The sequence below is a fragment of the Schistocerca gregaria genome, chromosome X (genome assembly GCF_023897955.1).
Source record: "Schistocerca gregaria isolate iqSchGreg1 chromosome X, iqSchGreg1.2, whole genome shotgun sequence".
Taxonomy (NCBI): domain Eukaryota; kingdom Metazoa; phylum Arthropoda; class Insecta; order Orthoptera; family Acrididae; genus Schistocerca; species Schistocerca gregaria.
Genome location: NC_064931.1, coordinates 701755089 through 702331804, shown reverse-complemented (window position 1 = coordinate 702331804; position 576716 = coordinate 701755089). Strand labels below are relative to the sequence as shown.

The window sequence follows — 576716 nt, the reverse complement described above, 5'->3', positions numbered from 1 at the left end:
AGTTGATGTACTACTGGTTTCGGATGAATGAGATAGTAACAACTAGTTTAATATTGCATCATCATAAGTCTTACTATGACTAGTCGAAATCGGTAATATGATGATTGACACTAAATCAGTGTGTACTAAATTTATGTTTACTGATTGCGATGGTTTTATCGTCCGGAAACATCATTTACAGTAGAAATATATAGTATCAACGCAAATGTTTGGAACAATAGAGGAAGTACAAGAAATAAAGCAGTCAGTGGTTAAAATATACAAACAAATATCGTGGTAAGTGCTGTGTAATCCGGCTGCGGACCCAGCAAGTATCTAATCAGTTGGAAAATAATCTCGATGAAGTATGAGAATGCAGGTGATTTTCCCCGTTCGTTTGGATGCACGCGGAAATTTACCTGTACACACGAATTTAATGCTCTTATAGTTATTGTAGCCGTATGATGATTAATTACGAATTTTATCTGAGCATCCCACAACTGCGTTCGGGTTTTCATTATGGGTACACAAATTTCATCACCACGCTCGTAATGTAAGCGTTAAGTGTTCTTTTGGTAAATTTTTTGTTGAAGCCACGGCAATTACTGATGTTTTTTTCACTTGACAATAGTCCTCTCACAAAATGATAGCGCCAGTCTTCACTGAGGAATACGAGAAGAGAAGCAGAAACACAGAAATGTAGGAAAGGAAATGACGATTCACATAAAGCTCGAAAAACTAAAGACCAAAATTTAATTATAAACGTTTTCAATATCTTCCTGCGACGAAAACTATGATTTGAGCGTTTCAGAGAAGTGAAGTTTAAAATGAAATATTTCATATCTTATAAAGCTGATTCACCGTAAAGATATCCTCTGATTCTGTTCATCTTTTAGGAAAGATTTCTCTCGGTTGAGAGACACTAATTCACACGGTGACATATTGTGCACTCTCTTTGTGGCAATGACTGAGCTGTGTGGACAAGCGACTATCAGAAGAAAAGTGCAGGAGGACTGTGTGGCTAGAAAGGGAAGGGGCGTAATGTTTTACGCATTAGGTAGCGGAAGAAAGTAGTGCGTGCTGGAGCTGAGTTGGGCCGCGGGCAGACTTTGGCAAATCGTCCCGAATTTCCGTCTCCCCTCTTGTCCTGCCTTCCTCCTGCTCGGCTGTGAAATTAACATGGCGCCGGAGAGTCCAAATGACTTGTGACAGGATGGGGGCCGGCCGGAGGAAAAAACTTTTCGCTGAGCCGGCAGGCGGCTGCACATTTGTCCCGTGTCACTTTTGGGGCAGAAAATCGGAAGAGAGGAGGACGATAATGATTAACGAGTGCCTGGGGAGCTCGTCTTCAATCATCGCGGTCATTATCATTATCGCCGCACGATTAATGTGGTTTCGTGGAAAACGGGCAAGTAGGTCCGTGGTGTGGTGACACTACACTAATTGTGATCTGCCCCAGTTGTCTCGGCATCCGTACCTGGGTACCCAGAACGAAATGAGAAAAGAGATTTCGGAAACGTGGAAAATCTCACCTCTGGTCCCCAGCGTTCATCCCGTATTGTGCCTTCTACTGTCTTTCGTAATTTGGAAACTTTGTTTTTGTTTAACTTTGTGGTAAAAAGTCTTTCTCTTCTCCAACGGAAACGAGGAGAATGTCATACTTCATTCGTTCGCCTACGAGTGCTCCGGCGTGACATTGACCGAATTATAAAATTGTTGTGAATGAATTATCGATGTTACGACATATTCAGTGTTAACACACTTTCAGTCGCATAGTTCCAGAAGAAACTAAGGCAACCAGCGACTGAAAAGCACTTACAAAATGGTGCCGTGAACAGGTGACTGTTCTCCTCGACAGAGATAAACGACTGGTTACCAATAGTGTATACAGTAACTACCAGAGACAAGAACAACACATGGTAATAAATTATCCACGAATTTCAATACGTATTCGTCTATTACCCGTATCCTGCACTCTCCTTTAATTTCCGAATGACTTAATCTAACTTTATCTAACTTTAAGATTCTTAAATATTTCTGTAGATCAACTGAAGTTGCTGTTTATAAGTATTTGAAAAGTTATATATAAGTTTTTATTTAATATAGACTATATTTATGTGATTTTCTCGAAGGTTTCTCATTAATAAACGTATATCATGATATTGTTCTTATGAATTCATCAGTTTCTGCATTCAAAGACTGCTCGATAACAAAGGACACAATCGATAATTGATCAATTGCTTCAGATGAAAAGCTCTTTTGTTTTTTAAATTAAGTTTACTCGTATTAAAAGTTGGTTCCGATATAGTATAACGTGTAATTCTGACTATAACGTATGACTGCTTTCGTGACATGCTAAGTATTTAATATACATTTACTCTCTCGGGAAAGTGCAGAAAGGGCTTCAGTTTCAAAGAGTGCAGAAATAACACAGAAGGGGGTAGACATAGGAACAGCCCATACTGTAGTTATCGTAGCAGTGTTGGAGAAGAATCAGAGCTCTAAGCGCTAAGCGAAAGCACTGAATTTCCAATCGTTATAGGTACGGAAAGCTGGCTAACGCCAGAAATAAATTCAGCAGAAATTTTTGCAAAGCACTTCATGTCGGAACAACATGACAGAAACACACGTTCCCATTATAATAAAATCCTCTCCGTTCCACTGCATCGCTCAGTCACCTTCTCCAAGTCCTTTACAGTAGCGGGAACCCGACTCTGGAATAACCTCCCTCGTTATGTTAGAGAACTTAAAAGCATGTCCAGCTTCAAAAAACAGTTAATGACGTATCTACTTAAGCAACATGAATGCACTTCACCTCATTACTTCCCTCTTTCCCCCTCCTTAAATCTCCATTCCCCAAAACACGCTAAACTAGTAAACATCTACTTTACACACATCTGCACAAACCTTCATTACTATTGCCAATCCTTCTCATGTTTGTCATTATTATTTGATTTTTTTACTGTTATTATTATTGCTTATTATTGCTTTTATCATAATCTGTATGTATAGCTCCTGCTGTAAAAATACTGCCAGCATTTAATTTATTAGGTCTTAGTCATGTTTATCATTACATTTTTTTACTGTTATTATTATTGCTTTTATCATAATCTGTATGTATAGCACCAGTTGTAAAAATACTGCCGCATTTACTTTATTAGGTCTTAGTCACTACTCTTTATTCATATTGTCACTAGAGTAAGCTAATATTCTCATTTAAACTATGGTCATGATGTAACTCTGATGTGTGAAATGCTGCATGTGTGGAACACTGGTCCGATGTAAGAGAGGGCCTGATGGCCCTAATCTGATCAGGTTAAATAAATAAATAAAAATAAATAAACGTGTTCAGAAAGGATAGACTGAACACAGTTGGTGGTGGAGTGTTAATTACTGTCAGAAGTAGTTTACCTTGCAGTGAAGTTGAAGTAGATGGTTCCTGTGAGTTAGTATGGGTAGAGGTTATACTTTACTACCGGAATAAATTAATAATTGGTTCCAATTACCGACCCACCTGCGAACAGATGATATAGTTGCTGAACAGTTCGAACAAAACTTTAGTGTCATTTCAAATAGATACTCCATTCATACAATTCTAGTTGGTGGTGACTTCAATGTACCCTCGATATATTCGCGAAAATACCTGTTTAAAGTCGGTGGTAGGCATAAAACATCGTTCGTAATCGTGCTGAATGTCTTCTCAGAAAATTATTTTGAACTAGTACCTCAGAAGCCCACTCGAAGCATAAATGGTTGCGAAAATATACTTGATATCTTAGCAAAAAATAATCCTAACCAAATAAAGGGCATCATGGCAGATACAGGGATTAGTGACCACAAGGTTGTTGTAGCTAGAAATAATACTGTAACATCCAAACTCATCTAAAATGAGTGCAAAATACATCTATTTAAAAAAGCAGATAAAAATTCGCTTGAAATCTTCCTAAGAGACAGCTTTCACTCATTCCAATCTGACTGCGTAAATTTAGACCGGATGTGATTTAAATTCGAAGATATAGTATCAACGGCAGTTGAGAGATATAAGTACCAAATACATTAATCAGAGATGGTATTGAATACCCCACGATACACAAAACAGGAAAGAAAACTGATGCAGAAGCAACGAAAAAAGCACGCCAAATTTAAAAGAACACAAAATCTCAAGATTGGCGAAGTTTTACAGCGGCTCGAAATTTAGCGCGCACTTCAGTGTGCTTTTAATAGTTTCACAACGAAATTCTGTCTCGAAATCTAGCATAAAATCCAAAAAGATTATGATCGTATGTAAAGTACACTAGTGGCAAGACGGAGTGAATACTTTCACTGCCGACCGGAGTGGCCGAGCGGTTCTAGGAGCTACAGTCTGGAACCGCGTGACCACTACGGTCGCATGCTCGAATCCTGCCTCGGGCATGGGTGTGTGTGATGTCCTTAGGTTAGTTAGGTTTAAGTAGTTCTAAGTTCTAGGGGACTGATGACCTCAGAAGTTAAGTCCCATAGTGCTCAGAGCCATTTGAACCAATACTTTCAGTGCGCGATAACATTGGTGATGTTATTGACGAAAGTGCCAGTAAAGCAGAGCTACTAAACACGGTTTTCCGGAATTCCTCCACAAAAGAAGACGAATTAAATACTCCAGAATTCGAATCAAGAATAACTGTCAATATGAGTAACTTAGAAGTAGATTGCATACCAGTCAGGTTCCTTTCAGAGTTGTTGATACAGTAGTTCTGTACTTGCAGATGAGCTGGAGGCCATATGCAGACATGGGCTTGCACCAGCAAGTTATCCGCTAGCTGACGCAACAATGATGCTTTTGTTGCTCGAGCCTGGTTTGTCAAAGACGTACTCGCCGTGCTCACAAAAACTATCGCAGCCGGGTCTTCCACGATCAAATTCGAGAGGCAGAACCCTGATTATTCTGTCCACGTATACAGCCTGGATGTTGTGACAGTTGGCCAGAAGAAGAGGAAGAAGAGAAAAGTAAAGCATAAAGTAGAAGGCCCTTGCTACTATTTAAAAATTAGTCAGTGGCATAACACGTAGATTAGTTGCTGTTCTCCAGGGGCAAGCATGGATCAAAAACATGCCCCGTCAAATTGTCAGAAATTTGTGATAAGTCTTTTTGGCATAGATGAGTCAACTCGTATCTTGAAAGACACGTCATTGACTGCTCGAGCACAGGAACCGATAGCCGTGGGAATCCCTACCACGGAGAAAAAGTTCTTAGGGCTTAAGAACACCAACAATCAGGAGCGCATTTCCTTTGACGTATATGCAGACTTCGAGTGCCTCCTAGCTCCTGTGGCACACTGCCTCCCATACTGCCTTCACAGAACGGCATGTGCTCTACGTGGCAGCGTATAAAGTTGTATGCTGGTATGACTCCAATCGCAACAAGTTCGAACAATACTTTGGAAATAGGCCTGTGGGATGACTATTCTCTAAGTTCGATAAATTTAGAAAGTTAATGGGATTTCTTGCAAGAATATTCTCATGACTGACTCGCAGGACAATGATGCCTTGTATGAGAGGCAGTTGATTGTCATATTGTGGGCTGCTGTTGGATAGAAAAGAGGAAACTCTACATAGAGATCACTGTCATCTAATGTGGAAGTTCAGCGGTGCAGCTCACAATGCATGCAACACGAAGGACAACTGTCAAGACAAATACCAGTCTACTTTTACAGGTTGAGGGGGTATGATGTTCACTTACTTGTTGAGCACTTGGGTGACTTCGGCTTGCAAGATGACAAGGTCAGAGTCATTTTTGGCACCACTGAAAAGTGTATTTCATTTTCGAAGCAAATCATGCCAAAAATGTTACTCCACTTACTCGATTCGCGACGCTTGATGCATTTGCCTCTTCAGAAACTTGCTGAGATAATGTTTCAGTTGGATATGCATATGATCAGAGCAGAGCCACATATCCCGATGAAGCAAAGTTTCAGCATGTGAATACCTGGATCTGGTGGAGAGACTCAACAAAACCATGTTGCCCTATGTAACCTCATTCTCCAGTAAACTAACAGGCACTACCATAGTGGATGTGATGTATGACCATCTCTGATTTAGGGGAATATGCTTGATTACACATGAACACCGATGTACACTTGCTCGCATACATCTCCGAGAAACTCCGGAGTTTAAGCCTAGACGCATTTTCGGGATCCTGGCTTCCATTACAACATGCCAGGGCTTTCGTGGGATGCAATGTTAAGAAGAACACGTGTCTGCATCGAAATGTTTCCCGCTGTTGACAAGCTGCTCTTCTTTGAACACGGGATTTGTAGGTGACATTACCACTGCATGCACAGGTACGCCAACGCAAATAACATCCATATGAGCGAGGTGAAGTACAAGCCATCAGATGATTTAAGTTAAATCATTTACTTCGAAGTAAGCAACCTCTACGGGTAAACTATTCATTGAGTGATTGAATGTTAGGCTGTGTATTTATTTATTTGTAAATTGTGGATGTGTGTGTGTGTGTGTGTGTGTGTGTGTGTGTGTGTGTGTGTGTGTGGATTAGTTGGATGAACTGCTTTCCACTGTTGTATGTGTGTGTCCAGTGATTGCCCGCCAGTTTTATATCACGTGACGGTATCGAGTTATGGCATGATCTGGTCCACTGGCATAAGGCATGTGGATAGGACAGAGGTTCCCCTGGCTGACCTTGATCAACTATCAGTGGTTGCCCTGTTAGGAGGTGAGTGGGGGGTGAACTTGTTTATAACTATCCAAAGTGTGGAACCATATACGAAGTCCTTATTAGTGACCTCGAGATAAGATCATTATCTGAGCCATAATCAGTACTGATGACCCACTAATTATCAGTTGCACCGTTATCTAATCACCGGAACTGTGGGTTGCCCATCCCCTTGCTCTGGGCTTTCACATACACTGTGTAGCGTATCGACCATATTTGGTCAAAAATATGCCAGAGCGGAAGTTAGCTGCAACAGGCAAGAGTGTTACGTATTGCTAAGCAAAACACGGCCGACAGGTATTGCGAAGCAGAGCCATCTGGGTGCGGTATAGCAACAGATGTTGTTGAAATACACTAGCGGAAGGCAGGAACCATTCTTGACTTACCACCACGGAAGTATTTAGAGTACGTGCCGTAAGCTCTAGCCTGTCTTGAGCGTGTAAGTTCTCAGCCATTCGTGTACTAAAATATACTTGTCTCAGTATCACAGCCTATACAGAAGCCTGTGACACATGTAATGACATCCTGGAACGCAGTACGTGGCCCGCTGTTCGACCATGTTGACAGGACAGCCTGCCTGAGTTACAAGCGAGCCGCCCCCTGAGCAGAAAGCTTCCTGGAGGGAGGTCACTGCCATCTCCGCGGTATTGTCAGTTGTGTTGCCGCGCTGCCACCGCGGTCGCTGCCAGAGACGTCGCTGACAGCGGCATTCGAGTGGCGCCACGCTTGGCCCCGCTCTTTGCCTGACAGCAATGCCAGGCATCCATCGTTTCGCATGAGAGGCAACTGGGCGCCTCCACCAACGTATTCCTGACGTACTCTGGCTGAAGGCCGGAATAAAGAAGTTAATAAAACTAATCTACTGTCATCCTGATGTCTTATTTCACTCTCCATGGAGGACAATCCACGGGTCATCTAACACTGGTGTCATCAGGGCCGCTCAGCACCATGAACAGAATAAGTTCCAGTAAAACGTTATACATGTAATCATTGGGGGCATATAGCTGGGAAATGCCGGGTGCCAGGGGTCGAGATGGCTCATGATTAGGCATAAGAATTAAGTAAATATACGAGGGTTGGCCAGAAAGTAATGCACCGTATTTTTTTCCTTCAAAAATTCCTTATTGAACATAATGAGATTTACACACGCGAAAGAATGGTATTTGATCACACACTCAATTTTTCCACGTAATCTCCATCCCGTTCTATGGCCTTCCTCCAGCGCAAAAGACCGCTACGGGCGCAGGTTCGAATCCTGCCTCGGGTATGGATGTGTGTGATGTCCTTAGGTTTAAGTAGTTCTAACTTCTAGGGTGCTGATGACCTCAGAAGTTACATCCCATAGTGCTCAGAGCCATTTGAACCAGCGCAAAACAAAGGCATGTGGGCCCTGTCGGTACCAATCCGTGTCCTGGTGGCGGAGCCAGTTCTTCATTGTGTGAGCTTCCTTTGCTGATTGACAGATGCAACGCCAACTGCCGAGTTGTAATGCGTCTGTCCTCGTGAATGACAACATCAGCTCGCTGCTACATGTCAGGTGTGACAGCCATGGATTTTCTCCCCGACTGCTGCAAATCGTGAAGCTCCGTTGAACCGCCTTTTGATGACCTCACCCTCCGTGCCCAGTGACTAAGTGTACTTCTGTCGTCAGCAGATGCTCCATATATTTTGCGCAAGCGTTTCACATGAGAGGCAACTGGACGCCTCCACGTCTGCACTGAGAAATTCAATGACGGAGCGTTGCTTGTAACGCATATCACCTACAGACGCCATTTTGAAGCTGTCCTGCAGCTACACTACCTGTCGGAAGTGACGGAAACTTGGTGCGCTCACTCAGGAGACTTCAAGTAACACATGCTTAATGTTTCGCATTCGTAGCATTGTTTTCGACTGAGAAAAAAAAATGAGTTCGTTACTTTCTGGGCAACCCTCGTATTTCGTTTTCTTGTCTTGTGAGTGTTAGTTCTCAAAATGAGTGTCGTCATGGACAAAGCTTCGGCAGATCCAGAAATGCAATGTGTGTCAGAGATGGAAGAAGCACGCATGTTGTTAGAAAAGGTAGCACAATTTACTGAGGATAATACACAAATGTGTGGGTTGGTAGAACTGCGATCGTCATAGTGGGGTGAAGATTTGTCAGTCCCAACTTTAATTTCTCCTGTTTCTGGTAAGGTAGCGGAGGTTGTGCAGGCTTTTAGGGGAGTCCAAATGTGGCTGACATGGAAGGTTGGTCTGACAAGGAATTATTGAGTGCTGCAAAACTGAGTCTAACAGGGGAAGCTAAAACTTCTGAAGCGTGTACAAAAGCCCTTAAGGGAGCCGCAACATTCGAAGAATTTAAAAAAGGGTTAATTCAGAGATATGCGAAACGAAATAGTGCCGGACACTATGTTGAACAATTGGGGGTAATAACTAAGAGAAATACTGTACCTATGAATTAGGGCAGGATTCTGCAATCAATGAAATTATTTTGCAAGAAGCTGAGCAGATGGCGCCTGATGATTTTTAGAAGGGTTTCATGTGAAAATGCCAAGACACGTACGGACAGGGGTCCGACGGATTTGCTCAGTGCAGTGCGGTTAGCTGTAGAGTGTGAGGAGATAGATTTGTCGACTAGAATGCAGCGTAACGGACAAGGTTTGCAGCCAGTATAAAATATTTCAGGTGTGGACGAAGGGGGCATGTGAAGAGGCAGTGTCGACAGTCTCAGAGTGATGTGAGTAAAGTAAGAAGAAGTGATAGTTTTAGAAGCAGAGGACCGGAGAAGAATAAGGTGTTAAATGCCAACTGGAACCCAGGTCCAGGTCCATTTCCAGTAACATTAGATGCTACGAAATCGTATGCAGAGGTGGATTGTGAGGTAAGAATAGCAGGAAAAAAGCGTTACAGAATATTGCTGGACACAGTCGCCAGTGTCCGCTCCGATAGCTGAGTGGTCAGTCGTCGTACGGGCCCGGGTTCGATTCCCGGCTGGGTCGAGGATTTTCTCCGCTCAGGGACTGGGTGTTGTGTTGTCTTCATCATCATTTCATCCCCATCCGGCACGCAGGTCGTCGAATGTGGCGTCGAATGTGTAATTAGACTTGCACCAAGGCGGCCGGACCCGCCCCGCAAGGGACCTCCCGGCCAATGACGCCAAACGCTCATTTCCACAGTCGTCAGTAGTGATCTGGTGAAGCGCAAGCAATGGCACTCACCATAGTACAGACTGCATGGAGTGGGGGATAAAGATGTCACACCAACAGGATCGGTGGACATGGACTTTTGCCTGGATGTGGTTCAATTTTAAACAATGTGTAGAGAGGGCTACAACGTGATTCTAGGATCACATTTCTTATATCAGCAGTGTGCCATAATCAGTCTTCGGCAACATGGGGTGGAACACGATGGGAAAATGTTTCAGTAAGGTGAAGCCATTGGCTGTGTAGCGATGTCGCGAGGGAAGTCTGTCGCGAAAGACGAACAGATTAAACCGCGAACGATCACATTAAGACTTGATTCACACGAGTGTATGCCTAAGGGTGCTGGGAAATCACTTTGGGTCAGTGTTGAGTCTAGCTTGCCAGCAGGAATTTTGTGTGTGGTGAAACTGTTAGAAGATAATGACGTATTAGATCAGGCGGGTTGCTTAGTACCCACGCAAGAAATAAAGGGTAAAAAGAAGGTACGTGTTGCTAGAGATAATTTAGGAGCAGAGGACACAGGATTAACAAAGAAGTTATTATTCGGTAATATGAATATTCTCCAGGAAGAAGAATGGGACACGAGGTGTGTTAGCCACTGACAGTCGTCTGACGCAATTGAAACTACAGTACGAGGAAAAGTGAGGCACCTCGATGGAAGCAATAGGAAACGGATGGAAAAATTAGTTTTGAAATTTAAGGATTTATTTTTTCCAAAAGGGCCATTACCATCTACGCTTATTATACAGCGCTGTATACCGACGAGAAATGAATCACTAGTCTACCCAAAACCGTACAGAATAGCTAGGTACTTCCACACAATTCCTGAGGAATTTAGCGATCAACAGCTAAAAGATGGAATAATTGAAGAAAGTAATATTGCAAAATATTCGTGGTGCCAAAAGTCAACGGATGGAGCACGAAAATATAGCTTTTTTTGTGATTACAGACATCTAAATGTGATAACCATAACGGACTCGTATCGTTTGCCAAAAGTCACAGAAACCATGAATCACTTACGGCAACGCAAATATTTTTCAATAATGGATTTCAAGAGTTGGATGTTGCACCGCAGGATGGACATGGAAGAGCGTTTTCGGCACCATGGGGACACTACCAGCTCACAAGCTGGTCATTCGGATTAAAAAATGCGCCTCCAACGTTTTAGAGATCGTTTGACGGAGTACTCGTAGACTTAAAACAACGGCAATGCTTAGCGTGTCTCGATAGGAGTGATATGGAACAGCAATAACGAGAAGCATTCCTCAAGTTAAAAAGCAGCGAAGTTAACACTGAGAACAGAAATGTCTAATTTTATGATGGAAGAGATAGCACGCCTAAGTCATACCGTAATTATAGAGGGAGTTAAGACAGAATTTGTGAAGGAGTTGCAATCATTCTTAGGAGTCACGAACTGTTACCGCTAGTTCATAAAAGGATTTGTAATATTGATAGACCGTCGACACAGTTGTTAAAAAAGGGTACTAAATTTGTGTGGCCAGAAGAATGCCAAGTCCGATATTGGTATTTACGAATTTTAACAGAGAATTTGTTTTATCATGTGATGCATCAAACCACCCCTATGGCTGTGTGTTGTAAGAGGTAGAAGGTGTAAAACATCCTGTAGCTTACGTATCAAGAACACTAAATTCTGCTAAAAGAAATTATTCCAAAACGGAGAAAGAGATTTTAAGCCTTATTTATGGAATCACATATTTAAAATATTTTATACGTGGTAAAGGTGGTGGTGGTGGTGGTTAGTGTTTAACGTCCCGTCGACAACGAGGTCATTAGAGACGGAGCGCAAGCTCGGGTTAGGGCAGGATTGGAAAGGAAATCGGCCGTGCCCTTTCAAAGGAACCATCCCAGCATTTGCCTGAAACGATTTAGGGAAATCACGGAAAACCTAAATCAGGAGGGCCGGAGACGGGATTGAACCGTCGTCCTCCCGAATGCGAGTCCAGTGTGCTAACCACTGCGCCACCTCGATCGGTATACGTGGTAAAAAGTGTAGAATAATAACAGATCATGCGCCATTAAAATGGTTGTTGGGGGTTAAAGGATCCTTGTAGTAGGTTGACGCGATGGGTATTGAGACTAAGTGAATTTGATTTCGAAGTCACGCATAAACGTGGGGAGAAGTACGGAAATGCTGATGGCTTAAACAGAAAAGTAGGAGTCGGGGGTAATGAATATAAGGAATGGAAAACTGCACAGAGAGCGGATGACGAATGTAAGCAGTATTTTAAGCAGTCACAGTTTTGTATGCGGGAAGGGTTGCTATGTAGAGAAACCAAGTTGAGACCGCGGGTAGTGGTCCAGCGAAGGTAAGGAAGTGAGTATTACAGGAAGCTCATGTTCACAAATTAGCAGGTCATGGAGGTAGCAGATCTACCAACAGAAGAGTAGCAGAAAGGTATTAGTGGAGGAATAGATATACGGACGTAAACAAATACTTGCGGAACTGCATATAGTTTGCACAGAGAGGGGATTTGTGTTGAATAAGAGTACCATCGCTCATGTTACCTGAGGTATCAGCTCCATCCGAATTTCTGGGTACTGATGTTTCAGGTCCGTTCAGTAAAACATCTGTAGCGAGTAAGTACATAATCACAATCGTAGATCATTTTCGAGGTACATAGAAATGGTCGCAGTGTCAAAACCAGCAGACAGCAACAGTGGCACAAGCACTTGTGAATAATTGGATATTGAAACAAAAGTAACAGACCAGAGAACGAACTTCATATTAGATCTATTCAAGGACTTGTGTAAATTACTGAATGTGAAGAAGTTAATGACGAGTCCTCTCCATCCACAAGCTAATGGAAGAACTGAAAAAGAGTGCATAGGACAATCGGGAAGTTGCTTGAATACTACGATGACTCACTTCACGCCGACTGGGCTGTCTATTTGAAGTACTTCATCTTCTTCTACAACTCAGAACAGCATACGAATATAGGATTATTGCAATATGAAGTAGTATTTGGTCGTAAAACCCTTCGACATATTAAAAGCGAAGAAAGGGGAGATTGTTGAGTCTGAAAGGAATTTGCCAGAGTGATTGGTAAATTTGGAATAGAGTACGGGGGTAAATACGCGAGCACTGGAGAAATAGGAAGAAGCAGTGGACCGTATGACAAGCATGCCCCAGTATAAGGTTGGTCAGTGGATGATGCTATCAATTTTATGTGCGCCGAATGGAAAGAAAGAGAAGTTTCTTGTGAAGTATGAGGAACCATACCACGTGGTAGAGACTCCGTCGCCAGTAAATGACAAGATTCAGTTGCCGACGTGAATGGCAATTGTGCATGTAGACGGTTGAAACCTTTTCAAAGGGTTCCAGAAGTTATTCCAGGGATAGGAGATGCGGACCGGAAAGGGAGAGAGACGAGGAAGGTATCTAAAGATAAATAAGAGGAGGTGAATGAAACGGTAATGAGGAACCCGTACGGATTAAGGCCTAGGATATAGTCATTTGATATTCTTTTTAGGTTAGGTATAGATTTAGGGTGATTAGTTTAAGCAGCTGCGGAGCAGCAATGAATTTAAGGGGGAGGAAAGTAATAGGTATTCTTGCCCCGTAGGTGAGGTGAAGAGAAGGCGAAACGATGCGGTTCATATCGGCACTACTGATCTTCGTCGGTGTGGAAAGCGTTACGGAACGAGCACCTGGAAGGGGGAGAGCTGTTCTTCAAGCAGGAAGTAGTAGTGATCACCACTCATCTCTTGGTGATACACGTGGTACTCAACGCATGGGGGATGTGTAACGAAGTGAGATGATTGGAAGAAGCGTTCGACAAATTCCGTCAGGGAACAGAAAGGCACAGGATACCCAAAGGAAGTGCCGGGATATGTGAGAGAGTTCAAGGAGCGTACGGGAAATTAAGGCGTAAGATGACCCAGGTACTGGGGGTTATTCCACACCCGAGAAGAAAAAGGGCTTGGATCGATGCTGGAGGTCGGCTTATGAAAACAATATATGGCACAACTATGAGGAAGACATTCGAATGGTAAACGACACCTCAGAAGAGTTGAGCGCTGGGAAAAAGGGAACAAAGCTGTGAGTGACTGGCACACAACATAGATTGCAAGCTTAGAGAAGGACGTAGTGAATAACGCACGGCTACTACGACAACTGACTGCAGAAGAATCAGTTATTCTCATCTCTGTTGCAGCCTATGGAATCTACAGTTTGTATTAGGTTCTGCTGCAGTAAATATGCAACAAAAAAGTGTTTTCTGATTGCTGTGAATAGGGTTATGCCACTCAGCAAAGTTCACGAATCCAAAACTTGAAAAATCTCATCGAGCTCACATACAACGTCTCTTACGATTTTCTAGTCAAGCCTGCGAACTAATAGTGCTCCTAGAGTTAACAAGGAAGTTTCCGTTCTATATGGTGTTAATGCAGTATTGACAAATTTCTGATATGACCCAGTGGCCATTACACAAAGTTGAGACGGCATATGTTTGCAAACTGGCAGTACGGGATTATTGTTGTAGTTACAAGAGTCTATGTAATTTGTAATACAATTAATGAAATATGGGAGTAACAATGCGACGAGATGTGAAGTGCAACAATCGCTCAGAATCACCTGTACGAAGGAAATGGTGGCTTCATTTACGGATAGGACACTGCAGTTTTCTACAAAACAGAGTGCTGGCTCAAGTGGCTCTGAACACTATGGGACTCAAGTGCTGTGGTCATTAGTCCCCTAGAACTTAGAACTACTTAAACCTAACTAACCTAAGGACATCAAACACATCCATGCCCGAGGCAGGATTCGAACCTGCAACCGTAGCAGTCGCACGGTTCCGGACTGCGCGCCTAGAACCGCGAGACCACCGCGGCCGGCAAACAGAGTGCATACCAATTATTTGAATGGTGGTCAAGTGAACGGTTTCCATTTCAGGGTATACAAAGAAGATCGGGAAGAACCATTCACACTTATGGGGCTTGACTGTAGATCCAGATATGATCGGGTAGTAATGTAATGGTCTCGAGAAGAAATCATCCTTTATTTCTGAAAGGAATCACATTTCAAAATGACCCTCTGTAATCCTTTGTGGAGTAGCTAGCGTAGAGAAAGAGGAAAGTAACGGAGTTTATCTGCGCGACACAAAGGAAAGAGCAGGGGCTGGGACTGGTGGTGGCGGGATGGCGGCCTTCCGGTATGCGTGCCTTCCATCCGCTCAATTAGCGCGCACTTGGCTGCGTGGCGGCACCCCGCCGCTACACTGCACATATTGTCAGGCTACGGCTCTAGTTGCGTCGAGCTTATTCCTTGCGCCATGAAATTGAAACAATTTACATTACAACTGCGACTCGTAGGGAATAAAGTCATATTAAACACGCACAGCGTAGACGACTTATTCGTAGTCAGGTGACACTACAAAGCTAAATACTCTAATGATCAAATAAAAAAAAACTATTAGACGCATTCTTTTGGTCGTTCTTATCGTGTCACAGATTGACACTGTGTTGTTATTCCCTTTATAGCGTGGTTCCGTGGACAACTCGTATGGGAACTGAGAAGCCTCTTTTCGGTTAGGAAACTAATCGGTTTCGCAGATGTGTCCATCGTGAGGTTATGTGAGAAAATTCGATTTAAGTATCATTTGCCAAATTGGATCTTCTCTGATAGATTAATTGGGTTTCAACGAGGTGACATGTCTCCTTAAAAAATATCGATTTCGTGCGTCACAGGTTCCTTCATTTTTACGCTTCAGAAAGAGCGCGCCATTACCTGTTCTACTGATTACATTTCCCTGGGGTCAATTCCATACACTACACAGCCGCTCCCGTTCTGTACCACACGTTTCTCACATGTTGTCAGGCGACGCCCCTTAAACCAACAATTTATCGTCGAGGTTTACCGAAGCGCTTATTCCTTGCACGATGATGGTTTGTCATAAAGGCCATACGGTGATCGGGGGATTACCGAGAACGAGGAGCCTATTATAGCTCCTGATGTGGGAACTGATATTTGATCATGTTGACGCATAAGAGGAATTGAAAGTCGGCATGGTCGAAATGTACAAACATACAAAGTTGTGAGCTTTCAGACGATGTACATTGTTCTTGACGAACAGATAATAAACGAGAACAACACAAGAACGGAGCGGCAACGCATACTTGAAAAACAGGTAACTGGAGTAGCTACTGATACAGGTAAACAAGAAGCTATACTCAGGCAAATTATAGTCTGTAGAGATTAAACATGAAAGAAGAACAGTAAAAGAAAATGACTGAGAATACTTGCCATGTTCGTAGGGAGAAGAGTGGAAACACGTTCTTCCTAAGAAAAATGCACGGAAGATAGAGGGAAATGTTATCAAATATGCACTGCCGTATACGATAGCTGATAAAAAAACTGGAAAGACATATATCGAATGATCACTGAATTATTACTATCTGACCGAATCTGTAAGCCCTGCTTTGTCATCAAGTGACGATCGCATTGTGTCATCGCACAGCTACAAAACCTGCAGTGACGGTGGAACTCAGGTTGTCACTAGTGTGTATTGAAAACCTTTGGCGAAAGAATGTCGTTTCTATTGTTATTACAAGATACATAATGAAATGCTGTCCCATAGCCGAGTGGTAAGCGTGTCTAAATGCTTTGCGGAGGTCACGGATTCGACTCGTGAAACAGCTATGGATTTGTCTTGGTAGAGGAAAGGAAAGTGGTGCGCTTAGCCTCGTACAGCCAAATGAGGGGCTACTTGAGCGCTGGGACGCAAGTGTAAGCCACTGGACTAGTAATCTGGATGGCGGCGGTTCAAATCCCCACCTGGCCATCTAGAGCTAGTTTTTTTTGTATTTTCCTAAATGGCTAAAGGGGAATGCACGACTGATTTCCTTCATCGTCCTACCCAACACGAACTTATATTCCGTGCCTAATGACCTCGTCATGGACGGGACGGCATGGCGTCCGGTCAGTGTCGTACGATTCTCTTGCTCCTGGTCCGGGAGCCTTCTTTATACACTACAATCCTGTAGGGCTGAGTGGAGTTCCTATAATGAATCGAAAGTATTGCCAATAAAGGGAACAATCTAGCCTTTGGACACCTGTTACGAAGGAACAGTTCTAGGGGAAAGTACGTATTTAAAGTTTCTACATACATTAGAGTGAAAATTGCAGCACCATAAAGAAATCATTAGACAACAAGTAAATTTAATTCATATGTTATCCAAAGTTATGCGAAATACAAAATTTTTATTTAGTGAAACTACGATCCGGCGCATTTACAGTGCGACCGACCCAGCCAGCGTTCGAATATGTCACTAAGGAGTGACATTCCAGATAAATTCTTTGGAATCTGTATTGGATACCAGTTGAGGATCTTGAGCAAGTCGGCCATCGGCGAAACTGCGGAATGGGCAAACACCCTTTGTAAAGAATACTCACATCAAATGCATACTGTCCAACGACAGTAGGTAAAATGATAGACGGAAGCTTGCTGATCGTTGGCAGCTGCTCAGATGATGGGCAGGAATTCGCTTAAAACAAAACGATAATTGTTAAAAATATTTAATACATAAACCGAAAATAGAAAAATGGCCTCTTGTGAAATAATTTGTAAACAAGGATTTTCCCGTGACTACAACACTATAGTGCATAATGTATGAAGGTACGACTTCAAGATCTGATGCTGAAGCACTTAGTATTTCCACATTTTTAAACAAACTTGCCCGAACACAAACTTGATGCATTGCAGCATACCAATACACATGTGCAGTTTTCGTATTTTTTACATTACCCACGTTTCCCACTATTCGTGTAATTACTTTCATTTTGTCACACTGCTTCGTTATTGCGCGGTATACAGAATGAAATAATTACCACGTTATAGCTGCTGTTTGACAAAGGAAATTGTCTGTTAAGGAATTACATCTTCACTGAGTATGTGATCGTAAGATATAAAAGAAATTCACTTGTACCTATCGGATACAACAAGAAAAAGTAAATTATGAAAATGTGAGCAATTAAGTGCCGCTTGATGCCTGTACGAATTGACAAGCATGCTACTACGTACATGTTTTGCATTTCATATCATATTCAAATGCTTCAGGTTAGGCTACCGAAGGCAGCGGCAGCTAACGAGTTATATGTCCGGTGGATTGGCATGTGTGTTGCTTTAATCGTATCCTGCAGCGACTGCTGAACATTGGGGATACCACGATTATAGTTCCAGCGTTGTGGCCCTATATCAGATCGATTTTTTTGAGTGACATGGCAGTGTTTCCGTATTTGTCGTTTAGAGATAGTTTAAGGTCTTCTTAGCGTCGTTACGTTGCAGCTTTTATTTTAATAAACCTAAAATTCCTTTCTGTTTCTCCTGAGGTGCATTACGGCATTTCATTGGTGTACCTTTGCACTTCAGACCTTAATCATGAATTTGCATCACCTTCCGATCGGCAGCTGCGACAAGAAACATCTTAGCGCTTAAATAAATAGTTGGTATGTTCTTGTGTAGTGCAGCGAGCAGCTGCACTGTTTGCCCGAACTGACTTCCACTTAGCGCTCACTTACGTCTTACTTGTCTTAATTAATTAATTATTTAATTGGTGTTTCTTTTTAGTTCTCCCCTCTCCACGACGACGTGCTAGAGTAAAAAAGGCGGTGATTAACGACATTGTGGGTCATACAAGGAGGTGTAGCAAAGAGGAGGACGAAAACAGCGACAACTGTTCAGTCACCAAGAGTTGTAGAGGCAAGAGGAAAATTCACACACTCTTAATTCACAGCAGGGTTATTTCCATATTAGCAAAACGAAAATATTAGCAACAACATTTCTTCGCGTGCTTTTTTCGGTAGAAAGTCGACGTCTAACGGTAGCAATGTGGTAAGACTGTAATTACGTGTACGACTCACTTTTTGATTCAAGACAGTGTGTTCTGGATTCAAATGTAGTACGAACATGAAGTTGTGCCAAACCCTTAAATCAAGCAGCTATGTAATGTTTATGGTTGAAGGGAATCTACAGAAACGTATGAATTCAGTAGTTGAGAAGCATATGTTCGACCAAAAACGAGACGGGTTAGTTTCTTTGTCCTTTAGAGAAAAGGATTTAACTGAAGAAAAGGGAGGCAATAACGACAAGGCCGAAACCATTGATAGATATAGGTAATAGAACATAATAAAGTTTCAAAGCCAAAACGCTCCTTCAAAAGTGTAATAATAATAATAAAAACTACAGTATACTCATTACTGTGTCAGTGTTACTTAATGGCATGTTTTAGTACAGTACTTTTTATAATTGCTGTACAACGATTAAGAAATCAGATGCTATAACACGCAGAATAAAATTAGCAAATAATAAAAAAATAACCTACTTCCGGAATCTAAGCATTCATGTCGGATTTTCTAACCCAACACTCTACTATCTGCAGTAACTGGTCTTAGCTGCTATTCCGTTTTCAGTAAAGATACTTGTTATTACAGCGTTGCCCAGTTGTCATTTGTCATGTCTATTTCTTATCGAAAATACGACGAAATCTGTTGCTGAAAGCAAAGAATCACAGTGTGAAGTGAGAGCGCGCGAATATTTTTTCACTCGTTGGGTCCAACTGACCCTAATGACAAAGTAGTTTCATATTACTGATCGCTAGAGTGCTCTGCACATAGGCTCTGCAGCGATAGTTAATTTTAATGCTGTCTGCTGTGTGTCATCTGAAATAGTAACTGAAAACTAAAGCGATGGTGGTGCCTAGCGATCTTGCTTGCCAGCAAACAACGAATGAAAACTAAATGAGTGTAATAACGTAATGAAATTTGATTGATGCAGATGGTCACAGTCTTTTTAGAATGAATTGGAAACACAGAATAAGCTGAAAGAAAGCAGTTCATTTCCCTCCAATTCGGACTCCGTCCGTATTTCCATTTCTCCCTAATTTTCTTTCCCCTTTCGGCTGACATTATAGTACTGTCTGAGAAAGAGAGGAACAGAAGTGGATTCCCGAATTTTCGTTTCTGTCCTCATTGCAGGAACTAGTACTACTAGATTAGTACAGAGACTGACATCTTTACGGTTATCGAGTTACTATCTTATTTTGTATCATTCAAAGTCAACTGTATTTATAACACAGCTCGGGAAACTGCAAAAACAGATCACTGGCGTATCGATGTAGTACGAAAGTGGAATAGCAGTAATGAGTATTTGCATTTATTTTCTTTCTAGCGAGGTGTAATCAGTTCCGCAGCAGGGCAACAGTGTGCGAAAAACACGTATAAATTTGCCGTGTTGAAACAGTAACATGTTTTGTCTGAAATTCTCATTGTGTTATGTCAAACCTAACAACTAGATGAAGATACGGTCACTAATAACATGTGGTCATTGTCTCAGGTTTCCTTCTGCTGATGAAACAGCAAACCGTAAATTGCCGCCCCATACGCTATTAGGTGCCGTGTATATAACCAGGCGAATGGATAGTAGAGGGAAAAAGAAAGATACCTGCCGGATTCTAACAAATAAGGGAAGACGGAGACCGCTACTTAACTGAAGGTGTATGAAAGAAATTAGCAAACATGCAAGAGCACCATGAGTGGTCACAGCTCAAGATCGTAATGTTGCTGCTGCTGATGAAGATGATGCCTTTTCAACTATAAGGATTAATGGCTGACTGTTGATTAATACTGTAACTTTACACATTCGTAGCATGCCACACGGATTGTATCCCCATCTCTGTTTGTGTATGTGCCCTATGTTTTAGTGTTTATAATCGTGACACAGATGAGTGACTATTGTGATGTGGTGAAACCGTTCGTGTTGGATGTTCGGTGCTACTCAACTCCTTTAACATGTTATGTTAAGACAAAAACTAGATCTACGGTTTGCCAATATGTCGATGAAAAATTGAAATTTTTTGCTCAGTATTTGCCGATCAGATTGAACAAAAAAATGTTGTATAAACGGACACTACTTACCATCTGCCTTCATTTGCATATAGTCATAGATATTGCAACTCTAACCGTTGTAATGGAGCTGAGAGTAACGTGAAAAATGAAATTCATTCGGTCATTGGCCAACAAATTAGACTCTAGTAATTAGTAGGTTTCACACAGTGGAGAGAGCATTTCATCGATGATTTCACCGTCTTCGTTGTACCATATAATGCCAGTGATACGCTGTTTTAGTAAAACATTCCGTTGTATGGGTCGCCAATATATACAGCATGTCACAAGTTCCTTGTCCGCCCCCGGTAGATGGTCGTCCTGCTCCTGCAGCGGTTCCTTAATAAAGTGGTCCGCACGACAGAATGTCAATCCTAAGGGCCCGGGTTCGATTCCCGGATGGGTCGGAGATTTTCTCCGCTCTGGGACTGGGTGTTGTGTTGTCCTAATCATCATCATTTCATCTCCATCGACACGCAAGTCGCCGAAGTGGCGTCAAATCGACAGACTGCACGCGGCGAACGGTCTACCCGACGGGAGCACTAGTCACACGACATTTACACTTTTTTACAAGTCCCTGTGGTCAAAATTGTACAGATACTAGGGCCCTCAGAACGAGTACTTTGATATAAGTAAGAAATGGCCAGAAATGAATATCTGGTTCCTTACTGACATGAACAACTTATCCCTTACAGCAGCAACTTAAGCTCATAGCAACTGTGCAGAATGACGACTGTTAGGTCGCAATGCACGATTTCATCCACCGACGACTTCCAGCAAGCCGATAGAACGATAAACTATCTTCTGCTCGACCGAAGAAGGGATCTGTTGTTCAGGTGCTCGTGGACATTAATATGGATGTGGCGCGGTGAACAATCCTGTAAGAGGTATTGTCGCAAACAACTGTGGTACAATATTTGGAATGAACACAGGTGACCTACCCCTTCAGAAAATGCAGCAGAAAATAAGAACCTACTAGTTGATCTTGAAAAATTGTAACACAGGAGTTCTAAAGATTTGTTACTCATGATACAGGCCAGCGACGTTCACAGATTTTCATTACTCCAGTCATTGCTGTTCTAGCAGTCGTTAGCACTAGTACGAATTAAAGGTGATTCACATGTGGGCAATACACACTGTGGGAAGATCGGCATTAAAGTACAGTGCTGGGTAATTCATTTGCAGAACTGAGCACTAAGTTCAAAACCGTTTGGCTCCACTGCTTGCTGACCGTGTTTATATGATAGGGGAGTAACTTCTCCCAGATCACTGCTCTCTACTTTGTATTCTTCACAATGAACGTTTCGCGAGCAAGTTGGCGAGTGTTTATTAATGAATACACTTGCACATGATCAGCACAATCTCTTCAAATTCTACTTTGGGTGCATCTTTTTGTGGATAACGTAGACCAACTCTCAATGGCTTGAACGATCCAGTTTCTCTAAGTTTCTTTACACGGTGATTAATTTCTTCCAGTAAGGCTGATGACTCTCGGGGAATTTTTCTTTGTACATTCGTCTAGTTTCCAGACCACTACATCCCACTGTACCACACAGTAAATGCACGTCTGCTATTTCCTGCAATGAGTAAGTCTTCATCTTTGACAACCCCTCATGGTCTGTTAACACCGGTGGACCCCACCTGTGATACATTACAGACGGTTATGTGTTGTTTTTAAGGTGACATCAAAAACATGATTCGGCACAGAGCAGAATGTTATGAAACATGCATTCACAAATACGTGGTTCACGCGCACGGATAGCCGAAAACCTCCTTTGTCAACGGTCGTGCTGCGGTGGATACAGTGGTTTCTGTCAACCCAACCAAGTTAAGCCTATTGGGCGTGACAAGTACTTGCACGGGTGATCGCCCGGGTACGACGCCCGCTGTTGACAATTTTCCCTTTGCTTTTTCAGCAGAGGAGGAAGAGGGCTGGTGGAGTAAAATCCCTGATTGCCAGTCTTTTTGCCAGTATCCCAGATTAAATTGCAAACCTCTCTGCAGTGTCTCTTGATGTAAGGACATGCCACACTGTTGATGGTGGTCCATCCGTCGGACGGGGACGTTAAGCTCGGCAATCCCCTTGGTGCTATTCGAGAGGAGTAGACTGTGTGCCATCACTGATTTTCACCGTATCCCTTCTCTCATCATCATCCTACACTTACAGAAGTTGGATAAAAACATGCAAACACCGCGAGAAATGCATGCTTCAACATGAATGCAGAAGCTAACTGAGCCTACAGGTTGCGCTGTCCTGTTTGACCACGTTGCAAGTGTTGTGGTCAGAACAGTGTTCTGTGTAGTTGTGAGTGAATTATGTCGGAGGTGAGTGAAGTCAACGTGGGCAAGTTGCAGGCGCTCTTATGGTGGGTGCCTCTGTAACCGAGATGAACTGTGCCGAAACTTTAAACCGCGTACAGGGAAAGCGGAAAAGACATCCGCTAAGTCACAACGCAGACGATAGTGGGTGCTGAGTGACAGCGATGGACGGTCATTGAAGAGAATTGTGACGAAAAATAAGAGGACGGCCGCTGCAAAGTCACTGTAGAACTCAGTACCACAAACGTAAATCCTGTCAGCACCAAACAACTCGAAGGAATTTCATAAGCTGGAAATTGCAGAGCGAGCCGAAATTCTAACACCACTCGTCTGTGGTGCAAATGAAGGGATTGTTTCAATAATGGTTCAAGTCCTTTTTTATTAATTCTGAGATACAGAGTCCTAACATTAAATGAGCGCTGAAAAATCTGCTGTTGAGATACCAGAAATATTCAAGTATATACTTGAACAAAAATGGACTTGTACCACTATTGAAATAAGCCCTTCAAATGTTCTTAACAGGAAAGAATGGTACCGAATCCGTAAACTCTGCGCTATGGAGCAGTGGAAGAAAGTCCTTTGATCGGATGAGTGTTGTTTCATATTGTTTCGCTCCCAAGAGTCAAACGTGACGATGGTTCGGCGGTGATTTGTGCAGTCGTGTTGTGATATTCCATGGGCCCCGTGATTGTTCTTCAAGGTGGTATTACTGTCAAACATTATGTGACCATTTTGGCTGATTAGGTCCATCCCATCGTACAATGTTTGTTCCTCAGTGGTGATGCTATCTTCCAAGATGACAGGGGCTTTGTTCACATACCTCGCATTATTCAGGACTAGTTTTGTGAGCACGAGGATGAACTGACGCAGTATGCCTGGCCACGAAAGTCACCAGATCTCAGTATTATTGAGCCTTTGTAGTCAGCTTTGGAGAGAAGGTAACATAATGGCTTTCCACCGCCATCATCGTTGCCTGAAATTACCACTACCTTGTGGGACGAGTAATATACAATTCCCATGAAAGCCATGAAGTACCTGTATTTATATGTTTTGAGACGCATGGAATCTGTTTTCAATCCAACGGTTTTCCTACACCGTATGTGTTGCGTTTTTGATACAGTACTTCTATATTTTTTTCACGCTCTGTACATGACATCATACTACAGAAACACATTACAGTCACCTACTCTACGTATGAGCGTTTTGTATTGTTTGAGTTACACTCAAACAATACAAAACGCTCATACGTCGTGTTGGAAAGAGGCAGGTGGGTGCGCAGGATATAAAACATCTTTCCAATTCAGGCGATTAAATGTGCGCTAGGGGTATCTCAGCAAATGATGCCATAAGACTTTACCTCTTATCGCCTGGAATATTCATTTCCGATCTTTGTTTCTCTGTCTCAAAATACTCACTTTAGGTTGGTCTACCGTGTGATTTATTTCGATCCTAATGATTTAGGTATCCCTGCATATTTAGGTTCAAAATGGTTCAAATGGCTCTGAGCACTATGGGACTCAACATCTGAGGTAATCAGTCCCCTATAACTTAGAACAACTTAAACCTACCTAACCTAAGGCCATCACACAAATCCATGCCCGAGGCAGGATGCGAACCTGCGACCGTAGCGGTCACGCAGTTTCAGACTGTAGCGCCTAGAACCGCACGGCCACACCGGCCGGCTGCATATTTAGGAATATAGGAAGTTAGTACTGTTTACCGACAGGAGAAATCCCGGTACGCCTTTTCAGCATTATCGTCACGGACAGAGCAATAAGTACACCGGAATGGTGTCATGTGTGAGACGACATGTGGAAGTAGTGGTGTGAAGCTAAGACGGGCACCAGAACAGAAGGCATCTATAAAAGCTACAGATGCTACGCTGCTAGTACCGTGGCAATAAAGCCTGTCGGTAAGATGTTTCGCTTACGTAGTTTGTACGCAAAATCTAATCCTTTTACTTTAGCCGTTATTAACATTTCTTCACGTCTGAAAAGTCGCGGCAAACGATAACTTACTAATTCTCTGGAAGGGGAAAAAGAGTGGCATCGTGAATATCGGGTTTTCACGGGCGTTGTGCTTCAGCGGCTGGTAATTTGCGTGTTTCGAATGACATTTGTCATAGATTGAGGGCCCCCGTTGGTCGTTACATGGGCAGAGCTCGCGTGAAATGCGACCGCCTCGTCCAGGATGTCATTATACCAGCGCGCCACTTCCCTTTTATTTCAAAAAGCTCGTATGAACGTCCCTTTTTCTAGACGCCCAGTCACGCCAGCTTCACCACATACCTGCACACGACAGTTACGCCGTCTTCCGTATATTCTACTCTAGTGTTTGGCGACATCATATGTCCGTATGAATTTGCAACACGGAAGACGACATAACGGTTAGTTCCCTAGGTAACCTATCTACCGGAAGTATCCCTATAATCCATGTAACATCCTCCTTACTTGTGCTACACGAATTCTGAATTTCCTGAACAATTCCACAACTTTGTTATAAATATTCACAAATTAGGATATGCTCAGATATTTTGAATAGTGTTACTGTTCTTATTGTTTCGCGCAGGCCGAGATGATTCCTTCAACGATGTCATTGACGAATTCTTCCAGGTATTAGCTCGATCGAACGATTGCTTGGTTTTTAATTAGTTAGTTAGATACGTTTTCCACAGAACATTTGCACGATTAGTCGTAATGACGCGGAACGAGTCATTTTACATTCACATCGCAAGTAAAATTTTAAAAATGGCTACATGCTGGAAATTTATAACTTGAATGTTTTTTGTTGCTGTTGTTAATGCCAATATTAGTTAATAATTCCTACCTACCGCCTTTTAGATATTACTATAATAGAAATTATTCTACGGAATAGAAGGATTTGTAAAGGAGAAACTTATTCAGTTTGTTTTCAAATTTTACTCTGTGCGTCAGACATTTTATATCACTTGCTAAGTTATAAAAATTTTAGTGCAGCATTGTGCACGAATCCGTGTGCTAAAGACGACCTTAATGTGGAGTAATAAATGTCATTTTTCTTTCTGGCATTGTAATGATGTACATCACTGTTCCTTTTGAATTCGTGTGGACTGTTTAAAATAACTTCTTAAGGACATAAATATACTATGAAGCCGTAGTCAGAATGCCCAACTTCTTAAACAGACAATGAGACGTTCAATCCTAAGAGCAAGGATACTGTTTGCATTGTGGATTCTGTCGGGTTATACTAACAAAGACTAATCAGTTACGTCATACAAATAAATGTGTACATAAATTCCGCCGTCAGTATCAAAACCACTTTATTCTATTGTTTTATGCATTTTGGTCAAACAACACCGCAATTGTTTTCATAAATTATACTATAGGAAATACTGCAACCAGCCACAAGTTTTTGTTGTGATTTCATTGTACCATTACTATTTCGGGCCCAGCCTATCTTCAGATGATAACCTGACGTCTTTGCAGGTTTTACATTTATGTCCTAAAATACAGCAACGTTTTTGTGACGCAAAGTTTACAAAAGGTTTTATATTTGCATCCTAAAATGTAACAAAGTTTTTGTGATTACTTAGTTTTACACTCATATACGCTCTATACATTGTACCTGATTCTTGAAAAGCCCTCCTCTGCAGTTTATAAGACAAAAATTTGATTCTTTTCTATAATTCATATTGATCAGTGAACTCAACTAAATGCAAGATGACGGATACATTTGTTTACATTGGGTGCTGATTTGCTGTGCCAAAGAGCGCGATATTTGTAAAGATATGGCGCACATCTGGAAGTACTTCAAAGATATTTCTTCATAATTTTATACAGTTAGACATTTTAGTATTTGGGTTTTAAAGATGCTGGTAGTGGCCACTGAATAATTGACTCTCTGTCAATTAATTATTATTTCTATCATTTCAGGTTGTAGGAATTCCGGAGGCACATTGGATTTTGGTTGTAGTTTATCATGCAGTATGCAGTCAGGTTTATTGTGAATGTGGTTGTATGTTTTAATTCCTCTAACAAATTTATCTTTACTCCTTTTAAATACCTAAATTATTAAATTTCTGACTATACAAAATAATATATACTATGCAGAAGTATCCCTGAAGTAATCCCAGAAGTTTGCCATATCTATATACATATCACGTTCTTTGGCACATCAAGTCAGTAGCCTGTGTCAACAAATGTATGCACCATCTTGTATTTAGTGCAGTTCGTTGATCAGTTTGAATTATAAAAGACGATCAATCTTGTGTCTTATAATATATACAGGCGGACTTTTTAACAAGTAAGTTCAATGTATAGAGCGTATATAAGTGTAAAACTACGTAATCACAAAAACTTTGTTACATTTTAGGATGCAAATATAAAACATTTTTGTAAACTATGCATCGCAGAAACTTCGGTATGTGGCTTGTTGCAGTATTTCCTTACAGTGTAGCTTTATTTTAAATTACACACGACAACATTTCTGACACCTCAAATCAACCTTTAGGTTATTTGGCTTGCACAGCTTCTGCGTGAGTCGTCCTCTGTAATTAGACGTGTCTGTTGTTAACAAAAACGATACTACAAAGAAAAAAATATAAAAATATTACGATACAAATCGAATTTTAATTATTTTACACAAATTACTTTGCCTTCTATGGTAACCTGAAATAACTCCAAGACAGATTACTTATTGACATTGTTCTAAATCAAAACTAACTTAGAAAAATTACAGTGTCAACAAAGCAAAGGCCGGCAGGTGTGGCCGAGCGGTTATAGGCGCTCCAGTCTGGAACCGCGGGACCGCTACGGTCGCAGGTTCAAATCCTGCCTCGGGCATGGATGTGTGTATTGTCCTTAGGTTAGTTAGGTTTAATTAGTGCTAAGTTCTAGGGGACTGATGACCCACTCTGCTCTTTGACGATGTCTAATGACTACTGAGGTCGTTGATATGGAGTACCTGGCAGTAGGTGGCAGCACAGTGCACCTAATATGAAAAATGTTTTTCGGGGTGTCCGGATACTTTTGATCATATAGTGTTTATCATTCCACCACACACAGTTCAGGAAATCTGACGTTATAAACACTGAGTTGCGTGAGAAACTGCAGAGATGCATGACGTGTTATTTCTTTACTGCTAAATCTATTCGCAGCACATTTCGCAGACAACACCCACATATACAACTGGATATACATGCAAAATTGTATCATTGTACAGCACATAGGTCAGGATATACGACGTCATAAACATTGAGTTGTATGAAAATGAAAAAAAGGCGAAATTCGTTAGAGATACAGGTGAAATACGTGTACAAATATTTGTGAAATACGTGAAATATATGTGAAATACATTTGACATGTGCGTGCGTGGGAAAAGCCTCAAGGAAAATGCTCGTCCTGTCATCCTGAACCCCTGGAATGATTTCAACCAAATTTGGTACACATATTATTTACAATGTGGAAATAAATACTGACTGAGTGAGAACCACCAACCTATTTTGGGGAAGCGTGATAACGTGAAAAGGAAGGGGCAGGAGGAGGAGATTGGCACAGACAGGGGAGAGGAGGAGATGGACAGAGAGGGGGGGGGGGGAGGAAGTTGACACAGAAGGGGAAGAGGAGGAGCTCGACAGATAAAGGAAATAGGAGGAGTTGGGAGGAAATTGAGACAGAAAGGGAAGAGAAGGAAATGAACAGAGAGAAGGTTGAGGGGAATTAGAGGGGGAGGAGGAAATAGAGGAGGAAGGAGCACATGGGCAGAGGGGGACGCACGGGTTGACACACACAGGGAAGAAGACGAGACTGGCAGAGAGTGTGGCAGGGGAAGATGGAAGGTGTACAAAGAAAGAGGATGTGGAAAATGGATATAGAGGGGGTGAAGGAGGAGATGGACAGAGAGATGGGGAGGAAGAGATACACTAATAGAAGATAGGAATAGATACACACCTGGACAAAGCGGAGTACTCATCTAGATACAGCCTTCCATCCGAGCTGCTCTGCTTTACAATCTGTTGGTCGCACAGCGCAAAGGAAAAGGTGAGTTATTGAACCCACTCTCTCTGTAAGTTTTTAAGCCACGGAGCTCAGAAATAATTTACTTCTTATTCTAACCCGTGAATAGTAGCAAAGGCCTGGAACAACATTTCCTTGAAAGAGCTCGTGACTTCTTTTCCTAATCAGAACAATTTCTGCACGACCTATGATCACCTATGATCTACAGCGGACGTTCCTGTACTCACGTTGGCTAGCGTAAAATTATTTCATATTGTAGTTTGGTTTTCAGCGTGAAACCGAGTGTACGCCATGCAGTAAAAACAACGTTGTAACCAGTGTTCACACAGCACACGACGTGAGATATATTAAGCACGCAATCTGCCACTGCGGGCAAAAATCATCCGAAAAGGAGTAGGTTGGCCTAGAAGTTCGGGGCGACGATGTTTCGTATGTTAGTATACGGGTTGCTGTAAATGTATATATCAATCGACATTTTTTATTTTTGGTAGTGATCCTGAGTTGACATCTTGAACGTTGCATATTTTAAGGTTTTGATTAGCATTGTTTATGGGTTAGAAACCGGAGAGTTAAACGGAAAAAAGGATAAAATTTGTAACTTTTTTCTCTTTGGATTTAATAGAGGGGTAAAGGGAGTTGAGGTAGCTGGAACATTTGTGCCGAACACGAGATGAGTGCTATCACGTCAGCAAATAGTTTTCTCACCTCCAATAGGATCGTTTTGACATGAATTATTCGCCGCATTCAGGAATTCTAACGGCTGTAGTTCTGTCACGTAAGTGGTCAAACGCTGGTATCTCACAACATTGGAGCCTAGAACCAACACAGCGTTGGCTTGGAGTAAGACGACGTTTGCAGCAGGACAACAAACCACAAACCTAGCAATCGGCTGCAACAATTACTGCTCCCTCATTGTCATAGTGATAGCTAAGACAGATAATTCGTAATGAGAAAAAGGGAAATTAATTGTATTTTGTACGTATAATGAACTTCCTGGACTGATAACATAAATTTGATTGTAAAATGACACACCATAATTGAAAATCATTCAGAATATTTAATCGAAATGCCAATAAATTTCAAGTGAATGTAGCAGTATAATTCTGTATCATTCCAGGAAGTTACTCGAAAATTATAAGGTGGCCAGTCCTATTCTACGGTGTTGTCAAGTCCCAGTGATCCTTGCCGCAGGAAGGAATACGTTTCCACAACTGATGTGTTTCTTGAGCGGGCTAGCATTCCAGGAGAAAAGCTTTCGCATCGAAGACGAAATGGAAACTGCCGCCAAACTGACATAAGTTTGAAATACGACAGGTGTAGGGCAACGTGTGTAAGCCGCCCGTGACACCATAAACAAGGAGGAGGGGAAGTTAACTGGACGGCCCTCCTTGTCATAGCTGTCGTTAATTTAATTTTGTTAAACTTCACGTTTTTAGTATATTCGTATGACAATTATCGAGGAGTAATTGTTAGAATAGACTGCTACATTAAGTGTAAATAAGAAAATAACTTAGTGTTCATTCTGATGAATGGCTCAATGACAGTAAATCCTTAAATAGAAGGAAATTTTAAAAAGCAGACTGGAGTGTCGTTTACACGCATTGACCCACAACAACGTCTGGGGAAACGAATACGTCGGTGCAGATGGACAGACGGTACTGGAGTGTGTGTAGACAATCCAGATGCTGCTGATTCATTAAGCCAAATTACGAAGTCTTTTTAATAGCGATCATTGTCAGCTAAGTTATAATTCAAACATATTTTCTACGATTGGAAGAATTAGTCGACGATGTGTGGACAGCATCAACACCTTTGTATCCCACACACAACACAGCCTCATCACATTCTAGTTAATCACAGCAATACGCTCTTTACTTGTACCTTTCTGTAGACGATTTTCTTCGTAACAGGGAGACACCCCTCATTTTAGGGGCGTATCTCACCGCTGTCCGGGGCATCTCCAGACAACTCTTCTGTTGGAATCTCATTTACTGGAATATAAATGAATTTCGTGATGAGTTCCGCTTCGAATAGACGCTGACCAGCGGACACGTGTCTGGAGACGCCCCTGTCAGCGGTGGGATACCAACCTGAGTATCGCCCGCTACACAGCCCGACAACCAGTGGTGATGGGCTGTGGTGTCATTTCTTTTCGTAGCAGGATCCCTTCGGTTGTCATCCGCTGCAACCTTGCGGCACAGCGGTACGTCGACGATAGTCTACGTCCCGTTTGGTTGCCCTCCAAGGCAAGCCATCCTGAGCTTGTATTTCAGCAAGAAAATACCCGCACGCACTCGGCAAGAGTTTCTACTTGTTATCTTCGTGCTTGCCAAACCCTGTCTTGACCAACAGCGTCCCCGGATTTCTCCCCAATTGAAAACATTTCGAACATTATGGGCAGGGCCCTCAAACCAGCTCGGAATTTTGACGATCTAACTCACCAGTTGGACAGAATTTGGCGCAAGTCCCTCAAGAGGACATCCAACAACTCTGCCGATCAGTGCCAAGGCGAGTAAATGCTTGCATAATGGCCAGAGGTAGACCAACACGTTACTGATTTGCTCAGTTTGTGAAGCTCTTTCCCTCGAATAAATCATCCAATTTTTCTGAAATTCTTTTCATTTGTTTGCCTGTATGTGTACACCACATCTACCGATTTCCGTCCCATTCGGATCATTACTTCGTGGTGCGCCTTTTTTGGTCTTAGAATGTACGTAGTATCGCGTCACAGGATTTCAGTCTTAACATTGTTGATAAATTAAGATTGAAATCGCTTGACACAACACTATGTTTTGTGAATCATATCGTCTAGGCCACTTAACATATTTCTTCATTGATTAAGAAGTTTTGGCTACTGCCATTATCAGCTCAAAAACTATGTATTAAAACATTTTAGATGAGGCAGCAATGATGTACTATCCCGAAATGCGTAAACAGATTTTTAACAATAAGTATACAGTTATTATTTCTACCAAAAGAAAGAGTGGTAGTACCTACTCAGTATTCACCATTTTATGATGGGACTGTGATGAGTGTAGGATGCAAGACCTCTGAGGCTACTCACACTCTATTCAGCAAATTTGAATCATAATCTGGTTGTTAACGAATCATGGTACTTTCATGTAATAATTCTACGACGTCTGGATAGCCTCCACACACTCCAGCATCATCTTACCCGTCTATACCGACGCATTCAGTCACCACATGCTGTTGTGCGACACTGTGTGTAAATACCGTTCCAGACTACTTTTTTAAATTGTTGTTTATTTCAAGACTTGCTGTAACTGGGCTCTTCCACAGAATGAGGACTACGTTATTATTTTTATATATACTTAAAGTAACAAGCTATACCCCTGGATTGGTAGTCCACTCAGGGAACACGTCAGCTGTGGAAACGTATTCCTTCACGCTGCGAGAAGGATTAGGCCTTGCCAGCATCGCAGAATTAGCTTGGCCACCTTGTTATAGTCAAGTTACTTCCTGGAGTGACATAGAATTATATTGCTTAATTCACTTGATATTTATTGGTATTTTAATGAAATATTCTGAAATATTTTCAATTATGGTGTTTCATTTTACTATAAAATTTATGTTTTTAGTTTAGAAAGGTCATTCCACGCAGAAAATACAACTAATTTGGTTTTTTCTCATTACGAATTATCTGTCTTAGTTATGACTAGGACAATGAGAGAGCACTGTTTGTTGGAGTTGATTGCTAGCATTGTGGTAATGCTGTCTTGCTGCGAACGTCGTCTTGTTGCAAGTCCAACTCTGCGTTGGTTCTGGATTCCAATCTCATGAAAGACCAGCGTTTGAATGATCATATAAAGTTGATCGTCGGTAAAGCAGGTGCCAGACTGATATTCATTGGAAGAATCCTAAGGAAATGCAATCCGAAAACAAAGGAAGTAGGTTACAGTACGCTTGTTCGCCCAATGCTTGAATACTGCTCAGCAGTGTGGGATCCGCACCAGGTAGGGTTGATAGAAGGAGATAGAGAAGATCCAACGGAGAGCAGCGCGCTTCGTTACAGGATCATTTAGTAATTGCGAAAGCGTTACGGAGATGATAGATAAACTCCAGTGGAAGACTCTGCAGGAGAGACGCTCAGTAGCTCGGTACGGGCTTTTGTTAAAGTTTCGAGAACATACCTTCACCGAAGAGTCAAGCAGTATATTGCTCCCTCCTACGTATATCTCGCGAAGAGACCATGAGGATAAAATCAGAGAGATTAGAGCCCACACAGAAGCATACCGACAATCCTTTCCACGTACAATACGAGACTGGAATAGGAGGGAGAACCGATAGAGGTACTCAGGGTACCCTCCGCCACACACCGTCAGGTGGCTTGCGGAGTATGGATGTAGATGTAGATGTAGATGTAGACCTCTTACGTGACAGAACTACAGCCGTTAGACTTCCTCAGTGTGGTAAATAATTCATATCGAAACCATCCTACATGACCCGAGAAAACTATTTGCTGATGTGTTAGCACTCATCTCGTACACGGCACAAGTTTTCGAGCTACCTCAGCTCCCTTGAACCCTCTGTTAAATGCAATGACAACAAAATATTACAAATTTTATCCTTTTTTCCTGTTTAACACTCCGGTTTGTGACCCATCAACAACACTACGCAAAACCTTAAAATGTGCAACGTTCGATATGTCAACTCAGGAACACTACTACAAATAAAAAATGACGATTGATAGATACACTTACAGCGTCTCTTAATGCCTATTGAGCAATGATGATCAGTGCTGTGGTCGAATCTCGACCAGAGAGCTTTGCTTAGTTTTCATTGCCTACTTATGCTGTGCTTGAAGCCATATCCAGATAAAAACAGTTCGAATGTTATTTAAAGTTCAAACATACGCACAACTGTGTGACTAGGGCCTCCCGTCGGGTAGACCGTTCGGCGGGTGCAAATCTTTCGATTTGACGCCACTTCGGCGACTTGCGCGTCGATGCGAATGAAATGATGATGATTAGGACAACCCAACACCCAGTCACTGAGAGTAGAAATATCTCTCACCGAGCCGGGAATCGAACCCGTGCCCTTAGGATTGATGTGCTGTCGCGCTGACCACTCATCTACCGGGGACGGACAGTAAGAAAGTGTCGATGGTGAGAGTTCCATAGAGCGCTACACGCTGTAAATTGCGGTCTGTCCGTAACTAGTTGATACAAAACCACTCGCCAAGCGAACGACGGTTAATAGGTGGTTGGAAAACTTTTAGAGAGGAAGAATACTTCGAAATATCATCGAATTTTTTGCAGTTCAGGTGTTCTTGAAAAATGTCTTATTCGAAAAAATTTAGTTTTGATTAAGGATTAGGGAATGATTTATGTGGTAGAGTTGCGAGCATTAGTCATATCGGATACTAAATAGAGTGTTAACATTTTAGAACTGTCACTTATTGTAATCAGTTTGAGTTCATAAGTGATAAGAGTTGTCTCACCTTTAATAATGTGTTCTCTGATATTTGTAGCATCGTGCTATTGTCTTACATCTGGAGTTGTTATTACAATACAGAGCTGGTTATGAGCGTATCACTTTCTCGAAGCCGTTGTTATATCTGAGCCAAACTGGTAGGTGGTGGACTGTGATGATCCGGAAATCATTCTCGGTAATGCGGTGTGCGGCTCTACCACTACTTAGTGTAACGTGAAGTGCGAGATACGAAAGTCATTCATATTCAAACTTATATTCTATCCAAACCGTACAGTTCTGGACGTGGGTATCTTACCTAAACTTTTTCTACTAAATCCCGTCTATAACCCCTAGAATAGAAACCGTGTAACATCCTGTATAACCTGAACCTATGTGAACGTACTCTCATACAAGAAAGTAGCCAAACGACCTGAATTGCTTTCCGAGTGATTTGTATTACGCGACATACATACAAAATGGTTATTACAAGTCATCACTAAGGAACATTGCTCTATATGGAAATCAGTACAGAAGTAAATTATTACCACGATACGAGTGCAGTTAACAGTAAATAGGTTATTAGGGGTGAGGCAGTCTTTAATGCTTGTAAACTCAAATTAATTACAATAAAAGTCATTTAAAAACCCAAGTTTCAACTTGAAATTACGTTACGCAAGTTTTTGTTCTGGAACGGGACCCGGGACTCTATTCAGAAACTACTGTCCGTGTTAACTACCCACGGAAGTTCTTAAAACTGCCTTCATCCACAAGTGACAAAGTGTTCGTATATTTAAACTGGAGATGATGTGCCTTACTGTTTTGTGTTGGGCAGTGATTCGAGCCCAGCACCTTCTCGATTGTTTAATAAGCACAACCAAATGTTAGTCGACACTTTTCACCAGTAGCGAAATGACGATACGAAAGAGTTTTGCTTTACCGAGACTCGAACCGGACATCTGTCGTCGATGTTTGCAAACCACGAATAAACATTGAATATCTGTTTACTTCACCAGTAGTGAGACGTGTCTATGTTTGAACTGGAAATAATATAATGAAAAGTTACGTGCTGGTTACGAGTCGAACCCACATATATAATCGTTGTTGACTGCACACGAAGAAACTTTAACTAATGGTTTCACTGGGCTACTAGCTAGGAACAGCATGTTTGAACCAGAAATGATATGGCGAATACTCTGAGTAACGGGCACCGATGGTTATTGTTGATAACACACGGAGCAAACTTAAAAATCATAATTACTTTTGACCTCTAGTTTGGTTTGCACATGGTAAAGCTCAAAATGGCATTGACAGTAGTTGCTGAGTCCTGGTCCACTACAAACATTTTCGTCATGTAATCAAGTTGAAACATGCTTTTTGAAATGTCATTTATTGCAATAAATTTAAGTTTGTACGAGTTTAACTCCAGTAATGTGTTTCCTGATATATGCCTTATCGTATTAATTTGCATCTGGACTTATAGCCATACGGACCAGTATGCTCTAGTGGTCTCTTATAGTAACCATTTTGTATAGTCAAACGATTGTACCTAGAAGAGATTAGAGGCCCTGCAAGAAAGTTACCTGATGTGGGTGGAATACCAATCACACGGAAAGAAATTTACTTCTTTCAGATACGTTTGATCATTAGAATACAATCATGCTCAAACTGCGTGATATCCTCACAGCCCACATAACGTAACTATGTTGCAGGTATTCCACTCTCTATTAGGAACAGTCGTGTGACTGTAAAATGTAGTTATTATATGAGATCGCTAAAGAACATTGCTGTGCATGGTAACCAATTCAGATGTGAATTAATACCACTATATTTGTTTTATAGTTCAAACCCTTGTTTCATGCTGCAGTCTACATCGTACTTACGTTCCATACACATTTCGTCTATTATAGTAACATATCTTCAGTGGATTTAATCTGGAGTAATACAGTTTTGTTTTTATATGCGATTCTCAGAAAATACTTCGAGTCATAATTTATACATAAATAAGTTACTACTTACGGTTATATTTTTCCCATCCGAAATTCGCGATTTCTCCCATGTCGTCATTGGTTAGAGGTCACACCATCACTTCACTTACAAAATATACACACATTTTCATGTCACGATATTTTGGTTTTGTTGTTGTGGAGCACCATCACTAATCTGGCACTAACTACAGATTTTTGTTGCGATAATTGTCAGTGATTTCCACTGTATCAGTGTTGAGCTGGTGTCTCTTTTTTATATTTTTTATGTAAGTGTTGTCAACTTAATGAAATTCTTGATGCAAACCTAATGTTACTTTTTTTTTGCGGACCTCCACGGTTCTACCTGGCGTAGCGGACGGCTCTTGTGACCGACTCAACAAAATGACGTGACGAGTAGGGCATCGCAAGACACATCACTAACTAGGGCGCCTGGCACGAGACCGAGGATTCAGTAAGCTGACATTGCCGAAGACGCTGCACAGGACATCTGAAGAGGAGGAGGTGCTCCACACTAGAGCAAAGACAGACCTGGAGGAGGACTGACACTTGGCCGGTGCCTCAGACCTGTTGTTACTTAGAGGTCAGGAGCGGTGTCGTTTCAAAAACACTAGCTGAACAAATTTGTATGCATACCACCTAATTAAGACAGGCATTACTGCAATCATCAGCAACGCTAAAACAGGGGAGGTCCACGTGAGTCGTCGAGCAGAGACGAAGTAAACTGCCTCCAGCTGACTCTTATCTTCAACAGCGCCGCGCCGGGTAGCCGCGCTGTTCAAGGCGCCTTGCCACGGTTCGCTCGGCTCCCCGTCGGAGGTTCGAGTCCTCCCTTGGTCGTGGGTGTGTGTGTTGTTCTTAGCGTAAGTTAGTTTATGTTAGATTAAGTAGTGTGTAATCCTACGGACCAATGACCTCAGCAGTATGGTCCCATAGGAAAAATTCTAAAATTCTGTATGTAACATTTGGCTCTGCTTAGTTTACAGTCTGATAGTGCTATTTCCGAATCCGTGTCCAACAGGTTTTAAGAGGTGCACACTTTGTTACTTGTAATGAAACCATAGTTAACATCGTTCGTGGTTAGTCTACAGGGAGAATAGTTGCTGGATAGGAGTCCCGGACTAGTATAAAATTTTTCGATATGTAATTTCAAGTAACTTCCTTGCAGGTCCTCTACGCTGTTTTACATACAGTCTTGTGACCACACAGAATGGTTACAACAGACCCCTAGAGAACACTTCTCTGAATGGTAATCAGTACAGATATAGATTAAAACCACGATATTTTAAACTAAAACTGGCCAAAAACCAGATATTTCACGTCTGTTTATGCCTACTCAGCAATGAAAGTCGGTGTATGTTCGAGTGTTGATGGGGCACGAAAGTTTTGGTTGGTTAGCATTGGCCATAGGTGCTAGATTAGAGACCAAATCCAGAACAAAGCAATTGGGCACGTCATTTAAAGTTCAAATATATGCAAAAATAGCTGCTTTTGAATCCCTTGGATATTTAGTGCCACTTCGTGCTAGATAAAAAGGGCGAGAGGTGACTTGAACTCCTAAACTATTAGTACAGTGAAATTACTAGTGATACGCTGTTGATTTTAAGATTTCCGTAGACCACTTAAGGCTCTTAACTGCTGTTTTCATTTTGGTTATATCTTTAATGAGTTTATGTAAAATCTCCCACCAAGCGAATGATGGCTTTTAGGTGGTTGGAAAACCTTTTAGAATGGAAAGGATACTTCTAATTATCGTAGAACAGTAGAAGTCCAGGTATTGTTACAGAAGCTCTTATTAAAGAAAAAATAGTTTTTAGTAAGAATTACTGAAACATTTATGTGACAAAGTTACAATTCTAGTTGTCTCAGATATTAATGAGAGTGGTTATATTTTGAAAAACCACATATTGTAATAAATTTGAGTTTACAAGCTTAAGGTATTATCTCATCTCTGGTAATCTGTTTCCTGATATTTGAAATATCGTGGTTTTAATTTGTATCTGTACTTATTACCATACAGAGAATTGTTCTCTAGGGGTCTGTTGTAACCATTCTGTGTGGTCACAAGACTGTACGTAAAACAGCGTAGAGGACCAGCAAGGAAGTTACGTCCTGCGGGCTGCAAGCAAACTAGGCGGAATGCACTCGCGGACATTCGTATACTTTTGGTCATGAGAGTACATATACAATATTGTTTATAAGAGTGATATAAATGAGAATATCAGTAGTTACAGTATATCTGAAAGACATTTGAGACAGAAAACCGACCCGTGCAGAAAATCCTCTCAGTGTTCAAGTTGCGTCAAATCTAAGTAAAAACTCGAACTTTTGAAGATATCCACACCTTCTCCGTCAGACCATTCGAAACCAGTTTTTGATTCACTTTCCAATTTTGAGGATAAGGGTTCGTAAAACAAATTATGCTTTGTACTCAGGATGTGTTTCCTATCGAACCTTTTATAGAAGAGTTCACGACTGAGTAAGTTAGCAGCTAATTATAAGTTAATCTGGATTACTGTGCGACGGTACAGGAAAGCTACAGTTTTAATTTCACTGGAAAATAATAAGTAACTACCGTATCGTTCAAACATATGAGACGTATATACATTAACTGTCATTGAAGATAAAACGCTAGTTATTACTGTCAACGGACAGTGGGAGAGATTATTGGTATTGACGTATGCGGCAAGACTAGTATAAAATACGTTACTATCAATAAAAGCCAATTTGATCTTACCTAAACCGGTCAAATTCATTTCGTGGATTCAGTTTTTCAATGGAATCCACTCATGCGTTGAACTGAATCAGGCAACAGAACGTTAAAGCAATGAGAATTTAAAGATCAATCTACCGCAGAAACTATATCTTGATTTTTAACAGATTTCGTTATTGATCATATGCGTGCCACAGAACCTGATGAATCCTCGCGTGTGTATGAATAACACAAGACTGTCACGCTGATGATGCAGTGCAGAATTCCAGAACACAGAACTATGGAGAAGCGACATTTCACACTTATTCTCATCTGAAAATCTGAATTTCATTTTTTTCTACATAAATTAACGTAAATCGAATTTATTTCTGTGTTATTGTTAATTTGATTTGTAGCAACTGTTTACTAAAATAAATGTGTGGCTAAATTTTCATTTGTCTCGGTGAGTAATGTGCACAATTGAATAGCAAGTACTCACGATTACACATGGTTTTGTTTTGCGACTTTCTTTTCTTTTTATGATAAGCATTCTTCCCCCTGACATTGTATGAGTAAACGTACATCTGAATATCTTGCTCACAAGATCACTGTATAACAGGTATTTTCTTTCCACCGTTTATGTTTATGATTTTACATAAAGTAATGGACTTTTTTCAGTTGAAGTATGACGTATCTGAAATGCACAATTGCTAGATTGACAGGTTTGTATACTAAGACAATTTGATATTTCGCAATGTATATGTTATTGGCCTCTTTGGGTGGTTGGGGGGAGTGTCATCTGTCACGAGGCCTGGCAGATTTCCTCTCCCGCGCCGAGCTCTTATCTCAGAGTAGCACTTACACCCAACGACTGCAATTATTTGTTGAGCACATTCTAATTTTTGTCCTCTCGTACAGTTTCTGCCCTCCATTAACATGGAAGTTATTTCCTGTCATGTCCCTTCTTATAGTAAGTGTTCTCCACATACTCTGGACAATCTCGCATTTTTATGTCATTCGTCTATCTCGTTGAATAAGATAATTACATAATCACCAAAATACACTTGTACACAATTATTCTCGGCGTTAATTATGAATGAACTCAGTAACTGTAGTCTGTCCTAGCGCGGTACATATTCTTACACGACGATGTTTGATATTCTTCTCTGTGCTAATGTAAAATTCTCTATTCATCCATCATCAGTTTGACCCTGAGTTATGAAATGTGGGCTAGCTCATGATGTTTCTGCTACTCAGGTGTACGTATCTCAATGAATAATTTTTCCGAATTTCAGCAAATTCTGTGACGTGATTTGGGATTAAAAGGTGTAATTCAAATAAATAAGGCTAGAAATGCGATTCAGATTGTGCGAAATTTGACTAACTGTATCGGAAAACTATGTCTTCTAAACTAGATGTAGGTTGTGACCGTCATATCATTAAATCAGTCTGCTGTTCTTCAGTTTACATTACACAAATTAAGACCTGGTGGATACTTGATTTTTGTCATATATATATTCCGTCACATAATATATGTCATGGTGCATTTGATAATTCTAGCAATAGTTGATTATGTATACATTCTTGGCACATTTTCGACTTTGTGACTATACATTTACAACTGGAAAGAACTATCAAACATTTTTCTTCGTAACGCACATAATTACTTTCAGTTTAGACTAAGAAATTTTCTTTGCTGTACGTGGAAATTTCTAAAATGCTTGCTTATTTGTGATTGGCTCCGCCTTTTTTAAGTGCAATAGACAAAGCAGTTCATAAACGAGAGCGCAGCTCCTGGTTAGAAGCCAAGTGAGGCAGTTCTGTTTCAATATCGAGCTTCAATTCTTGCTAAAGTACGACGAACTAAAATTCGACTAAAAGCTATTTAAATACCGTCATTTTACAACTTGCGAAAATGCCACGTCAGTGTTGAATGAGAAATAGGTGATCGGTTTATATTTAAAATTGGTGAGCTCAAACAGCATTGGAGGACTGCCATCAATGTAAGATGTATTCGCGTAAGATTTTACTTTACGTTACATGAATAAGCAAATTATAATAATTTTTATGTGTTTATTACGGTAAATTAATACTTCAGTGAACATTCTACGTACGTTTTGAATACTGTTTTGGCCAACCAATAATTCATGTTTAGTTGAACAACTGCAACATTGTTTCTGAGATAAGTTTACCATTTAAAATAGGCCGCTGAAACATATGTGAACTGGCAACGCATTCCACAGTCTGTTGTGTACCCAGAGGCTAAGAGTGGATTAAACATAGTCACCTGAAGTTTTTACAGACCACCTGCCTTAGGAGCAGTAGTGGCGGAGCATTTTAGGGGAACTTGGAGAATATTTCGTGTCAGGTCATGTAATAATATTAGCTATAGACCGGGACGCTCAAGTGATTAAGGCGGGTAATAGGAAGAGGGAATCATGTGAAATTGTTCTAAATGCCTTATCCGAAAATTACCTTAAGCAGCTAATGAGAGACCCTGCTCCGAAAAATATATTTGGTCTCCTAGTCACCAACTGGCCCAAATTTTTCGACTCAGCGTAGGACAGGAAATCAGCGATAATAAGGCCGTTGCAGCATCACTAAATACGGCTTTGAATAGGATTATGAATAAAAGTAGTAAGATATTTGTGCTTCGCAAGAGCGACAAAAAGCAGAATTCAGATTATCTGAACGGTCAACATAAGATTTAATCTCCATAACAGACCATGTTTAGCTTCAACGGACGAAGTTCAAGAGTATAGTACAATACGCTTTAGACAAGTAAGTACCGAGAAAAGTTGTGATGGACGGGAAAGACCCACCGGGTTCGACAGTCGTGTTAGAAAGCTGCTACGAAAGCAAAGAGCGCTTCAGTGAAAATTTAAAAGTATTAAAAACCTTACAAACCTACAAAAACAGAGCAAACCCAAAATTAGCGTAAGCAGATCCATACGTGAACGGTTCAACGAACTAGAAAATAAAATTTTATCTACAAGCTTGACAGGGAGTCTTAAGAAGTTTTGGTCTCACGTTAAACCAGTGAACGAATCGAAGCTGCTGTACAATCTATGTGACTGCAATGGTATCGAAATAGAGGATGACAGAGAAGGCAGAAATACTGAACGTTTATTTCCAAAACAGTTCCTCTGAGAAATATAACACAGCATTTCCTCGTTTAAACTGCCGCACGAAAGTCAGAATGCCAGATATCGAAGTAAGTGAACACGATACAGAAAAGCAACGGAAATCACTCAATAGAGGCAAGGCCATGAACCTGACCTGATACCAATATGATTCTACACACGGTATGTGAAAGAACTTGCTCCTCTGCTAGTAGCAATTGTACTGTAGGTCGCTAGAGTTTGGAGAAAAGCTACGGTCGCTTCCGTTTTCAAGAAAGGTCACCGAAAAGACGCAGAAAACTGTAAGCCTGTATCTCTGACGTCGGTCTGTTGTAGAACTTTGGAAGATATTTTGTGCTCGGGTATTATGACATTTCTGAAGGCCGAAAATCTCGTGTGCAGGAATCAAAATGGGTTCCATAACAACGATCGTTTGAAACCTAGCTCGTTCTGTTCGTTCACGAGTCCCAGAAAGCAGTAGGTACCGGTGCCCTAGTTGATACTGTGTTCCTTGACTTCGGGAAAGCGTTTGATGTAGTTCCAAATGAACAAAATACGAGCGTACGGTATGACAGACGAGTTGTCTGATGAACTGAAGAATTTATAGCAAAAAGAACTCAGCATGCATGCTATTCTCAACGGAGAGTAATCTTCAGACGTAAAAGTAATTGGGGCTAACATTAAGGAAGTGTTGCAGGGCCATTACTGCTTACAATATAAATAAATAATCCCGACGATGACAGGGAAGTTCCACGAGGCTTTTTGCGGAAGATGCTGTAGTATAGGGAGAAGACGCAACGCTAGAAAACTGTAGCGACATTCAGCAAGACTGCAGAGGATTGACGCTTGGTGCAGGAACTGGCAGTTAACCATCAGCGTAACGTACTGCTCACAAATATACAGAAAGGTCAATTATTATATAATCACACGATTGCAGGACAATCGCTGGTTTATCTAGGAGTGCGCGTACGGAGCGGTTCAAAGTGGCACGACCACGTAGAACTAATGGCAAGTAAGGCAGATGCCACACTGGGATTCAGTCGAAGAATCCTCAGAAAGTATAGTCAAACCACGAAGGAGGTAGCTTACATTGTTCGTCAATGGAGAATCCTTATCAGGTAGGACTGGAAGAGGAAATATGGAAGATATAAAATAGTACAGAGTTCATTTAGTAAGCGCGAAAGCGTCATGGAAACGCTCAGCCATATCCAGTGGCAGACGCTGCCAGTGTGGTTTTCTGAATGGCTATGCCGTTTACTGTTGAAGATCCGAGAGCCTACATTGCTAGAAGAGTCAACCAAAATATTGCTCCCACCCAAGCTTATCTCGCAAAAAGGCCATGAACATAAAATTAGAGAGATTCGAGCTCACGCAGATTGTCAATAACTGTTCTTTTGCGAATGATTCGCGATTGGAACAGGAAGCGGGGGAAGCGGCAGTGATACACAAAGTACCCTCTGTCACATACTGTAAGATACAGATGCAGGTGTGCTTCGCTTCAGGGTGTTTTGAGGAACAAACAGAATCCCAAGTTTGAATTCGACGAAGGTGCACAAGTCGCTGTGGAACTAACATTTCGAAAATACACTGAAGAGCAAAAGAAACTGGTACACGTGCCTAATATCGTGTAGGGGCCCCGCGAGCACGCAGAAGTGCCGCAACACGACGTGGCATGGACTCGACTAATGTCTGGAGGGAAAATATTGCAGGGTTTTCCATAAATCCGTAACAGTACGAGGCGTTGGAGATCACTTCTGAACAGCACGTTACAAGGCATCCCAGAAATGCTCAATAATTTTCAAGTCGGGAGTTCGGTGGCCAGCGGAAGTGTTTAACCTTGGAAGAGTGTTCCTGGAGCCACTCTGTAGCAGTTCTGGACGTATGGGGGTGTCGCATTGGCCTGTTGGAATTGTTGAAGTCCGTCGGAATCCACTATGGATACGAATGGATGCAGTTGATCAGACACGATGCTTACGTACGTATCACCTGTCAGAGTCGTATCTAGACGTATCAGGGGTCCCATATCATTCCAACTGCACACGCTCCACACCATTACAGAGCCTCCACCAGCTTGAACAGTCCCCTGCTGGCATCCGTTGTCCATGGATTTGGGGAAGGGTTGCACTTCTGTTACGTTGAACGATTCTGTTCAGTCGTCGTTAGTACCGTTCTTGCAGGATCTTATTCCGGCCGCAACGATGAAGGGGGTTTTGATGTTTCACCGGATTCCGGATATTCACGGTACACTCGTGAAATGGTTGTACGCGAAAATCCCCATTTCATCGCTACCTCTCAGATGCTGTGTCCCATCGCTCGTGCGTCGACTATAACACCACTTTCAAAGTTACGTAAATCTTGATAATCTGCCATTGTAGCAGCAGTAACACATCTAACAAATGTGCCAGACACTTATTGTCTTATATAGGCATTGCCGACCGCAGCACCGTATTCTGTCTGTTCACATATCTCTGTATTTGAATACGCGTGCATATACCAGTTTCTGTGGCGCTTCAGTGTAGTACTTGCCAAGTAAAAGTTTCTGTTTAAATGAAGAACAAGGAGAAATAGGCTTTCTACCTCTTTTGAGAGGCGTTACAAAGCTTAAAATAGAAGGACGAGTGTGCAATCGGAATCCCGGTTCGACGATGTTCACCTGCCGAGAGAGCAGCCGCCGGAAGCGGCGACATCTGTCTGGAGGTAGGAGCAGACAGAAAAGCAGCTTCTGCCGCCTCAGTAGATTCCTATCTGCATTCCCTCTTCCCCTATTCTGTCACTGCCAGAAGGTGCTTCATACCAATGTTACTTCCTTTGTTATTCTATTTGCGAATGTAATGGACGAAAAATAATTTATCTTCGCCTCTGCGGTTTATGGTTGTTAAACGAGATACAATAATAAGACTTATTTTAAAAATACACAAAAGGTATCGCTTTCTAGAAAAGTTAATTTTTACCGTGTCAGCTACGTGACATAAATCACTGCTAACTAGTTTCGATGAATACTTGTGATTATTGTATGTATATAATCGAAACTAATCATCGTTTATGCCATGCAAGTGGGACTGTAGAAATAAACATCTTTTTTAAAAAAATATATGCAGTCGTAGTAGCTCCCGCACCGAAATGTCGTCCGCTCCAAAAGATATTCCTTGTACATCATTCAGGTGCGTGCCCCAACGTGCTCATATTCTGAAGACCAGGTAGATGAGCTCTGTGGAGAGTGACAGCAAATTCCGCTAAAAGGGAATAATACGGAATTTTTATGCGAAAGTAGAATTCATTATTAGGAAATTTCGAATACGACACCAGAAATGGTTCAAATGGCTCTGAGCACTATGGGACTTAACATCTGTGGTCATCAGTCCCCTATAACTTAGAACTACTTAAACCTAACTGACCTAAGGACATCACACACCTCCATGCCCGAGGCAGGATTCGAACCTGCGACCGTAGCGGTCACGCGCTTCCAGACTGAAGCGCCTAGAACCGCACGGCCACACCGGCCGGCCGACACCAGAAATGGGAGAACTCATACGTCAGTAGAATTCACCGAGCAGATCAACATGGCTGACCCCAGTACAGTCTTCCGAAAGATCAATATAGTCATTGTATGGTTTGTGACGGTGCTAAACTACATTCGAATTGGAAGTAATTATAGAATAGAAATATACAGAGTGGAAATATACACACATCAAAAAAGTATTGCATCACCTCGGTTCCGAGAGTTCCGGAACCTGTACAGAAAATTGGAATAGAGATCAACATAAACATCATTTCCGCCCTTTCTATTGTTCATGAAAACCACACATTGCATGTTGTACCACCACAAAGCGAGACCTTCAGAGGTGGTGGTCCAGATTGCTGTACACACCGGTAAATATAACACCCAGGAGCACGTCCTCTTGCATTGATGCATAATTGTATTCGTCGTGGCATACTATCCACAAGTTCATCAAGGCACTGTTGGTCCAGATTGTCCCACTCCTCAACGGCGATTCGGCGTAGATCCCTCAGAGTAGTTGATGGATCACGTCGTCCATAAACAGCCTTTTTCAATCTATCCCAGTCATGTTCGATAGGGTTTATGTCTGGAGAACATGCTGACCACTCTAGTCGAGCAATGTCGTTATCCTGAAGGACGTCATTCACACGATGTGCACGATAGGGGCGCGAACTGTCGTCCATGAAACGAAAGCCTCGCCAATATGCTGTCGATATGATTGCACTATTGGTCGGAGGATGGCATTCACGTATTGTAAAGCCGTTACGGCGTCTTCCGTGACCACCAGCGGCGTGCGTCGCCCCCGCATCATACCACCCCAAAACGGCAGGGAACCTCCACTTTGCTGCATTCGCTCGAAAGTGTGTCTAACTCGTTCAGCCTGACCGGGTTGACCCCACACACGTCTCCGACGGTTGTCTGGTTGAAGGCATATGCGACACTCATCGGTGAAGAGAACGTGACGCCAGTCCTGAGCGGTCCATTGGACATGTTGTTGGGCCCATCAGTACCGCGCTGCATGGTGTCGTGGTTTCAAAGATGGACCTCGCCATGGATGTCGGGAGTGAAGTTGCGCACTATGCAACCTATTGCGCATAGTTTGAGTCGTAACACGACGTCCTGTGGCTGCGCGAAAAGCATTATGCAACATGGTGACGTTGCTGTCAGGGTTCCTCCGAGCCATAATACGTATGTAGTGGTCATCCATTGCAGTAGTAGCGCTTGGGCGGCCTGAGCGAGGCATGTCATCGACAGTTCCTGTCTCTCTGTATCTCCATGTCCGAACAACATCGCTTTGGTTCACTCCGAGACGCCTGGACACTTCCCTTGTTGAGAGCCCTTCCTGGCACGAAGTAACAATGCGGACGCGATCGAACCGCGGTATTTGCCGTCTAGGCATGGCTGGACAACGGGAAACACGAGCCGTGTTTCTCCTTCGTGGTAGAATGACTGGAACTGATTAGCTGTCGGACCCTCTCCGTCTAATAGGCGCTGCTCATGCATGGTTGTTTACATCTTTGGGCGGGTTTAGTTCCATCTCTGAACACTCAAAGGGACTGTGTCTGTGATATAATATCCACAGTCAGCGTCTATCTTCAGAAGTTCTGGTAACCGGGATGATGCAAACCTATTTAAGAACGGAAAGAACAGGATAATTAGCAAAAGTTTCCGTATGTTTAAAATGAAAGCAATAACCACAGAAGAGGAAGTAACAAGAAGTGTTGCAGATCCTAAGAAAGTAGAGCAAAAGAAAATCCCAAATGAAAGAGGTATTATGTTATCAGTTTTGGTAAAGAACTACAGCTGTTCATCTACATCTACATGATTACTCTGCAATTCATTATTAAGTGCGTGCCACAGGGTTCATCCAACCACCTTCAAGGTATTTCTCTACCGTTCCACTCTCGAACGGCACGCAGAAAAAGTGAGGCACATAAATCTTTCTGTGCGAGCTCTGATTTTTCTTATTTTACCATGATGATGGTATCTTTCTATGTAGGTAGGAGACAACAGAATATTTTCGCAATCGGATGAGAAAGTTGGTAATTAAAATTTCACGAGAAGATCCTGTCGCAACGAAGAACGTCTTTGTATTAATGACTGCACCAGAATCCACGCTTTCTTCCCTATTTCACGATAATACAAAGCGAGCTGGCCTTCTTTCAGATTTTTGGATGTCCTCCCATCTGAGTTTGAGCCACACGACACAGCAGTACTGCGGAAGAGGGCGGGCAGTCGTGGTGTAAGCAGTCACTTTAGTACACCTGTTTCACTTTCTAAGTGTTCTGCCAGTAAATCGTAGTCTTTGGTTCGCTTCACCCACATTCTTCTCTACGTGATCGTTCCAGATTAAGGTATTCTTAACTCTAATCCCTAAGTATTTATTTGAATTTACAGCCTTTACATTTGTGAGATTTATTGTGTAACTGAAATTTAGTGCACTTCTGTTAGTACGCATGTGAATGACTTCACACTTTTCATTATTTAGTGTCAAATGTCACTTTTCGCCCTGTAAAGACATCGTGTCTAAATGATGTTGGAATTGGATTTGGTCATCTGATGGCTTTACAAGACGGTATATGACTGCATCATATACAAGCAATCTAAGGTGGATGAACAAATTGTCTCTTATGTCGTTTATGTAGATCAGGAACAGCAGAGGGCCTTTAACAGTTCCTTGGGGAACACAGGGCATTACGAAAGCTTTACTCGACGACGTTTCGTCAGTTACTACCAACTGAGACATATCTGACGGGATATTACGAATCTAGTCACACAACTGAGGCGATATTCCGCAAGCCGCTGCAGATTTAATTTCAATACAAAGCCTAGGAAAATGGCGGGTCGGTGCATATTTCTAGTACGTGTGACGTAATTAGAATTGGATAGCAGTAACGGGGTATAAATGATTTTATCTACATGTGACAAAATTGGTATGATTAAATCACGAAGAACTTTTACTGAGGAATTTCGTTGCCTTTGTTGACGCGAAAATGTTCCAATGAGCATTTTAAAGTGTAGTGTGAGTGTCTGTTGAGCCGTCACATCGCATACACTACGAATATATAGAAAGACGGGATTTACCCACGCGCCACGCCGCCATTTTATAGATTTTTGTAGGTGTTGTCAGTGTGTAAACAAAAACCAATGGTAATATAGTCAGTCTAAAAATATGTTTGAACAGCATGCGATACTCAAAGAAAGATCAAATATGCATTACATTAAAGAGGATATATTTCTCGTCCCTGAAACAAAATATCAACATCAAGCTGCTTCTGCAGCACAGTCTGTGTGAGACATATTAAGAACTAGTAATGGACTGGATGTGTGAATAAAGTAAGATATGCAGCTGAAAGGGGAGATGCGTCTGTTTTCGCCACATGTATGCCACTTCTCTCATATCTGTCCTCTTAACAAGTTTGTAACTGCGACCGTGTTTTGTAGGCTTTTTCTTTGTTTTTAATTTTTAGTAAAGAGATTCTGGAGAATGATGACAGCTCACTTGGCTGAATTCTATATTTTCGCTAGTATTTTATGAGTAACGCTTACTTCCACATCTATACTCCAACAGCCGCCTTTCTGTGTATGGCGGAGGGTACTCCTGGGAACAACAACTGATTCCCCTCCCTGTTCCAATAGAGAGTGTTAGCTCTAGTTTCTCGGATTTTCTCGTTGTAATTATTTGGCGAGACATACATAGGAGGAAGCAATATGTTGCCAGACCTTTTGACCGGAATGTAATCTCCCAAAATTTCAGTAGCAGATCTCTCCGTGATGTACAACGTCTCTCTTGTAATGTCGACTGTTGTAGTTTGTTGCAATGCCCATTTCTGCTGCTATAAATGTAGTTGTGTTGACGTAAGGTTAAACATTCCAATGATTTTTATTGTTATGGATAATAACGACCTCCACCCACGCGTACGTGCTTATGTAAAAACATTCGGCAATATCGTTCGGCTTTCCACAGCCCAGAACCTAGTAAAAGACGTAAGAGTTCATGAAAATTTTATTCGCGTCAAATTTGAAAGATATGATTCATCGCAGGACGAAAAGAAAAGTCAGTTTCTCGTGGTTGGCCACATAACATTTTTTAATGTCATTTTATTAATTAGCCCATGACCGGATGGAGGCAGAGCCGCGCTAACTGCGGCCGGCCTGAAGTGACGTTGGTGAAGCTCACCCACTGCTTTCTGCTCTCATACATTCTCTCTCAGTATCCCACACTGCTAGCGAAGCACTCTGGTGCACAACCCATGACTGGAGATTACGCAGAGTACCTGCAGTCTGGAGAGACGTACTACTGGGCTCAGTTCGATACAGTCACAACCTTCAAGTATTAAGGGCATTCGTCTGCAGGAGCGGCAATTAACGGAAAGAGATTTGCTTCAGTTGTACTAATTATTTATTCAAACCACGAGGAGTTTCGGGATTTTAAAATACAATCTTCGGGTGTATAAAACTGTAATATATAAAGGAAAGGAGGGAAGAAATATAATGCAACATACCTCTAAAAATCAGATCAAAAACAAGGCGACTCTCTTATTGTATTTGCTAATGCATTAACATGCGGTCGTACCAGTCACTGCAGTAGCTCCATATCGCTGCATCTTGGCTGAACTAGAAAAAAGAAGAGGGCCTGATAATCAGACTGACCTAAAAGTGTAACGTCTGGGCGGGTAGGACAAAGGAAACAGAAACCTAGAACGAACGCTGTGCTCACACTGTGTGCCGTCCGGCAGCCGACTGAGTGGAGGGCCACGCCGGAGATCTGGAGATAACAACAGAGATAAAAATTGCTGTTTTTATCTTCGCTAATAACATCAGTTTCGCCGGCCGGAGTGGCCGTGCGGTTCTAGGCGCTACAGTCCGGAACCGAGCGACCGCAACGGTCACAGGTTCGAATACTGCCTCGGGCATGGATGTGTGTTATGTCCTTAGGTTAGTTAGGTTTAATTAGTTCTAAGTTATAGGCGACTGATGACCTCAGAAGTTAAGTCGCATAGTGCTCAGAGCCATTTGAACCAACATCAGTTTCCTTGTTTGTACACCGTTGGCGCTTCTGGATCTTCTTTGAATGTTACTGTGTTATTCGCCTGAGGATGGGATTTAAATATCCTGAGACCGGTCGTGGTTTAAACAAATAATTAGTACAACTGAAGCAGATCTCTCTAAATTAATTATCATGCTTCTTGGTTGCGGATGTCCTGCATAACAAATCTTGTGTATGTGGAGCAAGGTTATGTATGACGATTACGCGAATCTTGTAGTGGAGAAAGTAAATGACAGACTGAGATTAATTAGAAGAACACAGATGAAGTTTAATATAGCACGGAGGAGGTTCGAGAGCGACAAAGAAGTACTGGAAAATTACCAGTTCTAGCCACAAAATTAAATACGTTTCACATCACATGAAAACTTGCTCTTAAAATTTTAAGAGCGTACGTTTAAAGATAAATCACGTACTATATCTACATACATACTCCGGAAGCCACTGTTCATTTGGTGTCGGAAGGTACTTCCTGTCATTGTTGTTGTTGTGGTCTTCAGCCCAAAGACTGTTCTGATGCGACTCTTCATGCTACTCTATCCTGTGCAAACCTCTTCATCTCGGAATAACTACTACAATCTTCAGCCATTTAAACCTGTTTATTGTATTCACCTCTTCACCTCCCTCTAGAACTGTTAACCGCCTCTGCCCCTCTCCCTCCCCCTACACACACAATTCTCTCATATACTAAACTGATTTTTCCCTGATGTCTCAGGATGTTTCCTATCAACCAATCCCTATTTTTAGTCAAGTTATGCCATAAACTTGTGTTCTCCCCAGTTTGATTCAGTTCTTCTTCGTTAGTTAAGCGCTCTATCCGTCTAATCTTTAGAATTCTTCCGTAGCATCACATTTTAAAAACTTCTATTTTCTTCTTGCTTGAACTGCTTATCGTCCATGTTTCATTTCCACACAAGGCTAAATTCCAGACAAATGCCTTCGAAAAAGACTTCGTAATACTGAAATGTATATTCAATGTTAACAAAATTACTTTTTTTATAAACGCTTTTCAAGCTATTGCCTGTTTGGTAAAACCTCCTGAGCTGTTGTGTGAAGATGTCCGTAACTGCCTGCTGCACGTCCTCGACCTGTAGGAATCGTCGACCCTTCAAGGCATCTCTTAAGGGACTGAAGGCGTGAAAATTGCATGGAGAGAGATCAGGGCTATAGGGCGGGTGCTCGAGTGTCTCTCACTTGTCCGTAATGGACGGGGCTGACTTCCGAGACCGACCACAGCCTTGTGTCGAACCGCCACTAGCACGGAACTTGTGGCACTGTTACACAATGGAGGTTTTAGACAGACCTGCTGCCGCTACACAGTCTTCATTCTGCGATGGATGTATACCGGTGTTTGTCCTTCGGCAGTAAAGAAAAGAATAACAGCACGATGGCCCTGTTTGGCCGCATTTCATAATAACATCGCCATAGTTCACGTTCCCGCATTTACCACACGCGTGTCGGAAAGAGGCAGATGACTTACTAATCCCTTGGCTACATGTCGGTACTTGTAGATCCGCATTGGAGTCGCGGTACGTTGCATATACACCGCAGCAACACCCATAAGCGGAAACATTTTGATTGTCCCTTGTATATAACATTTTGATCCCTATTTTTTACCGTTACTATCTTCAAAATTTCAAGGAGTGTGTTCCAGTCAACACTGTGAAAACCTTTCTCCAAGTCTACAGATGCTATAAACGCAGGTTTGCCTTGCTTTAACCTGTCTTGCACCTTATATCGTTGGAATTATAATTATTACAGTCTTCTAGAAGTCTGAGGGTATTTCCCCAGTCTCACACATCTTGCACACCAGGTGGAAAAGTTCTGTCATGGCTGCCTCTCACAAAGACATTAGTAGTTGTGAGAGCTGTTGTTTCGACTTAGGCCGTTCAGTGCTCTGTCAAATTCTTCTCACAGTATCTTATTTCCCATTTCATCTTCATCTACGAGCTCTTCCCTGAACGCCTTCCACCTTTGAGCATTCCCTTCTTGGCTTAGTACTGGTTTTCCATCTGAGGTCTTCACACTCGTACAGCTGCAACTCCTTCAACCAAGACCGTCCTTAATTTTCCTATAGGTGGTAGGCTACCTTTCTTGCACTAGTTATACGCGTTTCTATAGAATTGCATTTGTCCTGTAGCCATTCTTGCTTAGCTATTTTGCACTTTCTGTCAGTCTCATTTTTGTCGACTGTGTTACCTTCGTCTACTTCATTTGCTGCATTTCTTTATTTCCTCCTTCCATCAGTTAAGTATCTCCTGCGATATCCAAGGATTTCTACTTGGCCTTTGATTTTTACCTATTTGATCTTCTGCTTTCTTCACTATCTCATCCCTCAAAGCTACTACCCATTCGTGTTATATCGTTTTCCTTTCCCTAATGCTCCTTTTCAAACTCTCAAGAAACTTCGGCTCTTTCAACTCCTTAATTCTTGTCCTTTTGCAATGTCTTCAGTTTTAATTTACAGTTCTTAACCAACAAATTATCTTTGGAGTCCATATCTGCCGCTGGAAATGTCTCACAGCTTAAAGTCTGGGTCCGAAATCACTGTCTCACCATTACATAACCAGTGTCTTCATCATCTGCTGAGCTGGTTGGCATATAAACTTGTATACTATGGTATATGGCAGTGAAACATTGACGATAAGCAGTTTAGACAAGAAGAGAATACAAGCTTTTGAAATGTGGTGATACAAAAGAATGTTGAAAATTAGATGGGTAGGTCACGTTACTTGTGAAGAGGTGCTGAATAGAAATGGTGAGAAAAGAAATTTCTGGCAAAATATGACTAGAAGAAGGGATCGGTTGATATGACACATTCTGAGATATCAAAGGATCACCAATTTAGTACTGGAGGGAAGCGCGGGGGGTAAAAATCTTAGAGGGGACCAGGAGATGAATACAGTAAGCGGATTTAGAAGGATGTAAGTTGCAGCAATTATTCGGAGATTAAGAGGCTTGTACAGGATAAAGTAGCGTGGAGAGCTGCATCAATCTAGTCTTCGGACTGAAAACCACAACAACAACAACAACGACAACAACAACAACAACTATGGTAGGTATTGGTTTCTTGTCTACTTTATGAACCACTGTTTTAGAGTTTCTATTGTACTTCCAAACGGAGCGAGTGAAAATGATTGTTTGAATGGCTCTGTATGAGCGCTAATATCCGTTATTTTGTTCTTACCTATCACCTGATATAAATGACGGATGGAGTAGAATCTTTCTGCAATCTGCCTGAAAAGCTGTTTCTGTGAACGTACTCAAGAGCAGTATTTGTTTTGTTAGTAAAAAAAAACACCGTCAGTTGCTGAACTGTATTTTATTTCTCCCACTCAGACGCTTTTCGCCTTTTTTTCACTTCAAGGCGTCATCAGTGGGATATTTCTTCGCGTTTTTAGGTGGCATCTGGGTTCGCCGTCTTCTTGTCACATGCTGGAGGTCGCACTAAAATTCTATTACGAAACATAAGCATGTTTTTATATTCCTAACTTTTTTCTTCCCATTTTCCATCTTGTTCGCCCCTATTGTTGCGACGCACTATCTGTTTTCTGTCACAAATTATAGATAATCGATTGAAAACTGTGGTTTCAAGACTACTTTGAGTGAACCCATAGTTTTCGATCAATTATCCGTAATTAGTGCTGGAAAACTCATAGTGCATCGCAACAGTAAGGGTAAATAAGATGGAAAATGAGAGGAAAAAGTTCAGTAGTTAAAAAAATGGGCATATTTCGTAAATAGAGCTTTAGTGCAGTCTCCAATATGTGACCGGATGAGAGGGAACGCAGATGCCAACTAAAAACTCCCACTGATGATGCCTTAAAGTCAAAAAAGGCGAAACGCTTCTGGGTGAGAGAAATAAAATGCAGTGCAAGGTGTTTTTTTATTTACAAAACAAATATTTCTGTGCTTGGTGCGGAAGATACCCACGCAAACAAACGAGTTCCTCAACTGTTTTCCCCGAAAGATCGTCTTCCTCAAAAAATGGTTCAAATGGCTCTGAGCACTATGGGACTTAACTTCTAAGGTCGTCAGTCCCCTAGCAGGATTCGAACCTGCGACCGTAGCGGTCGCGCGGTTCCAGACTGTAGCTCCTAGAATCGCTCGGTCACCCCGGACCGCCGTCTTCTTCTTTCGGGTGATTCCCATCGAATTTTCGTATCACTTTCCTACTGATATAACCGATGGGTAATTAATCTAGCCGTTGTGGCCGAGTGGTTCTGGGCGCTTCAGTCCGGAACCGCGCTGCAGCTACGGTCGCAGGTTCGAATCCTGCCTCGGGCATGGATATGTGTGATGTCCTTAGGTTAATTAGATTTAAGTAGTTCTAAGTCTAGGGGACTGATGACCTCCGATGTTAAGTCCCATAGTACTCAGAGCCATTTGAACCAATTAATCTAGCAGCAGCACGTCTCTGAATTGCCTCGATGTGTTCCTTTAGCCCGCCTTTGTGGTTATGCCAAATAGTTGAGCAGTACTTACGACCGGGTCGCATGAACTAAAGTACGCTGCACTTCTCCAGGATTGCTCAGTAAACAGAAATCTCTCATTCGCTTTCCCTACAAATGCCCTTGCGTTTTCCTTCCGTCATTTGTCGTTTAGTTTAGATATTTAATCGGTCTGACTGACACAGTAATGTTATTTTAAATCGTCGACGAATATGGAACGTTGCCTAATGTTGTATCAGTTACATATTAAAATGACAGACGCACGTTTCTATACGCCAACACTAGGCGACGATGTAAAATTACGACGATAGGTATAGCAGTTGAGAATTGCACAGTGGCGAAATCAGGTAATCGTGTAATGTAAATGACAGCTACGGTGCAAAACGGAATTGTCCATTAATAAATTTATGGCTGTAGTACATGTCACGTAAAAAGAGATACCACTGATACTGAAGTTGATTGTTATGAGAATGTTTGTACTTCCCATCGGCATTAACAGCCATTTATCCACACTTACGGCAAGCTCTTATTCATCGCACCGACAGAAATTCAGTCCAAGTCATCACGAATCCCTCTATAGCCATTCAACGACGATGCTTTTGCGTAGAGAACAACGTAAACAGAAAACTGTCTCGTACTGTTAATTGTAGTGGTCCGTTCTGTTCTAAGAATAATTACTGGTGAATATGGTGGTGCCGGGGAAAGTGAGCTTCTACGAGTGTTGCCGGCTGTGGAATGATCGTAATTTAAAGCGCTGCCGACAGCGTGTCGTCCGTATTGACGTATGTTACATGTCTCCGAATCGATTTCACACAGTGTGTGTGCAGTCGCAATGAGGACATGCTTGTTGCATTATCGCTTTTCTCCGCGGATTGCAAAACTAAGTTGCATTGTGAGATTGTGGATAGGCTTTATTCGCAGCGGTTCAGCAACACACACACACACACACACACACACACACACACACACACACGCACACACACACACACACACACACCATGCGTAAGGAGGAGGAGACAGTTCCAGACATATAGATTATCGAGCTAGTGTAAGTATTCCAGTGAAATGAGCTATACTGGAATATAGGTACATAAGAAAAAAGGGATATGCTACTCTTTGATTACGAAGAGCGAGGCAAAATATTTTATTTTCATGAAGTAATAAATATATCATTATATCATTTGCGACAATATAATGAGCATCTGATTATAGAAACGACTGCAAAAAACTTGAGTATGTAGAAGACAAAACAAAAACTTACATTGAGTAGACATCAGATTTGTATGTTTTGTATAGCTGAAGAGATGAATCAGGAATAAAAATATTTCGCAATGAAAATAATGATGTTTAAGGAAACGTATAAAACCGTTCAAGATTGGAGAAAGGGAAGGCACCAGGAGGTGATGATGACGCCACAGGAGTGATTGCAGCCAGAGAAAATGTAAAATGATCTTGCAAAATTATTTAGAGAACTGTAACAGTGCTGCTTCCTAACAACTGAGGCTGACAAGATATAAGAGACTGTGTATCCATCTGCATCCTCGTATTCACTAAAATTACCACCAACCACCTAGAGGAAACTTTTGATACTCTTGTTAAAGAGTAGAAAGAATATAGCTGGCTTTAGGAGTGGCGATACGAAATCATAGACTGAAGGGATGAGTGTGAATTACCAGTTTCTCTTGGGATTCACAGTTTTTGAAAAAGCTTTCGGCGCAGTATCAACAAAATCTACGGGAAGACCTTGAAAAAGAACTTATTGGCTCACCCTATGTTATCAAACTAAGTTGAGTTTAAAAACTAAGCTTTCGACATGTCAGAAACCTGAGGTTTACAATTAGTGTGTGCTGTTAAGTTTGTGTTGTAGCAGTGAGACACTGAACTTTATACGAGTAAACTATTCAGTAATTCAGGGATGCTCAGCAAGCAACGGATAAATGCTTGTTGGGAATTAGTAGAATCAACTGGAACACACAGTTATGACTGTGATGAAAATAAAATGGTTTCGGAAGTTACATGTGGCCGGGACACTGAATGACAGATGAACCAAGGAAATTTTCTGTTAGATTTCAAGAGATGGGGAAAAGACTGAAGCGGCTGTTGGTAGCGACGTTAGAATCAGCGACAGAGGTGTGTATGGAAGAAGACGGGAGAAATGTGGAGCAGGCCTGAATCCAGCAGTGGCCGTGCAGACACACAAATTTCGTTCTCATTTCTCTTTGCACCCTTGTTATTCATTGCCTTCGTCTACTCCAGATGTCTTCGCTCTCTGCCATTGCACACGCACGTCTCTTCTGGTATACGATGTTACCGTTCTTTGGATGAACTTAATTTTATCCCGTGAGAGAGAGAGAGAGAGAGAGAGAGAGAGAGAGAGAGAGAGAGAGAGAGAGAGAGAGACGAGGAGGGGGGATCAATCTTAGGATGATCGTATCACAAGTTACTAACAAAACAGTATAAGCGTTACTTCGCTTACTTTTCGTCATTACGTTTGACTCTTTCGCCGAGAATCAATTGATGAAGTCCCTTACAAGGGGAGTAGCCCACCTGGAATGACTAAAAGCCGGCCGTTGTGGTCAAGCGGTTCTAGGCGCTTCAGTCCGGAACCGGGCGACTGCTACGGTCGCAGGTTCGAATCCTGCCTCGGGCATGGATGTATGTGATGTCCTTAGGTTAGTTAGGTTTAAGTAGTTCTAAGTTATAGGGGACTGATGACCTCAGAAGTTAAGTACCATAGTGCTCAGAGCCACTTGAACCAATTCTTGGAATGACTAAAACGGAATTAATATGATATCAAAATGCGGACATGTGTCTGTCTTCCAGTTATTTATCTGTAAAGCTCTTTATTTATATGTAATCGGTGTTCGAATATTAACCAATCTAAGGACTACGGAATCAAGAATCACTGAAGAGGTAATACCATCTGACACACAATTATGACCAGCAGATTGACACGAGTAGTACATGATTCATTGCTGGGCAAATTGCTAAATATTTGCGTGACACATTTGTAGTAACACATTCAGTACTTACAGAGTTATATCAAGAAATAGAAGTTGCTATATTGTCCCACGTTCCTTCCTTATTCGTCATCGAATTGTAAATGTGGGATATGAATGATGTGATTAAAACATAGCAGAATGAAACAGTATGTACACGTGACAAAAAAAACTTGTAGACTTGCTACATCATTTGTAACGAAACCGCACTGCATTACTCCACGTGTCAAAAACCACAGTGATCACATTATGTTACAATGAAACAGGAATATCAACTTCATTACGAAGCTATCTGCTACACGTACATTGGCACGGCTCTAAATCTCGATACGGAAAGTTCTTTTTAGGTAACAGAATGAGAACGGATGATGAAATATGTATCATTTAACCAGCAATTTGCCATTTTGAAGCGTAGGAAACGAATAAAACGTCTGGCTTAGAGTTTGCACCATGTTTAAGAAAAATTTTGAAAAAAACTGCCAAATGTTTTTTTAATGAGTTGTCTAAAAGTATGACAAAAAAATAGATTGCAGAAACATTTGACGCGTATTTGTAGGAAGCTCGAAATCATGTATAGCAATGGAAGTGCAGACTGAGAATTTAAAAATTAATGTTTAAAATAAAAATGTTCAAATGTGTGTGAAATCTTATGGGACTTAACCACTAAGATCATCAGTCCCTAATCTTACACACTAAGGACAAACACACACACCCATGCCCGAGGGAGGACTCGGACCTCCGCCGGGACCAGCCGCACAGTCCATGACTGCAGCGCCCCAGACCGCTCGGCTAATCACGCGCGGCAGAATTTTAAAGATCTGGCGAATGATGTAGACCATGCAGTCTACTGTTGTACTGTTGTGGGGCCATGAAGTCTTTCTGTCAGCTATTCCGAAGATGTAAAAAAGGTACAACAGTTTTTCTGTCTTAATAATTTTAGCTGCATTAAAAAACATTCAAGAGCAACAGAGATGTCTGCGGCAAGGGCATCAGGAAAGCAGGAAAGAGAATGCGTGTGGCGCAAGAAGTAATGTCTGCTGCCGAAGTCATTGTCCATGCTTACTTTTCCCGACAAAAAAATAAAAAAGTAAATTTAAGAGCAGCTTCATTCGAACTACGGATTCAACTTAATGATCGTTCTACGTAACTCAGCATCATTCAAAGGCGCGACAAATGTTTCTCTATATTGTTTTATTTCTCACTTTAGACAAAGCATTTAAAAAAAATTACGGTATTTTCTCTAACTTTCAATTTGTTCTCAAGTACTCTCATTACTTCACTGTGGTCAATTTGACAGCCCTGTTTTCGTTCATTCGTACTTTTGCTGTTAGACGCTCTTGTTTCATCATCGAGCTCGGATTCTGCAGTCTTCAAATTCGTTAACTTACAACCATCGAGTGTAAAAAAATGCCGAATTATAGACATACATCGTCTTGAAAGGTGAGAGAACAGACACATTTCTGTATCTTAAAGTAACTTTTTTTCTTCGGATTTAGCCGTTCCAGTGGAGGTACTTGTCTTGTGAGCAGTGTAAGTACCTAATCCAGACATGGATTGACTCAAATGAAGCCCACTACCATAAACTGAGCACGTTTTGTAATTACATAAATCAGCGGCTTTGGTCTCGTTTCTTTTGTGACAGACCTCGAGCACGACAGTTTCCGGCGCTGCGCGAGAACACGTTCATAGTAAACGGAAACACATTCTCAGTGAACGGATTGTCCACTACCACTGAGCTGATCAATTTTGGTTGCACTTGTCATACCACAAGGATTCAGTTGAAGCTTGAACAAAGGTCGAGCTGTAATCTGCGTCGAAAAGTAGTTCCTCAATAATGCAAGCAGTTTCAGATGGTTCAAATGGCTCTGAGCACTATGCGACATAACTTCTGAGGTCATCAGTCGCCTAGAACTTAGAACTAATTAAACCTAACTAACCGAAGGACATCACACACATCCATGCCCGAGGCAGGATTCGAACCTGCGTCCGTAGCGTTGGCTCGGCTCCAGACTGCAACGCCTAGAACCGCACGGCCACTCAGGCCGGCTGCGAGCAGTTTCGTTGGTTTTGTCGCGAGATAGTCTTTTCTAACAATTACGTTGTTCCAGTGCGCGACGGGACTGTGAGAACATGACTCACTGTCGGTGCAATACTGTACCAACTCACACAGTCTATGAAGAGCTATAGAAGACTGAAGTAACGTGCTTCAACTAGGCGTCAGTGGATGGACCTAAAAAGGGGCTATCACATAGAGAATGTGTAATTTGATGCGTGTTACACAGCGGAACCTGCACTGATATGGAAGCCAGGCTTAACATTATAGCGCCAGATGACTTCCATGGGCTGCGCTGTTTTATTTCCCGAACATAGCATTAAGATTCGCTTATGTGGTGGATTCACGATGTATGGTGCTGAATTATATACGATCTAGAGGGCGCTGGAGTAAATCAACTGTAATCTTACTACCAAATTTATACTCTGCACTGACTGCCGAAGAGCCCTTCACGACGTCCATCAAATAAAAGAATGGAGCAGAGTGTACCAGATTTGTATTTCATATTTTACGGAATTGATGCTGGTAATTTATGTAACAACTTAAGATGTTCAAGTTCGTGGTGGTCGACTTCATTTGAGGCTACACAAGTCTGCATTTAGTCCTCACACTGCTCAACGGGGAAAAAAGTATACAGATCATCCACGACGGCCTTTTCTATCTACTGAACCAGGGGATAGGTGCCGTCATTTCACTGGGTGCCAGAGCACGTGGGAAAGTTTACGCTCAGTAGCGTGGAAATGCCCAGTTCAGGCAGTATTAAATGGAGATGACATTAACCTGCCGAGTACAGAACGGGAAGTCTATAGATTCATTGCAGAGGATACGAACAGGCAGTCTTCTTAGGTACTTTTGAATATATTTTCCGAAAACCGTCTTGAACAGATAGTTACGTAACCCGGACGCAATGGAAATGTTTCAGACCTTGTAGCTACTAACTGGCCCGACCTTATCGACGGTGTCTGTAGAAAGACACGGATTAGTGATCCTGATGTCATCACTGCAACGATGGTTACTAAAGTTGATAAATCAGTCAAGAAGGCTAGGAGAGTATTTTTGCTAGAAAGAGAAGATAAGCAGTCGCTATCATCCCAATTAAACAGTGAATTGATTCCATTTGGTTCCAGTATGGTGGACGTAGAGGAATTGTGGCCGAAGTTAAAACTGATTATAAATCGCGCTCTCGAGAAGTATGTGCAGATTAAGTGCATTAAGGACGCAAAAGACTCACCGTGATTTAATAACAAAATTCGAAAAATTCTGAAGAAGCAAAGGGAACTGTGATAGGACCGCTATTATTATCTACGTACATAAATTATCTGACAGACAGAATGAGAAGTGATCTGTGGCTGCTTCCTGACGATGCTGTGGTGTACGGGAAGGTGTCGTCTTTGAGTGACTGTAGGAGGAAATAGCATGACTTAGACAGAATTTCCAGTTGGTGTAATGAATGGCAGCTCGCTCTAAATGCAGAAAAATGTACGTTAATGTAGATGATTGGGAAAAACATTCATGTAATGTCCTAATATCGTGTTAGTGGTGTACTGCTTGCACAGTCGCTTCATATAAATGTCTAGACGTAGCGTTGCAAAGGGACACGAAATGAAACGAGCAAGTTAGGAAGGCGAATGGCCGATTTCGGTTTATTGGAGTTATCAAACAGAAAACCATCAAAGGAGACCGTGTATAGAACCCTGTGGCGACCCATACTTGAGTACTGCATGAGTGTCATGGGTCCACCAAGTCGGATTAAAGGAGAATTCAGAGGCAAGGTGCCAGAATTGTTGCCAGTATGTTCAGTCAGCACCCGACTATTACGGAGACGCTTCGTGAACTCGAATGGGAATTCCTTGAGGGAACACGTTCTTTTCGCGTAACACTAGTGAGAAAATTTAGAGAATAGGCATTTGCAACTGACTGACGAACGATTCTATTGCCGCCAACATCCATTTAGCGTAACGACCGCCAAGGCCACACAAGATAAATTAGGGCTCGGACGGAGGCATATAAACAGTCGTTTCCCTTCGCTCCATTTGCGAATGGAATAGGAACGGAAATGACTAATAGTTGGAGATGTAGATGTGGAAAGTCTCACTTCTGTAAGTATTATAGTTGTCACTACGCACAAAACGAAAACATTGGCAGATTCCCTCCCTGGAACAAGCTACTCTGCATTCCACATACAATTCAGAGCTTTGCTGCACTTGATAAATGCTGAAGCACTTCCTTCTGTCAACGTAATTACCTTTACCTAACAATCAACACATCCGGCGTATTTTTCCTCTATCATACAAGTAAAGCAAATGCCCCCACAGCCTCCCAGTTACACTTCCGTCTGTCTTCGTTTCTCAGCCAGTCATGTCATTTTCTTTTCCACTCTCTTCGGTGCTATGACTGTCTCTCTCTCTCTCTCTCTCTCTCTCTCTCTCTCTCTCTCTCTCTGCCATTCCTTCCCTCAGGTCCATCGCTGGCAGTGCCCTCAATTTAAATCTACCTGATTGCCGTCGGGACTGAGAGAGCAGCATGCTGTTTGCTGATGATGCTGTTGTGTACGAGAAGGTGTGGTCTTTGAGCGGCTGTAGGAGGACACAAGATGACAAGAAGGAATTTCTAGTTGGTGTGATGAATGGCAGCTAGCTCCAAATATAGAAAAAATGTACGTTAATGCAGATGAGTAGGAAAAAGAATCTCGTAATGTTCGAATACAGTATTAGTAATGAGCTGCCTGACACAGTCAGGTCATTTAAACATCCAGGCGTAGCGTCACAAGGCGATGTGAAATGGAACGAGCTTCCGAGGACTGTGGTGGGGAACGTGTATGGTCGACTTCGGTTTATTGGGAGAACTTTAGGAAAGTGTGGATCATCTGTAAATAAAACAAGACCGCGTACAGAACACTGGTCAGATCCTTTCTCGAGTACTGCTCGGGTGCCTGGGATCCCCACGAAATCGGATTAAAGGAAGAAATCGAAGCAATTCAGGGGCGTGCTGCTAGATTTGTTCGATGAACACGTAAGTATTGCGGAGATGCTTTGGGAACTCAAACGGGATTGCCTGGAGGGAAGGCGATGTTCTTTTCAAGGGGCACTGTTGAGACAATTTAGAGAGCCGGGATTTGAGGCTGACTGCAGAACAATTCTACTGCCGCCAAAGTACATTTTGCGTAAGGGCCACGATGCTAAGGTAAGAGAATTAGGGCTCGTAAAGAGACATGTGGACAGCCGTTCTCGCTCGCTCTATTGCGAGTGGAACAGGAAAGAAAATGACTAGTAGTGGCTTGCGGACTATGTGTGTTGATTTAGATTTAGATGTTGTGGCAGCAGCTAAGTATGCCTGCGTGTAAAGTACAATTTTCCAGTGTGCTGCACCCTTGTATGCAATTCTCTGTTTGTTGAGACACAAGATCTTGCATCTGTTGGAGGCGGCGTGATTGGGACTGAGACGTAAATAAGTTACTGTCGGCGAAATAAGTGACACGGCCGTGTCATTCCTCCTTCCGGCCGCTGAAGCGGGAGGAAGTACTTCTATCGCGCCTGTCCTCTGATCAGAGAATCAGCCCGTGTGAAATGCTTGTTATCTTTACACTTAACTTGAAAGGAATGGGTTTTTTGTCAGTGTATGAGGGCTGCAACTAAATTACCAGCTGATCTGCCCTCTACTTTGGGTGACTATGAAACGAATGTGGTTTGTGCTTAAGATTTTGTGTAATGTATGACCCTCTGAATATGTTATTAGAAAGAGGATTTTAAATGTATCTTCAGGGTTAGTGATTCATCCCTTTTTCCCAGCGCTCAATCAGTCAAAATTCGCTGTTACATTGATTTAAATGTCATGTAATGCACAGGTATATTTTTATTCCAGTTCTATTAGCCCATCTCCTCCTCGTTCTCCCTGTCGATATATTTCTCTCCTATATCTCTTCCACCTCTTCAACCCCCGACTCTCTTTCCATCTCCTCCTGCCCCTCTCTCTGTCCATCTGCCACATACCCTTCCTCTTTCCATCCTGTTCTCCCCCTTCCTCTGTCCATCTCCTCCCCCTCTCTCTCTGTCCATCTCCTCGTCCCCCTCTCTTAAAATTTCTCCAGTTTCTTCCTCTTTTCTTTCTCTGTCCATCTGCTTTTCCTGCTTCTCTCTGCCCATCTCCTCCTGTGTGTCCGTTTCTCCTCGCCCTCTCTATGTTCATCTCGTCATCTCTGTGCCCATCTTTACTACTTGAGAGGGGCCCCATGAAAAACTGGTGGTCGTAGGGCAATGAAACTTTGTGGAAACATTTGTAAGGACATGGGAAGGATAAATAGCGAATAAGTCAGTGAAAGAAATACATTTAATTTGCACACGAATGTAATATTTACGTACAATGTTTACGTTCTGGGTTACAAACGTTGTTTAATGTGACGACCATCTGGATCCACAACAGCCTGGATCCGCCCTAGAGATATCATTCTATAATACTGTTCTCAGCACTTTGCGAACGGTGGACCACGGAATGTTCAGCTATCCCGACACAGCTCGTGCGCAGCTCGAAGACCGCACATTTTATTCAATAAACTGTCGCGCAGCTTCACCGTCGGAGCAATTCACAAATCACCAGTTAAATCGAACTTCCGAATCACGTCTTTCAACGACGGTACCGAAAGAGGACCTCTGCGCATTCCTTTAATGAGTCGATACTCGCGAAGAGCAGCAGCACTATTGCTCTTGTTTTGATAAAACATATTTTCGAGTAAAGCCCTGCTCACCATTCCGCGTTCAAAGTCCGTTAATTCCCTTCATGCGGCCATAATCACGTGGGAAACCTTTTCACACGAACCACCAGAGTACAATTACAGCTCCAGTAATGCACTGCCCTTTTATATCTTGTGTAAGCGATACTATCGCTATGTGTATCTGCGCATATCGCTATCCCGTGACTTCTGTCACCTCAGTGTAGTCTGGATATGTGCGCGTCCTGAGCTACGCTTCTTTCTCACCCGCCCCCCCCCCCCCCCCCAACCCGACACCCCACCCGTTTTAGGGGTAGGTGGCCCTTACCCTCACAGTGGTTCTTTCCAGATAGAAAGTGGTAGGTGTAAGAAGTTTGGTTGAAATCGATCCAGGGGTTTAGAAGGAGATGTGGAATATACATACATACATCCACTTATATAATACGTACGGATTTTACCTTTTGAAATATACGACGGCGTGCTGAAAAGTAATGCTTCCGGACTTTTTTTCTGTTGTCAGTATAGGTAGAGGTATTACATGTCGTGCATGTTGCTCGTCGACTTGCCCGTTTCGCTGACGCAAGTTGCAAACATCTGCTACTATAAGGCTCCGAACTGTAGCCTCTAACGTGGCAGTGTGTAACGTAATTATGATGGTGCGTGAGAGACCCTCAGAAAAGTGAAGGCATGAATTCGAAGAGTTCATCCATACATTGAGCACCCTTACCTTCAGCATGACAATGCCAGACCACACACGAACGATGCGCCATCTGCAACAATCCGATGCCTTTTGTTCACTGTAATGGATCATCGTCTGTACAGTCCCGTCTTGGCCTCGTCAGATTTTCATCTGTTTCCAAATCTCAAAGAAAATCTTCGACGATTTCACTTTGATAGTGATGAAGAAATACACTAAGCAGATTCAGAAGGATGTAGGTTGCAGTCAGTACTGGGAGATGAATTAGCTTGCACAGGATAGAGTAGCACGGAGAGCTGCATCAAACCAGTCTCAGGACTGAAGACCACAACAGCAACAACAACAAGTGATAAAGAGGGGCTAGCTGATGTGAGGTTGTGGCTCCGTCAACAAAGTCAAACATTTTACAGTGGCGGTATCAACAAACTGGTCTCTCGTTGTGAGAATTGTGTTCGTCGCCAGGGTGACTATCTTGAGAAATAAATATGTAGACATGAAGAATAAAGATGTACAATACTAATAAGGTTTGTTTTATGTAAAAAGCTTAAAAAGTTTTCACATACAAAAATCGGAGGTATTGCTTTTGAGCACAGCCCGTTTTAAACGTGGGTGCCATATTCATATCAAATTGGTTTACTAAAAGGGCTGAGAACCTCAATGTCGAGCGCCTTATACATGCAAGCAGCCAACCAAGAAGCCGTTGAATTAATCTTCATCGTCAACCAAAAACGCGTTTTTTTCACATTGGATAATATCTCGGTGGTGAAAAGGTCATTCGAAAGGCAAGATCCAAAGATTCTTGAACGACAGTGGTAAGAAAATTTGAAAGAGTTATGTGCTTCCCACAGTCTCACACCGAGGAGTCCTGGTATTCCTCATTTGTCGAAATTGGATGACACCATTTTATTTTTCGGCGTTTTGTAATAATAATAATAATAATAATAATAATGAAACATTAAACGCTGATTTACGCACAATTTTGTTTCAATCGGGTATCACCGTAGCTGGCATTTGGCAGGAGTCAGTTACTTCGTCACCAGTAACACTCAGTCGTTGGTTACAGTCTAATGACGACATTAATAGAGAAATAAAGCAGCACAGATTACATACTTAACTGGTACCATACACCAAGAAAAATCCCCTAAATAGAAATGAGACATTTGAATGTAGGGACAGTCACTAAGCTTTATGAGAATTGAAGCAATTACCCATAATGAAAGAGAAAAAATTCTTTGCTGCAGTGTGTGAATACATAAAGTGTCCCAACCCCACACGGTCAAAATAGTATATATGGTAGGAGATCGTAAACTGAGTATTTGAAGTTAATAACTGATGGTTGGAATCGAATAATTACTTTGTTTTTCAGAAACAACTTTTTATCTGACAGCCACCAGCTTTAATGCAAGCGTTACAACATAGTCCATTGACATACCTGAACTCTGCGTTCAAAATCAGTTTGTCTCACTGTTGATAGTTCGTTACTGACGTGGAGCATTATTTGTTATAGGAACCTGCCACTCTCTATTTAATGTATGGTGCAGGAGGATGCAGTCAGTACTGAGAAAGTCGAACCAACGTAAAGACAAACGTTTCGCAACAGGAATCATCCTAACCGGAAGAAATTTATCACCACGCATACGAACTTGCGAGAAACTGGCTCACTGAAACCTCAAAGAATTGTTCGAACACAAGAATCTGAAGGGATAGCGTTGCTTCGCGTGATTAAATAGTTATCAATGAGCACTCGTGAAGGGCAATCTTCGAAGGAATCAATGTAAATGACATTTGAGGGGTAGCAATTACATCAGAATCACAAACATGTGCAAGCGGTGGAGTCAAATGACTTTGAATCCAGAGTTCAGTTCTAACAATGGATTATGCAGGAATTCAGACTGGCGGTCGTAACTTTGAACAGTTGTTATCAACTTAAGTGTAAGTTGTTTATGTTAATATAGTTCGTGTTGATTTACGAACATTATTTCTTTAGCTCAAGATACTAGGTTTAGGACCTTCTGCCAACTGTACAATGGGACATTCCGTGCAAGGTGTGTAATCGATTTGTGTTTATTCAGAGGACGAACTTCGGCTGAGCATGAAACCTGGAATAGTAGACAGCAACGTCAGGATCAGCTTATGCTTGTAAGAAACGTTTAAGTGATACAGATGCAAATTCAGGTACGAAAGGCTTTGCTTCATCTTTGGAAGCATGCCGCTAAACGGCAGCAATAGAACCATATCAGTATGTCACAAGACATTCGCCATTGATATGCTGTATCTCTTGCTACATGTTTCAGGAATAAAGTAAGAGGAAAAAGGTTATCGGCGCACGCCCATCGATATTCCGTAGCTTTTCTCATTTCGGTTCAGGTCTTCCCATGGTATGACTGCAAAGGTAATACAGTTTGACAGAAAAGCCGCTAAGGATCTGTTTGATTTTAGTACTTGTACGAATGAAGAACGTTGCTGTTCTTCAGCATTTGTCAGATACAGAGCGTCAGTATCTGTTGGGTCCAATTTTCTATCTATTTATGAGAACACCGAGCTTACATTCCCTGGAAAGATAGTATTTTCAGAGACTTATAATCTTCCATTGCAGTTTTGGAATATAATCATTCCCGACCGCTTATGGAGGTACAGGCAGTGCTAGTATAGGAGGTAATGACCGTCCAGTAGTTTGTGATATAGGCGCAGCATGAAGTGGGTGCTTTAAACGATAGGCGTGGACCAGGGAGGGTTTATTTAGCAGGTTGCAATCGGCGGCCACCACCAGCTGACACATACTCTGCTGTATGTCGGCTTTGTTTAAGCAATTGGGCGGATGTGACATCATCGCGCCTGACTCACGGAACGCAGCCCCGGGCCCAAGATCACATCTCGCTTCAGCACTTCCCTGGGTCCCCACACTTCGTACAGCGAGCATCCTGCACTTGCTCTCTACCGCGTAAGTCGCACTCGGCCTCGTCATACAAAAATACCTCTGTGACTGTAGTAATGCACGTAAGGCTCCTTGTCATAGCTTGTGAGTTAGTTGAAGCCCGTTTCTCTCTAGCGAGAGGTGTCACATCTGTTTGAGGCGTTTACATCATCTCAGATAGAAGAAAGGCCAAGAGAAAACGTTAAGAAGGTTACTTTAATGTGTTTTCACTCGACTTCTTAGGGCACAGAAAAAATAGAACAGATATTGCGTACAATCTTTACCAACAGATTAAAATATTACGTGGTTTGACTATGAAATGGGAAACGCGACGCGTGGGGTGTATGGTTAACTAATAAAGATTTCAACGAAGGAAGTTTAACGAATCCGTAATTATTTTTCCACGCTAGAAATTTCAGTTTCATAGTCCAATCAGAATTATGCCTGTTGGAGTTCTCATCTCAAGGTACAATCAAATGGTTCAAATGGCTCTGAGCACTATGGGACTTAACATCTGTGGTCATCAGTCCCCTAGAACTTAGAACAACTTAAACATAACTAACCTAAGGACATCACACACATCCATGCCCGAGGCAGGATTCGAACCTGCGACCGTAGCAGTCGCGCGGTTCCGGACTAAGGTACAATCGTTTCATGCATATGTATAAGAACAAAGGGATCAGATGTAATCATGATTTGATTTTTTTACGGTGCTGAATGTAAATGTTCAATAAAATTATCGTCATCTGCTGAGATAAGCTATAGAACTTCAGCCTGAGAAACGAGAAAGGTAGATTTACCAACGCTGGCTTGTGTAAGTCGTAACCGAAATTATAGAACGGAGTACTGGATGTGAATTACCAGCTTTGATTTGACTATGTTAGCATACGTCAGTGCAACATTTACCATTAGAATTCATCGCGATAGGGCTGAAATTCAGAATTAAAAGAGCGCCCGGTAAGGTGAGTCCTTACCACCTAAATAATTTCAGCAGCCTTAAATGAACTCTTCAGATCCCTAACCTGGGATAAAGGATGAAGAATAATGGAACATATCTGAACCACCTTCATTTCCCAGGTACGGGTACGCTTCAACAACGAATGGAAGCACTTAATAGACAACGTTTGATAACAGGCCTAAAATTTAATAACAGCCAGATAAAAACACATAGAGTAAAATAGAATATATTAACAATGAAGTTATAGAAACAGCTGATGTGTTTTTGCAATTAGGGGCAGTTGTGCACAAGGACGTAGCGAACACTGGAGGAAATAAACGTAGCAGTAGAAAGGGCATTAAGTACTTGCGTTAAACGGAAGTGTCCGAAACAGAGTGCGATGCATCTGTTTTGACAAATGGGTACGCAAATTGAACTTGTAAAGAGAATACCGTTCAATATTTTAGGATAAATGAGGAGATATATGAGGGAAAATTACTGGGAGAGGTAATGAAAGCAAACGAATGAATCAAGGCACTGGACTGCAGTGAAAAATATGTTTATGACCGCAGTGAAAATGAAATTGAGGTAAGTGGCATATGTAAGCAACCGAATAGCTGGTAGATGAACCACTAAAGTTTTCTGCTTGATTCCAAAAAAATAATAAAAGACCAAGTGATGGGCAGATGACAGTAGAAAATATATACGATAAGCATGGAGAGAAGACCGTAACGCACTTAATAGACTAGAGGGGGCATTTGGAATTTAGTGAAGAGTGAATGTCCAACGGTGGAAAATGATGAATATCGAAATTGTGTTTCCAACAAAACATACTACGACGCTGTACCTAACGAGTATACGAAACTGGAAAGGAAATAGTGAACAAAATCCTAAGAGTCGCAACCGAAGTGTAATTTGAGATGTGAGTCCTTCTGCTTACAATTTCAGTGTCCATTAACTGAAGCCTTTCAATGACTGTTGTTGGGTCACCGTAGAAATATCGCAGAGTTCTAACGGCCACGCTTTTAGGCTGTTCCGGGCCTTCCAAGAAGTACAGGCAGTTCGGTCAAGCGTGAACGACAACTGTTAAGTGAGGAAGAATGTAACCGTCTGAGCTGAATCGTTCCAACAACTGACACGCGTTACTAAAGTGCCTGCGCCCAGTCACTCAGTGCACCATATTTGTAACGCCGTTTCTTTAGCTGCTCTTCTGTGCTACGTTTGACGTAATGCCCTGCTGCAGCAGACATGTGGTTTGCAATAAACTTTCTGAAATAGTGTAAAACGAGGGGAAACCGTTGTATTACTGAGCGGTTGTTATAAAACAAACATGAAATTTCGGTACACAAAGGAACACTCGATCATCATAGTTGCTTCCTCGAAACATTTTTCAATTGTCGAAATATTTCGTTGATCCGGTTTATGTTTGCCACATCGAAAAATTCTTCCGAGAGAAGTTTGAAACATTTAAATGATTTTATACTCGGGTAAGTGCGGAACAATAGACGTCCATTCACGCGTATTGTGGAAAGTAACTGCACAGTAAGGCTTCTCTGGAAAGTCCCTGAAGTTAATCTGACATATGAGAATTTCGCCTCGTTTATACTCCACAAGCCACCATACTGAGTGTGCTTGTCATTTTCTGCACCGGTCGCAAATGGGATACTAGTTGGACGACAGCAGGTAAGCTTCCATGTGAACTAGATTCTCTGTAATTTTACCTTCGTCAGCTCTTCATGCGACAGATGTAGGAGGAAAAAACATACTGTTTTGCATCACCCCAGTTCCCAGAACTCCTGAAGATAGACGTTGACTGTGGATATTGTATCACGGACACAGTCCCTTTGACTCTTCAGAGATGTCACTAAACCCGCCCAAAGATGTAAACAACCACGCATGAGTAGCGCCTATTAGACGGAAGGGGTCCGACAGACGATCGGTTCCAGTCATTCCACCAGGAAGGAGTTACACGGCTCGTCTTGCCCGTTGTCTAACCATGCCTAGACGGTCAAAACCGCGGTTCGATCGCGTCCTCACTGTTACTTCGTGTCAGGAAGGGCTCTCAACAAGGGAAGTGTCCAGGCGTCTCGGAGTGAACCAAAGCGATGTTGTTCGGACATGGAGGAGATACGGAGAGAGGAACTGTCGATGACATGCCCCGCTCATGCCGCCCAAGAGCTACTACTGCAGTGGATGACCACTAACTATGGATTATGGCTCGGAGGAACCCTGACAGCAACGCCGCCATGTTGAATAATGCTTTTCGTGTAGCCACAGGACGTCGGGTTACGGCTCAAAAAGTGCGCGGTAGGCTGCACGGTGCGCAACTTCACTCCCGACGTCCATGGCGAGGTTCATCTTGCAACGACGACGCCATGCAGCACGGTACAGATGGGCCCAACAACATGCCAATGGACCGTTCAGGATTGACATCACGTTTTCTTCACCGATGAGTGTCGCATATGCCTTCAACCAGACAACCGTCGGAGACGTGTTTGGGGGCAACACGGTCTGGCTGAACGCCTTAGACACACCGTCCAGCGAGTGCTTCAAGGTGGAGGTTCCCTGCTGTTTTGGAATGGTATGATGTGGAGCCGACGTACGCCGCTGGTGGTCATGGAAGGTGCCGTAACGGCTGTACGACACGTAAATGCCATCCTCCAACCGATAGTGCAACCATATTGGCAGCATATTAGCGAGGCTTTCGTCTTCATGGACGACAATTCGTGCCCCCAAAAAAATGGTTCAAATGGCTCTGAGCACTACGGGACTTAACATCGGTGGTCGTCAGTCCCCAAGAACTTCGAACTACTTAAACCTAACTAACCTAAGGACATCACACAACATCCAGCCATCACGAGGCAGAGAAAATCCCTGACCTCACCTGGAATCGAACCTGGGAACCCGGGCGTGGGAAGCGAGAACGCTACCGCACGACCACGAGATGCGGGCTAACAGGTTTTTCCACCTATTTTTACGCAACACGCTACATTTGTTTATGTCGAAGGTCAACTGTCAAACCCTGCGCTAAGCGTTGCTCCTCTGCAGATCTTCCTGCATTTCAGCAGAATTTTCTCGCGTTTCGTCTTATCTGTATACAACAATAGCACCGCGAACAGCCTCGTGGAGTTCTCGACGTTGCCTACAAGATCATTTATATATATTTGTTGTGAACAATAACAGTCCTTTAACACTAGCCTGTGGTACGTTCGAAGGTACTTTTACATCGTAAGATTTGTCTCTGCTGAGAACGACATGCTGCATTCAACTTCACAAGAAATTTGTAGTCCAGTCAGAAAACTAGTCTTATATTCCGTACGCTCGTAAGTTGTTCTTGAAGCTACAGTAGGAGCTCCGTCGAACATCTTCCTGAAGCATCAACCAGGACACTGATATCTACTACCTACTTACGAGCGACGTGGTGAGCCATAACTGCTAGGGCGTAGACTATATTGGTGGGAGAAGGCTGTTGACCTGTAGTGTAGCTGCGTTAAAATCCAGCTGCAAGTAATGTAGCAGCAGCCCAAAGCCTAAGTGATGGCCGAACCGAGAATCTTAACTGGCCGCTCCGCGACGCGGCTTTCACTCGGCCTGCGGTGTGACGTCACACCTCGACGGCCCCCGGCAATAGAGCGTTGACTTGCGGCCGAGGCCACGGGCTGCTGGACCTGTCTCTACTGTTGCCGAAAGAGACTTCGAAACGTAAACAACCTGCTATCAGTGCCACCGCCCATCACTCGTGGAGTGTCGCTAGCCATCATGCATGCAGCACAGTTTACACTGTATATCACGCCAAAAAAACGACTTGGTCTCAGTTATGCCTTCCACGTCGTAAAGTGGGTCGCTTTTCACGAGGACCTTAGACCAGTATGTTTCATCTCTTTGACGCCGATGGTTTATGAACGTTGACTGCTATCGACTGTGATGCGGATTCTGTGCAAATGTTTCCCATTAATTTTCTTTTATTAGTCTGATGGGTGAAACATATGTCTGCATGTGCAGCCTCCAAAAGCGAAAATTAAAATACTGAGGAATAGTAAACACAGCAGGTTCACTGTTTTTATCATACTTGAGTGATAGACAGCAGAGCGTATCTGTCCCATACGATCGCCCAATACATATGCAGAATTTGAAGCGGTCAGACATGGTGTACCACAACTTTCTGTTTTGGGTCCTCTGATGAGTTGGGTAACTGGCGAACGGTTCTAATGCCGCCAGCATACACTGCGCCTAAGGCCCGCGAAGATAATAAGGAATGAGAAATTAGGGCTCATATGGAAGCACATAAACAAGCGTTTTCCCCCGCTCTATTTTCTAGTGGAACAGGAAAGAAAATGACTAGTAGTGGTACAGGGTACCCTCCGCTACGCCCGTACAATGGTTTGCGGAACATCTATGTAGATTTAGAAGTAGATGTAGATTCTTTCAAGGGTGGGGAAGGAAATAGGCTGTGCCCTTTCAAACTAACCATCTCCGCATTTGCAGACATAATGGAAAACTTGAACTTGGATGGTCGGACGCGGATATGAACTGTCGTCCACCCGAATGCGAGTCCAGTGTGCTAACCACTGTGCCACCTCACTCGCTCTATACTTTAGAAAAGAATTTTTGGAGCACAAGTTGTGGTTCCGGGACACACAATGTTTTCGGTGAAATAATTTCCGTATATCAAAAGAAAACAGAAATATGGCGTTGTACTGTCACAACAATGTCAGTCCACCATTCATATGAGCAGCCAATTTTTCGTATCGTGTGCAAGAATGGCCGGTTGATCGGTACAGTTTCTTCAGGTTAGATCAGATTTGGTTTTTTCCGCTTCCCTGAGCATTTTAGACAAAACCAGGAAGAATTTCATTAGTGTTAGCGCTCACTCCTACCCTTAATTGCGGTTCAGGAGAGGAACGCGGCGGTAGGTTGATTGTCTCCAGCAGCGCGCTTCCGTCTCACTCTGCGTTCCTTCCTTTCGTGTTGAGGATTGTCAAACCACATTCTTTTAGATGGTTGCCGACAAATTTTCTTCAAGCTTACAGTACAAGATTTTCGTCTCGTGGGTAGCATTTCCTTCTCAATATCTCTACTTCATCGAATTAACACACGCAAGAAGTTAATTTAATGTTAAATGCTGTAAAGTTGTTGGATGTAAGGTCCGCCAGTTATGCAAAACACCGTTTTTACCACGTTTTCAAACATGTTTCAGCACCATTGTGGCATTGTCAGTGGGTTTCTGTTTTATTTAATCTGTAACATGAACTTTTTTACAAAATTATTAGAAAATTACGGGAATATTTAGTTCAAACAACAATTCGTTTCTTTTTGTTAATACCTGTACACTCGGTTTGCATCGTTTCTCAGGACCAATTCCGTATTATTTATTACAGGTAGTTTGCTATTTGCAACCGTATGATGTTGATGAGAAATTTTGTTTGGGGTTAACCTATCATTTTATGCTCTGATTTAGTTTGTCGCGCTATCACCTATATTCGTTTCTACTTACGTTTTTGTGTGGCAAGCCCTTTTTTTCTCAGCTTCATGGTGAGATGTTCTGAAGCACGCGTAAATATAACATATTTTCACAAATACGGTCGTAAAAGCACTTTGCACTTCATCAAAATACACTGTAACTGTGGTTGTTGTGTGTCGCAGTCCAATCAGTGTTCATTTGTTCACCAGTGTGTTTGGCGCCAAATTCGAATTTTGTTTACATTATATATATATATATATATATATATATATATAAGACAACACAAACAGCTAAGAAGCAACAGTACACACACACACACACACACACACACAAGCGCCCGAGCGCACTGGTGAGCATGTGAACACTGACTGGGCTGGGACACACAACCACAATTACAGTGTATTTTTGTGAAGTGAAAAGTGCTTTTACGAACATATTTGTGAACATATATGTTATATTTACGTGTACTTCACAACATATCACCATGAAGCTGAGAAAAAGGGGCTTGCCACAGAAAAACGTAAGTAATAACGAATATAGGCGCGAAATATCGCGACAAACTAAACCACGTTTAAAGTATAAAATGTTAACTCTCAACATAAGTTCTCATCAACATCGTTTGCTTGCAGATGACAAGCTACATACAAATAGATTCCAGAATATAAATCACTTTCGGATGACGATTTTTCTGTGTTGTTGTTTATTATGAACTTTTTGGTGGTCAGAGTTACGTACTACCTACGCAAAATATTAACATAGGTTCTAAAGATTTGTAAGCAGAAGGCGGCTTCTATCGCGTTCATAAACGACTTTGATCTATTTCCAATGAACTGATTTGTAATTCTGCAGACGTCTTAAAGTCCCGATGGGTTTTTATCAAAGCTGAAAACGCGAAACGTATTACAGACATCGTGGTTCATTCAAGTAAAATAGAATATGAAACAATAAAGTTTAATTTTTTTGGGTAACTTCATCTACTCTACTGCAGTCTAGTTTCACAAAAACTCTTAAATTTTATGTTTTAGGTTATTTCACATGAACATTAGCATAGTAAGACAATTATATTTCATAATGTAAAGTCATTTCATTGTATTGTACTTAAACGAGCTGTACAGCTTTGTCTACTTTCTACGTCTCAGACACACCTCTGCACGGGGTCATGGAAACGGTTAATGTAATTTCTACATACCCCTGAATTATTTCTTATTGTTAATATTTATAGCCATTCTTTCACAGCTGCTAACCGATGTACAATAAGAAGCATAAAATAGAGTTTTTTGTTGTTTAATGTGTTTTCCAGCTTTGGTATTCTAATTAAAGTATAAGTTAAAGAGCCGCTAATGGTGTTATAAAGCCTCATTTCTAAAATCAAAGTAAGGGTCAGTCAGCATCCTTATAAATAATGTGGATCTTAAATTAACCTAGGCCTGCTACTGACGAACACAACTATCATACAGCAAAATATATATAATTCAGGAAACAATTACTTGTTGTATTTCTTTCATTGACGACTATAGAAACCTAAAAATATTAGGTGAAACATATTTGGTAAAAACAAATGAAATTTAGTGTGGAAGACAAGTAACAGTTAAACAGGAATTGTGTTAATAACTATATTATTTGCCGTGACATAAAGAAACTGTATAGAAGCCATGGTTCGTAGTAAAGGTGATTTCTCAGAAAACCAGGGTCATGGTAACCATTCAGTTATTTTCTTGTTGCTCTTAAGTCCTTGCTTCATTTCCTGCTTAAGAACTGGCGCGTTGAGTTGTAGTGGAAGCTTGCTCCACTGTGTACCGTGCACAAAACACGGTTGTTAGAAACACTTGCAATTAACAGCCCTCCAGCATAATGAACGAGTGTTTAACGAAGCAAAAATTGGGAGAAAGTCAAAAATAAGTAATACAGAGGTCGAACTAAGAATCTAGTTTTGTTGCATTATATGAGAAGAATTGAAGATATCACCGCTGAAAATAACCACACAACTTTTTACGATCACAACAATATTCAAGGCTTAAATCTCGTATCTTGCACAAGATGATTAGCTGATTCTCGCGGGGCTGCGCCATTAATTAAGGGTCTGACCGGACCTGCCAGTCGTTAAGATTGTCTTTGTATCTGACGGTTTAATGAAGCAAAAATTTGGACAATCGTCAGACTAATGAGCGACGTTTAAGAGAAGATAAAACTACAATTTATAAACATGGAACTGAACTCTGGAAGTTCTTTTTTGAAAGAATAAAATGTTCTCGGAAATTTTTTTTACTTTAGTGCCATGAGAACAACGCTTCAGTAGACAGTCCGCTGCGTAAATTATTTCGAAATTTCAGTAGATGAAGAAATCATTGCGGAAATTTCTGATCTTAGCATAAGTTGTAGTGCTAAGAGACTAGCGACTTCCCCATTTGGGTACTTACACAAAGACAATAATGGATCACATCTTTGAAATAACGCTGTGGGTCAATTGGGTATGTAATTACAGGAAGGCCAATTATTTTCGTAAAAAGATTCTGCTAAACTTGCGAAATAGTTCCAATTACATACACTGAATTCTACAACTGAGAGAACAGAAATCATTCAGGAAAAAAAGAAGCAATTGATTCGAAAGCTGAATGAATCTTTAGCACTGTAGTGACCTCGAATGATTTAAAATAATTCCGAGTGCGTCATCTGTGTGTAGCAGACAATTCTGTTTCAACACTGATGTGTTTTCTGAAGTAACACCCAGTCGACCCGCAGTATGAGACTTTAATGTGATTAAAGGGCGTAGGTAAATACCCTGTATAGCTGTGTGTAACAATTTTTTTTCGTAAGAGGTGTTTCCTCTTCTAATATGACAAGTTATATTTTGGAATTCCACAAGCAAAACGTGGTACAGCATTTCCTTGCACGTTAAGACATTACGTTGTCTCTATTTTGCTCTGCCTAACATAATTTACATTGGAAAACTCTCGTCGTTCGCAAACTTCCTATCTCGGAGCTGTTTATTCACACTCTGGCTGGTGATAGTTTACATTCGTTCCTGCTGGTGCATTCAACCGTTTTGAAATGCACTCTTTACTCTTCAGACTCAGAACTAAGTTTCCTTGAGAGCAGTCGAAGTCTTAGACGTTCTCTGCTACAAAATTAATTCTCAAAATCAATTCTACAACTAATCCCAGTATTACAGGAAACCTAAGTACTACGGAAACACTCTCAATAGCTGCAATCTTACCCACAACGTAACAGTCTTCGTCGTCCTTTCAGTCGCTGCAATTATTCTAATACCACCAAGAGGAAGAGAAGGCACGAAGTGCTTTTACAAATGTTATCGTGCAACTCTTTTACACTACACTTTCATCAGAAACCGTATTGTATCTTGTTACAGCTGGAAACCATGGTGTAATTTCGAACGCTGATTGTTTGGCTCTCTTCATGAGCCTTAAAGAAATTCGTCTACATTAATATTCCATGAACTACCTCTCTGAATGAGATGAAGTGGCGATGTTACTCTAATAAAACTAAAAAAAAAACTCGTTAAGACATTAACAAAAGTCCATTTTTTGTGTTCAATGTAGACCAATTGTGTGATTGGATTGAAGAGTCCCTAGATAACAAAACGCAGCATGGCATTCTCAATGGAGAGAAGTCTTCCGAAGTAAGAGTGATTTCAGGTGTGCCGCAGGGGAGTGTCATAGGACCGTTGCTAATCACAATATACATAAATGACCTTGTGGATGACATCGGAAGTTCACTGAGGCTTTTTGCAGATGATGCTGTGGTGTATCGAGAGGTTGTAACAATGGAAAATTGTACTGAAATGGAGGAGGATCTGCTGTGAATTGACGCATAGGGCAGGGAATGGTAGTTGAATCTCAATGTAGACAAGTGTAATGTGCTGCGAATACATAGAAAGATAGTTCCCTTGTCATTTAGCTACAAAATAGCAGGTCAGCAACTGGAAGTAGTTAATTCCATAAATTATCTGGGTGTACGCATTAGGAGTGATTTAAAATGGAATGATCATATAAAGTTGATCGTCGGTAAAGCAGATGCCAGACTGAGATTCATTGGAAGAATCCTAAGGAAATGCAATCCGAAAACAAAGGAAATGAGTAACAGTACGCTTGTTCGCCCACTGCTTGAATACTGCTCAGCAGTGTGGGATCCGTACCAGATAGGGTTGATAGAAGAGATAGAGAAGATCCAACGGAGAACAGCGCGCCACGTTACAGGATCATTTAGTAATCGCGAGAGCGTTACGGAGATGATAGATAAACTCCAGTGGAAGACTTGTAGGAGAGACGCTCAGTAGCTCGGTACGGGCTTTTGTTAAAGTTTCGAGAACATACCTTCACCGAAGAGCCAAGCAGTATATTGCTCCCTCCTACGTATATCCCGCGAAGAGACCATGAGGATAAAATCAGAGAGATTAGAGCCCACACAGAAGCATACCGACAATCCTTCTTTCCACGAACAGTACGAGACTGGAATAGAAGGGAGAACCGATAGCGGTACTCAGGGTACCCTCCGCCACACACCGTCAGGTGTCTTGCTGAGTATGGATGTATATGTAGAACAATAGAAAATACTTTTAAAATACTGTATTACTATATTCTATCGTACTGAAATTTAATTTGTATTCCATATTTGGAGTGCGTTCTGTTTTTTAAATTGTATCTTCGTTTTAATGATGTCCTGAAATGACATAATGATTACTTTCTCCAATATTCTTATCAGGACACCACATATATTTTTCTGTAGGATGATCTGAATTTCTTGGATTTTAAATAACACCTATGTAAATAATTTGATGGGTATGAGCAAAAGTGAAAATTCTATGGAAATTTGCACAGATGTGTTCGGCAGTCTCTTTAGTGTGCTTGTTGATCGCTTCATGTCGCTCTTTTCAGTCCAGAGCGCAAACTGATCAGGTAGAAACGCCTAAACCAACAGTGTCTCCTGCCAAGTATGTGGATCTGGTGAAAGATTTCGCCTGAAGCTATGCAGGTCACTTACCATTAATGTCGTGCGTTTCTTTCTTCAAGACAATTTTCTGCAGGGGCAACGGAGAAGCTCCTGCAGCGTTTTCGGTAAGTTTTTCATCATCCACAATTCAGCCCTTAATTGGCTCCTCCCGTTGTTCATTTCTGCTCACATGAACCGCTAGGTACGAAGACGACATTTTGGCACAAACAACGAAAGGCAGAGCGGCGTAGTGAATTGGCAGAAAGCACAGGCGGCTGCTTTCCGTGACGAGGGTACCGGAAAGTTGATGGAAAGTTTATACAACGCCACGACAAATGTCTAAGTCGGAGTGCTGACTATTTAGAGAGGTACGTGGAAGGTGTGGCTAACTGTTGCGAATAAAAAATGTTTGACTTTCACTGTGGCTTTAACTTCACGACCGATGGTACCTTACTTTCCGAGCAGCGCTCGTATATAGGTATGTAGGTATCTATGCTAAAAGTCGCCAGGCGCATTCTCTCTTGTATTTCGGCTGATACTTTCAACTTTGGTTTTGCATTCTGAAGCTGGAGTCAGTCCGAACAAATAGTGCTCCTTACTTCTCACATGCGGAGCCCGTTGTCTGTGGAAAGTGTCGTTATGTTTCCTGTTACAAACAAAATGATTTTTAAAGCAGAGTTTTGCATGGCCATGCTATAGAGCAGTCCCAGATTAGTCTAGTGCGTTATCTGCTTAATCGTTAAGTATTAAGAGAGGTAAAAAAACTCCAAGAGTAATCAGTACTCTGGCAGCGACGGCACCGTCCTGGGCCTCGTTGACTGCTACAGGCGAGCATGCAGCGCTACTGCGTCGCCGCTGGGTAGCTTTTAATTCTTCGTATTCTACCGTCCCTATACATACCGATGAAACACTAGGCTAATCTGGGACCACTCTATCGACTGGCCTGTTAAATTCAGCTTTAAAAATGAATTTGTTTCGCTTGCAAGAAGTGATGAGCACTATTTGTAGCTACACAATTCAAAAACTAAATTGCAAATATCTGCTGAAACACCAGAGAAAATGCGCCTGACGTCTCTTAGGAGAGACACCCTGTATATACGGGGTGTTCAAAAAGTCTCTCTGCAGTGCCGTATGATTGTAGGCCGCTCGTGCCGTATGATTGTTCGCCTGCCTGGGTTACTTGCCTTCAAGTGGACTCTCCCAGCATTCCACTGTTTCGTTTATCTCAGCCAGCGTCAGTAGTATCGTTGGTGTGTGTCGTTACGTGTCGACGTGAACGTTTAAGTTTAGTTCTTTTGTTTGTTTGTTTCGTTTTTATCACTGTTAAAATGCTAACCATTGAAAAATGTGTGTTTTTAGTCGAACAAGTGTTCAAAGCTGGCGGTAAATACACTGTTTCAGTCTGTCAAACATTTAATTCAGTTTTTTCGGAGACAACACTCCCATATCGCGATACTGTGCGAGATTTGATTAACAACTTTCGAAGTACGGGTTCAGTGACAGATGCACCGAGAAGCGGTCGTCCTAGCGTTTTGTCTGAGGATATACTACTGGGTATTTCCGATAAAATGTCCATGAGTCCGAACAAGTCAGTAAGAAAATTCGTCCAGAAAATCGATGTTAGTGTCTGAACGGCCCACACAGCTGTAAGGAAAAAATTAGAACTTTTCCCACACAAAGTGACAGTCGTGCAAGAACTGAAAAATACTGATCTTGGAAAGAGACTGCATTATTGGCAATGATTCAGAAATTTCGTTCAACAAAATGGAACGGATATTCTTAATGGAACGTTTTTCACTCATGAGGCGTGGTTTCATTTATCCGGGTACATGAACTCGCAAAATTCTCGTATGCAAATTCATTGCGTATTCATGAAGAACCACTTCATTCTATGAAAATAGGAGTTTGGATTGCAGTTTCTAGACGTCGTATTGTGGGTCCCATATTTTTCAACGAATCGATAAACGCACAACGATACTGCAGTGATATTCTGTACCCATTCATAGGAGAACTTGCGTTAAGTGAAATACTAAACGGTTATTTTCAACAAGATGGTGCAACCGCGCATACAGCTCGCGTTTCGATGTCACTGCTTGCTGATGTTTTTGCTGATGGCATAATTTCACAGGGACTTTGGCTTCCACGATCGCCTGACCTAACACCACCTGACCTTTTCTTCTGGGATAGAGCGAAAGCAACTGTTTTTAAATTTTCAGTGTTTTTCGGTATACAGGGGAAAAATAAAATGCAGACGGAAACCCGTGCGAGAAACACTCATCCACCGAGGCAACAGAGCATCACCTTCTTGGAGACAAGGCCTTTCTATGTAGCAGTTAGCGCCACTTCTCCACTGGCGATAGTGGCAATCAGTCGCAGTCAGTGAATAACAAACAACATTGCGTACAAAGTTACATTTGCTGCAGAAAGAGGAACCTAGTGGCCAGTGCTGGCGCCTCTGTAGCGTCGTTAGATGACGTCTCCGGACATGGAATCTTATCTGCAGAACACCATATACAAACCCTCAAAATTTATTGCAATATTCCTGGGACACCGTGCATATGCAAAAAGGACGGAGAAAACGGAATCAAACTAAATGAGTAGAAAGATTATATGACGCTATTTCAGTGAATATAATACCGAGCGAAATTTTCAAACAACTTGACAGTATGAGCCACGACGTACCACCCCCTCTGTCACGGATGCATGCACTCATACAGTTGAGAAAGGAGCCCAAAGCTGTCATATCCCCTCCTGAGGCAAGATGACCCACAACTGCTCTGATCGATACTTCATATTCTGGATACTGGCACTGGGACAGAGATGAAATCCGAGCTGGTCCCAAGTATTTTCCGCCGTGGACAGATCTGGGGCACTTGCTGGCCACGGAAGTGCCTAAACACCACGCTGACAACGTAGGCACGTGTGCCACATGTGGACGAGCATGACACCACGATACTGTCGCATAAGAAGTTGTCTGTGTTGCATCTTTGTGCCGTCAGAGTTCCCTCAGCCACTACCAGCCACGACCAAAGTCATATACGATTGGTGTCCACATTATGACGCCAACAGTAGTACCGCTATACCTCTCCATTGGAAGAAGGGCATATGGGGTAATGCAGAACCGCTGAACACAGTGCGACACCATTCATCACCTTCCATACTTCCGAGTCACGGCACCAATCGAAATGCACATACTTCGGTGTTAACGGCAGCCTATACTGTAGACGGTAAGTCCCAGTCCTGCTGCTGCTACTCTCTGACCAAAGGGCAGGATGACACAATGTTTCTACGAGTTCATTACTTGTTCTCGAATGGCAGACAGAGACGTGAAAGGCTTACGGTGTGCCTTGTGCACATTACAGCGATCCTCCTTTCTGCTGGTCAGAATTGACCGATTGGAAGCTTGACGACTTGTTTGCCTGCCCTCACCTACCCGTGCAGTTCAACATTAGGCCACTGTCGCAACTGAATGCCCCAAAAATCTGGATATTGTACGATTTGTCCAGCTGGCAAATGGAGATCTACAATGAGACTCCTCTCAAATTCTGTTACGTGCTGATAACGCTGTTTGACGGGATATAGATCATCCCAGTATCCTTCACACTAATCACTCGACATCTCACGCCGTTCACACTTTTTATGTATCCCACAAATCCTGGTAAGGACACTAAACACAGACTACACTAATGCACTCTGGTGTCCATTGTACCTTTGACAGACAGTTGCAACTGTAATCATTTACATTCTCGCCGATGGTATGTGTGGATACAAAATTATTGACTTCTGATCACGTCTTCTGGCTGAAATACTGTTGACTCACTAGTGAGGTAGCTTGCATAACGATTCGACCGTGTCTCTAGTATTCCGGTCAGTCTGTGACCCTTAACAGGTGGAGTAATAGGGGGATAGACATCGTCCACAGAAGAGTAAGAAGGGTGCGGCATTTCGTTGTGGGTTCATACAGGAAACTCACTAAATTCAGCGACAGATGATATAACAGAGGCTCTGTCAACCATGGTCAGGTTTATATTAAAATTTTCGAGCTCGAGCATTCCAAATAGACACACACAACATATTAGTTCCTACCACGCAAATCTAGTCAAACTGTCGTAATGAAAAAATCAGAGATTCTGAGCCCATTTGAGGGTTTATCAACAGCAATTTTTTCTGCGTCCCATCCGCGAACAGAAAAAAATGGGTGCAGTGACAGCGGCACGTTTTTTTACATACCTCTACGTAGTACATTCAAGGCATTGAAGATTTTATTCTGTTAATGTGTGGAATGCATTCCGAAGCTTTCACAGTGTAAGACAGAGGCGACGGCTAGTCAAAGAAGTGGAACTGGAGCACTTTCATACCCAATGAATGAGGGTGGGTCTAAGACCGAAAGCAAGGTCATGATTAACTAAATAAGTAAAAGATGATAGAGAAAAGATGCAGTATAATTCTCACATGTTGACCTTAGAACTTACCACAAGTTTCTTCAATTAACTTTGGAAATAGTAAAAATTATCGAAGTGATGATATAGAGATAGCTTAGTGGGGAAATCAAAACTTCTGTCTGGCCAGTTTGTCCTGCCTTTTTTGGGAAACAGAGAGGAGCGGTTTGGAGCTGTACGAACTACCACTTACCGAAAGATTTGAAACAGTTTCTTAGTTGAATGCGAGTTGGAAATCCTGTTAATCAACTGCTGATACGCAAAGAACTGCAAACCCAATAACTGCTTTACGTTTCAGAAAAATCTTAGTAAGCTGCGATTTTGTCCATACTGTAGAATGAATACGAGAATTTAGATGTATGAGAAGAAATTCTTTCCTTATTGTCTCATCTATGAGAGCATAAGCGGCGTATTAAACGCATACTATCAAGTTTTGAATTTGCAGGCATTAGAGGTTGGAGCACTGCGCTCCGATATACGCTTGATAACAGAACTACTATGTTATCAAACTTGCTACGTTCTAGCTACTGAAATAGTAATGGCAACTGTTCGAAAAATACTTTTTCAAATATCCAAGTTTACATGGCTGCCGACCCACAACACTTAGTCATCATGAATAAAAGAGTAGAGAGAATACGAGAATTCGTTGTTGGCATCAGATTTCCCATCTCTTCCAATTTTTGTATGGTTACGTAACAAGTGCACATGTGAACCAATAGCAGATATCGTGAAAAAACTATATCAGCGTTACTTTCTCAAGTAGTATTTGATTATAATTGTTAAAATCTGATCATTTTTGTAGAGAGAGACAATAATCTTTTCCAAAAGGAGTTTGTAGCGACCAAACGTAGCGGCTCGCAATCGAGAAATCGCCATTTGAATTCCGGTGAGATTCATCTCTTTCACATAAAAGCCATTCTTCTCAAAGTGCGCTAATTCTTCACCCCTAATGATCACTCTGTCGATTAGATACTACGTCCCAACATAGCAAGTCAAGTGTATTAAGTAACCAAAGAAATTCTCTTAGGTTTAACACTGATACTGCTGTGGTTACACGATTTACGAATGCAGATAAATAAAATAAATTTCATAAACATAGCGTTTCATGCAGTGCAAGGCAGCGAAGAGTGTTTATCGGGTGAGTAGATAAAACGTGACTGGGGAAAGAGCATAATACTGCCCCTACAATACGGAAAACGCCTCGGCACGTTTCTTACCGTACGACCAACATGCTGATGCAGAGGGCGTGCTAAACAGCAAGAAGACGGCTAATGAGGACCGGATGGCGTGTTGTCGCTTATCGTGGCGAATGTCTTTCGAAAACGAAGCGGCTTTGTTCGGAGCCGACAGTTTTTGCTCATCAGTAACACCCTGCTGCAGCAACGACGTCTTTTAGCGCTTGTACTAAGTAATAATAAAATTTAATTGGAGTTATATAGCCGACTGAGATCAATGATTCAAAGTGCGGTGGCCGTTTGGAAGTTTGGTGCGCATAAAATTCCAATGAAACTCGGCGCCACGCTCAACAGTGTGTGGTCCCAGTATTATGAACTGAGACCTTGAATTCGCACATGCAACAAAATGTTTTAAATTTAGATTGTTTTTTATTCACAACATTTTTCACGCACGAAGTCAAGGAGACCGAAATAGCTCTCGTTCGTAGGACGAATAAAAAAAGGAAATAATCGAATTGCAAGCATCACGTATGGGCTCGAATAAACCTGATTTTGGCCATCATGATCACCTCGCGAAATATTGGTGGTAGAAAGCAATATTTGGTTATTCGATGGTAGGTCCACAGCTGTTCAGTACTGAGGAAATTGAATAATTGTTTTATTTCGTCCGTCTCAGTTCCATTGATACAAAATTTTATATCAATGCAACTGAGACGGTTGAAATAAACTGCTACCCAGTTTCCTCAGAGAGCAATATGTTGACTGACTCTTTATGTAACATACGCCTTTGTAATCTTAATTGTAAACCTCTACTTGCTGTACTACGACTTGCTTGTAACGTCTGTTGCGCTTACTAATGGATCTAGTGACGAAGCTCTCCGTTCTTCATTGCATCTTGTTCCATTTCCGGTCTGAATCTTGCCTGATAATGGCCTAACACTGACGTACAGTACTGTAGAATTAGTTGAACGATTTATGTTGTGGGTGAATTAGATTTCCTCAAGATTATGCCAGTGAATCTCGTTCTAGAATCTGCTTTTCCTCCAACTCGTTTTATGTGACCGTTCCACTTTATAGACCGCCTCCCCCCCCCCCCCCCCCCAAGCATGTTACTATCTGCTTTACGGTTGTTATGTTTCATTGTGGTTGGTCGCCAATCGTGTAATCAGAGAATAATGGAGCTTTACGCTTATATAAGCTCAGTGCGGTGAATTTATTTACGTCCAGGGTCTTCTCTCTCTCTTTCTCTCTCTCTCTCTCTCTCTCTCTCTCTCTCTCTCTCTCGCTCTCTTTCATTCACACACACACACTCACTCACACTCACACACACACACACACACACACACACGCACAAAAGCGCAGAGAAAGAGGTTAGATAGCAGACAATCCGAGAAAATAATTAAAATCCTGATAGCATAAACACACGATAGACAAAATTTTTACATCTAGTACTGAAAACTTTGCGAATATACACACCTTTTAATACCAAAAGAGAAGATTTTCAGACTCCAACAGGAGCAGTCTCTCTCTCTCTCTCTCTCTCTCTCTCTCTCTCTCTCTCTCTCTCTCTCTCTCACACACACACACACACACACACAAAAGACTAAAGAAAGCAATGAACTTGTTAAATTGCAGGTAATCCGAGAAAATAAATAAACTCCTGAAAGCAGAAACACGTGGTAGAGAAAATTGGTGCCACGTAGTTCTGAAAACTCCTTGCGAGAGTAGAAGTAATGCTTTGCATTCCAAGGGCACACATTTCGACGCGTAAGTTCGAAATTTGACTCAAATATGCGTACAATCTTCTTCTGTAATGGTGCAAGAGAGTGGCTCCCTGCAACCTCACCCTCGGCTTCCTCGACGCTTGAGACAGCAAGGTGTCGACACGCAAAATAAGGTCACAGCTCAGTAGTTCATGAGAGCTGTCAGACAGGGTACCGCTCTCACGCTGTCACCAATTTTCACGACACTCCTGCGCGATCCCATCGTGCACGTGTCACATGATGAGTAGATCCTCACACCCCTCTTACCCACATTTCACCCACGCGGTTTTCTTACGGGTGGCCGAAGAAACCATTTGAGACACACTGCCGTTCAGAACAGACACGAAAACGTCTCAGGAGCGTCGACATTTCGCAGTGTGATAAGCAGCACGACGGCGTCCTTGACAGAGTTCTACTCTCCTGCTACCACCCGGACGTTTCAACCCGAATCTAATGACATCGTGGGGCTGAAATCACATTGAACGTGATCTGACCCGTTTGGAGTGTAGTGTGACTGCAATTTTTGCTCTAGTATACATGATGGAGACACTAGAGACCGTTGAAAACGATTCGACGAAATCTGAAATGTGATTCGAAGCAGAAATACCCCCCCCCCCCCCCTTCCTCCAAGATGTGCTCAGAATACGGCCTCAGCAGTGTCGGACGTCGTGAAGAACATCGACCCGCTGCTCATCGCACTGTGAACTGCCGTTTTCAACAGCCAAATGTATGGGAACCAACGACCGAAGCCTAGTAGGTGGTTTCATTGACGCCCCTTATGCCACTCCCTGAGCCGTTTTCGTGTTGATTCTGAGCGGCGAAGTGCCTTAAATGTTTTCCTCAACCACCCGTAATAAAACCGTGTGATTTCAACACTGGTTGTTGCAGTTCTGAACTCCACCGCTGTGGCGTCAAAAGAAGGATTGAAATATCGGTAAGTGCGGGTGTGACCGACCTTCTCATCGTCTGACACGTGTATGGTGGGGCTGAGCAGAATTGTGGTCAAATTTGGTGACCACGTGACACTATTAACCCACCTTACAGTTTACATCACGTTCCGAGCTGTGGACTTTTTCCTTACATGTGTCATCAGCTTGCTTTTTGAAGCATCGCCGAGCCCGAGGGTAACCTCGCAAGCCGCCACGCTTGTGCGTCATTGTAGAGGAAGGTTGTAGGCATCTTTCATCAAATTTGAAACTTATACGTCAGAATGGGGGACAGTTATGTGGTTTTTAAGAAGTGATACTTTAATTTTGTTGCGCAGTGTTCTTTCAGATAGGTACATTATCCTTCTGCTAGTGCCGTAACTGCGGACTAAAATGTCGGCCACATTCTTTGCTATAAAAGTAAAATTTACTGTCTGGTTTATTGTGTACGTTTGAAACCTGCGTACTTTGCCTGGTACCTAATTAAGCCATCAGGAGCCAAAGTTTGCATTTTCTGTGAATGGCGTTGGTTAGCTGCTGTTTCCGTGCCAAGTCGGCAAAACAAAGGTTTTCTTGTGATATGATGCAACTAATCGGCAAGGAATGCTCTATTGCATTTGTTATGTGAAATGTGAACAAATAATTCACATTTCAGTGAAATAAATTTGGGTAATTTCTGGATCTGTGGATCTGAAGACGTCATATGGTTCAAACTGAACCTCTTGTGTAGCTTAATGAGTAGCATTATCTTGCGTCTGAATCTCGTTATGAAATACCTTCTCGTATGTTAGTTGTGTGTTGATTTGTTGCGGATCTATTCTGGTTCTTTGGCGGAAAATAATCTTAAACGTAAAGGACAATGCTCCAGTCCACTGTGCCCTCTATGTGCGTCTAGCCCTGGAAGAACGTGTTCCAGCTAGCCGACTGGGATGAGAGGGGCTGATAAAGCACATTGACGTCACGCTTTTTGTATAGTTTAAGAAAAGTATTTAAACACGTAGAACACGAAAAGTGCGGAAAGTGCTCATGCCGCTCAGATTTTGGTAGCTTACTTAGTAAGCGGAATGGGCGGAACTAAATTAACAATTCCATTGAATTTACTGACGTGAAATTGTTGGAGACAATGAGGATGAAATCAACGGAGATGCAATGACATGAAATGACGTCAGTGAAGTACTGAGCAGTAACGCTGAACGCGAGTGTAATGAATAGGGTTAAATTTTTATGATGGCGCTATATGTTTCGGCAAAACTGACATCTATCTTAAATACATATAAATGCTTGTTATGACAAAACTAAATGAATTACTGTAATTTGTGGATATATGGATATATGTGGATATATGGCCATTACTCTATAATAGAAAATATTTTAGCAAGTAAATGCCCATATTCTTTATACTTTCTCTCTTTCAAGATGTAAAGAGCTATTCACATTCAATGTCTTTCTTGGGTACTATATTTCTTAGAATAGTATCTAATCTTGTTTCCTGGAAAATGTCAAATATCCATCTTACTCTCGTATTTTATTGGAATTTACTATACGGACTTCATCCTTACGCAGTAGTGAGTTTGTGTAGCCTATAGTTAGTATATGAGCAGGTAACTGCTTTGGCCACGGTGGACCCCCGATTGAAGACAAGTGTCTTCTTAAAGTCAGAAGTGTGTGCGGAATAATTCAGAAAAAATGTCCACCGATAGCTTGCCTTAATAGAGAGGGACTTGGGAAGGCGGGCAGATTTTAAGGCCTGCGGATTAATCATTGCTAATAATTTACAAAATGGTGAAATTGTGTAGCGGTTTCGAGATGTTCTTTGAACTTCAAGCCACAGTTACGTCAGCGCGCCAGTACTCGAGGCTTCCCCCTTTCCGGGTTGTCACTGCAACCGCCAGCTCTGTTAGGTTGGCTGTGGGACCTCTTTCTGCCGGGGACAATTACTGTGCTGAGGCGTCCGAATCTACAAGAGTGCTGAAAGACACTCTCAGCACCCCACTGCGTTGCAGTTCTTAGTCCGAGCCTCATGGTGTTAGCAGTAGCGCAGGTGGTGTGCCGTTTTCAACGTCTGTGCACTTGCCAACGTTACTCGGTAGTTCGTCTTAGTACCACAGTTTTTCAGTGGAATGCTCGCGGTAATTTCGGTTCCAACTTCTTTGCGATGCAACTATTCACGTCACCATCGTCGGACATGACGACTTTTACCGTGTTGGTGGGATAAACTACTTCGAGGTGCCTCTGTCCGGGCTATCGGTCAGACAGAAAACTCATGATTATTAACTGTTTCCCTTTTGATTAAAAATTGTAAAATTTCCTTGCGATTTTCTGTGAGCACACTCTTTCAAAAGGGCTGGACGATATGCTCGTATTTCATTTCTTATATTCGATTCAGTTTTATTGTTTTATCTTGACCTACAGCAAGACGTTGTCAGGCTTGGTTAGTTGTTGCACTGTGACTGAATCGATCTCTCGTAGAATGTAACAGGCTACCTCACATTTCCTGAGTTTCATGGTGAATGAATCTGAATTATGCACCAAATCTGTCTGTTTGCTGGTCTGTAACATTCCCCTCTTGCCCTATATCAATCAATTCCTACTTTGCAGTTGAATCACTTGCTAGGCGAGAAGTCGAGTGTCACCACGGTCGAAAGAACATAGGATTAGTAGGTGGGATTAATTTTCCATCTAATAGCGGATCAGTGACAGACAGGTCATTAACTCCGTTTCGTATCACATTTTGTCCATTTTCAGTAAACAACACCTTCAGTTTTTCGACACTGAGAATGGATTACATCATCAGAAACTACGAAAAAACAATGAAACAAATCAGACTACGGGTTGTAAGCAAAAAATGTGGCATTGGTGAATAAACAGGCTACACATATTGCAAATGTCGCTGTAGGAATTTTGGAAAAAGATGGTTCAGGCGAAAAGTTTGTAATGAACACTGAACACTGAACAGGTAGAAAAAGTAAATTTTTCCACCATTAGTAAATTGCTCGACAGGTATATGGGTGTCATATGGTCCAAAGCCGTTGGGCATGACAAAGTATTAATCTTCATATCGGATGCTGCGCTTTATATAGTGGAAGCTGAAGATTCACTAAAAGCATTATACAGAAAAATGGTGCATGTGACATGTTTATTTCACGCCTCCCACATAATTACAGAAGAGATTCGTAGTAAATTCAAAGATTCTGAGAATTTTATTGGGGGTGTCAAATTGGTGTTTTTGAAAATACCTTCGCGTGTTGCAGCATTTAACTTGTTTCTTACCAGCATCTCCCATTCTGACAAATGGGTTTCCTGGACTGATACCTGTAACTTCAAAGTTGTGAAAAGCAATATTGATTCATTCGGTACCAGAGAAGCCGCTTCAATTGGACCAGGCCGATAATTAACGTCCGATGCTTAAATTTCGGGTACACCTTCGCAAGAAAAAGAAATGTTGCATTTATTCCTGCTGCAAAAACTGCTTAGTAGCAATCGGAGGTGCCACTAGTAAAACAGGTATAATAAATAGAAAAAATATGAGTAAATTAGACGCTGTTTATGGTAAAGTAGAAAAGAAGTGTCAAAGAAAATAGAAAATATGTTGGAAAAAACTGTGTTTCATTTCAATTTGTTAGGCGAGAAAATCTGTATTAATCATTTAGATTTACATTCAAATGATAGCGTCCATTTTAAATATGCTCCTCTTGGGTCAGGAAATGTTTTGAAGTACAAGGCTTTTTCGGCTGACAGTAGAAAACCTTTATTATCTGAAAATTTGCATAAGGTATTCATTGTATATTGTAACTCAAGCCTCATAAAGTGAAGTACAAATGAGCAGATACAAACAAAAGTTTAACTGTGTTCTGATACTGTTAATAAAAACCATACCACAACATCACATTCCATAGTTTAGCCTGCTTCTCATGTGCATTTTATTCTCAAATAAATGGTTCATTATACTAAACTGACTTATTAATTTATTTTACAACAGAAGTTTTACGTCATCTTAATATCGTTCGGTCATATTTTTTATGTTATTGGGCTTATTATATATGTTTTTGCTGATAACAGCATTTTCTTTGCATATTATGGTGATTTTTACCTCATAAAAATCCTAATGAATATGCTGTGACTACGGAAAATCTGTGGTGGACTGGGACGTGAAACCGGATTTTCTGCTCTTCGCGAGCAGTCGCTTTAACCATTTGAGCACCAATGGTTTCAGCCACACACCACCATTTTATTGATTTTGTTTCGAAGTACCACTGCCTTTCGCATGAAACCGCCGATGCTGTTGCAAGACAAAGACAACTAGTGGTACACTGAGGTACTTCTATGAAGACATTGAATTGTAGCACTCACTCACAGCGTTCAAAGCATCCGTCAGCGCGAAGAACATGCTACATGATTATAGGAAATCGTGACATTGAGTTTTCTTATAGTGGCCATGTTGAGGTGGCCATTGACAGTAAATGTAAGTATACCTAAAGGTATTGTAACAGAAATTTGAGTCTGTACTACTACTTTTATGAGTGGTTTCGAAATGAAGAACTGCGGGCAGTATGGACTATTGATATACATTTATTATATTTTAGAACCATTGTTGCTAGTTATTTAGGGAAATAACTTGTTTTAGGTATTATGAGTTTTTGGAAATTTCGAGACATGGTATTTTGTCTTCGAGAAATGCGAAATTCCTTTCAAATATATTACATGAAATGAAGGGTGGTTGAAAACTTGGTTCTAAAGTGAAACCACCACATTAATAAACTGATTGTTCACTTTTTGCCAAATTCTTGCTTTATTCGTGTTTAACTATAATAAAAATTATTAATTTTGTGAAAATTTTAAACTTTATTCGGAAGTGAAACGACCTCCAATTTTAAAACAATTGATTGTTTACTTTTTGCCAATTTCTTCTTATATTCGTTGCTTACTGTGATAATGAGGGTTAAGTTTTCGAAAAATTTTAAAATTATACCTTTTTCATATTGTTAACAGGATTAACCATTAGACTATCTGAGCTCGGCTCTAGATCTTTAATGTCACTGAGGAAAGGACTTGGTGCAAAGATCAGTTTCATTTAGGCTGGAGTTGTGTACAACAGCCTAGTGGTTGAAGCGACTGCTCTCGGAGTGCAGGAAATCTGGGTTTCATTAGTCAAGGCATAGGAGATAAATTACTCGTGAGACACCTCACGCATTGTCAAAGTAGCTAGGATTTATGTAATACCTTTCAATTACCTTATATTACTGACGTAATTGGTCGTGTTACTAAAGAGTCAATAAATGAACCTATACTTTTCTTGCAGTTCATTAGAAACTTACCGGTGTTGGGGTGTTTCAATTTAGACTTTGGTTCTAAGAAGTATCATCCTGAGAACAGTATTTTGTATGTCAGTCAAATAGTACGGTCGGTGTCTCCGTTAGAAACAACACACAGGCCTACTCAGGAATGGCTGTTCTAAAAGTACGGATACACTGATTTCCAGGCTGATCTACAGGATTCAAAATTCAGCGGAATACAATTTTCAATTGCAGAAAAATTTCACTTTGAAAACTTATCGCACATTTGTGATCTCCATGAAACAAAAAACAACATAAATAAAAAAGGCTCCATACAACGATTAAAAACTTAAGCGCAAATGTCACCTCCATTAAACGTAAGATAACACAAATTAAACGCTGCTAAGTACCGCATTGTCGACAAGATCGAAATATTAATTAAATTAAAAAGACAACAATTTAAACATAACTGAGCATAAAATTACAATTTATAGAGCATTAGAAAAGAAAAGGTGTTAAAAAAATGAAAAGGAACTTATAACTGATGATAAGTTTGTTTTTAAACAAAAGAATATTGTACGAAGAAGTTTATTCTTACTAAGTTTCCCCTCGTTTCAGCACGGACATGCGGCTTGAAATATCAGTTATACAGGGTAAGTCAGCAGAGAGGTAAATGCTTTGGATGGGTGGGTTATAGTTTTAGTGATCCTGAACAAAAAACACAAAAACGTCATATGGACATGTGCCCTATGGTCTCGGAGAGTGAACACATTTAATGAACGTTGTTATTTACTTTCTGTATCGTTCAAACAATATCGCCGGCCGGAGTGGCCGAGAGGTTTTAGGCGCTACAGTCTGGAACCGTACGACCGCTACGGTCGCAGGTTCGAATCCTGCCTCGGGCATGGATGTGTGATGTCCTTAGGTTAGTTAGGTTTAAGTAGTTCTAAGTTCTAGGGGACTGATGACCTAAGATGTTAAGTCAGTGCTCAGAGCCATTTGAACCATTTGAAAAGCTGCCTGGATGTTTCCAGATGTAGAGGTGGATGGCTGTAGCTGTGAACGTGGATATGAAGTCGCCTGCAGCATATTCCACTTGCCCATCAACACACAATTAATAGCATGCATTGTGCCCCTTGCTCACCCCCACCCTTGTCGAAGCAAGTTTATTAAAAATAAAAATAAAAAAAGAGTCGAAGGAAAGCACCAACTTTGAAGCCATATTTACAGACAGTCTACAGAGACGTCAAATAGCGGTAGCGACGCCATCGCTCCAAGCGGTTGCATTTCACATTGCACTGAACAGAAGACGAACGACTTTTATGATCAAATCTACGACGAGGCCCTAGATTTGATCATATTTATTTGAGGAGAGGCGACATTGATCAATGTTCCCTATTACACTATCAAATTTCTTTGACATAAATATTTGACATATCAACTATGACAAAGAAATGTGATAGTGTAATACCGGATACACCTCAGCTACAGCGCATACACGTCGAGCGAGATTTTCAGTATCCTCGCAGTATCTTCGCCCAAACTATTAGTCCTCCAGAGAAAATGAATGGGACCTATTTTGTACGGAATTAGTTTAATGTTGTGCTGGGATACGTTTTCGCTGTTGGGTGCGGTTTTCGAGTTATTAAAGAAAAACATACAAAAGTGGTATTAAATGTGTTCAACACGTCCACTCACATGATTGCGACCACCTACGTTCGATGTCTAAGTGCAATTACCACGCACAGGCGCAAAAAAGCCAGTACTAGCAGTGAAGGTTATATAAATCGTGTCGGGGACTAGGAAAATATTGCATTCATTGTCATAATGCGGAAACGGAGAGATTTATCTGACGCCCAAAACGACACAGTCATTCGCTTTCGGACCAGGTGTGAAAGCATTTACGGAACGGATAAGTCTGTAAACTGTTCGCGTTATTAAAGTGCTAAAATGACGCTACCGAAACAGGCGCCGAGGCAACTATGGCGCAGCATGGTCATAGATGACAGGGGTGAACGATGGGTGCGGATATGCGTGCGGACGAATAGACGGGCAACTGTTTGCAGCTGACCACCCAGATAACCAGGAGCCTGCCAACAGCACTCCTTAACGATTGTTCAGCAAACGTTGCAGCGTTTGAGCCTCAGCAGCAGCTACCACATGCTGACTGCTGTTCATCGGCAACGAATGCTGGAATTTGCAAGCCAGTACCGCAGCTGAACGCCCACTGTGTGACGAAAGTGGCTTTTTCAGATGAATCACAGTTTATACTCGATCGGATAGAAAGAAAAGACTCTGTATCAGTCGTCGGAAGGGTGCGGGCCGGAGGAGGGAACGTCATGGTCTGGGGATTGTTTTCATGTCATTCCTTGGGCGATCCCATCGTTATGGAAGGTGCAATAGGGTAAGCATACGTATGAATCTATCCTTGGGGATCATGATCCCTCTTAAATGGAGTTTGTTTTTCCTCGGCACGATGGCGTCTACCAACAGGACAAGGAGTGTGTCACACATTTCGAAGTGCACGTCCGTGGTTCGAAGAGCATCAGGATGCGTTTACCGCACTCCCCTCGCCACAAACCTCCAAATCTCTAGTCTGTGGGAACACCTCGATCGGACTGTTCACGCCATGGATCCTCAGCCGAGAAAGCTAGCGTAGATGACCACGCCAGAGGAGTCGGCATGGCTCCACATCCCTGTCGGGACCTTCCGGAACCTCACTGATTCTGTTCCTTCACGTCCACGTTGCAAAATGTCATTATTCTGCCTTTTGACAGGCGGTCGCATTAATGTGCTTGAACCATGTATCTCGGAATATGCTCTATGTCCATATGAAGTGTTTGGTTCCGAATCACTATCACGCCCCAAAGCATATAGCTCTCCTTCTGACTCGCCCTGTATAAAAAGCGACTTATATAACTATTATTGTGAATAACAAAACAACGAAACTGATTTGTGATTGGAAAGCTTTCTTAGAAACATCATCTATTTTTTAGTGTATCAAGAATGCAGTTTTGAGACTAATGTATATCTGTAAAGTGTAATGAAATGAAAAGCATCCTACTGACCATAATATGGAATCAGCTACAGGTGCCAACAAACAAGTCAAAATGGCTCTGAGCACTATGGGACTTAACATCTATGGTCATCAGTTCCCTAGAACTTAGAACTACTTAAACCTAACTAACCTAAGGACATCACACAACACCCAGCCATCACGAGGCAGAGAAAATCCCTGTCCTCGCCGGGAATCGAGCCCGGGAACCCGGGCGTGGGAAGCGAGAACGCTACCGCACGGCCACGAGATGCGGGCTCAAACAAGTCAATGCAGATGGCTGTGGACGGGGTATTTGAAATGTGTCTGCAATTCAAATTGAAAATCGGACTTACTTTCAATTAAACTTCGAAATACTTGGCGTAAAAACTTGCTGACATGTACGGAATGACGTGGATTCATGTGTAAAAAAAAATAAATAGCAGTACAGGAACAGCCAATGGTATATATTGCAATCCTTGCGGACTCGCGCGTAATGTAAGATTATTTTCGAAAATAGAAAAAAGCCATGAGACAGCGTATGAGATCTTCGGAAACAGTAAATTACTTTCGCTTGTGTTTTCTACACTCTCTCTATACTTCGATTATATTAAAAAATTTAGATCTACTTACGTACGAAGGCACAAGAAGAAATCGAGCGTACGTTTCGCCATTCGGTGTGACCTCTTACCTGTAAAGAAAAAGATTATGTATTAAATACCGCTCTCAGAGGCAGTTAACAAATGAAAGAAACATCGAAATCCAGTAGCGCAAAGAAAATTAATTAAACCTACTATAGTGTTTTTGTGTGTAAACGGAGCTACTCGGTTGTCTTCTAAAAAGCTGCTGCAGTGACAGCAGTTCCTCTAAAGATTTGTCCGTGCATTCTCATTTTACAAGTATATTTAAAATAATATCTTTGTCTTAAACGAAAAAGGTGCGCTAATTCTGAATCCTAAATTAATAACACATTTAGTTTGATTTCCTAATGCACAATATTTGAGGAAGGAGTGGTACATGTTTCAGAGTGTCGAAAGCATGGGGACAATCCAGAAATCACGCGTGGTCAAAGTTAGCATCATCATCTTCAGCGCCATTATGATAATCATCATCACCATCTTCATCCACGGGAAGGTTTGTTTCAGCTGCTTCCGTCTCTCGCAACTCAGTAGCCGCTCATGTCAGTCCTCCCAATTCCCCGATTGTAGACCTCGCGCTGCCGTGGTTGCTTGATCTTCCTTATTCTAATTCTGTCTCGCCGTTCTCTTTCCCTTGCCTTCCTCGCGGTGTTCACTATATTATTTCCTTGAGCTATCAGTCGAAAGACATTCTCTCAACGTGCTAAAACCACATGAGCCGTTATTTTTCAGTTGTCTTTCCAATATAAATTTCAGTTCTTATTCTCTTACTTATTTCGTTGCCTCCATTTGTTTTTATTGACGCTCCTACTTATTTATATAATACACTAATTTTGATTACTTCCGACCTATATGTAAACGACGCCCCTTATATACAACTACAACCTATTATGTCATATCTACATTAATTACCAAATCCCAATTCTCATGCTTTTGTATTAATCTGCATAGTTTATGATGACCATTATTCTCTCTTATGGCTAGAATAACTTAATCATCGACAAACTGCGTAATATGAAGAGTACTGTCTGCAACATGTGTTCCCATGCCATGGCAGTTTCCTCTCGAGTTTGGAACGGCATGCTGTACACGAATTTTGAAAGTAGTTGTCCGTATACACTGAGGTGACAAAACTCATGGGCTACCTCAGAACAACGTGTCAGACCTCCTTTTTCCCGGCTTAATGCACCAACTCGACGTCGTTGGAAGTCCCCTGCAGAAATATTGAGCTATGCTGCCTCTATAGCCGTTCATAATGCGGAAGTGCAGGATTTTGTGTACGAACTGGCCTTTCGATCATGTCTCACAAATGTTCGATGTGATTCACGTCGAGCGATCTGGGTGGCCATAACCTTTCTCTCGAACTGTCTAAATTGTTCTTAAAATCAATAGCGTGGCCGAGTGACACGGCGCATTGGCATCCGTAATAATTCCGTCACTTTTGGGAACATCAAGTGCATGAATGGCTGAAAATGTTTCCCAAGTAGCCGAACGTTACAATTTACACTCAATGGTCTGTTCAGCTGGGCCAAAGGATCCAGTCCATTCGATGTAAACACAGCTCATACCATTATGAAGCACCACCAGCTTGCACAGTGCCTAGTTGATGACTTGGGTCCATGGCTTTGTGGGGTCTGTGCAACACTCGAACCCTACCATCCGCTCTTGCCAGCTGAAATCGTAACTCAGCTGACCAGGTCACCAAGTCGTCCAGGGTCCAACCGATATGATTACGAGTGCAGGAGAGGCGCTGCAGACGATGTCGGGTTGTTAAAGGCTCTCGCGTCGCCGCGCGGGGTTAGCCGAGCGGTCTCAGGTGCTGCAGTCATGGACTGTGCGGCTGGTCCCGGCGGAGGTTCGAGTCCTCCCTCGGGAATGGGTGTGTGTGTTTGTCCTTAGGGTAATTTAGGTTAAGTAGTGTGTAAGATTAGGGACTGATGACCTTAGCAGTTAAGTCCCATACGAGTTCACACACATTTGAACATTTGAGCACTCGCGCCGGTAGTGTACTGCCATATCCCATTAACGCGACGTTTCGCCGCACTATTCTAACGGCTACTTTCGTCATACGTCCCACATCGATTTCTGTGATTATTTTAATCAATGTTTCTTGTCTGTTAGCACTGACAACTCTACGCGAATGCTGCTCCTCTCGGTCGTTACGTGATGGCCGTCGGCCACTGCGTTGTCCGTGGTGAGAGGTAATGCCTGAAATTTGGTATTCTCGGCATACTCTTGAGATTGTGGACCTCGGAATGTTGAATTACCTAACCATTTCCGAATTGCAATGTCCCATGCGTCTAGTTCCAACTACCATTACGCTTTCAAAGCCTGTTAATTCCCTTCGTGCGGCCATTATCACATCGAAAAGATTTTCACGTGAGTCACCTGAGTACAAATGACAGCTCCACCAATGCACTGTCCTTTTATATCTTGCATACGCGATTCTACCGCCATCTCTATATGTGCAAATCGGTATCCCATAACTTTTTAATACCTCCGATAATTAACCATGTTCAGTAGTCTAGCTGTAATCGGTTGTTAGTATACTTCACGCAAGTAGCTTGCGGTGGATACTACTGCTAATCCCTGTTAGTTTCTAATTGGACAGTCTCCGCATCCGTCAATGTTCTCCTACATGATGGGATTTTCGAAACGCATGCGTGAATGAATGAACGAAAATAGTTACAACAGCAATTCGGACAGTTTTTCTGCTCCATTTCTGAGATATTCACTGTGTATACTTCCTAGTCCGGACGTCCAGCTCATCTGAATTGTTTGTACCGCGGTTTTGACATAATTTATTGCGGGCGAAGAACTTTCATCAGTAACCTGGCGTGTAATATGTAACAGTATTGTGATGAGCCCCACTTACCTGCACTGCAGGGTTGACGTCAATGAAAATGAGTGTGTTTAGCACGAGGTAATGGATGCGATTTAATCGCTGTGAACACACGAAGGACTCTAATTGAAAAGAATCAAGGCGACCCAACCTCATACAGCATAGAAATGATTGTCAGCAGTGGCTTTTATCCCCAGTGCAGCAGATGGAAAGAGGCAGCTGTGGAAGGGCCGTGTGTTGGTTAGCCCAGCTTAGCAGATCAGCAATAACTGCAGAGATGGAAAAGGAAACTAACTGTTCCCACGACAAGTCGGCTTCACTATTGAGCCGCCACAGTTAAGTACCGAGCCAGGTGTTCAATAGACGAGCTACATATAAAATGTGCAATGAAGAGCCAAAGAAACCGGTTCACCTGCCTGATATCGTGTAGGGCGCCCACGAGCACGGAGAAGTGCCGCAACACGACGTGGCATGGACTCGAGTAGTGTCTGAAGTAGTGCTGGAGCGAACTGATACCATGGATCCTGCAGGGCTGTCTATAAATCCGTAAGAGTACAAGGGGGTGGAGATCTCTTCTGAACAGAACTTTACAAGGCATCTCAGATATGCTCAACAATGTTCATGTCTGGGGAGTCTGGTGGCCAGCGGAAGTGTTTAAACTCAAAAGAGTATCCTGGAGCCACTCTGTAGCAATTCTGGACGTTTGGGGTGTCGAATAGTACTGCTGGAATTGCCATCCCCTGGATACAATTTGAAACGAGATTCGTCCGACCAGGCAACAAGTTTCGAGTCATCAACCGTCCAGTGTCGGCGGTGATGGGCCTAGGTTAGGCGTAAAGCCTTGTGTCGTGCAGTCATCAAGGGTATGCGAGTGGGCCTTCGGCTCCGAAAGCCTATATCGATGGAGCTTCGTTGAGTGGTTTGCACGCTGACACTTGTTGATGGCCCAGCATTGAAATCTGTAGCAATTTGCGGAAGGGTTGCGCTTCTGTCACGTTGAAGGATTCTCTTCAGTCGTCGTTAGTCCCGTTCTTGCAGGATCTTTTTCCGGCCTCAGCGATGTAGGAGATTTGATGTTTGACCGGAATCCTGATATTGACGGTACACTCGTTAAATTGTCGTACGGGAAAATCTCCACTTAATTGCTAGCTTCGAGATGCGGTGTCCCATCGCTAGGGCGCCAACTATAACACCACGTTCATACTCAGTAAAACGTAGATAACCTACCATAGTAGAAGCAGTAACCGCTCTACGAAATGCGCCAGCAGTTGTTGTCTTACATAGGCGTTGCCGACCGCAGCGTCGTATTTTGCATACTTACTTATCTGTGTGCTTGAATACGCATGCCTATACCAGTGTCTTTGGGGATTCAGTGGATTTTCTACTGGCACGACTGAACAAAAACTCGCACTGTACCGTCCAGGCTTATGTGCATGTGTCACCAAATTCTGCATCACTAAGTAGAATGTCGGGCGTAGTGGTCTAGCAGGAAAGTACTTCACTGGAAATCGAGAGGTCGCGGTATCGAATCATTGTCGGTTCCTGGATTTTTCAGCCTGCGTTTTAATATAGCCTTCACCACCAAACGATGTGAAGATCACCAGAAACTACACGTGGTTTGGATTCCACGTTAAAGTAGGTCCCATTTCGCCAGTTGGATAACTGGGGGTAGATTAAGAATACGCAAGTGGCCGAAGTGGTTTCCAATTGAAAGACTTATATCAGGCCTGTGAGCCACACGAAGTTATTGTTACTGAGTAGAATCCCGTCATTGGCAGCGTTTGCAATTCACTGTTCGCCAACTAATATAAACGTTGTAATATTATCTATCTTGCCGCATCCGAGTAGTCACAAGCCATAGACTCGAAAGTACTTTCTGACACAACGGCGTATGAAACTTCATTCCTAGACACCGAAACAGTAAAATTAGAATCATCAGTCATTTGACATCTACTGTTGAATGAGGCCTCTTGGTTGGTTGGTTGTTTTGGGGAAGGAGACCAGACAGCGTGGTCATCGGTCTCATCGGATAAGGGAAGGATGGGGAAGGAAGTCGGCCGTGCCCTTTCAGAGGAACCGTCCCGGCATTTGCCTGGAGTGATTTAGGAAACTCACAGAAAACCTGAATCAGGATAGCCGGACCCGGGATTGAACCGTCGTCCTCCCGAATGCGAGTCCATTGTCTAACCACTGCGCCGTCACGCTCGGTTGAGGCCTCTTCTTGACTTTTGCATACATTACGGTATTCTTATAACACCTATGTTGCTCGTGCAAGACTTCTGATCTCTTGTACCTACCATTGTGAAACCCATTGTATCACTCCCTTTTTATCACTTGGAATCCAGATAACGTCGTACCATCTTTCACCGGTTACATCTCTCAGCCTCCTCTATGTGATAATCATTACAGTCATAATTACGTGTCGAGCAAGGTGGCGCAGTCGTTAGCACACGGGACTCGCGTTTGGGAGGACGATGGTTCAAACCCGCGTCCGGCCATCCTGATTTAGGTTTTCCGTGATTTCCGTAAATCGCCTCAGGCAAATGCCTGGATGGTTCCTTTGAAAGGGCTCAGCCCATTTCCTTCCCCCATCCTTCCCTAATCCGATGGGACCAATGACCTCGCTGTTTGGTCCCCTCCCTCAAATCAACGAACCATAATTATGCCATTCATTCCAGTTTGTTTCCGAACCATTTATGTGTTTTCCTGTCTCACTTGGTTATGTCCAGTTAGGATCGCTCCACTTATCTCTGATCAACGCTGTCGCTAGTCAAAAAGTAGATGCTCTATGCCCGCCTCTATATTGTAAACAAATGGTACAAAATATGTGGGGTTTGATAGTTGTGTTAGTATTTGAGAAACACGCCTGAGTGAACCGTACTGCCTTGGTTTGAGCTATCGGTTTGTGTGTAAAGAATCTCCATAAATATTGAAAATGTGCATTGTGCTTTCTCTATGTTCACTAACGAAAAATTATGGTTTCAATACTTCTTAAACATTCTATGACTAAAACTTTTTATTCTTTTAGACGTTTTTATGCATATAATACTTTCGTTCTTATAGTTGTACTGAAACGGCTTCACTTCTGCGGATAGTGTAAATCTGTTGTGTGGGTTTCTTTGCCAGTTCCATTTCGCTAGTCTAATTCTTTTTGTCTTCTTTATCGTAACCTCTTGACTGTATCCACTCTTTCATATATTCGAATCTGTGTACCTGCCTAATTATTCCGCTTGTAATTTCCCAGTCCATGATCACATTCATTGCTTGTTTATTTTGATAAGAAATTTTCAGGGCTGATTTCTGGAGCTTATGAAACGTCGTGTTTCCCTATTCTCCTGTTTCATTTAGGATAACTATACCATCAGCCAAGGCTAAGCAATCTATGCTCAAGTCGTCTTTCTTGAACCCAGTACTTTGCCTGTTACGCTTTCTTTTTTACAGTCTGCTCTCCATTTCCGGATAGTTTTTTCCAAAACTACATAAAAAATGTTTGGTGAAAGTCAGTCGCCCTGTCTCACTCCTGTCTCCATGGCAATCTTCTCCCTGGAATCGTAAATCACACTTACTCATTATAAGCGTTTCCTTGATCACTGTTCCAGCCATGTGGTCTATGTAGAATGTATCTAAGATATTAAATAGTGTTTGTCTGTGTACTGGGTCATGTGTCTTCATAGAATCCACAGAAACCAACATCATCCTTTTGTTTCTTAGTTTCCAAATTTTTATGGTGGTTTTATGAAATATTATATTGTTGTTGCAATCATCAGTCCGAAGACTGCCTTGATACCGTTCTCTGTGGTGATCTGTCTTGCGCGATTATTTTCATAACTGCATAATTACCGCGTGCGAAATCCATTTGAACCATCTTACTGTGTTCAAACCCTAGTATTCCTCTACAATTTTTACCTTCCACACTTCCCTGCAATATTAAATAACCTGTACCAAACGGTTTCCCTCTGTTGTCAAATAAACTATCTCTAGATGTCTCAAGATTTATGCTATCAAAACACTTTATTCTATAACTCTGTTCAGTGTCTCTTCATTAGTTAACCAATGTAGTCAACTTATTTTCAACATTCTTCTGCAACATCGTATTTCAAAGGCTTCTATTCTCTTTTTGTGTCAGTAATGTTTACCGTCCATGTCTCACTTTCATATAAGGCTACACTTGAAATAAATACTTTCAAAAAGACTTCATAACGCTTAAATTTACATTTGACGTTAACATACGTCCCTTCTTCAGACAAAAGATTTGTGCTGTTGGGTCTACGGTGTTTATCCTCTATATTTAATCCGTCGTCACTTAATTTGCTAGTCAAATACAAAACTCGTGTATTACTTTCAGCGTTTCATTTCCTAGTCTAATACCCTCAGCATCAACTGATTTAATTCGAGAACGCCCTTTTAGTTTTGATTATATTCATCGTATAATCTCGTTTCAAGAGACATCCCGTTCATCTGATCTTCCTAAGTCTGACGTCTCTGACAAAATTACATCTACATACCCAACTGTGCTATGCTAACCACTGTGAAGTGCATGGCAGCGGTACGTCTCACTGTACAAAGTCATTGGCAAATATCATCTAAAAAGATCTTATTTCTTCTTCTTGAACTTCAACCCACATTTCAAATATCCCCTGCACAGCTTGCCCGATATACGTAATGAATAGCATGGGGGACGGGCTACAACCTTGTCTCACTCCCTTGTCTATTACTGCGTCTCTTTCATATCCTAATCTTATAATAAAAATGTCAGCGGAGCACACTGAGACTGGTATAACGATGAATTGCAACATTTCGGTAGCACTGGCCAGGTTTAATTCTTCTATGTGAAGGAAAACGTTATGAATTATGGTTCTTCGTCTTCTGAGAAGTCAGACACAGGGGCACAATGGAATGAAGCGCCCTTGGCAAAGAAGAGTAGGCACCCTTTCGTCACATGTTTCGTAATTTTTGCGACTAGTCTTCCGTTAGGCACAACGAAGGACTTTGAGTGCAGAACGCTAATGGATCATTCTATCCCCGGTGTCGAAGCGTACCTAAAATGGATTTTTTTGTAGATAAAAAGCCGGCCGGGAGATGACTCACCACAAACTACCATTCTCAGACACCCAAAAAGAAACGGTACGAACGCGGAGGAAATAAAAAGAGAGTGGCGCGGAATCTGGTTCAGAAAACCAAAACCACCAAGTATCTAACCTGAATCATCATCGTGAGCCGTGAAGCGTACAGCCCGTCTAATAGGCCGTGTCCTCGGCCGCGCTACGTGCTCTGGCCAGCCTTTATCAATGGCCACCATTGTTTCGCTGGTGCATAACACAAACGAACCTCTTGGCCGCCGTATTACACGTCACGCGTTAACTGCAGCCGCCCGGCAGGTGGCGTTTTTGCATTGCGCTGCTGTTTAATGGGGATGACTGATCTGCTAGGCCTTCTCGCAGAATGGTTAGAGCAATGCGTAAATGTGGATTACGTGTAACACTGGCCGTTTTCAGGGTATGATGTTTCTACAGATAATCTAAGATAACCTACTCAACGGAGATCAAAAAAAAGTTCGAATAGCGAAGAAAATTTTTGTAGTTGCAAATTTTTGTACAGTGGTTGGAGGGACTGAATGAACAACATACTAAAAACTCCCACCGTTGGGGAGTGAGCATGGTGGGGGCGTTTAAAGGTCACCAGTTACGTGTTTTTTGAATAACTCGAAACACCGCGTTCTAGCGAAAATGTTTTCCGGCACAAAATTAAATTAAATACATTCCTACAAAAAAGGACCTACTCATTTTTTCTCTAGGACTAATAGCTTACATGTAGCAGGGGATGCAAAATCGCAGATAATTAAAAATAGTGCTTTAATGGTATACAAGTAATGTTTATATTAAATGAAATGAGAGTTGAGAACAAATATTAAAAGTATGTACAACGTCTGCTTGCAGTAGAGCCGTATTAAGGGATAAATTGTGTTCTGGGCATGTAACACGGTGAAGTGAGCGTGGATGGATGGCACAAGTGTGAAGGATGGTATGTCGCCGAGTCGTAGTCATGCACTTTTTTCCTTTATAGGTCGCAAACTGAAGAGGAGCAGGTGATTTCCCACTCTATCCATCCCATTAAGTCACAAGGAACAACTGCAGGGCGTATCACGAAGTTATACCGACCCTTTGCAGCACGCCTTATGACTCACTGGCGACGCAATGTGCGGACATGCCCAAGGCGTGTTTATTTTTCACATAGTGCATTAACACTACATGAAATACACATATGAGTTACTAACAGTACTGACGCAAGAAATGCATATGGACAGAATGTACGTAAATGTCTACACGCTGTTCTACAATGATAGACGGGAAACTGATTGTTAATCGTCCTTTACGGCAAGTCTAGCGTTCTTCCGAGAAAGTCAGCTTCCCCAATCACAAGCGCTGCTCTCTTTTCATTCTGTAGACAGTCTATACGTCCCCAGAATTTCCGGACCGGCTCTTAGCTTCACCGAGATCGTGTTTATATTCGCAATTGTTAAATGAGCCATTTTGTAAAGATGTTCGAGGCTGTCGCAGCTATAAAAATGGTTCAAATGGCTCTGAGCACTATGGGACTCAACTGCTGTGGTCATTCGTCCCCTAGAACTTAGAACTACTTAAACCTAACCAACCTAAGGACATCACACAAATCCATGCCCGAGGCAGGATTCGAACCTGCGACCGTAGCAGTCGCACGGTTCCGGACTGCGCGCCTAGAACCGCGAGACCACCGCGGCCGGCTTGTCGCAGCTATAATATGCTGTTAATATGTGTTCGTCAACGTTGATTTTATTGTCTCCACTAACATTAGCTGGAAAACTTGTCCCAGCGTGAGGGGTATCAGATGCATTACCCAACCTCAGCTCTCCCAACAGCTGAAGAAGCCCAGAGGCTTTAATTAACTCCGTCTGCAACAGAAGAAGGCCACCAAGGTGTTACGGAACTTCAGATATTCCACCATAAGTCAAGGCAATGTATTGCAGCAGATTACTGTTTTAGACTTGAACTTGATCAGTTCCATTCCATCAGCCATATTCACACTCAGCTTGGAAGATACCCTGTGGCCCCACTCGGTGCTGCCCATTATACAAGTGTCAGCATTTCCTCAATGGAAGATATTTATGAAGTCTGCCAGTAACACAGCTTAATGATGAAAAAGTGCAGTAACTTTCTGGTCATTCATTAATTCACCAACAAGTGACGACAATACTATTACACGGCTTTACAATACACTGCCAACAATAGACAGCAGCAACGTGCTACATTTACCAATCCAGTCCCTTTCCCACCAACGCTACAAAGGTCACTGACAACATCATACTTACAAATTACTCACTTACAAGGTGTATAAATATTCATGTAACAACTAGAAAAGGCCGGATGAGTGGCCGAGCGGTTCAAGGCGCTTCAGTCTGGAACCGCGCCACCGCTACGGTCGCAGGTTCAAATCAGGTTTAAGTAGTTCTAAGTTCTAGGGGTGTGATGACCTCAGAAGTTAAGTCCCATAGTGCTCAGAGCCAAGCCAACAACTGCAAATATGTACTCCTTAAATAAACAGAAAATAACTCCACTATATAAACTCGAGCTCAGTGAAGTTAATTTGTATACTCCCATCAGAGAACAGGAAGGGAACCGCAGCGCTAGTGGTTCCTTTCCCAGAAGAATGCTACAACTGCTGTACAGGAAGACGAAGCTACTGTGCAAGATGACTGATCATTAATTTATCCTACAACAGTGTAGAACAGTGTGCAGAGATCTGCATAGATTCCGTCCGTATTCCATTTGGTGTTAACGTAATTTGTTGAAAATAGCCCCCCAATCCTCGTGCTTGCCTGAACATGCATCACCAGTGTTCACAAGGCGCGCGCACTGCGCAGGGTCGGTGTAACTTTGTGAAACATCCTGTACTTACGTCTTGTAACATAGTTGCACAGATAGAGCGGGGAATTACATACTAGCTCTTCAGACTGCAGACCTATGAAGGAGGGAGTCGAATGAGCACAACCCGGCGACCTATCTTCCCTTGGTCTTCTGTCCTCGACTAGCCAACCTCGACGCTGTTACACCCGCATAAGACAATTTATCCCTTAACGCGGCTCTACAGCAATTAGACATGGTACACACATTTAATACTTTCCACAAAAGAAGTATGTAAAGTGTAAAATATAGGCTGTATGAGCACGTAGAGTGTATTACAGCCGATAGAGCCCTTACTGTGGCACTTTTCTTGAAATCCTAGGTCTTCTGTCCTCGACTAGCCAACCTCGACGCTGTTACACCCGCATAAGACAATTTATCCCTTAACGCGGCTCTACAGCAATTAGACATGGTACACACATTTAATACTTTCCACAAAAGAAGTATGTAAAGTGTAAAATATAGGCTGTATGAGCACGTAGAGTGTATTACAGCCGATAGAGCCCTTACTGTGGCACTTTTCTTGAAATCCTAGGCCACGACAATGCAGGAATAAAAAATTGTTAAGAGTGCCACACAGGTAGGAAAAGGTACATCGCTCGACGCAATCGAGGAAGTGGAAATGAATTCTCCCAAAAACCTGTGGCATTACTCAATAAACGTGAGGGAAAGAAATTAGTGGTTTTTGATCCATCGTTCATAGCGTGATGAAGTAAAAAACAATACGTAGGTCTTCAGGGCCAGTACGCCAACCTGTGGTACAGAAACAGTCACATAAGCAACTCGCAGTGTGGAACGCGAGGGACTCACGTTCGTAATATCTCACAGCAACTGTGGACACTAGATTCGAATAAAAAATATCAGCGAGTCACTTGAAAACAGGTACTACTTTTCTTACATCTATGACAGTGGGCTACTGTCTGAGCGTACCACCCATAAATCCTCGTACATCGTTACTTGCCTAATTTCAAAGTGGCTGCTACCAACTGCAAATGAGACAATATGTTTCTGTCAGTAGGACCTTAGATATGTAAGTTTCACGGAGATTATCTGCACTTCTCAGTACCGAACGTGGCCTATTTTGATAGCATAAGTACATTTGCAAGGTGACGAACAATGGGAATAATGTAACAGATGGTCATGAATTTCCTGCAAGGTATACTCAGTAAAGATAAAAAGCAAACAAAATATTCCTGGAGCACTAAATATTTTGTAATAATATGCGGGAACAAAATCACAAGACACATTGTAAAATTGGTACTTACGCGAAGGAAGAAATTATTTTTGTTTATGAGCTTCTTGTAACGCATAGTTCCATGCTTCAGGGACCATTACAGTAAATGACCAGAAACGTGTAAATAGTCCCGTATTGACTGACTGAAACTTTTTGCCTAACAATAATAATGCGACAACAGGAATCGGCAGGTATGATGACGACCACTCGGAGCTCTACATCCAGGTAGTATCGGGGTCACTCATCTATAGAGAGAAACGAAAACTCACCGATGAAATTTACGAGGTCGTGCAGGGATATTTTCTGACTATTTTGGTACAAGCTATACGTGCTCTACGGTGGCTCATTACACAGTAATCGCATTTAGTTTGATTTCTTATTCCCTTTTATCTTCGTATCTGTATTGTAATGAAAATATATGCACAACCGTGAAAATATCGACAGTATGCGCTGTTTGTCTGGTTACGAAACACGACTTGTTCCATTCATACACGGTACATGCTCTTGAAAACAGCTCACTTTAACATACCGCCCCAAAACTTCCATTCAGTACTGCTCGAGTCTGTTTTTGCGGAAGCGTCAGCTGTGCGTTAACAGCGATGCACAACAGTATGGGAGGTTAACTGATGAAGAGTTACCGTCAAGCGTCCCGAATATGAGCACTCTAAACGTTATGAAAGAGCGGCACGACGATGCTAAATTTCCGAAAATCATTTGACACGTTGTCGTACTGCAAGCTGTTAGAATGTACGAGCGCACGGAACAGGCTCCCAGACATGCGGGTTGCTCGAAGACTTCTTAAGTAATAGAGCCCAGTATATTGTCCTTGACGGCGAGTGCGCGTCAGAGACAACGGCATCGCCAGGAGTGTCCCATGGGAGTGTGATACGAACGGTTTCATTCTCTGTGTACACAAATGAACTGACGGACAGGCTGAGCAGCAGTCTGCGGGCCCACGTGTTGCTAACGTTGTTTCTACTACGCTGCAGAAGTTTCGTTGGGAAGCCAATATCCATCCTCTATACAGTCGTGATCTCTCCCCAAGCGATTTCCATATTTTTGGAGTCCTGAAGAGAGACATTCGTGGCCGTCGATTTCACTTCGGACGAAGAGATGCACGCCGATATACAGTCCTGGTCCCGCAGGCAACCGCAAACCTTTTTTTTGTAAAGGCACTGACCGTGCTATTTCAGAGTGAGATAATTGTATTAACGGTTGTGGCAATTACTTTTGAAATAACCAACAATTTATCTGCTTTTCTTACATGTTTCTCGTTTTCATTTGCTCTTGGTAAAACGTCGTGCTGATGCGTGTGACTTTATGAGCATGAAAATGTAGTAAACGATAAAGATTTTTTTCTTTCATAATTTTGTAGGGGTGTCAGAGAGAAAAAGATTCATAAAGGTTTGAAATTATGTGTAAAGCTTAGTGGAATTCACTAAGTGCTCTCCATACACATACACAATTTCTACCTGTAATACTTGTCTTATTGTGTCAGTTTTAGAATAACATTATACCTTTTAATGAGTAGAATACGACAGCATCTCATTTTTTTAATTCGGTCTGTAGTTCCGCGAAATATTTAAAATCAAAGTTTTGTTGCCCTGGAAGCCATTACATAGGCAAACTGCTGCTCGTATCGTGTTCCGGAATAATGATATACGACCTGAAAATGAAATGGCTCTGAGCACTATGGGACTTAACATCTATGGTCATCAGTCCCCTAGAACTTAGAACTACTTAAACGTAACTAACCTAAGGACATCACACACATCCATGCCCGAGGCAGGATTCGAACCTGCGACCGTAGCAGTCGCCCGGTTCCGGACTGAGCGCCTAGAACCGCGAGACCACCGCGGCCGGCCGATATATGAGCCCGTGCTCAAAAGTGATACCTCTAAATCTTTTATGTGGAAACTTGTAAAGGTTTCTAAGTAAAACAAACGTTATTAACATTCTACATCTTTATTCTTCATCTCTACATATTTATGTCTCAATGCAGTCACCTTGTCGACGAACACATTTCTCCCAACGAGAGACCAGTTTGTTGATACTGTCACTGTAGAATGTGTGACTTCGTTGACGGAGCCGCAACCTCAACTCTGCTTACACCGCTTTATCACAATCGAAGTGAAGTGCTCGATGCTGTTCTTTAAGGTTTGGAATCGGATGGAACCAAATTGGGACTGTATGGTTGATGATCGATGACAGTGAACCCGAGTCGTGGGATTGCTGCAGACATGTGGGCGTATTCTTCGAATTCGACATTCGATTACAGCACGCTGTTTCTTGCTCACAGATACAGTTACGTTATGTACAGCCACGTTACACGCTTCAAGTCGGAGCGCTCTACCAGGAGAGGGCTACAAAGTTGTAGATATGAATAATAAATATACAAAACTTTAATAACGTTTTTTTATTTAAAAAGCTTCATTTGTTGTCACATAAAAAATTCGAAGGCATCACTTTTCAGCGTGACCTCGTAGGTACTTATTTTTCTTGTAGAGCTTGCCCATTAATGCCAGTTACCTACTTGCAGGAAAGATTGCTATGGACATTTAACATCTATAACCGATGACTTATAAATTTTAATGATCACGTGCGACTTCGTACTTCATGGTGAACAAATTAGCCTTTATCTGAGACACCGTGAGGAAATACGCAGGGACGGAGAAAGATAGTTGTCGCACAAGTCGGTAGGTGTTTGCATACCAAGCGCTCTCCGCTGCGGGAATTGGGACAAAACAGCAAGTCGGAAGCAGTTTTCTACTAGAGTAACCACAAAGGCTAAAAGAACGTCAGAGTGCTTTGTCTCTGTGGCGGCGCGCTCGGCTGCACTGGTGCGTGAACAGAAATCTAGGCCTCTTTGCACTGAGGTTAGCAACGTCAAAATCTACAAGTACAGCAATAAATGGGAAATATCATTTGTCCACTTGCTTCCTTTTGTCATCTCCTGAACTTAATAACACAACAGTCACTCATTATGGTTGTCTGTAGCCGGCAAGATCCGTGTTTAGTCAGCTGACTACACTTAATTTAAGTTACATTTAAAACTTGCTTTGCAGCCTGCCGGACATTTTAAGGTATTGTGCAGATGGCGAAAACAGTTTTGAGCCACTGACAGTTTTACCAATGGATAATAAAGGTCATTTTTCCTTCTATGTCGTAGGTATGGACATCGCTATTCTTGTCAAATTGTGATGAATTATTTACGACGAATTCCATTAGCTAATGTATGTATCGTGGACGCATACTTAAAGTGTCTAGCTCGTTGAAGAGGAACCCACTGCTGTCGACGAGTGAACACTACATATTATTCCTACTGCTCGCTTTTGTGCTATCAGTACTTTCTCTCTAAGAGGTGTGTAACCCCAGAAACCTACTCCATGAGACATTATTGAGCCGTAATATGCAAAATACGTCAGGAGATTGAATCTTTGTTTCCAAGCCTAGCAATTATACGAAGAGAAAAGGTAGCTGTAATTAACTGCTTGAGACGCTCAGTAATATGCTTCTTCCAATTCAGATTTCATCAATATTTCCAACCAAAACTTTGGAGCATTCTACCCTATTCATTGACTCCTGCTCAGATGCTAGATCAATTGTTAGTATGACTATCTGCTTGACAGAACTGAACATAATGTGTGTTTTTTTTTTCAAAATTTAGAGATAATTCATTTTCTGAGATCCACTTTATAATTCTTTGGAAAATATCACTTAAGATCTCTTATATTTCTTTCTTTCTTTCGTTTATTAATCGTCAGCAGAAAGAACGAATTTTGCTTGTTGAGCGTTAAGTGGAAGGTCATTAGCATATATAAGGAATAGGAGTTGATCCAAAATTGAACCCTGTTGCACTCCTTTTATGATTTTACACCAGTCACTAAAGTTTTCTACCTTTCCGTCATTGTCTGAATTATCCAGGACAGCTTTTTGCATTCTGCTTGTCACTTGTGATTCAGATCAGCTGTGTGTAAAGTCATCAGTCCCACAAAACTTGAGTGTTCCTAACAGAACAGCATCATCTACACCATCAAACACCTTGGAAAGGTAACAAGAAATACCAAGTGGCGAAATTGTGTTATTTAAGATTTGTAATATTTGATGAATGTATAAACAACATTCTCAGCCGAACAATCTTTCTGGAATCCAAACTGTGATATGTTACGCAAAATGTTTCTATTTAAGTGTGAGACTACTCCGGAGTACCTTACTTTTTCCCATATTTTGGAAAGCTGTCAGTAAGGAAACTAGATGGTAATTGTTTAAGTCTGTCTTGTCACATTTTTTAGGAAGAGGTTTAACAGTTGCATATTCTGACCTGTTTGGAAAAATTCCATGTGCCAGTGATGCATTAAGTATGTCACTGAGGACACTACTTTTCATAATTCTGATTGAAATTCCGTCAAAACTACATGAACTTTTGTTTTTTAGAATTCTATTGATTTCGCTGAAGGATGTTGATGTTACTTCTAGTTGCTTAACGTTTTACTGGGTAACATTTTTAATATTTGATATACAGTCCGAAAGTAGAAGACTTGCCCAAATATCTGTAACGCTGAGAATGTCTCGTGCCAATTTCATCTAACAGTCAGTGTTTTAATAGCTTTTTTATCATGTCGAAAAAATTTCAAAAACTATTTTCAGGATAAAAAACGTGAGGATATGTAAGAGACTGTAACACACGATAGTAATCCAAGCTCAGTAATGATAGAGTTTATTAGACGAATAGAGTATAGTTCTTACTGGGCCGTTCATAATTACACTACCTGTGGTCCAGACGAAAGGTTGTCCCAGATTCGTAAGATTCACAGTTGTGCAGACGGTAGAGGAACATAAACTGAGCGTCGGAAGAATGGTCGGAAATCAGTATTTCAGGCAATAAACTGCTTGTTTCTGCATTTACACTGGTCGTACTGACCTGGAAAAAATACACATTCATTTCTGGCGTGTCGACGCTAGAATTTCTTCTTTGGTTTTACATGAAGGTGTTAGTGTATAAACTTCAGAAGAATTTGGAAGGGAACTGTTTCGGTAAGGTTATAATGGCAGTTTCGTTTCACATCCACGGGGGGACGTCAGAAAGTTAGTTGCACCTGTCGTTCCACATTAAGACCATCGTGCAACAAGACTGACGCATTGTCAGAAGAGAGTACATGTTCTAGGTTTCCTGCAGACGCAGTTCTATTGCGGTGCGTATAACAGGTGATTCACGCCGTGGCGAAGAAGTGGCGCGGCATTTGTAAACGTTCTCCAGAGATTAAGTATGCACGACAGTACGATTCTGGTGGGAAATTCCGCGTTGATTCACTGTGAAATGCTGGTAGTATATGGACCGAATGGAATGTTGCGTTCAGCCGTAGGGAAATGGTACCGACGACTTGATCGACGTGGGTGAAACCGATCAGGAAGAAAGACCATCGACATCGACAACAGACGGCAATGTACACACATCGAGGAACTGATTCGCAGCAGACGCGGGTTTCCGGTGATGAGGGTGTTCACTCAGTGGTTGTCGAATTATTCCGTGACCGAGGAGTGAAATTCTATCGTCGAGGAACTGAAAGATTGGTAGAACTCTCTAAGCGTTGTTTGCAGGGACTTGTACACCTACATCTATACTCTGCAACCTAGTGGCACGTATGAAGCGCGGGAAGAATGGTTAGATGCTTTCGTGCGCTCCGTAGTCAATTTAATCTTTTTCCTCACGATCTCTGAGGGAACGGAACGTAGGAGGTTGTAGTATATTCCTAGAGTAGTCATTTAAAGGCGATTCTTTAAGATTTGTAAGTAGGTTTTCTCGGGATAGTTTGCATCTGTCTTCGAGAGTCTTGACAATTCAATTTCTTCAGTATCTCTGTGACACTCTCCCACGGATCAAACAAACCTGTGACGACAATATTGTAGAATGGCCACACGAGTGATTTTTAAGCAATCTATTTTGTAGACTGATTGCATTTCTCTAATATTCTACCAATAATTCGAAGTCTGCCGGTTGCTTTTCCTACGATTGAGCCTATGTGATCGTTCCATTTCATATCCCAACAAATATTATAGCTAAGTATTTATATGAATTGACTGTTCTTCATTGATACTGTTGTACTTTTTCTTCGTTTTGTAAACTGCACAATTTTACATTTTTGAACATTTAAAGCAAATGGTCCGTGAGCTTTGCTATTTGGCCATTAAAATGACTGATGAGGTCCAGACTGACGGACAATGGCAAGGAAAGCGTTTCTGAAGAACAGGATATTGTCAACATGGAATACAGATTTAAGCGTGAAGAAGTTTTCTCTGAAGATGTTTATTTGGAGCGTAGCCTTGTACAGCAGTAAAATGTGGATGATAAACAGTTCAGACAAAAAGGGAATAGAAGGTTTCGAACTGTGGTTCTACTGAAGAATGCCAAATATTAGGTGGGAGTACAGAACGAAATTGCGGAGAAAAGAAATTTTTGGCATAACTTCACTGACTAAAAGAAGGTGTCGGTTGACAGGACACATTCTAAGACAGCAAGGAGTCACCAGTTTAGTATTGGAGGGAAGCATGTGGGAGGCGGGGGGGAGGGAGGGGATGCGGCGGGAGGAATTGTAGAGGGAGACCAAGAGACGAATACAGTAAGATTGATGTAGGTTGCAGTAGTTAGTCGAAGACGAATATAGTAGCGTAGAGGGCTGCATCAAACCAGTTTTCGGATTTGAGGCCATAAAAATACTGTTGCCCTATGTACTTTGGTAGTTATTGTTACTACAACCGTTTCGTGGTCACCGATCGCAGTTTCTATGTGGAAATCCCGAGATAGGTCAGATCTATTTGTTTCTATTAGATACAATATATTTACATAACGAGTGGGATTCCAAACAGTCTGTTCTAGGTCGTTCTTAGAGAACGCATTTAGTAATGCTTCAAAGAATATCTTGTTACTCCCAACACTTACAAAATTGTAATTTTCCCAGTTGATATTAGATGATTAAAAGTCCCCTCCAAGGATGACACCATGATTGGGGAATTACACGTATTAGCGAACTCAGATTTCTTCTTAAGTTTTCTGTTCCATCTGTAGGTGACCACGTTAAAAAATAGTGTCTTGTATCTGAGTCATTTTAAAGTTCAACGCAGCATTCAATTAAAGTTACTTGGCTTGCTATAGTATTATATTACGTACTTCTTGAATCCCGTCATGTAACAAGAATATTTGAGAAAATGTTTCAAAGATTTATACGCCGTTGTGGTGCATGGATCGAGACTGGCAGTTGTCACTTTTAACATATTCTATGAACTTTAGTTTTTATTATAATTCCTAAGTTTTTTACGTGATTATAAAGATAAAGTTGGGTATCTCAAAGTAATAAACTTAAAGATCTGGACACCGTTTATAATGTATGATGGATACTCTACAATGGATTGTAGCAATAGATTTATTCATCACTTCGTCCGTAATAAACTGTTTGTTAAGGGCTGCGACTGATTAAATAATATACAAGAGAATCATCCAATTTCTGCTTCAGTCGCTTCTAATTTAAGCGCCACTACACGTCTCTATGGTCATGCCATTATCATCTGGTGGAGTAAGATATTTTTACATTGTGGGATTTGCTTGTAACGTACACTGATGTGGCAGAAACACTTCTTTGATACATTTGATTCTTATTTTCCTGAACGTGATGATAAATTCTCGTTGTCAACTGAAGATCACGTACTTGGGACATCTACTCGTAAGATATATTATCTAACACAAACCGAATGTAGTTCTGTCTTTGAATCGTCTATGTCACTGTCTCTCAGCTGTTCTAATGAAATGCGCGTCTATTGTAACAAAAATTGTTTCGAAAGGATTAACCACATCAGTGCAAATTTTACACAGAATTTCTTCATCGGCTTAAAGTTTCAAATCAACAAAATAAAATATTAAATTAAATCAAAACTGTAGAGGAGAGAAAGTGGCGCATAACAAAAAGCAGATTGCAGATGGCATTTAATTTTTCTGGTAACCAGTTCCGGTCATAGATAGACGGGGTTCAGACCAGTACGTATCTCTGAAACTAATAGAAAGTGGGATGGTAATTCGTGCTGTGTACAGGTGGAATCCAAATTCGGCTTCTTAGAGAGTACTCTACGGCATTGGGCCTTAATTAACTTCCATGTATCCTGAATCTGTCGCCAACCGTAGTCCCTAACAACTGGGAGAAAACGCAGTTGACTCTTATATAAGAAGGGTAAAAGAACTGATCTTCAAAATTACTGACAAATTTCGTTAACATCGTTTTGCTGCAGAATTATTGAGCATATTGTAAGTTCGATATAAAAAATTTCCTTGAGGCAGAAAAGCTGCTATCCACAAATTAGCACGGATTTAGAAACCGTTGCTCGTGCGAAACTCAGCTTGCCGTTTTCTCGCACGACATCCTACAGACCATGGATGAAGGACAACAGGGAGGTATAATACTTCTAGGTTTCTGTAAATATTTGACACGGTGCCCCACTGTGGACGGTTAACGAAGGTCTGCGTCCATGGAACAGGTTCTCAGATATGTGAGTGGTTCGAACACTTTTAAGCAATAGAACCCAGTGCGTTGTTCTGTGCGGCGAGTGTTCGTTAGAGACAAAGTTATCGTCAGGAATCCCTCATAGAAGGGTGACAGGTGCGCTCTGGTTGTCTACAGGGTGGTCAGAAACAGTCTGAAAAGCTTGTCAGGGTGTAGCAGGGTAGGTTGTGCTGAGAAATGATTGTTAACAGAAAAAAATCGGCACGTTGCGCCATTTCTGAGTTAATTAGCACTGAATTTAACCAATAGGCCGTTGCGCACACAAATTCAAGCGGCCCGCCAGATACAATTAGTGTCAGTTGTTCTCATAGTGTAGATTATAGCGCATAAGATTGTTCAGCCCATGGCTCGGGCTCGATCATTAGTACTGTCCCGCGTTCACTTTTTGTATCGCTCTCTTGTTCGGTTTTAGGCGACAAAACGAAGAACACATTTGGCGTTACTCACTTTATAACGTTGTGTTACAGCATCTCCGAGGTAACGATAAAGAGAGGATTTCCCGTACGACCATTTCACAAGTGTACTGTGAATGCCGTGAATCTGGTAAAACATTAAATCTCCGACATCGCTGAGGCCGGAGAAAGATCATGCAAGAATTGGACCAACAACGACTGAAGAGAATCGTTCAACGTCACAAAAGTGCAGCCCTTCGGCAAATAGCTGTAGATTTCAATGCTGCGCCATCAGAAACTGTCAGCGTGCGAACCATTCAACTAAACATCATCCTTATGGGCTTCCGGAGCCGAAGGCCCACTTGTGTGCCCTTGGTGACTGCACGACAGAAAGCTTTACGCCTCGTCTTGGCCCGTCAACACCGACAATGAACTGTTGGTGACTAGAAACATGTTGCCTGGTCGGACGAGTCTCGTTTCAAAATTGAATCGAGTGGATGGACGTCCACGGGTATGGAGACAACCTCATGAATGCACGGACCCTGCATGTCAGCGGTTGACTGTTCAAGCTGCTGGAGGCTCTGTGATGGTCTGGGGCGTGTGCCGTTGGAGTGATATGGGACCCCTGATACGTCTAAGTGTAAGAATAACATAGTCGCTGCCGAACTATAAGCCAAAACAAAGGAGATGGGCGATCGGTCAGGCAACGGAAAGATGATCACAGCAAATACTTGTGAGGAGATAATTTAATCTTTGATGTTAATATTGACGATGACTCATTTATTCAGCAGTAGACGTCAAGTGGGTGTAACTAAGAGCCTGTGACAGAATATACGATGTGTACACGTCTTCAGTTTGGTGAACCTTTTCGAACTGCAAGCATTCGGACATTTCAGCATTGGTTGCACATCAGCTGTGATGCGTACGTTCCGCTTGCTGTGGCTCGCTATTTACGCTCCTGTGTGGGTAGTTGAGAAGACGCCGCCGAACAGCCGGGAGGCAGATTACGTTGTAAACGTCAGCCTCTCCAGACTCAAAAGTTACGTCCCTACGATGTACGTTTCATGGCCTAACTCTTACGTGCTTCTGCAGCCTTCCGCAGCCAGAAGCCACGGCTACTGTGACGACGGGACAAGATTTCCAGCTTACTCGTAGAGCAGAGAATTTACTCTTACTTCAGAGTTAACCGTTTTCTAGTAGATATGTGGTCTGCACTATTATGAGGCACTGGGAAACATAGTTAAGTACAAGGAAATTCTGTTCAGCACTTTTTAAGCAGTAGGCTAATGTTTCGCAACGAACCACTAAAATCAAATGAACGTGTCATGAGAAATGAAAATATATACTGAGATTATCTATATTTTTATCACGACTACTTGTCATAACCAGGTGATCCAGGTTCGAATCGCTTCTACGACAAATTTTTATTTTCTATGACAGAGTCGTTCAGCGTTTCTTATGGGATGTCATTGTCATCATTTCATGTCATTGCACTTAATTCTCATTACATACCTTCATTTCGTTTCAGTGAAATTAATGTGGCCACCTGTCAACCTTTTGCAGTGTTGACTGCTGCGAGACGTGTAAGATGAAACTTAATGAGGTTCTGGAAGGAACCAACAGGGATCCAGAGCCATGCCGACTGAATAGCTGCAGTCGGTTTCTCGGTTGAGGATCGATGGCACGAACATCCTGATCGTAGTGGTCCCACAGATTCTCGACTGAGTTTAAAACCAGGGAGCTCGGTGGTCAAAAGAGGAAACTAAACTCATGCTGGTGCTCTTCGAACCACGCACTTCCACTGCGAGCTGTGTGGCACATTGTGTTGTGCTGTTGGTAGACGCCGTCGTGTCTAGTGCATGCATGGGTGGACATGATCTCCAAGGATAGATTCGTACGTATGCTGAGTCATTGTAACTTCCAGAATGACGATATCGCCCAGGGAATGGCACGAAAATATTTTCCAGACTGTAACATTCCCTCCCCCGGCCTAGACCCTTCCGACAATTGTTGCTGATTGTTTGCTTTCTGTCTGATGGCGTATGAACCGTGATTCATCTGAAAGGGCTACCTGTCGCCACTCAATGGACGTCCAAATTCCAGCCTTCGTTGCCGATGAACTGCAGGTAGTAGCACGGGTGCGTCAATTAGGCGCCTGCTGCGGAGGCCCACACGCTGGAACGTTTGCTGAAAGGTCGTTGAGGAGATACTGTTCGTAGCCCCTTGGTTCATATGGGCGGTCATTTGATCAACAGAGCCACGTCTAGTCGGCCGTACACATCTCCTCAGCCGTCGTCTACGGCACACGGTGCACCACAGTTGCCTTAGGGTAGGTTTTGGAAAGGGCCATTTTGCCGTGCACGGCAACAATATACAACCTTAGCCGCATCGGAAAAGCTTCCACCCTATGCACGAATGGGAACGACCGTGCCCTTTTGGAAGTCAGATAAATCGCACCGTTTCCGCATTACGATAACGACTGCAATGTTTTGTGCACCCCTCTGCCACCTGCCGTTGTGAGTGGTTACTGCACGTTGTCGTCCGGCAGATACTTGCAACCAGTCATAGATACTCTCAAAATCCTATCCCAACAACACTCTAAGCACGTCGCCCTACCTAAGCGCGACATCCGCGTAGAGATGTAAGCCGCCCAAAAGAATACGTCTTTCCTGTCCATGTCAGCGTACTTCTTCTCGCCCCTCTTCATCATCTCTGTTCGCTGTCCTCATCCCCACCTTCTTCATACTGTATCCTTCGCAAAGCAACCTTCCACAAAAATCCTTTTAACATATCAGGGTAAGTGATAAAAGTTTTGATTACGACCTCGAATAAATTAAGTTCGTAATTAATTTATTAATTGTTTGCAGGTATATATGTGTAGTCCTGGGGCACACGGAAATTTCTGTGCCACAGTGCTACAACACGCCGGTAGTGGGCCAAGCCAAAATGTCGCAGCCCAAAAATGGTTCAAATGGCTCTGAGCACTATGGGACTTAACATCTGTGGTCATCAGTCCCCTAGAACTTAGAACTACTTAAACCTAACTAACCTAAGGACATCACACATCCATGCCCGAGGCAGGATTCGAACCTGCGACCGTAGCAGTCGCGCGGTTCCGGACTGAGCGCCTAGAACCGCTAGACCACTGCGGCCGGCGTCGCAGCCCATCTCCACTTCGTACGTGCTGCGGCTGCGTCATTTTGGTGGAACCTCCACCTTGTATTGCTCGCCTCCAAATCATAAAAAAGTCGACTTTTATCTTTTAAGAGCACCTCGAGAAAGTCGTAGAGTTTTAACTTGCCGGCCGGAGTGGCCGTGCGGTTCTAGGTGCTACAGTCTGGAGCCGAGCGACCGCTACGATCGCAAGTTCGAATCCTGCCTCGGGCATAGATGTGTGTGATGTGCTTAGGTTAGTTAGGTTCAATTAGTTCTAAGTTCTAGGTGACTGATGACCTCAGAAGTTAAGTCGCATAGTGCTTAGTGTCTTTTGAACCATTTTTGAAGTTTTAACTTATGACATCGCCGTCAACGGTAAATGAAAGAAAAATGGTCTTGTGTGCGATTTCGAACACCAACGCAAAAAATGAAAGTTTACTTTTTCCATTAAGGATGTCATACAGTCGGTTTTTTAAGCTAAAAAAAAGGATAAGTCCGAATTCTCGAGCTGAGATATAGAAGGCTGACACGCTAACCACTTCTCCACAGATAGGGGCAATAAACAAATAAGTAAATAAAATACGGCGAATTTAAAATTACTAGCGGTTGCGCGATGGAACTGGTCTTCACGTACTCGCCTCTCGAGTCGGGAGCGGACGAGATGGAGTGCAGGCGTGTAATGAGCAACGACCAGTGACAGTGGAGCAGGGAGTACGGGCCGGCTCACTTTTATGAGGGGATGTGGTAAACGACAGCGCGACCGCAGCGGCGGAAACCGCAGCTAGGCCTTCGCCGGGGCAAATGACCTTGCCGCCGCCGCCGCCGCCGCCGCCGCCGCCGCCGCAGCCTCATTGGCTGCCGACACACGCGGCCCAGCGCCTCGCCGCGACAGACGCTGCCGCGAGCTCGTACCAGCTTTTGTTCCGAGGGCTGCAATCGTCTTGAAGTGAATACCGGGAGCAGGACACAGTTCTCTTCACACGCTTCCTCTGTCCGAGTTTGTTCTCCGTCTCTAATGACTCGGTTGTGGACAGAACTTTGCACCCTAATCTCGCTTCCTACTGGTGGTCAGAATTACAAAACTATTGCCAGATAAGGTGTATAAGTCATCCGAGGAATGAAGTAAGAAAGGAGTTGGGACATGATAGTGTTTCGAGAAATGCGAAGTTGAACCCTTTCTAAATTTCGGCCGTATTCTGCTCGTCACAAAGTTGTGCTTTGCAGGAGGTACCCCCCACTGTAGCACTTAGTGGGTTTCTACCCGTTGGGCAGCGCAGCAAGAATAACTGCTCGAATGGGTCTGTGCGCGTTGTAATTAGACTAATCTTACCTTAGTGGTTCCTACGTGACCGACATGTAGAGCGGTCGTAGCGTATTCTTAGAGTTATCACTTAATACTGGTTCTTCAAACTCTGTAGGCGAGCTTTGGCGGTATAGTCGTCGTCTATCTCCAATCGCTGCCAGTTCAGGTTTCTCGGCGCTCCCCCCCCGGATTTTATCAAACTTGTGAACTCTCGTGCGTCCTTCCTCTGTATGCTTTCAAAATCCCTTGTTAGACTTACTTAGTGTGGGTCGCGCACTCTTGAGAAATATTCTAAGAAGGGTCGCACGACTTTCACGTAAGCGAACTTTTTTGTAGACCGCACTTTCCCATTATGATAACAACAGAATCAAGCTTGACTCCTGCAACTCACGACCTGACACATTCTTTAACTAAAGATAGGTTTATGTAGTCATTCCATTTCATATTCTCAGAAAGTACTACACCTGCCCTATATTGTATGAGTTCCATTTGTTATTCATTGATAATGTGGTCATAGGATACTTACTTAAATGTGTTTTATGAAGCGCAGAGTTTTACATTTCTGGACATTTAAAGCGCGTTGTCTATGTTTGCATCACTTTGAAACGCTATCAAGATCAGATTGTATTGTACTCATTACAGATAATTGCGTCACTTGCAAAAAATGGTCTGAGGTTACTACTGTTTACCAACTCGTTGATGAGCAACACAGGGTCTCAATGCACTTCCGTGCTCCACGCGTGAAATTATTTTTATGTCTGTTTATGAATCACTAAACATAAAACAATGTTATCTTCTGAATACTAAACTGATGACACAAATCAGTCAGGTCATAAGAATTGTGGAGGCCAACAATGCGTAAGGTATAATGAGCAACGACTATACAGGTTCAGCTGTAGCAAATGAAAATGTCAGGCTACGATTCACTGATAGAATTCAGAGTATCTGTCTACAAAAGATGTTGCATACAAAACATTTGTGCGGCTCATACGGAATACTGCTCTGGTGTATAGGACCCATATCAGGTTGAACTTACGCGGCACATAAAGTACACACAAAGAAGAGCGGTGTAAGTGGTCACAGGCTTGTTTCTTGGGTGAGAGACAGTAACACAAATGGTGAAAATCTTAATTGACAGACACTACTTGAAAGACGGCCTACATTTCGCAAGAACCTTCTTACAAGCCTTGAAGGATCGTCTTTCAGAACAGAAACTACGGATAGTTCTCAGTCCTTTACGTAAACCTGTGCAGACAACGAAAACAAATAACAGCTCGGCCAAAGGCGCACAGTTGTTCTTTCCATACTCCTTCTGCGAATGGAACGTGAGGGGACCCTACTATACGGTACGACAAAAAGCACTCTCTGTCTCGCGCTTCTCCGCAGAGTATGGATGTAGGTCCAGACATAAAATAATGATGATTCAAACTGATGGAAAAGTTATATAAAAACAACTTGCAAATTACTTATAGAGTCTGTGGAAGAAAATTTCCCATAATTAAAAGCAAAGCCCTACAATATTGTACTTCTGAAGAAAGGAGAAAGGCAAGACATCAATAGTCTTAGAAATGTATAGGATATTCGCTGAAATTGTCGCCAGTAACACAGGATTTTAAACAAACAAACAAAAACGCTGACATTTGAAGTCACTGCAGAAAATGGGCCGACGGCGACAAGTGAATGAAATCACAGAAAAGACCAATGAGTGTGAATTGCCATTTTTTCAGAGAAAGAGTTTGATTCAGTATTTTAAAAAATGTACTTAAAAGCCCAAAACTAATCTCAACAGGTGTAGACAAAATTTTGAAATCGCTAAACTGGGAAACAGTAGTAGAATAGGAAAGAAGAAGGCATACGTGTTAACGAAAACTGCTCAAACTAGCTGCGTCATACTGACGATACTTTACAGTTTGTCTCTAATTCGAACTACCTTCATTAACTAGCTAAATAACTTAATGAAAGAAAAAATCATCAAGGATGCTCGAAAATAAATTTTAATAAGATTAAAATAATTTATAATACACACATCGAAAAGAGAACAGTAGAAATTAGTAATGGAGATCCAGTGTCAGTTGACGACTTTTTATATTTAGGACAATTTAAGACAACGACTGGATGTGGAGGAAAGGAAATAAATGGAACAATAAAAATGATATGGGTTGATTTTTGCAAACTAAATACAGTTTCCAAAACTAAGTTCATGATGTGTCATAAACTTTAACTTTACAATCAGTGTGCATTAGCAGTTTTGTTGCCGTATGGCATTATGATAGCCAAAAATGTACTTTCAATACGAAAATTATCGGAAACTTTGGGATGCTCAGCATACAATATTGACATGCACGCTGGGGAAGTATTTTTTTTAAAAAATCGTCTCGAAAAAGTTTCACATTAGTGGTATATGTACAAGGTTTGCGGGTGCAAATTCGAAGGGAGCAGAAAACGAAAAACTGAAAAAGTAACTTTACTACGACTTAAAATACTAACAAAAATAATCGCTCTCTCTCTCTCCGAAAGTGCACATATGTGAAATCAAAATCGGCTGCTGGGTTACACTCAGTACTGAGTTGGATCCGCGTTGGAAGGGTGTCGAGCAGGTGGTCAAATGTTGCTGCCGAATCCTGTCCATGCTCAATCGGACTCACGTCGCCAGATAACCTAGACCAGGACGCGATGTGCTAGCACCACTTTGTCTTCACAGCTGAACTAACCGCCGAAATGTTGACTGTCGGGCTCGACAGTATTTTGAAGAAAGAAATCCCGATACTGGCCAGCCCTTAAATTTAACCGCGACAGCGATGATAGTCGTCTACCACGACTGATGTTCCCTCTTCTGAAATGCATGCGTGAGGCATCCATTGGTACCTGCACACTGTTCTATCACTATCATCAGCGTCAGACAAATTCTGCGCTAATTGATGAAGAGAACCAGACGCCACATTTAATGTGCTCCTTTGCCTACATTCTTCGCGCATCTTGGTGCTACGGGCATTGACGGCTAGAGACGAAACCTGATTGTGTGGAATCGACTGAGTATTGTCTCGGTCGACACAGCCTCCGAAAGGCAGTGCGCAGTTCTCCTGCATTCCTCTCGGAGTACCTAGGAGACATAATTCGTAGATTGTGGCCGTCAGTTGGTATTATTGATCACTGGCGGCCACTAAGAGGCAGATCTTCAATGATTTTGTGTCTCACGACATCGGTTACTGAGATCATACGTTCACGTTTAATTCTATGACATAGACGACTATGCTTAGCAATTCCTTAAATAAGAAGATTATTGACAAAGAAGTTTCGATCAAAGAATCACGAACTATATAAGTCACGAGTTCGTAAAAAAATTATTTTTGAATAATTTACGAACTTTTATACCCTTTTTTGTATTTTCGGTCACATATATAAGATATTTAATGAGTCACTATGTCATACGCTAAATAAGTAGTAAATATAATGATGTGAAAATAAAATTAGGCCGCAGAATAATTCTAACACTGTCGCGGAACTGACCCTTGTTAATGAACGGAGAACTGCCCGTCATAGAAAATGCCGGAAATCGTTATTTCTATGCACAAATCGGTTACTGCCACATGTCTGTTCATGCGCATCTCCCACATGCTCTGTCAAGAGTATTCTGATGTGTCATTACGTTTATGCGAATGAGATGAGCAGACGCGTTTAGTGACCAGCTGAACGCAACACAAAATTATGTTTACGATAGAACAGCGCGTGTTATGGACAGCACAATTCGTGGAAAACATACGCGTCACTGTTTGCACAAGAGTTTAAGACTGAAACTGTCCTGACAAAACCTCCAGCAAAGTTTGCAATGCAAAATGGCGTGAAACAGGCTCTGTAGCAAATAAAACCGTAACTATCCGAAAGGAGTTGGAACACTAGAAAACATTGCCGAGTGAGTGGCTCGGCTGAATTTTATTTTGACCAGCCGTAGTAAGACACGGGTTGTTTGTCTGCGGTTGTGCCGTCGATTTCGAGGGGCAGGCTTACGGTGTTCCGAAACAACTTTGGGGCGGGGGGGACCTGGAGGCCGCTTTCGATCTCTGCAAATTTTTTAAGCATTGTCGGCAGATTTAATCGCTTCAGACTTCTTACGCTCGTATCTGCAAGCCGGCAAAATTCGGCTTGATTCCGAGCCGGGTCTTGTGTGCTCGATCTCTGCGGAGATAATCCAGAGTGCAGTTATTGCGGTCAAGGCTGTTTAACTTCCCCAGCTGCAGTCTTCAAGTTCGTCACTGCAGTCAATACTGCGGACCAAGAATACGCTAGCCGCCGCGACAATTCTAGCACTTGAAATGCCGAGAGAAAAGCATACTAAACTCCAGTGCACGGTAGACTTTCCGATGCTAGTTCATCGAAGTGATATAAAAGATTATCGTGCAGCGTCACGCGTTGAGGTCATTAGAGGCGGAGCACAAACTCGGACAAAGCAAGATCTAGAAAGTAAGGCATTGTCTTGTTCAGAAACCCCGACCCGCCATTCGCTTTATATGTTTAGTGCCAACATTAATAAGCGATATTAAATGGGGCAATCTATAGCAGAAAACGCGAATTGAAAACTTATATTTGTTGCAAGGATTCTGGGAAAGTGCAGAGCATCTCTAAATGAAGTCGCATACCACAGGCCATTGCGACCAGTTCTAGAGTATTTTTCCGGATTTTCGAACGTTTATCAATTAGGCATTACACTAGATATCGAAAGAATTGAGACGTCTATTTCTAGGTTCGTATCAGGTCCATGTAACCTACAGGACAGTATAACATAGACGCTCTGGGACTGTAAGTAGGAATTTTGGGAACAGGCAACGTTGTTCTCGCGAACCTCTATTGGGGAAATTTAGAGAAGCTATATTCGAGGATGTGTGTGCGACGTTTTTGTTGCCGCCATTGTATATCTAATACGATGGGCCCGCCGGCCTGGGTGGCCGAGCGGTCCTAGGCGTTACAGTCTGGAACCGCGCGACTGCTAAGATCACAGGTTCGAATCCTGCCTCGGGCATGGATGTGTGTGATGTCCTTCGGTTAGTTAGGTTTAAGTACTTCTAAGTTCTAGGGGACTGATGACCTCGGAAGTTAAGTCACATAGTGCTCAAAGCCATTTTTGCGTAGGGCCCATGAGAAGGTAAGAGATTAATTCGCATTCAAAGGCACGTAGATGTAGAATCGATTAAGGGAATCCAGCAAAATGCAGAATGAGGCTGCCCGAACAGGTATTCGAAACCAGCACATTCTGAACGCGAGTACAGTGTCTTAATCACTGCGACACGTCGTTCGATGACTGTAAAGCGTGAAATCCACAGAATTTGTACATTAACAAGTATAGGTTCCACGCTTATGCCCCGATACTGAAGGTTCACAGCTATTCAGTCGTGGTTAATGATTTCAATTTTATATCAGTCACATCTGTACTATCCTGTGTACAGAGTTATGTATACTCTTGCTCGTGGCCTCATCTCGGACTTATGCAGCGTCACATGTGAGATGAATTAAATGCACTGAAATGAAATGTATATATTAATGAGGACGAAATCAGTAAAGATGCAGTAACATGAAAGGATATTACTGTAAACCGTTCAGATATGCTGAACCTGGAATGTAATGAATATGTAGACGCAACTGAAAATCTGTGGCAAATTGGGACTCGTATCCGAATTTTCTGCTCGTCGACAGCAGCCGCATTAACCATTAGCCTATCCGAGCCTGATCGAACGTTGATTGTCATTGTTCTAAGATTTCCGCGCACTACTAGCAGAGGTTCTCCTACGAGGATTGAGGGACAGCACCGCTACCGTAGTGGACTCATTGGAGGACCGTGATTTATCCTTCTACGACCTGGAGTATCTGCCGGGAACGATTTGTTTGCGGAAAGGACACATACACCTAACGTGGGCCAAGGATTTATTGGAAGAAACATCAGGAAGAGTTTTTATTATATGAAACAGGACGCTTACAAAACATTTTTCAAGATCTCTGAAGTAATGTCGACTGTGGGAGAATCGGAGCAGAGTATTGTGCAAGTGGGATGATTTGAAACGAAAGAGATGTCCAGTATCCAGAAAATGAGCGGGGCCGCCGTGGTGTTACAGTTCTAGTGTGAACACTTCTTTAGGAAATGTTTCAGAAAAGAAGATTGATCGGAGAAGAAACTATAGAGGATGCTCTATTTGTAACATAACGCAACAGGGAAGATATTGCCTTGGCGATTCGAAACCTTGTCCAGCCAAACAGATTTACGTTTCCCGTGGCTTCCCGAAGCGGCTCAGACAAATGCTGGGATGGACACGACCAGTGTCTTTTCACAATCCGAGCACGTTTTCTGCCTTTAATCGTGTCGTCATTGACGTGACGTTATGCCACTCGTCTCCTCCTTTTTTCTTTACGGAAAGGGGTGACATTGTGCTGAATAGCTGTAACGAGCAGTAGAGCCAGAACTGAAAATGCTACTAAAGAATGTACCGGAGTTCATTGTTACATTGTGCGAGAGTGAGGTGACTTGCTGCAGCGAGAAAGGCTCGCAACCGCTTTCGGCGATATCGCTACCTGATGCCGCCTCTTTCACAGCAGTTTTTACTTCTGCTGCTCTTGATCTACAACTAAAAACGTAAGCTTTGGAGAAAGGAGCACGGGAATGCACAGCGAAACGTCGCCACGGTATAAACGCCGGTTTCTAATGTGGTTCCGTGAGATACGCCATTTGCAAAACAGACGTCCGTATACTTTCTACAGCAACGTACAGTGATTGCTAACGATGGTTATACGAGAAACGTTATTGACCATTATGAGTGTCAGTACTCTCGGATTCTTCTGAATAAGTTTAAAGGTTGATGATTTTAAAATTATTGAAGTATATGCGCTACTAGAAGAAACTGCAGACGATAGCAAAACGAAAAGCCGAAAATCATCTACTACTACAAACTGTATTATTTTGCACAACACGGTTGCTAATTATAAGTATTCAGTTACTTATAATCATCGTGACAGTAAGACTGCATCAGTAAATAAGTAAGATTTTAATTAGTACGTATATGCTTAAAGTGACGTACAGTCTTAGACACGAAACCTGACCGCCCCAGAGACTTAGTGCAAGTTATCCATTTAAGGCACCAGCAAAACTGTCTGGAGGAAAAGTTGCCTGCTCAAATGGCTCTGAGCACTATGGGACTTAACTTCTGAGGTCATCAGTTAGTTGTCTGCTGCTCAAAATGTTACAGTGATATGCCTGCTCGTAGTATAATGGCAAAGTCGCGTTGTGTAGATGCGAAACAGTCCGTTCGAATCCACCCATTATATTATATTTTCCCACCTCATTTCCGCTGTCTGCTAAAGGTATCGCTCTGATGGAACCTCAAAGATAATTCGCTCCACTCTTTAACAGACCATTAATAGAAATATCTTCGTGTTTCCCCGCTCTACTTCGGCCGCCGTCCACCCGACACTAGCCGCCTCAATCAAATGACCGCGGCGCACTTTGGCTCGTTTTTGCTCTCGCATTGTTATCAAACATTGTTTCTTATTGTTGTACGACTTTCCAAGTGAAATAAATTCGATAAACTGAACGAACACCGCGTTGTTACACAGGACATGTAGGTTGCTACGGGTGTATAAATCGAGTGTCATTTTCTGGTTTAAAATTATAGTATTTGCCGTGGAGTTACGTACTGGATTTTGAATATTTCAGTCTTATGAAAGCAGTTTAAGAACTATAAAATAGAGTCGATAGTGGAAAAAGTTTAACACTTGCGACATATTGGTCGCTTTGGGTTTAATGCAGGAATACAGGAAGCGGAAGCAGATCGGAACACTTGTACGGTGTGTGCAACGAGTGCAACCGGACAAATCACGTAAGGAAAAGAATTTCTTGTTTCGTGACACATCGTTCAGGCACGAATGGTTCTCCACATTCAGGAAGTCTCGATAGTTGATATATGTGGTGAACTGCGGCATTTGGATTCAGTAGGCTACGTTCAGAGGTAGGGTGAATGCTAATTCAAAGCAACAAAAATTAAAAGTGTGACTGTCACTAAATTCGGGTACGAACGTAATCATTTTGCTCCATGCACATTCCTATGCAATTCTGCTAGCGGTGACTAGTTGCGATACTTTTATGTTAACTTATTAAGAAAGAATTAATGGTGAGCCGTCATAAAGACAGACCATCGAACAGCAGGCATTGCGATCACATAATGTCTTGCATCTAGTGGCATAAAATAATATTGCACACTACAAACACCTCCATAGGGATGTTTCCATCGCAGCTCGCATTTTTGCCAACAACTGAGACACCTTTGGTGTTGTAACTTGCACGCTTCGTGTTTCTTTAATGGATACAGGAGCGAGGAACAGATGGGGTTCGTGGACAGAGAATTCAGACATTAATTTACTCTACATTTAATGTCAAATAGTAAAAGTAATACATAACTTCGTTTGCTGTAGTTGCAGTGTCAGTTGCTACCAGTAGTTTGAATGTTGGAATATATACAGTTACGAAGATTTACAATTCAGTCAGTCTTCAGTACAATGGCCATTCCGTAGACTAGGATCCCTGACCGCTACGAAAGTCTGTAAATGTTATGAAGGGGCAAACACAGAAAATGGTGGAACTCCGGAGAGGGATGCTTGCATATCACTGGCAGCGGTGTAGGCGTCCGTGGCATCACCCTCATCCCCCAGTGACGGCGGCGCGCGTATTCTATAGTGCGGCCGACCGGGTGGCGGCCGATACCGCATTTGGTTGCAGTGTTGGAAAAACTGCATCAAGTGTCGCTACTAAACGATAACGCATTCTGCTGATTTAACGAGCAGAACTGTTCAGGAGGTTGTTTAGAAAGTCATTTCTCAAGCACTTATTCATATGAACTTGCGCCCTCAAACCTTTCAGGCCCCGTATCGGAAAAAAACATACAAAAATTCTTATCCGTACGAAAACTCACCTCTAATATAGCTTGATGCCACTTTTCCAGTAGCCGGCCGGTGTGGCCGTGCGGTTCTAGGCGCTTCAGTCTGGAACCGTGAGACCGCTACGGTCGCAGGTTCGAATCCTGCCTCGGGCATGGATGTGTGTGATGTCCTTAGGTTAGTTAGGTTTAAGTAGTTCTAAGTTCTAGGGGACTGATGACCACAGATGTTGAGTTCCATAGTGCTCAGAGCCATTTGAGCTATCTTTAGGCGTGGAATCGGCAAACTAGCAGAGCATTTTATATGTCTGAGTCGTGTTTCTTCTGTCGGACTCCAGTCATGTATATACATTCCCACAACTGCGAAAAATCGTTTACGTTCTTGCCAAATTTCAATCGTACTATCAGCAGGAAGAAATTGTTTCACCGGCCGATGCTTTCCTAGAGCCGGCGCGTAGGTCATACGACCAGCGTTTGAGACACGCGGCCACCGAAGTCCGGAATTCCAAAAGTACATGTCAATTAGCATTATTCCTGTTTCTGTAACTAGGTTTAGCGAGTAGAGCGCAGCTATTAATGAAATTTAGATGCACCAACTCCAAACTGAACGTCATAAACCATTGTCACGAATATTTTTGTTTTTCAGTCTGTTGTGTATACCGAAAATTGTAAAGGTAATTCACCAGTTCAATTCGGATGGTTGGAATGTTATGAGTAGGCGATACGCTCTTTGGTCGTTATAGGCTTAGAAAATGTTTTTCATAAGATGCTGTCATTGCCACTATCCCGAAAACAAAGCTGGCCGTTGTGGCCGAGTGGTGCAAGGCGCTTCAGTCTGGAACCGCACCATCGGTACGGTCGCAGGTTCGAATCCTGCCTCGGGCATGGATGTGTGTGATGTCCTCAGGTTAGTTAGGTTTAAGTAGTTCTAAGTTCTAGGGGACTGCTGACCTCGGAAGTTAAGCCCCATACTGCTCAGAGCCATTTGAACCATTTGAACCCAAAACAGAATGGCAGAAATGAAAAGACAGTAACAGAGAATTTGTTGCAAAACGGAAACAATCACGGAGAGACTTCATAAATTACAAATAATATAAATTTCCAGATCAAGAATGACCGAAATAGTGCGCTTAAAAAGCTGCGGAGAAAGTGATACCAGTGAATATGTGCACTACGAGTACGATTCCAGAACCTGCTACACGAGAGAAGAATCTTTTTTGATCAGAATGTGGAAAAAGGAACACAAAACACAGACAGTAATGTATTACTTAACTCATGCTTTAAAAAACTGTCATTGAGGCTATAAATATCACGTACTAATACTGATTACAGTATAACGGCTCTTGATGTTTTATCAATAAAAGCGAAGAGCACCTATGTTGAAGTGCTTTTCAACCTACGATTCTCTTCAGACCGAAAGAACCTGAAATAACAATGGGTTCACCAAGCTGAGGTTAGTGCTCATATTCTACGCAGCGCTTCACAATCGAAGCAGTGTGTTATTAATTTAGTTACTTATGGTTTCATACGAATGATGCCTCTAGGCTACTACAATATTCACATAAGAGTTATCGAGGTGTAATGCGATGGCAGATATGAGCAGATGGTTCTAATATGTGCAAAGACTATCCATACGCTACTGATTCATGACAGCAAAGACTGGTTTGATGCAGTCTGCCACGAATTCCTCTCCTGTGACAACTTCTTCATCTCAGAGTGGCACTTGCAACCAACGTCCTCAATTATTTGTTGGATGTATTCAAATATCTCTCTTCCTCTACATTTTTGCCCTCTACAGCTCCCTCTAGTGCCATGGAAGTCATTCCCTGATGTCTTAACAGATTTCCTATCATTCTGTCCCTTCTCCTTGTCAGTGTTTTCCACATTTCACTTCCTCGTCGATTCTGCGGAGAACGTCCTCTTTCCTTACCTTATCAGTCCACCTAATTTTCAGCATTCGTCGGCAGCACCACATCTCAAATGTTTCGATTCTCTTCTGTTCCGGCTTTCCTACAGTCCATGTTTCACTACCACACAAACGTACATTTTCCGAAATTTCTTTCTCAAATCAAGGTCTATATTTGATGCTAGTAGACTCCTGTTGGCCAGGAATGCATTTTTTGCCATTGCTAGTTTGCTTTTATGTCCTTGCTCCGACCGTCATCGCTTATTTTCTGCCTAGGTAGTAGAATCCCTTAACTTCATCTACTTCGTGACCTTCAGTCGTGATATTAAGTTTCTCGCTGTTATTTCTGCTACTTCTCGTGACCTTCGTCTTCCTTCGATTTACTCTCAATCCATATTCTGTATTCATTAGACGGTTCATTTCATTAAGCACATCATGTAATTCTTCTTCACTTTCACTAAGGACAGAAATGTCATCATCGAATCGCATCATTGTTACCCTTTCACTTTGAATTTTGATTGCACCCCTGAACATTTCTTTTATTTCCATAATTGCTTCTTTGATGTACAGCGTGAACAGTAGGGGCGAAAGAGTACATCACTATCTTACACCCTTTTTAATCCGAGCACTTCGTTCGTGTTGGTCCACTCTTATTATTCCCTCATGGCTCTTGTATATTACGCGTCTCTCCCTACAACTTATCGCTATTTTGCTTAGAATTTCGTACATTCTGCACCATTTTACATTAACGAACGCTTTTTCCAGGTCCCAAATCCTGTGAACGTGTCTTGATTTTTCTTTAGTCTTGCTACCATTACCAATCGCAAAGTCAAAACTGCCTCTCTGATGACTTGGCCTTTCCTAAAGCCAACCTGATCGTCATCTGACTCATCCTCAATTTTCTTTTCCATTTTTCTGTGTATTATACTTGTCAGCAACTTGGATGCATGAGCTGTTAAGCTGATTGTGCGATAATTCTGGCACTTGTCACCTTTGGTGGTCTTCCGAATAATGTGGATGAGATATTTCCGAAAGTCAGATGGTATGTCGCCAGACTCGTACATTCGTGTTGTTACCACTTTCCCCGATGATTTTAGAAATTCTGATGGAATGTTATCAATCCCCTCTGCCTCATATGATCTTAAGTCCTCCAAAGTTCTTTTAAATTCTGTTTCTAATACTGGATGCCCTGTCTCTTCTATCTCCTCTAAATCGACTCCTGTTTCTTCTCCTATCACATTAGACAAATCTGCCTTCAGTGTACTCTTTCCACCTATCCGCTCTACTTTTAACAGTGGAATTCCCGTTACACTCTTCATGTTACCACCATTGCTTTTAATTTCACCGAAGTTTGTCTTGCTTTTCCTATATTCTCAGTCAGTTCTTCTGACATTCATTTCTTTTTCGATTTCTTCACATTTTTCATGCAGCCATTTCATCTTAGCTTTTCTGCACTTCCCATTTATTTTATTCCTCAGTGACTCGTATTTCTGTATTCTTCAATGTACTTGCTGCAGTACTTCTTCTATTACCCTTTATGTCGAATTACAGCCCAGCCTTTATATCTGTCATGGACTGTGCGGCTGGGCCCGGCGGAGGTTCGAGTTCTCCCTCGGGCTTGGGTGTGTGTGCTTGTCCTTAAGATAATTTAGGTTAAGTAGTGTGTAAGCTTAGGGATACCTAAGATAAATATGAAAATTTTGTGTAGCGAACATCCGGTATTTTCATTCTTTGAGCTCCACCATAAAAAATGGTACAAATAAGTGACAGAAAAGCACTTACAAACTAATAAAGAATAATTTAGTAATAATTAGTGATGCTTCGTAAATTCCATTAGTCATATGACGATTATGAAAATCCGCTTTTTTAATCTACACAGCACTGCAGTATGAAGTGTTTGGTTTCTTAGGACTTTGTAATTCAATTTCTTTGTGGTCGTTTCAAAAACATCTATCTTCAAATATTTCTTCCTGTGAGAATCAATGACTATAGTTGCAGTAGCGCACAACTATCGAAGCAGCGGTAATGTGAACATTGTCTCTTTCCTGTAATACAACATGAGAAAAATTATAATTTACGTGTAAAATAAACTTGTTGCTGCCGAAAAATTAAATCTTCTAACTTACTGTCTCTTACTCTACAAGAACTGTTCATAATGTTTCATTAGATTTTCAAGCAAATATCTGGTGACGTTAGATGACTATCTTAGAGGACTGGAACTGGACTATCCTATTACCAGTGAGTTGCCAAACATTTTCCCGTTTCGCATTTTACACTTCTAAGTCATTGTTCTGTGATGGCAACAAGCCATTTCAAACACACGTGAATCAGATGCAGCGCCTATTTATTCAAACAACTAATGGTCGGTATATTTCAGAACAATGGAAGCGGGAATGTAGCGAAGTGATTATTTATCTCTCTGTAACATACAGATGATGTGCAATGACTGTCATTTGCGTTGCATAGCAGACAGCAATATTTGTTGTACAGTTATCAGCAGAATGAGTGTAATTACAACATTGAACTCTCTTTAATCATAGAATGCAGTCTTTCACAGCCGGTATTTGCGTTACTGGTGATATTTTATGAACAGTGAAATATGCATTAGACCAAGCCCATACAACAAAAATCATCAGTAATGAACTCTATTGCCATTTTTGTATCATTAGTAGCTCGTAAATTGAGGGCTAGGTCAGATTGTTCAAAGTGATGTAGGAGACGCTGTTTTTTAGTTGATCCTGAGATGTGTTTTACATACAGTGATGCATGATTTAACTGCGAAGCCATCAATGTTTAATGTGTAAAAATGTTATTTACGAAATTAGGTGCATAAAGAAGCATTACATGTGCAAAAATGGTACTATAACAGGTGAAATGAAGTGTGAAGCAAACTGTGTTGAGTGTTACTGTTTACATTAATTAATTACTTGATGAAAGATTGCAGCTACTGTCTGTAAGTATCCTTTTGACCAAACTGCAGTATGAGTATGTATTACAGCTACAACGGACAAATTTAACTTTCTTTCTACCAGTTTGCTATTGTAAAGTTGTGATGGAGCACTTATTTGCAATTTCACTGAAAGCTGCACAGAAGAGTTTGCACAGCTACAGACATATTATGTGGGTCTTTAGTTTTTCTTTTGTCAGCCCGTAGAAGCTGTAAAGTGTCTTGTTACACTCAAAAGTATACTTCCCACGAAGCGAGGTGGTAGCAATAATAAGTTAAGTGAATTTGCCAGAACTGACAGATTGCGCAGGACTACAGCCAAAATTTATTTTTACACCCATAGACATAAGCTTGCAGTATCAGGATCAAAATAAACATTAAATGGCAGTGAAGGAGAAACAATTAACTTTGGTGGTGCCTGTAACTGTCACTCGGCATTACATTGCACACGCTAACTGCAAAATGAGAAAATCAACGACATCATTAGGATTGGAATATGTCATGTCACGCACCATCACTAATTTCATTTAAATCAGGTAGGCGGTGAAATACCACCAAATTCACTAAACACCCATGTCATTCTGCCCATACAGTTGTGAGTATCAACAACTCACAAAGATTACAATATAATTGCTGCTGAAGCAAAGCGCCTTATGTCTGAGATTACCTGTTTGTTGTATGCCTTAGGCTGGGAGAATCAGAAATAACAATAAGAGATTAAACATACTCAGCGAATGTAAAAGTATTCATCCATTTACTCGAGTCCTTGTAGTCTGAGTTTAAATTAGTTTCACTTTAAGGGATAATTAGGGTATAAGATTATGGATATAGGAATTATCCAAGTGTAATAACTATAACACTACTGCCTTAAGCAGTACTCCGGCATTGAATATGATTCGGAAGGCAACGTTAATTCGACTTTCAGTCCATCTCCCCTCGACATCCTGAATTATTTCCGAACTGCTCTGACTGTTGTGCTGCCTGTCTCAGGAATTGTGTAAAGCGTTGTGGCAGTTGGCAGTCAGTGCTGAATCCGGACATACGCAAAGATCTTCGCTGTTCTAGGAGGTCACTCTCCTTTCCAGCATGTTCCCCATTCCATAATTATTAAAATACCGTTAGACTCATTCGGGTGGAAAGCTTAGGGTCAGGAACTTCTTAAAAAAGAATCTGCGAGCGATATGAATGGAAACAATGGAAACAGACTGTGGGATGGAAGCATGGAGAACTTGTTCTTTCTTGCAACATTTCTGATCGCGAAATGTCGTGATATAAATTGTTGCGTCTTAGTTTCTGAGAAACTGCAAATAACCCTTCCATGACACCTTTAAAATGCATTGCTGATAGAAAATTAAGTTAAATTTGCCTTGTGTAGTTGCAACACGCATCTGTATGGCAAATTAGTCAAAAGTGTACTTAGGGATGGTAGCTGCGATTTTTCTCCTAATAAGCAATTACTATAAGTAATACTACTCAGCACTGCTGCATTCACACAGTATCTCGCCTGTTGCAGTACCGTTTTTTCATATGCAATGCTTCTTTATGCACCCCCTTTTCCAAATAACATTGTTACGTATTATGCGACAGGTTAAATAGTGCTCAGTTTGCATTCAAATCGTGCACGGCTGTTTGTAACACACACACCAAGACCAATTTGAAAAAGTCTCCTGTACTTGGGATCAGTTTGAAAATTTGATATAACGAATTTCTCAATTCCTGAACTGCTAATGATACAAAAAGACAACAAAGTTCACTGTTTTAATTTAATGAATTCTGCATATATCTGCAGAACATATACTACTGTCCCCTATGCAACTGAAATGACTCTCACTAAGAAGTTTTATATGTTACAGTTACGTAAATAATCAGCTCACTGCAATCCTACTTCCACTGTTCTGAAATATACTAACCATCAGTTATTTAACAAAATAGGTGGCGCACACTAAATCACGTGTATCTGGCATGGCTTGGTGCCATCACAAAACAATGACTAATGGAAGAATGCCGTTCAAGTATTATTACACAAGACAAATATTCGTAAATCACCTGTAATGCACAAAAAATAAATATATATCCTATATGTAAAGCGACATCCAGAAAAAGTTTGGCAAATCAGTGATAGTGAGATAAGTGAGATAATCCGGCTTCAGTTCTGGAAATCCATCGAATAATTTCATTAGATATTTACTTGTAATTTTGCAGAAATTTTCTGAAGAATCATTGCATAATAAATGAAACTGCAATTGTAGCCATACATTAAAATCTCGTTGGACATGTGTTTTAAAGTCAGATGTTTTTCGTTTGCTTTACTGTAATCTAAAAGAACAACAACGAAATTAAGTAATGGAATTCTGAAGAAAACCCTTGAGTTCGCATTGCAGTGCTGTGTACATAAAAATTTTTATAATTGTCAGATGACTGATGGAGTTTGCCAGACTTCACTAGTTATAACTAAACTATTATTTATTAGTACGTAGACAGTATTCTGTCACTTATTTTCACCGTCTTTTTAATGGTGGAACTGGATGAATGTAAACATGGGATGCTAGCTGACAGCATATTCGTTTTCGCCTTAACTATTCATCTTGAGAGAAACAGCAGAATACCCAGTCAGAAAAAGTGTAACAAGGTATAAATCTGTTTCCTTTTCAGTTTTCAGTATACATAACACAGAACAAACAAAAGTAATCATGAGAGTTATTGATTTATGACTATTTTGTATTTGGTGCATCTGAATATTACTCTCTGCTTTCTAAGTCTAGTTACATAAATTGGAATAAAGCTCATTGATATGTAATTTTGGTATTCTGGACCTTGGTGGCCACATCTCTCAAACATAGGCTGTAGTGTCTTCTGCGCCCGCTCATGGAATATATCAGCTGGTGAAACGATTTCTTTCTGCTGGTAGTGTAAATGAAACTTTGCAACAACGTAGAAAAAGTTTGGGCAATTGTGTTACTTCTGAGGTACTTCGGAGATGGTAGAAAATCATCCTGCTAAATTCATTTGCTATTTTCTTGCCATTTTCTTTGAACAGTCTGAGGGATTTTCATTTAAGGTGTGACTTCGGGTTATCAATTTATTGTTTTGGGCCTAGGGAAGTCGTGTCATGCGGAAATTGCAGCTGCTATTGCCTTTCACGTCGCAGTTGATCTGGAGAATCATGAAAGAGATGAATAGCTCAGCTCTTCGCTATCACATAGGTAATATGGTTGTGCCGTAAAGTAAATTCTGTGTTTAGTCGCCGGCCGTTGTGGCCTAGCGGTTCTAGGCGCTTCAGTCCGGAACCGCGCTGCTGCTACGGTCGCAGGTAAGAATCCTGCCTCAGGCATGGATGTGTGTGATGTCCTTAGGTTAGTTAGGTTTAAGAAGTTCTAAGTCTATGGGACTGATGACCTCAGACGTTAAGTCCCATAGTGCTCAGAGCCATTTGAACCATTTTCGTGTTTAGTCTTGGTTCCAGCCTGGATGGAGACCAGCTTTTTTTTTATCTATTTTGTGACATACCGTCCATAAGCCATATTAAAAATCGATAAGAATGTCGTAAGAAAATGTCTCCGTTCTAAGCCCGCTTGCTAGTTCCAGTAGCCCATAGTGCAAGGGCGAAAAACGTATGTAGTGTTCAAACTTGGTAATGCTTTTTCTGCTTCTACCGACATATTTTATGGTTTTTATGGATACAAAAATTTATTTTTGAAATTGTGGCTCTGAATAATTCCATACTACTTGAGTATGACACAGAACAACACATAAACAAAGACCGTTTAGAAGCCCAAAGTGCGTAGCATTTTACTAATTCATGATGGTTTAGACACGTTCGTGTTACAGATACTTAATGTTTTATTAAAACAGACTCCCGTCGTAAGGTGGGTACAGTAAGTTGTAATTCATTTGTGTTAGTGTAGAGGATATTTTAATAGCGTTTTTCCATTGGTTTTATGAAAACAACAGTCAACACAAGAGAGACATTAGTCTTCAACAAAATATTCTCTAACACGATCTACAACAGTCTGACAATTCTCAGGCAGTTTACCGATTACACGTTTGTAGAAAACTACTTGAAAGGTGTCATCACGCCAGGTTTGTGTTGCGTTTTCGTCCGGAGAGGAATTGTCTTGACATTTTTTCAACACAGAGTCTGAAAGGTAAATGTTTGCTAAAATACGGTTAAAAATTAATGAACTGAGTGGATTTTAACTCGCTACTTTGCGTCTACATCTTGCGACTTTTACCAGTAGACGACGCTCAGATGCAGGACTGTCATATCTCGAGTGGAAGACATTACCTCCTTCAGACACTTCTGCATAGTAAAATTTTTCCAGATCGTGGGATAAAGTATTCTGAGGGGTGCCCAGTTTAATTCGAGTCTTAAGTGAACGACTCGAGCACTCTCTACGGTGGCCGGCTGGCGGCCAGATTTTATGCCTGAAATTGTACGCTGGCTTATTGTTACGCCAGAAAAGTAAATTGAAATATACTGTTATTATACTCAGTAAGACTGCTTGTTGCTCCTCACTAATGTCACGAATCGAATTAGTGATTGAATTACTCCCTACTTTTGTTTTTCATTTTTTTCCTGGCTAGAGTTACGCCGCCTTTTAACTGAGATGATTTTGTATTAAAACATAATGCTTTTTATTGTTCTTAACCTATTGCAGATGTGACGGTTCTTGTGTGACGCAAGTGTTGTCTCCAACGTTGCATGGGAAGCAGGTCCACCTAAGCAGGCTCTGATCAACTCATGGCGCTCCAGCTCATGCTCGAATACAGTGGCAGATGGCGCTTCCGTTTTAATCGAGAACAAACTGTAAGGCTCAAGATCGATCTTGCCAAGAAGTCTGAGAAAACCATCCGACAATAAACTGTAAAACTCAAGTGCAGCCTTACCAAGAAGTCTAAAGAAAGTACTGCATCATTTAGCAGTTGGTGTCAGTATCACCTGCTGCCGATGCTGTGCAAAAATTCATACAGAAACTTTATAGAGTAACAATGGTGCATCGATTGACCAACTCATATAGTGTTCCTCAGCATCATTGCTGCACCTGGCCATTGCTGTCTGTGCGTGACGGAAAGTTTGATCCTGAAACCCTTCTATTTTACTGATGAAGCTTGGCTGCATTTAATGGCACGTGCTAACTTGCGGATCACAAGTATGAAAATCTTCATCAGCTACATCAAGAGATTTTGCATAATTGAAAAGAGGAGAGTGATGTGAAGTTGTGGAAACATGGATTGCTGGACTGACTTCTTCCATCAAACCATAACTTCTAACAGGTATGTGAACAATATATGGAAACATTTTTTTAGTGACATAACAACTAACGTAAAGACCTACGGTAGTTTTATGCTGGACACTGCAAGAGAGTACTCCGTCAATATGTCTACGAGAGAATTACGAGGTGTTTTTAATACGAGCGACTACCGGAGAAGGCGGTTCGTTCATTGCTGAAGTTTATCCAGACAGTAATGCAATTGCACAATTCTTCTGCTCCCAGAAAATTAACCTAAAAAGTGTCTCTCATTATTCTCATGCTCTATCCCTCTCATTTCATGTTTATAAACTCTTTCCTGCGTTGTAGAGAAAATAAATAAATGTACGACTTTTGATTTTTCAGAAGTGGGGCTATAGCTTAAACCTAGCAAAGGAGAAACGTATGTAGGTATTTGTTTAAACGTAGAATAGACTTAACTACATAACATTGTACTGAAAACACGCTGCATGACCTAAACTTTTTGGACGCATTCTCAAATCCTCTCACGGCGACGGCAAACCGAGCCACAAAATTCATTGCGAAATCTGCATGATTACTGCAGACAAAGTCCTCCAAACACTTAAAAAAAAAAAAAAAGCTGAAGATCACAGTTAGATACTGTAGTTCAGTTTGGGACATCAGAGGAACAAGTTTTGAGTGTCAGTTGTAGAACGAAAAATGTCAGAAAACATTACAACAGTTAAACACTTGGAAAGACCACCACATCTTGAGAGACTGAAAATCGCGTGACGTAGTAACGAACGGTTATCTTCGGAGGACCGAGAAAAAGATAGCTACAAATGTTGAACTTAAGAAATATAAAGGATTTTGGTAAATATCCTCTGTGTATACTGAGTAGGCCACAATTCATTGTAGAACACAGTTGGTGACGAAATACATTTCCAAATTACACTTATAAGTGGGGCGTGCCTACTTGTTCTCATCCGTTTCTTTAAATTTATGGTACATGCAGGGCTAGGCCACAAATGAAAACGACAGCGTGGGAGCTTTTAGATAAAAAAAGCGTTTTTGGCGCGTGTCGGGGAAGGCGTGAGCCATCTGTCACCGTAATTTGAAGGTCATGGGGTTAAGTCTCTATGCATAAACAATTTATATTTTTATCTTCATGTTTTACGTTATTTATGTTGAAAACGAACAAAAACAATACTTAAGATATTGGATTTATTAATAATGTCATAAAATTGCAAGAAAAAGTAAAGTCAAAGGAAAATCTAGGATTGCAACTAAATTTCCTGGAAGGAATTGCAAAGCGTACACGAGAACATCGTAGTCTGCATAAAATCGGATACTTTTATTATTTTCCCGACGATGATTTACAAGTGTTGCGGGGTATATTTATCGCAAAAACAAGGAAAGGAGTAATATTCTCGGCGTCCTGCACATTTTATAAACGCCGCGTTTTACGATTACTTGGTTGTTTTAAAGTTTCTATACAAAAAACTTGTTTTACTTTTATAGAAGTTTCTGTTTCATCGCACAGTGTAGCAGCAAACCGAGCACAACGCATCACTTCGCCAGATACTGGTGAGGATATTTGATTATGTGCAGTGCAATGTATTTTGATGCAGTCTTCTCGGGATGGGATGTATTTTTCTCTCTCGATGAGATAGCGGAAGTTTTGAAGCTATTCTTTTCACAACTTTAATGAAAATATGAATAAATACAATATATTGAGCGTTATTTCGGTTTATTTGCAGAGTGAAAACAATTTAAAAGCTTCCGCACATGTACCCGATTCTGTGCTCTTTCCGCTGCCTGGGAACTACACAAACACATGTGGCTCATGTCACACCCGACCCACACCATAAATGCAATTTTTTTAAACGCTTAGCCATCTGGAGCTCCCGTTCTGTCTCTTTCGTTTGTGGCCAATCCTTGTATGTAGCATAAATCTGAACGAAACTGGTGATGACGAGAAGGTGCGGGCGGTTACTGTGTTAAACTGACTTTATACGAGCTATGGAAGACACCTGTGGTAGAGCATAATTGTGGTACCACTGTCTTATACTCGCTTTCTCTGTTGCATTCACTACCGCCGCTTGGGAAGAAAGACTGCCGGTAATCCTCCGTATGAGCCCTAGTTTATCTGATTCTCTCGTTGTGCTTATTTCACCATACATAGCTAATATGTTTCCCGACACTTCTTTTAACATATGCCCTCGGAATTGTAATAATGAACTTGTCCGTGAGGCACAACATATCTCTCTCTTAATTTCTGCTAGCGATCCTTCGTCACGCCATCGCACCGACTCAGCCAAAGCGTGGCGAAACCAGCCGCTCTTAGTCGGATCTTCTCTACCTCTTTTATTAATTCAACTTGGAACGATCCCAGATGGAGGAGCAGTAATCAAGAATCGGTGGGACAAATGTTTTGTAAGCTATTTCTTTTCTTGGACGGAGTACATTTCCTTAAGGTTCATCCAATAAATCTCAGGTTGTCAGCTGCTGTTCCTACAGGTCTCGCATACCGTCAATTTTAGATGTTTTACAGTTATTTCTGTTTACAGTGATTTACCTCTAACAGCGTGATCGAACAGTAGGCTATATTTATTTTCGTCCAGGGTTAAGTGTGAGTCCTCGCACCGATGGCCGATCCTGTGTAGCTCTTCGTGCAATCCAATGCATATCCTGGCGTCGAAACCTTCTTCTAGACAATAACGGTGTCTGTGAACAGCCTCGCCGAACTTCCGTCATCGTCAACTGGATCATTTATGTACAGTTAAACGGTAACGGCCCTATAAAACTCTCTATACGATTATTAGTTTAGTTATGTGTATTAGATACGCCTTAAGATCTTGTTTACTCGAATTCAGTACTGTGGGTTGAAATACGTCTTCTAACAGCAAGAAACGGAAAGTGCATTCGAGTTGACTCATTTTCTTTGGAAAGAATTTTTAGCTGATTTGTTTGGCAGTGCTAAGAGATATCTCGCTATTGCCAAAAGAGAGCTCGTTGTTTCTGGTTATCTTTATGACATTTTAAATATCGGACTCCACGCTTCGCGCCAGTACTGTATCGGGCTGTCGCCGAAGAGCGCAGTTACCGCCAGCCTAACTGGCAATGAAAATCCTAGCGAAGTTCTGCCCAAGAGTGGAAATGTCAGTCGGTGGGTGCAGATATCGGCTGGTGTCGCAATGCACGCATAGAAGAGTGCGATAAGGCAGCATATGCGTCGGCGTCGGAGGCTGCGGCTGCGGCGAGTGTGAGAACGCGGCGGTCGCAAAAAGCGGCGCACATGTGCGTCGCGTCTGCAAACAAGCGGACCGCCGACCGCCGACCGCCGACCGTCGCAACCCGCAACCACGACCTAATTGGGACGCGCCTTCTGCTTCCTCCTTGCCAGCCCCTCTTCCTAAAATCACCGCTATACCAAATGCTATCCAAATGTCCTGTCAAACAAACAGATTTGACCTACCTGTTCGTGTTATTCCTTCGTGGACCTCAGTACGAACACTGGTTTGATGCAACTCTCCACTCTATCCTGTGGAAGTTTCTCCATAGCTGCTGCAACGTAAATCCGTTTCTACCTACTAACTGTCGTCAGGCTTTGCCTTACCTCTATAATTCTCTACCCCCCCCCCTCCCAACCCCTCCGCCACTCTCTCCCCACTTCCCTCCAATAACAAACTGCCTAATCTTTGATGCCTCAAGAAGTATCCTATCATTCCCTCCCTTCTTCCATTCAAGGTTTACCATAAATTTCGTTTCTCTCCGATTTAATTTCGTATATCTTCATAGCTTACTCCATCTAACCATCTAATTTAGAACTTCTATTCTTATCGTATCTATCCTGCTCATCGACAGCGTTTTACTTCTGTACAAAGCTACTTTCCAGACAAGTACTTTCAGAAAAGATTTTCTAGCAATTAAATACATATTAAATGTTAAAACGTGTCTATTTTACAGAAAAGCTTTCTTGTTTTTGCATGTCAGCACTTTACATCCTCTCTTTTCTGGCAGCTTCACTCATATCTTTGCTCCCCAAATAGCAAAACTCGACTATTACTTTAGTGTCTCATTTTATAATCTAACCCCTCAGAATAGTCGTTTTAATCCAAGATTCCAATACCATTTGTTTTACTTTTGATCAGGCTCACCCTGTAACCTTGTTTCAAAACACTATCCATTCCGGTCAACTGCTCTTCCAAGTCCTTTCCAGTCTCTGACAGAATTACAGTGTCACTGATCTTTAATTCCCTTTCCAAATTTGTCTTTGGTTTCTGTGCAATTCTGTCTCACTCTCTTCCCTTTCTTGTCCTCCGACTTTTATAACCCCTGTCTGGTTTATGTATGTTGCAGATAACCTTTCGATCAGTGTATTTTATCCCTGAAAGCTTCAGAATTTCAAATAGTTTATTCTAGTCAACAACGTCAAAAGTTTCCTCTCAATCTAAAAATGCTAAAAAGTGTACATTGTAAGTAAGCCGTAGTGTCAGCATCGGCAAGTGTGTACTTATATTTCTCCAGAATCCAAACTAACCTGCTTCAAGTGGTCTTTCTATTATTCTATAAATAATTCGTGTTAGTATTTTACAATAGTTATTTAACTGATTTTTCCGCCCGACACAATAAATGCATCGAGTCGGAGGTCATAACTTTGAACATTTGATTTCATAAAACGGTAAGATGCCAGGGATTTACGGACAACAAGCAGGCCGAAAGTGAGAGGCGAGGGGACTCACTGGAAACTTAAAATTTACGCCCTGTATATTAAAGTAATGGCAAAGCTGAGGTGTTATTGGATGTGTAATCATTAATGAGAGAAACGATATTACGAAACTGCTGCTTGGAGGTGGCTGTCTATTGAGAAGGCAGTATCGAACATGTGTGCATATGGGCAGCCGCCGCTTTATGTCTGTATACACCAAAGGCCGTAAATCAAATTCGCTTACTTCTAGTTAACGGTTGTAAGTAAGTTTGGTCACTATGAAGCAGAGGCGATCAGATTTGTCAATATTTATACCTAAAAAGCAATTGAAAAACCCGTAAAGTGGTGATTATTGTTCAAATGGCTCTGAGCACTATGGGACTTAACATCTATGGTCACCAGTCCCCTAGAACTTACAACTACTTAAACCTAACTAACCTAAAGACAGCACACAACACCCAGCCATCAAGAGGCAGAGAAAATCCCTGACCCCGCCGGGAATCGAACCCGGGAACCCGGGCGTCGGAAGCGAGAACGCTACCGCACGACCACGAGATGCGGGCGGTGGTGATTAAAATCGATGCTGCACGACGTTACGATCCTTTAGACAATTTGCATTTGCGGTTTTCCATAGTAGTGCAGTAAATGAACTAACAGTCTTTTATCCTTAACTCGGTGTAAGGGAAATAGTGGCGGCATTACTTGTACGTCATTCTGCATTTTCAGAAGAACCTGGAATAAGATGGGTAGGTGGATTACTTATTGAAAGGATGTCTGTGCATTCTTTCGAATAGGATAGTGCCATGCGATGAAACGTAGATGCTATACTACGAGTGTCGTCTCTACAGAGCCTTTCATCCTGGAAAGACTGTGGTAAAGCAGTGCCTGCTATGGCGTATTTCATACGGTCGAACGCTGTTTGACAAACTGTGGCTTTCTAGCAACTTGGTCATTCATACAGCAAGGTGAGAGGCCTCTCTCATGCTCATAAAAATCTCTTACCAAACGACTGCGCCACTTAAAAGTATTTGTTCTATTTTATAACAGACAAATGATTCACAACTGCAACATTTATCACAGAAATGCTAAAATGCTAAGGAGTTTCTCTGTCCTGCGTTACTGTAATTACGAGAAAACGATTTCGTTTAAAATAACCTGATTTAAAGTGTAGTCTATCGTCGATACGATAAAAGACTTAATTAACAATTCGGTACTTGTTCAAACTTAGTTACGAATATTGGTGTTTTATGCTTTATGGAAATTTATCAAGAAGATGCTGAAAGTCAAGGTTGATTCAACTGTAAGACTAATGAAACCCGGTCTGTCAGTGAGGAACGTAGAAATTTAGAAGTTAAACTGCAAATTCAAAGTAGAGTACCACACAGCGAACGAATCATGTTTACACGTAGTTTCAATATATACATGTCCTGGCATCTATCACCACTAGCAACCACACACGATTTGCGCATCAAGAATCTTTCAGGCGCCCTGTTTCTTCATTCTTATTATGTCCCGCAGATAGTCACTGACTGATTTAAAACTTTGAAATGCAGAAAACAATTTACCAAATATAACGTATTTTGTTACAGTTTCTGACTCGTACTACAGTGGAAACTGTGGTATGTTAGATCGTTAACTCAAAGAATACGAGGTTTTGCCAGACTATTGCTGACATTGGTAGCGTGTTCGAGTGCCAAAAGAACAATTTGACGGTGCTCTGGGAGATTTTTGGTCGCCTGTGCTCTGTGGGATTCTCGATCAACTTTACCAGAAAATTAGAAATTTAATTACCTCGCTTCTTGAGGTTTTCGCGGAACTTCCCTGCGCGCAGTGACGTTTAACGTTTTTGGTATTGTCGGAGATCGTAAGTGCTAATTACTGTCTGAAAAATAGTTCCGTAAATAATCTGTTTCCCATCTTACAGTGTAATCATTGGAAGCATGTCTACCAGCAAAGATATACACGGATGTGAGTGCAGGCATACGCTGCAGCAAACGAGCGGGAAGTGGAAAAACGCTCTCGCTGCCTTCCTGTTTGTTCCAGCTGATGGATTTCTGCAGCGATCTGGACTTTCCTATACAGCTGAACACAAAATCACAAATACCTTCCCGCCGTAACTCATTAAAGTATAAAGTGAAATCAGCCCTTTCAAATTAAAAGTGCTAACGCGTGTACTCAAGTGATAATATGCTTCTTTAATATACAGTATGCGAAGATTAAAATCATTATCAGATTCTGTAATATTAAACTATACTTTTAGCTTCATGGTGACAATACGTGTATCTACGTTATAGAATATCCATTTCTCCACTGTTTTCTTCTTTTCAGTTCTCCCTGAATAATTATGTCGACTTCAGACAGCAGTAACCTACGCGACCTGCATAAAAAGTTTGCGTTTCCGTAAGTTCCTGAGCATTTTTGCGTCGCGTCATTTTTCTTTTACGATTGATTGTATTTATCGACGAGTTAAAATCGAAGTGGGTGTGCAGTGAACCAGTGAAATACATTTGAAATTAAAGTGTTAATAATTCAGTGAGTTTTTTTCAGTTATCGAAAGCACATTGCTGGCTGTGAAGAGAAAAATTGTAGCAGTAATGGAATTTCTGCTGTGCCATTTCATCGTTCAAGGGAATAATTGTTATTCCAGATCCTTGTGAAACTGGTTCCGTCGGTGGATTACATATGGCGTCATTTGATGAATGACCCCAAAAGCAATGACATGCTGCTTCTTGACAGCCAAAGGGTGCAGTTAACTTCCCGTGACTACTCAATTCAGTGAGGGGTATCCATGTTGCTCCTGTGGGTTTTCGAAAGTCGTCTACCCACTTTCCATCACGCTCTGTTATTATCATTTGACATAGAAACTTCAACTTCCACGATCCATTTCTCGTTTATTCGTCTGACATGTCCCACACACCTCAATTTCATTTTCACTACGGTCATTATTAGCAGTCTGTTCCACAATCCATTTGTTTCTATTTCTGTCTCTTCTCGTACTTCCTAACTTGCATCTCTCCATTTCTCGCTGTGAAAAACTTAGTTCATAAACGGTTTACGCGATTGAAATCCATGACTCGCCGCCGTCAGTAAAATCTGATAATACACTGGACAGTAAACTTTTCTTTTCCAATACATCGGGCCCTGTTTAGTTTACCAGAAGAGCAGAAGAGCTCCAGGTTCACTTTAATGTTCTGTATATTTTTGTTTTCCTGCCCATTCAGTCGTGGTGTTCAGCTATCCTCCCCTTCCCCCCTCCCAATGCCCCCCCCCCCAAATAAAATCTACTAATTACTTGACGTCACGGCTCATTCGAAGAATTTTGTTTTGGTGTATTGTCTACAAGTTAATTTGGTCTTACTATCATAGTTTTCAGGCCTGCTTTCGAACACTCTCTGTTAAATTACTCCATTTATTGTTGAAGTTTATCAGCACTCGGCGGAATCAGCAGTACCATAATGAGTATGAAGTTATTCCCCTTTGTTTATTCAGTGTTTCATCTACTTCTACAACGTATTATGCCAGTGTATGAGTCTTTTCAAGCTGTTAACTTCACAGAGAAATTTTTGGTCGTTCCTATTATTTGTTAGGTTCCGAAGTTATGGTCCCTCAGAAATAAAGGATCGTTCGCTGCCTTAGGTAGCCTATTGTATGCAAGCTAAGGAGTAAATTGGATTCTGGTGCAGTCAACAGTATGTACAGTATATGACGTCACAATGCTATTTTCGACTGTTGCACGCGCTCTCTGGGATCCCGGTTACCACATTTTAAAATTGAGTCGTCCAGACATAAATTATCAAAAATGGTTCAAATGGCTCTGAGCACTATGGGACTCAACTGCTGTGGTCATCAGTCCCCTAGAACTTAGAACTACTTAAACCTAACTAACCTAAGGACATTACACACACCCATGCCCGAGGCAGGATTCGAACTTGCGACCGTAGCGCCCACGCGGTTCCACACTGTAGCGCCTAGAATCGCACTGCCACACCGGCCGGCCATAAATTATCAACTGACGTTTATTCGCAGCTACTTCTGGTCTGCAGTAAACGCAAGAAAGATGCATTTCATAGAGCACTAAATGTGAATTATTTGGTTATTAATTGATGTGACAGTTTTTGACATTTAACTTTAGCCAAACGGCCGCTTAATACACGACTCACGACCGCGCGCCGCGGGTACTGCCTTTCAGTTCAACGCGCCCTCGCAGATTAACTGTGGCTCCTACAACGCTGCCTAACTTTCACCACCACTCATTTACAATTGTCCAAAACTATGTCCTCATAAAAGCGTACCAGTGCAATCTAGGAATTACTGAAACCTCACAACCTTCTGGTCCGAGAACACACTATTAACATGAGGTAACATGAAGTAAATTGTATAATAAAATTTGTTTTGCCGGTGTACAAACGAAAACTGCACGCTTAACATTCACTTCCGCTTCGTGCAGCGTCAGCTTCAGTGTCCTGCTGTACATCGAGGTATAAAAAGTACACAGAACAGTGCAGTCAAGGCAAACAGACAGGTACAACGTGGTGTAAGCATAAACACGTCAAATGTATACAACATACGCAGATGTTGTCTAGCTACAGGCGACAAACAGTTCAAAGATACACAACCTAGCAAAGTATACAGCATGCAACAATTTTAGTCTATTTGCTTTCTCCTTGGCCGCTGACACTATAAACACCACTATATAGATGACGTTGTAGGTGCGGGCAGGAGGTTGGGCAATGTGTACATAATACTGCGGAAAAAATGGTGGACATAAAATTTGATTTCTAAATTTGATTTCTAGTTATTAATACCATTCAGCTATCTTACTTAGTGTAAATAAGTTCCGACCTCTTGAAGTAAATCTAGTTTTGTATTTCAACCTGCAATGTATACAACAGACACTTTTTTGTGGATAGGGGCATCCTGCTTGTGTATCGTCACACATTATTTATCAAAATAATTTAGACTAGTAGCACTTCCATGTTTTATGAAACGTTATCCGAACCTCCTCTCTGATTGTACGATGTGTAAAGCAAAGTAGCCTTTGTACGATAACTACACAAACCAGATCCCTATATATATATATATATATATATATATATATATATATATATATATATATATATATATATTACCTCATGTTAATGAAAGCTGGAGACGTTTATTTGAAAGGGTACGTGCGTATATATCAGTCTCCTTAAGTAAATATTCTAGTTTTTGAGATACATCGTTGTGTGAGGAGATGCTGATATATTTCCATGATTATGTTAATTGTGTTTGTGGGCACCTGGAACAGCAAGCATAACGGACCAGGCGGCCTGTTTGAATATCTATTTCCTGTTGGGTAAACTTCGAAGAAGACAGTGCGATCATTCTGCTGGCACCATCGTATGTCTCGAGTAGTGTAATGAGAATGAGATGAGAGAGACTACCGCGCGTACGGAGGCATTTACACAGTTTTCCCTTGTTCAGCACACGAATGAGACTGGATAATATCGGCACGAATTATCCTCCGTCATGTGCTGTGCAAGTGGCTTGCAGACGTAGAGGTAGGTTTTATCATCATCAAGACGTACTCGTACATTTTAGGATGAACATCTTTGCCTTCTCCGATACCAAGCAATTTAAAGCCCATAGCACCGTATTCTTCGTGTCGTCATACCCTTCTTCGAACCTAGTGTCCGTAGTCATAAGTTTGCCTTTGAATACGGTTTTGGCCCATGCGTAGTAGATGTCCATGCCATTCCTTTCTATACTGTGGGATCTTTTCTAGTATTCGTACAACATGAAGCTCCACTCTTATCATACTGGTCCTCTTATGATCTTCTAATTTGTATCCTGGCAAAGGTCTTAGAAGTCTCATGTCTGCAGATTCAAATTTCTTTAACTGTTTGGTTGTTAAATTCCATACTTTGGATCCATAGAGCAGTAAACGTAAATCATAATATTATAGAATTTAACTACTGTCTCTTTGCAGGCTTCGTTCAGGAGGGTTCTCTTAATCGTACCTAACATTTTAATTCTTTTCAGGGTAATTTTGTTTGAAGTTAGCCCTAAAAACCAGATAACAGAAAAGCAAAGGGAATTTAATATCCCGACGTATATAGCTATTTTGGATTATGAAAAGAAAAGACTGGTGTTTAACGCACCGTCTACAAGATTAGCGTTTAACCTCCCGTCTACAACGAGGTTAATAGAGACTGAGCGCGGGCTCAAATTATTTTTTGAAGGATGGGGAGAAAAGTCGGCCATGTCCTTTCAAAGGTAACGTCCAGGCATTTTCCTGTAGCGATTTAGGGAAATTACAGAGGACAAAAATCAGGATGGCCGGACGTGGATTCGAATGGTCGTCCAGTGTGCTAAACCAATGTGCCATCTCGCTCTGTGATTATGAAAAGACATTCACACGTGGTGCGTTATAAGTTATTGGATATTTAAGAGAGTATGGTATTCCTCAGCATTTAATAGGGTCAATTCAGAGTTTGCATGCCGATAACAACATCAAGAGAGCCGTCGGTCCATCCATTAGTACAGGAATGAGAAGAATCACGCAATAAGTTAGACAAGGATGTCCTTTATCACCGACTCTATTTAACATATGTGGAAATCACATTGTCGATAAATGGCAAAAAAAAGTGTAAGATATGTTCTCAAATAAATGTGCAGCCTTTAATTCACTCCTTTTCCATATGACCTGGCTGTATAGGCGGATACGAAAGACAACCAACAACGAGCTGTATGGTTCTTACATACAATGGCAGAAAAATGTAATTTCACCGTAGCCACAAATAAAATTACAGTTGTGGCCTTTTGTGGAAAAAGAGCACGTTAGAACTAAAAATCACGATTGAGAATAACCAAGTCCGAAAATTCAACTACCTGGATTGTGATATCTCTTATCCTTATGATAATGATCCCATTGGTTTTAGTTGTATTTATTTCTGTTTGTAAACCGAAGAGATATGAAAAGAAAGAACCTGATAAGGGGACAGACAGGAGTAATAGATAATCACAGTGCGAATGAAATGGAAGTGGCCATCATATGTTGCAAACCGAAGAATCCAAACTGGACCGAGGAAAATCTTTTTTGGATTCCAAGGAGTAAGAAAGACTTAGACTACGATATAACAGAAAGTTGGTACACGACTTTCGCAAACAAGTAAGAGCAACATATATGCGTGGTAATGAAGTCCGTAATGCATAGAATAGTTTACAGGACGCCTTTATTCAGTTGTTCCTGTCAAATGCTTGATAATTAGTATGATAATGACACAAAGCCTTGGTAAGGGGTATCCACAAATAACAGAATTTTTGTTTTCCTTTCTATGGTATATGATAATTAATTGAGACATTAAACTGTTTAGAACTTACTGATAACTATTGTCTTTAAGTACTACATGCGATACTACTTAAATGACATTCATGACTCTATTATACATCCATGCTCTTTAAACGACAATGATCACGAATTTTCTGCATGAACATCGGAACCTCGGCCTTAAGCTCTCGCTAAAGACAACGTTTTCCATGTAATGCAGCTCTCAGCGTGGTTAAGGATTTTATTACTTTCCTGCTTCACGCTCTACAGTAAATGTGATGGTTTTGTGTAATATGTTGAACTCAGCAAACAAATTAATGATCTATTCTTCGGTGCCATTAAATATCAATGAATTTTTTGCCGTAAGTCATGACTTGACAAAGACTGCGTAATAGGAGACATGTTGATGATACTTTATTTCTATTTAACGGCACTGCTTCGTGTACTGAGCACAGAATGCCAAAGGTGATGCTGACACGGTGATGTGTGTCGAGAGTGCAAATTTAGTTTGTGCGCAGGTACAATTAATAAGCATTTTACTATATAGTTATTTCATATTAACGAAAGGATAACTGTTACTGAAAATTATCTGCACTTGACTTTGGTATCATGGCACCATAAATATCATGAGGCGTAAACAATATAAGTTTTTGCAGTGAAGGTAGTTTTTGTACTTACATACTTCAATTTATCACAGTCAATGACAATTGACATGGGATAAAATTTGAGAGCAAGTGTTGAGAAGAAGGTAAAATGAATGTAAGCATATGATTTTTCGTAAATGTCTCCATTATAAAATTCATCTTCATTGCCAAGGATTTCATGATGATATTGCTATCACCCAATAATAGAAGCTACACAAAATAGCGGAAAAACCGAGCACCCAATATAGTAAAAGAAGACGCAGTTACAGCAGAAACAAGATCGGGATTCAACAATCAGCCTTTACTAACTAGATTCGGGAAAATCTGCCAACTGGACGTTAAATATTTCCATTACATTACTGTATCTGCAGGGATAAAAGGGGAAGCTAACAAACAAAGACCTGCAAAAGTAGAAAGTACACATAACCTCATTTGGAACAAATATAATAAAAAATCTTTTTAAAAAAAAGATTACAATTATTACAAAGAAGTTCTTTGTGTGTTTGTAATTATGATAATTACAATTGGTGACTTACCTCAAATAAAATTAAAAAAACCTCGTAAATCGCCAAATATAAATTCCAAAATGTGAAAACGTAATTTAGATGAAGAGGAAATCATATAAAACCTGTCAAGTTATAGAAAAAATCACCGTCATAATCGCAAAATGTTGATTACAACGCCGTGGTCACTTTCATAGAATGGATATAAATGGCTCACAAAGAAAATACTGAAATTAACTTTGTTTTTGAATAACTGAAACAAATAGCTAACAGAAATGTGTGAAAACCTAAGGGAAACTGACATGCATGGAGAAATCTTGCAAGACTGAAAAATATTTGGAGCCATAGTTAACAATAAAAAAATTTCTGAGAAGCCGCCTCCGACAAATTACGCTCAGGGTGGACGAAAAAACGGCAAAAGAAACAAAGCGAACAGGTGAAGAGATACTGGGAAGACAAGACGAAATAAAGTGGAACATTAGTTCCGACGCGCTCTCTAACTGGGCACAATAAATAAAAGAATCTATTAAAATTGTCTGACGTACATACGTACTGAAAAAATTTATTGCTTGTAGCAAATCTGCGTAAAAGCTGTGTGCATTGAATGCAGTATCTTAATTTGTTGTTGTTTTAATGCAGAAACCCTGACGCAAACATTTTTGAAGCAAGTTAAGTAAATTTCTAGAGATAGTCACCCTAGTCGGAAGGTCAGTAGCACGGTGAGTTTCGCTCAACGATGGCTTCTGCAGATCTCTGGCGTCAGAAATAGAATAAAATAAGAAACTACAGAAGAGTTGAGTCCATTACAGGCTCTGTCTTCCACCGCATTGGCGAGAAAGCAGGAGGAGACTGTTTTTCGCAAAGTTACAGGTCGGACTGACCGCAGCATCAAAAAAAGAAAAAGAAAAAAAGAATTCACGTCAAGAGCCGAGACAAAGAACGCACGCACAAGAATTTGCAGTAAGGGGCGTATAAGCATACAAAAAGGCAGTTTAGACTTCCAAACGTCCGCGCGGCTCGGATCAAAAGAATCCATCAATTGTCTGATAAATAATTACATAATGATGGCCCGCACGTCCGTTGCCTTTACATTATTGTGTATCCCCGAGTCAAAAAGGATGTACAAGCTAGAGGCTGCAGTGTGTGCCGAATAAACAATTAGCTGTTAGTGTCACCACTGTGGGGAGCGAGTCATGTAGCTGCGCGACAACACTTTGCATACCAGCGCCACCGGTAAGGGAAAATGCAGATGCGATACATCGTAGCAAGTCATTTGTAAAATGGCTGATATTCTCCCGTACAGAAGAGCTTAACAACTTGTCTACATCGAAACGTTACGCAGTAGTAGTAACCCATGTAACAAATCACTGTGTGTGAATGAAAATGCTCCCTAATGCGTTTACACTCTCAGTTGTTAAGAATGTTAGTGTTCACCACAGCAGCAACTTCTGTGGGGGTTTAGAGGCGAGATACGTTAGCTTGGCGTGTGCTTCGTGACAGAGCGTTAGAACATAAAATATCAGGCGTAAAGATTCAATAGCAATGCTTATAGAAGGAGAGAGTTTAACAACTAGTCATGATGCAATGCGAAGCTCAAACTCTGAAAGAGAAGTTTGGGAAAATTTGATCGGATTTCACATCAAGCGAGTTTTCAAGTGATTTAGGAATAGCCAAATCAGTGTATAGACTGGAAATTGAATCCAGTGTCGTCAGTAACCTCGACCTCAAACGGTACTAATTTAATAGACTAATGTGATGATAAATGCGTTAGTTCTCGTAGCTTTACGGTTTAGGGTAATGGCTAACGGAAGAGTGAACTGTAAGACTCTGTACCTGACTCGTGCTACACAGCTGCGTTACATGTAGCGTTTTCTGTTGGAGGAAACCAGTTAAATTATTCATTTATCAGGTTTCGTGGGACCGTGTGAACGAAAGCTACTTGGTCATGAACCAGTCAAATCATTGTTTTCAGAATGTTGCCCAGAAAATTTAAAATCTAGAGAAACTAAAAAATTAAGAAAACACAAATATCTGTCGCAGGAGAGAATTAAAGAGGAAAGTTCTCAAGTGCTGCGAGGAATTCCTATACACAATAGAAGGTGTCTTTCACAATACTTCCAACAATTATAGAAATGTATAAGTTTGCATAAATCTGTTACATTAATGAGCAGGCTCATGAATCGAAGTTACAACACAGAACATAGAAGATACTTAAACATTACCTAGAGGCAAACGTCATGAAGCATTAGGTACTGTCCTCGAGCTGGACGAACACAAAGCCACGTTGCACTTACTATGATAACTGACTAACTATAGCTAACAATAATGTAGTTTTCGAGTTCCAAACACGTAATTTTGTGACCACATCTGTGATGTGTGTTAGATTATCCTTTCAAACACGATAAAACTGCGTAGCTAATAAATATACGGTGAACTAAGAACAAATGGAGATACACTACTGGCCATTAAAAGTGCTACACCAAGAAGAAATGCAGATGATAAATGGGTATTCATTGGACACATATATTATACTAGAAATGACCGTGATTACATTTTCACGCAATTTGGGTGCATAGATCCTGAGAAATCAGTACCCAGAACAACCACCTCTGGCCGTAATAACGGCCTTGATACGCCTGGGCATTCAGTCAAACAGAGCTTGGATGACGTGTACAGGTACAGCTGCCCATGCAGCTTCAAAATGATACCACAGTTTATCAAGAGTAGTGACTGACATATTGTGGCGAGCCAGTTGTTGGGCCACCATTGACCAGACGTTTTCAGTTGGTGAGAGATCTGGAGAATATCCTGGCCAGGGCAGCAGTCGAACATTTTCTTTATCCAGAAAGGCCCGTACAGGATGTGCAACATGCGGTCGTGCATTATCCTGCTGAAATGTAGGGTTTCGCAGGGATCGAATGAAGGCTAGAGCCACGGGTCGTAACACATCTGAAATGTAACCTCCACTTTTCAAATTGCGTCACTGCGAACAAGAGGTGACCGAGACGTGTAACCAATGGCACCCCATACACCAGTATGGCGATGACGAATACACGCTTCCAATGTGCGCCGGCCGCGGTGGTCTCGCGGTTCTAGGCGCGCAGTCCGGAACCGTGCGACCGCTACGGTCGCAGGTTCGAGTCCTGCCTCGGGCATGGATGTGTGTGATGTCCTTAGGTTAGATAGGTTTAAGTAGTTCTAAGTTCTAGGGGACTGATGACCACAGCAGTTGAGTCCCATAGTGCTCAGAGCCATTTGAACCATTTTGCTTCCGATGTGCGTTCACCGCGATGTCGCCAAACACGTATGCGACCATCATGACGATGTAAACAGAACCTGGATTCATCCGAAAAAACGACGTTTTGCCATTCGTGAACCCAGGTTCGTCGTTGAGTACACCATCGCAGGCACTCCTGTTTGTGATGCAGCGTCAAGGGTAACCGCAGCCATGGTCTCCGAGCTGATATCCCTTGCTGTTGCAAACGTCGTCGAACTATTCGTGCAGATGGTTGTTGTCTTGTAAACGTCCCCATCTGTTGACTTAGTGATCGAGACGTGGCTGCACGATCCGTTACAGCCATGCGGATAAAATGCCTGTCATCTCGACTGCTAGTGATACGAGGCCGTTGCGATCCAGCACGGCGTTCCGTATTACGCTCCCGAATCCACCGATTCCATATTCTGCTCACAGTGATTGGATCTCGACCAACGCGAGCAGCGATGTCGCGATACGATTATCCGCAATCGCGATGGGCTACAATCCGACCTTCATCAAAGTCGGAAACGTGATGGTACGCATTTCTCCTCCTTACATGAGGCATCACAACAACGTTTCACCAGGCAACGCCAGTCAACTGCTGTTTGTGTATGAGAAATCGGTTGGAAACGTTCCTCATGTCAGCACGTTGTAGGTGTCGCCACCGGCGCCAACCTTGTGTGAATGCTCTGAAAAGCTAATCATTTGCATATCACAGCATCTTCTACCTGTCGGTTAAATTTCGCGTCTGTAGCACGTCATCGTCGTGGTGTAGCAATTTTAATGGCCAGTAGTGTATTTAGATCCCTGTTATTTTTACGGAATGTCGACCACTATCCTCCAATGGATTATTGCTGAAATGATCTTTTGTTTATTCTAGAGACAATGACTACGGTTAGATTTGGAAATGATTAAGACAACATTTGAAGCAGTGATTACAGTGTGTATATTATTGCTGCCACAATTTCCTCGAGCATTTGAAGCCATTAATGCCCTCCTTAGTGAATGTTACACGAACATTTCTCAGGAGCATATGTAATTATCAAGTCGCATCTTAAGCTGCTAGTAGACCCAGTTTGTTCACAAAGTCCAAAGAACGATCTTCAGGGCGCATCACTGATACCGATGGGTCTGAAGGGCGTAAAAAATGTTGGACAGATGGGAAAGTTAAAAAGGTGGTACATTGTTGGTGACGTACTAAAGTGTAAAAGTACTAAAGTTTATTAATGGAAAGAGAGCAGATGCCAGTAAGAAAGAAGCCTGCAACATAGATGTGTACACATGAAGACCAACAATGCCTATATTCGGAAATCGATCTGGAACAAACATTACGTTTTAACGCTCATTGAAAACGGTATCATTAGCGTCTGAGTTCAGGCTAAGGTTGAAGCTGGATGGGGAAAGAAGTCGGCCGAGTCCTACACAAAGAAAAAATTGGCATCTGAACAGCCATCTACCTGAATGTTAAGCCAGAGTTTTAACCACTGCTCCACCTCGTTCACTGGAGGGTGTTAGATGGCTGTTGAGGTGTGATATATATAGTCACCCTATATATTAAATACGTTTATATTGACCACTCTAAGTAGCTTTTCGTCCAGAAGCAAAATAAAGAAAATATACCGAGCAAATGTTATCGCATACCGGGGAGACGTTAACCAGTATGATTACCTTTCTTGTACATTTGTCCTTAGGTTAGTTAGGTTTAAGTAGTTCTAAGTTCTAGGAGACTGATGACCACAGATGTTAAGTCCCATAGTGCTCAGAGCCATTTTTGAATTGCATCATCGCCGGCCGCGGTGGTCTAGTGGTTCAGGCGCTCAGTCCGGAACCGCGGGACTGCTACGTTCGCAGGTTCGAATCCTGACTCGGGCATGGATGTGTGTGATGTCCTTAGGTTAGTTAGGTTTAAGTAGTTCTAAGTTCTAGGGGAATGTTGACCACAGATGTTAAGTCCCATAGTGCTCAGAGCCACTGCATCATCGGTAAACAGCTGCAGATTGCAGCTTAACCTGTCCGTAAGATCATTTATGTATATAGAGAATAATGGCTTTCTTATCACTCTTAACTGGGGCAGTCCTGACGATACTGATGTGTCTGATGACCACTCGCCGTCAGGACAACGTTGTATTACTTAAGCAACCTTGGCGCCAATCAATTATCTGGGAGCATATAACGTATGCTCGTACCTTCGTTTACAATTTGTAGTGGAGCATGGAGCACTGTGTCAAATGAATCTTAGCCGCGCGGTCTAGGACGCCTTAACACGGTACTCGCGCGGTGGCTCTCTCCCCCCCCCCCCCCCCCCCCGTCGGAGGTTCGAGACCTCCCTCGGGCATGGGTGTTGATGGGTGTGTGTGTTGTCCTTAGCGTAAGTTAGATTAAGTGGTTTTAAGTAGTGTGTGAGCCTACGGACCGATGACCTCAGTAGTTTGGTCCCGTAGGAACTTACCACTACCAACTGAATCTTAACAGCGACAACAAAACAGGTAGACTAAGCAGTACACCAGAAGCGACTGTGTAGCGCTGCTACAGACTGGGCCGGTTGGTATGACTGCTCACCGATTGTTGTTGGCCTGGGGAGTAGCTTGCTGTGCTGTGCTCGGTTTTTAGGCGATAGTCGACGGTGATGTTAGTGGTCAACACATTATTGCTCACGGCAGTTGACTCCTTCGGGGACGATTTCCTCGAACGGAAGTGCTCACGTTATGCCCTTCCACTGTGGCACGTAGGCACCACGTCGGGGATAGACTGTCCAACAACATGGAAAGCCACCAGCTAAAAGTGATCAAATGCGCTGATACCTGGCGCCTTGCCCATCCTGTCTCTCCGGTCTGCAGGCAAAATCCCTGACGTTGCAGTTACGTTACAGGCCAATCTAATGTATGCATCGCATCACAACGGTTACCTGCTCAACTGCTCACGAGTGTACATTTATTTGTCAGGTTCCCTGGGATCATTCGAGCCAGAACTACACGGTCATCGAATGACTCAGTAAGTAGCTTATAGAATGCTGATTAGAAAATTTATAAACAAAAGGAACGACAGAATGAATAAAATACAAAAAACTGTGAAAGACTGTACGAATTAATAACGCAATACAGGGATAAATTATCAACTATTTCGAGGACTGACTTACTTACATTTGAAGACTTGGCGTGTATAACTCAATTTTTTGGGAAGCCTGTTGAGAATTAAATTTGCTTAATTGTGAACACCGTTATATACAATACAATTATTGGGAAATTGTTGCTGTTGTGGTCTTCAGTGCGAAGGTTTGTTTGATGCAGCTCTTCCTGCTGCTCTATCCTGTGCAAGCCGCTTAACCTCTGCGTAACTACCACGGCCTGCATCCATTTGGACCTGCTTGCTGTGCTCAAGCCTTGGTCTCCCTCCACGGTTTTAACCGCCATTACCAAATGGACAATTCCGTGATACCTCAGGATGTGTTCTATCCACCAATCACTTCCTTTACTCAACCTATGTCATAAATGTTCTGCCCATTTCAATTCAATACCCTCTCTAAATGATCTAGCCATCTAACCTCCAACATTCTTCTGTAGCGCCACGTTTCGAAAGCTTACATTCTCTCCTTTTCTGAACTATTTACCATGGCCGTTTCACTCCTGTACAAGTCTATACTCCAGAGAAATACCTTCAGTGAGGACTTCCTAATACTGAAAATTATATTATATGTTACAGAGATCTTCTTTTCAGAAATGCTTTCCTCGCTATCACCAATAAGCATTTTGCGTCCCCTCTACTTCAGCCATCATCAGTTTTTTACTTCCTCAATAACAAAACACATCTACAATTTTTAATATCTCATTGCCTAATCCAATTCCTTCACAATCGCCTGATTTAATTCGGTTGCGCTACATTAACTTTTGTTTTAGTTTCGTTGATACTCATCTTACAATCTGCTTCAAAGACACTATCCAGTTCATTCAAAAAGTCTTCCAAAACTTTTGCTGTCTTCCAGAATTACAATGCCTTCAGAAAACCGCATAGCTTTTTTTTATTTCTTCTGCATGAACGTGAATTCTCTTTCCAAATTTCTCCTACGTTCCCTTTACTGCTTGCTCATGTACAGACTGATTGACATCGGAGAACAGCTATAGCCCTTTCTCGCTCCCTTCTCATATCGGCAACTCTTTCGTCTCATTCGACTCGGATAATTGTACTATAGTTTCTGCACGAGTTTTAAATAACCTTTTACCCCCTGTATTTTATCACTGCTACCATCTGAACTTCAAAGAGTGTAGTCCAGTCAAAACTGCCGAAAGCGCTCTCTAAATCTACAAAGACTATAAACGTAGGTTTGCCTTTCTTTGACTTGTCTTCTAGGATAAGTGGAATTGTCAGTATTGCCTCACGTGTTCCTACATTTCTTCGGAAATCGAAGAGATCTTCTCCGAAGTCGACTTCTACCACTTTTTCCATTCTTCTCTAAATAAGTCGTCTCAGTAACGTGTAACCATTTCTTGTTAAACTGATGTTTCGTTAGCATATACACCTCTCAAGTCGTGCCTTCTTTAGCATTGGAATTATTACATTCTTCCTCAAATCTGAATCTATTCCGCCTATTCCATACATCTTGCACACCAGGTGCAATAATTTTGTCTGTCGTGACAGGTTTTTCAGTGTTGTGTCACATCTCCCATTTCATCTTCATCTATTTCATCTTCTCTTTCTGTAATATTGACCTCTAGTTTGGTTCCATTACATAAACCTTCTATATATTCTTTTCGCCTCTGAGTTTTCTTTTATTTGCTTAGTATTGGCTTCGCCATCGGAACTCTTGACATTCACATTACTGCTTCTCTTATCTGCAAAGGGCCCTTTAATTTTCCTATTCGCAGCGTCTTGCATTTATTCTCTAACCATTCTTGCTTAGCCATTTTGCACTTTCTGCAATCACGCTTTTTATGCAGGGTGATTTTTTCTATCATGTACAAACTCTAGGGATTGATCAATGAGAGGATACGCTACATAAAATGTCTAATGGACTTATGTCCGGAAATGCATGGTTTCATGCTAGAGACCATTAATTCAGTCGTACCCCGTTATAGAGACTGTGGTCTAATACACGCTGTACCTTGCAGCCACAGTTACAGGACGCATGGTTTTCTCCTAGAACGCGGTACTGTTCCTCATGCGTCATGCCCTAGCGTATTCTCCTGCCATAGTAACTGGTAATGTTGTGTCCTATTCACTTCTCTTTCTGACTCACCTTCAAGTGGATGCGATACAGCGTTGTACACAATGGTTCAGTACTCGAATCGAGGGCTTGACGACATGGTGTTTACTTACGGAAAGGCAAATGGCAGTGGGTGACGGGCACCAAGGTTGTATCAGGAGACCTGTCCCCGCCGACATCAACTACAGCATCCGATGTTTGCAACAGTGTTTCACCGTTTGTCTGAGACAGGATCGTTTCAGGAAGCAGGAAATCATGAAGGACGTACCTGAAATATTCAGACTTGAACAAAAATGTGATTAACACTGTGGAAGGCGACCGCCGTGTTAGTACCAGGAAGTTGGCCCTCCAGTGCAGTGTAAGCAAGACGACCGTGTGAAATTAAAAAGTTAAACTTACGAAACAGTGTTTTGGAAATCATAATATGATACTGGAAACAGACTATGCTTAGAATGCCTGCACTCGAATAGAGCTTTTTCACTCTTCAGAATTCATATTTGACCGAAAAACATGACTCATAATCGGTAAACGACATGCAGCGTCGTCGACAAGAAGGAATTTTAGGTCTTCGCTGGCCATTGAAGAGTAATCTTCCTTTCGTTAACAACTTTCAGTCGGAGATGCATAAGGAAAGTCTGTTTTCATCGCAGAAAGAATTGGTCTCAAAACTCCGACAGTTTATCTTCCAAAACGAGTCAATAATCACAATATTTCGTACTACATAAGAGAACGACGCCAAAATTAATCATGCAGAGGGGACCAACAGCCGGCGCGTATCGTACGCAACTCAGCTAGAAAGGGGGGGTGGGGTGGGTGTGAAATAATAATAGTACAGTCTGGCACACACCTTGCCTTGGTTTCTGGAGTGAGGATAGAGTTCTATGTAAGGTGTTGAATAAACATACAGCAAGAATCAGTTTTCACTTGATAATGTGCCAAAGGAAACTATAGTATCTCACGTTGAAAGTCTCTACCAGAGGAAAAATTCTCCTACCGGAACATAGAAAAGGCGAATATGTTCCTATTTATTAAGGAATCTGATTGAAAAGTGGGGTGCAAGGTGTCTCATTCTACCTTCCTCGGTGTCTTTAAAAATTTTCGCAAAAATATTGGCATGTGGAGATATTCGCGCTATTTTTTAACATGTAAGTCACTTCTCCCTCCCAGAAGTACATAACCCGCTCACGCTCACTAGTCCATCGTTGTAAATCTCTCATACCCATCCACTTCTAACTGCCTATTCTCACTCACTCATTTGGCCCAACTCGACTTCATTATCTCTTTGTGGCTCTCCAACTGTCACTGTCTCCTGTCTCAGCACAGTCTCCATTGTTCTGTTCACCTATTACTGTCTCTTCTCACTGTCACTGCCTCCATTTTGCTCTCTTTTACCGCTACTATCACATTAATTCCTTCCTACTGCTGCTGTCTCTTCTCACTGTCGCTGTCTCTTCCTTCCCCGTTGTCACTGTCACAGACTCTGCTTCTCATTATCAGTGGCTCTCAACCACTTCCACTTTCTCCTTCTCTATATTCCTCTCCCACTGGCACTGTCTCTCCATCCTTTTCCTAGCACTGTTCTCTCACTGTCTACAGTATTATGTTCCACTGTCACTTTGCCCTATCTTTGTCTCATAATATTATTGCCGCATTCCTCTCTCTAACCACAACCACTGTTTACTATCTTCCAATATCCATTACTTCTCCATCTCTTTGCCGTTGCCATTGTCTCCTTCTTTCTCAGCATAAAACAGCGCGAATATGTCTGCATGCCAAAAATTTCGGGAACGTTTTTAAAGGTGATGAGGAAGGTACGCTGAAGCAGTTGGTACCTCGCTTTTCAGTCAGAATTTTTTTTATAAAGAGGAGCATATTCGTCTTTTTGGTGCTCTAATAGGAACATTTTTCCTCTGGTGCCCTTGTGTTTCCTGTCAGGGCACGTCAGTCACATGAAAAGAACTCAAGTGGTCAGTAAAACTTTTGATAGTTTACCTATGTGAAACTGAAATACCGCAAAACTAATTTTACACCTCAGACCGGATTTTACGTGCACACACGTGCGTGTGTTTCAGCACTACCATGTGGGGCTTCCAGAACCGTTTTGATGATAACGGAGCCACTTTACACCACATTTCTTAGTGCTACGTCACTTCATAAGTTACGTTTCCGCCTCACACGCATCTTACGAGCGTATTTTACGCGCACAAAGAGGCTAACTTTGAACCTCTGTGTCTCGGAAACGGATAAAGATATCTGGAAAATTTTCATGGTTGTTCGAAATTGAAATCTTAGGAATATATCATAAAAATTACAACCGTTTTCTGTACGTAGCCGTCTTGGAATCCGCGACTGGGGTGTGGTCCTTCGTTGACGGCGAAAAGATGGTGAAAAACGCTGTTTTTGGGGTTTCCTCAGGAACCACCCATGAATTTTAGCAAATGCTTCATTAATTAATTAATTTCACTCATTCATCCATCCACGGGTATATCCGTCAGTTTAATTAATCACGGTTTTATCACGAGTATACCCGTCATCGATATATCTTTTTAATTTTTATGTGCATATTTTACGTATACCCTAGGAGTAGGGTAAATTTGAAGCTTTGTATCTGGAAAAGTGATAAAGATGTCTAAAACATTTTGACTGTTATTGGAGACCGGGATCTTAAGTACATATTATAAAAAATTCCAATCATTCGCTGTGCATAGCTGTCTTGGAATCCTCGTGGGTTTTGTCCCACTGGCAACGGCGAAAATATAGTAATAAAACACCTTTTTTGCGGTTTTCCGAGTATCTTCCCATGAACTAATGGTGCCCACCAAGCCCCCTGTAGGCTACATCAAATGTAAAAAGAACCAACCGATTTGCTTCATTTGCCTAACACGGTATAAGTATGTAATATTCACACTTTGAACTGTACTTTATAAGAATGGCACTAAGACGATCCCCCTGTTTGGGTATTCAAACGGTCCTTAACCCAAGGACTATCCAAAACACTTGACCCTACCTTTTTCTCACCAATAGACCGCGAGGTATGAGCATCGCAAAATCCAGGCGGCGTTTTGGAACATATTTGTAAGCATGCTGCCGTCTCCAGAATACGAATTATACAGGGTGAACCAGAAACACACTGACAGTATTTCTGATGTTGTTCAGGCGTATTTTCGTATCAGGGACCCGTTGTCTGAGGTGGCTTGTTATAGAGTAATAATCATTTAGTTTGATTTTTACGCTTTGTATTGGTATTGCACTGAAGATATCTGCACAACAGTGCAAATGTCGACCTTATGCGCTGTGTGTCTTGTTGGGAAACAAACTTGTTCCACTCACACGCGGTACCTGCTACTGAGAACAGTAAGGCCTACTTTACTCTTGGTCCTCAAGCTTGCATTCAGAACTATTCGGTCCTGTTTCGGATTTGTTTTTCCGGTAGTTTTGTTGTACGTCAACAGTGACACATAGTAGTACGGATAGGTTTAGTGATGGCAAATCGGCCGATGTGCATATCGTTTATAGATTTGGCGAAAGCAACGGAAACAGGTACACTATGTGATCAAAAGTATCTGGACAACCCAAAAAACATACGTTTTTCATATTAGGTGCATTGTGCTGCCACCTACTGCCAGGTACGACCTCAGAAGTCATTAGATATAGTGAGATAGTACAAGGGGGCGCTCCGCAGAACTCACGGACTTCGAACGTGGTCCGGCGATTGTGCGTCACTTGTGTCATACGTCTGTACGCGAGATTTCCACACTCCTAAACATCCCTAGGTGCACTGTTTCCGATGTGATAGTGAAGTGGAAACGTGGACGGACATGTACAGCAAAAAAGCGTTCAGGCCTACCTCGTCTGTTGACTGACAGAGACCGCTGACAGTTGAAGTGGGTCGTAATGTGTAATAGGCAGACATCTATCTAAACCATCACACAGGAGTTCCAAACTGCATCAGGAGCCATTGCAAGTACTATGACAGTTAGGCGGGAGGTGAGAAAACTTGGATTTCATGGTCGAGCGGCTGCTCATAAGCCACACACCACGCCGGTAAATGCCAAACGATGCCTCTCTTGGTGTAAGGAGCGAAAACATTGAACGATCGAACCGTGGAAAAATGTTGTGTGGAGTGATGAATCACGGTACACAATGTGGCGATCCGATGGCAGGGTGTGGGTATGGCGAATGCCCTGTGAACGTCATCTGCCAGCGTGTGCAGTGCCGACAATAAATTGGGAGGCGGTGGTGTTATGGTGTGGTCATGTTTTTCATGGAGGGAGCTTGTACCCCTTGTTGTTTTGCATGGCACTATCACAGCACAGGCCTACATTGATGTTTTAAGCATCTTTCAGCACGAGCGAGCAGCTGTTCATAATGCACGGCCTGTGGCGTAGTGGACTAGCCTGCACAGAATCCTGACCTGAATTCTAAAGAACAGTTTTGGGATGTTTTGGAACGCCGTCTCACCGACCGACATCGATACCTCTCCTCAGGGCAGCACTCCGTGAAGACTGGGCTGCCATTCCCCTAGAAACCTATCGGCATCTGATTAAATGTATGGCTGCAAGAGTGGAAGCTATCATCAAGGCTGAGGATGGGTCAAAACCATATTGAATTCCAGCATTACCGATGGAGGGCGCCACTCACTTGTAAGTCATTTTCGGTCAGGTGTCCGGATACTTTTGATCACATAGTGTACAACGACGCCATTCTCAACTGTCCCCGCAGCAACGGCAACCACAGCACAGTAGTTTTGCATCTGTATATAGGCGCCCACGAATAACCGTATCCTTTTGCGCTACTACGGTTTGGTGATTGCTTATTACAGGCTTTTCCACTGTTGTGTAAGTAGTTTCATAGAAAAAAAGATGATTCTCTTTACGAAGCCGAATAGATCATAATTATTCTGTAACGAGTCTTCGGAGATCACAGGTCCAGTTAACCATTGAGGAAACATCCCTGAACAATCTCATTAATCGTGTCGGTGGAGTTGTGGTTCACCCCGCATACGGTCATCCAACGCAAACTACGCCCACATTCCCTAGCGGTTCCGTCGGTAGCGACCGACCGGCATGTTTTACCCTTGCAACGATAAATCTCATTTTCTCAAATTGACGAGGTTCAGTCTGGGATATACTGCTATACAGTGGTTCGTATTTCGTCTCCATAGCTGAGTGGTCAGGGTGTCTGGCTGCTTCGTGGGGTACCCAGGATCGATCCCTTGTGGTGACAGGGATTTTTCCTTATCTGGAGGACTGGTATGGGTGGCACTCAGCCTCATAATGTCAATGGGGGAGCTACTCATGTGAGAAGAAGCGGGTCCGAGATCAACAAAGCAATAATGACGGAGAAAGAGTTGAGCTAACCCCATGTCTCTCCATACCGCGTCAGAATGACGTATTGGCAGAGGTTGACACGACGGTCGGCCTAGGCCTGAACGTGGAGCTTTGCTTTGCTTTTACAGTGGTGCACAGATCGACTCCTCACAAATTCCTTTCTGAAACTCGTATATACCCTGTAGTTTTGCCTGGAATTCAAGAATAACATATACTACTGTTCGCTGAAGACATTTCAATGGCAGTTTCTTGCGCGCCTTGACAACACAGCTTCCTGAAACTACAATAACTGTGTAAAATTAGCTACGTTAAAAAAAAACAATAACTGACAGAAGTCGTTGCTGTAGTCACAATTAAAGCTATATCTCCACTTCATATGCCACCTTGCGCGTAGGAAGAATGACTGCCGAGAAAGCTAAGTATGTGCTGGAATTTTCTGATTCACTTCCCAAAACGTATGTGGAAGGTGGCAATATGTTGCCCAAATGTTGATGGAACGCATGATCGAGCGAGGTGGCGCAGTGGTTAGAACACTGGACTCGCATTCCGGAGGACGGCGTTTCAAATACGCGCCCGATCTTCCCGAGTTATGGTTTCCGCGGTTTCCCTGAATCGCCCCCGACAAATGCCGCTACAGTTCCTTTGAAAGAACACTCCCAATTTCCTTTCCATCCTTGAAATAAATCGAGCTTCTTCTTGGTCATTAATGACTTCGTTGTCGGCGGGGCTTCCGGAACGTATACTCTCGAAACTTCAACACTGAACGTGGCCCTCATGCACAATACCCACCCCCTCTCTTAGTGTCTGCCGCTGCAGTTTGTCGAGCGTTTTGTTAACAGTCTCGGACCGAGTAACCGATACTGTGATGAAACGCGTCCCTCGTGGTGGAAATTCTCTGCCTCCTCTACTAACCCTATCCCTGTAAGGGTTCCAAAGTGACAAGCGATACTCAAGAGTTGGTCAAATGAGTGTTTTGTAAGCTACTTATTTTGTGGACGATCTGTATTTCCTTAAAACGCTTCCAATCAGTTTCAGCCGGGCATCTGATTTTCCTACTGTTTGTTTTATGAAGTCATTTCACTTCAGGTCGCTATGGATATTTACTCGTAGTTATTTTACGCTAGTTACTGTTTGCGGTGATTTGTCACTAACTGTGTAATCGAACAGTTAGTTGGTGTGTTAGCCTATCTGTACGTAATGCGCTACATTTACCTACGTCCGGCCCTGTGCCAGTTATCGAACCTCTGCTGGTGTTCCTGTACTTCGCTACAGTCTTCTCGGGTTGCAGCCATCCTACAGACGCCAAAGTCGTCCATTAACAGGACTCTGATTCGCTGTTTGTATAAACAGGTATTTCTCCTTTATTGTTGTTTCATCTCTCTCGCCTGATACGTATGTTTTTGGGTGGGTGGGTGTGGGGGAGGGGGGGGGGGGTGAGGAAAGGAAGTGTCATCAGACTGGTGAATTTTAATATACACAAAATCCAAACAGTAGAATTTGATAGGTTAAACATTTGCAAGTGGTTTTAAAATTATCAAAATATGTCATTGACTGATCGTATTAAAAATATAATCGTTTAATTTTTGGTTGTGAAATTAAAGAGAAAGCATTTACCATAAAGAGATGGATCGGGAAAAAATAAAGCAGCAAATTCACTGAAATTGGAAGAGATTTCTCGATCGCGAAATGCGGATCCTCCATCCCCCAAATGCGCCAGTTTTGCTTATTGACGAACCCACCCAAATGGAAGTGGGTTTCGTCGCTAAACCAAACCATACAACGCATACTAATTCCCTTCAACCGCCGCGGCCAACTGTGCAGTTCTAACGTCCTAACGCAAACCGTTCAGAAGTTGTGACGATTTTATATCATGTAGTTTAGTAATTGTCACCCTGTAGAAAAAAGGACCACTTTACTACACTAAGCAGGAGGAAGTGAGCAGTGAATTAGGAGTGTTGTACTGGGAGAGTGTCTCCGGCAGAAAGAATAGGTAGACATCTCAGCAGATTTCGTTTTAGTGATCGGATGTGCAGAGTGTGTTGGGAGCAATGCTCTCGTACGAGCGCAGCAGAGTACGAGGTTTGATAATCAGGGATGAAAGATATTGTAATCGGTGTCACGTTAATGAGAAGTTTATTACATCGGTAGTTATTCAGTAGTAGGGCGGGGGGTGGGGTGGGAAGAAACAAATGCGAGTGGGGAAGCAGGCGGGGCGGAGTGTATGGCTTTCGAGGATTTTGAGCTAGCGGTAAGGTTGTGGTCGAGTGCAAATCCAGGCGCAACATGTTATGAATACTTGCGCTAAATATACTACTACATATCTAATTAGTTTACGACGTGAGATTCAGCATACGATGTGAGATACGGTATATGAATCCAGATGAATACAACGGAAGTCTCGTGCAGTGTGTGTGTTTGTATGTATGTATGATGTACGGTGGGAATGGTAGAAGGCAGAAAGGAAAGATGGAGGTGGAGAGCTGTGAGTACGCTCTTTGATGCGACGAGGTTCCCGTGGCGATAGTGGCTCCCCCGGGAACTGGCCTGTCAAGTGTTCCGCCTTCTTACATACGACAGATGGCGTGCTCTCCCTCACACGTATCAGCCAAATCGACGCTCTTCGCCCTCGTTGCTTCAGTGCGCGCGTAAACAGCCTTTCGATTATCTAGTAAGAGTGCTCTTCTGTATTACTGCGCCCAATATGTTACTTGAGGCACCCTCTGTATTCGTGGAAATGAAATAAGAACTAATTATGAGAGCGTTACTGTTGAAATACGGTATAATATATGGACTCTTTCCTCTAACAATATTTGCACGTTAGAAGTTCGTGAACAAGGCACTGTGTATTTCTAATTTTATACACAACTGTGACTATTCCTTTACGTAATACGTTATTAAAAATAATTGTAATAGTATTTGTAGATTTAGAAAAAGATTTCATCAATATTCATTGTTGCGCAACGAGTGAATATCTCACTTTGTTCGTGTGTGTTGTTTTGCACTATTTTGTTCTTGGAAACTCCTTGTTGGTATGACTTCCCCAGTTACATCTGAGGCCTGTAGATTTGCGATTCAGATTCCGTCATGAACTCCTGTCTTTGTTTGTTTGTTCTAGCTGTGTCTAGTAGTCTTTTTTTTAGGAATGTGTAAATCTGATGAGTTCGTCTGTTTCAATCTATACCCCATGAGGTGTATATTTAGTACATGCACTTTAACAGTGACTTTAAGCATTTTCCTGTCGATTTCTGTATTAGGATTTTGGTGATACAGCTTTTTATCTTGCTCCAAAGATTTTCACACGATTATACGAGTAAGTTCTTGGTCTTCTAAACGGGATTTTTAAGTATTTTTGTATTGCAGAATAAGTGTATTTCATGTATGCATAAATTGCGGGAAAGGCGTTTTTGTTAGATGAAATCTGTTTTATCAAGACTGTATTCTATGAATTTTTTTTCGTAACAATTTTCTGTGGTACATTCAGTTAGGTAGTTAATTTCTTCGACACAGAGTACTTTGTTTTCCCAGTTTTTACCAGACTTGCTCCTGTATTGGCAACAGTCGTGAACCAGATGTTGGTAGTTCCATTTACCTACTTGATTGTGTGACTCTTAAAGTTCTGTTTGTGCGCAGCTGACGTTTTTAGCAAATGGTTCCATGTTATTTGCAGAGGCTAGACAATCTAATTCTACACTTTTGAGTCGATGTGTCGGAACATCTATCGTCTTGAAATTTGTTCATGGGCATATCGAATAGTAATGAGGGAAGACCATCGCCTTGCGTGTTCCCGTGTTTGTTTTAAATAATTTTTTCATGTTCTTCTATAAATTTGACTTCTGATTTTGAGAGATTCTCTTTTAAAATGTCTGTGGTCTTCTGTTCTAATTCAAACGCAAATAGTAGGCCTATTACTAAATGATTCTTGGTCTGTGCTGTTACTTTTTTTTTTCAAATCGACAAACGAGATGAAATACCATTTACCAGCTGTGTTGCGGAAATATTCAATCGAATTTCTCAGACTATGTACGATCGTGCTTTCCTAAATCGACCACGGTATTCCGCTAGTGGAGCTCCTAGTCGAAGTTCTCCTCAGTTGGCATAACGAAATCTGTAATAATGTTTGTTATGGTTTTGTCTATCATTGTCGGGCCTGGTAGTCTTGCCAAAAGGTGCCTGACTAGAAACCGATAGATAGCGGACTGGTATCCAGCCGGACCACGGAAGTTTTCAGTCTGCCGTTAATCTAACATTAACCTCTGAACGATGTGAAGAGTCGCTAGAAACGACTTGTGGCTCCGATACCATACTGAAGTGGAGAAACCTTTCCTTCGCTCGTATAACTGGTGTGCGTTAGGGACAGGCATCACCGAAAAAGCGTTCATTCGAACGACTTCCTTCGGTCACTGTGCCACACGCATTTATTATTCTACTCCATTAATGAATCAAGATCATTTTAACAATTTATTGCCTAGGCTGAAGCACTTGGTCGTAATTGGGTATCGAGTTCTTCCTGTAGTGTCCTTCGCTATCATCTTGAAAGACTATTTTGTTCATAATTGTGATTCTAGTCTGATGTAATTGCTATTAGTTTTTATTAAGTATAGAGCGAGGCGCCTCCGCGATTACTCACTGCTTTCATGCTTGGAAAGAGTGGGGCTCAATTTCCGTACGGCCTTGCTTGTCGAAGTTTTCGCAAATCACTATGCCGGTAGTTCCTACACAAAGTCACTACCAGTTTCCTCCAGTTGTTGTTTTCATCATCAACACTATGGTTTATACTTCCTGAAAGCGTAAAACTGTGACTAACTAGTACTCGAAGTAGGAATCCGTGCCCTTCGTGGACAAGTGCTGTACCTACTGAGCTACCGAAGCACGACTCACAACCCGTCCCCACAGATTCACTCTTTTCCTAAATTAAGCAAAAGGCTGCAGGTCTGCGCCCCGTTCCGCGCACAGGTTTACTCTATCAGGGAATTTTGATTCGACGCAGACGCCATTGCAGAGTGAAAATTCAGTCTGGTAACTTTTAGTTTGAGTGGTTCTACATTACCTGTCACATGCCAGCCATTCCCCTAACTTCCGCGTATATGCTATATGTAGAATAGTAACAGTGTGCTTTATATACTCACTTCTAGACACATCCCTGCAATCTATTCCTGCCTCCTTCCTTTCGAGTAAAGATTGCAGAAATGACTCGTGTAGCGACACAGGATGAAGAAAGTGATGACAGGTCAGCGCAGGATACAGAACGCCAAATAGAGCAAAATTTGATGTGTGAGCATAGGTCGAAAATGCACCATTGTGGATAACCAGGCATAAAAGGTAGATGCAAGCTAACTTTCCCAGCTAGTACCTGTTATGCCGAGGGGGACAGCTGTTGTTTAAATTGGCTCAAGATAATTGTTTTGGCCGAAGAGGCAAAGTGAGGCAAACTCTAAATTCCTGTCCACTGCTGGTTTCATCAGAAGCGACTTCTGTATGTGTACTGTGTAAAGCCTACGCTCAACGTTCCGTAATAAAACTAAATTGTCTAGGTATTAGCCGCGTTACAAGAACAGTGCTGGAATTAATTTGTCGACATGAAATAAGAGATGCAGTGTTTTTAATGCTGAATTTTAAAGGTCACTTGTTTTCATATTGACTGTGGTGTAAAGAGCATGAAAAGCTTCTCTTCTAACAAGTGACTGCACATCGGGCATAGCCTTTTCTCACATGGCTTCCTCCTCCTCCGGCGGGAGAATCCACCATTCTGTAAGGTTTGTGGCGTGTCGCTTTCAGTTCAGCATATTGTGGCTACGTGTGTCCTATATACTGATATTAGAGCACCCCTCAGTCTCGCTGGAGATCTGGCCACCATCATCGCAGGTACCGATAGCAGTGTTACAAGAGTGGTGAAATTTTGTGAACTGTCAGGCCTCATCCCAAAATTGGTGGAGAAGGGCGGCAGATTTTAATACGTTATAAACTGCTTCGCATGTGGGAACAGCCTTCGTCCCCACCCAGTAGATTTGCATGCTGACTTTCCGTCGGGGCGCTGATGACCATGATGTCGAGCGCCCCCTCAACCCAAATCATCATTATTTCCTTCTTCTCCTTCTTCTTCTTCTTCTTCTTCTTCTTCTACTAACAAGTAGATAGTTAAATGTAAAGTAAGAGACTGACCAAAAAGAAAACAGCGATTAAATTTGAACACTTATTTTTTACAAATATGCTTACAATAAATGCTCGAAATTTCCGCCTTTACCACTGATAAAAAGGCGACACCGTCGAAGCAAGGGAGAAATTATTGATCACCCTCTCAACGTTTCCATGCATGTTGCGAACGTTCGTTTCCGCCTCAAACGTTACTGTGATCATCTCTTGACGGGCGTACTTTTTGGCAAACTGGCTGCAGTCTTGTGGCCACAACGGTGGATCTATGTCCGCTGAGTATATGACAAATTTTGTTCGTTTTGACGTCCGTTACCTTGACCTGTTATTATCGGGTACGTTCTTCTGTGCCATGTATTTTCACACTCATTCTGCCTCATCCAGTCATTATACTCTTTATTAGGCTATTTTTCCTCGCCGAAGGAGATCTTAATTCGTTACTCGATCAATCCCTCTGATCGTGAATGGTCTCCTTTAACCCAAAATTTCAAATGTTTGACCTACAGCATGTTAAACTCTACCCTTCTAGACTTCGGTTTGTATGAGACGCTAACTTAAAAGATGTTCATGCTTAGTAGCGCTTTGCACACCCTACGCTTCTTACTGAAGTTACTTGTAAATCCGTTTTCGTTCAAGAGTGACATGTGTAAGACCCTGGAATTGAACACACAAATCGAACAACGTACTTACAGAGTGAGACACGTGAATTGTTATATTTTTCAATGTTTCCAGTATCTTGAGTAGGATGTGTAAAACAGAGCAAACTCACAATAAGAAATTTCATTCTCTAGCTAATTTCTTGTTTCATCACACACATGCTAATCTTTATTTGTAATTGTCAGTAAAAGTAGGACTTTGCTAGACATATTTCTTGATATTTTCTGTTTTAGCCTAACCTACCATTAGATTCTGTTAAACAGAACGGAAAAAGCAACTAATGAGGAAAGTATCAAGCAGTACATAATACTGATATTTTATGCCATTATTTTCAGTTGCTAGAAAAGATTTGCTTATCTCGTGAAATAAAAGCTACTACTGAATTTTGTCGTTGATTTTAATCAAACATATAACCTAACTGTTGGTGGCATCTTCAGTGCCAAAGAAAATTAAAGACTTAATACTTTCCATAACTATAATTACTGTGCTTTGAGATATAGCGTTTCCTAGCACCACTTTAAGTTAATCTTAACATTATTTACAAATAAAGGATGTAGACTGGACAGGAAGACTCAAGTAAAGCACATAGTTATTTCTCTCTTCCCGCATCTCGTGGTCGTGCGGTAGCGTTCTCGCTTCCCACGCCTGAGTTTCCGGGTTCGATTCTCGGTGAGGTCAGGGAATTTCTCTGCCTCGTGATGGCTGGGTGCTAAGTGCTGTCCTTAGGTTAGTTAGGCTTAAGTAGTTCTAAGTTCTAGGGGACTGATGACCATAGATGTTAAGTCCCATAGTGCTCAGAGCCATTTGAACCATTTTATTTCTCTTATTTATCTTGTAGAGGCTGACGATGCCTATAACAATTAGGTTGAGTCGGAGTGGGGAAAGAGAGATGCACATGATGGCCATAGTTACTGTTATGCAAAACACAAATAGCAATTCGTAATAAGTACACTGTGAGCCTTGGTCCGGAAGCAACGCCAAAGAAAAACATACCACACAGACGAAATTGTAACACCATCCGGAATTTGCTCTACATTGGTCAAAAACTAACTACATTTTTAGCTGAATAGTCACTGTTTCATATTATTTGATCACTGTTAATAACAGGAGGCCACTGTGGCCGAGCGGTTCTGGGCGCTTCAGGCCGGAACCGCGCTGCTGCTACGGTCGCAGGTTCGAATCCTGCCTCGGGCGTGGATGTGTGTGATGTTCTTAGGTTAGTTAGGTTTAAGTAATTCTTAAGTCTAGGGGACTGATGACCCTAGATGTTACGTTTCATAACACTTGGAGCCATTCGATATTAATAACATTTGGTTTTTATATCCTCCCTTGGTGCCCATAAATTATTAAAAATATTTATCATATTAAAATTCATTATATTTATTCTGTTTTTAGGTATGCATGTTACTGATATGTGTAGCGTGATACCTTATCTTCCATTAACTCCGCGGCCTCGCCTACTTGATCGCATCGCCTGATACCGGCAGCGACACAGGTACACTACATATATGGAGCAAGTCATCGACTTTACTGCTTATTTTCATAAACAAGTACTCTTACACATATCCAAGGCTTTGCTGTTTCAATCTGGGATATAATTTTCCGCAAGTAAATAAAAATATTTCCATTTCTCCGCTCTGCCAAACCAGAAAATCCCCTTTTAAAACTGTGTGCCTCTTTGCCATCTTGCATGCAGTTTGTCTGGAAAGATGCTCGCTCCCCCCCCCCCCCCCCCCCCCCACCCTGTTTCTTTAGGTGCAAAGAATGGAACGTATTTTAAAAAATAAAGAATTGTACGAGTTTGTTAGTCACACACTTGAGACCACGTTCAAACCATTTGATTATTTTCATATTAGAATTTCTTTACATTAAAAGATTATGATGGCTTGGGCCAAATTCGGCAATATTGTGAACTATGTGGCCCACGGAGCGATCTAGACCGCAAAGTACAAATAAAACGCTGATCAATAGTTATGCTGTCAGAGCGGTTTTCTTTGATTGTGTTATAAAGTTGTCACTGCTATAAAGTGATACGCATATCCTGCATGTTATGCTAAACACTTACTAATATGGTCATAAACTGGATTATGTGTTGTACAAACAACAATGTGGACACGAACTTTGTCAAGATGGAACAGGCGGATGTCTTATCTCTGTGTGTAAAATGATGACGACAAACAAAAATTACAATGAATAATCGTGTTTAATTATTATAAATTCATATTTTTGTAATTTCATCAGCGACGATCTCCACCGGCAATCATTCGTATCCTTGAAAGTATTAAGCATTTTCAGTCTATAGTTAGGGCTTGGTGGCAGAGCTTTTGCCATAGAGTCAGTCCGTCTTGGAATGTAATACCTTCATCTTCATGTTATTTATTATACACTATATGATTATTGTCATATTACAATTTTTCACTTTAAGATATTATGATGGCTTGGGCCAAATTCGGCAATATTGTGAACTACATGGCCCACGGAGCGATCTAGACCGCAAAGTACAAATAAAACGCTGATCAATTGTCATGCTGGCAGAACGGTTTTCTTTGATTGTGTTATAAAGTTGCGAAGTTTGTCACTAGCATAATATCGGCGATAAATAGCTCCATTTAAGCACAACTGTTTGGCGAGGAATGCACAATATTTTTTTACCATTTCTATGTGGAGCTGCATACGATATGGACCGACTTATGATCCTCGCAACTCAACAAATTAGCGATAATCTCGTTAATAGTCGTAGTAATATGAATAATATTCGCGTGATTTGTTTGCCTTGATGCCTGAAGATCAGCACTAGTGGCACGTCGCCAATAATGTAATGTTCTAAGATTAATAATCTGTAAACTGTGTGACTGGTTGCGATACATTCATGCAATCTTCTCGAATGAAGAGCCGTTGAAAATGATCACGAACTTGGACTCTAACGTCATGTCCTCAACTGATAAAGGCTGCAAATCGTTGCTTGTCTAGAAATCCACCGATCATACGAAAACACTGTGTTGCGTCAACCGCACCAGAGTTTTGCAGAGTTGTCGATTTCTGCTGTCTGTTTCTGTTGCCTTACTGCACAAGTTATTGGTACCCGGCGCAGTTGGCAACATTCTTTGTCCAGCCGATCACCGTCTGCCATCCTAATTAGTACTGAAGCGCATCGCATCTTATTCTGCAAGGAGGGATCCGCGACTGAAAATTTCATTCTTACAAAATGCGATCGCCGCGGCTTTTGTCCGTGTAATGGGGCGCGCCGCTGCTCTGGAACCGGATCAACTGGTCAACCATATACGACTCCCTCGGAAACTTGGTTCAATTAAATTAAGCTCGCTGCAATAAGAAAAAACGCGCTATCAGGATAGCCGATGCGTTAATTTCCCGGGGCGTAGCGTTTAATTACACATTTTTAACGGCGCTCGGGTTTACGGGATCGCTCTTAACACTGCCTCACGTCGAGTCTGCTATTATATTTCGATTTAAATCTATAGAAGCGTGTCATAAAACATCGGCAATGTTACCCAACTCCTCAGCAATGGAGCTAATCGAGTATAAAAGCACGCCAGATTTCTTGCGTTTCAGGCCCAATCGCTGATGAGCGATTGGGAACGCTTAACTGCGGAGGGTAAGCTGCAAGCTGGCACTTCCCACGGTTCAGGTGCAAAGTCGTAGCCAGCAACGCGGCCTGCGCAGTCACAAGTATCTCGCAGCGCATTCGCTACATTTTTGCGGTCACTCCCGTTCTAGAGTAGTTGTCTGTTTTCTGGCTTCTTTCTGTTCACGATCTATTAGGTGCTACGTGCTCTAAGCGTGGCTGGGGAGCATTCGCGGCGGCGACCAATGTTGTACACTATTTTTACGGTGTCTTGCATTGCTTTCGATGGACAGTTTTTTCCCATCTTCACGAAGGGTCGTCGGGCATATACGCATACTTATAATCCTGTACCATTGACAGTTTGTTGTAGAATTATGGTGCACGTTTTCTCGGAAAATGAAAACAGGAATCAACATAGGTTCAACGAGAAGAGGGTTTATGAAGTCAGCTCACTCTGTGTCTCCATTGGTCCAAAGGTTGTAGATAACGAAGCCATGGTTGCGCAGTTTTTATTGACTTCCGGATGGCATTCGATACAGTCTCACACGTCGCATATTATTATATAGAATATTAGACTAGCTTCGTGATTGGATTCGCGACTTCCTAGCCAATAGAACTCAACAGCGCGTTCTTAACGGAGAAAAATCGGCAACGTCAAGGTAATCCAGTGGAGTGTTGGAAGGTTGTTACTTTTCACGATGAGTACGAACGACCTGGTGGACTACGTTGGAAGCTCAATGTAGATGATGCATATAAGGAAGTTGCAGTCAGAAAGTTGTGGTGAAGTCCAGGAAGACCGGCAGTGGATCGACGCTTCGTGATGGTATTGGCAACTGACCCTCTTCGCAAATAAATGTAACTGTTGCACATGAATGAGCGGAAAGACTCACGGCTTTTTTAATTTCACTATTGACGATAAATCACTGGAAATAGCGACAGCTATACGATGCCTAGGAGTTCCCATCCGGACCGACCAGATAAAACCAGTTGTTGGGAAAGCAGAAACCAGAATTGGAAGCGTCCTAAGGAAATGTTATTCATCAATGAAAACATTTGTTTACGAAGCACTCGTTCTTTAGTCTTATGTATTGCTTACCATTAGGTTCAAATTGCACCTCATAACTAGCTTTTTTCACTACATAAATAGCTGAGGCAACTGTGTGTATTCCAAACCCTTCGAAACGTATTGATATAACGGTGGATCCACTTGGTCTAAAATACTCAAAAATGGTTCAAATGGCTCCAAGCACTATGGGACATCATCTGAGGTCATCAGTCCGCTATACTTAGAACTACTTAAACCTAACTAACCTAAGGACATCATACACATCCATGCAGGATTCGAACCTGCGACCGCAGCAGCAGCGCAGTTCCCGACTGAAGCGCCTAGAACCGCTCGGACACGGCGGCCGGCACAAATTAGGTTTAATAGAGAAGACAGGAGATCCAAAGGTGTTCGGGGCGTTTCGTCAACGACATCTTTAGTACGTGGGAGGTCGTTAGGTTGATGTTCATCAAACACTGGCATACATAGCAAGACAAGTATTGTACATAACTGAGAGGTTGACGTTAATCGTATAAGACTACATTATCGACACACATACATACCTATGTGCAAACCTTATAAGATAACAAATATTATGAGTAAACTTTTTTATTGATGCCCGAAGAAGTCAATTTCGAGGCGCAGACAGTAAGACACTTTCATTTCCTGTTACTGTTCCAAAAAATAAATATAAAATTTGCTATTGTTCGATACATAGACTTTTCATACGTATACGGCGTTTATAGAGTTGTCCTCAAAGTGCTTCCATTCGCTAACAAGCATTTGGTAGACGGATTGTTATACATGGTTCCGTTGCTGGATAGATTAATGCAAATTAACAAACTGATGGCTCTTCTGAATTACTGGACCCTTGCTTGTGGTAGAACACAGAAGTTGTAAAACAGTAAACGTCAGAGGAGCGCTCCTGGGTTTGGCACCTTGAGTATCTCAAAATGGCATTAACATACTACTTATTACCCCTTCCCATCACGAGTAAATGCTTTCGTTAATGACCACATTAGCGCTAAGTGTCTGCTCTTAACGCGTTGTTTAATGCCTGTGTTAATTTATTCCTCCCTCTCATTGTTAAGTCTCAGGATTCAAACAGCAGAGCAATGGCTGTTACTGCACAAGCTACCGAAATGATAAAGAAACATGACTAAACTGCATTCAATATGGATGGTTTGTTATTTATAAATAAGCAGCTATAATGATTGATTTAGAGACATAGGGGTCGGTAGCCTTTTAATTTCTTAGTCTAAATCTCATCTTTTGCTGAACACAATGTTCTCAAACGTGTTCAGTAAAATTCAGCCCTGCTTCATTCGCGTCCTATTCGTTTAACAGCTCGATAATACCTGCAGTCACTCGGTGAAATATGAGCTCTGAGTCAATAAGAAAAACGTAGAACTAACATGACCAAAAAGCCTAGTAAATCTAGTGTGATAAAAATGGCGCTAATACTAGATCCTCTGTCCCTGCAACAAACATGTAACTTCATTTATATCTGGGAAACGATACAACTCCATCAACAAACCTTCATAATATGGAATCATTTATACCACATGTCGTGCCACTTTTTGCTTGAAACACATGACTCGCCAAAAACAGATGCGTACAACAATGGAGACCAAATCATGACTACACATGACAAATCTATTTAGGTTCATTCCTGAGATTAATGGAATACCTCGTATTCTGTGTCCTAAAATTAAGTACAACCTTTGATAGGGTACGAATGATTTGTAGCAGAACAGCTGCTAATACGTTCAAAATGGTTCAAATGGCTCTGAACACTATGCGACTGAACTTCTGAGGTCATCAGTCGCCTAGAACTTAGAACTAATTAAAATTAACTAACCTACGGACATCACACACATCCATGCCCGAGGCAGGATTCGAACCTGCTACCGTAGCGGTCCAGACTGTAGCGCCTGTAACCGAACGGCCACTCCGGCCGGCGCCTGCTAATACGTAGTTCAAAGTTCATGTTCTATAGGTTTCTGAGCTATTTCGCATGTTAAGATATGTCAAGCCAATTTCTTTAGTGGTGTTAGACGAAACGAAATAGTCATCTGATTGTTGCTGCGCGTATTCTGTGCGTGAGTGGTCTTAAAGAAGGTGCTTGAGGCGATGTAATGAGAACTGTAGTCTGCTACTTCATCTGTACGCAGGTGGAATAGCGATTTATTTGAATCAGTATAAATTTTACTAAACTTCGCCGAATTTACAAAAACTCGCCACATTCCCTGTAAATTATTATAAAAGTCATATTTTGTGTTTTCGTTTTGTGTAGCTTCACATGGAAAATGTACCAATTTTTGATATGTTATCACAAGCACGGGTATTACGTCGGTCGTTGGAACGAAGTATTATTTGATGTGTCTGTGTGAAGAAAAATTGTCAGTACACAGATTCAATAACTGTGTTGATGAGTTTGGAAAATCAGCAAGAAACCTTTGACAGAGCAGCTTTCACCTCGACAGGTAGTCTAATTGTGAAGGTAAACTTCCTAAGGCTTTTCGAGCAACAGTTGTTGATGTTGGAATAATGTGTTCTTAATGGTAATCACGTACACTACATGGTTTCTCACATTCAAAAATACATCTTCGAATGCAACGCACTTAGACAGAGTTAAGGACAAAGCATAGAACTCTGTTACTAAGGGACGCAGCGTTAAGTTTCATAATGCGGAAGTATACTCACACAAGTTGTTTAAAGTGAGAGATGGTTGAAACAGAGGTATGAAGGAAATCCTTCGACTGCATGCAATCGGCCATGTACGTATGTATGCCAGATGTGCTCCGCGTTTTACACACTGCACGAGAAACGGTAGTGTACAACGAATAGATTATTAAACTCATTACTTAGGACCAGAAACGTCATAAACGTGCGAATATAATAAAGGACACCGAATAGTTATAAACTACTAACAGCGTGTCTCAAGTTTTGAGTTAAATGTTGTAGTACCAAGCAATTGCATAATTCGCAATATCATAATTTGAAGATAAAATGAAAAATTCTCACCAATTGAATTTTAGGTTTCTGAGCTGTGTTATACTGTATATAACCGATTTCTAGCCCAGCAGCCCACCCAAAAAGACTGTTCGCTCACGGTTCTGTCGTCTACAAGAAAGTGTCGTTGTTCGGCTATGGCAAGGCAATGCAGAAAGATTTAGACAACATTTCCACTAGGTGTAAGGAACGGCAGACCTCTTTAAACGCGAGACAATGCCTATATCAAACAGAAAGCAGCCGATACTATCATATTGCAAGATTAGATTATATCATATCATTTTAACATTTACAGATAATAGACGCGTAGAATCAGTGTCAGGGAAGGTGAACAGAAGACTTCGATATGCTGGAAACGTTCTGAGGAAGAGTAGTGCCTTTGTAAAGAATATCACATAGAAGATGCTACTCTGGCAAAATCTAGATCATTGCTTCAAGGTCTCTAGCTAGTCTCAGTCCAGCAAACAGTTTTAATCTGCCAGGAAGCTTCATTCCTCCAGACCTGAGAAAACTATCAAGGAAGTATGAGAGAAAACAATGAACGAATTCAAAGCCGCGCTACTAGGGTCGCAACGAGTCGGTGTAGTCCATACTGTAATTGTAACAGAAATGTACAAGTTACTTATATGGGAATCGGTGGAAGAAAACCTATATCGTTCTCGCGAATCCCACCTGGCCAAAATTTAGAAAACCGATATTTGAGGTAGACGGTGCGGCATTTCTGCTGCCAGTATCGTATTATAGTCTCAGAGGTTATGATAATAACTCAAGCGATATTGGGTCGCCGGCCGCGGTGGTCTCGCGGTTCTAGGCGCGCACTCCGGAACCGTGCGACTGCTACGGTCGCAGGTTCGAATCCTGCCTCGGGCATGGATATGTGTGATGTCCTTAGGTTAGTTAAGTTTAAGTAGTTCTCAGTTCTAGGGGACTAATGACCACAGCAGTTGAGTCCCATAGTGCTCAGAGCCATTTGAGCCATTTTTTGATATTGGGTCACGATGAGAGCCGTGTAGACAACATAAAATCTCTAATATTGTTACCAAGTACCCTCTTCCACGCGGCCTATAGTGGCTTGAGCAGTAGATGTAGGCGTACTCCTTATAAGGCGGACGATGAACACTCAACCATGAGAACCAGGTTTTTACGAGGAACGCTGAAGAAATTGTACAAGTGGCCTGCACGAGATGACGCTTAAGTTGAGATAAGATGAAGGGCTCGTGGTGTAGCCGATGAGTAATTTATGCCGCTGAAGGTAGGACACGTAAATATGCGGAAAGAGCGCGCCTGCTGCGTTGTCTGCTGATCATCCTGCCTCAGTGAGACGACAGCGGGCCGCGTCCGTGGCACCGATTAGCGCTCCTGGAAGGGAACTGTGCCTACCTCACCCTGCATTGTCTTCGCCTCGAACATCAGTGGTGTGATGCGTACCACCTTGGGACTGTCTCTCTATGCTGCGAAAAAAATCCAAATTCTATTCGACAACTGCTGAGTTGAGTATAAAACTGTTCAAATCCAGTCTCCAGATCGCTTTCCTTTAGTTCCGTATGACCGGTTTCGGGAATGCCCATTTTCAGATCTGTTGCGAAAACCTTTAACTATAATTGGTTTGAACTACAACTGGTTTAGGATGTATGTTTACTAAGGTTCAAAAGTCTTACGAAATTAATTGCAATAAGAGGAATATGTCTAGTTTTGATAAATTAGTAATATTGTAGGATCTCGGCACAACCTCAACAGTTGTGTACGTCACCTGTGGAAAGAAGGAGACAGAAGGTTGTCCTCCAGTGCAAACAACTAGGGAAGAGATATGAATCTTACTGCAGTAATGTGGCGGGGGGGGGGGGGGGGGGGGAGGTGGCGGTTGCAGGTGGTTCTGTTTTCATTCCATTGCTTTTCTTGAGATTGCTAAACATGATGGATGATTCAAAAATTTCTTCTCTTAGCGGATGACACAAGTGCTGTGAAAGACGTAGAACGTACAATAAATGATGTGGCTATTAGCGTAACATCAACAAGTAGCTTTCAGGTAACGGGTTAGCTTGTAACTGCAACAAAACACAATGCATGCAGTTTCTAACATGGAAGTGTTATAAAAGCTAAATTATATCGTCCCGCTATGTTTTTGTTACCTGAGGCTTGTAAGATGTTGAGGAATAAGAGTACGAAACAGTAAACTTTGTCCACATCACATTTTCCGACTGCGTGTAGGGCTGCTCAGAATAAAAAAAAATAACAACGCCGGAAGCTAACAAAGCGTTAGGTGTACTAAGATTAACAATTTTAAATGATTAAGATTGACGTTTTCTTGGAAGTATCGCGTTCAAGATCTTGTGCAAAAACTGAATGCCGCAGTCGTCACTGTTGGAATAATCTCCACTGCCTCTGACACTCGAACGGGAAAGCTAATTTACTTCCTCTGTTTCTCTCCTAAGGCATCATGCTTTGGGACAATTGTGTCGACTTCTCAGTATTAGTTTTACCGAGGAAAGAGAAGTCAGGCAGATTTACCTTTTGTCAGTGAAGGTCGTGGTTCATGAGTGTTGGAATTCCACCGAGCGTGGTGGCGTAATGGTGATCACACTCAGCTTGCATTCCGGAGGACGACGGCTCAGACCCGTGTCCGGCCATCCAGAGCCAGATTGAGATCTTCCTTGATTTCCCCAAATTGTTCCCGGCAAATTTCGGGATAGTCCTTCACGAGGGCACGACCGATTTCTTACTCCCAGCCTTAAATCATTCTGAGCTTGTGCTGTGTCTCAAATGCCCGTAATATTCCTTCCTTCCTTTCTTGGAATCCTAACTCCTATCCCTGTTCATGTACTCCGCCGTTGGATTTGTTGTTGGCAATATTGACTCCTTGAGAATAAGCAACGACATTCATTCAGTGAACATACGACGGAAAAATATTCACACTTGGATAACACTTTCTTAACCATTGCATAGAAATGTGTGCACTATTCAGCAGGTTTCATTTCCAGTAACATTCCAAAATAACTGGAAACATTGAGTTACAAGTCCTAAGTCTTCAAATCCAAGTTGAAAGATTTCCTTATGGCAAACACTTATTCAATACAGATGTTGGATGCAGTAGTTCGGACATTTTTCTTTGATGTGTTATTTATTCTTATATTCTCTCTCAACTTTTTGGGTTTCATTAATTCTTTAGTTTATTTTGTATATAAATTTGTAATAGAGATTTTGTGCACTACCCACGGACTCGTTCCTTGGACAACTGACTTCCACATGTATGGTCCTTCGGAACGTGTAAAAAAAACCACCACTTTCATGTTTATACTCTTAAAATATTTAAGTTAAATATCCATGCCTTGAGGTGGTATTGAGATCTTTAAGCAAGCGCGAGGAAAAGCGAAGCACTGCTGATATATCGGACAACATTGAATGCACATGACCAGGACAGCATCCAGAAAGATACACTTGGTTGTTGGACTCAGGTGGAGGAGGTAACGAGCATCCTGGTGCTCTTGCAACTAGGAAGTGTTTGCTGACGATGTTAACTTCGAATCGGTCGTTGAATAGACAGTTTATGCTGAGAATAATTACTTTCCAATGGAGTTAGTGATAATTTAAGGGAGAGTAAGCTAACGCGCTACAAGTTAAATAACTTCCATTAGCAACAGTTAAACTGCTAACCTTACATAGATGTTAGCCAAATTTCGTGAAGAATCAAATTACATTTAGAGCAATTATTAAATTTTATCCCTGTATTGCTAAAATTCTACGTGTGATAGTTTATTTTTTCGCAGTGTCCTTACGTGCGCGAAATTAAACAATGATTCACCGTCTCGTTTAATTGATTTAGTACAGGAATTATTGGCTTTGTGTATGGCACAAAAATAAAAAAACCCTAATATTTAAGCCGTGCAGGATTAACCGAGGGGTCTAGGGCGCTGCAGTCATGGACTGTGCGACTGGTCCCGGCGGAGGTTCGAGTCCACCCTCGGGCATGGGTGTGTGTGTTTGTCCTTAGGATAATTTAGTAATGTGTAAGCTTAGGGACTGATGACCTTAGCATTTAAGTCCCATAAGATTTCACACACATTTGAACCTAATATTTAAAACAGTTTCCTTATCGAATTTATTTCACTAGTTTAGTGTTGATAGCTGTATTGAAGCTAAGTAACAATATGGGTGTGAGCATTAACATCAAGACACTTGGTATTAGTTAGTCAAAATATAGCCTGATGTGCCTTAAGCAGAAAGTCGCTTCGTAGCTTACATAAACCAAACATAATAACTGTCCTTAAATGCAGTACGTAGGTTACAACTGTTTGTATGGTGCAAAAATTGGCAATTGACCATACATAAGGAAAAGTGTGAGGTCATCCACATGACTGCTAAAAAGGAATCCGTTAAACCTCGGTTACACCATAAATCAGTCAAATGTAAAGGCCGTAAATTCAACTAAAAACCTAGGAGTTACAATTACGAAAAACTTAAATTGAAACATATAGAAAATGTTCTCGGGAAGGTTTACCAAATACTGCGTTAAATTGGCAGGATACTTAGAACATGTAACAGATCTGCTAAAGAGACTGCCTACACTACGCTTGTCGTCCGTCCTCTTTTAAAATACCGCTGCGCGGTGTGGGATCCTTACCAGATAGGATTACATCGAAAAAGTTCAAAATAGAGCAGCACCTTTTGTATTATCGTAAAATAGGGGAGAGGGTGTCACTGAAATGATACAGGATTTGGGGTGGACATCATTAAAACAAAGGCTTTTTCGTTACGGAGGATTCTTTACACGAAATTTCAGTCACCAAATTTTTCCTCCGAATGCGAAAATAATTTGTTGACGCCGACCTACATAAGGAAAAACGATCATAATAATAAAATAAGGGGAATCAGAGCTCGTTCGGAAAGATACAGGTGTTCGTTTTATCGCGCGCTGTACGAGATCGGAATAATAGAGAACTATTGTGAAGGTGGTTCGATGAATCCACTACCAGGCACTTAAATGTAATTTGCAGAGTATCGATGTAGATTTAGATGTAGGTGTTGGAAGATTGCTTTGAACCAGTCCGTTTCACACGGAAGAACGTAGCTAATGAGGGCGAAACTGCGTCACACCATACCCCTCGCCTCGCTATACCTTTCCTTTTTCTTTCCTCTTTTATTTCTATAGTTATATGGAAAATATCCAGAAGGAAGAACGGAGGATTATGAAGAAAATGCTTAGCCTTAGATCAATTGAGATGGACCAAACTGAAATCCTGTAAAACAACAGGCAAGTTGTCTAACCTAACCGAAGATATTATAAAATGCAGATCGAAATTACTATGAATCGTTCAAAGACTACTAACTACGAAATTTACACACAACACCTAGAGAAGACCGACGCAAAATAAGTAGAAGTAATACACAGGAACTTTTTCAGTCATTAGGTAGACTGTTTGTTAGTACAGTCGGAGAATTAAATTTTAAAGAGACAGGAACGAATAGAGTGAATAAAGAGAAATAGCCAGTGCAGGGAAAATGTGTCATGTGGAAGATCCGACAGACGACTCATAAAATTAGTGTGTGATACAATAGGAGCAAATGGCAACTACCAATGACGACAACAACAATATAAAAACTAAACCTACATGAAATTTTCTAAACAATGAACACAGTCTAAGATAAAATTGCGGACACAATGCACATACGTAGAGTTTTACGTTACGACCACACATGAAGCATGTACGATTCCAAATGGACGAAACTTATTTTCAACACATCAGATAGAAACAAATATACCCCGATACGTGAATGCCAAAAAAGACGCGAGTAAATGAGTATGCAGGCAATAGACACGAAATCTAAACATGTTTGCGACAACTGGTACCAAATAGTCAGATGACCGCCGTGCTAAACACAGTGTGTTGATGAACTGGAATGGAAAAAAAATATGGCCTACATCTGTTTTGAAGGCAGTATGTACCCTTGATTTGATAAGGTAAACTTTGAGCTTTGGGCGCGACTGTAGACGGCGTCAGCATCGAGCTCGTTTTCACTGGCAGATAAAACGGTGGAGTTTCGAGCTTTCTAGCCTCGTTCACCGTTTTGTGTTCCCATTCTGGCTGCGGAAAGATCAGGTGCGTACAACACAAAAATGGTTCAAATGGCTCTGAGCACTATGGGACTTAACATCTTAGGTCATCAGTCCCCTAGAACTTAGAACTACTTAAACCTGAGTAACCTAAGGACATCACACACATCCATGCCCCAGGCAGGATTCGAACCTGCGACCGTAGCAGTCCCGCGGTTCCGGACTGCAGCGCCTAGAACCGCAAGACCACCGCGGCCGGCTCGTACAACACATCTTCTTCCTTGTAACAGCATGTGAAAGAAAACTCCAGTGGTATATTTTGCACAAAAAATCTTTTTATCGAAACGAGTCGCCGATATGGCGTCAAATCGCAAGGCTTACACCGTTGTGTGACCACCACGACATTATTATTATCATCATCATCTAAATTTTATCAATTTAATATTTTCCGCTATGTTTTTGTTACCTGAGGCTTGTAAGATGTTGAGGAATAAGAGTACGAAACAGTAAACTTTGTCCACATCACATTTTCCGACTGCGTGTAGGGCTGCTCAGAATAAAAAAAATAACAACGCCGGAAGCTAACAAAGCGTTAGGTGTACTAAGATTAACTACTCCAGACTTTGTACAATAAAATAAGGAAAGGGAAAATGCAGCAGCTGCAGTAAAAAGAAACAAAAGAATATTAAAAAATTGTGTTCTTTCAAGAAGACCGCCCCTTCTTTAATTCATTATTAAAAAGGAAAGACTGTTAACAAATGACATAAAATCATAATTAGAAATGAAAAAGGTTTATAGAAAACAAGAGCCGACAGTGTGTGTAGGAACAGAGCTTGCTAATTACTGCATCGGCATGCAAAATAAATTCTTCGACCTTTTCGGAATGTCAAAGCAAATGACTTTCCGACTGACTATAAGGACCCGTTTCCCTTATCTGGTTTCTAAAGCAAACGACAGTGCTGACTGGAAACAGTTGGCTTTAGGTTTGAAGAAGAATCTAAATCTTTGTCAGAACTCATCAGAGCCTTTCAAGAGCTAGGGTCTAAAGGTACATTGAAGAAAATGCAAATTCACTTTCTCAGTCTCAAAAACTGAATTATAAGAAAATAAAGTACAATCTGACCAGACTGTTTACCGATTGTTTTCAACAAAACTATTAGAACAGCTGCGTGTTAGTCTTCAAATCCAGTTCACGTTATATAACCTAGATTTTGTAACTGATATGTTTCTCGAACTGGCAACTTCTATAACAGATGGCACAAATGGGATCAGTTATTTGGAAAATTCCTATCTTCAATTTTTTAAAGTCGGCTGAAGAATTTCACACAGAAAACTGAAGTAGAATAGATATTTTACCAGCCTCTGAGTTTCCCGCTTTATCTGTATACACATGAGGGGAAAATAAAAAGTAGTTAGGATGTCCGATATTTGGGACACTCACCCGAAGTTTAACGGTGTATAGAAGTAGGTTGCAGTGGCATTCATGCCGGCTATTATCGAAATAAATAAAAAGATTTTGACGAATCCAGAGTAAAATTCTGAGCCGAAAGCTTCACCGCAGTCAACTTGCGAAGTGTAATCGCGGTAATTTTAGGATGTAGCCTGCAACAAAAGGCGCTACAGTTACTGTTCGCGACAATTTATCGTTGCAAAGGGTATGGCGGAAAAAAACAGTGAACGCGTTCCCTCTTCAGGATGAAGTGCGTTCATGAGCATTTGCTGGGAAGCCTCACCTTCTTGCTAACGTAACAGGCGAGACCTGTGCGTGGACCAACAATAGCCTGAGAAGTCTCGCGTGGTTCTCTGTACTGACACGGCACACACTCTTTTGATTCTTACACACAACATTAGTCATCTAAGTGCAGAGACAGGACCGCTCGACATGCTTCCTCATTACACTATCCATAAGTACAGACAAACCTATTAAAAATGTTCAAATGTGTGTGAAATCTTATGGGACTTAACTGCTAAGGTCATCAGTCCCTAAGCTTACACACTACTTAACCTAAATTATCCTAAGGACAAACACACACACCCATGCCCGAGGGAGGACTCGAACCTCCGCCGGGACCTGCCGCACAGTCAATGACTGTAGCGCCCCAGACCGCTCGGCTAATCCCGCGCGGCGACAAGCCGATTAGAGATTAACGTTCCACAAGGAGGCGCAGTAAGCTCCTCCCACGATCAGCTTGCTTCTTATCGAACTAGGTTGCGCAGTGGTCGAGATTCTGGAGTCAAATTCGGAAGGTAAGAGATGCCGATCCAGATTTAGGGTTTCCCTAAATCGCTTAAGCTGGTGCCAGGATGATTCCTTTGCATAGGGTAAGGCTGAGTTCCATCCGACTATTTTCTATTTCGATTTAGTGTTACGTCTGTGATACTCTTATTGCCGATGGGACGCTACAATTGTCTTCTTTCCCTGATTTCTGGCCTGTTTTCTTAAAGATAGCCTAAAACTGGAGATACCTATAGAAAACAGTCTAGCATACAGAAAAAAAACTACGGGACAGCCTAAGATTATTGTTGGGATCGCCGATAACCTTGCAAATAAAAATCATCCATGTAATTAACAGCAAGTTTTTCGTTATACAGGGTGGAGCACATAAAAGTGGCCCGGAATTCGGCACGTTACATTGTCAGCAGTTTGAAACCAATTGTGAAAACATTAACTGAGGAGGAAAAGACGGACAGTCACTTCCAACAGAATGGAGCAACTGTCCATACAGCCGGCCGAACCGTGGAGCTAATTTGCATAATCTTCACGTTTGACAGAGTCGTTAGCATAGGTCAGTCTGGTCGCGGCCCTAGCTGACCACCCAGATCACCTGATCTGTCGGTGTGCGATTGCTTTCTGTGGGGAGTATCACAACCACCTTCGTAGTCTTAAACAACTACGGCAGAACGTTTAGAATGAGATTGCAGCAATTCCAGCAGTTGAGCTTCGATCCACCTTCATCAACTTGCTGACCACGGCCCAAAAGTGCCAAGAGATGAATAATGGTCGTTTTTAACATCTGCTATAGTCAGGTTAGTACTGTATTTCCTTTCCTCTGCCGTGTTTCTTTGTACTCTGGCACGCTATTCTCCGGGATACTTTTATTTGCCCCACCCGTACTTGCATTAAGAAATAGTATGAAGGAGAAATTCTGGCGGTGGTCGTGCTACATTACATCCAACATACAAGAGCCTTCGTAATATGGTTCATAGTTTCAGTTTACAAATATTTTGAGAGAATTCTGGACGTGTTTTGTTTATCATAGTTATAATACATTAATTTGTCTTTTTCCTATAGAAACAGTGTCTGCTTTTTTTCGTCAGGGAGACGACTGTAATCTGGAAAAATAAGTAAATCCGTGAATAAAAATCCATTGGAAGCAACACCACCGAAATTTTATAAGACCATGTTCTTTCCCTACTTTATTGTATGAATATGAGTCATAGATCACATATAAACAATAAGAGACTAGAACTGAGACAGCAGAAAGAGGTTCTGTGAACTGTAAAAGTATGTACGGGAGTAGACAGAATTAAAAATGATCACATTGGGAATGAATTGAATATGTATAAATTAGGAAATATATTCCATGAAAACAGAAAAAAATGGAATGAACGAGATGAGTAGCCAAAGACCTCATCTCCAAATTATAAAACAAACCTGAAAGAAGAAGAAATCGAGGAAGACCGGGGGACGATGGGTACCGCAACAGGCAGCCGCCCAGTACTTCAAGTGCAGGAGGAGGAGGAGAAGGAGAAGAAGACTGTGATGGCTACATATACCAAAATAATTTCATTTCCTGACAGATTCACATTTATGTTTTTATATTAACAGTTTCATCCGTGCCAAACCGCCATCTTACGGCTGTAATTTTGTTGACGACTGGCATACCTTAGTTGAGGACTATGCGTTGTCACAAACTGTACAATGTTTGCTTACGCAGACTGTGAAATAAAAAGAGAATACTGGAGCAAATTATATATTTAGGAAAGGAGCCTCGAGCTCTTTCATTTTTCATTGAACTCTGTAATGGAATACCGCACTACTATATGTAAAAATTACATTATTAAGTAATGATCAAAAGTCAATAATATCCAGTCCAAATACTATATAGCCATACGAAAAAGAATCATAGAAATTACAGAGCTAAAAAGCAGTGTATCGTGGCGAGAAGTGAAAACTTTATCCGCTACACTAACACCATCTAAATTCTGAGGATTATAGTCATAATGGCTTGGAATATGTCCCTGAATATTACCTTGTCAGACAGTTCTCTTCTGAACCCCGAAAGGAAGTCTTGAACACTGCTCACATGTGGGCAAGTAGTTCCTTGTAGAAACAGATCCTCAGAAATGTACAGAGGGGGGAACATTTCTGGAGTGAACACATGTGCTAATGTAGTGATCGCTTTAAAAATTCGGCCACGCTGTGCAATGGGCTCAAGGCTGCAAGTTGGGCTCAAATCGGGATGGAATGTGTGTGTCTGATTCTGGTATACTCGGCCATCCTATAGCTGAAACAAGAATCTTCTGATAACGGTTTTATCGCTTTATACAGTGACGAGCATACAGTATTAGGAGACGTCTTGTGTTTTGAGGAACGGTGTCCTACGTAAAATAACTGCCATACACAGTACACTGTGCTAGCTAGTGGTGGAGGCAGACAATGACTGACCTGTCGTAACGCTCCAACACATCATCTACTGTTGCAGTCTGCTGTAAGGGTATAGTGGACAACATCCTGTTGCCCTCAGCCCATATCACTGTAGTAGCATTACACATCATGTATGCGGTAATTACAGAAAATTACAAACCACGTTCATGGAGTTCAACCATTCAACTGAGATTTTACTCCATAACTAAAATGATTGCTTCACTTCAGTTTTGAAGCAGCGTCGTAACCTGTCACGCTACGCATACGTCCGCCGGCGGCCCTTTCTACATAGTAAGGGGCATTATTCAGCACATGTCTACACTGCCGTTCTGTAATTTACCTTTATAGTTACTTTCTGTTTCTGTAAGTGAATTTCTTCGTGGTATTCCAATACTTGTGATGTGATGACTGTATAGTCTAATTAAATGAAAATCAGATGCTGTAAAATCAGTGTAGGTGCACATGAATCACTGTGTTTGTCTTGCATGGGAAATTGTGTCATTCGGAGTTTAATTGCCGACTAAAAGAGAAGGCGTTAGAAACTGGAAGTAGCTCCTTTGTTACAAGCGTGGCCGCGCCTTCTGTTCGAATGAACTGGAAGCACGAACCAAGGCGAATTCACATGCAATTCGTGTCGTTTCCGCAAATGAGAATTTACCTGCTCCTAGTTTTATTTTTTTAATATTTTCGATGGTAGGGGGTGGCACATAATGCATATTGCATTTCTCTTGACGTATTCAGTATAGCCTGTATAGAATGTGTTCTGCCACGATACTGAAACTTCATTGTTGCAATTGTCGGTCTTTGGCGTAGATGGCTTAAATAATTTACTGCGATTCTGGTGCATTGTATCTTCCATAGAAGCAGAATATTGTAATGTAGAGAGCCGTAATCAACGGTTGTTGCCAGAAAATGTTCCAAACTATTATTTACTTTACATATCTTAGAACGTTTCCTGATGGTATCCGGAAACGTTGTGGTAGCTAACAAACACCGTGTGTAATGTCACCTCTTTATCGTTGCGATTTTAAGGACTATATCTTCACTGTATACCACATCATAAGCTGTTTGTACAATTATTTACTAGCAATGGATACAAAATCAAAGTCGGTATTTTTATCATCGTGGTCATCCTTACATCACGAAATATATGGAATGAAATCCAAAACAGGAGTAAACGACAGAGACAAAGGAAAAAAAGCAACAAAAGTTGCTATATTTTATGGCAGTGCTTCACGTGGTTACTCAGGAATCTTTTCAATCCATAAAGCATACAACTTTGTTAGTACTGACCTGTTTTCATCCATTTTTACCTTTTGCTAATAAACACGGCATAAGATCCTCAACGCTTTTCTGGTGGTTATACCTCACTCCGACCGTAAATCAGGAATGTTATTCAGGTACTGTATCTAGATTGTCATTGGGCGCGCACAGTGGTCTACCGTTGAAAGGACTATTGTCCATATAAGAAATTATTTTTGAAAGATTTCTCATATTTTACTCAACATATACATAGAAACGCTGACAATCGAATATCGCTATCCTAGTTGAGGGGGATGCACATGACATGTCTTCGTGAGGGCAGTCTACGCTCGCCGCGACGTGTGCTGCCACCTGGTTAGGCGGCCAGAAGCTCAAGGGGATCGAAGGCGAGGGAGCTGCCGGAAACAGCCGACCAACCCCGACGCGCCATTTTTGACATGAAATAGTCGCCGTACACACGAGCTTCGCAATACTCTTCGTTATAACGCAGAGTTACAAATCGCTCGTCTTCCTCCGGACACCTCCAGCTTTTCGGCGCTTCTTTTTAATGTTCGGCTAGCGTTTGAGTTTTTCGCACTTATCCGACTTCTTTGGTAACTAATTTGCATTATTTTCATCATCTGTGGAGTTATAGTGTAGCGTATTTGTATTGAATTATAAGGTGCACATACTTGGCGATATATTTTTTACGAGGATCGCTGCCAACGGTGTAACAGTTTGGAGAAACGTTGCATTCATAGTCGACGTATGCGGTATCTCGGTTAGACAGGTAGTTGCTTGTCTAGCACTGTCTCGGTATTTTCACACTCTGAAATAACAGCTTGATTCCAAAACAAATTGTCAGGTTTTTTAAAAAAAAATCGTATCTTTTGTGAAGTACTGACCTACTTTCGATAATTTTGAGCTGGTAAACCTATTATAGCCACATATTGTGAAATTTAGCAGCGATACAAAATTTCTATATAATCCACACTCTGACGTATGTATTTCCTATTCGCACTGAATGTATTTTAAGTTTTATTCAGTCATCGGAAGAAAAATTTATTGGCTCTCAGCACTATGGGACTTAACATCTGTGGTCATCAGTCCCCTAAAACTTAGAACTACTTAAACCTAACTAACCTAAGGACATCACACACATCCATGCCCGAGGCAGGGTTCGAACCTGCGACCGTAGCGGTTGCGCGGTTTCAGACTGATGCGCCTAGAACCGCACGGCCACACCGGCCGGCCGATAAATTTATTCATACGCTTCCACAGTGGTCATAAACTTCCATGAAAACTGTGCTTTTTCTGTGGAATAACTGTACCGTGAATCAGCCTATCGTGATGGTTCCTGCAATATTTTACAAGAAAGCGCCCCGCTGGGAATTAATTTTACATGTATAGATGATGACTTTTCGTTGTACTGTTTTCAGCTGCAGGAGACATTTCCAATTTCAACGTCCATCAGAGATTTCGTGTGTATGCGCAAAACGTAGGAGGTGGACGGTTTTGTATGTCAGTCGTATTTGTCTACCTGTCGGTTGTATAGAGGAGAAGTTCTATGATAGTCTGTGAATGAAATTTTCAAGTAGTGTGAATTTTTCGTTTGTACATAATTGAGACGACACTCTACAGCATTTTAGCCCATAGTATTCACATAACGTGAAAAATACAATTTTTTGTAGAATACTACCAGAGCAGAGTTTTACAAATTATAGAAGAGAATTTGAGCCTGGAGTTTGCAGCAGTGAACCAGCATTTCCACTATGTGAGAGGGTATTTGTGACAGTGGAGTGCTTGAAATCCTTCGCGATTACAAAAGTAGAACATTAGAAAATCGCTGTAGTTGAATGAAAGTAAATGTGAACATCGATAATAAAACTCATGGCCCAGGCTTTTTAGAAGATAAAAGTTCCGTGGTATAAAAATCGCCCCAGAATTCCAGAATTGTCATGGATGCCTTGGTATGTGTAAGAAACATAAAATCCTCGAGCACGGTGGGCAATGATTGAGACACTAAACTCATATTCGGGAGGACGGCGGTTCAACTCCCCGTCCTGCTCTCCGAATGTAGGGTTTCCAAGATTTCTCTAAATCAGCCAGGATGGTGGCTTTGAAATGCACGCGATCAATTAGTTTTACAATTTTTCCCGACCAGAGCTTGTGTTCCGTGTCTAATCCTATGCTGCTTCATAACAATAGACAAATAACATGTTTTTCTGCATAACAAAAAAAAAATACGTAAACTGCGACGTGTTCCCTTCTTAAGCACTGTTATGACATATTGTCGAATAGAGAAACAGTGACAATTGAATATCTTTCATTACAATGATGTAAGATCAAAGCACTTTGTATAGGTATGCGGCCATTTTTTGTTCAGCATTTAATAATAAGTAGGAAAGTCTTGTTTCCATCTTTTATTGCAATTTCTTTAACCTCCATCTTCCACGTCATAGTAAAACTAACAACCGTACATCCCACACAGCTGCAACAAATCGCAGATTTTTTGTTAGGTTTCTCCCTATCTTTTCTTAACCTAGAATGTCTTGAAGCGATGCTGAATTCCAAATAAACATAATATATTGCGAAATAATCACTTAATCGTACTGTTTATTTAAAATAACACGATGGTGCACGAAATCCATTTTCCAGCAATCAAACATGTACCAGCTACTACAACTACAAAAAGCCGTTCGACGCATGGAGAAAGGGTAGACATCTGGAGATGACAGACTTTCAGTATAAATGATTGAAACTGAAGGAAAAATTATACGAAAAAAACATGTGAAATTATTTGCAGTATGTCTATGGAGTTAGAAAATCCCCCAAAACTTTAGCAATCCTGTACTTATTCTACTTCACAATGAAGGAGACAGGTAAGAGGTAAAAAAATGTAGTTCTATTAGCTCCGTCTCCGGAGAGTATAAGATGTTTATTAAACACATCACCAAATGCAAAGAAAGGAAACGTCAGACAAGGGAAAAGCTTATTTAGAAGTGGATATAGCACTGTGGACCATTTGCAAGTTAAGAACAAAATCATAGATCGGAGCACTGAATATGAATTACCAACTTGTCCAGTATTCATAGATCTTGAGAAAGATTTTGAATTAATTTCGGTTCAGTCTCTGCCAATACCCCTAGAAATACGAAGCACTGATACAAGAATATACTGAGAATGTATGTGTCAAGGTTATAGCTTCCATTAGACTGTCAGCATGGTAACAAATATTTGAACTAAAAGATGAGGCATTGAAGAAGATTCCGTGTTACGAAAGGTGTTCTCAAGAGTTGTAGAGAAAGTTTCAGATCTTTAAACTTGGAATACGAAGGAGAAGTACTTGTTAACATATCTGACGGAACCGCATTCGTTTCACTGATGACACTATACTGTACTCCATATAGCAAGTTTGAAAATAGACTTGTAAAGTAATGGTAATAACACAAAAACGATGTTTATGTTACATATCGAGGACTAAATAGCTGAAATTAACAATGAATTCGAAGAAAAAAAAGACAAATTATTCGTTTTGGGTTAGTTGATGACTGCAGGATGCAAAACAGGAGTAAAAACATCCTGCAGTCCTTTTGATAAACTAAATACTTTAATTTTATATGTTTAGTTTCGTAACATAGAAAACAAACCGCCTTCAGTCACAAATCGTGATATTTATTTCAATGACGATGTATTTAAGCCCTAAGGCTCATCTTCAAGAGAGTGATCAGAATGAATCATTTTTCAAGTTCATGTTACTATTGATTCTGTTAAGAGTGCGTAGGTGTATTACAAGGCGTCTCATTGTGACTTAAAGTTTTACAAAAGTAAAAATTTACTTACTGTTTCCAGTAGTGCTTACAAAGTTTTTAAGCAGGTTATATATTCGGCTCATAGCACATTTGCAAACAAAATTCAAACAACTCAAAGAATATCCGAATGTAAAGCTGTTACATTTCTGCACAGGTGTTGTTATTTCAAAATGACAGAAAGGTGGAACCTTATTATTTATACATAGATGTCATTTTTTGAAACAGTTATTTCTGCAGATATCGGATGTGACGTTATGTTATGAGAAGTTGCAACTATCAAATACTTGTTTCTTCAGAAAAAAAACTTTCGAAATTACTGAAAAATAGGCTGTTAAACATTGTTTATTCATTCAGCATGTTTTCGGACTATATTTCTTTGTGTAGCAGTATTCCTAATCGTTCTACCAGATAAAGTTTTCTTCGATTCTATTGTGTGTGGAGCAGGACAGCTATGCTATTGTGGATGCCACCATTGGTTTCTTTGTAACGCGTATGGGAAGTTCTTTCTGTTTTGTCTACGTGGAACATAGTACAACTTTATATATTCCACTGTGTTCTGTGAATGGAGAGTTTATGTGAAGATGTGTGTTGTCAGTTGTTTTCCATTTAGTAGTTCTATTAAGTGAACTCGTTATTCTTTAAAGCCGGCCGGTGTGGCCGAGCGGTTCAAGGGGCTTCAGTCTGGAACCGCCCGACCGCAAATGTCGCAGGTTCGAATCCTGCCTCGGGCATGGATGTGTGTGATGTCCTTAGGTTAGTTAGGTTTAAGTAGTTCTAAGTTCTAGGGGATTGATGACCGCAGATGTTAAGTCCCATAGTGCTCAGAGCCATTTGAAACATTTTTATTCTTTAAAAAGTAATCACCATAACTGTTAATACATTTATTCCACAGTGAGACAAGACAGTCATTGCCTTCATGGAAAAATGTTTGCGGTTTATCTGTGGAACTGTGATTGTACCCAGGCAGGTACCTCTCCGTCCTGGGACCGATGACCGTGCAGTTTGGTCCCTTCCCTTTCAACCTTAAACCGACCACCACCCCTCTTCGTCCAAAGCAAATCGACGACCACGAATGTCCTCGTTCAGGGCTCTAAAAATCTGGAAATCGCATGAGAGAGATCGGGACTGTATCGATGATGTGTAAGTGCTTCCCAGCGAATCTTCTGCAGTATAGTCGAAACAACGGACACGCCAGCTCCGAGACAGGCATATGACCTGTTGTTTGCCTACAGGGGCCCACTGCTCACTGAATTTCTGGAACATGGCGCCACAATTAAAGCACAATGGTATGTGGATACTTAGGAAACATTGAAGCATGCGATCAAGTCCAAACGCCCAGAAATGTTGACAGACAGCATCATTATGTTGCAGGATAATGTCCGCCCAAATGTTGTCAACATTGTTTCGACTACGCTGCAGAACTTTTTCTCGGAACCTCTTACACATCCTTCATACAGTCCCGATCTCTTTCCATTCGATTTCCATATTTTTGGAGCCCTACTAATGACACGTCAGATTTGCCACAGATATCCACCCATCCTGCTTTATGCTGTAGGCGAGCTTTCGAGTTCCACATTCTGCCGTGAGAGGAGGACGTCCAACATCTTGTCGCCTATTCGTGGTTTACCTTCAGCCAGTTTCCATAAATGCTCACGACATGAGAGCGATTCCTCATTCATCTTCTCTCCAGGTATGTACCGAAACACCAAGTAGTGATCACATTAATGGGACAGAACCGTGTATAGGGGCACACCACCAGTTGGACCGCACCTAACTGAGCACTGTTCTGTTCAAACCAGTCTTCGGGTTGGTGGGCAGCTCTATCTTTGCATTACTTGACGTCTGGAGTTCGAAATTTCTTAAACGTCACGGCTAATGAAATGTGGGTAGATCACACTGACACGCTGAACATTACGTAGTTTAAGATGCTTGATTCAGTCGTTATTCACAAACTGAGAAAAAAATGTCTGTTTCTCTGTGTTCTAAACTTTCTTCACTTACACTGGACTATGTAGGGTAATGCTGCAATACGATTAAAATACTTGTTTTCCACAGTTACTCGTCAACGATTCCTGCCTTCCTTCACACAGTCTGCAGGTATGGTCTTCAATCATCTCCGAAACACTCCAGTGCTGACTAATCTGGGAGTTTACTTGTCTACCAGCACGCCTCCAAATAACTAAGATCGCCTCTTTGAACCCTACCTGAATGGGCACACGAGCGTTAGTCAAGAACAGATCGCAATCGGAGTTTTGTAAGTGATCTCGTTTACAGATAACGATAGCGAAGAAGTGGACTGGGTTGCTCTGGGGAACGAGTATATGGCGGTGCGTGTGTCTGCTGTCGGGTCTGAGGCCCTGGAGACGTCCGACGAGGGGCAGAACTGGACACTTCCGTGAAGCCGGAGTCGACATCTTAGCGATCCGAAAAATAAAAGTCGACTCGCGTGTCTGGAGCCGGCGTCACGCGAGCCCCCGTGTGTATCAACTTGTGCGCAGCCTCCCCTCCCATTGTCTGTGCCATCATTTCCGTAAATGATCAGCTCGTTTTCTTCGCGGAAACCTTTTCGGATCTGGCAGTACTGTCTGAGAGACGGTCAGCTTACATGTTCACCTACTGCAGCTCCTATGTCTCACGCAGTGCAACTGATCACGCGCAGAAAAAGAAATTGAGCTCGAGTCCCGCTGCCACTAGGAAGCCATCCTAAAATCTTAAGTGGTTTACATAATGAGTCCTGCACTCAGCATCGTTGTGTAAGCTGATCTTAAACTTCCTACCAGACTAAAAATGTGTGTCAGGTTGGGACTCGAGGCAGCATCTAACCTTTCGGGGGCAACTTTCGTATCAGCAAAAATATCTGGGCACCATTCAGGAAATTTTGAAATTTGTGATAAGGTCTTATGGGACCAAACTGCTGAGGTCATCGGTCCCTAAGCCAATCTAACTTACACTAACTTACACTATGGACAACACACACACACACACACACACACACACACACACACACACATGCCCGAAGGATGTCTCGAACCTCCGACGAGGGCAGCCGCGCGGACCGTGACAAGCGCCCCAGACCGCACGGCGTCATCATTCAGGGCTTTAATTTCTGCTACCTTCAAAACTTCACAGTTATGTAGTTAAGAAGTACTTGCAACGTGGCATCTGTGTGTATACAACGTTAATGCTGCACACTTTCACGTTACACAGTTAAAAATGGAATTACTCCGAAACATGTTCAGGTGTTGATAAATGAAGTATTGTGGCAGCTATGTGGTGTTCATGACATTTATGTAATTCGGGAAATTTTTATTAGAAGCTAGACACATTGTTCATAAAACATTAGTTCTTATCATTTCATTGCAAATAATTCGTCAGATGGAAATAAGACAGTAATTTCGTCACACAGTTTTTAAAAATAAACAGGTGCTAGACGATCCCATAATGAATACTTTGAGATAGAAACTAATGATCGGAACTGAATATTTCAGGCGTTACAATGTCTCGAATGAATAATTTGTGTGAAGCACGTGTTTGTAAACTGCTGCATTAAGGATATTACTAGGGCTACCTTAAAAACAGTACTGTGTCGTCTGTGATATTGTCACGGTCGAGTTTACAGCTTGTTTCTTTCTTGTGTATACGGACACACAGTGCGCCATAGAAGTAAGGTCTTCCAGTAATGACAAAAGAATTAAACCATGAAAAGCGTATTTTTCCCCATTTTTTGATTATAGGACGTATGGCACTCATTATGTTTTTCTGTGAGTCAAAAACCCGAACATGGACAAAGACCATATTATCTCGATAAATAAGTATTCCAACAAAATTTGGAGATGGGGGTTAGGCAGAGTTTTCATTTTGTTTATTTATTTAAACATGTTCCATTACATTATTTGTAATACTTGTAACGGCACAAGTATACGTCACACAGTGTAGGAATTGTTCCATTTCATTTTTTTAGAAGTTATTTCGTTATTCCCTGTCATAACTAAAAAATACGATCAGTAGCAGGGAAGTTGCAAAAACCTGTTTAAAGCTAGCAGTGCGCTTATGCAGTGGGATAAAGTAAGACAGCTCGCTGCTCTACCGTGCTGCCACCAGCCTGCGAAGTACGCAACTAATAATCCGTAACTGTGTTGTAAATGTATAGCTGTCAAGAATGTTTTTTTTGTATTAATATCTATATATTGTTAAGTAGATCTTAGTTTTAAAAGTATTATGAACCCTTGTACTTAAAGCTGTAACGAGTCATGGCTTTAGGCTGAAGTTAAAATGTAAAGGGACATCCCCGCGGAAGGGTAAGGCGGGAGAAACATTGCGACAGAAAGTTCCAGAACAGTTCTCTTTGTGAGTCGGAGGATTGTGAAGAATTGTGTGGTGCGATGCCCACGTACTGTATTGTGTGGTGGTTAAAATGAGCACAATAATTGTTAAACGCAAGCAGAAGTGGCAATGTTATTACGAGGACCAATGGGAAGTAGTTTGCTGTGAAGGAGGCATACATTACGTTGCAGCATTACCCACTGCACTGGCCAAATATTACAATGGGAATTACGACTCGGAAGCCGCTGTGTACAAGTTGCTAAACCATCCATCGGTAGCAAAATCACATGAGTGGCTGCAATACGTTGCTCAACAGCACAAAAGGACTGAAGTGCTTATTCCTATAGTGAAGTTCAGAATATTTTGTTTTTCATAGTGACGGGAAAAGTCATGATTCGCCGTTCTTGTGCACGAGTTAAGTACTCAAAATTAAGTGTTTAAAAGCAACAAGTTTTATGGCAGTGTTGTTATTTCAGTAGATGTTTTGTGTGTCCTTTTCTCATACTGTGATATTTAATCAGCAATATTTTCAGGTCATAAGCTGGTTATATTTAGCCCTATATCAAGTGCTTAAAATTATTATTGCCATATTAAGCAAAGCATCAGATTGTGTACAAAGTACTATTTTATTACACTGACAAGCATAATAAAAGCAGTTGCAGAAGAAGACAACAAAAGGTGTTGTGGACATTTTCATTACTACAAAAGAGATTATTACTATGGTGTTCAGAACATACGATTTAATTCATTGCGTCTGACGAACTAAATTTTTGTTTCAAAAAAAGTGCAGGAAAGTGTTATTGTCACGTTTCATTGAAGTACTATCAGTTCAAAAATTCTTCACGTTGAAAATTATCATGAAACATCAGTGTAAAAACTCATTTTCAGTCAGTGGTCAATTCTGTGTAAAGATAAGGTTAGAGAAAGATGTTTATTATTATAAAAATTACAACTTCAATGTTTAGTAGGATATTTCACTCAACATTTCAGTGTTATTTTACACAAAGGTGTCTTAAGTTTAAAATACATTTATTCTGTACTGATGAAAGTCTCTTTTGCTGCGGTAGCGAAAGTAATACATGTGTAGGATCCATATTGTCCAAATGTAATGTATGTCGCTATTTCAAAGTGGATATGACTTCTATTATGTGCTCTCCTCTCTCTTGACTGCTCGTCAAGTTACTATATCGGTTCTCATTATTCAAAATTAAATACTGTGGGGTAGGAGCTTAGCTTAGCTCAGAGCGATTAGTGAAATCAACAATGAGTTCTTACTGCACGGAAGCGTCCGCGAATTACAATTACGAGTCCGGTCGCCAACCACGATCATTTATAGGCGAAAACTGGCCCTTATAAAGATAGAACTACTACATACTACATGTGTGTGTGTGTGTCTGTGTGTGTGTGTGTAAAAAATGATTGTGCTGGATGATGGTGATAACGACGACGATGAGAAGGGAGAGGGTGAAACTTTGTGCCGGCACATAGCCTACTCCTCGCGAATAGCACCAAGGAGGCCGCCAAGCCTAACGTCCCCACCCGACGGAGGAATCACCGCCAACAGTGTCACATGCCCTCACTTCGCGACACACTGCGAAGAGGTTCGGCACTGTATTTAAACCAGGACATTGGCGTGAAGTCTGGTGATCGGGAACTTTACACCATCTCTCTTCCCCTTACCGGCTAAATACTGGTTGTGAAAATTTCTTCCACTACCAGGATTCGAACCAGCTTGTCCCCAGGTCGAGCGCCACCGGACAAGTGTGCGTTATCGACCTCTACCAAACATTTAATAAATGACTAAAACATCAACACATTTATTTACAGTATGTGCATCACAGTAAAATTATACATATCTTCATTATCACTGGTTGTCTGTTCTACAGCGTTTCAAAAATAGTTGTGTATCATTCTTGAACGTTAATAACGTCGTCCAAACTTCGTAGTTGTATTCTCACTCCAAGTATTCCTAGATGGGGGCGGCGCGAGGCGGTCCACATAGACACCATCGATGATGCACATTTCTCCTCTAGCCATTTTTTCATACCAATTTTGCGCTTTCTCTCAGTCTCATTTTTTAGATGTCTGTATTCCCTTTCGCATGCTTCATTTGCTGCGTTTTTATTATTTGTCGTTACGTCAATTAAGTTCAAAATTCCTGTGTTATCCAGGATTTCTACTAGGCCTTACCTTTTTACCTATGCGATCCTCTACTACCTAACTGTTTCAGATCTCAAGGCTATTCACTTGTCTTCTATCGTATTCCTCTCCCTCATTTCAAGTTGACGTTGCTTGACGCACGCTCTCAACACTCTCTAGTTTCTTCACTCTATCCTGGTCTCATCTCTGTAATTTTCAACCTTATTGCGATTTCTTCAGTTTCAATCTGCAGTTCATAAGCCATAAACTATGCTCAGAGTCCACCTCTGCCCCTTTAAATGTTTTACAGTTAAAAATCTGTTTCGATATATCTTTCTTACCGTTATATACCAGTCTGAAACCGTGAAGTGTATCGAGGTCTATTACTCGCAGACAACGTCCTTTCATGTTTCTTAAATGAAGATTTAGCGATGATAAAATTATAGTCTTTCTAAAATTCTAACAGATGGCTTCATCTATCATTCCTTTCCCTCAGTCCATGTTCTCCTACAATTTTTATTTGTCTTCAATTTCCTACTACCGAATTCCAGTCATTCATGACAAATTTTCGTCTTCGTCGACTATCTGAATAACTTCTTTTATCTCATTATACATTCTTTCAATCTTGTCATCATCTGTGGAGATAGCTGGCATACAAACTTGGACCTCTGTGATGGGTGTTGCCGTCATGTGGCTACCGTAAGGCGTTCAGTATATTGTTCATTGTTGCTCACGCGCATTCTTATTTTCATATTCATTATGAGTAAATGAATAGGAACCTGCAGCAAGAAAGAATCTAATTAAAAATATAAGTCTACGGACACCTATGATCGCATCTGTAATCTATTGGTAGGCCTAGGTGAAATTGCTTTCTGTGCGTTGAAGGTAAGGTTAGGCGCAGTTATTGTTGGGCAGCGCACGTTAGAAGTTTTCCGGGCTGTTCATTTCCTTCTGTTCGACAGCAAACACTGCTGTTCTCACCGTGAGCGCAAGTAAGCACAGAACTGCGGACAGGTTTTTGACTTGTGAGTATGTGTCAAGACCTGAGCCAGCCGATGTGGCCTAGCGGTTCTAGGCGAATCAGTCCGGAACGTGCTGCTGCTACGGTCGCAGGTTCGAATCCCGCCGCGGGTATGGATGTGTGTGATGTCCTTAGGTTGGTTAGGTTTAAATAGTTCTAAGTCTATGGGACTGATGACCTCAAATGTTAAGTCCCATAGTGCTTAGAGCCATTTGAACCACTTTTTTTGTCAAGTGCTGAACTTCAGCGACGAGACGGCGATGTGGAACAGTGCTTTATCTCACTGCAGTTCACGCGAATGAACTGAGTGTTTGGAAAACACTTGGACAGATCTGGAGGACAAAGAAATGACAAGACATCCAACTAAATCCTCCGAAGAAGGAGTTAAATTGGCCGTTGTCATCAACGAACAGTACAGAATAAATAAGCGCTTATATGTCAGCTCTTTCTGGGCTCGGTTCCTGCGAAGGAAGAGGCATTACCGAGAATAACTTGAAGTATCTACGTCTAGCAGCAAATCGGTTTTCGGAAAAATGAAGGCCGTAATTGTAACGGTATTCACTGAGGGAGGCGTTTTACAATGGAGAGCTTCATGACGCCTGCATGAGGCACGGTAGCTGCTACAGAAAGCGGATGTCCGCACATCTTGCATATGATGTAGCTATTCAAGTGTAAGATCTGGTGCACTCGCAAAGAAAAATATGAGAAACACCTCTGTGTGCGTGTGTAAGCGCGCATGGAATGCTATAACATCACATTGACCATGATAAATAGTGCACAGTAGCTATAATGATGTTAAAAGTAATGATTTCGGAGTCAGTGAAAGGTTTGGGTGCAGATATCAGAAATAGAATTGTCTCCCTGCTATTCCCTTTTTCCTAGAGAATTTTGGAGTTGCTGCTAATCTGAAAGGTAAAGTATCCTTGATGACCGCTGTAATTATGGATGGAAGTTTTAAAAAAAAGAAAAGACATTTGCGAACGCAATGGAAGGAAGATAGGGTTTAACGTCCCGAATATGAGACGGGGGACATGCTAGGACTGGGGCAAATTGAAGAAAGCAACTGCCCGTATTTTGTTTTTAATGGAACCATCTCGCCATTCGCCTTAAGCGATTTATGTTAACCACGAGAAACCTAGTTATGGGTGGCCGAAACGGGAATATGCAAGAAAATTTCGTCGTTGCTTACTTCAGACTCGCCTTACAGTTCTCGTCGTGTGACATATATTAACTAAAGCTTTTACAGTCGGATATATCTGCACAGCTTTGACGGTTCTCTATAGCCAAATATGAGAAACAGAATGCGCATTTGTTGGTAAGCCATTATTTGTTCAATTTTGTTAAGTTTTCGGAAGGAATGTACAAAAAAATAATCCGGGTTCTAAAAACATAGTTGCAGGTTTAAGTTTCCCATTTGTTATTTTTAGTTTTGATGCCATTGTGACAGAATAATATCTGAACTTACGACGTCAAACCTTTTGTGACCGATCTTCGGTTAAGACTCAGCTACGTGAGTCATTGAAACTTTGGCCTGTCCTCCGGTTCAAATATTTCGTGTATGTCACAATTTCATTATATGGGTACTTTTAGATAACGTGTTATTGACGAAGAATATTTTAAATTGCCAAAGTTTGGACGATTATCCGCTGCAGGGAAGCGAATAGCGGAGTTGTGGAACCGTGATTGTATAAAAAACTCTTCAGGAAACACTTGCAGTTCGATTCACCTTTCTGGATTTAAGCTGTTTTTTTCTCGTTAACGGTTAGTGCATTTGGAGGTCTTCGAGAATTACTGAATAAAAAAGGGTCAGCTTCAGATGAAAAAATCTCACATAATATTCCGTCAATGTTGCACTGTAGGAGATATGCTGATAAACTGATGCTGAAAGATCCTTGAGTTCTGTTAGATAGATAATTTAATTTTATTTGCCAGCTCCCCAGATATAGTTAGTGAAGATGAGACTTTACCTTCCGAAATGTTCGACGATACTGAAAGAAAAATATAAATTTCCCTGCTATCTGCGCTGTTACTGCCACTCTAAATACAGTTTTTATTTTGTGGTATTCATCCCAAATACTGGTTTGACTCTAGCCTGTCCTGGATAAGATCTCGTCGTCTCTGCATATCTGATAACTACTCCAACCTACATCCATTCGAACGTATTTGCTGTCGTCAAGTTACCTCCATTACTACTCCTTTCTCACGATTCGATTGAGCATCTCTTCGTTTGCTATTCGATTTACTAGTCTAATCTTCAGCACTCAGTACCGTTATTCTTATATTTAATATTATCAACAGCGTTGTTGCTAACATGTTGTTGTTCATTATTTCTTTCAGTATTAAAGAGACGCAATCATTTCGATTTAAATCAAAACCTGATATTAAATGATGGGCAAAAATTATCCCCACATGCTTACCGTCTCTGTAATGTATTTGTCTACTACCCAGGTGCTATTTTCTACAGGGTGTCCCAAACCTTTAGGATCAAAATTATACAGCCGGTAGAGGATCCTAAACGAAATACTTTCAGATAACAACCCAATAGTCAGAAATGAATATTTCAGGCAGTTCAACTTCTTGAATAAACACACCGTGTGTGCAGCATGTTTGTAAGCTTTTATGTTTATGCGTCGATGATGGTGGCTGTACCTTGAAAGTCAATACTGTGTACACTTTGTATGATGTTGCATGTCGTGGGCTTATGAAAGCTCAGCATATAACGAATAGGAAAGTGTTGGTAGCGTCCCAGCTTTATGCCTTATTGTAAAGAAGATAGCAGGCGTATTTCAGAGAGTGTGCAAAAATATTATGCGTTGTTGTAATGTGTACATTTCGAATGGCGGTAATCGCGGTGAATAGTTGCTTAGATTCTAAATTGTTACTGTACGGTTTACGTTCTTTGTGCTGGTAACAAACAAAATACTATATTCCTAACATTAGTTCTCGATCTCAAAGTACTCAGTTTAGGGACCTCTACTTCGAGTAGAATTTTGAAGCATCCTGTATGTATCTCGCGCCCATCTATTTGTGTTCCTCTCATATGTTCCTACGCTGCATCCTTTTTTTCCTGACAGAATGAGTTTTATTTGAGAGTACTGCAAAATGGGGTCTTGTCAACCCACAGTGTGTTCAGTCTTTTTTGGGACTTGGGTGTGTAATGGGTGATTACAACTATGGCATTTTCACAACCAATATTAATATCTCTCTTCTTACTGCCCCAGTCAGTTCTTTAGTAAAATTTTCCACAGTGGCTTAATTCATTGTAGTTTCCATAGATGATCACTCAGTCAACCTCGGAAATGATTACACTTAGGAAAAAAGCATTCGTATAGCCTAAAGTACATTTGTGAATCACTGTGTGACCGGTATCAGAGCGTAATGATACATATTCCTCTTTGTTTTGTTTCTTGTTTTGTGTTTAACTGTGTCGGAAGAAACTGTCACAGACTGTCCCTCGTTTGTAAAATTTGGAATGATCGCTTATTTGTAATCAGGTACGATAAAAAAAATCACGAAAGTCACCGGGCACTGAGAGGATCAAACAGTTTTCCCTTTGCTGTAACGGGTCACGTAATACACTATATCAACAATTCACTGGCACGGACACCAAGGCAGTAGAGGCGGTGACGGAAGGGATGTTGGCAAAGAGTACCGAGTACCGCCTAGACGTTCCGGAACATTTTTCCACACAAACGAACATTTTATTTGGCACCCTTTCCGCCTTCGTACATTTGTTGCCGTTCTTTTGGCTCCTGCTAAGGCTTTTAGAAATAAATCTAAAGCAAGTCATCCTAGAAATAGGTTGTTTCCGTTACTAGTTACGATACTCTGTGTACAAATTTGGCACTTGGGTCGTCTATGGCACCCCCAGGCGGCTGCTAGTGTCACGTTCCACGTGCAAACGTGCAACGAACGGGGTAGTGTATCTGCTGTATCTAGCATAATCCATTAGAAATTAATTTTGTAATCAGGGATAGACTTTGTCCTCGTCTTGCAATGCCACGACTAAGAAACTTTGAAAAAAATCATCATTTCAAAAAGATAAGCAAATCTAAAATTTAATCCCAACTAAATTATTGTAACTATAGTGTGACATTACTGACTGCGATAGTCAATACGATATCAGCTGTCCAAACCGGAAGACGGTTTTTTATTCGAACGCACTTGGGATCCCTCCGTCCAGGTATGTGAATTTCGTGTCTTAAGAATAACCGTTTCGTATGGGTAGTTGTGGTAAGTGCATGTTTGTGATATCGTTGTAATGTTGATAATGATGTGAGATAGATACGTGGGGAGGAAGAGAGAGAGAGAGAGAGAGAGAGAGAGAGAGAGAGAGAGAAGGGCGTATGAGAAACAGCCTAAGGGGCCTCCGAACTTGGCATTCATGCAGAAGAGGTATGTGATCAGTGTTGCCGTATGCTCATATGCCGTGGCCTGAAGTGAAACTAAAAAAAGAAAGATAATGAGAAATTTAACTGGAAACACATTCTGAAGTGTCTCTGCGACCAAATTCTATCTTTACAGAAGCGACGTGCGGCAAAAACAATCCGCATTTTACGCCAAAATTATCCTCTGTCTGTAAAACATTGGATGTTTACTAAAACAGCAATAATACCGCAACCGAATATGGGGATAATCAGGATACTATACGACATTCTTTGTTGAGACTAACGAAAAATGAAACCAATAGCAAACGAGCATTTTTTCGACATAGCAATGTCTTGAAAGCTGAAATTTCGATGGCGACTAACTCAAATAGCATAATCAACGATGCCATATGTTAAAATACGTTTCAAAGTTTGGACATCGTTATGTCGAAGATTATAAAGAGTGAGTTGCTACTTTCGTAGTTTGGCTAAAAGTTGACTCTTCATCTGCTGATTGAACAAAAATGTTCGTTGGAAGATATGAAAGATGAATAGATGAATTAACTTCAGTAAATGATTTGTGAAACGTGAGAGTAACTGCTCAAAGCCCCAATTAGAGAGATGGAAAGGCAGGCAGTGGCGAATAAGAGGTAAAGTATAGTTTTACATATTCCGTGGATCGTAACGGTGAACTCTCGCCATAATGTGGGATGTGTGCGGAAAATATTGAATAAACAAATCCCACACGCCTGTTTTGACCCGTGTCTTCATGAAAATGGCGGAAACAAGCAACTCGTAGACTTCGAATATTCGTGAAATACATGCCATAACAAGAATTTTAATTATTCCCATCGCTTCACGTTGCTGGTATCGTCACCTCAGCCCAGGCTATTGAACTTGTGCTAACATAGATCTGGGCTACGTTAGATATCACTATGTCCACACAATGAAGATTCCGCATTCACATCCGTATGCTTCAGCATCTCACAATCTTACAACCTAACCTTTGCTTCAGCTTACGCTACTGATTTACTCTGTCACCACAAGCTACATACCAAAAAGATAACACCGCCGCCGTTCTGGCGACGGGCAGCCGATCGGGGCAACCGATCGACGTGTCGTCCAGTAGCCAATGGCGTCATGCCGATGCGATATGGAGGGTACAGAACAATCCCGACCGTTGTCGGGTGGGCAGACGACACTGAATGCACCCTGCTCCAGTCCTCCGACCAACGGAAAATCGATGGGAGTACCGGGAATCGAACTCGGGTCCTTCGCATGTCAGTCAGCCGCACTGACCACTCAGCTGAACTCATAAAAAGCAAGTTAAATATTATTAATGTTCTTGCCCATCTCTTTTATCACACGTATCACGCTCCAACACATTACTTTACAGGTCCAAGCTAACGTCCGGTATTGGCAGTTCAACCGACCTGTATCAGTTAATTTACAAATGTAATAACCCTTCAATGAAAAATATAGCAATATGCTGACAGTGTACATGATCTTGTTTTACATCAGTCTTACATTAACGTTAAATCTTTCTAAGTGCTTCTAACGCTCTCTCTCTCTCTCTCTCTCTCTCTCTCTCTCTCTCTCTCTCTCTCTCTCTCTCTCACACACACACACACACACACACACACACACACGAATTGTCAAGTAAATACGGTTCCTGTCATTGTTAGAAATTAATTTCATTACCTATTAGGTTCTTCACACCACCGAGTAAGTTTTGACGATACTTACCGCCTAGTGATTCAGATAAGGACTGCGTGATGGAAACAGTAAGCCACTTCTGCTACTAGTATTATATTTATATCGAAGGAGGAGAAGCTGGCGAGGGAAACTGCAAGACGGAGTGGAACCATCCGATGCTGAGCCCGCAGGATCCCACAAACGGGAGAGCAGGCGGAAAGATCAGGAGAAGGTGCGGATGAGTCGCGGCGCGTTTGTTTAGCACCTTTCGCAATTAGCTTTTATCTGCCGGCGGGGTTGTTACGTAAGGTGTGCGGGCATTAATTTTTGCCGCATGTGTGCATGTCATCAGCGCGCGATGCAACACGGAATGGAGACATTAGCGGCCGTAAGAAGGTTCGCGTGTGGCTGGGGCCGCAAAAACGGCTCCGCGGGAGAGCGCAGAGCGCGGCTGGCGCCGGGAACACATCATTAAGCGCCGCCGCAAAAACAAATAAAATATCTCCACAGGAAGGAACAGCTTAGGCCCCACTCCCAGTGAAAGAAGCCAGTTTTCTCATTATTACAGATATTCCGCAGCTGCAATTCTGGTCACTGGCTTCGATAGCGTACGGAAGTGAAGGAGGCGGCGCCTCCTGTCGCGCCGCCGTTTTTGGACGCGCTCCAGCTTTTTGCCAGGCTTTTTTTACCGCTCTTCTTTCGACGCCGATAACTTACTTCTCCTCGTTCGACGTACGTCGATGCCCTGTCCCTTTCTCTGGCAGTGCCGTCGCCCGGCCTTCCCTTCCGAGATAAATGTTTCGTGTTTCCTGTACTGGCCTTATTGAGCTTTTAACAAATCGCGAGGTCATACGTCAACTATTTGACTCTCTACATAATCTGGCCAGACTTTTTGTGATCATCCGAACTGACTCACAGGTTCATTCCGGTTGAAAAAAAAAGGCTTAAGTGGGCCACTCAGAACTCACTGATAGCCATTTCCAACGCTAGATTACCGACCACAAAGATAAGTGACGTATTTACATTACTTAACCAGAATTCTGTGCAAGCCAAATAGACGATTTAATGAAGTATCTCGTAGTTGTTATCTTCCCGTGCATAATGTCTACGTTTATTAAAAACTGACATAATGTGAGAATAGGAGGGTTATGACTTCGTAGTCCTTAGACCCAATTATTAAAATTTTAATTTTTGCAACGTATTATGTTACAGAATTTAATTTCTGAATTTAATGTCGATTTTTACTCTCTGTATGGCGGAAGCAGCATAGTGTATCAGTGTCCCCCCACCACTCCACTCCTCCATAATGTGAAGAAACACTGTCTCCTTTCTGTAGCTCTACCATAGTTGTCATCACGCAAGATTAGTACGTTTCTTGTCTGCTCCGGAACGTGAGTCTCTCCGCGCTGCATAACGTCGAGCTTATAGCGCGTCCCACAGAATTGTTTTGAACTTCTCTGTGACACTCGTACGCTAACTACTAGTAAACAAATCCACGACAATTCGTGCAACTGCTATTTGAATCTTTCCTATCGTACCAGTTTGGTAAGGTCTGCCGTTTTCATCCCCGATCATACAAATTCAGTACGGCAACTTCAGTAATTCACTGCTATATATATGGTTGTCTACAGAACATCAAAACACGATTAGAAGAAGGGCAAGTGAATAACACATCTAGCTGCTAGTGATCGAAGAAAGTGGGCCGTAAGTGTGTTCTATGACAATGAAAAACGACCTTGTTCTAAAGAAAATTAATTCTGTTGCAAATCATTAGTACTATTAAAATGAAACTTGAACAGCTTATAATTTTCTCATTATTACATGATCCAACATAAGGACGTTGAACACCTCGTAGTTCAGGGTAAATATACAAATGTAAAAGTGCTCTTTGTGTAAGACGATTTTTCCTAAGTATTTATATTTAGTGACAATGGTCCTTATGGACCAAATAATGTTACTTTCAAAGATAGAACGAAGAAGGCTTTGAGACTGTGGGACAAGGGGAGAAGTTACTTCGTCATCCGTTCTCCTTGAAATTTGCTCTTTACGCTTTTGCTTCGTCGCCATTTTCGGATTGCTTTCAGCTTCTTCCTCGACGCGGCAGCACATTGAAGTGAGTATAAAGTGCCTCGGTTCCACTCCTATGCTTATCAACGCATTACACTAAATTACGTTTCTACTGTTCCATGAAACGGCTGCATTACCTGGATACAGAGTATTCAGTTTTACAGAAACTCTCTAAGGTATACTGCCCCAAAGACACTGTTTCCACTTTTATAACAGTGTTCGGGTTTTCCATGCAAACATTGTTGTAAAAATTCAGCCTCCTAAAGATTTTTGAACCCAGCTTGAGTTATCCCAGTATATAAACGCTCAAAAGTCTTCGATTGCAAGAGCCTCCTTTTATCTCACGCGTGTTGTTCTATTTACAAGGTCTGTCTGTATCGTTTCGGCAGTTGTTGTCGGTTGAAAAACACTAACACTGACGTTCGACTTTCTACTAAAGTTCTCGAGTTTAGCATAATGTCAGGATCGTTAGATATTTGTACCTTTCCTATGGCTTTCTATGATAATCTGTGCGCTCCTGCAGTTGGTTTCACATCGCGTAACCGTTTATCCCAATTTAAACTTAAAATGTTTCGAATAAAATCATATTCTCCTTTTGATATAACTTGTTCGGATATATTTTTGTACTGGACCACCATATCGTTTCAATTCCTCGAAAGTTGAGTGGTCGAAAACTGTCTAGCGCTTTCCAATGTCACCCGAGACACCTCTAACAACACCGTTCAGAGCTGTATACCCTGTAATCAATAGTTACATCTCTGATTTCAGATTCTCCATTTTCATCAACAACTTTCTCCATAGAATGTTTCACGTTTTCATAGCGAATATTGTTCAGAACACAGGTTTTTATTGTGGTTCATCTTACATTCAGTGCGCATTGTTTGAGTGAATCTACAGACGTCACTTTGACACATAGTGCCCTTTTACGCGGAAGAATCCCATTTGATTTCCTATGTATTCCAGCTCCACCACCAGAAAACGTGTATAACATGTTGTGATACCATGTTCATATTTATTATTTCATTTACGCTGTTGTCACCACATTTATGTTTGAAAGTTTTATGTTATACTCGTGAGTACTTGTTCAGATACGTACAGTAGCTTGTCAGTAGTATCAAAACTGGAATGAACTATTTTTTCTGTTCAGCAACAGTCCTGATCGGGTTCAAATGGCTCTGAGCACTATGGGACTTAACTTCTGAGGTCATCAGACCGTAGCGGTCGCGCGGTTCCAGACTGAAGCGCCTAGAACCGCTCGGCCACTCTGGCCGGATCCTGATCTGGACAACGATTGAGTCTGCAAATCTGGAGCTTTTTGAGTACTACGTATCTATTTCTGGCTTTATTTCTCGCAAAAAATGCTTCCGTTATGTATTTACACAAGCTACTAAATACTGACGGAAACATAGGCGAAGTACTTATCAAATTTGATTTTTTGAAACCTTTATTTTTGTATACTTTATAGATCTGGTCCTTGTCCGATATAAGAGGCCATAAAAAAGTTTCCGTTCTAAGGCCATATAGTTCAGATTCGGAATGCCAGTGCAAACACAAAACCGAATGATTAACAGGACTTTTTCTCAGAGAAATAGGAGTGTCATCATATACATGGATCCTTGCACACCACATTTTCATGCTTTATCTGTGTGCCACAAAATTGGTTGTTCAAGAAAGCACAAGTGAGCAACGCGACCACAAAAATTAGTGGAGGGTTACAAAACCTGAAAGGCAAAATTCTGTTCCTTAAGTTCATGTTGGAAACACCAACAGCTGCTAAGATGAAACAGGCACAGAAATTATCATCTCAGCACCCCAGCGCGAAAACAGTTTTAACATCGAAAGCCACCATTCTGTGACGAATAAACAAGCTATCAAGTAATCAAACACAAGCTAAGGTAACGGCAGGGATGTCATTAATTCCCACTTCATTTAGAAGAGAATGCCTACACCGAAAATTCACATAAGCGACAAGTAACTGTTTTCTTGGAAAAGAAAAATGAAAAGTAGCCAACGGTGCCGTTATTTGAAAAATATTTTATTCCAGTCTATTGAAAAATTTCACAGTGCTACACACAGCAAGTTCTAACAAAACGTTTCCGAGAAGGGCTTTTCCCATAATGAACACATTTCTGTAAAGTTTCATTTTTTCCTCACTTTTGAATTTTTAACTTTCCCAATTTACTTTGTAATGATTAAAATCCTTCCATTTATTACGAATATCGATAGACCATACGTTGTAGTGAACTAATGTCTTGATTGAATTTTCGAGTTACTTCTGCCGATGAGTCTGGCGACGAGGAGTAGGATCCAGTTACAATGCCTAGTCAATAGTCCACAGTAATTTTATACAAGTTTATCTGCGTGCCCATACTCCGCAGCAAGCACAGAAATACTTGTTTTGTAAATGAAGCAGCCTTATCTTGCTGCAACTTAATTTACTTTTCCCAGACGCGTTTAGTCTTTGGTTCAAATGGTTCTGAGCACTATGGGACTTAACATCTGAGGTCATCAGTCCCCTAGAACCTAGAACTACTTAAACCTAGCTAACCTAAGGACATAACACACATCCATGCCCGAGGCAGGATTCGAACCTGCGACCGTAGCGGTCGCGCGGTTCCTGACTGTAGCGCCTAGAACCGCTCGGCAACCCTGGCCGGCGGTTTAGTCTTTTTCTTGCTGTAAGACTTCATCAGTGAGCTCTATAACGATACAGTTTTTTTATATTTAGATTATCAAACAGTTCACGTCTCGATTTTTTATGTAAGTAAATAATTAGTTACGGTTTGCTATGATCTGCGTTTCCTCTCATCTGGTCTGGAGGTCGCACTACCACTTTATTTCCGATTCACAAGCACAGTTTTGTATTACGAACTTCTTCACGCTGTTCACTATGTTTCTCTTTTTTGTGCTGTACCTTTGTTCTTTCTCCACTCCATACACCTATTTCCTCGGACACCATGCTTTTAACAACGTAAGTATTGTAACTTTATTACGTGTTTCCTCCTCTTTGGTTTGTTTAACTACATGTTGCCAACCTAACGAAGTATATGTTCAAAACCAACTTTTATTCATGATGTTCAATTCTGTACAAAAATACATACCAAAACTGACAAAAAATAGACATATACCAGAAAGCGGGTATATATCAACTACAGTGTAACACTGTAGAACATAGAACAAACAGGTAGAACATTTGATGTGAGATATAAAGAACTCATGAGAGCCTGGAAATATGGGACAAACCAGTCCACATTTCCAGAATATCTAAGGGAACATAACCACAAACCAACCACTAGAGAAGAAGACATGAAAATAATTAGAATCAACAATAAAAAAACTCCAAACGATGCAAGAAAATTACCACATACAGAAACTAAAGCAAAAAGGAAAACCCTGTCGAATTATCAAATTCACATTAATGGAATAATGCTTCCAAAGAGGATTAATATAATAATATCACCCAATATAACAATAATACCACCCAACATCTTTAGACTCACTTGTCCATGAACCCCTCCACAGAATACTGAAACTTAAAGTCAAATCAACTGTCACCAAAGCTTTCATTACGTTCACATTCAGCACCCTACAACTCAAATCACACCAACTCCACCCCCCCTTCCCCCCCCACACACATACACACTCTCTCTCTCTCTCTCTCTCTCTCTCTCTCTCTCTCTCTCATACACACACACACACACACACACACACACACACACACACACACACACACACACACACACACCAAAGAGGAGGAAACACGTAATGAAGTTACAAAATTTACGTTGTTACAAGCACAGTGTCTTAAGAAATAGCTATATCGAATGTCAAAAGAATAATAGTACACAACAAAAAAGGAGAAATATGGTGAACAGAATGAAAAAGTTTGGAATACAAAATTTTGCTTATGTGTCGGAAATAAAGTGGCTCAAAATGGTTCAAATGGCTCTGAGCACTATGGGACTTAAAAATAAAGTGGAAGTGAGACCTTTGGTAGTACGTCCTCCAAACCAGATGAGAGGAAACGCAGATCACATAAAACCGTAAGTAATATCTTATTGACATAAAAAATTTCGATGTGAACTGTTTGATAATCCAAAAATAACAAAACTGTATCGCTATAGATCCCACTTATGATGCCTTAGCACGAGAAAGGTGAAACACGTCTGGAAAAAATAAATTAAGTTGCAGAAAGCTAAGGCGGTCTTAGTTACGAAAAAAGTATAAATTTATACAAGTGTCACTATCATTTAGGAAAATTGGAACTAGAAACAAAGAGCTAAATGAATCCAAATTTGGAGAGAAAGTAGAACGGTGTAATGCGGGCAGGTAATAAGACTGCAGATAGAAGATTGGCGTGGATGTCTAGTAGCTTTTACCCTTCTATAAAGAATGGTTCTATTAGACCACAGTCAGTCACTAAAGAGATTTTAAATGAAGCGCAGCAGTGACAAGTGTGGCTTGTGAACGTTACACTTCTTGTGTCAGTCATGTGCTTCTTGCAATGAGTACTAGACTGGAGAAACAGATAGATACACTATCACGAAATACCAACGCTAAGTATTCTACGCCCAACTGAATCTGATGCTAATGACGGGAGTAGCCACTGTGAATCACTCCTGCACATCGGTCCCCCGTTCGTCGTCTCATATGAGCATCACCGTAATATGCCTCGTAGCCTTCAAATGGAGCGTGTAATATAGTTTAGTTGGGGTAGAACGGTCGTCTCCGGGAAACGTGTTTGCTACACAAAGCCATTTCAGTTTGTGCAGTACATGTTGCGAAGAAAGTGGTGCATGCGTTGAACCGGTGGACAAATATCTTTCTAGCAGAAGGGATCCCTGGACATTTAGTGTCTCTATAGCGAGAGATAACCGCATGGCAACAACAGACATTACGGATTCGTGTCGAGTGTTGCTAGACGCTGGAGTAATCCAACAGGCTATCTGCGTAGGTTGTTGGACGGCGTCGTATGTTGGTTGGAGTTCTGCCACGCGCGCCGCTGCATCGGTTTCCATTGCACAGACCGTTTGAGGTGGCGCAGTGGTTAAAGCACTGGTCTCACATTCGGTAGCAACAGTCATCGTGAGATGGGTTTTCCATGTTTTCACTTAACCCATTACAGCTTATGGTGTAAAGGATGCGGCTGATTCCCTTCCCTATCCTTCTCCTGTCCGAGCCCGTAATAACTTCGTCATCGACGGGACTTCAAATCTGAATCTTCATTGTACTCTATTCTCTAGAAACCAGAAGTGCGTCAGATTACGTTGGAAGCGTGAATGTCGTTTCTGGCGTGCTGAGTGGAAAGGTGTCCTACAACGATGGTTGCATACTTGTTGGACGCTACTACGTTGACAATAATCAGACATCCGGCATTGGTGACCGTCATAGCTGACAAGATACATATGTTACGGTTTGAGACACAACAGGATACTATGTATGATACTGATTCGGTCGTATTGAGCGAAATCTGAAAAGCAATCGCCACATCGGAGCTGTTTTAGAGTCCTCCTGTACGGCAGATTACAGTCACACCACAACATTTTTCTAATAACAATGAGTGCTGCTGCCCTCAGGCCAATATGTTCTCCTAGTATGTTGTTTGTCGAAAGTGTCTGGGATGCTTCTAGTCCGTGACATGTCTGCCATGGCTTTCCAAGAACAATTGGTAAAGTTATGCGGAATAGCGCAATGAAGCTTCCCCAGGAAAGCTAATACTTCCTCTTTGATTCAACGCCACGATCGTTACAGGCTCCGATTGGAGGACTTGTCATCTGAACTGTGGAAGATGGAGGTCGATAGTATAATCCAAATCATCCTGTAGGATATCTGCCCAGGTTTGCGCCTGGTCACAAAATCCGCGCAAGCAGGACACAGTGATTTGTCCTGGATAGAGAGTAGCTTTCAGGCACTGAAGTAATATGTGGTGCATCCCAAGGGAGTTCCGCCTCGTGTTATACATAAATGACTCTGCGGATGATAATAGCTACAATCTGAAGATTTTCTCAGTTAATGCAACTGTCAACGAGAATATTCTATCCCGTAAAAATTGTAGTAATATCCAGCTATACCTCGACAAAATATCATCCTAGCCAAATAATGAAAATTAAATCTATCTTAATGTAGAGAACTGTAATATTTGCACTTCATTAAACGTAAAATCATGGAGAATTTTGACAACAGCATTACTGAGTCACAAATAATCAGTGATATCGCATAGATATTAGGAAATGAAATTAGTGTAGTGACCATATGGGCTCTGTTGTAGGTAAGCAAATGACAGGTTACGTTGCGATTTCGTGGTATGACTGTGGGCATCTGCAGCTTTCCTTCAAAAGCAATTGCATACTTGAATACTGTTCAGGTGTGTGGGACACAGATCAGGTCGGATTTACATGGAACACAGACAAGAGCGGCGGAAACAGCTACAAACCTGCTAAACTAGCGAGAGGACGTAACAGATGTCTACATCTGCCGAGAACTTAATAAATTTGAAGAACGGTCTTTCAGCGCAGGAACTATAAATATTCTTCAGCCCCTATGTATGTTTCTTGTAGAATCGTTCTTGCCACACTCCGGAATGAGACGAAATCTGAAGATAGAGTAAAAGAAAAGGAACCTCTGTTACGCACTTTATATAGTGAACGGCGCAGTATACATGTAAATGTAAAATGTCTTCGGTGATCGCTTTAAGTACCTTGTCTCTTTGATGGTAACCTGTGCAGTGATTGCGAAGTAAGTATCATTTCTCGTGATTGTAATAAATACTTCGATAGATGATATCCATAAATCCATCGATATAACCACGCTAATCTGTTCAGGGCGCTGAAGACCTTGCTGTCGTGCGCCCAAAAAATCCCTCTGCTACTACTACTACTACTACTACCACTACTAATCTTTTCAGTTCATAAACAGCCTGTAATCTTACTCTAACACCAACAGGTACCCATTTCTTTAACCGTAGACTTTTATATTAAAGAGAAAAGAACGAAGTGACTTCAGTACAAGAAAAGTTATAATGCATCTTAACAAGATATCAATAACTGTAGGAAAATTTAATGAACGAAAGTATGTAATTTCAGACTTCGTAGTTAATTAAGAAATAGCTGGCGAAAAAACGGTGACAAACCTGTTATTTCATATGTTGATATGGCAACTATTTCAGAAAGATGTAGATGCAAACGTAAGTAGTGACGGTATTGGAAAGTTGGTACAACGCTATGACAAGTGTCTACGTCGGAGCGGCGACTATAGAGATAGGTACCAGCAAGATGTTTTAACTGTTCAAAATAAAACATTTCTGATTTTAACTGTGGTTTCCATTTCGGGATCTATCGGACCTTTCTTTCTGAGTAGCCCTCGTACAAAGAACAGCTACAGTATAGTATAGAAGGTAGCTGAAAAATACGCAGTGAGACGGATAGAAATGACATTTTATTCAAAGACAAGACCCACAAACGTCACCGCGATTTATGGTCCACAAGACATTACAAAAGGTGGTACATTGTTCCTAATAGGATGTATGATCACCACGGACGGCGTTACATGATCTGCAACGTGCTCTCATGTCGGCTACAAGGTTAGTACGGAGTCCTTGTAGTAGCGCGTTCCATTCCTCCACCAGCGCGGTTGACTACTGCTGTGTGTTCGTTGGTGCGTGTGGACGTAACGGAATACGTCTCACCAACATATCCCACACCTGCTCGATTAGATTAAGTCGCGGGAGCGGGCAGGCCAGTCTATTCGCCGAATAACGTTTCGTTCCACGAGCTCCTCCACCTGCGCTATCCGAATGGATCCCTGGAAAGACACACGTAGGGCAGGAGTACAGTGTCAGATTAGCGTCGACAAGTGGGTGTACTGTGAGAAATGATTCTGTGGCCAGTACGGTCATGCAACGTTATGTCTTCCCACATCATAACTCCTAGACCACCAAAAGGATCATGTTCGACCATGACATTACTTGTTCCCATTTCTCGCTAATGAGAGTTCGTACAGAATCACTACTCAGACTGAATCGGCTTTCATCCGACCCCACTCCACGTTGGTCCAGTTCCTGCTGTCTTGTCACCATCGCCGATGTGCGGGTATCAACTGAATACAACGAACTGGTCGTTGGGCAGAGACCACCCCCATGCAGTCGCCGTGTCTCTGTGGAGAATGATATTGTGTGTCTTGCTGTCCTGTTAAATGTTGTTGAAATTGCACCTGCTGTTTGACGTGGGTCCCTTTTTGCCCGTTACGGTTATCTGCTGCGATATTTGACCGTGGTCGATCACCTCCTCTGCTTCGGGCAGCAGTACCTTAGATCCAGGACGCTCGTGAAACAATGCTGTGAACAAAACCAAACACCTAGGCTGTAGTCGTCACATCCGCCTTCTTCCAGCTTCCCGATGATTCTTTCCAGTGTGAAATCATCCAAATGTTGTCGCCGGGCTGTGTTTTAATGAAGAACACCACCTCATTGCACCATAATTGCTCGCTGATTGACACACGCAGTCTTTTCCCGTTTCTTCAGCTGTCTCGCGTTGCGGAGTGTAACGGGACATCCTCCTCTAGTAATCCAGGATAGGCAGCGATCTGTGGCAGATCGTACGACAGAGAACAATGCTCGTGAAGCAACAAATGATTCAGAGCACACCGTTCAAAGGTCGTTGTTGAACATGGAGCTCCACATCACACGACCCCCACGTGTTCCAGTGTTGACCCAACAGCATCGTCTGTTACGATAGCAGAGAGCACAGCATCACTGAGTTTTCACCGTGGATCAATACAATCGCATTTCTTGTTACACCAGGCTGGTGGTTGGATCCTTATTCGTCGTCATCCAGGCGAATGGCTACTTGAAATGTGCACCGCGACACAGATGCAGGCCGGTGAGAGCAGAATCGTTCTATGGGGTACATTGGGTTGGACTTCTGTGGAAACTATGATAGTACTCGAAGACACCGTGACAGCAGCGAACTAGGTGAACATTATTGCGCACCACTTGCATCCCTTCGTGGTTGAAGTCTTCTCTGATCGCGATGGCATCTTCCAGCAGAGTACCTCTCTGCGACACGAGGTCAGAGTCGTGCTACAGTGATTCGAGGAGCACGATAGTGAACTCACACTGATGTCTTAGACAGCAAAATGGTTCAAATGGCTCTGAGCACTATGGGACTCAACATCTGTGGTCATCAGTCCCCTAGAACTACTTAAACCCAACTAACCTAAGGACACCACACACATCCATGCCCGAGGCAGGATTCGAACCTGCGACCGTAGCAGTCGCGCGGTTCCGGACTGAGCGCCTAGAACCGCTAGACCACCGCGGCCGGCTTCTTAGACAGCAAATGCACCTCATTTATACCCACTAGAATACGTATCGAGCGCCAGCTGCGTACCCAAAAGCCACCGCCCCGTAATTTGCCGGAATTTAGTGACCTGTGAGTGGACATCTGGTGCCAAATACTTCTGGAAACCTATGAACGACTTGCAGAATCCATGCCAAGCAGCATCGCTGCTGCAGTTTGTTTGAGAAGTGGACCAACACTCTATCATACAGGTAGCCATAATGTTTTGACTCGTCGGTGTATATACTGTAAGCAGTAACAACCATTAATAATCCACGGCGACAGATCGCAAGAAAATAATTTTATATTTTACAAGTGGGTTAAAAAGATATCATTTGTCTGGAAATATAAGAACAAATTTCTGAGGACGCTTACATTTCAAGTACTGGCGTATGTGAAATGCGTAGGAGATTTTCTGCTACGTTCTTAACGGGTTTCGCAATTACGAATAGCCAGCGTCAAGAACAAGAATGGTGTCCTAACAACGTACGTAGCATGGCGCGCAAACACTTTCTTGGAAGGTGCTCCCTCTTTTCATTTCTTCCGAATCGAGAGTTTTTGTACCCTCGTCTTGGGCTTCTTTCCAGGAAAGCGGGATCTGTTAGGAGAGGTTCCCCGCCAGCTGCTTCGGCACTGCAAATGTCTTTAGCTTTTCACATTAGTATATAGTTAATCTTTATCTAGGGGGAGGATACCCCCAAGAGCCTTGACTCCAAATAACATTGTACGTTCATTCCATTCAAAATCTCTGAACACCACCAGGACTTGGCATTGTTTTTGAGAATTCCTTACACATACTTCGATTAGTTACCTACCACTAATACAGTTTTAGAAACTAACGTTAGATGCTTCGCCATCATTTCTGTTCATAACGGAAACTATAATCGTAGCTGAAGTTGCTGGAGTATGCTTGTGTAGTGGTTTTCGAGTCGGAGATAGCGTTAGATTCTTTGTGGTAAAATAAATGAACACCCTTAGTACTTCGTCGGGAATGGAAGGAGAGACTGTGGCTTTATGTTTCATACCTCCAAACTTGGCCCTGGATTATATTTCAAACAGCTCCGCTGTATCTCGTGGAGTGACGGCATGAGACACTTGTTGGTGGTCCGTCCGTCGGGTTGGGACATCATGCTCAGTGGCACCACCGGTGCTATTTCAGAAGAATAGCCAACGTGACTTCCTGCTGTTAACTTCGTAAACAACGCTAAAACTCCAAGGCTTCTCATCACAGTCCTCTACATTTAACAGCTACACTTAGGACAAATTGGTACATTTCGCGAAGGAAAAGGGCCACTTTGTTCGAAGGCAGAAAAGTTTGATATTAGGCAGCCATACGTCTCGTTCTCTTTAATCGCTCTGAAGGATCTATAAATTCATCTCTCGTGGCTGGGAAACATGCTGTCTTCTGTACCTGATTGCGTTTCCTTTTTTTCTCTACTGCTATGGTCAGCATAAGTGATTTTCATGGCTATATTTACAAAATCTACTCAAACATTCTGTCGTGGATCTGTTGGCATAATGCTAACATGTTTTCTTAGGAACCAAAACATACTCTGATCATAAAAGGTTCTTCATCTAATAGCAATTGCAACAACTTTTGCTCTCAACATCCTCAAAAACATAGAAGCTTGGATTTAATTTCAGGTGGATGTCGCACGAAAGCTACTGGTAGTTCCATTCTGTCGAAAGTGAATCTTTTGAAGAAAAGTTCGCTTACGATTTTGTCGAATAAGGAAGCATAAACAGCCGTCTGAAATTTTGTTTTGAAAAACTTTGCAGTGTCTAGAGAACAATGTTTTTCTTCTTTTCGTTATTTATCATTACATGTTTCATCGCCTATATGTTATATTCTGTGGATATCGTTTTTATTGATGTATATTATATAAATATACAAAATTCTGTTGGTTTTCTATTTTAGGCCTAAAACTATAACATGTGCATTTATTTTATTGCGACTGCTCACTCGAAGCTGCACCAACTTGAAGTTTTGATTATAATTGAAGGCATACTTTTATTCTTTTCATGCTTTGACAGGATTTTATCTGCTAAGGAGTGGGAAAAAAGTGTGTTGCCTTACTCAGAAAGTAACTGGCTGTGGTTCAAGTGGCTCTGAGCACTATGGGACTTAACGTCTGTGGCCATCAGTCCTCTAGAACTTAGAACTACTTAAACGTATCTAACCTAAGGACATCACACACATCCATGCCCGAGGCAGGATTCGAACCTGCGACCGTAGCTGTCACGCGGTTCCAGACTGAAGCGGCTAGAACCGCACGGCCACACCGGCCGGCAGAAAGTAACTCTTTTTGTATACTTCTTCCTGGGGTAACAGTAGTGGATGTTAGATACGTTTTTTTTATCTTATTGTGCATCTTCGGTGTGTTTTGCGGAGTGTAACTGTAAACACCGTCACATTTTTTCACTTCATTGCTACCTAGTATCGCGGAGTGTCATTCTCAAAACGAATTTAGAGTAACTTACGGCGCGACATTCATCGAGGAGTTATGTTGCTGCAGTTGGTAGCTTGTTGTTTTTGTCCAAAATGGAGAAACATGTATTCCTAAATAATAAGATAAAAGAGAAGCCCTTCGTTTTGCAGAAGGTGGAGTTTTTAAAAACCTAATTTAATATGTAAACACGGAGAGTTGGCAAAAGAGCTTTTAACATCAGTAAGCCTTGCTGAAGCGGGCACTTTGCGATAGGCATGACGGACGCCGCAGCATGTTGTACTGGTTTACAGTGTGATTGGCCATAAAGTAAACAAACCAACCTCGCTAGAACGCCTGGACCTGCAGCTCCGATTACAGTAAAAGCTGGTGAGATCACATATTACACCCACGCACGCTGTAAACGACCCTTGCGATAAAATGCTGGTCTTTCCACTAAATAACTTTCTTCGTTCTGCTACGATTGATAAAATATAGCTTTCATTATTGTTTAGCATAAACATTTCAGAATCACATTTAATAGGTTTTGCCAGTCATCTGTAACAAGAGCTCACTTCACGTAGCCCACAGTTTTAAACTGCTCTGCGTGCGACAGAAAAATGTAAGGATTAGAAATCATCTGCAGAGGTTGTTCTCAATAGACGCAAACATCGTAGCCGATCAACTAGTTTTACTTAATAATGTCTCTAGACAGTAATAATTCTAATTCCAGAGAAGGGTGAATATTACAGACCCGTCAGTTTCATAAATCACAGTTGCAAAATAGTGACAACAGTTATTTACAAGAGAAAGGGAAAACTAGTAGAAGCCGAGGGAGTTCTGGAAAAGTTTAAAGACACACGAGGCAGTACTGAGCCCATGACTTACCTCTGAAGATAGTATGAAGGAAAAAAACCCATGCTGCAATACGGACCCCTCGACATATCTTTGGAGGTAGAATGAGGAAAGACAAACCTATGCTTATAGCATTTGTAGATCTCGAGGAAGATTTTGAAAATATTGTCTGGAATACATTCTTTCAAATTCTGAAGATACCACAGATAAAATACAGGAATCGAAAGGCTATGAATAAATTTTCCATCGGTCCATATTACATTCACCAGACAAACTTTCGTGTTTTCTGTAATGCTGTGCTTTCCGGATTTGTGTGATTGTATCGCTGATTTAATTTTGGTTTTCACATTTCTTTGTGACAGTGCTGCTTGGTGCTGTGATATAATTTAAGTGGAAGCTCCACTTAATGTGAGCTGATGTAAATTCATTTCATTAAATGTAATCTGACATTCCTGTACATCTAAAACGACACTTTCTTTACCTTATGCAATACGGATATAACACTGAAGGTCTAGAATTACGTCATTGGTTCGTTGCAATCAAACACATTTTCTTCATAGCCTTGAGATACGTTTCTGACTCCAGTTTCTAATGATTTTTTCAAGATCTAAATTTTAGTAGATATATTTTTGTGTGTGATGACTTCTGTTTCACTGGAGCAAATACCTTTATTTCTTAAGAAATGCAATAACCGAATTAACTCACAACTCTTACACGCAACAAAAATATTTTTACTTGCAAAAAAGAAAATGTTCCTGTTTTGTACAAATCAATTAATGTGGATCGGCATTTACCTTGTGTTAAGTGTATGAAACAAACTGAAAATTAGTATAGTATCTGAGAAAAGAAATCTGACAAGTACGAGTAGGAATGGCGCTCCGATATTCGCGTACAAACTTAATTATGTACATAGACAGCTCATTTATAGGTTTTGATGAGTGGATTTGAGAGTATCAAAATATTAGACATAATCGGCCGTGGCTTTTGACTGCATTGACTTACAATCTTAATATTTTTACATCGCCAAGTTTATTTGACATAAATTTCAACTTGATACCTCCACCCTCTCCTGAGAAAAAGGAAGACAGGCACAAGGACAGTCCGACAGACGGACAACAAGTAAATCGCATAAGTCGACCGGCCTAAGGCCCATCACCGCAAAATGACAAAGGCATCGTTTTTACAGCCACAAGAGACTTAACTTCATTGTAGCTTTGCTAATTAGCACGAAATATTTATAAATTGTATACACAACCAAGTTTGTGATGCCAAAAAAATATTTTTTATGTGCTATAATTTTAAATTAACGATTTTAGGACTGTTTCCTTATCTTGTACTGTGAAACCTTCCTTCTAGACAAAGTTCACGATTTATTTAAACACAAAGTATCCCACGGGTTTTAATGAATAAGTACAGCGAAGTGACGCCATAAGGGTCTCTTTTTTACGTATTGAAGTACGGGACCCTAAAAGTGTGGATTCTTTTCACAGAAATGAAGTAATAATGGCAGGCAATTTATCATTGTCATGCGAGGCATCAAATAACTGTAACAAATTGGCTACTGAATGTCTAGATCGAAACACAAGTCACGGATACTGTGCAGCTGGCCTAAGTTTTGCTCAGGGCCGTTACTACCCCTCAGCGGTTTCAGTCATCAAAACCCAAACAGTAAATAACTTTTCGATATCGCGTCAAGTCTACAAAATCTAGTAGCATGCAAAAAGTTCCAGGGACCTAAAGTTTACTATCACCGAATGACTCAATGATTTCTCGGCTTCCTTCACATAGCAGAAAAGGAATAACACTCTGAATGTCAGTTTTCTTAAGTAACTTCAAATTACCCCACGAATAAGAACGTACGGTACAATAACTGTTCTCTACAGTTCTTCCAGAACGGAAAATGCATAGCAACTATTGCTATTGTTTGTGTTCCCAAGAAACGTTTTCTTGTAAGTGTAAATTGGACACTATAGAGCGTCGAGCTACACTGCGGCCAAATAATTCCAAATAAATGATTTTTTGTTGGCTATCCTTTGTTCAATAAAATCACTTAACATGTGTTACACGTACTTCTATTACTATTAAAGATAACAAAAATTTAAGCAGCATCCTTGAATATAATTGACACGTAAGTGACTACACGCGTGCCGTGCGGTCCTAGGCGCAACAGTCTGGAGCCGAGCGACCGCTATGGTCGCAGTTTCGAATCCTACCTCGGGCATGGATGTGTGTGATGTCCTTAGGTTAGTTAGGTTTAGTTAGTTCGAAGTTCTAGGCGTCTGATGACCCAAGAAGTTAAGTCGCATAGTGCTCAGAGCCATTTGACTACACGCACGTCAGCTCCCAATAAAATGTTTCCTCCAGCAGAATAACTAATTACAACAATAAAACTACGAGGACGGATAATGATTTCTCAGAACGTAATGAAAAACTAAATAATAATAAATGTGTAACGTTTACTTTCAGTTCTGTTTTGGGGATCGTAAGAATTTTGATTCAAACATAAACCAAGGGCGGAGTGAATAAATGTGTGCAGTTATATTTGTAATTCGACTTTCTACTGAATATCTTCCAGGCAAAATTGTAGTTATGTTAATTATTCACGAGATGTGTGTTTCTGTTTTTTCAAAAATATTTTTTGCAATATGGAATTGGAAATTTGTAGTAAGGTCGTATGGGACCAAACTGCTGAAGTCATCGGTCCCTAAGCCTACACACAACTTAATCTAACTTAAACTAACTTTCGTTATGGACAACACACACACACCCATATCCGAGGGAGGACTTAAACCTCCGACGGGGAGAGCCACACGGACCGTGAGAAGGCGCCTGAGACCGAGCGGAAACCCCGTGCGGCTGCAATATGGGAATGAAGTTCTTCATAGCTGGACAACATTACTGCCACTGTAAAACTCAAGCGGGTATATTCTTTCATAGTAATTCGGAATGATCTGACACATACATTTCTGTTAGTCGTTATAAACAAAGATAAATCACACATTTTTAATACATATTCTAATTTCACAAACTTGCTTTTCCAGTCTTCTGCTTTTTCAAATGTTATCTAATTACGTGTGTGATCAACTCGCTTGGGGTTATGAGAAACCACATAAGGCGCAATGATATAAATTGGTGGTTTACTACAACTGTGGTTTCCAGTTCTTTTACCCTCGCTTCTGAAGAGCTATTTTTGTACTCACATGGCCGCTTCTTCACAAAATTACTATTATGATGTTTCATTCATCTTTATTCTTGTTGAGGTTAAGGGTAACGTATTTATATTATTTTACGAACTATTAAACAATGTTAGCGTTAATTCTAAGTTAGGTTATTTTCACTTGGTGTTGGCTTACGATAATATCTGTATACACTACGTCACTTGCTCTCAGACGAGAAAATATGATAAGTGGTGTTCTGTCCGTACCTGTTCAGTGCAAATTGTCTTATATTACTCGATGCTTTGAGGCACTTCCACACCATCTATGATTTGCTTGAGCCTCGCTAGCGTGCTTCTAATGCCAAGCCCTTGAAAGACACGCTCAGTTGTTGCCTAAATCATATTTAACGCGTGCGCTGTGCACAAATCATGAGGCTGTTACCTCTTACCTCGTAGGAATGCGACCAGACTTTGAACAATGTGTTTCTGTAGATTTAGCTGTGATGGCTGTCATTTGTGGCTCTTCTGTGCCGGTTAAAAGTATAACAACAAGAGCAAAATAAAAGAAACCTTTTCCCCTCCTTTATAATTTCAAGCGCCAGTCGTTTTAAGTTGTATAATAACGAGGTAGGGATGTTTCAGCATCATTTTTGGATGTACCTCCTAGTGCTAGGATGTCTTTATTTTACTGGCACAAATGTTTTGTACTTCTCACATAAGACAATTTTTCAAAGATCGTCACACCAATTTTGAAGCATGAACAATGTATGCATAACATCGTACTATTTTCTGTTACATGGTATATGAGTCAATATACATAACAGGTGCACTAAATTGAAGGTCACAACGAAACTGAATCAGTCATTTCAGAGTAACAGTTTTAATTGTGATTTGCGGTCTCCAGGAGTAATTAAACACACTATACTAAAGACAGCTCTTTAGGCTGCCAATTTTATAAGAGGATGACAAAATTTTTTCATTCATTTTGGAAAGGCCCCTATTCCTGTTGATGAAGCAATTTAACAGAGAACCGTCATTGTTAACATACTAAGAATAACAAATGTACTATCCGCATCGTAAATCCTGCGGCAGTTTTAGATTTTAAGAGGTGGTGGTCGAACTTCTGCAAGAGAGGACGACTTTCCATGGAATCTCGAGGAAGGAAAGTGGGACGCTCTGTTTCTATTTGTTCAGAGCTGACACAGTCCACATTTTGTGATCACTTTTATATTAATTGGTGGGCTTGTAAAACATACTTTAGTCTCAAGTTTTCCAATAACAAAACGTGTTATTATTCCTGGGCGGTCAATGTACGACAGATGCGTTCGAATGAAGCGTACGGAAATACAAGGCATCGAGAAGGTAATGAAACAGATACCGTCTAAAAATGTGCCCTATTATGAAGATATATTAAGAGTAATTTTAGAAAAGGTCTAGTGTCATAGACTTAAACCTTACTAGAGGCAAAACCCATCCTAGTTGCAGCTGTATATGCTGCTTCTGTAATCACTGCACAGTAAATAAATGATAAGTCACAAGCGGCTATACCTGCTTTTACAGAGATATACCCTTAAAAATTCGATGCCGATGTCTGAAACTGCTAAATGGCACTTCTTTCACAAAATTTGGAAGCTTATAGCTCAAAAAAGTTCAAATAAAATAATTATCTGTGCCAATCTTCCTTTTTGTTTCATTCCGCGACGCGTTTCGAGAGTTTACACTTTTATCTGCACCTGGAACAGTGATAGTGTTTTATATATTTGCTATCTGTATGCAGCCAGTTGTCTGTTGTGGTTTCATTTTGAAACTGTTTCAGCGCACAGAACCCTCAGATCATCATAGATATAAATTTTTAACTTAATTTTCACCAAACACGAACCAATAACATAAACAAACCAAAGAAAGAGTCCAACATGGACTTCTGCCTTCTGAAGGCAATAAAAATGAATTTAATTGCTTTAGAATAGACTCTTTGATGTTCACTACTGACGTAAAAATCAGGTGCTCTGTGACCAACTGCTTGATTTTAAAACACATGTTTGTGTTTTTCTAGACGCTAGCCTTTGTGGGTGACGGATCTTTTTCGAGGCCGATCCTATGGCTTAAAAACTGTACTTAACAACACATATCTAGGGGACACTTTGCGGTTTATTCACTCAAATTAAAATTTTCTGCTTATTCCATAGGAAACTAAAAAAAAAAAGACTCCATAAGCGCACTAATGAATACTGAATAAGAGCAACACTTTAGTAATAGCACGTATCAGGACACATTGCCTTTCACTGAAAATCAACGATAAACGTGCAAATAGTTGTATGAATAGATACAGGTGAGTGAGAAGGCCAGACATACGCTTACTGGTGGAAGCGGGCGAAGCGGCGAGGTATGTCGCGCCAGGCGACCGGTCTGGAATTGCGATGGGAATTTCCGAACTAGCTATGTAATGCAGTTGATTGATTTCCACCAGCTTCCTGTGCAACACTTCCCGCTGCGGCCGGTAATCAATTCTGCTCTCTTACGCGTACCGCCTGTATCTCTGTGTAATGCCTCTTTGATTTATACTCTCTGGGCAGAAAAATCTTTTGTTCTTTCTGCGTCAACCAGTAATAACGGTCTTTAGCGCACTGTGTTTGCAGACTAATGATATAACAGTGCTCCCGGCACTATTCGTCAGCATCCCGATGAATATACGCAAGGAAACGAAACCTTCCGGCTCTGTCACTGTATCGCGTAGAACAAGCTAAACACCATCAGTTGCCGTTAATGCTGCTACATAAGATCAGTAATAGAAGAAAGTGGGAAAGAAACAGTAACTGAAATTCGTATCTACTATACAAGAATACTGTCGTATTTCGTGGAAAATATAAATTTTGTTACACAGCGAGATGGCTGACAAGGAAAGACCTCAGACACGGCCAACCGATTCGGCTCATATTTGGCAGGTCGCTTGTGTACGACAAAATGAAAGTCTCTAAGATATTTAGGGTCATCAAACCCACGTTTTTGAGAAAACTACACGTAAAGTTCATGACGCGCAATCGACTCATAATCGACGGGATCGATAGCTAAGTGAAACCTGAGCATATTTCGTGACATGTATGGGATCCGAAAACTCATGTTTTCCTACAAATCGAGGAAATAAACTTTTTCGAGTGCCACTTATGCACCCGTAAGGTACGCGCCATTTAACGCTGGCGTAGCGACCGAGACATCAGCCTGCGGAGCGATGAACCTGTGTTCGATTCCTAGTTCCATTTTGCATTTTTTTTATTTGTACTTCTTTCCCTTTCGAAACTGGCAGGCGTAGGAGTGTTAATAAGTTATGTAAAGCAGTGTGAAATAATATCAAGGTAAGCAAATAAATTTCTCAAAGGACTTGGATTAGTAAGGAATTAAAAATTTAATCGTGGTCGTTTGACAATGAGTTTTTCATTCACTCTGTGACATGTCCTTAGCTTTCTTCGAACAACTAGATGGATATAAGCTTTCGAAGTAAGTATACTCGCCACATGAAGAACGTCAAACGAATGCACTCTTTGTCGTTCTACATCACTTCTTTGGAAGATTCGAAGGAAAACAAACTTAGTTTACTTTTAAAAATATTTCTTTTTCGGTAATTAATTTTGATGCACACTACTTACACGATAACAGAATCTGAAAAATCGGTGTTGAAAATTGATCCTTTCAATTGTTATTGCATCCTCTCGGTTGTGCTATTCCCTCCTGGTTTCCAAATGCAAACTGTAATTTTGAAGCTACAAAATAAAGTTTTTCACTTGGTGGTAAAAATAAGTATCACATGGCTAGCATACAGGTGTTCAATTTGGCGGTGTTACTTCTACCGTGCACATCGGTTGACCCTCGTCATTTATGAGCATGCTGTCATACGTAATGGTATTAGTTTATCCACTCCAGAAATCCAATATCAGACAAAACGTGTTATCAGCAACGTATGGTTTTAAAACGTTCTAAAGATATATTTTGTGAATTGAATTGACCTATTTACCGGATTTGGATTAAGTCAAGTAAACATTTTTCACCAGTCGATTAGACGCTTGACCTCTTACGTATCCCGAGGCCCAAATTCATAATTAGTTTCTTGCAAGTAGGGATAAACTATGGGAAACAATTTTCTAGGCAGTGTGATGGAATATTGCGCGGTGTACGAATGCCTTATTTTATATGTACTACCAACTACGACGACGTTTAGTTTTCCCACTTTATGCCATAACGTTCGCCAGATGCTTGTCTTCGTAGCAATCTTACTCGCTATTATTTGCATACAACAGGGATTAAAATTTTAATCCATAACTAATCCAAGTCGTTTGAGAAATTGATTCACCTACTTTGTTATTATTTCGTACTGATTTACTTATCTTATTAAAGCCTCATATTCCTACAATTTTCGATGTGGAAAAATGCAAAAGAAAAAGAAACTACAGAATGCAACTGGTAATTGGACACAGGTCCTCTCCACAGGTCCAGTTGCCTCGTCGCTACGCCATCGGCGCTTACGTTTAACAGCGCCTATCTTTTCGTTACGTAAGTGGCAGTCAAAAAAGTTTCTTTCCTCGATTTGTACGAAAATATGAGGCTGCTGACCCCTTATATTGCGTTGAAACAAAAATACTCAGTTTCCAATTATCTGTCGATTCCGTGAATTAACAGCCGATTGCACGTCATGAACTTTAGGGCAATTTTATAGAAAAAGGGGGGTGTCAGGGTTGATGGCCAAAATGTCTTAGACTCTATCACTTTAGGTTGTACAAATGCAACTTTCCAAATACGGGACGAATCGGTTGGCCGTTTCTGAGGACTTCCCTTTGTCTGTGGTGAAGACATCGAACTCGGATTCGAGAATAGAGAGTTACAAATTTCCGTAAGACATCAGTTTCTTCGTGAATTCCCTCAGTCTACACAGGTGAATGACGGATTGATTTTTTTCACTAAGACCACGACCGAATTCGTTCTTCATTCTTGTCGAATTGAGCTTGTGTTCCATTCATAATAATATTGATGTCTATGGGACATTAAATTCTAATATTTTTTTTTACATTTATTGGAAAACGGTTAAAAGAAGGAAGAAATATCAAGTGACGAAGTAAAAGCTCGCCTGTGTAACAGCGACCTTAAGTGGCCTGAGGAATGCACACAAAATCTAAACCTAGAATTGGACTAGCGTTCTCCCGAATGATAATCTGGTGTCTTCCACTGCACCGCCTCGACAAGGGAAATGATCTCTTTTTCAGATTGCTAGCCCGTTGACATCCAGCGTTAGAAGATAGGGATGGGTTAGTCAGGACCCAAAACATTTGTAAGACCACTGCTACAGTCGGAAGTCATTGACACACTGGTTAAAATAACTGTTTTACCTAGTATATAACGTCTTGGAGTAATAACAGACGAAAGTCTCCTTCCACTTATGTGCTAGAGAAGCACAGGTGTACAAAGGGTGGCCCAAGACCAAAAATGTAAATAGCTCTTGCGAAACCAGGTTTCAGTACAAAAGAGGGTATATCGTCAGGTTTGAGATGCAAAGATCACACAGTATCATAAACATAATAGAACAGAGATATATTAATTTATTTAATCATCAGTGGCGATCAAAATTATTACCTATCGATGTGGCACAGTGGTTAAGGCGCTCAATTCGCAATGGGAGGCCTGCGGTTCACATTCCCTAAATCAAGAGTTAGTCCTTCGAAAAGAAGAAGTTATGCTCCTTCTGTAATGGCCTCGCCCTCGACGGGAAGTAAACAGTAATCATCCTGTATTTCTTCATAATTGTTGTTACTGGTGTGTTTAGCAGAAACAACGAAAAAAACCTTTCTAAAAATTGCAATTCACTACGTGGTGGTAAATGGTAAGAATGGTGGAAACTGTAAATGTCATGCTGCCAGCTGATTCGGGTAACAAATAACGGGCCGGCCGAAGTGGCCGAGCGGTTCTAGGCGCTACAGTCTGGAGCCGCGCGACCCCTACGGTCGCAGGTTCGAATCCTGCCTCGGGCATGGATGTGTGTGATGTCCTTAGGTTGGTTATGTTTAAGTAGTTCTAAGTTCTAGGGGACTAATGACCTCAGCAGTTAAGTCTCATAGTGCTCAGAGCCATTTGAACCATTTTGAACAAATAATGGTTCTTATAGAGAGTGATAGATACCGACTGAACGCAAAGATGCAGTCGTCGACTGTACAAGGATTCCTGCTTATTTACAGATTACATTTTGGGAGACTTGTTGGAAACCAATAGCAGTTGGTATTACATAGTGTTCTGTCAATGAAAAATAGCTGTCTTGCTAATTGTTATTGATTTTATACTGTTGCCGAATTGCCCGGAAGGAAAGCATTTATTACGAGTGAAAAATATTTTTGTTCACTTCTTTAGTGCTGTGATTGCCTATAACATATATAGACAAAGCCACAGATATGATTGCAAGTTCGCTCATTTTTATACTGTTTTGTAAATAGTGTTTGACATCTACAGCTTGAAATACAATAATCTGTACATAATACTAAATTAAAGTCTCCCACCGTATATTCCTGTCTGTATGTCAGGAACTACTGTAGGGATCTTGATATGGTTTCCACTTTAATCTAGAAGGAAGATTTGTGTCTATAGTCTGTTGCCGTTAGGCCAGATATGTCATTCTGCCGTAGATACTCTGTGTCAGTCGTGCGAAGGCGAGTCGGTCGCTAGTACACTCTAAAACATTAAATATTGCCGCCCTAGAAAGTGTCCCCTTTCCTTCCTCCCACTTTCTTAACGTAAGGTTCGTTAAATATTAAAAACAAAAAGGCTAGATCGTCATGAAGTTTTATTTTCTGACTTGAAAATTTTTATTTGAGTAAATATCGTACTGCAGTCTGAGATGAAATGCACAGTTGTTCTTATTCGTTCAATGTAGGGTCTTAGCAAACATTCACTTAGCATTTTGTCCTAATTTCTTTGTTTTGTAAAAAGTTATAGCAAATGGCATTATCAAATGCTGTAGGAAATTATTCAGTTGAGCAGATTGTTAACTTTACTAATGGAACACGTCATCGCTTAGGTACGTAACGCTAGGTGAGTTCCATTTAAACTAAACTAAATGTTATTATGCAGCATGACATAGATTCAACAAGTGTAACAGAGACGCCGTCGTCTCCGTTTCACGGTGTAGGCATAAATTCCTGTTTCATCTTTATGTATCTTCCATATCTTACAATCTTTTTAAATATGATCCATTGCTTCTTCTTTCTGTTGAACCGTATGATTATAAATATTTCGCGTACCTTTGATTATCCATTCGTTGCAGATACGTTTTCCATTTCCTACCTTTTTTCCTGAATTTATCTTTTATGTTGACAATATTTTTTTGATCTTTCCGTACGGGTTTTTTGTTCTTATTTCACACTGCAGTTCCGCGGGATCTACTCAAAAACTTCAACTATATTTTCTGGCTCATCCTTATATCTGTTTTGATAAACACCGAATGTTTCCTGTCGTAAGTAAACATCGTGAAAGGCAACATTAGGTTTAACTTTGAATTTGTTTCTCATGTCACTTCTTTTCAAAATGTTCCTTCTACTGCTCCACAAATGTACTTATATGTGGACAGTTTAGTAACTCTATCTCCGCCCGGGTCAAATGATTTCACTCCCAGGTGTCAAACGTCTTACTCTAGTTCTACCACTGAATAGTCCAAAACGATCTTAATCCTAAAAATTTCTGTTCTTCCGAAATCCTTGACCTTCATACGTGCCTTGTTAAGGCGGAGAACAACGTCGTGCGATATTCTTAACCATTAAGTTTATTGCGGGCAAATACGGCGTTAAATAATGCTGCGGCTACAGCGATTTCGACTTTTCCTTATTTTGACAAGCCATGGAATGAGTCTCGGCATAGAGTTCGTCGTAATATATACAGCATAGATATTGATGTATTTACGAAGGCAGGCGTTAGTATAAAAAGGAACTGAGATTAGACGAGATCAGACGAAGAGGACACAGTGCAATTGGGGTCTGAGGTCAAACGGAGAAAGAAATCGGCCACTCTTTTTCCAATCCTGGCAGCCATCTTAAGTGATGTAGTGAAACCGTAGAAAACCTAAATCTGGATTTTCACGTAGAGATCCAAACCCCGTTCCTCGCCAGCAGACTTGAGTGCCTTCAGTGCTGTATTCTTGACGTACCTAACATGGATGAGGAGTTCTGATTGTCTGCACAACTCCGCGGATGGATTGGCACCCAACATTGCACTACGTGCAAATTTTGTTTACTGACTCATCTTCTCACTCACTGCACCTCACAAGTAGCTTTTTTTTCATTACATAAACGGCTGAGGCAACTGTATGTATTCCAAACCCTTCGAAACGTACTAATATAACGATGGATCCACTTGATCTAAAATACTCAAAAATGGCTCAAATGGCTCTAAGCACTCTGGGACTTAACATCTGAGGTCATCACTCCCCTAGACTTAGAACTACTTAAACCTAACTAACCTAAGGACATCACACACATCCATGCCCGAGGCAGGATTCAGACCTGCTACCGTAGCAGCCGCGCGGTTCCGGACTGAAGCGCCCCAACCATTCGGCCACAGCGGCCGGCCTAAAATATCCTGAAAATGTATTACACAGTTATACTTCGGTTACATTTTATTTTAAATTTTGTTGGAACTACCATATTTGTAAAAGAAATTTGAAGTTTCATATACAGCCCCATTTTTATAATTTTATGTGGGTTGACTCTTACACAGAAAATTACAGCAACCAGCCACTTTTTATAATGCTATTTATTTATTTAAACAGCGCCGTTACCGATTTCGAAGCGCCAGGTCCATCTTCAGACGGCTAGTTCACGTTTTACATTAGATTTCGTCTTTTGTTTCTCCACCTGACCTTCCTTGGGGTGATGGTGCCGATGAAGAATCCGCGCCATTATGTTCCACTGAAGGTTGCTCATTATCATGCAGCGGCGAAAACAACGTAATGCACTTTTTGTGCATATGTATGCACATAATGTTGTATACAATGATACCTCCATGTGACGAAACTTCTTAGTGTTGGAGTGGTGCCTTATATTATGTGCATATATGTACACAAAAAAGTGCATTATACAGCTTTCGCTGCTGCAAGACGATGAGCAACCTGCAATGGAACATAATGGCGAGGATTCTTCATCGGTACCACCACCCCTAGGAAATTTCGTCACGTGGGGAAACAAAAGGCGAAATCGAATGTTTAACGTGAACTAGTCGTGTGAAGATGAACCTGGCGGTTCGGAACCGGTAATGGCGCTGTTTAAATCAATAAATAGCACTGTAAAAAGTGGCTGGTTGCTGTAATCTTCTGTGTAAGACTCAACCCATATTCTATACACAGCCACGGGCTCGAAATGTCAGTTTTTGACAAAACACGGTTTGTAATTTTAGTATTACTGTGTTTATGAAAAAGGCAAATCGCGGTTAAGATGTGCTTTTTTTTATTCCTAACATTCAATGTGATATTTCTGAACTCTGAAATTTTGCGAAAGTCGCACTTTGTACACTGTAAATAAGAAATGTACCTATAAAACAACACATTAAATAACGCACAGAGCGCTAGTTGACGAGACAAGAGGGTAGGCCAGACTCCAATGGAGCCGTGTGCCGACTGGGTCGGTTTTAAGGCAGTTTCATGCACTCATCACGGCAAAAGATGAATTGTCTCTAGTTCAAACAACATTAAAACATAATGAATAATATTTTCGTTATTCCCTGACAGGTGGCATTTACGACTTACACTCCCATCTTAAGTTACAGTGAAGTCGTGATGTCATTATTAGGATGCGGTCACAAAAATATCAATCTAAAATAAAGGAGGGATGAAGCTCTACGACGCACGAACCACGCACATGCGTATTAAATTGAAGAGAGAGAGAGAGAGAGAGAGAGAGAGAGAGAGAGAGAGAGAGAGAGAGACGGCACGAGTAAGTTTTTACTCATTAAATGAGTAGACACTAACTTGTTTGTCCCTCATAGTATTCGCGTTTTTCTGTTTATAATTGGTAAAGTATTTTTCTGTATACTGTAGTTTTTCTGTTAGCAAGAGTGTTGGCTGATGAACTGGAATAAAACATCTGCTTCCTAAATTTCTTGCATATGGGCAAATGAGTTTTCTTGATAAGTCATTTCCGGACGAGCAGGTTTCATTACGAATATTTCCAAAATGTATCGAACACGCCTTATGAAATAGATAGACACTTTTAGTCTGTTTTTCATGACATTTTAATCCGTACATGTATTCAAGTTATTCTTTCTAACACGCGTAACGTCGCATAAACCTCTTTCAAAACGAACAAATCCATACCAGAATACGTAATCTACGCATTCCTTGGATTTTAAAAGAACATGAGCAATGTTTTGTTCGTAATAAACGATCTATGCTTCGACTAAAAGTTACCTGATGTTCGATAACATGTGGATTATAGCTGCCATAGTAGTAATGAAACCGGGAGACTCCAAAAGAACACAGTGGTCGAAAGTGAATAATAGTTGTTACGTTTTTGTTAAGCAGACTAGTTACATTAAGACAAGTTACGTAATGATTAGTTACATCAGATGGAAATACTTGTTTCATGATTATGCAATATGAACAGCATCAACATCCAGAAGCAGTTTCATTGTCACAAACAGCTGACTTTTACTGTAAACTTTTCAGTACGATTTATAATAATGTGACGTTTCCTGCTAACATGTACAGTTTAACAGGAATACAGCGGACTGTTTGTTTACAATACTCAGAGAAAGCGTTGTACGTGCTCAGTACGATCCAGCACTTCTTTCAACAAACTGTAAAATTCGGTAGAGCGCGCTGTGTGAATAATGTAACGTGCGTCTAGCGCCGAGTCTCACATCCGGCGTCGAAATGTAAATTGGCGCATTTTGCGGACCAGCTGTTATCTGTTTACAAGTGCCTTCATAAACATTCCGAGCAAAATTTCTGATTGAACAACCCTCGACTGAGAAAACTGGAGCTAAAATTTTCAGCCTCGCTGGAACAGTATGCTTTCATGCAGGTGAGTAAAATGAAGGCTGTGGCGTATTCGCGAGGGAGAGACGCATTAATATTCACATTGGCCGCAGCCCTGGGAAAGCCACTTACGATTACGGCGGCGCCTCGGAGCACGCAGAAGAAGTGTATGCAAATAACGATAAGAGTAATGTGAATCATCAGATGGTCAGCTGCTGGCCAAAATAACAACGGGGAGATCCGCGGCCGGTGCATCTCGTACCGTCCATGGTGTACTTCCTCTGTTAACCTAGTATTCGCATGCTTAATGTCGGGGTTTCCACTTTTTGTCCCTTCGCTGACGTAATACATAGTGCACGGAGCTGCGTAAGTTAGGAGGAAAAACTACCTGCAAACCCCCAAACACGAATGAAGAAGAAGAACTCGTAAAAATTGATTTGCAGTAACGGTTTCTGCGCGCTTCCTTTTTCTATCCAGTTTCTTTACCACGCAGAGCAATGGAATGCAAATCGCGAAACCTCGGAGCACCTCGACCCTTGTTCATCTGCAAACTACTGGGAAAGAGGAAGAACTTATGTCATGGTTGAACTAGCACGAGGCACCAGTCTTAAAAAGCTCGCGCAACAAATTATCACTACAGACGTTCATAGTTGGAGGCTGCAAGGGTTACGACTAATTTCAGAAGTTTGCTAACATGCTTGATCTTCGTACGTATGGAGGCTTTTGTGGGACTACTCAGACTACATGAACCCTTTCGATAGTCATTTTTAACATTCCGCATCTACGATTATACTTCCCAAACCATCTTACGGTGTGTGACGGAGGGCTTCGTTTGCGTCCAACCATTTCCTCGTTTCCTTTCCATTCGTCAATGACGCAGGGAATAACAGCTGTCGGTATAACTGTCTGTTTGAATTTCGCCGATTTTTCCATAAAGATCATTTCGTGAGAAGTATCAACAATGAAGCAATAAGTTACTCAACTCTTTTCGTTCAAAATCTACTGAAAAATCTTGAACATTAGGATAACAGTTCTAGCTGATGCACCTCTTTAAGATGAAAGTGGATTTAGAAAAGTAACAGTATTGTTGCAATAAAATGACTCCTAGAAAAACAAGCAGATTTTAATCTTGAAACCCACATCGCTGTTATAGATTTTGAGAAAGCTTTCGATCGAATCAATAAAAATAAATTCTCATTCTCGGTAGAGATAGAGAAAGTGTAGATGCAGTACATCGCCTTACAGAATAACGTACAGAATAAAGTCTTAAAATTTCAACACATAAGGCGAAATCTACGGTAAATACACGATAGAATAGGAGATAGTAACCAACAACGAGAAATTTGAACATTTTAAATATCTCTGTTGCAACAGCGATTATGAAAGTGGTAGTGATGTAGTTCAAACCCTGCACACATTTCAAGTAATATAAGGAACAACAACAGAATATTTAAGCATAAAACTTTAGAAGATAGGCAAATCTTATTTCATAGAACTCTGGCGACGCTATTATTGTGTTTTTATGCGAGAGATGGATAAATAAAAAAGAAAGATGAATGCAAGCAGCTGAGATGAGATTTTTCAGGAGAGTAAAGGGCAAAGCTGTGCAAAAAGAAACCTAAATATAAACGGTAACGTACGGAATGAGTTGAATGCACTTGTTCCTGCTGTTGATGAGGAAACCACTGAATACAGAGACAAATGGGAACATCGTGTGAATACAATGAGAGATGAAAGACTAAACATGAAAATCCCGAAAGGAAGGAGGGGCAAAGGAAAGATGGCTGTTTCCCTGAACGTAGCTCCATGACGACGACGACGACTTCTCAGTAATGCACAAAGCCTCTTTCGTAGCTTCTCTCTCTGGAGATGGGTGAAAATCTCCACGACGCTCTCGTAAAGTAACATGCTGCTCCTCTCCCTCTACCGAGCGAGGTGGCGGAGTGGTTAGCACACTGGACTCGCATTCGGGAGGAGGACGGTTCAATCCCGTCTCCGGCCATCCTGATTTAGGTTTTCCGTGATTTCCCTAAATAATTTCAGGCAAATTCCGGGATGGTTCCTTTGAAAGGGCACGGCCAATTTCCTTCCCAATCCTTCAATAAACCGAGCTTGCGCTCCGTCTCTAATGACCTCGTTGTCGACGGGATGTTAAACACTAACCACCACCACCTCTCCCTCTGTCATTAATGATAGGCCCATACTGACGGTCAGTACTCAAGCACCAGCGTTACGATGTTACATCCTTCGTGGTGGATAGCTTTGCGTTAGGATTCTTCTTACGAATCTCAGCCTGGTATATGCCTTTACTAAAAGTTAAATGCGCTTGTTCCACTTTAGATCAGTTCTGACGAGTATGTCTTGATAATGTCGATTGTCTGTCTCTAGTAATTGTTTACCAGTAAGGCATTTAACATTCACATTTAACTTCTTTACATTGAGGATCAGCTTCAAATTCCTGCACTAAGAGTCTATTTTCAGTGTTACTGAATTTCGGTACAAATTTCTGGCGTTACGACTTCCATAAAAACAGCAGAATCTTCCGCAAGTGTCCCGGCGGAGATTCGAGTCCTCTCTCGGGCATGGGTGTGTGTGTTTGTCCTTAGGATAATTTAGGTTAAGTAGAGTGTACGCTTAGGGACTGATGACATTAGCAGTTAAGTCCCATAAGATTTCACACACATATGAACATTTTTTTTTTCTTCCGCAAGGTACATTACAGAGTTTCAGATGTTATGTTTCACACCACTTACACACATCCTGAACAGCGTTGGACCTATGTTACTGTCTTCGGATGCGGCCCAATCCTTTTTCATCTCACGTTTTAGCCTGTATACACATATAAACATCCGTTATGGGCGAGGAGTGTTCAGTTACATAAGATGCACATTCATGAAGATTGCAGCAACGCGATCGAAATACTGAGTAGAAGACATCTGAAACATTGCTGCCAACTGAGAAGATTGTATGTAGGCTGTATTTGGGAACTTGTTTGATATGGTGGTCGTAATCATCAACATAATTTACCGGTTAAAACAGTTCTCTGAGGCACATATACGATCGTTCAGAAAATAACATAATTCATGTTTGTATTCTGTTTATGCCGAAATAGTTTTACCGCGAAAATGCATTCACAAAGAGGTTTAGGGAAAAGTAGATACCGAAAAAACTTAATTTCGAACCAACTAATTTGTTTTTGTATGGTTTGGTCAGAAGCAATGGTTACTGTCGAGTTGTAAGTTACATAGTTAGCTGTTCCATGGGTTACCTTGCACGATATAGCGTAATGACGTGCAACGATTCAGTTTTCAGAGTATCATTTTAGTTGCTATTTAAATATTTTTGCATGCTGACCATTTGCGGATGAGTTCACAAACAGAAAACTCATTCACTATAATTACAGACATAAATATGTAACACTTTTGTACTCTGTGTGTGTGTGAGATCTTAAGGGACCAAACTGCAGAGGTCATCGGCCCTAGACTTACACACTACGTAAACTAACTTATACTAAGAACAACACCCACACACCCGGGCCATGCCCGAGGGAGGACTCGAACCTCCGGCGGGAGCTGCCGCCCAGTCAGCGACATGGCGCCTCTAACCACGTGGCCACTCCGCGCGGCACTTTTGTACTAAATAAGCTAAAAGTTTCTAAATAAAAGTGCCGTTCTCGAGTAGAGGAAGTTGCCCAGAAGGAACTTTTTCAGCAGATGATAAAGACAACAGTGTATTGAGACCAACGAACGTTGTTTTACGCGTCTGCCCCTCTCTCTCCCTCAATCGCCATGCTGATTCACATGTGAAATGCTATAGCTTTCTAAATTTGACTGCCTACAGAAGTAAAAAACACCTGAATTTTTTTAACTTTTAGGTATTATTCATTATTGTGAGAAAAATTTGGAATTTATGACGTTTGTTGCACATCCCTTCTATAGAATGCATGAAGCAGAACCCTGCGAACGTTTACGGTGGTAGTTAAAACGATTTCTCATACCCAGCGGGCACTGTCCGATCGTATTTCATCATGCAGCTCCATCTATAGCTCTGAAACTGACGGAGAAGAGGTAGAGAGAGCCCATAAAGTAAAGAGGCACGTTAATTTGTATGAGACTGTACCGTTCCAATCCAGTGTCAGTAGATGGAAACATTATCTGCCATTTTTGAAATATTCCTTTGTCGATAATAACTACAGGAAAAATAACTTGCAGCCAACTTGATCCACTAATTTTCGTTGCACGGAAAGATTAGAAAGTTTCTTTTGTTCGTAATTTTGAGAAAATGCTTGAGTGGAGCCCTCAGGCTGTTAAGACGTCGGTATTCTTTTTTCACACCTAAATTATAACACTACTTTTAATATTCGCAGGCACCGTGAAAATAATTTCTTGCTTAGAAATCATTGGTGTTTGCTTAGAACTTTCCTCTACGACGGCATTCTGATTTTATTACTCTTCCATGCCCTACGCAATAAGAAACCAGATGAACTCGCAAAAAGTGGAATAAAAGCTTTCAAAAACGCTTTTATCTTTGAAGCACACATAGTTACTGAAAGAGCCCATTTTGTCGAAGAAGACCACAATATTCAATTGTTGTTATCCCATTGCCGGTTTCGAACCGCCCATCGATTCATCATCAGATGATATGTATTTATTGATTGTTTGCAGCAGTGTGTAGGAGTCATGTAGCTGTGGCAAGATGTTTATACACTGCTACAAACAGTCAGTGCCTATATACCATCTGATCATGAATCGCTAGGTGGTTCGAAAATGGAAATGGGATAGTAAAAATTGAAGAGCAAAATAAAAAGCGACTGGTTGCAGTAATTTCAAGAAACCTTTATTCATCACAGTAGCAGTGATCCTCATTCATAATGGTTAGAATTTTAGATCACAATCCGATTTTCAATTGTATCGGTACGCGTTGCTTCTCTGCTTTTGCTGTGGGTTGTTGAAACTTATATTTCTTTCTCACGCTAGTTTTTGGACCTCGATATATGTCGTAAAAACAATGAACACTAGTTGCTTGGAATGTATAAATGGAAAGACGATATCACAACTTTGCTATATCATGCCTATGTGTCATCCGAGTATCTAAACGCTCTCATTTCCACACGTAATGAGTGATTTTTGACATTTCCTTTTCTTTTTTCAATTTCAGTTCTGTGCGTGATGCAATAAGAATCAACATTTTATAGTCTGTAATACAGTGGCCTCGAAAGTTGTGTCTTATAGAGGGAAAATATACTCTGAACAGGCATGCTCCAATAGGGGCATGCCTACTAACGTACTGTGATGTCCAAACAAAACATCGCGGTAATGTGCGCTGTACTCTTTACGTCTAGAAACAGCTGCAACAATCTGAAAAAGCACCTTCTGGTTCTTCAAATAGCATTCTGAATGCGGCTTGTTTCTTGTGGTAAAGCAGGGTTACATAAATGAATCACGTTTACATCCGTAAGCCGCAAATCGAATTTTCTTCGGCGCCCCGTACGTTAATAAAAATGCGGTAAACACAATAAGCTGCTGACCGACTTTGAACTTGTAATCTAATAGTATAATTCCAGTGCCTAAAAATGGAGCAACAAACATTATCTTTATCGATGAACGGAAAGCGTTGATAGTGTACAAAAAACTTAATTTCTGCGAAATATGGATTGTAAGGGTAGAGATATCGATCCTAAACTGGAAGGATCGAATCTACACGCGCCTTTACTCAGGGCAGCGGCATCGCTCACAGGGATGCCCCAAAGTTTTAGAAGGGAGAGATGGCTTCTGGAGATTTTTGGCGCGAAGCAGTGAGTCAGTCGTGCAGGAGCATGCTTAACAGGGTACATCTCCAGTATCTCCGCGCATCTCGCTGTCGCGCATTAAAGTGAAAGACCTTAATTATAGTCGCGCCACGGTTAAAGACGAGTAGAACACGTATGTGTGTGAGCAATTTTCAAGTTCAGAAGAATATTTAGAGCCCGGGAGAACTGTTACGTAATGAAATAGGTATCGTTCGGTAATGAACCAGCAATGGTAAACTCATACAAGCGCGTGCTAAGTGAATGGCTGCAATTGTAATATGGATGAAATCTGAAACAGTAGAGACGTGTTAGTTGAATTTAAAGCGGAATAAAATAACTTTATCGTACAAAAGTGTTCACGTATTAACCACTTTTCATTGTTAACAGAATGTTTTGGAAGGAACAGAATCATAGAACAATGTGGGAATAGAAAGAACATACGTCGTGGGCTCAGTGTCACAACTTCAGTTTGTGGCGTAGTATCTTGAGAGAAAGTCTGTGCTCTATAACTGCTACTTATTAATGCCCGATGCCTAATTTTTCTAATCAGCCAGACTAGAGCAAGTATTAATCACCTATATTCATAGAAAAAAGATATAAAAGACTAGGGCGGGGAGGTAGCTTACAGGATCCACGAATAAATATTAATATCTCTTCCTTTTCTATCGTTTATCCTATTCTGCAGTGTTCACTGTTTTCATGATTTGTCAGACCTATAGTAACTTTGCGACCGGCTGCTTTTTCTGCCGCCACAGTCTGAAGTTCATATAAGGAGGCAAATGGTGGGCGCCATCTATCTGCGAATCGCGGAAACTTTCTTCTGTGTGTGATCGTACTTTAAGTGTTAACGTACTGCCTTTTGTGAAACTGTTATGGGGAACAGCCCGGCATTTGCAAAACTAGCGTGGAAAATCACGTAAAACCACACTCTGGCTGATCGGTCATTAATGTGCCACATGGACTAGTTCCAGGTCTCGCTCACCTCTCTGACACGCAAGCTAGCGCATGCTTCTTAAACTATACGAGAAGCTCCGGCGAATAGATAGTTATCGCAAATACACAAGATTATACAATTCCCCATAGAAAAGTTAAAAGTTTTTGAGTCTCTGTTCAATAACAGCCTGGAAAACTAAAGGGGAGGGATATATATATATATATATATATATATATATATATATATATATATATATATATATATATATATATATATATATATATATATATATATATATATATATATATATATATATATATATATAGAGAGAGAGAGAGAGAGAGAGAATTAACTCCAAAAAGTAGGCAGATTGTCGTGCCCTTCTCACACGAAAAGTATGTTGTACAAAGTTTTATTTAACTTTTTAAATCTCGGTTGATGTCACAGTCACACTGTAATTTTGAAAGGCCATTTTACCTGAAGGCTTTCTGTGGCGTCTACAGCAACATGACAGAGGGTTTAAAGCTGGAATATTAGACAGCTTTACACTAGACTAAGCTGAATTATTTTGTGCAACACGTCCGTGTGGTGAGAAGGTTCTGCTACTATAGTTTTAATATTCTTAAGGCCTGGATCTACAAAATTAGTGAGGTACACTTTAATCTGATAGTAGAAGAATTTAATATAATAATGCTATTCACAACAGCAGCTCATTCTGGTTAATTGTTCTATTTAAGCAAGGAAGGGAAAATGAGGTCTGAGTCATCGTCTATGCGAATTGTATGGGACACCTCGTACCTTTTATAGCCATGAAGTATTCTTTAAATGGATGTACAATTATAAGTGCTACACTGCAACGTGTTACTTATTAAAAATCAATCACTTCTAAAAGAGAAACGTCCGTAATAGTTTACGACTATTATCAGAATGCAGAAATTACCAGATGATTCTCCCCTTCCACTTTCGTATTCGACGTGTCAGGTCATAATTATGCGTTCTATTTGTTTTTAGCGTAACATAATGGCACACAGAGTGGCTTTAGTCCTACTTTTTCAACCAGTCAGACCTGAAGAGAGAAACCACAATAGGTATTCACTCATTTCTTATTTAGGTGTTTCTGATGTGAAACGGTGAATCAGTTGCTTTCGTTGTTACAGTCTTGACAGAATTTCGAGTAGACGTTGCAGTTATCATACAGATAATATAATTAAGTAATAAAAAATGTTTCTAGTTCCAGAGTGTCGTACGGACTGATTCACTTTAAGACTGTGCGGAGGACATAGTTGGAAACGGAGCCTATAATAACAGGTCACTAAAACTTTGGGACATTTCACTTTTTGTATATTAATAGTACGCAATATAGAATAAACAAAAGAGAGAGCCGCGCGGAGTGGCGGCGCGGTTGGAGGCGTCCTGTCACGGGCTGCGCGGCCCCTCTTGCCGGAGGTTCGAGTCCTCCCTCGGGCATGGCTGTGTGTGTTGTTCTTAGCATAAGTTAGTTTAAGTAGGGTGTAAGACTAGGGACCGATGACCTCAGCAGTTTGGTCCCATAGTACCTTACCACAAATTTACAAATTTTCATCAGAGCAGTCGCAATTAATTTTACTGTATTTTATTGCAAGTATGTGCAAATGGTCTCGATACTTAAAGATAGGTGTCGAATAATATATTACTATGTTCCATTTTACATGGCTGCAATGGAAATTGCGTCTTGTCTCTCGCAAGTGGTCAGATTTAAGGGAATAGCACGCCCTTAGGGTGGACAACGAAGTAACTTACAAAGGAACTATTATCCAAAGATAGTGACATAAATCATGGTGGAAATAATCAGTTGGGACCTCTGACGACTGTCGAGAAAATAGGAATTGTAAACTAAGCAACGGGCAGTTAGTTCAAAACTATCCGTTGGTCCATTAAATAGGCTACGATTGGGAGACAAATATCAGTGAACAATATAAGCTATTTGAACAATGATGATAACAAAAAAGTGATCACTATACACTGTTTTCATGGTTAAGTAAGGAAAACAAGTGATCCATTACGTTATAGCTGTTGTAATTCTTACTTTCGGGACATAAGTAGTAAACGTTCATGCGTAACTGACACATCACTCTTTCGAAACACTGTTTTAAGCTGTTGATTTGCTAATGTTAGGTTATAGGTATTTTTCCAAAGATACGTCTGATTAATAGTTACACTACAATGGCACAGAACAAAAGAGTATACAGAGGACAACTGGTTTCTACAAGTTGTGGAATTGCGCCTTAGTTTGGCTGGAACTGTTGAAGTGGCGCAGACCTATGCGGAGTAGCAACTCACTCAGCGGCGCGGAACACTGGGAGAACTAATTGCCAGTGTGATAGGCCTTGTCTACATTGTTTTCGGTGCCTTATGAAAAGTTACATGGATACAGCTGCAGTCTATTCGTAAGACAACATTGTTGAAACTGACGTACTGCTATGCCTTCTTGGGTCCACTTAGTCGACTGGATGAATTAAAAATAGAAACCACCTGTAGCTTTTTCGCCTTTAGATGAACGGATGTTGTGTTACTTTCCGATTTACACTTCATGCAGTTTTGCTCCAAATACGTACATAGTATCATTCAGAAATGTGCGAGGCTGTTATCAGATCTTTGTCTGACTATTTCACAACAAGGCGACAGCAAATAAAAAAAAATAAAAAAAAACTTGAAAAATAAATTCTGGCACAACAGTTCTCCTTTTGTGAAAACCAGCAAACAAACCAATACTTTTACTAACGAGGACATTTTGAATACTGTGGCCAAGGAAGCGCAACAGGGAGAGTACTATTCTCAATATACATACTGGATTTATTTAATGTGGTCAGCAGCAAGTAGTTCATCGGTGATGCTTTCGTCTACAGGAAACTATCGGCTTTGGACGATCGTGAGGGAATGTAAGAAGAAGCGGCTGAAACTTACACTTGGTGTCCCATAACCTAATTTACAGCTGTTGGAATAATAACAAGGAGCAGTATAAAATGCGGTGAATCGGTAGCAGTGAAGGCGAATGGAAAACTTTTATTTGCAAGAAGTGTTGTGGGAAAGTTGATCGCATAAGCAAATGAAACCGCATACAGTATGGTAGTGCGACCAATTCTAGAAAATATATGAATATATAAGGATGGTATCTGTTCTGTCGGACATGTCCAAAAGCAGAGATACCATTGGTGATCTTGCAGCTCTCGCAAAATGAAATTACAATGAAATACAGACCATTAGCTGCTTACAGGCGTTGATAAATAGCAACGGGGACAGTGCCCCGACCGGGACTGGAACCTGGGATCTCCTGCTTACATGGCAGACGCTCTATCCGACTGAGCCTTCGAGGACACAGTCCGAAAAAACAAATTGCTCTGAGCACTATGCGACTTAACTTCTGAGGTCATCAGTCGCCTAGAACTTAGAACTAATTAAACCTAACTAACCTAAAGACATCACACACATCCATGCCCGAGGCAGGATTCGAAACTGCGACCGTAGCGGTAGCTTGGTTCCAGACTGCAGCGCCCAGAACCGCACGGCCACTCCGGACGGCCCCGAAAAAACAGATCAGATACCATCTTTATATAGATAAGGCTTACCGACCAATGATCATCTTCAGTGCGGGGGCACTCACATTGCTCAAACTCTTACGGGAATCGGCAGATTGAATGCCGCGACTAATGAGTGTAGTGGGCAGGGGCACTGCAAACGTTGCGTGTGGACAGTAAGTTGGAAATGTGGGCCTCACGGGGAGCGTGCCAGAGGTAAGTCCCTGCAGTCGCACTATTCTGCGTGTCCTCGATGGCTCAGTCGGATACAGCGTCTGCCATGTAAGCAGGAGATTCCGGGTTCGAGTCCCGGTCGGGGCACACATTTTCAACTGTCCCCGTTGATGTTTATCAAGGCCTAGAAGCAGCTAATGGTCTGGATTTCATTGTAATTTAATTATAGAAAACTACGACAGCGTTTGGAGTTCTGGCAGCAGATACCAAATAATTCAGAGAGGCGCTTCTAGGCTCGTAATAGGTGAGTTTAGCCCATACTAAACTGTAACACAGGCGCAAAAAGAACCTGAATGTAACGATGATGGAGGCGGATAGCGCTAACACGACCTTCTCTCCACAAAGGCTCAGTAATGTTGAGATCAGATTATTAGTGGCCAGGGGACAGGCGACAACTGATTTTCGTGCTAAAATACCGGTCCTGTACGATGTGAGGCTCTGTCGTCTTGAAACACTGCACCAACATTTGAAAACAAACCTTGTATCATGAGATTGAACTAATCAGCCAGAATACTTACATAATCCTTGGCAGTGATGCGGTTTTGCAAGGTTCCCATGGGGCCCATGGAATATCACTATAAGGCTGCCCAAATTGTTACCCAGCCACCACTATATTTTTTACTTCTTGGGCAGACTCGGCCAAAAGTTGTGAAACAATACTCGTGCGACCAAATGACATTCTTCCATTGCTCGATAGTCCAGGTTGTACGTCTTCGGCACCACGTTTTCCTATTACGGATATTTGCGCTACTGATGACTTGTCTTGGAGCTCCAGCTCCAGATCGCTCTACAAATCGTAGATTATGGAGCTTTCATCGTATTGTTTTGGTACTGACAAGGTTCGCGGGTACGACATTCAGTAGTGCAGTGAGTTTTGCACCTGTCGTCCTCTTATTTTTTGTCACATTCCTTTTCAACGGTCATCCGTCTCGACCACTCGGCACGCACTTTCGTCCGTGTTGTGACTTGGCGGATGACTTTTTTCCGCCTTCCCTGTATGTGGTATAAATCTTCGTCTACCTTGGCTACGGAAGCACCCACCATATGAGCACCATCAACTTGCCCACATACGAATTCACTAAGCTCCTTCGTAATGCACTCACAACTACACAGATCACTGTTGTGACCACGAGTGATACTTGTAACGTACTGAGGACATTGCCGGGTGCCATTCGTGATAAAATACAACAGTGCAACATGCATGCTTGGCTAGCATCTACATTTATGGTTCAAATGGCTCTGACCACTATGCTACTTAACTTCTAAGGTCATCAGTCGCCTAGAACTTAGAACTAATTAAACCTAACTAACCTAAGGACATCACACACATCCATGCCCGAGGCAGGATTCGAACCTGCGACCGTAGCGGTCGCTCGGTTCCAGACTGTAGCGCCTAGAAACGCACGGCCACTCCAGCCTGCCATCTACATTTATGTTTGAGCATATATTCCTCGCAGAGTTTCCTTATTTTTGTCCAACCCCTGGATGTGGATTTAGTATTGTATAACAAAGCAATACAATTGTTGGCCTTAGGTAGAATATTTTTTTATACAGCAACATCGTTATTCCTTTATTCACTGCAGAAAACAGCGGTAGCCTCTGTTACAAGTAGTAGATCGTTGAGAAGAATCAGTTGTTTAGAACGATCTAACTGACGAAAGGAAAGATCTCGTACCTATTACAGTTATTAGCTCCAGTATAAGCTCTTGCCCGTTCAGGAGTCTGTTTTTATCAGTTAATCACTTAATGTAACGTAAAACTGCACTGGCAATTGCAATTTCCTGTTTATACTACAATAACACTGTTTGTACATACATCACTCTGAGCGAACTAGTGAAATCTATAACTTACGGCAATTTGTAAACACGGCCTGACAAAAAAGGTGAAACACCAAGAAGCGAAGGAGGAAACGAAATGAATCTTCACGAGTTGACAGGGTATGTGATGTTCTTTCAGTGATCACAACATCGAGTCGAATATATGAAGAAAGTGGCAGTATAACGTTGCATTCCCCTCTAGCCTAGGTGCATTCAATGATTCGGTTCGGAAGGGTGTCATAAAGGCGTTGTATCCCATCCTGAGGCAAGATGGCCCTAACTGTTGTTCAAATGGTTCAAATGGCTATGAGCACCATGGGACTTAACATCTGAGGTCATCAGTCTCCTAGAACTATTTAAACCTAACTAACCTAAGGACACCACACACATCCATGCCCGAGGCGGGATTCGAATCTGCGACCGTAGCGGTCGCGCGGTTTCAGACGGAAGCGCCTAGAACCGCTCGGCCACCCGGCCGTCTGATCCGTAGTTTCGGATTGCTTTTGAAAGTAAAATCTACCAGAGAAGTGAAGTTAAAGCTTATAAAATCAATTACGATTGTCCATAAACAATACTGGATTTAAAGTTTTATCAGTTTTCGAACACTTTCGTTGTAGCAGTCTATAAGTAATATCTTTCATACCGAAGAGAAGTTGGAAAATTCTCTTCGCTCTTTTCTATTCTACAAAAGATCTGCTTTCTGATACAGGGCAGGCCTAATAGTACACGCGTGAGACCAGTTGGTTAAAAAAAATGGTTCAAATGGCTCTGAGCACTATGCGACTTAACTTCTGAGGTCATCAGTCGTCTAGAACTTAGAGCTAATTAAACCTAACTAACCTAAGGACATCACACACATCCATGCCCCCAGTTGATTCGATTGTTCACTTGTCCACCCTCTTTGCCTTGCTTTGTCGGACGTACGCCTGAATTTCACTTGCACATTGTACTCATAGCTCAAATACACAGTTTAATTGAGTGTTTCTCTCCATCAGGAGTCTCATTTAGTAACAGCATTAAATACACTCTTGTTGGACGACAGGGGGAAATTCGTAGGATTCCTAAATACCTAAATTTGATAACACATCCATCGCCTTTATAGCATACATCGTTAGTGATGCTCGTCGGCTACAGTATTTATGGAAGTCCATTTAGAATGTACGCTCATTTGCGAGTTTCATGGTGAATGCAGCCGTTAGCTGGAGTCAGTGTCGATGAGTCATTGGTAGCAGGCAGCCCGCCGAACAGTACGGCTCGCTTATCGCTGTGCGCCGTCCGTCGAAGCTCAGGCATTCTTACATGGCCAAAGAAATCTTCTTTCCAAAAAGATACCAATATAGCTGTTTGCAGGTAACTTAACAAGCTTTCTAAAAGCTATAGTATCCTGCGAACTGACAAATCTTTTCCATAGAAAAAGATTAAAAGTTCGCTGGGGAGTACCTATACTTATAATAAAGAACTTTGGAAGTACTGTAAATCTGTAAAACCAAAAATTAAAAAAAAAAATACTCGTTCGTTAACAATGTTTCAGTTTAACGGCGAAAGCAAAATTTTTTGAAACATGAAAGGGGTCTTCCGCTATGATCCGTTGCAAAGTATAGAAAGAAGACAGAGAAAATACGGTGCAAAGTATGGCCCTGCCCATGGAAAAATTTATCCGTTATATTCTGGAATTTTTAACTTATACTTGAAATTACAAGAATTTCTGTATATATATATATATATATATATATATATATATATATATATATATATATATATATATATATATATATAATCTTCGTCACAACTCAAATGGTATCATTTAGAGACTCGCCAAGTAACTTTTATCGGAAATAGAAGTCTAATTTGTTAACCATTGTACTATCTCCATGGTGAGTCGTACGTAACAGCTTCTGAAACGCGCCACTCCATCCAAAATTGTAGATCCATTACTTTGTTGCCGTTTTGTGCATTACAAGATCGTTACACAAGTTGACCACGTGTCAAGTCTCTTAAATGGCAACCGCGAGAGAAAATGACTAAAGTAAGTTCAGAGTAGCACGGCTGGAAACTACTTCCATGTCCAACATACCTCATATTTACGGCGAAACGCCTCACAATAATTACGTCAGCATTGCCCTCCCTGATTTTGATTCAAATCTTCCGTGGTGCAGCTTCCATATCAGGTGAGTTTCAAAATGATTTCTAGACCGAGGCTGCTGGTATAATTCTGCTGTGACTCTCCCTTCGGTAGTAGTTTCAGTTATAAAGGAAAGTTTATTTTTGTTACGCTTCCTTGAAGTGTTATATTGGCGCTCATCCCATCCATTACAGCACAGAGCAGTAGAAACCAAAGATATAGAAAAGTGTTTTATTAACAGACATTGACACATGATCTAACAAAATTTTATCGTAGATTTCCGAGCAACCAAACGTCTCATGCGAGTTATTACATGAAACTCGGTATAGGCGTTCTTTTCAAGCATTGTCAGAAGTAAAAGAAGCGTTCTGCGTGTCACAAAGTGTTAGGACCGTTAATATTCACAATGCATTCACTATACAGGGTGCAAAAGCACTTTCTTTCTTTCGCTTACGCCATAGTTCCTGCCGCCACCCCGTACCTCCAGAGATGGAATCAGTGTACCCCAGCTGTCTGCATCTAGTGTAAATCGTGAAATAGAGCGAACATGTTTCAAATGTCTGTGACGCGTGTAACTGAGGCGGAACGTGAGGACCAGCCCGGTATTCACCTTGCGGGATGTGGGAAACCGCCTAAAAACCACATCCAGTCTGGCCGGCACACAAGCCCTCATCGTTAATCCGCCGGGCGGATTCGATCCGGGGCCGGCGCGCCTACCCGAGTCCAGGAAGCAGCGCGTTAGCGCTTTCGGCTACCCTGGCGGGTACAGGGTGCAAAAGAACTACGTGTATAAAATTATAGAAATTTTAGAGGCGATGAAAAGAAACACATTTTTTGACAAAAATGCCACAGGTACACAGTCTCACTGGTAAGAGTCCATGAAGATTGTGGAACTGGTGATGTTCAGGAACGGTGTTCTACCAGAAGTGTGAAGGATATTGTTTTAGAGATATTTCTAAAAATGTCGTCCTCTTACATTAATGCTCAACTGCCATCTGCTTGCTAATGATTGTCTAACACGCCCGAAACAACCAGTTGAATTTTTCAGCTTCAACTAAAAAGGCAACCAGCTCTTCTGGAGCATCTATCGGTGTCTCGTATACCAAACGATTCATCTTCCCATGAAAAGTAGTCGTATTTGTCCAGGAACATTTCTAAAATAAGATTCATCAGACACCAGTTTGAACACCGTATCTTATCATTACTAGATCTTGATAGACCAACCGCGAGGAAACAGTGAACCTGAAACATTTCGTCACATTGTCACATACAAGGAGTCTTTCTTTTTACCTTCTCTAAACACTCTGAGATTTTGTACGCGTAGTTTTTTTACACTCTATATATGCTTACGGCACACTTAGATAACGCGAGAACTGATAGTGGATGATAGAGTTGTACATATGGAGATCACAACTCTACACAGTTCGTGCGAAGGGCGGAAAGACCAAGAAATGACCAGATAGGCGAAAACTCCGTCATCATTTGATTACACGATCGGCGACCAGTTACAGCCGTCAAATATCTAAGAGTATCCGTATGAAGCGACTGAGGTGAAAGCCAACATAAATAAAGTCTTGCGGAAGGCCGGTGCTAGACTGACTTTTATTGGGAGAATGTGACTGTAATGTAAATGTAATTGTCCCGCGAAAGGAGCTGCTTAAATCACAAATTTCTGATACTTTGTTTAGTATTGTTCGTAAGTTTGGGCAAAAACCGTCGGCGATAATTCCAGGGATATTTATACATGTTTTTTAAAAAGTTACTCTGTGTACAAGGTAGAAAAGGTGGTACAATGAGAAGAATGAGAGCCCTTTACTTATTAAGGAAGAATACAGAACGTTCTTGTTTCTGAGTGTATGTTGGCATGATTGTAGTTTTATGCGTCTCCCTACACAAAAAAGTGTTCAGATAGGTTTTGATTAGTGAGTCAAGTATGCATCTCCATAGACAAAAAAATGTTCGGATAGTTTCTGATTAGACAGTAAAGTAGTCAGTAACTTCGCACAAAGGATATAAATTTGCGATATCATTTACTTTCATATTTGTGGACTTATCTCGATGTCTGACACTCAGGCGGACAATGGCTTCAGCTGTCCTACATAAGAGGCCTGATCACTGTTGCAGGGTGTTCACTGGCAGAACAAAATTCTCGAATTTTTGATTTTTTTTTTCAATTACATCTTCGTGCAGTATATGAGTACTCTTCAATTGACTGAATAATCCTGTGGCTTCCGATGTGTAGAATACGGTATGTTGTTCCAAGTTAATAGAGATCACATGATGTGGGCAGTATCCTCTGATAGACCATCACATCTTATTCGAATACCAGGATATGTTTTCTACTTAATGTTATTATTACACTTCATTCCTCCTCTTATTGTTAATAGCAGTTGTTTATATGAGATAGCCAGTTCCGTTTCTCGAAGGCTGCCATATTTTTAAGATCGCATTATTTTACTTGACTAGTTTTGTTTTAAGGATAATTTCCATTATTGGCAGAAAACTATAGACTTGTCGGACTAAACATTCACAGAATTCCACGTTGTTAGTGAATAAGTGAGTAACATTAGTCTCTTAGTCTATCGTACGCTATGTGACCTCCGTATCAATTGATAACAACTTACTGCATTATGTTTCCCATGAAATCCGCGAAGTTCTCCAATTGTTGCGAAATTTCGTTAGTAAAAGATAGTATGCCCCTCAGTGATATAGAGTCCGTGATTTACAGATTTTGTTAGTGGCTTAAGACAAACTGAAAGGCAGTACATCCGGGGATGTAGGGAATAATTTACCGTAGGCTCTGCTGTGTTTCTTTTGCGAATTTGTGTAACCTTAGCAGGCTTGCATTGTAGGTACAAGGTAGTAGTTGCTCCACTACCACGTTACATAGTGTCCAAATTTTTCCGTTTACGACGACGACGACTACGACGAACCGGCTTTGTTGATTGCCTCTGTGCCCATTGTACAGCCTGAAGTAGAATTGCAAATCGTTGAAACATCACAACCGTTCTCAATCTTAGGTTTAGCCCTAACCGATAGGAATGTGGGCCAGAGCGCAAAGTCACGAAGGGATCAGGAGGTAGGAGCAGAGCTGCGGCAATTAAACAAACTTTAAATACATGTAACGCTGCTTGTAATTAACTTAAGGCGAGAAAGAATGTAAGCACACGGCGGAGTGTGCCGTTCTCGACACAGCCGACTCGCACTTTCTGTCTACTCAGTGCTGTTTCGTCAGCTAACGTTTCACGAAACAGGGAAAGAAACATTCTTGTGTTTCTCTGGCATGACCACTTTGTGCCAAACCATAAGTAACTAAGAAACTGAGAACAGGAGGGGATTGTGGAAAGGGGTAATTAAACACATTTAGCTGTTTTCAAAGAAATGAAGGCCATCAACGTTTATACGTACATATAACTGTTTTGCTCATTGTTAGAGCGAGGCAATATCTCTACACGTAGTCAAGTCTTAACACCGTAAAGATAATGAATGTAAAGCGAAAAGTACACACAAAATAATGTAAGTTTTTACCTGACTGCTCCAGCTGAGCAGTGCATTATTATGTCGAATCTAAATCCATGTCTTAAATTTAACAGCTCATAACCCATATTTATATGTAAGTATGAAACTATGAAATAGTGAAACTATGGTTTCTCCCTCGGTGTGACACATTTCATAACCGTCTCATCTTCGAGGTTTCATTTTTGAAACATTGCACTGTAAAGAGCACATTAAGAATAGTAAATGTTTCCGACCAGATAAGAGAATCATTTCACATAAAACGATTGTTTCAGCTGGAATAAGTAGTACAAGAGCTAATGAAGCAACGTAAACATTAAAATTTAGTTGACAATGTTTGAGAAGGGCAGAAACATTTTTGTTGCAAGCTTCATATGTTAGCTTTTACTGTCAAAGGTAACTGCATTATTGATCCTTCTGTCGGTAGAAATGCCACACTGTCTAGAGTTATTTCTTAACACTCCACTCGTCTTGAAATTTGACTAGAATAAGAGTCTTATACTTGCCACTCAAGTTCACCATTAAACTGAAAAATGTTTCTAGTCGCAGATCAGTTGCTGTCCCGAATAGTGGATGGTTTGGTTTTGTGATTTTACTCTCCGCTACAAACGAGCAGCACTGTTGGTAGAAACTCTGTCGGCTTTAATAAGCAAAGGTCTGTCTCTGGGAACTAGCATTTTCCTACTATGTCCGTCTATATTCTACTATCATGCAAAGCGACGATCTTAATAGCAGAATATGCTGTTGGAAAGACAAAAATGTATGACAAACTCACGGACATATGAAAATGACACGGTATTAAAAAAAGAATAAAATTACCGAGAGAGGCACGTGAGATTTCACCCTTCTCCTGCGTATGCGAAAAAAGCCCTTCCCTCGGCCCGCGACTCTGAACCCACGCTGTTCTTAAAACGACATTTCTGCAGTAGCATCATAAGGAAACGACTACTACCGAACAGACAACTACCGGTAACGTGATTTATGTGGAAACAGTGCAAACACATTCAGCTGCCACCTACGCAGCTCGCTGACGATCAACAATGAAGTCGTAGCTGCTACTTCGCTACGACACTGCAGTCTCAAAGGTCGGCGGGAGCGTTCTGAGGCAAATATGTTGTTGGACCGAAGGCTTCTGATTCTTGCTGATTTCTGCGACTGAGGTCTGGAGCGAGGCACGTCATTGGAGGAATCAATCAATAAACGTGGAGGGGCATATAATTTATTTGCTCCTCCAGCCATCAGTTTTGCTGCTCCCATGTCTCGGTTGATACTATCTACAGTATCAATAAAAAAGTATTCAAGAGTAAGCCTTCTGTTGAATCATCATGCAAACGAACGTAATAGCAACTTTTTCTTAACTTTCAACTAAACCACTTTCTATGTATTTCAGATTAATAATTTATGCAATACTAATGGTTTATAAGGTGCAAATAAAATTTGTTGTTTACTACATCTCATGGTAAAGGAAATGAATAGTAGCTATAATAAACGATAAAAAATGGTTCAAATGGCTCTGAGCACTATGGGACTCAACTGCTGTGGTCATTAGTCCCCTAGAACTTAGAACTACTTAAACCTAACTAACCTAAGGACATCACACACATCCATGCCCGAGGCAGGATTCGAGCCTGCGACCGTAGCAGTCGCGCGGTTCCGGACTGCGCGCCTAGAACCGCTAGACCACCGCGGCCGGCTCAGCGTAGGTAAAACCGCAGAAAAGTATTGTAGTTTTAAGGGAAAGGACTCACAGGTGTATAGTTCAGGTAGGGGCGAAGGATGACCTCGATGCAAGTCTGGTTATGATATTAACGCCATCGAGAAGGGATTAGATCAGAGTCATGAACCATGGGCTGTGTGTTTGTTGGTTTCAAGTTACTCGTCACTACCTCGCTGGGTAGCAAATGCGTATGCCAACCAACAAAGTTTGCAAACGGCGTTACACTGCTAATTTAACGTGTTAGGCACCAATGAACAGCAGAACTCGTTTCGAAAAACGCGATTTCTTTTACCAAAACGTTTTCAACTGAATGAATTGCTTAAATCATAGCAGATTCATAAAAATAAACTACTGATTGTTTGCTAGTGTTTTCGACCACACAGATCATCATTATATGTCCAGTATAACAGTCTGCAGAGTACTCGTGTGGCATTGAAATCTGTGTTCATTAAATGCATTTAGGTATATACGTACTAAATTTGAATGTTTGACGGCAAATATTAAGATAATCAGTTATATAACGTTTGTTACTTCATATGTAACTTTGCAGCCCTCTGTTTTCTTATTACGTTTCTGGTTTCATTGATGGTTATGATGTGTAATATCACATAATCCTTTGGGTAAGGATGCGAAATGTGTGTGCACTGTAAGTCGTAAATACCTAAACCGCTTGTTGATACATACACATGGTAATACATCGCATAATGTGTAATGGTTAAGTCTGTTAGGATTCTCTTTAGTTTATTCATGAGTACAGTTGAATGTCACTGAGGAGAACAGCTCCTCCATGATCTTTAAGTGTTACGTTTTTACAGTGTTCACTGAGTACTGTCATGCATATTTCTTAATTGACTCATCAGAGTAATTCAGCTGTTTCGGGTGATTTCAAATACAAGAAACAAGAGCTGTTGATAGTCAAAAGAACGTGATGTGTATGATAATTTGATTCGTGTTTATTAATGCTACATGTTTTTGATGACATAATGACGGATATCGCGAAATTTTTGTCCACATTTATTTTAGGGAGGAATATAAAAATTTCCTTGTTTTTCAACTGAGATTGTCTTCTAAAAGAACACTGAATGTTATATTTGTTAGTCGGCCATAATTTACGTATTTTAAATGTGCTGTATTTTCATTTCACGTTAGTAATTTAATTTTATTTGTATGTTACTACAAACCATTTCTTTTTTTTATGATAAGGAAGTTACATGTTATCAAGATGCTGACTATTATCTGTGTGACTGAAATTGGTAGTAAATAAAATTTAGTTTAGTCAGCAGCTTATATTGATGAATACGAAGTTATGTCTACATTTACAAGTCGTTTGCACTACCTAAGTAAAAATATACTAGATTGAATGCAGTACTGTGTGTCTTCTGTAATAGAATGTCTGATCCACATGTTTTGCAACTTTGACCTGGGTTAAATCCAAAGTTTTTCTGCGTTGTGTCATGGAGTGAGGACATATGACACCGTTGGTGTCGATGAGGATGTGGAGTAGGCCCTGGCGGCACTAGCTTTCGTCCTTTTCCTTCCCTCAGGATCAACAGCACAGACTCTATAGTATGTATGCGCTTCTCAGAGTCACGTGCGCGAAGTAGTTACGGTTAAGGCACCTGAAACGCAAACCACTCTAGTGGCCGCAACGAGGAGTAACGTTATTGGTTCAAATGGCTCTGAGCACTATGGGACTTAACTGCTGTGGTCATCAGTCCCCTAGAGAACTACTTAAACCTAACTAACCTAAGAACATCACACACATCTATGCCCGAGGCAGGATTAGAACCTGCGACCGTAGCAGTCGCGCGGTTCCACACTGTAGCGCCTAGAACCGCTCGGCCACCCCGGCCGGCTTACGTTATTAATACAGTCAATAAATTCCTGAAATAAGTCTGCGATGATTGCACGCCTTTGCGAATAATGCTGATCAGATCGCGTAATGTCTTTTTTTTAAATTTATTACGTTGTTCAAGAATTGCTACTTCCATCATCAAATCGAAACTTTGACGTACTGGAACAAAGTTCAGTGTCAATCCGTCTCGAACCCTATGCGAATCAGGGCGTGAATTCTAGAAAGGATTTCAGCAGTCCACGAATGAGGCGAGTCAGTCACAACACAGAATCATCACAGCTCTTCTAGGCTTCTGTGCAGAATACAGGAGCTCTCTTGTAGTTCGGTAAGTACTTCTGCCTACCCAAGATATTCTAAGATATTCAAACTTTAATGGTAAGATGATATTCTCTTCATAAAATAAGACAATTCCTTTTTTCAAATCTTTGGAATTAACGTGACGTGGACAAGAGTCGAGGGGCGAAAGAAGAGGTGTAATAGTCGTCAACTGCTAACGTTGCCCGCTGTATTATAGACTGTTAGTGCTAGATGGTGAGACAATAGGCCACTTGCTGATTTCTGGAGCAGCAGCCGGTGTGCCAGACAGGTGTCTCACAAGACGTGCGCCCACGCTAGTAAAAACGAAACTCCGTATAAATAGCTGCGACTGCTGCACTATCAGGTAGCGCCTTCCTTTTTATATCTCGCAGCTATTAACGACTGCCGAGAGCATCTGCTTATGAAAGTATACCGCATAAGAAACAACAGGACGAACGTGGCAAAACACATGGCGGGAAGTGCCAACGAAATGAAGCGCAACTCTGGACGACTAACGATCAGTTTTAAAGATGTAAATGCAATTTTTATGACAGAATATGCTGAATAAAACAAAACTATTTGTAAGTGGTGTTGCGTTAAAGAAAAAAATTTAACAAGGAAACTATGAAGAAAACAACACAAACTTACAGGCGCAAGCAAACAGAAAACGAGTTAATGACCGAATGCGGACGCTGTTACACTTCTGTTCGCCTTATAAACATCTGTCACCGTAGTTTAACAGGTAACAGTTTTACGGAAATGACGTACACCCGCAACAAAATGCCTCAGATTACAGTTGTGCAACATTATTGCTTACACGAAACAACGAGATTCATCTACAAATTGGCCTTTAATAATTTTTGTTTGTAATACTCTATTGAACAAGAGGAAAACAGCCATTAATATCTAAGAAACACACACAAATAGTTTTAGATGCTAAATAATACAATAATATCCATCGAGCTCGCGGCAATGAAAATGAAGCCTGTCTGACGAGAGGATGTGGTAGGATAGAACGAAAATTTGGTATGAGATGCAACTGCAAATAATTAAACTATGAAGAAAACAAATAATAATGTTATTGAGAAAGACCACATTTCGTCAATTAAGGTGGGAAAGAGCAGAGTAATCTTAAATGGTTGTATAATTAATTATATGAGTGAGAAACGCGGACAGACCATAAGAAATGTAATGAAATTCCGGAAGTGACGCCATATGCAGTGTATGAAGCATGAAGACAGGAAAGACGCCAGGAAATCGTGGTGTTTCAGTAGAAATGATAAGAATAATAACAGAAACTCGTAAAACTATTTACAGAATGATTACAAAGAAACGGTTCCCCAAAAGTGGAACAACGCTGTAATTATTCTCGCTCACAAGAAAGAGAACAGAACTATACATATATCATCCCTCTCTGGGTAATACAAAGAAATCCACTAATATTATGCAAAAAATGAGTTTAATTAAATAAAAGCACGTGGTCGCTTAGAAGTGGATATAGAACAGTCATCTAGTTGAGGACTACATTATAGGACAGGGCGATAAGTATGAATTATCATTTTGTCTCCGATTAGTATGTTTTGAGAAACGTTTGACTAGACTTCGAGAAATTTTTAATAATCGCCGTTGAGAAGTAAGTGAGGGATTCAATCTATGTCAGTATAATCAAGAACGTATACATCATTGCCACAGCTACCATTAGACAGACATAATGAGACTAATGAGAAACTGAGAACATAAATAGGAGCCATGCAGTAAGGCTGAATGTCATATAAACTAGTCTCATCAGTCCTAGAGGAAGTCTTAATGCTGAAACTGGGAAAATGAAGAAGCAATACGTGTTAATATAACACATCTGAAATCCCTTCATCTTGCGGGCAACATGGTACTATTTGCTACACGCGCAGATAAAATCCAGTGATGAATGGAAAAACGTAACCGAAAAAATTTAAGAATGGGCTTCGAAATTAGGTTAAGACTACAATAGTATGTAAGCAACATATAGAAAAGGAAATAGCGAAAAGTGATCATTAAGTCTTAGAAAGAGTGGATGATTTTTTTTGTGCTGGGCAGTTGAAGACAGTGACTGGATGGACAGGGAAAGAATGAACAGAATAGTGAAAATGGCCTGTAGCACTTCTAGTAGCATAAACAGAGTTTTCTAAACAAAGCTTCTGATAAGTCTGAAAATGAAAGGTCATAATTATTTTATTCTAGATTTTCTCGGCCAACAATGGTGAATTGCTTACTGGGAAGTACTCTACAAAGAAAACTGCAAAAGAAATACACAGAACAGTCTGGACTAGAGACGTAATTATGACTACAGTGAAAATGAAACCGTGGTATGCTGGACCTCTAGCCAGGCCAGTAGATGGCAGATGCACCAACAGAATTTTTTCCTCGTTTCCGAGATACGGAAAGTCCAAGACGGTGGATGGTGGGTAGATGACATTAAAGATGCTTGTAGCTGAAAACCGTAATACATGGAAAACTGCGTTTAATGTCAAATGGTTGGTGGTGGTGATGATGATGGTGGTGGGGATTGTGGTGGTGGTGGTGGTGACGATGATGATGACAATCAAATTTGTTTTTGTTATTTGAAACAAAGTGACATGACAGTTTTCATATGTATGTTGATGCTAAGAACGGAAGACGATTATGTATGTCTAGAGCTGCATGTGACGATATACCCTGAAAACCATTGAGTACTACCTAGTATAAGGTGCTTGGTTCTGTGTTTATTGACAGAGTAAGAGGAAAATGTCACTGTGTACGTTCTAATCTCTTTTGACTTGTTCTTATGCTCATTATTAAACGAAACACGTAACTGATGCACTAAAATTATTGTTTTGTCTATGCAAAACATTGGTTTGTTACAATTACTCGTACGCATTTTGGGAAAATAACATTGACTTTCTTTAAATGGTTTCCATGAAGATCTCCGTATAAACACACTCATCATGAAAAAGTTGGAGGTCACAAATCGAGCTGCCCGGTTCTTAACGCTCTCCGTCTCGTCTTTTATCCTTGTCGGGAGAGGTTCCTAAACGCACACGTATTATTAAAGAACAGGTCGCACTAATTTCTTGTAATCAATCTCCTTTGTGTCTCCTAGGTAAATGAAGTTATTCGCAGTATTTAGAACGTTACACTAGGGAATGTAATCGATGTGGCTTAGTCCTGTGGTGGACCAACAATGTTGCACGCGATCGTTAACGATTTTTACCTCCTATTCCTGCGCAATATTTTACATTTATTCACATATAACCAAATCCACGCTCATCTGCAGAAAGACATGAGTGTCTGAGGCTTTCTGATTTTCACTACAGTTATCAACAGTAATATATTCGCAACAGCATCACCAGTAAACAGCCTGAAAGTGCTGCTCACCCGAACTAAAAGCAAAAACGCTTCCTCAGGGTGCTCCCCGTATACAGTATCGCACTACCTTCTAATAGTTCAAAATGTTGCAGGCCACTCACGTATTTCAGAAGATAATACCATGCACTCGTACCTTTGTTTTCACTAGAAAGTATGATACGCCTTCCGAGAAACCACGAATACACTATCTGTCTCTTTGTCTGTGTCCACAGTTTGCAAGCTATTACGTTGAGAAAAGCAAGCAGTTTTGTTTCTGCAATGTAAATGTCACATGCTTATGCCCTGACGTGGTTATGCGTACGTCATCCTTCTGGTAATGCACTGATGATGACTTTGTTATAGTTGAAATATAGTTCTGCAATAAGGTGCGGATTCGGTGGCTGACTGCTGTCCTTCTTTACATTGAATATTCAACGATCGATGTGTACAACCGGTAGCTAATGGTTTTCAATTTAGTTAAATCAAGCAGTGTTTCAGTGAAACTTGGTTGATTTTCGAAGACAACCTTTTCTTTCTCTACGAATATTCTTACACTAGAACTTGGGTCAACCATTCTTACACGTGGTAGTAACGAATGATTATTTTCTTCTGAAAGAAAATTGTTTGAATTGTTGTCTGAGCGATAAATGTAATTTAATATTATCAACTTCGAATGGATATTGTCCATCGTCACGTTAGTACTAGTAGCGTGTGTCATATTAAATCATCGTACGTTAGTACAAGGAGGATGGCGTCTAGTGATGCGTACGATAAATAATTCTGTAGACTGTATGTCTGAGGCAGTCATGTCAAACAGTTCCTATATGAATGTACTGCGAATACATTTCTTTTTCCCCTCAGCGGCTAATCATATTTTAAAGATATTTTTCGATTCTGTGGTTAAAAATCTTATTGCAAACGACGTACGTGTAACGGAAGAAAAGCGAACAAAATATACGAGTATGATCTTATGGTGGTTTACAAAAGTCCGAAATAATGCAGTTTGCTAGGTATTGCTATAAAGCACCTGAACTAATTGTTTAAAGTACGGTTCCGTCATTTATTGAAACTACTAAGTGCACACGTTAGCAAAAGTAGTAGGAGAAGGAAAAAATCGATGTAAAATAAAAAATCGGGAAAGCGTGCAGCATGCCTGCAGCTAGTTATTTAAATGTTTTATTAGGACCGTGTTCAGAAATGGAAATCTATGCTCGATTCTCAAAAGTTTATTATAGATTTGCTTCTTTACCCGTTTATGCTTTAGAACTTTGTTTCGATACCGAAATACTTGAATCTGTGGAAAAGTTACACTGATCATTAAAACACACCGCCATTTCCTCTCGTATGTACCGAAGCAGTACATACAGCAGAAAGTATCAGTAAAACCTCCTCTGTTTCAGACCTGCTAAATTTTGGTAAATACTTTTTCTTCATACAAGTTTTATAGGAGATATACATCTACTTTGCTAAGCAGGGCAAATAGCATTGCGTGACTTAACCCTCGCGTTTCCAAGTGTAGCGAGAGATGGTCACGTGTGTGTTGTCGAAGCTTAATTCAGTTCTCTAGAAAATTGCTATTACTGTACAAATATTACTTGAACACTACATCGTGTCCGACATGTCTGAAGTCTTTCTCTGTTCAAAGAAATTGCAGAAACAAGAAGGATTTAAGTAACTTCCATTGTACGAGTGCAATCTCTAAGGATGCGAAACAACAAAACAGTATAAAGGAAGAGTTTAAAGCTAGTGAAGCAACCAGAGAAAATATGTACGATAATTACGCCTAGAGACAAGTAAGACAGAGTGTAGAGACAAGAAGGAAATCCGGCAAAGTAAGTGTGAAACCGCAACTCAGTGTCAAAGGCGCATCATGCGATTCCATGGTGGAGTGTCTTAAAGTCACTGTTTGTCGTGGGAAGTAAATTAAGAGTTCTTCAGTGGTAATTGTTACTTGTTTAGAAGACACGTTCATTCCATGAAAACTGTTGTTAATAATGGAGACTATTTCTGAAGTTTGTACCAAATTTTTATTTTGTAGCGAGAAGCAAAACTTTCCACAGATAATTGCCAGATTTTTAAGAAGTCAAAAGAGTAATACGTTGTCAAAAAACTCCCTACATTCTTTCAGACCAACATTATAGTGCTTTAGATTTTTAGAAAGAGCGAGGCGGAGGTAGGTTTAGCGCACTGGACCAGGTTTCGGTAGGTCGGCGATTCAGTTCCCCATCGAGCAATCCATATTTAGGTTTCCTTGTTTTCTGTAAATGGCTTAAGATAAATACCATGATGGTTCCTTTGAAAAGTACATAGCTGATATTCTTCCCCATCTTTCTTCAATACGACCTTGTACTTTGTTTGTATTGATATTGTCGTCGACGGGACATTAAACTATGTATTCATTCTCGGTCCATTTTCAGTGAATACAATTTACTAAACTATGAGAGAGACAGCTGACAGGTAATTATTCCAATTTGACGTTTATGTGAATAATGTCGCTTACCAAGAGCTGCCGGTTTGAGAAACGGACGCACAGTGAAAGATTCTGTCTTCCGGGTTACACACAGAAACATACCTGTACAAAGAGTTACGTGGCCTTTTTTTGTTTTAGTGTCGTGCTACATAATAGTCCATCATAGTTCAGTCCACCACAGCGATAAATTCAACAGGGCTTAAGGAAATGCTACGCGCTTAGTTGCAGTTATTAAAACATGCTAGGCTAATGTTATTCGCTTGAGGTTCTTAGTGAAATTCATTTCATTTATCTGTTTGCTACAAACCAAAACTGTGTACTTCAACGAATTCATAATGGTTTCGCTTGGAACGGAGAGACAGTAGACACATATATATTTTTCCGAATAAAAGTTGGTGAACCATCATCATTGTTGAACTTTCGCTCAGAAAGACGTTTTGGTAAATAAAAAACAGAAATACAGGAAATGTAAAACAACTATTAAAACATAGCGACATATCAGTATTAACTACAAATAATCTAAGAGAAAGTTACAAAAAGTTATATGGTTTACAAGTGCGCTATGTTATTCCCCTTATACACACAAACAAATCTAAGCGATAAGCCGTAAATTCTGAACCATATCGGAGTCACCGAAGCAAGAGCATTAGAAACGCACGTTTTGAATTTTAGAAATTTTTGGCAAAAGTTTCACGCACACGAGGTCTTTCATATGACCCCATAAAGTAAATCCATGGGTGTGAGATCCAAAGCACTTCTTCACGTCCAGCGCGACCCATCCAACGATTTTGTAAGATGCTGGTTTAAAAATGTGCGAAATTCCTTACTCTAATGAGGTGGTGTTTCATTTTGCTGAGGGTTGTAATCTGTGAAATTCGGATCAAACTGTGGCAATGGCCATTGTTGATGCATGTGCAACTAAATGGTTTTAGCTCCGTATACGGCGCGAAATGGGTTATCACTTCATATTATTCGTGTAACCTACGAAGTTTGTAAAAAGATAACTTTATTTTGCCTGCTCTGTAATTATTATCGATGCATAGTTGTAATCAAATAGTTATAGCCATTTATAATCGCTGTATCCATTTTTAATTGCTCTGTACGAAAAGTTGACGTGCCTTAATTCGAAACATGTACCACATCGTGTAGACTCGCTATTATACGGTAGTAACATTTTATTTTGGAATAAAGTTCGCTGTAGACATATGATGGAGGCTAGCATATTTCAATACTGCAAAAGTATTATACAGTGCGATTCTTGTGTCAATAGAAATCGTAGGATTACGCTGAAATCTATTCTTCAGGAAAAAAGAACCCAGATTTCCCCATAGAGTTAGGGGATCTCATTCTACGCAAAATAATTTAACGAATTTGAGTGTTTTTTCCAGGCTTTGTTGTTAATCTTTGCGTGAATCTGAGCAGTATGTTCATAACTCCGAGAGCACCCTAGATTGCTGCACTGCATCGTTTGGAGTCTCACCTGACTTTTAATTGATACATTTTTTTTTGTGCGTTTATGTCGGTTTCTTCGTCCATTGATGTTTTCATGTCTTTAAACAGTTTTGAATTTGCGGACTAGCTTATTTAATACATGTTAATATACTTATAGAAATTACATTCAAGAGAAGTTTAGCGTGCTTCCGTTTATTTCGCATACAGTATTCATTAAAATAGTGAAGTGCATATGAACTATCGGTTTATTGAGACACTGTCAGCTATCTGCAAAGAGTTTTCCAGTTAGCAACGTTTTATTTAGTACTGAAATTCCGTTTTGGGTGTGCCAACTGTACATGAGTTTGAATATAACGCTTTATATATAGGGCATCCACAGTTGATATTTTCCATGTTGAATAAAAAGAACCACTACGACTGTTAAAAATCTGTATTGAAAGACATGACCGGTTTTGCAAGCTATACTTTCATTATCAGGGGTTCATAACGAATCCATACAAGCGATTTTGTTAAAAGCCGGAAAAAGTCAGAAATTTTAAATACCTTCATGAGAATGTTGGGGAAGGTGCTTATCCGGCTTTTAAACAAATCGCTTTAATGGACTGATTATTAACATTTGATGATGCAAATGTAGTTCGCGAAATGTATTTTAATAAAGATATTTAATAGCCTCTGCGGTCCTTCTTATTCAACGTAGATGATTTTACATGGTTCGGGCAAGGAATCAGTTGTACGGATGATACAAAAATATCTTCACATTTGAGACTAATTTAAGGCAAATAAAGATTTCTGAGTGCATGAGCAGCTGTCATTCGCGTTTTTGCTAATTATAGTCGAAAATTCATCGACAATGTAACAAAGAAATTTCTATCTGATTTTTATTAAACTTTGCTGGATTGCAAGCCTTGAAGCTATTAAATATTACTTGATCGACGTCCTTTTCACAAACCGCCGTATTCTATTAGTACCAGAGTATTTCGGGTTTAGCAGCAGTCACATCTTCCATAGAATAAATGCAGTCTTATGAAAACCATTTTTCATAAATTACAGTTGGGATTAAAAACGCACAACTCAAGTGGTTATAACTCACATGAAAATGTGCAAAATTAATATCGTTTACGTTCGGGTATGACTATTGCAGACGATACTAGGTCCCGAATGAGGAACGCATGTGAGGCAGGTCTTTGTCAACTGTTCACCGCATTCGCCACACTGACAGACGATACACAGTGGCCTGTAATGTGTCTTTGGTGGACTCTTTTACGGTCCACGAGCAGTTGCCGAAGATGGAGAATTATTCGTTACAGAAACAGATTTAATGTACCCTTTGGAGTGCATCAGGACGTATTGTCTAGAAAGCCGAACGTTCATACATGGAAAACTTCTGCAACAAATGTCAATCTAGTGGGCAATATGTATATATAGATTCCCGCTGTAGTCGGAAACAGTGACGTTCTGGGACGTTGAAGCGACGTAGTCTTGACCGCGGTTATCGATAAAGAATTTTTCCAATACTGGTAGTTGCAGTTACGAAGATCAATCGCGAAGCACTCTACCTCTTCCCGTGAAAAGCACACTTCGTAGGAAACGGCATAGCTGCAAATGCAACCCATCATGAACAAACTGTGCAAGAATTGGGGCAAAATGGTTTAGATATCAGGCTTCATTTGTGTTGTCACTGTGTTTTGATGCGTGAATTCACACTGGCGGCAGTCACACTGTCATCTGCTAGCAACATGGTCAACTCATAGCAACTTTTCAGTTACTTATGTCAATAAAAAGCAGATATTCACTTCCCACCATTTAATGCTCATTTCATACTACTAAGTTTAGGATCCTCCACCATCTGTATCATTTTCCTCTTAAAGACTTGGAACCTTCTGTGTAACAGTTGAGGGCCTTCACTCTGTGTACGAGGCGTACGGAAGGTTGATGATTTATGATACTTTGACAAGAGACGATGTGAGAGCGCGAGACGAAGGGAAGTATCAGAGAAACGGAGAAGAAAGGAGGGGAAGAAAAATTTGGGTGTAATGTCCCGTCGACGATGTGGTCATTAGAGACCGAGCACAAGCTCATATCGTGGAAGTGTAACTATCTCGGTCATGTCTTTTTTAAAGGAACCATCCTGACATTTGCCTTAAGCGATTTCGGGAAACCACGAAAAGTTAAATCTGAACAGTCAGATAGCGGGATTTGAACACCGATTCCCCAGAATGATGCCGTTACCAGTATCGTAACTATATGAGCAACAGTGAATAAGTAAACGACAAAGGGCCTCACCCACGAATATGTAAATCAATGGCTCGCTTCCTGTGTAGAGCAGTGCGGGCGCCAATCTGTTGTGTGCCTGCCGCTGAGTACAGTGCTGAGAAAGCATAATTTTTTCGCAGCTCACCGTTACTCGAGCATTGTGGAATTGGGAATTCTCGGGGTATCTGCGCTCTTGATGACAGGGCGGCGTTGTATGACGATTGGAGTTGACATGGGAATATCGTGGGAATTAAATTACCTGGCCACATGACTCGCTCTCCCTGGAACATCACACCCATGGTGTCGTCTGAGTCTGTCATATAAAAGGATCGAGAAATTTGACGATGACTGGGTCCGCAGCCATCGTGAAATTTTTAAATGAAGTAATTCCACTTTAGGCTGTTACATCATTATTTACTGCAATTTCGAAACGTGGTCATTTCCAAGCATTCTGAAGGCAGTCAGTAAACACAAGTAAATATGAAACTGACAAACGTTGAAAATGAAAATTTTAAAGCTACTTACGTGAGATGTAACCCACTCAATAATATAAAGCTGTGACTTCTGTGTAAGAGCAGTGGCTTATGGTAGCAGTAATTTATTTACTTTTGCATATATCATACACATTAGGAAGCTGGTGAAATAGTGATACAAACACTTAAGTTTAAATCTCGTGTAGCAGGCGTGGTAAATGTATCACAAAAGCGACAAAGACGTAAACATACAAAGAGTAGCAGCTATGGTGTGAAAAAAAAATGCTAATATATGGAGTCGAGAAATGACTACGCAGAAAGGAGAAAAGAGACAGAAATATGTATTGAATGAAAACAGAATCCACAAATGATCAAATGGTTCAAATGGCTCTGAGCACTATGGGACTTAACAGCTGTGGTCATCAGTCCCCTAGAACTTAGAACTACTTAAACCTAACTAACTTAAGGACATCACACACACATCCATGCCCGAGGCAGGATTCGAACCTGCGACCGTAGCAGTCGCACGGTTCCGGACTGCGCGTCTAGAACCGCGGTACCGCGGCCGGCCCACAAATGATACTGAGAACGTAGATTAAAAGTAGGTGAAAAGATGAAGTGTATTTTATGGGTGTTATTTAATCGTGACCTGATAATTACATTAGAGGTGATGGCAATATGTCGCTGCAGGTAACCTATGCTTGTTACACAAACTGCGCACTTGCATGGCTCAATGGGTTATGTAAAACTGTAAATCCGAATATATGGGTTTCAATTCTTATCTGACTCTGGAAATTCTTTGTCACGTATCCCTTCTTACACCTGTGGCAATGATTTCTTATTGTAAAAACTATCAGTTTGCACCGTTGTTTTGAGTCCATATGAAACTGTAGGTCTTCTTATACTTAAGAGATCAAAAGTTTTTCTTAAGGGAAGGGCGTACCAGGAACATGGCCAGTATATCACTGCGGTGTTCAAACCAAGCTTTGGTTTTACGATAGTTTTACCTTTACTGAATTCGTTTGTGGATGTTGTCGTCCTCAGCGCATAGGACTTCACGAGAGCAACAACTGATTATACCAACATGCTAGAATATAAGTATGCCATAAAGTTCTATCAACTCTGGTTTCTGTCCCGTACCTAAACCCAGCCGGATACTAGTTCTCCTGGACGTGCCAGCTCATGGCTTACAAACCGATTCTTCAGAATTTACAGGAAGTGCAGGTTCTGTGGATGGACATTCGCTGCCGTCTTCTTCCGCGCCTGTACCAAAGCGTTGTAAAGCCCGTAATAAGTGCAAAATCTTTGAGGCGTACTACACCGACGTCTACGCTACATAACTTCAGGCGTGCAAGACCGCAAAAGAAGACAAATAAATATCTAGTTGATATATTGTGTCTTAACGAGCGAAGTCAGTACTGTGTTACTACTTTACAAACTTTAATGTATAGTACTTTAGAGCTAATGAAGTTACAATTTGTATGAGCCTCCTCTGTTTTGATTCGTATGCGCGTTGCTCGGAGTGTTCGTTTCATAAAACTAGCACGCTAAATGTTAGCAGAGTCCACTTGTTTACTGGAAATGGTGCGAAGAGGAATTACTTCTCTTCGGTGCCAGAAAGATTAGTTTAAAAGCTTTAAGCCGATTGTATTTCCAAAGAGTTCCACTCCGGAGACAAATTGACTACAGTTGTGTGGTTCAGTCTTCATAGATGGTGGAGGCATTTGTTTAGCAACTGTTCTGCTTAGAAACTTTGTAGGCTTTCATTTTGTTGAGACATAACAAGTAGAGAAGATACTGAGAAGTGATTTAAAAAAGTAACCAAGCATAGCGAACGGCATAACTCAGATGTTGGATGTATTTGAAAGAAAACGCCTTTTAACAGTCGACTGGAAGATCGTAAAATATGAAGGACCTGTACTTCTAGTGCACGACTATGAATTATTTTATTAAATGTATTAACAGCAGACTGTATTACACCAAATAGCAGTAACAGGTGGTACAAGAAAACAAATTATTCATCGCCTATATTTCATAGTTAGACAATGAGTAAGTTATTAACTATCCCGACTTCCTCAGTGATTGAGATTTTTGAGACCATATAACGATTTTGCTTACCTGTAGTTCATAAAATCTCAAATTCGACGTAATTTCAATCGCCATTATCGAAAGAAACATTATATCTGTGTGTTGGAAACATAATAACTCTGATGGCTAAGTTTCCGAAATGAAATGAAATGAAATGATTGTGGCTAATTTTACGAAATGAAATGATATGTGGCGTGGTAATATGTGCTGTCTGCGGTTGTTCGGGTGCCTGGTGGACGCCTTTTTATTTGACATCACTTCGGCGATGAAGATGGCATGAAATGGCTAGGACAACACAACCACTCAGTCCCCGAGGGAAGACAATCTCAAGACCCGGCTAGGAATCGAACCCAGGATCCTGCGATCTAGAGGTTGCGACGCTAATCACAAGAGCACGAGCTCCAAACATTTTACGAAATAATTGAGAAACAACCCGACGTGTGCAATTGTGTTCTCACGTGGATTGTCGCATAGTAACAGCAATTATTTGTTACTTGTTCGAGATAGCTCTTGATATCCGAACACGAGATCGGTCTGTATGAAAGGTTGCTTGCATTAAGTGGAACAGAAAAGAGTGTTTCTTATTGAATATTAAAAAAATCTTATTAGTAATTAGTTTAAAAACTCTATGGCACAAAGATGATTAACGGGCTTTTACTCTAAAAACTAGTGTAAATGCTGGCACAGAGATTAGCACACGATATTGCAAGTACTTTCGTAGCAGTTCGAGGTGCGAATGATTCAGCAGTATACAGTACACCGCTAATAGGTGAAAATTATCTTAAGAATACTCTCTGCTCACCACTTACGACAGCATCCTTGTCTGTAGTGGCAATTAAAATCAACTTTAATGATCAATTAAAAAGGAAAGGGGTACATATCCCACTTCCTTGTGCTATTTGAGAAGCGTATGAAATAAGAATTGTACGCGTATGGCTGTACAAACGCACTCCGGATACCTAAACTTTAAGAGGATAACTAACTCTAAAACAGATGCACGCTTCCCGTTGATGTTAGGTTAGTCTGTGCGGTCGCTATAGATTTAATTTACTGCAGGCCAAGTTCCTGAGTTAGGTATTGTAATGGTATGTTGCAGTAATGAAGAATTTATTTCAGAAGAAATAAAAACAGATCTGTTATTTCCAAACAAAGCGTTGTAACAAAATATCTTCAAAGCATAATTCAGGGTTGTTATTCATTTTCATTAGTAAATGAATATATGATTAAAAATTTCTTTATGAATAATCGGAAAAATTCCTACATAGTAATATTACGAGTCATACTTGTTGATTTTACGTATTAAAGTTACGAATTCGATGAAAAAATAATAACACTAACTTTCAAGAAGAACGGTGTCTGAATCTTTCTCTCTCAAGCTTACGCTTCATTCACTATCTATTTGTAACCCGGCACGAGAACTTACATGCAATAGGAATCGTCTTCGCTTTAAAAAATCAGTTGCGGTATGTGTGAAACGGATATAAAGTGAGATGCCCTTCATATTAATACACCTCTCTTATTAGCTGGACTACTGCGTTAGGTATTAAAGGCATCTCTAATACGAGTGGACGCATACGCTGTTTCACTTAATATTTGTAGACAGATTACGCTGGCAATTTTGGCTGTATACAGGCAACTGATTTTAAATGGCACTGTAATAATGCAGAAATCAGCACACGTTTTACCCACAAAAACCATAAGCTCACTCTCTGAAGACCTTGATGTGCACGGTACGTTAGTCTAGCCTACTTTTAATTCAGAAAAAATGTTTCTCCGGTATTAAGTTGAAGTATTTCGTACTAAATGCTACTGGATGACGTTTCAGTGACAGTTTTGTACAAATAAAATAATTTGCTGTCCTAAACGTGAATACATTACAACTATTGCCTCTTTTATAAGTTTTTCTGGAAAATGTAGCCATCATCTCCAATACCCACAAAAATAGGAATGTAATCACAGTTTTACCCCCTTGAGAGCACACTGGATCTTACGTCTTTGCTCTTGACGTTTCATTCTTACGTATACGTCGAAATCATGTACCATGCATACTGTGATCTATTCAAACGAATAGTATTATTAATTAATAAAAATTCTTTGTTGCTACTGATGCTGAATTCTTCGGACATGATGAAGCATATTCATCCAGTTAGCCAACACACTCAAATATTTAAAAAAATGGTACAAATGGCTCATATGTAGAATCACATATGAAAACTAACAATACAATAATGTTGACAAATCTGAAGGCGAACGACAGACATTTTATGCGTGTAAATGGTTCGCATTGTTGGTTCTTTCAGTGTAATATCAACTGTTATTACTTTAAGCGAATGGTACATGGCTCGTAAAGAATGTTATAATTTCATAAGTACATGTTTTGATTAAATCGCCGACAGCAGTATATTAACGAAACTAGCAACTGTTTTTTAAGATGGCGATAAACATAATCTTTGCTTCGCTAAATTGAATATAACGTTGAATTAAATTAATTATATTTGAGTATTTAGCAGAGATGTCGGGTAGCTTAAACACATTATTAATGCTGTTTTGTTGAAAACTGACATGATGAGACTAGTGCAGTGTAATAATATAGGTTAATTCTTACAAAAAAAGAAAGAAAAGAAAAGGAAACGGAACCAGTCATTGTTAAAGGAAGGAAGAAGACTGAGTTTAACGGCTCGTCGACATCGATGTCATTGCAGACGGAGCACAAGCTCGAATGGAGTCGAGGATGATGAAGGAAATCGGACGTGCCCTTTTAAAGGCACCATCGTGGAATTTGGATGGAGCGATTTAGAGAAATCACGGAAAACCTAATCTGGACGGCCGGACGCGGGTTTGAACCTTCGCCCCCCGAATACGGGTCCAGTGTGCTAATGACTGCACCAACCCGCTCGGTACCAGCCACTGTCAATAATTCTATTTATTAAGAACTAACGACGCAGTTACCAGCACAAGTTCCTCGTCAGACGGCTGTTCCAGTTTCAAACTACATGTGGCTTATGCTGCAGATAAGGTGTAGGCTGTTTTCCCTTGTGGCGAAAGTTGTTCGTGTTGGTGGTACCTTACAGAAAAAGAGATTTAAAAAAGGGCTACGTTACTGTAACTGGATGTAACATACAACTAAAACAACACTGATAGCTTACTAAGATAAGGACTGAGTCAATTTGATTGACACTGTTGACTGTGCCATCAAATAATGCAGGATTTTCGACGGAACATCTTTTTCTTACATCACTTTTTTTGCTGTAGCGCAGCATCATCTAGAGGAACATGCGTCACAACGAAAAGCAGCCGACACTGCATGTAAAGCAGAATCCAAATGTCACTATAAGCGTAATGGAAAACTTGTCGGTTCGAAACCGGCAACAGCACTGTTTGTTCTCGGAAAATGGTGTTATTAACAGTGGCTACAAAAGGAAATGAATTTCCTAGAGAAATAAAGGTCTGCAACTGACTAGCGGCATAGGATGAAGCGAGGGGGGACATATCTAGCGCTGGACCACTTTCTCACGGGTCTACCTTTCCTACTTCAGATCATCAGTTATCGTCTTTATTCTGCGAGGCTTGTCACCACAGATCGTATCATTATCGAGTGTAACTACATATTCTATCTAAAATGGCGCCATTGTCAGAGGGAACAACAGTAAGGAACCTAATGTACTGAAAAGTCGGGCCGGCCGTGGTGGCCGAGCGGTTCTAGTCGCTACAGTCTGGAACTGCGCGAACGCTACGGTCGCAGGTTCGAATCCTGCCTCGGGCATGGATGTGTGTGATGTCCTTAGGTTAGTTAGGTTTAAGTAGTTCTACGTTCTAGGGGACTGATGACCTCAGATGTTAAGTCCCATAGTGCTCAGAGCCATTTGAACCATTTGAAAAGTCGGGCTTTGTAAGCATCATAAACAGATAGCACATTTCTTGCCGACAGACAGTGAGCAGAAAAATGCAGCTGCAAATACAGATAACCCAACCAAGAATTAAATCTTGCGAAACACATATGCTTTCATGTCTGTTTTTCCTGAGGTTTATTTAGTCATATGAAGCAGCCCTTTGGACAGTGGTGCAGAGTGTTCCTGGAGTTTCTAGCTCGCGGTATTGCTGCCCAAGTACTGGTTTACGACGTGTCAAATGTTACGTGTTTTGATCGTAAGTTATGGGTCCGCGAATATTGGCTAGTTGTCCGGTTATTGAATTACAAGGCTTTATAAAAGGCACGTACTTGGCAGTAGCGCCTGCGGCCCGGCTGTTAAACGTGGCGAGCAATGTTGCGGTGAACACGCCGTGACAGGCGCCAAGGCTATCCCATCTCTGTTGCGGAACTCGCCCCGTCATCGCAAGTCCTGCTTGCTGTTCTTTTGTCACTGCTAACATTGTCGCACTTCGTACCCTACTGCGGCACATCCCTATTACAATAAACAACTCGTAAAGCCAAATATTCTGCCAAATAATTTAAACAACGCTGGAAGCGTGCGAAAAGTTTAGTGATTTGGGAGAAATTACGAAGGGGAATGCCAGAGGGTTCGATGATAGGTTCACTACTATTCCCCATGTAGGTGAATACCTCTCCTCTGAACATAGCTCGAGCAGAATTTGTACTGTCACAGACTTCATACGTGTTATAATTAATCCTGTTAAAAGGAAAACAACAGAAGAAATTTTAACAGTATTTTAAAAGAACTGTGAAGTGGTTCTTTAAATATGGCCCATATTTGGATAAAAAGTATACTCAGTTGCTTACAAGCAACAGAATAACGCCATAAATTAATGAAGCACACGAGTTCAATTTCTACCCTTTTTGTCTGTGGTGGACACTCGATTTTCGTTTCCATCGGTTTTGACAATCTTCCTAAGGTATTGGTGAGGCTGGTACTTCATCAAAGGAAAGTCATTTACATGGAATTCAGCGGGATTAGGAAGTCTTCGAGATGGTGGGGGATTTTTTGTTGGTCTTATTCGACGTGACGTGTTGGCATATTTTTAACGTTCTTCAGGATGTGTTGGAACTGTCGAATGAGAACCCTCACCATCGTGTTGGTGCGAGGCTGAAGATGAAAGAAGTTCTTCAGCCTATGATCTATCATTAAGGAAGGCCTAGCTCTCGTCAGTTTCGACGCAGTTAATGTCTGACACGCCGTCATCAGAATACGTGGAAGAAAATTCAGATGGACGTTTTCTGGGAAGTTTATTCTTCTTCGAATTGTCAACTTTAGCCATGTCACCTTCTTTCATAGGACCGTCTGTCAGAATTGCAGTGAATCTTCTTTTTTGCCCAAGGATGTATTGTTGTTTTGGCACAGCTGTGGGGTTGGGTGATTTTCTACTGGGGTGATGTGTATTTATGTACTTTTTACAGGAATTGTTTATTTTATAACGAATGTTATTCGAGAGCGTTTGTTGACATACATATTTGATGAGTTGCCATAAGTATGGCTTCTGACTCCATGTCTAACTATGCCAACTAGTCCCACGGCGATATAAAAAAGGAAATGGATGCCACACAACCCCAAACATTATAAAAAAAGATTATAATAGATTCATGCAACAAAAATTAATCACTCTTTTGAAAATAGCTCTTCGTAGCACCTCAATTAGATTTTCAGATTCACCAGAAAGAAAAGACGAAAAAATGTACTCACCAGTCATAGAAACGATAAAATAGGGGTCCTTCCTTCGTCGTTCTTCCAAGTAGACTGAAGTTACGGTGAATGGTGTTCTTTTACATACGCTCCCCACTATCACGATGGCAGGACATAGAAGCTGTGTGTCAACTAGCCCCAGTCTCCCCTACATATTAACAATAAAGTCATAGAACCAGTGGATGAGTTTTTATATAGAGGGCAGTTGAAGATAATGCCTGGATAGACAGGGAAAGAAATAGACGGATAAAAATTGAGTGGAGTTTTTTGTAAATCAAACAGGATTTTCGGATGAAAGTTGCCATTCTGTCCGAAGAGGATAGTTTACATTTAGTGCTTATTATAAAACCTGATACTTCTAATGCGTAAAGGAATCCAAGACTGAGGACGGACCATCGATCAATGAAGAGATGCATTTTCAGAATTACTAGAAGCGACAAAAGTGGAAGGCATAATTGTGATGGTGAAAAAAAAGAGAAAATGGTAAATGGAAGTGGCCAGGACACATCACAAGTTGAATGGACAGCAGAACGACCGAGGAATTTCCTTGCGGGATTCTAAGAGGTCAGAAACTAAAGAAACGACGACCTCTGGAAAATTGATAGGAGACGTTGCAAAATATGGAAAAACCACTTGGAAGCGTACTGTTGAAACAGTAATAATGGAAAAGACTACAGGAGGCGTTTACTCCGTAGTGGATGTCAAGTTGCTACTTCTGATGATGATGTTAACATGGATTTTGTTACACGTTTCCCTGTACTCTATCATTCCCTATACTCTGCCATTTTCACAAAGAAAAGTAGCAAAACTCATGAACAGCGGTACCGAAAACTACGAAAGCTCTTTTAAGTAACAGATTATTTGAGTTTCGTACTGATCGCTTGTTGAATAAAACTGTTGATCATTATCGTGGTGTGTAGGTTACGAGTTTAATATATATTAACAGGCAGTCAGTGCATAAGAACTTCTTTGCTTGTAGATTTTACGCCCAATGGCTTGCGTTGTAAAAAGTATGATATCATTTTCAGGAGTGCTTAGTGATTTTCCATTTATTTTCAAATTCCTAAGGGTAGGGATGTAGAAGAAGAGGCCTGTGAAACTGCACCGATTACCACCGACTTCACGCCTTAGCTCTTTCTTCATGCAGTTACACGAAGACGTCAGCACAACGAAATACTTTCTATACATCACAGAAATGCACTTTAAGCGGTTGTATCTCATTTTTGTACGTGCGCTTGAAATTACCTAGCCACATGTATGTTCACACTAACATACGTACAGTTTCTGACGACGGCAATTCCGTTGTTTGCGTCGTCGTCCCCACCCATGGTATGTCCTTTCGTATTCCTTGGTGGAGATCGATGTAAAAGCTCTACGAAGACGTCGGTGTTATTTTATTTTCTATCTCAAACAGCAGGGATGAATGAGACGAAAAGCGGAATCGACAGTGGTTACGGTGTATGATACGGGATTAGCATCTCTTTTTGAACTGTTACGCCTCTAAAAATAAGCAACTGTTACTCCCAGACTTGCTGCTGACGAACCTTCTGTTCATATCGTCTTTAAAACAAAAGATAAATACATAATGGCAAATGGTAGCCATAATTGCAAGTACTTTATTAAATCTCGTGCCTGATTCAAAGTACTAAGAAATTCTTCGAGGCAGTAACGTTTTCACCGATCCTTAATCCATTACTTTCATCTATTTACTGAGTACAGTGCATGGATTATAATGTTAACTGAACCTCTAAAACCATTACTAGTTGCAAGAAATTAATCTTACAAATATTACTTTTAGGAAGGGAAAATTAAAATAGATTCCTATAGCTTTAAAGGTGCCGATATAGATGTTACTAGTACGGGAAGAATAAGCCGTGTCTCTTGTTCAAGAACGGCTGAATGTAATCGGGTAAAAGCTAAACAAATGAAAGATGGTGGAGCTACGCGAGCGCCAATGTATGCGAGATCAATTATTACGTTAAACATTGCATCCAAAACAACACACTATCTGGATGGTAAACGTACAAACATACCTACACGTCATCGCAAATCTTGCCACCTTCGTGAATATTAGAGCCAGTATAAAGAGTTGTCCTCCCTCTTCTTAAGATATGTTATCTTACCCAAGATTTAAGAAATCAACGGCCATGTCATACGAAGCAAACAATTACGTGGAAAGACTGTTTTAGAAGTTCCTACTAATGTCATTAAGAAATATTCTGATGAGCCGTAGCAAACGTTGCAAAACAGTGATATTATCAGCAAATACATCTTATTGTCATAATAATTGTAAATTTTAACGAAAAAATTTCCTTTCTGTAAAATTAAAATATATATATAAGACCGACGCAAAATCAGTTTAACGAAAAAACTTAATTTTTTACTGTTTTTCACTACATTCGAGTAATGAAAATTATGTAAGAGCTCTTGAACATTTGTGACACGTCTGTATTCTCCTATTCTTATATCTACTATGTACTTCATAGCGGCGAAAGACACTAAATACATACATAACGTTCATCTGTCCATGTGATTACACCAATATGAACATGTAGCTGCATTTGAGTTCATCTTTCTTTCAGAGCTCATTAATAAGGAATTTAGAACATAGTGCTTATAAAACATTATTTTTGCAATGGTAAAACAGGAATTAGCATTGACTGCCGATAAAAGAATTTCCAGTAAAAACAAATTCACAACCATTTGACCACAAAACAGAAGAATGACTCGATAAGGTCTCCTTAAATCAGACCTAAATTTGTGTCCACAACCACAATGTCAAGTCAGGTCCACAATGGAGAATTATTTGGTGTGCAGGACTAGCATGTTTTCGGTGAAATGTATGCCTGGGCCTACGCCTAGCCTAAACAAATTCCGAAGACAGCGATCCAGAGGTTGACTGCAGAGACCTTGCAGCTTGCAAGCGTACGCGAATCTGTCCTTGCGTGATCTTTGGTTTCCCTGCATGTTTGTGGTACACAATTCGCCATATATTACTCCACTTTCTAAAAATATAAATTTTATAACGAGCTGTCGGAATGATTGCGTACTGTAAGTTTTGTGTTTGGAATGGTGAATGCAGCTAAATCATGTAACCTGTATAACACTTAGCTGTAGTGTGTGGTGTCGCAAACAGGTACGCATGTCGGTAGCTTGTGATAAGAAGAAACACCCTGCTTTTAGAGATTTTTATGAAAAAGTAGAAGCCCTACGGATAAGTTATTGTGCTCTTACTTCTCCTTATTTGCCTTATGTCTAGCACATCTTTTGAGGGCAATGTTCTCGATGAGACGGTGAAATGTAAACACTCTTCAGTATCCGGATTCAGCTAGAAGTGAGGGTGGAGGACTAACATTAAATATTACGTTACTAATGTACAACTGTCTTACCTCGAGCAAATACCAGTGGTACAATTACATTTAATTTTTTGATCACGCAAGCGATTTAGATAACTATGGGCTTCAGGGAAGAATAAATAAGTGTTTCTCCTACGAGTACTGGCGAGAATCGCACGTTCGTAGGCATGTTTATCTTTAAAAATAATAATAAAATAAAAAAAAACTAGTTCACGTCGCGTAAGATACTCGCTATGTTTATACTGAAATCTTATGGGACTTAGCTGCTAAGGTCATCAGTCCCTAAGCTTACACACTACATAACCTAAATTATCCTAAGGACAAACACACATACCCATGCCCAAAGGAGGACTCGAACCTCCGCCGGGACCAGCCGCACAGTCCATGACTGCAGCGCCTTAAAAAGCTCGGCTAATCCTACGCGGCATATTGCAAGTTATTCCCGTTGACTCACAAGATTATGTACATCACAAAAGTCTGATGCTGAATTCTGCTAACGTTTAATGTAGACGGGTTCCGATGGAAGAAAGTGAAATACTTAAGATTGTTCTAGGAAGTGGCGGAGAAGCTATTAAGTTCTGGGTTCGACATTTTGAGGGCTAATGGCTCTTCATTTTTGTCAACTAATGGTAACGCTTTAAAAACATAAATCATTTCTGAGTGCTTCAGCGTTCATATTGTGTTTAAGACTCAAACTGAAAGAAACTATCAATTGTAAGTGATTAAATGTGATCGGTTGAAATCCACTCACCGGTAACGTCCTGTTTGTATCAAGTGGTACTTTCAAAATACAGTTCTATCCTGTATAATTAAAAAACATTATACAGATTTGTTTCCTAGGTGGTAAAACTAAATACTGTTAATTTTACAATAAATTTCGATTGAGATAGACTCATAGCGTTATGCAATTAATTTAGAAATCATACAAACGTTGTAGAAGCTGAGTTGAATCATCCAAAAAAAAGTCTATTCTTCAAATATTTCGCATTCCACCATCGTTGTTCTTATTGTTTAATTTTCCAAAATTTATGCATCTGTTCTATATCAACGCCTGTCTTCGCATTCTGTCTGCCATTATCCAATATTTCGCGGAAATTACCAACATAAACAACCTCCGTTCTATTTGTTTGTGAATGTTGTGTGGAAAGAGCATGTTTCTGACGCCTCTCTATGGGCAAAATTTCTCTAATTTTACCATAGTGACATTATGCGAAGTCTAGGTGAGAAGTTGTATTGGATCCCTCGACTCTTTTCGGTACGTAGATTCTTATGTCGATGATATTCGACTAGCTCAGGCTAGAAAACTCCGTTTCAAACCGATAAGCTCTCACTTGACACTTCCCATTTCTTTGGTTAAACGTTTGCGGTAACGATCACAGACTGAAAAGCAGGCAGTACTCATGAAGAACTTGGAAGAGAGATTAGTTAACAGACTCGTCCGTAGATAAGTTACATTTTTATAAAAATTCTTTCATTAATTAGAAATAGAAAAATATAAGGCGGGGTACCTATTATAAAGGTAGAGGAGACAACAGTTACTTTTCAAGATCGACCGTTGATGTAATTTTGATCATTTTGAAGTAAAATAATGGAACGGCATGAGCTAGACGAAAGTACAGCTTTAAAAATACAGAACGTACTTGGTGTTCTAGCTAGGTAATAGCTAGTAGCAATACGGTAAACAACCGTCTGGCATCTCCGTAAGTTAGCGAAGAGAGCTACAGAATCTTCTACGTCGTGGTTTTAAAACTTTGGGTTACATGCTGGAAACGTACACTAATGTAACGAAACGTAAAAAAAGATGTAAAACAATTGTTCCCCCATTCGCGCTAGCACTAATTGTGGAAATACGACGGAGCATTAGTGTATTGAAAAATATTTTTAGTGACGTGTTAAAAGAGCCTTCGATCGCAAACACATCCTTCGGCGAGTCTGTCACTTGTCTTGAAGACTAGACCACGCGAATTCAGAAACCTTTTTTTGGTATAGATAAGTTGCACACCAGGAATACAACCTACATGAAAATGCAGCTTCAGACGAAAGCCATCTTCTTTAATCCTTGAAGAACAGCTTCTCCACTATCTCAATATACGAAACAACATATTTCATCGTTTTGTATATCTTCTGTAGTTTCTTTGTTGTCAGTCCGATTATTTCTATCTTTCTAGTATATAAAAGCTTGTTTTTTGAACGCACTCGTGAAAACGTAAATTGTTACCGTAAAATGTTCACGTCAGTAATAAGAATAGGATATCTTGGACGGTGGAGGATAACAGAACGCAGCCACCTAGTGGCAGAAATGTGAAGAAAGGCCACTTAAAATTTTTTCCACTTAGAATGCTTCAAAATAAAAGAAGCGAAACACGTATGACAATGGAATAAACAGACTCTCAGGGACAGGCCTCAAATAATGAGATAATACATTTAAGTTTTCGCCCTGTCAGCGAATGGCCTAAAGAATGCAGATGGCAGCACTGTTTTTATTCAGTATCTTGATCTCAGGAAATGACACAGTGATAACATATTATATGACTAATAAATTCTTCTCAAACGTCAGATTGTTCGTCGTTGTACACGTTAACGTGGAGTAACTGTTTACTCAAACTTAAGAAGCGAAGATTTTCTAAAACTTCGAAACTAATATCTTGATTACGTTTAAAACGTTAAACTACTTTATAAAACAATATGATGTGGAAAATTAAGATTACAGTGTTGCAAAAGTGCTAAGCTGGTGAAAATATTCTGGAAAACAACGATGATATTAGACTTCTTGGTGGAATGGACATGCTTAGCGCCAACATCACTGCCAAAACACAAGCAAAATTAGTATGAATTTGATATTCGATAAGAGGTTATAACAGCAGTCCTTAGATGATGGTGTCCTCTTCGTAAATCTCTAATGACTAAATTAAGAGCTCTAAAATTTTCCAAACGTCCTGACTGGACTACAAGGACTAGTATAATATTGCAGTCAAATGAAAATAGTATTCAACTTCATTGACTTAGCAGTGTGGTAGTTATGAAATAATAAAATAAAGTATGCAGTCTGAAAGGAATTTCATTCAAAGTTTCGTCTACGTCCTGCATTGAGTCACAGCACGCAGACAGTACTTGAGCTTCCGTATACAGAACTTCAAGATCAAGGGAAACGCCTACTGTGGAACAACGCATAAGGTTAACCCGCCTTCATAAGTTTACACGCACGGAATACGCAAACTGTCTGTGGTGACTGATCTCGGCAGCTGCAAGCAAGCACGTATTGTGTGCTAGTACCTGCCTCACGTCCTCCGCCAGTACAGGTGCTGTTCTGTCAATTCTCTTTTTTTTTGGGGGGGGGGGGGTAATTAGGTTATGTCTATGTACAAATGAATGAATGCCTATTTGTCATAAGCGTTTCGGCTTCATTTACTGAGATATCTTCAGTGGCCTGAAATACATGTTCGTGTTTACTTAAATGCAGTACTTTTAACCTACTTATTGTGCCGTTGTACTTATGTACTATAAAATGTTCTTACCCTGGCATTGTAAGTAATAAAACCTATGTGTACAGGAAAATTAAAAGTGCTGCATTAGAATTTAAAAAATGTATCTCAGGCCACCCAAGATGCTCTAATAAATTAAGAGAAATGCGTCTAGAGATATAGGACTGCGTTTATTCAGTTGCCGGCCGCGGTGGTCTCGCGGTTCTAGGCGCGCAGTCCGGAACCGTGAGACTGCTAAGGTCGCAGGTTCGAATCCTGCCTCGGGCATGGATGTGTGTGATGTCCTTAGGTTAGTTAGGTTTAAGTAGTTCTAAGTTCTAGGGGACTAATGACCATAGCAGTTGAGTCCCATAGTGCTCAGAGCCGTTTTTGTTTATTCAGTTGCCAAGAGACTTAGCATAACAATCATTAATGTTTTACAACCAAAACAACTCCTTAGCAGTAGTAATTCTAGGTATAGAACATTACAATATGCATCATTCATTTTAGACATCTACATCTTATGACATTTAAGTGGTCAGCGGCTTTGCTATAGTGAACGCGGCAGAAGAGCCGTAGCAGGGTGCCGCACTTGGCAGCGCGGCTGCAGGCACACTCAGCTCGAAGTACACCTCAGGCGAAAACTGCGTGCAATAAATGTTTTAATTTAATTATGACTTTTAACAAGCGAACTGTGTTACATCTTTGCTACATTTTAATACCGCGCACTGTCAGCGCTGTTCCTCTCCCACCACGGTGCAGGGGTCTGCGCGATGCACATTCGGTTTAGTAAACTGCTAAACGCCACGGAATGTTGTCACAAGTGTACTGTAGTGCTGGTCCTTTTACTATGCAGCTCGTGACTATCATGTTACAGAAATTTGACCGCCGGAGTGAGTGTTATGATTGTCACGGTCCAAAAATTTAGTCATGATACTGGCAGAAATCTGTGGGAATTTGTTATGAAGACTGTTGGCTGTGTAACCTAATAATGTTCATTCTAACGAAACCGGTTGAGAGATAATAAATTTGTACCAGTATTGCTAAGTTGCTTTCTTATTACTATTAATAGTGAATTGTAGCTTTTTCTATGTGTCCAGTTACTTAGAGCTAAAATGTTATAAACATTGAAACATGTGCAAAACAGTTCTTTTAAAACCGTAATAGTTGCACGTCGTACACTGACTATTTGCGCCAAATACAAAGCCGAAATCAGTTTCACACTGAGTCACTTTAATCCCGAGCAACGTTTTAGTGGAAGTCTTTCTCTTAGCTATAAGGTTTTTTTTGTCTAAATGACTATGGTAAGGATGTTTTGTTGATTTTGTTATAGAATAAAAGGAAGGACGAGATTAAAAAGCTCGTATCACGCCTCATTGCACGGACGAATCACCATCAACAGGGTCACATCCTTCCTCTTATTAGAACTACTCTTTTTTCTATTTTCACCCAATATTTCTTCGTTGTATTGGACTTTAGGAAACAAAAATATGTTAACATCATCCAGTCGATAGTTCGAAATTCAATGCAGAAGAGGGATTTAACTAATTTGACAATACAATTATTAGAAAAGAAAGTTATGCCAGATGTAGAGAGAGTATGTGACGTGTGCTCCAAATGTGTAACTACATAAAGTTTGAGTTCTGTGTTCCGAAGCTGATCGCAGCCACAGAGCTTAGACTTTCCAGAAGTTAATATCAGCCACATTGAGAAATTCTATATACGTAGTGAATGAAGGGACAGTTGCAAAACAATTTCAACTGTTGCATAAACCATGCTGTCACGATGCATTTTTGAAACATTGATGACAGAATACGTAGAATACAGTAACATTTACGTGAACACCGTGGCAGCGGTCGAGGGAATAAGAAAAACTCAGTTTTCGGTAGAAACTGCAAAAAAATCGCCTTGTAAAACGACGGTACACGAGTCATGATTTAGTTTCAATTTTAAAGATCTTTAACGCTGTTGCGATAAACACGACACCTAATTGTGACTTAGAAGAAAAATCCCCTACGCCTCGAAAGTGGAAGATCGGCATAAGAAGTGTAATAACCTTATGTTTGATTTTCACCCTATATCACTTCGACATCTTTAATTTAGAGTTACAGAAATATGTTATCTTAATTCAATCAAGCCGTTGAAATGCGATGCAAATTATGGAAGGAAGAGAAATCAGTACTGTATTGTGAATTGACTTAAATGACTCGACTAAGGAATTACTTCAGAAGTAATGAGTTCTGTATTCGCAAGAATATTGTAACCAGAGAACTTAACCTTTGTAGAAATTAATACGAGGCGCTCTGAGGAGCTTTAGGTAGGCACAGAATGGAAGGTAAGATGCGAACAGTCCTTCCATTAATAGAAGCCGTAAAAAATTTATGCGTTTGTGAAATATTTTGTGGCACAACACATCAACTGCAGCAGAGTTTAATTGATCACAATTGAAGCTCTTGAAAGATGGCGACAAACTCAGTTTTTGATATAGACAGGGAATAAATGACAGTCAGACAACAGTATGTCTCTAAGCATCGTATCGAGGAATTCCAACCCTTTAAAAGTTTTGATTAGAAGCGGATGTGACACTTTCTTGTTAAGACTCGGTATGAGATAAATATCCTACACGATAGTCTTGTTATATCCAGAAACGCTGGTGGATATCATTTGGAAGGTATTCGTGCTATACGAAAGAACAGAAAGAACAATAAAAAGTAACCTTTTGTTGTTGGCAATAGTTGCTTAAATATCTACTGACAATAATTCTTTGATTGGCCAACCACTTAAATTTTAATGATTCGATAATACACGTGACTACTACAGAACTGTGTATCCCGACATTCCGATATAAGGACTCGCTTTTCCAAAAGAAAACTTGGGGCATTTGATATAGTGGTGGGGTTGGAGGACAGGAGGCGAACAGCCCAGCACGGCGCGTGTGTAGACATCCCGCGCGGGTCACCTGCCCAAGCAGTGGTATACGTCTCGGGCGATTTGCATAGCGGCCTTCTAACGTCAACGCTTTAACCACGTGCGATCATGGACTAGTAATAAACCGTAGCCAATAAACAGACGCTTAACTCGAAATTTTTATGCAAATGTAATTGTAGCTGATAATAAATGCAGTTAGCTATTGTGGTAAATTCATATAGACACTCCTGTACGGCAACAATCAAAAAGAGACTTAGATATTTCTCATTACAGCGTGCTATTCTAGTGTCCTCAGTGCCACGCGGATAGTTCAGAAGGGCAAAGTAAAATGTGTCATACACCAATACCAAATTGATGGATTCAACAATGCTGAAGTTTACTAAGATAATACTTTTAATTCCAGAACATCAGTTCAATTCTGTCTTATTGAATGAAACTACTTGCAAAGGTAATTTTGTGAATCAACAAATACGAACTTACGTCGTATTCGCTAGAGTTGTCGTAAGTTTGTCAAATACTTTTATTATATTTTCTGTTGAATTTTGCTCTCTGTGTGTTTTGCTGACTGTGTGTCACTAGGTGTGACTACTCATATTTAGTATAGTGTAGACACAGCGTTCTGCGTGCTTCCATCTCTAGCGCTGAAACCGGTAACTGTTAAGTCAAACTTTAATACTGCCAAGCTACGACATGGTCAGTGATCCAGAAAAATGTAGAATAAATTTATTTCCGTCAATGATCACAAAATTGTTAGGAAAAGGATCTACCAATTTTTTGATCATAGACGGAAATAAAGAACTTTATTCTTTTATATTGAGTCAAAAAATGTATTTGGGTTATCGGAGAAATCAGCGAAAAATACAGAATCTGCATCTAAATCTGTTCTCTGCACGGCACCTTACGATGTATGGCGGAAGGTACTTCGCGTGGCAATATCCAAATTAGTTCGCGATTGGTGTGTAGGGAGCTCGACTCTTTGTAAACCCACCTATGAGCTCTAATTTCTCTAATTTTTCACCATGATCGAGATTTTTGTCGATAGTGTAACTTTCAGCTATATATGCTGGGCAGATAAGTCAGCTACATTCAAACTTCAAGTGTCCCTGTTAATGTATACAATATACAAAGATTTCATGGTGCGTGGGGAGTGTATTCCTCCAGCCTGTGCGTAAAAGTCACTGGTGAGGGGTCAGAAGTAAGTTTAGATGGAGACGTACCTTCTGCTTAGGCCTTTAACGAGACTAGCCAGGAAAAACTTTTGAAAAAATGAGTTGCAGAATGGTTTTCACTCTGTTTTAGTCTAGTGATTGGACAGCCGCATTTACCTGATGTAGCATTTCAGGTCTTTCGTGTGCTTTTATCCTCGTTATAGAAAAATGTGTGTGTGCGTGTGCTTGTATGAACATTTGTTGGGTAATTGTTATACTTTTGTTATTGATAATGTTTCTTTGTATTGCCATTTTTAACTACGTGGGCATTTAAAGAACTAGCTTTTGTGCGTCCAAACCAAGATAACATCGTAATGAAAAAAATTATGTTTTTCGATTACCGTGTTGCTATTGGCTTTAATATTGATATTAAAACTACTTTTATCAAGCAACTGTAACTCGCCTTTCAAGTTAAGCTACCTGACAGCTGACTCATGCATCGTATGGGTTAAAGTGTGAAATAAGTCTTTGCATTTTAATTATAATATTAACATGAGCATGCATAAAACGTGTTTCTACACAATGGCGTAAATTGCAATTACATACCCACTAGCACTCATTTGATTGGTAATGAAAAATCACTTAAAATGTTTTATTGACTGCCGGCCGCGGTGGTCTCGCGGTTCTAGGCGCGCAGTCCGGAACCGTGCGACTGCTACGGTCGCAGGTTCGAATCCTGCCTCAGGCATGGATGTGTGTGATACCCTTAGGTTAGTAAGGTTTAAGTAGTTCTAAGTTCTAGGGGACTAATGACCACAGAAGTTGAGTCCCATAGTGCTCAGAGCCATTTTTTGTTATTGACTGTGCTAAATTTAGACTGATTGACCTTTATATGGGAGCACACGCTAATAATCGGTTGAGTTCTTCATTGCAGGTCATTGGTCACATATATTTCGTGGCACAATTTAAAAAAAGTGCCTCTGTCTCGAAACAATATAGCTGCTTTGAAAGAGACAATATTTCAAAAACCGTTAATTATACGAAGTGAGCAACAGGTGTTACATAGGTTCAGGATGCCAGAAAGGCATAAAACTGAACAAAAAAAGTTCATTACAGGATTTTGAACGATGGGCGCCGAAACACTTGGTGAATAAAGTCTATTTTTCATCAGCACGAACCAAATTATTGAGAAACGCGCCATAGTGGAAGCCACATCAAAAAATTGTTGTTCAGTGCAGCGATGTTTCTCGTTGTTGACCTTTCTACAAAGGATCGAATTTTGTTTGACGCTGTTGCAAAGTAATACGGTATGTGACGTCGGCCGGATGCCTCTGTTCTTAGTGTTGTCGGAGTTACCGGGTGAGAGAAAAGATGTCTTCTCGCGTGTCATTACAAATGTGTACCAATCTGTAATTTATTATTAAACTGTAGGAGAGCAGAAACTTATTTTTAAAAAATCCGAAACAAGTTAAGATTGACTCATGATACACAGAAATTGTTCTCGAAGATTAGTCTAAGCTGAGGCACAGAAATGTTAATAATGCATGCGGACGTGTCGTACTTCTGTATGTTTGTTTAGGGTGATAAAAAAGATGACATTCCTTAAGAGTGCTATCACGTGACTCATTCACGCTTAGCTTTTTCTGGTTCATTGTCATTCAGTTTTATATGTCCATAAAAACTAATCTTTTATGCTCAGTCAGTTTCCAGCAGTCTCCTATTACCAGCAAAAAGCAAAGCCTGCAGCGATAACATTTAATAAAACAGCAGTCTGTTTTCGGATGACGTACGGCAGTATATAGAGATATGTGTAAAGTGAGATTTAACGGGAAAGAAAATTGAATATTAACTCTAGAAATGAAGTTCAGCTACCAAACGACGTTAAAATACCTCTAAAAATAACAGCCAGAAGATGTTTCATAACTCCTAATCGTCTTTTCGAAACTTGGTGATTTTTCAATTTTTGTTTAGAGGTGTGACAGTGAAAGGAAAAGTTTTGTACTTTTTACAAGTGGCCAGATCAGGCAGATTTAGCTAGAGATGAAAAGAAAACGTAACGAAATTTTGGTCTATCTTTTTCCACTGCTGACTGACTACCCTGTTAAGGTTCCTAAACGATTGAGGTGACAGAGTAGTAAAACAAGAACGTACGAAGCTGAAGCTCTCTCATAACCGAAGAAATACGGACGCGCTGGATTTCTGGATTAGTTTTGATAGGCTGACGTGTTAACAACAAGCCTTCTGAGCCAGAAAGAACAATACTTCTGCGTTGCAACCAATCGTATCAATATAGCTATAACCACTGCGAGGACCAACATACGGCGTAATTAACACGGGAGAAGTGAACAGCGAAACTGTAAGTGATTGTACAGTGTGTGGTTCGCCAGCCATGTCAATGAACATGTCCTGTTTGCAGCAGATACGTGAATGAAGACCTGCCTATTTCGCGCATAAAATAACATAGAGCAAGAACAGCTCGTAAAAAAAAATATAAACATCTTTTCTTAACCAGACACACAAAGGCTGTGACTGTTAATGTCACGAAGAATATTCCATCGAAGACAGTACATACGGTTGGGGACGATATATGGCTTCATTGAAGTAAATCTCGCCGGGCTCACTTCTGCAGTGTATTATTTGATTTGCGATTATTTAAAAAAACTAAGAAAGTCTAAGGAATGATAACTGTTTGTTTTGCGTCAGAAAGTAAATTTTGGCGCGTATTTATTTTCAGTTAACGTGATGTAAATTGAAATCATTTATTTCATACCCGCTTGGTGATTTCCTTCGGAAAGGCAAGACGTTCGCGTGAAACACTATTCTTTCTAGCTCTTATTGAATATTTCACAGCGGTATAGACTATTCAGCTACACATGGAATTTTAAATTTGTGTCGTAGTAAATAACGCAACTCTCCTTTAAGCATTATCAATGCGGGCTCAGTAATGTAACCACGGCGCTACATGACGGTTTGGACTAAGCCGCGAAATATGTTTCCCGTTTTTCTTATTAGAGATTAATTTTAACTGTTATTAAAAGGAATAATACTTAAACAATTTCTGTCATATATTGCATGGGTAAGAGTGCCGGCAGGCTGGAAGTGTGTTCTGTATAATACATATGAAACACACAGGGCTCCACCAACATTTTGCTATTGGACATAAAATGGGATGAAAGTTTACTTTGATGGCAGCTTTAAGAATATTTGAAAGAAACCGTCAGTTGTGCATAGAAGCGGCACATCTTATAATTTATATGAGTCTTATATCATAAATGTTACAATAAGATTGGTTTAGACAACAGAAATGTAGCGATGCACAAAACATAAAATCAAATAATAATAAATCCAACAATGGCAACGCTGCAATCGTACGGTAACAAATATTATGCCTTTACAACATTGAAATTATTGTTTCGCAATGGATATCGTCAGAGAAAAGAAGTACACAACATTTAGTTCTAGGGATCGGTTCCTTCTCTTAACAGTTTCCCATGCTCGACAATGGCAGTTAAACATTTAACGTTGGAAACCTTTATAATATATTATCCGGAGCAGAAATGGGTAGCAAAAGCGAACGTGGTCCTTGTTTCGATATTTGGCCAGGGAGTCGCACTTAGTGCTATAGGTGCTTAACTAAATGTTTAAAATTCACTGACGGTGTAGTTATTGTACAAGGCTCTGAAGGCAGCTGCTGCGTGTGAAAGACCACCTGTTCGAACCAGACGCAGGGCGTATCGTATTTACAAAGTTTTTTTGAATAAAAGTATATTTAGCTTTCAGTTAAAAGTCGGAAGCCGTGATTAAATTTGACACCGCGGAGAAGCCAAAACCGCGATATAACCAAACTGTAGAATGAGCTTGTCTTAGCATCCAGAGCAACTTGGTTCACCAACTTTAGTCCTTCTTGTCAGCGCAAGTATTGGAGAAAAACAAATCAATATGTTTTGCCTATTTATACCGATTGTGAGTTTTGGATGAATATTCCTGGGCAGACTGAATCTTTTAACTGCGCAGATGCGTGTGGCGTACAAATAATAAATCCGACGAAAGGTTTGTGAGGCGCTAAATATTTTCCCTGCCGATGCAGTACATACATTATCTAACGAAATTTGTCGCAAATAATCCATTGTGAACCAAAACGAATAGTAATGTGCATTGCTACAATGACATTTATTGCGAAAAAAGGAGTAAATTAGGCTGTGACAAAAATTTTCGACCACTTGCCTTACATTTTAAATTAACTAGCAAGTGTAGAAATTCGTTTCACAAACAAATTCGAAATATTTATTAATGGCATCGCCTTCTCTTCCGGAGCAGAACTCTAATTTATCCAAGTTCATTACTATTACAAAAATAAAGTGATTCTTAATATCGATGAAATTTATACATAAATGAGCAGTATGTTCCCGAGACCCTAAATCAGTTTTGAGTTCTGATGCGTGCTTCCGTTATTAAGATGCAGCTTGAAAATTATCAGCTGGACACCAAGTTACCGTTCCGCCATAACAAGCGACAGTTACAGTTTTGTCTGAATATATTACGACAAACTGCAACAGAACACTATGCAAATTCATCTATAAGCGGACACCCTGTTTCCTTGTACAAACGTTATTTGTGGCTCCAGATACTTGCTCCCATATAAGGCACAGAGGTCGAAACTGTCAAATGAACACGACTCTAGCAATCGTCTGTAAAGAGCAGCAATTTGAATTTGCTTTGCACGGGCTGTGATGTGGAGTAGGTTGCAGGCTACAGGTGTGGAGGCGAGGATGTTTGATTGAAAGAGGCGGTGTGAGGGCGCGTCGCTAATGCGGCCCTTCTGTCGCGCCGATTAGTCTCAGCCGGGAATATGTTAAAAAGAAGCGGACGAGCAACAAATTTTCGGCCGTTCTCGGCGAGAAGCGAGAAGAAAGGAGTTGGGCCGGCCACGGCCGCGTCACGGGCTCCTCTTCTTTCCACAAACTGTTGCGGGCCATTATTTTTTAATGCACTGCGCCGACTGAAGGGCGCCCGACCGATCCGTTCTGTGAACATTTCTTCGGCCAATCTAGCCGCCAGTGACCACTGGACTAAAACTTGCCAGCCGCATTACATTTACGTTTCATTGACGTTATTTGGTACATACTGCTTAGATTTACCGATATATTCTTTTATCTGTGCGTGTTACAGTACTTTTGGCTGTCTACCACACTTACGAATGTGGGCTATGTCATCTTCAGGCACAAGTACATAATGTTCTGTTACTTGGAACAGTAATCTCATTCTGCCCAAGACCGCACTCACTTCGCACTAATGTTTGTTAAATGATACCATTTTCCTCTACGGCTGTTTTTAGTCCACATAATTCTTTGTCATCCTGACGTATAATTTATTGTTGTCGTTTAACTCAAATCAGACACGCAAAGAAAATGGTTTGACGTAAAAGGAAATCTTGTCGTAAGAACATCATATATGTTTGAAAATTACGTTTAAGGATTGGGCCTGGACATAATTACAGCATATTTGAATATTACTAATTTGAATTTTCTTCGAGTGAAGTTAATTTCTTTCAGACGTCTGTAAACAAAACTGTCCTCCTTTACATTTAAAATTTTTCGAGGCACTAAATTTTTGTTCGGGTACCCGACGCCCCATAAGGAGCATTTAGATATACTTACGATCAGCTCTTGTAATACACGGCACGTAATGGCAAATTTATGCAGTAGCGACACAGATAAGTTAATATTATGTTTATCTACTTTGCCATTGCCATTTGCCCCAGAGTTCATACTTTATTTATTTTCCTTTTCACTGTGTTTGCAACCTTCACTCTTGGTTAAAATTATTACGAAATTTTTATGCTCTACTATTTGGTTAAAACGACCTTTACGATGCATGAAAGAAGTAACCACTCCTGAGAAATTTTCAAGCGCGTTTACAGGCATCCTACGTTGTCCACTGTCCACTGTACTCTGTAAAGCGGGATAAGTGACTCGAAGTTTTATTAGTAAACCAGAAATTCGTATAGTCTGGGCATAGATATCGAGAAGAACATTTACCAGTTTAGGTGAATTACCTGAAAAGACATAAGATGTGGACAAAGACAACTGCGTCGGGATGGCGAGTTGAATACACTTGAAAACTGTTAGCTTTGTACAGTGCCCTCTGTATTTCAATGTGTAAGGAAAGCTATCTGGAAGTGGTGCACGCACACGCATTCAGTTGTCCATACTTTACTATCTCCTACTAACGACAGAAGAATCGACTATTTTTCATCTGTTGCTTTGCTAGTAGAATTTTCTAGAACGCACTAGTGGACATTTTTGCAGTATTACTTTCATACTTGATTGAAGAAGAAGTGCAGTATCGAACTGTAAACTGCCTGGTATAGGCCTAACTGTGGTCTTGTTCTGTAGAATATAATAAAGCCGAGCTGGCGGCTGAATTACGAACGGTATTTTCCCGCGCAACACACTGCACGTCTAGAGGTTCAAATTTTCCTGTTTAAAACGATGATAAGTGATGAATCTGAAGTGTTGATTCTTTCAGGGGCTAGAAGTCTGCAAACAAATTCCGGCTATGTAGAAAATCGCTCAAAGAGCGGAAGTGGAGCGTGGCAGTATGTTGTAAAATCTGTGTTTAATTTTTCATTACTTAGCTTTGCAAGGAACGCTCACAAAACGAGGTTGGTGTAGTTAGTGATATTGCTCATATCTGGAAAAAGTGTTGTAGACAACACGGATGAGATCATACAGCAGACAAATAATAAAAACTATTTTGCTAGATGAAAAGGATAAGTTAATATTTTATGTTGTTGAAAATATTTTAGGTGTAGCATTATTACTGCCACACCCTCCCCCCCGCGACTCAAATTTATTTTTCTGTTTCATATTAAAACACATAGAAAACTCAGTTTTCACAGGAAAGGCGACTGGCGCGTTCAGCCTCTACTAAATTTCTTTTCTCTCTCTCTAATTAGTAAACATTACAGAAAAAGACTTTTAAGGTTTTCTCGCGTGGTTCTCATGATTCATGTTTCTATTAATTTGTATGTGCCTACCATTAAAGTAAAGGTGGCGTAATATATTTGCAATATCCCCTTCTGTTATAAGATTAACTTCTCTCTTGTCTAGCGAACATGAATTGTAAATATTTGCCAGATGGCGGCAAAACGAAGAACAACAAAGGAAGAAATGGGTTTCAGATGATCCTTGTAAAAAGATACTTCGTGTCTGTTTTGTGCAGTGTATAAACAAATTAACTGTCTTAGTACCTTCTAGCGAACTTAAATGTGGGGACGAAATGAACATTATATCGGATAGCTGTGCAACAATAGATACACGATCCTACTAACAGGCCTACACGAATCACAACAGAGAACTTGCATTTTACTTATACAATGTGTGTTAACTGACATCACTTGCTGATGACATTCGTAGTGTATGTTTCCAGAGGGGGAGATACATATTTCTTAGTTGCAAATCACCACAGAAGTGTCGGCCAACACATCGCCTTCCAATATGGAACAATATTCCATGTTTCGCACTGATGTTCCATTTGACTCGGGCGCAAAGAAATGTCAGATTACAATTCCGAATATTTATATTTATACTCTACGCAAGACCGAAGAGTGGATATCTTTCGAATGCCTATCACGCGGACATGTGTTATAAGCTGCACAGCTGCTTGTTGCATTTATTTAATTATAATAATTCCTAGAAGATGTAACGTCACTATTGTAGCTGACCAAATTAATGTTGATCTTCAACAAGTTCTTCAGCAATAATAGAAGAATAAAAAACGTTAATAGGAAAAAATGAAATTTATAACCCGTAACAATAACAACCGGAAAGTGAGCGCACAAAAAATTTAATACGAAACTAAAGACTCGTGGGAAGTGTGACTATGTTTAAAAGTGAAATTTAGGAATTGAACAACGAAGCCTATCTGCGCACTTCATGTTGCAAATGTTATGGTTTTACGAAAATCAAACGCGAAATTACACAGCGGAATGCAAAAGCAATACGCAGAATCGGAGATGTTGACGTACGGACAAGACATTTTACAGCATATCAAAAGAGATGGACTTTTATCCGCGCATGTTTACACGACGAGGGAATCAATCTGCCAGCTACCGTGTCTTTTTCACTGACGTTAAACGGATTCAATCTGATTCATGCCTCATGTTTTATTAGAATTATGACAACAGAGACATTTACCGCCAGCAGATGGACTGGATCAAATTTTTCCACTGCTGTACTCAATCCCACAGCGCATCTAAGCAGTTTATATTTCATAACATAACCCACAATTAAACAAAAGTAGATGATGTTTCAGTAAGTGCGTAACTGGGTTGCGCAACTATATAATGTCTGAATGCACCTACGTTGGCTAATAATACTCATCTCGAACATTGGTCTTCAATATTTATGAAACTGAAGAAAATTTCCAAGAAATGTGGCTAAACATTATCAAAGTATTGTTTGCGAAAAATGCCCAGGCGGCATACCATCAGAGACGCTGCTTCTGGACAGTAATTTTTAAGTTCCAGGTGAGCAGCACATTCACTGGTGGTGTAACATGGTCACTTTTTGACATCGAAATACTCGTACCTAATTATGAGTCAATTCTATCGTCCAAGATTTAAGCACAAAACGTTGCTGCTCTTATCCACATATCACTACAACGATATGTTGTTTAAAAAATAATATTTATATTAGTGTACTAAAGTCTTTCTGAAATTTTGTAGAAAAGTCAGCGATGCAGATAACAGAAGCAAATTCCAAACATTTTCGTGACTCGCTTCGTCTACTGTATTTATTGTTCTGTATTTCACAGGCGTAGATGATCAAAGACTATGTTTTGTAAACGAAATTTTTCTAGCAAATTTTTTCTCATACTACATCCACAGGGACAAAAACCTCTGTACGTTTACACTCGTAAATTTGTTTTCAAAGAATTTCATGTGGATATCGTTTCAGCAGTTTCCATGTAGTTTTGCGTCAAATGCCAGTTATAATTTTTACGACGCCAACTACATGCAACACTCGCAATGACTGTTACGTGCTTAACTAGTTATCTGTACTTGCATATTAGTAAATAAATAAGTTATCACTTTCAACTGAACTACCTAGAGGTTCACAAACTTCATCTACTTTGATAGTTTATCTTCGTCTAGCACACAGAAGACATGTATTTTTGTTTTGCATACCGGTACCACGGGTTGTGTTTGACAACTACAGGTATGCACGGGGAACAAGTGCGTTTGAAAATGGCGCTATTTGTATTGTGCACTGGACTTACCTTGGTCTGAGCAGCGTAATCTAGCGCCAGCATGCAGTCGTTGTAGCCGTTCTCCGTCTTGATGGTTGTGGACATGGGGTTCGCCGGCGGGCAGAATTGCCCCAGCTGGCTCACAGAATCTCGATACCACGGGTACATCTCGCTGGCGTCGATTGTTGCGGCGGCCGGCGGTGCAGTACTGGGACGACGACGTATGTACGTAGGTACAAAGTCTACCCCGATAATGTCGTAACGTACATGTCGGGAGAAACAGACAGATATAGTTTAACTATGCTGACAAGCTGGCAAACGCACTAGCACACGTGATGTCGACTGTTGCAAATCTCTTTTGACACGGTGGGGTGGCGCGCCAGTTCTCCTGGCGCCAGCTCCCCAACCGCGCGCCTAATTGTTGCCGTGCTGACAGCTTCCCATCGCTATTGTTGCCATTTAGGCCCCTGTAGGAAAAGTGCTTCTGCTTCGTGCAAACGACACTGGAGTTCGCGGCAACTGTCACTCGCCGCAGACGACTGTCAACTGTCGGAAACTTCACAAAATACCCGGCCGCGCGCGCGCGCGGTTGCTTTCGGGCAATATAACACTCAAATTAACAGCGGGCGACACTGTCTGGCGGCAAGTCGCTTCGAAATGCGAGCGTCGGACGCCGGCGGCGAGTTCTTCATCGTTGCGGCGCTCGCAGCGGCTGACATGCAGAATAACGGGCGAAAATGTGACGCGGGAGCGCAGGCGGCAGCGGCCGTGAGGTGTATATCTGGCCGTTTCGTTTGGAACACCGCACGAAATACAAACAAGAAGGCGCACGCGACACCCCGATCTCCCGCTCCCGCTCGCCTGGCTGGCGGCACTTCGGCTGCTCTCGGCTGCCCCCTTCGGCTACTGTCGTGCGTGATGACGGAAAGGGTGCCTCCTCCAGCCCCGCTGCTGCCCCCACCACCGGCCGGCACATGTACGCGGCTACCACTCGCGTAGCGCCATTCATAATGCGCTGCGCTCCGATGCACGCTGCCACGCTGCTCGATATCGCAGCGCATCTACAGCCAAATTACCTTCCGAAATGCGCTCCTTGCTTTGTTTACTCGTTTCTTACACCGCCAGAACGAGAGCGATTTCTCCCGAATCGCCACTTCAGGGTGCCGAACTCTTTCCGTTGCCCCTCGAGAGAAGAAATGTATGAATTAATACGCGCCACGTGTTTGTCTACGTTTAAGGCGCACTCGAACAGTAAGATAGCCATCACCAAATCGTTCTGTCATACTGATCACTGCTTGCTATAGAGCACAGTTTATGCCTACCGTACGCGAAGACAGAATTGTCTCTAGTCCGAAGCAGTGAAAGACTTGAGCCAAAATTCTGTATGATATTACTGAACAGTCAATAATAGTTTACCCTGCCTATTTCTATGTACCTAACGACTCGCAACGCAGTGCAGAGGTAAATATAAATGTATTTCAATTCTAAAAAAAAAGTCTTAACTGTAAAACATTATAATTTTTATCAAATGTTGGTAGATAGTTTTCGATATATCTAAGTTCGTGTAAATCAGAATTAAACGAAGGGACAGCAGTCGTCAATACGTGCGTGTTACCATTCTTTTAAATTCACGCTTTCCGAATTCTCTATTACATCTTTGGTTTTTCCTTTGACATGGCCAGGGTTCTTGTTTTGCACTGTGTTAGATTGAATTTAGTAACTGATATTCTCCCTTCAGTCAGCGTTGCTGAATAAATGTTAACTGGACTATTGACACTGAAATAGACGATTTATCAGCAGTTACATACAACTTATAAAATTTCTAGAATTGTATTTTGTTATAGCACGCACGCATAGTTCACAACACATATTTTTAGAGTTACACACGCTGTAGCCTCAGAGATGAAAATTATGCAGATGTTAGATGATGTTAGACTGAGTTCTCTGAGATAAGGCGCCAGTGATCGGAAATGAATATTTAGTTGTTTTTTTGACAAAAAATTGACCCTTTATAGCAACAACTTGAGCTCATAACAAACGTTCAAAGAGAAGACTGCCAGTATCAGTGCATGACCTACAACGTAATCCATTGCCGTAATTGAGCTTTTGGTTCAGAATCATGTGGGTCCGTTGGCTGAACACGGTTTGTGTTACAGGAGTGTAACTGCTGCGCCACCAGCGGTCTACACCGTATTTTTCGAAGAGTGTTGTTCACGGGCAATTGGACGGGTCCTTCCCGACGCAACCCAACACTACCTTCTCAATATTAGGTGGCGACTCATTCTTTGTTAGGAACCATTCCAGGTGGCTTGAAATATCCAAATTTTTCGTACGTTAATTTTCACAGCAATTAACTTTTTCCACGTTAACTTCGCACATGTTGCTTTATCTGAAACCGAGCGAGGTGGCGCAGTGGTTAGCACACTGGACTCGCATTCGGGAGGACGACGGTTCAATCCCGTCTCCAGCCATCCTGATTTAGGTTTTCCGTGATTTCCCTAAATCGTTTCAGGCAAATGCCGGGATGGTTCCTTTGAAAAGGGCACGGCCGATTTCCTTCCCCATCCTTCCCTAACCCGAGCTTGCGCTCCGTCTCTAATGACCTCGTTGTCGACGGGACGTTAAACAACACTAACCTAACCTTTATCTGAACTTCCGTTCGCCTTTTAGGGTACTGCATCTTGCTGCACCATACACTGAAATTATGTCTGAAAATTTCCACAACGAGTAATACTCTGTCGTCGACAAAAAGTCATATACCATAAACTGATGTAAACTCCGCTGTTGGCGCGTAACAGACGGCTGTGCATTAGTTTTCAATGTAGCGTCACCAACGTCTGTGGGACACTCAGTTGCTTGTTACGAAACGCAAGCAGCAGACACATGCGTGCCTTGCAGCCATTGTTCACTGAAGACTTCACACCACATGAAATACTTTGGGTGTTGTGTGATGTCCTTAGGTTAGTTAGGTTTAAGTATTTCTAAGTTCTAGGGGACTGATGACCATAGATGTTAAGTCTCATAGTGCTAAGAGCCATTTGAACCATTTTTTGAAATACTTTGTTTTTGATCAATGGTTCCCTGTCTCAGAACAGTCCTTTTTCGTCTGCGTGATTTGTATGACCAAAATATTTTCAGCCGTCATACCTCAAGAACAGTGAAACGCTTCTTTATTGTTCAGTATTGCTTACTCATGTCGATGGTATACTAGCCTCTAGAATACTTATGAGCGGTTTCCGAAACATATGTTCCATTCTTGTTTTAATCTTCAGTCCGAAGACCCTTTTGATGCAGCCCTCCGCCCCATGCATGTCTTTTTATATCTACATAACTACCATCCTACAAACAATTGATCTGCTTACTGTATCCAGACTATCATCTCCCTCTTTAGTTAGTACCTCTTACACTCCATTAGCATATTAAATAATCTTGATGCCTTGGGAGTGTACTATCAGCTTACTCTTTCCTTTACTCCATTTGTGATTTAAAGATGGTTTTCCCAATGATTTGTTCGAGCATATATTTATTAAATATCCGATTTACTCACCTAACCTACAAGATTCTTTGGTAGCATTCAATTCACAAGCTTCTATTTGCATCCTCCCTGTGCGATTTATCACCCATATGACGCGACACTGCAAACAAATGATCTCAGCATAGACTTCTTTACAGTTAAAATTTATATTCAGTGTTAACTTATTTCCTCGTTATAGGAACGTGTTTCTTCCTGCTGCTAGTTTGTATTTTGTATTCTGTTTAGTTCTGACGTTGTCAGTTACTTGGACGCCCAAATATCAAAACTCGTTTACACTTTGTGTCTCTCAGTTCCGTCAGCATCACCTGTCTCGATACGACGACGCTCCATTACCCGTGTCATACTTTTGTTGCTGTACATCTAATGCTCTGTTTGGAAGCCACTGTCCACTTCGTACAACAGATCTCCAACGTCTCGTGCCGCCTCTGACAGAATTAAGATGTCATCGGCAATTTCTTGTCTCGCGTGCCGTTATCGAGTGCGAAGTGCAGGGAGCTGACAAAGGAAGCTTGTGGAGACAGGACGACGCGGCCAGCCACTATTGACTTCTAGCGGCGTGAGGCGCCCTCCTGCTTAGCTGGGCTACGTACATTCTTCCTCGTTAACCGTGCAGTTCCTTGTTGTGCTTATACTCGAGTAGTATATTGTTAGTGTATTGTGAACTTGCAGTCAGTCATCAAAGGAGATTGCTTACGAATATTTCTGAAATGTGTAAAGGCCTATACAAAATAGGTCTAACAGGGTATACAAAGGACGGCAAAGGGCCAAAGATTTGTTTGAGAGTGTCAGGGGAATAATGAGAAACCTCAAGTGGTAGACGGTTCTAGAAAGACGCCTTCTGTCACGCAAAGGCTTGCGTGCAAAATTCCAAGACTCAGCATTAAGGGGCGACTCTAGGAATAAACTACAACCCCCTGCACATCGCTTCCGTAGTCACTGCGAGGGCAAAATGAGACTAAGGACGTTTCAGTATAGGATTCGCTAAGGTATTTGGTACTGAAACCAATACGATTTTTTTTACGATACCTCGACAACATCATAACAAAAGCTTTGATACTAGAATTGTCGTTAGCTATTAATTAATATACCTTTGTTTTTTAAGTTTTTCTTGAATCCAAAAGGAGTTATTTGGAATACAAGGAGAAATATGGAAATTTTTGTGTTGTCATGAACCAACTTATGTACGACATCAGTACTCGAATCACTTTACCAAGGCAGCTTAGGAGATACTTAATATTGGTGCTACACAGTTCTGAAACCTGAGCTGTACACTGTAGAATGAATTTCTAGGGAATGCACTTGTGTTTTCTGTATAGTACACAGATACTTAACATTAATGGTGTACCTTTCTGAAATCAAAGAGTGGCTGAGTGGTTCTAGGCGCTTCAGCCCGGAACTGCGGTGCTGCAACCGTCTCAAGTTCGAATCCTGCCTCGGGCATGGTTGTGTATGACGTCCTTAAGTTAGGTTTAAGTAGTTCTAAGTCTTGGGGACAGATGACCTCAGATGTTAAGTCCCATAGTGCTTAGAGCCATGTACCATTTGATTACAGACTGCTCATGGAATGCAATTCAAGTTACTACACTTGTTTTTCCAGGATGCTATAAAGATACTGCATATATTTAAATTCTTATTAACTTTGTTGCGAAAGATTGTTATTGTCCACGATACACATGCGATACTTCTGATACTGCTACTCTGATATTTCCTAAGATAGTACAGAATTACCGATTTAATGTTAAGAAGTCTTAGTTTATTTCTGTCAATGTGTAACTGAATAAACAGAAATTTCGTTTTGCCAGATGGGCTGCACGATTATTTATTGATGCAATTTGGTGGTATGAAATACGTAGACATTCTCGACTTAATTCCTGTATTTTTAAGTCACTTATTGTGCCGTTGTACTTAGAAGGAGCGATAACAAAGTTTTAGTTATCATCCCGAAAAAAAAAGTTTCGTAATAGCGTCTTTTTAAATTGGAGGTACACGTTTGCAGTGCTGGCACAAACTGAAAGCGCGCGCTGCAGTATCGTAGCACAACGGTACAGGAGCCGAAACAAAATCCCTGTATGCTTTATCGACAAACGACTTAATTACATAACTATTTTATTCCAGGTGATAATGAAAGCTGTATAAGAAACTACTCTCACTCGTAAAAGTAATATCGGAGCGTCGCTGATTATAGCGCGCAAAGCGCACAGATGCATTTAAGTAGTCGTTCCTTCCACACTGCATGAACGAATGGAACGGGAAGAAACTGTAAAGTATGTTACAGTGGGAAGTACCGCTCGATAGTGGTTGTCAGAGTATGGATATAGATGTAGTTTGAAATACTCGGTAGCTGGACACGAGTGTAGTTTGAGGAGCTGGGGCTAAGTGATTGCCGTACATTTCCGGATGAGCGGGAGAGCGGCGTGTTTTTTTCTTTTGGTGGGCCGGCGCGTCACTTTTTCCGCCGCGGGCAGCGCTGGCGGCGACTTCACTGCCGCTGCCGGGCACTCTGACTCCCAAGGCTGCGCCACAAAACCTGCTGAGGCCGACTATCACCTTATCTGCCATCCACCCACCCCGCTCATCTTTCGCACGCTTTTGTAACAAACGCTGCTCTAGAACGATGTGCTTCTCGGCCGTTTTCGAGATATCGAGGTTCGAAATTTTTCGAGGCTGTTGGTACGCACGAAAGCGCTAGTCGTCAGTAGCGGCGTTAGCGCAACCGCATTAAGGCCTATTCACGCTGGACGTTAACAGAACGGAACGTCAAATCGTGTTCAAACTAGACGGAACGTCAACACGAAGTCTCTTCACTTAGGCCTGTAGCGGACGGTGAAAGTGAAGTTGCGAGATAACGTCCGTTATGCAAAAGATCGAAATATGATATCAGAATTAAGGAAATAGCACTGATAAAATATATTAATGATCAAAGTAAATTCATAACGGATGTTCTTGACGAAATTTGTAAGGTAAGCCGCTGAGAAGGCAAGCAATAGAAAAAGTGCCTTCCCTGCACCATACTCATACATCTCAGTACCGAGTAACGTCAAGACAACTGCATTTTTGTATTTCAATACAACTGACTTTATCGCTGTTAAAAAAATGTTATTCAATGAACATGATTTTTCCAATTTATGTTCCTATGTATGCAGAGTATACGCTCTGTTAGTGTCTAGTGTTGTAAAATCTAAATATCTGTTCCATCGTACGATGACCCTTCAGCTGAAGATCCCGGTCACAGCTCCTTTCCAATTTTGCAGTGCCCAATAGCGGACTATCGTCCTGAGCGCATGTGAACAATTGTATAACAGCTGCCTAACTTCTAGCATCGAAATGAATCGGTTTGTAAAACAGCAGTTAGGAAAACAGGCAAAGCCGGCACCCTGCACGACTAGGGAACACAGCTTCTTTCTGTCGATGGTCCATGAGCAATGGCTTCACGGGAATAAGCGCACGAATGTATCGATAAGTATTTTTCTTATTATACCTTGATTATATCTCGCCATAAAACTACTACTACGTTTATTATCATTATTATGATTCCTTTACGAAAAAAATGATTCGTTGTAATGGTACAGGTGTTTGGTGTAAGATTTGGAAAAAAGAAAGAATTTTAGTCTGGCATGTGAACATTTTTTGACAATAATTGAAGTTTATTTAAAATAATAAAATACAAATTAAAAATGAAGTTCGTATATTACAACATATTATATGCCGCTTTGACTGCAACGTGTTTTCCTTGGCCGACTCATAATTTCAGACAGCGTTTTTTCCCCCCTCTAGCTGAGTGGGCAGCGCCGTAGAATGCCTTGCGAGGGTCCGGTTTCATTTCCCGGCCGCGTCGGAGATTTTCTGCGCTCGGGGACTAGATGTTGTATTGTCTTCATCATCGTTTCATCGTCATCGACAGCAAGTCGCCGGCAGGGCGTCAACTAAAAAGAGGAGACTGATCTACCCGACTGTAGGCGCTAGCCACACACACATTTGATTTCAGTTCACCCATACATTAAGACTGGATGTGCACAAAGGATATTTTTGTCTTTGCTATCTGCAGCTTTTCTCCCTGACTCTTCGACTGTGTCTCTGGAGAGGTGAGGTCTATTCTTGCCTAGCCGACACTTCACAGTGAGTGACCTCGCGTTACATCAAACTGGATAAATAAATCATAATAAAGTGATTTAAACAAATAACTGAACGACTAATTTTTTTCCTTTGTTCGCACCAGAAACCTTTCCGTTTCTTAATATATACACATTTTTAAATTAAACTAAGCTTAATCCAGCCTATTTATACATTGTAAATAGAGTGAGCTCATACGTTGTTGTTGCTGCTGTAGACTGGTTTCATTCAGCTTTCCACGTTACTCTGTACTATGTGAGAGACTTACTCTCTGAATAACTACTGCAACATACATCTGTTTGCACCTGCTTACTGTATTTGCCTCTTCGTCTCCCTCTACAGTTTTTAACCCCCACACTTACCTCCAATACTAAACTGATTCAGAATGTACATCATCAATCGATAGCTTCTTTTAGTCAATTTATGCCACAAATTTCTTTCTCTCCATTTAGTTTCAGAACTTTCTCATTATTTACACGCTGTACCCATGTAATCTTTAGGATTCTTCTGCACTACTGCATTTCAAAAGCTTCTATTCTCTTCTCGTCTGAACGTCTTTTCGCTCACGTTACACTTCAGTACAAGGCTACACTACAAACACCTTCAGAAAAGACTTCTTAGCACTTAAATTGATATTAGATGTTTTCGAGGAATTCTTCTCTCGCTATTGCTATCAGCATTTTACATCCTCTCTACTGCAGCCATCATCAGTTATTTCACTGCTCAAAAGCAAAATTCATCGACTACTTTCAATGCCTCATATCGTAACCTAATTCCCTCAGCGTCGCCTGATTTGACACGACTACATCCCATTGCCTGTGTTATGCTTTTGTTAATGTTCATTTTATATCCTTCATTCAACTGCTCTTCCAAGTATTTTGCTGCCTCTGACAGAACTACAAAATCGTGGGTAAACTTCTAAATTTTATTCTACTTCCTGAGCTTTCATTTCTCCTCCAAATGTTCCTTTGGTTTCCTTTACTGCTTGTTCAGTGCATAGACTGAATAACATCGGTGATAGGCACAACTGTCCCAACCATTGCTTTCTTTTCATGTCCTCCGAGTCTCACAACTGTCGTCTGGTTTCCGTAAAAGTCGAATATAACATTTCGCTTCCTGCGTTTTATCTCTGTAACATTTAAGATTGCCAATAGTGTATTCCATTCAACAATCTTGAAAGTTTTCTCTAAGTATACAAAAGCTATAAACGTAAGTTCATCCTTATTTAACGTATCTTCTAAGATAAATCGAAGTGTCAGTATTGACTCGCATGTCCCTGTAAGGGGCAGTCAGATAGAAAAAAAGTAAGTAAACTGTTTATTATGCTGAAAGTAATCGCCGTAACTGTTAATACATTTATCTAGTGTGAGACAAGATGGTTGTGTCTTCATGAAAAAATATTTGCGGTTGTCTACGGAACCGTGATTTCACGCAGTTTTGCAGCTCTTCGTCCATAGCAAACAGACTGCCACGAACGTCTTCCTTGAGGTCTCCAAAAATGTTGAAATAGCTTGGGGAGAGATCGGGACTGTATGGAGGATGTGTAAGGGCTTCGCTGCGGGACTTTTGCAGTGGAGTCGAAACAACCTTGGCAAAAGTGGAATGGAACACAAAGCGATCTTCCCCGTCTTCGGCTTCTACAAGTTTTTCCATGTTTCTGTAAATAGTTTCTGTCAGTATTTTGCAACCGTGACTTATTAAACTGATTATTTGGTAATATTCGCATGTGCCAGCACTTACTTTCTTTGGAAATGAAAGTCCTACATTCATCTTGAAGTCAGTAGGTATTTCCCCAATTTCAAACATCCTGAACGCCAGGTGGAAACGTTTTGCCATGGCTGGCTCTTTCAAGGCTATCAGTAGTTCTGAGGGAATGTTGTCTACTCCAGTAGCCTTGTTTCGACCTAGGTCTTTCAGCACTCAGTCAAATTCTTCTCGTAATACCATATGTCCCATCTCATCTTCATCTACTTCCTCATCGCATTATACAATCTTGCCTTCATTTTCCTTGTGCAGCCCTTATATGTATTAGTTTTACCTTTCAGCTTTCCTTTCTTTGCTTAGTCCTGGTTTTCCGTATGAGCTCTTGTTATCATACAGCTGCTTATTTTTTCTCCGAAGGCCACTCTAATTAAATTTTAGGTGGTATCGATCTTACTCCGAGTCATATAGGGTAGTCAGAAACAGTCTGAAAAGCTTGTAGGGGTGCTGAAGAGTATATTGTGCTGAGAAATGATTGTTGGAAAAAAATTCGATACATTGTGCCGTTTCCGAGCCAGTTAGCTTTGAAGTTAGCCAATCAAGTCGTTGCGCGCGCTAGCGGCCGCCAGAGACGGTGACGCCGAATGTGTTCTTCGCTTGGCTTCCTAAAACGCAACAGGACAGCAATACAATTATAGAGCATGGGACGTTACTAAGGATCGAATCTGAGCCAAAGGCTACACAGTCACGTGCGCTTTCATCTACGCTATGAAAGCAACTGAGACTAATTTTATCTGGTCGTCCACTTGAATTTCTGCTCGCAACGGCCTGATTGACTAACTACAATGCTACCTGGCTCGAAAGCGGCGCAACGTATCGAATTTTTTCTTAACAATTATTTGTCAGCACAACCTACCCTGCAGCACCATTACAAGTTTTTCAGACTGTTTTTGACCACCCTCTACCCTATTTTAAGGACTACAAGACGCTACCGACTATAAGACGCATCTTAAGTTTTAAGCTTTTTTTAAAAAAAAAAACATTTTAGCCATTTTTATTACTGCATTGCAAAGCCAAATTAAAAAATTCTTAGTTTATAAAACCGAAGTAACCTTTAAAACCCCTGAAAATCGGCATCTGAACTTTCTTCTTCTTCCTCCTCTTCGTCGTTATAGTCGTCCTTTTCATATATAAGATGGTCTTCACTGAGCGTCACTTATGCTGGACTTTATGAAAGATTTAACAATAATGTATTTTCTCACCACGATTGTTTTATCCACTGCCACACGTGTTTGCTTGTAGGTCGTTTTAAAACTCCCTTCAACGTGAATTCATGTTGAGTTTTATCCATCATCCATCTGTTCCATTCCTGTTTCATATACTTTGAATGTTTTATTTATCGAGACATCCAGAGCGTGCAATTTTAAGTAAGTCGTTCCGAAATAACAGCAAGCTCTGTATTTCCCTGGCTGTCTTTCTCTTTTACAGAATTTTTCAACTGACTACCTAACTGAAGTAGCAAAAGAAGAGAACTCTTCTTCAACAAAGCACCTTTACTTCTCTGCAACACTCTGTTAATCCATAATTTCATACCTGCCTCGTCCATCCAACCCTTGTTATGTACGTGAACACCGCCACCTGAGCTATTTCAGAAGGTTTCGGCATTTACTTGCGGCTGAAAATGATCATTTGATTCCCGGCCGGAGTGGCCGTGCGGTTCTAAGCGCTACAGTCTGGAGCCGCGAGACCGCTACGGGCGCAGATTCGAATCCTGCCTCGGGCATGGATGTGTGTAATGTCCCTAGGTTAATTAGGTTTAAGTAGTTCTAAGTTCTAGGAGACTGATGACCGCAGAAGTTGAGTCCCATAGTGCTCAGAGCCATTTGAACCATTCGATCATTTGATTAAGTTTAATACCATCAGCACAATATGACAAGGCAATAGTGTACTGCAATTTTTTCATGTCAACTTGTTTTTATAGTTACAGTCTTAGCACCTTTCATAGCAACAGTTCTGTTACTCGGCACATCGAATGTTAGAGGAGTTTCGTCTATATTCACTGTTTGGCTTAGTTCCACACTGGATTTCTTTCGATGCTGAATAATAAAGCAATAGAAAGACAATATTTTCTCCTCATCCTCTAGTGGCATTTCCTGATATATTTTGGTTTTTATTCACATGCTAAGTCCATGACGCTCCATAAACCTGTAGCACCAACCAGCTCCTCCATTAAAGTCTGTTAACTGCCACCGTAGTGCTAGTTTACGAGCGTGTATTTGAATCATTTCTATATTAATTCCGATGCCATTTCGACGGTGGTCTTGAATCCATTTCAGTAGGTTACCTAGTTTTAGCCATTTTTCATTCAGTCTTCTATTTGCACATGTAGTCTTTCTTTTTTTTCAGTTATTTACTAGCCCGCCAAGCACGAATGGTTTTTTCTGTGGTGGAGGGCCGAAATGCCGCTGAAATCATTTGTTTCCATGTTGTGCTGCATATGCTAGTACTTTCAATTTGTAGACTGCATCATATATATACCTTTTATGTTTTCCATTACGGAATCAGCTACTAACAAAAATTTTGTACTGTTATCGACAACACAAATCATTATCAGTTCAAGTTCACTGGCACCGTAGACTGCAATGACGCATCATAGGCTAGACAGTGTTCACGGTTTGTGATGGCGGAGCGGCAGGGAGACACTGTTAGCAAGCTTGTGAATGCCCACAACTCCTCGCATCGGTGCACTGCTGCTGCCAGTTGAATCCAGTGTTGCCAGATAGAGATATGTTTCCCGTGACATCGAATACCTGGTCATTTTTAAGACTGGCGAGAATTTTAAATTAAGCATTTCACATTTTTTTTATTAATTTCGAGTCTAAGACGCACCTGAATTTTGTAGGCAATTTTTCGAAGAAAAAAGTGCGTCTTATAGACCGTAAAATACGGTGTATGCCTCTATGGACTTGCTTTTGGCCTCCAGCCATTTATGCCTAGCCATTTTGCACTTTCGACCAATTTCGCTTTTTAGACGTCTCTGATCATAGTTTGGATATTAAAGGACTTTTTTTTTCAGGGATTGGCTCCTTTTCTTGAGGCCACAGTCCTTCATGTCATCTTACTAAGCAGTATCTGCGAAAACTGCGTTTAATATATTCCCGTATGTGGCTGGTGAAACTTTCGCTGTTTGTGTAATTGTGACCAAATACGTAATAAAATCATTTAGCTACTACTTTATTGACTATTTTGTAAAAATGGTTCAAATGGCTCAGAGCACTATGGGACTTAATATCTGAGGTCATCAGTCCCCTAGAACTTAGAACTACTTAAACCTCACTAACTTAAAGACACCACAGACATCCATGTCCGAGGCAGGATTCGAACCTGCGACCCTAGCGGTCGCGCAGTTCCAGGAACTATTTTGTACCACGACGGCTTAAAATAAGATGTACGAAGTCGGTTGCTTATGGTTTTTTTTAAGAGTTATGGTCAGTTTATATCAGCATACTTTGCTTCACTGTTATTTAGTCTCCCACTGTTTCCTGTTTCATTGACTTCATTTGATTTTTTGTTTTGCTTGCTTGCTTGTTTGTTTGTTTTTCCTTCAAGGCTGCCAAGATTCTCGTATGTAGCTCGTTTCCATGAGAAATTCTTTTACAAATTTTGTCCTGAATTTATTTTGACCCAGTTGATGGGGAATTACAAAGTTTCCGGCCTTGCCACTTCAAAAAATATGGCATGGACGATATTAGCTTTACCTGACAATATCTGAAGCGTCCGCCTAATGAACAAACCAATTGACTAAATTTATTAAACGATTTTTAGTCCGCGGCCCGTGATCTTGCGGTAGCGTTTTCGCTTCCCGCGCACGGGGTCCCGGGTCGACTCCCGGCGGGGTCAGGGATTTTCTCTGCCTCGACATGACTGGGTGTTCTGTGTCTTTCATCATCATTTCATCCTGATTCACTCGCAAGTCACCGTAGTGGCGTTAGAGAACTTGTGGAGCTGCGGCTGAACCGCCCCGCGAGGGGTCTCCCGGCCACCAATGCCATACGCTCATTATTATTATTAGGATCATTTGCCATTGTTTATGTTTTAATTTCAAACAATGCATCCTTTGACTGTTCTTTAGGTCAAAAGTAATGTTGGTACTAAGCTGTGTAACCAGTTGCATTAACGGCACTGTTTATGACTGGCGCCCACATCCTCTATTCAACACACTAGTAGAACTTTGGACCTCGATTTCTCGAAAACACGTGAGAAGCGCATTGTTACATCTAATAAGCACTACAATAGTGTTAAAGAAGAGCAAACTGGATGACCCATTGAATGTATGCTTCCCTTGTGAGTTGACATACGTACGAACGTTCCAATATCAAAGTAATTTGTTGCCAATTTAATTTTTCTCATCCGGGACCTGTTGCAGGTGATTCGGAGACTATCCTACTGTACGTTTTCGTTGGAGATGATACTTGTTGCATTAAGAACAAAAGCCATAGAGTAAAAAAAATTAAGGGTGGATAGGGCAGCTTTCTATTACCGCTGAAAATTAGCCAGGAATCAATTCGGAATCATGGCTAACTGTTTTCGAATACTTCATGACATCATTAATTTATCTTTGAATCGTGTCGATCTTGTCGTTCTAATGTGTGGTATTTTACATGCATTTCTGACAAATATTTGTTCCACATGTACTGTGGAATACTGCAGACAGAAGGGGAAAATCATTTTTCAACTCCTATTTTGCTGACCCACTGCAACATACTAAGACCTCGAAACTCGTGTGCTTCTGCTAAGCTTGTTCGTGCAATGTTAACGATTATTTTGTTGGTGAGGGACAAGTGCCTTGGTAAGAATCAAGAATACAAGACAATATAAGGATATGTAAAAAACATAGCCTGTGAAAATACACAAAAATAAGGTACGTTGGCTTGAGAAAATAAAAACTAAATTTTGAAAAAAGATGGTTAAGCGCCAGACTACATGTCCAAACGTCCGGGGTTCGATTATGAGTCGGTCCTATCGCTTCTTTTCTGAAAAGCAATCGAATTACCTTGAGAATTGTCAGCATTCCTGTCGGAGACTACAGTTACCATATAGGTCGTTAAATAAGCAGAATATACTGAATTAATGAAGGCTTTAGTTATCGGTGTCTCCGAGAGAGTTCTAAAAGCTGTAACTCATCTGAAGTGGAGTAGACGTATTCATAAATAAACTGTGGAAATAATAGATGGGTTTATTTCCTAGCAGTAACAACAGGAAAGGTAATTAAATTTGAATGGCTATTACCTCTCGGTAATACACACAGTGTAAAGGCAAGTTACTCATCAAAAGAAGCAGCACGAACTAGCGAGGAAGTAGTGCTGAAAATCCCCTACACGGACTTCCGCGAGAAATTTCTGACTCATGTAATTCGTCTCTGACAAGGGGAATGGGATACTGCGAAAACCACTAGAGGACTGGTGTACGCCTGCGTACAGCGCTTTCTTCCCATAGAAGTGTAGTATTCCAATAGTGTGATGCCCAGAAATATTATAACGTCTATGATCTGCAGTGTGTCAGAGACACAGCACTCCACTGCGATGAAACATCGTAAAAGCTTTAAATCGTATAAACTAGGAGTTTATAATACAATTGAGAACGTTAAATCAGCCCTATCCCTTTGCGCTACCACAGTACTCTTAGGTTTATGAATTTACGGTGTCATTACAGAATTTATAAAGGAATCACGGGGCGGATAAAGATATGTTCACAATAGTCTTCACGGAGCCAGCATCAAAACAGCACTCACACATGCCGTCAGCGGAACGGAGCTTTTCCATCAAGGGTCCTCGGGAAGAAAATTTTGAAGTTGAAGGAGCGGCATTGTGTCTCGATGCCTCTAAACTTATTCTCGTGTTTTAGTAGTCTACCGGAATTTTTCGCTCATGTGTTTTCTTAGTGTTTATTTTACTGCTTGATTCGTTTACGAAGGTTGCATGATGAGCCAATATCTGAAAGCGAAGAAAGGGTGATAAAGCAAAACAATAATTTGTGTACTTGCGAAAAGGCGGACCCACCTATTAAAAAGCCTATACTGTGCATAAGTAGCGTAAATAGAAAAAATATATTGTTTAGAGAAAATTTCTTCGACAGCGGATAAGTTACCTCTGTGGATAGGGAGAAATATAGTTTTTTGAAGCTAGTCAACAGTTAAAACGAATACAAGACGCTAAGGTTAAGACGTAAAGGCGCTAGATAATGCCTTCTGGATATTTTATATATATATCAACCATGTCCATTTGAAATATTTTCACGCCACTTTCCTTGCTCTTTTAATTTCGTAACAGTGTGTGAGATATACCATACATCCTTCGTCAAGAGCACCTGCTACGAATTTTGCTTTGTCTTTGACCTCTCTTCTACCATCGGAAGTTAATTAATGCTAGTTCTACCTTAGGGCTTCTTGTGAGGCAAACGGTCCCTCATAACTTCACTTTCAACATTCGGTATTGGACTGAGCGTCATGTCATTGTGCCCCGTGTGAACACACCGCTCTTTGACGCAGTTTCCGTTCAGTTCCGTCACGGTCCTTTGGCATCCAGTGCACCCGTCCTTAACTCACTTCAGACCTCGGAGGAAGATCATAGCGTACCGCCTCCAATGGAATGCCATGATTTTCACATCCATCCGACGTTGAGGTCAACTTCGTCCACACGAATGCAAGCCCAGTATTTCAACAAACGGACACGGAGCTATCAAAAGCACGATATTTCTGTGATCGAAAGAACGGGCGATACTAATGCGATGACGCTCGTAAGTCATTCCGCAAGCAGCTATTCCGTTTCCGCGAGAGTGTGAGAGACGGGGCCCTTCCGGAACGACGAAGTGCAAATCGCCTTCTAGCCGCAGCGCTCTCCTTACTTAATTTCGAGAGATCGCCGATATGATGAACGTCAGCTGTGAATGAATGTAAGATAGTGCCTATAATAAACACAGAAATACTGATAATCGCCGATTACAAGATTAATGGTAAACTGGTGGAGCCCATTTTACCGTTTGAGTATTTAAGGATTGTACTAAAAATAGTGAAATTTGGAAAGTTGTTCTGTAGATTGATGTTAATAATACTGAAGTGATGTTCCGTGAAAACATCGAAAAGAAAACTGTAAAAATATTCCACGAAGTGCTAGAAGCACTTCATGAATCGTCATAATTAGCGCAATTGAAGGCAACGGCTGTGGTGACTAAAAAAGAAATAAACAGAAGAGTAAAAACGGACAATTATAATAGATAACGTTTTCTACCCCCCATGAACCATGGACCTTGCCGTTCGTGGGGAGGCTTGCGTGCCTCAGCGATACAGATGGCCGTACCGTAGGTGCAACCACAACGGAGGGGTATCTGTTGAGAGGCCAGACAAACGTGTGGTTCCTGAAGAGGGGCAGCAGCCTTTTCAGTAGTTGCAGGGGCAACAGTCTGGATGATTGACTGATCTGGCCTTGCAACATTAACCAAAACGGCGTTGCTGTGCTGGTACTGCGAACGGCTGAAAGCAAGGGGAAACTACAGCCGTAATTTTTCCCGAGGACATGCAGCTTTACTGTATGATTAAATGATGATGGCATCCTCTTGGGTAAAATATTCCGGAGGTAAAATAGTCCCCCATTCGGATCTCCGGGCGGGGACTACTCAGGAGGATGTCGTTATCAGGAGAAAGAAAACTGGCGTTCTACGGATCGGAGCGTGGAATGTCAGATCCCTTAATCGAGCAGGTAGGTTAGAAAATTTAAAAAGGGAAATGGATAGGTTAAAGTTAGATATAGTGGGAATTAGTGAAGTTCGGTGGCAGGAGGAACAAGACTTCTGGTCAGGTGATTACAGGGTTATAAACACAAAATCAAATAGGGGTAATGCAGGAGTAGGTTTAATAATGAATAGGAAAATAGGAATGCGGGTAAGCTACTACAAACAGCATAGTGAACGCATTATTGTGGCCAAGATAGATACGAAGCCCACACCTACTACAGTAGTACAAGTTTATATGCCAACTAGCTCTGCAGATGACGAAGAAATTGAAGAAATGTACGATGAAATAAAAGAAATTATTCAGATAGTGAAGGGAGACGAAAATTTAATAGTAATGGGTGACTGCAATTCGAGTGTAGGAAAAGGGAGAGAAGGAAACATAGTAGGGGAATATGGATTGGGGCTAAGAAATGAAAGAGGAAGCCGCCTAGTAGAATTTTGTACAGAGCACAACTTAGTCATAGGTAACACTTGGTTTAAGAATCATGAAAGAAGGTTGTATACGTGGAAGAACCCTGGAGATACTAAAAGGTATCAGATAGATTATATAATGGTAAAACAGAGATTTAGGAACCAGGTTTTAAGTTGTAAGACATTTCCAGGGGCAGATGTGGACTCTGACCACAATCTATTGGTTATGACCTGTAGATTAAAACTGAAGAAACTGCAAAAATGTGGGAAATTAAGGAGATGGGACCTGGATAAACTGAAAGAACCAGAGGTTGTACAGAGTTTCAGGGAGAGCATAAGGGAACAATTGACAGGAATAGGGGAAAGAAATACAGTAGAAGAAGAATGGGTAGCTCTGAGGGATGAAGTAGTGAAGGCAGCAGAGAATAAAGTAGGTAAAAAGACGAGGGCTGCTAGAAATCCTTGGGTAACAGAAGAAATATTGAATTTAATTGATGAAAGGAGAAAATATAAAAATGCAGTAAATGAAGCAGGCAAAAAGGAATACAAACGTCTCAAAAATGAGATCGAGAGGAAGTGCAAAATGGCTAAACAGGTATGGCTAGAGGATAAATGTAAGGATGTAGAGGCTTATCTCACTAGGGGTAAGATAGATACTGCCTACAGGAAAATTAAAGAGACCTTTGGAGAGAAGAGAACCACGTGTATGAATATCAAGAGCTCAGATGGCAACCCAGTTATAAGCAAAGAAGGGAAGGCAGAAAGGTGGAAGGAGTATATAGAAGGTTTATACAAGGGTGATGTACTTGAGGACAATATTATGGAAATGGAAGAGGATGTAGATGAAGACGAAATGGGTGATACGATATTGCGTGAAGAGTTTGACAGAGCATTGAAAGACCTGAGTCGGAACAAGGCCCCCGGAGTAGACAACATTCCATTAGAACTACTGACGGCCTTGGGAGAGCCAGTCATGACAAAACTCTACCAGCTGGTGAGCAAGATGTATGAGACAGGCCAAATACCCTCAGACTTCAAGAAGAATATAATAATTCCAATCCCAAAGAAAGCAGGTGCTGACAGATGCGAAAATTACCGAACTATCAGTTTAATAAGTCACAGCTGCAAAATACTAACGCGAATTCTTTACAGACGAATGGAAAAACTGGTAGATGCGGACCTCGGGGAAAATCAGTTTGGATTCCGTCGAAATGTTGGAACACGTGAGGCAATATTGACCTTACGACTTATCTTAGAAAAAAGATTAAGAAAAGGCAAACCTACGTTTCTAGCATTTGTAGACTTAGAGAAAGCTTTTGACAATGTTGACTGGAATACTCTTTTTCAAATTCTAAAGGTGGCAGGGGTAAAATACAGGGAGCGAAAGGCTATTTACAATTTGTACAGAAACCAGATGGCAGTCATAAGAGTCGAGGGGCATGAAAGGGAAGCGGTGGTTGGCAAAGGAGTGAGACAGGGTTGTAGCCTCTCCCCGATGTTATTCAATCTGTATATTGAGCAAGCAGTAAAGCAAACAAAAGAAAAATTTGGAGTAGGTATTAAAATTCATGGAGACGAAGTAAAAACTTTGAGGTTCGCCGATGACATTGTAATTCTGTCAGAGACGGCAAAGGACTTGGAAGAGCAGTTGAACGGAATGGACAGTGTCTTGAAAGGAGGATATAAGATGAACATCAACAAAAGCAAAACGAGGATAATGGAATGTAGTCAAATTAAATCGGGTGATGCTGAGGGAATTAGATTAGGAAATGAGACACTTAAAGTAGTAAAGGAGTTTTGCTATTTAGGAAGTAAAATAACTGATGATGGTCGAAGTAGAGAGGATATAAAATGTAGACTGGCAATGGCAAGGAAAGCGTTTCTGAAGAAGAGAAATTTGTTAACATCGAATATAGATTTAAGTGTCAGGAAGTCATTTCTGAAAATATTTGTTTGGAGTGTAGCCATGTATGGAAGTGAAACATGGACGATAACTAGTTTGGACAAGAAGAGAATAGAAGCTTTCGAAATGTGGTGCTACAGAAGAATACTGAAGATAAGGTGGATAGATCACGTAACTAATGAGGAGGTATTGAATAGGATTGGGGAGAAGAGAAGTTTGTGGCACAACTTGACTAGAAGAAGGGATCGGTTGGTAGGACATGTTTTGAGGCATCAAGGGATCACAAATTTAGCATTGGAGGGCAGTGTGGAGGGTAAAAATCGTAGAGGGAGACCGAGAGATGAGTACACTAAGCAGATTCAGAAGGATGTAGGTTGCAGTAGGTACTGGGAGATGAAGAAGCTTGCACAGGATAGAGTAGCATGGAGAGCTGCATCAAACCAGTCTCAGGACTGAAGACCACAACAACAACAACAACGTTTTCTAAACTAAACTTCTGGTGCGTCTGAACAAGAAAGATTACGTCAGTCAGTGTTACGAGATTTCATTTATTGCAGTGAGATGTGGACTTTAAACGTGAAATCCATTCAAGCATTGACTGTTACTGAGCAAGCAGTGGATACGCGGAACGGGAATCACCGGGAGGGTCAGAAAAATAAAGCAATGGACCAGGAAAGAGACTGTCGTGCAGGACGTCATTCTGACTGTAACAAAAATGAAACAGAGGTGGACGGGTCACGAGGCAAATGCAAAGAGATGGCAGATGACTCGAGGAAGTTCTTTGCCGCATTCTAAGAAGTAAGGAAGGACCGCGACAACGACCTAATAGTAAACATGAAGGAGCAATACGGGTGCGTGTAGCTGAAGAAATGTAGCTGAAGACGGCAAAGTCCAGAGGACGCCTTTATGTAGCAGCACATGTCAAGTGGCTGATAATGTCGGCTGAGAAGTAATGTTAAATGGGGTGAAAAAGTGACATCACTGGTAGCGAAGGAGACTGAAAGAGTAAGATTTGTTACAAAGATTCTGAAAAGTGCAGTGTACTTTTGTAAAAGAAGCTGCATAAAAGACTCTGCTACGACCCATTCTAGAGTACTATACTAACATTTGGTACCCTTGTTAGGTAGGCATGACGGCAGGCGTTGTACCATCTCACAGACACATGGCTTTAATCGCAACACGTCGCTGACGGTGGTGACAATGAAACATAAATGGGAACCGAAAGAAAGACGACACTGCTTTCGTGAAATACTGTGAAATAATGTAGAAAATATACAGGGTGTTACAAAAAGGTACGGTCAAACGTTCAGGAAACATTCCTCACACACAAAGAAAGAAAATATGTTATATGGACATGTGTCCGGAATCTCTTACTTTCCATGATAGAGCTCATTTTATTACTTCTCTTCAAATCACATTAATCATGGAATGGAAACACACAGCAACACAACGTACCAGCGTGACTTCAAACGCTTTATTACAGGAAATGTTCAAAATGTCCTCCGTTAGCGAGGATACATGCATCCACCCTCCGTCGCATGGAATCACTGATGCGCTGATGCAGCCCTGGAGAATGGCGTATTGTATCACAGCCGTCCACAATACGAGCAAGAAGAGTCTCTACATTTGGTACCGGGCTTGCGTAGACAAGAGCTTTCAAATGCCCCCATAAATGAAAGTCAAGAGGGTTGAGGTCAGGAGAGCGTGGAGGCCATGGAATGGTGCGCCTCTACCAATCCATCGGTCACCGAATCTGTTGTTGAGAAGCGTACGAACACTTCGACTGAAATGTGCAAGAGCTCCATCGTGCATGAACCACATGTTCTGTCGTACTTGTAAAGGCACATGTTCTAGCAGCACAGGTAGAGTATCCCGTATGAAATCATGATAACGTGCTCCATTGAGCGTAGGTGGAAGAACATGGGGCCCAATCAAGACATCACCAACAATGCCTGCCCAAACGTTCACAGAAAATCTGTGTTGATGACATGATTGCACAATTGCGTGCGGATTCTCGTCAGCCCACAGATACTGATTGTGAAAATTTACAATTTGATCACGTTGGAATGAAGCCTCTTCCGTAAAGAGAACATTTGCACTGAAATGAGGATTTACACATTGTTGGCTGAACCATTCAAAGAAGTGTACCCATAGTGGCCAATCAGCTGCTGATAGTGCCTGCACACGCTGTACATGGCATGGTACGGAAACAACTGGTTCTCCCGTAGCACTCTCCATACAGTGACGTGGTCAACGTTACCTTGTACAGCAGCAACGTCTCTGACGCTGACATTAGGGTTATCGTCAACTGCACGAAGAATTGCCTCGTCCATTGCAGGTGTCGTCGTCGATCTAGGTCTTCCCCAGTCGCGAGTCATAGGCTGGAATGTTCCGTCATCCCTAAGACGCAGATCAATTGCTTCGAACGTCTTCCTGTCGGTACACTTTCGTTCTGGAAATCTGTCTCGATACAAACGTACCGCGCCACGACTATTGCCCCGTGCTAATCCATACATCAAACGGGCATCTGCCAGCTCCGCATTTTTAAACATTGCACTGAATGCAAAACCACGTTCGTGATGAACACCAATCTGTTGATGCTACGTACTGATGTGCTTGATGCTAGTATTGTAGAGCAATGAGTAGCATGTCAACACAAGCATTGAAGTCAACATTACCTTCCTTCAATTGGGCCAACTGGCGATGAATCGAGGAAGTACAGTACATACTAACGAAACTAAAATGGGCTCTTAACATGGAAATTAAGCGTTTCTGGACACATGTCCACATAACATCTTTTCTTTATTTGTGTGTGAGGAATGTTTCCTGAAAGTTTGGCCGTACCTTTTTGTAACATCCTGTACACTTTTATTATGCACTGATGAGCCACAACATTATTACAAGCTGCTTAACAGCGTGTTGATTCACCTTTGGAACGCAATAAACCAGCGATTCTGCGTGGTTCAAATGGCTCTGAGCACTATGAGACTCAACTTCTGAGGTCATTAGCCCTCGAGAACTTAGAACTAGTTAAACTTAACCAACCTAAGGAGATCACACACATCCATACCCGAGGCAGGATTCAAACCTGCGACCGTAGCGGTCTCGCGGTTCCAGACTGCAGCGCCTAGAACCGCGCGGCCACTTCGGCCGGCGATTCTGCGTGGTATGGATTCAGCCAGTGATTGGCAGGATTCCGGAGGCACGTGGCTGCGAATGTCTACGCAAAGGTCAAGCACTTCTCGTAAATTACAGGAGTCGACCTGGCGCCCGAGACCGTGTCAGATGCGCTACATCGGATTCAGACCAAAAATGGTTCAAATGGCTCTGAGCACTATGGGACTAAACTGCTGTGGTCATCAGTCCCCTAGAACTTAGAACTACTTAAACCTAACTAACCTAAGGACATCACACACACCCATTCCCGAGGCAGGATTCGAACCTGCGACCGTAGCAGTCGCACGGTTCCGGACTGCGCGCCTAGAACCGCGAGACCACCGCGGCCGGCGATTCAGACCAAGTGAATTTGGCGAATTCACTGTCCTGCTCCTAAAACCGCCTCTGGCCTTGCGCCAGCTTTCCTTTTGGAAGATGGCACTATCGTCGTGAAAGACATCAGTCGTGAAGTCATGTAGGTCGGATACAGCTGTCACGATTATCCCCTCAGCACGGTACTATCCGAGCAGCTGTTGTCCTATATGACGCAATATTCGGACACAGCCATCGAAACTAGAAACGTGCTTCATCCAATCAGATGACACGTTTCCATTGATACAAGGTCCAATCTGGATGAACCCGTGGTCATTGCAATCGTAACTGACAATACTGGGTCAACGCGGAAGACGTAGTGGACATTTGCTGCCGAGCTCCATGTTCAATACAGTTCACTGAAGTGTGTGTTCCCAAACACTTGTGCCTGCACCATCATTGCAGCCTATCCTGCTTTACAGAGGGGACTACCTTCCGACCTGCACGTTTTGTGATGGGATGTGGACATCCAGTGTCTAGTCGCCTACTCGTGGTTACACTGTTCTTCAGCCACTTTCCATAGATGCTCGCGATAGCAGCACGCCAACATTCGACCAGATTCATCGTCTCCGAGGTGCCCGTTCCCAGGAGTCAAATGACAAGAATCTGCCATTTTTCAAAGCCGTTTATATCAGTGGGTTTCGCCATTCCATTCGCTGAATACCCTCTCGTTCCGAGAGCTTCTCCACCTCTACAGTTCGATATCTTCACGCACTGTCGTCCATAAACATGAAGTCAGAGCCGAATGCACCACTGAAAAGATGTACATTGGGAAGGACTATAGTGTGCCAACAATATTGACGGGTGAGTCCCTGGTATTCCAAGATCTATAGGTCAGTGCGCCCGTGCAATATTATGCCTCCCCATACCATAACACCCTACCACCATAAACGATCATGTACGACAATGTTCCTGGTTGCATTACGTGTCTCCACTCTTGACATATAAAGGTACGTCGAGAATCGTTACTCAAACAGAATGTGCCCTCATGTGGGAAGAGCACATAACCCAAGTCACCACTGGCCCAATCCCTGTGCTCTTAGCATCATCGCGAACGGTACCTCGGATGTGGGTGACAACGGAACACAGTGTACTTGTCTACGGGCAAACGGACCACCTCGTGCAGTTGCTGTGCAACTGTGGAACGTGGAAGCGCGTGCTTTGCACTATGTTAAATGTGGAAGCAACTGCATTCGCTGTTTGACGTGGGTCTCTTCTTGCCTGTTGCATAATGTAGCGATCCTCTGCTGCTGTAGCTATCCGTAAATCGACCATCTCCTCTGCTTCGGGGCCGGCCGCGGTGGTCTCGCGGTTCTAGGCGCGCAGTCCGGAACCGTGCGACTGCTACGGTCGCAGGTTCGAATCCTGCCTCGGGCGTGGATGTGTGTGACGTCCTTAGGTTAGTTAGGTTTAAGTAGTTCTAAGTTCTAGGGGACTAATGACCACAGCAGTTGAGTCCCATAGTGCTCAGAGCCATTTGAATCTGCTTCGGGCAGCACTGCCTCTGGTTCGGAACGATCCTAATGCGTGTGAAACAATGCTGTGAGCAGTACCAAACTACTGGGCTACATCCGTCAAACTGCGTCCTTCTTCCAGTTTCTCGACGATACTTCCCTGTGTGAAGTCATCGAAATGTTGTCGAAGACCACCACAGTGCACCGTAACTGCTCTTTGATCGAAACACACTGTCTTTTTCCGTTCCACAACTGCCTCATGATGCGGGGTCAGCCCTTTTGCCGTTACAGTCACGTTAATCTCGCGCCATCTTTTGTCCATCTCTCTGTTTCCGACTGGGAGACCTCTGGCAAAATGCTCCCGCACTTTTATTCATTCCCACCGAGTTACTTATATGTTACTGCATTATCTATCTCGTCCTTAAGTTTTGTAGAACAGCATATTTTTAATATTTGCGAACTGCACAGCTCCAAGTTTATACGGCATTCCTGTTGCGCTAATATAGAGCAGACATATTCATAGAATTTCTGTTGCATCCATAGTGTATGTCGCGTAGAGAAAAATTAGGCTACGTACAGAGGCATATAAAGCACTCCGTCTTCAGGCCACAAGCAGCCCATCGGGATTATCCGACCGCCGTATCATCCTCAGCTGAAGACGCGGATAGGAGGGGCGTGTGGTCAGCACGTCGCTCTCCCGGTAGTTATGATGGTTTTCTTTGACCGGAGCCGCTACTATTCGGTCGAGTAGCTCCTAAATTGGCATCACGAGGCTGAGTGCACCCCGAAAAATGGCAACAGTGCATGGCGGCGCGGATGGTCACCCATCCAAGTGCCGCTCACGCCCGACAGCGCTTAACTTTGGTGATCTGAGGGGAACCGGTGTATCCCACTACGGCAAGGCTTTTTACCACAGAGGCATATAGGCAGTCACTATTCTGTTGATCTCTACGTGATTAAAATGGGACAGAGAATCTCTCATATTATTATGAAGCACGCTTCGCCATTCACTGAACCACGACGTTTATGGAGAAACAGATGTAGAAAGTGTAATAATGGAATAAAATACACTTTGGTAATGAGAAAGTTGATCAGCTGACAAAGAAAGCAATTAAAATGTTATGTCTGACTCTGAACCTTCCATACAAAGACTTTTATACTTGTGTAGGGTCCAAAATTGCGTATGCAGGGTAACAACAATGGCGCGCGTCTAAAAATAATGGGGAAATGGTTTACGAACAAATGCAAAATTCGCTCCCATATATATACTGGTAAGTCAGAACATTATGACCACCGACCTGCTATCGATATAAACCCATCCAGGCGGTAGCAGCGGCACCTGGGCGAGGAATTACTGATAGACACACGACCGGTGCATACGTACCAGTGAGTGTGGTGTCCGTGCGTAGAACTGAGAAGGCACCCGATCGATCTGAGTTTCATAGTTGTGATGGCCCGGAGACTCGGCACGAGCGTTTCGGAAACTGCACGACTTGGGTGGTCGACGAGCTCTGGTGGTGAGTGTCTTCAACACGTGGCGAAACCAATGTGAAATCAAATCCAGACGTCGTCGGCTTGGGCTGCCACACCTAGTTGCAGATCTTGGACGTCATAGGCTGAATAAACTGGTAAAACAGGACAGGCGGTGAACTGTAGCGGAAAAAATATTAGCCGTTAAAGCTGGGCAGAGTGCAACTGTGTCTTAACATACAGTGCACCGATTACTACTAACGATTGGCCTCTGCAGCCGACGATCCACTATGTGCCAATGTTAACACAACGACATCAGCAACTGCGACTGGAAAGGGCAAGTGACCATCGGCACTGGACGTTGGCGCAGTGGAAGATCGTTGCATGGCCTAATGAATCCCGATAACTTTTTCGTAATGCCGATGGGAGGGCGCGAATCCATCGTCTTCCAGCGGAACTGCTCCCTGACACCTGTACTGCGGGACAGAGATAAGTTGGCGGCGGCTCCATTACGCTCTGGGGAACATTCACTTGCGCATCTATGGAACCAGTGGAGCTCATGCAAGGCATCGTGACGGCCAGGGAGTATCGTACACTGGTCGTAGACCCCGTATACCCTTCATGACGACCACATTTCCCGGCGACAGTGCCATTTTTCACCAAGATAATGCGCTACGTCGCAAGACCGGGAATGTGTTGGAGTGTTAGGAGGAACATAGTGGCGGGTTACAGCTGACGTGCTGGCCACCCAACTCGTCAGATCTGAACCCGATCGAAAACATCTGGGATATGGCTGAACGTTGAGTCAGAACTCATCGCACCCCTCCCCGGAATTAATGAGAATTAGGTGAATTGTGTGGGCAAATGTGGTGCCAACTCCTTCCAGCGATCTACCACGGCCTCACTGCGTCCATCACACGTCTCGTCACCGCTGCTTTCCGTGCCAAAGTAGGACATACAGACTACTAGTTAGGCGGTCATTATGTTCTGGCTGATTAGTGTATACTCGTTTAAAGGTTGCATTTGTCAACATCACTGTGACTTGTAGAAGTACATCTGTCCATGGATATTTTCTCTCTTATAGGCATAGAAATTCTATCGAGAAAACTCCATTCTGTGACTTTCTAAATGCGTAGATTGGAGTTATAAATTTTCTCTTATTCTCATAAGAGGAGACATAAGAATTCATGCAACAACTGAGACCATTACGAGCTCATCTCGTACAAAATGTCAGCTCAATTTTCAATCAAGACAGTCCGGATATTCTTACCCAACTTTTTGAGTTTGTATGGGGAACTGATCGTACTAGACGAATTAATGTGTATGTTAATCTAAGGTTTTAATTTCTTGTGAGCTGTCATATCGAAAAATGAAGATAGAATTACTGAATAATGTTTGTTTCTGTGTGGTTTAGCCGTTATGCGCAGTGAGGCCTGAGTTCACATTTAGGCGTTAAGATATTTGCCGTGATTAGTTAGAAATGCAAGAGACACACGTTACTTCCACCATCTTCGTCCAAATGACCTATAATGACTTGCCGACGTCCCTAGCAATAAGAGATGTTTTCCGAAGTCGTTAGCGAGATACCAACGAGAGACCTGTTGGCGTAACAGAGCGTCGAGGGTGAAATGAACAGGTTGCCGTAGATGCTGCTTCTCTGGTTTAAGTGACTTTGAAGAATACAGAACTGAGATATCATATTCTGCGGTGAGCCTATTTTTAAGGAGCCGCTGGGTCGTAAACAACGTCTGCTGGGTCTTCGGTACGTGGTGACGGTATTGGCGGCTTTGTCGAAGGTAAGGTTAGCTCTCGTCTTAGAAGAAGACTCCAGCGTGCCAGAGCCCGTTATTTTGCGCCAGTCGCAGGGAACAGGTTCTCGTGCACCCTGTCAGGCGGCAGCTGATTTTAAGTGTTGGGCGTTCGCTAGGAGGAGAGCGCTGCGCTTGCGGCTCAGTGCTCAGCACGACAACGAGGGAAACACCACTTACACACGTCGCGGATAAAAACGCGCACTTAACTGTGTTATCACATTGTAGCCGAATATTTGCAGTACGTTTTGTAGGTTTTGCATAAACGACGAGTTCGACGTACTTCACCAAATGAGTCTTTATGTCTGATATTCTGTACCCCGCACAAGTGATGATGGAACTGAAAGAATATTGCAGAATAAACGTGCAAGAAGTACGAAAAGCAATGCTGTGTTTCAGAGGGGACATAGAGCTTCTGGACAGATGGCACTAGGACTTTGAAAGGAATGGACATTTAACAGAGTTCGGTTTTAGGGAAAACAAAGTAAATAGGAAGATAATGAGCAAGAGTAGTAGGAAGGAGAATAATGACTTGCTGATCATCAAACCGTGATCTACAATTGTACTGGAAGACGTGAAAGAATTTTCCTATCTAGGAAGCAAGATTACATTCGGTGACAGAAGCAAGGGTAATATTAGGCGTAGGCTGACGAAAGCGAAGAAAGCTTTGTTTAATAAAAGAGGTCCTCTGATGTCTGATATTAATATGAAAATCAGGGGGAGGTGTTTGACAATGTACGTCTGTTGCAAGGCACTATTAGAAGTGATACGTGAACTATCAGAAATCAGCAGAAGTACTGAAGGACGTACCTAAGAGGAAAGAAGTCGGTGGCTGAACTTAACGTTAGGTTTGAGACTTCACTGTGTAACAAAGCGTATTTTTCATCCTTTTTTTGGTACAGTGATCAGCCAGCCTCAATTATCTGTTGTACTGCCACATTTCTAAAAAATGATTTTAAAACCGACTGTAAACGTGATCTTGGTGCTTTTCTCTGTGTCTCTCTCTTTTTGCTGAATTATTTTAATAGTTTTACCGTTTTCAACCGCACTCCACCACTCATAGTCATGCAGAATGTGTATATAGATGAAGAAGACTTTACTAGTGTACTTCAGAAAGTAAGTTACACATGATAATGGCACGGCAACAAACGTTTACTCAGTGCTGCAACACATTTCAAAGTGACACAGATACCTCACACTATTTTTTCAACATAGTAGCCAAGTCACTTTCAACTACTATCGTAACCTTCAATCAATCATTCAGTTCCTCAAATAGCTCTGAGCACTTCTAAGGTCATCAGTCTTCAGTTCCTCGTTGATTAGTTTGTTAGTTACATGTTCCATGTTACATGGATCATCTGAACAATTCTTTCATCGGAATGACAATAAACGAATCAGTTTACTTAAAATTTATGAATACATTATTTTTAGTCCTACTTATGCAGTTATGCTTAAAAACTAATTTTTTAATTTTTTCTTACGGACTACCAGTTTTTAAATAGAAATTCTTCGACGGAATAGAAAACAGATTTTACCTTAGGTTAAAAACATTCTTTGCTACCTGTGACACATTTTATGTTGGTAGGAAAATGATCAAAATTCATTTTTGCTACGCACTAAACTCCTTTCTGAGCCACTGACAGCTTTAATAATGGACAATGAAGGCCATTTTCCCTGTAGTGTTGTAGGTATTACTGCTTTCTTTCGTGCAAGCAATACTTTCTTTGTAAGTCGTGTGTTACCCCAGAAAAATTTTCCTTCATATATTACTGAGTGTAAATACGCAAAATATGTCAGGAGGTTGATTCGTTTGTTTGCAAGGCTAGAAATTATATGAAGACCAAAAATAGCTGAATTTAATAGTGTGAGAAGCTCAGTAATATACTTCTTCCAGTTCAAGTTTTCATCAGTATGTACACCAATAAATGTACAGAATTCTACCCTATTAACTCACTCCTGTTCATGTGGTACGTCAAGTTTTGTTATGACTGTTTGTTGTACAGAATTGAATATTCAGTAATGTATTTTCTCAAAAAAGGGAAAGTTCGTTTCCAGAGAATCACTTAATAATTCTTTGAAAAAATCATTGAGAATCTCTTGTGTTGCTTTCCCTCTAGTGGGATTTAGTACCAGTTTTGCTTGTTGAATGTTAAGTGGAACGTCATTCGTATACAGGACCGATGTTAATAACACCGACAAAATGCAGGGACAGATTACTGACCGGAAATGAAGGGCAAACTGTCCTACGAACATGTGTCCAGAAATGCATCGTTGCCACGATAGATAGCGCTGACGAATGAAAGTTGCCCTCGACAACGTATCAGCATGACGGTTGTCTAGCGCTTTACGCAACTGAAGCGCGGTAAATATTAGATGTTTACACTGATGAGTGGATCGACAGAGGTGGCCCTATTAATTTGCCCGCTGGTCGCCGGATTTGACGCAGCACGATTTCTTTCTGTGGGGACAGCTATAAGATAAGGTGTACCAGCAAGTGTCAACAGGCCTTGAAGATTTGGTCGACCGCATCAGAAGCGCCTGTGCTGACATTCCCGCAGATATACACTCCTGGAAATTGAAATAAGAACACCGTGAATTCATTGTCCCAGGAAGGGGAAACTTTATTGACACATTCCTGGGGTCAGATAAATCACATGATCACACTGACAGAACCACAGACACATAGATACAGGCAACAGAGCATGCACAATGTCGGCACTAGTACAGTGTATATCCACCTTTCGCAGCAATGCAGGCTGCTATTCTCCCATGGAGACGATCGTAGAGATGCTGGATGTAGTCCTGTGGAACGGCTTGCCATGCCATTTCCACCTGGCGCCTCAGTTGGACCAGCGTTCGTGCTGGACGTGCAGACCGCGTGAGACGACGCTTCATCCAGTCCCAAACATGCTCAATGGGGGACAGATCCGGAGATCTTGCTGGCCAGGGTAGTTGACTTACACCTTCTAGAGCACGTTGGGTGGCACGGGATACATGCGGACGTGAATTGTCCTGTTGGAACAGCAAGTTCCCTTGCCAGTCTAGGAATGGTGGAACGATGGGTTCGATGACGGTTTGGATGTACCGTGCACTATTCAGTGTCCCCTCGACGATCACCAGAGGTGTACGGCCAGTGTAGGAGATCGCTCCCCACACCATGATGCCGGGTGTTGGCCCTGTGTGCCTCGGTCGTATGCAGTCCTGATTGTGGCGCTCACCTGCACGGCGCCAAACACGCATACGACCATCATTGGCACCAAGGCAGAAGCGACTCTCATCGCTGAAGGCGACACGTCTCCATTCGTCCCTCCATTCACGCCTGTCGCAACACCACTGGAGGCGGGCTGCACGATGTTGGGGCGTGAGCGGAAGAAGGCCTAACGGTGTGCGGGACCGTAGCCCAGCTTCATGGAGACGGTTGCGAATGGTCCTCGCCGATACCCCAGGAGCAACAGTGTCCCTAATTTGCTGGGAAGTGTCGGTGCGGTCCCCTACGGCACTGCGTAGGATCCTATGGTCTCGGCGTGCATCCGTGCGTCGCTGCGGTCCGGTCCCAGGTCGACGGGCACGTGCACCTTCCGCCCACCACTGGCGACAACATCGATGTACTGTGGAGACCTCACGCCCCACGTGTTGAGCAATTCGGCGGTACGTCCACCAGGCCTCCCGCATGCCCACTATACGCCCTCGCTCAAAGTCCGTCAACTGCACATACGGTTCACGTCCACGCTGTCGCGGCATGCTACCAGTGTTAAAGACTGCGATGGAGCTCCGTATGCCACGGCAAACTGGCTGACACTGACGGCGGCGGTGCACAAATGCTGCGCAGCTAGCGCCATTCGACGGCCAACACCGCGGTTCCTGGTGTGTCCGCTGTGCCGTGCGTGTGATCATTGCTTGTACAGCCCTCTCGCAGTGTCCGGAGCAATTATGGTGGGTCTGACACACCGGTGTCAATGTGTTCTTTTTTCCATTTCCAGGAGTGTACTTCTGTCCTGTTGCGGTCATTTGAAAATCGGTCGTAAGTGTATTGAAGTTGGCGCAACTTTGTTTCAACACGTACTTTAATTGGAAAAGTAGACCAGCGTTTGCCTCAAGCCACAACCACAGTGGCGTGTCGCGTAGTCTCCTGTTCGGTATGTCGGAGGAATACAACGTTGCGAGCGGGGTTTCCAATCAGAAGTTATGAAATACTTTCCTGCCCTACCCTGCCGGACGTATTTCAGCTTTGCAGTAAGTTACCGGTGGCCGCGTTATTTCACTCCCGCTCTGTGTATGATACACCTGTTATATCTACTGCAGCCTAAGTATTATAATAAATTTGGGAGCTGGTGTTAATAGCCAAGCACCTAAAGCAACAACAAATATCGCGTACTAACTACAAATGAAAAAGACACTTTTGTGTTGAACGATAAACGTCGTGCTGTGGTCTGTAATTATCCGTTTTAATGAACAGTACACTTCAGGGCTCAAAATTTCATGACGTCACGTGCAAGTACGTGTACAGTTCATGAGTGTGAATTATTATCTCGACCTTTCAAAAGTTTCACTGTCACATGAAAAAATCTTTACCACCTGTACGTGGCCATCGAAATATGCTCTCCTTGATCGATTGCACTGTAGCGAAGTAAATCTTCTGGTAAGTCGAGAGACATACATTCCTCTATTTGCTGAGCGGTGGACCTCACGCAGCCCAGGATTATTTGGTTTAGATTACTCCCAACGTCCATATCGTATCGGCAGTGAACTTCAGTTTTATACGTATGAGCTGGGTATGTTATATGAAGTTTTCTCAGCGTAATAGTAGAGACCGAATGTTTTCCTAAAATATTTAAATGAACGAACAGTGCACGGGAAGAACGACAGTGCTAAGCCTCCGTATGAACTAACCACGGTCGTTTGACGAGATATATGTCAGAGGAATTGCGTGATCACTTTTGAACGTATTCTCCCGTTAAACATTTTCGTGACTCCCAACGTCTTTCTTGTAGTGGCTGCAGTCGAAGTTTGACGAGCTTCATCTTGACGCTCTCGTTCTCATTAAATGAATCAGTGACGAAAGGTGCCGCTCTTCACTGGATCACGACTACCTCCTCTTCGAATCCTGGTGAGTCTCATTAAGTGACGAGCATTAGTCAAGGATCTCGTATCGAAATGCCATGTGCTGGCTGGACCATCTGTGCCTGATTTCTTAAGTACGCGAATCTCTGAAATTTTTCCGTTCGGCAGAATGATTCCAAATCGTTCTAGTGCGCCATTCGATTTAAAAATACGTCATGTTAACAGGGACTTGATGACACGAAGAATACCGAGACCCCGAGGAGCCACTGAGTAGCACTGCTGCATGGCTGTTACAATCAGACATCCCGGAGCTGGCTGCCACACGAAACGAGAATGGCCGATTCGGACAAGAAATACTTTCTTAACAAATGTTTATCAGTACGATAAGTACTAGAGCGCATTTCGGACTAGACTAATTTTGAACTGTTCCGTTGAATGTGCACATAAAATTCAAAATTACAGAAATGTTTGCAACAATAAACAGCTGATGTTTCCGTTGACGGTGGAGGCTGCTTGGAACATGTCGTACACCATATTTGTTGGGGAATCTTCTGTCTACATATTGTGAAAACGAAGCTGTAGTTATGTGCCGAAACACTAGAGGAAATACACCTGTCGACTAGAGATTGTAAAATGAGCTTCAACAAAAGTAATGGAGTGTAATCGCTATACAGAAGGCGACTCTGAGGGAATTAGTAAATGAGAAATCAAAACTAGTAGATAAATTTTTCTATTTGGGTAGAAAAATAACTAGTGATGGCCGAAGTAGAGCGGATATAAAATACAGACTGGCAATAGCAAGCAAAGCATTTCTGGAAAAGAGGCGTTTTTTGACATATAATATCAATTTAAGCATTAATAAGTCCTCTATGAAGGTACTTATCTAGCCTGTCGCCTTATACAGGCGTGCAAGATAAACAGTTCCGGCAAGAAGAGAATAAAAGCCTTAGAAACGGGGTGTTACGGAAGAATGCTGAAGTTTAGATGGATAAATCGTGGAAGTAATGAAGAGACCTTGAATCGAAATGGGGAGACTATAAGTTTATGGCACAAATAGACTAAAAGAAGGGATCGGTTGATAGGACACATTCTGTGACATCAAGGAATAGTCAGTTTCCTACTGGAGGGAAGTGCTGGAGATAAACAATGTAGAGAGGCCCAAGGCTCGAGTGCAGCGAACAGGTTCAAACGGATGCAGTTTGTAGCTATGCAGAGAGGAAGAGGCTTGCTTGCACAGGATAGAATAAAAAGGACAGCTGCATCAAACCACTCTTCTGATGGAAGACCAGAACAACATTTTGTACTTTCACAGCTTAAATTTATACTGCGAACCAAACTGTAACGACGAGACACTTACATTAAAAATGTATCTACTTACCTCTGAATGCTTGGAACGGAGTTTATCTCCTCTCGACTATGGAGATTTCGTAAGGTTATCATCATCGCCTGGGAATTTAAAAAAAAAAGTTTATATAATTATTCACGTTGGTAGGTACTGACACAACAAGGACGCAAAATTTGTTCACGATTCTAAGTATTAAGTCCGCAGCTCGTGGTCTCGCGGTCGCTTTCTCGCTTCCCGAGCACGGGGTCCCGCGTTCGATTACCGGCAGGGTCAGGGATTTTCACCTGCCTCGAGATGACTGGGTGTTTGTGTTGTCCTCATTATTTCATCATCATTCATGAAAGTGGCGAGATTGGGCTGAGCAAAGGTTGGAAATTTGTATGGGCGCTGATAACCGCGCAGTTGAGCGCCCCACAAAACCAATCATCATCATCATCTAAGTATTAACACTCAGCTGCTACGGATAGTATAAGCCTCAAAGGTTGTTATGAATCACAAAAGAACCGAACGATTTAAAGCACCAACAAACATCTCCGCATACCTGCACGCCAGAGCCTATTCTCCTAGACCATAGGCGATGCAGATCGCACATGACGTCATTATACTGAAACCAGAACCTCAATCAGCTGTGACGGGTGACGGGTTAGTTAGTTAGTTAGGTTAGTTAGGGTTAAGTAGGGTACTGATGACCGCAGAATTTAAGTCCCATAGTGCTCAGAGCCATTTGAACCTTTTTTTTTTTTGTAGCGGCATGATGCGTGGTTACTACTTTGCAGATCGGGGCGGGCAGCAAATTTCAAAGCATTGGAGAATTATTCTTCTCTTTCATCAGTGGATGTACCCTCCATATGATGGACCAGTGCGCGCACCTGCGCTGAAATACGGCACTATATTTAAGACAATCGGTGGTAGTGGTGTTAAATATAGCCTTGCCTAAACATGGGTGGTGCTATCCTGCCTTATACTACATGACTCGATTACTGTTGGTTGAAATGGGCAAAGGAACGTGTTTTTCGGCTATAAATATGAGTCGTTTCGTTACGAGAAGTCATTCCAGCCTGGGACTTGGTAGCAGCAACATCAGAATCACTGGTAGAATCAGCAGAAATGAAAGCCATAAATGGAACGGTTATGATGACGGTTCTGTGGGAAATAAGCGTCTCCAATTTGATTGTAGCCATTCTACAGGTATGTATTTAAGATGACTGTTTTGCACGTTTGTGAGTTTTCGTTATAACTGCAATATGATGATTAATTTTCTTCTTCTGCTGCTGCTTCACATGTGAGAGCTGTGTGTGGAATCGTACCTGAAATAGCTGCTTCGCAACCTAGAACAATGATGATGCGTTCGTCGCTCCAGCTCGGTTCTGTCGACGATATATTCACCGAGAATGCAAACACTACCACAGTCGGACGTCATCACCACCGTATGGGCTGATGACATCAGCTCGTTTACCAATTCCACGCCCTGGACCATCTCGCTGTCATAATGAATTTCTGTTTCTAGGCGCACTCTATGATAATGTTGAGATGGATCGGCAGGATAATAATGTTTTCTTTCTTTGCAAATGAGATTGACGTCATATGTGAAGATGGGCTTGCACCTGCAAATTCTCCGCCAGCTGGCTCAATGATGATGTATTTGTCACCCCAGCGTGGTTCGCTGACGTTATATTCGCCACGTCCACAATCACCACCGCAGCCGTATCCGTCATCATCAGTGTGGTATTAGCCGATCACACGGGCTCATTTTTTGATGAAGCTATGTTCTCTACGTCCTGGATTGTCTTGCAGTCGTCGTCATTGGACATCAGTCTAGCTATAGCAGCAGCGGAAGATCTGCCCACTTTGTTATGTCACCGAGTAAATCCTGCAGACGCATTCGACTGCCAAGTAGCTGCAGGTGCCTTTGACTGCCTCCAACTTTTCTCGATGCGTGCCAAGGCGATTTGGAAGAAGTGCGTCCCAAAATCGTCAGCGACACGTAGTATTTCGCCATTAAGTGCAACAATGTTCTGTACTGTAAGCTCATGCTACTTCCAAAGGAGGGTAATGATGCCGGTGAGGAAAAGAGCATCGTCCAAATATGTGGGAGAAATGGCATGATATTGAGGGGTGATTCAATCACAGAGTGGTTCAGTACTTTTGTCAAGATTGCCACACTCGGCCATTTCTACAAAATGCAGGAAAGAGGGTCGGGTAAGGCACTCACCCATGGACTCCACTCTGTTATATACTCAAAAGTTTTTGATCTAGTTAAGGGGGGAGGGGTGTCCTCTTTCATCCCTCTTCCAAAGGATATTGCCGTTCAACAGGCATGTGTTAATGTTAAGAATCTAGATGAGTGGAATGAATATTACCTTTTGTGGTCACCTCTAACCAAAAAGGTACACAAAACATTCGTAGCCTACAAGTAAATATGTTAAACCTAATGTCAGCAGGAATTGTGATTTCAAAAGCATCTTATTCGACGTAAAACTTCGGGACCTACCAAAATTAGAGAGGCAGCACTCTGATTATTCAGTTCAAGTATACAGTCTCGATGGTGATAATAACCACCGGAAGATGATAATGATGGTCATGAGCACACTTGTAGACCAAAGAGATAAGGCATAAAATAGTTGGACCAATCTACCTTTGAAAAATAGCTATTCATCACCCAAAACACGTAATTTATTGTTGTTCTCCGAGCAACATTACGCGTGGTTCAGAAACATTTAATGCCTACTTTCCTCCTAATTGTCAAAAAATAAAGATGCAATCTATTTTCGCCAGAGATTCCTCAGTCCTTTTATCAAGAGTAAGTATGACACCTCACTGACTGCTTCAGCTAGGAATGGGTACATGTGTAAATGCCTATCAAGGATAGAAAGTTCGTGAAGTTTAAGAACGTCCACCAGCAGGAGTAAAGTCTTTTCATCGTATACACTGACTTCGAATGCTTCCTACCTCCCGTGGCACGCTGTGAAGGTGACTCCACTGGCTGCCATACTATCTTCACAGAATGGCACGTACTGTATATGGCATTGCGTCAAGTTGTATGAGTGTAAGACTCAAATAGCAATAAATTCGAATCATACATAGGAGATTATTATTTCTTTCCTTTCTCAGACATTATGTCTGGTTAAAAATGGAAAGTGACGCGGACCTTGATCAAGTGTGACTTCCTTTTAACTGTACGGTATATGTTACATTGCATTTAGGAACTTTCGGGTAATTGAACATGTATCAATAATTACAGATTTCTGTAGTTGTATATGTACGTTTGGATGTAGCTGTATTGCGTTGATGTACTGGTGGATATTGTGTGATATGACTCCTGTAGTTGATAGTATAATTGGTATAATGTCAACTTTATCCTGATGCCACATGTCCTCCACTTCCTCAGCCAGTTGGATGTATTTTTCAACTTTTTCTCCTGTTTTATTCTGTATATTTGTTTTATTGGGTATGGATATTTCGATTAGTTGTGTTAATTTCTTCTTTTTATTGGTGAGTATGATGTCAGGTTTGTTATGTGGTGCTGTTTTATCTGTTATAATGGTTCTGTTCTAGTATAATTTGTATTCGTCGTTCTCCAGTATATTTTGTGGTGCATACTTGTGGGAACGTGTTGTTTTATTAGTTTATGTTGTATGGCAAGTTTTTGATGTATTATTTTTGCTACATTGTCATGTCTTCTGGTGTATTCTGTATTTGCTAGTATTGTACATCCGCTTGTGTTGAGATCTACTGTTTCTATTTGTTGTTTTCAAAGTGTGCATTTATCTGTGGTTGGGATCTTTAATAATATGCCCGCTGTAATATCTGCTGTTTATTGTTTGATCCTGTATTGCAATCATAAATCCTTCTGTCCCACTGTACATATTGATTTTCTTAGCCATGTGTTGGATGCGTCTTGATGGATGTGTGGCTGTGTTAGATGATACGGGTGCTTTCCATGTAGTGTTTTCTTTTTCCAATTTACTTTCTTCGTATCTGTTGATGTTATGTGATCTAAACGGTTTTAGGAGTGGTTATGAAATTGCAGTGGTGTAGCCGATGTATTTATATGAGTGATTACTTTGCGTATTTTGCTAGTTTCTGCTCGTTCTATAAAGAATTTTCTTAAATTGTCTTCCTGCCCATAATATAGGTTTTCTATGTCGATAAATCCACTTCCTCCTTCCTTTCTGCTTAATGTGAATCTTTCTGTTGCTGAATGTCTGTGATGTGTTCCATATCTGTGGCATTGTGATCGTGTAAGTGTATTGAGTGCTTCTAGTTCTGTGTTACTCCATTTTACTACTTCAAATGAGTAGGTCAATATTGGTATAGCATAAGTATTTATAGCTTTTGTCAATTCTGTTTTCAGTATTTTTGTTAGTCTTTGTCTATATTTTTCTTTTAGTTCTTCTTTAATTTTTGTATTATCTATTCCTATTTTTGTCTGTATCCTAGATATTTATAGGCATCTGTTTTTTTCCATCGCTTCTGTGCGGTCGCTGTGGTTATCCAATACGCAATCTTCTTGTTTAGTGTGTTTTCCCTTGACTATACTATTTTTCTTACATTTGTCTGTTCCAAAAGCCATATTTATATCATTGCTGAGTACTTTTGTTATTGTTGTTGTTGTTGTTGTTGTCTTCAGTCCTGAGACTGGTTTGATGCAGCTCTCCATGCTACTCTATCCCGTGCAAGCTTCTTCATCTCCCAGTACCTGCTGCAACCTACATCCTTCTGAATCTGCTTAGTGTAGTCATCGCTTGGTCTCCCTTTACGATTTTTACCCTCCACGCTTCCCTCCAATACTAAATTGGTGATCCCTTGATGCCTCTGAACATGTCCTACCAACCGATCCCTTCTTCTGGTCAAGTTGTGCCACAAACTTCTCTTCTCCTCAATCCTAGTTCCTCATTAGCAATGTGATCTACCCATCTAATCTTCAGCATTCTTCTGTAGCACCACATTACGAAAGCTTCTATTCTCTTCTTGTCCAAACTATTTATCGTCCATGTTTCACTTCCATACATGGCTACACTCCATACAAATACTTTCAGAAATGACTTCCTGACACGTAAATCTATACTCGATGTTAACAAATTTCTCTTCTTCAGAAACGCTTTCCTTGCCATTGCCAGGCTACATTTTATATCCTCTTTACTTCGACCATCATCAGTTGTTTTGCTCCCCAAATAGCAAAACTCCTTTACTACTTTAAGTGTCTCATTTCCTAATCTAATTCCCTCAGCATCACCCGACGTAATTCGATTACATGCCATTATCCTCGTTTTGCTTTTATTGATGTTCATCTTATACCCTCCTTTCAACACACTGTCCATTCCGTTCAACTGCTCTTCCAAGTCCTTTGCTGTCTCTGACAGAATTACAATGTCATCGGCGAACCTCAAAGTTTTTATTTCTTCTCCATGCATTTTAATATCTACTCCGAATTTTTCTTTTGTTTCGTTTACTGCTTGCTCAATATACAGATTGTTATCTTTAGTAATTGGTTGAGTTATTGATTCGTTGCTGCCAGCACTTTTAGATTATCGATGTATAGCAAATGTGTGATTGTGTGTTGGTATGTTCCAGTAATATTATATCCATAATTTGTATTATTTAGCATGTTGGATAGTGGGTTTAGACCAAGGCAGAACCAGAAAAGACTTAATGATTCTCCGTGGTATATTCAACACTTAATCTGTATTGGCTGTGACATGCTATTATTTGAATTTGTTTTGATATTAAGTGTGGTTTTCCAATTTTTCATTACTTTTTTTAGGAACTGTATCAATTTCGGATCTACTTTGTATATTTCCAATATCTGTAGTAACCATGAGTGGGGTACACCATCAAAAGCTTTTTGGTAATCAATGTATGCGTAATGTAGCGACCTTTGTTTAGTTTTAGCTTGATATGTCACCTCTGTATCTATTATCAGTTGCTCTTTACATCCTCGTGCTCCTTTGCAGCAGCCTTTTTGTTCTTCATTTATAATTTTGTTCTGTGTTGTATGTGTCATTAATTTCTGTGTAATGACTGAATTTAATATTTTGTATATTGTTGGTAGGCATGTTATGGGGCGATATTTGGCTGGGTTTGTTGTGTCTGCTTGATCTTTAGGTTTCAGATAAGTTATTCCTTGTGTAAGTGTATGAAGGACTGTGTATGGGTCTACAACATAACTATTAAATAATTTAGTTAGATGTGAATGTGTTGAGGTGAACTTCTTTAGCCAGAAATTTCCTATTTTATCTTTTCCAGAGGCTTTCCAATTGCGAGTAGAATTAATTGCTCGGGTGACTTCATGTTGTAAAATTATCACTTCAGGCATTTGTGGTATCGTCTTCTATGTGTCTGTTTCTGCTTGTATAGACCGTGCATGTCTGTTATGTTGTACCAGGTTTGACGATATGTTGCTCCAGACGTGCTCTATGTCAGTTATGTTTGGTGGATTGTCTATTTTAATGTGTGTGTTATCTATTGTCTGGTAAAATTTATTTTGTTTTGTGTTGAATGTTTGGTTTTGTTTCCTCCTATTTTCACTTTTTTTTGTATCTTCTAAGTCGTTTGGCCAATGGTTGTAATTTTCTTCTTTTCATATAATTCCTCTATCGCTTCTTGTTGTGAGCATTTACCTAACCTTTTTCGTTTTTTGTCTGATATTTCATTTCTTATAAATTGTGTTAGCTGTCTGATGTCTTTTCTCAGTTTTTATATTCAGATCTGTAGCCTGTGTTGCCATGCTGGTTTTGCGGGTTTCTTCTGTGTGTTGGTTGGTTCTGGTCTCTGCCTAGTGTGTATATTTAGTGTAGTAAGTGCTCCTAGATAAACATGTAGTTGTAACTCTTCCATAGTTGTATTTTCACTTATTTAGTTGTGTATGATTGTGTTGATAGTTGTTATTGTTGTTTCGAATTGTGGGTTATTTGGTGGTCTATGCACGAATAGTCTAATATCTGTATTTGTGTCTTTGTATTCTATATATGTCAGCTGAAATTTTTCTTCTATATCTATCATATGTGTCACTTCGTGTTCTATTTGTGCCTGTTCTGGTGGCTGTCTTAAGATTTCGTTTTCCTCTGATCATTTAATTGATGCGTGTTGTGCTTTGTTTGTTTGCTCTGGGATGTTTGAGCCCATTACTGTATTTTCTTCTTCTTCTGACTGCACATTATTTTGTTCCAGTATTTGTTGTACTTGTTTGATGTTTTCTAATTATTATTATTATTATTATTATTATTATTATTATTATTATTATTATTATCATCATCGTATGCATCAATTACAGTAATAATACATAGGAGACAATCCTGCGAGATGGCTCCTCTCTGAATTTGAAAAATTTGCTTGTGAACCCGATGGCATCTATTCCAACAATATTCCCATAGCAGACTGGCAGTAGAATTATGCATTATGTAAGCAGGCAGTTGGCAGTCATATTTGAAGACTGCCATTATAGGGAAGAGCACGAACTCGATGTACAGACCACTGTCATGTAACAGGGAAGTTCCACGGTGCAGCTCACAATGCATGAAACAAAGTACCAAGTGCCATGATACAAACTCTTCTGCTTTCACGGTTTGAGTGGATATGACACTCACTTCCTCGTTGAGCACTTAGGTGATTTTGGATTGAGTGATGACAAAGTCAGTGTTTTCCTGGCACCATTGAAAAGTAAGTCTCATTTTCCAAGAGAATCGCGCCGAAAATATCGCTCTGCTTCCTGGATTATATATGATTCATGCATGCTTCTCTTCAGAAACTTGCAGAGACGACGTTGCAAGATGTCATGCATGTCACCAGAGCCGCATATGTCAATGATACAAAGCTTCAACTTGTAACAAAGAAGTGGGTCTTTCCACATGAATACCTGGATTCGATGGAGAGATTGTGCAAAACCACACTGCCCGACATAACCACATTCTCAAGTAAACTAACAGGCACTAGCATAACGGATGTGGAGTATGAGCATGCGATGAACTTTTGGCAGGAGTTCCGCACCCCTGATTTAGGAGGATATGCAAAGGTTATACATAATGACTGATATACGATTGCTCACAAACATCTTTAAGAATTTCTGGAATGTATGCCTGGGGTCATACTCTCAGGATGCTGCCTTCTACTACACCATATTAGGCCTTTTGTAGGACGCAATGTTAAGAAGAACACGTATCAGCGTGTGAACCCGACGTTGACATGCTGCTCTTTTTCAAATGCGGGATTCGCGGGGGTCTGTGCCAGTGTGCACACAGGTACAACATGGCAAATAACCCATGAACGAGTCAGGAGGGGTACAGGCCATGTGACGGTTTAAGGTACATCCTTTACTAGGATGTAAACTATCTCCGTAGGTACACCAGCGTTTGGGGTGTTCTGATGGCTGTCTGAGGAAGAAATCGACGGACTAAAGGAAAAGATCCATGATGTGGCTTCTGATGCAGGTGAGGGATCAGTTATGGAGGCAGAACTGGCTCATCCCGTCCATTTTCGTGACATGCACAGCAACGTGCTGCTTTGTCCAGAAAGCCTAGACCAGCGTAATTACTTTTCCTGAAGCTGCTACCTGCTGACAATGCTGGGGAACAAGCAACGAGATATTCTACACTACAGGAACCTCCAGCAGCGTCTCATTTTAGGGATGGAACTTGTTAGAATCATCCAGAGTATCTCCTTCAAGCAGCATTTCTCGTTGAAGGAGTCATTTGTGTAAACACCAAACTGAAGGCTATCACGACGTGTGACCTTGAAAAATGGTGAAAGGTCCAGTTTACGGAAAAACAAATACTAAAAGCCCAAAATTCCACACTGGACAGACAGGCAGAAGTTTTGAAGTTAAATACAAAGAACATATTGATGCTTTAAGGCTTGGCAACTTGAACAAATCTGCATTTGCAGTCCATATTGCTGAAGAAAACCATTCAGTGAGAAACTCTGAGAACAATTTAAAAATTTTACATCTAGCAGGAAAAGGAGCCACAATGAATATATTAGAAGAAACAGGATATAAACCCGCACAAAAGCAGCACCCCAGACAATGTCCTTTATTAAAAAACCGATTTAGCTAACACCCCTTTCTTGAATATATATAATCTTCAGATGCTGCTGGTAGTCCATTCATCTTTATATATATAAAGATGAAAAGACTACCAGCAGCATCTGAAGAAATAGCACACATACACCAAACAAATATAAGAAATATTTACATGCAAACATAGTGTGAACGCAACTTACACACACATATAGTGTGCAGTCACTCACATTTACTCAGACACAAAACTATGACAAGCAGTTCATCCAGAGCCTCACACGCTCAGAAGACTACCTGGCACACCATATGTAGTGTGGCACCCACGACTTCGAGCAGGCACGTCTTGTAATCCTCAATGGTGAGAGAATTTAATGCTGCACGATGCACATCCTACCACATTTGATGGCACCTGCATCTGTGTTGTATGCATACGTATTCGACTTGAGCTTCACAAACTCCGCAGTTTGGAAACCACTGACCTCTTCTTTCATCAGGCCAACAACCTTCTTGTTGTTGGTGTTATTCCATAAGGATTATCGACAGCATATAGAGAAGAGTCGAATTCTTCGTGATTTTATCTAATTACTTCATATGGATCGGAGCCATTCACCCAGCAGATGAAACTGTCTTTTCCACAGCAGAGTTTGAAGACGCCCAGAACACAAACACCAGCACAGAAAGGTTTTATGAACAGCACTGAAACCTTGGCCATCTCCACAGTGACAAGTCCTTCACTGTAGATGGTCGCCTGCTTACAACAATTTGGCCTGGTTATATACAATCCTGGAAATGGAAAAAAGAACACATTGACACCGGTGTGTCAGACCCACCATACTTGCTCCGGACACTGCGAGAGGGCTGTACAGGCAATGATCACACGCACGGCACAGCGGACACACCAGGAACCGCGGTGTTGGCCGTCGAATGGCGCTAGCTGCGCAGCATTTGCGCACCGCCGCCGTCAGTGTCAGCCAGTTTGCCGTGGCATACGGAGCTCCATCGCAGTCTTTAACACTGCTAGCATGCCGCTACAGCGTGGACGTGAACCGTATGTGCAGTTGACGGACTTTGAGCGAGGGCGTATAGTGGGCATGCGGGAGGCCTGGTGGACGTACCGCCGAATTGCTCAACACGTGGGGCGTGAGGTCTCCACAGTACATCGATGTTGTCGCCAGTGGTGGGCGGAAGGTGCACGTGCCCGTCGACCTGGGACCAGACCGCAGCGACGCACGGATGCACGCCAAGACCGTAGGATCCTACGCAGTTCTGTAGGGGACCGCATCGCCACTTCCCAGCAAATTAGGGACACTGTTGCTCCTGGGGTATCGGCGAGGACCATTCGCAACCGTCTCCATGAAGCTGGGCTACGGTCCCGCACACCGTTAGGCCGTCTTCCGCTCACGCCCCAACATCGTGCAGCCCGCCTCCAGTGGTGTCGCGACAGGCGTGAATGGAGGGACGAATGGAGACGTGTCGTCTTCAGCGATGAGAGTCGCTTCTGCCTTGGTGCCAATGATGGTCGTATGCGTGTTTGGCGCCGTGCAGGTAGGCGCCACAATCAGGACTGCATACGGCCGAGGCACACAGGGCCAACACCCGGCATCATGGTGTGGGGAGCGATCTCCTACACTGGCCGTACATCTCTGGTGATCGTCGAGGGGACACTGAATAGTGCACGGTACATCCAAACCGTCATCGAACCCATCGTTCTACCATTCCTAGACCGGCAAGGGAACTTGCTGTTCCAACAGGACAACGCACGTCCGCATGTATCCCGTGCCACCCAACGTGCTCTAGAAGGTGTAAGTCAACTACCCTGGCCAGCAAGATCTCTGGATCTGTCCCCCATTGAGCATGTTTGGGACTGGATGAAGCGTCGTCTCACGCGGTCTGCACGTCCAGCACGAACGCTGGTCCAACTGAGGCGCCAGGTGGAAATGGCATGGCAAGCCGTTCCACAGGACTACATCCAGCATCTCTACGATCGTCTCCATGGGAGAATAGTAGCCTGCATTGCTGCGAAAGGTGGATATACACTGTACTAGTGCCGACATTGTGCATGCTCTGTTGCCTGTGTCTATGTGTCTGTGGTTCTGTCAGTGTGATCGTGTGATGTATCTGACCCCAGGAATGTGTCAATAAAGTTTCCCCTTCCTGGGACAATGAATTCATGGTGTTCTTATTTCAATTTCCAGGAGTGTATTTCTGGTACCAGTGAGTTCCACAGTTCTTTCTACTTTTTCATAAAATTCACTTTTCTCGTGCTCGTCGCTTACTATTGTTACTGTATGTCCGTTAAGAAGTGTTGCATCTTCATACTTATATGGTGACGCATTATATCTTTTTTCTTAATGCACTGAGGCTCTTCACTTGGTTTACCAAACGGTCACTCACCACAAATGCTGCCCCACGTTCATGCCGTCCATTGTCTTCGCAGTCTCTATAAATGATGACATTTATTCTCACGCAAAACCTCCTTCCATACACCATCTAGTGTCTTGTAGCACTGTGACATCGAATTTATTTTGCGTCAACTGGAGCTCTACAATTTTGGCAGCTTTCGGTCTGTATATTACTCTAACTTTCTATGTGCAGACTCGTAAACCAGTGGGTCCAGCTGTTTCGTCTGATAGGGCTCCAGCCTATTCCGAGGCATACTTGTTACCTTTTGTAAGGTTGTCCTTTGGCCACGTTTCGGCTGTTGCTCAGGATAAGCCCAGTTGTGGAAACGTCCATCTTCTGGCGCAGATCTGGCAGAATTTGTCATCTGTGTTTTCTCCCACAGACGGATGGGTTTCACTACACATCAAAAACTGCCCATGTCCCTGCCCCCCCCCCCCCCCCTGCCCGAGGGGAACAAAAAAATATAGCATAGGAAATACGAGTTGCAGTGAGGTCCACTTTGTCTAGCTCCTCTGCTGAGATGTTTCCGGTTAGGTTGGACCTACCGGTAGCTACGTTAGCTCTGGTATACTTCTCAGGTTCATTGAAGCGCACGAACTCTCCCGTCCGCAAGGAGAGTGCTACGATAAGATGATGCCTCCTGGGAGAATAGGAAAATATCTTATGTGGACGTGGGTTGAGATACTCATTATTTCGAAGTTAGTGTTAATTTTTTAGAACTTTTCACAGCACATCAATCGTGGGAAACATACATAAACAGAGCGTAACAGCACAGTGTATGTAAGTCTTTCTTATTTGAAATGGTAAGGATGACCAGTTGATTAAGAATGGTTTCAATTTAATGACTGACGGCCTCTGTACAACAAGTTACGTTACTTACGAACAGGAGGAGATGGCCTGTTCCCTGCTCTCGACTTTCTCTGGACCTAACCTCATTAGACTTTAATATATGAGGGCATTTGATAACTTCTGTGCCTCGAACGCCAGTACAAGATATACAGAATCTTTGTGCCCTTGTTGTGGAAGGCAGCGTAACAATAAGTACTCTAGGAACATATCAGCGTAACTGAGATTCAGTGCGGCGCGGGGTTGATGGATGCGTGAGTGCTGACGAAGGGTGTGTTGGAGATTTTATGTAAGAAATAGTATCATGTGCTACCTTCTATTCCTGTGTGTTTCCCATTATTAATATTCTATGAGAATGCTAAGAAAATTAATTCTAATATGAAAATAAAGCGATTCCAGAAACACTTTCGTGTAACATATTTTCTTGTTTCTCTTTGTGTGGAAGAATACGAGTATATTCTGACAATTTTTCCCTACCTTTTTTTTATACCCTGCACATACACAGAATTAAACGCATTAAAATTGTGTGCATGAATCAGTGAGAATTAACTCAATGGAATACAATTATAAGAAATGAGATCTGAATAATCTGTTCAGAAATGCTGAACCTGCAACGTAATAAATATGTAAGGACAAATGAAGTCACTGTATCTTATGATATCCATGCCCCTGGTGATGCTGTTTCCACATGTCTTGTAGGGAAACGTTTGGTTAAAATTGTCGGAAGAAGATCGAAGGGAGCAGTAGTGACGTTATGTGTTTCTGTTAGGTCTGGAGATGTGCTCGGATGCCCTAATGTTGAGCGACTGCATTCTTGAAACAGGAGATCCGGGTTCGAATCCCAGTCTGATACATACTTTCACTACGTTTACGACACTCTGAGAAGTTCTGAATGTATTTCACTGATACCCTGTCACGTTACTGTATCTAATTGTATTCATTCAAAGGGATTTCATGCCATTTGACTGAATTTTTTTCAGTTGATAATTAGCACCTAAGGAACGAAATGATTAAGAAGATCGCGAAACATTTTTTGCTGATATTTGTGACAACAAAAGCATCTCGGTAACAATTGATTTAAAAGAAAATACGCCATGAATAAACAAAGTTCTTGCTGATATATCTGTAAAAATTTAATTAGGAAAAGCTATATTTGGTAAGTGACTCACAACTTTTTATCTACTTCTCATTTAACTGAAACACTACGTAATATTAGGTTACTGACCAAAGACTTTCGTTCTGAGCACAGACGACTGTTAAATCAGAGTGTAGATGAATTAAAAGTCGGGTAGAAACCTTCGTGTCTAGTTGCTGTCGTGGGAGATTTGTAAATAAAATCGTTTGGCACTGTTTTCTCTAATACCTCACGGGATGTGTTCAGGTGCCTAGTTTGGCACCGCTAACAGAAATGTTGGAGCATAGCTTTTGCCGTAACAATTTAGATTCAGGCTGTATTACACAGATGCTGAAACTTATACATACAACTGAATATGGCTTTGAGAGGCAATAAACACAAGGGTAGTTTTCATAGAATTGTCAACAGTGTGTGATACCATCAATTAGAGACGATAATTAAAGATTACTCTGTTCAACAGGAAAAGTTATAGAAAATAAATAGGCTAAAGGTTGTTAACTGAATTCTAAACTAGCATTAAATTTCACGTTTTAGCTCTAGTTTTTCAGTTGCAGCTATTACCTGTAATTAAAATTTGTTCACTTAATATGAGACCAAATATAAAAGCAGTGGCAGCACTGCCTGAGGATGTCCTAATTCTCACAGCATGATATAGTCATGTGGTAGGGCATGTGATCTGCGCTTATATATCACGTGATTAGTAGTTTTGCGGTCAGAAAAGGGTCTTCAACTTTTATGAACTGTTACAGCACGTTTCGAAGTTTGTCGAAGTGTTGTCATGAGAGTAGTGTCGCGACATGCTTCCACTTAGTAACCTACATTTAAAAGGCATGTACAACAGTTTCTAGTACATGTATTAATTCACACTCAAATTTTGCTGTATTTGCTGGTGATATGGCATTTGTTTCAAGGAAGTATTCTATTACGCCTTCTATTAAAAATTGAAAAAAATAAAAATTAAAATAAAAAGCAAGAATAAAGGTGATTTATTTACAAGTGAATTAAAAAGTTCGTTGGTAGTACAGTAGCATAGGTAACTGTTGGGGCGGCGTCCATGGTATGGGACATGGTGACGGTAAAAATTCAATTTGAAGAGGATGTGGAGGGTGTGAAGGTGCAGGATTGGTGGGACGTGTCCGCAGAGGCGCGGCAGCGAATTAGAATTGGAAATTATAGGGGAATGAATGAGGTTATCGGTGTCAAGTTTATGGATGGTGTAGGTTGTTCATAGGTATTGAATATGAGTGAGGACAGGTGGGAGTTTGGTGAGCTGATAAAGGATTCGTGTAGGGGGGAGGTAAACGGGTACGAAAGCGAGTCGGAGTGAATGGCGTACAAGGATCTTAAGGGACTTCTAGAACTTGGGTGAGACAGATATACATGCAAAATTTGCAAAGGAGAGGATCGGTTGGATCGAAGTTTTGTAGGTGTGGAGGACAGTGGGGGTATGGAACCTCCAAGTTCTGGCTCTTGGTAGTTTACCTATCACTACAGTTATTAAAATATTTAACAGTTGCTATTTTTAAAACAGTACGAGAACATCACAGTATGGGGCCCTGTCGGGGATTAGTTTGCCAAAACTGGAAAAAAGAAAAAGAATCAGTGTTGTGATTGTTTCATGTGCGATATCAGAAGAGTATGCGGACGACGAGAAACTCAAGAGGGGCGTTTTGAAGTCCAGTGAAGTTGGTGAGTACAAACCACCAGCAAACCAGGTTGTGCTTCCGAACAGCTGTAGGCAGCGGGAAACCCTGCTAGCGGTAACAGTCCATCCAAACCAGGAAGTGGGAAACCCAGCGGCAGAGCAGCGCACCGAAACAAGACACCGAAAGTTGAATACAAACGGCGTAAAGTGAACTGTATTGTGTAGCGTTGTGTTTTTAATACGTGTTTGGCTCATAAAACGTATAAAAATGAATAATTCAGACGGTATTTATGATAACAGAGTCACCAGTGGTGGCGAAACTTCAACCAATGAGAGATTAGCGTACATTGGCCTAGGAGCTGTGAAACAAAAGTGGATGCAGGGAATTTAATACTGGAAGCTACAACTAAGTGAATGTACAGATCGGTGAGATTAAGGAGAGTATTAAAGGACAGGTACTTGAATTTAAGAATAACATCCAGGAACGGAAAATGTGTGGAATAACCGGTTAACTGATGTTGGAAACAAGCTGAAATCAGAGATAGAAAGTAAATCAAGCGAATGCGTAAGATTGAATGACGAAGTTAGGGACATGATCCATAGAATAGTTCTTAAGTTGGGAGCCGAGTGTTTCAAATTGGAAGAAAAAATGGTACTGATGACGTTTTAACTAATGTAAATCCGAAAACTAGAAATACTAAAATCCACGAACCATGTGGAGATGAATGCATGAGAAGTGACCAAAGAAGTGCAGTTTTAAAACTGATGTCCACACATTTTCGCAAACTACCAAGAAAAGCCAAAATTGGAATATCTCCGAAAGTAAGCTTCGGAAAACTTTCACTGAATCATATAGCCATTTGTAGAACTAACACCATGAAAGTTATGAATGTTACAGTAAGCAGAAACGGAGAATTTGATTCAGATCATTATTCTCCCATTTAAAATAAGAGACACAACTAAGAAAATAACCAGATACAAGTCCACCATAGGTAATATTACAATAGAACATATAGGAAAATTTAGAGAAGAAATGGGGGCAACAAGACTAGTGATTGATATGGACTCTAGGTACATATTACTAAATCGGCAGAGAGAAATTAACGATAAAAAGAAGACATGGTGGAACGAAGAGTGCGAAGAAACACTTGAACAAAAAGCTCAGAAATGGAGGTAATGGAGAGGACAAAAAAGAACAATACTTACAACATTTCAGAGACAAAAGAAAATCAACAATAATCCAGAGAAAAATAAAAAGAAGCAAACGTTTTTGACAGAATCGTTAATTATTCAGTTCCTACAGTTAAATTGATTGGAATCTGCAGCAGTGTCGCAAAATCTGGAGGAAAATTTCCCTCCAACGTAGCGAGAAACTCCTGAACCTATGAAATTGCTCAGCAACAACAAAGCAACTGCTGAAGAATCCAATACAGCAAAATAATCGAAATGATCAGAACCAAATATTTTAAATGATCTACAATTGCTTTTTGAGACCATTAGGAAAACTGAAAAGATTCCAGTAGAGTGGAAAACATGGCATTAATCCACTTGCTACTTGAAAAGGAGACAAACATAATGTCAACAATTACAGAGGGCCGTCGCTTCTGCCAGAGGCATATAAAATATTATCAAAAATTCTCTGGGACAGAGTTGCAGAAACTTTAGGCATGCACCCTGCACAGGACTGGTTTTTAATTTCATATCAATAATTCATCACAGTATGTTAAACAGCAAACCTATAACAGCATCATTTATTGATTTCAAGAAAGCATTTGATTTTGTGGCCAGAGAAAGAATAGATAAAGTCATTAGAGAATTTGTTGTTAAAGCAAAATTAACGAATATAAATCATGAAACTGTAACAAATACGATATCTAAAGCGAAATTTATGGGAGAAGTATCTCAGCCATTGGAAATGAAAACTGATGTTGTACGAGGGGATACTTTATCGCCTTTACTGTTTCACACTGTGGTAGTAAAAATTGTAAGGTGGTAAGAAATCAGAAAATTTAACTAATAGCTCTGGGAAGGAAAACAAATGGAATTTAGGTAAAATGCTTGGCGATTGCAGACGAATTTGCAATACTGTCACAAAAGCAATTATTCAAATAAATCTCGTGGAAAAAATATCAAATAGAACTGGTCTGAAAAAACAAAATTCATGACGAATGAGAAAATGCACTAAAATACATAGGAACACAAATAGATAAAATAGAAAAAGTAAATTTGAACATCTTGGGTAAATTATACCTCCGCAAGGGCTAAAAAAATTTGCAGCAGATGTAGAGTTAACAAAATGGGAACACCTCCAAATTAATATTTACAATCAAAAGAATATCTAGAAAAAAAAATCTAAAGCAGTGTACCCGAGGGATGTGACTTGAATGTTTTTATGGATGAGAATGACTAACGATAAACTATAAGCTGGATAGAATAGAGGTAATTCAAAGAGGGGTTATTAGAAAAATAAGGGGTGCAATACAGGCTACAGATGGTTGGAAAATGAGAAGTAATCAGAAGATCTACAAAAAATATAGAAAAATATCAGAAGTAATCGGTAAGCAAAGATTAATCTTTCTTTGAAACCTCAAACGAATGAATGAGAACAGGATAACGAAGCCAATATTGCTGTGTTTCTAGAATAAGAAATCGACAATAGCATGGATTACAGAAGTAAGGAAAAAATTGGAAAGAAAGAACATCGAAGAATCAGAAATAACGTAAAGAAATCGTTTTAAGAATGAAATACTAAGTTTTGAATGCTTTCGATGCAAAAGTAGTAAGAAATGGGACAGAAGAAAGGAATAGACATAATGGGGAGAAAATGAGGGAGTAATGGAAAATGATTCTAGGTGGTCTACGTCTACATACATACTCCGCTAGCCACCAAGCGGTGTGTGGCGGAGGGCACAGTTCAGGCCAAAGTTATGTTTCTCCCTCCCTCCCTTCCCCCACCCACTCTGTTCCACTCGCGGATCGCGCGAGGGAAAAACAGCTGTCTGAACGCCTCAGTACGAACTCTAATTTGAAAACTTAATGTATTTTGAGAGACCCTTGGGTGCAAAAACAATCATTTCTACGTAAAAAGGATGCTATATCACAATTTTCAATGGGATTTGATTAATCCACCAAAAGAAGACACAGATATGTTCCTAGAATACATAGAAAGGATGGATGGTGTTGTATGTTTTAAGAATGGCAGGCACACCTGTCAAAGGGAAATGCATGTGGATAGAAATATAAATGCATCTAACATGAAGGTTTCAGGATGAATAAAGAAAAATGTAATTGGCAGCATAGACCAAGCCATAGGAAGGAATGAAGAGAGACTTAACGAGAAGGAAGACAGTAACAGAGGAACCTAGATTATTCAAAGAGACTGAAGGAAAAACACTAGAATGAATGAACAAAGACGGCGAAAAGGAACAAACGAGGCGGTAAATGTGTGAAACGAGTGGGTACCTCACTAGAGATCCACATTGGTATGAATAAGATAGGAATTGTAACATGGACTAAGCAAGATCAGGCAATAGATAAAAACCAGCCAAGACATGTCAAAATGTTCTTTAGCCATAGAATTTACGAAGAAGATGATTTTTGGCTAGACTTTTGTATTAATCAAAGTAAAAAGCACAACAGGAGACAAAACTATAAATTCATATCAGATGATATTAGTAGTACTCCGCAAGCCACCTGACGGTCTGTGGCGGAGGGTACCTTGAGTACCTCTATCGGTTCTCCCTTCTATTCCAGTCTCGTATTGTTCGTGGAAAGGAGGATTGTCGGTATGCCTCTGTGTGGGCTCTGATTTTATCCTGATGGATTCTTCGCGAGATATACGTAGGAGGGAGCAATAAACTGATTGGCTCCTCGGTGAAGGTACGTTCTTGAAACTTCAACAAAAGCCCGCACCATGCGTCAATTCCCTACTGAACGTCTCTCCTGTAGAGTCTTCCACTGGAGTTTATATATCATCTCCGTAACGCTTTCGCGATTACTAAATGATACTGTAACGAAGCGCTCTGCTCTACGTTGGATCTTCTCTATCTCCTCTATCAACCCTATCTGGTACGGATCCCACACTGCTGAGCAGTATTCAAGCAGTGGGCGAACAAGCGTACTGTAACCAACTTCCTTTGTTTTCGGATTGCATTTCCTCAGGATTCTTCCCATGAATCTCAGACTGGCATCTGCTTTAACGACGATCAACTTTATATGATCACTCCATTTTAAATCACTCTTAATGCCTACTCCCAGTTAATTAATGGAATTAACTGCTTCCATTTGCTGACCTGCTATATTGTAGCTAAATGATATGGGATCTTTCTTTCTGTGTATTCGCAGCACATTACACTTGTCTACATTGAGATTCAATTGCGATTTCCTGCAGGTCCTCCTGCATTTCAGTACAATTTTCCATTGTTAAAACCTCTCGATATTCCACAGCATCATCCGCAAAGAGCCTCAGTGAACTTCCGATGTCATCCACAAGGTCATTTATGTATATTGTGAATAGCAACGGCCCTACGACACTCCCCTGCGGCACACCTGAAATCACTCTTACTTCGGAAGACTTCTCTCCATTCAGAATGACATGCTGCGTTCTGTTATCTAGGAACGCTTCAATCCAATCACACAATTGGCCTGATAGACCATATGCTCTTACTTTGTTCATTAAACGACTGTGGAGAACTGTATCGAACGCTTTGCGGAAGTCAAGAAACACGGCATCTACCTGGAAACCCGTGTCTATGGCCCTCTGAGTCTCGTGGACGAATAGCGCGAGCTGGGTTTCACACGATCGTCTTTTTCGAAACCCATGCTGATTCGTACAGAGTAGATTTCTAGTTTCCAGAAAAGTCATTATTCTCTAACATAATACATGTTCCAAAATTCTACAACTGATCGACTTTAGAGATATAGGTCTATAGTTCTGCACATCTGTTCGACGTCCCTTCTTGAAAACGGCGATGACCTGTGCCCTTTTCCAATCCTTTGGAACGCTACGCTCTTCTAGAGATCTACAGTACACCGCTACAATAAGGGGGGCAAGCTCCTTAGCGTACTCTGTGTACAATCGAACTGGTATCCCATGAGGTCCAGCGGCCTTTCCTATTTTGAGCGATTTTAATTGTTTCTCTATCCCTCTGTCGTCTATTTCGATATCTACCATTTCGTCATCTGTGCGACAATCTAGAGAAGGAACAACAGTGCAGTCTTCCTCTGTGAAACAGCTTTGGAAAAAGACATTTAGTATTTCGGACTTTAGCCTGTCATCCTCTGTTCCAGTACCATTTTGGTCACAGAGTGTCTGGACATTTTGTTTTGATCCACCTACCACTTTGACATAACACAAAAATTTCTTGAGATTTTCTGCCAAGTCAGTACATAGAATTTTACTTACGCATTCATTGAACACCTCTCGCATAGCCCTCCTCACATTACATTTCGCTTCGCGTAATTTTTGTTTGTCTGCAAGGCGTTGGCTGTGTTTATGTTTGCTGCACCATTGGAAGGAAGTTATGGGAATAAATGTTTGCAGCAACGAAATAAAGTGAATGAATGTGAGACAATGAATAGAGAATATGCATGTTGATGTAGATCACGTTTCAGTGGTTTCAGAAGTAAGAAATATTTCTTATGATAGTCTTGCTGATTTTTGTGTTGATAATATTATTTGTGTTAATGATAAAGCGAATGACTCTGAAGCTGCTAATGATGTAGTTGGTAGTGATTCAGGCATTGATGTAGCTGATATTTTTGACGATGGGAAAATATTAATGAGGCTGAAGTCCTAGTGGTGAAATCAGATGCGACTTTTGGGGAAAATGAAGATGATACTGTGAAAGCAATGGGGTTTAGATCAAATATCTGTGCCTTAATAGAAAATTATAGAGAGTATGTAGCACATAATATTTGTAAAGCTGAAAAATTAGGTATAGGTCACTTAGACATAGTAGTTGACCAATTGTAGGAACGATATGATACTATAGGACAAAATAGCTGGTATTATATAAATAGAAATACCTACAGTCAATGGGACTGGGAAGAATTTGCTTGTCTGTGCCAGAAGACATGTGTAAATTATTGGGAAGCCAATAAATTCAAGTTTTCATGGGAGTTCTTCTGCAATATGAGGCACAATATTTCTTGGAAAAAGAGTTATACAAAAAGATTTTGAGGGTAGAAATATTCGCCTGAGAAGGAAAGTAATGTAGGTAGCATGCAGTCAGTTGCTTGTGAAGATAATTTTGAAGAAATTCGGAAGTAAACTTCCTGGCAGATTAAATCTGTGTGCCGGACCGAGACTCGAACTCGGGACCTTTGCCTATCGCGGGCGAAGGTCCCGAGTTCGAGTCTCGGTGCGACACACAGTTTAATCTGCCAGGAAGTTTCATATCAGCGTACACTCCGCTGTGAAAATCTCATTCTGAAAATTCAGAAGGATTTGTTAGAAGATGAGTAGCTTGAGGACAGAATTAGTACCAGAATACAGCCAGTGGTAATGTAAAAATAGGTGGAAGCAGAGGCTTTACTGAATACAAGGAGTCAGGTTTGTGGTGTGTCATAAATTTTTTTAGATTACATGTGCACACACTGAGTTAGTTAAGATGTCAGTCACTGGTGTGAAGATGCAAAGAGCAACAAATGAACTGAAGCAGTTCTTCCTAACACTCAGCATAGACGATACTGAATTTAGTCGGGTTTGTTTAGTGATACCCAATGTAAATCTGAATTTTATATTAGGTTTATAAAATTCAAATTTAATGGGTGACAAAAGTATGCCCCATTATCAATTGCAGTAGGCAACAGTCTGAATTTACAGTAGGAAATAACAGTTGTATAGCTCCATTTAAAAAGATTGTGTCAGGCAACGGCGCTTTAGCGTCCATTCATCTATACCACGAGTCTCCTGACAACTGTGGGCAATGGGATTATCTCGAGTTACGTGCACTTAGCGAGAGAATTGAAAGAGTTGTTCAACAAATGAAGCACACAAGGAGAAACTCTCTTAAGTGTTAGAAAAAGTATTGCACTAATTCTCTAAAGCTCCAGGAAGGGCCCAGGAAGTCAGAAAAATACAAGAGCTGACTGTGTGATAAAGTGCCTGGATGTGGGTAGTGTGAATGAATTAAGACTGTCGATGTTTTATTCTTTTTATGTATTTGTCTGATTTACGTTTTATCAGCTGATATTGTTTCTGTTTTGGGACTGTTTAATATAGAATTGGGGGGTAGGATTCATTGTAGTCATAATTCTAAGGGTGATGATTAATTGTATTTTCTGTAGTTATGTAAAAAACACTTATTCATGGGAAATGAGAATAAAAAATGAGGTACTATGCGATGGCAAATGAGAGACGTGGGGTACTATATGTGTGGCGTGTGTGGACACAAAATATTTGTTTGCTGCCATGTAGACTAAAATAGTTGTAGTTAACAGTTATATAGGGTGTAGTATTATATCACTTGGACAGATCTGGTATTATTAATGTCTGCAATGTGTTTCTTTGCGGGTGCTTGTGTAAATTACACTATATTCCTTTATATTCATCAGGATATAAACTAGATAAATTACATAAATCATCATTTGCATCATTCAGGAGACCAAAGCCTGAAATGAGGCATTCAGCTGAGCATTCAGTGTCATGAATTCAGTTTTTTAGTATGTTTATGTAGTTGTAAATAATTTTTTTCCTGCATTAATGCAATCGAACTTGGCTGCTTGATTTTTGCCTGATGTCAGAGTGACAGACTGTTTAATACTGTCAGTGGGTAATAGACGAGATGCTAATTTGGATCATTGGTATGTACAAACAGTTGAAGCTGTCCTGGCTCAGAGCACTGAAGATAACAGGAGAGGTTGAGTCATGAGTTTATACAGCAAGAAAGCAGCATGATAGTACACCCAAAAACTCAAGAATATGTTAAGTGAGCGTGGTCGAAGTGGTTCCAAATGGAGTGAAATACCAATTCCTCTTATTATTATTATAAAGGCTAAAGCGTAGAGTGCAATGGTTTAATACTCAAACTTAGATTCATAAATGCAAAGGTACACCGGAATAATGATTATTTAATATTCAGTAGAACTAATCAACATTTTCTGTTTAAAACTGAAGTTAGATGCTATTTCCATTTATTATTATAATCAGATATTCGATTTGCTGAACAGCAAACCCAGTGAAGGCATGCCATTGCATACATACATTTCACAATTAAAGTACACAAAGCACACAATGAGTATTTACTGTTATCTTCTAACTTTATTTTGTTTGTTTACTAGTTCTATGGCTTCAGCATATTATTATCATTACTAGTATTATTAGTGTCAATTTGTTCGCTCTAAACGCTACAGATTTTTTTTTCTTTCATTTCAGTGTTTCATAGCTGATAAGCAGCAGCCTTTTTTTAAATTATGTTTTAATTGTGTTCCTATCTGAATTTGGAGGTTTATTGTGACAGTACAAGTCACAGGCTCTGCTACAATATAATAAATATTTATGTATGTGATAAAAAGTTATTTTAAGCTGCAATGATTTAGTAAACGCACCCTCTTGTAGCTTGTGGATGTGATATCAGGCAAGGGGTGCTGGACACTCTGGGAGGAAGCAGCAGACACCCTGTGTTTAATTACCGTGAGGACAACATCTCTTGAATATGTTCATAGCCTACGAGTTCAGTGTATGTGTCCAGTGCAAATGGAACTTTTATTTAAACCAGTCACAATTACACGACTGGCCATTAACATTGTTACACCACGAAGATGACGTGCTACAGACGCGAAATTTAACCGACAGGAAGAAGATGCTGTGATATACAAATGATTAGCTTTTCAGAGCATTCACACAAGGTTGGAGCCGGTGGCAACACCTACAACGTGCTGACATGAGGAAAGTTTCCAACCGATTCCTCATACACAAACAGCAGTTGACCGGCGTTGCCCGGTGAAACGTTGTTGTGATACCTCATGTAAGGAGGAGAAATGCGTACCATCACGTTTCCGACTTTGATAAAGGTCAGATTGTAGCCTATCGCGATTGCGGTCTATCGTATCGCGACATTGCTGCTCGCGTTGGTCGAGATCCAATGCCTGTTAGCAGAAAATGGCATCGGTGGGTTCAGGAGGATAATACGAAACGCCGTGCTGGATCCCAACGGCCTCATATCACTAGTAGTCGAGATGACAGGCATCTTATCCGCATGGCTGTAAAGGATAGTGCAGCCACGTCTCGATCCCTGAGTCAACAGATGGGGACATTTGCAAGACAACAATCATCTGCACGAACAGTTCGACAACGTTTGCAGCAGCTTGGACTATCAGCTCGGAGACCATGGCTGCGGTTCCCTTGACGCTGCATCACAAACAGGAGTGCCTGCGATGGTGTACTCAACGACGAACCTGGATGCACGAATGGCAAAACGTCGTTTTTTCGGATAAATCCAGGTTCTGTTTACATCATCATGATGGTCGCATCCGGGGTCGGCGACATCGCGGTGACCGCACGTTGGAAGCGTGTATTCGTCATCGCCTTACTGGTGTATCACCTGGCGTGATGGCATGGGGTGCCATTGGTTATACTTCTCGGTCACCTCTTGTTCGCATTGACGGCACTTTCAACAGTGGACGGTGCATTTCAGATGTGTTACGACCCGTGGCTCTACCCTTCATTCGATCCCTGCGAAACCCTACATTTCAGCAGGATAATGCACGATCGCATGTTGCAGGTCCTGCACGGGCCTTTCTGGATACAGAAAGTGTTCGACTGCTGCCCTGGCCAGCACATTCTCCAGATCTCTCACCAATTGAAAACATCTGGTCAATGGTGGCCGAGCAACTGGTTCGTCACAATACGCCGGTCACTACTCTTGATGAACTGTGGTATCGTGTTGAAGCTGCATGGGCAGCTGTACCTGTACACTCCATCCAAGCTCTGTTTGACTCAATGCCCAGGCGTATCAAGGCTGTTATTACGACCAGAGGTGGTTCTTCTCGATACTGATTTCTCATGATCTATGCACCCAAATTGCGTGAAAATGTAATCACATGTCAGTTCTAGTATACTATATTTGTCCAATGAAGCCGGCCGGTGTGGCCGTGCGGTTCTAGGCGCTTCAGTCTGGAACCGCGTGACCGCTACGGTCGCAGGTTCGAATCCTGCCTCGGGCATGGATGTGTGTGATGTCCTTAGGTTAGTTAGGTTTAAGTAGTTCTAAGTTCTAGGGGACTGATGACCATAGATGTTAAGTCCATAGTGCTCAGAGCCATTTATCCAATGAATACTCGTTTATCATCTGCATTTCTTCTTGGTGTAGCAATTTTAATGGCCAGTAGTTTAGATAAGGAACAGCAGAGGGCCTAAAACACTATGTTGGGGAACGCCAGAAATCATTTCTGTTTTACTCGATGGCTTTCCGTGAATTACTACGAACTGTGACCTCTTTGACAGGAAAGCACGAAACCTTTCACAAAACTGAGACGATATTCCATAAGCATGCAATTCGATTACAAGCAGCTTGTGAGGTACGATGCCAAAAGCCGTCTGGAAATCTAGAATTTTTTTTTTTTGTCATCAATCTTTTCCTGTGCTAACCTCTTCATCTCAGAGTAGCACTTGCAACATACGTCCTCAATTATTTGCTTGACGTATTCCAATCTCTGTCTTCCTCTACAGTTTTTTCCCTCTACAGCTCCCTCTAGTACCATGGAAGCCATTCCCTCATGTCTTAGCAGATGTCCTATCATCCTGTCCCTTCTCCTTATCAGTGTTTTCCACATATTCCTTTCCTCTCCGATTCTGCGTAGAACCTCCTCATTCCTTACCTTATCAGTCCACCTAATTTTCAACATTCGTCTATAGCACCACATCTCAAATGCTTCGATTCTCTTCTGTTCCGGTTTTCCCACAGTCCATGTTTCACTACAATACAATGCTGTACTCCAGACGTAAATCCTCAGAAATTTCTTCCTCAAATTAAGGCCGGTATTTCAAATTAGTAGACTTCTCTTGGCCAGAAATGCCTTTTTTGCCATAGCGAGTCTGCTTTTGATGTCCTACTTGCTCCGTCCGTCATTGGTTAGTTTACTGCCTAGGTAGCAGAATTCCTTAACTTCATTGACATGGTGACCATCAATCCTGATGTTAAGTTTCTCGCTGTTCTCATTTCTACTACTTCTCATTACCTTCGTCTTTCTCCGATTTACTCTCAAACCATCCTGTGTACTTATTAGACTGTTCATTCCGTTCAGCAGATCATTTAATTCTTTTTCACTTTCACTCAGGATAGCAGTGTCATCAGCGAATCGGATCATTGATATCCTTTCACCTTGTATTTTAATTCCACTCCTGAACCTTTCTTTTATTTCCATCATTGCTTCCTCGATGTACAGATTGAAGAGTAGGGGCGAAAGGCTACAGCCTTGTCTTACTCCCTTCTTAATACGAGCACTTCGTTCTTGATCGTCCACTCTTATTATTCCCTCTTGGTTGTTGTACATATTGTATATGACCCGTCTCTCCCTATAGCTTACCCCTACTTTTTTCAGAATCTTGAACAGCTTGCACCATTTTATATTGTCGAACGCTTTTTGCAGGTCGACAAATCCTGTGAACGTGTCTTGATTTTTCTTTAGCCTTGCTTTCATTATAAGCCGTAACGTCAGAATTGCCTCTCTCGTGCCTTTACTTTTCCTAAAGCCAAACTGATCGTCACCTAGCGCATTCTCAATTTCCTTTTCCATTCTTCTGTGTATTATTCTTGTAAGCAGCTTCGATGCATGAGCTGTTAAGCTGATTGTGCGATAATTCTCGCACTTGTCAGCTCTTGCCGTCTTCGGGATTGTGTGGATGATGCTTTTCGGAAAGTCAGATGGTATGTCGCCAGACTCATATATTCTACACACCAACATGAATAGTCGTTTTGTTGCCACTTCCCCTAATGATTTTAGAAATTGTGATGGAATATTATCCATCCCTTCTGGCTCATTTTACCATAAGTCCGCCAAAGCTCTTTTAAATTCCGATTCTAATACAGGATCCCCTATCTCTTCTAAATCGACTCCTGTTTCTTCTTCTATCACATCAGACAAATCTTCACCCTCATAGATGCTTTCAATGTATTCTTTCCACCTATCTGCTCTCTCCTCTGCATTTAACAGTGGAATTCCCGTTGCACTCTTAATGTTACCACCGTTGCTTTTAATGTCACCAAAGGTTGTTTTGACTTTCCTGTATGCTGAGTCTGTACTTCCGACAATCGTATCTTTTTCGATGTCCTCACATTTTTCCTGCAGCCATTTCGTCTTAGCTTCCTTGCACTTCCTATTTATTTCATTCCTCAGAGACTTGTATTTCTGTATTCCTGATTTTCCCGGAACATGTTTGTACTTCCTCCTTTCATCAATCAACTGAAGTATGTCTTCTGTTACCCATGGTTTCTTCGCAGCTACCTTCTTTGTACCTATGTTTTCCTTCCCAGCTTCTGTGATGGCCCTTTTTAGAGATGTCCATTCCTCTTCAACTGTACTGCCTACTGCGCTATTCCTTATTGTTGTATCTATAGAGCTAGAGAACTTCAAACGTATCTCGTCATTCCTTAGAACTTCCGTATCCCACTTCTTTGCGTATTGATTCTTCCTGACTAATGTCTTGAACTTTAGCCTACTCTTCATCACTACTATATTGTGATCTGAGTCTATATCTGCTCCTGGGTACGCCTTACAATCCAGTATCTGATTTCGGAATCTCTGTCTGACCATGATGTAATCTAACTGAAATCTTCCCGTAACTCCCGGCCTTTTCCAAGTATGCCTCCTCCTCTTGTGATTCTTGAACAGGGTATTCGCTATTACTAGCTGAAACTTGTTACACAACTCAATTAGTTTTTCTCCTCTTTCATTCCTTTTCCCAAGCCCATATTCTCCTGTAACCTTTTCTTCTACTCCTTCCCCTACAACTGCATTCCAGTCGCCCATGACTAATAGATTTTCGTCCCCCTTTACATACTGCATTACCCTTTCAATATCCTCATACACTTTCTCTATCTGCTCATCTTCAGCTTGCGACGTCGGCATGTTTACCTGAACTATCATTGTCGGTGTTGGTCTGCTGTTGATTCTGATTAGAACAACCCGGTCACTGAACTGTTCACAGTAACACACCCTCTGCCCTACCTTCCTATTCATAACGAATCCTACACCTGTTATACCATTTTCTGCTGCTGTTGATATTACCCGATACTCATCTGACCAGAAATCCTTGTCTTCCTTCCACTTCACTTCACTGACCCCTACTATATCTAGATTGAGCCTTTGCATTTCCCTTTTCAGCTTTTCTAGTTTCCCTACCACGTTCAAGCTTCTGACATTGCACGCCCCGACTCGTAGAACGTTATCCTTTCGTTGATTAATCAATCTTTTTCTTAGGGTAACCTCCCCATTGGCAGTCCCCTCCCAGAGATTCGAATGGGGAACTATTCCGGAATCTTTTGCTAATGGAGAGATCATCATGACACTTCTTCAACTACAGGCCCCATGTCCTGTGGATACACGTTACGTGTCTTTAATGCAGTGGTTTCCATTGCCTTCTGCATCCTCATGTCGTTGATCATTGCTGATTCTTCCGCCTTTAGGGGCAATTTCCCTCCCCTAGGACAAGAGAGTGCCCTGAACCTCTATCCGCTCCTCCGCCCTATTTGACAAGGCCGTTGGCAGAATGAGGGTGACTTTTTATGCCGGAAGTCTTCGGCCGCCAATGCTGATTATTTATCAAAGTTTAAGCAGTTGCGGGGATCGAACCCGGGACCGAAGACGTTTTGATTGTGAATCAAAGACGCTACCCCTAGACCACGTGTCTATATAGAAATAGGGAATCAATTTGAAATCTCTTGTCGACAGCACTCAGCACTTCGTGTGAGTAAAATCGTCCTCCCGAATAAACAATATGTTTTGCATTTTACTGATTTCAGTTAATATCGGCGTCCCCCCAAAATCCGTACCTCGCGATTCTGACTAGGTGCACTTCACCATATCAGAATAGTAAGGGCTCTGATAAACTAGCTGACGACCTCATGTAAACGCAAAATAAACACACGCTCAACACCTCAAAAAGAAAATCTATTATCATATGAAGTGTGTAGGTTGTAACTGCATATTTTATCAACATAACATATGTTTTTCTTTAATTCTTAAGTTGATATTCGCATTTCCTATTAAAAACATAATGCATGTTGTGGTTAAAATAAAAAGTATGGAAATCGGGAGTATGAAGAAACACTTTCCTTCTTTCAGCTATCAAGAGATTTGGAAATAAGAAGCTAAAAAATGCTCACAGACGATCTCTAAGTCTGCTGTGGAGGCCAGTCAGGGACCAATGATAACGTTTTTCTCTCTTTCCCGTAGGAACTCCAGAACGTCATTTTCTCCAGGTTTCGTGAACCTCGAAGTAAACACATCTCGTCGCGTGGTAAGTACCCATATCTATGGTAGATCGAACACTTGTGACGTTCCAAACGGGACACCTGGAACATCATTTTCTTCATTTAGTTGGAAGATCATAATTCTCTCCGATTCCATTTCTGCTTATACCGCAGCGTGGCATCACACTGAAGGCGTTATGGTATCTCGTTAATCGCGCCATTAAACTGTAAGTTTCCTGCAGCGACAAGACAGACACTCTTTACGATACTAAGGTTTTTCCCCCTGAACAGGTTCACGCCATCACGGCGGTTGCTTCATATCACTCAAGTCTCGTTTTGCTGGTTGGCGCGTTAATGAGGTCGAGGTGGAAAGCCTAATGATAAACTATTGCAGTGGAAAAGGATGTTAAATTGAAAGTTTCGAACGTTTTATGTAAAGTAAGAAATATATGATTTTTACGCTTAGAACTTCGGTTTTCTACAACGAGAGAAATAGTGTCAATCCTAAAGCAACGAGGTTGTCATAATACTAGCTACAGCTAATTAACTAAGTCCAGAAAGTGACAGCAGTGAGGTCTTGGGCCGAACTTAAGTTGTGGATTGGGTTGTTTGCGGGAAGAGACCAAACAGCGAGGTCAGCTGTCTCATCGGATGAGGGAAGGACGGGAAGGAAATCGGCCGTTCCCTTTCAAAGTAACCACCCCGGCATTTGCCTGGAGCGATTTACGGAAATCACTGGAAACCTAAATCAGGATGGCCGGACGCCTGATTAAACTGTCGACCTCCCTAATGTGAGTTCAATGTGTTAACCACCGCTCCACCTCCCTCGGTTGCGAACTTAAATGTTCACGAAAATACAGGTTCCATGAGATAGAATAGACAACAAACTTAAATTAAAAGGTAAAAAATCAGTATACATGCGAAGTGGTATGTACAAGATTAACTTTCACGGCCGGTCTGCAAGTTGCAGTCGCATTCTTCTACCTGTTATCAGACTCGCCTGTATTCTACTACGCACATACTTGGGAGGCCTGAAAAATAATGTCTAGTTTTGTTATCAATATTGGTTGAGGTATTACATGTCATACATATTACACAGTCGACTTTCCCTCTTCGCTGATGCAAGTTGCAATCCTTTGCTGCTGGAGGGCTCCGGATTGTTGGGCGTATCGTGGTTATATGTAACTTGCGTGAGAAATAGCCTACTGTAATCGAGTGTCTAACCACAGAAAACGTACCTTCAATTGAAATCCACAGGAGAATGATGCTGCGTTAGGTGATGATTGTATCGACGTCAATAATGTGCGACATCTGCAACAATCCGACGCCTTGAGTTCACTGTCATGGACCGGTCCCGAGTTGGCCACATCCGATTTTTATCTCTTTCCTAAACTGAAAGAATGCCTTCGAGTATTTCACATCAATAATGATGAAACAGTGCAAGAAGACGTGATGTCGTGGCTCCTCCAACAAAGTCAGACATTCTACAGCGACAGTGTCGACTAACTGGTTTCTCATTGGAGGAAATGCATTCGTCGCCAGGGTGACTATGTTGAGAAATAAATATGTAGACATGAAGAGTAAGGATACAGAATGTCTTTAAAGTTCGTTTTATTTGAAACAGCTTTAAGAGTTTTCGCATAAAGCATTTGGAGGCATTAATTTTCAGTGCGCCGTCATATTTTCTGGGAACTGATATTTATTCACTTGCCCTTGGCGAACACATACTCTTTTACACATCTAATTCACATAGGTCACATAAGGTTTCCTAATCAAAAATGCAGTAGTAACCACAAAAGTTATAGATGTTTTCAGGTACGACACGACATAGGGGGAAGTTAAAAATTCATTAGAAACAAGTGAAATAAAACTTGCTGTGAAACTGTTTGAAACGCTTTTTTAATTAGCTAGAGCAAATAGGTCAGAGCCATACCAGTGATGAAAGTATATTACATTTGCTGTTCAGACAATGAAAATGAAAAGAAATTGAGGCTGGAAATTGAGGTTTGCAGTGTAATTTACAATCCTAGAGGTCCCTTTTGTTAGATAAGCAATGTTAGAGTCTTGTTAGGCAAAAGCGTCTATGGGTTATAATAAAAAGAATAATGCGGCTGATAAAGGCATCTCCTAGACTTCTGCATGCATTTCCGGCTTCAGCAGTACACATCCATACTGTTCCTACGTGGTTTGTAATGTTATATACCTGCCTTCGATTAGGAAGTCTTCTTAATCTATTGTTATGCCTCGAAACCCGACAGCAGCCTCGTCGGTTCTTATAGGATCCACTGGTCTAGCTAGGACTCCTGCCCACCTACGTCAGTTTCATTACACTCAAAATCAACTGTTCCATTGGTGTTTATTCCTTGATCATTGTTTAATCCATGACTCTCCAAGTAATTGGCAACATTCGTCTCCCCACTGCTAGCTCAGCGTCCCGCTTTTGAATGGGTTTCATAGCAAAGGACCACGTCTCAATGTCGTAAGTCACACCTGGCTATAGGGACTGATTGTAGCCTTTCCACTTAAGGCACAACTTCCATAAATACGTGAACTCATTAGTACTTCTTTGATTGTTTTCTTCATTTGTACTATTTTCTTTTCACTCTACTGATTAAATATTACTTAAGTTTGATTGTAATAAGGCCGCGTTTGGAACTTTCTGTATTAAATTCTATGATCAGTTGCTGAAATGTACTTGAGCTCGAAGTACGTTGTAGACTGTTATCAGGAAGACTAACTTAGTTTAGATATGCTCCGGTAATACGTATTCCTTCTGCAGCTTTCTAGTTTAAGTATCACAGACTTTTCACCTGCACTGTTGACGATGGAATCTCCTTGTCTGACTTGTCTCGCAGTTCCGAATTTCCCTGGAATGGAAGTTGTAGTACTGACTTATGTAGTTTTCTGTATAATAAAGCAGAAAGAATCAGTTCACTTTTTTTCATTTTTTTCATTGAAGTTGAGTGGAAAGATATGATTAATAGATAATTCGTACTCATTACTAAATATTATAACTTTGTTCACGACTTGGAAGTGACCAATTTCTGTTGCCAAATTTTTATTATTTATATTCATTTTTCAGCTTAGAAATTAATAACACATTTACAACAGTCCAAAAAGTTTTGAAAACGTGCACGCGCAAAATTCGATCTAAGTTAGACGTCACAGGAGAAGTAGTTGTCTTTTTTTGTCTTGGTGTGTCTCTACGTTTCTTTACGACTGCCGTAGTGTCTACGATGTGAACTAGCTGACAGTCTTGTGCTTCCACCTTTCTAATCTAAGATCATGCCTCTGTTGAGTACCATAACCAACGATCTAACTGTCACAGGTCCGGAAATCTTGGAGGGCAGGACCAAACACCAGGTTAGGGAAACTGGCTGAAATGTTGTCTAGTAAGAATGGTAGAACGCGGAGGCGCTCTGTCGTGCTGGAAGCTCATTGTGCGGCCAACGGAATGTTCTTTGTTCAACTAACCTGTTTTCCAAGAAGTAAAGTTAGGAGCAAAGAGGACAGGTGGACACGCCGGAATACATTTCACGTACATTGGTATTCTCGGAGTGGTGCTTTGTTTCTATTTTCAAGTACCATGCGAAATAGAGAATATGTCTAAGACAGTGTTATTGCTTCAAATGACCATTTGTAACAACGGAAATTTGTTGAGTAGGTATCCACTGTTACGCTGGTATGAAGAGGCTCGCATATTGAGATACAGCAGCTCATCGTACCACTGTGAGGAGGACATTCCGAAACAGTGAGTGCCACGATATTTCTATTCTGCGATAGCACAGGTAGTTAGGAGTGCACGACAAGTAACAATCCTCTCGCGTGGTGGTCCAAATATGTCGAGGTAGCCGGACAATGACGAATGTCTACGCTGCTTCGATATTGTAGCGTTAGCCGGTGACACGCAGTAGTAGTGCCAGATTTGTTGGGGCAGGGAGGGGGCATGCCGGGTTGGGCCCGTGTCGCGGTTCTTACTCCGCCGGGATCCGGCGCGACAAAAAGTACCTGCTCGATACGCCGGAACGCCGGAATCGATACGGCCGCCGCTGGCTCCCAACTCGTCTCCTTTTCGTCTAACGTGGCTTCAGCACACGGCTACAGCACCTACATTTGTACTCCAGCATCCACAGCCACTCTGTAAATTTTCACGGCCCGTCGTCGTTAATTCTTTGAATATTGCCGTTTCTAACGACTACTGGAGAGGTACAGCCACAATCGGCGAAGAGTATCTGCTGTTATGTCTGCGAAGGAGCATTATTGGCTGGTTTGAGATATGAGTACAGGCATGTTGCTAATATTACACTATTTCCATCACTTACTGGATGTCTCAGCCCTTCTGGGTCAAAATGCAAGATTGTGCAGATTGGTATTGTTCGTTAAGTACTAAAGATTGGTAAATAATATTTAGTTTTATATTGACTTAATTACTCCTTATAGTAACAGCTTAGTGATGACCGTCAGCACCAAGTCGTGCACTAGACATAATCTATTGACAAAGCTGAAATTTGGGTTTCAGATCATTCGGCCTCACTAGCTGCACGCATTGTTGAGGATAGGACTGTTGCCATTGCACCAGTACTCCACCAACTGTATTCTTGGAAGCGTCCATTTCACGGTACAGTTAGGAAGTATTTATGACATCTTACTACGCGCGATTCAACACCAGCTCCGCAGATTCTAAGTGCGAATAATTCTTCAGCGAGAATCATGGCCAGCTTGTGGCTTGAACGGTGCAGTTTCTCGTAATATTTAATCCATGGCGAGAAATTTCTTCCAATAATGATGGTACCTGTCGCGAAACTTTTTCTTGTACATTACTCTATGCTGCACCATATAGGAAATGCGTGTCAGCAAGTTCATTTAATTGTAATCCTTTGTCTCTGAATACCAGCCATGAGCTGTAAATAGTAGTAAACTCCACTGAGGTCGTATTGGAGAGGACTGTGTACTGTTTCTCAAGGTAGCTCCCCCAGCAATGAATCAGATGGCAAATGTTTGTTACCAAACACTAGCAGGTTAAAAATAAGTACATAAAACTTATTACTCACTCGAGACCGCATACCCTCTGTAATGTTAATGTCTAACGTTTGGTTCCGTAGCTCAGCATCCTCATGTTAGTATCCCATACTGTGTGTAAGTTTAATCCTAAATGTTGGGACACACTGTGCACACGGTGCTTTATTGATGGTGATACAACATTCAAGGGTGGTAGAGAAAGGCAAATGGAATGAGAGATAAGGAATGTTGATGCCAAGACTACGAAGTCGAACGCTTCGATGCCGTTGAGAATCCCAAGACATGATTATGCAGAGCCGTCGACACAAATTTGTAGATAACTTGTGTGCGTCGTCAACGGCTGATCAACAGGGTGGCATCTGCTGATCTTCGTGAACTTGGGTGGTTCCAACAAGATGGAGCCCCATCTTCACCTTGGTCAGATGGTCCCTGAAAGGCTGGTAGGAATAATATGAAAAGTAATGCGTACGAAAACCTCGGGGAGACTAAAGAGAATCATCTCACTGTTCTGATATTTTCAAAATTACTCTGGAGCTATTGAAGGCTGAAACTATTTTGCTGTGTTCGCTGTCCCTTTATTTCAGTAGTTAAGACACTGAACTCGCATTCGGGACAACAGAGATTCAAATACTCTTTCAGCCTACCAAATTTAGGTTTTAGATGGTGCCTCTAAATTACTTAAGGTAAATGCTGGGATGTCACCACGCCGATCTTGTGATCTGTCTCCAGAGACTTCGATGTCGACAAGACGTTTACTTCTAATATTTTTTCTTTTATTTGATCAGTCACTTGTAGATTATCATCTGACGCTGGCGTGCGACTAGTACCAAGTGATTAAAAATGAAAGCTCCATCTACACTCCGCAGCTATTAGCTTCACATGTTTTACCTTTCGGAAAACTTGACAATGATCACGAGCCTAAATAAGCTGATACTACACAAAGTAATGATGAAATAGGTAAACGTTCAATTTTAAACTATGGACCTTGCCTTTGGTGGGGAGGCTTGCGTGCCTCAACGATACAGATAGCCGTGCCGTAGGTGCAACAACAACGGAGGGGTATCTGTTGAGAGGCCAGACAAATGTGTGGTTCCTGAAGAGGGGCAGCAGCCTTTTAAGTAGTTGCAGGGGCAACAGTCTGGATGATTGACTGATCTGGCCTTGTAACACTAACCAAAACGGCCTTGCTGTGCTGGTACTGCGAACGGCTGAAAGCAAGGGGAAACTGCAGTCGTATTTGTTCCCGAGGGCATGCAGCTTTACTGTATGGTTAAATGATGATGGCGTCCTCTTGGGTAAAATATTCCGGAGGTAAAATAGTCCCCCATTCGGATCTCCGGGCGGGGACTACTCAAGAGGACGTCGTTATCAGGAGAGAGAAAACTGGCATTCTACGGATCGGAGCGTGGAATGTCAGATCCCTTAATCGGGAAGGTAGGTTAGAAAATTTAAAACGGGAAATGGATAGGTTAAAGTTAGATATAGTGGGAATTAGTGAAGTTCGGTGGCAGTAGGAACAAGACTTCTGGTCAGGTGAATACAGGGTTATAAATTCAAAATCAAATAGGGGTATTGCAAGAGTAGGTTTAATAATGAATAAAAAATAGGAGTGCAGGTAAGCTACTACAAACAGCATAGTGAACGCATTATTGCGGCCAAGATAGACACGAAGCCCATGCCTACTACAGTAGTACAAGTTTATATGCCGACTAGCTCTGCAGATGACGAAGAAATTGAAGAAATGTATGATGAGATAAAATAAATTATTCAGGTAGTGAAGGGGGACGTAAATTTAATTGCCATGGGTGACTGGAATTCGACAGTAGGAAAAGGAAGAGAAGGAAACATCGTAGGTGAATATGGATTGGGGGTAAGTAATGAAAGAGGAAGCCGTCTGTTAGAATTTTGCACAGAGCATAACTTAATCATAGCTAACACTTGGTTCAAGAATCATAAAAGAAGGTTGTATACATGGAAGAATCCTGGAGATACTAAAAGGTATCAGATAGATTATATAATGGTAAGACAGAGATTTAGGAACCAGGTTTTAAATTGTAGGACATTTCCAGGGGCAGATGTGGACTCTGGCCACAATCTATTGGTTATGAACTCTAGATTAAAACTGAAGAAATTGCAAAAAGGTGGGAATTTAAGGAGATGGGACCTGGATAAACTGACTAACCCAGAGGTTGTACAGAGTTTCAGGGAGAGCATAAGGGAACAATTGACAGGAATGGGGGAAACAAATACAGTAGAAGAAGAATGGGTAGCTATGAGGGATGAAGTAGTGAAGGCAGCAGATAATCAAGTAAGTAAAAAGACGATGGCTAGTAGAAATCCTTGGGTAACAGAAGAAATATTGAATATAATTGATGAAAGGAGAAAATATAAAAATGCAGTAAATGAAGCAGGCAAAAAGGAATACAAACGTCTCAAAAATGCCATCTACAGGAAGTGCAAAATGGCTAAGCAGGCATGGCTAGAGGACAAATGTAAGGACGTAGAGGCTTATCTCACTAGGGGTAAGATAGATACAGCCTACAGGAAAATTAAAGAGACCTTTGGAGAATAGAGAGCCACTTGTATGAATATCAAGAGCTCAGATGGAAACTCAGTTCTAAGCAAAGAGGGGAAAGCAGAACGGTGGAAGGAGTATATAGTGGGTCTATACAAGGGCGATGTACTTGAGGAAAATATTATGGAAATGGAAGAGGATGTAGATGAAGATGAAATGGGAGATACGATACTGCGTGAAGAGTTTGACAGAGCACTGAAAGACCTGAGTCGAAACAAGGCCCCGGGAGTAAATATTCCATTGGAACTACTGACGGCCTTGGGAGAGCCAGTCCTGACAAAACTCTACCATCTGGTAAGCAAGATGTGCGAGACAGACGAAATACACTCAGACTTCAAGAAGAATATAATAATTCCAATCCCAAAGAAAGCAGGTGTTGACAGATGTGAAAATTACCGAACTATCAGTTTAATAAGTCACAGCTGCAAAATACTAACGCGAATTATTTACAGACGAATGGAACAACTGGTAGAAGCCGACCTCGGGGAAAATCAGTTTGAATTCCGTAGAAATGTTGGAACACGTGAGTCAATACTGACCTTACGACTTATCTTAGAAGAAAGATTAAGAAAAGGCAAACCTACATTTCTAGCATTTGTAGACTTACAGAAAGCTTTTGACAATGTTGACTGGAATACTCTTTTTCAAATTCTAAAGGTGGCAGGGTAAAATACAGGGAGTGAAAGGCTATATATAATTTGTACAGAAACCAGATGGCAGTTATAAGAGTCGAGGGGCATGAAAGGGAAGCAGTGGTTGGGAAGGGGGTGAGACAGGGTTGTAGCCTCTCCCCGATGTTATTCAATCTGTATATTGATCAAACAGTAAAGGAAACAAAAGAAAAATTTGGAGTAGGTATTAAAATCCATGGAGAAGAAATAAAAACTTTGAGGTTCGCCGATGACATTGTAATTCTGTCAGAGACAGCAAAGGACTTGGAAGAGCAGTTGAATGGAATGGATAGTGTTTTGAAAGGAGGATATAAGATGAACATCAACAAAAGCAAAACGAGGATAATGGAATGTAGTAGAATTAAGTCGGGTGAAGCTGAGGGAATTAGATTAGGAAATCAGACACTTAAAAGAGTAAAGGAGTTTTGCTATTTGGGGAGCAAAATAACTGATGATGGTCGAAGTAGAGAGGATATAAAATGTAGACTGGCAATGGCAAGGAAAGCGTTTCTGAAGAAGAGAAATTTGTTAACATCGAGTATAGATTTAAATGTCAGGAATTCGTTTCTGAAAGTATTTGTATGGAGTGTAGCCATGTATGGAAGTGAAACATGGACAATAAATAGTTTGGACAAGAAGAGAATAGAAGCTTTCGAAATGTGGTGCTACAGAAGATTGCTGAAGATTAGATGGGTAGATCACGTAACTAATGAGGAGGTATTGAATAGGATTGGGAGCCGGCCGCGGTGGTCTCGCGGTTCTAGTCGCGCAGTCCGGAACCGTGCGGCTGCTACGGTCGCAGGTTCGAATCCTGCCTCGGGCATGGATGTGTGTGATGTCCTTAGGTTAGTTAGGTTTAAGTAGTTCTAAGTTCAAGGGACTGATGACCACAGCAGTTGAGTCCCATAGTGCTCAGAGCCATTTAAACCATTTTTTGAATAGGATTGGGGAGAAGAGAAGTTTGTGGCACAACTTGACTAGAAGAAGGGATCGGTTGGTAGGACATGTCCTGAGGCATCAAGGGATCACAAATTTAGCATTGGAGGGCAGCGTGGAAGGTAAAAATCGTAGAGGGAAACCAAGAGATGAATACACTAAGCAGATTCAGAAGGATGTAGGTTGCAGTAGGTACTGGGAGATGAAGGTGCTTGCACAGGATAGAGTAGCTTGGAGAGCTGCATCAAACCAGTCTCAGGACTCAAGACCACAACAACAACAACAATGTCTACTGCGAATGTGGACCTTTGTACAAGAAAGCTAATGGCAGTCCAAGTTTGTTAATACGGCTATAAGAAAATTTTCTGATATGATGTTATGCTTGGCGCTGAAGAGGGGAACTCATCTTCCATCTGTTGTAGAAATTGTTACAGAGAAATTAAATTACAAAGAAACTACCTCCTTCGATTTTTGTCATCATCAGGAGAACTACAGTGAACGACGTTGACATTTTCTTTGTTTTGCTTATAAATTTCGACCCATTTGTTTTTGGACTGTCATTCCCTATCCCAAATTGTTGTACATGCTCTTCTACTTCAGACATGAGAGGCTGTATCAACATAACAGGAACATCATCTGTTTACACTGCTGAGATAGAATATTATCATCACATCAGTATCTTCAGAAGAATGACCGAGCAAGTTAATACAGTGGACATCATACTGGACTCGTCTTCGGGAGGGCGATGGTTCAAATCTCCGACCAGCCATTCAGAATGAGGTTTTCCGAGATCTCCCTATCTCCATAAATCGCCCCAGGCAGATTCCAGGAGGGATCCTTTGAAAAGGACGTGGCCGATTTTCTTCCCCATCCTTTCGTAATCCGAGCTTGTGCTCCGTTCTAATGGCCGCACTCTCAGTGGCACGTTATAAACTCTAAATTTCTTCCTCCCAGCTTTCAGAATACTGGATTGGTAGTGTCAACCTGCAGGATTGTCATTTTGGGTCCTGGAGAAATGAAAGTACATGCAAGGTAAATATCGACCACGCGACTTACAAACTTACAGTTATAAGATATTCAATTGGAAAAAAGCTTTTTGGCAACGTTGAAGGCTATTTACTACAGATACTAGGCAGCAGTTGTGAGAATTTAAGAACAGGAATCCCTAATGTGATTTAATCTGTACATAGAGCAAGCAATAAATAAATTCAGGAAGAAATTTGAAACATGGTTAAAGTTCAGGTAGCAGAAATAAATATTTTGCTAGCCGATGGTATTGTAATCCTGCCAGAGACGGCAAAGGACTTGTAAGATCAGTTTGACGGAGTGGATAGTGCTTTGAAAAAAAGGTTATATGATGAACAGCACCGAAGTAGAACAGTATATTAGACTGTAGTCGAATAAATTCTTTCAATTCTCAGGAAATTATATTAGGAAATGAGGCGGTGGAAATAGAGTTTTCTCACTTAAGCAGCAAATAACTGAAATAAAGAACATAAATTTCATATCTGCAACAGCTAGGAAGTAATTTTGAAAATGAACTGCATCTATTTTTTATATAAATTTATGTGTTAGGACATTTTTTTCTGGAAGTATTTCTCTTGTAGTGGAGCTTCATACGAAAGTGAAACGTGAACGGTAGCTATATGAGAATGCAGGCTTTCTCGGCGTATCTCGTTGATAAAATCTTCTCGGGCTGACAGCCGAGTCAATCCGTTGTTCTCCGGCAACGTTTCAGCAAGTTTCTTATCGTTTCTGGAGAACAACGCATTGACTCGGCTGTCAGCCCGAGAAGATTTTATCATCGTGAACGATAGCATTACGAACAAGATAAGAATAACAGCGTTTGAAGTGCGATGTTAAAGAAGAACGTTGAATATTAGACTGGCAACTAATGAAGAGTTACCATATGAAATCGGGGAGAAATGTGCGTTGTGGAACACAGGGGCTAAACGAATGAAACTGAGTGTTCGCAGAGACCTTTTCAAGCGTCAAACATCTATGATGCATGTATGCAAACCGAAGAGACAAATGAAAATTTGTACCAAGGCCAGGATTCGAACTCAGATCTCGTGTTCACTACAAAGATGCGCTAACCACTGCGCCATCCTGGAACATTAGGTCTGCGCAACTGGGCAGACTACCCTAGCACGCCTTCCTCCTGAGTCCCAATTCCCATTCACGTCTCAGCCCAACTGCTATGTCCCTAAACTCGGACAGCATTGCAGAACCTCTCTAACTGTACTGGAGTAGCACCTCAGCATCTAACGAAACGGGGATCCTGCCTGAAACCCAGGCATTTGTGCTTCAGGGGTGAATAGAAAGTAGGATGAGGTGTGAATGGGGGTTGGGACTGACGAGGGAGGCGTGCTAAGGTTGTGGCCTAGTGGTTAGCTCATCTGGCTACTGACCAGGAGACCCGAGATAGAATCCAGACTTTGGTACAAATTTTCATTCGTCGCTTCAGTCTGCATGTAGAGATCAACATGTCTAAAGGGATTGGCTGACAGGACACATCCTTTGATATCTAGGAGTATTTAGGGTGGTAATGGTAAGAAGAATGGCAGAGGAGGGAAAATTGCAGAGCGAGGCCAAGAGACGCATCTAAGTAAGCAGGCTCAAATGGATGTGGATTGCAGCAGTTACTCAGAGATGTAGAGGCTCGCCGGCCGGAGTTGCCGAGCGGTTCTAGGCGCTACAGTCTGGAACCTCGCGACCGCTGCGGTCGCAGGCTTGAATCCTGCCTCAGGCATGGATGGGTGTGATGTTCCTAGGTTAGTTAGGTTTAAGTAGTTCTAAGACCTAGGGGACTGATGACCTCACAAGTTAAGTCTCATAGTGCTCAGAGCCATTTGAACCATTTGTAGAGGCTCGCATAGGACAGACTAGCATGCAGAGCTGCATTTAACCAGCTTTCGGACTGAAGATAATAACAGCAACAACAAAAACATTACGGAGTCCTCGAAGGCACAATGCACATGAGCGAAACAGCAAATGTCGAAAGTAACGGCTATACGAACCAGAGGTGATTGTGTTGTGTAAACAGCGTCACCCCATACCATCACGACTGTGTTCCCTGTCTTCGGAGACTCAACACGAGGAAAAGTCCATAGTAATGCTTCACACAGAACCAGGATTCGCCCAAAAGACAATGTGAGGCCACTTCTGCATCCAGCATTGTTGTGGGAATGATTATAGTAGGTGTGTCAGAAACGAGTAGTTGCTTACACACACAGATGAAGAAAAAAAGCAGGTATCGAATGTATAATGGCCAAACTGTATTATCGCTCAATGCCATGGACACATCTGAAACTGAAAGCAGCTTAGTTGTATTGGAGCCAGCGGTTGCTCTCTGCTTGTGCTGAGGTAAACATTTGCGTTACGTGAACAGGACAGCGTGTAGGGTGTTTTATCCTGCCTACTCGCCAAATATGGTGCGCTTAGGAAACCTGCTTTCTCGGATCGCTAGATAACAATTCAGGCAAATCGTGTTAGTGAAATTTATTACAGAAAATAAATAACAATACTTAACTTCAGGAAATGCAGATGTGTTGCTAGTGAAGCGCGACAGACAAAACAAGAAATATCTTCAGCACAAAGAAGTCCTAATACAAGTAATACAGTGGATACTTCTATCCAGGTCGCTGGTATTGATGCTTCTGTATAAATCGCAGAACTGGCCGCGGCGCGGCGCTTATGTCCTCTTCGTGTAGATGGCGCTGCTGTCGCGTTGTCGTCGTGGAGAGGGGTAGGTCAGCGTGCAATTTGCTGACGTCGTCTGCTCTCACAGTCCCGCCTGGCTTGCCGGCGGTTGACTTTACGCCGGAACATAGGGCACTTTAAGGGCCCCAGACACATCCTGGCTTACCTGCATGGGTTTACCTCCACAGACGTGATGCGCACACACGCTAAGGTAGAGCTGGGAAGTGCTCAACTTCAGATGTGACTATGGCATTGAGTGAAGAAAACGTGTTGACCATAGTAGGTAAGCTACACAAACAGTGAAGCACCTGGAAGGGGTGTAAGAAACGAAATGAAACTTCACGGGTTGAGAGTACATGTGATGTTACTTCAATGATTGGCCCGCCCGGTTGGCCGTGCGGTCTCACGCACGGCTTTCTGGGCGGGAAGGAGCGCCTGGTCCCCGGCACGAATCAGCCCGGCGGATTTGCGTCGAGGTCCGGTGAACCGGCCAGTCTGTGGATGGTTTTTAGGCGGTTTTCTATCTGCCTCGGCGAATGCAGGCTGGTTCCCCTTATTCCGCCTCAGTTACACTATGTTACAAGTTCTCCACGTACGCATACACCACCATTACTCAATCGGGGGCCGAACCGCACAATAACCCTAGTTTCGGTGTGGGGCGGCGGAGGGGTGAAGTGGACTGCGGTAGTCGTCGTGGGGTTGTCGATCACTGCGGCTGCGGCGGGGATGGAGCCTCTCCGTCTTTTCTAGGTCCCCGGTTAACATACGATATTTAGTAAAATTTACAAAGGTTTGGTAGTATAATCTCACTTACCAATGTGACGTTGGCCTGGATCCACGCAATGATTCTGTTTGGAACTGTATCGGTCAGGCAGTAGTAGCCGACCGAGACAGACGCAACAACTGGGAAGTAACAGTTTTTCTGACATTTACGAGTTCCTAACCAGGAGCGAATTTTATGATATCATATATGTGGTTTAATAGTTTAGTTTCTTGAATTTCTGCGTGTTTATTTGATATCTAATAGCCACAGTTCTCGCGTTTTCGTTTGCATCGGAAGGTAAACCGATTTTGTGACATATTACAAGTTCCTAATCAAAGGCGAATTATTTCGTTTCCCCTGAGTCCTTCGGTAGTTAGGTTTTTGAATATCTGCATATTATTAGACACAGTTCCTGCGTTTTCGTCATGGTCTACAGAAGAGTTATGTAGCACGTGCCGATAGTGCGCTTATCTACATAGTTTAGTTTTCCACGGTCTTTAGAATGGACAGGGACTGCGATTGTTGTGGGCGGAAGCGACCGAGTTGGTGACACTTCGCTCTCAGCTTCAGGCTGTGATGGCTTCGGTTCCACAGCTTGAGGCTGCGGTGGATGGCCACCACTGTTGTGCGCCGGCCATGAGGATCCAACGGGCGTTCAGCACGTACGAGTCCCTTGATCGGTCCTCACCGGTGGCCAGCCCAGTTATTGCTCGCACTGAGATTGACCCCTCACCTGTGGTCGAGTGGGAGGTCGCCCCGGAACGTAGCAGGTGGCGAAAGACTTCCCAGACGGCCACATGTAAGGCCTCACCGGTTTCTCTGACAAACAGGTTCTAGGTGCTGTCTGTGGCTGGCACTGTCTCTGAGCCAGATGCTGTCGCCTGTCCTGTTTCAGAGGAAACCTCTCAACCCGCAAGATCAGGACACTCACAGAGGGTGGGATTATTGATAGTTGGGAGCTCCAACGTTAGGCGCGTTATGGGACCCTTTAGGCACTTGACTGATAAGAAGGGAAAGAAAAACAATGTGCACTCCGTGTGCATACCGGGTGGAGTCATTCCAGATGTGGAAATGGTACTCCTGGATGCCATGAAGAGCACTGGGTGCAGCCAACTGCAGGTGGTTGCTCGCGTCGGTACCAATGATGTGTGTCACTTTGGATCAGAAGAGATTCTCTCTGGTTTCGAGCGGCTAACATAAGTGGTAAAAAGGCTGCCAGTCTTGCTTGCAAGATGAAAGCAGATTTGACCATTTGCAGGATAGTCGACAGGACCGATTGCTACCTCTCGTACAGAGCCGAGCAGAGGGTCTGAATCAGAGGCTCAGACGGTTCTGCGACCGTGTAGGCTGCAGATTCCTCGACTTGCGCCAAAGAGTAGTTGAGTTTCGGGTTCCACTGTACAGGTCAGGTGTCCACTATACGGAGGAGGCGGCTACACGGGTAGCTGGGGCTGTGTGGCGTGGACTGGGCTGTTTTTTTTTTTTTTTTTTTTTTTTTTTTTTAGGTTGGAGGGTCTCGGGAAAACACAAGAATGGCTTCAGTCATAAAGAGTGCAGGCTGAACACAGGAAGAACATACATACAGGAACCATTGGTATAACAGTAATAAATTGTCGTAGCTGTGTTGGGAAAGTACCAGAGCTCCAAGCGCAAATAGGAAGCACTGATGCTCAAATCTTTGTAGGCACTGAAAGCTGGCTAAAGCCGGATATAAGCTCAGCCGAAATTTTGCCAGAAACCTAAGGGTGTTCCGAAAGGATAGGCTAAACACGGTTGGTGGTGGCTTGTTTGTTGCTGTCAGAAGTAGTTTAGCTTGTCGCGAAATTGAAGTAGATACTTCCTATGAGTTAGTATGGGCAGAGGTCATTGTCGACAACCGGAATAAAATAATAGGATTCTTTTAGCGACCTCCCAATTCCGATGATTCGGTTGCTGAAAGGTTCAAAGGAAACTTGAGTTTGATTTCAAACACGTACCCGACCCATACAATAATAGTTGGTGGTGACTTTAATTTACCCTCGATATGTTAGTGAAAATACATGTTTAATTCCGGAGGTACGCATAAAATGTCATCCGAAATTGTGCTAAACGCATTCTTTGAAAATTATGTCGAGCAGTTAGTTCATGAGCCAACGCGAATAGTAAACGGTTGTGAAAACACACTTGATCTCTTAGCAGTAAATAATCCTGAGTTAATAACGAGCATCAAAACCGATTCAGGGATTAGTGAACACAGAGCTGTCGTAGCAAGACTGAATATTGTAATCCCCAAATCCTCGAAAAATAAACGAAAATTATTCCTATTGACATAGGCAGATAAAAATTCACTCGACGCCTTCTTGAGAGATAATATCCACTCATGCCAAATTAATAATATAAGTGTAGATCAGATGTGGCTTAAATTCAAAGAAATAGCATCGGCATCAATTGAAATATTTATACCAAATAAATTAACAAACGACGCAGCTGATCCTCCTTGGTACAGAAAACGGGTTAGAACACTATTGCAGAAACAACGAAACAAAAATGCCAAATTTAAACAGACGCCAAATCCCAAAGATTGGCGATCTTTTACAGAAGCTCGAAATTTGGCGTGGACTTCAAAGCGAGATGCTTATAACAGTTTCCAAAACGAAACTTCGTCTCAAAACCTGGCAGAAAATCCAAACAGATTCTGGTCGTATGTGAAGTATGTTAGCGACAAGAAACAATCAATGCCTTCTCTGCGCGATAGCAATGGAGATACTATCGAAGGCAGTGCTGCCAAAGCAGAGTTACTAAACACAGCCTTCCGAAATGCCTTCACAAAAGAAGACGAAGTAAATATTCCAGAATTGGAATCGAAACAGCTGCCAACATGAGTAACGTAGAATAAAATATCCTCGGAGTAGTGAAGCAACTTAAATCACTTAATAAAAGTGAGTCTTCTGGTCCGGACTCTATGCCAGTTAGATTCCTTTCGGAGTATGCTGATGCATTAGCTCCATACTTAACAATCATATACAACCGTTCGCTCGACGAAAGATCCGTACCCAAAGACTGGAAAGCTGCACAGGTCACACCAATAGTCACGAAAGGTAGTAGGAGTAATCCACTAAATTACAGGCCCATATCGTTAACGACGATATGTATCAGATTTTAGAACATATATTGTGTCAAACATTATGAATTACCTCGAAGAAAACTATCTACGGACACACAGTGAAAATGGGTTTAGAAAACATCGTTCCTGTGAAACACAACTAGCTCTTTATTCACATGAAGTGTTGAGTGCTATTGACAAGGGATTTCAGATCGATTCCGTATTTCTGGATTTCCGGAACGCTTTTGACAGTGTACTACGCAAGCGGCTTGTAGTGAAATTGCGTGCTTATAGAATATCGTCTCAGTTGTGTGACTGGATTTGTGATTTCTTGTCAGAGAGATCGCAGTTTGTAGTAATTGACGGAAAGTCATCTAGTAAAACAGAAGTGGTTTCTTGCGTTCCCAAAGGTAGTGTTATAGGCTCTTAGCTGTTCCTTATCTATATAAACAACTTGGGAGACAATCTGAGCAGCCATCTTAGCTTGTTTGCAGATGACGCTGTCGTTTATCGACTAATAAATTCATCACAAGATCAAAACAAATTGCAAAACGATTTAGAAAAGATATCTGAATGGTGCGAAAATTGGAAGTTGATCCTAAATAAAGAAAAGTGTGAGGTCATCCACATGAGAGCTAAAAGGAATTTGCTAAACTTCGGTTGCACTATAAATCAGTGTAATCTAAAAGTCGTAAATTCAACTAAATACTTAGTTATTACAATTACGAACAACTTAAACTGGAAGGAACGCATAGAAAATGTAGTGGGGAAGGCTAGCCAAAGACTGCGTGTTATGGGCAGGACACTTAGAAAATGTAACATACCTACTAAGGAGACTACTTACAGTACGCTTGTCCGTCCTCTTTTAGACCAATGCTGCACGGTGTGGGATTCTTACCAGATAGGACTGACAGAGTACATCGAAAAAGTTGAAAGAAAGGCAGCATGTTTTTTATTATCGTGAAATATGGGAGAGTCACAGAAATGATACAGGATTTGGGATGGACATCATTAAAAGAAAGGCGTTTTCCGTGCGACGGATCTTCTCACGAAATTCCAATCACCATCTTTCTCCTCTGAGTGCTAAATTATTTTTTTGACACCAACCATCATAGGGAGAAACGATAACCACGATAAAATAGGAGAAATCAGAGCTCGTACGGAAATATATAGGTGTTCGTACTTTCCGCGCTATTCGAGATTGGAGCTGTTACTGGTCCTCGATATGGAAACTATGTGCCGGATAGGGACTCGAACACTGTTCTGTGCCTTTAGCACGCAAATGGTCCACCGTCTGAGCTGTGCGAGCACAACTCAAGACCCGACCTCACTGCTCTGCTTCCTTTAGTACTTTTCTATTTTCCATACTTCACAGATGTTCTCTGGCATTCATTCTGGTACACGATATCCCGAATACTTGCACCTGCACCGAGTTGACGTCCGAACTTGTGTCACACATTTTCTATCGGAGACAAAAATGGTTCAAATGACTCTGAGCACTATGGGACTCAACTGCTGTGGTCATTAGTCCCCTAGAACTTAGAACTACTTAAACCTAACTAACCTAAGGACATCACACACATCCATGCCCGAGGCAGGATTCGAACCTGCAACCGTAGCAGTCGCACGGTTCCGGACTGCGCGCCTAGAACCGCGAGACCACCTCGGCCGGCTATCGGAGACAGATCTGGTGATCTTGCTCGCCTTGCAAGTACCTCAACATCACCCAAGCAGTTGACAGAGACATTTCCCGTGTGAGGAAGAGTAATGTTCTGTCGAAAAATAGCACCGCGCTACTGTTGCATGGTAGGTGAAACATGAAGACGCAGCACGTTTGAGACGTGTCATTGTACCCCAAGAATTCCATCAAATACCATCAGCCATGACGTGAAGTCATATCCGATCCACGTCACGATGCTAGGAGTAACACCACTGTGCCTCTCAAAAACGTTTGAAGAGTGGGACGTTTCAGAATGTGGCCGCTGTACTCGCCGACGAGGGTCATCTGGGGAGTGCAGAACAGCGATTCGTGTTGAACAAACTTGTGACGCCATTCGCCAGCAGTGCCTCCTTCCCGATTACGGCAGCGCTTCAGACGCGGCCGTTGCGTGTGCAGTAGTTGCCTACTCCCACTGCTACTAGGTGCGCGATGACACAGAATCTGACTGGGACACTGTTAATTGTACTTGGGAGGCAGGTGCACATATGAAGGGACTACGATGCGCGTGGTGCACAACACGGCTATCCCTCTTTGTGATGATCAGAGGTGATCGACCGCAACCTTAACGACGAGCATGCCTGCCCTTAATGTCCCATGCAGCCCAGCAGCGGGCCACCGTCACATATAGATGCCGTACTAATCTGGATATTGCACGAATCGACCTAAAGTGAGGTCTGTCAAACTCTGTCACGTGCCGATAACGCTGTCTCACACGAGTACGCGGAGTCTCTTTCTCTTGCACGGTGATCACTCAACAGGTGTAATGGTGTGTACATTTACGAACTTACAATGACATCCGACCATGTCTTCTAGGTGCTTCACTTTTTTGTCAAGAAGTGTATTTCACCAGCTTTTAGCTTTCATCGCTCGCAGTACTCTTTACCTTTCAATTTCAATAAACAAGATTTCGGTTTATAACGTTCAATGAGTTCGTCGGTGGTGTTTTTGAGACAAAAACCACTAAAAATTGCGCTAGAAATGGGACGTCGTAAACAACAGAACTCACCTTTGAAGTTATCACGTGCTGACCCGAAGACCTGAAGACATAGGTCAAACTACAAGCTCTTGACTTGAAACCTGTTTACGCGATTCTTATAGACCTATCGGTATGGACTCCTGAACGGAGAAAAAGTGAAATTTACATTTTTCTCGGCGATACTGTCTTGTCCTCTTTTACAGATTCCTTAGCATATACCCTGGGATTCAGGTACGTGTACAGATCTACCGTCGACGCAAGAGAAGTTCTCAACTTCAGTTGTGACCCTGGGAGTGAGTGAAGAAAACACTTTGGCCGTTGTAGGCACGCTACTCACATTGCCTGACAAAAAGTCTGAAGCACCCAGAAGGGGAGCAGCAAACAAAATGAAACTTCACGGGATGAACTTGACTAGTTTGCGTAGTCGTGTGTGGAAACCTTCAGGTGAATAGTAGTGTGTGTGCGTAGGCAACTCGTCCGCCCTTTCAGATTTTCCGTCAGTTTCCTAATACGCTTAAGACAAATTCCGGAATGGTTTCTGTAAAATGAAAGGGCCGAATTTTTCACCTATCATTCCTCAATCCAGATTGTTTACAGGCTGTAAAAACCTTGTCGTCGACGGACGTTAACGCCTAATCATTCTTTGTGGAGAGAAACATTGCAAGGAAATATGTACATGTATACATCACAGGTAAACAGAATCTTGTTTAGGACTCTTTTCGTGGATGTGGCGAAACCCACGTATTTATCGTTACATGAAAATGGGGGTTCAGTTAATCCAGTATATACTTGAACTCTATGCTCTGTACTAACGAGCCGTTGGCGCTTTAGTATAACTTTTGCATTTTTCTGGTTGACAATATGTTTGGGGTCGAGTGGAGAGTGGAGCCGGGAGCAGGTGCGCAGTGGAGGCCACAGAAGTGAAAGGGAGCAGCCAGCAGCGGCCAGGAGGCTGGCCTGTGTAATTTGGCGGCTGCGACACGTAGTTTGCGGTCAGGCGCCAACCTTTTCTAAATGTTTATTCACGGAATTCCTGTAAAAACACTGTCACAACACCGAGCAACAAAGAGCTACACGGAGGCTGCCTGCCTCTCATTGACGCGTCGCTCCTCATCAGGCGTCACAGAAGAAAACTCAATGGCTCCATTCAGCACATCTGTACTGCGTGCAGTGGGGGTTACTTACTCTACCTATATCATTTTCACCGCTTGTTCTATTCTCATACGTGGGAAGAAGAACTGCCAGAAAACTCTGTACATGCTGAAATTTTTCTAATGTGCCCTCGTGGTCGTTACCCGAGACGTATGTTGAAGGAACTAACCTGTTTCGTGACTCAGTCCTTTCCCTTTCTGTGTAAATGTTCGGAGAACTCCTACGAATTAGGCACATTTCGCGTGCTTGTGACAACGTCCATTTAGTCTTTGGTGGATCTCTCTCGTCATAAAACTGTAGTCAGTAAACACAAAGCGTAAATACTAAATTCCGCGTTTACTTGTAAAATTATTTACGTGTGGATTTAGTATATGAGATGAGTGGTCTCCGGTTGTTCGTTATAGTGTAATAATGTGTAATATAGGCGCCGACTACTGGTAACTAGATTATCACCAATTGGGCGTAATACGTTCTCTTCCAGATTTGGTATTCTGGTATACCTCGGACGGCTAGTATATTCCATTCCAACGCAGACGATTCCAGTTTGACGTTGGCATCTATGTACAGACAGATAAATACTGTGATGCGGGAACAGCTCAGCAAAGTGGCGTTGTGCTGCTCACCATTGCATTCGGGGATCCTACACACGAACAACACATCGGTCAGTTCTTCCTTAGTAAAGTTATCCTTAATATTGTGTATCACTTTTAAAATACTACTAGCACTGCTCAAAATACAAACCCGAGGCAGGATGTGGGGCGCAGTCGGCATTATTGTTGTCAACGGCAAGTGCTATGAGTAAGTGGATAAGCTTACTTTCCAAACAAGAGACACAGCGTATACCGTCTACGCTTGCCTTGTCGTGCAGCTAGTTTCAGTGCAGTACAGATGCAAAAATAAAAGGCAGTAAGAAATCAGACGAAATGTAATTACTCTGTAATGAGTCACCAGAGACCACGGAGAGTAGTCAGAAAATATCTCTGAACAACTTTCGAAATTATGTTGCTAGAGTTGAGGTTCACCCTGTATAAGCACCGCTACTGAAACACGGAGAAGACTAGTCAATGGGAAAACGCATCAGGTCCTGACGGTATTCCAGTTACATAAAATAGATGTTAAATTGAATACGCTGCGGAATCAGACTCTTTCATAACTTGTTTTCTTTTTTATTGGTACTCTCTTCCGCACCGTACGGTCCTGCGTGAGTGCAAAAGAGCGGAAGTCTCTCCTGTTTACAAAAAGAGTACGAAACGGATATTCAGAATTAACGACCGATGTTACTGATATTCGTCTGTTACAGAAGTCTAGAGAATGCTCTAAGCTTAAACATTACAACGTTCCTGGTACAAAACGAGATACTTTTTAAGAACCAACTCATATTCATGAGAAAATATTGGTGTGAAACCCAGCTTGTTTTACGCATACACCATGCGTCGCAGACAGGAGATGGAAGTAAACTGCCAAAAGCTGTCTACCTAAATTTTGAATGTACTAGATATCGGAAATGAGCTCCGTATACTCGCTCCAAACTAGACAACAGGTCCCATGACGTCTTCTCCGAACGCACCGTCTCTGTGCCCTTGGAGACTGGATTCGCGAGATCCTGCTGTTGCCCATTCAACTGAAAACTCGTCTCTTGAGTCTGTTGTCGGCTACAAGTGAACCTACCTGTATAGAAAGAGAGTGAAAACACCTAGCAACCGTTCGGTATGACTATCATTATACATCAGTACAATGGCTGATCGTTTAGCAGTGATTACTGATCATGTATGTGGTATTGTCCAGTGATTGCGGGGCCACACCAAAGTTGGCAATGCACGTCGATAACACACACGTTAGACATGTTTCGCTGCAATCCGTGAAGACGAATGGCAGATGCTGAAGAAGACACGCCGTCTCCTTCAGCAAAGCAGCACCCTCGCACGGTGGTCAATATTGAGCCGTGCGTGGAAGCGCTCGGCCCCAGTTTGTGAGATCAGCTGAAGAAGGCAACACCATTAAGTAGCACTAAAGTGTTATTCAAGTCTCAGATGGAAATATACATTTGTAACTGTTGGACATTGTACTTCAGAAGCACAGTCTGTTAGCTGACAAATAAAGTGATGCTTAAATAGTCAATGACAGGATTATATGAAGTTAAGATAATCTTTTAGTTTATTCGTTTAATAAAATGAAATAATATTTCATATTTCGCAATTTCAATGAGTCATCTCCCAGAGCAGTCTAAGAACCCACAGTTGTGGCCGGACGTTTCTAGTTTCGTCTGGTCATAACAACGCATATGTTCTTATATTTATACATTGAATAGCCAGAATATTATGACCACCTAACTATCTGATGGCATTTTCACCTTTGGCACGGATAACAGCGGCGATGCATCGTGGTATGGAGACAATAAGGCTTTATAAGTCACTGGAGGGAGTTGGCACCACATCGGCACACACTAGTGTACTAATTTCGGTAAATTCCGAGGAGGGGGGCGATGAGCTCTGACGCCATGTTCGATCGCATTGAAGATGTGTTCCATCGGATCAGACCTGGCGAACTGGGTGACCGGCAGATTAAGGAATTCGCCTAAGTGTTCTTTGAACCACTCCACCACACTCTTAGCTTTGTGACATAGGGAATTTTCTTGTTGAAAAATTCCAGTGCCGTCGGGAAACATGATCGTCATGAAGGGTAAACTTGGTCTGCAACCAGTTTACTATACCCCTTGACCGTCATAGTGCTTTGCAGTAGCTGTACTGGACCCCTGCATACCCGCGTGAATGTTCTCCAGAGCATAATGGAATCGCCTCCTGCATGTATCCGTCCCACAGTGCAGGAGCTGTTCTTCTGAAAGACGACGGGTTCGCGCCCTCCCATCGGCACGATGAAGGAGGTATCGGGATTCATCAGACCATGCAACGCCCGGCCACTGCGACAACGACCAGTGCCGATGTTCACGTGCCCGTTGCAGTCGCAGTTGCCGATGTCGTGGTGTTAACATTGACGCATGCATGGGTCGTCGGCTGCGGTGGCCCACCGTTAGGAGAGGTCGGTGCACTGTGTGTTCAGATACACTACTGCTCTGCCCAGCATTAAAGTCTAATGTTAGTTCCGCCACAGTTTGCCACCTGTCGTGTTTAACCAGTCTGACCAGCATACGACGTCCGACATCTGTGATGAGGGGTGGCCGCCGTACCCGACGACGTCTAGACGTGATTTCATCTTGGTTTCGCCACGTGTTGAATACACTCACCACAGAACTCCTCGAAGACCAGACAAGTCGTGCAGTTACCGAAATGCTCGTGGCGAGCCTCCGGGCCATCACAATCTGCCCGCTGTCAAACTGAGATAGATCGCGCTTTCCCCATTCTACACACGAACACCACACTCACTTATATTACATGCACCGTTAGTGTGTCTGACTGTTAGTCATTGCTCACCAGATGCTATCGCCTGACCGGGCTTATAACGATAGTATGTCGGTGGTCATGATGTTCTGGCTGATCGGTGTGTAAGAAGTAGGGCTATGAAGCCTTTTGGTCATATCTTAGGTTTCCACCATAAGTTGACGCTCCAGTGACACGACAAATAAAAAAAAATCTAAGATGGCAGATGGTGGCAAAGTGAAAAATTGACGCGAAATTTAAAAATTGGAGGTAGCGGTGGCGGAAAATTCCAAAATGCAAGATAGTGGGAGATTCAGAACAAGTTTTAAAAAATTCAATCTTGCAGTACTAGCTCAGTTGTAATTTATATGCCCTTTCGGAGCTCTTCCTCCCCACTCCCCTCACCCTTCTCCCTCTCTCCAGCCTCCTTGCAATTCACTACGGTCTTCTGATGTTGCAATCTATTTACAGACAACTTTATTGTATGAAAACAGCCTAGTTGAGCTTCTGACGTTATACACAAGAGCATTTATATACATTGTAAACAATAACCGTCCTATCGCACTTCCTTGGGGTACACTTGCAATTACATTTACATGTGCCTATTTTGTTCCGTTATTGATGACACCTTGACTTAAAATGGAACAACAGATCAATATTCTTAGATGGTGGAACTAGCCCAGTTGAGCTAGTGTGACTATTTTTAAAAAAGCCGCGCCCTTTTCCCTTCTCCTCCTCTCCAGATGATCACAGCGTAGTATAAAAATGAATCGTGAAGTGTCAGGGTCATATAAAATGGCATGCCCGTCTCTACCATATCCATTGATGTCATTGGTGGGGGATGACATGGCGGCCGGCCGGTCGCGATGGGCCTGCCAGGGCCTGTGGACAATGTTTACTTTTTTGTACGCTTTTACTGTTTCAAGTGATTTATTGCCAATAGTGTAATCGAAGAGTAGTGCATTTCTTTGCCTATTTTCTGACGTTTTGCACACGATCATTTATACATATTGTACACAGTAACTATCCTATCTATATCTTTCCGTGCAAGTTCTGACTTCCCTATTTTTATCATGATGACCGTTTGTCCCCATATAGGTCGGCGTGAACAATGTATTTTCGCATTCGGAGGAGGAAGTTGGTTATTGAAATTTCGTGGGAAGATTCCGCCGCAACGGAAAACGCCTTTCTTTTAATGATGCCCATCCAAATCCTGTATGATGTCCGTGACACTCTCTCCCTTATTTCGCCATAATCCAAAACGTGCGCTGCTGTTAGATGCACTTTCTCGATGTACTCTGTTAAATCTATCTGGTAAGGATCCCAGACCGCGGAGCAGTACTCCAAAAGAGGACGGAGAAGCGTAGTGTAGGCAGTTTCTTTAGTAGCTCTGTTGAATTTTCTGAGTGTTCTGCCAATAAAAAGCAGTTTTTGGTTTGCTTCTCCATAACAATTCCTATGTGTTCTTCCTAGTTTAAATAGTTCGTAATTGCAATTCCTAGGTATTTAGTTGAATTAACGGCCTGTAGATTAGACGATTTATCGTGTAACTGAAGTTTTAACGAATTCATTTTAGTACTTGTGTGGATGACTTCACACTTTTCATTTTTAGGGTCAATTACCAATTTTCCCACCATTCAGATACCTTTCCTAAATTGTTTTGCAATTTGTTTTGATCTTCTGATGAGTACACTAGACGATAAACGGCAGCATCATCTGGAAACAACCTAAGACGGCAGGTCAGATTGTCTTCCAAATCGTTTATATAGACAAGGAACAGCAGAGGGCCTCAAATACTATCTTTGGACCGCCAGAAATCACTTCCGTTTTACTCGATGACTTTCCATCAATTACTACGAACTGTGACGTTTCTGACAGAAAATCACGAATCCAGTCACATAACTGAGACGATATTCCATAAGCACGCAGTTTCAGTACAAGCAGCTTGTGTGGTACAGCGTCAAAAGCCATTTGGAAATCTAGAAATACGAAATCAATTTGAAATCTCATGTCAGTAGCACTCGACACTTCGTGTGTGTAAAGAGCTAGTTGTGTTTCACAAGATAGATGTGTTTTTTTTAATCCGTGTTGCCTCTACATTTATTTACGTTCATGACCAATTCCAGTCCCTGAACCAGTTATCGATCCTCTGTAAGCCTTCTTGCGGTTGACTACGGTTTTCTGGTGTTGCTATCTATTTATAGACAACATTATATGCATACAGCCTCACAGAACTTCTGACGTTTTGCACAAGATCATTTATACATATTGTACACAGTAACTATCCTATCATACTTCCTTCCGATACTTTTGGAATTACCTTTACATCTCAACGATTTCGTTCCGCTATTGACGACGACTTTAATTGTACCTGAAAGGAAATCCATATTCTAGTTACAAATTTCGTTATTATTTTGCAAGCTCGTATTTTGTATACCAAACTACACTGCGTAACGGTATCAAATGCCTTTCTGAATTCAAAGAAAGCGGCATCGATCTGGGTGCTCGCGTCTACGGCACTCTGTATCTCAGGAACTAACAGAACGAGCTGAGTTTCGAGACTTCTGTTTGCGGAATCCATTTTGGTTTCTTTAAAGGAGTGATACAAGCCTATTATGCATACGTGTTCTACGACCATTCTTGAAAACGGTCATGATCTAAGCTTATTTCCATTCCACTGGAACTCTTTGCTGCTACAGTGACTTACGATAGACTACTGGAAGGGGAGCGAGTTCTTTCGCGTAATCTCTGTAGAACCTCACTGGCATCTCATCCGGTTGAGATACCTTTCCACTATTCAGTGATTTTAGATAATTTTCTATTCCGTTATCACTCATCCCAATATTTGCCATTTCGGTGCTCCTGCGACGGAGGAACCGTATTATGATCGTCCGCCGTGAAACGGTTTCCGGAGGCCGAATTCATTATTTAGACCTTCCACCATCTTCCTTTTCGGCCCCAATATGGTCACTGAACTACTGAATAATAGATGGTTTCGATCCGCTTACTGAATATACAGCATCTGTCCAAAGGTATCCAAACATACCAGTGCACTGTATGAGTGACCAATAAATGTCACGAGAGACGGACTCGCCCTATCAGAGGAGGTGGGAGTGTAGCGTTGTCACTAAAGAAGCAGTCACAGGAGAACGGGTCAGGCAGCAGAGCTCAGTGACTCCAAACGGGGACTAGTCGTTCGATGTCACCTGAATAACAAATCCATCAGGGGCATTTCAAACCTTCCAAAGCTGCCCAAGGTGACTGTTGATGATGTGAATGTAAAGTGGAAACGAGAAGGAACAACCAAAGCTAAACCAAGACCAGACAGGCCTCATGTACTGACGGGCTAGAAACGGAAATGGCTACGAAAAACTGTAACGACCGATACACGTGTCTTGGTGTAATGCTAACAGCTCAACTGGTGAATCTTATGACAGTCGAGAGAGCTGTACGAGCTTTGCGGCTTTGTCAGTATGTGGCCGCTCCTTCGACGCGTGTTGATTGGCAGACTTTAAAGTATGAGAAGTCCTGAGGCAGCTAGCCGGAGACACAGGACCTGTGCTGGGAAAAATCTGATCATTTGAATGGACTCAGAAGGGTAAGTGTCATGGCTGAAATGACTTGACTAAGGAAAGTATGAAATAAGGGTAACTCTAACTAAAGATGAAACTAAATTAGTAACGGGGAAGCTAGTCACAGGCAAAAATTACACGAACGTGTAGGTAAAGACACGCTCTCGCTATGATATTCAGTTTTCAAGCTATTTAATGCTAAATGTCTGGAACATAAAATGATTCATACAAACAAGGTATATATGGATAGTATCGAACTGTTATGGTACATTTTTGTGACTATTACATATTTTGAATTACGGGCCAGAAGGTTTATTCCTTCCATAAAAAAGCGAGTAAAATAAATAAAATATGAAATAAATAAAATATAGAGTAGTGAAAGTAGTGGCACCATTAGTAAATAGATGTAATTAGAGACGCATTACTGCAGTTAGTTTAATTGTTTAATATTTATTAATTGTATAATGACCCAAAATAGCGTGCATGCGAACAGTAATTCTTTAATATTTATTAATTGTATAATGGCGCAAAATAGCGTCCATGCGAACGGAACACAGTTTGTAACAAAACCATTAAGGCTACACGAAAACTATGAACAGCACTGAAATTCTGATGAAATTTGCGTCCAGATTCTAGTGTAATAGGCATATGTAACGTTAAATGAGAAGTTTGTATATGCTTTCGGAAGTCGGAAGTGTTTGAGATTGACTCGCGTCAGTGGGAGGCTGTAAATAATGGTGGCCTTCATCGTACGGGTGACTTCGTATTCGGCAGTCAGTTGGAACGGAGTTTGCGAACAGACAGGGGCGTATGTGCGACTGGTCATTGCCTTCTGTATATATCAGAGATATTTTCCAAATATTTGGTGGTGGACTTGTAAAAGTTTTGCATGTGACGTTCGCGAGGACTCAGAAGTATACACTCCTGGAAATTGAAATAAGAACACCGTGAATTCATTGTCCCAGGAAGGGGAAACTTTATTGACACATTCCTGGGGTCAGATACATCATATGATCACACTGACAGAACCACAGGCACATAGACACAGGCAACAGAGCATGCACAATGTCGGCACTAGTACAGTGTATATCCACCTTTCGCAGCAATGCAGGCTGCTATTCTCCCATGGAGACGATCGTAGAGATGCTGGATGTAGTCCTGTGGAACGGCTTGCCATGCCATTTCCACCTGGCGCCTCAGTTGGACCAGCGTTCGTGCTGGACGTGCAGACCGCGTGAGACGACGCTTCATCCAGTCCCAAACATGCTCAATGGGGGACAGATCCGGAGATCTTGCTGGCCAGGGTAGTTGACTTACACCTTCTAGAGCACGTTGGGTGGCACGGGATACATGCGGACGTGCATTGTCCTGTTGGAACAGCAAGTTCCCTTGCCGGTCTAGGAATGGTAGAACGATGGGTTCGATGACGGTTTGGATGTACCGTGCACTATTCAGTGTCCCCTCGACGATCACCAGTGGTGTACGGCCAGTGTAGGAGATCGCTCCCCACACCATGATGCCGGGTGTTGGCCCTGTGTGCCTCGGTCGTATGCAGTCTTGATTGTGGCGCTCACCTGCACGGCGCCAAACACGCATACGACCATCAATGGCACCAAGGCAGAAGCGACTCTCATCGCTGAAGACGACACGTCTCCATTCGTCCCTCCATTCACGCCTGTCGCGACACCACTGGAGGCGGGCTGCACGATGTTGGGGCGTGAGCGGAAGACGGCCTAACGGTGTGCGGGACCGTAGCCCAGCTTCATGGAGACGGTTGCGAATGGTCCTCGCCGAAACCCCAGGAGCAACAGTGTCCCTAATTTGCTGGGAAGTGGCGGTGCGGTCCCCTACGGGACTGCGTAGGATCCTACGGTCTTGGCGCGCATCCGTGCGTCGCTGCGGTCCGGTCCCAGGTCGACGGGCCCGTGCACCTTCCGCCGACCACTGGCGACAACATCGATGTACTGTGGAGACCTCACGCCCCACGTGTTGAGCAATTCGGCGGTACGTCCACCCGGCCTCCCGCATGCCCACTATACGCCCTCGCTCAAAGTCCGTCAACTGCACATACGGTTCACGTCCACGCCGTCGCGGCATGCTACCAGTGTTAAAGACTGCGATGGAGCTCCGTATGCCACGGCAAACTGGCTGACACTGACTGCGGCGGTGCACAAATGCTGCGCAGCTAGCGCCATTCGACGGCCAACACCGCGGTTCCTGGTGTGTCCGCTGTGCCGTGCGTGTGATCATTGCTTGTACAGCCCTCTCGCAGTGTCCGGAGCAAGTATGGTGGGTCTGACACACCGGTGTCAATGTGTTCTTTTTTCCATTTCCAGGAGTGTATTTAACTGGCGTGGTCTTAAAAAACCAAATTTGGGTGAACTGTTTGTTTGATACTTGTAGTATTTTGCGTGTGACAGTCGCAAAGACCTTGTAACATATGCACTGTGGCAGCCCTGAATAATTGCAGGTTAGGCTGTTTAGTCTAAATTAAAAAAAAAAAGAAAACTGTTCTGCAATTAGCTTTGAGAGTGATTTACACTTACAATATCGTTAGTTCACCATTAAAGAACTTCAAGTTAGAAGTGTGCTCAAACAAGTTCAAATGATCTTCATGGAAGGTTAAGCGAACACTTGGGCCGCACGGTCTACGGGCGCCTTGCCACGGCTCGCGCGGCTTCTCCCGTCGGAGGTTCGAGTTCCGCCTCGAGAATGTGTGTGTTGTGCTTAGCACAAGTTAGTTTAATTTGGATTCAGTAGTGTATAAGCCTACGGACCGATGAGCTCAGCAATTCGGTCCCATAGGAACTTACCACAAATTTCCAAATTTTTCCTGAACACGAAATGCTGGTCATCTTACTTAGGTTCTCACACTGAAAAATATAATTGTATAGTTAACTATTGCGAACTGTGTGAAATGACATTTCATTTGATTTTTTCTGCAATAAACTCAGTTTGTGAAAAGATTAAATCGCTATGAGAAGTTAACATAATTTCATCGCAAATTCATGCCTGCATACTCTTTAAACTTTTTTCTGCTCTAATTTAGGGTTTTGGTTGGCCCCTGGACAGTGAGATAGTCAATATTGTGAAATCCAATGACGCATAAGGAGACCCTATGAACAGTGCTTTTCTTATTTAAAATTTATTCATGCTGATCCGTGGAGGGGCTCATGAGTCGATCTTTGGTGAAAGGATCAGTGATTACCTTCACCATTGGACCATCATTTATATTAAGGGAATCAGCAAGAAGAGAAGAGTGAACATTCATTATCATTTTTCATTCATTATATTACCCATTTACGTCCAAACAGTCGAGAGTGGTTGTAAGAAATCGCATGTAGTCAGCGGAAACAACCACTCTTGAGGTCCAAAATTGTTTCAGAAGTCCAATGACTAAGTGTGGGGAGTTAAAAAGAATGGGGTACAATGGTGAAGCAGCTCCTCATAACCGACAAATTTCTTTAGTCACTGATGTGCGACATTTGTGGTGGTGTTAAGAGCGGCGCCGCTGGACAATGGATGACTGGAAACGAGTGATTTGAAGCGATGAATCACGATATACTCTGAGGGAGTCCGATCGAACGGTTTGGGTTTGGGGAATACCTAGGGAACGTTATTTGCCATCATTTGTAGTGCCGACAGTGAAGTACGGAGCAATAGGTGTTACGGTATGGGGGTGTTTTTCTTGGTTTGGCTATAGTTCCTTTATTGTGCTTAAGAAAATTTTAAATGCAGGTAGAAGTAAACACATTTTACGGCTGTTCAGTAGAGGAACAGTTTGGAGACTATGATTGTTTGGATGAGCATGGTAGTGAACCTTGTCATAAGGCAGCATCTGTGAGGCATTGATTTCTGAACAGTGATAGTCCTCAAATAGACTGGCCTGCTACGAATCTAGATCTGAATCCAATAGCACACTTGTGGAATGAGTCGACTTCGCTCCATATCCAGCGTCCAACATCACTCTTATCTCCTCTGGTTTCAGCTCTTGAGGAAGAAGAAGCTGCCATTAATCCACAGGCATTCAGGCACCTCACTGAAAATGTCCCCGCCAGAGTTAAAGCCTCATAAAGGCTAAGGGTGGACATATCGCATATTAATATTCAAATGTGAGTTCCTAAGGGGCAACTGGCAAGGTCATCGGTCCTTACCCTTACACACTAGTTAAACTGACTTATGCCAGAAACAACACACACACTCATGTCCTAGGGAGGACTCGAATATCCGGCAGTCGCATATTAATAACCACTGACAGGTGTCTGGATGCTTTTAATCAGTTAATGTGCACAGGACTAAAAATTTCTTACGATTTTTTACCAGATCACTAGTGAAGATTTTTTGACTTGGCTTAAATCTGGGATAAAGTTCTCTGCACTTTCGTTGCAACATTCTGACACTATTATTCAAACATGGTGTATCTTTCGCATCCCCTAAGGCCTTCCTCAGTACATTTTCGTCAAGGGTATTGAACTTTGCGTTTGAATTTCATCTCTTCGTACTCCACATCTTCGTTCGCAGAGCTGTGTGTTTGATGTTGACTCACACAGGCATTCCGCTATTTTTCAAAAAAATGGTTCAAATAGCTCTAAGCATTATGGGACTTAACATCTGAGGTCATCAGTCCCCTAGACTTAGAACTACGTAAACCTAACTAACCTAAGGACATTACACACATCCATGCCCGAGGCAAGATTTGAACCTACGACCGTAGAAGTCGCGCTGTTCCGAACTGAAGCGCCTAGAACCACACGGCCTGCGCGGCCGGCCGCTATTTTTATCCTGTCACTCCTGTTAATTAAAAAAATTCTTAACTTTCTTAACATTCTTTGAAACACCCACAGTCGTTGACGCTATGACAGTTTTATGGTCACTGATGTCCTCATCTGCGATAGATGATTCTAATATTTCGCGTCTGTTGGTGGTGGGGGGTCTAAGAGTCGGTTCTCTGACACTATGCTGGAAGTAATGTTGGGAAAAAAAACATTTAGAACTTTCTCACAGGAATCTATAGCAGTGGTTTCGATCGCATTTCTCACCGTGACGGTAAATGAAAAATATTGAAGTCTTTCATTATTACACAGCATCCGCAATATTCCGCAAGCTTTCTCTGTAGCGCTGTGCCCCGCCCGCTTCTGCCGCAGGTAGCCTATAAAGCATCTTGATTACCACGGCTTATCCTCCTTTGGCTTTCACATTCAGAATACATAGAAACATCATTCGATATTATTAAATTCTCTATGTCTACGGCAATAAATACGCCAACACTATTGGGCATTGTTACCTTTAATAAGCGACACTAACTCTGGGAACATACCATGTATGCTCCTGCAGTTTACTAATACTTCATTCTTTTTTTTTTCTCTTCGATCTGTGAGGACGAACATTCTCTGAGAGTAATTTGGCTGATCTATCTGCGACTGCGCCTGGCAAATCATCACTGATCGTAACTACGAATGCGTCTCCTCCGCATTTTGGATAATCTTATATACCTTGGTATTGTTGAAGAGTTCTTTTCGAAGTTACTGTATTTCAGATTTGTACTATTGCCTGGGAGTGAGACATTATGCATAGCATTTTTTTAAGTGCAGATCAAACCGCTGTTAATTCTGTTGTCACGGTCGTAGTGTCGTGGTGCAATCAATATCATCTTTCGACTCGCAAGGCCGAGTTCAAGTCTGCGTAGAAAGTACCCGTAGTGATCTTTGATCTGTCTCTAAATGAAGTGTAAAAAAATACCTATACAAAATTTTAGAAAGGAGATAAAAAGAAATACTTTTTGTGTGATGAAAATGTTACCGGTGCGCCGTTTCCCCGTTAGGGGTCGATGAAGGTTTTCACGATAGCGATGTTCAGAAATTGTATTGAAACTGTTGTGTGGCGAATATTGTTTGAGAGATGTTGCTAAAAATATAGTCCTGTTTATAGTAATGCACACTATCAACTGTGTACTGATTACTGTCTAACACGCTCGAGAGAACCAGGATTTCTGCATCTCTGCCAAAGGGCCAACCATGTGTACTGGAGAACCTTTCAGTTTCTCGTACACCAAAACCCAGACAACATCCATTTAGAAACATTACAGCGGGCAGCACCACATTATAGCACCTTACCTAACAGACCTATTAAATGACTCTCCAGCGCTGAATAGGGTGCCTGAATCATGGAAAATCAACAATCCTGCTATCATCAAAAAACTTGCAGACAAAAACCCATCAGAACCTAACTCCTACCGACCTATATGGCTCATCAACTCCCTAGTTAAGGTGCAGGAACGGCTCCCGTGTAACTGGCTACAGAATCAGAGACAACTCTACGGTCTTAGCCTCCCCCCCCCCCCCCCCCCCCAATCAGTATGGGTTCAAAGTAGGAAGATCAGTAGACGCTGCAGTATATATAGTCTTTAACATAATAGATCATACTCTCCTTAAGTGCACTATCACTATCTTAACCGATACTGCATGCGTCTTCGATAATCTTTGGTGGTCTGCATTGTTGGCTCGATTCCGTGAGATTCTGGTATATGCATGCCTCTACAATAGTTTCCTTGATTATTGCGTAAACAAATTCGTTGAGTTCCATACAGTAGTCAAAAAAAGGGATGCCTCCAAGGTTTGATTTGCGGACCCAAATTTTGGGGCAGCGCATTCATGCCCCTCTTGCATCTCAGAGACGAGGCTTTCGATGACACACATCAGAGCATACCACTGTTGTTTCTATGAACCGGTACCGAGCTTCGAAGAAAGTGTATAGGCATATAGGCTTGCTCTATTGAGCAACAGGACAGCAGTGAGGCGTGGACAAAGGAATGTTCTCTTGAGACTGTCAGGGGCATTCCGCACTACCTCAAAAAAGATGCTACATGTGGTGTTGGATGTATTCCTTATCGACGTAACGATCAGATATCGGGCCACACGTTACTGGCTGAAGAGGTGAAGACATGATAACATCAGGAAAACAGCAGGGAAAGACGTCGAACGAAAACATCAACTGAACATAAAACGGTTTGATGTCTGGCGACGGGAGAGGGAGCAAAATGACAAAGGCCGTAGGGTGTACAACTTTTTCTCGATCATCAGGGAACGGTTAGGGGTGAATCATGTTAATACCGGCTGTGGCACGGTTTATTTCCCGACTAGAGATGGGCCATATCCATCGCACCTATGGCCCTTGTCACTTTGGTTAGATGGGAACCTCCAATGCAGTGAACACGAATTCCCTGTTCTGTGAGCGATACTGTGAGAGTACTGCAAAACGTAACTGGTGACACAGATGAAAGACTACAACATACACTCATGGACTCACACAAATGGGGACAACTAAATAAAGTAACAGACCACATCTCGGAGACAAAATAATAAACAAATGAGGCTTTGCAGACATCATAGCAAACTCTAAAGAGAGACTGGGTTAGTTCAAATGAGGATTCCAGTACTAGAGACTCCTCCAGCACCGACACAGAGGACATAGCTCACGAAGAAGAACATGTAGACACCGAAATATACGAACATTTAACATAAATAAAACCAGGGAGATATGTTATCATGTAATAGTGGCTGCCGGTCGGAGTGGCCGTGCGGTTCTAGGCGCTACAGTCTGGAGCCGAGCGACCGCTACGGTCACAGGTTCGAATCCTCCCTCGGGCATGGATATGTGTGATGTCCTTAGGTTAGTTAGGTTTACGTAGTTCTAAGTTCTAGGGGACTGATGACCTCAGAAGGTAAGTCCCATAGTGCTCAGAGCCATTTGAACCATTTTTTTTGTAATCGTGGCCGGTTATTGTACCAGGCACCACGCTAAAACTGTAAAGCATTAACTTAGCATCAAGTAGACTAGCGTATAAACATACCTTAGTAAGTGAGCTTGGGAGGCACTGAACAGGGATAGCGGGCGCGAGGTCACATTCCCGGACCTCCTCCCTGGGCAGAGCAGGTGAAGGATCTCTACTACTCACTCTATAGTCTTTTATCGCTCTTCCTCAATAAACAAATATTTCTTGTATAATTTCCTATTTCCAGTATGATATGTAATAGTTAAGTGTAATACAGCTGCCATGTACAGAAAGAAAGGGACAAAAGATCTCCACGTAGTGTTGCATGTGCAACGGAGTCCGCGGCCTCAGCTACATAACTGCGCGGTTGGGGCAGTTGGTCCTTCGTAAGTGGACTGAGTGTAGCACTACGGTGCGCACAAAATTTAATAGTTCACATATAGTATAAAAAATAGTAATAATCTAATCTCCAAAACGTGTTTATCACACGGCAGTTTGAACACCGTCTCTGAACATGACTAGCGTCGGAACCTTAGGGTGACTTTTGTCACAGAAAATAAAATTTTTTCTCTCTTCATTTCCTCTAAAAACTCTAAATTTTTTTATATGTCGTTTTTTACACCCTATCTATTAATCGAGGGCCTTGCCAGGAACTGTAACGCTGCACTTACATTGACTCTTACGTTGTTTTATTGTCGGGTAAGGTGCACCGCTTTGAGTGCTGTCAATGATACGACAAGCTGTACTCATAGCGCTATATCACTGTTCAGGTTATCATATTATTTTGAAGAATGTTTCAACAAGATCTTCGCAGTTATGAACCGTCGACGTAGATGCAATGGAGGTTCCAGAGTCTCAGATAATAATGCATTAGTTGGTCTATAGCTCATAGCACATAGATATAAACGCGATACTTTATAGACTTAAGCGCCAAAGAAAATGGTATAGGCATGCGTATTCAAATACAGAGACATGTAAACACGCAGAATACGGCACTGTGGTCGGCAACACCTATGTAAGACAACAATTTGTTAGATCGGTTACTGCTGCTACAATGGCAGGTTATCAAGATTTAACTGAGTTTGAAAGTGGTGTTATAGTCGGCGTAGGACCCATGGGACACAACATCTCCGAAGTACCGATAAAGTGGGGTGAAACACCCAGTTTAACCCGCAGGAGAGGACAGATAGAATAAATTGTGGAAAGGGGCCAAAATAAGGGGCTGTCAGTTTCACTCGAACATAAACAGCTTTATTATTTGATCAAACGTTACAAGAGCCCAAAAAAGTTTTTTAAACACACAGCTTTAATCTTTGGGACTTACTTACCAACTTTAATTTAAAAACAGCTGAAGGCCAATAACTTAAAACGAAAGCATAACCAGAAATTTAAAAGGCAAGCATTTTCTTAAAAAGTTCTTTACTTAGGCTGAAGTACACATGTTAAATTCAAATCGGCTGAAGGCCGAAGACTTAAAAAATTTTAAAAAAACTTCTGATGCCAAAGGGCTTACGTGAAATAGTACTTTAAACTAGGCTGAAGGCCTTAAGAGTAAAACAACTCTAATTTAAAACACAAAACCGGCTAGAAGCCATACTAGTACCAACAAGGACAAATTAAAAAAAAAGGCATTCCACATAAGGGCGCCCAGATGTTCGAGGGTCGACTTGTAATTGAAACACTAACGCTCGCTTAGGTATGACAGGCAGTGGGGCCAACCATTCATGATCCGCTGACAACACAACCGACCGACAGTTAGCGGACCCACCGAAAACGTAACTTCCACTTCACCCGACGAGGGCACAACAGGAAGTTCAACGGAACAACGTAGAAGATATTGGTGCCCACAACCAATCATACACGGAGCTGTCAAACTACACACCGTGCTGGACAGCAACAACACGATGAAGGAACTACACTGCCTGAAATTTACGTCAACGCCCAGGGCAGGTAACTGGAACGTTAACGGCCACGAGGCAGAAGATTCCGCTGGTACACTTCAGTTCAAATCACCAAATACAGTGAAACTCCACCGGAGGGTGGCTAGAATTTTCCAACTTGAAAACCACGTTGTTGCTCGCGGGAATATCCCAGCAGCCGACAACGAACTCCAAACGACGCCATGTGTACAGTCTTGACTTGTTGGTAGGTTAAATCAAAACTCGACCTTCGTGTCCCGCCGGCCGGAGTGGCCGAGCGGTTCTAGGCTCTTCAGTCTGGAATCGCGTGACCACTACGGTCGCAGGTTGTAATCCTGCCTCGGCCATGGATGTGTGTGATGTCCTTAGATTAGTCAGGTTTAAGTAGTTCCAAGTTCTAGGGGACTGGTGACCTCAGAAGTTAAGTCCCATAGTGCTCAGAGCCATTTGAACTTTCGTGTCCGGGGTCGGTGAGCAACAGACCTCGTAGCAATGGGAACAGCGCCACACTCTCCGGCACAGTGTAGAGACCGCCAGCGGGCCTCGGCCAAACTACGCCCCGCCGAGAATTCCTCACTGTTCCACGCCAACCAACCGACACCGCAGAGCCAGTACGCCGACAACATTTAAAATAACTTGTCAGTCAAAATCACTTGCACGAAGAACTAGACAATGCTAACGGCAGTGCCTGTACCATAACAGGGACGAATCACGATTCGGCACACACAGCCAACCCATAAGCGACCGCCGGCCAGATACACACCGTCCGGCAAGACGACCGACCGACGACTATCCAAAGTCGTTCCCACTCATGTGTGTCGGCAACCGTCGGGCGAGTCATGGCGGTCCGGACCTTACTACTGCCGAGCCCCGACTCAGCTTGTGCCGCGTGTCAAACACTGCCAGGTCCGAACTAACTACTGGAGCGTTCCAACTGACTGGTCGACACACGACGACCGGGAAGTAATAGCAGTCCAGCAAAGATATTACGGCAGGGCTTATATCGATAAGCACTGCTGCTGCCGCCCACGGGCAGGCAAAGCAGCAACTCAGTGACACAAGTATTTGAAACTAACATAGTGAGGTGGCAGTATGGCAAAAACAGGATGTTAAATAAGAGATGGCACTAACACGAGCCACGCACGGCTCTTGGGGATTTTCGCATATGACCATTTCACGAGTGTATCGTGAATATCACGTGTCCGGCAAAACATCAAATCTCCGACATCGCTGTGGTGTGGGGAGTGTGCAGTTGGTGTGATATGGGACCCCTGGTACGTCTAGATACGACTCTGACAGGTGACACTTGCGTAACCTTCCTGTCTGATCACTTCCATCCACCTATGTTCATCGTGAATTCCGACGGACTTGAGAAATTCCCGCAGGGTAGTGCGACACTTCAGATGTTTAGAATTACTACAGAGTGGCTCCAGGAACAGTCTTCTGATTTTAAAAATTTCCGCTGGCTACGAAACTCACCAGGCATGAAACTATTGAGAATATTTGGAATGCTTTGCAACGTGGTGTTCAGATGAGATCTCCACCTCGTCGTACTCTTACGGATTTATGGACAGCCCTGCAGGATTCATGGTGTCATTCCTTCCAGCACTACTTCAGACATTAGTCGAGTCCATGTCACTCAGTTTTGCGGCACTACCGTGTGCTCTCGGGGGTCCTAACAATATTAGGCAGGTGTACCAGTCTCTTTGGTTCAAATGGCTCTGAGTACTATGAGACTTAACAGCTGTGGTCATCAGTCCCCTAGAACTTAGAACTACTTAAATCTAACTAACCTAAGGACATCACACACATCCATGCTCGAGGCAGGATTCGAACCTGCGACCGTAGCAGTCGCGCGGTTCCGGACTGAGCGCCTAGAACCTCTTGGCCACCACGGCCGGCCAGTCTCTTTGGCTCCACTAGCTAAAAAGCTCCAATAAACATGGGTCAACAAATCAACCGTTGTCGAGATGCAACACATTCTCTGTTGCGGTTCATCAGTGTCTAGGAGCACTTGGTATCTTTAAACGTTAAAGTAGGCGCTACAAATGTCCAGGCGTCTGAATGCAACAATGAACTCGTCTCTGAAATGAGTTGCGAATCCTCTGAGGCAGACGCGGGGAATTCTGTAAATGCTGGATGGCTGCATCAGTCCGCAAGCGTAATTACTGAAGAGAGTTGACCTCGGTACCGTAGACCAGGCTTTTGACATGTTAAATCCGGAGATCTTGGAGGCCATGGCACAGGCCCTCCTTTACGTATGCAATGCTGACCATACATCCGAGTTAGAAGCCAGCGCACTCGTAAATGAAAATGTGCTGGAGCACCGTCGTACATGAACTACGTGTTTAGGCGTTGGTTCAGTGGGACATCATCATGTACATCTCTAAGTACAGTCCGCAAAAACCGCACGTCCTTCTGTCCGGTTAGTCTCTGTGGTAGGAAGTGTGGCCCATTTATGCGGTCTCCGTGCAGTCCTGCCAGACGTTCGACGTATAACGGTGCTGATGTCGCAGTCCAAAGTTACATACGTCAAGAGTCACATCAAAACACTGAGGGTTCCATCAGGTGACTATGTCAAACTGTGTCAAAACACTCAGGTTTCCATCAGGTGACTATGTCAAACTGTGACAACTACTAGACGAAAAAGTCAGGTATAGTAATACAGTTCCAAGATATAACCTCTGTTGTTACATAAACTGCAGCAACTTTAAAAACAAATGCAGTGTACTCACTTTCTTTCTTCTGTTAACAACTCTTCCAGCTATTTTATAACTCCGCGTTATAATAAAACATCTCCTCCGATCGAAAGCGAGCGCATCCAATAAGCCGCAACAGTCGCCTGTAACGGGAACGCACAGAGCAGTCTTGTAAGCTGTATGTACTCTTGCACTCAAGAGGGCTGGCAAACTGGTGAGCTTCCAGTGACTCCCAAAATTATTTCGTCGATGAGGCTGCCAGCCGAATAGGGCTGAAGTACAGGACAACTGGCATTTAACTGAAACATTGGCATCCACACTCGTCATCAACTTCTCTTTCTAATGAAACTCGTGTTCTGAATGCTGCCTTCTGGTACGACTTCACACAGCATTGATGTTTATAATGTCTGTGTTTAGGCAGCCTGTATCTTCATATTACGATGTCCTTCAGACATGGGTACATGTCTGAAAGAATAGACACTGTTCTGATATATACAGTTGTGTTAAATATTACAAAATTGACACGCATTTTGCGAATGTCGATTGTCATCAGCTGTTTATGACAGATGAAAATTTGTAACGGACCAGGACTCGAAATCGGTTTCCGGCCGGTTTCGACTCCCAGTCGGGCGCAAATTTTCATCTATCACAAACGTTTGAGATCAATTGGGATTCGAAAAATGTGAATCAATTTCGCAATACTTGGTGCACTATTTTCTGTTTCAATGCGAGTCTGGGCACGCGGCTTTCGAGGCGTGCGAAAGAATCATATGTAGGGTCCAAGAACGTCGGCACAACTGCAGGCGTTTCTCACCATATATTTGTGCACCAAATACGTTAAGCTGATTAACATCGGCAATAGTTACAGCTTCGTGAGGCGTAGTTTCCATGTAGATGCTGTAAAGAGGAACGGTAAATCTAGAAGTCTATGACTGTTTATTTAATTTATTATGTTATGTATTTAGCCACTTTTCTGTGAGATTGGTACTGATAAGCGGGTGCTGTAGTCGGTAAGAAGAGAGAGGAAATCCTGAATGATGGGCTAGTGCTTGGCCCTATTGGCTTAGGAATGTCTTCATTGCAGACGTTTCTTCAGTTCATTGCACTAATAATTGTATGACAACATGAATCAACGGATTCTCGAACGTCGTCTTTATGATAAATGGAGTAAAAAAAAAAAAAAAACTTGCAGTCTGTGTATGGCGTGGAAAGCTTCACTATTTTACCCACGTCTATGATACTTTCCTTGAGTTTTATCTGTTACACAGTATCTAAATGTCATAAAGACGGATCCGACAGCAAATGAGCACGTTATGGATGTACGATTTTCACTTTCAGCAATTACATAATGACTGTGGGCTTTTTTTTTCTATGGGACTTAGCTGCTGTGGTCATCAGTCCCCTACAACTTAGAACTACTTAAACCTAACTAACCTAAGGACATCACACACAACCATGCCCGAGGCAGGATTCGAACCTACGACCGTAGCGGCCACGCGGCTCCAGACTGACTGTGGGCTTTGTTGCGCACGAAATTTTCTTCCTGGGAGACCTAATGACTGTATTGAAACTAAATCTTTAATCATATTTATCATTTAAACATTGACCTACAGAATTTTCCCTGACAAGGACAACTCGGTCTGAACCTATTCATTTATTACCCACAATATACAAGCCCAACGCAATCTGACTGCTATACAGTGACAACATGGCTTATAATAATTAATGCAAAAGAATGGCCCTGAATTGCAAGAAATCCTAGCAATAATAAAAATCCAGAAAATATGAAATCAAAGGAATATGAAACTACCTCCAGCTCTGTTAATTTGCCTAAACGCATTTCAATCACAAGTCCCGATAGTGGAAACCCCATGTTTTTGTTATAAGTCGCTTACATCACAGAAAATCGTCTTAACACGAACTGTAGCAATCATCAACATCTCCTTGCTTCTCACTTTACAATGCATATCCTACCAACACAGAGACTCCACTAAGGAAGAAAAAAAAAAAAAAGCATGTCCATACACTTATCTATCCACTCGCTAACAGCTAGTCCGTCCAACCAGAGAGTCTCTTGCCGAGGACGTACAGCGTTGTCAGCGATACTAACACAGTCTGTAGCGCTGCCAACATACAAACAGGCTACTTGCAATATTAAGCTAATGACACAGCGCAGTGGTGGAACACACAACTTAATTCAATAAATAAACTGTCGATTGTAGGATAAAGCGTTACTTGTTCTACATCTCGATGAAATGTACCTGTAAACAAAAACGTGCAACGCTACGACAAGTTTTCGATTTAAATATTTAAACGTACTTTTGCAAATAAACTTAGCGTGCAAAACGAGTACCATTTTACAGAAACGTTACGTTCATGGCCTCTTATCCACGGCTCTTCCTCAAGCTTCGAAAGCCGAATTTCTGGTTCGCGACTCCTCGTGTTAGAATTACTTGCGGTGTACCGGACATTATCGGAAAGGGTCTAAAACTTCTACAAGTCAGCCACGCTCGAAACATCATTCAGAATGACATGTTAATCCGTCTTTTAGCCCACCTTATGCTGGAAAAGGAAAACATCAACTGTCAGCTGCAGACAAAAACTAACATCCGTCTCGTGAAACAGCTCGTGCCTTGCTTAGTGGTATCATCTCTTCGCAAAGCGCACTTACCTATCGAGCAAGGCTCAAATGACGTTAACTGCCGAATACAGGTCAGATTATAAGTCGTCAAAACAGTTTTCCCTACTGGCTCGGAAACGGTTTGCCATAGTGATAAACCTGGCACTGCCTTAATTTTTCTGGAAACCAGAGATAACGAAAATAAAGAAGGAACCTTACGATTTAACGACTCATCGACGATGAGGTCAATTGAGAAGGAGACAAGCTCGGATGGAGAAGCATGGGAAATGAATTCGGCCGTGTCCTTTTCAGTGGAACCATCCCGGCGTCTGTCATAAGGAATTCAGGGAAAGGACGGAAAACCTCAAGCTGGATGGCCGGGCGAGTCTTCGAACCACTGTCATCGCAGTATTACTAGTGTCTCACTTATCCACATAGATATATTGAGGTAATGAGAGCAATTTCAGACGAGAAAATTTGCATCGTAAATAGGAGATTACGAAATTGAAAACAGCTTTTCCTGCCTGCAAAGTTTATGGTATCTTCGGACTAATCGATCCTGAAACAAAATATTATTGGGGCACAACAAACAGGGCTAGCACGAATGTTGAACATCTACAAAAAAGAGCAGTAATAAGAGTCACAGGGTTCTCTAACTCATGGTTGAGCATTACGGAAGCACTGACAAATCTAATCTTTCAGGTAGACGTTAACTATCCGGCACAAGCTAACTTACAAAGGTTCAAGAACAAGAATTAAGCAAGTAATCTAGGACATACTAAAGCCGTCTATATATCGCTTCCGTAGGCATCGTGAACAAAAGATTAGAACAATATCAGCGCGCACGGAGCAGTTACTCTTCCCAGGGTTCGCACGCGAATGCAACAGGAAAAACTCCAATATCCGGTGCGGAGAGCGCCGTTTCCAGGTACGGACGTAAGAAAATACGACTGGGAAACCGTGAGATATCAGGAGAAATCCGTTATGACTGCCAGAATGAAGAATGTGACATCAATCCGATTACTGGCGCGCCAGTGATAAGCGTGAGTCAGTTTTGACAGACGATCTGTGTGGAGCAGAGCGATTGCGGGGAACCTGTTGCTCCATTCATAAAAAATGCGGCACGTAGCTGCTGGCTGCTGGGTAGGGAGTCGTTGACACGGCGAAGCAGCAGGCCAGCGCCCCCTGCAGCTACTTGCCTAGCTGCCTTCCCTTGCAGCCACTGTCTCACTCAGTTTTCTAGCTGTTAGCAGTTTTATGCAAGAACTAACGCGAATGCAATGCAGTCAGGTTCTGTCTGCAGAAAATACCGGCGGAAACGTATTACAGGTGCGAACGTACTCTGCAACGTTAGAGATTCGTTGGTATTGCACGTTGGTTTAACGACAGTTTGACGTGTGTTAGTACTATATGGTTTAATAATGATGTTGTAAACAGGATGAAGCAAGTCAGTGGTCAATAACGCATGGCGAATTATGTGATGCCGTAATTCAACACGTTAGGCGTATCTCAAGGACGTGTGACAGCGCCGCTGCTGTTGATGATGTTTATAAATGACGTAGGGAGTAATGACTATAGCTGTACGAGGCTGTTTGGAGACGACGTAGTTTTTTCCTTTGGAAACTTATTATAAAACGCGGGCTGACGTGCAGATACCATTTGACTATGAGATCGGCAACCAGTCATTGCAGTCAGTCACAGCTTTCAAATATCTAGAAATATTTATCCGGCGTGATTCAAGGTAGAACGACCACATAAATCAAACAGTAAGGCATGCCCATACCACACTCCAGAATACTAACAAAGTGTAATTCACGCCTGAGAGAAATTGCTTACCAACAGTTGTACAAATTCCTGAAATTGTTCGTCGATCTGGGGTCATTACCAAATTGTGTTCACTGGGTTGATAGAAAACATTCAAAGAAGAGCTACATGATCTGTCATGGATTAATTCAGCTTTTGTGTGTCACAGTAATTCTCGACATAGCTGGGGTGGGGAGGGGCGGGAAAGGGAGAGGAAGAAAGGAGTGGAAAGGGTGACAATGGATGTTAGTTTCATCGCAAATGACGAAATAGCTCAGAGGTTTAACGACAAATGGTTCTAAGTACACTTACTATTCGTCAGTATCAATTACATATTCTACAATAGGACTTCTTCTCGTTCCATTCACTTACGGAGCACGGGATTATTATATTCATAAGATATTATATACATAGGATACTGTGTTTGAAGTGCACAGTTCTACATTTCTGAACATTTAAGGCCAGTTGGCAATATTTGCACCACTTTGAAGTCTTATCAATGTCTGACTGGTTATTTGTGCAGCTTCGTTTAGGCTGTAATTCATTGTAGATAACTACATTATCTGCGAAATGTCTGAGGTTGCTATTAATATGGTCCGATTGTCATTAATATACAAAATGAGCAACAAGGGACCCAACACTCTTCCCTTGGCTACACCCGAAGTTACGTCTACATCTGTTGATGACTCTCCATCCAAGATCGCATGCTGCGACCTCCCTACCAAGAAATCTTCAGTCCAGTAGCAAATTTCGCCTGATGCCCCATACGATCGTACTTTTCATAAGCGTATATGTGTTATGAGTAAAATGATTTTCGGAAATCCAGAAATACTCCATGTGCCTAACTGCCTCGATCAATGACTTCGAGGATATCATGTAGCAGAAGTGTGAGGTGAGTTTCACATAATCTGTGTTTTCGAAATCTACGCTAGTTGGCACGGAGGAGATCGTTCTATTCGAGTCACCTCATAATATTTGAGCGCAGAATATGTTATAAGATTCTCTAACAAATGGATATCAAGGATATTGGAGTGTAGTTTTGTGGATGACTTCTGCTAGCCCTCTTGTAGACAGGTGCGACGTGTTCTACCTCCAGCTACTATTTTTTATTCGAGGGATCTACGATAGGGATTCCACCGGGCCTTGACTGTTTTTCAACGCCATTGTCACTAATATTTATTGCCTTCATCTTTTCAGTAGTACGAGAACTATAGTGGAGCAACACTCATAAGTTTTCTTTGGTAAAGGAACATTTGACAACAGAGTTAAGCGTTTCTGGTTTTGGTTGTCTACTTTCAGTTTCAGTTCTTCTCTTGTGTATGAGTGACTAAATGCCACATTTGGTGCCTTTTAACAGGGTTTACATACGACCAGAATTTCTTTGGGTTTTGTGAAAGATGTTTCGACAATATTCTGCTACGGTAGGATTCACGCATTGCTCACTTGACGGCCAGACGCGATTCATTCAGCATCTCTCTGTCTATAGCCCTATGGTTTGTTTTATACCTATTATGAAATAGCCTCTGTTTCTTTAGAAGTTTCTTTACCGTGATTGTAGGCATGGAGGATCTCTCCGATCATGAACTGTTCTACTGGATAAATATCCTTCGAATGCATGGGTAACTATTCTCTTAAACTAGAGCAATAGTTTCTCTCCATGCTTCTGTCTTCAGCTAGAAGTTTCGAGTTCCTCACAGAGATAGGACACTACTGCTTCTTTTTCTAGTTTGCTGAACATATAAGTCTTTCGGCTTGTTTTAGTTTCCCTTTGTTCTTAGGTATTCACTTTTGCTGTAACTTCCTCATGGTCCCTGGTACCTGCTTCGACGTGGACTTCCTCAGATAGGTCAGGTCTGTTTGTTGGCATTAGATCTAATGTATTTCCGTCATGAATGGAGTTCCTAGCTATTTGTTCTAGTTAGTTTTCAGAGAAGGCATTTATTAATGTTTCGCAGGATGTCTTGACGCGCTCAACGCTAGCAAAATTGTAATTATCCCTATTGATTTTTGGATAATTACAGTCTACTCCATGATTACAATACAGTGATTAGAGAACTTATGTACAAGCGAACAGAGGTTTTCTCTAAAGTTTTCGAGGTAGTGTGGAGGTCGGTATAAGCACCCTGTTACAATTTTATGCTCATACCTGGTGCTGAAACTTGCCCAAAAAATCGCCCACGGAATTTCAATTTCTCTCGCTATGGATTTGAGTTTCTTGTCTACTGCGAGAAATACAGCACCTCCGTTTTCCACTCCCTATCCACTCGGGATACGCTTAATCAGGTTTTAACCTGCTTTCTGTGCCTAGTACTATAAGAGCTTCAGTGATATTTAGGAGGACTTCAAACTATGGCACTTAGTGTGATTGCTTCGGCAGTTAACTACTAGTATTTTAACACTCTCAGCTGCTGGCTACGGCAGCCCTTTCTTTGGATCTTACACTAATACTTCTGGGTTTTCTACAGCTACTGTTATTTTGATTGAACTCCCATGCTCCTCGCTGGGTCCAATCTTGGGAGATGTTACAAGGCCTCACGTAGAACCTTATTCACCATCAGAAGCGTGTCGTGAAACATAACGCTTCCTGCAACATAGTCTCATGTTATGGCAATGAAGCTAAACTCAGAGAAATTTGAGCTAATAAAGGGTTACCGACAATCCTTCTCCTGGCTTTTCGCCCGAAAATTGTAATAGGAAAAGGGGAAGTGCAGTGTTACGGCAACACACCGTACGAGTTGAGGTGTACAGATGTAGGTGAAGAAATATACAAGACAAGGGACTGTTAGACTGAACGATGCGAAAAGAAATTAAAAAGCGAACGAGATAGAGCAGTGATTACAGGCTTCGTGGATAGGCCCTATTTCTCCATCTACTGTAAATTACGTCAGAGGAATCCTAGAACGATTCATTGAGTAAATTCGCAGCCGACTTACTACCCTATTGCAGTCCTAATCAGCTAGCGCTCTGTCACCAAGGACCTCGACATCCATGGAACGTGAAACTGCAAAGTTACTTCCCATTTTCTGAACCCAAGAATGAAAAGAGCTCCACGGTATTCCCATTAACGTATCACTAAGAAGCTTTGCCTCTTAAAAATATGTCTTACTCGGAGAGGAAATTGGAGATCACGACAAGATCTCTTTGCTAATTCTGTAACTGTTATAATAAAGGCTCTTCAACACTCGAAAATGTTAATAAAATTTTCTTGAAAGTTACCTACTGGTTATCTGCAAGTGGACGGTCACTGAAATTAGACCGAACGCAAACCGTGCAACCCTGTACTGCCCAAGGCCTGACCGCACAGCTAGAAACAATGCATAAAACAAAATCAACGAATGAAACTATACATTCTAAATTCTTACATGTTTCCAATGATAATAGTCTGCACTAGAAGGCATTCTATAGATCTCCTGAGAATCTACGTCCTGCAACTTTTGCAAAAAAGAAAAAAGCATTTAGAGATTAGAGTTTCCTATAACCTAACATTCTAGGAAATTTTCTGTAAGTAAGAAAGTGTTGGTTGCACGGAAGCATATAGTGAGGATGTCCACTCTATAACCTCATTTCCTGCGTTACAGAATTTGCTGTCAACAATCAATGACATTTCGAAAACAATAATGATAATAATAATATTTATAAATAGAACGGACGGGGGTTCTACTATCCATAACGCAGCCTTAGTTTTCCACAGAAAAGAGTGAGGTACTGAGCCCTAAAATTATAACCACTTAACCAGTGACGTGAAAATCTGATAAACAATAAAATTTACCTCAAACTCGAACTGAAATCATTTCTGGTTAGCATCTCCCTCTGCTCCATGGAAGAACATGGAAGAATTTCTGTGTGTGTAGTGATATGATGTGATGGAGGGAGAGAGAGAGAGAGAGAGAGAGAGAGAGAGAGAGAGAGAGAGAGAGAGAGAGAGAGAGAGGGGGGGGGGAGGGGGGAGGGGAGATTAGCGATTGAGTTAAATGTAAATCACAGCATAGGAAATAACAGCATGTTTTCATATTTTTTAGTGAGAGAGCACAATACATTTGGAAACTAAGTGACAAAGTTCACGCCATAGCGAGAGATCACAGTCATGATCCGTGGAACATGCCGATCCATTCAGGCCAACAACTTTGAAGTGGAACACGTCAGATGTCTTTGCAAATGAACTGTCGGCGCTGTCTTAGCGTGAGTTCATTCCTTTCTCAGGCAGTGCGGAGTATTTAAGGAGCAACGACTGTGCTGTCGAACTGTAACAATGGTGCTTTTCTTCTCTACACTTTCACACGGTGGCAACACCGTCCAGTGTTACTTACTTTTATGTGTCGGTCACTCTGTGCTCATTCGATGCTTCTGTGCTGCAGTATCATCTACGTACGGTGTATCATATATTTACATATATTTTTTTACTAATGAAATGGTTTTCAATTTTTGATAGTCTAGGTGAGAATACTTGTATTGGAGGATAATTTCTGTGTTAAAATAAATCTATAGCTTCAATGGCTATGTAGCATTTTGCTGGTTTGTATTTTATAGAGTATTTGAGAATTATACTTGGGGAACATTACTTTCGGAACCATCGTAGGCCCATACGTATCAACAGCTAGAAATCTCACAAGGTAAAAACTCTTACTATACCGGCAGTTGAAAGACAGACATTTTGTGCAACTTCCGAAATTTCATGTAGTAAATGAAGTTTTATACAACTAGGATACACATAATTGATGAGAAGATAAAAATGGCAGACGTCGTCAAATACCTGATGCTAAAAATCGGGATAACATTCAATTAAATCTCCACAAAATATGTCCCTGGTGCAAAGACTGGCAACTAGTTCTTAATGTAGAGAAATGCAAAAGTTGTGCACTTACCAGGGTATCTTTTCACCGAACGATAAATGCGCCACAGAGTTGGGAGTAAAAGTGTGTAGAGGTGTGAAGTAGAACAACCAAACAGGCTAAGTAAATGTAGCGAAAGAGAATGGCAAGAAAAATATTCATTGGTTGGATGTTGGGAAAATAAAATATTTCAGCATATAAAGATTACACACAAACGACATTTATGATCCTCAGTTGAATACTACTGAAGTGTATGGGATCCATATCAGGTCGGGTTAACAATGAAAACCGCGAATACTCGTTGATCCCTTAGAGACTGTACAGCTAAACTTTTGAAATAGCACAGATACATACAAGCAGTCACTTTTCTCACGTTCCATTCGCTAATAGAACGGAAAAAGACCTTAATATGTGGCCGAATAGAAAGAAGGCTGTAACACACACTTTAAAGAGATTCGCAGAATATGGATATAGAACCATTTCAAGCAGTCCGATTTAGATCATAATTAATTTCAGTTTGTTAAGTCACGTAATGAGGGTATAACCAATTACGTCTTAGCAGCATGGTGATAAAAAAATTAGGATCTACCGAGAACGAATTCATGTTCTGTGTGTGCGACCTAAGATTTTCGTTAAAAAAATCCGAACTGAACCTTTGGTTAGGATAATCCAAACAGAGTCGTAGAGTAGAACTCATAGCTTTTAAGTAAATTATCGTTGCATTTAATAATGAAGGATAACTGTGTTTCTAGGATGGTCTAATTTATCAAAATATTACATTAGACACAATAGTGTGAAGGTACGTACACGTGTGTAACTGGTTAGTTACAGATCTTCAAGTTGCGCAGACGTTACGAACTTATAAGGGGCAGTCACATGAAAACGAGACAGATAAAAAAAAGTAAATAAACTGTTTAATATATCAAAAGGAGTCGCCATTACTGTTAAATACTTTTATCACACTGTGAGACAAGACGGACTTTGAAGTCACTTAAAAATGTTCGCGGTTGCCTAGGAACCATGACCGTATGGAAGGCTTCTCAGCGGAACTTCTGCAGCGTAGTAGAAACAAGCCAACAACATGCCCGGCCACAGTTTGCCAAGGTTGTTTCCACTATGCTCCAGCAGTTTAGATTTGAAACCCTTCCACATCTTTCATACAGTCCCGATCACTCCTCTCTTCTCATGCAACTTTAATACTTTTGGAGCCCTGAAGAAAGGCATTCATGGCCGTAAATGTGCCTCGGCCGAAGCGGTGAACGCCTGGGCGCTATCACGGTTCCGTTCGAAACCGAACACATTCTTCCACATAGGCAGTGACCGTCTAGTCTCACAGTGGGATAAATGTACTAACAGTTACTGCGATGCTTTTGAAATAATAAACAATTTATTGACTTTTTCCATCCGCCTCGTTTGCATTTGACGGCCTCTTATACATTTACACTCAAAAAATAATCTACGTAGGGATTATCCGAATGGGACGGAAATCGGCAGATGCGGTGTACATGTACAGACAAACAAATCATTACAATTTCAGAAAAAATTGGATGATTTATTCAGGTGAAAGTGCTTCAAAAACTGAGCAGGTCAGCACCTCGTTGGTCCAAAAAAATGGTCCAAATGTCTCTAAGCACTGTGGGACTAAACATCTGACGTCATCAGTCCCCTAGACTTAGAACTACTTAAACCTAACTAACCTAAGGACATCACACACATCCATGCCCGTGGCAGGATTCGAACCTGCGACCGTAGCAGCAGCGCGGTTCCGGACTGAAGCACTTGAAACGCTCTGCCACAGCGGCCGGCTGCGTTGGTCCCTATTTGGCCCTTACACAAGCAGTTATAAGGCTCGCATTGACTGAAGGAGTTTTTGGATGTCTTCCTGAGGGATAGTGTGCCAAATTCTGTCCAACCAGCATGTTCGATCGTCAAAATTCTGAGATAGTTGGAGGGACCGACCCACAATGAACCAGACGTTCTCAATTGAGGAGGAATTCGACGACCTTGCTGGCCAAGGTAGGATTTGGCAAGCACAAAGACAAGCAGTAGAAACTCTCACCGTGTGCGGGGGGTCATAATCTTGCTGAAATGTTAGCCGAGGATGGCTTGCCATGAAGGGGCGTAGAAAGTAATTGAGGTACTGCTGTGGTGTAAGGGTGCCGCGGGTTGCAACCGAAGGGGTCCTGATATGAAAAGAAGTGGCACCCTAGACCTTCCCTTCTGGATGTAGCGTCTATGGCAGACAACATTCACGTTGGTATCTCACCACTTTCCAGGGCGTCTGTAGACACGTTTTCGCTGATGATCGGGACTCATCACTGAAGACAATTCTTCTCCAGTCAATGTGATTCCAGACCGAAGAAGTGTCTGCAGACGTCCCAGAGAGCGGTGGGATACCAGCCTGACTATCGTCTACCAAACGGCCGACAGCCAGGAGTGATGGTCTGCGGCGCCACTTCTTTTCATAACAGGAGCACTTCAGTTGTCATCTGCGGCACCCTTACTGTACAGCGGTATGTCGACTATATTCTACGCCTCGTCGTTTTGTTACCTCTCATGGAAGCCATTCAGGGCTTAAATTTCAGCAAGATAATTATAATGGGAACTAGTGAGGTTCGGTGACAGGAGGAACAAGACTTCTGGTCAGGTTAATATAGGGTTAGAAATACAAAATCAAATAGGGATAATGCAGGAGTAGGTTTAATAATGAATAAAAAAATAGGAATAAGGATAAGCTACTACGAACAGCATGGTGAACGCATTATTGCAGCCAAGAAATACACGAAGCCACGCCTACCACAATTTTTATGATAGGTTTTTATGACAACTAGCTCCGCAGATGACGAAGAGATTGAAGAAATGTATGATGAAGTAAAAGAAAGTTTTCAGATAGTGAAGGGAGACGAAAATTTAATAGTCATGTGAGACTGGAATTCGATAGTAGGTAAAGGAAGAGAAGGAAAAGTAGTAGCTGAATATGGACTGGAGGTCAGGAATAAAAGAGGAAGCCGCCTGGTAGAATTCTGTACAGAGCGTAACTTAATCATAGCTAACACTTAGTTTAAGAATCATGAAAGAAGGATGTGTACGTGGAAGAGACTTGGAGACACCGGAAGGTTGAAGATTGATTATATAATGGTAAGACAGAGATTTAGGAACCAAGTTTTAAACTGTAAGACATTGGTCGATAGGACACATTCTGAGACATCAAGAGATCACGAATTTAGTATTGGAGGAAAGCGGGGCCGGGGGGGGGGGGGGGGATTAAAAATCGTAGAGGGAGACCAAGAGATGAATACAGTAAGCAGATTCAGAAGGATGTAGGTTGCAGTAGTAACTCGGAGGTGAAGAGGCTTTCACAGAATAGATTAGCGTGGAGAGCTAGACCGAACCAGTCTGACTGAAGACCACAACAACTATAACTATAACAACAACAACAGCAACAGCAACAACGGCGTCTTGACAAGGCGAAAGTTTCTGCTGCTTGTCTTGCGCTTGTCAAGCTCCATATTGACCAGCAAGGTTGGCGCATCATTCCCCAACTGAGAACGTTTGGAGCCGTATGGGTAGGGTCTTCCAACCATTTCAGGGTTTAGATGATCTAACGCGGCAATTGGACAGAATTTGGCAAGATATACCTCAGGAGGACACCCAGCAGCTCCGTCAATCAAAGCTTGGCCGAATAACAGCTTCCATAAGAAGTTATTGACTTACTCAATTTGAGAAGCTCTTTCTCTTGTTGCATGGGGTATCCTCGCGGTCTGGGAAGCCTTGTCACGGTCCGTGCGGCTCTCCCGTCGGAGGTTCGAGTCCTTTCTCGGGCATGGGTGTGTGTGTTGTCCATAGCAAATGGTTCAAATGGCTCTGAGCACTATGGGACTTAACATCTGAGGTCATCAGTCCCCTAGAACTCAGAACTACTTAAACCTAAATAACCTAAGGACATCACACACATCCATGGATTCGAACCTGCGACCGTAGCAGTCGCGCGGTTCCAGACTGAAGCGCCTAGAACCGCTCGACCACCGTGGCCGGCTTGTCCATAGCGTAAGTTAGTTTAAGTTAGATTAAGTAGTGTGTAGGCTTAGGGATCGATGACCTACGTACTTTGGTCCCTTAAGACATTGCCACAAATTGCCAAAAAACAAAGCTCTTTCTCTTGAATAAATCATCCATTTGTTCTGAAATTGTAATCATTTATTTGGCTGTGCATGTACATCACATCAACCGATTTCCGTTCCATTTGGATAATTTCTTCGTGGAGCGTCGTTTATTTTTTTTTTGTCTTAGGGTGCATATATCATCGTCAGCAGCATCATAATCATTATCACCACTATCAGTAGCAATCGGAGCTGGACTGCTCGCTGAAGGCTTCCACTGTTTCATTACCTGCATTATCATCTTTACCTATACGGACTCGTGTTTTTCTTGCGTGTTTTCAAATGGTTCAAATGGCTCTGAGCACTATGGGACTTAACTGCTGTGGTCATCAGTCCCCTAGAACTTAGAACTACTTAAACCTAACTAACAGACGGACATCACACACATCCATGCCCGAGGCAGGATTCGAACCTGCGACCGTAGCAGTAGCGCGGTTCCAGACTGTAGCGCCTAGAACTGCTCGGCCACCTCGGCCGGCTTTGCGTATTTTCTAATGTATTGTCTCCACCGTCCCTTTTATCGTTGCTTCAGTCTTTTCCTATTCCTGACAGGCAGAAAAAAAATTTGTGACCATCCATCCTGTTGGCTGCACGGTACGCCCATCCCCATTGCTGTTTAGTACTCTCTTGGTTGCGTCATCCACTTCAGTCGTTCCCTAATCGAGTTGTTTGTTTTCCTGCATCTCCTATTAATTCTCAGATGAATCTCCTTATATCTCACTGAAAAGTCATCAATGTTTGGTTGGTTTTCACATGTCTCACTGCCACAATTCAGGACCGTTAATCGTGTCAATTGTGGATTCTCCTCGTCAGATACACCGGAAACTTAGTTTTGATAATCCTATTTAGTTCACCAGACCGTTTTTACTCTTCTGCTTTCTTCTTCCGCTGGTCAGCAGGTCATTTTCCTTAACTGACGTAAAAAGTTTTATCTGCTGGTGTTAATTTGTACCATTTTTCGATATGCTGGTTATACATTATATTAGACTTATAATTTATTTGTGCGATCTAGTTTCAAAATGTCTCTATTAATGTTTTACATCCGTTGTGAATTTATGCATCTGATGGAATTTACTTAGGCAGAGGTTGTTAAATCAGCATACCAGACATTAAAACGATTGTAAATACAATAAAACAATAATAAACCGCCACAGAGATTCACCTTCACATTATCTGGTTGTGCGCGTAAAAATCCATAAGATCCCAAGATCAATATCAGTTACCTGATTCCTATTCGACTGATTGCTTCTGACTTACAGCCCTTGATGTCTTGGAGCTTAATTTTCACAGTGATGTAATTCTCCATTGGCCGTTGAAGTTTTGCAGTAATATAGGCAAGCAGTACGATGTCATCTGCAAAATGAAGAAATCTTCCATCAGCTGCTTCTACTACTACTATTTTCCAGTTTAAAGGTCTGAAAACTTTATGCATCGGCGCTGTGAAGAGTTTTGGTGATATCGATTCTGCCTGCTTGACTGCTCTTTCAATTCTGAATTTCGCACTGATCTGACAAAACCGAACATATGTTGTAGTATTCTTCAATCCAAACACCGATTTAATGCAACTTCCCACGTCGTCTGTCTTCCGCAAGTTTTTTCATCTCTGCGTAGCTATTGCAGACGATAAGCAAACTGATTGAGAAGCCAGACTAGGCGAAGAAATTACGAGGTACTTTTGAAATTAAAATCAGCTTTCTGTGAAGTGCTTTAATATCTAAACGCTTGTCGAGCATTACGTCAGATCACCTTTTTGTGCTTCATCCGTGAGCAGTGTTTTGATTTGGCATGCAGCTATCAGTAGATGTTTCTCTTCATCATCACGAACGCCCGATGACTCGGCCAGTGTGTGTAACAGGTAGCTCTAGGGACGGAAAGGCAGCGCGCGTGTGGAGTATTTGTGGCCGCAACCGCTGGAAGCGAGGATCGGAGCTTGGCCGCGGGCATTGCCTCTGCGTCAGGCAGGAACAAGTTTCTCTTTTTGCTGCGACCTTCGCTGGCCTTCACTTCAGCTAAGGGAGGCCCACGTGCCACTGCCAGGAGCTAGCTATTGACGTGGCCTCCGGTGCAATTGGCCCATATGTTGGAACGCCAGGGAAGACGACCCGGAGCAACAAACGGTTGGGGATCACTGGCGGCGCGCAATCTCCGTTACCAGAATCCAATGTTCCTTGTCTTTTATACGAGAATGAACTATTCGTTGACGCAGATACTACTCCTACTTTGCGGTCACGTTGTGACATGTTGTTACTTTGTCAATGTCAACAAAATTCACCAGCAGCGGTGTAACTGAAGATATTATTTTTTTTGTGAAGGCTACCAGTTTCAATATTTCATTATGCCATATTCAGTTCCTATACTGATCTATCCAAATAACGAATATATCTTATAGAGCGATAAACCATTGGATATCGAGAATTCGATCGTTACACTATTACTTCATTGGGAGACATGATAGCAACTGAGCAACCTGCAGTCCATGAACGTGGTCAGATCTTTGAATTCACGATATCCAGAGGCTTATGGCAGTATACGATATCTTCGTTTGTTTGGATAGATGTGTATGGGGCCTGAAAATGCCACAATGAAAAGTTGAAACTGGTAGCCTTTACAAAAAAATAAAATAAAATCTTAAGTTACACGAGTGTTGGTGAATTTGATTGACATTGACAATTAGTTAACCAGTCGATGTCCCCTGTCCATGGTGGGCAACAGAGATTTCTGTTGCTTTGGTCACCAGTGCTAAGGATGACCGGTTCTAGGCGCTACAGTCTGGAACCGGGCGACAGCTACGGTCGCAGGTTCGAATCCTACCTCGGGCCGGCACCGTTTTATTCAAGGTGATTTTCGAAAAACGTATTCAAAAGTGGCCCACAGGATTGTTTGTACCACCTGCAGTGAATCCATAGTCGTCCCCGACTGTACTCACTATATTAAAGTCGCCTCTAACTAATACTGCATAATCTGGGTGGATTTTAGAACAGTTACGACCGAACCAGTTGGCCGGTAAAAACATCCGATAATAAAGGTGAGTTTACCTAGGCCTTATAATCGCGTCCAGATAACTTCATAGTCAGACTCAATTTCGACTTCGATAGACGCAATATTTTTGTCAACAACAATGACGCTCCCCCTCCTATGGTGTGTAATCTGTCTTTTCGATATACATTCCGTGCTTCGCTAAATTTTATGTGCCTTCTACTTCAGGTTTCAGCCAGATATCTTCTCTCCCGACCCTCTTTCTGCATCCGTGGTAACACTGCTGCCCTTTCCTCAACAGGCAGAACGATGGACCGGAGGATGTGTTACAGTTTAACATATCATCGACGTCTTTGTCAACAGAGACGATGACATGCTTGTAATTCATAAGTATTTGAAATAAAGCTATCATACAGGAATATCCCTAACGTGGTGTTGTAAAACCACGGGAAACCTGTATCAGGATGGCTGAACGGAGAGTTGAACTGCGTTCCTCAGGTGCAATGTATGTGCCATTGTGCCACCTCTCAATATGTCCTGCACCAGAAACTTCTGGGAAACCAGTAATAGTTACAGCTACGAACATGGGGCAAAAAGGTTATTGGTTATATAGCCATTCAAAAAATTTGTTATACTACAGCTACGTTGCAGCATATTAAGCAAGTTTTGAACGATGAAACGGAGCCGGTTACCAGGTAAATAGTGCGAATCAGTTAATTCCTTTTCCAAAAGATTTTAACTGACTGAAATTAATGCTTAGCTAATAACAGCATTTGTATGTGCACCGTTCGGATTTTAAGTGAAAAAGTCATCCTTGTTCAGAGTTTAGGTGCAGAAGCAATCGCTTTGAATAACTCCGGATTGGGGGAAGACTTATGATTCAAGTTTCGTCCGTCGGCCTATCGGATCATGGTCTAAGATAAGTTTTAACCTTTTGAAAAAATCGTTTGGATGTCACATGCAAAAAAATGCCTTTCTGGGAGGTTTTTGAATCGCTCCACTTCTGTAGTTTAGACTTATACGAATCGGTTCAAACTTTGAACGAAGTTAGATAAAGTATAAAGTCCAAACGAAATTTTTATCCAATAACCTTTATCTGGGGTCGAGATACGATGGTTTAAATTAGAGTTAAGTATGACAAGTAAAATTCTTTCTTAAGTGAACTGAAAGTGCGGAAACGGTTAAAGCGAATCAAATACTTGTTGTTGCTGTGGTCTTATTACCAAAGACTAGTTTGACGCAGCTCTTCATGCAACTCCATCCTTTGCAAGCCTCATCAGCTCCGTGAAACAACTGCAACCTACATCCTTCTGAATCTATTTATTGTATTCATCTCTTGGTCTTCCTCTACGATTCTTACCCCTCACGCTTCCGTTCAGTACTAAATTGGTGATCCCTTGTTGTCTCAGAATGTGTCCTACCAACCGATCCCTTCTTCTAGTCACGGTGTGCCACAAATTCCCTTTCTCCCTAATACTGTGCGGTACCTCCAAGTTAGTTATGTGATCTACCCATATAAACTTCAGCATTCTTCTGCAGCACCACATTTCAAGAACTTCTATTATCTTCTTGCCTAAACTGTTTATCGTCTATGTTTCACATCCATGCATGGCTACACTCCATGCAAATACTTCGACATTCCTTAGTTATCTTGCTGCCAAAATAGCAATACTCAGCTACTGCTTTAAGTGTCTCATTTCCTAATCTAATTCCCTCAGCGTTACCTCATGTAATTCGACTACATTCCATTATCCGCGTTTTGTTTTTGTTGATGTTCATCTTATATCCTCCTTTTAAGACATTGTCCATTCCGTTCAGCTGCTTTTCCAGGTCCTTTGCCGTCTCTGACAGAATTACTGTTAGAGCAGCAACCCTCAAAGTTTTTATTTCTTCTCCCTGGACTTTAATTCCTACTACAAATTTTTCTTTTGTTTCCTTTACTGCTTGCTCAATATACAGATTGAATAACACAGGGGCTAGGCTACAACACTGTCTCACACCCTTCTCAACCACTGCTTCCCTTTCGTGCCCCTCGACTCATATAACTAACATCAGTTTTCTGTACAAATTGTAAATAGCCTTTCTCTCCCTGTATCTTACCCATGCCATCTTTAGAATTTGAAAGAGAATATTCCAGTCAACATTGTCAAAAGCTTTCTCTAACTTTACAAATTTTATAAACGTAGCTTTACCTTTCATTAACCTTAACCGATGAAAATACAAATAGCATTCGTAAGAAAACACAGTCCGTCTGCGCACGCATGAGCTCGCATTCCTACTTGCGTTACATATAAACAAAGCCCTCGCTACGTGCACTACTGGACTGCTCTGTCGTAGCTTCTTGCAAAGTACAGTGTTTCAAAGCGTCATCATAGCAGTTCGATATGTAATTATATTAACTAATTGAAACTAACAACTACACTCACTAACGTAAGTTCAGAATAGCCACTGACTATTGTCTGTTTATTCGTATCTTCCACATAAGGTGGCACATTCGCTAAAGGAAATGGTTCAAATGGCTCTGAGCACTATGGGACTTAAGACCTGAGGTCATCAGTCCCCTAGAACTTAGAACTACTTAAACCTAACTAACCTAAGGACATCACACACATCCATGCCCGAGGCAGGATTCGAACTTGCGACCGTAGCAGTCGCACGGTTCCGGACTGCGGGCCTAGAACCGCGAGACCACCGCGGCCGGCCTTTGATTTAATTACGATTTTGTTATTGGCTTTTCTTACCGGACAGAGCCGTACAAATTCCGAAAAGGCGTCCGTAACAATCGGAATTTGTGTAAAGTTTCCCTTAGATCTAGGCAACGAGCCATACGAGGACCGAGATTTCTTCAGGTTTCTGTGGTATAATGCTGTGCATAAAATCTTTTTATTGAACGGTAGATACATTAGTTTTCTGAGCTAGATCGCAGTACTTCATGTTCGATCTGACTTTCTGGGTCATATTGTCGAAAATTACTCTATCTTTCCACTTCAGCCTGCACTTGCTTGGTCCGAAGTGCCATCATAGAACAGAGTGGCCCGCGGGTAGTCCGGCCCGCTAGCGATAGGAACACCCGAATCAAAACATTCGATTCAGTTAGTTGTATCTTTATGTATCAGCTGGATTATCATTCATTCATTTTGTTAGGGCCAAACCAGTCTGTGGGAGTAGCCTAACGAAAACATTCGACCCAGTCCGTTGTAGGTTTGCATATTTACCGAACTATTCTTTTTTTCTTTTCAGGTGAAACCAGTCTGTAGTTTCTCTGTCTATTGAACCACATATTCTCGTTCGTTCAGACTGCGTTATCTACTCACTCTTCTGAGTGAAACCAGTATGTTGTACTTTCATTAGTTGAATTAAAGCAGTGGTATACAACCGTCATACACATATCTCGGGGGTTGCCCTAACGTCCGTGGGTACGAGAAGAGGAGACACGCCAAAGTTAAAATAAACAACATTGTGCTTGCTGCGGCCTTTAGTCTGTAGACTGATTTGATGCTGCTCTGTCCTCTGCAAGCTTCATCATCTGCTGCAACCAAATTATACATATTCATTCAATTGTTTACTGAAGAGACACATTCATCTTTTCATCTTTTTAAAATCTATTAATGTATTGCTGTGGATTAAGTGGTTCCAGATGTAGGTAACTTAAGGGTATCTGAAAAGGAAAGGAACACTGCCAAATTTTTGCGACTCTTTGCGTTTCGCTTCACTGAAAAGTTGTAATTATATCTATTAATTAAAAACAGTTTCACTCTAGACCTTTAACACTTATTCAGCCTTATATTTGTGTGGAAGATAAAAAAATATACATATATTATGCAGAATATTACGTTACCGGCTATGCACGTACAAATCATACGCATGCACAGAAACCTGTGTACATTTTATAGCGTTTGAAAAGTAGCAAGTGCAGTATTTCACGCTTATGAATAGTATATTCTCTTTCATATCTCAAGCCTATCTCTGTCGCCACAATCCACGTTCTCGTCGCAATTGAGCGTTAAGAGTGACGTGTTACGTTCCCTGCGTTGCCGCCCAGGCGAGCAGTGGCAGCAGAAAGGTGGCGAGTATCGACCGCTGGCTGCAGCAGTGTCACAACAGGCGCCGCTGCTCACCTCGAGCACTCGCCACCTCCTGCGTTCGGCTGCCCACCTGACCGATCAGGAGGCTGTCTGCGCACCCTCTTCAGCAGGCACGGAGGGCGTGGCGAAGGAGTGGCGGGAGGGGGACGCTATACAAACCCGTACCAGGTGTGAGTTAGTGGCTAAACATATTGCCATCACTCATCACCATCCCAACCAATGCCAGCGAATATAATCGCTACAGATCGGCCTTGTAAACACGTAAGTACACTTACATCCATTAATCATTAGAATTAAGGATCCTAGTTTTACTAATGCCAGTAGTAGACTTAAGCCAGGTAATGCGATCCTACCATCATTCACCAATATAAGCGACCATGATAGCATCAGTCCAACTAGTACGTTCAAATAAAGACTCTGATCCCCTCAAACAAAGGTATAAGTTATCTAGTCAGTGCCCATTGCATAGCTACAGCTGGAAAAAATACAAAAGTACTAGAAACGAAACAAAAATCTCACAAGCCCAAACACAAATAAAATTTACAGAACGCAAAAATGGTAAAAATATTCATTTGCACATCGTATTAACTTTATTTTCTTTTTATTTGCATATTAGTCGGTCCAATAACTATAGTTATTGACAAAAATGCAGAAGCCGACAATACAGTCACATAGGTCATAGTTATTTATATAATTAATGTGCCACCAGTGTTGAAGGCGTAGCCGCAAATCTCTGTACTCTTCTATCAGATCGGACAACCAAGTTGCCCAAACAACTTCTCCGTCGGTATTCGTAGGCGAGTTGGTTGATTTGGGGGAAGGGGACCAAACAGAGAGGTCATCGGTCCCATCGGATTAAGGAAGAATGGGGAAGGAAGTCGGCCGTGCTCTTTCGGAGGAACCATCCCGCCATTCGCCTGAAGCGATTTAGGGAAATCACGGAAAACCTTAATGAGGATGGCCGGACGCGGGTTTGAATCGTCCTCCTGCCGAATACGAGTCCAGTGTGCCACCTCGCTCTGTGGCGCCCGTACAAAGCAGCTCTCGCAGTACACTGTTCGCGTTCGCAGTTCGTACAGTATCCAGTAATGGTCCGCTGTGAGGTCCTTAACGTAAAACCTTCAAAAGACGATTTCCTCATCGAAGTAATATTTTCAGAAATACTGTTTTTATTCGGCTCTCCCTTACATTATTTGTCTCTAAAAATGTTGGCAACCTTAGTCGCAGTTCACCTATAACACTCGCAAAGGATAAAAAGTATGTAAGAGACTGAATGAAAATAATCATAGAACAGACGCAACTTTCAGAGGCTTGTGCCTGTCGGTTGTCTCACCGAGCGAGGTAGCGCGGTGGTTTGCACACTGGACTCGCATTCGGGAGGCCAACTTGATATATGTTTTCTGTGATTTCCCTAAAACGCTTACGGCAAATGCCTAAATGGTTTCATTGAAAGAGCACGGTCGATTTCTTTTTCTATCCTTCCCTAATCCGTGCTTGTGCTCCGTTTCTAATGACCTCGTTGTGGACGGAACGTTGAACACTAATCCCTCTTCGTCTTCCTCTGTTGTCTCACATTAAGTAATAAAACACTCAAACCCGAGAGTGAGTCAAAAACACTGATGTAGCTGACGTGGCCACAGAGACTAGTTTCACTCGATTCTTTATTTATACTGAAAAAAAGCCGACTGAACGAAATAAGAATCGACTAGCGAGTCTCCTGCCAGCCCGTGGCTCTCTCCTAGCTGGACATCCACACTACGCGACCCGCGACACGCCTAGCGGTGCTATGCGCCAGGCGCTTCCCACGGCACCCTTTCCTCACTCAAAGATTTTTTATTTAGAGATGTCTTGCTCGCATTTGTTACATGTAATTTAAACGATTAGAATCGGTGTTTTTTTTGATGACTACTTTGTGTGTTTCTTTCGTAACAAGGTAACTAGTATTTAGTCGGTTGGTTGGTTGTACATTAACGGGACTAAACGGCGTGGTTATCAGTCGGATATTTTGTCCTGATGAGAACTTATTACAGTCGAAACCGGCAAACAGCAACATACAACAAATGCGATCAAGAGAGTTGTGAATGAAGTGATATAGTTTTCTAAATACTAAATTTAAAACATGATAAGTTAAGGCTGAAATAAAGTTGCCAATATTTGCCTGCTACTCAATAATTATTTGGAAATAAGCTGAGTTTTATTTCATTTCAAAAATTCGAAGCTTATTTTAACAATAGCGTACTTTAATCAAATAAACGCAACTAAATAAGCAATAAATGAAAACTTTTCCACGACTGCAAACAATGGAAAACCAAACTTAGTGTTTGAAAACAGTTGTCTAGAATAGAGTTACTATCAATCAAAAGAAGAGCATCGACATCGTCCGAATGTAAAATGGTTCAAATGGTTCTGAGCACTATGCGACTTAACTTCTGAGGTCATCAGTCCCCTAGAACTTAGAACTAATTAAACCTAACTAACCTAAGGACAGCACACACATCCATGCCCGAGGCAGGATTCGAACCTGCGACCATAGCGGTCGCTCGGCTCCAGACTGTAGCGCCTAGAACCGCACGGCCACTTCGGCCGGCTCCGAATCTAAATGTGACCATCTTGTACTGAGAATAAAATCAGCAGAACTGAAATTTCTTTCTGAAACAGAGCTAGATGCTTGTATACACAATCTTTTTCTAACAAACTTCTAAAGAGTTGAAAAATTTTGACCTGTAGTTGTCAAGTAAAAAACCGCATTTTCTTCATTTTGTAGTTTTAATTTAAATATCTCTGCAGTTCATCTACTGGAGTAATACTAAAATCGCCATCTCTCCACAAAGTCAACTTCTTTACTTCATCCGGTAATGGAGTTTTTGTGGAATTTGATGAAAGGAATGCCTCTTCAGGGTTTGTACATTCCTCTTTCACCATAATCTTTTTACCTAGCTGAAAAGTTCAAAATCTCTTTAATAAATCGTTTTGCAAATCCGCGCCAATGAGAATCCTACACTCAATATGAAAGTTTATTGAAAATAAAACCAAATACTCTGTTGTATGTATTTACATTCAATGTCAGGCCTCCGCCTAGGTCGTCCACAAATTCGATCGGGTCTGCTGATAAAGGACACACATATATTCGGCTATTCTTTAGGCGAGGATACATCGACTCTCAACCTATGAGGCCTATACTCGATTCTGTGACCAACCTTGGTTTCAACTGAGAGCCGTCAGTTCTCTTCGGAACTGACCTCTAGGGTGTTACTAACTTAGCAATAAATGGAATGTGCGTCTTACCTCTACCACGAATTCGCGCTTGTTATCTTCAGATATCACTTTTAAATTACGAAAACGTGGACAGAGTAAAGTTGCTAACTCGTGGCACCTCTGGACAGTTAACATTTCCTATAAGTATAATATGACACGTATACAACAAAGTCCTATTTCAGAGGCTTCTCTGTCCTTGGGTGCTGTCTCAAATGTTGTAATGTCATTTTCCATGGCAACAGAAAGTGCAGTGTAGGTGATTTCTCCAGCCGTAATTCGTGGGAAGCCTCCTTGAAAGGCTGAGTAAACGCGAATGTTTTAAAAGCTATCAAATAAGTGATAACGTTTAAGAATTACAGTAACGACTTTTCATATAAGACAGAATAAGGAAAGGCAAACCTACGTTAATAGCATTGTAGTTTTATAAAAAGCTTTTTACAATGTTGACTGCTGTACTCTCTTTCAAGTTCTAAAGATGGAAAGGGTAAGATACAGGGAGGGAAAGGCTATTTACGATTTGTACAGAAAAGAGATAACAGATGGCAGCCATAAGAGAGGCGTGAGTTACGAAAGGGAAGCAGTGGTTGAGAAAGGAGTGAGACAGGGTTGTAGCTCATCCCCAGTGACATTCAATCTGTATATTGAGGAAGCAGTAAAAGAAACAAAAGAAAAATTTGAAGTAGGAATTAAAGTCCAGGGAGAAGAAATTAAAAACTTCGAGGTTTGCCGCTGAAACAGTATTTGTGTCAGAGACAGCAAAGAACTTGGAAGAGCAGTGGAAAGGAATGGACAATGTCTTGAAAGGAGAATATAAGATGGATATCAACAAAAGCAAAACGTGGATAATGGAATGTTGTCGAATTATATCAGGTGATGCTGAGGGAATCAGTTTAGAACGTGAGGCAATTAAAGCAGTAGATGAGTTTCGCTATTTGGGGAGCAAAATAGCTGATGATGGTCGACGAAGAGAGGTAGAGAGGATATAAAATGTAGACTGGCAATGGCAAGGAAAGCGTTTCTGAAGAAGAGAAATTTGTTAACACCGAATGTAGATTTAAGTGTCAGGAAGTCGTTTATGAAAGTATTTGTGTGGAGTGTAGCCGTGTATGGAAGTGAAACATGGACGATAAATAGTTTGGACAAGAAGAGAATAGAAGCTTTCGAAATGTGGTGCTACAGGAGAATGCTGAAATTTATATGGGTAGATCACGTACTGAAAAGAATTGGGGAGGAGAGGATGCTGTGGCACAACGTGACAGAAGAAGGGATCGGGTGGGAGGACACCTCCTGAGGCATCAAAGAATCGCCAATTTAGTACTGAAGGGAAGTGGCGGGGGGGGGGGGGGGGTTGGTAAAAATCGTAGATGGAAACCAAGAGATGAATACATTAAGCAGATTCAGAAGAATGTATGTTGCAGTAATTATTCGGAGATAAAGAGGCTGGCACAAGATAGAGTAGCATGAAGAGCTGCATCAAACCAGTCTTCGGACTGAAGACCACAACAACAAGAGCCTTTGCCTGCAGTGTGAACTAACGTCTGAACAGTATCCAAAAAACCTCACTATAATTCCGTACGGCCAACGTCCTTGCCGCAGTGGTAACACCGTTTCCCGTCAGATCACGGAAGTTAAGCGCTGTCGGGTCTGCTGAGCCCTGTTGGCAAGCGGGGAGGGGTCAGTCCTTGTGAGGCAAACAGAGGAGTTCCTTGATTGAGAAGTAGCGGCTCCGGCCTGGTAGACCGACATACGGCCGGGAGGGCGGTGTATTGACCACATGTCTCTCCATATCCACATGCAGTGATGCCTGTGGGCTGAGGATGACACGGCGGACTTCATGAATCCATTGGCCATGTATGTCAGCAGGGTACTATTCAATCTGGTGGAGGCTCTGTATTCATGTGGGGCTTGTGCAGTTGGAGTGATATGGGATCCCTGATACGTCTAGATACGACTCTGATAGGTGACACGTACGTAAGCATCCTGTCTGATCACCTGCATCCAATCATGTCCATTGTGCATTCCGATGGACTTTGGCAATTCAAGCAGCACACTGCGACACCCCACACGTCCAGAATTGCTACAGATTGGGTCCAGGAACACACTTCGGAGTTTAAACACTTCCGTTGTCCAGCAAACACCGAACACATGAACGTTATTGAGCATATCTGGGATGCCTTGCAACGTGCTGTTCAGAAGAAATCTCCACCCCCTCGTACTCTTACGGATTTATGGACAGCTCTGCAGGATTCACGGTGTCAGTTCAATCCAGCACTATTGTAGACATTAGTCGAGTCGGCGCTTGTGGGTGCTCACTGGAGCCCTACACGATGTAACGTAGGTGTACTAATTTCTTTGGCTCTTCGGTGTATCTTATAAGGTAACTGCCTGTTAACCATCTCCTCCTCCAAGAATAGGAACGCTGTTGTGTACAAACCAATCACGTGTCGTCGCAGGCGTATGTGTACAATTGCGTAAATACAGATTACTGTTCGAGCCGAGGGGCGTGTCCTGGCAGTGCGGTGCATGTGGTCGCTGCCCCCCCCCCCCCACCCCCCAGCTGTCTCTCTATGCCCGAATCAGGTACGCATATCTAACATTATTTGTGAGTTCATCTATGTGTCTGGGTACATATAGACTCTGTCTATCTGAATTTACATTAGTTTTCCTATACAACTCGTCTTCACGTTTTAAATAATATTGACGTTTGTTGTCGCCACCATCCGTGTTATGATCTTCACATTTTTCCTTGATCATCTTAAGAATTTCATTCATTGTCCTTCTCCTGCGATGCACAACATTAATCGATTCCCGGCAAGTAAAAGCGAAACATTTCAAAACACCTTACAATGACAATTGCTTATCTTCCCGTAACTGTGTATTTCCTCTTGCACTTAGTGATTATACGACAAGTGAATGAGACGGTACGATGTTCAATGAATCCATTAACTTCAATCAGCTGATAAACGTCTGCACCAAGAGAGCAACTACTAGAATTAGTGCCAAGATAGAAATTTTAGCTCAAATCAGGATGATGAAGTATCAGTGCTTCAAACAGCTGTTTTAAACTAATTCAAACGCGTCTTGATATTCTTTATTCCACTTCCATACGGTATCCTTCTTCAAAATCTCCATAAGTGTAGTTGGAGACAAAACAACATCTAGGAAGAAAACGATGACAGAAATTGTAGAACCGGCGAAGAGACTTTCGATGTTTACGACACTTTGCCGTTGGAAAATTTCTGACTGCTTTCATTTTCGTTGGATCCACGCGAAGAAACTGTATGTCTAAGGAATTTAATTTGTAACTTGGTGAATTCTGATTTATCCAAATTGTCATTTATGCCTCTCTTATAAAAGCTTCTATTACTCCCCATAGAATTTGTCTGTGCTCTTCCCATGAACCTCTACTAATTGGAATATTGTCTACATAAAGTTTTACATGTCTCAATAACACTTCTCCCAGAATTTCATCTGACGCTCTCTCTCATAAGGGCCGCTGATGATACTGACAAATCGAAAGAGATTCTTTTAACTGGTAACATCTTCTGGTATGTAAAAAGGCTATCTTCCTCTAACAGTAGTTGCCCGTTAGATCGACGCTACTTAAGTATTTTACTGTTTTAAACTTCTGTAAAGAACATTCCATATTTACTGGTCGCTCATGTTGTGACAAAATGCGACTCATCGAACAAGCATTGATAACTATACGCAAAGTGCCGTCCTTTGCTGCAATGCGTGCATTGATTTAGAATGTTCGCTATCTGAGTGTTGAATTATCTTATCGCCCAACACAATCTTAATTTCTTTACTAACTGTATCTCTTTTGGCCTTATGAATTGTTTACTGTGACATGGCTAATTATTCTTGACATGAATTTTAGAACTGCATCGTTTGATCAAAGCAGTTGTTTTTGAATAATACTTCTATCAGTTGCTCCCGTTTAGCTTCAGGCAGGTCCACTAACGTATGATTCTTGTTTTTAAAACAAATCAGAGTACATTCCAAATCATTATTACTACCAGTATCTTCCTCAGAATCATTTAAAGTTGCAGTTGCCTCTTCTTCTCGAAAATATAACAACCTTATACTGACGCACACAGCACCCTTACTATCTTCATGCACTTGTGTCTTGAATTTAATTTTTTTTCCCCTCAGTATTCAACTTTGTACACAGACAGACCTCTTCAAAATCAATCTTATACCTCATTTCCGGCAACCAATCAATTCCAAGGATTAAACACACTCTACTCGTACTCATCTTCCTGAATTATGAATTTTGATAGTACATGACCTTCAATGGGTTTGCTTTGAGAACCCACAGCAATGACTATGCGTACGCTTTTAATAAGAAATGTTAAAATTTTTCAGTTGTGAAATTTTTTGAAATAGCAATCGTTTTACTCGCTGAAACCACTAAGGCGTCCGTAGTTAATCCATGTGTTTCTACATCTAGAAAAGGATTTACAACTTCATCTTTCTCTTTTTCCTCTCAGCGTAGGCCTTCCTTCATGTCTGTGACATGTTCGCACTTAATAGCTTTTGTTGTCACTTCTGACCCATTTCTCACGACTTGGTTTCGGAGCGGGCTGTTTCCGAAACTTCATTTAGTTTACCGTTTCACGATCTCACGTATTACGATTGCAGTTTCTGGTACTATCCGGCCCATGGGATGGTCGATTTCTTTCATGATGTGAATTAAACCTATTGTGTGGAACATATTCATTCTTTCTTTGCATGCTGCTGCGTCACCAATTGAACCTGCTTTGTCCATAGCATCGCGGTAGGCCAGCACTGAGATTTAACAGTCGTCGCCATTTCTTTCCCGTTAATCTCGTTTTACTTTGAGAACTTCAGTTTGGTCAATAATTGAAGATACTTGCTCCACAGTCCATAATATGGGATGAGCACCTACTTTTCACGTACCGAGAGTACTAACTTTTGTATTAGAATCTTTCTGTTTCACAGGATGATCGAGACAGGTATTGTCATTCCAGTATTTCTGCATATATTCTCATATAGTACCACGATGTCTTGTGTAGTTTGGCGAACTAAGGATTTTTGATTTTACATCATAGTTGTTTTCTCGAGACGAAAACTTGTTTAAAAGTGCGGTTTGAAATCCTTTATACGTAGAATAATTTTAGGATTCACTCATACCCTAAATATGTGCTACTCCTTTCATCGGATGATGCACATGTCTATTTTAGCCGATTCGATGTAATGTTTCGGAAGTGTATGTTTGAACTGTTTGATGACAGCCAAAGCATGGATTCCTTGTTTGAGTTCATAATTTAGAAAATTTCGTACGCTCATTCAATTGTCTATAGTTACATGAGACATGTTAACAATGTTACTATCTATTTCGCGTAATGCTGAATTAATATATTCCCGTCCGAGTTCATTATTCACTCCATTCCACTCTTTGCCTCATTCTATGACTTTCTGGTCGGATTTCGTCTACTACAGTGCTCAACTCATTGCACTGCCTCTGAACGCCACAAATAAATACAATGAGCGCCTTTTTTTTACTGCAGCAGGTACTCTTCATTTTCACAACTGAGCCTTGCTGACTAACATTTTTGTTCGTTTGCATTGCTTAAGTGTCTTGAACTCTCGAAATTCAGTTCCGATTTCATGTGCGACCTGACATTCTTCTAGGAGTTCATCATGCTTTTGATTAAATATACTAGTAAGCTATGTTCTCACACTAACTTACTGTAATCGTCCTTCATTTCATTTCGAAAATTTTCTATTTTTTACTCATTTTTTGATTAGAAATTTCGATTATTGGATCACGCTTTTGCAGTATATGTGACATTAGATCATTACTAACAGTACTCTGTCTCGCTTTCTGACTGACTGTCAGTGTTCAGCTTCGCATTGCCAAATCTAAATCACCAATGCCACTTTCTTCTCTTATAGTAGTTGTGTTATTTTTGTTTTACACGTCTGGTTCTGTAGGACCAGATTGGGGAACAAATCTCCAAGGTCATGGAACGCGTCAGTACATTAAATTACAACATAAATGTAATGACAGATACAATAAAATATTTATGAACCCAAAAACTGACAAGCCATAAATTTATGCAAACGCAGTCACAGGAATCAGCTTAATTTTTCAAAGAACTCCTCAACAGAATAGAAAGAGTGACCCATGAGAAAACTCTTTAGTTTCGATTTGAAACCGCGTGCATTACTATTAAGATTTTTGAGTTCTTGTGATAGCGTATTGAAAATTGATGCGGCAGTATACTGCACGCCTTTCTGCACAAGAGTCGAGGAAGTGCGATTCACATGCAGATTGGATTTCTGCCTTGTATTAACTGAGTGAAAGCTGCTAATTCTTGGAAATAGGCTGATATTGTTAACAAGAAACGAAAGTGAAGAATATATGTATTGAGAGGCCAATGTCAGAATACCCAGACTAATGAACAGGAGTCGACAAGAGGTTCGCGAACTTACACACCACTTATTGCCCGAATCGCCCGTTTCTGAGCCAAAAATATCCTTTGAGAATGGGAAGACCTGCCCCAAAGTATAATACCACACGTCATGGAAAATGAAAATAAGGAAAGTAGACTACTTCTCGTGTCGAACTGTCACTCACTTCGGATACCGTTCGAGTAGTAAAAATATCAGCATTAAGTCTTTGAACAAGATCCGGAACGTTTGCTTTCCACGACAGTTTACTATCTATCGGAACACCTAGAAATTTGAACTGTTCAGTTTCGCTAATCATAAGCCCATTCTGTGAAATTGAAACGTCGGGTTTTGTTGAATTGTGTGTCACAAACTGTAAAACTGAGTGTTACTATTATTTAGCGTTAGTTCATATTCTGCTAGCCATAAACTTATGTCATGAACTGCACTATTTGAAACAGTGCCAGTGTTGCACCAAAGATCATTTACTTCAAAGCTAGTGCCATCAGCAAACAGAAATAATTTAGAATCACCTGTATTACTAGAGGGCATAACATTTATATAAATAAGGAATAGAAGTGGCCTCAGCACTTTTCCCTGGGGCACCCCACATGTGACCGTGGCCCACTCAGACCCCTCATGATAGCCATTCACATTGTGGTTCTCTTAAGTTCACAATTCTGTTAAAAATTAACCGAGGGAACAAAATGACATCCTACATTAATAGTATCACCACCGTTTGGCTCTGTGTTGGCCATTGCAATAATGTTAACAATAATCACTGTTCGTTATAACTAAAGTGTATACGTAATTTAAAAATTCCTTCGCGAAATTAAAGATATTGCCAAGTCCACTATTTCTTTCCTATTCCCTCTTAACAATGTTGCTTCCAGGTCTGTACGACGCGCCACTATTGCAAATAGCTGATGCGCTTCCGTGTTATTATGTTATCTTCCCGGATGCATCAGAAGATTGCCTTTGTTTCAGGGTCCTGTAGCCGTTCGTCACCAGATGCAACGAAAAAATGCCTCTTGGTACCGTTAAACCTTTTACGTACAATAAGACCTTTGTTATATTTATGGTGGTGTGATATTATTCCTGCCGGTTATTATGCTGTCCTTTGTTGACTGATAAGCTTTAACTAAGTTTGACCATTTAATTATTTTGATAAGTAAATTCTTGAACACTAGTTATTAATATTAAATAACTTTTCGAGATGTACATATTTCACATTACACGTTATTTAACAATACTGTGTACCATTAGCTTAAACGCGAGAACCGTTTTTCTGCGTGACCGCTCTTGGCTCACCACAGTGAAACACCAACTAACTCTTCGTTCGCTGCGCTCGCTACTGGACATTGTTGGCGCCAGCGATACTGTCTTCAAACGTGACAGGGTACAATCCTGTCACTAAGGATATTTTTACAAGCAGATTTCTTATGCTGCGTTACATCTTTGCGAGTACCATATCACTATTTGTAGACTCGCTGGACAGTCCGATGCCGCGCGGGATTAGCCGAGCGGTCTCGGGCGCTGCAGTAATGGACTGTGCGGCTGGTCTCGGTGGAAGTTAGAGTCCTTCCTCCTTAGGGTAACTTAGGTTAAGTAGTGTGTAAGCTTAGGGACTGATGACCTTAGCAGCTAAGTCCCAAAAGATTTCACACACATTTAAACATTTGTTTTGACAGTCCGAGTTGATAAACTACAACAAATCAGACAGCATCGTTTACAGTGTGGTCACGGGTACGCACAAACATGGTAGTTCCTTTCCGTCATTCTGTCACATCTTCAGACCTATACATCCTACTGCGCTTATTCCATACTTACGTATGACACATACACTTTACTGCTTTGATGTTGGACAGCATTCTACGGTCATGTGACTCGTACAAGTTCAGGGCACTCCAAATCGACTAATATTATCTTTTAACGAGGTGATTAAATTTAGGCCTGTGAGCTTGCTCAATGCCTGTAGACCAGAAGTTTCGACATCTCTCTCAGCACGACGAAGGAAAAAAGTATATGAAAATTTTCAGAAGTGGCATGAAACATCTTATATTCAGATATATTTGTAGGTTAGCACAAGCAGAAATGATATTAGGCCCAGTACACGGTGATGAAGAATGATTATTTCTGTCTCTTACTCAATGAACCAGATAGTTACCACGTTTTCCTGCATAGAATTGCTGTCCGTTTGATACAATCAATTTCGGGAAACGTCAGAAGTCATCTGATACAATTAATAGGCCATATTATAATGGACCCTGAATTCAAAGGCAGTCTATCAGTTGAAACGAAGTTAAGATAAATTAACATAATGGTTTAACGTACCCCTGAAGACAGTGTCGTTGGAGGCAGAATACTAGCTCATATAGGGAAGGAAATCGGCCATGAAGTCTTCAAAGGAATGATTGAAGCAGTTAAAGAAACCAACGGAAACCAGATGGCCGGATTTTATAGGTGCTGCTCTATAACGCGAGTCCACCACAGTCCCATCACCACAGCCACCATTCTGCTCAGGCAGTTTGTTTTAAGACTGTTGCTTGGGAAGCCATAGTTGCATCGTTATGCGAAATATGCATCAAAATAACGAAATGGCTTGTAGTGCAATCTGTATTTCATACAGTTTTCAATTAAGCTGAAGCTAAATTTTCTACGTTTACCGCACTTTAGTAGTAATGGAAGTCCCTCACGGAATGCTGGTTCTGTTTGTAGGCAAATAATGTGTTGTTTCAACCAGATTGACACGAGAATAGAAGTGTTGAACCACACGACAAAGAAAGTTGTTATAAATGTGGAAGAATAAAAACTGAACAGAATGTTATTGTTTTATACACAAGCGATATAACTAGACTTGGGTGGTATCATTCTGGAATCAGATTTTGCTCGGCAATATATTTTGAAAGTTATTTATGTATTCTTACTGATATTTTAATCTACTAGTACTGATAAAAACACCCTTTTCGTACGTGTAAATAGTTTAGTGAATACGTCTATTTCGATCTATAACTTTGATCTAGATGCTCATTCCTTTCAACTAATAGTTTTTTAAAACCGACGAAAAAAGTGGTGCAATGTTCTCATATCAGGCTTAGGGGAAACCAGAATTGAAAACTTGGATTACACACTGATAGCTGATATTATAAATGTAAGTAAAATTATTAGTTTGAAAAAAGACCGAAATCATGGCGCAATTTTATTTTGCAGCCAAAGGTATCCTTTATGTTGCTTAAGAACTAAATTTCAATACTTCAGAATATAGCTTGAAAGGAAACAAAGGGATTTCAGTTTGAAGCAGTCGATTAGATGTCCGTCGAGGGTTTCCAGTCGAGCTGTGGCTGACAGAAAGAGTGGTGAATTCGACAGGTTTAAGTCACAAAGGGTTCCAAGTCCATTTGTCGAATTGTGAGACCAGCGATTTAACCACTGCAGCTATCCGTACAGAAAAACAATTTGTCTCTCGCAGTTACTTCAATGATGGGAAAGGAAATCTGTGTTTCGGTATAGCGAGTGAAATAGGTGCAACGTTCTCGAAACATGGGGTCAAACGCATAGAGAAAGAGTAGCTGCCTGCCCAGTGAAACGGAGTTACGGTGCTGAAGAAACCACGGACAATACTCTACAGTTGGTCACGCCACTCACACACTCAGCATTTCCTTCGCTGTTCGGCGTTATTGTGTAGGTCTGTGAATGGTAGTCTCAGGACAGATGGGCGAGAATGGAAACGAGATGCAGAAAACAGCCTAACAATTGGCATGCGCTATGGCCATTGGCTCGACGCGTCCCTACCACCGAGATCCCACGGGAGGCCACGAGCCAATAGTTCTGTGCGACGCGCATATATTCGACCATCTCGCAAATACAAAGACAGCTCCTTCCCCGCCTGCTGAAACTCTGACCGACAAACAAAGCACAATACGCTTCACTAAACTGATTCTCAACGGCGGATAAATTATTTGGTTTTCCAAATAATATGTTTAACAATATGATAAAAGGCCTGTTCAGAAATCAAGGCCGGTTACATATATCTGGAAGTTGTCTCAGGATGAAACGGCACGACTGTAAAAGCAATGGGGCTGAGTAGGTACAAGGCCACTCTGCGCTGTTGCCAGATTTCAAGTTACGTCATCGATAACATCACTGTGCAGCATTGCGCGATGTCCTCTGCCCTCACCCTTCTGATGTCACAGCAGATATAGGCCTATTGCCCCGTGTATGAAATGATGCAGAATTCAAAAAAACTGCGAAAAATCCCCAATCATAATTGTGATAAGTGTAAAATGGCGGTAAATGAAAAAATCTGAGATAGTAGACGTAGCTCAGTTATCCAATGAGTAAAATCGGAAGTGGCGGACCTGAGGCCAGTCTGTATGTCGTCAGAATCCAAGATGATAAACCAGGATGACAGACCTGGTTAGACCTGCCAACATAGTTGCCAGGTGACTTGTATAGAATACCAGATGGCAGACCTGGCGATACAGGATCAGCCTGTATTGTTACCATGTGACTTGTCATAAGTACCTAATCCAAGATGCTCAGTTTTAAATGTCGAAGATGGCTACTGGATATTCCATTGAGATCACAGTGGAACTAGGCCACTTGTCCTAAGTATAAAATCCAAGAGTTCAGCTTAAAATGAAGGAACTTAAACAGCAAACTTGTTCTAAGTTTAAAATGACATCGAAAATATTTCGTCCACCATTTGACATCACAATTCACAGACACAGCTCGCCTGTGTAAGTAATAGTAGTAGTTGCAGTATAGAAAAGTTGCATCTTGATTTAAACAGATGCAGGATACCCCAGGAAGGCACCTTCCATTGCCCACCTTCAAGGTCTCTTGAGTATCTCACCTGCACCGGCAGCCACTAAGACACTGTCTTGCTCGTCACGTGCACCTAACTGTCTGATGTGGACAGTGCTTGGCGATCTCCCACATCACAGCAGGATCATAATATAACAGTAGTGACATTACATCGCTGACACAGCCTGAATGATTACCATGAGACCATATAAGGAATCGGTTGTCAGATTTAGATCACTTGGCATATTGCCAAAGGTCACTCGTATAAGTACTAAAATTACATATTTCAACCCAACAACACTGTTAATGAAGCATAATACGTCCCTTCTCGTAGAAAAGACGTGCAATCCACATGTAACTGTGCACTGCGTGGTCTCGCAATCTCTATTCAACTGCGTAAACAGTTACTTGGAAAATATGACACGTTCTGCTTAGAAAGAATTACAAGTGACTATAGGTTAGCACCCCCCCCCCCCTCCCCCCATGAACCACGGACTTTGCCGTTGGTGGGGAGGCTTGCCTGCTTCAGCAATACAGGTAGCCGTACCGTAGGTACAACCACAACGGAGGGGTATCTGTTGAGAGACAAACGTGTGGTTCCTGAAGAGGGGCAGGAGCCTTTTCAGTAGTTGCAAGGGCAACAGTCTGGATGATTGACTGATCTGGCCTTGTAGCAATAACCAAAACGGCCTTGCTGTGCTGGTACTGCGAACGGCTGAAAGCAAGGGGAAACTACGGCCGTCATTTTTCCCGAGGTCATGCAGCTTTACTGTATGATTAAATGATGATGGCGTCCTCTTGGGTAAAATATTCCGGAGGTAAAATAGTCCCCCATTCGGATCTCCGGGCGGGGACTACTCAGGAGGACGTCGTTATCAGGAGAAAGAAAACTGGCGTTCTACGGATCGGAGCGTGGAATGTCAGGTCCCTTAATCGGGCAGGTAGGTTAGAAAATTTAAAAAGGGAAATGGATAGGTTAAAGTTAGATATAGTGGGAATTAGCGAAGTTCGGTGGCAGGAGGAACAAGACTTTTGGTCAGGTGAATACAGGGTTATAAATACAAAATCAAATAGGGGTAATGCGGGAGTAGGTTTAATAATGAATACGAAAATAGGAATGCGGGTAAGCTACTACAAACTGCTTAGGGAACGCATTATTGTCGCCAAGATAGATACGAAGCCCACACCTACTACAGTAGTACAAGTTTATATGCCAACTAGCTCTGCAGATGACGAAGAAATTGAAGAAATGTATGATCAAATAAAAGAAATTATTCAGATAGTGAAGGGAGACGAAAATTTAATAGTCATGGGTGACTGGAATTCAAGTGTAGAAAACAGGAGAGAAGGAAACATAGTAGGTGAATATGGATTGGGGCTAAGAAATGAAAGAGGAAGCCGCCTGGTAGAATTTTGCACAGAGCACAACTTAATCATAGCTAACACTTGGTTTAAGAACCATGAAAGAAGGTTGTATACATGGAAGAACCCTGGAGATACTAAAAGGTATCAGATAGATTATATAATGGTAAGACAGAGATTTAGGAACCAGGTTTTAAATTGTAAGACATTTCCAGGGGTAGATGTGGACTCTGAACACAACCTATTGGTTATGACCTGTAGATTAAAACTGAAGAAACTGGAAAAAGGTGGAAATTTAAGGAGATGGGACCTGGATAAACTGAAAGAACCAGAGGTTGTACGGAGTTTCAGGGAGAGCATAAGGGAAAAATTGACAGGAATGGGGGAGAGAAATACAGTAGAAGAAGAATGGATAGCTTTGAGGGATGAAGTAGTGAAGGCAGCAGAGGATCAAGTAGGTAAAAAGACGACGGCTAGTAGAAATCCTTGGGTAACAGAAGAAATATTGAATTTAATTGATGAAAGGAGAAAATATAAAAATGCAGTAAATGAAGCAGGCAAAAAGGAACACAAACGTCTCAAAAATGAGATCGACAGGAAATGCAAAATGGATAAGCAGGGTTGGCTAGAGGACAAATGTAAGGATGTAGAGGCTTATCTCACTAGAGGTGAGATAGATACTGCCTACAGGAAAATTAAAGAGACCTTTGGAGAAAAGAGAACCACTTGTATGAACATCAAGAGCTCAGATGGAAACCCAGTTCTAAGCAAAGGAGGGAAAGCAGAAAGGTGGAAGGAGTATATAGAGGGTCTATACAAGGGCGATGTACTTGAGGACAATATTATGGAAATGGAAGAGGATGTAGATGAAGATGAAATGGGAGATATAATACTGCGTGAAGAGTTTGACAGAGCACTGAAAGACCTGAGTCGAAACAAGGCCCCCGGAGTAGACAACATTCCACTGGAACTACTGACGGCCTTGGGAGAGCCAGTCATGACAAAACTCTACCAACTGGTGAGCAAGATGTATGAAACAGGCGAAATACCCTCAGACTTCAAGAAGAATATAATAATTCCAATCCCAAAGAAAGCAGGTGTTGACAGATGTGAAAATTACCCAACTATCAGTTTAATAAGCCACTGCTGCAAAAATACTAACGCGAATTATTTACAGACGAATGGAACAACTGGTATTAGCCGGCCTCGGGGAAGATAAGTTTGGATTCCGTAGAAATTTTCGAACACGTGAGGCAATACTAACCTTACGACTTATCTTAGAAGAAAGATTACGGAAATGCAAACCTACGTTTCTAGCATTTGTAGACTTAGAGAAAGCTTTTGACAATGTTGACTGGAATACTCTCTTTCAAATTCTAAATGTGGCAGGGGTAAAATACAGGGAGCGAAAGGTTATTTACAATTTGTACAGAAACCAGATGGCAGTTCTAAGAGTCGAGGGACATGAAAGGGAAGCAGTTGTTGGGAAGGGAGTAAGACAGGGTTGTAGCCTCTCACTGATGTTATTCAATCTGTATATTGAGCAAGCAGTAAAGGAAACGAAAGAAAAATTCGGGGTAGGTATTAAAGTCCATGGAGAAGAAATAAAAATTTTGAGGTTCGCCGATGACATTGTAATTCTGTCAGAGACAGCAAAGGACTTGGAAGAGCAGTAGAATGGAATGGTCAGTGCCTTGAAAGGAGGATAAAAGATGGACATCAACAAAAGCAAAACGAGGATAATGGAATGTAGTCGAATTAAGTCGGGTGATATGAGGGAATTAGATTAGGAAATGAGACACTTAAAGTAGTAAAGGAGTTTTGCTATTTGGGGAGCAAAATAACTGATGATGGTCGAAGTAGAGAGGATATAAAATGTAGACTGGCAATGGAAAGGAAAGCGTTTCTGAAGAAGAGAAATTTGTTAACATCGAGTATAGATTTAAATGTCAGGGAGTCGTTTCCGAAAGTATTTGTATGGAAGTGAAACATGGGCGATAAATAGTTTGGACAAGAAGAGAGTAGAAGATTTCGAAATGTGGTGCTACAGAAGAATGCTGAAGGTCAGATGGGTAGATCACATAACTAATGAGGAAGTATTGAATAGAATTGGGGAGAAGAGAAGTTTGTGGCACAACTTGACCAGAAGAAGGGATCGGTTGGTAGGACATGTTCTGAGGCATCAAGGGATCACCAATTTAGTATTGGAGGGCAGCGTGGAGGGTAAAAATCGTAGAGGGAGACCAAGAGATGAATACACTAAGAAAATTCAGAAGGATGTAGGTTGCAGTAGGTACTGGGAGATGAAGAAGCTTGCACAGGATAGAGTAGCATGGAGAGCTGCATCAAACCAGTCTCAGGACTGAAGACCACAACAACATAGGTTAACAAGGTAGATTGATTTGTTCAGAACTGTAATACACCTTTTAAAAAAAATATATTTTATACTTTACAAACCAACTGAATATGTTTTTCAAAATATATGTTCCACAAGTTGGAAAAGTTCATACAATTCTCTTTACATTACACTCCAGATAACATGTTTCTACAGAAAACAATGTACAAATCTGCATACAGTATTTACAAAATAATTTATGGTGTTTGCAAAATATTTTGACGATATACAAAATTTCTACATAATGGGCGTCAGTTAGAAATACTCTAACACTCTGGGGACTGGACAGTTATGGTGGTGTTCAACTGGCTGATATAGCACATTTTGAAATTTTCTTTGAATTTTATGTTACTGGTCTATTGCACAGGATTTACATCAGTTTATTTTATATAAAAGACAGATATATTTTTCTGAAATGCTGCAAAGAAACAAACTTAAATTTATGACAATTTTTTGTTTTGAAATGAAAATGTTATTTCCACAATGAAAAATTTTTTCACCTTTAATTTCCTAAATGGAGATAAGTTACATTTAGTTTACTGCTAAAAATTTTTATGCATTCTGGAAAACAAAGTCTTACATCACAGTCTTCACAAGAGTGCTTGGCATCTCTCCTTGCCACTGTGCTAGATCTTGCCTTTTTTCTTTCTGCACAAATGTTACATCTGCTCTGACGCCATTTTGAATTTTCTGAACCTTGAGTCAATTTCGTAAAATGGCTTTCACTGAGTTCATTAGCAGGGGAACTGATTTGGGTGAAAGTTGATTCAGCCAGGCCACCTTTCTTCACCAATGCCTCTGCCGATTAGGTAATGAACTTAGCAGTATTTTTTTATTAGTAGCCGTCAACTTTTTATGTAGAACCTACAAACTTACGACCATCATCATGAAAAGTAGAAAAAAACTTCCTTCCATTACTTCATCTGTTTCCTCTCAAAAGGCTAGCAGCTCATTAGCTTCTCGCTGTGGTCCACACCAGCCTTGCTTTTATTTCAATCCATAAATGATCGTATGGATCAGGGATAATGTAGAAACGATCCGCGTGTGTAATATGGACTTCATCATAGAAACTTTCTCCCAATATGTTCACAACTTGAAAAATCCTGTTATTAGTATTAGCCTGACTATCAGAATATATATTTTATATTTCAAACTGTTATACCTTGAAACTAAATCTGCTGCGAAAAGTCAAAGTTCTCTATCTATAGTGAGATTTTTTTTCCTGCTTGGAACTCCCTTTCACCACAAAAAACGTAACTTACGTACTGCTGGGCATCCAGCATAATATATTTCACAGTACGTAATTTTGTATAAAAAACGAATCGTTATCTACTGAAAGGTTTATTAATTCCATACTATAGGTCCCCTCCCCCCTCCCCCCCCCCCCCCCCCCGGACCTTGCCGTTGGTGGGGAGGCTTCTGTGCCTCAGCGATACAGATAGCCGTACCGTAGGTGCAACCACAATGGAGGCGTATCTGTTAAGAGGCCAGACAGACGTGTGGTTTCTGAAGACGGGCAGCAGCCTTTTCAGTAGCTGCAGGGGAAACAGTCTGGATGATTGACTGGTCTGGCCTTGTAACATTAACCAAAACATCCTTGCTGTGCTGGTATTTCGAACGGCTGAAAGCAAGGGGAAACTACAACCATAATTTTTCCCGAGGGCATACAGCTGTACCGTATGGTTAAATCATGATGGCGTCCTTTTGGGTATAATGCTTCGAAGGTAAAATAGTTCCCCATTCGGAACTCCGGGCGGGGACTACTCAGGAGGACGTCGTTATAAGGAGAAACAAAACTGGTGGCCTAGGGATCGGAGAGTGGAATGTCAGATCCCTTCATAGGCCAGGTAGGTTAGAAAACTTAAAAAGAGAAATGGATAGGTTAAAGTTAGATATAGTGGGAATTAGTGAAGTTCAGTGGCAGGAGGAACAAGACTCCTGGGCTGGAGAATACAGGGTAATAAATACAAAATCAAATAGGGGTTGCAGGAGTAGGTTTAATAATGAATAAAAAAACAGGAAAGCGGGTAAGTTACTACGAACAACATAGTGAACGCATTACTGTTGTCACGATAGACACGAAGCCCACGCCTACCACAGTAGTATAAATGTATACGTCAACTAGCTCTGCACATTACGAAGAGATGGAAGAAATGTATGATGAAATAAAAGAAATAATTCAGACAGTGAAGGGATACGAAAATTTCGTACTCATGGGGGACTGGAATTCGGTAGTAGGAAACGGAAGAGAAGGAAAAATAGTAGGTGAATATGGAATGAGCGTAAGGAGTGAAAGTGGAAGCCGCACAGAGCGTAACTTAATCATCGCTAACACTTGGTTTAAGAATCACGAAAGGTTATATACATGGAACAGGCCTGGAGACACTGGAAGGTTTCAGATAGATTATACAATGGTAAGACAAAGATTTAGGAAACAGGTTTTAAATTTAACATCTATGGTCATCAGTCCCCTAGAGCTTAGAACTACTTAAACCTAACTAACCTAAGGACATCATACAACACCCATTCATCACGAGGCAGAGAAAATCCCAGACCCCTCCTGGAATCGAACCCGGAAAACCGGGTGCGGGAAGCGAGAACACTACAGCACGACCACGAGCTGCGGACAATAATATTTATAACGTATTTTCTTGTGCAAAAACATACACAGTCCAAGCAGTAGGTCGTGAGTGGACAATGGGATTTACAAATGAAGAAAAAGCCGACATACACTTGGTGTATCGAAAGTGTAGGAAGAATGCAGTTCGTTCTTGTGCGGTGTATGCGGCAAAATTTCCAATTAGACGTCAACCATCTCAGCATTTATTTACCAACCTCTTCACCTATTTACATGGAAGTGGTAGTGTAACACCTAGACAACGTAACAGAAGATGGGGAAATTTATGTTCTTCCTGCTGTTGCAGTTGATCGGCACGTTAACTCCAGCGCAGTCTCACGAGGAAGTTGAGTGAGTCAGGCAAATGTACTACACACACTATCGAAAAAGCTTCTATCCCTTACACAGCTCTTTTCTTCAAGAGTTGCATGGAAACGGTTATGAGAAGCGTGTAAGTTACGTACATGGGCATTAAAACAGGATACTCCAGATGTATCACGTATCTCGTTTAGTGATGAAGCCACATTTAGAAATCATGGCCAGGTAACCCACCGAAACATGCAGTATTGGCCTGTCGACAATCCTCGTTGGCTTCGTCAGGTGGAACGTCAGCGTCCATGGAGCGTAAACGTGTGGTGTGGGATAGTGAAGCATCAGCTCATAGGTCCGTGTTTCATAGACAGAACAGTGAATGAGCACAAGTATCGCAGCCTGCTTACACACCATCCTCCACGGAGGCTAGAAGACAGACCTCTGCTGACGAGAAGGAACCTGTGGTACCAACATGGTGGTTGCCCAGCTCATAGTGCAGGAAGTATTACAGCTTGTCTTTACGAATTGTTCCCAAATCTTCAGAATGAACGCAGAGGACCCGTAATTTGGCTGGCCCATTCCACGGATTGGACGCTTGTAGCCTTTGTTCTGTGGGGAAATCTGAAAGAGGCTATCTCCAATGACATACCAACTACATCCGATGATATGCAACGACGCAATAGTGCAGCCTGCTCGGACACTCCTACTGAAACGTTAGCACGTGTGCAGCAGTGGTTCCATACCACAATCGAAGCATGTATTACCGCTCTCGGTGATCATTTTGAACACAATCTGTAACAGTCAGTTGTCTCGGTTTAGGTGATTCACTCTTTATGCGGATATACTAGCAGTTCATCAGCAATAATGTCATTCGACAAAGGTAAGGGATTATTGGTCGAGAGCTAGAAGCATTTTAACCACTTGACGCTGCTGGTGTTCAAGGCACAGGAAAAATAAAGGCTAAATAAAAGTGTCGCTTTTAGTACCGTTTCTTAGGATAAAATTTTGATAAATCGTACGTCGGTGGTTAAAAGTGTCTATTTCCCCGAGTGGAAAAAGTATAGGACGAAAATATTGTCATCTCCAGAACTTGTACTGAACCAGTGCCTGTGTGCATCTCCACTCATCATGCTGAGACGGTAACTTCGTCTGAGATTGGTAGTATTTAACTCATGTGTAAATATGATGTCAAATTACATTATTTCCGATACGGATTTCCCTATCTCCAGCCAGATTGTGGTATTAAAAATAGCGCCAAAGACGCAGGAAAAAATTACGTAACCCTCGAATTCAAAAGTTTTCAATATTTCTGAAAGACATTCATCTTTTATCGTAAAAATGGTAGCAAATTTCATTTTTTACATACAGATGCATAAGTCCGGTGTGATATTAAAATGAATACAAGGTCAAAGAAGGCATGGGTAAAAATGGCGTGCGTACACAAACTAATGGCATTGTGTTCCAACTTTCTCTCGGGTCCTCCAATCAGAGTGTAGTATTAAAAACACAAGAGCCAGTTACAATTTATTTATTTATTTACACGTTAATTTCCGTAGGACCAAATTGAGGAGCGAATCTCCAAGGTCATGGAACGTGTCAGTACATGTGATAACAACATAAAAGTAATAACAAATAAAAATAAATGTTCATGAACCTGCAAAAAGTCAGTCCATAAGTTTAAGTAAACGCTATCAGCAATACAATAAGAATTCAGCTTGATTTTTCAAGGAACTCTTCGACAGAATGGAAGGAGTGAACCATGAGGAAACTCTTCCAGTTTCGATTTGAAAGCGCGTGGATTACTGCTAAGATATTTGAATTCCAGTGGCAGCTTATTGAAAATGGATGCAGCAGTGTACTTCACACCTTTTTGCACTAGAGTTAAGGAAGTCCGATCAAAATGCAGGTTTGATTTCTGCCGAGTATTAACCGCGTGAAAGATGCTTATTCTTGGGAATAAACTAATATTGGTAACAAGAAACGACGATAAGGAATATACATATTGAGAGGCCAATGTCAAAATACCCAGACTCGTGAACAGAGGTCGACAAGAGGTTCGTGAAATCACACCATGTATTGTCCGAACCGCCCGTTTCTTCCTTGAAGAATGGGAAGAGTTACTCCAAAATATAATACCGTAAGACATAACCGAATGAAAATAAGCAAAGTAGACTAATTTACGTGTCTAAGTATCACTCACTTCTCGTGTCGACGTGTCACTTATTTCGAATACCGTTCAAATAGTAAAAATGGCAGTATTAAATCTTTGAACAAGATCCTGAACGTGGGCTTTTCACGACAGCTTATTATCTATCTGAACACCTAGAAATTTGAACTGTCCAGTTTGACTAATCAAATACCCGTTCTATGAAATTAAAACGTCAGGTTTTGTTGAATTGTGTGTTAGTAACTGTAAAAACTTGAGTCTTATTGTGATTTAACGTTAGTTTATTTTCTACAAGCCATGAACTGAGGTCATGTACTGCGCTATTTGAAACCGAGCCAATGTTGCACACATCCTTGACTACCAAGCTAGTGTCATCAGCAAACAGAAATATTTTAGAGTTACTTATAATACTAGAGGGCATATCATTTATATAAATAAGGAACAGTAGCGACCCAACACTGATCCTTGGCGGCACCCCCCACTTGACAGTACCCAACTCAGATCCCACATCACAGCCGTTATCAACATTGTGAATAATGACCTTTTGCTGCCTGATGCTAAAGTAAGAGGTGAACCAATTGTGAGCTTCTCACCGTATTCCGTAATGGTCCAACTTCTGGAGCAGTATTTTGTAATCAACACAATCAAATGCCTTAGTTAAATCAAAAAATATGCCAAGCGTTCGAAACTTTTTGTTTAGCCCACCCAGTACATCACAGACAAAAGAGAATTTAGCATTTTCAGTTGTTAAACGACTTCTAAAGCCGAACTGTATATTTGATAGCAAATCATATTTAAAATTAGCAATTATCCTTACATACAGAGACTTTTCAATAACGTTTGCAAACTCCGATGGCATAAAAATAGGTCTAAAATTATCTACATTATCCCTTTCTACCTTTTTATAAAGCGGCTTTACTACTGAGTGCTTTAATCGCTGAGGAATCTGACCATTCCTAAAATAAAAATTACAAATATGGCTAAATACAGGGCTAACACGTGCAGCACAGTACTTTAATATTCTGCTAGACACTGAATCATAACCACGAGAGTCCTCAGTCTTCAGTGGTTTAATTATTGACTCAACCTCCCTCTTGTCTGTATCACAGAGGAGTATTTCAGACATCAATCGCGGAAAGGCATTTGTCAAGACAGATGCATGATTTCTGTAGACAATAAATTTTTATTTAATTCACCGGCAACGTTCAGAAAATGGTTGTTAAATACTGTACATATAACTGATTGATCAGTAACAGAAATATTTTTACTGCGAAGTGACTTTATGTAAGTCGACCTTGTGCTGCTGACCAGACACTTCCTTCACAACTGACCATATGGCTTTAATTTTATCCTGTGAATTATCTATACTCTTTGATACCACATACTCTTTGCCTTCCTAATAACATTTTTAAGCACCTCACAGTACTGTTTGTAATGGACTTCTGTGACTACTTGTAACATTTTGATGTAATACCGCTTTGTTCCACATGATATCCTTACCCCACTAGTCAGCCAACAGGGCTGCCCATTACTGCTAGTATCCCGTTTAGAATGTTCTAATGGAGAGCAACTCAAAGAGAATGAGAAATGTGTTAAGAAAATGGTTCAAATGGCTCTGGGCACTATGGGACTCAACTTCATAGGTCATCAGTCCCCTAGACGTAGAACTACTTAAACCTAACTAACCTAAGGACATCACACACATCCCTGCCCGAGGCAGGATTCGAACCTGCGACCGCAGCGATCGCACGGTTAGAGAATGTAGCGCCTAGAACCGCTCGGCCATTCCAGCCGGCTCCTCGAGAAGCAGCCAGCTAAACTGTAGCCTGGTAAAGGAAGCCTCTGAATTGTCACATTATTTAAGTGGTGCTCTAATATACGAATAATTTCATAGTCGATATCTATAAGCAATTCACTAAATTTATATCTAATACCTCTTATATTTTGATGAAATATGCTAATTCCTTCTCTACTTGGAAACATTACATCCTGTTAAGGTGAGCCCTTAGTTAGAAGGACTTCCTTTAAGCAGGTATACCTGTCAGCTGACTTCAATCTAAAACAGATGCAGCTCTAGCACAAACTACCACAGGAATTTTTTCGTGAGTGACACCACCACCACCACCACCACCACCACCACCACCACCACCTTCACCCACTACACTGTTACCTATAAGCTTAGCCAGCCTCCCCTTCCCATACCTATTGAGGTGCAGGCCATGCCTAGTGAAACCTGATCTACTGATAGGCCAAACTGGCACCACTGAGATGTGACCCATGCCCTCTGCCATCAGTGCCCTCCCCAACCCCAGGTTAACGCTCCTAACAGCTGCATTAAGGTGAGGTCGATCATGACGCTGAAACAGTTGCACGAAATGCACATTAGTTTGAGTAGCTATCTTAATCAAGTCGCCACCTACATCATACTCCCCGTCCCTATCGAGACTGTTCCCTGCTCCACACACTATCACTACCTGATATTCCTTCGTAATATTCTTACATAACTCCCCTATGCTTTCAGTCACCTGATCCAACCCTGCACTAGGCTTTACAATGCTGGTGACCTGGTACTCACTCCCAACACTTCCTGCAACTGCTGGCCCACACCTCTAGCGTGGGAGCTACCTAGCTGCAGAACCTTCTTTCTGCTAGACTTTGCAACTAACCTAGGCCTCCTAATTGCTGAAGACTGCTGCAAGTTCCCTACATCTACAGCTACACGAGGCTCCTCTCCACTCAACTTTGACAGTTGGTCGCATCAGTTGCATGTATGCAAAGTAAAACTGTCTGAATACCTCCTATTCCTAGCTGCCCTCTTGCCAACTGCCAGTTGCCATTCCCCACCTCTCTTCACCCTCCTCAACCTATCTAGTTCCTCCTTTGCGCATTTTAACTGCACCTGAAGGGCACAGATCTTACGTTACTGCTCCTCTACCAACTTATTTTTACTACAGATTCTACATTCCCAGGATAGGATCTCACTACAATGACCACTGGCTTCCCCACTGTATTCCCCCCCCCCCCCCCCAATGAAAATACTTTGAACAAATCCCACACCGTAACCTACTACTCACAAATCTACGACAGAGCCCACACTTCCCACTCGTGGGAAAATTTTACAGTTACTGAAAGAAAGCTGTATGTCTATGTTACCAAAGATCAGTTACACCAGTAGAAATATTTAAGAACTACAATAATGGTCTCGAAATTCTCTGCCTACTAAGAAAGCAACTACTTGTATTAATACTACTACACCACATTTAAGACGAATACCAACAAAACATCACAAAATTATTAGCTAAAACCAAACAATTTATGGGCACTGTAACACTAATGTAATTTATATAATATATTCGCTATAAATAATTAAAATCCAACATTTGTTTATAAAATATAAATAACGAATCAGGAGTGTGTTTTTGTCAAACGTGAGTTTTGCTTTGCGTACTATTCTGTAAACTATGAAAACCTGAAAAAAATCTCTTGAATCCTGCCTAGTCGTCGGAAATGGGGTGTCTATGAAACCTGTTTCCTCGGCTCGCTACACAACGACTCAAGTAAATCGTATTAATGAGTTTTATTACGAAATGAAGACTGACATTACTTAACTTTGACAATAAGTCAAAAGTGTTGCAAGCGAAGGGCGACATGCAAACAAGAAATGTCTTCAGTATATACAATTCCTAAGTCGCTGTTCTTGAAGTTCCTAATGTTGATGCCTCAGTAGAAGTCGGAAGCGATACTTGTGTTCTCTTCGCATAGACCCCTAGAGAGGGGTCGGTCAACGTGCGATTGGCTGAAGTCTTCTTCACAGCCCTCTCTCCTTCCCGACTGGCGTTCTGGCGCTTGACTTTACGCCGCAACAAAATCAACTGCGATTTTACGTCTGTGATGTCGTCCGATGAACGAGCTCCAGTGTCAGAGCTGGTAGCTCATGACAGAACTACAATTACTGACGCAACAACGAACGGGAGACCTTATCGTCGACATGCCATCTGAAGGTTCCGTGTGCCGCCCCTGCGCAGTGCTTGCTTACGTCAGAGCGCAGCACCACTCACCCCACTCGTTAATCATTGCTTACCACGACAGCACCGTATTGTTTCAGATCGAGCAGAGCGTGTTGTATTAGAAATCAGACGATCAAAGTCTATAGTGAATAAAACATTCAGGTATGACTCTCATTCAGTGTCGAACCAAGTGTTTTACTGTTCAGCGACAGTAACATATGCAGGGTGTCCATAGTTAAAGTTCCAGTTTCAAAACGCTGCAGAAAGAGAACAGCTACTCAGAATGCTGCCAAATTTGAGCAGCATATTATTGACGCAGAGGGAAACGCCAGGCCAAAATAAATAAATAAGTGAAAATAATAAAAAATACAAATAGACGGCGTTGTTAGAGTCAGCATATGTACACCAACAGACTGGCTATCCCTCAGCTTGCGTCGGAGACGCCCAACATTACAACCTGAAGGATCGCGCGCGGCTGATTTCTTTTACGAGCACGGTGACTCTACGCTAGTAGCCCTGCAGAAGTTCCTGACTCTTGAGGGTACGAAAAAGTCATTTGTCCAATGTCTGAGGAAAACTTTACAAAATTCGAAAACACGCGTTTTTTTTTTTTTTTTTTTTTTAAGTGCAGTGCGGCAGCAAAAGGTAAGCAATTGAACCGGCGTCTGTCGACGATGTGGTGGCCACGACATTTCAGGTGGGTCGAACGGTGGTGTGCAAATATGATGCACAAGGGACTGCCCGGACGTTGGATATGCCTACGAGCACGGTGCAAGCCTACGAAACCTTGGTCAGGAGTTTCCTCCTCCTGCCTGCCAGCAAGACAAATGTTCGTTCTGTATCTCTTTGCTTTCTTCGAAGTGGGCAGTGGATGGCCATGGAGCATTTTGTTGACAGACGAAGCCCATTTCACTCCAGAAGGAGATGACGATATGCCGAATTGCAGAATATGAGTAACGGAAAATCCTCACGAACATCAACCGGTACCATTTCTCTCTGCAAAGGTAACTGTGTGATACGGTTTGACGGCATCGTTTATCGTATGGCTGTATTTTTTGGAGGAGATGAATCCTGCGGATCCTGTTGCCTGTACCGTCACAGATAAACGTTATGAGAATCTTTCGCGCACCAACGTCATTCCAACCCTTCACCAGCATGGATGTGTGGGTAATGTCATTTTTATGCAAGATGGTGCTCCTCCGCATGTTGCACAGTCTGTGAAGCAGCTGCTGCCGAGGCATTTCGAAAATGCTAGAATTACCAGCAGCCATTTCCCAACAGCCTGGCCATCCACGTCACCTGACCTTAATGCGTGTCACTTCTGACTGTGGGTTATCCGAAAAACGTTGTGCTCTGTGTTCCAATTGCGAGCGTAGCTGAATTAAAGCCACACATTTAACAAAGATTTCTGAATGTGACCCCTGAAACACTCCGATCTGTTGTGGAACACGAAGTTTCTCGATTTCATTTGAGGAAATATCGTGTAAACAGAATTACAACTCTGTTGCAAACATAGATGTTGAAACCAATCTGACTTCAGTTTGCAGAATGTTTCGAGTCGCGTGTTTGTATGGGTTGAGAGTTTCTTTCGGTCCAGTCCCAGCAATATTGTGGGAAGAGAACAGTTTGATAACGGTAGTGTGGCCGTAACGTGAGGAGTCATCATGGCAGACAGGCATACAAAATTCATATCGTCGTTGGTCATCTGAGGAATAATGCACGTGCTCTTAGTGATACAGCTTTCTTTCACTTCTGGAAGGTATTCGGTCGAGATCCACACTATCGTGTAGTGAAAAAGAAAAGGGAAAAAGCCAGATTGTTGAGTATCGGACCAGATTTACTACTGGAGTCAGGACTCCCTAGCAGATGTTTCGTTTTCAGAGAAAAGAAGGAACATGCAAGGCAAAACTGACCTTACGGTGTATCTTAAAAGACAGACTGAAGAAAGGCAAACATACTTTTTTTTCTTGCTGGCAGAAATGCACGTCGCTGTTGTCAGCATCACCTCTGAAGATAGCTTTAGAAGTAAACAGACACTTGTTGAGTTTTTGTGGAGCCAGCTCTCAACTGTATCAACGTGAAAAGCCAAGAAGATTCAGGCAAGACCTATTGTGTTTGTTTCGTGAAGCACAAGAAATAAAAAACTCTATCTACAAAAGGCATTGGGTAGCTGCAAAGAAAATTTGGAGAGAGATGGTTTCGGGTTGAAGGACTTCTGAGAACAAATAATTAGGCTTGCAGGAATTATTGAAAATGTCAGATTCTCTGTTCTGTGTACGCTAGTTCGTCTTTCCCGATACTATATTCTGCTGCATTACATTTTAAATTTACGTTTGTAAATTCTTGCAACGTGTAATGATTTAACTTAGATAACCTCTCATGAACACCACCTTAGACATAGCGCAGATGAATGTATATTGTTTTTAAAGGTATCTCCGCCAACATCGACATACTAAAAATAAGCAGCTTAGAAAAAAGTTCCTCTCACGCGTTGTTCTTTCACGAGTTCATATTGCCTGAAACATTTGTTTCCGACCATTGTTCCCTTATCTCAAAATACTCAGTGTATGACCCTCTACCGTCTTTTTAAATTTGACCGTAATGTTTTGGGAGACCCTGCATAGTTTTAGTATGCTAATATGTTTTATTTATCAGAATAGGACTATTATTCACAACGCTCTTCTATTTAATCAAGTAAAGATGTATGGTTCCAGAGACGTTTCCCAGTCTCAAACACCTGTGATGTATATACGCAGACTGAAGTTGCGAATGAGAATTTGAACCGAGACCAGGATTCGAACCTAGGTCGCCTGCTGTCTAGGTAGACGCGCTAACCACTACGTGGCCAAGCGGTTCTAGGCGCTACAGTCTGGAACCGGGCGACCGCTACGGTCGCAGGTTCGAATCCTGCCACGGGCATAGATGTGTGTGCTGTCCTTAGGTTAGTTAGGTTTAAGTAGTTCTAAGTTCTATGGGACTGATTACCTCAGATGTTAAGTCCCATAGTGCTCAGAGCCATTTGAACCATAACCACTACGCCACCCTGGCACAGAGGCTCTGCGCGGCTGCACGGACTACCTAGCACTCCTCCCTCCTCTGTTCTATTTGACCTCCCGTATGTCTTGTTTTTCTACATTTCGGAGCAAATAAAAGAAGCAGTACCTCAAACGTCAAAGCTGCGTACTTGATAGTAAAATGAATTATCCTCTAATAAACGTCATAGCCTAAAGCTGTGGCTACTTTTAACACTGGTAATGAGTGGGCGGCTATTAGGGTTAGTGACCTTCCACAACTAGAAGGGGAGTGAACTGACTGGCGCAGCAGGTTGATAGTGCCGTGTCATATGTCTTTGTTGAAGCCATAGTCACGCCGGATGTCGAATACGGCTATAACATCACTTTTCTTGGACTTGGACTTTGATCTGGATATCTGTTGGAGTGTTTGCTATAGTGTAAGACGATACTGGCTTCCGTTCATCGGTACGGATTCGAGCTTAAGCTACTTTCTAATAGTGACGGTCACTGTCGTCCCTGCTTGCTACATCTTAAAAGACAAGAAAAGTCTACGACAAAGAGATTATTTGGAAATGGGTAATGGTCATAAGGAAACATACAGGAGCAATATGAATGCGTATTACTGACTGCTGTAATACATGGAAAAGTTCGGAGGGGTCCCTTATCTAGCTGTAGATGTCAAATGTCTGATGTCTGATGACTAAACTGCAACTTTTTATAACCCACAAATACTATGTCAAAATAAGTAAATGACAAGCCCTGTATGTACGTGTGATTGTGTATATGTTTCAGGCCACTAAAGTTGTTTTTAATAAATTCAGGCAAACGTGAATTGCAAACTGAAATTGCATTTATTCAGTTAGACCCAGTCGTAAATTCCAAACCGTTACTGTATTATCACTAGTAACTCAGAATTAAGAGGTCACCAAGATTAAAGAGCCGAGCCTAAGCTTCACGAGCTATGGGCGCAGAATCACCTACACAAGCCATTTCTTCATTAGTCACCTCAGCCATTACTTCAAGTTTGGCTCTTAGAATTAACGTTCATGAAACTTGTGCGAGAGCGTAATTGCTGTTTTAAACTGATAAGGGAACATCACGAACTACTCTGCCATTTCTTATTATATTAATACTTCAAAAAAATCTTTGGTAACTGAACGAATGATGTGTAACTTTGGTTATAAAGTATCAGTACTCCTGAGTTATGCGAGAAAAAATGGCAGGTCTACAAGAAGCCAGACAAAGGCAGGTGAGTGTTTGATGTCCTGGATGAACATTTTGGGGACTACATTCTGGCTTTGGGGTTCCCAGAGGCCATTGACATGGGCCTCGACTTGCCGCAATATTCTCCAGATCTGGATATATGCCCAGTCGGGGTCCGACAGCACATTATTTCCAGTCATTCCCCCATGAACGAGGTACACGGCTCGTGGTGTCTGCATTTCAACCATGCCTAGACGGTCAATACCGCGGTTCGATCGCGTCCTCATTGTTGCTTTGTGCCAGGAAGGGCTCTCAGCCTTGATGTGTCCAGGCGTCTCAGAGTGAACCAAAGCGATGTTATTCGAACATGGAGGAGATACACAGAGACAGGAACTGTCAATGACATACCTCGCTCAGGACGCCCAAGGGCTACTACTGCAGTGGATAACCCCTACCTGCGGATTATGGCTCGGAGGAACCCGGACACCAACGCCACCATGTTGAATAATGCTTTTCGTGCAGCCACAGGACGTCGTGTTACGACTGAAACTGTGCGCAATAGGCTACATGATGGGCAACTTCACTCCAGACGTCCATGGTGAGGTCCATCTTTGCAGCCACGACACCATGCACCGCGGTACAGATGAGCCCAACAACATGCCGTATGGGCCGCTCAGGATTGGGATCGCATTCACTGATGAGTGTCGCATATGCCTTCAACCAGACAATCGCCGGAGACGTGTTTGGAGGCAACACAGTCAGGCTGAACGCCTTAGACACACTGTTCAGTGAGTGCAGCAAGGTGGAGGTTCCCTGCTGTTTTGGGGTGGCATTATGCGGGTCGACGTAAGCCACTGGTGGTCATGGAAGGCGCCGTAACAGCTGTACGATACGTGAATGCCATTCTCCAACCGATAGTGCAGCTATATCGGCAGAATACTGGCGAAGCATTCGTCTTCATGGACGAGAATTCGCGCCCCATTGTGCACATCTTGAGAATGACTTCCTTCGAAGGAGCCGCGCAGGGTAGCTGTGCGGTCCAGGGCGCCTTGCCACGGTTCGGACGGCTCCCCCCGTCGGAGGGTAGAGTCCTCCCTTGGGCTTGGGTGGGTGTGTTGTCCTTATCGGAAGTTAGTTTAGGTTAAATTAAGTAGTGTGTAAGCCTATTGACCGATGACCTCAGCAATTGGTCCCACAGAACTTACCACAAATTTCAAATTTTACTTCCTTCAGGATGACGACATCGCCCGATTATAGTGGCCAGCATGTTCTTCAGAGATGAACCCTATCGAACATGCCTCGGATAAATTGAAAAGGCTGTTTATGGACGACGTGACCCACTAACCACTCTGAGGGATCTACGCCGAATCGCCGTTGAGCAGTGGGACAGTCTGGAGCAACAGTGTTTTGCTGAACTTGTGGATACTGCGCTGAACCGCCGATCCTGTCGCAGCAACTCAGCAACGATGTCTGCAGCTGGGGAAATAAAGGCAATCTGCAAACCAACAGGCTTCACAACAGCCTAACCGTGTACCCAATATCGACGGTCCGCCGCAGATCAAATTATAAGTTCTTTTCCCAGTTACTTGAAAAATCCATAAAGAAAAACATTAAGCTGTAGCAGATTCAACCTAGAAAATAAGGATAGACGCAGCAAAATTCACCAGTCCCTGTTGTATAAAAGTTTTATCATAAAACAAATTCTGACAGTTCAACAAAATCAGAGTTTTTGTATGTTCGTTGTGCGGCCTGACACTCCTTGATATCTTTTCCAAAATTGAAATTCTCCCAATTTTTCCTTAAATAATTAATGTCACTAAAGAATCAATCTTGTTCTCATTTAACTAAATATTCCACTTTAAAACCGATCTTCTTGATCACAATCGCCGATAAAGTTTTAAAACAGAATTTTAATACACTTCACAGTATCGATTATTTTCAAAATGTCAATGTGTGTCAACTTTTCATTAATAAAACTTTAAATCAGTTAATTATTGAAGATCGCCAGCACTCCTGATAATATTCTTCCAGAATCTCTTCAGGAAATTTTGAATTTTAATAAAATTTGCAAATTTAACACTTAAGTAATATTTACTATGTATGTCGTAACAACAAGTCAACTGACTGTTTTAACTCCCAACTCGAAGTTTATTTAACAGTTGATAACCAATTGACCTCCAATTACAAACTTTATCATTCCACATTCAACATTGAATTCCTTTTCCTTTTATAAAAAATACATAAAACATATTTTAATAATAGTCAGCATGATGTTTCAACGGTTCTTCCAGCGGCCGGCCGTCGATACAATAGTGGTTAGCTCTCGTCGTCCGCCGCGTCTGGAGTCCCCACTGGATCATCTTGCTGTCACGCTCGATATGAAAGACAAGAGACAAAATCTTTTTAAATAACAAGTCTCCACGTAACATGCTATTATATATAATTACCTGGCGTCGCTCAAGCGGTAAAGAAACGCGATGTTTCCTGATTAGACATTTGAAACAACAATAGTATGCCACGACGAATACAGGCATGCATCAATGCAAGAGGACGTGATACTGGGTATTAGAGGTACCGGTGTGTACAGCAATCTGGACTACCACATCTGAACGTCTCGCTGTATGGTGGTACAAAATGCAATGTGTGATTTTCATGAGCAATAAAAAGGGCGGCCGGCTGGAGTGGCCGTACGGTTCTAGGCGCTACAATCTGGAGTCGAGCGACCTCTACGGTCGCAGGTTCGAATCCTGCCTCGGGAATGGATGTGTGTGCTGTCCTTAGGTTAGTTAGGTTTAATTAGTTCTAAGTTCTAGGCGACTGATGACCTCAGAAGTTAAGTCGCATAGTGCTCAGAGCCATTTGAATAAAAAGGGCGGAAATGATGTTTATGCTGATCTATATTCCAATTTTCTGTACAGGTTCCGAAACTCCCGGAACCGAGGTGATGCGGAACTTTTTTTTGTGTGTAGTTGAATTTAAATGAAATGAGCGTATGGCATCGTTGGTTGAGAGGCCCCATCCGGGGAAGTTCAGCCGCCAAGTGCAAGTCTTACTTCAGTCGACGCCACATTGGGCGACTTGTGCGCCAGTAATGAGGATGAAATGATGATGAAGACGACACAACACCCAGTCCCCGAGCGGAGAAAATCTCCAACCCGAAAGGGCCCACTTGCATGGGAGTCGAGCACGTTACCATCCAGCTAAGCAGGCGGACATATAGTTCAATAATTGTCACCTTGTATCTGCGAAGTTTTTTTTATTTAGGGCACTTTTTCTGGATTCTGAGCGAATGTGTGACGCCTGAATGTTGTAGCTAGAGGCAGTGCATCGCATGACTGTAGGCACAATATCTGAGCAGACGTGCAGCGAACATGGAAGCTCGTCGCGACGTAACCACCTTTGAACATGGGATAAAAATCGACGCAACATAAGTGTTGTATAACATATCGGAGATTACGCAAGTATTTGAGTTTCCGGGGTCACCAGTGGGGGAGGATTGTTGATATTTTGATGATTGTTCAATACAGCAAAGAGAGTGTTTCCACAGGCGTAAACCTCCATAAACGGCGACCTCAAGTGTTTGATGAATGGGCGCCACATCGCTTCGGCAGAGCCGTTATCTACTGTGAGTCACGTTGTTGCAGACTGGAATGTGCGGCGTCAGGAAGCACGGCTGCACGGAGACAAGTGCACCGCGCTTCCGCAGCCGGCCACCGACTTGGGTCTCGTGTCCCTTTGCCTTCCCATCACTTTCGGTCATTCAGTGTACTTAACTCACCTTTTCGGACCGAGCCAGAACTCAGTCTAGCGAAGTTTAGGCGGATTTGCTAAGCGGCGACACGGAGGTAGGCGGGAGCGGCCGCCGATCTGATGGGAGGTCGAGATGAACCTGTTGGCGTTAGATGCAGCTGCGGCTACGTATGATAAACAAGTAATCCGGTCCGGCGCGCAGCAGAGCGTGAAACCCGCTTTTGCGTACTTGTGGGGCCGCTGCGGCTGATGAACCCACGGCTCTCATCTTCTACAAATTACCGAGCCTCTTCCCTTCTGTCGATCTTTCCTTGACACAGAATAGTCTCCAACCGAGAGCAGTTATAGGCCCTCGTCAGTAATAATGGTAAGTTACCTGGAGAGCGTCCACGGGGTCGTCACATCGAGAGGTGTGCGCAGTGGTTGAGGGGGTAGAGCGAGAAAGAAAAATTTAGTCTAATTTTTTATTGGCTGAAAATGTTTCTTGAGAGAATGTTTTAAGGATTTCGTCGTTTCAACTGTGCCATAAATGTTAATAAAGGTTAAAACCGCGATTTACTGGGTGATTATGTGGCCCCTGCGAGCGTTCCAGCCTTCCTCTGTGACTAAGCGGTTCTAGGCGCTTCAGTCTGGCACCGCGTGACCGCTACGGTCACAGATTCGAATCCTGCCTCGGGCATGGATGTGTATGATGTCCTTAGGTTTGTTAGGTTTAAGTCGTTCTACGTTCTAGGGGACTGATGATCTCAGACGTTAGGTCCCATAGTGCTTAGAGCCATTTGAACCAATTTTTCGAGCTCTCGAATGCAACCGATGTAACACTGTAGTAATTAGCAACGAAATAGGAGTCTGTTAATATCGGATAGTATCACGAGGGCATTAGTGTCAATTAACATACGACACGATTCCTCTTCCTCTTTGCTTGTCATTTCGTTTGTTTTTTATACTAACTAGAAAGTGACTGCCTGAAAATGACAAAGAAACCAATTTTTTACATACGAAAATTTCCGAAAAGTAATCCCAGCATTGAAAAAAATGCTTCGACTGCCAAGCGAAAGCCAGTTAATCGATAAAATTTCTTCAAAATGAGAGTGTTTCGCCGCGCGGGGTAACCGCACCGTCTTAGTCGCCTTGTTACGGTCTGCGTGGCTCCCCCCTTTCTGAAGATATTCGTCTGAATTATAGTCTTGTACGGAAATTAAATTTGGACAATAAAGAATTCATTAAAGAAAAGAATGAATTTTTTTGAAATATGGTATTAAAGAAGAGTAATTAAGGTTAGATGGGTGAATCGGGCAGTTAATGAGAAATTACTGACTAGAATTGGGAAAAATAGAGATTTATGGCACGACCTCATTAAAAGAATGAATCTGTTGGTAAGACACATCCTGCACCATGAAATAATCGTAAATTTTGTAATGATGAATGGGTAGGGGGGAGGAGGGGTAAAAGTGTAGACGGAAACTAACACTTGATTACAGCACGCAGGCTCAAATGGTACTTGGCTGCAGCAGTTATGCACAGATGAACAGGTTTGCACAGTTTAAATTAGCGATGAAAGCTGCATCAAATCAGTCTTCGGGCTTATGAACACAGCGATAACAACTAGCTGCCTCGATTATGAAGTTGAGCGTAAAACAATAAAATAATGTACTGTCGAAAGGACAAAAACCATGGGATAAAAAAGATCCGGACACCAGCACGTAATGCGTAACTGACTACTACATGTCACATAGAGAGAGGCGGTGAGTAGTATTGCCAGTAGAGAAGCAGTAACAGATCAGTCAGCAGGGCTCTGCGAATCCGAACATGGGCTAGTTCTTGTATAACAAAACTCATCTACTACTTTAGTGTCTCGTTTCTACATCTACTTGATTACTCTGGAATTCGCAATGAAATGTTTGGAAAAGGGGTTATGGAACCCACATTTAACCCTTTTCTCTAGCGTTCCATCCTCCAACGGCACGCGGGAAAAACCGAGCGCTTAAATCTTTGTGTGTGAGCTCCGATTCCTCTTATTTTATCATGATGTATTTCTCTCTACGTACGTTGGGTGCCAACGAAATATTTTCGAAATCCGAGGAGGAAGTTGGTGATTCTAATTTCACAAGAAAATCCTGCCGCAATGGAAATCACCTTTGTTTTAATGATTGTTACCCTAATTCACGTATTATGTCCGTGAAACTGTCTCCCTTTTTTGCGTTAATACAAAACGAACTACCTACTTTGAAATTTTTTGATGTCCTCCATCAATCCAATGTGGCAAGGATGTCATAATTCACAGCAGACGACGGGCAAGCGTGGTTTAAACAATTCGTTTGTAGACCTGTTGCATTTCCTGAATGTTTGCACTATATCGCAGTCTTGGTTTTGCTTTCCCCACATTATCTGTGCTATAGTTCCAATTTAAACTGTTCCTAATTGTAATCCCTAACTATTTAATTCTGTTTACAGTCTTAAGATTTGTGTGATTAATCGTGTAACCGAAATTTAGCGAATTTTTTGTAGTACTCACTTGAATGACTTCACACTTCGAATTGTTTAGAGTCAATTCCCACTCTGCGTACCATACAGATACCTTGTCTAAATCATTTTGCTGTTGATTTCGATCATCTGATGAGTTTAGACGATAAACCATACCATCACCTCATCACCGGCTAACAATCTAAGATGGCTGCTCATATTATCTCCTATGTCGTTTATGTAGACCAGGAATAGCAAAGAGCCTATTAAACTTTCTTGGGGAATGCCAAATATTACTCCCGTTTTACTCACTGATATTCCGTGAGTTACTAAGAACTGTGACCTTTCTGACAGGAATTCACGAATCTAGTCGCACAACTGATGCGATACTTGATAAACACTCAATTTGATTAGAAGTCGGCAGTGAGGAACGGTATCAAAAGCCTTCTGGAAATATAAAATCATGAAGTCAGTTTGACATCCCCCGTCAACAGCACTCATTACTCCGTGACAATAAAGAGCTAGTTATGTTTCACAAGAACAATATTTTATGAATCCGTGTTTACTATTTGTCAAACAGTTTTTCGGGGTAATTCATAATGATCGAAAATTGTACTGCATTTCGATGTTAGTGAAATGGATCTGTAATTCAGTGCATCGCTGCTATTTCCTTTCTTGGGTGTTGGTGCGACTTGCGCAACTTTCCAGTCTTTAGGTACGGATGTTTTGACGAGCGAGTGGTTGTATCTGAGCTATTTGCATTAGCATACTCTTATAGGAACCTGACTGATATACAATATGGACTGGAGGCCTTGCCTTCGTTGATCTAAGTCGCTTCGCTAACCCGAGGAAAGCTACAGGGTTGGACAAATAAAAGTGGCCCTTAGAACAGAATTCCAGCGTACAAAGAAACACAGCAGAAGAAAGGAAATGCAGTACTAACATGATTATAGCAGATGTGACCACCACTCATCTCTTGGAACTTCTGGGCCCTGATTAGTAATTTGCTGAAGGCGGGTCAGAGCTGGAATGCTGGAACCGCTGCAATTTCATCTGACATGTTCCGTTGCAGTTCCTGAAAACTATTGAGGGTTGTTGCGATGCACCTTAGGCTTGAAGGCTCCCCACACATTGCAATTGCAAAATGACAGATCAGGTGACCTTGGTGGCCACCCTCGACCGTGACCAGACTGACCTCTGATAACAGCTCTGTCAGGCGTGAAGATTGTGTAAATCTTGAAAATTGTGTAAACCGGTGTAGATCACGTGGAGAGCGTGGTTATGTGCATACACTGACGTCCAATCGTATCCACTCCTCCAGGTCACTTATTTGTCCCACCCTGTACTTCTAAGCTACTCATGCTGCCAGTCGTTCTAGATTCGACTTCTGGAATATTTATATCGTCTTCCTTGGTGAAGGAGTTTCGAAGAGCCGCGTTTAGTAAATCAGCTTCTGTGGCACTGACATCAGTGACATCGCCATTGTATAGCGCAGTGAAGGTACTGACTGCGACTCATCTCCGGTATGCTTCACACATAACTGGAATCTCTTTGAGTTTCCTGCCAGATTTCGAGACAGAGTTTCGTTGTGAAAACTATTGAAAGCATCTCGCACTGAAGTTCGCGCTACATTTCGAGCTTCTATAAAACTTCGCCGATCATGGGGTTTTTGAGTTTCTTTAAATTTGACATTCCTTTTATTCGTTACTGCAGGAGTGATCTGACCTGCTTTGTGTACCAGGGTCAATCAGATTTGTTATCAATTTATTTGGTATATGTCTCTTAATTACCTTCGATATTACTTCCGTGAATTCCAACGACAAAACATCTGATCTACGCTTACATAAACAAACAGAAAGGAGGAGACTGTTCCTTAGGAAGGCGTCAACCGAATTTTTATCTGCTTTTTTAGGTGGATGTATTCTGCATTTATTTTCGTGGGTTTGGATGTTACGGTTTTCAGTCTCGTTACAACAACCTTGTGGTCACTAATACCTGCATCCTCCCTGATGCTCCTTATTTGATTTGATCAGGATTATTTGTTGCTAAGAGATACAATATCTTTCCCCAATCTTTTAAATTTCGAGTGTGTTCCTGAACCAATTGTTCAAAATAATTTTTCGATAACGAATTCAGTATGTTTCATGTCTACCACTGTCTTTAAACATGTGTTTTAACCGATATATCGGGAGTAGGTTGAAGTCGCCACCACCTATAAATGTAAGAAAGACTCAAGTTTTCTTTGAACTGCTTAGCAACTGTATCATCTGATCAGGGGCCGGTAAGAGGAACCAATTATTAATATTCCGGTTGTCAAGCATAACCTATGTCCACACTAACTTACAGGAACTATCTACTCCAGTTTCACTACAAGGTAGTAATATTAGGAAAAGGGTATACCGCTAATCACCGTGCTTGAAGAGGTTCTAATGAATGTGGCGGATATCTTAATCTTTTTCCCGTGTCTAGGTAACCACAAAAACACATTTCCTAAATGCTTGCAACTATGCCAACTAACCCCATGTGTGGGTTTAGTTGACATTTGCATAGGGACGAGTTGGCACAAGCTGATATGCATAGGGATACTTACAGGAAACACATATTTTATGAAAACTTCGGTAAGTTCCTTTACAAAGAATAAATTATAAAAAAATAAATCCCTTGTGAAAAAAATTTTACTTACATGTATAAACACCAGTATAAACTTTAAAGTGCGAACAAACAATGAATTCCTCAAAAAATGCAAATTCGGCTTATTATCATGGCTACCAGTAATTATTCAAATAGAATTACCTCAATATTTCAAATCAATTACAAATGTAGAAGTTGGGTGCTCGTTTATTTAAGTAGGTGATTCCAGTTTACGCACAATTTTACTTTGAACCTATGCAACTATAATATCCTCGTCTGGCCATCTACAGTTTTACCATTTCACCACGGTGGACACGCGAATCTCATTGTCATCTCTTTCGACAAGATTCCCAGGCTACTGGCGGCGATGTCACATAACCAAAACAAGGTCACTTACATGCCGTTCAGGGTCATCAGAAGGCCCTTGAGATTGTGAGGGATTCGTTGCTGGTCTTGTTCTATGTCATCTGTTAGGTCACATAGAACAATAGGAGGATTAGTGGGAACTGTCGATGAGAACTCTAACAATCATTTTGGCAGGAGGATGACGATGGAAGCACCTCGTTATGGAGAGGTTCTGCAGCCTCTGAATTCTGGGTCAACCTGTCTTCATTTTTGGGATAGCTAATATCTGACACGCCACGGTCAGAGTTCGTATAACCACACACAAATCGAATTTTTCTCGAAGTTTTGTTTTCTTCGACTTGTGAACCTTAGCTGTGGCTGGCACCCTTTATGACTAGATGGATTTTTCTTCTTATTAGCTTTTTCAGCCACGATTCTATCTGAGTTAGGACTGTCTGTTAAAATAGCATGAAAGCTTCTTTTTCGGCCATGGTTGGATTGTCCTCGTAGCCCAGCTGTGGAGAAAGGACAGATTTCTTCTGAGGTGATGAGTTTTTTCTACATTAATTAATAGTAGTGGAGGCTTCAATTGACATAGGTGTGAGACGAGTTGTCACAGGCATGCCAGCTGACCCCATAAGTAACTATGCAAACTAGTTCCACAGTAACATAAAAAACGAAAGGGATACCACACAATCCCAAACATCAGAAACAAAAGATTTTGATGCTTGCATACAGCGGGAGGTAGCCACGGTTTTGAAAACCGCCAGTAAGTGCTCTTCAGTTCGGTCTACAGGTTAACCAGAACAAAAAATTAGGACGAATAAATTTGCTCACCAGTCAGAAAAATGCTGAGACAGGAGTCCTTCCATCATGCCACTTCCAAGCACACTGACGTTACGGTGGATGGTGCACCTTCACAGACTCCCCAATAGCACGTTTACAGCGGTGTAATTCCACGGTGGCAGGAAATACCAGGTGTGTGCCAACTACCCCTTATACCAACTAGCCCCCGCCTCCTCTATTCGTTCTGTGTAAAGTAGGGTTTGTTATTTGTTCATTTACTTTGTAGAATGGAGATCACTGCTTTCTGAAATTTATTGTGTGTTTCTCATTTTTTTCTGTCACATCGTAGACATAGTACACTAAAATCACTTTATCACTTTAATAGGACTGAAAACGCAAGTGACGCATCAAAAGCACGTGTTTCCGTGACATGTGGGAAATTCATTGGGTTATTTATCACACTCCTTCTGTGCACTGTCGTCATATTCCATTATAATGGTATGTATGAATTCACAACCTTTACGTTCGATCTCCTGCGGGAATCTAAAATTGGCAAGATTGGAGAAGATGGACAGGGACGGTGGACAGGTGGCGTTAGGCGGGAGTGTGAATCGGCCGAGGAATGCACCGTATAGTCCGCAAAATCACGATAAACATTCTGTCGGGGTTGCATAGTGGTTAACGCAACTGACTAGTAAGCAGAAAGTCCCGGGTTTGAGTCTAGGTCCGACATTCATTTTCACTCGGCGCCACTGATCCCGCACAAATCCCAATGCAGCTGACATCGTAAGTTCCTTGCCTTTTCTTTCTCCCACTTCAATTTACATAGCTGCGTTTTCGTGCATTGTCGACGCTTTGCTTTATAATAATAACCACATTTTCATTTCTTGAAGCCGCTCCATGCATTGTCGACGAAAAAGGGCGTTCATGACACTTTAACAAAGCAGACTCAAACTATAAATTGCTTGGACAATGTTGTTCTATGCAACTTACCCCAGACAGCTAGGACATTTTTGTTTATTGCCTTGAATTCACGTTAGTGCCTATCCAAAGTGAACAATGTTGTTGATGACCAGTCTCTTACGACATTTCCCATAGTTACACCATTGTCCATCAAATATACACTAAAGCTCACGGATTGTGGTGGAGGGGGAGTGTACTACAGTATTAGTTAGCATATCGTAGGTGTGTTGGCCTTAGCTGTCTTAAATAAAGCTTTATGTTTACTGATAATGACAAAATCTTACTCCGTACCCATCTAACAAAGGTGATATCCATTTATACTTTCTCATATGTTGTGTGTATTTCATTTCATGTCCTTATAACCTCTCAGTATTTTTCCAGTATTTGCCTTGTGACGTGTCTTAACCCTGTGTTGCATAGCGTCCGCTACAGTGGACATCAAATGGCTCTGAGCACTATGGGACTTAACATCTGAGGTCATCAGTCCCCTATAACTTAGAACTACTTAAACCTAACTAACCTAAGGACATCACACACATCCATGCCCGAGGCAGGATTCGAACCTGCTACAGTAGCGGTCGCGCAGTTCCAGACTGTAGCGCCTAGAAATGCTCGGCCACTCCGGCCGGCACAGTGGACATCAGTGGACATCTGTTAATGGTCGCTTCTTTGGCATTTTCAGTCAGTCCTGAGGCTGCAATTGCACACAGTTCACTGCAGTGGGCGCTCTCTACTGGTGTTGTGCCCTGCATGAATTTGCAGCATCAAGGCTGATTCAAAATGCCAGAGAATTGACCGCTAAAGGTTGTCCATTGCGCAGGGAATTTCAAGCACCACAGCGTTAAAGAGCTTTTGACTGCCCTCTCTGTGGTCTTGAAATAGCTCGAGCGGCGACGACCCGTGTAAGGTCTTGCTTCAGCACTACTTGGAGATTGAGGTCGTTGTCGCTATCTGGAAGACACGCTGGCTCGTTTACGATATTGATGGGAACGGGTGTCTCGATGGCTATGGCCTCCTTCGCTCAGTGTCACCTAACGTGTTGCTGAGGGGGAAGAAAGGAAAACTGTCGCAAGTCGTGTACACCAGAGTCGTACGACAGAAATCTTCTCTCTCCTCCAGCAGTAACGAAAATTCCGAGCCAGGGCACGCGGCATTGCCCCGATATCCGCGCACGTGTGTAACAGGGCTGGGCCCACGTGTAGGCCCACAGACCGAGGCTATTCCCGACCCGAGGTGCAAGCCAAGCGTGTGTCCAACGCCCCCTGTGCGACCACACATACAGCAGGTAACACTACGCACACAATGACCAACGACAGGGACAGAGGCTTCCCACCATCTCTGAGCTACGCCACTCACACGAGGGACAGTCCACCTGACAGCCCCTCACTCCCAGCATACGTAAGTAGGTCCACAAGTGCGTTCTCCGAAGGCGTGCGGTAAATATGGCCTACGACATACGAGCTAAAAAGTCTGCCACAGGTTACCATCCACCCTAAGTTAGCTGGGGACCTGAAAAAGTTACTCGCCAGTGAAATCGTAGCAAGCATAAAAAACGAAGTCGAACTTAGGGGGAACAACAGCGTACACCAAAAACCAAATCAAAGCGGCGGAAAGAGAAATAATGACAACGCTTAGGAAATATGTCTCCCAGAGGCAATAGTAAGTACCAAATCAACGAGAGAACCGAGGCGACCGTTAAGTTTACGCCATAATAAATCCTCAATGAGCGTTATATTTAAAGATATACTCTACTGGCCATTAAAATTGCTATACTAAGAAGAAATGCAGATGATAAACGGGTATTCATTGGACAATAATATTATACCAGAACTGACATGTGATTACATTTTCACGCAATTTGGGTGCATAAGAAATCAGTACCCAGAACAACCACATCTGGCCGTAATAACGGCCTCGATAGGCCTGGGCATTGAGCCAAACAGAGCTTGGATGGCGTGTGCAGGTACAGCTGCCCAGCAACTTCAACACGATACCACAGTTCATCAATAGTAGTGAGTGGCGTATTGTGAAGAGCCAGTTGCTCGGCCACCATTGACCAGACGTTTTCAGTTGGTGAGAGATCTGGAGAATGTGCTGGCCAGGGCAGCGATCTAACATTTTCTGTGTCCAGAAAAGCCCGTACAGGACCTGCAACATGCGGTCGTGCATTATCCTGCTGAAATGTAGGGTTTCGCAGGGATCGAATGAAGGGTAGAGCCACGGGTCGTAACACATCTGAAATGCAACGTTCACTGTTCAAAGTGCCGTTAATGCGAACAAGAGGAGAACAAGACGTGTGACCAATGGCACCCCATACCATCACGGCGGGTGATATGCCAGTATGGCCATGACGAATACACGCTTCCAACGTACGTTCACCGCGATGTCGCCAACCAAGGATGCGACCATCACGATGCTGTAAACAGAACCTGGATTCATCCGAAAAAAATGACGTTTTGCCATTCGTGAACCCAAGTTAGTCGTAGAGTACAGCATAGCAGGCGCTCCTGTCTGATGCAGCGTCAAGGGTAACCGCAGCCATGGTCTCCGAGCTGATAGTCCATGCTGCTGCAAACGTCGTCGAACTGTTCGTGCAGATGGTTGTCTTGCAAACGTCCCCGTCTGTAGGCTCAAGGATCGAGACGTGGCTGCACGATCCGTTACAGCGATGCGGATAAGATGCCTGTGATACGAGGCCGTTGGGATCCAGCAAGGCGTTCTGTATTACCCTCCTGAATCCACCGATTCCATATTCTGCTAACAGTCATTGGATCTCGCCCAACGCGAGCAGCAATGCCGCGATACGATAAACCGGAATCGCGATAGGCTACAATCCGACCTTTATAAAAGTCGGAAACGTGATGGTAGTCGTTTCTCCTCCTTACACGAGGCATCACAACAACGTTTCACTAGGCAACGCCGGTCAACTGCTGTATGTGTGAGAAATCGGTTGGAAACGTCCATCATGTCAGTACGTGTAGGTGTCGCTACCGGCGACAACCGTGTGTGAATGCTCTGCAAAGCTAATCATTTGCATATCAGAGCATCTTCTTCCTGTCGGTTAAATTTCGCGTCTGTAGCACGTCATCTTCGTGGTGTAGCTATTTTAATGGCCAGTAGTGTATTCCACGGCATATCGAACGACTCATTACTCAAACAGTTGCTTGAACTGGCCGTAGATGTAAGCTATGGGGGGAGGGGGAGGGTGGGCGCTCTATCGGCTATCCGCGTCCAGCATCCTTACCCCCGCTACGAAGCCTAGGAAGCTAAAGACAGGAGAAAATATTTAGGATCCCTCTTGCTAGACGTTTATCGAGCATTCGGTTCCGTCTGGCACGAGGGACATCTGCATAAACTGAACACTCATCTCCGGCTGCTACACAAATATCTTCAAAGCGACACATGCCATGTTCGGACTGATGACGGCACCTCGACAAGACGTCACATCCGGACTGCTGTGCCACAGGGCTCTGTGCTTGGCCCGACATTGTACATCTTATACACTTAGGACGTACCGCGGACCGCGCCTGTGAACATGGCGCTATACGCTAATGACACAGCGTCATTTGCAAAGAGTACAGCTTCAACCGGCAACGGACACCTTGTCTGAATGGGCAACGAAATGGCGTTTGACCTCCAATTCGCAAAAGACTAACAATCATTATCACCAACCGACGAGTAACTTAAGCGCTTCCACCAACTATATTGCGTGGCAATCCATTCTTTTGAAGACAGGGAGCCATATACCTACGTGTCACAGTGGACAGACGTTTAACGTGAAGCCACACATCGCAGCAATTTGATGCAAAAAAAAAAAAAAGGAAGAGTGAGAGAACTACATCCAGTAGATGTAGAATTTCTGACCCTTTGAGACCTTTTAGGGACTGAAGGTGATTTAATCGTAGGGGGAGAGATGGGTGGGGTTACGCATGTGCTAGAGTATCTCCCACTTGAGTTGGTGTAACTTGTGCACCACAACATTTGCAGTAACGGCTGTGTGTTATCACGAAGCACACCATTCTATGACGATGCTTTCCGACAGACGTGCTGCCCCCTACACATTCTTCATTATGCTGTGGACGTCTATCATCGATGTTTGTCCTTCAGCAGGCAAGAAAAGAGTGATGGCATGTTGGTCCTGTTTGGTGGACCATTTGGTAATAACGTCACCATAGTTAACACTTCCATATTTACCGTATGCACTTTCGAAAGACACGAATACCACAATCATATGACTGCATGTCTGTTTTCGTATACCCACATCGGAGCTACATAAAATTGCATGTACGATTGAAAGGGTACAGTACCGCCCGACATTGAAAATAGGTACAACATACTTCATTATTCTTCTCAGAACAACATATTTTTTGTAAAAATAACTCAATTTCAATTAATACAGCGAAGCCGGATACCAGTGTGGGAAAGAATGACTATTTAATTGATCACATATGCACTCGAACAAATTAAATCCCTACATCCAGTTTGGTGAGATCTGTGAAATGAATGAATGTATGGTCGTCTGCTAACCGCAGATAGTGAATGTGAATATATGATTATCTTTGAGACGATCCTTTGCTGGAACCAAAGAGATGAAATTTACCGGAGCTTTGAGCGCCTGAAATGTGGCTGACCAATACGGTAGCCAGGTGCTCCCCCACTTGGGCAGAGGTGCGAGAGGACCTGAAGAACAGCCATGTTTCAGCACTCTGCCGCTGGATCTAGTGTTGGTAAGACTTGTCTTAGGTGTGCTCCGTAAAGACAAAAGAGTGGAGACATGGTATGCATGTGAAATACTTGAGAGTAGTTTAGAATAATAATTTCTCTATTTCAGGAACTTTTGTGGGGAGAATTAAATGTCAGGCAGGTAATATTAAGGGGATCATAGTAATCTTCGGAAGTGACCAACGGTCACAATGAAACCACGTGTAGCAATAAGTTGAAATACTTCCGAGTGCTTAAGTTAAGCTGAATTACTAGCGTGTGTACTATAAGTTGGAAATATTTAAGAAATGGCGTGTGCAGGACTTGACATTAGAGACGAGTACTTCCACGTGGTGAGTACTGTTTGAGTCTCAATCTGTGTATGAGAAAGGATAAAGAGAAGTACTCGTCCATGGTATCAGTTGAGAACTCGCGTGTGTGATGAATATGTTCTTAATATTACTTTGTGTGTTATGTTTCCATGTGACGCTTGATTCAAACTATAATACTCAGAGAGAAGCAAGGTGAGTCGCCGTCTATCCAGCAACGCCACTTGGCTTGCATTGCACAGGAAGACGTGCATATATCCTCCAGAGTTCGTAGTAGGAAAGAAAAGTTACAAAGTGGGGCAGTGTCGTGTGAAACTGGGATGAATACTAATTGAAGTGGGAAAGTTGAAAGTGATAATATTGTGACTATTCCTTGTGTTGTATTCCATGTTGCAGTGTGGTGTATGTCATGTAATTTAAGTATGTGTGGTTTGCATGGGAGAGTAGCAAGATACACTCCTGGAAATTGAAATAAGAACACCGTGAATTCATTGTCCCAGGAAGGGGAAACTTTATTGACACATTCCTGGGGTCAGATACATCACATGATCACACTGACAGAACCACAGGCACATAGACACAGGCAACAGAGCATGCACAGAGTCGGCACTAGTACAGTGTATATCCACCTTTCGCAGCAATGCAGGCTGCTATTCTCCCATGGAGACGATCGTAGAGATGCTGGATGTAGTCCTGTGGAACGGCTTGCCATGCCATTTCCACCTGGCACCTCAGTTGGACCAGTGTTCGTGCTGGACGTGCAGACCGCGTGAGACGACGCTTCATCCAGTCCCAAACATGCTCAATGGGGGACAGATCCGGAGATCTTGCTGGCCAGGGTAGTTGACTTACACCTTCTAGAGCACGTTGGGTGGCATGGGATACATGCGGACGTGCATTGTCCTGTTGGAACAGCAAGTTCCCTTGCCGGTCTAGGAATGGTAGAACGATGGGTTCGATGACGGTTTGGATGTACCGTGCACTATTCAGTGTCCCCTCGACGATCACCAGAGGTGTACGGCCAGTGTAGGAGATCGCTCCCCACACCATGATGCCGGGTGTTGGCCCTGTGTGCCTCGGTCGTATGCAGTCCTGATTGTGGCGCTCACCTGCACGGCGCCAAACACGCATACGACCATCATTGGCACCAAGGCAGAAGCGACTCTCATCGCTGAAGACGACACGTCTCCATTCGTCCCTCCATTCACGCCTGTCGCGACACCACTGGAGGCGGGCTGCACGATGTTGGGGCGTGAGCGGAAGACGGCCTAACAGTGTGCGGGACCGTAGCCAAGCTTCATGGAGACGGTTGCGAATGGTCCTCGCCGATAACCCAGGAGCAACAGTGTCCCTAATTGGCTGGGAAGTGGCGGTGCGGTCCCCTACGGCACTGCGTAGGATCCTATGGTCTTGGCGAGCATCCGTGCGTCGCTGCGGTCCGGTCCCAGGTCGACGGGCACATGCACCTTCCGCCGACCACTGGCGACAACATCGATGTATTGTGGAGACCTCACGCCCCACGTGTTGAGCAATTCGGCGGTACGTCCACCCGGCCTCCCGCATTCCCACTACACACACTCGCTCAAAGTCCGTCAACTGCACATACGGTTCACGTCCACGCTGTCATGGCATGCTACCAGTGTTAAAGACCGCCATGGAGCTCCGTCTGCCACGGCAAACTGGCTGACACTGACGGCGGCGGTGCACAAATGCTGCGCAGCTAGCGGCATTCGACGGCCAACACCGCGGTTCCTGGTGTGTCCGCTGTGTCGTGCGTGTGATCATTGCTTGTACAGCCCTCTCGCAGTGTCCGGAGCAAGTATGGTGGGTCTGACACGCCAGTGTCAATGTGTTCTTTTTTCCATTTCCAGGAGTGTAGTTTCAGAGGCTGTGGGTTATGCATGTTCCTTTTTGTACCGCTCGGTCTGGAGGAAAGTTTCGTGATGATGGTTGTGAGAGTCGAAGTGTGAGATATAGCAAAGGATCCACCATCCTATCCAGAAAGTGCACTGTAGCGTTAAATAATTGAGACCATAAGACTCAGAAACACCAATTTAAAGCCATGCCAACTTGGCGGAATTTCTCATGTGTTATTGTTTTAGGTTATAGAATTTGTGCGTTTAGGTTATAGAATTTATCGGAATAAATAAGAGAGTGAAAAGAAAAAGATTGGTGGCCTTTTCCTTCGAATTGTATGTTGTCATGATATCCAGAATTTATAATGTGTGCGCCATTCATATTCAGTGCGATGGCCACGTGTTGATCAAAGCCGTTAAATAAGAAAGAAAATGTATTGCCAGTGCATAGTGAACAGTCAGAGTTCTGTAAATTACTGATAAATGTGCGTTTCTGTTGCGTAATATTCATACAGGAGGATAATTTGTAACTCAATTGTGAGTACGAGAGTCCATGTTACTCGATAAATAAGAATGAATCCACTCGCTTGGCAGACCACTCATCTTGCAGGCCTGACTGCTTGACGCCACAGTATGAGCAAGGCAGGTGGGTGCCTCTCACGCTGAAGCAAATCCCTCAGACGGGAACTTTTTGATCACTGTGTATAGCTTAATAAACCATAAATAGCATTTTTAAGCTACCAATAAAGGAAAAAAGGAATTCTTTCTTACCAAATCTCGAGCTAACAAACTGCTAGGCGTATCAATATAAAAAGCTCATCAATGAAAAACTGAACAATTAAAAGAGGGAAATGATGTCAGAATAAAAAATGATGGCTGAAAACTGGTGCCTACCAGTACACTAAATGTCTGTTCAGAAAATTTTTTTTGCTTGTTGTCTCCAACTACACCTATTTTAAAAATACCGCACCTGACACTATATTTTTTCTGCTTTTACGGCATGTTGATGTAAGTAGAAAGTATTCGAAAATGAAACTATTTGCTTCCAACCATACGTATACCAGAGGCTCCCCTACAGATTGTTCTGTTACCACACTGTAGATTTAGCCTTCGATACGAAGTCATTAATAATAGCTCTGTCTGGCCGTCCTTATTTAGGTTTTCTGTGATTCCCCTAAATTGGTTTAACTAAATGCTGGGACGGTTCCTATATCCAGGCCTTGGCTGGTCACCTGTCCAGACTTCATATAACTCACTTATGTACTAATGAAGAAATCATTAATAACATTTCAACATGAAAAGTGCAAATGTCATACATACATTTATAAACAATAACAGAAACATCAAGTGGCAAAAGCAGATTAATGGCATCCTATAGTGTCATTAAAGTAATTGACAATTGGCTTCAGAGGAAGTAGTGTGCGACTTGTTGCCAATATGTGCTGAGTGACTTTAATTCAGCTACTCGGGCCATAATCAGTTGCATTGGGTAAAGTTGATTATCTGATCTGTCTACCTCTACATACGTACTCCACAAGCCACTGTATGGCGCATTGCAGAAGGTATCTTGTACCACTACTGGTCATTTCCTTTCCTGTTCCACTCTCAAATAGAGTAAGGGAATGCCAATGTGCTAACCATAATTTCTCTGATCTTTGTGGTCCTTACATAAAATGTACAGTGATGGCACAAGAATTGTTCGGAATCAGCTTCAAAACCTGGTTTTCTGAACTCTCTCAACAGCATTCCTCGAGAAGAATGTCACTTACCCATAAGGGATTCCTACTTGGGTTCCAAAAGCATCCCTGTAATAACTGTGTGTGCTGATACAGCGTACCGGTAACAAATCTAGCATCCCGCCTCTGAATTGCCTCGATGTCTGCTCTAAATTTGACCTCGTTGGATCATAAACACTTGAGCAATACTCAGGTCTTGGTCACACTGCTGTTCCATACACGCTCTCCTTTACAGATGACCCCCACTTCATAACTTTGTCTCTTGACGAATACTCACTGTCGAGGACAGTGTATTGGATTCTATTACATATCCAGGAATCTATTCCATATGCTTGTACGTTTGTCAGCAGTGGGGCACTGCTTTTCGGAAATCTAGGAATGTGGAATCTGCGTGTTTGAATTCATCCATAGTTCGTAGGATATTGTGTAGGAGAAGGGCAATCTATTGACAAGGGATTGTAGACTGATTCCACATTTCTGGATTTCCGGAAGGCTTTTTACGCTGTACCACGCAAGCGGTTTGTAGTGAAATTGCGTGCTTATGGAATATCGTCTCAGTTATGTGACTGGATTTGTGATTTCCTGTCAGAGGTCACAGTGCGTAGTAATTTGATGGAAAGTCACTGAATAAAACAGAAGTGATTTCTGGCATTCCCCAAGGTAGTGTTATAGGCCCTTTGCTGTTCGTTATCTATATGAACAATTTTGGAGACAATCTGAGCAGCCGTCTTAGGTTGTTCGCAGATGCCGCTGTCCTTGTTCATGAACCTGAAAAAAGTGTCCATAAGTTTTTAGTAAACGCTGACTAATAAAGTCATCAGAAGTTAAAAAAAATTGCAAAATAATTTAGAAAATATATCGGAATGGTGCAAAAATTGGCAGTTGACCCTGAGTAACGAAAAGTGTGCCGTCATCCACATGAGTGCTAAAAGGAATCTTAAACTTCAGTTATACGCTAAATCAGTCAAATATAAAGGCCGTAAATTCAACTAAATACCTAGGAATTACAATAACGAACAACTTAAATTGGAAGGAAGACAGAAAATGTTATGGGGAAGGCTAACCAAAGTCTGCGTTTTATTGGCAAGACACTTAGGAGATGTAATACATCTACTAAGGAGACTGCCTACACTGCGCTTGTCCGTCCTCTTAGAATACTGCTGCGCGGTGTGGGATCCTTACCAAGTAGCACTGACGGAGTACATCGAAAAAGTTCAAAGGAGAGCAGCACGTTTTGTATTATCGCGAAATACGGGATAGAGTGTCACTGAAATGATACAGGATTTGGAATGGACATCATGAAAATAAAGGCGTTTTTCGTTGCGTAGGAAACTTCTCACGAAATTCTTATCACCAGCTTTCTCCTCCGAATGCGAAAATATTTTGTTGACGCCGACCTACATAGGGAGAAACAATTACCACCATAAAATAAGATAAATCAGATCTCGTACGGAAAGATATAAATGTTCGTTCTTTCCGCGCGCTATATTGGAAGAGTAGTGAATTGTGAAGGTGGTTCGGTGAACCCTCTGCCAGGCACTTAAATGTGATTTGCAGAGTATCCATGTAAAGGTAGATGTAGAACCCAAACTCGTCACTATCTTGTCATCTCGGTATTCTCATCTATAAATGCCTCGTTCGTCCACTACTTGAGTTTGCAGCGGTAGTCTGGTGTAGTGTTGCCAACATCAGCATAAATACACAAAAGTGCCTCCCGAACAGGGCCCTTCGGGCAGCCTTACACTTCCCAATTTCATTTTATTTTATTTTATTTACACGTCAAGTTCCGTAGGATCAAATTGAGGGGCAAATCTCCAAGGTCATGGAACGTGTCAGTACATGAACTTCCAACATGAAAGTAATAAAACACAAAAATATATGTTCATGAACCTGAAAAACGGTGTCCATAAGTTTAAGTAAACGCTATCAGCATTACAAAAGAATCAGCTTAATTTTTCAAGGGACTTCTTGACAGAATAGGAGTGCCCCTCGAGGAAACTCTTCCGTTTCGATTTGAAAGCGCGTGGATTACTGCTAAGATTTTTGAATTCGAGTGGCAGCTTATTGAAAATGGATGCAGCAGTATACTGCACACGTTTTTGCACTAGGAATTACTTGAGAAACAGCCAGCTAGTCCGTAGCCTGGTAAAGGAAGCCTCTGAATTATCAAATTATTTAAGTGGTGCTCTGATATACCAATAATGTCAGAGTTAACATTTATTAGCAGTTCATTAACTTCATCTTTAGTACCTCCTATATTTTGATGAAATATGCTAATTCCTTCTCTACTTGGAAACATCACATCCTCTGAAGGTAAGCCTTTAGTTAGAGGGACTTCCTTTAAGCAGGTATACCTGTCAGCTGACTTCAATCTAAAAAAGGTGCAGCTCTAACACCAACTACTACAGGAATTGTTCCATGAGTGACACCACCACCACCCACTACACTGTCACCTATAAGCCTAGCCAGCCTCCCCTTCCCATACCTATTGAGGTGCAGGCCATGCCTAGTGAAACCCCATCTACTGATAGACCCAACTGGCACCACTGAGATATGATCCATGCCCTCCGCCATCAGTGCCCTCCCCAGCGCCACATTAACGCGCCTAACAGCCGCATTAAGGTGAGGCCGATCATGACGCTGAAACAGTTGCACGAAATGCACATTAGTTTGAGTAGCTATCTTAATCAAGTCGCCACGTACATCATACTCCCCGTCCCTATCGAAACTGTTCCCTGCTCCACACACTATCACTACCTGATATTCCTTCGTAATATTCTTACATAACTCCCCTATGCTTTCAGTCACCTGATCCAACCCTGCACTAGGCTTCACAATGCTGGTGACCTGGTACTCACTCCCAACACTTCCTGCAACTGCTGGCCCACACCTCTAGCGTGGGAACTACCTAGCAGCAGAACCTTCTTTCTGCTAGACTTTGCAACTAACCTAGGCCTCCTAATTGCTGAGGACTGCTGCACGTTACCTACATTTACGGCTACACGAGGCTCCTCTCCACTCAACTTTGACAGTTGGTCGCATCAATTGCATGTATGCAAAGTAAAACCGACTGAGTACCTCCTCTTCCTAGCTACCTTCTTGCCAACTGCCAGTTTCCATTCCCCACCACCCTTCACCCTCCTCAACCTATCTAGTTCCTCCTTTGCGCATTGTAACTGCACCTGAAGGGCACAGATCTTACGATACTGCTCCTCAACTTATTTATACTACAGATCCTACATTCCCAGGAGAGGATGTCCCTAAAATGGCCACTGGTTTCCCCACTGCATTCCCCCCAGTGAAAATACTTAGAACAAATCCCACGCCGTAATCCACTACTCGCAAACCTACGACAGAGCCCACACTTTTCACTCATGGTAAAATTTTACAGTTACTGAAAAAGAAGAACTATACGTCTACGTTACCAAAGTTCAGTTCCATCAGTAGAACTATTTAAGAACTAACAATAATAGTCTCGAAATTCTCTGCCTACTAAGAAAGCAGCTACTTGTATTAATACTACTACAAAACAGCCAATACCAATATCCGGAAAACTTCACAAAATTATTAGCTAAAACCAAAAAATTAAAACTACCACTGTAACACTAAGCGAAGTTAAAACACTGAACCAAAATTTTACTGAAATATTCCACTAGAAATAATAATAAACCTCAGTTGAAAACTAAAGCACGAAATTTACTATACGACTTAAACACACTGAAAACTCTAAAAAACACAGCGAGCGAACGATTATAAAAGTTTATTGAGTCGTTATTTCGCCACAAGCGGCACCACCGAAATCTATTAAATTTAATAACTGTGTTACAAAGCACAAATAAGTTTGTCAGTACTTAGCTTGTAACGGCTACAGCTGCAGTGCACGCCGCAAAACGTACACACACTACTGAGCCGGGAGGCTTAGACGAACGACGAAAGCACACTCACAAATAATAGACCACGCGAGTCAATAACACAGGAAAAAAGACTGAGATTAATGAAAATCTACTAATAAGTTACTTTTACGGCAAATATTAGCACAAACAAACTTTAAAATAATTAAATGAAGTCTAAAATTTATAAAATATTAACGAGCTATTTCAACAGCAGCGCAGCACACGTGACGTCACACCAAAGGACAATCCTATCCAGGAGCTCAATGACTTAGCCACCGTACTACATCTACAGGAATTCATCTGTGTTACAGAGAAATGAGAAATGAGAAATGTACGTGGTCCCAAAATGAAACCATTTGCACATTGGTACAGAGACTACACTGGGTACAATGAGTAAGGTGGCCAGACAATAATAAATACAACTGTAATCTGAAGGTGCACAGCAACGCTATTATAAATAGCAATCTATGGTGAACTCTGTTGAAAAAGGAGAACAAAATCCCTAAACAGAAATGACAGCCAGAACAAGTCGGGTAGAAATGCACAGCACCGTCGATCGAGAAGGAAGAGCGCCAAGCGCTGATACTTCGGAAACAGGAACACAGAAGTTCTTTCGGAAAAGTGGAGCAATAGTGTTCCGTCCTGCTTTCGCGCCCAGGAGCGCGTGCTGGCGGCATCTCTGCTGTTTATCCACCTGTCAACGAAGTAAGTTCGATGCCTGCTATCTTTTTCTTCTATCACTTCATCAGCGCTTCTGATGATGGCAACCTGGTCGTTTCCCGAAATACTGTGTCCGTTGAACAATGACATCCGGCAGTTCACCCATTTAGACACTCTACATATTTATTCTTCGTGTCAACATATTTGCAACCCTCTGTCGCTAGAGGGCTCCAAACTGTCATCTGTACCACGTCGGTGCTTAAAGTAACCACGTTGGTGATTGAAAAACAGCGTTCTGTAATCCCTCAGAATAGTTAAAGCACGAATTCTGAGAGTCATCCACGCACGGATCACACTCCCCTTTAGCATAACAATGCAACACAACGCACTAGCGCTGCAGCATCTGCAACAATACAAAGCCTTGGATTTACTGTCATCGATATCGTCCATACAGTCGCGACTTGGCTCCATCAGTTGTTAAACTGCTTCCAAAATTTAAAGAACATCTTTGAAGATTCCACTTCGATAGCGATTAAGCGGTGGAAGCAAAGGTGACACTGGGGGTCGGGCAACAAAGTCAAACATTCTACAGCGATGTTATCAACAGACTTCTTTCGTTGGGAGGAATGTGTTCGTCGCCAGGGTCACTCTGCTGGGAAATACATACGTAAACATGAAGAATAAATATGTAGAACGTTAATAACGTTTGTTTTATTTAAAAAGCTTTAAGAGTTTTCATATAAAAAAACAGGAAGGCATTGTATTTCAACACGCACTCGTATATGTTGCGACAAAGTTGTAGTGGATTTGGGTCACATCGTAAGGATTAATGATTGTGTAGCAACCCGTGGCAAACGTCATGGGTAAGTGGTAGCCGATGTCGAAGATCAGAAGTGGAACAAGAGAGTGACTCATTTGAAACATTTGTTGTACATAATGAGTACACATGGTGTACGATATGGATACGTTTCTAATGTTACGACAAATGCTCCAAGTTTGCACTATCGGAAGCCATGCATGCCTGACATCGTTAGAGCGCTGACTGCCTGACACATTCCAGCACACGGGGTGTTTCTTCGATTGTACCAGCAGCGCAGACGATTCTTGAGACGAGATCCATATAAGACTCTACAGGATTACGATTCAGGAGAGATTTTATGGATTCCCATAGAAAAAAAATCAAGGCTCAATAAATGCGGTAAGTGAAGTGTCCAGGGAATCTGTGCATCACGCTAAATCCATCGATACCGCTTTGAGCTGTGCCTGCTAACAGCCAGTCCAAATTGAGTTGGCGCTCCGTAATGTTGGAACCACAGGCTGGGCCTCACATTTGCTGGAACGTCTTCCTACAAGCCGGGAAGAACCCGCTCCACAAATGTCTGATAATTCGCAGCTGTCAAGCGGTATGGTAAAAGGTACGGCCCAGCTAAGCAGTCGCCGACCAAACGCGTCCACACAGTAACTGTGAAGCGATGTTGTGCCGCACATCGTTGGGGTTTCTTGGTGCCCATAAATGCTCATTGTGCTGACTGAAATGCCGTACGTAGTGAATGTGGCCTCATCAGTGAATAGTTATAATAGTGCACAGTTACGAATTTCAGAAACTACAGCTTCTAAACTTTCCCGTGCACTGCTTGTTTGCGGCCGCGGTGGCCGTGGGGTTCTAGGCTCTGCAGTCCGGAACCACGGGAGTGGTAGGTTCGAATCCTGCCTCGGGCATGGATGTGTGTAATGTCCTTAGGTTAGTTAGGTTTAAGTAATTCTAAGTTCTAGGGGACTGATGACCTAAGATGTTAAGTCCCATAGTGCTCAGAGCCATTTGAACCATTTGAACCACTGGTTGTTTATCCTTGGCTCCACCCAACTACAGCCGCCTAATGCCAGAGCTTGAAGTAATGTTCAGTGAAGTGACAACCAGCGCTCTCCTATTTGCGGGATGTTGAAGGTGAGGGAAGAGGAGGGGACAGGTGAATACATCTGCCCAATGTGTTTTGCAATCCTGTGCCGGGAACACATGCTATCCTACGAGAAAAATAGTAAAAAAAAAGTATGAGTACGTAATATGTCAACCTCATATGCGTTCAATATTACTTTACCGATATTCTTGTACGGATGTTCTACAGCTATATATACCGTTCAAAAAATGGTTCAAATGGCTCTGAGCACTATGGGACTTAACAACTATGGTCATCAGTCCCCTAGAACTTAGAACTACTTAAACTTAACTAACCTAAGGACATCACACACATCCATGCCCGAGGCAGGATTCAAACCTGCGACCGTAGCAGTCGCGCGGTTCCGGACTGAGCGCCTTAACCGCGAGACCACAGCGGCCGGCATATACCCCTCAAAATCTGAATGAATAAACTTAAGCAACTGAAGAATTATTATGAAATGAAGTTAACGATTATCGATTTACAACTTAATCGTACCAATCACATTGAATAATAGCCCATCTTCCGAAAAAAATATTTAACGTCGACAGTGCCAGGTTTAAAATCGAAAGGAAATAGCGCACCACAGTTACGTCAATATTTAAATAGGGCTACGCTTCTTCTTCAATGACACACTCTTTCGTTTAATTCATTTGCATTCCATTTATGAATCACAACATGAAAATGTTCACATCAAAGGGATTTCTGGCACCAGCTAAGGTTAGAAACTGCATACTTTGACACAATGAACAAAGCACGCTTCCAATGACAAAACGGTATTTCACAAACTTTGTACTCCCTCCACTGTGTGGTACTTAGCGCTCGGGCATTAAGAACCACCAGTTAATTATGGTTCAAATTTTCGGGCTGGATCGAGTGCTACGGCTACTGTCTTGCAAATTTTGCTTTTTTTGTCTGTAAAATATGATGTCAAGTTGGTGACCGAAACGCCCTCGCTTTCTTAGAAAACTGAGAGACGTCTCGATGTCTTCACATGCAGATTCAAGGAATTTCCGTGCGTGTCATGATTCAACTAGCCTCCTCAAACGCATTGGCGAGGATCATTTGCCTCATCACATGTGAAATGCATAACAAACACATTTAAACGAAATGCAGATTAAGTAAAACTGTAGGCTTTCGTGGCCATTGTGACTGAAAAATAAGTCGTCTAGAATATTAGGTAGCATATTCCTCTTCAAATTCTTCTATTTAATCGACGTTCAGACCCCTCTGCTCGGATCTTTTTCTGCATTGTAGGGTGTTCACGGTTCAGTTTCGCACGTTGCGACTACTGTGTCTGGCGTTGTTGACATCTAGATAGATGCATGTCAGGGCACCTTCTATAATCGATGATTATCTTTATTCACACCTAGACATGTACTTTTTCATATAAATTTTCACTTAACTGTTGGAATTCATTCATGTTAAAGAGCTGATTTTGATAAATAATACAGACATTTATGTGTAAATTACACCACTGTTCAATACATTTATGTATTTTTGGCAGACATTTCAGATTTAATTTCGGTAGGCAAAATATCGCTTCAGGTACAAATAATGTATAAATGTGTTTCGTTTTGGACTGAGAAGTATAAGTATGTGATGTGGGTATGTGTGTGTGTGTGTGTGTGTGTGTGTGTGTGTGTGTGTACACGTTTAATATCAGTTTCTACTTAAGCAGTTAGTTTGCAATTTTTAACATCAGTAGTGAAATGCGGGAGGGAATCAAGACACACTTAAAGCCTCGATGAGTATAGTATCTTATTTATCGCTCTAACCTTTATATTGTGTCACTGAAAGAAATGTAAGACTGAAGCATAAAATATAATGAAGCAAAAATATAAGGGGCGATCAAAAAGTTTCCGTTGGAGAACGTTGCTGCAGCGTATTTACAACGTAGGGCAAGCTCCGATTTGTGTGCATAAGCAGAAACATATGGACAAGGTAACATTGTTGCAGTCGTGTCTTTCTGCGAGCGGTCTCATCGCGCCTCCGAATCGCTAACTTCGTTAACACAGAAGCTACGCCAACGCTAGTGCCAGACGCTCGAGTACGGCCCTACAGTCCCGATCTCTCCCCATGCGATTATCACGCCTTTGCTAGGTTAACATAGGTGTCGAAGGGTCAACAATCCCTGTCGGACGAGGATGTGCAGCATGCAGTTACGACCTTCTTCACGCAGCAGGACACGGTGTTGTATTAAATCGATGTCTTCAATCTGGTGCGACGTTGGATGATTGCCTTAATTCTCACGGTTAGTTTGCCTGATTGGCGTTCCAATTCTGGACTGTACGACCTTAGAAAGGAAACTTTTTGATAGCCCCTAATAATTTTCTGATCAGCCAGCCAATGTCTCTATCTCATACATGTGTTTGTATTTAACTTTGTAACTTAGGTAACCATTGCTATTTTCCTGTGTGTGTGTGTGTGTGTGTGTGTGTGTGTGTGTGTTGTGCTCGTGTGCTCGCGGAACGTTTAACTCTCGTGTTTGCATCAGTAACTGCTGGTGGCAACTGTAATGACATTGAAATTATTTGGGATGCTGCTATTATGGCTTAACGTAAAAATGAAGTTCACAGTAATTTACACCAATATTGTATGTATGTTTACGTATTTTTGATGATAATGATGTGTGTGTGTGTGTGTGTGTGTGTGTGTGAGAGAGAGAGAGAGAGAGAGAGAGAGAGATTGCATGCGCGTGTGTATGTGTGAGAGAGTTGAGTACCAACGAGGAAGAATTTTACGTGCAGTATTTGATATAAACGTGTTTTTTAGTGATGATATCTAATTACGTCTTTCTCGACGAGACGTTGACACTCTGCTCTACAACTGTATATTTTACCCGAAAGCCACTTCACAGTGTCTGCTGGTGGCTTCCTGGAACATCGTGACCTATTCCATTACTGTGTACTTTGCTACGCTTTCTAATCTCTCGTGATCCCTACGTGAGGTATGCAATGGAGGCTGCAGAATGGTTTTACACTCTACCGCGAGAGCCAATTCTCTAAATTTACAGAAAAAAAATTTCGTGGTGATGTCTTCCTGTCAGAGATTCCATTTTCCTCAGAATCATCGTCATATTTTAGTATGGGATATACCGAAAGTCGGTGGAAATACTTTGTATAACCGTACCTAGCTCTCTAGTCGACAATATGGTTCACTTAATAACACGTACACCTTCGTTTATTACGTGGGAAATAGTGTGTATGATGTTACACATGGGCGATTTTTCATAAACCCGTTCTCACTCTTAGATAGAAGTTTTTATTTTTCACCAGAAGCGCGATAATATTGTAGATTAAAATAGGCCGCAGAATATGGACGTTAGCGATGTGCCTGAGATATTTCTGGGATAGAATCGTAACGTATTTGAAGATATCTAAAGTGATACACTTTAAGGAAGTCAGTTATAATTAGCTTGTGAGACGATTTAAGGAATTACTGTTGAAGTCTGAGACGTAAGGTATGCTTTGAAAATGTAATTTGGTCGTCTTAGTTGAATACGACGGTGGAAAAGTCTAAGAACAGGCGTCAACTACACGAATGCCCACCTAGCGCCTGTTATAAATACTTTCTTATTCTCGTTTGATTGCTTCTTCAAATACTTATATTTTCGTTTGTCATCGTGACTAAGATAAGCAAGTATATTGCATTAAGAAGTAAAAAGATGAAGGGGAAAGTAATTACACCTGAGAAGAAAATGAAAGTCATTCTAAGACGTGAAAGTGCAGAATCTAGGGCGGAGACCAGGAGGGAGCGAAAACTTGAACAAGCTGGACTACAACGTTTCTTTTTGGCACAATGCACAGTGATGCAAGTTGGAAGCAGAGCAACATTCTAACAACATCTATAAGTATGAGGGTAGCATGCCAAAGATGCAACTCATAAGTTAATTACGAGTTTATCTGGCTTGAAATGTGAAATATTAAGAGTAAAACGTTTGACAGTTGGCAACCTTGACGCCACGATTACAATGCTGAAGCAAGGAGAAGTCTTATTTGCGTAAACAACTAACTGTCTACAGCAGCAATTTAACTCACAGCGACTACTCAGGCAACTCCCAATGCGTTTCCATATAAAGGATTTCAGTGTTCTTTCAAATATTGCTGTTGACTAGCACACCTGGAAGAAATTGCTTAGCCAGAAATGGCTTAGCCAGAGCCTAGGAGATTGTTTTCTGAATGAACTTTACTCTCTGTAGCGAAATGTACGCTTTTTTTAAACCTGTTGGCAGACTGAATAACTGAGTCAGTGAGAGCATTTCGCGCTAAAGGCAAGTTAAACTTCCTCGGCTGCACGCAGTTGTGAACAGCTAGGAAGACCCAAGTAACTGTCACTGCAATGCAGGGTGAAATATCAATTCTGTGTTGCTAAAATATCGGAGGCTGTTACGTCGAGAACGAGTAGTATGATAAGCCCGACGTGTCGTAGTCGTTTCGCTGAAGGCACATTGCCAGTTTCTGTGTGAGGGGAAGGGGAGGGGGGAGGAAGAGAGCCGTGGTATCAGTTCATTGCACGTATTACGTCGCTAATGGCAGGTACAATGTCGTATCGAGGTAAATTAGGACCAGAGCCTGATGTCACAGCTTTTGGAATTCGAGCACAGTTGTCCGTTATCTGGCGTACACTAGCACTACAGCCCCATGAAGAAAGACTGGCACACTTCCTCTCTAATGTCGAAAGCCAGATATTAGATTTAACGCATTCCTCTTCCCGACTGAAACTATTATCGTATTTGGTAATCACTGTCTCTTTTCTGTACAGGTTTACAGAGTACGTACGCGTGGCTGCCACGACCAGGGTCTCATCAAATTGAATACTGGTGTTTCCTGAATGGAAAGCGTGTTCCGCTACAGTTGAACTATCATTCCTCTCCACTTCTACCATTTTCTTTATGCTGCTCTATTCGTTTTTCAAAGTTCTCTTCACTGTACGTACGAACGCTTACCCACAACTACATGGAATTCTTTACAATAATGCTTTTTCTATCAGATGGCAGGCATTCCTGACTGATTTTAAACATTATTGTGCCTTGCACGTCGTTTTATACGCTGTAATGATATACAGTTTTTCTAAATATTTTCTACTCAGTGTCTTTTATAAAGATGTGCAAAACAATCATTTCTTCCACTGACAGCTGGTATCAACCATGTTTGAAAGGATGTCACGGGGTTTCTGATTAAACATCAGTTCACAAGGAGCAAATCCTGTTGCATCATATTTAAGGTTGTTGATGATTTCTTCAAGGTTTTTGATATGATCCGCCCAAGTTGAACGCTTCCTGGCACAATGAGCTCTACACAACCTGTTTAACTCGCGCATAACCCTCTCGCTCATATTTCCCTGTGGAAAATACGCCGAGATCCTTATACGGCGAATTCCGGCCTTTTATAGATATAATTTAAATTTTTCAGGTAGAAATAGCGCACCTTTATCCGATAACAGACTCTTAAACTTGCCAATCTGTACCAAATAATCCATTTCCAGCTTGTCTACCGGTGTTTTGGCATTAACAGTCTTTATTGGACATAGTCTGAACACTTGTTATAACCGACAGTCACCACAAAACATTGGTACGTCATCCTTTACTCATTGGGAGCAGGCCAAACAGATCCGTTGCATATAATTACAGGCGATCAGCTGGATCTACATTGTGCATACCTCTCTGCACTTTACTATTTACTGCACGTACCTTCTGACACAACACAGAATGCTAGCGTCCTTGTTATTCTATGATGCATGTTACCGAAAATCACCTTCTCACTTATTTTAACAATGCATTTCTTGGCTCCATAATGGCCATATCGTAGATGCATCTAATCTATAAGCAGATCCATGTATTGGGATAGAAAACATATCTTTCATTCTGCAGAATCTAATTTTCTTCTTCGGAATAAAATTCCTTTATGGAGGCAATAGTACTGAGCTACTTCAGGATAATTAAGGACCGCTAAATGGCTTCTACAGGATAATTAAGGACCGCTAAATGACTTTTGACTAAGTTCCTTAAGATAACTTTATATTATCACCCTACGACATAAGAAATAATGCTCAGACTTTTGCATACCAAACACGGTAGCCAGTGCCTCTAAATTCCAAATTCCATAACTTCGCTCAGCGGGTTGCAAAAAATGGTTCAAATGGCTCTAAGCACTATGGGACTTAACATTTTAGGTCATAAGTCTCCTAGACTTAGAACTAATCAAACCTAACTAACCTAAGGACATCACATACATCCATGCCCGAGGCAGGATTCGAACCTGCGACCGTAGTGGTCGCTCGGCCACACCGGACGGCAAATATTTAACGGAAAAAGGACTATTTTATGTTGGTAACACACTCCTTCGTACAAAAAGGCTGTATATTTACGTGATACTTTTGCGAGGGGCAAATTCCAGTACCCACATGGTATGTCCATTGATGTAAGATACATAACTCGTCGTCCATGTTTTGAAGACGGTCACTGCCTCTCTTATTACAGTTTCATTTAGCTGGCGGGCGTCCAGTACTGATCTGGCGCTTTTGCCACGCTTAGGCACAACAGGAAGAGGATTATTATTTTCACTGATTCCTTTCTTAATGACATCCTATGCCAATATTCATTGGATTTCTTTCTGAACAGTTTGCTTCCTCGCAACATGTACGTAATAAGGTTTCTTTAAAAATACCTGCCCAGGCTTTACATTCAATTGGCATTCATACCCTTTAGCATCTCCAGGCGTATTTGAAGTACATTGAGATGAGTGGTTAATATTTCTCTTATTCTGTCATCTGTTAATCAGAAAATTGATTTGTTGACTATTCCTTACACTATTTCTCCCAGAATATACTTCTCTGTCGAATTAGAAATCTTGCACATTATTCCCGAATTCAGTACCTTCCTACAAGTATCCCTTATTCCTCATTACTCTAATAGGCAGTTCCCATGCTTTATTATTACTGCCAACATTTCCAATGAAAGGCTCCGTAATTACTCGAGAATCCGATGAAGTTAACACTAAGTGGCTCTGATCAAAGTCAATCTTTCCTTGATATTTAGCTAAAAGGTCTGAACAAATCAACATTTCGACACTTAATCCGTACACGATTAAACAAAGATGATCTATTATTATGTTATCTATACGAGTTGGTATTAAAGCTTCGTGCTGTACTGGTCTAGAAATTTTTTCCAGATGTGCCTATTATTCTTAAACCGCTTACTCTCAAGGCAGTTAACTCATTCTTATTAGGAATGGAATCAAAGATTGCGTGGGACAAAGCACTTGTTTCGCTGCCTCTATCAAGAAGACAACGCACTGTAATCATTGAGATGTTAGTTTTTATAATAGGATGAGTTATTCCAGCTTGAACAGGTTCCTTACGAAAGTCTTCTACAAGTCCTGTTCAATCTGTGTGCAGCTAAAGAAATTTTGTTCAGTTGTAAGTACATTTATGCTTAGATTCACGGGGTCATCAACCTCTACGTTTGCCGCTGCCTTTTCCAACCTGTCCACCAGTTCTAAGCCAAAGCACTTGACGACTTCCTCTACTTTCGTTTGCTGCTCATCAGCTAAACTACTCTCTGCCTCTGAGCAATTGCAACATTGCTGTCTATAATAGTGTCGCCTGCTTTTATAGTTTGTTGCAAGCCAGTTAAGCTAATGGGTTCTCTGACCTCATTATTATTGTTACCCCTCTCATCTAACAACTCCTCCTCCTCAAAACTTTGCAAAATTGACTCTACTTTTCCTCTGCCGAAACTCTAGCCTTCAGATTGCTACTATTGTCGAAGATGTAAGCCTTGACTTCTCGTTCCCAACTGGTTTAAACCAGGTAATTTTTTCTTCCCTATTATTTGTATCGTTTCCTTTCTCCCTCTTGTCCCATTTTTGTGATATATCCAAAATGCTGTCAACTAGATAATGAGAGTGGCTTAGCACATTACTGTTACTGTCTGTTTCTATTTCATCATCCCTGTTATCGGTTTACGTGTACTGACTGACAGTGGTCTCAGTTTTTGTTACTATCTGTGTTACTGTTTTCGCCTTATGAGTGCTAGTTTCCTCATAGGCGGGACTTAGCTTCCCACACTCGGCATTTATTCTATTCAGAATCAAATCGCGTAGCAGTTCCGCTTTCCATCTTGTCTCAACGGTACATTATTTACATTTCTGCCTTAGTCATAATAATTATTGTGAAAGTGGCTGTCTACCTCCTCTTCATCTATCACGGCCTCGACCACGATAATTAGATCGTGTACTTCGAACTTCCCTACTTCTAACACTAACGTACCCACTGTCTTTATTTCGGTTGTTTATACAACAGAAGCTACACTGTTCACTCGCTTCAGATGCCCAATGAACCTATCCACATTATCTCCAGGTGCGGAAATGATTCTTTTCCGCCAATATTAAGGTAACTTACCTTCTAGTCGCATGATCATCATTTGCGTTTTCATCTTTTATGTCAAATGCGACACCCGTGGAACCCGCTTTCTAGGAAACTGTAACTGATTCAGGACCTCCAGTAAACTTTTTATCACTCCAGAATTCTCTCAAACCATCGTTTTGTTAGTTGTGTGACTAGTATTAATTAAAGAACGCGGTTTTAAATTCAGGAAGAGTCAGCTGACACCACAAAGCATCTCCTGACATCATCTTTATCATTAGATTCAATTTTTAATAGCCTGTTAGACGCAATTAACAAATACTTTAAATACTCTTGACTTGTTATGAAAGAAATTTTCTCGCGTTCTGACCATGCATTGGGTAAAACATCCTCAAAATCATTCTAGAACTCCTACGGGTGAATTTGTTTGTCTGGATCAAAACGTAAAATTTGACGACATCCGATAAAAGCTGCGTCAACTGAAACAACACGTTGTACAGTAGTATTACAAGAGATACTAGAAGTTATTCATTTCCTATGTTAGTAATATTAGTATTTAGTTTTCCTTCTTGTAGTTTTAGTGCTTCCAATCTGTTAGAAATTTTTTTTATCATCATCCTCAATCAGATTTTGCTCTCATAATATCTTTTTGAGAAGGATTTACTTTAGTAATGAATTCCTCAAATCGATTAATGGTTCAAATGGCTCTGAGCACTATGGGACTTAACATCTATGGTCATCAGTCCCCTAGGACTTAGAACTACTTAAACCTAACTAACCTAAGGACAACACACAACACCCAGCCATCACGAGGCAGAGAAAATCCCTGACCCCGCCGGGAATCGAACCCGGGCGCGGGAAGCGAGAACGCTACCGCACGACCACGAGATGCAGGCTCAAATCGATTAGAGCAATGTTTTAGTTCATTGCTTATTCTTTCTGACAACCTCCGTTCCATAAGACCATCTGCTTCTTTAAAATTTTTCCGAACTTCATCAATCTGGGTTCTGAAAATGCTATGCAATTTAGTTAGCTGTAGCCGTACTTTGACTTGCAGATCATGGTAGTTAGAATCAAGTTTATAATTTAAACTATTCGGTTGAGAGTTCATCTCATCGGGTTAGTCCTTTATTACTAGAATCAATCTTACAACTTAATTTTTTACTATTGGACTTCATCTTATTGTGCTGCAGCAGCTCCAGGGGTAGGGGAGGGGGGGCAGCGGTGAGCGCGCGTAGTAGCTTGCAGCTAACTTGCAGGTCCACGCAGCTCCGTGATGATGCTCCCTCTTCTTCTAACCTCAGCGCTGGTGTTAGTCACGATGTGGTGTCATCTTCTTACCTCCTTCTGTCACGTTCAGGGTTACTTTGACTAACAAAAAAAAAAAAAAAAGGTTCAAATGGCTCTGTGCACTATGGGACTCAACTGCTGTGGTCATCAGTCCCCTAGAACTTAGAACTACTTAAACCTAACTAACCTAAGGACATCACACTCATCCATGCCCGAGGCAGGATTCCAGGATTCGAACCTGCGACCGTAGCAGTCGCACGGTTCCGGACTTCGCGCCTAGAACCGCGAGACCACCGCGGCCGGATCTCTGACAAACATTCACAACTTAATTGCCACATTCGCAAGCAGATCTTGACACTGTTCTCGCAGTGGTTTCGGCATATTTCACTTCGGTATGTTGTTAGTGCCTACCGAGTTCGCTGCTTTGTACCGCCGGCCGGAGTGGTCGAGCGGTTCTAGGCGCTTCAGTCTGGAACCACGCGACCGCTACGTTCGCAGGTTCGAATCCTGCCTCGGGCATGGATGTGTGTGATGTCCTTAGGTTAGTTAGGTTTAAGTAGTTCTAAGTTCTAGGGGACTGATGACTTTAGCTGTTAAGTCCCATGGTGCTCAGAGCCATTTGAACCATTTTTTGCTTTGTACCGATCACTTTCACAGTTCCATTTTCCGCGATTCACCATATACGTAACGACGGGTAATAATCCAGATTATCGTTACTTCCTTACTTTGTTATGAAAAGACACTTAAATTGTCTGTGCGTGCTTCACTCCTACCTTCGCCGTTTGCAAAAGCCTGAAAACTATTCTTGCAGTCAGCCTGAAAGCGACGGAGAAGATACTGCCCGTAATTTAAAGTCCACATTACTCCTTGTGTTCACTGAAATAAAATGTTCCTACTTGCTAGTTTCTCAGTGGGATTAGAAACTATGACTATACATAAAAGCTTTGAATTTAAACTGATTGATATACTCCTTAACAGTTCACATACAAAAAAATAGAAGTCTTAGTATTTTATCTAATATACCTATCTGAAACAGCACTTTAACAGTTCAGAGGGACCTCTATGGGAAGCTCCAAATAAAATGGTCTATCGCCCTGACTTCTTATTACTACCAGTTAATTGTTCGCCTTAAAAGCGGAAAATAATCTCGCCCCTTGCCACGCGGTATTGTCAACGTTACCGGCGGCACACGAACAGTTACTTCCGTGAAATCTAAGCGATCCAGGACGGTGTACAGTCCTCGCGCGTTCACTTACTACTTTTACCGAAAACGCCTTCAAGTCTGCCTTGCTCTGACGTCATCTGACGCACCACGCACACAAGCGTTTGACTGACGCGAACAGATTGATATCTTGGTGCGAAATGTCTCCTCTGGCTGTATTTATATACGGGCGCAGGGGACCGCGAAACGAATTATCTACTACGAGCCGCCATGGGCACAGGAGCAGCATGTAAATGGCAGCTTTCTCGGACATGTATTGGTTAACAGTTCTGTCGTTTAACAGTTTGCAATCCTCTTAATATTTACACAAATAAAGATTTTTATCTCGATGGGATTTAAGCCTCGCCGACTAGAATTTTTAGGACGGATACGATAGTGGAACATGATGTCTGAATTGCGTCTTTAAGATTTCCATTAACCGTAGTTATTTAAAATGCATTTGAAACTTGGTACAGCTTTATTATTGCGTGAATGTAATCGGGTGCTGTAATTAGAACATTCTATTACGAATACGAAGTATACTTAATCTATCACGAAGAATTTAGTTTTTATTAAATAACTTGAAAACTAATAGAGGCATCTTACTTCTGTCATATAGTTAATGTTTTTATATGACACTGAGGCTAAAAATGAATTTTCATCTTTCTGAGTCTAATATTTAGCGCCTTCAATTTTTTGTGAAAACGCCGATTTTGACCAAAATATTGCTCTGATCAAATTGAAACTTGTAACTTTTAGTTGTGACATACCTTTGCATATTCTGAACTATTTTTAGCTTTTTAGTCTTATTATTCAGGGCCACTTTTTTTCTTAAGATCGTATATTGTGCCTAACATATTAATTTGATCATTCTGGGACCTTGCAATATTAACATTAATATACTGTAGCATACACTGACTAAGTTTGGAAAAGTCATTTAGGCCTTACTTCGTCGGTGTGCTTTGAGACGGAAGGAGGTATTTTACCACGGAAGGTGTGCTATTTGCCAGTGAACTGAGTTTGTTTAACGTCCTAACAATTTTCCTTTACTGGACTCGTATTCGGGAGGACGACGATTCAAACCCGAGTCCAGCCGTGTTGATTTAAGTTTTCCGTGATTTTCCTAAATCGCTTCAGGTTGGTTCCTTGACAGGGGACGGCTCAATTTCCTTCCCCAACCTTCCGTAAACCGATTGGACCGATAATCTCACTGTTTGGTCTCCTCCCACGAATCAACCAACCAACTAATTTTCCCTGTCTTTAAAATAGAATTTTGTGTTAGTTGACAACAGATTCTGTTTCAAACTGGTATAATTTTAAGTGGTTTTTGATAATAATCTTCGTATTTTAATTTCGCTTACTGATTAGTGGAGTGTAGTAGTGCAACAATGTAATACACAGAATTTTAATTACAGTAATGAAATGATTTTCTGGACTGCAATACTTTTAAATTTGAATAGAGAATTTGTTCCTAGGCACATGACCAAGTTGAATCTCGGAACAGTTTTTCACGTTTGGGAAAAAGTAATTTTTGTAATTTCAGAAAAAGACTGCAGTGCGCATAATGTGATTGCAATAATTAAACGGTGTGAGAACACGAATACGGACAACGTTACGGGGGAAGAATGGCGTGAGTACATGAATACGGCTAATGTTACTGTGGAAGAATTGTGTGAGTACATGACTACGGCTAACGTTACTGGGATCGCAACACATTGGAAGCATCATGCAGGTAAACAGATCGCAGAGACAGCTGAACAAATGGTAACGAGATGGACTTGGGACAACACTGTGGCAAAAACAGAAGGCACAGGTACCTCCAGAAGGACTACACCACGGAAAGATCGTGTGATAGTTCGAGTGGCTCTGATGAACGGATGGATGAAAACTGCTTAAATCCGAGTAAAGGCTTTAGATGCTCACCACGAATCATCGATAACAAATTACCGTAGACCACACCACAAACGCTTTGAGAAGTGTATCGGTCCTATGCTGAGCTGCCGCGTCCCCTGGTTCGTCACCCATAATACATGTCAAGAATGCGATGGGAAGGTATGCACTTCCATACCAGCTCTCGGTCAGTAATCTTCAAGAACATAAAAGGAATGTGTTTCAGGCATGACATGAAATTCCTCAAGATGAGATTCAAACGCTGCTTGCTTCCATGCCACAACCAGTACAAAACGCGGAGGCGGGTCAGGGAAACCGTTGCCATTCAAAACAGCTTCCACTCGTCTCAGAATGATGAAATATATGTTCTGTATGGTTTTCATAGGTATGTTATGCCATTCTTCCTGCAAAATAATTGCGTATTCAGCTAACAACGATGGAGGTAGATAGCTGTCACGCACCTTCTCTCCAAAGTAAACCACCTAGGCTCCGTTATATTGAGATCTGGTGACTGTGATGGCCAGGGAAGGTGTGATAATTGATCCTCGTGGTCACAGAATCGGTCGTGGCCGATACAAGGTGTGTGAACAGTTGTCCTGTCGTCTTGGACCGCACCATCGCCATTGGGAGCAAACATTGTACCATGGGATGGACCTGATCAGCCAAAAACCTCACATAATGCTTGGCAGTAATGCGACGTTTCATGGTATTCCATGGGTGCCATGGTTACCGTAGGATCCATGGAATACCACGATATGGCAGCCCAAATCATCAGCAAACTTTCACTCTTCGAAAATAAAGTCGGCCAGAAACAGTGTGCAACAAGACTCATCCGACCAAATGCCATCCTTGCATTGCTGCATACTCAAGGTTTTATCGCATTGACACCACGTATTCCATTCACGGGCATTTGCATCACAGATGACTGGTTTTTGAATTCCAACTCACTCTGCAGTTCCCCACTTATGAAGCTCCTATTATGTTGTTTTGGTGCTGACACGGTCCGCGAGTGCGAGATTCAGTTCTGCAGCGACTTTTCCAGCTGTGTCCTGTTCCTTTTCGTCACAATCGTCCTCAATGATCGTCTGTCAAGCTCACTCAACACATGCCTTCATCCGCGTTGTGTCTTAGCGAATGAGGTTTCTACACTTCCCGTGTACGCGGTATAAATCTTCGATACGGTGCCTCTTCAAACACCAAACACCTCGGCCACCTCGCTTACAGAAGGACCCACCATAAGAGCACCAACAATTCCTCCACATTTGAATGCACTGAGCTCGGATATAATGCACTCACAAGTACACAGAACTCTGTTCTGACCACGAGTGACACTTTTGCATAATGAGAAGATTGCACTGGTGCCGTTCGTGGTCTAAAAGTGGGTGGTTATAATTAAAGTGCAACTACTCACGGACGTTTAGTGTGGACTGTAACCAGCGCGTGACAGCGAAACTCGATAGATATGTTAATGCGTTAACGTAGAGCCGATTTACGCGGCAAAAAATTAGTTACAATCTGACGCTGTACAGCATCTCGACGACGTCTCCTATGCTCGTATTGAACAAAGCCTGTAAGCAGCAGTCAATAATAAAATGAGCATTTCTCACTTGGTTGCCCTTTACTGCCCACGTCCCGTCCCTAATCCATTACATATGCAAACATTTCTATACGTCTTTCTTGCATTTACAGTGCCAGGTTTACGCCTGGTGCCCAAAATTGGAACTAACATTTTTTCCACCGTAAATCGGTTCCGCATTAGTGCATTAGAATATCAGTCAAGGTTCGCTGCCATACGACAAATACGGCCCACGTTGGACCTCTGTGAGTAGCTGCGCTTTAATTATAACCATCCAGTACAATAGTGCAACTTGCGATCTTGGCCAGCATCTGCATTTTTGTTGAGGAACGCATTCCTCGCCGTGTTTACATATTTTTGTTTACTCCTGTGTATACAGGGTGATACCGTAATGACGTTACCAACTTCCATGGATGATGGGGAAGCGTAAATACAGCCTACCAACTGAGGTAAGGAGCCGTTGTATGGAAACGACCGAGTCGAAAGTTATAAACGAAATTTTTTCTGATAGATCTGACAGTGGATCTCTTCTACTGCAAGCTCTTTGCTTTACATATTTTGAGAGGCGATAGTATGAACCAAAATAAGAAAGAAAACATTTGCACACTTTTTCACCTTCGCTACTGTGAAATATCTCTTCTGTTGAACAAGTGCACATAGCTCTTATGCATTTTAGAGCCCATGTTCAGTATACAGTTTTTTTTGGTTTGCTCCCTACTACCTCCTCCCAAAATACCGAAAGCAGAGCTAGCAGTAGCAGGAAAATGTTTCACTGCACCGAAGATGAAGAAGAACATGTAGCTTTCAACGTATCCATTTTAGATCACATGGTTAATAGACTTTTTGATTCGAATGACTGTTTCTGTCATATCTCTGAATATTGATAATTCTTCCTAGTACACCACAGTAAAAGTTTATCTGGGTTTAAGTAAATTCTTTCTCTTTAATGTGGCATTTATTTCACACTCAGACGGTCATTTTGTATAGAAAGCCATTAATTGTATTTTCTGCGGCATAAGTTTGCGGTATACACTGATCTCCCTAAGTTAAGACTTCTCAGAGACCAATCAAAATTGTTCACGGTGTACAGTATCGGCTTAACTATGTTGGGACAAAATGGAAACATGTGACATACAGCACACGCTTATACCAAACCACCTAGTGTGCCTTCAACAATCCGCGTGGGCAAAAGTCTACATCTGTAGCCCGGAAGCCACTTAATGGTGCACCTTTGTCACTTCATTCCTTTATTGCTCCAGTCGCGAATCGAGAGGGAGAACAACGACTCTGGTTCTGTGTGATGCAGTCTTTCGCACTTCCTAAACGAACCCCTGGCAAAACGCGATGCTCTTCTTTGAATCTTCTCTTCAGCCTGTATAAATGCTACCCTGCAAGGGTCCAAGCCCGAGGAGCAATACCGAAGTTTCAGTAGAGCCACTGATTTGGAGGCTTCCTTCGCTGGTGAATCCTAGTGTGGCATCTGCTTTTCCTAGAATCCGATTTATGTGGTTGCTCCAGTGGCAAATATTTTGAATGTGACTGTTTCCCGTGACTGTAGGGCAGTAGTAAAATCAATCAGTAGTAATTCTTGGCGCCTATTCATGCAGAATACGTTACCTTTGTTTATGATGAGAATTCTTTCAGTTTTTGCCCCAAGCGTCGACAATCTTCACATATTTCTGTATTTTGTTTCAGTATTCTACCGTTAGTAAGTGTCTGTATAGACAGCATCAACGGCGAACGTCCTAACTGAACCGTGAACGTTGTACAAGAGGTCGTTTGTAGTGGGTGGAGAATAACTGGAGGGGACGTCAAGTAAAGCTGAATTTGTCGAAAAACCAAAGGGCGGAAATGAAGCGTTGTAGAGCTACCAGCGTGAAACAGAAGCCAATCAGGTTGGTTTACTCCACCCTCTACATACATGAAACAGTGGTGGTCTTGTAACATTCCGATTGTGCACGCGCAAAGAAACCTCTACGTATGTCACAGGATTTATCTTTGTTACGAATAACGTGCAAAGTTCGATTACAGGTAACATTTCAATCCAGTCACAAAGCTGTGCTCATATTCCATTCACTCGTATTTTGTTCGTTAAACAACTGTATCGAATTTCTCCTGAAGCATAGAAACACAACATCAATGTAGGCATCAGAATCTACTAACTTCTGAGTTTTGTGGACAAACAGAATGAGCTGGGTTTCACATAGTCGCTGTTTGCTGAATAAATGTTAATTTTTATGGTGGAGATTTTAGCCCAAGCTCATACTGTCATCGTTTAGGGTGAGTGGGGTCCTTTTTTGTTCTCTTGTGGTAACGATCGTGGGGTCGAAGTTTAGGGGCGTGATTATTCAGGGTATCTTTGTACAACTGGAGAAACGAGTGGATTTGTAGCAGCTTAAAGGTAATTATAGAGATGAGTGCCTGTACGTTTTACACAGCGTAGTGTGCTTGGAAATTCCGCTCCTCGTGACGAATCTGTAGCAGTGATTTGATTTTCATGTAATCGTTTTGCGCACGCACTGCCACTGTGGCCGAGCGGTTCCAGGTGCTTCAGTTCGGAACCGCGCTGCGGTCGCAGGTTCGAATCTTGCCTCGGGCGTGGATGTGTGTGATGCCCTTAGGTTAGTTAGGTTTAAATAGTTCTAATTCTAAGGGACTGATGTCCTCAGCTGTTTAGTCCCATAGTGCTTAGAGCCATTTGAACCATTTGAGTTTTTTGCGCACACAGGTAGACAATTTGGAGAGGCAGGTGACTCATGATTAGCTTCACAGTGAGTGAAGTTTGCTAGTGACTGTGGACTAAAGGAAAGTTTCAACAGTTCATATTAATAAGTGAAAGGCCTTAAAACTCAAGTTCAGAAGCAGTAGCAAGAATGCAAGGTTTAAACCACTAGTTAAAGAGCAGGTATAGCGAGGTGGAACTTTGGGTTCGCAGAACCAGCTTTAAACCTCATGAGCTTACTGAGTTCAACGAGTAGGATAGCCTACTGGTTCCCGATTAATCGGCGACACTCCGCTGTGGCACACATAAAACCATCAACATCACATCATTTGAGCCACCACGACGCAGCTGGTGGAGGCATAAGACAGCCGGCCAACCCAGATGTGCGAAGACGGAAGTGCCACCTCAGCAGAAAGCAAACACGTCTCTGCTCTGGACCCAGAGAACAGGAACACGTTGTCCGCTGCCAAAGCTTCCTTGCCAACACACATCAGAAGGGAACAGTGCCTAAGATGTAAGAAATCTCAGCTTCTCGAGCAAGCGACTACACATACAAGTTACAAGCTGAACACCCCTTTAAATTACTTGTAAATTAGAAGCCGAAATAGCAGCGCCTGCTGATGCAATGGTTAGGGCATACGCATCTACCTTGCCTCCCACACACATCATGTTATAAATTTAATTTCGTCGATTCAATTTATAACAGAGAATACTCGTACACTTGCACGGAATATGGCATGGAACAAATAATTGCGATCAGTTACACTGACCGATGATAATACATACAATCACTCCGAGGCACGTTAATGTAACAGGTCCAATTTCACATTAACACAGGCGTGGCATTGCAATATCAAGTTCCCAAAAAAATAAGAAAACAACACTTAACTTCACTCAAATGTGAAGAAGAGTGGCTTCAGGGTTCCAAGCCTGGTTGTTACTGCCTCCAATCCGTACAGGTGGTCTTGGAGGAGCCGTAAAATTTCAGCTTGCAGAGTAGGCCGGGAGCTTGTCGACCAGGTAGCGCGCGTCGTCCGCTGCTCTTCCCGCAACTCGCTGCTACCAATAGCTTGGCATGGCTTGCCTCCGACCGATACAACCACGCGCGGCTTCTCGAGGCCCGTACCACGTGCTCTTCAGCCAACTCACTCTAGCAGGGCGCTCCAAACCAACAACACATTCGTCGATCATAGACCCTAGGTCGCGACATAAGACTGATATCAGCAACACAAGTAGTTAGTGGCGTCTGCGGAGAGGCAGGCTGCCAAAATTAAAGCCGCCACGGTTTGAGTAGGTCGGTAATACAAGTAGCAGCGGAGTCTTCTGTCTGTGATAGTGTTGGATTATTGTTTTATATTATTTTTGGTTTTTTATTTCTGAGTGAGGCAACGGCTAAGTCGCAGAAACAAGGTGGCACCAGAGATGAGACTATAGAGTCATTAGTGAATCAGGTAGCTCAATTAAGGACAGAGAGAGTGATTGTGGATAATAAACTGGCAGCGAAAGATGAGGAGATAGAATTGTTGAAGTCACAGACTCTAGGAGTGGACCTGGCTGTTGCTAACCGTATCCCACCCTTTTATGGCAGGTCGTCTAAGGATGTGTTAGCGTTTGTAGAAGATCTCAACTCATTGGCTGACTTAGGGGGTTGATCAGGTAAACATTTATTGCATATTGAAAGGTTTCGTTTAATAGGAGAGATGAAGTTGTTCGTATGGTGCACAGAGGTGTTACGCAATGTTGCTAATTTTATTCAGCTGAGACAAGGGTTGGAGAAGAGATATAGGAAACAAAAGAGGGCAAGATATAGGAAACAAAACAGGGCAAGATTTTTCGTGAGAAATTGAATTTGGTGTCTATAAGGCATAAGGAAGCAGTAGAGGAGAAAGAATTAGTTAGTTTAATGTTCACACTTACGAATTGTTATAGGGGGAGGAGGGGAGAGGTAAGAGGTGATCTGGGAGTGGGAAATGTCCGTTAAATTTAAGAGGAAACTCCAGAGCCACCGACAGGAGTTGCCAGTGAAAATTAATTCAGTAAACGCGACTGCAGAGGCGGAATGTGTCACAATAGGTGTAATAAATGGTAAAGAATATAAAGTTTTGTTGGACACCGTCGTGCATGGTTTACAGGCCATAAGAGAGTTAATACGTAGTAGGCATTATAATCCACAACGTTACTAGTTGCATGGAGTAGGAGATAATAATATATGACCATCAGAGTCTCTAATGATGATTTTTCACTTGAGACAACCGAGTTTAGACAATGGGTGTAACTGGTGTCACATGTAAGCTAGAGCATGATATTAGTGTTAGACTTTTTGCATCAGTATCATGCCATAATTACCTTCTGTGAAGTATAGTGGGATGACATTTCAGCTCGAGGAAGCTGTTGTCAGTGTTGATCTGTCGTGAGGAGCATCTCATATACACTGATGAGCCAAAATATTTTTACCACCTGCTTAATAATGGCGTCCGATAGAGCCCAGATAGGTTTCATAGGACTTACATCAGGCGTATTTGGCCGTTGAGACAACAACTTGAAATCACTATAATGCTCCTAAAACCGCTGTAGCTCGGTTCTGGATCCGAGACGCGGACAATTATGCTGATGAAAGATGACATCGCCGTCGGGGAAAGACATCGAGCATGAAGAGATACAGATGGTTCGAAGCTGTGAGCGTGTCTTCGATTATTAACACAGGTCCCATACAGGGGCAGGAGAATGTCTCTCGAAGCATAATACTGCTCCCCCCAGACTACGTCCTGGGCGCACTGCACGTATCGAGCTGTCGTTCACCTTGATGACGGCGTTTGTGTAGCAAAAATGTGATTCATCCGTAGAGCCAACACGTTTCCATTGATCGACGGTTGAATCCCTATGGTCCCATGCCCACTGCTATCGTAAATGACGATGTCGTTGGGTCAACATGTGAGCACGTAGGTGTGTGGTCTGCTGCAGAGCTGCATGTTCAACTACGTACGATGAACGGTGTGCTCCGAAACACTTGTGCTTTTTCGGCAGAGATCCCACATATCACCATCTACCCCACTTTACAGAGTAGACAAGCCTCCTAATCCCACGTTCTGCGAGGAGTTGTGGACGTCCACCCATTTAGCGCCTAATGATACTTTCACTGTCCTAATTTTTTCTGTAGATGCTCACGACAGTAATACGTAAACATTTGACCAGCTTCGCCGTTTTCGAGATACTCGTCCACAGGCTCTGCGTAATAATAATCTGCCCTTTGTTACAGTTGCTTATTCAATGGATTTCCTTATTTGCAACCCATATTTTCAGTAGGACGATCCCTCGTCCGTGTCTGCTCCACATACATACTTTTGTTAGCTCGTTGCGTGCCCTCTACGCCATCAGGCGGTATCCAACGTCGCGATGGGCAGTGGTTACAATATTTTCGCTAATCGGTGTACGAAACAATCCAGTTAAAATACAAGCAATGACATTTAGGCTTGATTTACATGACTGTGTATCAAATGGCACTAGATGGCGGCCTTTAGACTTATTTTAGACGTTTATACTCTCTCCTCCGTCTGAACAGACCTCGGAAGGCCCGACGGTACCGACCGATCGTCGTGTCATCCTCACATGACAGGGGTCACTGGATGCAGATAGGGAGGGGCACGTGATCAGCACAACGCTCTCGCTGCCGTTGTCAGTTTTCGTGACCAGAGCCGCTACTTGTCAGTTAAGTAGCTCCTCAGTTTGCCTCACAAGCGCTGAGTCCACCCCGCTCGGCAACAGCGCTCGACAGACCCAGGCTCTCACCCATCCGAGCGCTTAGCCGAGTCACACAATGCATAACTTCTGTGATCTGACGGGAACCAGTGTTACCACAGCGGCAAAGCCGTTGGCGAGAATATGTATCACGTATTGTAAAACGTGTACATGTAAAGTTTACGTACAGCTTTCTCGAATGGTGTTCACGCTGTAACAGAAAGTGTTGAATAACGTGGTAGTCACGCGACTGAGGCTTTAAACTAGCATCCAGAGCAGAAGTAAGTACCTTTGTCGAGATGCCTTAGTATGGTAAGGTGTTGTGGCTGTGTTGTGTTCCAGACTGAGATAGTGGGGCCTCAGAAATTTTGTTATCGCGAGTTGAACACCCAGAAATATTCTGGGGCTCTGAATTTGGGTGGGACTTAGAAATCTTAAAACGATTTTCAGTGACTGATTCTTTGCTTTCAAGCAAAATATATTGAGATGTAACTATTTGTAGGCAGCTGTGAACTTTGGTGACTATGCTGAAATATAATAGTTTGACTGAATTGTGTGACCAGAATTTAAGTCTCTGCTGCTAATTCTTCGTGACTTAACTCGCCACTTTATGCACTTATTCTGCACTACGTAACTATAGTTCGCTTTGCTACATTGAACTATTATTCAGTTAATTTACCAAATCGATATCAGGCCAACATTCAGTTATATCTGTGTGCTGATTATGAACTTGTGGTAAAAAGCTTAAACAGCATATTGTAGACAATATCATTAGCTTACAGGCTTGTTCTTATACACAGAGTGACAATTATTGAAGTATATGAAATAAAATCGTCATAACTTGTGAACTGTTTGCGTGAGGACTTTCAAACTGCACGGTTGGCTGCGGGGCATGATAGAAATTAGTATGCGCTCGCGCACGCGGTTTAGCGACTGAATTCGTCAACAGGCAAAACTGTTGCATTTGGTTGACTGTGAATCCGCATTTCGCGATCGAAAAGTCTCTTCATCAACGGGTGACAGTATGGTGTGCAATTTCCAGTCACGGAATAATCGGTGCGATATTCCTTGATGCGTGAAGATTTTGGAAGATGATTTCATCCCCATTATCCAACGAAGCGGGAGCAGCACTTTGCGGAGAGCATTTTGGCACTGGGGTACCCAGAGGCCACTGGCATAGGCATCGATTGGCCGCCATATTCTCCGGGTGTGAGTACATGCGGCTATATTAAAGAAAAGGTGTACAGCAATAACCCCAAAATCATTGCAGAGCTGAAAACAGCGATTGACGAGGTCATCGACAGCATCGATGTTCCGAAATTTCAGTGAGTCATGCAGAATTTCGCTCTTCGTCTGCGCCACATGATTGCCAATGATGGAAGGCATATCGAACATGTCATAACCTAAATCCGAATATCTGTAATGACGTTTACAAGTTGAATAAAGTGTGTGCACGCCGTAGCTTGTAACTGATTTATGTTTTTTTTCATATAGTTCAATAATTGTTGCCCTGTATGTACCCTTCCGTTTATTTATTTATTTATTGGTTCTTTCTTGTTATGTATCGCTATTGTCGGCACTAGCAAAAGGGATTCAGCTGTTTATGTATTCAACATTGAGTTGAGTCTCATAGTGACAAATAGGCATTCAAGTTGTAATTAGGTTGGCTCATTCTGGAGTAGACTACATTAGCCATTCTGTGATTTATTCATGTTTCGAATCTAACTGATAGAAAGAAGAAATGCTTGTGCCTGAATTACACTTCAAGACAAAAAAAATGCCCCATGGAGGAGTTACGCAAATTGAAATTGGTCACGCCTAGCAGTAACGTCGTTTGGGAAGTCTGGCTCAAATGGTTCAAATGGCTCTGAGCACTATGCGACTTAACTTCTGAGGTCATCAGTCGCCTAGAACTTGGAACTAATTAAACCTAACTAACCTAAGGATATCACACACATCCATGCCCGAGGCAGGATTCTAACCTGCGACCGGAGCGGTCGCTCGGCTCCATACTTTAGCGCCTAGAACCGCACGGCCACTCCGGCAGGCTCGGAAGTCTGGCGGACAGTATAGGCGCCGTGTGAGGCAGCAGGAAGAGCACATCTAAAAGGGGCCGTTTACCCGGGTGACGGCGCCGTATCTAACATCGCCGGCGTGGAAGGAATTACGTTACTGGGAAGACGTTGGTCTATTTCGCATCCTGCATGTCTCCTGGTTCCGGGATCTGCTGCGGCTGGCTTCGTTGAACAATCAACAGGGTAAGGGCCTTGTTTTTGCTGTAAATTGTGGCAGGAATCAACTACTGGGTTCAGTTCTGTTGACTTCATTTTCTTGGCCGGTCGTTGCTACTCCTACTGAGTCTGCCCTCGAATGTGTCAATTTCAACTTGCTTAGTACACAAGGTTCTAGTGAGAGCTGTATGTGATGTGATGATTAACATTCACTAGGGCCTGGAGTGCTGATACATTCTGTTTGTAGGTTGCTACTATCAGTGTTAACCGCCAATGAAAACAGTTTGGCTGGTCCTTATGTAAGTGCCGCCTGGTTATTGTATTTATATCACACGACGGAGTTAAGCTAGCCAAATGCTATAGACATACATGGATAAAATTTTCCCTGGATATATTTTGCTGCAAATTGCAATAACATTTCTGTTACATTTCTATCTGAAGTGATAGTGTGTCTGAGAGACACGTGTCTAATTCTAAATGAGTAGTTTCATAAATTCTTACAAGTTACTGAGAGGCCAGTTGTTATTGTGTGTTTAAGTGGTTTGAAACTGATTCTATTAATGAATGTTGTTGCCTGTACTCTGAATGATTTTGGTAATACCAATCACTGCAGTAACGAAAGATTACATTTCCTCGTTAAATCTTAGTAAATTGTTCTTCAGGTTGGTCATAGTTTTTGAGTAAATAATTTTTAGTCACCTAAATGGTAATTTTAAAAATGTGTTGATAGTTTTATTTGTTATTTGTCTTGTTTAAATGTGCCAAATAAATGTTCAGTGCAACTGATGTGTCACTTGGTTCAAATGGCTCTGAGCACTATGGGACTTAACTGCTGATGTCATCAGTCCCCTAGAACTGAGAACTACTTAAACCTAACTAACCTAAGGACATCACACACATCCATGCCCGAGGCAGGATTCGAACCTGCGACCATGGCGTTCTCGCGGTTCCAGACTGTAGCGCCTAGAACCGCTCGGCCACACCGGCCGGCGATGTGTCACTTGGTCCAGTCCTACCACCCCAGAGCCCATTGCCGGCCGCTGTGGCCGAGCGCTTCTAGGCTCTTTAGTCCGGAACCGCGCTGCTGCTACGGTCGCAGGTTCGAATCGTGCCTCGGGGATGGATGTGTCTGATGTCCTTAGGTTAGTTAGGTTTAAATAGTTCTTAGTATAGGGGACTGATGACTTCAGGTGTTAAGTCCCGTAGTGCTTAGAGCCATTTGAGCCACAGTCTATTGTGCTGAACTTGTGTCGTTGTGTAAAAGTTGAATTCCATGCTGTGCTGACAAATCGGTAGCAAATTCCTTGGAGTGCTGAGATCCAAACTACGTACGTTAATGAAGATGATGGTGATTCGAGAAACTCTCCTACTAAATTGGTACTATATAGATTATTCAATACAGTTCTGTCATGGCAGTTGTTACTGTTATGCTTGATGTGAGACGTTTGGAATTCTTCCGGAAGGTCTTTCGAGACTTTGATCATGAGCTGAAACGATGAGAGTCACAAAGAGCGGTTGCCGATAAACGCTGGCCACACGCCGATGGTGCCTGCTGTCGGACACTGCCAACACCCCGATCGCAGGGCTGAAGTACACCGACTAAATGTTGAATGTAGACTAAATATGTTGTTGTTTTAAAATCTTAATTTTTGATGAAAGATGTTAATTGCTTTGAGTTTAGCACTTCAGAGTAAAGTGTTAATCAATTTTGTACAGGGTGACTAGCGTACGACTCAGTCATGACCCAAATTCCATATTTATTGCACATATTTGGAATCAAAATCTGCTGCTACTATGTTGCTGTTATATATTGGCATGATGTGTGCAAGGTGGGACAGTCGCTGCTGCTCATGCCTTCCCACTCTGCGACGGCGGCTCTTCTCATCAGTGACAGGCTCACTCCTGCGAGCAAAAACCAGAGAAAGAGTTTGCTGTCATTTTACTCGTTAGCTAGGTATCTATATATCTGTATTTGCAGCGTTAATCTCCTTTTTGAATTGGACACATATCTCGACAAAAACCCTAGAAGCCACGGATCAAGGAAATCAGGTAGTTTCAGTACTTATTGACTTAATAAAAAGATTGACTAGATGGAGCACCAACGTTTAATAACATAAATACTATTAAATGGGATAGCAAACCAAGTTTGTGACGGAGTTGATGATTTCTTGGTAGCCGAAACGCAGCACTTTACTTATATGGATTGTCACCGACGGAAGTAGAAATAACTCCAGGTGTACCCAGCGATTTGTATTGGGATTATTATCGTTATCGTTGTATATTAACGGGCTGGCAAACGATATCAATAGCAACTGTTTGTAGATGATGCAGTTCGTGGTGCATTCCGACGGTCTTAGACAATTTCAACAGAGCAATGCGACACCCCATACGTCAAGAATTGCTACAGAGTGGCTCCAGGAACATTCTTCTGGTTAAAAGGCTCCCCAGATATGAACATTATTGAGAATATAGGGGATGCCTTGCAACGTGCTGTTCAGAAGAGCTCTCCACCCGCTCGTACTCTTGCGGATTTATAGACAACCCACAGGATTCGTGGTGTCAGTTTCCTCCAGCACTACCTCAGACATTAGTCGAGATCATGCCACTTGGTGTTGTGGCACTTCTGCGTACTCGTGGGCGCCCTACTCGATATTAGGCAGGTGTTACCAGTTTCTTTGGCTCTTCAGTGTATCTGGTGGGTCTCTACACCATCACGCCAGGAGTTACACTCTTGCGCCTCTCCAAAACATTACAGGCACGGACCTATACGTACGTCTCCATCAGACTCGGTGACGACGGTCATCCGGGGTAGCGTAGAGACGGTTTATTCATCGAACATAGTGGGAAGCCATTCATCAGCAGTCCATGCTTCCCCGTCCATGTCCATGCTTCCCCGTCAATGTTCCATTCCAGAAGCATACGCTTGTGTTACGGTGTTAGTGGTAGCCTACACATTGGATGGTAATAATTACCTAACCTGGCTGCTTCTAGTCTCAAACCAATGGTGCGGGATGAGACGGAATGTCGCACTAGTCCATTATGTAAGCGGAGATGTGAAGGAGTTGCAATGTGCTTTGTGCACAGTCTGCGATCCTCCATTGTCGTTGCCAGACGTGGTGGACTGTAATCTTAAGGACGAGAATGCATTCCCACATTCAGTCCAGCATCGCGCCACTGTCACATCCCAAACTCCCACAAATCTGGATACAGCACAATTCGAACAGCCGACCAGATGGGGATCCACAATCAGGCCCCAATCAAACTGTCAGGTGCTGATAACGTTGTTTCACACGAGTACGCGGCGTCGCAATTCCGTTCACAATGATCACTCAAAATCTGACACTCATAACGGACATCTGATCATGTTTTCTGGTACTTATAAATAAATGATGGAAGCTGAAGAAATGAATTAAAATTTGTGACACGGCTGGGACTCGAACCCGAGTCTCCTTGCTTACTCGGTAGGAATACTGAAGATATGAATTGAAGTTTGTGTTTGGGAGGGCAGTGGACTTGTGTAGTCCATGTAGCAATGCTGAGGAAAGTGCTGTAGTGGTGTAATTGTTAGCGTTCCTACCTAGTAAGCAAGGAAACATGGGTTCGACTCCTACCTCTGCTACAAAATTTAATTCATTTCCTCAGCTCCTGTAATTAGTGTATGTTTTGTTCTATTTTAGGCAGTGTAGAGAACTTACCAATACGACTGTTATCGATTATGACACATTCTCAGTACAAGACAGTTTGAGGGGAACAAAGCGATTTTACAAGCTCTATGCAACTGCAAGCGAATCAGTACTACATAGTCACGAGCCTTCAGAAATGTTACATGAGAACACACAAATTTTTTATCATGGTGGAAACTAGCGTAAGTATAATAAATCGCCACGTTTATAAATCTTTGTTTATTGGTTTTGTACATAATTATCAATGTTTAGGTATTTTTAAGAGATTGTAGACAATGATCCCAATGCCGGAACGTTGTTATTGGGTTAATTAAAATCTTTAAAAAATGTGTCTGGTTGTTATCTTTAAATATTCTCGTCATTTTCAGTTTCTTATGTTTTGTGTTTTCTCTCTTTCTATCTAAACCTTACTTTATTGAGTACTAGCGATATTGAAGACATTAACTACATTCCTTAATACTTTATATAGTTCACTTCATTTAATGACCTTGTGTAACATTAGAGACTTATAAACTGAAAATCTCTGGTGACAGTAGTGTTTTTTTAATGATTGTCTCATGACATTCGCACGTGGCACATGTGCGTTTTTAAAAATAATTCGGGTTTTCTAGTAAACTGAGGAAGATGAACTTTTTCCAGCTTCGCTGGAGAAAGACATCTTATATAACAAAAATTATCTAACCAAGGTTATTATGAACAAAACAAATATAATTTAGAGGATACGTAGACGTGTTTTACCCACTGTTCCAATGACAAAGTAACGCCACATAAACAAAAAGGACTTTGATTCACAGTTAAAATTCCAAGAGAAATTACTTAAGTGCTGCAGCACGTGACTCTACGAATTAGTGGCTAATGGTTCAAATGGCTCTGAGCACTATGGGACTCAACTGCTGTGGTCATCAGTCCCCTAGAACTTAGAACTACTTCAACCTAACTAACGTAAGGACATCACACACATCCATGCCCGAGGCAGGATTCGAACCTGCGACCATAGCAGTCGCACGGTTCCGGACTGCGCGCCTAGAACCGCGAGACCACCGCGGCCGGCTACGAATTAGTAGTTCGACGTAAAATGGGGCGGGATCCATGTTTCACGTAAGGGTGCTACAGATGAAACGTGCAGGCACCGTTCGCGGAAACGATGTGTCCGCTCTTTCCGGGTAAAATACTCTTCAGGTGCACGGATAAGGGCGAATGGGCGAATAGTTTGATGAAATTTATTTTCCTTGGAAGCTGGTGGAAAATGGAGAAAGGTAACTCATCTTTACGATTTCAAATGGACACACCGTAAAAAAATTAGGTCCGTTGAAAAGAGGTGTCAAAACCGAACGTTTTTTGTCTAAAAGTCTTTATGGATTTTGCGCAGTTCTGATGACACATTCGAAAAACACTTATTAGATATTCTTATTATAACGCTTATGGACAGAAAAGAACTTTTGTAGGATAATGGAAGCGCTTTTTAATGTTCTAGTGAGGAAGAGAGGGGACGTTTTCTTAGATTTTTGACTTCTGAATAACCTATATTAGCAATTTTAAGACTTAAAACAAATTCTTGGAAGATATCGCATTTTTATTAGTTGGTTTATGATCAAAGGTGTTCACAGTCGTGCTCGTCTTTGTGCACGTTTAGTACTCCGACGTATATGTGCATCTCGAAGCGATCAGCAGGTTTCGCGAATACTGTATTGCGTTGTACGACACTGTTGATATACAGCATCTATTGATGCATTAAAAAAAAAAGTGAAGCTAAATCGGACTACCATCGCGATCAATTCATAGGCCTCAAAAAATTTAATGTAATGTTCGCCAGCCCACCAACGGAAAAAGGTGCTGGACACCAATCTTACAGTAATCACATTAACAACAGTGTTGCTAATGGGATGTTTCTAGCAACTCCGTTAATGCATTTTTAAGGTAATCAGGTCATGATTCACAATTTCTTTGTTCATTTAAAAAGACCCGGTGACTTTATCATTGCTGAGTCCACTAGATATTTACGCTTCTGACCTGCTGGTTGTCTTACTGACGTAGCCAGTGAACATTTTCTTCTGACCAACAGTGAGCATAGAAGATACGTGAGTGTGCTGAAAAGTAAGCCTCCTAATTTCTTACGTAAAAAGTAAAAGTTTTTTTAAATAAAAGTGACTTTAACAACATTCTACATCTCTATTCTTGATGACTACTGATTTGCAACCATCTACCGCTAGAGATCACCGAATCGTAGCGTGAAACACGGCGGCGTGTAGCGTAACTGTGTCGATGCGTGAGAAGCAACGTGCTGGGATCGAGTTTAGAATTTTAAGAGTTCGTCCATACATGGAGCACCCTGTCCTTCAGCATTATAGTGCCTGCGCACAAGCGAGCGCTGCGACATCTGCAGCAATCCGTTCACTGTCATTGACCATCCTCCATACAGTCCCGACTTGGACTCATCCAGTTTTCATCTGTTCCCGTACTTATAGAACATCTTCGACGACTTCATTTTGATAGTGATGAAGGGGTGCAAGCGGAGGTGAGGTTGTCGCTCCGTCAACAAAGTCAAACATTCTACAGTGACGGTACCAACAAACTTGTCTCTCGTTGAGTGACACGTGTTTGTTCCCAAGGTGAGCACGTTGAGAAATAAACATGTGGACATGAAGAATAAAGATGTACGATGTTAATAACGTCGGTTTAGTCAAAAATCTTCGAGAGTTTTAATGCAAAAATTCGGATGCATTACTTTTGGGCGCGCTCTCATTTTTACCTTGGCATTAAATTTGAATGTGGTTTCATCATCCCACGCTGTAGTCTACCAGTCATAATGCCCTAATTTTGAATCGTAAACCAAGTGCAGGAACATTTCTTTTCCAGGAATCTTCTTCGCTGAAAGCATGATGGACCTGGACATGATACACAACTGTCATGTAGAATTCTTCAAACGGTACCTCTTGTCACCCCATGATCGTATGCTGTTCTACGTGTAGAAAGATGCGGCTCGAGATTTATTGCAGTAAGTGTATCAGCACGTATTTTGTCTCTGTTACATCTTCCGACTTGTATGTTACCACTGTGGGTCTATTGCACTTAACCACTGTCGCAAATCTTTTGTTCCAAACAGTGAAAAAATATCAAGACCAACGTTGGCGATCTTCACACCTCACAGCATAAACCCGGTCTCTTGTAGGTAATTATGGCGATGGTTTCCGAGTACCATAAGGGTATCTGGCAAGTAGGACTCTAGGTGACTGTTTTATAGTGAGCGTCACGTCGGAAGCCGGCCTCGTTGTGAACCGTTATGCGCATCGACTTCTACTGACTGTCGGCACGTAACGAGGTATCCTGCCGTGAGTAGCAATGTATGGTGATAAACGTTGGCGTCAACACCTCATTGGTGGTACAGTTTTATTCATTTCGTGCACAGTCTTTCAATGTTTGTTGGTTAGAGGCAATTTGGTCCCTTAGGAATGCACACACACACACACAAAATAGTGTGTAAGTCTAGGGACCGATGAGCTCAGAAATTTGGTCCCTTAGGAATGCACACACACACACAAAATAGTGTGTAAGTCTAGGGACCGATGAGCTCAGCAATTTGGTCCCTTAGGAATGCACACGCACACACACACACACACACACACACACACACACAGGTGACAGTTTGCGAATGTCTTCTGCATATTTAAGTAGTTGTCCGTGAATAAAGAGAAAGGAAAATAAGTCATATTTTGTAGCTATTTTCAAGTTATCATTCTCATTCCGTAATCTGTTTTCATTGAGAGAGTTGCACCATGTACACAAATTTATTGAAAAAAAATATTAAAATTGATCGCAGGAAATTAATTTTACATGCTGATGACATAATTAATTGATTTCTAGACTTGTGCACTTCAGTAAGACAATATGTAATTAATAACACTGAGAACGATGTATTGTGTGTACAGATTAGTAATTGTGTAGTTTGAAAATTCAACAAATAATTATGTAGTTGATTAGATAGTAGTCATGTAAGAGCGAAAGAATTTGTGCCCGTGCTGCTTCACGTTTTGGTCCGTTTGTAAGCCCCAAAAAAATTTGGGTGCAGTGACGATTATATTCGAACATTACGCTCAGTGTTGTGTGGAAGCTCTACGTCGGTAGCCTCTTTTACTATGACACCGTAAAATGGAATAGTTAGTGCGCTGTTTGTTTGCGTACGCTGTTTTCCCCATGCTCATATGCAGCGGCCCTGCGCACGTAATGATACTTCAGTTTTTGTAAGCTCCACATGTTAATATCGGCAGTATCTGGGTATGTTGACCAGTGGTATAAATGGAAAACGATCTGCGAACACCGAATGTGACAGCGGCGGGACTTTTTCTAGAGTAGTGGGCCCACTTGCTTAGTTTCAGCAACGTTCCCACGGAAGCGCGTTTAGCAAGCTGCGTTATGTAAATGTTATTATGACATGTGTAAATCTCGCCCACAACAACACTTGTTCGTGGCTTTTACGAGCAGACTGCATTTTGATGGTGAGAACGCCGCAAGTGACGCTGCGGGCCAGGCGCTGCTCCCACCCCCGCTTTCCGCCCTATTCACATTCGTTTTCGCTTCAGCGCCAATACTCCACGAAACGTCTCATCACCTCTGAGACTCGAAATCGTGGCGAATGAAGTTCGAATTTCACTATCTTTTATTTTAATAATGAACCATTTAGACTATAGTAGAAAATTTTTCAGACTGTACTGTCACCCGATGAATTGAATTTCTGCGTACAGGCACATATCCACAAGCAGAGAAGTAGACTTTAAAAATGAAATGTTAATCCTTGTGCTAGAAGGGATTTTAGACGATTTTTAACTTGCATACTATACTGTTCTGCTGATTTCATTTGTTGCCTGGGCAAGTATTCTGGAACACATTCTGCTTTAATAAGGACTCCGGGCATCGTGCATTCTTCTAAGCATCAACATGGGAAATTGCATTCCAGTGTACTCTACTAATTAACTAATTAACTCCTAATGAGAAAGTTAAAGTTGTTCGGATCGTCTTGTTAGACATGCACAAGACGATCCGACAGTCCACAGGAAATTTTTACTTCGTAGTACACAGCGTATCATTCGTTAACTGAGAAAACTGGTCGTAGGTTGTGTTCCGAAAATGAACAGCAAAGAGACAGAAGTGATGACACTTTCTGCAGGACTTGGCCACCATTTTGCAGGACAATACTCAAGCACGTACAGTGCAAGCTGTTACTGATTTGTTCGACTAATGGGGCTGCTAAGTGCTATACGACCTACTGCACTCCCCTGACTTAAGCCGTTGTAAGTTCAACTCGATTTCTAAAATGAAGGAAACACTTCACGGCATTCGCTTCAGAAGTGCTAAAATTCATCGGGCAGTAGACAGCGCTGCTCGAACTGTCAACACAACTGGCACCTCTAAGAGTATCCTACGACTGCCACATTGCTGGCAACGGGTTACACACAATGCTGGTGACTACTCTGAAGATCAGTAAAACTTTCAAACATGTAACTATTTTTTACGAGCTGTAAATAAATAGTTGCCACTATTAATGTTCCATGCCTCGTGCACTGCCCATTCACATTACTGTGAGCACTTGTCTAAAGCCTGAATAACCACCTTTTGCATCACAGATCGTTGAGAGATGTACAGCAAGACACTACTGAGGTTCTGGGAGGTACAGACAAGGATGTGGAGCCGTGGCCAGCTGTACTACGTTTATCGATTGAGGATCAGTGACGCGAACAACCCGATCGAGGTGGTCCCACAAATTCTAGATTGGTTTTACATCCAAGGAGTTTAGTGGCCAGGGAAGTACGGTAAACTCATCCTGGTGCTCTTCGAACCGCGCACGAACACTGTGAGCTATGTGAGGTTTTGCATTGTCCTGCTGGTAGATGCGATCGTGCCGAGGAGAAACACACTGCATATACGGGTGGACATGGTCCCCAAAGATATATGCATACATCTGTGCATACACTGTGCATCCAGAATGCTAAAATCACCCAGGGAATGCCACAAAAAAATTCCCCAGACCATACCGGTGCCTACTGCGGCCTGGAACCTCTCGACGATTCTTACATGATGTTCGTCACCTTCTCAGTGGGGCATAAAACGTAATTAATCCAAAAAGGCAACCTGTGGCTACTCAGTGGACGTCCATTTGCGGTAGTGACATGCAAATTCCAAGCCTTCGTCGCCGTTGAACAGCAGTCAGCACGGGTGCACAAACCAGGCGCCTCTTGCGGACACCGATGCGCAGCAACGTCATTGAACGATCGTCGAGGAGACATTGTTGGTAGTCCTTTTGTTAATCTGGGCAGTCAGTTGCCCCGCGGTCAGTTGCACACATCTCCCCAGCCGTAGTTCGCCCTTGTCATATACGGCCCGTGCTGCACCACAGTTGCCTCGACGTCGGTTTTGGATACTGCCATATTGCCATGCAGGGTATACTTTACGAGGTACATTCAAGTTCTAAGGCCTCCGATTTTTTTCTCCGGACTGGAAAGAGATAGAAACATGCGCATTATTTTAAAATGAGGCCGCGTTCATTGTCAATACGTCCCAGAGATGGCAGCACCGTTCGGCAGATGGAATTTTACCGCCAGCGGCGAGAATGAGAACTGTTTTAAATACTTAAAATGGCGACGTTTTCCTTACTTGAACTGCGTACAATCATTCGTTTTCTTAATTTGCGTGGTGTGAAACCAATTGAAATTCATCGACAGTTGAAGGAGATATGTGGTGATGGAGTTATGGATGTGTCGAAAGTGCGTTCGACTGTGCGACAGTTTAATGAAGGCAGAACATCATGTGACAACAAACCGAAACAACCTCGGGCTCGCACAAGCCGGTCTGACGACATGATCGAGAAAGTGGAGAGAATTGTTTTGGGGGATCGCCGAATGACTGTTGAACAGATCGCCTCCAAAGTTGGCATTTCTGTGGGTTCTGTGCACACAATCCTGCATGACGACCTGGAAATGTGAAAAATGTCATCCAGGTGGGTGCCACGAATGCTGGCGGACGACCACACGGCTGCCCGTGTGGCATGTTGCCAAGCAATGTTGACGCGCAACGACAGCATGAATGGGAGTTCCTTTTCGTCGATTGTGGCAATGGATGAGACGTGAGTGCCATTTTTCGATCCAGAAACAAAGCGCCTCTATGGAAGCACACAGTTTCACCGCCACCAAAAAAATTTCAGGTAACCGCCAGTGCTGAAAAAATGATGCTGTCCATGTTCTGGGACAGCGAGGGCAAAATCCTTACCCATTGCGTTCCAAAGGGCACTACGGTAACAGGTGCATCCTACGAAAATGTTTTGAAGAACAAAGTCATTCCTGCACTGCAACAAAAACGTGCGGGAAGGGCTGCGCGTGTGCTGTTTCACCAAGACAACGCACCCGCTAATCGAGCTAACGTTACGCAACAGTTTCTTCGTGATAACAACTTTGAAGTGATTCCTCATGCTCCCTACTCACCTGACCTGGCTCCTAGTGACTTTTGGCTTTTTCAAACAATGAAAGACACTCTCCGTGACCGCACATTCACCAGCCGTGCTGCTATTGCCTCAGCGATTTTCCAGTGGTCAAAATAGACTCCTAAAGAAGCCTCCGCCGCTGCCATGGAATCTTGGCGTCAGCGTTGTGAAAAATGTGTACGTCTGCAGGGCGATTACGTCGAGAAGTAACGCCAGTTTCATCGATTTCGCGTGAGTAGTTAATTAGAAAAAAAAGAAATCGGAGGCCATAGAACTTGAATGCACCTCGTAATCACGGCGCCACGCGAACTGTTTACAAACTTATCCGTTGAACACTTGGCCAGTAAACCAATGATCTGCCCTTTCGGACGTCAGAAAGTCGTATTAAGACAACGATTGCACTGTTTTCCGCGTCCCTCCGACATGCTTTGTATACCCTCGACGCCCATTGCTGCTTGCTGCTCTCTGTGAGTGATTTCTGCACATTAACATCTAACATAGGAGGTGGTCATATTACTGTGAATGGACCGTGTATCGGCGAATACCTAGGAGCCGTCATTAATTACAAAATGGTTAAAATGGCTCTGAGCACTATGGAACTTAACTTCTGAGGTCATCAGTCCCCTAGACTTAGAACTATTTAAACCTAACTAACCTAAGGACATCACACACATCCATGCCCGAGGCAGGATTCGAACCTGCGACCGTAACAGCAGTGCGGTTCCGGACTAAAGCGCCTAGAACCGCTCGGCCACAGCGGCCGGCGCCACCAATTACAGTATGAAATACTGTCCTAGCTAGTGCAAATGTTTCGTGAAGTTTTCCAATGTTTTAAAGGGGTAATTTTATTTGTGCGTCAGCAACTAATGAAATATTTTTCTGAAAATATTAGAAATCTATTTCAAACATAAATATTCTTTTAAGTTCCGCTCTAATTGTACTCGAATTTAACCCACGGCCTTCCTCGAAAATTACAATACTACCTCAACACATTAAATAAGAGATCTTTACATGTCGTCTTCGCATTTTGATGCGATACTGCACTTGTCTGTGTAGTGAGTTATGGATTGTTTCTAACAGAGGCTAATCATTTCGTAAATCTTGACTAGACTGCACAATTCAACCGTGTCAGCAGTAGTTGTGTATACTTCACTTTTGAGATGACACCAGACAGAAAAACCGAAAATATTGTGGTAAGATGGTAACATAGGGCGAGGTACGAGCATGCTCCACACATCCGTGTCGGCCCTTGTTGGCACCTTACATGACGTCTTATCTGAGCAATAAATGTGCCGGTGCGCCATCATGCATGTTCCGCATTCCTCAACCATGGGCCTTGCGTGAAATTTGATTTCAGTTGGATAGGCAATTAATCGAAAAATGTACATTTCAAATACATTTGTACTAGCTAGGGCAGTATCTCATACTGAAGTCAGTAACCACGCATTCGCACTTACCTCTCAAACGGCTTGTTGCCGACGCACGTTTCCTGCAACGCTTTTGCTTCTAGCATTCCTATATTTTCGCAGCTGCCATGTTTAGCTAATAATTATGATACACCGTGTGTGCATTGGAAAAAGACGGAAGAATGGTACTTTAAATGTCTTTAGAATACTAACTTCTTATGGTGTTTAATATCCTGCAAGGAAATAAAATGTTTTCCACCATGAGAGTGTAGCATCAGTTACAAGCATTGACGCATGATACACTCTCTTATGTATACTGAAGAGGCATTGCAGGAAGTAAAAGACTATATCGATATGGGAATTGTTTGTCATGGGCAGAATATGAGTACAGTATAGTTTAGCAGCAGTCACCGAAAGTGAGCAATAACTGAGTCGAGTGCCTGACGAAATCGACGTGTGCCTAATAGCTACAGTATGCAACTAAGCGAAAAGAAAACGAAGGAAATGGTGCACATTCTGGAGTCCTAAATGTTATAATCGCAGAAGAGAGTGTGGGAGACGTGGTCAAATTTTACCAATTTAGAGGTAGAATATACTGCCTGGAAAAAAGTGTAGCAAACAGAAGACACGAGCGAATGCCAGTGTAACTTCGAATACTTCACACCACCGGTTGGTATAAAGATTATTAGTGTTGAAATTCTCTGTGACAGGTACAAAGACCACCAGAGTGCGTTAGTGTTTTCGTGTAGGGGCATTTTGATGCAACTATGGCCACCATCGTACTGTATGGTAATGCAGTGGCAGGCATACTCGTGGTCATGGTTTTGGACGATCACCTCCCATCAGCACAAAGCAGGATCGCCTCTATGAACTGTCTGCGTAATGTTGAGATACCCCCGTCGCCAGCAAGATCTCCAGATATCTCACCAATAGAATATATGTGGGGCCAAATCGAACGTCAACCCCACCCCGGTGTCAGTATCCATGATATCGACAGTTACGTGCCAGCTGGCCTTGGGAGGCGGTACAGTGGCCGTATGACAGCCAGTGTCCGTATCCAAGCTAGAGGGGGTGCATAGTCATACTGATAAGTGGGCTCATACCGCCAAGCTGTTTGTCAATTTACCTCGATTTTGTAATCAGTGAAATAACATGAGATATCCTCCCAACTCGTGAAATTTCATTTCGCTTTTTATTCCCCATCTTGATACTTCACTTTCACTGTCAGTCAGTGTAAACAAAGAACGAAGCTGCAAGAAAGACGTAGTAGGTGGACAGCTCAAGGAAAAATGGCTTTTTATAAAAGTAAACAGCTAAAAACATAGAAAATATAAACTTATAGACGATAATGAGATTAAGGGGAAAGTACGTTTGAGGCACAGGCCTGTATGAGTGCGAAATAGGTTCAGTCGGTCTAAGGCGTGAAGACGTCCTGTAAAGAACGAAACAAAGGAGTGTAATAAATACCATAATTAAACGAAGGGAGATAATGATTGTGCCGATGTTACGACATGACTAAATACTGAAAATAATAGTTCAAGTGGTGGTAGAAGAAAAGAATCGTCTAGATATGAGCACATTATGCAAACTGTCAACAGTGCGGGAAGCAAAAAAAAATGGTTCAAATGGCTCTGAGCACTATGGGACTCAACTGCTGTGGTCATTAGTCCCCTAGAACTTAGAACTACTTAAACCTAACTAACCTACGGACATCACACACATCCATGCCGGAGGCAGGATTCGAACCGGCGACCGTAGCAGTCTCACGGCTCCGGACTGCGCGCCTAGAACCGCGAGACCACCTCGGCCGGCTGCGGGAAGCAGTAGTTAGGCTTAACAGTAAGGATAAGCAAGCGACAGGAATGGAGACCTGCTACGAACAACCTTCGGGTTAATCATATAATCGACAACAACGCATAATGAGCGAATACCAATGATTTTGGTGATGGTGTTGTTTGTTGTTTGTATCTCACCGTTGGGCAAAGGTCTGTCTCAAACTCTTTCTTATGTTTTCTCTCACTATTATGACGGTCCCGTATACGTTTTCAACTCATCTACATCTACATCGATACTCTGCAGATCAGAGGGCACATCCAAACACCTTCATAATAATTCTCTATTATTCCTATTACGAACAGCGCGCGGTAAAAACGAACACCTACATCTTTCCGTGCGAGCTTATTCTATTATGATGATAGTTTCTCTCTATGTATGTAGGTGTTAACAAAATATTTTCACCAGTAAAACGCAGTCTTTGGTTAGCCTCCCTCGCAATATTTTCTATGTTTTCTTTCCAATTTAATTTGTTCGTAATTGTAATTCCTAGATATTTAGTTGAATTTACGGCATTTAGATCTGACTGATTTATTGTATAATCGAAGTTTTTACGGATACCATTTAGCACTCATGTCGATGACTTCACACTTTTCGTTGCAAATTTTTGCACTATCCGTATATCTTTTCAAAATCGTTTTGTTATTTGTTTTGATCTTCTGATGACTTTACTAGTCGATGAACGACAGCATTATCTGCAAACAACTTAAGACGTCTGCTCAGATTGTCTCCTAAATCATTTTTATAGATAAGGAACAACAAAGAGTCAATAATACTAACTTTGGGAACGCCAGAAATCACTTCTGTTCTACTCGATGACTTTCCGTCAATTACTACGAAGTGTGACCTCTCTGACAGGAAATCACGAGTCCAGTCACACAACTGAGACGATATTCCATAAGCACGCAATTTCACTACAGTCCACTTGTGTGCTACAATGTTGAAAGCCATCTGGAAATCTAGGAATAGAGAATCAATTTGAAATACCTTGTCAATAGCTCTCAACGCTTCGTGTGCGTACAAAGCTAGCTGTGTTTCACAAGAACGATGTTTTTTAAATCCGCTTTGACTTTATGTCAATTGACCATTTCTTCGAGGTAATCCATAATGTTCGAATACAATATATGTTCTAAAATACTGCTGCATTTCGAAGTTAATGATATGGGCTTGAAATTTAATGGATTACTCGTACTGCCTTCTTTGAATATTACCTGTGCAACTTTCCAGTCTTTGGATGCGGATCTTTCGACGAGCGAACGGGTGTGTGTGATTGTTAACTATGGAGCTATTGTATCAACATACTGGCATAGAATCAGGACTGGAAGACTTACTTCTATTAAGTGATTTAAGTTGTTTCACTACTCCGAGAACATTTTCTTATACGTTACTCATATTAGCAGCTGTTCTTGATTCTAATTCTGGAGCATTATTTCATCTTCTTTTGAGAAGGCATTTCGGAAGACTGTGTTTAGTAACTCTGCTTTGGTAGCAATGTCGTTGACAGTATTCCATTGTCATCGATCAAAGAAGGCATTGATTGTGTCTTGCCTCTTGCATACTTCACTATTCGACCAGTTTCGTTGTGGATTGTATTATAAGCATCTCGCATTGAAGTCGGCACTAAATTTCAAGCTTCTGTGAAAGATATCCAGTCACCGAGATTTTGGGTCTTTTTAAATTTGGCACGCTGTTTTTGTTGTTTCTGCAACAGTATTCTGACCAGTTTTGTGTACCAAGGAAGATCAGCTCCGTCGTTTGTTAATTTATTTGGTATACATCTCTCAATGGCTTTCGATAATATTTAACTGATTTCAAGCCACATCTGATCTACACTTACATTGTTAATTTGGAAGGAGTGGAGTTTGTCTCTCAGGAAGGCACCGAGTGAATTTTTATTGGAAATTTGGAAATTTCTGGTAAGGTCTTATGGGACCCAACTGCTGAGATCATCGGTCCCTAAGCTTACACACTACTTAATATAACTTAAACCAACTTACGCTAAGGACAACACACACACCCATGCCCGATGGAGGACTCGAACCTCCGACGGGGAAAGCCGCGCGGACCGTGACGAGACGCCCAAGACCGCTCGGCTGTCCCGCGCAGCCTGAATTTTTATCTGCGTTTTTGAATAGGTGTAATTTTCGTTTATTTTCGGAAGATTTGGAGACAACAATATTTATTCTCGCTACGTCAACCCCGTGTTCACTAATCCCTGTATCCGTTTTGATGCTCGTTTGTAGCTAAGGATTATTTGTTGCTAAGAGGTCAAGAGTGAAACCTGCAAAGATGACCTCTCGTGCTCACATGTTGCCAGAACGACACCGTCAAGACTGAAACACGTTGATAAATAGATGCTGCATCTGGGTCACATATTACCTTTATGAATTTGTATTACATCGATTCCTTTACTTTTTGCAGGACGATGAAGCCATGTGCCTTTGAAACAGATTGAATATAGTAAAAAGCAATAAATACAGTTATCTGGGCAGAAAATAATAAAAATGGCTGTAACCGTACTTACTCCGTGATTAAAACTTTGTCAGCTGGCGTCCCCATCTCTTACATCTGTAAGGAAGTTGCAACATTGTCATGTGGTGAGTATAAATTTTTGTTCAATAACAGATAGCCTTGCAAAGAAAATGATTTTATTTTATAAATTTGTGATGACTTTGGAACCAGACAGAATGATGAAATATTTCTGGATAACGTAATTAGTATGTATACTTCGTTGTTGTAAGGCTTCAAATACCTTTTCACGGACCAGAAAATCGAAGGTCAATCCATTAGCACTAGAAGCTATGTACATGGTCAGACGGTACGCTTGATATTTGTCTGTTATTCCAATCAGTTATCGGAAAGCGCTTAGTTAAAACGGCTCGTTTCACATATTCATTTTCGTTTAGAAATTTTTAAATTCTTTTCCGGGCTATTTTAACAGTTTAAAATTGTTCTAGATCAAACTCGTAGAACAGTACTTAATAATATCAGTCATGCTTGCTACGTGTAGAAGCATTATTTTAGTTTTAACCTTAGTACGTAGTACTCTGAGCTGCTTATTAATTGGAGAATTTTATTGCTTCTTAGGTTCTTAATTGCACACTGAAAATGGTTATACATGGAATTTAACATACAGATTCTTCTTCACCGTGCATATCTGCTACATATCTTCACTAACTGTGAATGTGACAGAATGTTGTAACTACATACAGTGTTTTTTCCTTTCCGTCAGAGGAACGCTATCACATCACTCCGTGATCATTCATTTCCATCCTGACGCTTTTATTTTATTTGTTTATTTACTTATCGTAGCAGGATTACGACCATCGGGACCTCTCCTAAACCTACCCAGACATTCTACATTTTTACATTATATTCAGATAGCGTCACAAACGTCATAAAAGCAATCGCATTTAATAGGGTATAAAACGCTTTCAAGTTACTACAACACAAGTAGCGGATATCAGTAGTTGCTAGATTAGGAAAACGCATAGTTTATATGAGTTCATGAAAAATAGAACAATGAAGGCATATAACTATCAGGCAGATTTAAACTGAGGGCAGCGCCAGCAATGAGCGAGAGAGGAGGGAGTGGGAGGGGGAGAAAAACCAATGAACAGAGGGACGAGAAAAAAAAAGCACAATGAAGCATAACTGGGTGAAGATAGAGGCACTCGGGTGGCCATGTGTGTCGTTATTTTAGTGAAAGGTTTGCTGTATTGCATACGGAGCGATTTATGCAGCTAATTCGTTCTGGTGCTATTTTCAAAGAAATGTAGACAATGAATTACATTAGAGGACGCACACGGGGTAGATTTCAAACGGCGAGCTCATCTTTAAGCTATACAGACACCACTGAGGTAGACTACAGTTAAAGCGCCCAGCTTTGCAGACGAAGAGCCGCCAAGCACACAGCGTGACCAATAAATTAGTAAAAAACCGTCACTTTTTGCTGAAAACCGGCCTAGATAAGGCGGGCAACTACTGAAACGGCGAGGATTGTGGAACAGCGTAGAACACTCATTAAGGGCATACAATTAGAAAATAAACATCTGACAGGAAGCTGATACCAGTGTATTGCATGCGAGTGAAGCCTGCATTTACAGTGATGCGTGCTCTCATATTTCATTGTGCTGCACGAAGAATAGGCAGGAAGTATAGCCCTACATTTACTACTGTGATAAGCAAGTAAAGGCTAAAATACTTGTGCAGTGATTAACAGACATTTGTGTTAATATTCGTGATCTATAAAATACGTGTGAAAAGATTTAAAACAATTCGTGTCAGCACATTTTGCAGGTGTTCTAAGCCAGTTCTACATCTACATCGATACTCTGCAAATCACATGTAAGTGCCTGACAGAGGGTTCATCGAACCACCTTCACGATTCTTTATTGTTCCAATCTCGTATAGCGCGGGGAAAGAACGAACATTTATATCTTTTCGTCCGAGCTCTGATTTCCCTTATTTTGTGATGGTGATCGTTTCTCCTTATGTAGGTTGGCGTTAACAAAATATTTTCGCATTCGGAGGAGATAGCCGGTGATTGGAATTTCGTGAGAAGATTCCTCTGCAATAAAAACGCCTTTGTTTAAATCATGTCCATCCCAAATCCTGTATCATTTCAGTGAGACTCTCTCCGTGTTAATACAAAACGTACTGCCCTTCTTTGAACTTTCTCTATGTACTCCGTCAGTCCTATCTAATAAGGATCCAACACCGAGCAGCAGTATTCTCAAAGAGGTCGGACAAGCGTAGTGTAGGCAGTCTCTTTAGTAGGCTCTGAGCACTATGGGACTCAACTGCTGTGGCCATTAGTCCCCTAGAACTTAGAACTACTTAAACCTAACTAACGTAAGGACATCACACACATCCATGCCCGAGGCAGGATTCTAACCTGCGACCGTAGCAGTCGCACGTTTCCGGACTGCGCGCCTAGAACCACGAAACCACCGCGGCCGGCAGTCTCTTTAGTAGATCTGTTACATTTTCTAAGTGTCCTGCCAGTAAAACGCAGTCTTTGGTTAGCCTTCACCACAACATTTTCTGTGTGTTCCTTCCAATTTAAGTTGTTCGTGATTGTAATTCCCAGGTATTTAGTTGTATTTACGGCCTTTAAATTTGACTGATTTATCGTGTAACCGAAGTTTAACGGATTCCTTTAGCACTCATTTGGCTGACCTCAGACATTTCGATATTTAGGGTCACTTGCCAAGTTTCGCACCATACAGATATCTTTTCTAAATCGTTTTTCTATTTGTTTACATCTTTTGATGACTTTACTAGTCGATAAACGATACATGAGGGTGCAGTACACCAGCAAGACGACTAACTGGTTTAGTCAATTGTTGAAGAGTAAGACTCAACTGGGTACGAAAAAATATGAAATACAGTAGGCTTATTAAGATCAATGCACAACACATTAGTGATGTTGTACGTCGACTGTATAATTTGTCTTTCAAATAACCTTAACTTTCGCTTAGTTTAATATATTCAACAGTAATATTAGAACGACAAAAAGCCATTTTAGAGAACTACAGGTGAGTGAAATTGGTACTAGTGGTTTATAAAACTTTAAAAAATGCTTTGTATGGAAGTGAGCAAACACAAAATTTATTATCATTTTCAAAATCTTGCTGCAGAAAAGTATCGTCAATAAAAATTTCTATTCGTTTGTGTGTAACATACTTTCAGGCGCAAATGCGAAGATGTTCAGAAGTATATTACTCCATTTAACAAAACAATTTAACGCTGTATTCTTGTAGAAGTTGAGGAAAACGCTTCTTAATGGATCCTTTTGTTTCTAGAAAACAATATCGAGATCTTCTTACAAACGAAACAAATGGGTTGAAAATGACGTTAGTTGGACAGTAATTATTATGGAAATTAATTATTAACTGTTAGGTGTAAAAAGGCAGTAACCTCAGAAACGGGCAAGCTATCGCCAACAGTCCTGCAAGCCGTCTAGATTTGTACCCTCTTCTCTATGGCTTTTAGTGCTGCCGTAGTCACTTATTAAGTGAAATACTAAACCTGCTGTCTGAGGAGTCACAATGCACATGATAACTTCCTATCACTTCCATTTTTTTCTTCTCGGGTAGGATGCGATAAAATGCATAAAAGTAAATTGCATGAAATAAAACGTAATTATTACACATTCATTATAACACCCTACTTCCTCTACAACAACCAACAGTATGTACCGAACAAATCCGGCATATAAAGACCCCGAGGAGCATTTGCCTGTAATAAAACTGAATTTTGTGAGAATGTACTAGAACAATCAGCTATCATGAAATTTGTGTGCAGGGAACAGATATATCTCTTAGTATCAAGACCAGTTTATCATGCTCACTACACGATTTTAAGACATCGCGTCCTGGAACTAATCAAAATTCATAAATGGTTAAAATGGCTCTGAGCACTATGAGACTTAACTGCTAAGGTCATCAGTCCCCTAGAACTTAGAACTACTTTTACCTATCTAAGCTAAGGACATCACACACATCCATGCTCGAGGCAGGATTCGAACCTGCGACCGTAGCGGTCGCGCGGTTCCAGACTGCAGCGCCTAGAACCGCTCGGCCACACTGGCCGGCTCAAAATTCATCAACGTAACGTATTACAGTAGTGGGAAAAATAAGCACGAAGAGAGCTCCTTCTAAATCTACTAAAACATTGTATGGATGCTCTACTTAACTTACTCAGGGCTAAAGACTGTACTGCAGGATTCAGAAGTGCATGAATAGCGAAGTGATGCAATGGTTAAAACTGAATTCATATTCAGAAGGAAGGCGTATCTCCTCATACTATTTTGCACAAGCAACCATAGGTAATACCTATGTATATTGCTACACATTCTGCAGTTTGTTATTTGTATATCTCATTTACTGCATCTTCCTGTGTCCTTTGGGATAGAAAGTGTCACTTTCCGCTAGCGCTGTAAAGCAAGGAAGACTAGATTTTAACGTCCTGTAGACAGCAAACTCATGAAAGATGAGCACACAGGCTCGGATTGCGGAAAGATGGGGAAGTAAAGTAGCCGTGCCCTTTTCAAAGGAACCATCGCGGCATTCACCTGGAGCGATTTCGGAAAATCACGGAAAACCTAAATGTGGATGGCCGGCCGCGATTTGAAGACAACACTGCAGAGCATGATGCTTGTTCTTACCTTACTGAAAAGTTTAGCAATGAAGCAAGTCTGTAAGGCTGTGCGTACCGTGGACTGTAACTGATTCGTTTGGAGACGAATTTCCCAGTGTGCCGGGAAGACCGCAAACGTCAGTTGCACACGTCGCGCGGGAAGTACCGCATAATTCCCACTTGACTCACAGTGAGCTTCATGTCCTACGCGTCTGCTACGGTCATTATACCGCTTATGCTGGAAAATCTGCCCGTCTGCCGTGAGCTAATACTGGAAGCAGAGATCCAAAGGCTATTCGGAGAGAGTCCTGCTCTATTCTCCCATTGTAGGTTGCGTTTCATGTGGTGATCTCGACACTAGAGTAAGGATTGCACGATCCTTGTCGTTCCACAGGACTTCTGCATCTTCCGCGACAGAGTATCTGATCGGGAACTATGTGAAACTTAAAGCAGTCTACGAGACTTGCATAGGCGAAAGCTAGAATGTAGGCCGTTTCTGCAATCGTGTAGGTCATTGTAGTTTACAAATAAAAAGAAATAACTTAAAATTTGATAGGTATCGTCGACAAATAAAGTGGAAGTTTCTAGAGAAAATCTGAATCTAATGCTCTGTGAAGCAGGACGTCAAATATGTACATCTTGCACATCGATGTAAATCTATTAAGCGAGGCCAAATAATCCTGTTCTTTTGTGTAAAAGCACGCTGTGGCCTCCAAGGGATTGAACGAGCTGATGAACTAGCTGTGGAAGCTACTCGAAAATGATTATTGTTGAATACTGTTTCTGAATAGCAAGACTAACGGAAGTTTACATATTGCTCGAAGGGAAACCATTACGCAGATACCAACACAAGCATAGTCCACCTCCTCTACTTGCCGTAGAAAGGAAATATCCACTGTAATAGTTTCTCTGTCTATCTGCACTGAATTATTCTGTTAAGTTGCCCCAATTACGGCTGCGACTGCGACAATAATTCTACGGGAGATATTAACCGTATTATTTTCGCTTTTGGGAAGTAAAACGCAAACAGAGAAACGTTCCTACGCATACTGATTGAAATTGTCGTCCATTAAGCGACTTTCGTCAACTCTCATCTTTTTAATACCAATCCAAAAAGGTACGCTGTACTTTTGGGATATATACTAACTGCGAACATTAAATTGTAGCATTGTTTATAAATGGGTTATTTCAGTGCCGAAGTTATATTGTAGCTCATCATTATACTACTTGTAAAGGTTTAATTCTGTTATATTGCTGGAGACGCTTTGTGTACGAGACTTACGGCTTAATGGCCGGTTGTCTAAGGGCAAAAAGAAAAGAAGTAATGATAAGTTGCTTATATCGGCTTGTGTGTTACGGAAGGAAGATCTTTCTGCACCTGATGTGAGGATTATTGAATATCACTGTACAAACTGCCAAATATTTGACTAACGGACGTTGAGCAGGGGATTTGCTTCGCTGTTTCCTATGACGCCAGTGTCACTACAGTGAATGAATTATTCTGTGTTATTCTTGTATTCGCGTCTGGGTTTTTTCATCTATCTGTTCGAGAAAATATGTGAACACAAACCATAACTTTGCCGCAGATTCTTCTTTTGTATCAGCGAGAAACAAAACCAATTTTGTGACATATTACAAGTTCCTAATCAGGGGCGAATTATCTAGTTTCACCTGAGTGCTTCGGTAGTTAGGTTTTTGAATCTCTGCGTATTAATCTAATTTATTGGACACAGTTCCGACGTTTTCGTCAGGGTCTACAGTAGAGTTGCGAAGCACGTGCCGATAGTCCGCTTATCTGCGTAGTTTAGTTTTCCACCGTCTTTGGTATGGACAGGGGCTGCGATTGTCGTATGCGGATGCGAGCCGAGATGGTGACACTTCGCTCTCGACTTTAGGCTGTGACGGCTTCGGCTACACAGCTTGAGGCTACAGCGGATGGTCACCGCTGTTGTGGGCCGGCCATGGGGATCCAACAGACGTCCAGCGCGTTCGAGTCCTCCGGTCGGTCCTCACCGGTGGCCAGCCCAGTTACTGCTCGCACTAAAGTTGACCCCCCACCTGTGGTCGAATGAGAGGTCGCCCCGGGACTTAGCAGGTGGCGGAAGACTTCGCAGGCGGCCGCATGTAAGGCCTCCCCGGTTTGTCTGACAAACAGGTTCCAGGTGCTGTCTGTGGCTGACACTGTCGCTCAGCCAGATGCTGTCGCCTGTCCTGTTTCAGAGGAAACCTCTCAACCTGCAAGACCCGGACAATCACAGAGGGTGGGATTATTGATAGTTGGCAGGTTCAACGTTAGCTGCGTTATGGGGCCCCTTAGGGACATGGGTGCCAAGAACGAAAAAAAAAAAAAAACCAATGTGCACTCCGTGTGCATACCGGGTGGAGTCATTCCAGATGTGGAATGGGTCTTCCCGGATGCCATGAAGAGTACGGGATGCAGCCAACTGCAGGTGGTTGCTCACGTCGGTATCAGTGATGTGTGTCACTTTGGGCCAGAAGAGATTTTCTCTGGTTTCGAGCGGCTAGCAGAAGTGGAAAGGATGCCAGTCTTTCCTGCAAGATGAAAGCACAGCTGACCATTTGCAGCGTAGTCGACAGGACCGATTGCGGACCTCTGGCACAGAGCCGAGAGGAGCGTCTGAACCAGAGGCTCAGGCGGTTCTGGGACCGTATAGGCTGCAGATTCCTCCTCTTGCGCCAAACGGTGGTTGGGTTTCGGGTTCCGCTGGATATGTCAGGTGTTCACTATACGCAGGAGGCGGCTACACGGATAGCGGAGGATGTGTGACGTGGAATGGGCGGTTATTTGAGTGGAGGGTCTCGGAAAAAAACAGGAAGGGCCTCAGTCACATAGGGTGCAGGCCGAACACAGGAATAATGTAGATACAGGAACCATCGGTATAACAGTTGTAAATTGTCATAGCTATGCTGGGAAAGCAGCAGAGCTCCAAGCACTAATAGAAAGCACTGATGCTCAAATCGTTATAGGCACTGAAAGCAGGTTAAAGCCGGATATAAGCCCAGCTGAAATTTCTGGGAAGAACCTCCGAGTGTTCCGAAAGGATAGGCTAAACACGGTTGGCGGTGCCGTGTTTGTTGTTGTTAGAAGAAGTTTAACTTGTTGCGAAACTGAAGTAGATACTTCCTGTGAGTTATTATGGGCAGAGGTCATTATTAGCAACCGGAATAAAATAATAACTGGATTCTTTTACCGACCTCCCATTTCAGATGATATAATTTCTGAAAGATTCAAAGAAAATTTGAGTCAAATTTCAAACACGTACGCGACTCATACGATTATAGTTTGTGATAGCTTTAATTTACCTTCGATATATTGGCGAAAATACATGTTTAATTTCGGAGGTACACATAAAATGTCTTCCGAATTTGCTTTAAACGCATTCTCTGAAAATTATTTTGAGCAGTTAGTTCACGAGCCCACATGAATAGTAAACGGTTGTGAAAACACACTTGACCTGTTAGCAACAAATAATCCTGAGTTAGTCACGAACGTCAAAACCGATACAGGGATTAGCGAACATAGGGCTGTCATAGCGAGATTGAATATAGTAACCCCCAAATCCTCCGAAAATAAACGAAAAACATACCTATTGAAAAAATAGATTAAAATCACTTGACGGCTTTCTGAGAAACAATCTCCACTCCTTCCAAATTAATGATTCAAGTGTAGGCAAGATGTGGCTTGAATTCAAGGAATTAGTATCGGCAGCAATTGAGAGACGTAGCTGATCCTCCTTGGTACAGAAAACGGCTCAAAACACTGTTGCAGAAACAACGAAACAAACATGCCAAATTTAAACAGACGCAAAATCCTCAAAATTGCCCATCTTTTACAGAAGCTCGAAATTTAGCGCCGACTTCAATGCGAGATGCTTATGACAGTTTTCACAACTAAACTTTGTCTCGAACCCTGGCAGAAAATCCAAAGAGATTCTGGCCGTATGGGCAGTATGTTAGGGGCAAGAAACAATCAATGCCTTCTCTGCGGCCGGCCGTCGTGGCCGAGCGGTTCTAGGCGCTACAGTCTGGAATCGCGAGACCGCTACGGTCGCAGGTTCGTATCCTGCCTTGGGCATGGATGTGTGTGATGTCCTTAGGTAAGTTACGTTTAAGTAGTTGTAAGTTCTAGGGGACTGATGACCTCAGATGTTATGTCTCATAATACTCAGAGCCATTTGAACCATTTTAAACCCAAGGTAGTGTTACAGGTCCTTTACTTTTCCTTATCTACGAGGATCGGAATTTTAATAGTGGCAACTATTTATTTACAGCTCGTAAAAAATAGATACGTGTTTCAAAATTTTATTGACCTTCAAAGTAGTCACCAGCATTGTATATAATCCATTGCCAGCGATGTGGAAGTCGTAGGATACTCTTAGAAGTGCCAGTTGTGTTGACAGTTCGAGCTGCGCTGTCTATTACCCAACGAATTTGCAGCAGGTCTGAAGTGAATGCCGCGAAGCATTTCCTTCAGTTTAGAAATCGAGTTGAACTCACGAGGGATTAAGTAAGGAGAGTGCTGTAGGTGGTATAGCACTTAGCAGCCCAATCAGTCAAACAAATCAGTAATAGCTTTCACTGTATGTGCTTGAACGTTGTCCTGCTAAATGATGGTTCAAATGGCTCTGAGCACTATGGGACTCAACGTCTTAGGTCATAAGTCCCCTAGAACTTAGAACTACTTAAACCTAACTAACCTAAGGACATCACAAACATCCATGCCCGAGGCAGGATTCGAAACTGCGACCGTAGCAGTCCCGCGGTTCCGGACTGCAGCGCCAGAACCGCACGGCCACCCCGGCCGGCTAAATGATGGTCAGGTCCTGCATAAACTGTCATCACTTCTGTCTCTAAGCTGGTCGTAGGTTGTGTTCAAACAATGAACATCATAGAGACAGAAGTGACACTTTCTGCAGGAGCTGACAGTCATTTTGCAGCAAAAATCTCGAGCATACATGGCTACATTCTATACAAATACTTTCAGAAAAGACATCCTGACACTTAAATCTATACTCGATGTTAACAAATTCCTCTTCTTCAGAAACGCTTTTCCTTGCCATTGCCAGTCTACATTTTATATCCTCTCTGTTTCGTCCATCATCAGTTATTTTGATCACGAAACAGCAAAACTCATCTACTACTTTAAGTGCCTCATTTCTAATCTAATTACCTCAGGATCATCAAATTTAATTCGAATACATTCAGTTATCCTCGTTTTGCTTTTGTTGATGTTCATCTTATATCTTCCTGTTAAGACACTATCCGTTCCGTTCAACTGCTGTTCCAGGTCCTTTGTGGTCTCTCACAGAATTACAATGTCATCGACAAACCTCAAAGTTTTATTTCTTCTTCATGGATTTTAATTTCTACTCCAAATTTTTCTTTCGTTTCTTTTACTGTTTGCTCAATATACAGATTGAATAACATGGGGGATAGGCTACATCAATGTCTCTCCCTTCACATCCACTGCTTCCCTTTCATGTCCCTCGACTCTTACAACTGGCATCTGGTTTCTGTATAAATAGCCTTTTCTGTAAATAGCCTTTCGCTCCCTTAATTTGACCCCTGCCACCTTCAGAATTTGAAAGAGAGTATGCCCGCCAACATTGTGAAAAGCGCCCCCTAAGTAAACGTAGGTTTGCCATTCATTAATCTATCTTATAAGATAAGTCACAGGGTCTGTACTTCCTCACGTGTTCCAACATTTCTACAGAATCCAAACTTATCTTCCCCGATGTCGGCTTCTACCAGTTTTTCCATTCCTTTTTAAGGAATTCGTGTTAGTATTGTGCATCCATGACTTATTAAACTTATAATTCGGTAACTTTCACACCTGTCAGTACCTGTATTCTTTGGGATTGGAATTATTATATTCTTCTTGAAGTCTGAGAGTATTTCGCATGTCTGATACATCTTGCTCACTAGATGGTAGAGTTTCGTCAGGAGTGGCTCTCCCAAAGCTATCAGTAGTTCTAATGGAATGTTGTCTACTCCCGGGGCCTTGATTCGACTTACGTTCAAATGGTTCAAATGGCTCTGAGCACTGTGGGACTTAACATCTGAGGTCATCAGTCCCCTAGAACTTAGGACTACTTGAGCCTAACTAACCTAAGGACATCACGAACATCCATGCCCGAGACAGGATTCGAACCTGCGACCGTAGCAGTCACGGGGTTGCGGACTGAAGAGCCTAGAACCGCACGGCCACCGCAGCCGGCTCGAGTTTTTCAGCGCTCTGTCGAATTCTTCGCGCAGTATCATAGCTCATATTTCAGCTTCATCTACGTCCTCTTCCATTTCCATAATATTGCCCTTAAGTACATCGCCATTGTATACACCCTCTAAATACTCCTTCCACCTTTCTGCTCAAATGGTTCAAATGGCTCTGAGCACTATGGGACTTAACATCGATGGTCATCAGTCCCCTAGAACTTAGAACTACTTAAACCTAAGTAACCTAAGGACATCACACAACACCCAGCCATCACGAGGCAGAGAAAATCCCTGACCCCGCCGGGAATCGAACCCGGGAACCCGGGCGTGGCAAGCGAGAACGCTACTGCACGACCACGAGATGCGGGCTCACCTTTCTGCTTTCCGTTGTTTGCTTAGAACTGGCTTTCCAGCTGAGCTCTTGATATTCGTACAAGTAACACTCTTTCCTCCAAAGGACTTTTCAGTTTTCCTATAGTCAGTATCTATCTTACCCCTACTAATATACAGGGTGGTCGAAAATTCCTGTTACAAACTTCTGGGAGTGAGTACATCGTATTTTGAATAGGAACCCATGTCCGGAAACGTCAACCAGCGAGACTACAGAGCACCAAAGCTATATGCTCGGGCGTCTGTAAATGTACGTATACACGGGGTGATTCCGTGATGATGTTACAGACTTTCTAGGATGATGGAGAACTTCAAATGTATTAATTTGAAGTAAGGATCCCTGTACTGGAAACGAACGAGTCGAAATTTATAAACGAAAACCGTTCTGATACCTCTGACAGTTGAGTACATGAATCCGTTCGTGTGTTGCGAAATGTGTAGGGTTGATAACTTTTAGTGGTGGTAGCGTAGACAAAAATGAGCAAAAATGTCCAATAAACGTAGGCTCTAAAGGGCGTACCTTAACAGCTATGAACACTTGCTCAGTAGAGGAGATGTGTTTCACATTAGCGAAGATGAACGAATGGTCATAGCTCCTTAGGCATGCAATTTAGGGCCCACGTTTATTGGATATTTTTTCTCATTTTTGTCCACACTACTACCACTGAAAATTACCAGCCCTACACTCTTCGCAACACAAGAACCGGTACATGTATTCAAGTGTCAGAGGTGTCAGAACGGTTTTGGTCTATAACTTTCAACTCGTCCGTTTCCATTACAGGGATCCTTACTACAAATTAATACTTTTTCGTTCTCCATCATCCTAGAAAGTCTGTAACATCATCAGGGAATTATACCGTGTGTACGTACATTTACAGACGCCCGCGCCTATAACTTTGACGCTCTCTAGTCTCGTTGGATGACGTTTCCGGACATGGGTTCCTATTCAAAATACGATGTACTCACTCCTTTCTACATATCCTAGAAGTCTGTAACGGGAATTTCCGACCACCCTGTATGCCTCACGCTATCGCCTACAATTGATTTTTTCTCTAAGTACAATTTGAGACGTTTACATAAAATTCTTTGATAGCACATTAGGAAGAGCGGAGACCTGTATCTTATGTTAATGAAAATCAGTTGCTGTCGCAAATCATGTTTTATTTCGTTACTGGCCACCGGTTTCCGACTTTGTAGACCAGGGGCTGCCAAGAACTGAGGACACAAGCGCTGCTGTCGCTCACGTGCCGTTGTAACTCTCGGCAGGCTGCACTCTTCTCCACCGTCACGTGGGGGGAGAAGAGGGGGAACTGCGAAAGCGCCGCATTTAAGTGGCAATGCAGTCGCACTTCATACGACTTGATTTATGTTTCAACGGCACAGATCACAAACAAAACAAATTTTCAGTACTATTAATTTATTTTTGGCACGCTGGACACATAATAATATACATTTTGTCTGGGACAAACTTTCAGCATACAGACAAACGCAGACAATTTCATAGATTTCACCATTCGTGTTGCCACGTAATCGTGAATTATTTAGTTTCGTAATCCAAAGTTTTAAGGTAAAAGATTTTTTCAGTTAAACGGAAATTACAATAGAGACCAATCTGTTCCATCTGCCCGTCTACAGAGGCACTTTCGAATGAAATGGCAAACGGTCTCGAAACAGCTCGAAAAAATACGTAAGATTGGCAGTGTCCTCAAAAAGTTTAGAAAGATATCCTTGTAATTCTTTCAAGGCCACAACGAATTATCGCTCAAATCTTGCGTAATCTTAGGTAAATGAACAACGATTTTAGTCCAAACGTGTCTCTTCCACAGTACGGCTTTTTTCCTAAATGCATCCCCATCGATTCAGAAATAAGTTGTTTTATCATTTTGGACTGTGTGCAATCAAGTCCACTTAAAATTCGAGCTCTGCAGTCCAATCCCGATGTTCCGTTTTTCGTTCTTGCTCTCCTTTTTCCTCCAGAAATCCGATAATAGCGGGTTTCAAATCGAATAACTGTTCTACGCATGCCCATTGACTTAACCAGCGTATTATGCAGTGATCTATAGTTTCCATAGTATTCGTTCAGTTCCATCGAAAACTGTTGCAACTGGAAGTGGAATTCAGAAAATTTACTATTCGTACCATCAATCTCAAAACGTGCTCCATGCCGGAAAATTTTGAGCAAAGTAATTCTTGATATACAGAACGATGAACTCCGTTTGTTAAGTGTTGTAATTTTTTGCTCTTTCAGCGTCAATTAAATTTTTAAAATATCCAAATAATATATCGTAATGTCGTTCCACAGATAATTTGCGATACCCATAGAATATGCAACTGTATATTTCGTAACAGACACTGAGAATTCCTGTCCTTCTCTTCTGTCGTTCCTACTCATTTTTAAAGGCTTGTGGCGGTAGTTCGCTAGACCACCTTTTTTGTGTAAAGAGTCACTGGACCTGTGAACGTCTTTTATACCACGAATAAACAGCGAAAGGTAAACATCACTGACACCGCGACGCCGCGGAACTGAAGGAAGTCGTGCCGACCTAAACAGGCTGCACCACAATTGTAACTGAAATGTCGTGCTGTACCGACTACCTCCGAGAAGTAATGAGCAAAGCCGAAGCACGCCGAGTCTCAGCCCGCTCGCGGTCCACGTGTACAGTTTGACACTTAATGGCCGACCCTCTAGACCATCTTCAGATCGGGGGATGAGACGATGAGCAGAGCTGTGGTATGTGCCAGTAATGAAATGCGAACCAGACCCCTTATGTTAATTAAAATAGGTACACACGAAAGTCCTACTTCAGAGGCTTCTCTATCTCACATGCTGTAATAGTGTCACGTACCACGGCAACAGAAGGTACCGTGTAGGTGATTTTCTCAATCCAGACTCCTTTGACGCCTCCTCGAATGGCTACAAAAACTCTCATTTTTTAAAACGCTTGCCATAAATTAAATGCTAACTTATAAGAATTATAGTTATAGAATAGCGTACTGCCGTGAGAAGCGAAACTTCCTTCATCAACGTGATGTACAAGTACATTCATTCTGTTCGAACTCCTTCTCAGAGAGCTTCTCGCACAATGCCATATATTCTAACGTAGAGGCGTATTCCAGCGAGTATCGTTGAACTGTTCCAGTGGTGTCTCAAGAGCACTGAAAAGGCCACTTCTCTTTGCGTAAGTGACAAGTTCTTTCACCGCAGTCAGAAGAGCGTAGAATTGTCAGAAATTGACGCATATATCAGGTGGCGCTGCTAAGAGTAATGAGGCGTATTTTGTCTGCGGTCTAGGCAGATACTTGCAATTTAGTTTTTGGTTTGTGTACCTGGAGTCAGCCAAAATAAGTACAGCTGGTAATGTCACTGAAACAGAAAGCGTCGGTTTGTTCTCCATTACAAACAAAATTATTTTCAAATCGGAATTTTACGCACCCATCCGGTAGAGGGCTCCCAAATTAGTCCAGTCCGATTTCCGTTTTATCAGCATGTATTAACAGTGACAGTAAAACACGAAGGAAGTGCAGCAATCCTACAGTGACTCAGGAGCGCTTCATGCTTGGCGATAGTAATCAGCGCTAATCTGGGACACGTCTGACGAATGGCCACGTAAAATTCCGCCTCAAAAACCACTTTGTTTGTAAGGGGAAACAAACCGACACTTCCCTTGATAGTGGTCTTTCGCACACATACCACACACTTATCGACAATCATCTCCTGAGCAGGTTTAGGAAGGCGTTTCGCGTCTATCAAGACCCCTGTTTATAAGACATGCTTGGACGGCGAGGCGTGTGAAGTACCACTCGACCCTTTAAAGTGGGCATTAATTTCGCTGCACGGCGAACAAAATAAACATTTTTCCCATAGCATCGCTATCCAGTATAGGCTTAAACACCATCCAAACTGACTTTTTAAGATTCCTTCAGGTTCTTTTATTCTATATTAACCACTGATTAATTTTTCTTTTACTTCCCCTTATCTTTATAAGGGCACCCAATGAAGTTGCAGCAACATGAATGTGGCATGACACAAACATCAAATTGTCGTAAAGCATACTTGATACTGGAATATGAAATTCATTAGCATTTCTATACGGCCGCACGAGGTAGGTATCAGTAATATATAAGGAACGATTAAGCAAGGCATTTCTTATTCAGAAATAGCACTTGGTTGTTGGTTGTTTGTGAGAATAATTTATAAAGTAGATAGGCGATGCTGATTCGTGCATGCTTTTATTTGTTCAAAACTGGTTGAAATGGCTCTGAGCACTATGGGACTCAACTTCTGAGGTCATCAGTCCCCTAGAACTCTAGAAATTGGAACTACTTAAACCTAACTAACCTAAGGACATCACACACATCCATGCCCGAGGCAGGATTCGAACCTGCGACCGTAGCTGTCGCGCGGTTCCAGACTGCAGTGCCTAGAATCGCTCGGCCACCCCGGCTTTGCTTTTTTCCCGGTTTCCGCTCCCCCATATGATGTCATGCACTGTTGCCAAATTTCCCACTCCATTGTATATCGAATGTAGACAAATTGCCCTATGTATCAATCACTGGATGATGTCACTGTGTCCGCAGCTCGTGGTCGTGAGGTAGCGTTCTCGCTTCCCACGCCCGGGATCCCGGGTTCGATTCCCGGCGGGATCAGGGATTTTCTCTGCCTCGTGATGACTGGGTGCTGTGTACTGTCCTTAGGTTAGTTAGGTTTAAGTAGTTCAAAGTTCTAGGGGACTGATGACCATAGATGTTAAGTCCCATAGTGCTCCGACCCATTTTGATGTCACTGTAAAAGTAGGGCTTTTGTCCAAAGTATGACAGGAAATTGAAAAATACAAGACGGTGCATTGGCCTGCTACAATTCGAGATGATTGACTTGGAACGTGAGCACAGCTTGCATTGTTACCAAATTACCTGGGTTTTATCCTACTGTCACGCAGCCAAGATAAAGGATGCTTTTCCGGTATGCAGGTCTAAGCCTGTGTGCTATTCACAGCCTGAAGATTTTTTCACACTACAGGTAGTAACCCTTTAAGTGACCGACTTGACAATTTCACGCAAGAAGGGTGGTTACGATTAAAAGTTTGCTATTTGAGCCAGTGTAGACAGAAAATTATTTAACTTTAGGCACCCAACTTTATAGGACTGATGTTCAGACAGTGTGGTGCAGGACGTGTCACGACTTGCCGTTAGGCGCCGGTACTAGTTTGGCGACGGCGGGTTGAAACACAGTTGGAGACAGCCAACATGGGTCTGGACGAGATGAGCAGGGCCTTACTCGTAGAGCTGTGTTATCAAAACAATAGCAGTAGTGCTGTTGCTCTTTGCGAGTACTGGCGCGTTAAATAAAAACGAAGAAGTCCTCTTTCCACACCAGCGATGAAGAACTCGATTCGGAAGTTCGAATTAACTGGTGATTTGGGAATTACTCCAGAGAGAGGCCGACAGCCAACTGTGCCACAAATTGTTGAAGAATTTACTGTTTCCACTGCAAAGAATGGTGGACGCAATGTGCGATCTTCAATCAGTGCTCCAGCTGCCACAACACCTGAACAGTCTGTGGCCAACTGTTCGAAATGTACTGCGATCAGTTGTGAAATGTAATCTGTAGTTCAGTTCCAGGTTATTGTGCATGCAGTTGGTCATCACATTGAGGAACATTTATGAACTGGAACGTAAATACGCAGGTAACAAATGTTACCCTCCCATGAGGAAATTGAAATGTGTTGCTCTTCTGCATGTCGTTACAAATATTTCCACAAAGTAATGTTTTTTTATGAGAGCCCACGCAAGTATCAAAAGTTCAACCACAACCACGCTGCAGAATTCGAGATGGTCTCCGGTATTTCCTCCTGACGTTACACATCATCTGCCTCGTGTTTAATTCCAGCTGTCGACAGTTTAAACAGTTCCGCTCTGATATCACCTTAAGATGTGGACCTTTCCGCTTGGGTTATGTTTATGTTTTCAAGATCGCCGGTCTAGTGAAGAAGTCCGCCACCGCCACCGCCTCCGCCTCCGCGGTAGCATGGTAAGAGCCGAGTCTCCGCTCACAGCTTCCGCCGGCGGAGGGTTGGGCAGCGCCAGGCCGTCAGCCGAAGCGTGAGGCGACTGAGAGAGCCACAGCACAAGACAGGGAGCCGGTCTAACACAGAGTTTACAATAGTAGTTCTAATAGCTGATTGTGCTAGTGGAACAGCCACAGCACGTTTGACGTGAGTTAAAATGGCGCGGACACACAGGAAGTGCACTTGCACTTCAGCCCATGTTGGACCGTGTCAGGGATTCAAAATTCACTTGAGCTGAAATTAACGTACATTCACACATACGATCTACAGGAAATTTGAAAATCAAGAGATGTACATTCATACTCCTAGGTGGAAGACGAAGAAGAAGCTATGTCAATAACCAACCGCACAAATGCCTTTTCTTTCTTTGTTGTTATTTGGAGGAGGGGGGGAGGGGAGGGTGTCTGTCAGCGATGCAGCCGTCCTGCTCTTCAGCCAATCGACAACAAAAACTAAATGAGGAAAAAAAAAAGAAAGAGAAAAGCAGAGATCTACTATAAATTCGAAACTTTTTAATGGTTAAAGCCAAATGGAAGTTTTTGCGTATGCAAGAGATATGAGGTAAAACGAACCACAATAAGAATACATTTAAAAACAATTAAAACAACTCGCTCATATACCTGATCGTTTGCGTCCACTCGTAAGACGCCAAGATATACTGCACCTATTTATAGTTACCTGAGAGTGTGTACTATCTACGACGATAATAAAATAAAAACATGTGTGCACTGTAGGTTTGTAAGTACTGTAGTATAATAACTAATTTTATAATGAATAATGTTTTATTACATTTACATGTTAATTGAGTTTCCATGCTGAATAAATAAATAAAATTTCAAAGATGTTCAGTGATATAACAGCTTGTTAATATTTATTGCAACGAAATTCCTCCGAAAATGACAAAAATGTGATGATCCAGTAAACATTTCCTCCAGCTGCTGCAATGTAATACTTTCCAATCCCACAGTCGGATGAACGGAAGGTATCAGAGCAATTCAGAATCATGTAGACATTTATTTCACAAAACATTAATGGTAAATGTCATAGAATCTATACTTGCGGAAGGCACCAGAACACTTAATGATCTCACCGAAATATCATTACACGATGATTTGATACGTTTTACCCAAAGTATAATGACATCAGGTGTTACACTGGATTTCTAAGTCGTATGTCGAAATATCTTTGATAAAGCGGTATCGTTTTTTCTGAAGTCAGAAAGCATATGAGATTTACTACCAGTTCTTTGAAAAATGAGAATGGTTGTTGAATACCACATCTCTATACATTACAGCGTAGATTCTGTTTCACACAAGACGAGAATCTTGCTGATGCCAGTGCTATATTCGAATTTGTCACCCAAACGTGGAATCCATCCTTTAATGGGTTTCATTTTCTAGTAAGTGGTGTACTTTGCGAATTCAAAGAACGATTCCGCTGTAATTTGGGAAACGTTTCAATGACCATTATCGTTTGCTGGCTGTGGTACTTCTATTTGATGGCAGGTATGATTTTGACGAGTTTACGTGGCAGACACATATGTAAAATTTTCAGGACTCTTAGACAAGCAGACAAGATCCTAATTTCATATCTCTGTGTGGACATCACTATGCCAGAATGTAGCACTTCTATTCCGGTGATGATGACTAGAAAAATCGTACGCATAGTGCTAACAGAATTTCATCATTTCCTGTCTCCGATTCAGAATCGCTACAGCTAATGAACAGTTCGGATTATTTCAAACAGCCCACAAGTGTGGATGGAAAGATTCTTTTAGGAGTGTGATACAATTTTTAACAGCCATGTATTCCATGCAATTCACAGAACCCAGTTCGTTATAAAGGACTGCCGATGTCGCACATCTCATTATGCATAAACGACAGACATAACATGAAACTTTACCGAGAGATTTCTAATCAATTCTGATGAACACCGCCTAAGGTTGCAGTTTTGTAGTTGTTTTGTAACTAAGAATCGTGGAAGTCTTATACACAAACAAGCACCGAAAGCAGTTCAAATGGTTCAAATGGCTCTGAGCACTATGCGACTTAACATCTGTGGTCATCAGTCGCCTAGAACTTAGAACTAATTAAACCTACCTAACCTAAGGACATCACACACATCCATGCCCGAGGCAGGATTCGAACCTGCGACCGTAGCAGTCGCGCGGTTCCGGACTGAGCGCCTAGCACCGCGAGACCACCGCGGCCGGCACTACTCGAACACCTGTTCATGAAATTTTACGGGTGAATCAGCAAGACTTGACTACTGTCATGTACCGTGAGGATATCTTGGGATCACATGTGCAGTTGTTGCGTGGTGCTGTGGGCCCAGACTTCGTATTGATGGACGATAATGCTCGACTTCATAGGCACGGGTGGTTGATGTTTGTTTTGGAAACGGAAGATTCTGCACGTATGGCATGGCCTGCTCGCTCTTCCGATTTGAATCCTCCAGGGCGTAACTGGAACGCACTAGGGAGACAGGTTGCATCACGCCAAAGCCACCCAACCACTCTCCAGGACTTGTGACCAGCTCTACAGGTAGAAATGGCGTTATTTCCTAAACTTGTGATTGATGACATCATTCATAGCATGTCCCGTCGTTGTCAGGCTGTTTTGGTGCCAGATGTGGTCACACCCCAGACTCAGCACATTAACCAGTTGTCAGCATGTGTGTACAAACCTGTTAAGTTGGAAAAAAAGAAAAAAAAACGAAGAAGATTTTTGTCTACCGTTATGCATGTTGCAGATGATTACGTTTTGTATTCTTTACATTGTCTCTACTTTACTATCCCCTGTTTATAAAGCTTTATGTGGCAAAATAACAGCAACCTTGCGAAATTTCCGTTTGTTGCTTTGATTTTTGACACCAGTGTTCTTCAACATGTATTGAAAGAAAAATTTAAGCCGCTACTTCAAATAAAACAATATTTCTGGCTTCTGAAGGCCCGTCAGAATATCACTGAATCTAAGTTAATTTAACATACACTTTAAGGAAGTCAAAGTCCCACAGGATGCTTACTGTTAAAGTACAAACTGAATGAACATAATTTTTAAATCCCGTCTGGAGCAAAGTTGTCTAATTCCAGTATGCAGCCATTTGATAGTTAACCAGGAATAAATTTAAAAGTTCACAAATCTGCCGCAGTGACAGAGTCCCCGTCTTCTTTGACGAGGAAGCCAAGTCCGCAACCGGCAGCTCCCAACATTGTGAAGTCAGATGTGAATGACAGTGACGTCGCAGAGAGGGCTCTCGATTGAGAATCCTGATTGATGTAATCCTTGCGGAATCGGCTCCTCGCCCAGGAAGACTCGCTCGGAGGGGACTTGTCTGGTTAGACCTGAGCGACGCCCGAAACACGAGTCAGCGCTAGGATACAGCCTGATTCGTTTTCGAGTACGTGCCATGCGGAAGAAAATAGGTACGTGCGGCACTTGGCCTTTGGCGGTGCTTATGTCGCCTCCTGGTGGACGGTCGGAGCATGGTCATCTGTCCTCAGGAAGTCTATCACCTGTTTGTTAGTCATGCTGGTTGCTGACACTGTAGGCTTTAAGCCCTGGTACAGCAGCTAGATTTACTGACGATGTAGCTTTCAAGTCTCTATAATCTCAATTACATAGGTTGTTCAAACATGCTTTAGGTTTTGATCTTTGCCTACAGTAAACTATCAGCTGTTTACAGTTCGTTACCAATTCCACTTACAAAAAACTGACTTTGAGCAATACGCATCCTACTAGCCAACACAATGGAAGTGACCTCCTTGGCGAAAATAGACAAATGAAAGACATCAGCGTTCGATGTGCAGACCTCGACAATGTGCTTCACTAACGTCATGAACAAAAACAGAGCAAAATATCTCCACAATCTCTCTCTCTCTCTCTTTCTCAGTGAGAATCTCACCATTTCCTGTCACAGAGTTACAATCGTTACAGTTGCAATGTCGCGACCCAGCCTTTGCTCGTAAATTATTACTCTTTCACATGAGTCGACATGTGGGCAGCAGTATAAAACACACCAGTAGACTGCACGGCGAGCATAGCCGAGCTCAGAAGTAAATGGGCCTAAACGCCGGGTTTTAGTGAAACAAATGGGCACTTGAGGCATATAAATAAGTGTGAATTTTAACATAGGGATCACTTGTCAGCGTAGGAAGCCATCAGTACCCCGACGACGCCAGAACGACACTGGACCGTGAGACAGCTGGGCTTTGCCAGCCGCAGGCGTGGGGTCGAGGCTGGCTGCGCCTGTCGTTGGACTTGGTGCCCGAGTCCAGGCAATCTTCCATCCGTGCCTACCGACTCCGACGCTGAATTCCTAGTGGGACTCCAAAACGCCAGCCACCAAGTCACTACTTCAAGAGGGCAGCGAGTCGCATCATGGCACATAACCCTCTGGAAGAACTATTTTGGAGTGACAACATTGCAGGCTACACCCATATCCCCAGGTCCACCATCTCGGATTTGCAACGTCATTAATTATCCCACAAATCGCAATCTCAGATTCTGAACTTAAGAGTTATGCAGACTGCGCCAGTTGCCTCAGGATCGCTATCTTGAATTTATCGCAATGCTGACCGCATGAAAAACGACAATGTGGACTGCAGTTGCCTTAAATTATATATAAAACACTGGAAAACCTATTTAGAAGTAAATTCCTTTGTTTCGGATGGAAAACTGAAAGAACAAGTTGCATCCAGTCCATTGAACGACGATGTTTATGGGATGATGTGAGGTACACTATTTTCTTGTCAAATCTCGGATAAATCGAGTCGTTTAATTTCATATATGTAGCGATTTTACGCCAGTGACAGGACATCATGATGTCTGGTCAGCTGTATGCGTACATTTCTCAAGCCATTTGCTTGACAAGTATTGTTCGTGAGAGACAGAGAGATTTTGGTGATCTAGTGTTCCGTTCTCTTTTTGTACATGACATTAATGCAGTATCCTGTTTATGTTCTGACGTCAAATGGTGGTGCCTTGCACCTGCCTATTTCTACCAAGGAGCTATCTTACATCGTGTTGCCTAGTGAGATGAGTGTCGATAAATATCAGAGTTTTGCAAGTCTGGTTGATTACTGGTTACAAACTGGTAGTTTACCACAGGCAAAGGTTAATGCCCATAGTATCCTTGAAAAACCTGTGTAGTCGAGGTGAAATTGCATTCTTTAGCGTTACATAGATTTTGAAGTTACATCAGCAAAGAATCTAGTGCTGTTTCCAGCGCTTGTGCGTGTACAAGACTTTCATGAAGCTCTTAAACTGTGATCTTAGACGATGTTCATCAGAAATTATTTTGAACTCTCACCTAAATCTATGTCGTTTGTGTACGAGGGCTATTAATTTATTAAGATCTGATCGGTCGTGAAATGGAAACCATAGTCAGAAGCAGAAATATTTATTTGCAGCAATTAGTTAGCTCTTCTAGGTACTTGTCTACAAAGTCGCCGATCCGACTTTGAAATTTGCCATAGCGCTGTGCCAACTTTCCAGTACCCTTGCCATAGAAGATAGACACCTGCTTTCCATCAATTCACTACTCTGGTCTGTAGGTCGTTGTCTGCTCCAAAATGTTGTCTCAATAGCCAGAAATTCATGCAGGAGAGATGAAACTCAGACGGAGCTAAGTGTGGGCTGTATGGTTGGTCATCAAACACTTCATATCGAATATGCTGCAGAAACTTCTTCTTTGCTACTGCAGTGTGCGGCCGAAAATTTTAATGAAGAAGGAAATTTATGACAATTACGTCATGCGAGCTGCATGGAATTGGGTGAAATCTCTCGAAGGCACTCATACTTGGCGGGACACGTTATTTGCTAGGCACCTTTGCGTGCTCAGAACTGAAAAAAAGCAACACGATGCGATCGACGTGCAAACTAGAGACAGTGACCAACACAAAAATGCAAAGCTTTGTCGCATTTTCACTTTGGTTCCCATTGCACGACCTATCCGACCTTAATAAACTAACAGACCCCGTATATTGAGATGCAGATCATTTGCAGTCCTGTGTAAGAAAGTGAGTTCTGTGCATTGGAGGGAATGCTCTATCGTGCATCGCTGTATTGAACTCCTTAAAGAATCTTCTCCATCGCATCTGTACTTGTTGGGGGTCTGAAATAAACTGAATTGTTCATTTTATAGCTGTGGCGATTATGAGGCAGAGACAGGAAGCGGTGAGATCCGATTAGCACTAAACGTACGTTTCTGTAGTCATCATCGGTGGAATCGAAGTGCTGCATTCTCGCATAGTGATGTGCAAACGAAAAGAAATTAGGACCGTGTCTGCTCGTCAAACGGTCCTGAAAATTTTACGTATGTGTCTGCAATTTAAGCTCGTCAAAATCATACCTTGTCATCGAATAGAAGAACTGTCAACTGAGTGTAAATACATAAAACTGCTACCAGTCACTTTTTTCGACAGTTATTTATTATTCCATGAACCTGTTTTCGAACGTTTTCATGTTCATCTTCAGATGGTTTTCTGGAACTCTTCACTTAAAACTTCCGGGCTGATAGGCCGTGTTCGAAGTATAAAAATCTCTCCTGACGTTTCGTCACCGACTGCGGGAGACATCCTCGGAGGTAAAGCGGCGAACTGCGAAGAGAACTCGAGGCAGCGCTGATTATATAGGCAGTACAGAGCGCGCCACTGTCGATCACGTGGCGTCGGCTATGAGATTGTCTCTGGTAACGCCAACATTCTCGATTGAAAGTAGTCGATCGTCACGCTTGCGGTGCAACGCTGACATCCAAATTTTATCCAGTTTAACACCTTAGTCTTTCCTGTTAAAATTATCACGATGTTTATCAATCTCGATAGCTTCTCTATACAAGCGTGTATAATAATGCGAGGATTTTGATATGACGCTCGTTTCGTTGAATTTTATTTCATGATCACCTTCCTGGTAAACATGTTCCGCTACGGCCGATTTATCCGTGTGACCCAGGCGGCAATTCCTCATATGTTCAACAAGACGGGTGTTCAGACTTCTCTTTGTGGTACCGATGTAAACCTGTCCACAACTACAAGGAATTTTATATACCCCCGGTATACATCCATTGTCTCAGGTAAGTGATGTCAGAGGAAAATCCAGAAACTTCGGAAAGAATGCTGGGTGTGCTCGTATTCCACGTCGGTCATCTTGAATTCAAACAGGAAAATTTGGTGTCTTGGATTTTTGATTTTCCCACCAATTTATTCTTAGGAAAACAACCGTGCTTCTACAGTCATGTCATAGGAGTGGAGGAAAAATGTGAATTTCCCACCAGACTTAGAATTTCGTGCCATTTTATGCATAGGGTTATTGGCCTGTCGGAGAGGAAGTAGGGGAGGGGAGAAATCTGACACAGTGCATAACATCATAGCAGCGAAGGAGAACTATGGCAACAGTGCAAAACAAGCACGAAGTGACACTGCCTGCATACTTGCATATGTCTCATGTAACAAGGAAAATTGTCGAGAGGTACGATGCTGAATTCAGCAGCAGTAGGATCATTTCCTATTTATAATGCAGTTTATCGTTGCTCAATATTCCTGCTTACGATATCACACGATTGTTCACGATATCACTAGATTGTCGTCCGAATATCGCATGATGGGTTCATGAGGGCCATACCCAACTCCATGCCGGATCTCAGCTGCCCCACGTGACTAGCGACCGAAAGGACTAGACATATTGTTCGATTATCATACAACTATGTCACATACCTTCAGTCTCGATACTGGGTTGTTTACAGCAAGGCGAGTAGCCACGCAGACACCGCGATCACCTCGGGTTTAGTTAGTCGGTAATTTGGACAGCAGCCATTGCATTTTTGACTTGTTAAAGTCGTTAGCTCTGCTCTGTCTTCGAGGTCTCCGTGGCGTTATTTTTGAAGGCCACATGCTACCTCGATGTAGAGGGTGTTCGACTGTTTCCTTGACCAGTACATTCTCCAGATCTCTCATCCACTGGGTTGCCGAGAGCCTGGCAGATCATCACTCGCCAGGCAATACAACTGAGGAACCCTGGCGTAGAGCTGAAGCAACTTACAATGACATACCGTCGTCTGCCGTCCAAGCTCCGTTCGACTCGATGCACAGCTGGTGAGTCTCATTGTTGGTAGCAGAGATGACACATTTCGCGCTCTCTATGCCACACATCACCCACAAATTCGATCCTGTATTTTTGCTACCATTCTGTAGACGTACATTAAGTAAATGCTGTTCTTCCTGGGGTAGAAATTTTGAGTGTACATGTCAGCAGCTTTCATCATAGCTTAAAAAAACTTGTGAGTAAGTTTAGCTCTAAGACTGAAACTATGATATAAACGTACACAGAATGACCGTTATTTTTGTCCTTAAACTAATATCAAAAATTAATTTGTAACGAGGATGGACCGCCCTATTCTTCAGTGCGGATACACAGTTACAACGGCGGTACTAGTGCGGAAAATTATAGTAAGTTTTCAGATTAGTTTATCCAATAGAAAAGTGTCCGTCTTGCGCGAATAATTTCAGCATCAGTACTGTAGTGTTGTGGGATAGTGCTGTTTAACGGTGTTCGCATGTTGCTACTGTGAGCTACTTGCGAAATAAACTTGCATAATTGGGAGTTACGAGCGTAGTAGTTGGCCGCACCGGGTTGGATAGTTATTGTTGTCTTTCCCAGAGAAGGCTCATTAGCGTTAAGACCTTGTGGTGTTAGCGATTGCCACATTAAGGAAGGGGGGAGGGGGTCCGTACGTCTGGTGTGAGGGCCGCCGCCCGCCACAAAAAGACACTTTGGACGAGAGGTGTGGCGCGTTTTTTGTGCCGCACTCAACATCTGGGTGCGCAGCCAGCAGTATTCACATTACGACCCGCTGATGATGCCAACTCGTTCCTGTTTCTTTCCACTGTTTGTGTTTCTTTGTCCTCGTTCCGTGTTTGGTCCCGTCCCATCACGCAAGTTCATGTACGGCGATTTTTGTAACTACTTCACTTAGACAGCATTTTAAGACTAGAATTCCTCCATTTGTAGTGGACACACTTGAGAATACCTTCATTAACCTTGTTGAATATATCCAGAAGTCCTTAGGTGTAGAGGTAGCTTCCAGAGTGCTAGACGGAAGTGTTATAGGGCCAATACAGTTCAAATTACATATAGAAACTGGACTTGATGGGATATCTGAACAATTCTCTGTAGACTACACGAAACGGCACCAGTTCATTGTAGATCAGTGGAGCAGCAACACGTCCCAAGAAACTGGAAGAAAGCGAGCGGATCATTACCGTTTCGAGAAGGACCGTTGGACAGTGCAGATAATTATATGCCGTTATCACCACGGCAGTGCAGTCTACTGTTATACTCACGTATTAAAATCTTTGTGGAGAACGAAAGGTTCCTTATAGGAATCGAAATGAATTTCACAAACAGACTTTACATAGAAATCGAAATCTATACTAAGACACATTACGGTGCGTAGCGATGGGTACTTTTCGTACCACCATAATTTCTCCCTTTCCCTGTTATAATCGAGAAAGGTGCAAGGAAGAACAACTGTCCGTAAGGTGACATGCGAAGTGTAGCTTTTACATTACCCGTGTAACAAGACAGAAACTGTATCCATAAATGGTGCAAACAACTTGATTTCCCATACAATAACAACCTTGATCAGCATAGATGGAGTGCTAACTGGTAACGTTGTACTATTTTCCGTTTACGACGTGTTGTGCAAGAGAGTAAGCAGGAATGACGTCTTCACAGATGTAAACTATCATTGTGTTGTGGCTTGCGGATTTCATGTCTATAACGCAAATGCAGTAGAAGCTATGGATCTTGTGTAACTGATAATCTCCAACATCAAGACGTATTTTTCGATCGATGGCGAGGTTCAAGGAAGTAGTCAACTCTGGGGCTTCACTATAACACCGCGCAATGCTGCCTCTGGCTTTGGTAACGGCCTCAGCTCGATGATGAACCGAGTACACAATATTTTCCAGATGTGCCACATCCAGTTGAAGCAAATTGTTGCCGATTACGTGCCTTAGAGCTGTTCCAAATGCTCTTTGATCTTTTTATAGTAGTAAAATCAGCTGATGTAGCGAACAAATCGATTTGCCTTAGGCTGCTTGGGTGTTCGTCAAATCAGAGACATATGCGCGGAGCCTTGTGAACACGACTGATATAATCTTGGAAGACGCGTCCACAACGTAATCACCATGCAGATACGGAAGAAATGGTGTCCACCAAGAATGCTGAAATGAACATCCTGCTTCATCTTCACGGTAATCTCAATGAATGTGGCTACGTTTTCGTACTTAAAGCACCCCCAGTACGTCACAGAACCACCTCTGGCCAGAACTACACCTTCAGCCTACTCAGGGCAAAATGCATCAGTGGACCGAAGGTGAACTTGCGCCATGTGTCATTTGAAAAGAGGAGAAATTGGGACTATCTTCACACACTACGCAGCTCCCGTCAATTACTATCCTGACATTGCTGTGAGCAATGGACATTTGCGACGTACCCGACTCCAACCTCGAGTCCACATTAATCCCCGTCGATACCCCTACAATTCAACAAAATTTCTTCACGGAATGGTCATTGGCACGTATAGATACAGTTGCTCATTTGTGTCATTCTGTTACATCTCCGTGTCGACACATTGTACTACGCAGATTTCATACACCGACAGGCATATACACACTCCTTGACTGCCACGTCTTATGTCCATCGTTTAGGACAACTCTTCAAAGCGACCAGTGTGCTCTTTTGAGTAGATGAGTTATATTTTGATGGTAACGTTATTTTCAATGACACGAGCAACTCCAGACCGTCCATATAAACTCAGTTCGTGGAAACGTTGTGTGATACCCCGTGCGACGCATTTCCAAAGCTCAGGTAATAGTGATATACAAATCCCGTACGCTCGTGACAGTGATGATCCCTCGAACTGTCTTGTGTAATACAATATCGTCAGTTTTGAATAGCTAGTAATACGCATAAACATTGGTTGAACCCACAACGGGTAAATCATATTTGTACATGATGATTGCGAAGTATTTGTTTCGTCTGTGACTTCATCGTACCAGTGTAGGCACATGCACGTGGTACACTGAAGAGCCAAAGAAACTGGTACAGCTGCCTAATATTGTGTAGGCCCCCAGAGAGCATGCAGAAGTACCGCGACACGATGTGATATGGACTCGACTAATGTCTGAAGTAGTTATGGAGGGAACTGACACCATGAATCCTGCAGGGCTGCCCATAAATCCGTGAGTACGAGAGGGTAGAGATCTCTTCTGAACACCACATTTCAAGGCATCCCTCATATGTTCAATAATGTTCATGTCTAGGGATTTTGCTGGCCAGAGGAAGTTTTTAAACTCAGAGGAGTGGTCCTGTAGCCACTCTGTAGCAATTCTGGACGTGTGGGGTGTCGCATTGTTCTGCTGGAGTTGCTAAGTCCATCGGAATTGGCTCTGACCACTATGAGACTTAACATCTGTGGTCATCAGTCCCCTAGAACTTAGAACTACTTAAACCTAACTAACCTAAGGACATCACACACATCCATGCCCGAGGCAGGATTCGAACCTGCGACCGTAGCATTCGCGCGGTTCCGGACTGAGCGCCTGAATCGCTAGACCACCGCGGCCGGCCATCGGAATTCTCAAGGGACATGAATGGATAAAGGTGATCAGACAGGATGCTTACGTATGTGTCACCTGTCAGAGTCGTATCTAGCCGTATCGGGGGTCCCATATCACTCAGCTATACACGTCCCACACATTTACAGAGGCTCCAGCAAGTTTAACAGTCCCCTGCTGACATGCAGGGCCCATGGATTCATGAAGTTGTCTCTATAACCTTACTTGTCCATCCGTTCGATACAATTTGAAACTAGACTCGTCCGACCAGGCAGCATGTTACCAGTCATCAACAGTCCAATGTCGGTGTAGACGGGCCCAGGCGAGACGTAAAGATTTGTTACAATGAAATGAATACCCCTAGCTGCATACAGGCGTTGATATAAGTCAACGGGGACAGTTGAAAATGAGTGCTCCGAACGGGACTCGAACCCGGGATCTCCTGCTAACATGGCAGACGCTCTATCCATCTGAGCCACAGAGGACAGTGCGACTGCAAGGACTTATCTCTGTCACGCCTCCCGTGAGAGCTACATTCGCAACTTATTGTCTCGCACTATATTCATAGGGCCCCTGTCCATCATACTCATTACTCGCGGCTTTACTGCCGATTCCCGTAAGAGTTCGTGCACTGTTTGTGCATCCGCACAGAAAAAGATGGTCAAATGGCCGGTGAGCCTTATATATATATATATATATATATATATATATATATATATATATATATATATATAAAAAAATGGCCGGTGAGCCTTAACTATATATAGAAATGGAAAAATGAACACATTGACACCGGTGTGTCAGACCCACCATACTTGCTCCGGACACTGGGAGAGGGCTGTACAAGCAATGATCACACGCACGGCACAGCGGACACACCAGGAACCGCGGTGTTGGCCGTCGAATGGCGCTAGCTGCGCAGCATTTGTGCACCGCCGCCGTCAGTGTCAGCCAGTTTGCTTGGCATACGGAGCTCCATCGCAGTCTTTAACACTGGTAGCATGCCGCGACAGAGTGGACGTGAACCGTATGTGCAGTTGACGGACTTTGAGCGAGGGCGTATAGTGGGCATCCGGGAGGCCGGGTGGACGTACCGCCGAATTGCTCAACACGTGGGGCGTGAGGTCTCCACAGTACATCGATGTTGTCGCCAGTGGTCGGCGGAAGGTGCACGTGCCCGTCGACCTGGGACCGGACCGCAGCGACGCACGGATGCACGCCAAGACCGTAGGATCCTACGCAGTGCCGTAGGGGACCGCACCGCCACTTCCCAGCAAATTAGGGACACTGTTGCTCCTGGGGTATCGGCGAGGTCCATTCGCAACCGTCTCCATGAAGGTGGGCTACGGTCCCGCACACAGTTAGGCCGTCTTCCGCTCACGCCCCAACATCGTGCAGCCCGCCTCCAGTGGTGTCGCGACGGGCGTGAATGGAGGGACGAATGGAGACGTGTCGTCTTCAGCGATGAGAGTCGCTTCTGCCTTGGTGCCAATGATGGTCGTATGCGTGTTTGGCGCCGTGCAGGTGAGCGCCACAATCAGGACTGCATACGACCGAGGCACACAGGGCCAACACCCGGCATCATGGTGTGGGGAGCGATCTCCTACACTGGCCGTACACCTGTGGTGATCGTCGAGGGGACACTGAATAGTGCACGGTACATCCAAACCGTCATCGAACCCATCGTTCTACCATTCCTAGACCGGCAAGGGAACTTGCTGTTCCAACAGGACAATGCACGTCCGCATGTATTCCGTGCCACCCAACGTGGTCTAGAAGGTGTAAGTCAACTACCCTGGCCAGCAAGATCTCCGGATCTGTCCCCCATTGAGCATGTTTGGGACTGGATGAAGCGTCGTCTCAAGCGGTCTGCATGTCCAGGACGAACGCTGGTCCAACTGAGGCGCCAGGTGGAAATGGCATGGCAAGCCGTTCCACAGGACTCCATCCAGCATCTCTACGATCGTCTCCATGGGAAAATAGCAGCCTGCATTGCTGCGAAAGGTGGATATACACTGTACTAGTGCCGACATTGTGCATGCTCTGTTGCCTGTGTCTATGTGCCTGTGGTTCTGTCAGTGTGATCATGTGATGTATCTGACCCCAGGAATGTGTCAATAAAGTTTCCTCTTCCTGGGACAATGAATTCACGGTGTTCTTATTTCAATTTCCAGGAGTGTATATATATAAAGATGGTATCTGTTCTTTCGGGCATTTCCGAAATGAGTATGACGGCAGGGGCACTATGAATATCGTGCGGGACAATAAGTTGCGAATGTGGGTCACACCGGAGGCGTGCCACAGATAAGTCCTTGTAGTCACTTTATCCTATGTGTCCTCGGTGGCTCAGATGGATAGAACGTCTGCCATATAAGCAGGAGATCGTGGGCTCGAGTCTCGGTCGGGGCACACATTTTCAACGCTTGTATGCAGCATGGGGTATTCATTTCTTTGCAATTTCCTTCTAACGAGCTGAATGGTCACCGATGGCATCTGGTCTTTCGGACGTGTCCGAAAGAAGAGATACTACCTTTATATACACTCCTGGAAATGGAAAAAAGAACACATTGCCACCGGTGTGTCAGACCCACCATACTTGCTCCGGACACTGCGAGAGGGCTGTACAAGCAATGATCACACGCACGGCACAGCGGACATACCAGGAACCGCGGTGTTGACCGTCGAATGGCGCTAGCTGCGCAGCATTTGTGCACCGCCGCCGTCAGTGTCAGCCAGTTTGCCGTGGCATACGGAGCTCCATCGCAGTCTTTAACACTTGTAACATGCCGCGACAGCGTGGACGTGAACCGTATGTGCAGCTGACTGACTTTGAGCGAGGGCGTATAGTGGGCATGCGGGAGGCCGGGTGGACGTACCGCCGAATTGCTCAACACGTTGGGCGTGAGGTCTCCACAGTACATCGATGTTGTCGCCAGTGGTCGGCGGAAGGTGCACGTGCCCGTCGACCTGGGACCAGACCGCAGCGACGCACGGATGCACGCCAAGACCGTAGGATCCTACGCAGTGCCGTAGGGGACCGCACCGCCACTTCCCAGCAAATTAGGGACACTGTTGCTCCTGGGGTATCGGCGAGGACCATTCGCAACCGTCTCCATGAAGCTGGGCTACGGTCCCCCACACCGTTAGGCCGTCTTCCGCTCACGCCCCAACATCGTGCAGCCCGCCTCCAGTGGTGTCGAGACAGGCGTGAATGGAGGGACGAATGGAGACGTGTCGTCTTCAGCGATGAGAGTCGCTTCTGCCTTGGTGCCAATGATGGTCGTATGCGTGTTTGGCGCCGTGCAGGTGAGCGCCACAATCAGGACTGCATACGACCGAGGCACACAGGGCCAACACCCGGCATCATGGTGTGGGGAGCGATCTCCTACACTGGCCGTACACCTCTGGTGATCGTCGAGGGGACACTGAATAGTGCACGGTACATCCAAACCGTCATCGAACCCATCGTTCTACCATTCCTAGACCGGCAAGGGAACTTGCTGTTCCAACAGGACAATGCACGTCCGCATGTATTCCGTGCCACCCAACGTGCTCTAGAAGGTGTAAGTCAACTACCCTGGCCAGCAAGATCTCCGGATCTGTCCCCCATTGAGCATGTTTGGGACTGGATGAAGCGTCGTCTCACGCGGTCTGCATGTCCAGGACGAACGCTGGTCCAACTGAGGCGCCAGGTGGAAATGGCATGGCAAGCCGTTCCACAGGACTCCATCCAGCATCTCTACGATCGTCTCCATGGGAGAATAGCAGCCTGCATTGCTGCGAAAGGTGGATATACACTGTACTAGTGCCGACATTGTGCATGCTCTGTTGCCTGTGTCTATGTGCCTGTGGTTCTGTCAGTGTGATCATGTGATGTATCTGACCCCAGGAATGTGTCAATAAAATTTCCCCTTTCTGGGACAATGAATTCACGGTGTTCTTATTTCAATTTCCAGGAGTGTATATGTAAAGCTTTGTGTCGTGCGGTCATCAAGGGTGCACGAGTTGGTCTTCGATTTCAAAAGCCCATATCTATGATATTTCGCTGAATGGCTCGCACGCTGACATTTGTTGATGGCCTAGCATTTAAATCTTCTGCAATTTGCAATTCAAATGTGTGTGTAATCTTATGGGACTGAACTGCTAAGGTCATCAGTCCCTAAGCTTACACACTACTTAACCTAAATTATGCTAATAACAAACACACACCCATGCCCGAGGGAGGAAACGAACCTCCGCCAGGACCAGCCGCACAGTCCATGACTGCAGCGCCTTAGAGCGCTCGGCTAATCCCGCGCGGCTTCTGCAATTTGCGGAAGGGTTGCACTTCTGTCACATTGAATAATTGACTTCAGTCGTCGTTAGTCCAGTTCTTGCACGATCTTTTTCCGCCGCAGTGATATCCGAGATTTGGTGTTTTACCAGATTCCTACTATTCACGATACACTAGTGAAACGGTTGTATGGGCAAATTCCCTATTCATCGCTACCTCGGAGACTATGCGCCAACTATAATACCATGTTCAAACTCACTTAAATCTTGAAAACGTTCCATTCTAGCAGCAGTAACCATTCTAACAACTGCGCCAGACACTTGTTGTCTTACGTAGTCGTTGCCGACCGCTGGGCTGTTTTCTGCATGTTTACATATGTCTGTGTTTGAATATGCAAGCCTATACCAGTTTCTTTGGCGCTTCTGTGTAGATGACAATGTAACAGCGCCAGACGAGTATTTATCACGATCAACAAATAACTCGAAATGAACCTGTGATTTATCTATTCTATAATCATTAGCCTACTCTGGGCAACAGTTACATTACGATACTGATAGTTAAATTACAGTTAAATACGAAACACTTATTATGATTTTATCCTGAAGTTTTCACGAACCAATGCCCAGCACGAACACGAACTGCAGACACACAAATTTTATCCTCCCATCTTCAGTACCTCGACATCGGATTATATGTCCCAGTAACCAGACCCTTTAATTTTTTGTGCTCATTCGCATTTTCCACTTTTAACTACACTGCCACTATTTCACTCAACTTGCGTCTTTCATTGAATTGTTGGTTTAAGGTGAAGAGTTGTGATGGATGCTAGAATGCGGGAGCGAGGTGTGTGTGGGGCGGGGTGAGGGGGGGGGGGGGGGGGGTGTCGAAGGTGCTTGATGTGATCGAAGGCGACGACGCTTTCTCGCCACAATGAGTGTATTTATCCGCTGTAGTCTCAAAGACGTCATCCAAACCTGTATTTCTGACTTCTTTGTCTCCATATTTTCCAGTTCATATCAGACGGAGTTTTCACTTCTACATGTCCTGTGGAGATCTCCACGTACGTTGACTGAATATAATCGTGTACTCGGTGGTACTGATAGCACTTATAATCACGTACCGTTTCCGTTATTTTCGTATGACAAATCTTACCAAAATCGACGCGTTTGAAGATTATTAATAAGTTGCTGGTGCATTTACACAGCATTTTTAATAGCACATAAGTTCTTATACAAACACAACCAAATACGACTATTTGCCCTCATAAATGGGTTTTTAGTCTTGTGTCTGTTCGCTTCAGCTCCTGACACTGAAGGCGACGTTGTATCGGACTGTTTCATGATTCGCTATACCTGTAGAGAAACCGACGTTTTTCCCAGACTCAGAAATGCTTCGAGACGTCGAATTCCACATATGCGATTGGCAATATGAATTTTCGCAAGTTTTAATCGCTGGTATTCCCCATTTATGCTGAAGGAGCTTAATGCGCAGTGGCAAGAATCGTATGTGAACCCTCCGTACAGCGGTACTACGGACGTGTCCTGTCTGATACAGTTGTGAAAAACGTAGTAGGAAACGATCGACAGACGAAAACTGCTGTTTCTGTAGAAATAAAAGAAAGCTTTAAAAGGCATCACATAAAACTGGAATGACCAATATGTGAAAAATGTTACAATCGATGGTCTAAAACTATTCCTGAAAATCAATTCTACACTTCACCGGTAATGTAACCTAGCATGTTGTCCTTGACAGCTAGTGTTCATCTTAGACAAGGGTACCTTCAAGAGTGCCCCAGGGAAGTGTGGTAGTACCACTGCTATTTTCTATGCATATAAAGCATATGGCGGACTGGATGAGCGGCAATCTGCGGCTGATGACTGAAGACGTTGTTGATTGGGGAGGTGTCATCATTGAGTGGCTGTAGGACGATACGGAATGACTTAGACAAACTTTCTACTTGGAGTGATGAATGGCAGCTAGATCTAAATGCAGAATGATGGCTAGAAAAAACAAACCTATAATATTCGAAAACAGCATTAGTAGTGTTCTGCTTGCGACAGTCACGGTGATTAAATATCTAGACATAACGTTGGAATCCAGTATGAAATGGAATGAACATGTAAGGACTGTAGTAGGGAAGGTGAATGGTCGACTTCGGTTTTTGGGAGACTTTTAGCAAAGTGTGGTTCATCTGTAAAGGAGATCGCATATAGGACACTAGTACGACCCTTTGTTGAGTACTTTTAGAATTCTTGGGATCCACACTTGGATGGATCAAGGGAAGACACCAAAGTAATTCAGAAGCGGGCTGCTAGATTTGTTACCTATAGGTTCGAAGAACATGCAAGTATTACGGAATGCTTCGGGAACTCAAAGAGGAATCAGTAGGGGGAAGGCGACATTCTTTTCCAGGGACACTATTAAGAAAATGTAAATAACCGACATTGGGGCATTTACCGCTGACTGCAGAACCGTTATACTGCCGCCAGCGTACATTTCGCCTAAGGACCATGAAGGTGAGATTGGAGTGATCAGGGCTCGGCTGAGGCATATGGACAGTTGTTTTTCCCTCCCTCTATTTGCGAGAGGAACAGAAAAGGAAATAACTAGTAGTGGTACTAGGTTCCCTCTGCCACGCACCTTACGGTAGCTTGCGGAGAATGTCTGTACATGTAGATGTAGAATACAAACGACTGTTTTTTCTAGATCAGCTATACCTGATTATATTGTTTTTGTCGTTATTATTTCTGGATGTTAGATTTCATACTGTATTCAAATTTATACTTATTATACATTTATACATATTAAAAAACATAGATCTCATACAGTATACAAACGAACGTTTTCCAAGTATTGTAGAGAAGTTAGACTTTTTTTGTCACTAGCTGCTTATATTTTATGACCCACCGTCTAATTTCTTATGGTGGGTCGTATGTTGCCACTTAACCGCTGTGACTGGGTCCGTTACAGCAAAAATTCCCCAAAACAAATGTAGCACCAGTAAATAATGTTGCACTAAATACAATGATGTTACTTCCAACCACAGAGAATGAAGCCAATAAAACTATTCAAAAACTAAAATATAGAAAGTCAGCAGGCTTAGATGAAGTACCAATGTGTGTACTGAAACAATGTATAGGAATTATACAAGGCCCCATAACAAATTTAATAAATGAATCCTTCACATCAGAGGACATTTCCAGAGCAGTTAAAACAGGCAAGAAAACTTTGCTTAAGAAAGGTAATCCAGAAGACATAGAAAATAACCAGCCCATTTCCCTGCTGTCAGCATTCTCAAAAATAATAGAAGCAATTATGGAAGACAGATTAATGAATTACGTGAATAAACACAATCTTTTAAGCTAATCACAGTTTGGTTTCCGAAGTGACAAAAATACGGAGCCAGAGATAGTAGAATTCAAAAGTTGTACTTGGTGTTCTTGATAACGATAAGTGTGTCACAGGCATATTTTTGGATCTTTCTAAGGCCTTTGATACAGTCGACCACAAGGTTATATTAAATAAATTAGAAACATTAGGAATAAGAGGGGTAGCTAATGACTGGTTTTGATCATACCTAGCAGACAGGGTACAAAGAGCAGAGATACACACACTTCAAATAGATCTAAGCATTTAACATTTAGTAAAACATTACATTAATATAAACAATACATAAACAATACATTAATATAGGGGTTCCACAAGGTACCATATTAGGACCAATACTATTCCTGATATGCATCAATGACTTTCCCAGTAGCGTTACTCAAGGTGAAAAAATTCTCTTCGCTGATGACAGCAATATTGTAGTCAGTGAGAAAACAAGAGAACTTGCAGAGAAAGCAAATGAAACTCTCAAGGAAGTTTATGGTAGGTCAATAAGCAATAAAGTGACATTGAACATAAATAAAGCTAATGTCATGAATTTCAGTTTGAGGATGTAAAATGACAATGTTAAATTAAATGTGGATTTCACCTTTGTAAGCTGTGTAACAAATGCAGAATTTCTAGGAATGAATATTGATTCTCAGTTGAATTGGTGTGCACACACAATGGTACATGCAAACAGAATGTCATCAGCTTGTTATGCCCTTAGACTCCTATCACCAGTGTGTAACATACAGTGTCTTTTAGTTACATACTATTCATATGTACACTCAATTCTCAGCTGTCGCAATCTTTTTTGGGGAACAAACTCACCAAATATGAACACAATTTTCAAACTCCAGAAAAGAACCATAAGAATAATAACCAATAATAGTAGTCGAGCACATTGTAAAGATATGTTTAAAAGACTGGAGATATTAACTGCTACATGTGAATATATTTACCAGTCAGCTGTACACATCAAAAATAACATTGGTAATCACTGTACAAACAGCTCTGTCCACGACCATGCAACAAGAGCTAGACTCAACTTATATTTACCAAGAAAAATAAACATGAAACTCAAAACAGCATTTTTTATCAAAGAATAAAACTATACAATAAATTACCAAAATAGATTAATTGCAAAAATACATTTATTTAAAAAGGCAGCTAAAAGGTACCTTTTATGCAATGCGTTTTATACATTGAAGGATTACTTAGATAAAACAGAGTAGAGGTTTGATAAACAAATGTTATACAAATAAATAATAATACTGATTTTAAAACATCCAACATTCCACATAACACCTTCACATTATGTTTTATACGCTCTTTTTCCTTTCTAGAAATACTTACCTCCAAGCTAAGCATAGTACAAAACTGACACCTCTTACACCTCTTTCTCTTTCTGAGCACAACATCTCACTCATTACAGAGGGATGCTGACTCAGTTTTTCAGGATAGCAAATGGGAAGTTGTGTTACAGAAAATGGCCCAGAGATAACCAGTGTGTGTGTGTGTGTGTGTGTGTGTGTGTGTGTGTGTGTGTGTGTGTGTGTGTGTGTGTGTTTGTGTGTGTAGTTAGTGAAGTGTTATGAAACAATGTGTGTACAGTGTGTGCAGTGACTGACAGTTAGCTATGAGTGAACAGTGTGGCACTACATTGTTTAATAAGTTATTTGTAAAAGAAAAGCGTTGTATACCAGGAGTAAATGTAATGATTGTCTCTAACTAGAAGTCTGTAAATGTATGTGTATACGAATTAGCTTACTGTAAATTAGTTTAAACTTGTAAATACATTGACATGTCCCATATTCTTGTAAAACGAGATCTACGGGTGAATAAAACTGCTATTACTACTACTAACAAAACCTAAAATGAGATTTTCACTCTGCAGTGGAGTGTGCACTGTTATGAAACTTCCTGGCAGTTTAAAACTGTGTGCCGGACCGAGATTCGAACTCGGGGACTTTGCTTTTCACGTACAAGTGCTCTACCATCTGAGCTATCCAACCAGGACTCACGACACGTCCTAACAACTTTACTTCTGCAAGTACCTCGTCATCTACCTTCCAAACTTCACAGAAGCTCTCCTGCGAACCTTGCAGAACTAGCTCTCCTGGAAGGAAGGATATTGCGGAGACATGGTTTAGCCACGGTCTGGGAGATGTTTGCAGAATGAGATTTTCACTTTTCAAGCGGAATGTGCGCTGATATGAAACTTCCTGGCAGATTAAAACTGTGTGCCGGACCGAGACTCGAACTCGCGACCTTTCGTAAAAGTCGTCTCATGATGAATGTAACGACAGGAAATTAAGAAAAACTGAGAAAGGACCTTATGACTCTAATTTTACAACAATAAGTAAATATAAAAATGCAGTTCTTATAGATATTAAATTACTAGCATTGGAACTATCTTCAACAGAAACTGTGAGGGCGATTTGATAATTAACGAACAGAAATTTTGAACTCGGATTGCTCAATGTTTAGGAAGGATATGACTGATGCTATGGGAGGTGGTGTGTTCATTGCAGTTAAAAGCTTTTTAAACGCAGTTAAGATCTATATTGGGTCGGACTGTGAAATAGTCTGCATAAAGCTGTCAATCAGACAAGGAGTGACCATAGTATTGGGATGTTTTTATAGACCACTAGCAACCGCACCAAACGTCGCAGAACGTTTCAAGGAACGTCTTCAGTGTTTATGAAATAAATATCCAAGTTATTCATTTGTTATATCCGGTGACTTTAATCTGGCATCCATTGACTAGGAAAATTAGACGTTTATCGCAGGGGCATAGCAATGACTCGTGTGAAGCTATTCTTGGAGCGCTCTCAACATACAACCTTGAGCAATTGTCTAGAAAACCAGCTCGATGTGGAAACATATTAGATATCTTGGCGACAAACAGACCTGATCTTTTTGAGGAAGTTAATCTAGAAGAAGGTATTAGCGACCATAATTTCGTTGTGGCCTCTGTCTCAGTGGAAACTGAAAAAAAAAAAAAACCAAACAAAGAAACAGCCTACAGTTTACTTGTTTGATAAAGCAAATAAAAGTGTCATTAATGAATATCTTCATAGTCAGCTCCAAGCACGTACCGCGGGACACAAATATATTCAGCCTCTTTGGTCAGAATTTAAAGGTATTGTCCACCACATGCTAGAGAAATACGTGCCTAGCAAAAATATAGGGGATGGTAAGGATCCACCTTGGTTCAACAAACATGTTAGGAAGTTGCTGAGGAGGCAGAGAATTTTACTCAGTCGTTTTAAACGTTGTCACAGCTCCGCTGACAAACATAAATTCTGTGAAATGAAAGCAGCTGTCAGAAGGTCGATGAGAGATTCTTTTAACGTATTTGAAAGCAGAATTTTATCTGCAGATTCTAAAAAAAAAAAAAATATTTTGGTCGTCCGTAAAATCTATTAACGCTACAGATAACTCAATACCTTCTCTTGCTGACAGTACGGGTAATGTAACGGATGATGATAAACAGACGGCCGAAATTCTAAACCTAGCTTTCAAAAACTCGTTTACTGTAGAGGACTGCAGCACCGTTCCCCCTTTCAATTATCGAACAAGCGCAAGGATGGCTAAAATAGTGTTAGTGTATCTGGGTTTGTAAAACAGTTAAGATCCTTACACGCTAGGAAGACATCTGGGCCAGACGGTATCCCGGTAAGACTTATGTTGACTATGCTAGAAATATTGCACCATTCTTATTCATCATCTATCAGAGATCATTGGAACAGCGGAATGTTCCACGTGACTGGAAGAAGGCCCAGGTCATAGCAATCTATAAGAAGGGTAGAAAATCGGATGCACGTAATTAACGGCCAATTTCACTGACATCGATTTGTTGTAGAATCATGGAACATATTTTGTGTTCAGACATAATGACCTTTCAAGAATCTGAGAAGCTCATCTGCAGAAACCAGCACGGTTTTAGGAAACAGCGGTCATGCGCGACACAGCTGGCCCTCTTTCTGCATGATATACAAGAGGCTCAAGGTATCGGCTCCCAGGTTGATGCCATATTTCTCGACTTTCGAAAGGCGTTCGACTCAGTTACGCACTGTCGCTTGCTCCAAAAAGTGCTCGCTTACGGTCTATCCGATGATATATGCAATTGGATAGAAAGATTTCTAACAGGCAGAGGGCAGTACGTCGTCCTGAATGGGGAGACTTCAACATAAACAAGCGTCACGTCAGGTGTGCCCCAGAATAGCGTAGTAGTTAGTAGTAGTAGTAGTAGTAGTTTTATTCATCCGTAGATCTCTTTTTACAAGGATATAGGACATGTCAAAGTATTTACAAGCTTAGATCAATTTACAATAAGCTAATTCGTATACACATATATTTACAGACTTCTAGTTAGAGACAATCATTAGATTTTACTCCTGGTATACAATAATTTATTTACAAATAACTCATTAAATAATGTAATGCCACACTATTCACTCATATTTCACTATCAGTCACTGCACACACTATACACACATTGTTTCATAACACTTCACTCACTACATACACACACACACACACACACACACACACACACACACACACACACAAACTGCTTTTTACGATTTTCATAAACGATCTGGTTGATGGTATTGACAACGGCATTAGGTGGTTTGCCGATGATGCTGTAGTCTAGAGGAGAGACGTATCACACGAAAGTTGTGAACAAATCAATGAGAATTTGCAAAAAATAAATGCGTGGCGTAATGACTGGCAGTTATCTCTCAATATTAGTAAGTGTAGCCTACTGCGTATAACAAAGCGAAAATCCCCATTAATGTACGAGTAAAAAATAAATGTCCAGTCTTTGGAAGCGGTAACATCCGTCAAGTATCAGGGTGTGACTACTCGAAATGATCTCAGATGGAACGATCAGACTACACAAGTAACGAGTAAGGCGAAATATAGATTGCGGTTTATCAGTAGACTCCTGAAGCGAAGCAGTCCTTCAACAAAGGAAATTGCTTACAGTACTTTAATTCGTACAATCTTAGAGTATTGTTCGTCTGTATGGGACCCATACCGGTTGGGTCTGATTCAAGAGATTGAGAATGTCCAAAGAAGAGCGGTAAGATTCGTGACTGGTACATTTAGCCATCTTAGCCATCACGAGAGCGTTACAAATCTCATAGAAAGTTTGAAGTGGGACTCACTTGCAGATAGACGATACGCTGAACGGGAGGGGTATGCTCACTCACTTACAAAATCAGATCTTCGCCGAGGATGTAGAGCATATATTATTACCACCAACGTTCAAATCGCTCAATGATCACCATTCAAAGATAAGGGAAATTAGAACTTGTAGTGAAGCGTTCATACAGTCGTTTTCCCCCCTCACGATCCGCGCGAATAGTGCCCTCCGCCAAACACAACACCGCTTGGTGGCTACAGGAATATATATGTAGATGTAGATATGAAGATGTAGAGGATCCAGTTTTTATTGTCGTTATGTAGTATTCAGTAGGAAGACTAGTTTGTTTGCTTTTATTCTCTCCTTGTCTCTGTTGTTTGACTTACAGACAAATAGATCCAGATGATACTTCCTAATGTTACATTTATATTCGATAGTGGAAATTTATGTTTCCTCCGAAATTATTTTTTAGCTTTTACCAGTTTGTGTTGCACATCCTCCCTACTTCGCTCTTGGTAAGTTATTTTAGCGTCAAAATAACAAAATTCATCTGCTTTTTTTTCGTAACTTGTTTCCTAACCTAACCCCTCCAGCATCGTATGATATTCATTTTATAACGTATTTTTAAATCACTATCAATTTCGTTAAGCTGATATCCAAGTTCTCTGCCATCTCTGACAGAATGCCATCAACAAACCTCAAAAAGTTTTCATTTCTTGTCCTTGAATTGTAATTGCTTCTCGAAATTCATCCTTGATTTTCTTTATTGCTTACTCACTGTACAGATTGAATAACGTCTGAGGTAAGCTATTATCCCCTCTGCAACAGCTCACCTACATGAAAGTTGACTCTTGTAACTACAGTCTGCTGACTGACTGTACATGTAGAAACCTTTTCCGCCGTGTATTTTATCTCTGCCAACTTTAGAGTTTCAAAGAGAGTATTGCAGTGAACATTACCAAAAGCTTTCTGAGAGTATACAAATGCAATAAAAGTAGTACTGCCTTAAGTATTTCCGCTAAGCTTCACCAAGGTCGGCTTTTACCAGTCTTTTACCGTTATGTCGTAAATAATTCGTGTCAGTATTTAGCAATCCTGACCTATCAAACCGTAATTCGGCGATAACTATACCGCTGAATTTGAACACGCCGTTTTTGAAACTGAAGTCATTTCATTCTTCTTTAAGTCTGAGGGTGTTTCTTCACTCACACCAGGTGAAATAACTTTCTCATGGCTGTTTCTCTCAAGGATATGAATAATTCTGGGAAAATATCTTCTTCTGTAGGTGTCTGATTCAAAAAAATGTGAAACTGTGTGTGAATTCCTAAGCGACCAAACTGCTGAGGTCATCGGTCCCTAGACTTACGCACTACTTAAACTAACTGATGCTAAGAACAACACCCACGCCCATGAACGAAGGAGGACTCGAACCTCCGGCGGGAGAGGCCGCGCAATCCGTGACATGGCGCCTCAAACCGCGTAGCCACTGCGTGTGACGGGTTGATCCCACTTGGGTCTTTCAGTAATCTGTCGAGCTCTTCTCGTAAAATCTTAGCTTCCGTCTCATCTTTATTAACTTCCTCTTGAGATTCTTTAATGTCTTCAAGCTCTTCTGTGTTTTCCTTTCACCTCTCAGCTTTCCTTCTGTACTTAGTACTTGCTTACCATCTGAGCTCTTGACGTTCATACCACTTCTCTTTATTGCGAAGGTCTACTTAGGTTTCTTCTAGTTGGCGTATATCTTTCCTATCTTTCCCTCAGTCATGCATGTTTACACAGTTTTGCATTTGCCCTATAGCCATACGTGCTTAATTATTTTGCACTTTTTTAGTCTCTTTTTTTAGTCGTCTGTATCCTCTTTTCTCTGTTTCGTTACCTTTGTGTTATTCAATGATTTCTACTGGGTCTTCCCGTTTTGCCTATTTCATCTGCAACTACGTTTACTATTTCATCTCTTTCTCATTCGTGTTCTATCGTATTTATTCCTTCGTTTTTCGGTCAGACGTTGTCTAATTCATGCTACGAAATTTTCAGTAGCCTCTAGTTCTTTCAATTTATTGCAGATCCATGTCTTTGGTTTCCTACCTTTCTCCAATTCCTTAACTTTTTATCTTCAATGCATTACCAATAAATTATGCTCAGTGTCCAGTTCCATCCCTGGAAATATTTTGCAGTTAAAAATCTGTTTTCCAAATCTGTGTCTGTCCATTGTATAATCTATTTGAAACCTTCCGGTATTCAGTTTTTTTTTCGCTGACTGTCCAAAGCGGCGTTTAATCAGCAGTGTATGAAGGGTGTAGTTTAGGGCTGCAAGTGTTATGTGATGTTGCGGGATGGAGAGAGGGTTGAGCACAGCGCTCATATAGATTCCGCTGCAGTGTTTTCCGTACTGTGACTTGGCTCCACTCATTCATTCGCACGAATCAGGACGTTTATTTCAACATTCTCGGTGACTGAGTGTTACCCTTTCTCCTACATTCTCATCATGAGTTTGCTGTGCTCGCAAGTAGACAATAGCAGTGATCACGGTATGTACGTACATATTCATGCTTTGCCGAACACAAAGGCACCACATCGTCCGTGGAATAGACCGCTAAATTAGCCGACATCAACCCCCTACAACGTGTCAAGAACTACGGATGACACGTAGCAGTCAACTTCACTGCAGTTTGGTAGCTCTACGTGATCAATGATAGGTTTAAGCTGAATATACCCTGAAGGGCAAAAGAAACTGGTATAGGCATGCGTATTCAAATACTGAGATATGTAAGCAGGTAGAATACGGCGCTGATATCGGCAACGCCTATATAAGACAAAAAGTGGCTGGCTCATTTGTTAGATCGGTTACTGCTGCTACAATGAAATGTTGTCGAGATTTAAGTGAGTCTGAATGTGGTGTTATAGTCGGCGCATGTGCGATGGGACACAGCATCTCCGAGGTAGCGATGAAGAGGGGATTTTCCCGTACTACCATTTCACGAGTGTCACGAGTGTACCGTGAATATCAGGAGTCCAGCAAAACATCAGATCTCCGACATGCCACGGCTGGAAAAAGATTCTGCATGAAAGGGACGAACAACTATTGAAGAAGTGCAACCCTTCCGCAAATTTCTGGAGATTTCAGTGCTGGGCCATCAACAAATGTCAGCTTGCAAATCATTCAAAAAAACATCATCGATATGGGCTTTCGGAGCCGAAGACCCACTCGTGTACCATATGCGAGTGCAGGCTTTCTCGGCGAATTTCATATATGAAGTCTTCACGGGTTGTCATCCGAGTAGCATCGTCGTCTCGTAGCAACGTTTCGATGGCATGCGTCTCCATCATCTTCAGGCGAAGTGTCGGGATATCGTCGGTGGCGGGCTTATATCTCTGCTGGACCGCTCTCCGATTCCCGCGACCGGCCAAACACGCGCCTGCGGTATCGCCCGATGCGCCTGGACGACGATGCTACGAGACGACGATGCTACTCGGCTGACAACCCGTGAAGACTTCATACATGAAATTCACCGACAAAGCCTGCTTTCTCAAGTAACATACCACTACGGCTAGGATATACATCGCAGTTACAAGACGCTGCAGAAGCTACTGAGCAAGAAGGGGAAGCTGCTCAGCAGATTGGCCTTCTTACACCGATGTCGGGATAAAGAAGTAATGCCTAAATTCCCCAACTTGCGGCATCCTGTCAATACCAACAGGACGAGACACATCTTACGACGGGCGAGCGCGGCCGTAGTACGAGAACACATCTACATCTACATCTACATGACTACTCTGCAATTCACATTTAAGTGCTTGGCAGAGGGTTCATCGAACCACAATCATACTATTTCTCTACTATTCCACTCCCGAACAGCGAGCGGGAAAAACGAACACCTAAACCTTTCTGTTCGAGCTCTGATTTCTCTTATTTTATTTTGATGATCATTCCTACCTATGTAGGTTGGGCTCAACAAAATATTTTCGCATTCGGAAGAGAAAGTTGGTGACCGAAATTTCGTAAAAAGGTCTCGCCGCGACGAAAAACGTCTATGCTGTAATGACTTCCATCCCAGCTCGTGTATCATATCTGCCACACTCTCTCCCCTATAACGCGATAATACAAAACGAGCTGCCCTTTTTTGCACCCTTTCGATGTCCTCCGTCAATCCCACCTGGTAAGGATCCCACACCGTGCAGCAATATTCTAACAGAGGACGAACGAGTGTAGTGTAAGCTGTCTCTTTAGTGGACTTGTTGCATCTTCTAAGTGTCCTGCCAATGAAACGCCTGCTCCGAGCATAGCCGACCTGTACATGGAGCACTTCGAAAAGCTAGACACTGCTAAACGCAAGCCAAAAGCCTTCTACAGGTACGATGACGATACATTTTTATTTTGGCCACATGGCATGGACAAACTGCCAGAGTTCCATCAACACCTCAACAGCATACATGGAAATATCGAATATACCATGGAGATTGAAGAGAACAGAAGCTTACCCTTTCTGGATATCCTGATCACAAAAAACATGGACGGCACGCTGAGACAAGCAGTGTATAAAAAGAAAACACACACGGACCTCTATCTTAATGCCAATAGGTGCCACCACCCTGCTCAACGCAGAGCTGTACTCAACACCTTAGTGCACAGGGCCAGGTCCATCTGCTATAAGGAAAGTTTGCCAGGAGAATTGCAACACCTAAAGGCACAGTGAGACACAAATAAGGAGAGCTCTGAAGACCGACCACAAGAAGAGAGAAGAGAGACAGGACGAAGACAAAGCAATGGGCTGTGCGTTCTTGCCATACGCGGGTCCTCCGACCTCTAAGATCGCGAGAATTCTCAAGAAACATAAAGTGAAAATCGTTTTCGCGCAGCGGGAAAAATTAAAGAACTTCTCGGTTCAACCAAGGATCCACTCAGTCTGATCGGACGCGAATGCGGGATGCAGTATATATAGGACAGACGCAGCGTTGCATCTCACAGCGCCGCAGTGAACACATTAGGCATGTAGGCTTGGGTCAGACCTACAAATCTGCTGTGGCGGAACATAGTATTGACGAGAGGCACACCTTCGATTTCGAGGAAACAAAGAAAATATGCAGTACAAACGGATTTTGGGACTCAGTAATGGTTCAAATGGCTCTAAGCACTATGGGACTTAACATCTGAGATCATCAGTCCCCTAGACTTAGAACTACTTAAACCTAACTAACCTAAGGACATCACACACATCCATGCCCGAGGCAGAATTCGAACCTGCGACCGTAGCAGCAGCGCAGTTCCGGATTGAAGCGCCTAGAACCGCTCGGCCACAACGGCAGGTGGATTCAGTAATCAAAGAGTCCATAGAAATACGATTACACGACAACCTAATCAACAGCGACAGTGGCTACCATCTCAGCTCATCCTGGGAGCCTGCAATCAGGAAAATGAGAGAAGAACGTTCGGTTCCACCAAGGTCCGCGGGCAGAACAGACAGAGACGGATGCCGGGACTCGAACCCCGTGCACGCGTCCCCCGCGCCCTTCCCCCCCCCCCCCGTCCCCACCAACCGATCCAGGCGCACGCGTGATTAGCCGGCCGCGGGAATCTGAGAGCGGTTCAGCAGAGATATAAGCCCGCGACCGACGATATCCCGACACTTCGCCTGAAGATGATGGAGACGCATTCCATCGAAACGTTGCTACGAGACGACGATGCTACTCGGCTGACAACCCGTGAAGACTTCATATATAAAAAAACTCGTGTACCGTTCATGACTGCATGCCACAAAGCTTTACACCTCGCCTGGGCCCGTCAGCTCCGACATTAGACTGTTGATGACTGGAAACACTTTGCAGGTCGGACTAGTCTCGTTTCAAATTGTATCGTACAGATGGACGAGTACGGGTATTTAGACAACCTCATGAATACATGGACCCTGCATGTCAGCAGGAGACTGTTCAAGCTGGTGGAGGCTCTGTAATGGTGTGGGGCGTGTGCAGTTGAGTGATACGGAACCCTCGATACTTCTAGATACGACTTTGACAGGTGACACATACGTAAGCATCCTGTCTGATCACCTGTATCCATTCATGTCCCTTGTGAATTCCGATGAACTTCGGCAACTCCAGCACAACAATGCGACACCCCACACGTCCAGAATTGCTACAGAGTGGCACCAGGAACATTCTTCTGAGTTTAAAAACTTCCTCTGGCCACCGAACTCCCCAGACATGAACATTATTGAGCATATGTGTGTTGCCTTGAAATGTACTGTTCAGAAGAGATCTCTACCCTCTCGTACTCTTACGGACTTATGGACAGCCCTGCAGGATTCATGGTGTCCGTTCCCTGCAGAACTACTTCAGACATTAGTTGAGTCTATGCCACATCGTTTTGCGGCACTTCTGCGTGCACGCGGTGGCCCTTCACGATATTAGGGACGTGTACCAGTTTCTTTGGCTCTTCAGCGTATATGCATCCTCACTAGCCTTAATTGCTCTTATATTTTCTTCGCAACTGTTATGCTAAATGGACGTTGGCAGCAGTAGAATCATTCGGCAGTCAGCTGAAAATAGCTGTTCTCTAAATTTTTTGAAATGCGTTTCGCGAAAAGAACGTCATATTGTCTCCGGGGATTCCCATTTGAGTTCACGAAGCATCCCCAGACCATTCGGGTGCTGACTGAACATCTAGCAGCACTCTTCGTAATTGACCTATAATCAGACCTGGTGGGAATTCCAAACACGCATACAGTACTCGAGAGTGGGTCACCCAAGCGTTCTTTACGCCGTGTCCTTTGTGTGTGACGTATTGTTTCCTAAAACTCTCCCAACAAACAGAAGTCGACCATTGGCCTTCCTTACGTGCTCGTACCATTTCATATCGCTTTGCAACGTTACATCTAGGTATTCATACGAAGCGACTGTGTCAAGCAACACACCACTCATACTGTGTTAGGACATGACAGGAATGTTTTTCGTATTCGTCTGCATTAACTTACATTTTCCTACATTTAGACCAAGCTACCATTCATCACATCAACTAGGAATTCTCAGTCATCCCGTATATTCCTACAGTCACTCGGCGGCGACACCTTCGAGGTCAATAGTAAACAATCTGAGATTGCTTCTCGCCCAGTCCTTCACATAATTTGTCTATATAGATAATAAGAGTAGTCCTGTCAAACTTCCCTGTGGCACTCCTGTCGGTACCCTTCTCTCTGATGAACACTCGCCGTTGAGGGCAACGTATTGAGTTCTATTACTTAAGAAGTCTTCAAGCCATTCCCATATCTGGAAACCTAGTCCTTATGCTCGGACCTTCGTTAAGAGTCTACAGAGGAGCACAGTATCAAATGCTTTTAGGAAATCAAGGAATATGCTATCTGTGTGTTGCTCATCATCCATGGATCGCAGCTTATCGTGTAAGAAAAGGGCACGCTTAGTTTCGAAAGAGCTATACTTTCCAAATTCGTGCTGATTTATGGACAGAAGTCTTTTCTAACTTAGAATTTGCTCAAGAATTCTACATCACACCGATGTTAAGGATATTGCTGTGTAAATTTGCTGGTCCTTTCTTTTACCTTTCTTATGTCGGCCTACAGAAGTCCTCTGCGCCTTTCTCCAGTCGCTTAGGACTTACCGCTGGGCAAGATATTCACGATAAATGCAAGCTAAGTAAGCGGCGAATGCCGTAGAGTACTGTCTGTACAACCGCATTGGAATTCCATCTGGACCTGGCGACTTATTTGTTTTCAATTCTTTCTGCTGCTTCTTAACGTCAGGGATGCCTGTTTCCTCCATGCAGGTATGCACGCGACAGTCAACCGATGATAATGTCTGTACGATCCTCCTGCGTGAATGATTTTTTAAATGGGGAATTTAAAACTTCAGATTTCGTTTTGCTGTCTTCTATAGTCACACTACACTAGGCTACCCACGTAGTTATTTGATGTAGGATCAGAATTTTGTCGGGTTCTCAGCAAGATGTTTTGCTGAGGTGTGACGGTGCAAGGTGTTTGCTTTGTGCATCGATATTTTTACAGACGCACGTATTTCTACTAACTTTTGCCTGCAGACTTTTCCACGTCTTTTTTGACCGGAGAGCGCCACATTCTCCGTTTCCGCGGCATTTCACGAAGTTTGTTGTTAATCAAAAGTGGGTCTTTTCTGTCCTTGATCCACTTCCTCGGCACATGCGTCTCCAGAGTGTGATTTACAGTCAGATAAAATTTTGCCCTTAATTTTTCTCTGTAACTTCTTCTTGGAACTAAATAAGGTCCATTCATTGTTTAAGTAGGATGCTAACAGCTACGTATCTGCTTTTTCCAGCATAAATACTCACCTAGTCTTATTTGATGGTTTTATTGTCTGTAAAAACCATCGTCGCTATTATGACATCATTATGACTAATCTCTGCCGCTACACAAATATTTCCATTTAGTGTGGGTTGTCGAACCGGCTGTTCAAGATAGTCTTCGAAAGACGTGTTCACACCTACTTCACACCTACTTCACAAGATTGTCTGTCCGTACCAGCTGTAATGAATCCATAGACTTTTCAGTCTATATTCTATAGGTTAAAGTCGCCTCCAACTTATACTGCATGATCGAGGTATTTCCGATATACAGGGCGTAGACGTTCGGATGTGATTTTAATGAAATAAAAGGTACTTGATCTCTAAGCTGAGGTAATGGAATGCATGCATCGTGCCGATGAAGCAGACATAGCGTATGGTAGTTACATGATTATCCTGCACGCAAAAATCCTAACCGGGCGTATGAGGCATTGACATGGTGAAACAGACGATGTTGGAGATGCAACACACACGAGCATTTATGGATTGATTTATGCATCTAGAGTACTCACTACCATTACCTTTCACGACCACATTGCAATTGTGGAGATTCGGTAGAACGAGTTATAGCAAAAGTGTACATTTAATGTGCTACAGAAATATACAGCATTTGTGCACCGCCGCCGTCAGTGTCAGCCAGTTTGCCGTGGCATACGGAGCTCCATCGCAGTCTTTAACACTGGTAGCATGCCGCGACAGCGTGGACGTGAACCGTATGTGCAGCTGACGGACCTTGAGCGAGGGCGTATAGTGGGCATGCGGGAGGCCGGGTGGACGTACCGCCGAATTGCTCAACACGTGGGGCGTGAGGTCTCCACAGTACATCGATGTTGTCGCCAGTGGTCGGCGGAAGGTGCACGTGCCCGTCGACCTGGGACCGGACCGCAGCGACCCACGGATGCACGCCAAGACCGTAGGATGCTACGCAGTGCCGTAGGGGACCGCACCGCCACTTCCCAGCAAATTAGGGACACTGTTGCTCCTGGGGTATCGGCGAGGACCATTCGCAACCGTCTCCATGAAGGTGGGCTACGGTCCCGCACACCGTTAGGCCGTCTTCCGCTCACTCCCCAACATCGTGCAGCCCGCCTCCAGTGGTGTCGCGACAGGCGTGAATGGAGGGACGAATGGAGACGTGTCGTCTTCAGCGATGAGAGTCGCTTCTGCCTTGGTGCCAATGATGGTCGTATGCGTGTTTGGCGCCGTGCAGGTGAGCGCCACAATCAGGACTGCATACGACCGAGGCACACAGGGCCAACACCCGGCATCATGGTGTGGGGAGCGATCTCCTACACTGGCCGTACACCTGTGGTGATCGTCGAGGGGACACTGAATAGTGCACGGTACATCCAAACCGTCATCGAACCCATCGTTCTACCATTCCTAGACCGGCAAGGGAACTTGCTGTTCCAACAGGACAATGCACGTCCGCATGTATCCCGTGCCACCCAACGTGCTCTAGAAGGTGTAAGTCAACTACCCTGGCCAGCAAGATCTCCGGATCTGTCCCCCATTGAGGATGTTTGGGACTGGATGAAGCGTCGTCTCACGCGGTCTGCACGTCCAGCACGAACGCTGGTCCAACTGAGGCGCCAGGTGGAAATGGCATGGCAAGCCGTTCCACAGGACTACATCCAGCATCTCTACGATCGTCTCCATGGGAGAATAGCAGCCTGCATTGCTGCGAAAGGTGGATATACACTGTACTATTGCCGACATTGTGCATGCTCTGTTGCCTGTGTCTATGTGCCTGTGGTTCTGTCAGTGTGATCATGTGATGTATCTGACCCCAGGAATGTGTCAATAAAGTTTCCCCTTCCTGGGACAATGAATTCACGGTGTTCTTATTTCAATTTCCAGGAGTGTAATAAATTATTGCTGTGATACTAAAATTACTTGTGGCTTCTTCACAATTCGTTTAGGTCCTCCGTTTTACACCCATCTTGTCATGGAAGACAGATGGTCATTGATGATGACGATCGGAGTAATAATACCTTCACGTCTGCGTCTTAATTAAAGATGGAGGTTGTCGGCATAGAAGTGATATCTACAGCAAAACAGAATCGACGAGATGTGGTTGACACAGATTGAGCACTATGGTACTTGTGATGGAACATGCTTCCAGGAAGACAGAGGCTGTCTTGCTTCTCATGCGCTTTTCAAGCCACCCTAGCGCACTATCTGAATGTTTTAGCTACCGCATGTTTATAAGCAGTGCGTCAAAGTTGACCATATCAGATGGTTTGCCGAAGTCTGCTACTGTCAGTATTGTCGTCTCACCGTTTTCTGTGACATATTTCAAGTCATCGACTACCTTAGTGCAGTGATTGTGCTATGATGTATACGAAACCGTTCGGTGTGTTTAACATATAAACTGAATTTGCGTAACTACTCGGTAATTTGGTCGTAGACAATATGTTACAAAGATTTATATACAGCGGGTAAAGCTGTAATTGGCCAGTAATAACAAAATGATTGCGGACTTCTGATCGTAGAAAACCCTCGTAGAAATATTAAATATGCCTGTCGAGACTGTTACTAAGCTATGAATAACTTTTTTATGAAGCTAATGCTGATACCGTTGTTGCCTGTCGCTTCAGAAGAGAGTCTGAGTACAGTCTCTGTTGTGTTCATTGTAGACGGTTTTAGGAGTAAATTATCAGAGTTGGATATCTATAGTCTGGCGTTATTGTAGGAGATTTCTCTTTGCAACGTGGAGGCTGATTGGTACTGAAAAATATTCATTTAGTTGGTCTGCTGACACGTGGGAAACAAAACAATATTATATTTTGACTTTCTCGTATTCGAGCTATTGAGATTCGTCTAGAGAATAGGGGCTCGTATCTCTTCATAAAACGGAACGAGCAGACCTGATTTTGGAATCCGAACGAATTACTTTACACTTTCACGGCTTTATGTATTCTTCGTAGCATTCAGGTATCAGATTTAACTTGAAACGCCTGTGAATAGCATCATTGTTGTTAATCGCTTCACGTAATTCTCGTTATCTGGTATGTTTGTACGTCATTTTATCAAATGAATTGTGATGCAGTGTTCCATTATGGTCAGCAGATATAGATTTGAGTATTCGATGGTTTCAGTGTATCTTTCTGATGTTCGTAAGCAAGGTTACTGCAGATTTAGGATCGGCAGAACAATGACAATAACTGTGGTGTCTAGGGAGCGTGCATTCTCGGTTCGCTAGACAAACATTCAAATAAGCCGTATTAATAAGTTTTATTACAAAAATAAAATTATAATACTTAGTTTCTGCAGTTACACGGATGTGTCGCTAGCAAAGGGTGACATACAAAAAGTTAATCTTCTTCAGTATAAACAATCCAAAATCTTTGATACATAGAGAGTACAAGTGAAGTAACTAGAGTTGACGCTGCTACAGAACTGGGCTGTCACCAATCGGATCGCGGCGCTTATGTCGTCTTCACATAGAGGCCGCTGCTGTCGCGTTGTCGTCCTGGAGGGAGGTCAGGTCAGCATGAGATTGGCTGAATTTTTCTCACAGCCATCCCTTCTTTTTCGTTCCCGACTTGCGTGCCGGCGCTTCACTTTACGCCGTAACATTCCTCCTCCCTCCTCCCCAAAAAGCGACGGACCGTCGTCGCGTATGGAGCGCGACAACGGTGAGGTAGGTAGAAGCGTGGACGTCATGATGGACTGGAAGGTGTGGCTGCAGGGGACGTACCCCGCCATCCGGCCTTCGCTCTGGTGGAAACGTCCTCCGTAAAACGCCCAGAAGGCATGCGTTCAGCTCCTGAAGCCCATAACCAGATGCAGAAGGCCTCGACTGCTGCGGTCCAGTTCCTTCAGTAGGAAGAGAGGAGGCGAAGGAGGCGAAGGCTCCGTCTCCATGGGGTCGTCCACGGTGTCGTGACGACACCCTCTGGCGGCCGCTGTGACCGTACTGTCCTCGGGGTCCTTGTATCTGGAGGAGGAGATACAGAAGGATCACCGTGCACGTGAAAGTGGCGAATTTGGTTGTGATGGCGCTGCAGTCCGTCTGGTCCTGAAATGAGATACATGGATGCGCTACTTCAATGAAGGCTCTCGTCTCGTGCCGACCATCTGCTGCCGCTAAAAACCATGTAAAAAACCATATGTTGCGCGGAGCGATACTTGCGGCCTTCCTACAGCGCCGGGTGCTGAGGAGGGTGGAGCAGTGTCCGATGACAGCGGCCGTGAAACAGTTCCACCGGCGATGGTCCATCTCGTGAATGCGAACTATAGGAGTCGAGAAATAGCTATTTGCTTGATCCC

At 42.0% G+C, this 576716-nt stretch overlaps 1 non-coding gene across 1 annotated transcript; it reads left to right on the top strand.

Annotated features, from left to right (window-relative positions):
• Positions 1-251700: 251700 nt before the first annotated feature.
• On the top strand, positions 251701-251774 carry Trnat-ugu (transfer RNA threonine (anticodon UGU)). The gene has a single exon. It is a non-coding gene; the product is annotated as a tRNA-Thr (tRNA).
• Positions 251775-576716: the final 324942 nt, after the last annotated feature.